Here is a 524231-nt window from a genome sequence, read left to right as displayed (position 1 = left end):
GAATTGGAAAACAGTGGTAACTATTTCAAGCAGAAAGCCCAGGCATGGTGGCAATTGCTGTGTTATTGGATGATTTCCCAAAGCTTTGGAGATTTTTCACAGCCTCTGTGGAGCAGGATGTGAAGGCAAGGCCTAAGGGTCTACCCCATGTAGACGGCCGTCACTGACGGCAGCATTCTCTGATGATGCAGTGTGCACCTGGCTAGAGACCTCGCCTAGGAAGTAGGGTCAGGGCAGCTACATCACACATCAGAAGTGAGCCTGCGGCCCCTCAGAAGCCCTAGATAGGAAGCTCACCACACAATCTATCAACTAGCACAGCACTTTCACCAAATCCAAAAAGCAACCCTATAAAGATGAAGCTTAGATAAATATATTTTTTAAAAAACTGACCCCTTCCCACATAATACGTAAGAATTAATTCAAAATGGGGCATATATTTAAATGTAAAACATAAATACATAAGGCTTCTAGAAGAAAACATAATGTCTTCATGATCTTTGTTTATGCAAAATTTCTCAAACAGGACACCAAATACACTAGCCAGAAAATAAAAGTTTGAAAAAGTCGAACTTCATTTTTATGTCGAATTTATGTTTAGCAAAAGACAATATGGGGAGGGAGACAAGGCAAGTCACAGACTGGGAGAAGATATTTGTAATAGATGTAACCAACCATGGACCCATACTCAAACTATATAAAGAATTCCAACGCCAGGCACAGTGGCTCACACCTGTAATCCCTGCACTTTGGGAGGCCGTCGTGGGCGGATCACTTGAGGTCAGGAGTTCAAGACCAACCTGGCCAACATGGTGAAGGCCTGTCTCTACTAAAAATAAAAATAAAAAAAAAAATTAGCCAGGCATGGTGTCATGTGCCTGTAATCCCAGCTACTCGGGAGGCTGAGGCAGCAGAACTGCTTAACCCTGGGAGGCAAAAGTTGCAGTATGCTGAGCTCACGCCACTGCACTCCAGCCTGGGCGACAGAGTGAGACTCCGTCTCAAAAAAAATTAAAAAAAGAATTTCCACAAATCAGTAAGACTATAACTAAAAACTACTTAAAAATGAGAAGAAGAAAAAAACTTTAACAGACACTTCACAGAAGTGGAAAGTGTATGGATGGATGACCAATAAGTGAGTAAACACCATTCATAGGGAAAGAAAAACAGCTGACAGTAAGAAGTGACAAAGATGCAGGGCAACTGGAATTCTCCAAAATTGTTAGTAAAAGTGTAAACAGATTTTCAAAAAACTTTGGAAAAACGTTTGACTAAAACTAAACATATGTAAAATCTATTACCCAGAATTTCCTTTAGGGTGTATAACCTAGAAAATGAGTGTGTAAATCTATCATAACACAAGTGCAAGCATGGTCACAGCAGCTTTATTTACGAAGTCAAAAACTTATAGTAGAAAAAGTATATATATATTTTTTTGAGACAGAGTCTCACTTTGTCGCCCAGGCCGGGGTGCAGTGGCGCCATGTCCGCTCATTGCAATCTCTGCCTCCTGTGTTCAAGCAAGTCTAATGACTCAGCCGGGCACTGCCACACCCAATTGATTTTTGTATTTTTAGTAGAGACAGGTTTTCACCATGTTAGTCAGGCTGGTCTTGAACTCCTGACCTCAGGTGATCCAACTGCCTCAGCCTCCCAAAGTCCTGGGATTACAGGCATGAGCCACCATGCCTGGCCTAGGTATACCATTTTTAGATTATATGAGAAAAAGAAAAAAACTACCTCTGTGTGCAAAAACATGGGTGAATTTCATCAATGTAATGTTGAGCAAGAGAAACCAGACTCAAGAAGTAGGACACTGGTTGAGTCCATCAAGAAACACATGCCAAGTTTGAGTTAGAAAGGCAAAAGTTTTACTGGGAATATAAGGGAATAAGGAAAGCCATTAATACTCCTATTTAAAGGGTGAAGGATAGAGATTTGGGCAGAAAGGGCCTCAGCCTTCAGTGCAGCTCTGGGAAAGCCTTTCCAGTGCAATGAGAAGCTTCAATACAAAGTTAGCCAGATAGGAGTTACACACTGGCCAGAAACGGGAAGTCTTTATACCAGATCCAAGCTCAGTCATTGACTGCTGCTACCCAGGGAGCTCATCGACATGTCTCAAAAGCCAAGGCAGACTCTGAGGGTCACACATCTGGAGACTGTTAACCATCTACACTCCCTTGTAGCAGATTCTCTCTTGAAGGAGATCTGAGCAATACACCTCTATGACTGCCATAGGTACATTCTGTGCACGGGTACATTTTGATTGCACTTACATGAAGTCTAAAGCTGTCACATATAATCTGCAGTGACAGAGGTCAGAAGAGCATGGGGATTCGACTAGGGGAGCACAGGAGGAAGCCTGCTGGGGGTGTTGCAGGAAATATTTTCTTTCTACATCTGGATAGTGATTACATGAGTATGTACATATTTAAAAATTCAATAAGCTATACACTTAAAAGTTACGCAATTTATGATACGTAAGTTATACTCTTACTAAAAAAGGGTAGAGATGTAGGAAAGAGATGAATTTGCCTTTCCGGGATTATACATGGTCCTGACTCCCTGAAGTTGTTAGATTAAGAAACTAGTCACAATCCTCCTTTTCAGATTTAAGAGATCCCTTAAAGTATTCCCCAAAAAAGGAGGAAGAGGTTTTTTAAAAAATCCCTTCACCTGCTTTTGTGGGGGAATAACTAGAACAAATTTTCATTGCTTAATTATAAACAAACAAAAACTCTCACATCAGCTACGGCTAGGTTTAGCTGCGACAGAAAACCCAAAATAATACTGATTTAACTAAGATGAAATTTAGTTCACTGTCATCTGAAAATCTAAGTGATTTCTTCTAGCTAGTAGACAGTCCATTACACCTACAGGGCAAGAATGAGTGACTAGAAAGTAACAAACGCCCTGTCAGGACACTACTGAAACCCTTTACCTTAGAGGGGTTTCACCAAACCAAGCCCAGAACAGTGGTGATAACACCGCGGACTTGAAAGATGTGAGTGAGAATGCTCATCCGATTTCTGAGTCGGTCTCTCTCACCAGCCATTTCTTTATAAGTCAATATTGAGTAAGGTTAGAAGCTCATTTAGATCAAGAGTCTATCATGGAGTCCATGGGCCTTCATGTAGAGATCACAGAGCTTTGAGTGGTTTGTCTATAAAGTTATATGCAAATGTTATAATGTGGCCATTAATCAAGTTCTCAAAAGGGTCTATAATCCAGAAAGGACCCAGAAACAATTCTTACTGCTTTATAAACACACAAACTGAGAACATATTAAAGAAAAAATTATTCATGTCACTTGCTGAAGAACAATAAGGAATTGGCCAGGCGCAGTGGCTCACGCTTGTAATCCCAGCACTTTGGGAGGCTGAGGCAGGCAGATCACTTAAGGTTGGTAGTTCAAGACCAGTCTGACCAACATGGAGAAACCTTCTCTGTATCAAAAATAAAAAATTTGCCGGGCATAGTGGCACAAGCCTGTGATCCCAGCTATTTGGGGAGGTTGAGGCAGGAGAATCGTTTGAGTCAGGTAGGCAGAGGTTGTGGTGAGCCGAGATCATGCCATTGCACTCCAGCCTGGAAAACAAGCACGAAATTCTGTCTCAAAAAAAAAAAAACAATAAGGAATAATCTATTCAAGTGGGGGCGGCTATACAATGGAGTTTTATAGGAGGGAAGAGATATCAGGCTCAAATCAGAATACAACAAGGAAATGGGACTTCATAGCCAAGAAGCTGGGTGCAGGTCAATAGGTAGAAAATTATTAAGAGGAAACATCAGAGGCAAGGGAACATCTTGACTAAACCAATCTAACAGGAATCTTGCTAAAGGCAGGCCAAGAAGGTCAGATATCACCTGCGAGATGGTGGAGGATGAGGAACCCAATCAGGTATCATGGGTCATCACATATTGAGAGAAGGGGATTCTTGTTAAACTGACAACAGAATTCTTGCTAAAATTGGACAAAGAATCTCCTACTCTCAATATGTGATGACCCATGATACCCAATCATTGGTTAAGCCTTTAAAAAATAATGTGTCTGGCCAGGTGGGTGGCTCATGCCTGTAATCCCAGCACTTTGGGAGGCCGAGGTGGGCGGATCATGAGGTCAGGAGTTCAAGACCAGCCTGGCCAACATAGTAAAACCCTGTCTCTACTAAAAATACAAAATTTACCCAATCAGATATCATGGGTCATCACACACTAAGAGTAGGGGATTCTTGTTAAACTGACGACAGAATTCTTGCTAAAATTGGACAATGCAGAGATGAACACGGAAGACCAAAAGTCAGGGTCTGGTGGGGAAGAGAGTTCGAAAGAATCTGACTAAATTTCGGTCAAGGCAAGGCTCTGTTAAATGTAAATGGAACTACAATAAAAAACAAAAAACTACCTGATGGATAATCAGTGGAAATGTATTCTGATAACGATAGCCAGACACTGGAAAGGTTTTCTCTTTTATATGTTCAACAAAACTCAAAGGAAGTTTCTATTTATAAAACTAGAGCAAGTGCCCCCCCACACACACACAAAGAAATCCTGGAATAAGAAAGAGATTGTATGGAAAACACAACCACAGAATTATAAACATTGTCAAAGGCAACAGACAGCAGATTGGCAACCACAGAAAATAAATTAACACATAAGAATATCAGCCAGGCGTGGTGGCTCACACACGTCATCTCAGCACTTTGGGAGGCCAAGACAAGAGGATTGCTTAAGCCCAGAAGTTTGAGACCAGCCTGGGCAACATAGTGAGACCCAGTCCCTACAGGAAAATTAAAAATTACCCAGGTGTATGAATATACCTGTAGTCCTAGCTACTCAGGAGGCTGAGGTGGGAGCATCACTTGAGCCCAAGAGGTTAAGGCTGCAGTGAGCTATTTTCACGCCACTCCAGCTGGGTGACAGAGTGAGACTCTGTCTCAAGAAAAAATAAGGCAGGGGAATAAAAAAGAAAAATATGAGAAAGGGACCCAAGAATTCCAGTACAACAGATTGAATACTTCTATCTCCCCAACTTCATTTATGGAACCCTAACCCTCAAGGTGACGGCATTATGAGGTAAAGCCTTTGGTAGATGAGTAACTCATGAAGGCAGCACCATCACAGGATTAGTGTCTTTATGAAATAGGACGCAGAAAGATCTCTTCCCCCTTCCACCACATGAGGACCCAGGAAGAAGAAATTTATGAACAGGGAAACAGCCCCTCACCAGATATCCAAACTGTGGGCACCTTGATCTTGGACTTCCAGTATCCATAACTGTCAGAAATATATTTCTGTTGTTTATAAGCCACCCAGTTTACGGCATTTTGTTACAGCAGCTCAAACAGACTAAGGCTTCCAATCAACATGTTCTAAAGATCCAAGTAAGAAAAAAATAGAATAAATGTGGTGAATGCAATATTGAAATAAACAATAGAGGGAAATTGCTGAGCTTATAAAATTAAAGGTTATCAGGCAGAATTAATGAAGAGATATTGGCACCTGACATATCTTGTTGACTGTTTCAAGATTTAAGTGAAACAAAAAAATATATATTCTATAAATATCCAGGCAGGAAAACACAGTTTATTTTGTAAGAACTGTTTTATGTCTCTGACTATGCATTAAAATCATTCGTTAAGACTTTAAAAAATAACGTGTCTGGCCAGGTGGGTGGTTCATGCCTGTAATCCCAGCACTTTGGGAGGTCAAGGTGGGAGGATCATGGGATCAGAAGTTCAAGACCAGCCTGGCCAACATGGTGAAACTCTGTCTCTACTAAAAATACAAAAATTAGCCGTGCGTGGTGACGCACACCTGTAATCTCAGCTACTCCTGAGGCAGGAGAATTGCTTAAACCCGACAGGGGTCAGGTGAAGGTGGGGCAGAGTTTGCAGTGAGCTGAGATGGTGCCACTGCACTCCAGCCTGGGTGACAGCAAGACTCCATCTTGAAAAACAAATGATAAATAAAAAATAAAATAAAATTGAAATTGAAATTTTAAAAAAAAACAACACATGTCTGGATCTCATCCTTAGAGATTCTGATTTAATAATCCTAAGATAGAGGTTGGGTATTGACGTTTCTAAAAAATCTCCCCTGGCAATTTGAATGTGAAGCCAGAAAGAACCACTAACCTGAATGAAGAATAACTATACATTGCTCCCCCAGCTAGGTAAATAGCAGCGGTAAACTGGCTTCCACGCTGGGGAGGAAAGATTTAGAATTACGTACTCAGTTAGGCATAGTGGCGCATACTTGAGTCCCAGATACTCAGGAGGCTGGGGCAGGAGAGTTGCTGGGGCTCAGGGGTTCAAGGCTGTAGGTTACTATATTCGTGCCAGTCAGTGGCCACTGCACTCCGGCCTGGACAACATAGACTCCATCTCTTAAAATAAAAGAAAAATAAAAAGAGGAATTATGTTCTTAGTCAAAAGGTTGTTTGTAGGAAAGACCAACATTCTTTAAACCAGTGCTCAGAAAGTATCATGATCACAGCTTAGTGATACAATCCAGCCTACCTAGAGAAAGATCAAGATAAAGAACTCGAGAATGAGGGCAGCGTAGCATAAAGGGATACTAGGGAGAAATGGAAACTAGTGAAACATACAATAAAGTCTTAAGAACCATCGTGAATCTAGACCCAAAACAAAATAATTTCAAAAATAAGTCTTGAAGAAAAGTTAATAATGTAAAACAAGAACAATAAGTTAGGTCAATATCCCAGATTACTTTAATCAAAATTGTGAAGTGCAGACAATAAAAGCCTGCAAGGTTTCTCATTATACACAGACAGTAATTAATAGATGCAGTTATATTATTGGCTTTGATAAACAGAGATAAAATTATTTCAAAACGCTTTTAATAACAAAAAGATAATCACTGAAAGAAAATATGTAATTATACCTTCCAAACTACTTAGAAATAAAAGCTGAGAAAATATAGTTAATAGGAAAACAACCAGATATCAAAACTATTATGCAATATTATCCTATTGTGAGTATATGGAATATGTATAGAAAAATGCAAAAATGAAACACCCGCAAATGATAACAGTAGTTGTCTCTTAACAGGTTAGAATTACCAGTTTGTGGCTTGTTTTCTTATTAATGTGTTTCAATTTTTTCTAAATATTCTACAATCAAATGCTTTTTATAATTCAAAAAAGTCAATAAATATTACTTTTTTCAGTTATCCCTTTATCTTCCATGCATTCTCACAGTGCTTATTTACTACAAAGGATACAAGTCAATTTTCCTAATGTGCTAATTTTAGCAATTACAGAATTTTTTAAAATCCCATCTGACATAATTTTAGAGACTAAACACCTATGAATACTATAAAGGTGTTTCTATTATTATTTTTACTAAGTCACTTCCTGGAAGTAACATGTTCATGTAAAATCTTGCCAAAAATAAGAATATGAAAACATGTTCTGCGTGAAGAAGAAATCTACATCACAAGTACATTAGAAGTACTTTTTAGGAAATAGAAAATATGAAACCAGAAAAACTCAGGGAAATGTGCTTGCAACTATAAATTCTGCAATTAATTTGCTTTGCAAGGAAGATACTGGGAGATGCCAGTTGGAGATACTAGCTGACATCCTGGATTTGCTTTTTATTCAGTCGGAACATAAACGCATACATTACTCGTGGCCAGATTACAGTCTAAAAATATTTTCATCTAACTATTCAATTTTGAGTTAAAAAAAAAAAAAAAGCCACAAAGTCACATTGTTCTTTTTTTTTTTTTTTTTTTTTTTTTTGAGATGGAGTTTCGCTCTTGTTACCGAGGCTGGAGTGCAATGGCGCGATCTCGGCTCACCGCAACCTCCGCCTCCTGGGTTCAGGCAATTCTCCTGCCTCAGCCTCCCGAGTAGCTGGGATTACAGGCATGCGCCACCATGCTCAGCTAATTTTTTGTATTTTTAGTAGAGACGGAGCTTCACCATGTAGATGGTCTCGATATCTTGACCTCGTGATCCACCCGCCTCAGCCTCCCAAAGTGCTGGGATTACAGGCGTGAGCCACCGCGCCCGGCAGTCACATTGTTCTTTAGTTTCACTTTAGGCATTCCTTCCTTTTGTCCCAGCACAAAACTCAGGATTTTATTTATTCCATAAGGGTACTAATGGAGTCGCATTAATGAGCCAAACCCAAATTCTGTGGGCCCTCACTCACCCACTTGCATCCATCTGCAGGACCCCAATTGCCTGTGCCCCTCATGTAGGCTGAGTTGGCCCTGGAGAGCTGTGGTACGTGCTCATGAAGCCGTCTGCCTCTGCTCATGCTATTCCTGCTGGGCCATCACCCTTTGGACCACCACTGCACGCTGCCCTATCTGTGTGTCCAGCTGTCTCCACCATCGCAGAGGCAACGAAGTCTTTTATGTCGGGAGCTAAAAGTTGCAAGATGTTGTATGGGGAAGTGGGCAAGAATGCTTCATTCCTCTGTTGCCATTGTGCAGTCAGCAGTCCTGCCTCAGCACAGTGTGGTGTGTTTAAACGAAGCTGCTCTTGGTTTTCATTTCTGATAGCCCTGCACGCTCTCTCTCTATGGTATCAAAGATCATTCCAGTGGGGTTTGGGCCTCGAGTTAAATTTAAGTGGCAGCTGCATGCTAAACTCAGAACCGTCCCTCCCATCCGAAGTCTAAAGGTTTTTATTGCTGACTCTTTTTTCCCTTTTTGTGGGGTCTCTCCCACAACACCTCTCAGCCCATCTCCAAGTTGATTTCTGGTAGGTTCTGTCTACTTAGACTCAAACTGGGACTCCTGTTGCACTCATATTATCCAGAGAGACCAAATTCTCCAAACAAAGAAATGTTTAATAAGCTCCTCAATTAAGATTATTTTAATGTGTTTGCTGTAAGTAAAGATAAATCTGTTCTTTTAAAAATAGCACATTATTAAACCATTGATTGAATCATCATCAGACTCAAGAGGTAAGTGGAATCAGCTAAGGCAAGAGATAGCACCATAGATCTCTTTTATATGAGAGTAATTCAGGAGAAGTTCTCATTAAGCTTCAAGGAGAAAAAGCTATTCTTGAGGAACAAGTTTGAAAACTCTTCCAGGAAGATGCTTAGTGGGAGAGAATTTGAACACCATTTGAAGGAGAGGTTTGTTCCTTTTAGAAAAGTTTTGCTTTAGAAGGAGAGACTCTTCAGGAAATAAAACCATTGACTGCCATGGAACTTCAGAGATGGACAAGCCACAGATATTCAAGAACTTGTGAGGCTGGGGGAGCCTGTGAATCTTTAAGTGATGACGCAATATTGATATCCTAATATGGAACGACCATGGGGAATCTGATTAATAGAAGACAACTGAAGAACGCTGTGGTTAAGAGAGAGCAGTGCTATTTTTCTTAAATCCACATACTTCACAGTGTTTCTTTTGTTTGTGTAGGTGTTTGCGAGCCAAGGGCTTCCTTTACCATTTCCAGGAGGTTCTCTTGTTTGTTCTGTTCCCTGTGTTAGTACTCATATATTTATACTGATAACAACTAGTAATTAGCCACATTACTAAAGTACATTTTAAGCCCAGCATGACTTTATTCCCTACCGTGGTAGGCTTGCAGCAGTGGACCAGGTAGCAATTTTCTCCAAAATGGCAGCCAACAGAGTAGAGCAGACCCCTGAAAACAAACCAGGAACAAGTCCCTTGGAATGGTGACAAGAATATTTTATTGAAGTTCCTAGGATAGAAATCCCTAGTATATAAAATCTCAAAAAGATAAGCCCTTTTTTAAGCTATTATGGTTAAACACCAAGGAAAATATAACTTTAAAATTATAGCAACTCATTCAAATACTTATTAACGCCTATTACTTCTTGGGCACTTGGCTAGACCCTGGAAATGTGGTAAGGTATGAGATACTTGCCAGGGTTTGGGGGAGGTTATAAACTAGAGCTCCGAAGAGAGTGGCCTCTTTCCTTCCTCCAGCATACCAAGCTGAGTCCTTCCCTGGAGACTGACCCAAACATGTCATCCACTGTTCTATGTATAGCGTTTCTCTCATCATGTTTTTCAACTCCACTCAAATATCACCTCCTTCAGAGGGGCCTTCCTTGACTCCCGTCCACTCACATACTCATGGCACTCTCTAAACAACATTTCACTTAACACCTATTCATTTCCTTCAAAAATTTGTACAGGTTGAATATCCCTTATTCAGAATGCTGGGATAGTCAACCTGTACAAATTTCAGATTTTGGTTTAGGATTTCAGATTTTGTCAGATTTGGGAATGTGTGCGCTATATCAGTTGAGCATCCCCCTAATCCAAAAATCAAAAATGAGCTTCAGTGAGCACTTTCTTTGAGTGTCATGCCAGTGCTCAGAAAGTTTCAGATTCCAGATTTCCTTGCCATGGAACTTCAGGGATGGGCATGCCATGGATATCTAAGACCTTGAATTTTGTGAATGCTTCAGATTTCAGACTTTTGGATCATATTTTTATTGGAATATACATTGTGCAGGTATTTTTTTATGTGTCTCCTCCCACCAGAATGCAAGCTCCACGAGGGCAGGAGATTTTGTCTGGCTTGCTTACGTATATGTGTACCTAGCATCAAGAAAAGTATGCAGGAAGCATACCATAAAGGTTTGAAGGAAAAAAGGATGGAAGTTGGATGAATGAATGCAGCAATTAGTGCATTACAATCTAACATGATTGTTGCTGTGGTGGTGGAAATATCTGGGCAGCAGGGATCTAGGTACTTCATTGTATCTTAGAAAAAAATGGAGGGGGGCCGGGTGTGGTGGCTCACGCCTGTAATCCAAGCACTTTGGAGGCCAAGGCGAGTGGATCACCTGAGGTTGGGAGTTCAAGACCAGCCTGACCAACATGGTGAAACCCCGTCTTTATTAAAAAAAAAAAAAAAAAAAAAAGAAAGAAAAAAGAAAAAGAAAGAGTAAGACTCTATCTCAAAAAAAAAAAAAAAGAAAAGAAAAGAAAAAAATGGAGGGGACAAGGAGGACTCTAGTGAATACAAGCGAAATCGCAGACGTGGAAGAGGGGTCTGTTTAGGAACTTCACAATTAGGGAATTGGGGGAAAATGAATGCAAATGGCGGAAGAACAATGAGAAATGGGCAGATAGAGGAGACCCACCCTGAAGGAATTAGTGAGCCCTGTTAGAGAATTCAGCCTTTATTCAAAGGGCAGCAGATAGACCTTGAACAATGGCAGGTGTTGGGGGTAGGGGGTTGGGGGGGAGGGAGAACAGGGAGTGGGGACAAATCTGTCTTGTAGAATGCTCACCCCAGAAGCACTGTGGACAATGGAATGGAAGAGGCCAGTGAGCTGGTCAAGTCAGTAATTCAGGCAAGAATTGATAAGAAATTGAACTGAAGTCAAGGTGATGGGATCAGAACAGAGGGTGTGAACTGGGGAGATAATCTGAAGGGAAAATCAATAGCAGAGGGAGGAGTCAAGTTCAGTTCCTCAGGCGGCTAAGTTTCCTCAGCCAAGCTCTCCATTTCCCAATAGGCACTCCCCAGGGCTGCAGTTATGTTTTTTGGAGGCCATACTGAGGCTAGAAATACGCTTCCCAAATCACCCTGATCACCACATGGTCCAGGAAGACAGCCTTGCAGGTCAACCACCCCTGCTTGAGGCAGAAAACATGGTCTCTTGTGTTTTGGGCCACTGATCAGCTCTAGCCCAGGCCACTTATATTCTGATATATACGGTAGGGTAGAATTTCAAAAGCTCCTCTCCTTTTTCTGATCAAAATCCCTTTTAGATAAGGGTATCTATCCTCATCTACACTTATCTAAAAGCATTTGGCAAAGGCCAGATATATGCTGGGCTCTGGGGAAAAGAACCCTGGCCCTCAAACATTCCGTGATTTAGTGAAAGAGACAGACAAAAAGACAATTTGAATGCACTGAGGATAGTATTGCAATAGAAGCACTCAAACAAAAAGTACAAAGCAAATACCCCTAATCTAAAGATGAGTTTGGGAAGAGGGTGGGGAGTCTTGGATCCGTAAGAGATCGCCTCAAAGGGAAAAGCAACTTCTAACTAAAAGACAATAAATGAACCTTGGAAAAATAATGTCAGCTCAGGTGTAAATAAACAGAAGTGCATTTAAAACACCCAGAGTTAATAGGTAATGTTTACTGAGTGCATGAAACGTGCCAGCAGCTATGGGTCTTGTATATGTTTTTTCTCATTTCATCCTCATACCAACCTTATGAGATAGCACCATTTTTGAAATTTTACAGATGAGAAAGCTGAGGTTCAGCAAGGTTGCATTCTTTACCCCAGGTCACCCAGGAGAAGTAGAGCAGGGAGTCACACCTGGGCAGTCTGAATACAGAGTTCCTAACTGGAATGTGGCCCTGTCCTCCACGATTAGTGCCATTTGTCTGCCCATCACCTGTCCCTGATCTCATGCCGTACAGATGGGGAATTCAATTCAGAGTAGCCTGAACCCCACGGCTTCTGCACTTTTACACAGCTGTATCTTCAGGCTGGATGTATACTCACCATGGAGAAAAGGAATGAGGAAATACTCTAGTAGAAAATGCACTTTCCCTTCATTTTCAGCTTGGTCTCAACTCTCTAAGGGATGGGCCAATTCCCACTTCCTGCCTAAGTGCCTCAGTTTCACAAGGGACTTTGTCAGAGGTTATTAGGCGTAGGCAGGGGAGGGCGGCCAGGAGGGGCTGACTCATCTCCATACACCACTTAGCATCTTTGCCCAGTGAATACTGAGGAAGCTGGTATCACCCGATGGGCAGGCTTCTCAAGGAACATTTGCCTGTAAATGCTATAAGAGCAAATACATACTTTTTTTCAAAAACAGTCATTTGAACGTTGAATTGTTCTGTTGTTCATGAAAGACTGGACGATTAGCCAACATTTATATTGAAATTTTTCAATATTTAGATATCAGGCTCCCAAGGGCCTACTAATCTCAGTAACGGAGGTCATGTTACCATTACTGGTCATATTTCACAAACTCCTTCTTGCATAAGGGCAAGACCCAGGGCTTTTCTCCACCTCCAAGCTGCGTCCATTGTTTTTACAGGAGTCCCGGATGCCTCCCATCGTCTCCTGACAATCCCTTTTCTCTGAGGCCTCCAGAATTTGGAACTATGGCTTCTGTTCCCCTGGGTGAAAGCTGCTTTCATGTCCCTTCCTGCCACTTCCCTCAAAGACACAAATGAGCTGGGTTTCCTTCAAGCCTCCTTCTGCCGGAAGCCTGGCTCCTTCCCATCTCCACACCTCTCCCTTACACCTCACCATCAGGGAAGGCCTGAACCAGCATTGCTGTGTCTTGAGCTGCAGGAAGTCGTTTGGAAAAAAGACACCTTCAGCATTGCATCCAACCCTCTGTCTTTCCACGGAACTCAGACTTGGAAGAGGCCCCGGGATTCCTTCCCCATCCCCCTCCAATCTCCCTCCTGGGCACCTGGGCCTACAAGGATACACTCCTTTGCTCTCATGCTTATTAACTCATCCAAGGTGGAGTTTCTCTCAAAGTGGGGACCCAGTTTGGGCCCAGGTGCTACCTTATCTAATAAACATGGTCAAGTTACAATTATTAAGGAGATACTAGAGTATCTCTAGTAAGGTAAGGCTGTGACATGATGAGAAAGAAAAGGGATAGAACATCGAGAAATTAACCACATTTGCAGACTTGCCAAAGTTGCTTGTTCTTTTCTTTCTTTCTTTATTCTTTTCTTTCTTAAAAAAAAAAATGGCCGGGTGCAGTGGCTCACACCTGTAATTCCAGCACTTTGAGAGGCCGAGGCAGGCAGATCACCTGAAGTCGGGAGTTCGAAACCAGTTTGACTAACATGGAGAAACCCTGTCTCTATGAAAATATAAAATTTGCCAGTCATGGTGGCGCATGCCTGTAACCCCAGCTACTCCTGAGACTGAGGCAGGAGAATCGCTTGAACCGAGGAGCGGGAGGTTGCAGTGAGCCTATCATGCCATTGCACTCATGCCTGGGCAACAAGAGCAAAACTCTGTCTCAAAAAAAAAAATGTCCAAGAAAGACACTTTCTTGCACCTTTTTGAAGCCTCTAGCCTGCCCTGGGAAGCCTGTTAGACTGGTACCAAGAATAGATCATGGCTCAGATAGTTACACAGCCTGCATGGTTGATGGTGGAAAACCCAGGCGTGGAACAGAAAGATAGGAGTTTGTCACTCACCCTGCAACTTGAACAAGCCACTGAATCTCTGAGCGTTATATTTTGTCTTTATGTTAAAACAGGAATAATTATATGATCCTGATGGGTTGTTTGGGGTCAAAGTAATTATCTATATTTTTGTAAATTGCAAGTTGTTATACTGTTGCTTGCAAAGAAGAACTACAACAGAAGTTTAGACAGAGGTAAGAATGGAGTAAGGAGAAGGAGCAGGAGGTTGAGAAAAAGAGAGTGGGTCTCTTCAGATTATGAGACGTATCAGAAGGTGGCAGGCCTCGGGAGGGAGTCAGTTCAGTACAGGCCAGAGGAGGTAACTCAGGAGAGAGGAAGAAGAAAGTGATGTGTAAGATGCTGAAGACCTACAGACATCCTCTACTTGGATTGAGATTTTCTTTTTTTTTTTTTTTAGACAGGAGTCTTGCTGTGCTGCCCAGGCTGGAGTACAATGGTGCGATCTCTGCTCACTGCAACCTCGCCTCCTGGGTTCAAGCAATTCTCCTGCCTCAGCCTCCTGAGTCGCTGGGATTACAGGCGCGTACCACCACACCCGGCTAATTTTTGTATTTTTAGTGGAGACAACGTTTCACCATGTTGGCCAGGCTGGTCTCGAACTCCTGACCTCAGGTGATCTGCCCACCTCAGCCTCCCAAAGTGCTGGGATTACAGGCATGAGCCATGGCGCCCGGCCTGGATTGAGATTTTCTTGATAGTCCTAGATGCTCTTCGAAATGTTCCATTGCTATCTCTGGCATGGTATTATAGGTATTCCTGCCTGGCACACTGCAGAAACCTGAGGTTGGGAGGCTTGTTAGCTGAAACATATATTGAGCTTAAATGTATGAATCACTTCCAATCCGGCTCCCCAGCCTGAGATTCCCTGGGGTGTGTGTGCATATGCAAGCACACTCATATGTGCAAGACTCAACCCCAAGTCTGAATTTGACAAAACTGACAAAGGGAATGCTTCCCCAATTCACCTCTAACTGCTAAACTCTCTCTCTTCTGTTCTCTTTTTATGCAGCACCCATTGACCCTTCTAGCAGACAGCAACTTTTCTCTTTGACTATAAATTGAAGGCAATTCAATGTTTTAATCTTCAGATCAGGGATCATACTGAAAAATTCCTTCTGAAACAGCCAGCGTGAGCCAGCAAGAGGCACAGGAGATAGTCACCAAGCTTGATAATGAAAATAACTTGTTTTGTAGAGATCATTAAAATTATGTGTCAGAAGGAATTGAATATCCAAAGTTACAGATTTGATTAATTATGAGTGTTTCTTTAAAATAATGCAATAAATGTTTCCACTGAGGTTTGTGGTTGAAGCACTGGGCCTCATCTCAAGAAAGATTTTAAAGCACAGAGTATTTTAATTAGATAGATTGCAAGAGAGGGCATTTAAACTATGCAGAGTAATTGACACCTTCTCAAACCACAGATGCAACCCTACTTCGAACTGATAAGGTGATATCCTGGAGCCTCCATGCAAGAAATAGTTTTGCCCAACAAATGCGAGAAACCCCTTGACAACCTGAAATTCCAGTCATGGTGATGCAGCTCTAAGGAATTCCAGGTGAGCCCATTCTCTCACAGCCTGAAAGCAGAGCCTGCGGAGGTGAAAGTGTGCCAAGCAGCTAGGATTTTTGTAGCTCTTTCTCTTCCTGCCTCATCTGAAGGGTAAATGACTTTGGGCTGTGTTAAAACATTTCATACCCCTGTTAGAAGTGCGAATAAGGGAGCATGGGTAGCAGCAGTAAATGTCCTTCTTTCTCATTTGAATAATTACCTTAAGAGTCCCCGTGTGTAGGAGTAAGACCTCAAGTTTTATACAAAAGAGCCTTGGTCTGCAATGTCCTTCCTGGCTTAGTTCACATTTTAAGAAGACTTCGAGTGAGTATCATTCTTACTGTAAAGAAATGAACTAATACGAGTTGAATCTTAGGCACCCAAACAGGCAGTTTGAGAAAGTTTGGTGTGATTTCCCTGGCTCCTTTCAAGTCATACCACAGGCAACTGCCTGGCACACAAGACAGACCTCTGTGCATACAGATGCATGTGTAGTGGGTAGCGGGAAGTTTGCTTTGGCTTGTCATGGAGGGATCCATTTGTCTGGGGAGGTCTGGACAGCCAATGGAGGCACTGCCTACCTTGTCATTTTAGCAGCTTTCAGAGGGTGGAGTATTTTTCTTTGAGGCTAAGGTTGGCACAGATAACTTCCTCACTGAAATTTTCTGCCAGACTGAGTTTGGCTTTTTTTTTTTTTTGCATCATTCCACCCACCCCTCACCCCCACCCTCCAGTCTTTGGTGGTTTCTGGCTTTTTGGCATCTGTTCCCTGGGTTGTATTTGTTCCTTCCTGATGCACTGGATGCAAAGATATGCTTGCTCTTGGGTGAAATTTACAAGCACATTTTCCTCCTTGACAGAAACAAAGAGCCACAAAGATTTCCTAGGGAGAGAAAAAAGCTTCCAGATGCAGGGCTCCAAATGTGAGAGTTTTTTCCCTTTGGCATTTTTTAAGCTTAATAATTACACTGGACATATTTATTCAGAAGAATGCCCACAATTTTCATCCTAACAGGGACTTCATTAAAATTTCCAAGTAGCAGATACATCTGCTTCTCGGATGCCTGGGTTCCATGCCATTTATCTCTGTCTTAAAGAAGTTACCTCTGAAACCATGAGTTTCAACTCTGACTAGAGATGGCAGGCCACAGGCAAAGGTCTTTTCTTCCTCTTATTTTTCTTAGCCATGGTGCAGAATAATGAAAGAAAAGGAAGTCCTAAACTCTTGAACCGTTAGCAAAATACTTTCAATTATCTCTAGTTTAAGGGCAACTGAGAAGACAATTATAAAATTCAGGAAACTTGTTCAACAAACTTTTATAAACCACAGCACATTTTTATATTTTTAAAACTAATTAAAGCATTCTAATTGGTATCATTTTCTATTTCAGAATAGTATTTTCCAGGACTAAAAAAATGCTTTAGTTTATAAGACCTATAATCTAAAATTTTCACCAACTGTAATCAGAATACTGTATAGGAGATATTTCATTCATATATGGAAAATCATCCACTTTTTTTAAGTTTTGAAATAACTTTTTAAAAAGTTATAGCTACTTATATTTGATTACAAAAACATTTTTCTTGTAAGTGTTAGTAAAGAACAGACTAAGTTCTAAGAAATCTTTATGGCTGTATATCTCACATTTATTGATAAGCAAGCATGAAGATACTTAATTCCGGTAAAGAGCTTTAGCTCAGTTTTATTCTAATAAGAATGATACTAATATCCACATGAATCCATTTCTGCTGCAGTTGGGCTGGGGCTGGAGCAATATTCTGTATTTCTAACAAGCTCCCAGGAGATGCCAATATTGCCATCCTTGGACCACGCTGAGTAGTAAAGATGCAGAGGAGACAGCACGGTTACCTTTTCACGACTCTCCTTTCAAAGGGTGGGATATGTGAATACTGGTGTCACACAGCCCTGACAATCCTGATGTGGGAGCGGGGAAGGCTGAACCCTCTAGATGTACCCTGAGTCTGTTTTTACAGTGGGTTCAAGTATTTTAATCTGATGTTCAAAAAATATGTGAATCCCTTCTTAGTTCAAAACCATAGGCTAGCTACTGTGTGACGTGATACAATTTTGTATGACACAAATACAATGATCTCATTAAATTTGGCATCTGTGTCCTGATCATCACCTCTTTAAGGACTAAAATATTCTTCATTATTATTTCTTTCTCCCCACTGTTTATTTTGAAATAAAAAGTAAACCTGTAGAAAAGTTGAAAGAATTATGTATCAATTGACATGATATTGGGAGATTATGATGATGGGAAAAGCCAGTGCCATATATAAAGAGAAGTGCTGACGAATTTTGCCTGGGGCTTGAGCTGGTGTAGGTGTGTGCACAGATGTAATGTGTGGGCATATGTGTGGATATTGGGGGCTCCTCCAGGAACCAGGTCTGTTGTGAAGATAACCATTTATGCCAGCAGTCTCTGAGAGAGGACGGGTGGTCAAATGAAAGAGTCTCAACATGTAATGTGAGAATCTTACTAAAATGCAGATTATGATTTAAAGGGCAGAGGAGTGGACTGAGAGTCTGTATTTCTAACTAGATCCCAGGTGATACTCAGCTTGCTTTTCCATGAACCACACTGTGAGCAGCAGAGGTCTACTAAAATAGGTGAGGATTTCACATCAGAGAAAAGGGAGGTTTTTTGTTAAGTTTTTTGTTTTTTGAGACTTGCTCTTGTTGCCCAGGCTGGAGTGCAGTGGCATGATCTGGGCTTGCTGTAACCTCCACCTCCCAGGTTCAAGTGATTCTCCAGCAATTTGAGAAGGGAGTTTTAATCCTGCCTCAACCTAGGATAGCTGGTGACCCTTGAGTAAATGATTGAACTTCAGCTTCCTTATCTGTAAAAATGGCCATCACAATACATACCTTACAGCTTGTAAAGATTGAACAAGAATGTAAATACAAGGGTCATGACAAAGTAAAAGTTCAAACAAAATTTTCCTTTCCCCTCAATTTTGAATATACAATACATAATTGCGTTAGAAAACAGATTTTGTTCCATAAAACAAAATTCACTTAGAAAGCTTGTATGAATCCATTCAAAGTCTCATGACCCTTTTTCAAAGTAAATACTCCTCCTCATATGTATTTGTTTTTATAGCAAATTAAGACTTTAAGATTTCCCTGAGGCAAAAACAAAACAATTGGCCAAGTCAGATAAGAATACAGGAAGTATTATGCCTAGTCCCAAAACCTAACCACTAATCCACTCAACCTTCTCCTTAGTGAAATGATGTAATGGATGGGAGAAACATGGGCAATTCTGGAAGTTTCCAACATAGCCAAGGGAAAAGGACCTGCAATAATGTAGTTTCATAAACCTAAGATTTCTTTAATGTACTTGGGAGAGATAATCTGAAATAAGCAATAACCATATAAAGCCACATTTGCATAAGATTTTACTGTTTCATTTTCTCGCATAGCATGTCATTTGAGCCTCAAAAAATCTGATTTCTCAGGAGAGTCAGGTATTTTGCAAAGGAGGAAACTGAGGCCCAAAGAGGTGAAGTGATTTCTTCACTCTACTGCAAGTTATTGAGTAATAAAAAAGCCCTGCCCCAGATGGCCTGCCTCCACCACAATCTACTCTTTTGTTTGGCCAGGGGTGGGAGGTTAAGGTGGGGAGGGAGATGAGGAAAGCAGGGTAACAGTCTGTGTTCAGGCCGGTAGTGAGCAGCAAAGAGGCTCTGAAAATGGAATGTTTCTTTTGCCTTCCAGTCAACTCTGGGTTCAATGATTTAGTGCCCGTGTTCTCAGTGACATTTGTTGGGGTGGAGTTGAGTAAATCCCATTGAAGGGGGAACAAAATCTCACATGATTTATTTTTTAAATGTTTTGGAAAATTCACAAGTTTCAGTTTTGGATTCACCCAATTGTTTTCCTGTTTTCAATATGCCTTTTTTCTGGCTCCAGTTTTCTCCTGTTCTCTCTATTGGTTTCTGATAATATTCCAATGTAAGGAAGTTTGACAAATTATTAAAACACTTACATGAAATTCAGATTAGCAGTGTATATGTTAAGTAAAAATACTATTCTGTACACTATAACACGTCATTTTGATTGGCTTTCTCTGCAGATAAAATGCATGTTCTACTAAATTAAAAGATAACTAAACTTTAAAAAGCAATACTTGAGAAGATTCCGCAACACATGCTAAGAGGAGCTATTATATTAATTTTTTGTTTTTTTTTATTTTTTTAAAGCCAGTCAAATTTAGCAGTGGGGGGTTGTATACCAACTTCAGTGACACTAATGTTAATAAATTCTGATAACCCACTACCATCGGACCAGCCGAGCTATTTTATTTTTGAGGCTAAGTGTCTCTCTGTCACCCACGCTGGAGTGCAGTGGCACAGTATCAGCTCACTGCCGTCTCCTCCTCCCAGGTTCAAGCAATTCTCCTGCCTCAGCCCCCTGAGTAGCTGGGACTACAGGCATGCACCACCATGCCTGGTTAATTTTTTGTATTTTTAGTAGAGCCGGAGTTTCACCGTGGTGGCCAGGCTAGTCTCCAACTCCTGACCTCCTGAGCCTCCCAGAGTGCTGGGATTACAGGCATGAGCCACCGCACCCGGCCTAGTTTATTTGACATTTTACTACCCAAGCATCTTTCATTGTTACTTTTATTTTCTTTTGAATTTTTTTGAATTTTAAAACTTTTTAAATACATTTTTAATTTTTATGACTACATAGTAGTTACACATATTTATAGGGTACATGTGCTGCTTTGCTACAAGTATACAATGTGTAATGAGCAAATCAGGGTAATTGGAGTATCCATCACCTCAAACCTTTATGAGCTCTTTGTGTTAGTTTAATCATCATTTTTAACTTAGTGATTGTAGATGTTTAATCAAATAACAGGAACAGACAAGACCCATTCCACAAATAACTTGATAATTATTCACTGGGCACAGCTGAAGCAGGACAGACTAGGTCCTGCCCTCAGGAAGCTGACATTCTAGTACTTTCTCAAATTTTTTTCTGATCATGAGCTTATCTACTCATATCTTTGGAGATGAATATTTTATTATATTTTTTTAAATTTTTTGAAAAAAGCCATTAATTATAAAATGGTAAGTTTCTTTTTTTTTTTTTTTTTTTTGAGACGGAATTTCGCTCTTGTTACCCAGGCTGGAGTGCAATGGCGTGATCTCGGCTCACTGCAACCTCTGCCTCCTGGGTTCAGGCAATTCTCCTGCCTCAGCCTCCCAAGTAGCTGGGACTACAGGTGTGCCCCACCATGCCCAGCTAATTTTTGTATTTTTAGTAGAGATAGGGTTTCACCATGTTGACCGGGATGGTCTCGATATCTTGACCTCGTGATCCACCCGCCTCGGCCTCCCAAAGTGCTGGGATTACAGGCGTGAGCCACCGCGCCCGGCCCGGTAAGTTTCTTTAAAAAAAATTTTTATTTTAGGTTTGGAGGTACATGTGAAAGTTTGATACGTAGGTAAACACTTGCCACAGGGGTTTGTGGTACAGATTATTTAATGACCAGGTATTAAGCCCAGTACCCAATAGTTATCTTTTCTGCTCCGCTCCCTCCTCCCAGCCTCCACCCTCGAGTAGACTCCAGTGTCTGCTGTTTCCTTCTTTGTGTTCATAGATTCTTATCATTTAGTTCCCACTTAGAAGTAAGAACATGTAGTATTGGTTTTCTGTTTCTGCATTAGTTTGCTAAGGATAATAGCCTCCAGCTCCATCCATGTTTTCTCAAAAGACATAATTTTTTTTTATGGCTGCATAGTAGTCAATGGTGTATATGTGCCACATTTTCTTTATCCAATCTGTCACTGATGGTCATTTAGGTTGATTCCATGTCTTTGCTATTGTAAATAGTGCTGTAATGAACATTTGTGTGCATGTGTCTTTATGGCAGAATGATTTATATTCCTTTGGGCATATTCCCAGTAATAGGATTGCTGGATCAAGTGGTAGTTCTACTTTTGGCTCTTTGAGGAATCACCACACTGCTTTCCACAATGGTTGAACTAATTTACACTCCCACCAACAATGTATAAATGTTCCCTTTTTCTCTGCAACCTTGCCAGCATCTGTCACTTTTTAAACTTTTTAATAATAACCATTCTGACTGGTGTGAGATGGTATTTCATTGTGGTTTTAATTTGCATTTCTCTTTTTTTAGGGAGGCAGAGAGGGCAGAGTCTTGCTCTGCTGCCCAGATTGTAGTGCAGTGACATGATCTCTGCTCACTGCAACCTCCGCCTCCTCAGTTCAAGCAGTTATCTTGCCTCAGCCTCCTGAGTAGCTGGGATTACAAGTATGCACCACCACACCCGGCTAATCTTTGTATTTTTAGTAGAGATAGGGTTTCACCATTTTGGCCAGGATGGTCTTGAACTTCTGACCTCAAGTGATCCACCTGCGAAAGCCACTGCACCCAGCCTGATTTGCATTTCTCTAAGGATCAGTGATATTAAGCTTTTTTTCATATGCTTCTTGGCAACACCTATGTCTTTTGAGAAGTGTCTGTGTACTTTGCCTACTTTTTAATGAACTTTTTTGGCTTTTGCTTCGAAGTTTGTTTAAGTTCCTTGTAGATGCTGGCTATTAGGCCTTTGCCAGATGCTTGGTTTGCAATTTTTTTTATTATTATTTTTTCTGTGCAGAAACTCTTACGTTTAGTTAGATCCCACCTGTAAATTTTTGCTTTTGCTGCAATTGGTTTTGGTGTCTTTGTCATGAAATCTTTGCCTGTTCCTATGTCCAGGATGGTATTGTGTAGGTTATCTTCCAGGATGTTTATAATTTGGGGTTTTACATTAAGTCTTTAATCCATCTTGAGTTGATTTCTGTGTATGGTGTAAGCAAGGGGTCCAGTGTCAATCTTCTGCATACAACTAGACAGTTATCCCGGCACCATTAGTTGAATAGGGAGTCTTTCCCCCATTGCTTGTTTTTATCAACTTTGCTGAAGATTAGATGGTGGTAAATGTGTGGCCTTATTTCTGGGCTCTCTATTCTGTTCTGTTGGTCTATGTGCCTGTTTTTGTATCAGTATTGTGGTGTTTTTATTACTGTAGCCTTGTAGTATAGTTTGAAGTCCGGTAACGTGATCCCTTACATTTTGTTCTTTTGTTTAGGATTGCGTTGGCTATTCAGGTTCTTCTTTGGTTCCATATGAATTTTAAAATAGTTTTTTCCAGTTCTATGAAGAATGTTATTGGTAGTTTGAGAGTAATAGTATTGAATCTGTAAATTGCTTTTGGCAGTATAGTAATCTTAATGATACTGATTCTTCCTGTCCATGAGCATGGGATGTTTTTCTATTTGCTTTTGTCTTTGATTTTTTTTGAGCAGTGTTTTGTAATACTCATCATAGAGATCTTTTACCTCCCTGGTTAGCTGTATTCCTAGGTATTTTATTCTTTGTGTGGCAATCATGAACGGAATTGCCTTTCTGATTTGGCTCTTAGTTTGGCTGTTGTAGGAATGCTAGTGATTTTTGTACACTGATTTTCTACCATAAAACTTTGCTGAAGTTGTTTATATGCTGGAGGAGCTTTTGGGCTGAGACTATGGGGTTTTCTATAATAGATACAGAATCATGTCATTTGCAAACAGAGATAGTTTGACTTCCTCTCTTTCTATTTGGATATCCTTTATTTCTTTCTCTTGCCTGATTGCTTTTGCTAGGACTTCCAATGCTATGTTGAATAGGAGTGGTGAGAGAGAGCATCTTTATCTTGTACTGGTTTTCAAGAGGAGTGTTTTCAGCTTTTGCTCATCAGTATAATGTTAGCTATAGGTTTTTCATAGATAACCTTTATTATTTTGAGGTATATTCCTAAAATACCTAGTTTATTAAGAGTTTTTAACTGAAACGGTGTTGAATTTTATCAAAAGCCTTTTATGTGTCTATTGACATAATCATGTGGTTTTTGTCTTTAGTTCTGTTTATGTGATGAATCACATTTATTGATTAGCGAATGTTGAACCAACCTTGCATCCCAGGAATAAAGCCTACTTAATCATGGTGGATTAGCTTTTTGATGTGCTGCTGGATTTGGTTTGCAAGTGTTTTTTCTTTTTCTCTATTGCTTTTTTTGTTGTTGTTTTTTTGAAGATTTTTGCGTCAATGTTCATCAAGGATATTGGCCTGAAGTTTTCTTTTTTTGTTGTTGTTTCTGCCAGGTTTTGGTATATAGATGACGCTGGCCTCATAGACTGAATTGGGAAGGTGTCCCTCCTCCTCATTTTTTGGAATAGTTTCTATAGGAATGGTACTAGCTCTTCTTTGTACATCTGATATATTTCAGTTGTGAATTCATCAGGTCCCAGGCTTTTTTTGGTTCATTGGCTTTTTATTACTGACTCAGAGCTCATTATTGGTCTGTTCAGGGAATCAGTTCATCCTGACTCAATGTTGGGAGGTTGTATGTGTCCAGAAATACAACCATCTCTTCTAGGTTTTCCAGTTTGTGTGTATAGAGATGTTCATAGTAGTTTCTGATGGTTGTTTTTATTTCTATGGAATCAGTAGTAACGTTCCCTCCCATTTCTAATTGTGTTTATTTGGATCTTCTCTCTTCTTATTAGTCTAGCTAATGATTTTATTAATTTTTTCAAAAAACAAACTCCTGGATTTATTGATCTTTTGAATGGATTTTCATGTCTCAATTTCCTTCAGTTTAGCTCTGATTTTTGTTATTTCTCATCTTCTACTAGCTTTGGGGTTGATCTGTTTTTGCCTTTCTAATTATTTCAGTTGTGAAGTTCGATTGTTATTTTGAGATCTTTCTGACTTTGTGACATGGGCATTTAGTGCTCTGAATTTCCCCTTAACGCTGCCTTAGCTGTGTCCCAGAGATTCTGGTATGTCGTATCTTTGCTCTTGTTATTTTCAAAGAAATTCTTGATTTCTGCTCAATTTCGTTACTTACCCGAGAGTCATTCAGAAGCATGTTGTTTAATTTCTATGCACTTGCATGGTTTTGAGAGATTTTCATAGTCTTGACTTCTGTTTTTATTATGTTGTGGTCTGAAAGCGTGTTTGGTATGATTTCGGTTATTTTACATAAAATAGTAAGTTTCTGTCCTCCACTATGTACTAAATTCCTGAAAGGCAGGAACCATAGCTTCGCTATCTTTCTGTATTGCTGTAATAATGAGCAGAGTGCTTTGCTTTTCATAGCACTCAATAAATATTTGTGAATTCAAGCTTCTGGATGAAGTTATTCAGAGAATTTGATGAACTGACTACATTAGATAACAGAATTTATTAGATAAACAGATATTTTTCATCCAAATTCTCTGCTTTTCAGGGTCAAATATGAGACTGGGATGAAAAAACAATCCATCTCTTTGAAAGCACGTAACTAGTCTTCTCACAGCTTTAAAGAGAAGAAAAATGTTTTATAATGACAGTTCTGGCCCTATTCAAGAGGTTGCAGTTGTTACACAGCAATAAAACCTGGTCAGAAATCCATGGTGCCTACAGGGCAGCACATGTCAAAGCTCAAATCCCAAGCAGGTTGTAAGTGTCATCACATTGGATTTAAATATGCAATGAAATTCCCTAAAATCATAAATATTACTCACTAGTAGAGTGAGTAATTTAAGCAAACTTGCCTTTCTGAAGAGCTTCAAATATTCACATAATGGAAAGGTGTATGCCTTCCCCGATTAAAACAACTGTTTCCGTGGCAGCTTGTGGTGAACCTCTTTCTTTCTTTCTTTCTTTCTTTCTTTCCTTCCTTCTTTTCTTTCTTCCTTTCTTCCTTTCTTTTTTTCTTTCACAGATTTTCCCTCTTGTTGCCCAGGCTAGAGTACAGTGGCGCAATCTCAACTCACTGCAATCCCCACCTCCCAGGTTCAAGCGATTCTCCTGCCTCAGCCTCCCAAGTAGCTGACATTACATGCAAATGCCACCACGCCTGGCTAATTTTGTATTTTTAGTACAGATAGGGTTTCACCATGTTGGTCAGGCTGGTCTTGAACTCCTGACCTCAGATGATCCACCTGCCTTGGCCTCCCAAAGCGCCGAGATTACAGGCATGAGCCACTGCGCCCAGCCAGTGCACCTCTTTTCTAAATATGAAGCCAGCAGAGCAATATTTGCCTGGGTAACTTGTCTGTTGCATTCGACACCTATCATGATCTGACAAAAATATCTGATTTCTTGAAACCAAGTACTCTGAAGATCATATTTTATAACAATACTGACCCTATAACCTTTATTTCCTTTTTTACTCAGCTTACTTCCCATCTATTTTGTCATCAATAATTGAATAATTTAATAAATAAAGTAGGTTATCTGGACCTCAATAAACGCACATAACTGTGCTGAGGACTGCCCAGCTGTAACAATCTATATTTCTTATTAAGCGAAGAGCCACAGGTGGTGGCAACTGAATCTAAGACAAAATCCAGTGTGTTTTTAGAATCTGATGGAACCAGTGGTGTGCTGGTAAATGTTTAACAACAGCTCTCTGAAAAAAGAAAGAAAAGAGCCCTGATTTATGGTGTTTGTTGATTTTCACGGTATAAATACTCCCACCGCAGCCATTTTCAAGCTGACAACATGGAATCAGAGTTGGAAAGAAATGCTACGCTTGGTTCTCATGACTCCATAGGAGCTAATCCCATCATATCCCTTGGTAAAAAAAATTCACAAAATGGGGTCTCCTTTTCACAAAACTGCTAAAAATAAATTCAAAGTCTGATCTAATATCACGATTGACATACAGAAGAAAGGAATTCTGTGACAGATGTTGATACACAAAGCCCTCATAAAACAATAGGGATGGCATTTCAAAGTCTTCCTGAAAATAAGTTCAAGACAACAGCTTTGGTAACAGAGGTGGATGTTACCATTATTTTTCTTCTTCCAGACATCATCTAATGTATTATTTTTAAGAGTTAACATTCATAAATCTTTAAAAGTAAAAATTCTTTACTTTTACTTCAAATCGGGGAATAAGTATTTTACAGAAGCAATTATTTTTAACATAACAAGTTCAATCCTCTGATCAAAAACTGTTTAAATATTATTCTAATTATATCACATAAAATTTTAGGAAAATGTAGCAATTCTCTGACTTAGACAATGCATAATGGATATCATTACATTACGGGTTCTTCTTTTAGGACATTAAAAAGATTTTGGACTGGTCTGTAAAACACTGCAGTGCACTGAGGAGCTATTTAAATAAATTGAGCTGTGGGAGTCCCCCTGCTCACTGTTGTGTTCTGGAGTATTTAGGTTGGCTTTTTATATTTCTCCCTTCCTTTCATCCTTTCTGCCTGCTGTGAGCTGTCACTTGCTGTCTGAGTGACGGCCTCTGGCTATTTCACTGCCTCCTCCCATTCCTAATTTGCTGCTTCTAACCTGCTAAGGCTAGGAAACAAAGCAGTCAGCCCACCTTCTTTGCCTTATGTATAAAATAGACTGAGAGAGAGGGCCTTGGAGGTTCTCCTATGAGGAAAGGTTAACTATTTCAATCCATCAAAGTTGACATCTAGTTTCCCCATTGGAATTAATCTGTACATTTCCTAAAACAAAGAAAATGTCCTAGTGTGCCCGTGATCCTATGCAGTGGAACTTGGGGCTGAGATCTACATTGTTCAAAAATTGACTAAGATATTACCATTGTCTCTCATCTTACAATACCTTGAAATATTGAGTGGCTTTTTTCCAATCACAGGACATCTCCAAGAATAGACTTGTCCCACTAATTAGAGTTGGATTCCTGACATGAAATCTGTTACCTTTGCTTCCTTCTATTCAGGGTTGTCTACTGCCTCTGATTTGTCATCTGTAGTCACACAGAGAAAGACAATTTGCTTAACAATTGAGATTTGAGGCAGGGCGCGGTGGCTCACGCCTGTAATCCCAGCACTTTAGGAGGCCGAGGTGGGCAGATCATGAGGTCAGGAGTTCGAGACCAGCTTGGCCAACATGGAGAAATCCCATCTCTACTAAAAATACAAAATTAGCTAGGCGCGGTGGCGCATGCCTATAATCCCAGCTACTTGGGAGACTAAGGCAGGAGAATCACTTGAACCTGGAAGGCGGAGGTTGCGGTGAGCTGAGATCACGCCATTGCACTCCAGCCTGGGCAACGACAACAAAAAAACCCAACTTGAGACCTTTTTGTCCCAGTCTTTTTCCCCACTTAGATAAAATTTACATGCAGAAATGCATACATCCTAAGTATACAATTTAATGAATTTTGATCAATGTTTACACCTAAACATTCATCACTCCAATATAAACTTTTTTTTTTGTCCGAGCGTGGTGGCTCATGCCTGTAATCCAAGCACTTTGGAGTCTAAGGCGGGCGGATCACCTGAGGTCGGGAGTTCAAGACCAGCCTGACCAATATGGTGAAATCCTGTCTTTTTAAAAAAAAAAAAAAAAAAAAATTTTTTTTTTTTTTTCAGATGGAGTCTTGCTCTGTCTCCCAGGCTGGAGTGGCAGTGGCTCACTGCAACCTCTACCTCCTGGGTTCAAGCGATTCTCCTAACTCAGCCTTCCAAGTAGCTGGGACTATGGGCATGTGCCACCACGCCCAGCTAATTTTTGTATTTTTAGTGAAGATAAGGTTTTACCATGTAGGCCAGGCTGGTCTTGAACTCTTGACCTCAGATCACCTAAGTGATCTGCCCACCTCAGTCTCCCTCCCAAAGTGCGGGGATTACAGGTATGAGCCACTGCGCCCAGCCATGATATAAACATTCTATCACTGGAGAGAGTTCTCTATCCCTTCCCTTCACTTTTCACCCTTCGCAGGCAATCACTGTACTAAACCTGTTCTCTGAAATTTGTCTCTGGTTTTTCTGGCTCAACACACAGTCTTTGGGATTTAGCCATCTTGTTCTTTGGATCAATGGTTCATTCCTTTTCAATGCTAAATAGTTATCCACTGTATAATATAACACAATTTGCATATCTATTCCATTGTTGATGTATACCTTTCTAGCTTAGAACCATTATGAATAATGCTCTGCAAACATTTTTACATAAATCTGTGTGTGAACATCTGTTTTTATTTCTTTTAGGTAAATATCTAGGAGAGAAACTGCTGGATCATGAGGTAAGTGAATATTTAACTTTTTTGTCCTCAACATTTTGCTATAAAATTTTTCAAACATACAGAATAAAATGAAAGGAACTGTCCAATGGACAACTTTGTCTCAATACCCGCCACCTAAATTCTACGAGTAGCATTTTGCTAATTTACTTTATCATGTATCTATTCTCTCATTTATCCATCAATCCATCTTATTTTTTGATGCACTCCAAAGTAAGTTGTACCTATCAGTACGCTTTACCCTTCAACATGCATATATTACTGGCCAGGCAAATGGCTCACACCTGTAATCCCGACGTTTTGGGAGGCTGAGAAAGGTGGATCACTTGAGCTCAGGAATTTGAGACCAGCCTGAGCAACATGGCAAAGCTTTGTCCCTCCCTTCCTTCCTCCCTCCCTGCCTCCCTCCCTCCTTCCCTCTCTCTCTCTCTCTCTCTCTCAGATTTTTCCCCCTTTTCCATTACACCAGTCCTCCATTGTCTACTGAACCCTTTCTCAGAATCATGCACTAGTTAGTTAGGGCAGGAACAATTGCTTCCTTGTGTTCAGTCATTTAACACCAATTGCAGAGAGAGCTCCGGCTCTCTGTGTGCAGGTGCTCAAAGCTCAGGGCTTTTGCTTTTTATTTCTTTATTTTTTCGACTCTTCACCAAGCCTCTTTTCCATAACTCTAGCTTCTCTTGTTATTAATTTTACAGAGCAAAAGGAGATTCCTTGTGTCTCCAGCACACTGCATACAATTCCTGCCACAGACTCCCTTTTTTTTTTGTCCCCCAGGGTAGCAGGTTGTTTCTTGACCTATCCTGTAGGCTTCTTTAAGCTATGGCAGTGGGAAGGGTTTTGTTTTTGTTTTTGTTTTTGTTTTTCTAGAGATGAGGTCTCCTTTATAGCCCAGGCTGGTCTTGAACTTCTGGCCTCAGGCAAGCATCCCGCCTCAACCTCCCAAAGTGCTGACATTACAGGCAGGAGTCATTCACTTTGGCCTTTGATAGAAAAAAACAGTTTCTAGATAGTCCAGACTTAATGTGAATTGAGAGAGCCGTGGGATTTGTTTTTTCCGGAGCGTCGCTTTTCTTGCCTTTTTGATTCCTGAAGCTTAGCCTGCTGCTCTATTCCAGTTCAGTCCCTTAGTATACGGCTTGCATCGGCTACTACGATTTGCCTAAAATCAGAAAATACTTAAATGAAAACTGTATATACATACTTTTAAGAAATGCATTCTCAGTATATTAAATAATCAAACGAACTAAAATGTTTAATTTTTACACAGTTGGCTTCTTACCACCAGCCTGTGTTAAAATGCTTATCATTTTAATTTATGCAAGTTAGTCACCTCACTCCACAACTAGTTTACTCTAAAAATATAAACATTATACCAAAGTCAGTAAATGCAGTCTTTTTTTGCTTTTTGTTTTTTTGCATGAGGATTCTTGGAAAAACATTTTTAATCATCTAAAATATCATTAATTTAAAAGTAATTACACTAAATAAGATTTGGCAAATTTCTACCCTTCAGACGAATTGTTCAGATTTTTCTTAATGTGTTCTTGCATGTTACCATGGAGACAGTGAAGTCAAAACACAGCAGCTAGTGCATTGTTCAGCTCGGGACTTCCTACTATAGATTTGATTAGGTGATCTGGCCTGCTCATTTTGAGAATCAGAAAACATAGCATTGTTTCGTTAGTAAAAGCATGGTCAGCATTCAGACATAATCAATAAGGTGGTAAGAATTAGATGTTACATATAATCATTGCCCCTTCTCATGATAACATAAGGAAAAGGCAAATCACTTCAGTCAGCTGTTTATGTGATAAATGCTGTGCCCCGGCTTCATTCCGCACAGCAGTGGGGCTTGATATTATAAAAGGAATGAAAAAAATTGCTTATTTGGTAAATGAGACAGGTGGCCCTTTTGACTAAAGCACCAAATAAGGCATTTTTGGGACTCATTTCCTTTGCAGATGCATTGAATGTTATTCTCCGTCTTCCTGCCTTGCACAATACTTAAAACAATAGAAAAATGCACCTCTTTTTCAATGAGGTGTACTTGTGGTCTTATGATTTTGTCTTTACAAGCCCCTTTTATGGCATGCTGTCTTGCAGAAATATTACTTTTATCCCCACCGGGCTGCATCTAGAAAGTCAATATGGTTGTGATTTCTACATTCTGTTTCTTTTACTGTGAAAACTGGCCACAGACAAAAACAACAAAAAGGGCACTCCTGTGCTTTCATTTAATCCACTTCAAGGACAGATGTTACCGGCGGCCAGAAAACGTAGGTTATGCGTATGTAAAGATCCCCTCCCCACTACTTTGTAAGGACACAGAAAGAGAAATGCCTTAGGTGTGTTTTACAAACAAAAATGAATAGTATGAATCACCGGAGAAAAATCAGAAACTGTCTCGTTCCAACCTTTACCCATTACCCACAAAACAAAATTGGTCATTTTTATGAAATCTTCCTTTTCTTTGAATCTAAGCACTCCTATGGAATTTTAAAGCTGACCAATAAGAGCAATTTGGCTTCTGAGCAAGAGTTTTATTCAGTAACAGGCAAATCAGTCAAGCAGCTGAATAATTCCAGTGACTAGCATAAAACAAAAATTCCTGCTGTAGCAAACGATGAAATTATTTCATTGCAAGTACAGAAAAGACTAACTCTTTAGGTTTTCCTACTTTATATGGAAAATATTTCAATAATAGTTTGTTAATGTATTTCTTTCCAATAATTAAAATATGAATATTTACCCATATAATTGCATTTCATCTCAGCAGAGAGATTTGCGGATATAATTTCTACATAGTTCTTAAAGTATGGACCATTCTTTGCGTTTTCAGAAATGATATCTCCTTCATAGCACTTAACTTGAAGTATATACCAGATGTCTATGGCATGCATCTTGGCCGTAGTTAATCTGTGAATACTACTTAGAGAATGCGCCATTGGACAAGGAGTTATCACTTCAAATCTGCCCAAATGGTCTGTTGGGGAGCACAGAAACGGAGCAGACTTCCTCCCCAAAAATGTTAGTTGGGAGGCAGTGAGGACTGTTTCCCTGCCTTGGGGAAGCCTCGGCCCTCCCCTCCAAGGAAAGCCGGGACAGATGGGCAGTGTATTTGACAAGGAACCCCTGCATCCTTGCTTCAACGCCCTTCTACTCTACTTTAAAAGCAGTACTGTATTTTTTAAGTGTTGTAACTGGCAGCTCTGCAGGCACTGGCTGCAGCTGAACAATCCTCCTTTCAAATCAAGCTGCCCAAACCCAGATTCAGTGGAAAGTTGTGATGGAGCACACAGAGGGAGGCCTCTCTGCTCTCCACTGTGCGGAGGGTGAGGGTTATGTCAGGCGCCCTGAAGATTCCAGAGGGAAGAATTCAGCAGAGGTTTTATACAGCATCAATTATACCAGTTTCACAAGGAGGATTTACGAACTCGAAAGATAGAAGTTTACCTTAGTTGGCTTCCTTTTGCTAGTGCCACCAGGGTCTGAGCCTCCCCAAATCTCCCTCAAGCAGGAGGCCTTCATCTCTCTTCCTCGCTTGGAGGCCTCTATAACCACACCAGATTTTGTAGCACTGACATTTCTAAGTAAATATCAGCATAAAGTGTCCCTTATGAGGAAGCCAATGCAGAGCCGAGGAGGGGAGGTATAGGAGGGTTTGCGAGCTTGGTGAGGCAAGTTGCAGCAAGGCAAGAAGAGAAAGAAGAGGGAAAAGGGGAGAAGAAAAGATAGGTGGAATCTGCTAATGAGTTTGAGGCTTTCTTTTGGACAAATGGCATCTGCTTAATTTTCTAGGAGCTGGGGCATTACCTTCCCTTAATGTAAATTACCTTCTGACAACACATACATGCACACCCTTCTCTTCATTAGCCCGTGCATAGCTCAGTGTAGACCCTGTGTTAGCTTCCTAAGGCTATCCTACCAAAAAGCAAAAACTGAGTGGCTTAAAACAACAGAAGGTTGTTATCTTACAGCTCTGGAGACTAGAAGTCCGAAATCAAGGCATTGCAAGGCCAGACGCTCTCTAGGGGTGAAGACCGTCTTGCCTCTCCTAGCTCTGGTGTTTGCCAGCATTCCTGGTGCTCCTTGGCCTTTGAGTGCATCACCCTAGTCACGTGGCATCTTCTCCCTCTGTGTCCTCACCTCATCCTTACTGTGTGCCTGTCTCTGTGTCCAAATTTCCCCTCTTCACACAGACATCAGTCATATTGGATGAGGACCTACACTAATGACCTCACGTTAACTGGATCATTTCTGTAATGACCCTATTTCCAAATAAGGTCACATTCTGAGGTAACAGAGGATTAGGACCTCAACATATCTTTCTTGGGTGATGTAATTCAACCCATAACAGACCCCTAGTCGTAAAACAGTTCCCACTGCTCTGTGCTTACCTCCTCAAAAGTAGCCCACTGCAGTCCAGGAGGGAAAAGGAGCTTCTCAAGGGAGATGAAGTTCTAGATCAGACTACAGTAGTAGAAAAGCAGGATAAGCCTAGTTTATCTAGCCCCCCAGGAGTATGTAGAGAAAAAGGCATCAGGGAGGTATTATACTGATCGCTCATCTGTTGAGGACTCACTATGCACCAGGTCTTTGCTGGGTACTTCCGTAATCATGAGATGTCTAAAAGCTGGATCGGCCAGTTCCTTTTAAATTTGCCTTTTTCTTGAACTCCTGCTGAGGACCCTGTGAATATTCCCTAAGAAATAGCATCACCTAGACCAATTCCTCAATTTTATAGATGAAGAAACTGAGGGTTAGAGAGGCTAATGAATCTCTCCAATGAAGCACAACCAGTTAGTGTCAGAACTAGGGCTAGAATCCCATTTTGCTGATGCTACTCTGGCAGTTTTTATTTCAATGTGGCCTTCATATTTGACTCTCTGACATATTAGCAAAAGAGAAATGAATTCAACTTTGGTTAACCCATATAAGCAGAGCAAGGAAGAGGGCTGGCAGACCCTGCCTGGAACTCTTCCTAGATTTACACCATTTTCCAGTTATTTTCCCCCAAAACTGGAATAGATTGCACATGAATAGAGAAGAATCTGTATATCATGCACCAAAATAACTCTGCCCTACAAGGCCCTGTGCAGAGAATGGGAATTCAGAGAGAAATGGATATAGCCCCTACCTTCGAGGAGTTCAGAGACTTGTGGAAGATAAAGAGATGTAAGAAATTAAACTGGCTCTTTATTTATTTATCTATCTGAGACAGTGTCTCACTCTTGTTGCCCAGGCTGGAGTGCAATGGCGCGATCTCAGCTCACTGCAACCTCTGCCTAGTGGGTTCCAGCGATTCTCCTGCCTCAGCCTCCTGAGTAACTGGGACTACAGGCGCCCGCCATACACTTGGCTAATTTTTGTATTTTTTGAAGAGACAAGGTTTCACCATGTTGGCTGGGCTGGTCTTGAACTCCTGACGTCAGGTGATCCACCTGCCTTGGCCTCCCAAAGTGTTGAGATTACAGGCGTGAGCCACCACACCCGGCCTAAACTCACTCTAATGGAATAAACATCATAAGGCAGATTTTAAACAAGCACAGGAAGGATTTGGGGATGGCTGGTGGCAGAATGTGTCTCAAGATTCGTTTACTAGGCACTCACAGTGGAGGGGTCAGTCCAGGAAAGGAGCCTGTGTTGTGCACCCAATGTGCTGGAAGCCCACAGCGGTTTGTAACAGCTCCATTGCCAGGTCCGTGGGGCAAATGAGTCATAAGTATCAAGAAATTAGAGAGATTACGCTAGAGCAGTTTCTTAAGAATCTTGTGTGCTAGACTAATAATTTAGACTTCGTCTTGTGGGTAATAAAGGCCCAAAGCTGGTTTTAAGGAAAGGGAGTGCCAGGAATTGTATTTTTCTCTTAGAAGATGGAGAGAGCATCTGACTGGGACTAAGGAACCCTTGGACGCACCAAACCTCACCTCCCTTCTCAACACGGACCCTGGTCTAGGGCCATCCCACCGAGGTAACTGATGTCAGGTAACACCCCCAAAACCCAGCCAGGCTGCAGGTCACACTGCAGGGCTTCCTAGAAAAGCAGGGCCCCTGAGTGAGGACTGGAAAACGGGTTTACCTGTGGGAAAATCCAGCTCCAGCACCACAGAGAAAAGCCCCTGACAAATTGCTGGGAGTCAGCAGGAGGGAGGTGCTGACATTTCAGAAAACCCTTTTCCTCCCTCTTTGTCCTTCCCAGTCCGTGCTGTTAATTACAAGGCTGTCTCCACAGCAAAGTCAAAAAGCACCTTGGCATGTGTGTGGGTCCGTGTCAAGCCATAGGTACATTTTGAGTTTGATACCCAAGTAAACTTTCAGTGGTTCACGCCGCACTCCCTAAAGGTTAAAAGTAATAAGACCGTCTTTGTGCCTTTGTGGTCTGACTTTTCACAGGCTATTATGAAGAAGGTTGGGGCAGGGGAGAATATATCCATATAATTTGCATGCTAATGTTTATTCTAAAAATATCCACTGAGAAAGGAAAAAAACACACTTGAAAGCAAAATATGCTTCAAGAGAACATTTCAGTTTTTATGATCCAAGTGCCAAGAAGTAAGAAAAAAAGAAATCAACTTATTTTTCATTCATTTATCACAAGTTTCAGAGATCAATAATTATATTCAGAGTTTCAGTTAGAGCATCATTATTATATGCTTTAAAAACTCAGAATACAGCAAGGCGGGGTGGTTCACGCCCGCAATCCCAGCAGTTTGGAAGGATGAGGCGGGCAGATCATGAGGTCAGGAGTTGGAGACCAGCCTGACCAACATGGTGAAACCCCGTCTCTACTAAAGATACAAAAAAAAATTAGCCAGGCGTGGTGGCACGTGCCTGTAATCCCAGTCACTCGGGAGGCTGAGGCAGGAGAATTGCTTGAACTCAGGAGCTGGAGGTTGGTTGCAGTGAGCCAAGATTGCACCATTACACTCCAGCCTGGGCAACAGGGTGAGACTCTGTCTCAAAAATAACCACCCCTCAAAAAAAAGAACAACTCTAAATACAATAAGGAAGTTCAGGAAGAGATTCCTTTACCAGTTTCTGGTTCTCCCCTTCTTTCCCTTGACAAACGTGTCTCAACCACTTAAGTTAGCTGAGGCCTCACCAGGCCCTAGACTGTACAGAATCCTCAGGCTGCTCAACGTGATACACCTCACCTGCAGGAGCCTAAATAAAGCTGGCAAGTGCCCATCAATCCTTTCCATAAGAAAAGCAAAGGGAACCATATTGCAGTGACCACATTCACAGGGAATTTTCAGAGGTCCATGGATCAGTATAGAAACTTTTCTCCTAAAGGGGACAACAGAAAATTCATCTTGAGGAAAATAGTGTGGGGAGTAGGAGTGTGGCCTCTCTCCTCTAGAACTTGCCTGAGAGGGCGGGCCTCATGGGCGTTTCCACAGGATGGCTTACGGGGCATTGCTGTTACCTGGTGAATCACCCTCCCACATCCTGGCCTGCCTGCCTGGTCCCCCCCGGGAGTGTCTGCCGGTGACCACACTTGCTCAGGGAAAGATGAAGTCACTGCCTGCATGAGTTTCAGGGATGGCCAGAAAATGGCCCCTTCAGATAGACCGGGCCACCCTGAGGAGGTAGGGAGGCTACCCTTCCCTGTGTACTTAACCTAATCCTTTGGGAAAATCCTGAATCTGACTTGCAAGTTCTCCACAGCTTTCTTCACAATTTCCATTCCCTTAATGTCTTGTGAAAAGAGAACTTCTGTTTCTCTCTATAGTAAACTCGTGTGTGTGTGTGTGTGTGTGTGTGTGTTTGCATGCACCCGCATGCATTGGAGGAGGAGAGTTAAACCCTAAGCTTTAAAAATAACAACAAAAAATACAGTGAGAGTGAAAGCTAGTGGGAAGCATATGTTAGAAAATCTGGATTCTGGGTTCAGTTTTGACCTTGTGTGACCTGGAAAACATCAGTTGACCTCTATGAAATGCTTTTCTTCATGGGGATGTGGCATCAGTCCATGAGGACATGCATAATTGGTATGCATAAGGAAAAGGAGAAGGGTGGCCTAAAACATTTTTTGGTAGCAACTACAGAAATGAATTGGGGGAAGAAGCAGACACTGGGAGGAAAAGGGAATCAGGGCATGGCTTGAAGAAGAGTGTGCACAATAAAAAAAAAACCGTCAGCACAGAATCAAAGGTAGGATGATGCCCAACACAGTTTTGTCCCAGCTTGATCCAGAACAAGAATAGCAGTCTTCCTCTGCTGCTAGATCAAAGCCATCAGAAGAAAACACTGCACTTTAGGCCTGGCGCGGTGGCTCACACCTGTAATCTCAGCACTCTGGGAAGCTGAGGCGGGCAAATCACCTGAGCTTAGGAGTTCGAGACCAGACTGACCAACATGGAGAAACTCCATCTCTAGTAAAAATACAAAAATTAGCCAGGCGTGGTGGTGCACGCTTGTAATCCCAGCTACTCGAGATGCTGAGGCAGGAGCATTGCTTAAACCCGCTAGGCAGAGGTTGCAGGGAGCCCAGATTGTGCCACTGCACTCCAGCCTGGGTAACAGAGTGAGACTCCATCTCAAAAAAAAAAGAAAAGAAAAAGAAGAGCACTTTGGAATAGAAAATAGTTTTTTGGAACGAGCATATCCAGCAGGATGACATGATAACATCTTCTTAAAAACCATATTGACACAGAATCACTTGAGCAAGTTGACTCTTCCATTCTGGCAGATTCATTCAGAGAGAATGCGTGTCAATCCAATGTCGATACTAACTCACAGGATCCTCTTAAGTAAAGATATTTATGTGTGTTGGATTTTCAACCCAAGAAGCACAGGGAAGTGATGAACTTGCTTTTCTTCTTCACTGTTTTGGAGCAACATGCGTGCGTTACTATTCTTACCCAGGGCTCTGAGTAACAGGCACATGGCAAAGATAACAGTGACAGATAATTCAAATCAATAAACACTGATTATACACCTTTTAGGTCTGGGGCATCACACTGGAGATACAAAAATAAGTAAGATATGGCCCTGCTCTTAGAAAGAAGCAGATGTGTAAACAGATAAATGGCCACGCAGCATTCTAAATGCTATGACACACCATGATCGGAGCAGAAAGGAGGAGGAAGTGCTTAACTCCTTCTGGGAAGGCATCACAGGGTTGACAAAAGGTGGAGAGAGGGAGGGAAAGTTGCATTAAACAGACTCTTGAATTATGTATAGAAGTGTTGTTTTGAAAAATGTGGGGAGGGGAACATTTCACGATCAAATAATTTAAGCAGGTTCTTTACTGAAAGATTTACTATTTCATTTGTTACTACTTTGAACACACACACATGTGTATCTACAGATATAAATTTATCTTACAATTATCAGACTAATGATATAAGGTGTTTTACAACCACCATTCTACAGATTAGGGCAGTAGAGGTGTGGAGAGATTAAGAAATTCACCTAAGACACACCTCTAATAAGTGATAGAGGTGAACCAGGAGCTACTCAATAACATAATAATTAGGGCTTGTGTGTTATGGTAAAAAAAAAAAATTTTTTTTAATGCAAGAACACAGAATGACAATAGTTTTCCTAAGCAGTGAAGTGTTGGCTTGAATCCTCTCATTTCCCAGAGGGAAAGAGGAAATCAACAGAAAGCAAAGAATATCTTTAGGCCAGGCACGGCCTGTAATCCTAATACTTTGGGAGGCCGAGGTAGGCAGATCACCTAAGGTCAGGAGTTCAAAACCAGCCTGGCCAACATGGTGAAACTCCATCTCTACTGAAAATACAAAAATTTGCTGGGCATGGTGGTGTACACCTGTAATCCCAGCTACTCAGGGGCTAAGGCAAGAGAATCACTTAAACCCAGGAGGAAGAGGTTGCACTGAGCTGAGATTGAGCCATTGTACTCCAGCCTGGGCGACAAAGCCAGACTCCGAGACTCCGTCTCAAAAAAAAAAAAGAATATCTTCGTAGCATATATAGCATATATTAATTGGAGAAGACATATTAACAAATACGTGTTGAGCAAATTCCAAATAGTCTTCTTCAAGATCAAATTCAAAGGTGAAATCAACAAGTGCGTCCATTTGTATGACAGGATTGATAGGTGTTTGGTGATAAACAAATGACACCTTGCAGGGTTCAAAGTTTTGGGTATGATATAAGCTTTAGAATAAGACAATCTACTCCTGAAGCTTAGATATAAGACCTATCTGAATAGGAAAATGAGAACTATTGACTGTATGCTGTAGAAATACTCTTGAGTAAACTAAGGATAAAATTCCACCAAATCTTAGAAATGAAATGTTGCTAGTTCTGATAAAACATCATGGTCCTGTTATAAAAGAGAGGGCTTTAAAAATATTAATAGTTTCCATTTATTGAGAGCACTATGATACAGAATGCATTATCAAAAATAATAGACTGGAGAAATAAGTTGGAAACAGAGTGTAAGGAATCTTACAAATTAAGTAGTTTGGGCCACTTTTTGGTCCAAAGTTCTATTTTTTTTTGAGACAGGGTCTCCCTCTGTCCCCTAAACTAGAGTGCCATGGTGTGATCTCTGCTCACTTCAGCCTTGACTTCCCAAGCAGCTGGGACAACAGGCATGAACCATCATGCCTGGCTAATTTTTGTATTTTTTGTAGAGACAGGGTTTCAGCGTGGTGCCCAGGCTGGTCTTGAACTCCTGATCTCAAGTGATCCACCTTCCTTGGCCTCCCAAAGTGCTGGGATTACAGTTGTGAGCCACCACGCCCGGCCCCAAAATTATTTAACTAGGTTGTGCCTAGTTATGCACTATCATTGTGAGTTGTGGCACTTCTAAGTATGGATGGTCTTTTTAGAAGTAGAGAAAACAGAGTCAATGGGTAATTGCAGGAAAAAGAAAATCTTAAAACACAAACCACTGAGAAACAAGTCAGGGGTATCTACTCCATCGTGGAATTAAAAAAAAAGTCTATGGAATAGGCCGGGTGAGGTGGCTCACGCCTGTAATCCCAGCAGTTTGGGAGGCTGAGGTAGGCAGATCACAATGTCAGGAGATCGAGTCCATCCTGGCTAACACGGTGAAACCCCATCTCTACTAAAAATACAAAAAATTAGCTGGGCGTGGTGGCATGCACCTGTAGTCTCAGCTACTCAGGAGGCCGAGGCAGGAGAATGCTTGAACCCAGGAGGCAGAGGTTTCAGTGATCCGAGATCGTGCCACTGCACTCCAGCCTGGGCGACAGAGCGAGACTCTGCCTCAAAAAAAAAGTATATAGAATAATCAAAAGAGGTTTCAAAAAAGGCACATAGCACACTAATCAACATGTAAAGGATTGTTTATATTTACTTAATGAATAAGAGAAATCAGCATAAGCCCCCCACCCCCAGGATGGAAACGGAATTGAGGGCTAGGCTAATGGCAGAGAGACACAAGAGATAAAAGAGCAATAGGCAATCTCACAGCTCACACTCTCCTGCTGAGGGAAAGAAGAAAACCAGCCAGCTCCCTGTGTGGGAAAACACTCTCAGCCTCTCAGAAGAAGAACCCTATATTGATTCCAGACACTGTTATTCCTGCATGCAGAGGGAATGAAGAATGAAAAGGAAACCAAGGTATTGACAGGAAAACCAGCTTCTACTTTCTCCTATATCTTTGATGTCACTGTGGAGCAACCGCGAGACTTCCCCGTTGTCACTTGTCAACTTGTTCGTCCCCAAGCCAAGGCAATTTACAAACGTCTAGTCTCATTAAAGTGGATGAGATTTTTGTTTCCAAATCCTGGATGGTGCAAATGTAAATGCTTGTTTATCCATGGTGGTGCAGAATGAAGGGAGCCTGTGCTCTGCTCAAGTAAAGCAATGTGTCATGTCATACTGCCAAAAGGTTGCATCATTTCTCAACTTTCCGGAAGACTGGATGGGCGAGAGGTCATCTATGTTTATTTTGTGAAGTTTGGCCTACCAGGAAATGTGTGGGTACAAGAGATATTTTGGGCCCATGAGACTCTCACTTTAGATGCTTAATCCAGCAGCATGCGCTATAAGCTTCAGTCCCTAACTAAATCTTCAAAAAGAGTGGCAAGTTGTGAAGTATGCAAGGTTTTTTGGCTGCACTGACAGAGCCACGTATAAAAAACCCTGTTGCCAAACACAGACTAGAACCAGATGACAAAGACTGAAAACACACGCCATGTATTGACTTTTCTATAAAATACTCATTACAGTCTAATCCAGTCATATTCATTCCTAGAAGAATTGCATAATCAGTCCGCAATCCATATTAATTACAGTTGTAAATTGACCTTAAAAGAAGATTTATAAACAAAATTGTTCATGTCAAATTTCCTTAAGAATACAGTGGAATTACTTCAACAAAGAAGGAAAATGTTTTAAAGAAGTAATTTTTAACATACATTTTAACAAATACTACTATTATAGGCCCACCAACAACCCTCTTCAAGTGTCTGTTGGACATTTTATTTGTGGTTTGCACATCATTCATAATCTAGAAAATAACAGTACCTCTCCCCTGAAAGGAACTACTCCTCTACTTTTTCCCTGTGGTTCCAACAGGGCTGCCAAGGAAAATATCACTCAGATATAATCCTCCAACACACACACGCACACACACACACACACACACACACTCCAACACTCATCACATAGCAATAGGAAGGAATGAAGCTAACGCAAAGACAAAGACAATATCAAAAGGTAGAAACAGAGAAGCCAGCTCCAACCCTGGAGTGCACAGCCAGTATACCACCTCCCTTGCTTAAACTATTTGAGTTGTTCCTGTTGCTTGCAACCAAAAGCATCCTAACACCAAAACCCAGCACTTTCACCTCCATAATGGACAGTACTCTCCACTGCACTATGCGGGGGTGGAGGAGTCTGGAATAGCACGATGGGGAGTAAAGTTTATATGGCCGTCACTTTTGGAGCACAGCCCCATAGACATAAGCTACATGTGAATGATACCCCTGGAGCAGTGCAATGCGAAGTCAATCGGGAATTTTTACCCATGAACACCATCCATCTCGCTACACACCTGGTGCAGCTTGGGGCTTGGGTAAAGCCAATTCTAGAACTCCCTGCCTAGAACTGCTACTCTTGCCACCACCACTCCAGATTTCATGAAACGCCTTTAAAAACATTGTTCCTCCACTCTTCTTCTTTGCTTGGATCCTCACAATGCGGGTACCACCTTCTCTGTGGAGAATCTTTCAGCTTAGCCCCAAGTAGAGCAAGGCCACTTCTCATAGCAGATGGTGGCCAATTATTTCTGCCTAATTCCCAGCTGCACAATTCTTGCCCTTAGAAACCCTTGCATTCCCTACTTTTCTAGAGCCTACAAGTTCACATCTCAAAAGTCATGCTAAAGTCAAATGTCCTTCAATCTTTCCAGTCCTCTGAGTCAGTGTGTTTCGCTGACCTGTGCTCCCTTTCCATATTGAATTTGAAAATCCGTCCTTCCTGTTGGCTTTTAATATCTTATTAATAGTCACTCAGAAAATGTACTGCCTGTTTTTAAAAAATATTTTAAGTCTTGGAAGAGATATTTATCAAAACTAGAGAGTTTCTTTATGTGTGGGAATGTGTAGTCTGTCAAGCCCTAGATTCTTTTACCAGTTGCAAATGGACACTTATGATTCACTGCACAGATCTGTAAAGGTCTGCATATTTTACCAGTGGAAGAGGGAAGGACCCCCTCCCTTGAAAACGGTCTTAATAAAATTGCAAGGCAAACTTCACTGCTGAGCCTCTGATCAAAAACAAACCAAAATAAAACAAAAAAATGAACAATGGAATCCCCCCCCCCAAAAAAAAAATTGACCTAAACATTATGCCAAGAGTCACTGTAAAGGAAGTCATCTCAACCGGGCATGGTGGCTCACGCCTGTAATCCTAGCACTTTGGGAGGCCGAGGTGGATGGATCACCTGAGGTCAGGAGTTCAAGACCAGCCTGGCCATCATGGTGAAACCCCATCTTTAAAAAAAAAAAAAAGAAAGAAAGTCATCTCTTGGCTGGGCACGTTGGCTCACACCTGTGATCCCAGCACCTAGGGAGGCCAAGGCTGGCAGATCACAAGGTCAGGAGTTTGAGACCAGCCTGATCAATACAGTGAAATGCCGTCTTTACCTAAAATACAAAAAAATTGGCCAGGTGTGGTGACAGACACCTGTAATCTCAGCTACACGGGAGGCTAAAGCAGGAGAATCACTTGAACCAGGGAGGCGGAAGTTGCAGTGAGCCTAGATCACGCCACTGCACTCCAACCCCAGGAGACAGTGCAAGACTGTCTCAAAAAAAAAAAAAAAAGAGAAAAAGAGTAATCTCTTAAAGATACACAATGATGTAAGGAAGTAAGACTCAAAAGTCTCAGAATGTGCCATAGTGCTAGCCACATGAAACATCAACCCTCACTCCACTGTTGCAGGCATCCACGTTGTGATCCTAAGTCCCTCTTCCAGGCCTATTTCCCACCACACCCTTTGTGCACCCTGTGTTTTAGGCAAACTGAACAACTCATGGAGCCTACACATTCCAAAGTTCTTCCTGGCTTCCCTCCCTGCCCTTCAGACTGTACAGTCTTACACAGCTCATCTTGGGGACGTTATCAAGCTCCTCCTAATCCTCTACTTCCTTTCTCCCTCCAAATGCAAAAATAACTTCTCTCTCTTCGGACTCTCAAAATACTTTATTTTTTATTTGTCTATTGGACTTTATCTTACACCACCTCATTTTAGAGTTACTGTTGCCTATTGCTCCTGAGAGCAAAAATAGTGGCTTCATAATTTCTGGATTCCCAATGCCTATCACTGTACTGGGTAGGCAGTAGTTTTTGGATGATCTTATTGTGAAAATTATTTAAAATAAGTTGAGTGACTCACAGTAACTTTTGATGATATAAATTTTTCCATCACGGTTTTACCTAAAATCTCTCTACATCAAAGTTAGGCAATACTTTTTTTTTGAGATGGAGTCTCACTCTGTCACCCAAGCTGGAATGCAGTGGTGTGATCTCAGCTCATTGCAATTTCCCCGTCCTGGGTTCAAGCGATTCTCCTGCCTCAGCCCTCTGAGTAGCTGGGATTACAGGCATGTGCCACTACACTCAATTTTTGTATTTTCAGTAGAGACAGGGTTTCACCATGTTGGCCGGGCTGATCTCAAACTCCTGACCTCAAGTGATCTGCCCACCCCGGCCTCCCAAAGAGCTGGGATTACAAGTATGAGCCACCATGCCCAGCCACTTCTAGAATACTTTTTCTAGAAGTGAGTCTTACAGCACTAATTCTTAGTATGTGTCATTGAGTGAATGTTCATGTCCTCAAAATCTATATGAAGAAATTCTAGCTCCAAGTGTGATGGTATATGAGGTAGGGCCTTTGGAAGGTAATTAGGTCAGAAGGATGCAGCCCTCATGAATGGGAGCAGAACTCCTGTAAAAGAGACCCCAGGTAGCTCTCTCATTCTCTTCCTGCCACGTGATGATCTAAGAAGAAAGCAGTATGCAGCCCCTACGAGAGCTCTCACCAGAGCCCAACCATACTGGGTTGGGTTCAGACTCAGACTTCCAGACTTCTAGACTCCAGAACCTTGAGAAATGAATTTCTGTTGTTGATAGACCACCCAGCCTATGGTACATTGTTATAGAGCCCAAACTGACTAAGACAGTGGAGTGTTGCCGTAATAAATACCTAAAAATGTGGAAATAGCTTTGGAACTAGGTAAAAGGTAGAGACTAGAAGAGTTTGTTTTGAGGTACATGCTGGAAAAGCATAGATTGCTGTGAATGAAATTTTAAAGAGGATTGTAAGACAGAAGGCAAAAATACTTTCATTGGATTGGTAGCTCAAGCTAGGAAAAGAACAGGAACTCATATTACCGAGAAGAGGACCTACTATGTGTCAGATATTATGCCACACACTCTGTATATCTCATCTCTCATCTAAGCAAGGAGATCACCTCCATGGTAAAAGCAAGCATCTCCGTATATAAATTTATCTTTTGAACTTCAGGACAATTTCATCTAACAAGTTACATATCTATCTTTTTATTATTTTTTGTATATTATTTGTTTTCTCCCACCTTCTTCCCTAACTAAAGCAGAGTTTTGTCTCTTTTTAAATTTCGTCTTGTTCTTCCTTTCTTTTTTCACCAGTGTATTCCCAGTACCTAGAATGGTGCTGGGGAATCAGAGCAGGCACTCAAAACACATTTACTGATCAGATGGTAAATAAGCATCGGCCTTAACATTTTCTGTTTCTATCCCTACGAGTTCTATCCTAGCAGGTCTTGCAGTCAATCCCTGAGAACAAAATGACCATTTTAAACATTTGCATGTGAAGATCACATTCTTCGCTGTAAATAAAACTCAAACATTTCTCCCAAGTGACCCGGCATCACAGGTGTACATCCTGAGAACCAGAAACATCTGGGTGAAGAGGGAGGCAAAAAACCCCGCAATGTTCCAACCCTACAAACTGCTTTTTAAAAGACAAAATGAGAGAAAGCTTGAAAAACAGCCAGAACCTCTTGCAGAAAGAACTCCCCTGTGGAATGATGGAAAAGTTTGGAACCAAGGTTTCCCTAGGGCTGGAAGTGTTACTGGCCTCAAGGACTGAACCAATAACACTGCTGGAGTGAGCGTGGGTTCCAAGCTCAGCGCCTGCCAAATCCAAGATTTCTCCTCCCCAGTTCTGAAGGCAAACCAGATAGAAATTAAATCTGCTGGGTAACTGAGGTGCAGTGGAAAATACACGTGGCTGCAACTAACAGAAGTCGTTTATATGTATTTGTTAATACCAGGTTGTTTTTCCGTTGATGTTCCTTAGATTCTTGCATAATAGTGTTTCATTAACTAGTGTGTGGGTGTTACTAGTAACTGTACACTCTTAAGTAAATAAGGCAGGTGAGAGATGTTGTCAGTAGAAAAGGTATTGATTTAGTTTTTGTTTCATTGATTTTTTTTTTCATTTAATTTTATTTAGCAATGGGGACTCATTCTGTCAACCAGGCTGGAGTATGATCATGGCTCACTTAAGTCTCAGTCTTCTGGGTTCAAGCAATTTTCCTGCCTAACCCTCCAAAGTACCTAGAACTACAGGTGCACAACGCCACACCCAGCTAATTTTTTAATGTTTTGTAGAGATGGGGTCTCGCTATGCTGCCCACAGTGGTCTCAAACTCCTTGTCTCAAGCAATCCTCCCGCCTCAACCTCCCAAAGTGCTGGGATTACAGGCAGGCATCATCATGCCCACCAATTTGTCTTTTTTCCTAATTTGCAGAACAAAGTAATAAGCCTGTTTGTTTCAAGATCTCCACCTAGATAAACAGAGAATTCTAAACACGAAATATTTCTGAAACTTCAACCTAAGAAACTGCTGCATTTTTTTAGAGTGTTTTGTCTGTTTGAATGTTTTTCTTCTTTTCCATCTGTATTGTGAAAAAGAAAACCAGAATCCAATTATTTCTTCCTTCTTGGCCCATCCCTTGTCTTTAATGTCATCTTTGAAATGGTGACACCAAGGTCAGCAGTGACTTCTCTAAGTGGCAGATGCCTTACCCTCACCAAGAAGATAAGGATAAAAATAAAGGAACACCTGGCTTTTTGGTTTTTGGACCGACACATTATAGAAGGAGTCTCTTTGATTTTTTTTTTTTTTGAGTCAGAGTCTTGCTCTGTCACCCAGGCTAGTGCATAGTGGCATGATCTCAGCTCATTGCAATCTCTGCCTCCCAGGTTCAAGTAATTCTCCTGCCACAGCTTCCCAAGTAGCTGGGATTAGAGGCATCTGCCACCACACCTGGCTAGTTTTTGTGTTTTTAGTTGAGACAAAGTTTCACCATGTTGGCAAGGCTGGTCTCGAACTCCTGACCTCAGGTGATCTGTCTGCCTCAGCCTCCTGAAGTGCTGGGGTTACAGGTATGAGCCTCTGCTCCCGGCCCTCTTTGATTCTTTATGCTTTTCAAATTCATCCATCTCCCTAACAGTCCCCTCATCTCAAGCTCAAATTCAACTATAATAATATTTATAAGTGTCTGTCATATACCATTCTTTTGATACATATTAATAGTGTCATTCCTTTCTTCATTTAATAAGTATTTATTGAGGCTGGGTACAGTGGTTCATGCCTATAATCCCAGCACTTTGGGAGGCCAAGGCAGGCAGATCACCTGAGGTCAGGAGATCTAGACCAGACGAACCTGGCCAACATGGTGAAACCTCATCTCTACTAAAAATACAAAACTTAGCCGATCTGGTGGTATGCGCCTGTAATCACAGCTACTCAGGAGGCTGAGGCAGGAGAATCGCTTGAACCTGGGAGGCAGAGGTTGCAGTGAGCCAAGATTATGCCACTGCACTCCAGCCTTGGCAACAGAGTCAGACCCCGTCTCAAAATAAATAAATAAATAAGTCTTTATTGAGCTTGTAATACACGCTGTATACTGTTCCAGACTCTAAAGTTAAAACTACAAAGAAAACAGGGTCTCTTTCTAAAAGGTTTTCTAACGTCTAAGGGTAGATGGACAACGAGAGCACAATCGCCGCTATAATGGGGCCAAACAGGGTAAGATGTTGGAGGGTGGGAGCAACACGTAACTCTGTTCTGCCAAGGTCATCAAAGGCATTGTGGAAAAAGTGATGAAAGGAGTGAACTCAAAAAGGGAGAAAAAAACAGGAGAAAGCATGCACAAGAGTCCAGAGGCAAGACAAGCAATGTTACCAAACTACAAATAACTCAGTGTAGCTGAAGGAGAGGTGGGGGATGGCACTGGCAGGACACAGGTGGAGAGACCAGACCATGAGAAAGCCTTATATCCCGAGGACAAGAGGGGATTGGTGAAAATTGTAAGCAGGGTGAAGGGAGGGGACATAATTAGAGATTCAGAAAGAACCCTCTGGATTCGATGTGAAGACTGGAAACCAAGTGACCTATCGGGAGGCAGTGGTGGTGATCGAAGGGAAGAAATGATCAAAGCTAGTGATGGTCCAAGTGGAGTTATACCCTCGGAGCTGAGACGTGTGTTGGGGAGATGGAATCTTCAGGACCTGGGTACCAATTGGACAAGCGTGTCAGGGAGGGAGAAGAGTCAGGAAGATGCCCGGGAAAAGGAGCAGGTTTTACAGGTGAGATGGAGACAGGAACTCAATTGCAGTCCAATGGCGTAGAAGTGCCTATGGGAAATCTAGGCGTGAACATTCAAGGGGTCCAAAATCTAAGTCTGAAGCTCAGGACAGCCTTCTGGGCCCCTGGCCTAGGTTCAAGGGTCATCAGCAATAAATAATGTTGGAGCTTTGAGAATGAACGAGATCACCAAGGGAGAGAAGGTGTCTGGAGAATCGAAGAGGGTCAAGCTTGGAGAGCTGACACTGAGTTAAACAGAAGCGCAAAGAAAAAGTTGTCAGAAAGGAGACTGAGAAGGAGCAGCCAGAGATAGAGGAGGGAAAGCTGGAGAAGGTGGCTTAATAGAAGGCAAATGAAGAGAGCGTTCTGAGCACAGAAGGAAGTGGTAAACAGCGTCGAATGCTGAGAGCTCAAGTCAGATAAGAAATGAGAACTGTTCATTAGATGTAGCAATAGGGAGGTAATTTGTGACCCAGTGAGGGCAGTTTCTGAGGAAAGGTGTGGGCAGAAGCAGATTGCCGTCAGTTGAGAGGAAAGGGAGGTGAGGAAGCCACAGAGAATGTGGACAGTTATTTCAAGAACTCGGGCTGTGAGGGGGAGGGGTGGGATAGGAGAAAGTGTAGAGCAAGCAGGAGAAAAGAGTTGGGAGGATTTTTTTTTAAGAAGAAAGAGACTTGAGGATACTTAAAATGGGAAGTATCCCATGAAAAGGTTGAGGTTGAGATGTAGAAGAGGGGGGATGAACGTTGGAAGGAAGTTCCTGAGAAGGCCCAGGGCGATGAGAACCTAAGTTTAGGTGGAAGGGTTAGTCTTAGAGGAAGGTACCTGCGGGCATAGGGACAGGAAAGAGACAGCAGGAAATTGTGTGGATTCTTATCTGTGGCTTCCGTGTATTTGTGAAGGAGCAGGCAGTCATTTGAACGTAAGGGATGAGACAGAAGTTTGAAGGAAAGAAATAGATGGCTTAAGCTCACTGAGGAAAAGCCTCGTAATCGATGCTGTGAGACGGAAGGGAGAGCTGACCAAGAAAACAGGAGCATCAGGCAGTGTTGATGGCACCGGGCATGGGGGAGTGAATTTGCAGGATACCCTTCCAGAAAGTTAGGTGATTTTCTCCAGCTGTGCTTCCCAGCCCAGGAACACAGATAAATAGACAGCTGTGGGTGGAAGAGTTTTGCCTCAATGTTTTGATGGAAACACAATTTGAGAAGACTAGAGGGAAAGCACCAGGTTCACAAGTGAGCCAGGTATCAAGGGAGTGGAGGAAAAGTGCAGACAGAAGTGTAGGGAGGGGATAATCAGTTTCCAAAAGGAAAACACCAAGGCTTAGGGCGGAGAGGAGAAGTGGGAAAAGGAAACTCAGAACAGAGGAGTGAAAGGGGAGAAAACATGATCGTTGTCTCACAGGTCACACCTTGGCCAGTGACCAGGAAAGGCAACAAAATGGAAGGAATATAGGGTTTTCCCCAAAATAAAGCCTTGTAGTTAGGAAAACTCCGGCCTCTGTGAAGGAGTAAACCAAGGATTGTCCCGTTAAGGGAATCTTGGCCCATTACATTGGTCCATGGGGACTCACTGATTCCTGCGACTCTCCTGCTGGAAACCTCTAGAGTCTGGGACACTCTCGTTTCTCTGAAAGGAGTCACCCCCTGTGCAATTCAAGGATGCTTCATTCTCTTTACCTTCTTTATAGAACCTTCTTATTTGAGAACTTTGTGAGCGAAGTGGTATTACCTCCTATTCACAAGCAAGGCTCAGAAAGTTTAAAAACTTACTCCTGGCTGTCGGCTACCAAAAGGGAGAAGCAAGACTAAATGTACATTTTCTGACTCTCAGTTCAGTGCTCTTTCAAACTACATCTCTCTGTCTTATAGGACTGGAAATCCCTTAATTACTTCAAACCCTGTGAGAAGATGCCAGTGCAATGGTTGTAGTATTTTTGAAAATAATAAATTAAGGCTGGGCGTGGTGGCTCACGCCTATAATCTCAGCACTTTGGGAGGCTGAGGTGGGCGGATCATGAGGTCAGGAGTTCAAAACCAGCCTGACCAACATGGTGAAATCCCGCCTCTACTAAAAATACAAAAAAAAAAAAAAAAAAAAAAAAAAAGCTGGATATGGTGGCAGGTACCTGTAATCTTAGCTACTCGAGAGGCTGAGGTAGGAGGATCGTTTGAACCCAGGAGGTAGAGGTTGCAGTGAACTGAGATCGAGCCATGACACTCCAGCCTGGGCGACAGGGCGAGACTCTGTCTCAAAAAAAAAAAAAAGATAAAGAATAAATTGATATTTTAAAATTTATATTAACTCCCAAAGCCTAGATCCTTCTGACTCAAAAAGCAGACAGGCTGTCAGGTGGGGGTGAATACCACCCATTTGGGAAATGTTCACAGTCACTTTTGATTGTCACAGGGTATGTGGAGTGCTGCTGGCATTTAGTGGGTGAAGGTCAGGGACATTTAATCTCCAGCAATGCCTAGAGCAACCTACCCAACAAAGATTTGTTCCACCCTAATGTCAGTGCTGCTCCCAGCTGGGAACACTGGCAGAGCAGCGTGAGACAGCCTCCAAGACCCCCGATGACCCCCATCTCCTGGTATTCCACCATGTGTAGTCTCTCCCATGTTGTACTAGAGTTGCATAACTGGAGGAACATGGCAGATGTGATGGCATGTCACTCCCAAGATCGCAGCTCCTGTCTTGGTCACTGTGTCTCTCGTGGCTCACTTGCTCTGGCAGATGCCAGGTCATAAGCAGCCCTATAGAAAGGCCCAGTAGTGAGGAACTGAAGCCTCCGGCCAGCAGCCACATGCGTGACGTTGGAAACAAATCCCCCAGGCTGTAGCCCTGCGCGTCAGCTTCACTAAAACCTCAGGGGAGACCTTGAATCAGAACCCTCAGATAAGCCACTCTCGGATTCCTGATCCTCAGAAACTGTGGAAGATTACAAATGTTTGTTGTCTTCAGTTACTAAGTTTTGTGGTGATTTGTTATATAGCATCGGTAACTAAGATAAACAAAACAATCATGGCTCAGCTTAATATCTATCTATCTAATTGTTTATCTTTAATTCCTAGCAAGACTATCTTAATAGCCAGCCACAGCTGACTCAGTCCTCAGAGATCTAACACGAGCCATGGCAATGATAACTCAGGATATGATGTAACAGAAGTTCATGTCTACCTAAAGAGAAAGGGGAAGGAGGAACTCTCCAGGGAGGAAATGGAAAGATAAGGGAAGGAGAGGAAAAGAAGCATTCAGATGTTTGGGTCTTAGCTTCGGATTCCGGGGCCACTGTACGTGGGTGTGCAGTGTTTGTTCAAGGAGTCATGTGAGGGTGGATAGCCAAGCTCTGTTTCACTTACCAAGATTGGCAGCCCTTGTCCCAGGGTATCTTTCTGAAAGATCCACTTTCTAATTTTCATAAGGGAACCGTATTAGTTTCCTAAAGCTGCCATCACAAACTGGGTACCACAAACTGGGTGGCTTAAAACAGCAGAAATGGGCCTGGCGCTGTGGCTTATGCCTGTAATCCCAGCACTTTGGGAGGCCGAGGCGGGCGGATCATGAGGTCAAGAGATCGAGATCATCCTGGCCAACATGGTGAAACCCCGTCTCTACTAAAAATACAAAAAAAAATAGCTGGGCATGGTGGCGCGTGCCTATAGTCCCAGCTACTTGGGAGGCTGAGGCAGGAGAATTGCTTGAACCCAGGAGGTGGAGGTTGCAGTGAGCCGAGGTTGTGCCACTGCACTCCAGCCTGGCACCTGGTGGAGTGAGACTCTGTCTCAAAAAAAAAAAACAAAAAAAACCCAGCAGAAATGTATTCCTTCACAGTTCCATAGGCTAGAAGTCTGAAATCAAGGTGTCAGCAGGACCGTGCTCCCTCTGAGAGTCTAGCTAGAATCTTTCCTTGCCTCTTCCTAGCCTCTAATGATGGCCATCCAGACTTTGCATTTCTCGGCTTGCGGCGGTATCACTCCAATTTCTGCCCCTGTTGTCGCATGATGGTCTCTCTCTGTGACTCTGCCTTAACAGGTCATCTTTCATCTTCTTATAAAGGCACCAGTCATATTGGATTAAAGGCCCCAACTATTCCAGTATGACCTCATCTTAACTAACTATATCTGCAATGACTCTATTTCCAAATAACATCACATTCTGAGATACTGAGGGTTAAGACTTCAATATATCCTTTTAGGGAGCACAATTCAACACATACCAAGATGTCTACAAGTTAACATTCTCTCTCCCCACTTTCAGGTCAAATCAAGTGTGTAGATGGAAATAATCAAATATGTTTACAGGTTTTCCAGAGCAGGAAGCCTTTCCTAACTTCTTTGGATAGACACTGAGATAAATTCAAGTCCTTTAGAGGAACCAAAGCTTTAGAATGGAATTGTCCAAGCTGCTTAGAAGTCGCTGAGGAACAGACGAAGGTGGAAAGAAGGTTGGAAAAGTGCCCATAAGGTTTCTCATGTCTTCCATGTGAAGTAGAAGGGACTCATGACTTCCCACATAGCCTCGTTAGGGATGGCTGAGTAGAGAGCCAGTGAATCTGCCATAGGCCACCAAGGTTTGGAGTAAGAATAAACTTTCTCAACTATCTTTTGCTGCAACCAAAAGACCTGCACTACCAGCAACAGCCTAAGTTCCTGGTAGAATCAAGAGAATGAGCAGGAGTTTCACAATCACGAACGTCAGTAGCAGATATCAGCAGGGTTCCCTATAACCCTCAGGGATAAAGGACATTATCCTGAAGACCATCAAGGGCCTATTTTAATCTGATAACCTGAGGACTAGTGACCCCTCTCCCTGCCCAACCTCCAGTACCACCATGCAGATTCCATCTATATCCAGACGTAATGTTGGTGAGAAGATCTGCAAAGGGAGTGTACTCAGAAACACTGGATATTTGCCCATAATATACAAATTAACCCAAGCGTCTGCTTTAAACTAAAGATATCACCAAAAGAGCTGTTTAACTGACAAGTTTGTGCCTCCTCCTAGCTGTTCATAGAATAAAGAAATCATTTATAGAGATATTTTTCTTTTAAAGCCCTTTATTCAGACTTTCCCTTTTGTAGTGGATTACATTTTTGCCCCCACTGAAACATCAATGTAGTAATTAGAGCAATTGCCTGATTCTTTTCCCCCTGTAATTTTCTAGGAAGGAAACACTATATGCAAATATACTCATTTGCCTTTAAATCAAATCCCCCGTCCATTTGGCCACCCCAAAGCATATCATCTAAATGCGAATGTCAGCAATATTGTGTATTCTAGAGTCCCAATAACTTGACCATTGACTGTTACAGACCTCTAGAAAAATTACTGGTTCTTAGCAAGACGTAGAAAATATCTCAAAGATTAACAAATGTACCTGAGGTGGTTGGAGACAAGGATAAAAAGGAAGAGGAGGCCGGGTGCGGTGGCTCACGCCTGTAATCCCAGCACTTTGGGAGGCCGAGGCGGGCGGATCACGAGGTCAAGAGATCGAGACCATCCTGGCCAACGTGGTGAAACCCCGTCTCTACTAAAAAATACAAAAATTAGCTGGGCGTGGTGGCATGCGCCTGTGGTCCCAGCTACTTGGGAGGCTGAGGCAGGAGAATTGCTTGAACTCGGGAGGCGGAGGTGGCAGTGAGCCGAGATCGCACCACTGCACTCCAGCCTGGCGCCTGGCAACAGAACAAGACTCTGTCTCAAAAAAAAAAAAAAAAAAGGAAGAAGAGAAATGGAGAGGAGGACAATTTCACATCTTAGTATTTATCCTCATTTTCTCCTCTTCATTCTCCATTTACATATGTTATTTCACTTTATCTCAAAACCAAGAAATAATCTTTCTCAAACTGAAATTAACAGACTACCAAGATTTTCCAGCTATTCTTGGTGCTAATTCTTCATAGAAGTAGGCAGGTATCATAGAGGGCCAATGTACAACCAAAGAAAGGTAATTTCTGGATATATATAAAGACTTACAGAGATCATCTCTCCCCTCCAAAAATAAGTAGTCCATCTTCCTACTGTGATAATTATTCACAGCAAGGTGAAATAGACAACAGTGAACTTGGCTGGGCATGGCTCACGCCTGTAATCCCAACACTTTGGGAGGCCAGGGCGGGCAGATCACTTGAAGTCAGGAGTTCAAGACCAGCCTAGCCAACATGGTAAAACCTTGCCTCTACCAAAAATATGAAAATTAGCTGGACATATGGTGGGTGCATGTAATCCCAGCTACCAGGGAGGCTGAGGCATGGAATCTCTTGAACCCAGGAGGCAGAGGTTGCAGTGAGCCAAGATTGCACCACTGCACTCCATCCTGGGCAACAAGAACTCAAAAAAGAAAAAAGAAAGAAAGAAAGAGAGAAAGAAAGAAAGAAGAAAGAAAGAAAAGAAAGAAAGACTGAACTTGGAGTCATAATATGGAGGTAAGAATTCCAATTCTGCCCTTCACTATCCTTGTGATCTAGTTGGAGTTATTGAACTACTGTGAATCTGACATCTATAAGATGGAAATTATAATAATAATTCTACACATTTCCGAGTCGCTATGAGAATTCAATGGGACCCACACTATTTGAGGGTAATGCTCCAAACCACCACTGATATTACACAGGAAGTATTACAGTGCTATGCAGCTCACACATGGGGCAAGACATAATTCTTCTCACTCCCCTACCCCACCGTCTACTTCTGCAGCAAAACAAAGAAAACTGGTGCTATGGAGAATGTAATTGCCAGAACCAGCACCCGAGGGCTGCACGAATTAGCAACCAGTTGTTCCTAGAGTTAACAAGTCGATATTAAGGACTCTGAGTCATTAACAACTCAGCCCTGCAGCAAACTCAGACACCCCAAGGCAGGCCAGATGATAGGAGGCAATATTGTTATCAGTAGTGAGACCAGACTCACTAGCTGAGGCTTATCAACTAGTTCCTTAATGAGAAGAAATAGAAGGGAGATAACAAAAGTTCTGTTACAAACCCCTCTGTTACCTTTAAACTTTCAAACTGCTCAAAGTGTGATTCATGGACCAGCCACAACATTATCACCTGGGAGCTTGTTGGAAATGCAGCATCTCAAGCTTTGCCTCAGACATACTGTAAAAGAACTCGCATTTTAACAAGATCCCCGGGGGAATCATGCACGTATAATTAGAGAAGCACTACTTCTGAGTTCACTGAACAGCAGCATGTAAGATGGAGTATATGTGTAGTTCTCCCAACACATGCTTTTGAGTGTTCATATAATCTCTGATCAAATAACTCCTCTAGGTAGTTAAGCATAGAAATTCATCCAGGGGGATTCTATCTGACCATTGCTATCAAGCTTCTGATACCCAGATGAACAAAATAGAATAAGCAGCACCCTTGGGAATTTTTCGAGTTTTATGTCTTAACGAATGCCTAGCTCTGTCTAGGAGGTACTGCCAGAACACCTATTAAGTTTCCTCTTAAGAATTCAATGTATACACACATACACACACACACACATACACATACACATTGAGCATTCATCCAACAATCATTTATTGGACACCAACCATATGCAAGGATGTGTTCTTTGAGAAATTAATAACCACAACCTGAAGTAAGTACTCTGTCGCCAGACTGGAGCGCACTGGCACGATTTCAGCTCACTGCAACCTCCACCTCCCAGAGTCAAGCGATTCTCCTGCCTCAGCCTCCCGAGTAACTGGAACTACAGTCCCCTGCCTCGGTCTTCCAAAGTGCTGGGATTACAGGCGTGAGCCACTGCACCTGGCCTGAAAAGCTTCTAAACCAAGCAAATTTTAAGAATTGTACTCCCTGCTTTCAAATCTGTTCTCAGGAAAAAAAAAATTTATAGGAAAAATGTCAGAAATGATCAAATGTACACTTGAAATACACTTTCTGGTCAGCTAATATGAGCAACTGGAAATGAGGAAAGAAAGAAAAAGATCGGCCGGGTGCAGTGGCTCACGCCTGTAATCCCAGCACTTTGGGAGGCCGAGGCAAGTGGATCACGAGGTCAAGAGATCGATACCATCCTGGTCAACATGGTGAAACCCTGTCTCTACAAAAAATACAAAAATTAGCTGGGCATGGTGGCGCGCGCCTGTAGTCCCAGCTACTCAGGAGGCTGAGGCAGGAGAATTGCTTGAACGCAGGAGGCAGAGGTTGCGGTGAGCCGAGATCGCGCCATTGCACTCCAGCCTGGGTAACAAGAGTGAAACTCCATCTCAAAAAAGAAAAAGATCAAAAACAAAGAAGAATAAAAGACGGAAGCAGGTGGGCTCAGAAAAAGCAGATGAGGAAGGAGACAGTGAGAAACGGGCAGAAGAGAGAGAGAGATACAGGTAGAGTAAGAGGTACAGGACAAGTGTATGAGGTATTAGTCAAGTTAGAACTGCTTCTGCCGCATCTGCCATGTGTTCAGATGACACACATTTGCACATTTGAGTTCATGGTAAGAGGTTATTTCCTGTAGCATTCTATGGCACTGAACCATCTATATCCCATTAATTCTTTTGATCAAATACCATTGGCTCTAAAATGAAGGAGCTGAAGCATCCCTTCTGTGCTTAGAAGTACTCTGGTATCACCAACTACAAGAGGAGAATTAATTAATCATCAGCAAGGATGATTTGTGAAATTCAAATATTTATTTTTCCCTGGAAAATCTGCTGTAAGGAGTTTGCCACCTGCATTGGCCATCAAAGCAACGACCTCATGAAACTAGACGTGCACACCAAAATCCGGGGCTAGCAGTCATGTATTCTTTTCAAAAGGATACCCAGGAATAGAAATGACATCTCAGTAAATTAGTATAAAATGGAGAGTTAAGGTATTCATCAGAAATCTAAATTTTATTTTAATAGAGGGCTGCATAAAACTGTCTGAAGAGAACAGTGGGACCCAGTGGTTTTATTACCCCACGAGCATGAAAAAAGAAATCTTGTTTCTTTTTTTTTTTTCACTTTTAAGGTAGAAATTCCTATGGACTGGAATCTTCCTCAAGGCTTACTTTCTTCCTAGGATGGTGGTGCACAGAAGACAGGATATTGACTCACTAGGACCTAGCTTGCCTGGCATGCATTGTAACAATAATGTACAAGGAAGTAAAGAGATGAGTGAATAAGTACAATGTAATTTGAGATTTCTTATGCAAGGTATTCTAGAAATGCCAAGTATCTTATTTACAACAAACCAAAAACTGAAATGTTGGTTGCCATGTTTGCTACCACATAGAAAATACGCAGTGGGGCCGGGCGCAGTGGCTCATGCCTTTAATCCCAGCACTTTGGGAGGCCGAGGTGGGCGGATCACGAGGTCAAGAGATCGAGACCATCCTGGCCAACATGGTGAAACCCTGTCTCTACTAAAAGTACAAAAAATTAGCCGGGTGTGGTGGTGTGTGCCTGTAGTCCCAGCTACTCAGGAGGCTGAGGCAGGAGAATTGCTTGAAATCAGAAAATGGAAGTTGCATTGAGCCAAGATTGCGCCACTGCACTCCAGCCTGGTGATAGAAACAGACTCTGTCTCAAAAAAAAAGAAAGAAAGAAAGAAAGAAAAAGAAAATACACAGTGGAAAGCTTTCACGTTTTTAGTAAAATAAGCAAAGGGGGCAAAGGTGATCCATATTGCTGAAGTTCTGTAAGGCAAAATTATTTAGTTCATCGTGAAAGGAAATAAAATGTGCTCTAGAAAACAGAAAACATAGCTTTTAGGGAGATAGGCTGCTTTAAAAAAAGATGTGTGTGATCCCACAGTAATGACATAAAAGCCCAAAGTGTTATTTCCTAGTCCTTAATACATTTTAACTGTCACTGAAACTAGAGTAATGGAAAAATTATATTTGTATGTGTAAAGTAACTATAAATTATCCGTTCATTACAAAACATCTTCTCCTTTATCTATTTAGATACAATTATAGCCTTGTTCTCCAACATTTTGGAGAACAGGATGTTGGTTAATAAAATCCCAGTTAAGCATTCAATTTTTTTTTTTTAGTTAGTCTTTCTCTTATATTGTCCTTTATTTAATTCTCCTAGACTGACAAAAGACATATGTCCCAGTGATGTAACTTTTCTTTCTAAAAAATAAGCAGAAACAATAACTAACTCTCTAACTAAAGTCTCTAGTGTTTTACAGTTTTCTGATTCTGTCATTCAATAAAAATGTTTGTATGATATACCATCAGATGTGCTGAATTTAGGTAGATTAGTAAAATTCTAAGTAACAGCGTTTGGTATAATTACACTTTTAAAGTATAGCATATGTATGCAAATTTTAAACGTGTGCTATATGTATATATGATTTCTAGTTAATCAGGAGCTTCATGAGCAGAGTGACCGAGTCTGTCTTGTTCACGCCTGGATTCTCTAAACATAGCATAGTCCCTGGCATTTAGTAAGCATGTAGTACATCTGCTTACTCATTGAATATTTATTGAACAACCATTATGTTCTGGGCACCATTTCTAGATACTGGGAATACTGGATAAAAGAAGAAAGAAAAAAAGGTTTCTGCTCTCGTGGTGTTATAGTCTATTAGGGAAGCAAGTGAACAAATCAGTAAAACACATGGTATATACTTTGAGGGGAAAAAAATAAAGCTATGTAAGAGAAGGAAAGCGATGAGGATGAGATACTACCAGATACAGGGTGACTGTAGAAGCTATGCTGTGACACCCAGTTCCCCCTTTAGGGATGAGGAATTCATTCCCCCAGCTGGCATGAATGTTGGCTGCTGAGTGCTCACAGCTGTGTCCTCTCCAGGGCTTGGTCTTGGTAGGAGGAAGCTGCTTTGCCCAGGGTTTTGGCCCTTTCTAGGGGTAGCATATATCCAGTAATTGGTTCATACAGTGGCACAGATCTCTCTTGCCTCAACAGGAACAACTCTGAGGGTCCATCCTAGCTCCAGAACTCCATGTAGGAGGAGCTGAGGTCTCTGTTGTAATTGCATCAACAGTGCAACTTCTGCTTCTCAATATTTTTTCCTTCCGCCTCATTTGTCACAGATCTTGATTCCAAACATGCTTGCCAATGTATCTCCTCATGCAAATATTGGAGTCTCAGCGTGAGCAAAGAAAAGATTGGCATTTGGATTTTATTTATTTATTCATTCATTTATTTTGAGATGGAGTCTCACTCTGTCACCCAGGCTGGAGTGCAGTGGGGCAATCTCAGATCACTGCAGCCTCTGCTCTCTAGGTTCAGGTGATTCTCCTGCCTCGGCATCCCAAGTAGCTTGGATTACAGGTGCACCACCATGCCCAGCTAATTTGTGTATTTTTAGTAGAGATGGGGTTTTGTCATGTTGACCACGCTGGTTTCGAATTCCTGACCTCAAGAGATCCGCCCACCTCGGCCTCCCAAAGTGCTGGGATTACAGGTGTGAATCTGCATCCAGCTGGCATTTGAATTTTATTCTAAGTAGGGTTGTCAAATAGGTATTTGACATGAGACTGGAGTTCAGGGGAGAAGGAGAGCTGAGAATATAAATTTAGAAATGTCAGTTACAGTCAAAGCCAAAGGACTATGTAAAAACCACTCAGGGAATATAGAGAACAAGAGTCTCAAGAGCAGAATTTTGGGGATCCCCAACATTTAGAGATCAGGAGGAATGGGAAGAATCAGCAAAGATTTAAAAGAAGCAGCCACTGAGATAGTGGAACCGTAGAATAGTGTCGTGGTAACCAAGAAGGAAAAGTGCTTCAAGGAGGGAATGATCAACGGATCAATTGCTATAGACAAGTTAAGCTGATGAAAACTGTGAATTGATATGGAGGTCAGTGATGACAGTAACAGTTTCAGTGAAAAAATGGACGAGTGTTAATTTATTGGATGAATATAACACATGTTATGAGACAAGATTTAGTAAATGTTTATTATGTTAACAGAATATATATTTCATATTTGAGAGGGCAGGTCATCTGTATTCCCATTGCCTAGAGCAATGCCTGCCACACAGTTGTGCATAATGCATACTTTTTTAATGAATGAATCACATGGTGTCATTTTTGTAAATACAAGCATCGCTTACCTAACAGTCTCAAATTTTACACAGGAAATTAGATTATAATCTTCCCACTAATTCAACTGACTGTTTTACTATTCAGCAGGCCGTGGCTAAGGAGACTACCTCACAGCTGAGCCTGGGACCAAAACCCAGACCTCTGAAGTTGAGTTCTTCATTTTGTCTGCTACAACTTTTGCTTTATGCCACCCAGGCTGGAGAGCAATGGCGCGATCTCGGCTCACTGCAACCTCCCCATCCTGGGTTCAAGCGATTCTCCTGCCTCAGCATGCCGAGTAGCTGAGATTACGGATGCCTGCCACCATGCCCAGCTAATTTTTGTTTATTTAGTAGAGACAAGGTTTCACCATGTTGACAAGGCTGGTCTTGAACTCCTGACCTCAGGTGATCCACCCACCTCAGCCTCCCAAAGTGCTGGGATTAAAGGTGTGAGCCACCATGACTGGCCTGCTTTATGTAACTTTATGAACCTCAGATCACCTTTGGTTCAAAGGAGAAAAATATCAAAGATTTTTTTTCATGATGTTAAAATAGCCACACACTTAATTCCTCAGTGAGATATCTTAGTGTTTCTAAAGAGATTAAAGTGTGTGAAACTTTCTGATTAAAGCTTTTACTTTTTAGTTTTATGTTTTTGTTCATAAAATACTAAGGAGTCTAGATTGTGCTAAGAGTTTCTACATTACTTTAAAAGTAACCATTTGCAATAGTACAGCATGGGGATTAGGCGCTATTCTTCTCTTTCCAAGCAAAAGGTTATCTCACTTGATTCTTTTTAGTTAAATCTTTAAGAGTGATTCTTTTTAGTTAAATCTTTAAGAGAAGATAAAACACAAACCTTATTTGAACAAACCTTAACTCTCTCTCATGTGCCTGTTGATTTTCCTAAAAAATGATTTTCAATGGTGCAATTTGAACCGAGATAAATTAACATTGTGCTAGTCACTTGTAGTCAGAAGAGTTTCGTTTATTTTCAAAGAATCTAAGTATTTAACATAAAAGCAGACGGTAAAAAAATGCAGTATTATGAAATTTCCTAATTTATGGAGACAGACTTTTAGTGTCATATTCAGAAAAACACTACTTGTGGGTAATATCATTGAACCAACCTTTGGCAGAAGCCTACAAAAGCAACTGTAAAATGTAAAATAATAGACTAGATAATAATTTTATTCCAGTAAGTTTTACTTATCGATACTGTGATGCAGATGCCAAAATCAAAAGTATGATTTGCGTGTGTCATTGGCTATGTTATAATTTTTCTAGAAGTGTCCAATAGTCTAAGAAAAAACCAGAAAATGTCAGCTGTATTCAGTTTGGTCAGCAAATGAACAAACATGAAGTCAGCCTCCCCCAGGCCAAGTTAAAGGAAGCCATTACTTAGATCATTCAGCTTTCAAAACCTACTATGCAACAAAATGACTCAATGTATTTTAATAAGTTTATTTTAAACAATAAATAAGATTCATTTGTAACTACCAATGTAATAATTGACGTAGGCAAAGGTTGTCAATGGATACAAAACCCACTGGATGAAAAGCAGTTGGGGAACAGGACATTCATTCAAATTCATGGAAGCATCCAATAGATTACTTACTTTGTTTTGTTCTGTCTTGTTTTGCTTTGTTTTGTTTGAGACGGAGTCTCACTGTGTCACCCAGGCTAGAGTGCAGTAGCAAGATCTTAGCTCACTGCAACCTCTGCCTCTCCTCCAGGTTCAAGTGATTCTCCTGCCTCAGCCTCTGAAGTAGTTGGGATTACAGGTGCACACCACCACACCTGGCTGATTTTTTTTTTTTTTTTTTTAGTAGAGATGGGGTTTCACGATGATGGCCAGGCTGGTCTCAAACTCCTGACCTCAAGCAATCTGCCCGCCTCAGCCTCCCAAAGTCCTAGGATTACAGGCATGAGCCACAGCACCCAGCTGTCAGATTACTTATTAATTACAAAAGGAAATGGAACTTTTATAATGGAAAGATGCAGTAGACATACACGTATGCACACAAGGATGCACCTACATTTATAAGTATATACATATAAACACTTAACTTTTAAAAATTTACACACTTGTCTGCAACTTGCCTTTCTCATCCAGCAATACCTGGTAGAAATTCCAAATCAACTGATATGCCCCTAATTCTCCATCTCTTTTTTACTGACTGGACAGTCGATGGTTGTGGATATAGTGTGACTTATTTGTCCAACTCCTTTATTGAGGTGCACTTATTTTCCCCCCAATTTGCTGCCTTTACATACAATAAAATAAGCATCCCATACATACATCATATGTTCTGATCCCTAATTTCAACAAAATTAACACCCAAGAGTAGGTCAAAAGTATAATTGTATTATATTATATTATAAAGTATATACAATTAATATATCATAGTAACATACATTACAAGATTGCTTTCCAAATTGGCTAATAACATTTCATAGTGTTCTACAAATAATATTAATAAATGAAGTTATTCTTCTTACCTGGTGTTATTCCCATGAACAGTAGGTATTATTTGTCTATAATTATCCTGCTTTGATGGAGTAGAATGTGACACCTCATTATTAATGAATTTGCATTCTCTCATCATGATTCAGTTTATGCACTTTAAAAATACACTTATTCATCATTTGTCTTTGCTCATCATATGTTTTGGCTATTTTTCTACCAGATTATTTGCCATTCCTTGTGAATGTTTAAGATTACTTTATATTACTAGAAATATTCATGTTTTGTCATCTGATCAAAATTTTCCTCAAGTATGTTATTTTCTCAGTTGATCTTATTTATCGTATCTTTGCCCATATATTTTAAAATGTTATGTATAAATATATATCTATGCACAAGTAGAGAAATATACCTTAAGGACTTCTCATCTTAGTGAAGAATGCTTCCCATATCCATAGAAGGAGAAAAATCATTTTAATTTTCTTTTTTATAAGTGTTTTACATTCCTTGTCAAATTTATTTCTATATTTTTTGCTTTTATTCTTAATAATTTTATTGAGATTATACTGTACATGATATAAAATATCCCAATGTAAACATAGAACTAAGTATTTTAGTAAATTTCTATAACTGTATATCCATCACCACAATCCATCTTTTGTTTTTTTGAGACAGAGTTTCGCTCTTGTCACCGAGGCTTGAGTGAAATGGCATCATCTTGGCTCACTGCAACCTCTACCTGGGTTTAAGTGATTCTCTTGCCTCAGCCTCCCAAGTAGCTGGGATTACAAGTGCCGGCCACCTCATCCAGCTAATTTTTGTATTTTTAGTGGAGATGGGATTTCACCACATTGGCCAGGCTGGTCTCGAACTCCTGACCTCAGGTAATCCACCTGCCTCAGCCTTCCCAAGTGCTGGGATTACAGGTGTGAGCCACCACGCGCAGCCAAAGAACCTTTTTCAAATAAAGTAATATTCACAGGTTCCAGAAATTAAGACATGGACAATCTTTGTGGGGGCTACTATTCAAACCACTACAGAATTTCATTCACTTTCATTGCCTAATTATGTTCCATTGTATGTATATACCATATTGTGTTTATTCACTCTTCAGTTGATGAACATTTGATCTACTTTTTTGGTATTATCAATAATGCTGCTATGAACATTCATATGCAAGTTTTTGTGTGGACGTGTTTTCAGTTCTTTTAGATATGTACCTAGGAGTGGAATTGATGGGTTATATAGTTACTCTATGTTTAATCTTTTTTTTTTTTTTTGAGACAGTCTTGCTCTGTTGCCAGGCTGGAGTGCAGTGGTGTAATCTCGGCTCACTGCAACCTCCGCCTCCTGGGTTCAAGCGATTCTTCCGCCTCAGCCTCCCCAGTAGCTGGGACCACAGGAGCCTGCCACCACGCCCGGCTAATTTTTTTGTATTTTTAGTAGAGACGGGGTTTCATCATGTTGGTCAGGATGGTCTTGATTTCTTGACCTCGTGATCCGTCTGCCTCGGCCTCCCAAAGTACTGGGATTACAGGCATAAGCCAGCATGCCCGGCCTCTATGTTTAATCTTTATGGATACTGCCAAATGGTTTTCTAAAGTAACTGTACCATTTATATTCCTCTCAGCAATGTATGAGGATTCCAGTTTCTTCATATCCTTTCTAACAATTTGTATGACCTATCTTTACTTATTACAGTCATTCTAGTGAGTCTGAAGTAGTATCTCATTGTGATTTCAACTTGCATAAGTGTCCGCTTAGCCTGGGAACAGTGATATTTTAATAGCAATAAGCACACCTCGGACCCAGATCTTGTTTTCTTAGGAAATGTACTTAGAGGCCGGGCGCAATGGCTCATGCCTGTAATTCCAGCACTTTGGGAAGCTGAGGTGGGTGGATCACAAGGTCAGCAGTTTGAGACCAGCCCGACCAACATGGTGAAACCCCGTCTCTACTAAAAATACAAAAATACTAAAATGTCACATGCCTGTAATCCCAGCTACTCAGGAGGCTGAGGCAGGACAATTGCTTGAACCCGAGATGCGGAGTTTGCCGTGAGCCAAGATCACGCCACTGCAGCCAGCCTGGATGACAGAGCAAGACTCTGTCTCCGAAAAAAAAAAAAAGAAAAGAAAGAAAGAAAATGTATTTAGAAAACATCTTGCTATGACAGAAAATAAGGATACGATCACAGGAAAATAGGGATCTATCAAAAGGACATAGAAACAAAGTCTGTAGGAGCTCCACTGGCCAAAATATGGAACAGTTTGATCATCAAAATAAATAATAATGGAAAAGGGTCGGGCACAGTGGCTCACGCCTGTAATCCCAGCACTTTGGGAGGCCAAGGCAGGCGAATCACAAGGTCAAGAAATCAAGACCATCCTGACCAACATGATGAAATCCTGTCTCTACTAAAAAAATATACAAAAATTAGCTGGGTGTGGTGGTGGGCACTTTTAGTCCCAGCTACTCAGGAAGCTGAGGCAGAACAATCACTTGCATCGGGAGGCCGAGGTTGCAGTGAGCCAAGATTTCGCCACTGCTCTCCAGCCTGGTGTCAGAGTGAGACTCCATCTCAAAAATAATAATAATAATAATGGAAAAGAACTGTAACTCATTAAATAAACTATAAATAAATAAATCAGAAGAGAACATTCTTCCTTATGGTAGAATGTCAACCAACAAATATAGAAGAAATTATGGAATTGGAAATCTCCATTTAATAACCATTATGGTAATAATGAATTTAGGCAAAAGTCACAAGAAACTAGTGAGTGAAAGTTGGACAGGGACAGCATATTTACTAATGTCAAAGTATCAGTGTGGGAAGTAGAAAAGTTCCTTTTTAAAGTCTCCTTTCTTGTTAGAGAGTAAGTGTGCTAATAACTTTGTTAAGCCGTATCCTATGTAGCTGTTAGACATGCCATGCTTACAGGCACGTAGTACACTCTATGTCTTTGTACTTTAACCAAGGCATCTGTGCTGGATGTGCTCACAGGCATGTCTTAGCTCTCCATTGCTTTTACCTGTTCAGAAAGTTTTCAGTTGTTAGCCAATCGGGTTTTAGTTTAGATTGTGAGGTCTGACTCCAGCCAATGGAGATCAGACACAGCAGAAAGGGTGACTCCAAATGCCTAAGGAATCAATGTGTGTGTTTTCCTTTGTTCATTGTATTCTTATAGCAGGATGGCTAGCGAGGGTACCGTTCATGCAGCCCAGGAAGTAAAAATTACATTGCTAAAGATCTTTTGTCTCAATGCTAATTTTTCTTTGTGGCACCGAGCATCTATTTCCAACAACCAGCCTACAAAAATACTTATTAATTGCAAAGGGAAAAAGAAATTTTATAATAGAGAAACCTAGCAGATGCCACCTGAACGAAGTAAGCATGCTTTACCAGGCATGGGGCAATCAACATCACGTGCGACCCAAGGGGATGAAACGTTACACCTCACGTCTTTGCAGTTCCTGCAGAAGATACACAATCTTACTGCATTGTGAAGACAAATCAGACAAACTGAAATTGGGGAAGTCCTACAAAATAAGGTGCATGCGAATCTTTTAAAATGTTAAGGACAGGCCGGGCACGATGGCTTACACATGTAATTCCAGCACTTTGGGAGGCCAAGGAGGGCAGATCACGAGGTGAGGAGATTGAGACCATCCTTGCCAACATGGTGAAATCCCGTCTCTACTAAAAATACAAAAATTAGCCGGGCATGGTGGCGCAAGCCTGTAGTCCCAGCTACTTGGGAGGCTGAGGCAGGAGAATTGCAGAACCCTGGAGGCGGAGGTTGCAGTGAGCTGAGATCATGCACTGAACTCCAGCCTGGGTGACAGAGTGAGACTCTGTTCTCAAACAAAAAAGAAAAATGTTAAGGTCATGAGAGTGGAGGAAAGGCTGAGGAATGATGAGCTGTTCCAGATTAAAAGAGACTACAGAGACAAAGCTAGGAACAATACCGGATGCTGGGTTGGATCCTTTTCCTATATAAAGAACATTATTGGAACAGTTGACAAAACTTGAATGGTGTCTCTGGGTGAAGGTCATGCAGGTATTCTTTGTATTGTTCTTATACTTTTACTTTGTATTGTTCTGTGTCTTTGACATGATTTTAAATTAAAAAGAATAACAATTGGGCGTGGTGGCTCACGTCTGTAATCCCAGCACTTTGGGAGGCCGAGGCGGGCGGATCACGAGGTCAAGAGATCGAGACCATCCTGGTCAACATGGTGAAACCCCATCTCTACTAAAAATACAAAAAATTAGCTGGGCATGGTGGCGCTTGCCTGTAATCCCAGCTACTCAGGAGGCTGAGGGAGGAGAATTGCCTGAACCCAGGAGGCGGAGGTTGCGGTGAGCCGAGATCGCGCCATTGCACTCCAGCCTGGGTAACAAGAGCGAAACTCCATCTCAAAAAAAAAAAAAAAAAAAAAGGAAGGAAAGAACACCAATTAGGTTATTAGTCTTTCTGAGATTGCACTATTGGAATAAACCTTATTAGGTAACATATATTATTTTTTGACACTCTCTTTATTGGGTTGATATTAAAATTTTCTGCTTTCTGTTTTTTCTAAGGTCTGGGATAGTTTAAATAATCCTGCAATTACTTACTTTAAAGTTCTGCTACAATTTAGATATAAACACATTTGATCCTGTTGCCTTTGTAAATGCTAGTTCTTGAATTCCTTTTTAAAATCTCTTCTATACTAATTAGTTGATTCAAGTTTCCTGCCTTTACTTTGAGGCAATTGCTATATCACGTGTTGGCCAGGAAATCACGTAGGCTTCAAATTTTAATTTTCAAATATTTTTAGAGTTGCACATATAGTTTTCTTTTTTTTCTTATTTCCTTTTTGGTGTTTGTTGTGTGTATGTGTGTGGGTTTTTGTTTGTTTTTTTGTTTTGTTTTGTTTTGATATACAAACACGTATTTTTGCTCTCCCTGTTTTCCTTGATTTCAAATAAAAATGGTATGACTTTTTGTACATCACTCAAAGAACCAGATTTTGAGCCTTTTAATCTTTAACTGTCTTTCGTTTTCTATTTCTTTAAAATTTGAAGTTTTATGTTTCTTAATTCCTCTTTCCTAGTTTGTTTTTTGATTTTATTTTTCTGTAATTTTTATAAATATTATAAACTTTTTATATTTTAACATATTCATTCTTGAATAATAAAAGAATTAAAGGTATTTTTTTCTGTGAATGGAGTCTTTACCATAAGCTTTAGTCGAAAATACTAATTTCAGTGCTTTCTAGATAATGTTACATTTGTATTGCTTTTTTGACAGTTTTTAATATTCCTTTAGATTTGGAAGTATCTGTACTTTTAAATTTCAATGTAATTAAGATTTTTGTGTCAATTTTATTTATTTCTAAGTTTTCTGGATTATGATCAGAAAATCATAGTGACTTTTTTTTTCTGATACAGAGTCTCACTCTGTTACCCAGGCTGGAGCACAGGGGCACCGTCTCGGCTAACTGCCACTTCCGCCTGCCAGGTTCAAGAGATTCTCCTGCCTCAGTCTCCAAAGTGGCTGGGATAACAGGTGTGCACCACCATGGCCAGCTAATTTTTGTATTTTTAGTAAAGACGCAGTTTCATCATGTTGGCCAGGCTAGTCTCAAACTCCTGACCTCGCGATCTCCCCACCTCGGCCCCCAAAGTCCTGGGAATACAGGCGTGAGCCACCATGCCCGGCCAATGACATATTCTTAAAGGAAAAACATGTAAGTGATATCTAGAAATATTCCATGGAATACAAAAAGTCGATATTCTATGTTTGAGGAATTTAAAGTTCTTTCTAAATTAATATACAGTTGATTCTTATTATTTGAGGTAAGCGTGTCCTATAAAGTTACTGTGCCATTAAGTTATTGAATGCTGAACCATAAGGGAAATACAGGGTTAGGTTCCTGTGTGCCTCTGGCAGCATCATTTTCATCAACCAAACCCTTGTTTAATGTCTATCAGTGATTCATTAACATCGAAGCTATGGCCAGCAGCACTATAACTCATGTCTGAACAGTTTAACATACATATTTGCTCTGCAACGCACATCACAGCCCTCTTACGCTCAGGAACACCACACAGAAATTCAGCATTACTCTTCGGGGCCATTTTAAATAGCAAAATTCTCAGCAAAAAGCACAAAAAGGCAGAAAATGTGGCACTAAATAGACTGCAAAAAGACACTGGTTTTTAGCATGAGAGCTGGAACAAGAAAGCAGAGTTTCACCTTGTTTTTCAGTTGAGAACACGTGCATCAAGCAACTCAAATTTTTTGTTACTTTGCACGTGTCTGTGACTGACTGCAAAAGTGTCAGGAGTGTTGATTTGATGGTTACAAAAAGTTTTAGCAAGTAGGCAAATTTGCAAATAATAAGAACCAACTATATCCATATAAAATCAAGCTTGGAGCTTTATGATTGTAGTATTTAATTTCTCAATGTCTCTCTCTCTCTCTCTCTCCCTCCCTCTCTCTCTCTCTCTCTGTCAGAACTAACCAATTCTGGTATTCAAATCTTTTACTGTAATTTCTTTAAGTTATATTTCCAATAATTTTAAATTATATTTAGCTGCTATGTTTTTATGCATATAAGTTTATAACTTTTATTTTCTTTGTAAATTATGCTTTAATTATGTATTATTCCTCTTTTTTTCAGTTAGGGATTTTATTTTATTTTTTATTTTTTGAGTCAAGGTCTTGCTCTGTCACCCAGGCTGGAGTGCAGTGGCCTGATCACCACTCACTGTAGCCTTGACCTCCAGGTTCAAGCAGTCCTCCCACTCCGCCTCCCAAGTAGTTGGGACATCAGGTGCATGTCACAACACTCAGCTAATTTTTAATGCTTTCGTGGAGTCAAGGTCTCACTATGTTACCCAGTCCTGAACTCCTAAGGTCAAGGGATCCTCCTGCCTTGGCCTCCCAAAGTGTTGGGATTACATGTGTGAGCCACTGCACTCAGACTCGGTTTAGATATTTTAATTTTAAATTCCATTAAATTTAAGTTCTATAGTATTAATATCACCAAACTTGCTTTGAGATTTGACTGTTCCTTTACATTTTATTGTTACCTGCTCTTTCCCAGTTCTCATATATAATCAAACATGTCTTTTATTACATGAAAACAAGACACCAACTTTTCCCCAATGAGAAATTGTATGACTCCATTACCCTCTTCACCCATAACATACAGCTCGAAGAAGACGTTTTATTGCAATTCTCTCCTCTCTCACCTTCAAACAGATGAAGCCCTTGGAATATTTTTGCTTCCTTTCTTCTTATATCCCTCCTTGCTACAATTCTTCAATTTTGTTGAGGTGGTTCAATTCTTTAACTCCTGGGTTTTTATTAGAATTTTCTTTTGTATGGTCCTCTATTTCTAGAACCTTCGTTTAGTACTTACGCTACACATTCCCAGCATATCACTGTCATTTGTTTTTAATTAGTTATCAAAAATTCATTGCTCACTATGGCTTTCGCTCTTCTTCAAGACCTTTTATTAGTTGTTGTTGCTTTTATGAAGTCTTTTGCTAATATTTTTCCCAGTTGAGTAAGGTTCACGACCTCTCTGAATCCTTACAAACCTTCAAATATCTTTCTTTCACCCTTATGGGTGAAATGTATCTTAGAGTTGAAAATGTACTCCACTGTCTTCTAGCTTCCAATGTTGCAAAGGAGAAATTTCAGTATCAGTCTAATTTCTTTTCTTTTATAAATAACTTACAAGCTTATACTCAGAAAGAATGAGATTTTTTTGTCTTTATCTTTGGGGTACAAAAATATTATTAGATTATGTCGATCCATAGTGTATGTATATATACAATATTTTCCCATCATTTCTGCCTGAAATGATGGGAATCCCATCATTGGTATCCTTTCTTCAGTCCAGCTAGATCTTCATTTTGTTTATTTTTGTGCTTCATTTTCTTCTTCATGCACATCAGTTTTTCTTTTTTCTTTTCTTTTCTTTTTTTTTTTTTTTTTGAGACAGAGTCTCGCTCTGTTGCCAGGCACCAGGCTGGAGTGCAATGGTGCGATCTCGGCTCACCACAACCTCCGCCTCCTGGGTTCAAGCAATTCTCCTGCCTCAGCCTCTCGAGTAGCTGGGACTACAGGCGCGCGCCACCACGCCCAGCTAATTTTTGTATTTTTAGTAGAGACGGGGTTTCACCATGTTGGCCAGGATGGTCTCGGTCTCTTGACCTCGTGATCTACCTGCCTCGGCCTCCCAAAGTGCTGGAATTACAGGCATGAGCCACCTCACCCGGCCCAGTTTTTCCTTCTGGAACTCCTATTGTCTCCATGTCGGTTCTCTCAAACCCCTCCTTGCATCTCTCTACTCATGCTTTACTTTTTCCTCTCTAAGCTTTGAAATATTTCTTGCATTCAGTTTCCAGGCTACTAGTTGTATTTCAACAGTAACCATTTTCTTCACTATTGAACTTTACATTTGAAAATCGTGTGTTTGTTTCTGTGTTTTAATTAAGAGAGTCGTTTTAGTGCAACGCTTGTGTGTCCCCAATAATTGCAACTATCTTTTCTGTTGAAGTTTAAGTTGTGTTCTCTGTCTTCCAGCAACTCTAACTCATAGGTATGCGGTTCTGAATGTTCACCTTGTTCTTCCTCTGGCTGGTTGATAATGAGTGAGCTCCTCATCAAGGCTCAGATCCAACTGCCTGTATACATCAATAATGGCTATTTAGGGAATGGTGGCCTGCCCACAAGTCTCTGCCTAGAAAAGCTCACATAGTGACATCAGGCAAACTGTCAGTGCCCTGTTGGGGCTGAAGGAAGAAGCCTGTCTGTTCCTCATCTTCTCACGCTGTCTCAGTAGAGAGATGACTCTGGAAGATGGGAAAAACATGCACACTCCTATGGGTGGAGAGGGCAACTCTCGTACCCAATTTCATCCATTTTATTCTTTTGTTTATGTGTATTTTCTTATTTTTCTACAATTTTATTTGTACATTCTTGTTTGTTTGTTTTTGAGATGGAGTTTCGCTCTTGTTGCCCAGGCTGGAGTGCAATGGCATGATCTCAGCTCACGGCAACATCTGCCTCCAGGGTTCAAGCAATTCTCCCGCCTCAGCCTCCCGAGTAGCTGGGATTACAGGCATGCGCCACCACACCCAGCTAATTTTGTATTTTTAGTAGAGATGGGGTTTCTCTATGTTGGTCTGGCTGTTCTCAAATTCCTGACCTCCGGTGATCCTCCTGTCTCAACCTCCCAAAGCACTGGGATTACAGGCGTGAGCCACCACACCTGTCCTATTTGTACATTTTTTAAAAACATAACTTGAAATGCCACCTCTCTTTTCTTTCTTCTTTTAAGCTTACTTCCTCCTTAAGAAAAGTCTGTCCTAGTATTCCTGTGGTACCAATTTACATTTAGTGGAATTGATAAAGGGTTTCTGGGGGAAGAAACATTTCTTTTTGATATGAGGGGCTATCAGTTAATAAATGAGAAACTGGATTTATATTAAGCCATAGTAATATATTGGTTTAGTATGTACATTAAAGAAAGATCAGATGTAAAATTTGATGTTGGAACCTAAAATGCGCCTATAATTCTCATAAGGGCATAATTTTGGAGGAAAATCTATGGAAATGGTTGTTGCCAGGTATAAAAGTCTTATTTTTAATATATAAATCAACATTTTTAATTTGCTTTTGGAAAGAAATGAAGAACAGCTAGATCATGGTCCCACTTATAACTCTGTAGGAACATCAAGTTCTGTAGCCGCTTAGATGTAGGAGGCCCTTACAAAAAGCATGTACTATATTTCTTTTCTTTTTCTAACTTTTTTATTGAGGTGAAATTCACACACCATAAAATTAACCATCTTAAACTAAACAACTCAGTGGCATCCTGTACATTCACAATATTGTCCAATCACCACTTCTAATTCCAAAACATTTTTATTACCCAAAAGTAAATGTCATACTCATTAAGCAAGTATTTCCATTGTCTCTTCTCTTTAGTCCTTGGTACTCACCAAACTGCTTTCTGTCTCTAAGACTTTATCTATTTTGCATCTTCATTTAAATTGAATCATACAATATGAGACATTTTGTGTCTGACTTCTTTCACTTAGCTTGTTTTCAAGGTTCAATCACATTGCAGCATGTATTGAGACTTCATCAATCTTAATGGCTGCATGATATTCCCGTCTATGGATATAACTCAATTTGTTTATTCATTAATCCATTGCTAGACATTTGGGCCGCTTCCATCTTTGAGGTATTGTGAGTCGTTTTGCTATGAAAATTTGTGTATGACTATTTGTTTGAGTACCTGTTTTCAGTATTTTTAGGTATATATCTAGGAGTGGAGTTGCTGGCTCATACAGTAATTCTGTTGAGAAACTTTATTTGGTTCTAATTTTGCATAACTAGTTTATGGCATTTAACTTGAACCTCTATTTATTGTTATTAGCAGTTAATTAACTGCTTACTATAAGGAAAATCATCATACATACTTTTCATCACACTAAAGTTCACGGAGAATTTTCTCTGTCCTTATTTTTCCTAAAATTGCCTAATAAAGGATTTCAAAGTCCAAGAAATGCTGCTGGTCTGAAATATGCATTAAAAGTCACATCTTGGATATAGAACTGAGGAGCTTGTTAAAAACAAGAGATTGACAAACAGCCTACAAATTACAGTATTATGATAATTATTGAATATTGCCAAGTTGGGAAAGGGGAGAGAAGAAAGAATAAGGAAATGTATATAATTTGCAGAAAATGTTGAAATGTAATCTTTGAAGTCCAGGTAGTATCAGTGGGTTTTATCAAATCCATACCTTTTGAAATCAAAATATAAGTAGATGAATTTTCCAGACCATAATTTTTAAGGAGAAAACCCTCTCTCAATGTTTTAAATCATTTTTTCATGTTTCTGAGAACCACCACACACACATACTAATGTATACACATGCTGGGACTATTTTTATTTTTAAGAGAGGGTAACAGTCAAGACGATTTGGTTTATTTTACAGGTAACACTACAATTCAATTTTCATTTATTTTGCCCTCTCACGTCACTTTTTGTTGTTGTTCTTTTGAATGACAAAGAAAAAGATAAATCAAGAGTTGTAAAGAGTTCTTCAGGATAAACTCAGGGGATATAACCACCTAATTATGAATTTCCTGAATGTGCGACTTGACCAGCAGCAACTGAACGTGATTTAGATGGTGGCCTCACCTCCAGCTGTTCTACAAAAACAAATCAGTGAAGGATTTCCAAGGCACATTTTCCTCTGGACTTGTTTTAAGTTTAACAATGCAAACAGTGCAGTGTTGCTCTTTAAAAAAAAAAAAAAAATAGGTGACATTGTCTGAAAAGAAGCGAGTTTTCTATAACAAAAAAACAGCTTATGGAACACATACTTCTGCTTGAGTTGAATGTGTTGGGCTGAGTTTAAGAAAATGCAAGCTGCGAATCTGTCTTATATGTGGAACCAAAGCTGGAAATGTGTGCTTTAGAGGCAACTGTAAAATTGTATTTCCTTCTGGCATATGGGCCAGTGATTATGTTGTGTGAGTAATGCATAGATGTAATCCATGTGGTAAGCTTTGTGGATGGAGAAAATGTCAGTGTTATTGACTGAGGCTTGGCAACCATTAGCCATGTATTTAGAAAAATTTACATGGCTTGAAACAATGCAAAAATGTACTGTCCAGTCTGTCAGCTTGTGAACATAGCAAAAAACCACAGCACTCCCATCCACACAAATACTGAGGGAAAAAATCTCTCTTGCTGTTTTCCAGTTTATGTTTATAGGAAAAGGATTTTTGTCTTACAATAAGGGAATTTGTGCTTAATGGATACTAACTTCACCAAATCATGAAATCCAAACAGGCATTTGGAGAACAAGAAATCCAAAAAGCTCTAGCTAAGGGGAAAATCAGAAATCTTTATAGATTTTACAATTATTGTGTTCAGATCAGTTTTTAATTGTTTTTAGCTATGACTTCTTGAGTTTCAAAATAATTATAGAATATCTTCACTAAGTACACAGTAGCATAAATTCTACAGGATGTTATACAGCTCCATAGAGGGAAAAACAACCATGAAGATAAGTGACCTTGGAGGACCCCATTCATCTTTGTGAATAGCAAGATGTTATTTAGGCATCCATTTTTTTTCTTAAATGCAAAAGCATTTTTAAAAACATAGAATATGTAAGTTATACAGAGCCTTAAAAGTGACCTAGAGCAGGCAGAGGAAGGAAGGCTCAACAATTGGTGGGGGAAACTGGGAGTGAGGATGGATAGTGCTCAAAAGAGTGATGTCTTTGACTTTATTTTTTATTTTATTTTATTTTATTTTTTTTTTTGAGATGGAGTCTCACTGTGTCGCCCAGGTTGGAGTGCAGTGGCTGGATCCCGGCTCACTGCAACCTCTGCCTCCGGAGTTCAAGCAATTATCCTGCCTCAGCCTCCCGAGTAGCTGGGACTACAGGTGCACACCACCACGCCCGGCTTTTGACTTTCTTTTCAAAGTATCACACACGCTGCCCTCAGATGTTTCAATCTCATCTTTCACAGGGCTTCCTCTAATAGTTTTTCATCAGTCTTACTTGCCATATCAATATAACGGCTTTTAACATTTTGCAAAGGGAATTTCACGAAGGATGAACTGATACAGGAATCACTTTCCTACCATAAACAACTAGAAAATAAGGCAAAATATATGAAAGGACAATTTTCAGATATTAGACGTAAGGCAGTACAGAACTGAATTCCTGAATGTCTATCATTATCCTAGAATACTGCCTTGAAGAAAATTCCAAGACACAGTCAAGAGAAAATGAACTGAGAGTCTTGTTGAGTTGAGGAAACAAAAATCAGTATGAGTAGGTCAAGGTGGCCATGACTTACAGGCAGAGTTCAAGAGAGAGAGAGAGAGAGCTAAGTAGCAGAAAAGGTCTAGAAACCTGCACAAGCTTCCCCTTGAATTTTTCATGAGAATCAATTTGTATATGCAAAATGTGAAACCCCTTGTTGGGCAAGGTGTTTCTCCTCTTCTTCTAAGGAGAGACTCATTACTGAGAAACTGTAAAATGAACAATTTCCAGAAATCACACAGGATCAAAACCTTTGTGGATGGAGTTTCCTTCATTCAAAGTGAAGAAATCTTGATTCAATAAAGATTTGAGAAGTGTGATGCCTTAGAAGTGGGACTACATTAGCTCTAGAATTCATCATTCTAAAACCTCCCTAAAAGAGCTTGAAAACAAGCCTCACAAGAGATCAAAAGCAATCTTCAAAACCTTACTGCTCATAAAAAAAAGTCTAACACTCATTGAAGGAATACAACAATATCTAGTACTAAACAATGTAAAACACACAATCATAGTCCAATTTTTAAAAATTATCAAACATACAGAAAGTGGGAAAATGTGATGCATAACCAAGCCAAAAATTAGTAAATGGAAAGACCCAAAACTGACAGAGACAATGGGATTAACAGACATGTATTATAGCTATTTTAAGTATGTGCTTACAAAGACATAGGAGAACAGAAGTGTAAGGAAGGGTGAAAATAAACATATTTTAGAAGTCTCAGAGGGCTCTTCTGAAGATGAAAAATATAGTATTTTAAGTAAAAATTTCACCAAATAGGATTAACAACAGATTAGATGAAAAGATTACTGAGTTTGGTGACTACAACAGAAATAACACAACGTGAAGCAGAGAGAGGGAAAAAAACTGAAAAAAAAAAATCAAAACAAAAAACACAGCTTCAGTGCCCTGTGGGACAATAACAGCTGGTCTAACATATGTATCATTGAAGTTCCTGAAAGAAAAACAGAAGAGAAAGAAAAATAGTTGAAGAAATGTCAGCCGAAACTTTCCCAAAGCTGATGAAAACTACAAATCCACAGGTACAAGAAGTTCAATGAACCAAAAGCAGAAAACATATTTTAAAGATGTATTAAGGAACAACATAATCCAGTTACAGAAAACCAGTGATTAAAAAAGTTAAAGCAGCCAGCGAAAAAGGATACATGACATAGAAATAAAGATAAAAATGAAAGGGGATTTCTAGTAAGAAACTTTGCAAGCCAGAATGACATATTGCAAATGATGAAGAAATTAAAGTCAACTAAGAATTCTATACAGAGCATAAATACCACTTGAAATTAAAATCTTTTTATCTTAAAATGATATCATTAAGAAAATAAAATTCAAATCATGGATTTTTGAGGTTGAAAAATGTAATCCTGGTAAAGAACTTCTATGCAGAAAACAGAATTGTCACAACTCATTAAGAAGACAGGCGGAGCACGGTGGCTCACACCTATGATCCCAGCACTTTGGGAGGCCGAGGTAGGTGGATTATCTGGGGTCAGGAGTTCGAGACCAGCCTGGCCAACATGGCAAAACCCTGTCTCTTCTAAAAATACAACAAAAATTAGCCAGGCATGGTGGCAAACACCTGTAGTCCCAGCTATTCGGGAGGCTGAAGCAGGAGAATCACTTGAACATGGGAGGTGGAGGTTTCAGTGAGCCAAGATCGCGCCACTGCACTCCAGCCTGGCAACAGAGTGACTCCATCTCAAAAAAAAAGAAGACAAACTACTCATGAAAAGGCATAAAATTTGAACCAGCACTTCACCAAAGAAGCCATATTAATAACAAGTGTAAGAAAAAATGCTGACCATCCAAAATCATTAGTCATTAGGCAAGTGCAAGTTAAAACCATGAGGACATACCCCTATATACCCATGAGAAGGGCTGTAATTTAAAAAGACAATACTAAATGTTGGCAAGGGTGTGGAGCAACTCATACATTGTTGGTGAAAATGTAAACTAGCACACCGATTTTGGCAAAGTGCTTTGCAGTTTCTTAAAAAGTTAAATATGCCACTGGGAGCGGTAGCTCAAGTCTGTAATCCCTGCACTTTGGGAGGCCAAGGCGGGTGGATCACTTGAGGTCAGGAGTTGGAGACCTGCCTGGCCAACATAGTGAAACCCCATCTTTATTAAATAAAACTACAAAAAAAATTAGCCAAGCGTGGTGGCAGGCGCCTGTAATCCCAGCTACTCAGGAGGCTGAGGCAGGAGAATCGCTTGAATCTGCTAGGCAGAGGTTTCAGTGAGCAGAGATCATGCCACTGCACTCCAACCTGGGTGGCAGAGCAAGACGCCGTCTTAAAAAAAAAAAAGTTAAATATGCACTTACTATGTAATCTAGCAATTAAGCTCATAAGTATTTACCCAAGAGAAATGAAAATTGACGTCCTCAAAAACAATTGTACATGAATGGTCATAGCAGCTGCAAGATAAAATTTGGAAAAATGCTGTGTCCATCAACAAACGAATGGGTAAAAAAAATGATATATCTAGTCAATGGACTATAACTGAGCAGTGAATAGAAATGAATAATTGATACATGCTGTAACAATGATGAAACCCTAAAACACGCAGAGTGAAAGAAGCCGGACACAAAATATATGACTATATTTACAAGAAATTTTAGAAAAGGCAGAGTAATCTAGAATGACCAAAATCAGATTAGTGGTCACCTAGAACTGGGGATAGGAGTGGGTGACTGGAATGGAGCAAAAAGAAACATTGTGGGGTGATAGCAACTTGCTATATCTTGGAATGGTCACATAGGTGTATTCATTTGTCAACATTCATGAAAATGTATGCTTAAAATAGGTGCATTTTTGGCCGGGCACGGTGGGTCATGCCTGTAATCCCAGCACTTCGGGAGGCTGAGGCGGGCAGATCACCTGAGGTCATGAGTTCAAGACCAGCCTGGCCAATATGGTGTCTACAAAAATGCAAAAATTAGCCGGGCATGGTGGCGCGCCTGTAATCTCAGTTACTCAGGAGGCTGAGGCAGGAGAATCGCTTGAACCCAGAAGGCAGAGGTTGCAGTGAGCCGAGATCACACCATTGCACTCTGGCCTGGGCGACAAGCCCTAAACTCTGTCTCAAAAAAAAAAAAAAAAAGGCGTTTTTATTGTGTGTAAACTATACCTTAATAAAGTTGATTTTCTTTTTCTTTTTCTTTGAGACAGAGTCTTGCTCTGTCACCAGGCTGGAGTGCAGTGGCGCTATCTTGGCTCACTGCAACCTCTGCCTCCTGGGTTCAAGAGATTCTTCCGCCTCAGCCTCCCGAGTAGGCGCCTGCCACCACGCCCGGCTAATTTTTTTGTATTTTTAGTAGAGACGGGGTTCCACCATGGCCAGAATGGTCTCGATCTCTTGACCTCGTGATCTGCCCGCCTCGGCCTCCCCAAGTGCTAGGATTACAGGCGTGAGCCACCGCACCCGGCCTAAAGTTGATTTTCTTTTTTTTAATTGCAAAGCAATAGTTTTGGAGAATATGCTTGGAATTCTTCCCTCCACCCAGCTTGGCGGTCTATCTCTTTCTTCCCCAGCTACTCCTCCTGCCCACCTTATACTCTCAAGTCACAGCCTTCTTTCATTAGCCGGCTTTCCAAATACTTGGCGAGGTCTTCTATCAATGGCATCCTTCACCCAGCCCTTCCAGCAAAGCCTCCTCCCCTCCAGTTAAACATTGCCAGCTCTTTACTCATTCACATTTGCTGTAGTTTCTTCTCTTGATAAAAGTAGGGCTGGGGGCCGGGCGTGGTGCCTCACTCCTGTAATCCCAGCACTTTGGGAGGCTGAGGCAGGCCAATCACCTGAGGTCAGAAGTTTGAAAACAGCCTGGCCAACATGGTGAAACCCAGTCTCTACAAAAAAAAATACAAAAATTAGCCGGGCGGGGTGGAGCCCGAGCCTGTAATCCCAGCTACTCCGGAGGCTGAGGCTGGAGAATCGCTTGAACCCGGGAGTTGTAGGTTGCGGCGAGCAGAGATTGCGCCATTGCACTCTAGCCTGGGCAACAAGAGTGAAACTCCGTATCAAAAAAAAAAAAAAAAAAAAAAAAAAAAAGTTAGGGCTGGAAAGGCTCTGTGGCTGTGCAGGAAGGCAAGATCTGGAAGAGCTGTGAATTCCCTAAACACACGGAGAGTATTCAAACGGCTGGGCGACTAAAACAAGCAAAACATACAAGTGTTTACAGAGGTCTACACGCAACGCCACAGAAGCCATGGGCAAGATTTTCCATCCTCCCAAGTAAGTTTCAGGAGAGAAGAGATAGGCTATATCCCAGGATGGCTTCCTGCTTTGGGCGCAGAGAATTTCTTTTAGCTAATTCCCTCCCTTGCAGCACACATCAGGGTACTAGCATTCAGGCAGCTCCATCACCCTTGACACAGTTCCTCTGTTCAATTTCCTGCATTCTCTGAAGCACAACATCTTTAAAATCACTTGTACATTTTGTTTGTTTCATCTCTTGTGATCTCTTCCTTTTATCAGCTCTCTCAATCTCCACTGAAGACTACTTGAACAGGTTACTCAACTTCTTTTCCTCAGTTTCCTCACTTGTAAAATAGGGACAGTAACCCTATTTCGAAGCGTTGCCGTGATGATTAAATGTATTGATGTATGTCAAATGTTTTTAATATTTCCTGGTTCATAGTAACCGCCCTTAAGAATTTCCTGTTATGATTTACCCAAAGATAAAGAGAAAATCTCACAAGCTCCCAGATAGAATAAGTTATTTGTAAAATAAACTACAATAAAATAAAACTGGCAGTGAAATTCTCCTGTTGCAACAGTAGAAAGTGGAAGGCAGTAGAATGTATTTTCAACCTAAACATCTTTTGACCGGTTGCTCTATATTTTACGTGTCAGGGTGAAAGAAAGATAGTGTTACAGAAATGTGAAATGTAGTCACCACGTAGTAAGCACCCCGTGAGGGTTTTCTGTTATTATTAGTATCTAGGGCCATGATCAGAGGATTCAAATCCACCTTCCTGAATATGTACTATCTTCTGCTCACATTCCCCACATGCCATTCACCACCACTCAGCCCAGCCCAGCCTCCTCTCTGTTCTTTCCCACTTAACATTGTAATTATTCCAGCACCAGGAAGCTAGGAAGGCTCTCCTGTCTTATCTAAGTAAAGGGGGTATGTATTCCAATTTTTCTGGCTTTATGTTAGACATCAACAGATTTTAATTAGGGGGCAGAAAAAAAAGGAAGATAACTTGGCCCACCCAAAATCTTAGGAAATGTAAGAATCCTGGAAAGGCTGGGCGTGGTGGCTCCCGCCTATAATCCCAGCACTTTGGGAGGCCGAGATGGGTGGATCACGAGGTCAAGAGATCGAGACCATCCTGGTCAACATAGTGAAACCTCGTCTCTACTAAAAATACAAAAATTAGCTGGGCATGGTGGCGTGCGCCTGTAGTCCCAGCTACTCGGGAGGCTGAGGCTAGGAGAATTGCTTGAATCCGGGAGGCGGAGGTTGCAGTGAGCCGAGATCGCGCCATTGCACTCTAGCCTGGGTAACAAGAGCGAAACTCCATCTCAAAAAAAAAAAAAAAGAATCCTGGAAAATAACAAATCCAGAAAAGATTTTGCTTGTTTCATGAGGAAATCTTTCCTGCTTTCATTTAATTTTTTTTAACTTCTAACTATATCAGAAAGGAGTTTATACAATTGAAATTACATTATTTTATGATTGATTAGATTATTTCTAGTAGCTACCCCTTTTGTTGGTTCAATTTATTTCTTTAAAAACCAAATTATGTTGTTATTGCCAAATTTGAGATTGTTTGTGAAAACTACATTTCTTAAATATTGAAATCCAGACATCATCTTGAGGAAGAGGAAAGGGTTAAAAAGCTAAAATATATTTGCCAAGAATTTTGTCTGAATTTTTGTTCAAGGGAAAAAGTATTTCTTATGTTTCTGATTCATTTATGTTGGACTCATCAAATTGTTTTTTGTAAATAGCTATTTGATGTTCACTAGCTTTTGAATCCTTTACAGCTTTTTTTTTTTTTTTTTTTTTTTTTGAGACAGAGTCTCACTTTGTTGCCAGGCGCCAGGCTGGAGTGCAGTGGCACATTCTCGGCTCACTGCAACCTCCACCTCCCGGGTTCAAGCAATTCTCCTGCCTCAGCCTCCCGAGTAGCTGGGACTACAGGCACACGCCACCATGCCCAGCTAATTTTTGTATTTTTAGTAGAGATGGGTGTTTCACCATGTTGCCCAGGATGGTCTCGATCTCTTGACCTCGTGATCCGCCCGCCTCAGCCTCCCAAAGTGCTGGGATTACAGGCTTGAGCCACCGCGCCCAGCCTTACAGCTTTTTTTAATGCCTATTTTTTCTCTTCATTAAAAACGTATGGGTTTCAAGGAAATAAGAGAGAACACAAACAAATGGGAAAAAAAGTATGGGTTTTATCTGTTGCATGTGTGCCTTACATTTTCACCTACAGCTACTGATCAAATTGGGCTACTGCTTGAACAGGCCCCTTTCAGCCCTGGACTTTTGCATGGGCACTTTTCTCTGCCCGTCATGCCCGTATGCCTTCAGGCTAACTTCATCTCCTTTGTTTAAAAGTCACCTTTTCAGTGAGGCCTACTCACACCACCCTATTTAAAACTATAAATATCAGATTGAATCTGTGCCAGCACCCACAAGCAAGCATGTAAATTAGCCCCAAAGCAACCTAGCCGAGTAAAAAACTTGGAATCAAAAAATGTGAGAGGGACCTTGAAGTACTTCTAGTATAAATTCCTCGTTTTACAGTTGAAGCCTAACGATGTTAAGTGGCTTCCCTCAGATCAGACAACCAGTTAGATTCAGGAATACTCCTATCTAATAGAGGTCTCACAATCAGCATGTAAATCTGTCATCCAAAACTGAACTCTGACATCCCCACAATCCTGCTCCTCCCACGGCCTTCCTTGTCCTGTTCATGGCAACACCATCTCTGTAGTTGCTGGGGCACTGCGATCATCCTGTCTCCCTCCTTACACCCTCATAGCCAGATGCCAACAAATCTCATTCCTGCTACCTTCAAAGGGATATAGAATCCTACCACTTCCTACCAGCTCTCCATGTGCTGCAGCTGTCCAGGCACCATCTTCTTGCTCTTAGATTACTGTGATCATTTCATGTGTCTGCTCTTGCCTCTAACAGGCAATTCTCAAGCAATAGTCAGTGTGACTGCTTTAAATCATGTCTTTCTCAGGCTCTGCTGCAAAGCCTGCAATAGCTCCCCGTTATGCTCTAGCACTGCCTACAGAATCCTTCACCAGCTGGCCTCCCATTTCCCCTGACTGTGTCTTCCTCTACTCTGCCTTTTGCTCACTACACTCTAATACAGTGATCTCCTTGGTATTCCTCAAACAAGCCAGGCACACTCCTACTTTGTGGTCTTTCATTGGCTTCCTCCTCTGCTCTTGGTTATTCTTTTTTTTTTTTTTTTTTTTGAGACAGAGTCTTGCTCTGTCGCCAGGCGCCAGGCTGGAGTGCAGTGGCATGATCTCGGTTCACTGCAATCTCCACCTCCCGGGTTCAAGCAATTCTCCTGCCTCAGCCTCCCAAGTAGCTGGGACTACAGGCGCATGCCACCATGCCCAGCTAATTTTTGTATTATTAGTAGAGACGGGGTTTCACCATGTTGGCCAGGATGGTCTCGATCTCTTGACCTCATGATCCACCCGCCTCAGCCTCCCAAAGTGCTGGGATTACAGGCATGAGCCACCGCGCCTGGCCTGCTCTTGGTTATTCTTATGGTTAATGGCACCTCTTCTGTTCAAAAGACCCCCTTCTCAATGAATCTACAGTAACCTTGTTCACAATTGCAAACTGCCCATTTACACCTCAGCGACATCTGATTTCTCTGAACCTCTTCTATTTTTCTTCTTTTAGAACATATCGCCTACTAATATAGTATTTCATTTGCTTATTATTATGTTTATGTCTCTTCTCTGTAATAATTTAAGTTCCACAAGGGTGAGAATATTTGTTTTATTGTTGTATGCCCAGTACCTAGAAGAGCACCTGGCACAAAGTAGGCATTCAATAAATATTTGTTGCAAGAAAGAGAGAAGACAGGTCTCTTGTTCCTCAGATATGTTGCCATTACAGTGTCTTAGGTGGCCTATACCAAGTGGACACAACTCACACACTGAGGAAGAGGGAAAAAAAACCCTTAAAAAGCTAAAACAAGGGTGGCCTTTGGCAAAACCAGGAATTGTTTTTTGTACGCCCTTCTATCCCTTTTTCATCAGGCAAAACTCCAACTCTAGTTCTCTTATTCTATTCTGAGTATTTCTGGTGTAGCTATTAATTTACTTTAAGACAAATGAATGTTCTCACTATAGTTTTGCTTCCCAATGTGCTACACTTCCCTAAATTACTTACACTTTAAGAAAGAAAAACAGCTTGAAGAGGCAACAATACTTAGCCCAAAGCGGTGAGTGTTTATGGTGAAGTTCTAGGCAGTATGGTATGGGGATGTGGGAGAAGTCTCAATTGCCCAGTGTAAGGATCTGTTTACTCTGGGTAAAATTAGCCCACTACTATGTATTTGCCAAAATATTTTTAATAGATGCAAAAAAAATTGAAGAAAAAATTACAGAACAAATGCAAAATAAAAATCACTTCTTAGCTCACATATGGCATTGTCAGTGATCTGGATTAAAAGAATATACCCAGTAAAAGGTTTGTGGAATTCAATAAAATATAGTCTGGATTAAACTTCTAATATAAAAAAGGTAAAATTATATCACAAATATTCAGATGTAAATTTGCAGTGGAGGGAGAAGGGGGTTGAACTAAAATATTAATATATAGGAGACAAAAGCTAAGACTCCTCTGGTGAACAACTAAGCATTGAATCAATTTTTCAGATATTCTAGGCAAAATGATCTCCATTGCATTTTTTAACCAGCTATAAAGCATTGTAGACCAGGTCAAAGTAAATACAGACAGATAAGACACAGAAGAGAGGCCAAGCCAGGTGGCTCATGCTTGTAATCCCAGCACTTTGGAAAACCCAAGGCAGGCAGATCACGAGGTCAGGAGATCGAAACCATCCTGGCCAACATGGTGAAACCCCATCTCTACTAAAATACAGAAAAAAAAAATTAGCCAGGTGTGGTGGTGTGCGCCTGTAATTCCAGCTACTTGGAGAATAGCTTGAACCCGGGAGGCGGAGATTGAGTGAGCCGAGATCGCGCCACTGCACTGCAGCGACAGAGCGAGACAGTCTCAAAAAAAAGGAAAAGAAAGACACAGAAGAGATCAAACTGATGCACATGCTTTAAGAAAATAGATTTGGCTTTGAGTGTGACATCAGTAAAGAAAAAGAGTTGATTGGCTTAGGTGTGAGAATAATATTACTTTGGAATGGATTGATGAAGTCATTTGAAGTCTAAGAATAAACATAATACAGTATGATTCCATTCATGTAATAAATGGATTAAGTCTATATTTTTGTACACACAAAGAACATTTCTGGAAGCTTGCTCACAGAAAAATTAATATGGTTACTTTTGAGGAAAAGATATAAAAGTTCAGGTAGGATAAAAAAACTTCACATACATTTCACATGCTTCTGTTCTGTTTGAATGTATGACAGCAAGGATGTGTCTTTCTTTATTGTAATAATTCATTTAACCCAATATATTAAAAATTATCATTTCAATATGTGATAAACACAATACTATTAATGAAGAATATATTTATAGCTGCTTAATCTGAAACAGGTAAAACCACCTTGGGCTTGTGATTCATAAGAAGTGAGGTCAGTCCTGTGGGGCTCAGCCTCAGCCAGGCCGATAGTGTAGGAATTGAATTGAATTAAAGGGCACCAAGTGAATGTCTGCTATAGAGTCGATTGGTTGCTGGTAGGAAGAAATCCCCACACATTTTGATGACCAGAGGACACAGAAGTATTTTGCGTTGTGAGAGTAGAATACAGGGAAACGTTTGCTTTTTTTCTGGGATTAACTCTTTCAAAGTCACTGTGTATTTTTTAAGCTTCCAGCACAAGTTTCCTTTCTGTGATATGTAAGCTCCACAGGAGTGAGGATATTTGTTTAATCATTGTATGCTCAGTACTAGAAGAGTGTCTGGCACAAAGCAGGTATTCAATAAATATTTGTTGCAAGAAAGAGGGAAGAGAGGTCTCTTGCTCCTCAGATATGTTGACATTACAGTGCTTTATGTGGCCTATACCAAGTGGACACAACTCATTCACTGAGAAAAAGAAATCTTAACAAGCTAAAAACAAGAGAGGCCTTAGGCAAAATCAGGAATTAGGTAAGACTTGTTTTTCATACCCCCTTCTATGCCCTTTCATCAGGCAAAACTCCAACTCTAGTTCTCTTATTCTATTCAGAATATTTCTGGTGTAGCTATTAATTTAAGGCACATAAATGTTATCACTATAGTTTTGCTTTCCAATGTGTTAACGCCTCTCTAGGTTACTTACATTTTAAGGGATGTATATTCATAGAGAAAAAGAAGTTTAACTGTTTAACAACCAATATTAGTAGAGAGTTAAGAAAAGATAGAATTAAGTCTTTTTTTTGAAACAGAGTCTCACTCTCACCCAGGCTGGAATGCAGTGGTGGGATAGCAGCTCACTGCAGACTTCACCTCCCAGGTTCAAGCGATTCTCCTGCCTCAGCCTTCCGAGCAGCTAGGATTACAGGCACCTGCCACCATGCCTGGCTGATTTTTGTATTTTTAGTAGAGACAAGATTTCACCATATTGGCCAGGCTGGTCTCAAACTCCTGATCTCATGATCCATCTGCCTCAGAGTGCTGGGATTATAGGCATGAGCCACCACGCCTGGCCTAATTTTTGTATTTTTAGTAGAGACCGGATTTAACCATGTTGGCCAGGCTGGTCTCAAACTCCTGACCTCAGATGATCTACCCACCGCAGCCTCCCAAAGTGCTGGGATTACAGGTGTGAGCCATCATGCCCAGCCTAAGATTAACTCTTGATACGACTTCAAATCATACTTAACAATTATAAATAGCATGTCCCTCAGTTGCTTATGTAACTTTCTATTCTTAAATTAAATTTTATCTTTAAAGTGAAATACAATGTCAAATGGATAAGTAATACTTCCTCGGATATACACTAGTTCAATATTTCTTTATTTTATTTATTTAATGACTTTAAGATGATAAAAAGGCATTAGTCCTTTCATTCTGAATTTTAGCAAGTAAACAAAATTTGAATATTATGCAAAGGTTACTACTGTTAGCCATGCTATACAAGTATTTGAATTCTACTCCTCATCTATGAGAGAGCAGGCTCTGGGCTAGGGCCTGTGAATTCAGAGCTGTTCTCTGCCGTTTGAAAGCTCAGTGTAGGCCAGTCGTGGTGGCTCATGCCTGTAATCCAAGCACTTTGGAGGCCAAGGCGGGCGGATCACCTGAGGTCAGGAGTTCAAAACCAGCCTGACCAACATGGTAAAACCCTGTCTTAAAAAAAAAAAAAAAAAAAAAAAGAAAAGAAAGAAAAAAAAAGAAAGCTCAGTGTTGTGAGAGAGATCACTGAGAGCACAGAGTTCATTATATTAGGGTGTGGTATGTGTGAAAGAATATGTACGTGGTATAAAAGTAGCAGAGAATAGAAAGAATTGTCATCTTGACAGGTGAGGGAAGGTTTCACAGAGGAGAGTTGTGAAGAATGAACAGGAGATTATTAAGTGGGCCAAGCTGCAGGTAAGGAAGGGTGTCGGAGGCAAGAAACATCTTGGTGTGCTCAGAGCACTGTGTGTAGCTTGTTACTGTCGGAACTTAAGGCCGGAGGAATGGAGCCACAGAAAGAAGTGTGATAATATGAAATATATATTCGGTCTATGTTTCCTGGGATACAAATCTTAAAATCTTTGGCATCCTCAAAGTGGTAAGTATCTTTTTATCTGCTAATGAAGTGACTGATGACTGGCCTCCGCTATGTAACTTCCAGAAGGGAGCTGGCCACTGGGAAGATCCAAGCATATTAGAGGTGGGACTTTCAGCCCCACTCCACAACCAACGGCCACAATTGGATCAGTCATGCCCGAGTAGTGAAACTTGCATAAAAACCCAAATGGACTGGTTTTAGGGAACTTCTGAATGACTGAACACATGGAGGTTTCTGGAGGGTGGTGCCTGCAGGGAGAACATGGGAGTTACGTGCCCCTTCCCACATGCCTTGTTCTACACCCCTCTGCATTTGCATCCTCTATAACATCTTTTATAATAAACCAGTAAGTGTAAATAAAGTGTTTCATTGAGTTCTGCAGACTGCTCTAGCAAATTAATTGAATCTGAGGAACCCCAGTTCCTAGCTGATTGGTCAAAAACACAAGTAAAACAACCTCGGGCTTGTGATTGATGTGAAGTGAGGGCAGTCTTGTGGAACTGAGCCTTTAACCTGTGGGATCTGATGCTATATCCAGGTGTAGAATGTTGGAACTGAATTGAATAAAAGGCGGGAACCAAGCGTCCCCTGTAGAGTTAGTTGATTGGTTGCTGGTAGGAAGAAATCCCCACAAATTTTGGTGACCAGAGGACACAGAAGTACTTTGTGCTGTGAGTATAGAGTAGGGGGAAATTTTGTTTTTTCCTCTCAGTGAAGACAAGGCTGAAAAGGGGAAATGAACTAAGCTGAATGTACTAAGTCTTGAGCACTATGGAAATTGGCCCAGAAGAGCAGGGATGTGTCTGTTTCTCTACTGACAGCCCCAGTCACAGTACTTGACACGGGGTAGACAGGAAATCAATAAATGAGACCAAGAAGGGGAAAGAAAAGAGAGAGTGAAGGAGAGAACAAGGAAATGTGCAGCATCAGATACCAAAGTCAACGCAGGAACGTTTTAAAAGGGGGTTGTAGATGGGTGCAGTGAAAGCAGGGGCTTACCTTCCTCATCGCACACGCATATTTGTGAGTGGGTGAAAAACACTGATTTATTAAATGAAAATATATAAAATATCCTACAACTTCCGTAACTGATCTTGCTATTCCTTAATTTTTTAATATACTTAGATCTTCAGCAGGTGAAAACACTCCCACAGTCAGCAAGTTCTACCCTCAGATGGTAGAAGTCTGGAGACAAGCCTAGGAGTTGTTGGAGCTGTACCATTAGCTGATGGGTTAGTTAGTTCATTTAAAAGGCCCCTCTGCTCCCCTCCCCACCGTTGCAAACATGATAAAAATACTGGCTCTCTTTTCACAACTGCCTCTACCAAGAACTTTCATGGAAAGATGCTACTTGAAAGAAAAGAAAAAGAGGGGACCGGGTGCGGTGGCTCAAGCCTGTAATCCCAGCACTTTGGGAGGCTGAGGCGGGTAGATCTTGAGGTCAAGAGATCGAGACCATCCTGGCCAACATAGTGAAACCCCGTCTCTACTAAAAATACAAAAATTAGCTGGGCGTGGTGTCGTGCACCTGTAGTCCCAGCTACTCAGGAGGCTGAGGCAGAAGAATTGCTTGAACCTGGGAGGCAGAGGTTGAAGTGAGCCAAGGTCTCACCACTGCACTGCAGCCTGGGCGATAAGAGTGAGAGACTCCGTCTAAACAACAAAACAAACAAAACAAAATAAATCTTGTTCTTTGCAGCCACATGGATGCAGCTGGAGACCATTATCCTAGATGAATTAACACAAGAATGGAAAACCAAATACCTCATGTTCTCACTTATAAATGGGAGCTAAACATTGGGTCTCATGGATACAAAGATGACAATAGACCCTGGGGACTACTAGAGGTGGGAAGGAGGGCAGCAAGGGTTGAAAAACTCACTGTTGGATACTAGTGAGCATAATATTCCCCAGTTCGTTTTTGTAGCTCATTGGTATCCCAAACCTGAGCATCACACAATATATCCACGTAACAATATTACCCTGTAATATTGTTTGGCTTAAAATAAACTGGGAGGAAAGACAAAAGTCAGCATTGGAAGCCATGCCCCTGTGCAGGAGGTCCTGAGATTAGCCTCTCAGTCTTTTATAACCAAAGTAAAATAAGAAGGACAAGGCAAAGAAAAAAGAGAAATGAAGCTAAAATAAAAGTTGAAATTATTTAAAAAATTTAAAAATAAAGTAAAATGTCCAGAATAGACCAATGTATAGGGAAAAAATGTAGATTAAAGGTAGTTCAGGGAAGGAGTAGGGTGTGAGTGGGGGTGATGGCTAAGGTGTGTAGCTTTCTTTTTGTGCTAATGAAAATGTTGTAAAATTGATTGTGGTGATGGTTGTACAACTCTGTAAATATATTTAAAATTGTTGAATTGCACACTTTAAAATAGGATATGTGAATAGCTCAATAAAGTTGTTTCAGAAAGAATAAGTTAATATGAGAAAAATAGACTTGAAATATTAATAAAACTTCTGGAGGTAAAATATATAGTCTTTAAAAGTGAAAGCTCAGTAAGCATGTTAAACAGAAAAGTAGACTCAGTTCAAGGGAGAATTGGTGAACTGGAAAATAGTTTAAGAAAATTAATGGAAAGTAACACAGAGAAAGAAATATGTAAGAGATTAAAAACCTACATTGGTCTATCAGGAGTTTCAGAGAGAATAGAGATAATGAAGGAAAGGCAATATTTGAAATGATAACAGAATTTTTCAGAATTGAAAAATGATGGATTCTCAGATCAAGAAGCACACAAAGTCCTGTGTAGAATAAATAAAAATTAATTTTAACCTAAATGGATCTAAACGAACTCAGAGAACACAACGTGAAAATCTTTTTTTTTTTTTTTGAGATGGAGTTTTGCTCTGTTGCCCAGCTAGAGGGCAGTGGGGCAATCTCAGCTCACCGCAACCTCCTCTGCCCGAGTTCAAGTGATTCCCCTGCCTCAGCCTCCTGAGTAGCTGGGACTACAGGCGCCTGCCACCATGCCCGGCTAATTTTTTGTATTTTAGTAGAGACAAGGTTTCACCATGTTGGCCAGGATAGTATCAATCTCCTGACCTCGTGATCCACCCACCTCGGCCTCCCAACGTGCTGGGATTACAGGTGTGAGCCCGACCAAAGTGAAAACCTTAAAAGCAATTATAGAGAAAATCAGGAACAACAAAAGGATAAACACCCAACAACTCAAAGCAATAACAAAGACCAGAAGATTTTGACCATGTTGAGGGAAAATAATCATCAATTCAACTGAAAAAGAAGTAAATATATTTCATTCAATAGATAATTCAAGGGTGAAGAAGAATCAAATATGTTTTTAGTCAAAGACTGACAATATATTACTCCAAACTTGTGATAAATCAATGCTAAGAAGGATAAATGTGATAAATCAATGCTAAGATTCAGAATGAGGGAATGATATGCAAGAAACAAGATAGTGATTTTTTTTAACTCACTGACAAAAAATATATATAATGACTAATTTGGAAAATTTTTTTTTCCTAATCAAGTAGAACAAAATAATAACTACTAATATGTTAGATAGATCAGAAAAATAACAAAAGTGTTGTTAGGGAGAAAAAGGGAAGTTACATAAGGATAGAAGAAAAATTCACCTGGAAAAACATAATAATCTTGAACTTGCGTGTACCTTACTGCATAGCTTCCAAAGATACAGAAAAATCATTAGACCACCTGGAGAAGTTGATACATTTTCAAATGTGTAGATATTAATATTACCTCTTTCAGGAACTGATAAATCCAAAGGAAGGGAATAAGCATATAGAAGTTTAAACAACACTTTTAATGTCTTGGTCTAATACATATCTGGAACCTCATGCCTAGTAATTAGAAGTAGATATTTTCTCACTTTTTCACTATTAAAAAGAAATTGATTATGTACTAGCTCACAAAAAAATTAAAAATCAATAGCAGTGACCAAATATATTCATATTTTTGGAAATTTAACTATGATTTCTTAACAATTTGTGTGTTAATTAAGAAATAACAATGGAAATTGGAAGGTATTTATATCTACATATACATTGCTCTGTTTACTTATTTATTTAGAGACAGGGTTTTGCTCTGTCACCCATGCTGGAGTGCAATGGTGTGTGTATGACGCACTGTAGCTTGGGCTTGAGCGACCCTCCCACTTCAGCCTCCTGTGTAGCTGGGACCACCATACCCGGCTAATTTTTAAATTTTATGTAGAGACAGTGTCTCTCAATATTGCCCAGGTTGGTCTCAAACTCTTGGGTTCAAGCAGTCCTCCTACTGGGATTACAGGTCTGAACTCCCAAACTCCCGGCCTCCCAAACTGCTGGGATTACAGGTCTGAACCACCATGCCTAGCCTGCTCTGTATATTTAGATCTAAATGAAATTACTCTGTATCAAAACTTGTTAAATGCAGCTAAAACAATACTTAGGAGGAAATGTGTAGCCTTAAATGAGTGTCAGATAGTGATTCAATCAGAAAAGTCTTTTCTTCTTTATGACTTCTGCAAAATTTTAGAATGTATCTCAAAAATAAAAACTTAAAAACCTTTTTGTTGCAATATACATACAGAAAAGTACTCAACCTATCAAAGATTTCTATGTATCTTTTTTTCTCTTTTTTTGAGATGGAGGCTCACTCTGTCATGGAGGCTGGGGTGCAGTGGCACGATCTTGGCTCACTGCAACATCTGCCTCCCGGGTCCCGGTTCAAGCAGTTCTCCTGCCTCAGCCTCCCAAGTAGCTGGGATTACAGGCATCCGCCACCATGCCCACCCAGCTAATTTTTGTGTTTTTTTGGTAGAGACAGGGTTTCACCATGTTGGCCAGGCTGGTCTTGAACTCCTGACCTCGTGATTTGCCCACCACAGCCTCCCAAAGTATTGGGATTACAAATGTGAGCCACCACACCCAGCCATCTGGATATCTTATGTGTATGGATCTGACGTGGAGAAACAGAAAATGTGATTAACGTTTATATTATTAAAATTATAACCCACATCATTTTATATCCTTAACAACAATAAAAATAAACTGTGTTTTCAACACAATATCACTATAAACATTCTACCTCCTAAGAATAGATATAAATTTATCAAGCAAAAAAGATCTAGCGTACCATACAAAAAATATAAATCTGGTAAATAAATATATGAAAGAACCTTCTGAAATAATCATATTTGCTCTATATCCCAATAGATACTAGGGAAGTATTAGATATCACATAGGGTTCCAGCAAGGTTCCAGCAGTGAAGAGTGTTTAATGCAAGGTCTATTTACAAAGCTATGGGCAAGGTTAAGAAAAAGCAACAAGGGGCTGGGTGCAGTGGCTCACGCCTGTAATCCCAGCACTTTGGGAGGCCGAGGCAGGCAGACTACGAGGTCAAGAGATCAAGACCATCCTGGCCAACATGGTGAAACTTCATCTCTACTAAAAATACAAAAATTAGCTGGGCGTGATGGCGCACGCCTGTAATCCCAGCTACTTGGGAGGTTGAGGCAGGAGAATCGCTTGAACTCGGGAGAAGGAGGCTGCAGTGAGCCGAGATTGCGCCACTGCACTCCAGCCTGGTGACAGAGTGAGACTCCGTCAAAAAAAAAAAAAAGAAGAAGAAGAAGAAGAAAGAAAAGAAAAAGCAACAAGGCATGACAAAATTCTTGAGAATTTGTTCCCTGCTGCCAGGCATCTTGAAAGGAGCTATAGCCTTTGGTAGAGAAACATAGCCAGCCCCAACCTGCGGCTTAACATGGAAGACTAAATAACAAATATCCCATCCACACCTCCACCAGCCCTACCAGAGCCAGCCGGCTACTCATTCACACTGGGAGGGTCCAGAGACATGCCTTTCATCAATACTTTAAGAAATAAATTTGTGCCGGGCGCGGTGGCTCACGCCTGTAATCTCAGCACTTTGGGAGGCCGAGGCGGGTGGATCACGAGGTCAAGAGATCGAGACCGTCCTGGTCAACGTGGTGAAACCCCGTCTCTACTAAAAATACAAAAAATTATCTGGGCATTGTGGCGCGTGCCTGTAATTCCAGCTACTCAGGAGGCTGAGGCAGGAGAATTGCCTGAACCCAGGAGGTGGAGGTTGCGGTGAGCCGAGATCGCGCCATTGCACTCCAGCCTGGGTAACAAGAGCGAAACTCTGTCTCAAAAAAAAAGCAAGAAAGAAAGAAAGAAATTTGTGACAAGGAGCTCCAGCATCCTTAAAAGCTCTGTGACTATTCTTCTCTGTCAGCCAGACCTTACAAAGGTAACTGCAGCCACTCAATTGGAAAACTTGAATATGGTGAGAGTATTTGGATCCCAAGGTGTCAGGAGCCAAATGGTGGCATTAGACTGCCAAAGGGTAAGGCAGGCATAGTTACTGTAATTGACAGCAGATTCAAACAGCAATCAGAACAGTCTGCCAATGCAGACCTGTGGCATCATGGTGTTCTTAGAAGTGAAAGAGATAGGAAAACTACTAAATTCTTAGTTAATCTGTCTATGCAAAAAAAATTCTAGACCCAATGAACAAAAGCATAAAATAAATCATAAAAACAGACTCATGGCTTCTCAATCAATTCCCAGACTTGAGCCAGTTTACAGACACAGAATCAGGTCTGTAAACTCCCCAGAAGGGGAGGCCAGGTCCCCTAGAGGAAGAACCCTGGTATACTATGGAAAATATAAACTGTTAATCTTTTTTCCAGCCTTCCCCAAAGGGACCTACAGCCTTTCATCAGGGTAACTGTGCACTGGGGAAAATGAAATAACTAGAGTTTTTGGGGTCTACTGGGCACTGGCTCTGAACTGACACTTCTTCCAGGAGACCCAAAATGCCTCTATGGCCCTCCAGGCAGAGTAGAGGTTTGTGGAGGTTGGAAGATCAATGAAATTTTAGTTTAGGTCAATCTCACAGTGATTCCGATGGATCCTTAAACCTGGCTAATGAGAGGGATCTCATATGCTACAGGAGTGAACCTGCTCTAATGCCTCTGCCAGGCTCAGTCATTCATTGGGAGCAGCTTGGAGGAAATGTGGCCTCAAAGAATGTGATGGTGGATCCAGAGGTGTGGCAGCTGGAGTTGTCAATCACGCCCTGAGATCTGAGAGGCTTACTTTCCATGCCCACCGCACTTGTCACTTATCTCTTTGTGAATTTGAGTACTAAGATAAGAAAAATGAAAAGCACTCATTACAATTAGTGTTATATGGGGTAGAATCAAAAGCTATGCAGATGGGATAAATTGAGGGTCACACAAAGACCCTTTAAGCTCTTGAAAAACTCTCTACTATGCTGCCACAGCACTTACATTACCGACCATTAGTATTTTTCCCTTGGGTCAAAGCTTTAAAGACATATATGACAGATATTCATTGGGCGTGTTGATCTCTAGGACATGCCAAGCCATATGATTTTGTTGCTCAGATGGGACTCTGTTAGCCTCTGGTGTGACACATGTCCTACTTCATGTTCTCATTAATTTACTTTGCTATCTTCCCCAGAGGGTAAGAGTTGTGTCTTATTTGATTTTATAACACATCTGACCCTGTGACATAGTGAGTTTTAAAGAAATGATGAGTGAATGAAATGATTGAATGTGGGAGTTAATGAGAGTTTGTCATTTAAGGAATCCAGAAGTAATGGCCTGTAGAGCAGGTAAATTTAGGTGAGGGCTAAAAGAGATGCCTCACTGTTGGATGGTGGGAATTGATGGATACCTGGGAAGTGAGTGCAAAAGGAGGCGGAGCCTTAGTTAATATATGTCGACTTCATAATATTCCCTTGGTCGAACTGTTGTTCGGTTTGCAATGCATTGTCATGTTGATACCACACTTTATCTGTTTTTCTCAACTTCTCCCCAAAGCTCTGTCTACTGGAGGTCAGAATAACCTGTTAACTCAGAAATTCTAGTAAAAAATAACCAAAACCGATCATACTGTTAGGTGTAATAGAAAGGGCCAACAAACTGACTTCCACTTCTGAATTGATTGCTTTGGCATTTACAAGTGCCAGAGCTTGTATAGAAGGATAGACTTCTTAAAGAAAAGGTCTTGGGACAAACTTTTTCATCAGAACTCTATGGTTCGTCTGAAGTTGGAGCTCCTGTCATATAAGCTCCAGTTATAATCAAAGTAAGACGAATGTATTTGCAAAATAGGTTTAGTCTCATTAAACTTGCCCTGATTATTTTATATAACTACAGTAAGAATAACCATATAGGCTCTTTTTAAATTTGCTTTGCTGAAAATTTTGCCAGGGAATTTCGGATTAGACTTTTAAAAATCTCTCTACACAAGGAAGCCAAATCAAGGCAGACATCAGTATCTAATACCTGAAGATTCCTTGACCTGCCAGAAAATGGAAATTTTTACACACTGTGAGTCTGGAAACCCTTGAAGCCAGGCATTTTATGCACATTCTCAAATATGACATTCTAGTGAAAGTGTTGGTAATATAACCAATGCTTATGACTGTACCCTGTTATAAAGAGGACAAATTATTATCTAACCTATTCAAATAAACTTATTGTCATAAAAAAAAACCCTCACAAATATTGTCCAAATTCTGGAAGGATCATGTAGAGAGAAAAGGCAAATATTTCCATTATTGTTTACAAAAGTGTACTTTACCAAATTTCTGTAAACCATAGATAACTTAAAAGGAAAGCGTTTTTCTTAAATCTGGAAAATAAAACTTTAAGAGAACCGACAATGTTTCAAATTTACAAAGCCAAAAACACCCGTAAATCTTCATCAATTCATTCAGTTTTATGTAATTAATTCTTGTTCTGTTTGATCTTTGTTAGCTGTTTTATAAATTCATCGGTTTCTTCATTTGAGTGTTAGAAATTCCTACCCCATCCCATGGTATGATCTTCAAAGTGTCAGAAACTTGTATTTATCAGGGTTATTTTCATCCTTCCCATGAACCTCCTTGAAAACACACTTTATGATATAGTTGCTTATAAAAAGTTTTCAGAAAGGCATCAGAATAAAGCAACAAGACTTGAAATGGCCATAATTAAAAACCTGATGAGAGTTCATTATGTGATGATGCAACTGACAGCTGACCAAGAAATTTGGTTATTTCTGTGACATACAATATTTTAATATAGTAACCAGAATTATAATAGTTAACATGTTAGATTTCTAAGATTTTTATTCAGTTTATGCACATATTAATAACACAACCATACAAATACAACTCAAAGAAGAGTAAACATAATTTCTTACGTTGACAATGCTTTCTACACAATTTAACATATCACATAAACAGAACTGGCTTAATATGTCTCTTTCATACTTTCAGGGGCTCATCTGAAATGTCCCAAATCTAGTTTGAAGTTAAAAAAAAAAAGACAATTTTATAAATTGATTTTGGGAAATTTATTAAACATATCAACAGGTTTAAAACACTTGATCAAAATAGGCTCACAGGTGACTGTAAAATAATATTCATTTGACCACAGTGATAATTAAAAGGCTTCAAAAGCAAATGCAGAAGGTTACATAGAAAACCTTCTATAAAATACCTTAATTTTTTTTAAGACTGTTGTTTTGTTTAGTTTTATTTTCAGAGACAGGGTCTCACTCTTCGCCCAGGCTGGGGTGCAGTCACGCAATCATAGCTCATTGTACCTTTGAATTTGTAAGCTCAAGCAATCATCTCACTTCAGCCTCCTGAGTAGCATTTTGTCCTTCTATAAATTTTAAGAAAGCAAAACTCAGCTGAGTAAAGTGGCTCATGCCTGTAGTACCAGCTATTTGGGAGGCTGAGGCATACATCACCATATCTGGCTAATTATTTTTATAAAGAAGGGTAGCCAGCTTGCTTTGTTAGCCAAGCTGGTCTTAAACTCCTGACCTCAAGCAATCCTCCCACCTTGTCCTCCCAAAGCACTGGGATTACAGGCATGAGCCACCATGCCTGGCCCAAGGCTTAGTTTTCTTAAGTAATGAAAGACCTAATAAAGAAATCATGAAGCATAAGAAATTACTTTGATAAAACACAAAATCTTTGTTTCCAAGGCCAATTACTTAGAAGGTAAAGAAAAAACCTTTATCGTTATTTTTTATTACCCTCCTGTTAACCATTTTAAAAACATAAGGATGATGGGAAATCATCACCAAAGCAAGGCTCTTAAAGACACGGGCATTGTGCTGATCAGAATATACAGCTTTTTCTCCTTAAACCAATATTTAGTCTGATTTGCCAAAGATTCATCCAAATCACATGATAAAATACTTAAGTGCTTATTTTTCTTTAGTTAGAACTCTTTCATACATTTTTGTAGATAACTGTCATATACATGTAACACATATAGACACACAGACATACAGATGCACAAAACAGACAAAAGGAGATCTTCTAGCTTTTAGCCAAATTGATGACACACAAAATTCTTCATTTGCCAGTTTTCACATAGCTTTTCTCATCCCTTTCAGATCATCAATCCTGTCACTCACTGTTAGCTAGGCACCCTAAATTTCCACTTCCAAAGTTATGACTCCTAAGTGAAACAAGGTAGAACATTTACACCTCAGAGACACAGAATTAGATCTGAACATTATTATTTGCAGAAACAAGGAAGGCAGAGGTAAAGTTCCAGGTAAGACAAGATGGCCAGGAAAAGCACCTTAAAAGTTTCTAGTGACTTAGGTACAAAGAGGGAGACACTTACTTATGGAGAATTCCTGTATGCATGTACATTTCTTTTACAAAATGTTTCAGGCAGTGCACGGTGGCTCACGCCTGTAATCCCAACACTTTGGGAGGCTGAGTCAAGCGGATCACCTGAGGTCAGGAGTTTGAGACCAGCCTAGCCAAAACGGTAAAACCCTGTCTCTATTAAAAATACAAAAATTAGCTGGGTGTGGTGGCATATGCCTGTAATCCCAGCTACTCAGGAGGCTGAGGTGGGAGAACTGCTTGAACCCAGGAGGTGGAGGTTGCAGTGAGCTGAGATTGGGCAATTGTACTCTAGCCTGGGTAACAGAGTGAGGCGCCATCTCAAAAAACAAACAAACAAACAAAAGTCTCAGAATAGCCAGCTAAATTTCAGAAAGTTGTATTTTAGAGCCTGATTTAGTTTAATAGGCAGTTTTTTCAACTTATTTCTTAATGAGAGTATTGACTTTAGGGCAGAGTTCAGTGACGTATAGGGCAAATAGAGCATTTTCTAGGCCTGCTTGACCTGACAGTCTAACTTTTACAAATATTTTATTTAGCTTCATTTTTGTCTTTGGGATGGGACAGTAACTAAGTGAAAAAGTTGGTACGTTTAATTCATATCAATTAGCTGCTTAAGCTCTTTGGTTTGTCTTTTTTAAAGAGCCTTTTAAAGGAGGCGATACAAAAATTTAAAGTATTTTTAGATGGTTCAATGTTGTTCATCTGGAATGTTCCACATAATGACCACCACAATTTTAAATGATTTTTATGAAGATTTAACCATTATTATAAGTATTTGTAGCTTCTACGGTCTAATACTTACCCAGATGACCACTGAAAACACGGCTGGTGTGCAGTACACAGATTAACTTATACGCAAATCTTTTTTCAATAAATATGTTGGAAAAAACGTTTGGAAATTTACAACAATCTGGAAAAACATGCATATGCTGTGCAAGCCTAGAAATATCAAAAAAAATTAAGCAAAAGTTAAGTATGTCACAAATGCATAAAATATATGTATAGTCTATTTTATCATTTGATACAATAAAATACAAATTTATTTAAAAAGTGCTATAGCTTAGATGTCTGACCCCTCCAAACCTCAGGTTGAAATTTAATGTGTTGGAGATGGGGTCTGATAGGACGTATTTGTGTCTTGGGGCAGATCCCTCATGAATAGATTAATGCCCTTCCTGGGTATAGGGCGGTAGTGAGGGAGTTTTCATTCTGTTAGTTCCCATGAAGCCTGGATTTTTTGTTGTTTCGTTTTGTTTTGAGATGGAGTCTCGCTCTGTCACCCCAGCTGGAGTGCAGAGATCTCAGCCCACTGCAACCTCCGCCACCTGGGCCCAGGTGATTCTCCTGACACAGCCTCCCGAGTAGCTGGGATTACAGGTACCTGCCACCATACCAGACTAATTTTTGTGTTTTTAGTAGAGACAGGTTTTCGTCATGTTAGCCAAGCTGGTCTCAAACTCCTGAACTCAAGTCATCCACCCACCTCAGCCTCCCGAAGTGCTCGGATTACAAATGTGAGCCACTGTACCCGGCCTAGACATAGTTGTTAAAAAGATCCTAAGGCTGGGTGTGGTGACTCATACCTGTAATCCTAGCACTTTGGGAGGCTGACACAGGAGAATCACTTGAGGCCAGGAGTTTAAGACCAGCCTGAGTATCAGCAAAACCCCATCTCTACCAAAAAATAGAAAAATTAGCCAGTAAGGTGGTGCACGCCTGTAGTCCCAGCTACTAGGGAAGCTGAGGTGGGAGGATTGCTTGAGCCCAGGAGGTTGAGGCTGTAGTGAGCCCAAGATTGTGCCACTGCACTCCAGCCTGGGTGACAGAGTAAGACCCTATCTCAAAAAAATAAATAATTAAAAAGAGCCTCAAGCCTTTCCTTCCCTTCTTCCTTCTTTTGCTTTCTCTTTCACCATGTGATCTCTTCACAGGCCAGCTCCCCTTTGTCTTCCAGCATGAGTGGAAGCAGCCTGGGGCCCTCAGCAGATGCCTGTTAGCCAGCAGAACTGTGAACCAAATAGACCAAATAGTAAAAAGTTTCTTTGCAAATTCCCCAGTCTCAGGTGGTGCGTTATAGCAACACAGAGTGGAATAAGACGAAAAGTTAAAATTTATCAAAACATGCACATAAACACAGATCATATGGTGGTGCAATTTACAGTTGAGAGAAATGCAAACAAACATAAAGATACAGTATTAAATCACAACTGCAGAAAATGAACAACAGTACATATTGTATTACTGTAATAATTTCATAGCCTCCTCCTATTGCTATGATGGTGAGCTCAAGTGTTACAAGTATCCACTTAAAATGTCATGTGATGCTAATATCTCCATGTGAACAGTTCATCTCTCCAGTAAATTGCAAATTGCAGCAAAAAGTGATCTCTTGTGGTTCTCATGTGCTTTTCATCGTGTTTGCTGTAATACTCTAAACCTTGAATAACACTGTGGAACCCATGCAAACTGCCAATAGTAATGCTGGAGGTGCTCCTGAGAAGCAGAGAAAAGTCATGACATTGCAAGAAAAAGCTGAATTGCTCAATTGTACCACAGATTGAGGTCTGCAGGTATGGTTGCCTGCCATTTCATTGTGTAAACAGATGATATAAACTTATGGGATGGATAAATATAGTGTAATACTACAGATGTATTTTCTTTTCCTTATGATTTTCTTAATAACATTTTCTTTTCTCTAGCTTCCTTATTGTAGGAATATACTACATAATACATGTAACATACAAAATATGTGTTAATCAACCATTTATGTTATTTGCAAGACTTTCAGTCAACAGTAGGATAGTAGTAGCTCACTTTGGGATAGTCAAAAGTTATACTCAGATTTTTGAATCTGCAGGGATCGGTACACCTGATCCCCTCATTGTTCAAGGACCAACTGTATATCCACAAATTAGTGTGTGGCATATGGTAGCTGCTCAATGAATATTTGTACAGTTATTTAAAGACCAGGATATATTGGGAGCCAAGGGTTTTCTAATATGTTACAGTATAACGGAGTTCATCACAGAGAGCGGGAGAAGTAAGTCTGTCTGAGCACGGTGTGGCTTTGTGGGGCAGGGCCATAGCAGCCCCCATGGCTGGACGAGTAAATTACTTTACACTGCTTCTTAGACTTCTGCAAGCTGAAAAAACTTGGTCATTGGCCGGGCGCGGTGGCTCACGCCTGTAATCCCAGCACTTTGGGAGGCTGAGGCGGGCGGATCACGAGGTCAAGAGATCGAGACCATCCTGGGCAACATGGTGAAACCCCGTCTCTACTAAAAAAATACAAAAATTAGCTGCATGTGGTGGCGCGTGCCTGTAGTCCCAGTTACTCGGGAGGCTGAGGCAGGAGAATTGCTTGAACCCAGGAGGCAGAGGTTGCAGTGAGCTGAGATCGCGCCATTGCACTCCAGCCTGGTGCCTGGCGACAGAGCAAGACTCTGTTTCAAAAAAAAAAAGACTTGGTCATAAACACACAGGAAACTTTTAGAAAGAACTAGGGAGAGTACAAAGAGAGTGGGAAGTCTTAAAAAGATGGTAGCTGCCAGAGTCAAAGCAAGGAGGTTTTTCAGGTTAATATGATCAAAATTTTACCCCCTGGCTATTGAGGTTTGAGACACACAGATTACATGTGAAATTCCAAAGGGTGTGCTTTCAAGAACTAGAACTAATAGTGTGGTAACTACACAAATAGTGAGAAAGTACTTAAAATATACCATCCTACCCTTTACAAAACAGAGTAGGCCCAGTCGTTTCTGCAGTTCAGTTTACTCTATTTTCAACTCAATACTTTCTGGTCAAATCTCAGCATCTTTCCTTGACCAAAATGGCATGTATCTGAGCAATATTGCCTGAGCTAAAAGCTTTTCTTGGCTTCATTTTTCTGTGAAGGAAACACTGCTGTGGACTGAACGTATGTTTCACTGAAATTCGTATGTTGAAAGCCTAACCTCCCCTTTTTCTTCCAGCATGAGTGGAAGCAGTGATGGTGTTAGAAGGCGGGGGGTCTTTGGGAAGTAATTAGATCAAGAGGGTGGAGCTCTCGCGCCTGGGATTAGTGGCCTCAGTAAAAAAAAAACATGAGAAAGTTTCTTTCTCTGTCTCTGCTCTGTGTCTTGTGAGGATGCAATCAGAAGATGGCCATCTGCAAACCAGGATTCAGGCTCTCATCCTGCAAGAGATCTGCTGGTGTTTTGATCTTTGATCACTTAGGCTCCAAGAAATAAATTAGAAATAAATTTCTGTCACTTAAACTAGCCGGTCTGTGGTATTCTATTACAGAAGCCCAAACTGACTAAGACAGACACATATATGTATGAATATCTACGCACACATTTTTATCTAGGGCATGTCCTGAAGTTGTTTGAGGATGATAGTATTTAGCACACCTAATGTGAAGACATCTACATATCACTTATTTATTTATTTTTTATTTTTTCGAGAGGGAGTCTCACTCTGTCACCCAGGCTGGAATGCAGTGGCATGATCTCGGCTCACTGAAACCTCTACCTCTGGGCTCAAGTCCCACCTCAGCCTCCTGAGTAGCTGGGACTACAGGTGTGTGCCACCACGCCTGGCTGACATTTGTATTTTTGGTAGAGACAGGGTTTCACCATGTTGGTCAGGGTGGTCTAGAACTCCTGACCTCAGTTGATCCACCCGCCTCAGCCTCCCAAAGTGTTGGGATTACAGACTCATTCAGAGATCTTGACCTCTTAGGACAAGAAAATGACCAGAAAAATTGTCCTGGTTTGTTTCGTGCTGCTACAACAGAATAACACAGATTGGGTAATTTATAATAAACTCGAAATTATTTGACTCACAATTTTGGAGGCTGGGAAGTCCAAGACTGAGGGGCCACGTCTGGTGAGGGCCTTTTCACTGCATCATCCTTGGCCAAAGGCAAAGAGCAAGAGAGCACTTGAAATAGCAAGATTTGGCTGAACTTGCTTTTATAGCACACCCACTCTTTAGATACATAGATAAAATAGATAATGATACTAACCCATCCACGAGAGCAAAGCCCTCATGACCTAACTACCTCTTAAAAGTTCCACCTGTCACCACTGTTGCTCTTGGGATTAAGTTTGCAACACATGAAGCTTGGGGGAGACCTTCGAACCATAGCAGGAATAAATCAGGTAAAGGGTGTGTGTCTTGGCCCATGTGTCACTATAAAGGAATACTTGAGGCCAGGCAAGGTGGCTCATGTCTGTAATCCTAGCACTTTGAGAGGCCGAGGTGGGTGGATCACGAGGTTAGGAGATGGAGACCATCCTGGCTAACTCGATGAAACCACATTTCTACTAAAAATACAAAAATTAGCCGGGTGTGGTGGCACGTGCCTGTAGTCCCAGCTACTCAGGAGGCTGAGGCAGGAGAATTGCTTCAACCAGGGAGGTGGAGGTTTCAGTGAACTGAGATCCTGCTATGGCACTCCAGCCTGGGTGACAAAGCGAGACTCCGTCTTAAAAAAACAAAAACAAATACAAATACAAATACAAATACAAACAAAAAAATGGGAATACTTGAGGCTGGATAATTTATAAAGAAGAGAAGTTTATTTGGCTCATGGGTCTGCAGACTGTAGAAAAATGTGGCACTGCCATCTGCATCTGGCAAGGGGCTCGGGCTGCGTCTATTCATGACCAAAGGCTAAGAGGAGTTGGCATGTGCAGGGGTGCAGAGATCACGTGGCAAGAGAGGAAGCAAGAGTGATGGGGGAAGTGCCAGGCTCTTCTTAACAACCAGCTCCTGTAGGAACTAAGAGAGTGAGAACTTGCTCATCACTCGAGGAGGACACCGAGCCATTCATAAGGAATCTGTCTCCATGACACAAACACCTCCCATTGTGACCCACCTCCAACATCGGTGATCAAATTTCAATGTGAGTCTTGAGGGACAAACATCCAAACCATAGCAGTGGGCAAGAGTAGTGACAATGACTACAAGGAAAGTAAGATTCGACCCTCCCCTTCGGTGGTACGGCTCGAGGTAATTCAGTGTGATGGACAGACTCATAATTTTTTTTTGTTTTTTTTTTTCGAGACAGAGTCTTGCTCTGTCACCCAGGCTGGAGTGCAGTGGTGCCATCTCAGCTCACTATAACCTCTGCCTCCTGGGCTCAAGTGATTCTCCCACCTCAGCCTTCCCAGTAGCTGGGATTACAGGCACCTGCCACCACAACCAGCCAATTTTTGTACTTTTAGTAGAGATGGGATTTTACCATGTTGGCCAGGCTGGTCTCGAACTCCTGACCTCAGGTGATCCACCTACCTTGGCCCCCCAAAGTGCTGGGAGGTATGAGCCACTGTGCCTGGCCAGATCCATAGTTGTTTCTTATTCATAGCTTTTTAAATAACTTTGCCATAAGAGAAAAATTACTGGTGATATGTCTTTGTCCTTGTTTTATGTTTTTGTTAATGACTTAAATGGCAACATGGAAAGCATGCTTCATACTCCTCAACGTCACAAAACTGGGGAAGGTTGCTTGATAATAGACTCAATGTCCAAAAAGTTCTCATTGGCTGGGATGTGAAAATGAAACTAACAAATAGAACTTCATAAAATTATATAGTCAATCAATTAACTAATTAATGTCAGTTAAGATTAAATCAATTGCATATCTAATTTATGCCCAGCTTGACAGCTTCTCAGGGAAGAAGAAACATGAGCTAACAGAATGAAGAGGCTGCTAAGAAATTTAACACAATATTAAACTGTAATGATAGAGTTTTGTGCAAACTGAAGCAGGAAAAGATAACACTCTTTGAGGTGTATTTTTATCATGCCTGATATACTACGAGTGAAATCTAGATATCCAACTTTATCAGTCAGTTCTTGCACTGCTATAAAGAAATACCTGAGACTAAGTAATTCATAAAGAAAAGATGCTGGGCATGGTGGCTCATGCCTGCAATCCCAGCACTTTGGGAGGCCGAGGTAGGCAGATCACCTGAGGTCAGGGGTTCGAGACCAGCCTGGCCAACATGTCAAAACCCGTCTCTACTAAAAATACAAAAATTAGCCGGGCATGGTGGCGTGTGCCTGTAATCCCAGCTACTCAGGAGGCTGAGGCAGGAGAATCGCTTGAACCAGGAGGTGGAGATTGCGGTGAGCTGAGATCATGCCCTTGTACTCCAGCCTGAGCAACAGAGATGGATTCTGTCTCACAAAAAAAAAAAAAAAAAAGTTTTAATTGGCTCACGGTTCTGTAGGCTGTATAGAAAGCCTGGTGGCATCTGCTTCTGGGGAGGCCTCAGGGAGCTTTTACTCACAGCAGAAGGTAAAGTAGGAGCAGGTGTCTTACATGGCAAGAGCAGGACCTAGAGAGGGGGAAGGTGCTATACACTTTGAAACAACCAGATCTCCTGAAAACTCACTCACTAAACAGTATCAGCTGGGACATGGTGCTAAGCCATTCATGAGAACTCTGCCCCCATGAGCCAATCACCTCCCGCCAGGCCCCACCTCCAGCATTGGGGATTACATTTCAACATGAGATTTGGGTGGGGACACAGATCCTACCACAGCATTAACTTTCAGAGATGTTGAGCAAGCAGGCCCTCAGAGGAGTCAGGAAAGAAGGATAAAGAGAGGGCTTGGATGTTTATTCAGGAAAAGAGAATCTCTAGGGAGCAAGTGACCCGCATGTTCAATTCCTCGGAAGGGAAGTCACGTGGAAGGTGGGTGTTGTTATTTTTTCTGCCTCCAGAGGGCAGAAATAAAACAGTGGGAGAAAGTTGCAAGGAGGCAGTTTCAGAAGACTTGGTTTACAACTAGAGTTGTTGATAAAAAGCTGTCTCTGCAGAAGTAGGTTTTCCTTTCCCTGGTGCTGTTCAGTCTGATGCCAGGTTCTTAGCTGTAATTGACATGGGAGCCAAGATTTCTGCTTTGGGAGGGACAGCAGCATCAACCCTGTGATTTTTAAGAGCCCTGGCAGTCATTCAGCCTCTACCTGAATAGTTCTTGTAACTGTGGGACAGATTTCCTTGTTTAAAATGTAATTTTAAAAAATAAAATATTGAGCTAAAATTTGCTTATGTTGCCTTGAACTATTGTTCAAGAAAAGAAGGCAAAACTAGCCGGTCGTGGTGGCTCACGCCTGTAATCCCAGCACTTTGGGAGGCCGAGGCGGGCAGATCACCTGAGGTCAGGAGTTCAAGACCAGCCTGGCCAACATGGTGAAACTTCATCTCTACTAAAAATACAAAAATTAGCCAGGTGTGGTGACAGGTGCCTGGAATCTCAGCTACTTGAGAGGCTGAGGCAGGAGAATCTCTTGACCCCCAGAGGCAGAGGTCGCGGTGAGCTGAGATGGAGCCTTTGCACTCCAGCCTGGGCAACAAGAGCAAGACTCTTGTCTCAAAAAAGAAAAAGAAAAGAAGGCAAAACCACAGATGTGACTGGTTGAATTGTTGGAGAAATGTGCTTAAGTGAAGTGGCAGTGTTGCTTTTAAAATAAGATGAACTGGCTTTTGGTCAATGTTCATATGGAAGCTGTTATCATATCTGGCTCAGGATATTACAATAAGAAATAGATGCAAATAGTCAATGCGCTATATTTAAGGTGAAAGGTTATTTTGTTTTTCTTTTTTGAGATGAAGTCTCACTCTTATTGCCCAGGCTGGAGTGCAATGGTGCCATCTTGGCTCACTGCAACCTCTGCCCCCTGGGTTCAAGTGATTCTCCTGCCTCAGCCTCCCAGGTAGCTGGTATTACAGAAGCCTGCCATCACACCCAGTTAATTTTTGCTTTTTTTTTTTTTTTTTTTTTTAGTAGAGATAGGGCTTCACTATGCTGGCCAGGCTAATCTTGAACTCCTGACTTCAGGTGATCCACTTGCCTCAGCCTCCCCAAGTGCTGGGATTACAGGCGTGAGCCACCATACCTGGAGGTGAAGAGAAGTTTTTCAGAGTAGGGGCAGGACTGAGCCTGCCTTGAGAACCTAGCAATTTGAGCTATAGGCAAAAGAAGGACATTGAGACTGAGAATGCAGCTAGGTCTTGTAGATATTATGTGTTACTAGTCACAGTGATCTTTAAGAGAGAGTTTCAAAGTTAAACATTTTAGCTGGCTGGGTGCAGTGGCTCATGCCTGCAATCCCAGCACTTTGGGAGGCCGAGACGGGAGGATCACCTGAAGTTGGGAGTTCGAGACCAGCCTCATCAACATGGAGAAACCTCGTCTCCACTAAAAATACAAAATTAGCCAGGTGTGGTGGCACATGCCTGTAATCCCAGCTATTTGGTAGGCTGTGGCAGGAGAATTGCTTGAACCCAGGAGGCAGAGGTTGCAGTGAGCCGAGATTGAGCCACTGCACTCCAGCCTGGGCAACAGAGCAAGACTCTATCTCAAAAAAAAAAAAAGAAGTAAACATTTTAGACTACAGTAGTGTTCAGAGAAGTTAAATGGTTTGAGACCCTTTCAATGCTAGTTTTAATACTTTCATTCTTTCCTATGTCTTAGTTTTGCATTTTTGATATAAATTATTTGAGACAAAGAAGTATGACTAAGAATCTTTTTAAAAATCAGACTCAACCTACATTGTATAGATGATAGAAGGGTGTAAAAGTCTCTATATCTTGTTATAGGCCTTAACTTCTAGGCATCTTCATTTGGATGTTAACTTTTGTATTTGAGCAAGTCTTAAACTGCTTTTGGAGCAAAGTTTTAGCCATGACTATAGTTTCATAATTTGGGACCTAGAGTAGCAGATGACGCAGGTGTCAACACCAGATAGTCATATTCATTGCCTCAGGTTGAGTTCCTTCTTCCTCTTCCCAGAACCATGATTCTGGTATAAGTCTTATCATTTCCAATGTAGTTTCAGGGCATGCATCTCTGACATGAGCCTTGTTCTTTTGTATCCTGCTGCTGAGATAATCAACCTTGAGACCTGTTTCAATCGCTTTGTGCCTCAATAATCCCAGTGTTCTCATTGTATTAAATCTCAATCTCACAAAGTAGAGGTGAGAGCTGTCTATCACAAGTTCCACCTTTTCCTCTGAAGCTTCCAATTCTGTCCTATTCATCCTTCTAAGGAAGGTATCTTTGTTAATTCATTTACTCATTCATTCATTCATTCATTCAAGGAGTAGTCAATATTTATTTACTGAGCACCAGGTGCTTGAGTTCTTTAATCCTTTCAACAACCTTGGCCAGAAGGTTTATTAACGATCACAATTTAACCAATAAGAAAATCCAGGTTTGGAGAACTTTATGCCCAACATCACTGGCTTTTCTCTCATTAAATTCTATGCCCTCCCCCCGTACCATACTTCCTCTCATTTTGCAAACATTTAATGGGCTTGTTTTCTGTGCCAAAACTGGTGTTAGGGCAAAGAAGATGAATGAAGCACTGAGATCATATATATGAACATGCATTTGGAATTATAAAGCATTTTATGTACATTGATTCTTCTTCTTCTTAATAAGAAGAAATTCAGTCTAGTGGAAGAAACAGGAATAAATAAATTTGTCCTCCAAATTTCTCTTGCCTGCTTTTACCTCTTTTGCCAGGCTTGTCCTTCACCATGATTTTAACCTTTCACACTCTGAAGTGTGCTCACTTATCTAATCATTCAGATTCTTCCACATACGTTACTATTAATTCATTCACCAAACATAAGGGGTTATTATATTCAAAGCAGAATTCTAGGTTGATACTAGGGATATAAACATGAACAAAACTCAGTCAAGTGGAAGAGATAAAGAATAACTAACTTCAGGCTGGGCGCAGTGGCTCATGCCTGTAATCCCAGCACTTTGGGAGCCTGGGGCAGGAGGAATGCTTGAGCTCAGGAGTTTGACACCAGCCTGGGCAACATAGTGGGAGCCTGTCTCTATAAAAATATTAAAAAAAAAAAAAAAATCAGCCAGGCATGGCTGATAGCTGGGCGTGGTGGCGTGCACCTGTAGTCCCAGCTACTTGGGAGGCTGCAACAGGAGAATCACTTGAACCTGGGAGGCGGGGGTTGCAGTGAGCCTAGATGGCGCCACAGCACTCTAGCCTGGTGATGAAGTGAGACTCCATCTCAAATAAATGAATAAATAAATAAGCTTGTGGGAAAAAGAGGTTTGAGTCTGTAGGTAGGAAAGGAGGGAGTGATTTTAGCTGGAGATCAAGGATAAGTAAGTGATCTTAAATAGGGAAGAAGAGGAATGTTTCAGACAGAGGGAAGGCACATACAAAGGGACACAGGTACCTTCTGGGGCCATGAGAGATCAACTGGGCTGAGGGCATGGCACCTGAGGAAGCCAAAGAGTCTGCAGCCAGAGAAGGCATTTGGACTCACATGGGGTCTATGCCAGGACAAGAATTTGCCTTTCCCCCCTCCTTATGCAGGACTATGACCTAGAATTTGAATTGTGTTTTAGAAAGATTGCTTCAAGTTCCCCTGTGAGGAGCTCCCCAGTAAATAAGCCATTTACAAGAGAGGTTCCCTTTCCCTGGATTCACCATTGCTTCCAAAGGAAAAAAAAAAAAAAGCAAAAATCTCCAAAAATGAATGGCAAATTGTACAAGGGAAGGAGCTATTTCTCAGTGTTCTTTTGTGTTCGTTAGACTTTAATAGAGTATTATGTACTGTTACTATATATATATACATATATATATATATATTAGGTTAACAAAAGTAATATATTGTCTCCAGTGACTCCCTGAATGCTCCTTTGTAGCTGAATAGTTGAGGCTGAATGTAGTTATTCAGAATACCTGGACCACTATGGATGGAAGAGGCTTCTCTAAGCTAACTTTTGCTCTCTTGTCTCCTGGATAATTTGAGGGGTGGGATGGAATGCAGTCTGTTAACTTCTTTGAGCCTGTACAACATAAATACATTACATTTGACTTAATATAAACTCAACAGTTATTTACTGAGTCCTATAGTGGTCCCTGCACTGTGCTATATTTTACAGATATAAAGATAAAAGCAAGAAACAGTCTCTGTCCTTGAGAAACGCATTGGGTATTGAAAGGGGAAATAAGGCTGGGCGAGGTGGCTCGTGCTTGTAAACTCAACACTTTGGAGGCTGAGGCGGGAGGATCATTTGAGCTCAAGAGTTCCATACCAGCGTGGGCAACCTACTGAGACACCTTCTTTACCAAAAAAAAAAAAAAAAAAAAAGGTGTGGTGGCTCATGCTTGCCCCGTGCCTGCAGTCCCTGAAACAAGCAACAAAAAACAACAACAACAAAAAGGAGGAAATAGATATTTTAACTTAAGTATAATAACATTCGCTTATACTGTGTTAACTGTATGAACAAAATGCTGTGGGAAATAGAGAGGGGAGTAATATAGCTCACAAGGTTGCTGTGGGGATTAACAACAAAAAGGGAAGTATACGTGTAAATGAAAAAAAGTCAGTCTTAGGCTTATTACTGAGTAAACACTGTTTTTATATTATTCTGGCTATCTGCAGAACGCGCAGCCCTTGCCGTTCAAGAGTTGTTAGTTTCCTAAGCCTCAGGTTTCTTCAATCTGGCTGAACCAAAAGGAGTTTCTGCTTAGCTAGGCAGGGCCAGGGGACAAGCGAGGCCCCCACAGCTTTTGCGAGTCTGCGATTGTGGCTGCAGGTATCCTCGGTGGTTTACGGTAGTGGGCGGGCCCCAAATCCCCATGTGGTCACGACATCATTGACATGGCGGAATCCCCCATCAAACCCTCCTGGTAGTTATTTGAGCGGCGGCGGCGGCGGCGGCAGCAGCGGCTGGAGGAGGAGAGCGGCGGCGGCGGCGGGAGCAGCGAAGGGGGCGGCAGGGATCCTTGGGGCTGCCGGCTGGGAAGGCGTGGGCGACCCGGTGTGTGGCGCGCCCGGAGCCCCGCGTTTCAGCCCTAGGGAAGGTAAGGCGTGCAGGAGCCGGGGGCTGGAGGAGAGCGGGACCCCGCTCTCCATCGCCGGGTCGCGGTGCACTGGAAAGCCCCGGCCTGACGCGGAGTCCGCCAAAGTGCGTCCCTGTCCCGGGAGCGCCCTGGGCTTCCCGGCAAAAACTTGGCGCCGGAGTGCTGGGGCGCCCAGCGCTCGCCTGGGCACCCCGGGAACACGGGACCCGGGAGGGGGCGGCCCCCGCCTTGCTAGGCTTGGGTTCCCTGCCTGTGCCCCCGGCCTCAGGGTTTGGAGGAGTGAAAGAAACCGGTAGATTCCTCCTAAAAAAAAAAAAAAAATCTGGGCAGTGGCTCGCGGCCTCCCCCCACCCCCAGCCTTCCCAGCAGATTTTGTCCGAGGAATCCGCTCCCCCTCCCGGAATCTCCGCGGCAGGAACGCTGCCCAGGAGGGGGAGGGCGGGCGGCGAGGCCGAGGAATCTTCGACGTGTCACCTTCTGAGGCTGTAGATTTCCATATGGTGGAGGGAAGAGGGCGGGTGTGCGAAGTGGGGCTGGAAGTTGGGGCCGCCTCTCCACGCCGGCGGGGGCGGTCGGGGGCCTCGAACTTGGGGATGCTCGCGGGGAGGGTCCCGAGCCCGCGCCGGCCTGTCCCCCCCGCCCCCGACTGGGCCTCTCCGGGACACTCCCCGCCCCGCCGCTGGCCACCTCCGAGCGCGCCACGTCCTCCCTCCCCGTCCTGCCCCCCGGGCTCCCCCCGGGCTGGGGGCGGTAACCGGCGGCCGCGGCCGGACTTGGCGAGCCTGGCGGCTGGAAGCTCGGGCGGGGGAGCGGGGCGCGGCGGGAAGGAGCGGGCGACCCGGTGTGTGGGCCAGCGGAGCTCCGGTCAGTCGGTTACCTCGAGGGGCGCCTCGGCCGGGGGAGGGGAGGGCGGGCGGAATCTGCGCCCCGAGGCGGCCAGGAGGGGCCGCGCGGACCGTCTGGTGCCCGCGGCGGGGCTTGGGCCGGCCGGCGTGGGAAGGGCCTGTCACTCTCGGCGGAAAGTGGGGCCTCGGGCTGTGCCTGCGAACTTTCCCAGAGGTCCGGGTGCGGGCGTCCCGTGGGAGCCAGAGGACCCGGGCCCGCCGTCTCGAGAGACTGGGCTGCTCCGCCTGGCGGCGCCTTTGGCGGGGAGGCTTCCAGGAGTGCGCGGTCGGAGTTGGAGCTTTTGGAATCTCAGCTCCCACCCTGCCTTCCCAGACGAAAGGAAGCAATGGCTTTTTATCCAGACAGTGCCGTTTGCAGACTTCCTTAAAAGTTGCAACTTTTTATTTTCTTTTCTCCTCGACCCAGCATTTTCTTTAAACAAAATTCAGAATTTGGCCGCAGTGGGCCAACGCTGGGGCCAAAAATCCACAGGTTTCTCTCTCCATCCCTGCTGGTTTTTAGTCCCCCTCCCCCTCTTCCCTCCCAGGCTTAATCATATTTTGGAACGGGTGAGGTCTTTTGTTGGGTGGGCACCCCCTGATTGCTTGTCTGTTTATTTTTTAATGTGCAACTAATTTGATTTGAATTTCCTCCAGTTTCCAGGCCTTGCTAAAAAAAGCTAAGGAAGAGGGAATATGCTTTTTAAAATCGTTTCTTTCTTCTTTTTCCCTTCTTCTCCTCTTTCTCTCCTTCCTTCCCCTTCCTTCCTTCCTCCTTTTTTTTTTTTTTTAAATAAATGTGGCAGGAGGTGGGGCATTGGGAATGGGCAGGCACGGTGGTTGTGGGCAAAGAGTCAAAAGGGGCAGACAGACCCGGAAGAAAAGGAATCTGCTCTGGAATAACACTTTTTTTTTTTTTTTTTTTGAGGCTTCAGGCCTTGGGCAAAATTGCTTCACTCTGTAATGATTTCTGCTGCCGGAGTTGCTCCTCCACCCCTAAGTTAAAGTTGTGACCCTGGGTGCCTGGTCAACGCCCACAGCGGATAGCAGCCGGGAGGGCTGCTTTTGTGCCTTTTGTGGGGGCCCTTGGTTCCCCCTCATTGGAGGCTGACTCTGAAATTTACTGGATCAGTAAATTTCCTGGCTCCCTGGGAGCAGCTGTTAACGAGGATAAAGTCTCTGGGCATGTTTCTGGCCCTGCAAAGAGACCTCACCCATGAAGGTACAATTCTCACTTTGTTTAGACACCAGAGGGGCACCTACAGGCTGGCTGAGAATGAGGCATAGTTGATTAAAAAAAAAAATCGGTCATTACAAAATAGTTTTTAAACTCACACGTGCTTTTAAAGTGTTGTGGTTTAAATGACTTTAAGATAAAAAAGAATTCATCTGTAAAGATAGTGTTCATTTAAAAGATGTTAAAAGTGCAGGATCTCATCATGAAATAGGAGGTTGTAGCTTCTAATTACAGTATATACAATTACAGAAAGATATTCCGGTAATCTTTTAAGACAGACTTTATAAATAGCTCACATCAGACGATGGGTTATACTGGAGAGCCAGTCTTCTGGGGTTTCTTGAAGAATGCGTGGGATCTGTAAGGAAGCTCTAGGCTCTTGGAGTCTAGGTGGTAGTTTACTCAGTAGGGGTTTGTGCTCCTTTTGCTCAATTCTTTATTTAATCCAGTAGCATTTGATTGATAGGTTCATTAGAAGCTAACTAGAAGAACTTCCCACACTTTTCGGTTTTAGAAAAGGAGGCCTAGGAAGAGAAAGTGACTTATTGAGGGTCACCATTAAAGACCAAAGTTTAATACAGAATTGTGTTAATAGCTACCTCTCTGGGATATCTGATGTGTAGTGAGCACTATTTCCTGTGCTTTTATACATTATCTCATTAAAATTCTAATAGTCTTTCGATTTGGGTGGTATTATGCACGCTTTACAAACAAGGGCATTGAGATTCCCAGAATTAAGTAACTTGCATAAGATCGCGTAGCTACCAACAGTGCCATCCAATAGAATTTTCTTCAGTGTTGGAAATGGTTCTGTCTGTGCTGTCCAATACAGCAGTCACAAGGCACATGTAACTGAGTCTTTGAAATGTAATTAGTGGACTGAGGAACAGCAGTTTAAGTTGTTGTTGTTGTTGTTGTTGTTTTTTTGAGATGGAGTCTCCCTCTGTTACCAGGCTGAAGTGCAGTGCCACAATCTCAGTTCACGGCAACCTCTTCTTAGAGGGTTCAAGCGATTCTTCTGCCTCAGCCTCCAGAGTAGCTGGGATTACAGGTGCCCAACACCACGCGTGGCTAATTTTTTGTATTTTTTAGTAGAGATGGGGTTTCACCATGTTGCCCAGGCTGGTCAGGAACTCCTGACCTCAGGTGATCCACCTGCCTCAGCCTCCCAGAGTGCTGGGATTACAGGTGTGAGCCAATGCACCTGGCTAAGTTTTATTCACCTGTAATTATTTTAAGTTTAAATCGCCACTTGTGGCTGGTGGTTACCATATTGGAGAGCAAAGTATAGAACATTTTGACTCCCAAATCTTTTCACATGTAGCTGGGTCATCTTGCTCTTTATTTTGAGACTCACCCAGGCTGGAATGCAGTGGCACGATCAGGGCTCACTGTAGTTTCCACCTCCCAGGCTAAAATGGTCCTTTCTCCTTAGCCTCTCCAGTAGCTGGGACTACAGGTGTGCACGCAACCATGCCAGGCTGTTTATTATTGTTTTTTGTAGAGACAGGTCTCACTATGTTGTCTCGGCTGCATACTGCTCTTTAGATCTCTTGGTTCATTTTTCTTTCTTCTATGATATCAGAAGTTACATTCAGCCCTTAAATGGAATTTAAAGACTGAGTTAGCTATAGCTCAACTTCTTTCATATGGAGAGTGGATAAAATATGCATGTTATTTGTTAACTATTTGGTTTTAAAAAACAATGCTTACATGTCATAGTTAAAACTGGTAAAAAAAAACTTTAAATGATACATGTTTTTGGTTTAATATAGGAGTTGCTGAAAAAGTAGTCAGAGTTTGTTGGTTATTTTAGTGTAATAAAGGCATATAAATAAGAAGCAATGTGAAAAGTCACTATAGAAAGTTGAAAAACTGATCCTCTCATACCCATGTTCATCTGTTCATTTGACAGTTCTTTTCAAATGACTTCATAAGTATCAGTAAACCCCATTATTCACTTTTCCTCATGTAGCTGCAGAATTAATCTGAAGAATTAAAATCATTCTCTTACTATCAGAATATAAAAATCAAATATCAAACACATTGGATTCATCTGTGAATTGGGAAGAATATGTATAAGTTTAAAACAGAAAGAGCCTCTTGATGGCAGATGATAAAATAGTTTTCTGATTAGTGGATTTAATTTAAATTCATTGTATTTTAGAGTTTCATTTGCTAAAAGGAATTTCAACAACTTTCTGACTTTGTATGTGAATAGTGAAAATTCCAACTCATGTTAAAAGTAAGCATTCTTTTATCTGGATTGGATTCTATCTGTACATATCCAATAACCCAGTACCTTTTTTTTTTTTTTTTTTTTTTTTTTTTGGTGTGCTACCCTCAGGAAAAGGCAAATTATAGTGTAGTCTCCTTTTATTAGGATTTTTAAGAGGCAGCTGCCAGGTTCAGTATAAATATATCTGAATCTACTGTACCTTCCATAGTTATAGGACTGTCCAAGGATAATTGCAGTTCATAGTCTTAACTCTTAGACATATCCTGAAGGACCTATGTCTGTAAATTATCTTTAAATTGTTCTATGTTATTTTAGTGTTATGTGAATTACATTGCTTCCAGCTCTTTGAAAATTGTTAATTCAACTGCAGGCAAGGCATCAGTTACTGAGACTGTTCAGATAACTGAAACAACCAGTTCATACCCATTCCTGACCATTGGGACCACTGTACTATTTTCAGGATAAGAACCATGTTATAAATAGGATTATAGTGTCCTAGTGAGTGTGACAAATAAAGGAAACATGATTTAACCCATGACGTATGGTTTGATTTATAGGACATTCCCAAATGCTTCATACAAATGAGAAATTTACTATAATAGTAAAGGATAAAGATGTTTCAATGATGGACAAAGATGAGGACCACATCTGAGCATCGGTTTGAAATTGGAATATCTCCCCTGTCAAGGAGTGACTTTACTTTCCAGCTGGGTCCCTGATAAGCTTTTGAACCTCTCTTAGTCTGGGTTTCCTCATTTTAATATAGGGAGGAAAGATCTAACTCATACCTTTTCAAATGGTTGTCACAAGGGATTAATGAGTCATTATATTGAAAACTGTTTGGCAAAGCCTTATGCAGACTCCATAGTTCATTAAATTCCAAAGTTTAAAACTGAGCTGGTCCTGTGGTATTTCTTTGCACATTTTCGGAGACCTCCAAATTGTGCTTGGACAGTTTGAAAAATGCTTTATTTTTCTTTGTGATTAGTAAATAAGGTCCAAGCTTTAGATGCTGTGTTTTATTTTTACCCGGCTCCTAATGGAATAGGCGATTTGTGACCTCTCAAAAGTTGTACTATACATAAGTTGTCCCATATCTGTGCATTTGGGAAGTTGGTCTTAGCTGGGCTAGTGTTGCTGAAGTGGACAGGCCAGGCTTGATTCAGGGCTGTTTTTGAGGTGAAGGGGAAAAAGTGCAGTCTCTTGGAGGAACTTTCAGTACTGAATGATAGAGGCATAAGGTTTTAGTCTTTGTATGTTACCTTAGCCTATTACTTGAACTTTCAGCAATTACAGCTGAGAATGGGAAAGAATTGTATTTTCAGTGCAGGGAATCTTTGCAACCTTATCTGCCTTTCCACTTTAGAAATCATACATGCCTTTTCTTCATGTTAATGAGGTTAATCCATTATGTGAGATTTTTATGTGGTAAAACATTATTTTCAAGTAAATTAACTTTCATTCTTAAAGCTGTTGAGAATTCACTTAGGTGGTTAAGGAGAAGCTTTGTTCTTTAGTTTGCTGAGTCTCTTTATATATATATTTTGCCTTAAAATATATAGTATGGTTATGGCATTATTGTGTTTTAAAGAGGAGAGCATGCTTGAATTATTGTGGCTAGATAGTGGCAGCTGGACAAGCTGAGGCCCAACTGGGAGAATGACTTGATGGTGCTTAATCACTTTGCAAGGTACATCCAGTGAGAGACCAGTCCCTAGGAACAAGCTCACCTGGAGGGGAGTTTGTTTGTGATGCAGGTTCAATGTCAAGGACCAGTCCTTGGAAACAGAAGGTATGTGGGGTGGCAATTGAAGATCAGGGGACATAAATGTTTTTATTTAATTTTTTTTTTTTAGACAAGAGTCTCGCTCTGTCTCTGGAGTGCAGTGATGAGATCTTGGCTCACTGCAACCTCTGCCTCCCTGGTTCAAATGATTTTTCTGCCTCAGCCTCCCAAGTAGCTGGGACTACAGGTGTGCACCACCATGCCCAGCTAATTTTTATATTTTTAGTAGAGACAGAGTTTCACCATCTTGGCCAGAATGGTCTTGATTTCTTGACCTCGTGATCTGTCTGCCTCGACCTCCCAAAGTGCTGGGATTACAGGCGTGAGCCACTGCGTCTGGCCCAGAAGTGTTTTTAAAACCATCAAGTATAAATCACATAAGATTGATAGACTGTCATAATCAGCCATCTACATACAGATGAGGATGTTTCTGTCAGTTTGAAAATGGATCACTTATTGAATTTTTCTTTGTTTCTCCCAGTTAAGATATGCAAGTTTAGCATTCTCTTAAGTGTTGGATCAGAATTTCTGATGCCCTTGGCAATAGTTGGTGTCAGCTTATACATCAGCTTCTAATTTTTTTTCTTTTTCTTTTTTAAGATACGGGGTTTCACTGTTGCTGGAGTACAGTGGCTCTATCATAGCTCACTATGGCTTTGAACTCCTGGGCTCAAGTGATCCTTCCACCTCAGCCTCCCAAGTAGGGCTATAGCTAGGACTGTACATTCATGCCTCCATGCCTGGCTAATACTTTTTTGTTTTTATGGAGACAGGGTCTAATTTGGTGGCTCAGGCTGGTCTGTAACTTCTGGCTTGAAGCAGTCTCCCTGCTTCAGCCTCCCAAAGTGTTGGGATTATAGGTATGAACCACCTTGCATGGTCCTGTTTTATTTTTGTAATATCATTAAAACACATCGTCAGTTTCAAATAACCATTTTGGGGGATGGTGGGGAATTTTTCTGAGAAGGTGTTGAGTCACAGTGGTATTTGAGGTTCTAGGAAGTATCAAAGTGTGTCTTCTGTTAAATGATTATATTTGAGTTTAAAATGTAATTTTATTTCAGTTACTTGTTTATTGACTCAGAATGCATTCATTGCGATCTAGACCAGGTTTTTTGTTATAATGGAATATTGTACTGTGTTCTGACGTTTTTGGAATCTCGTGTAGAGTACAGTATCTACCACCAAACTCCTAGGGCTGGATGGTGGTAAGTTCGATTCTTTGCTACCTTCTGAAATGGGAGAAATGTTAAAATTGGAGGACCTTCAGGCTGTGTTAGACTTTAAGGCTTCTAAATTATATTAAAATTTAAGGATACATCTTTGTTTTGACCCTGGAAAGAGTAGTAAAGATTTTCATAAAGGCCAACTAGTCAGAAAAATTTACTTAAATTGACATGATCCGAATGCACAATTATTGAAATAATTGTCTAGAAAGTGATATTTATACACGAACAAAGGTAGTATGTTTTAGAAATAGTTGAAGATTCTAAAATCCCAGGAAATATAATGGTTTAATTTATTTTTAAGGGATTTAAGATTCCCCATAGTCTATGAAAGAGGGGTCTCTCTTAAAAATAACTCCAGTGTTCTACATGTAACTAATTAGGGATTTGCAATTATCCAGGCAAGGCTAGGATGAAGTTTGACTGCCTATGCTTTATGAAAAGGTTTTACTATAAATATCAGAAGTTTAAACAAATCTTAAGGGGAATATTTACCTAATTAAAAGAACAAACCACTTTTAAGCACCTTGGGAAAATCAATTTACTTAAGAGCAGTGTGAAAATGCAGAATGCATTCATTAATGCTGGTCTGCTGCTGGGCTTTTCATAGAGATTCAGGAGCCCATGGAAAGTTGGTGCTCTCTGATTGCCATGAAATAAATGTTGATTGACTCAACGCTATTATGTGAACGAGAAACAGCTGACCAGCAGTGGGTAGCACTATATTATTTGCTTGCAAAATATATCACAACAATAAGCACAATATCTACCTCCCCCACCCCACTCCACTCTACCAATAGACTCCAGCTATGCCTATTTATTGGTTTTGGAGTTTTTCTATTGAGATTTGTTTTGCTACTTGTTGATTTCTTTTGTCACCTGTAAGCATTTGAGGGCAGATTGGTGAGAGCAGGTGTTAAAGGTTTAAGGTGTTAGTCATTATTGCTTTCAGCTTCATTTCTCCTGCCTTTGCATTTGGGCAGAATTGTGGGAGTCCTGAGTTTAGTATTTAAACAAGCTATACACGTCTTCCTCCTCTAATTTTACTAAAGCAAGATCCTCCTGGGCAACTTAGTTCCAGGTACTGTATGAACTTGCCGGTAAAGAGAGTAAGTTTCTCTTAGAAGATTTCAGGACAATATTTTACGTTTTATACTCGGTTACTCAGATACGAGGTTTTCTAGTATGTGACTACTTAGGGGTCAGATCTGACCAGTTTTTATAGTACACGTTTTACATATAGGATACTTAATGTATTCTAGGATATTCTGCTTCATTTTCTCTTAATATTTTAAAGGTTTTAAAAACCCATTCTATACCTTCTGTATCTTTTATTTAAATCGTTCAATGGGAAAGAAAATAATAAAAATCTTTAGATGCCGTTTCTGATTTTTCATCATGTTTTTTTAAATCTCAGGAAAAATAATTCTGATTAAGAATAATAGAGGTAAACATTATTCTGAACTAGTGAATTAGATAATACTTAAATATATTGAGCTGCAATCCTCAATGACTGCTGTTGGGAATGTTAAATAATACAGCTACTGTAGGAAACAGTTTTGTAGTTCATAAATATTTACACATAGAATTACTGTATGATTCAGCAATTCCAATCCTATATGCAAAAGAAAGCAGGGACTCAGATACTTGTAAGCCAGTGTTTATAGCAGCATTATTCGCAATCCCAAAAAGGTGGAAATAACCCATGTCCATCAATAGATGAACGGATAAACAAAATATGGTATTCTATATTGGAATATTATGGTACAATGGAATATTATTCAGCCATAAAAGAATGCAATTCTAATACCTGCCATAACCTGAATGAATCTTGAAAACATGCTAAGTGAAATAAACCAGATACAAAAAGATAAGTATTGTATATATTCACTTTCATGAGGTGACTAGGACAGGTAAATTCATAGAGACGAAAAGTAGAATAGAGATTACCAGGGCTTGGGGGAAGGGAAAAGGGAGAGAGAGTTTCATGGGTATAGAATTTCTGTTTGGGATGATAAAAAGGTTCTGGAAATGAACAGCGGCGATGGTTGTACAACATTTTGAATGTATGTAATGCCACTAAGTTGAATGCAGAAAATGGTAAGTTTTTTGTTATACGTATTTTGTGACAAAGAATGCAAAAGTAAATACTGAAGATGTATCCTACACAGTCTCCATATGCCTCTCTGCTCCTCCTTGCTCTACTTCAGGCCGGTATATAGATAGTTATTTTTCTTTTCATCTATCTGTGCAGTGTCAAGGGAGATTTCCCTAAGCCATTTTTTGGAGATCAGAGAGTTTCCTTATTTTATTAACTGACTTGAATTTAGAGGAAAATGTTTAAAAGTAGATCTCTGGAGGGGAAAAAGGGTATTTTAATATTTAGATGATTCAGGGAGTTTATTAATATTCGCAAACCATGTAAGCACATTAAGATAATCTATCCTGAATAGCACAGCGAGTCATCTAGAAATCTGGGAGTAGGTGTACAATTGAACCTGTCCCATTTTCTAACCTTTAAACATTTTATTCATTCTTGACATCATTAGTACTTGTGGAAAAACTTTTGATTTCTAAGGCATCTCTGTACTCATGTTGGAAACACATTAAGTGTTACAATTCTTTAGTTCCTTAGACTGTAAAACCAAGTTACAAAAGGGATAGAGGGAAAGAAAGCACATATGTTCCGTTGTATTCATCTGAACTTGTCTCTAGCATGTAATGATTGCATAGTAGGTTCTGTTCCCTTTGTTTTTTCTTGTGAGATATTTGATGCTGAGTTTAGTTGGATCATTTACCAAAAGATGGGCACGATTTTCATTTAAGTGTTGGGATGCCAAAGCCTAAACGTGAGATGGAAAGCATGTATACTCAAAATGTCAAATAAAAGTTCTAATGGAAAGACTTAAATTTAAACACAAATAAGTTCTTAAGGAAAATTACATACCATTTGCTACCAAAAAATGTTTATCATTCATTCCAGAACTCCTGAAAAACTGTCAAATTGCAAGGGTGTGATAGTAATGTATACGTGTACTCTCTGTGGGTATATATGTTCTCTCTCTTTTTTTTTTTTTTTTTGAGATGGTGTCTCACTCTGTCACCCAGGCTGGAGTACAGTGGCATGATCTCGGCTCACCGCAACCTCGGTCTCCCGGGTTCATGTGATTCTTCTCCCTCAGCCTCTGGAGCAGTTGGGATTCCGGGCATGTACCACCATGACTGACTAATTTTTATATTTTTAGTAGAGATGGGGTTTCACCATGTCGGCCAGGCTTGTCTCGAACTCCTGACCTCAGGTGATCCACCCGCCTCAGCCTCCCAAAGTGCTGGGGTTACAGGTGTGAGCCACCATGTCCAACCTCTGAGAGTATATTTTCTTGTGTGTGTTTGCGTGTGTGTCTGTGTATAAAATGTGTGTATATATAGTATATACACTCTTTATGTGTGTATATATATTGCTGTATATATAAATGGCTTGATACAGCTCCACTCAATGAGCTCTTCATACCATAGCTGTCATTTTTGTGACCTACTAATTTCTCTGGAAGGAGGTTCATTACTAACTGATATCAAATGGTATTGAGAGTCATGGTCTCCTCATGTCCAGGGGTGATATGAAGAATTATTACACTGTGTTTAGAGTGCTCTTATTGTGGCCTAGTCAAAAGAAAATTACCTCCCTTTTTCTTTGCATATCCTCGTTATGTTTCAGAGCCATCATTTTTGATAACTTCTCATTTTCTTAAATTTCTTCTAGCACTTTGTACTTTTCAGAAGACTTGACTTTTTCATTGTTGTCTAATAATCTCCTTGTCTCCCTTATTTGTGAGTAGGGATGATTTTTGATTTAAAGGGTTTTTTCATCATGGGTTCACAGTAAATGTTCATTTGATGGCTTGGTGGCTGGATTCCCAGTTTGAATGTGCCATTTAAACTTAGCGCCTTCCAATAAGAATGATGCAGTAGACTTTGGGGACTCCAGGGAAAAGGAGGGGAAGGAGGTGAGGGATAAGACTACAAATTGGATTCAGTGTGTACTGTGTGGGTGATGGGTGCACCAAAATCTCACAGATCACCACTGAAAAACCTACTCATGTAAATGCCACCAGTTCCCTGGAAACCTATGGAAATAAAAAAACAAAATTTAGTGCCTTTCTTTGGGCACCCAGTCAGTGTGTCTTCTGCTTTAATCGCTTTGAAACATGGGCTATATTATAGACATTTTTGTGTTTCCATGGTTTTCTTGAGTTTTTTCCTCAAAGTCGGTAACTAATAAATATTTAATTAAACAAATGAAGATGAAAGGCATGCGTCACCTGGAGTGCAAACCTAGCTTTTCATTCCTTGCTATTTTAAAGAAATGAATGCTCTTCAGAGAATATGTGACTTTTTCATGTCTCTGTTAGATTGTGAATTGATTTGGAAAATTCGAACAAATAGCTGTATTTCTGTTCCATGAAAATATGGGCCTTCACTTACGTACATTTTGTTTGTTTATTGGAGTCAGTTCAAATTATAAGATAATTATTTTTAAAAATACAACTTTTAAGAGATTTGTTGTAGTTTCAAATTATCCCTTTTAAAAATGATCTTTGTCTTTTTCCTTTTTTTTTTTTTTTTTTGAGAGAGAGAGTCTGGCTCTGTTGCCCAGGTTGGGGTGCAGTGGCGCGATTGCCACTTCAGCTGCCGGCTCCTGGGCTCAAGTGATCCTTCCACCTCAGCCTCCTGAGTAGCTGGGACTACAGGCAAGTGCCACTATGCCCAGCTAATTGTGTGTGTGTGTGTGCGCGCGCGCGCATGTGTGTGTTTGTGTGTGTTTTCCTAGAGACGGGTCTTGCCATGTTGCTCAGGCTGGTCTGGAAGTCCTGTGCTCAATCGATCGGCCCTCATTGGCGTCCCAAAGTGCTAGGATTACAGGCATGAGCCACGCCCAGCCTTAAATGATCCTTTTATAAATGAAATTCTAGAAAGGACATATTAAGAGGCAGAAACCCTCTCCTCCCCAAAATGTGCTTTGCTGAGATGTTGGAGGCCCGGCTGAAAGAGTTGATTCTGGCCGGGTGTTGGTTAGTGCTAAACTAAGCCATGGAGGAAGGGTCAAAGAGCATGCCTTGGAAAGAAATTGAGGAGAGTGACCTCAGCTATTTGCAGGGGAGTTAAAACCTGTTAGAAGAAGAATCTCATGGGGCATTACAGGGCTGTGTGTTTGCAGAGGGGCCCTGCCTGTGGAGCTCTTGTTCTTTAAATCTGGGGTGGGATCCAGGTGAATTATGTGATCAGACAAGTTTGGGGAACTCAGAGGTGGAGAGTTGGCCCTCTTAGTAATCTGCCCCTTTAAGGTTTTCAATTTAATGTTCTGGAAAGAAGAGAGGTGAGAAGAGTACTTAGATTAAAGGACTCCAGTTAGGAGATAGGGCAAAATTGAAGGTTTTAATCATCCTATTCCTTGGAGTAAAATGATAGCCAGCTATTGGCAGTTTTATATAGAAATGGGGACACTTTTGTGCCCTGTACTTCTAAACCCTCTGACCGCAAGTCAGATGTAAAATATAGTAATAGTGGCCAGCAATTTTCCAGCACTTACTACTTGACAGGCACTTTCCTGTATATATATATATTCCACCCATACTTATATTCTATGCATGTTTGTATATATACATCTATCCATTTATCTATATATGAACATACTTTTATTAAAAATAATTCTGGGGCCAGGCGTGGTGGCTCACACCTTGTAATCTCAGCACTTTGGGAGGCTGAGGCAGGCGGATCACAAGATCAGGAGATTGAGACCATTCTGGATAACATGGTGAAACCCCGTTTCTACTAAAAATTCAGAAAAAATTAGCCAGGCTTGGTGGCACAGGCCTGTAGTCCCAGCTACCTGGGAGGTTGAGACAGGAGAATTGCATGAACCCGGGAGGTGGAGGCTGCAGTGAGCCGAGATCACACCACTGCACTCCAGACTGGGAGACAGACAAGACTCCCTCTCAAAAAAAAAAAAAAAAAAAAAAAAAAAAAATTCTGGAAGAGAATTGTTTTTCTATAGGTGTTTCCGGCATCCACAGCAGAAGCTGGAACATATTGAGTGCCCCCACAAATGTTTATTGAGTGAATCAAAGATGAGAAGCCATGTTCAAAAACTTTCCTAAGGTCACCTAGAGTGATTTTAAAACTTTTTTCAACTGTATCACACTGCTTCTCAGTAGTTCAAGTTAATGATGTAATTTGTATCTCTAGACTTGGTACAGTGTTTGTGTTCAGGTGGCTGAATACTAAGGCTAAATATTAGCTGAATACCTTCCATGGGCTCACCTGTCTATTGTCTAGAAAACAAAATTTTTTTTTTTTTTTTTTGAGACTGAGTCTTGCTCTGTCGCCAGGCGCCAGGCTGGAGTGCAGTGGCATGATCTCGGCTCACTGCAACCTCTGTCTCCCGGATTCAAGCGATTCTCCTGCTTCAGCCTCCCGAGTAGCTGGGACTACAGGTGCCTGCCACCACACCCAGCTAATTTTTGTATATTTTTTAGTAGAGATGGGGTTCACCATGTTGGCCAGGATGTTCTCGATCTCTTGACCTTGTGATCTGCCAGCCTTAGCCTCCCAAAGTGCTGGGATTACAGGCATGAGCCACTGCGCCCCGTCAAATCTACTTTTTTTTTTAATGAATTTTTTTTTTTTTTCAGATGGAGTCTCGCTCTGTTGCCCAGGTTGGAGTGCAGTGGTGTGATCTTGGTTCACTGCAACCTCCGCTTCCCGGGTTCAAGTGATTCTCTTGCCTCAGCCTCCTGTGTAGCTGGGATTACAAGCTTGGGCCACCATGCCCAGCTAATTTTTGTATTTTTCATAGAGATGGGGTTTCACCACGTTGGCCAGGATGGTCTTGATCTCCTAACCTCATGATCTGCCTGCCTTGGCCTTCCAAAGTGCTGGGATTACAGACGTGAGCCACCGCACCCGGCCAAATCTACTTTCAAAACAATAATATTCTGGACATTTTCCAAGAGGGAGATTTTCCTAGATTGTTCTCTGTAGTAGCAGCTTAAGCTTAGAATGAAAGAAACCAAAGAATAAAAATGTACTTCATAGAAAATAATGTATAAGAAACGCAATAGAATGAATGGGAAAAATCCAAGGCAGTTGGTTAAGAAACGGTAGTGAAGTTTTACCTTCTTCAGACACCTTAAACACTCTATGAAAGAGAGTCCTTTTACTCAGTGGTAAAACAGTCCTGTTCATCCTCAATGCCTTTCATTTAATAAGAGTAAGATGCTGTACCTACGGTTTGCACCTGGAAAAGCAAATCCTCCTAATCCTAATACTGTTCTCCTTTTAAGGGTAAGGTTTCTGGCGGTTTGGGTTGTACCGAAGGCAGCCATGGGGATGGGATGAGCGTAGCACTAGCGGGTGTCCATCTCCGAGAACTCAGAGAGCAGCTCCTGCAGTTAATTAAAGGTGACCTCAGGATTCAGAGGAGCCTTGTGCTTTCCCAGACGGCCCAGGCTAAACCTGGGTAGCTGGCAACCCTAAATGCGTCCTTTGTTAGGAATCATGTAGGGCTCCACTCCATCTTTAGAAAGTGAGTTCACCGAAGGTGAGTTAAGGACAAGGCTCTGAAGAGTGGCCTGACTTGCTGCTTGCCTTGTGTTTGTGGAGTGGTGTGGACAAAGAGACCAAGTGAAGATGCAGCCCCCCAAGGCTGTGCTGCCTGAAAACCTCTTCTGGCTTCTTCACAGGAGTATTCCTCGTGGTCTAGAAGCAGCTATGTGCTTCTCTGGAGATTGTTCCCACAGAATGGTGAAGACTGTTAGAACTACCTCCTCCTTTCTCTCCTGTCTCAAGAGGGAAGCTGGAAGTGCTCAAATGCCCCTGAACGGGGGGCAGCACCTCCAGAGAAGTAGTCCTTAATGCTGGCTGCCCACCCGCCCCCTCTCTTTACAGTTGGAGGCTGGGGAAGCCTTGGCCTCCTCCCAGCTTTCAGGACTTGCTGGTGGTAGGTCCTCATGAGGCAGATTGCCACAGCACTGAACTAATTCTTTCTTTTTTTTTTTTGAGACAGAGTCTCGCTGTATCGCCAGGCACCAGGCTGGAGTGCAGTGGCACGATCTTGGCTCACTGCTACCTCCGCCTCCCGGGTTCAAGCGATTCTCCTGCCTCAGCTTCCCCAGCGGCTGGGACTACAGGCGCGCGCCACCACGCCCAGCTAATTTTTGTATTTTTTAGTAGAGATGGGGTTTCACCATGTTGGCCAGGATGGTCTCGATCTCTTGACCTCATGATCCTCCCACCTTGGCCTCGCAAAGTGCTGGGATTACAGGCTTGAGCCACTGCACCTGGCCAGCACTGAACTAATTAAGAGTATATAGTTTCTTAAATATCAATATTATATTTCAAGATGTAAAGAGATCAGTTTTAAGCATCTATCAAAGGAGGAATAGATTGTAATTTTTGGATTTGAGCATTTTATTTGCTTTAATTTCTTTTAAATTGCTTGGACTGTCTTTAACATCACACACTCACCACCATCACCAAAATTTGCTGTATATTTTTACTCATTTTAAAAGAAATTACAAAATCAGTCATTTGAGTCTTTTAGGAAGTTCATCTTAAAAATGAGCCCCCCCTTTTTAAAAATTGAGGTGGAAGGAGAAGAAATGGGTAACAATTTTAAGGTAATATTTTATTGCAGGCTTTGTTTAGCAAGACATATCTTAGCGTACTATACAGTTTTCTCACTAATGAAGAAACCTAATTATTTCCAGTTTTATTTGATTTTGGACCTATTTTATTCTTGCTCTGTAATTACTGTCCTATAGCTTTAATTAGATCTTATTGACACCTGTGGCAATCTTAATAATTTGAAAACATAGCTTTTTAGCTCTGACCATTTGCTTATTATATTCAATTTAAACAGGGAAACAGTGTCATTTCCTATTTATGTTTCACTTTGCAGTTCTCTTAAATTAGTTCAGTATTCTCAGGAGTTCATTCAAACCTATGAGGGCATACTAGTTGACAAAAAAGAGAAAGAACAGAGGATTCAGGTAAACTTCTCTAATGGATTATTTTAGCTTCATTTCATTAGTGTAATTTTGGGTCTGACGTGTTTGCCATTAACTTTCTAGTTGCATGTTTGTCTTCCTTGCTTTCGTGAGGAGCAGGGGCGGTAGGAGTGAGCAGGAGGGAACAGGCGTGGCTTGGGAGGGATATAGCACTGATGAAGGTGACTGAGTTTGTTCCTAGTATGTTTCATGGGGGATGGCAGGTTTTCCAGATTCTAGTTTCCGCTGAGTCATCGGTGAGTCCAGTAGAGGGACAATTCTAGCTTGATCCCAGACATCCTGCTTGGTAGACTAATGAAGGACTTTTATTTTTTTAATGTATTTTTTTTTTTTTTGAGACAGAGTCTTACTCCATCACCAGGCGCCAGGCTGGAGTGCAGTGGCGCGATCTCGGTTCACTGCAACCTCCACATCCCGGGTTCAAGCAATTCTCCTGCCTCAGCCTCCCAAGTAGCTGGGACTACAGGCGCAGGTCACCACGCCTAGCCAATTTTTTTGTATTTTTAGTAGAGACGGGGTTTCACCATGTTGGCCAGGATGGTCTCGATCTCTTAACCTCGTTATCCGCCGGCCTCGGCCTCCCAAAGTGCTGGGACTACAGGCGTGAGCCACCACCACGCCTGGTCTTTTTTAATGTATTTTTAACACAGATTGGGGTATTTGTTCATCTTCAGTAAGTTTCAGTTTTACGCAAGAAATAATTTTTCGTAATATTTTTCATGAGAAAGCATAGAATGATTTTCTAGAAAGTTTAATGCCAAGATGCATTAAAAGGAAACATTTTCAAGGAGACCATCCTTCTTGGGTATTCTTGAGCCCTTGTTGTTAGATAATAGCTGGTTACAACATACAGTTGTCATATTTGGAGGGGACATGGGAAACTACTCAACTTGGAATCAGTATTTTTGGTAAGAAGTTGAGTCCTGAAATCATCACTTGTAATGGGAAGGTTGATCCCATGTGCTCTGGGAACATCTGAGTTTGGGACTGTCCTTTGCACATGTCTCTCTGGTTAAATTGCTCAGTCTCTCAGTGTCTTCTTAGGACTCTCAGTGTTTTGTGCTCAATTTCTCTGTGTCTTGTTATGACTGTTTCGCTCACCATAGTGTTGTGAATAAGTGATTAGTAAGTGGTTGCTGCTGTTCTATTATTTTATTGCTTTACTCTCTGACTACAGAGAGATTTAATTGTTGGTTGTATTTCTTAATGGGATGATAATTATTAAAAAAAAAATTCCCAGTTACTTACAAACCTTATGTGAACATTAGCCATCAGTTTTGTCTTGACCTTGCCTTTGGCTCTTAGGGTGTCCCTGTTCATGTGACAGCTTTCCAGCTCATCCTTAATGTCATCCTAGAGCTGTTTATCTTAGTAAGGTAGTGTGGGCCTAAAATGAAATAATGTATATCAAAAGCACTTGTGGGGAAAGGGGCCTCTGAATGCCAAGCAGTACTTAGTTATTGCAACTGCTACTTCTACCAATATTTTTCTTCCTTTCTGCCTCTTTAAAGAGAGGCTGTCCCTTTTTAATAGATATATGACAGCTCTGCTTCCTTTCTTAAGTCTAAGATCAAAGGAAAGTTGTAATAAAGGGGCGTCACTCCCTCCCATTCATTCTCTCTTTTTGTAAATGTTCTGTTTTTCAAGAGAGATCAGGTCTTGACATTAGTGGATGCAGCTGTGGGGCTCCCAAGATCTGCCTTTCATGTCTGGGTCACCACTGCAGACGATGTTCTTCATCTCTGTCATGGTGGAAAGACACCACTTCGGGGAACAGTGCATTGCAGGTTAAGTGCGTGAAGTGTTTCTGGAAATCCTAGCCACCTTTGCCGCTCGTTATTTGGATGTACCTTTCTTTGAAATGCCATAGGATGTTTGGCAGAGATGCCAATCAATAGTTCCTGTGCTTCAGAGGTACCTAAATCTCACCAACTTCTTGTAAATTGGAAGCCTAGATCCAAAAAAGTAAACGGGGAGAAAAAACAGAAACAAAAACTGAGTTTCAGCTAGTTGTTTACTGGCAGTTTTTTTCTAGACATAAACACAGTTGAGTGGAAAGGGTAATAGGGATCTCAGCCTGTCTTGCTGTGTGAGAGTGAATGAGCTAGTGTTAGACTTTAATGCTGGAGAAAAAGAACATCTACCTTTTTTTTTTTTTTTTTTTTTTTAACAAGGCAGTCAGTGTAGGCTAACTGATGAAAATTAAAGGTCAATTTCTTCAGTGCCCCACCTCAGTGCATGCCTTGGGCCATGTTAATAATGACAATCCCATTATTTCCTTGCAGTAGGCAGGAAATGCTGTCTACACCCATTACATTTGTTTGAGTGGCCCCTGGCTGGAAATGAAGAAAATTTAATTTTCTAATTTGCAGGGAGGAAAAAAAAAAAACCATACAGTGCTACATAGAAGTTGATTCTTGGGCTGGAAGGAGTGTCATTTTTAAAAACTTAAAATTCTGAACCTCTGTTACTGGGACATTTGGCCCTAATCCACACTGAAATAATGTATGGACTTAAGTGCAAGTTAGGTGTCTAGAAAACCTTTTTAAATATTGTCAGAACTGGCCCAATTGTGGACGTTTTAACCACATGTTTGCAAACTGCCTCGTTACTTACAAGTCCCACTGGCTGCTGGAAACTCGCTTGAAGGAAGGCTTTGTCAGAGCTTTCTCTCGGAATATTAGTTTTGCTTTTCAGAAGCAACATTCAAGTTGAAGAAAATCTGTATATTCATTAGTGCAGTCAATTACTTTGTGGTTTCAATGACAAGAAAAAAATTATTAGTGTTATGAGGAAAAATATGTGAACCTGTCCTTGTAAATTATAATCATATTGCCCTGCGGAGTTACATTTCCTAATCTTATGACTGACTTCGTTCCTGCTACTTTTATGTCCTTGAAAAATGAGATCTTTGATTTTATTTTCTTTTTTTTGGTAGCAGGTTGATGTTACTCTTACATTTTTCCTTTCTTTGTAAGCTAAAATATTTTCAATGCTATTTTGATACATTGGTTGATTTCTTGGGATGTTCTTTTACAGATCCTCAGTTGCTATATAATTCATTCTAAGATACTCAATATCATATTTTCCTGTGAAATACATAATGAGAAGAGGGCCTTAAGTTGAAAGGACTTGTTTGAAATCAGTGGAGTAGCCAATACTACAAGAAGTAGACATTCAGTCTTTGTGTCTAGAGTAGAGGAGGCAGAGTAAATCATCTCCTCTTTTTTTTTTTTTTTTTTTTTTTTGAGACGGAGTCTCACTGTCACCAGGCTGGAGTGCAATGGCTCGATCTTGGCTCACTGCAGCCTCCTGGATTCAAGCAATTCTCCTGCCTCAGCCTCCTAAGTAGTTGGGACTACAGGTGCGTGCCACCACACCCGGCTCATTTTTGCATTTTTAATAGAGATGGGGTTTCCCCACTTTGGCCAAGCTGGTGTTGGCCAAGCTGGTCTTGATCTCTTGATCTCGTGATCCGCCCACCTCTACCTCTCAAAGTGCTGGGATTACAGGTGTGTGCCATTGTGCCCAGCTAATCGTCTCATCTTAATGGATCTGTAGATCATATCAAACAGAACCTCTCGTGTTAGCACCATAGCTTCCAGTCATACATTTGTTTTGTCTTGACTGTACATACAGAGCTTTTTTGTTGCTTCTTGAAATGATATATTGGAAAAACAAGGAGTTTCTACCATCTTCATAGGAACGATGCAGTGAACCAAGAAAGTTTTACGAACACTTTCTTTGCTTTATGTCCTCATTTCCTAAAGCTTTAGCAGTTTGCCTAGAGCAGTGACCGTTTTGCCGCTGACATTTTGTTTCTGGTTGTCATAGAAATCAACATCTTCCATAATGTTTATTTTCCTTATTTACTTGTCACTTATAAATGGTTACGGGAAACAGCCAAACATGGAATTCTTAACTTTTATAATAACGTAGTACTAGTGTAACTTATATGTGTGTTTTGTAAAAATACATTTTGATGATAGCCCATAACATAATACATATTTGGGGGAGCATTTTTTAAACCTTTTCCAAATTTATATTTCACTTAACTTAAAAGAGGGGGGTTTCTAGTGGCCTTTTTTGTATTAATAATAAGAAATCTGGTGATCTGCAGGCCTTCCCAGCGGGTTTCTGGATAACTCTCAGATTAGTTCTCCACGGGACTCCTGACACTAATTGTTCTCCATGGCATGGGGAATTTGAAGCTTATATATAAAAGGGTTAAAAGGCTTCAGAAACTTTCTCATGCTCAGCATTTGGGAGTCAAAAGTTTGAATCTGAAAAATTGCTTTCTTGATTGAGAATTTAGGTTTGAAAATGACTATGGATTATTAACTGGTCACCTGGCCTCTGTTATAGATTATCTGATCTGTTTATTTGAATTTTTTTTTGTTTTCGAGACAGAGTCTTGCTCTGTCATCCAGGCTGGAGTGCAGTGGCATCATCTCTGCTCACTGCAACCTCCGCCTCCTGGGTTCAAGTAATTCTCCTGCCTCAGCCTCCTGAGTAGCTGGGATTACAGGTGCGTGCCACCACACCCAGCTAAGTTTTTGTACTTTTAGTAGAGACGGGGTTTCACCATGTTAGCCAGGCTGGTCTTGAACTCCTGACCTTGTGATCCGCCCACCTCGGCCACCCAAAGTGTGTGAGATTATAGGTGTGAGCCACCGCACTCGACTTATTTGAAATTATCTGGTATACTTAAGTTTGGCAAGAAATCAGGGCACAAATACAAGTTAGGTGTAGTGTTTATTTTTCTAAGTCAGTAACGCAATTCATTTTGCCGTGGAAAAGTAATCATGGAAAACATTAATACCTGATAGCCTATATAAACTTGCTTAACTTTTAGCATAACATTTTTCCAGGATGCTGACCGGATGGTTTCTTATAAGGATGTTTATCTATAGTTGAGTGAATTAAAACTTTTCTAACACTTATTCCCACGACAGTTCCTTTATAATCATTGAGTTATTGAGAACTCTCATTTTGAAATGTTTCAGACCTATTAGGCATCTTTAGATCTAAATCTTCCAGCCTTCAGCTTTAGGAAATACATATTTGGATTTGCAAGAACGTGAAGATTTAGCCAGGTGGTCACTTCCTATTAGCTGTGAGAGGTCTTTGGACTCAGTTGACTGATGCTTGTTAAATACCTGTTTTTCGGATAATTTGCTTCCCTCCCAAAGAGAGAGCTCTCATAGTGGGGCCAGTTGACAGTTCTAAAAACTATCTTTTAGGATTCATTGACTCAGTTTTGTAGTGAACCTCTGAATACGTATAAGTAATGAAAGATGGTAGATTTTAATTTAAAAGTGTAGATTATTTTAGATGTTAGTCAGTCCTGTTGCTAGGGTGGGGGTGGTAGTGGTATGTTCCTTCAGATGAGAGTGTAGTGGTGGTGATGGGCAGAGGGAAGACCATTTATGAGTTGGCCCCACACCAGGCTTTTCTGTCTTCCGTAGGCCATGAGACTGATGACTCACTGTGATGAGAGAAACCCTAAAGACCCACTCTACACTTTTCATTTACCCTTTAGAAGACCTAGAAGATTGTAGGAACAGATAGATTGCACAAACTGGTACCTGAAGTTTAGGGAGCCATCAGTTCAATCAGAAGCAGTATTTTTTTGAGTGTAGCTTTAAAGATGTGGCAAGGGAAGGAGCAGGGAGAAGTCTAATTCCTCTTTGTTTGACTTTCCCACTAAAATCTAAATTCCTTGAGGGCAGAGACCAACTCTTTCCTCCTCTCTTATATACAGTCTCTGGCAAACAGAGCACTCAGCAAGTGTAGTTTATTGAATGAATGACTGAATGATGGAGCGAGACATGTTGTTTTGACACTGAGATGCCATGTGTTTTAACCAGGTGAAAACTTATGTTTGATTTTAATTTTAAAGCCATGTTCTAATTATAATTCTTATTGTTGGGGGCATATGAAACTTTGAATCAGGAGGAATAACTGTGAGATACTTAAAAAAATGTGAAGATAGAAAGATTTTTGTTGTTCAGTCAAGAATTATTGCATTGCAGATAACAGAAACCCACTTAAGCTAGTTTAAGCAATAAAGGTTTGAGGAAAATGAAGGCAGTGTTTTTATACCTGCTGAGCTCTTGGAACCAGTTCCAGGAAGTCACTGGAATCCCAGGTTGCATTTCTTCTTTCTCTTTCCTCTTCTTTCCTTGATGTTTCTCTTTCTGCAGAGTCCATCCTGTATGAATGATGGATGCTTCTTCTAAACTCATGAAGTGATACCAATTTCTTCTTCCAGAATGGCCTGGTCTGCACATTACTTTTTAATAGTAAATTGAAGTTATGGATGATAGATATATTCTTTGAAAGCTGTTTTGAAGCAGATTCCTTTCCCAATGTGTCATGTACAATCCATGGGGGACGAAGGTTATATAAAGAATGACTGCTATTTAATAAAATAGTGGTATTCTATATTTTCCTGTCTCTTTTGTTTCTTTCTTTAAAATGAACTACAGTGAGACATGGCCAGATTGATTTCTTCCCTTAAATCGTCTCAGAAACTGTACCCAGTCCATTAATTGCTTTGTTCAGCAGACAGGAAATGGTTATATTTGTGCAAGTTACACAATCTTCACTAAGTCAGGGCAAAGAACCAAAGAGACATCTGATCTTTTTTTCAAGCATTAACCTTTCAGTTCGACAAACTAATGCATGATGCATAAACCAGGTTACTAAGGGACATTTACTAAAAATTATAAACTTACTTATCTGAGTGACTTTCTGTTTAGGGATACTAAACAGAAAAGTTATGTGAGGTAATCATGCTGGTGCTGAGGTTAAGTTTGTGCAGTTTTACTTCTTCCTTAATAGTTTTTAATACATGCAATAAGGGCCATGTCCAGAAGCTGATCAGGGCCAGCATTACCAGGAAGCGCTCAGTCCCTGTTCCTTCTCTCTTTACGCCTCAACCCCCTTGCAGGCTATGTATAGATTTATTCCTTTCCTTTTCCAAGGTTGGGAATTTGCCTCCTTCATCCTGCCCATGTCTGTTTCTGGTCCCTAGTACCCCAATTTCTGCTACTTTTCTCCTTCTTGAAAGTGGGATTTTTCTCTTTGTCACTGATTATTGTGTAAGTATTATGACTGGCATTTTGCAATTTGGGCAGAGCTGATTTTATTTATGGTATTACTAAGTTTTTTTTTTTTTAAACTCTGCCAAACTTTTTTTTTTTTTGAGACGAAGTCTCACTTTGCTGTCAGGCTGGAGGGCAGTGGCCCAACCTTGGCTCACTGCAACCTCCGACTCCCTGGTTCAAGTGATTCTCCTGCCTCAGCCTCCCGAGTAGCTGGGATTACAGGCACACGCCACCAGGCCCAACTAATTTTTGTATTTTTAGTAGAGACAGAGTTTCACCGTGTTGGCCAGGATGGTCTTAATCTCCTGACCTCCTGATCTGCCTGCCTCAGACTTCTAAAGTGCTGGGATTATATAGGCGTGAGCCATGATGCCCAACCGACTCTGCCAAACTCTTAATTCACTGTCTATCCCTCCATCCATCCATCCATACATACATCAGTCCTCTTCTCATTTCAACTTCTGTGTTATTTCCTGAAGCCCATATATATCACTGAGAAAAAGTTAATGTTAAGTAAGTGAATAGCTTAGGTCAAGATAAGAGGAGAATGAATGTAGGCAGAGTCAGAAAAAAATAGTGTCTCTCTGTAAAGCATTAGTTTTTGGTGACTCCTTTGAAGGAAGTGAAATTGCTATATGAGCTAATGCTACAAAATGTTGCCCTCATAGATTTTAAGATTTCTTTTTTGAGTGATCCATTGCTACCTTTGTTTGCATATATCTTTTCTCCCTATCTTCCTTGTTAAATACATTTTTTTGTTATATACTTTTGAAGCAAGTCTTGATTTTTCTGTGTTTTCCCCATTTTTCTTCAAATGTCTCACAGTTGTTTAAAATAACATAGCATTCTTTGTCTTTGCCTACAGTCTATTCTTTGCTGTTTACATCATTACCCTGCCCCCCTCCAAAAATGCTTTCAGAAAGTCCCTACCTTTTCTTGTACATTGTCCTCTGTTCAGATTCTTGCATTGTTGATACCTTCCCCTGCTATCCATTCTTCTCCTAACGGTGTTCTTTGATAGTGATATCTGCCTTGGAAATTCCACTTGTGTCTGTTAAACTCTTTGAGAAGGGTAATTCTGTCAATGTTTACTTCTCTTCCCCTCTACTCCCAAAGGCTGAGGACAGAGTATCCTCCTCATGCATTCCTGTGATAAGGAATCTGCTCTGAGGTTTCTGCTCTTTCTCTTACTGGGATTCTGAATTGTCTGTGACTGTCTGATATGATTACTGATCTCTTTCCTGTTCTCAGATAGGACACAAGGGTTCCATTTGGAGTTGGCTCAGGACATTCAGATGCCATTATTTTAGTAATGATTGCATGATGTTTTGAGGGCAACCTGCAAAAACAGAGTCTCTAAGAGAGGAGCTGGGTAAAATGAGAGTAGGACAGTCTCTAATGCCTTTTCTAGCTTTCTTACTCTGATTTTGTGAATTTATCCTCAATAGTTTTTCATCAGAAGGGTGAGACCCTGCTATGCTCTGAATGTTTGTGTCTCTCTCCCCTCACCACATTTATTTATATATTGAAATCCTAACCCCGAAGGTTAGCTGGGGCCTTTACGAGGCAATTAGATCATGAGGGCGGATCTCTCATGAATGGGATTCAAGGCCTTATAAAAGAAGCTGAAGGGCCAGATACAGTGGTGCGAACCTATAGTTCCAGCCATGTGAAAGGCTGGCAGTGAGATTGCTTGAGGCCAGGAGTTAAAGGCTGCAGTAAGTAAATAACCCCTGCACTCCAGCCTGGACAATATAGCAAGACTCTTGCTCTTAAAATAGATAGATAGGGGCCAGGCACGGTGGCTCACACCTGTAATCCTAGCACTTTGGGAGGCTGAGGCGGGTGGATCACGAGGTCAGGAGATCGAGACCATCCTGGTCAACATGGTGAAACCCTGTCTCTACTAAAAATACAAAAAATTAGCTGGGCATGGTGGCGCGTGCCTGTAATCCCAACTACTCAGGAGGCTGAGGCAGGAGAATTTCTTGAACCCAGGAGGCGGAGGTTGCGGTGAGCTGAGATCGCGCCATTGCACTCCAGCCTGGGTAAGGAGACCGAAACTCCGTCTCAAAAAAAAAAAAAAAAAATTGATAGATAGATTAGATAGATAGCCTAAGGGAGCCAGGTTCCCTCCTTCACCCTGTGAGGACACAGCAAGAAGGTACCATCTGTGAACCAGGAAAGGAGCCCTTGCCAGGCATCTGATTTATTGGTGCCTTGATTTTGGACTTACTAACCCCTAGAACTGTAAGAAATAAATTTCTGTTTGTCAGTTACCCAGTCTAAGGTATTTTGTTAAAGCAGCCCAGGTAGACTAAGTCAGCCCCATCATGACCTATTTTATATTTTTATTTATAATCTATCCACTGCTTAATTTTGTGATCAGTGGCTAGCTACTGTTGACTCATCTTTTATTCATCAGTGAAACCCCTTTTAACTTATCTTTGTAAGAAACAGTTTGATAACAGATAAATTTTCAGGTTGTTCAGTTTTAAAATGTTTTACTTAAAAGGATAAGATAGTTCCCCAATGGAAGGTGTGACTTCAGAGATAACTTTCATTTGTTTGAAATGCGGGAAGTCCATAGCTATTGCTGGCTGACATCTTTCTACTCAGTATGCTCCAGGGGAAGATTATCAAATTTTAGCCTCTGAGCTTTCAGGTGGCTCTTCTTATCAATGACCTATTACATGAAACTTGTTTTGGGCTCTTCAAATTTATATTTCTGGCAAAGATATTGGGAGATTTGATTTCATTCATCACTGTAGCACCTGGCACAGAGTAGGCTCTCCATTTGGTGTGCTGGATGAATGAAGAAAGTGATTCTGCTAGTCAGTGGGGTTTAAGAAGATGTGTCCGCCAACTTTATGGGTCACCATTGATCTTGAGTTCACCTCTGTTGCCCTGTGTATATGTGACCCCATGTTTATTGCAACCTTCTGGGCATCTCAGGCACTGCAGGGGACAGGCTTTTAAAATTTCTGGTAGACTCCCATGTGCCATTTCTGGAGAACTGAAATAATAGTGGACATACATAGGATTAATTTTAGTGTAGTTATGGCTGTTTTTAGTGAAACTTGAAGTCCTACTTCCTGTGTGAAATAGGATAATGGGATCACACCCGAAAAAATGCCGCCTTGTTCAGAAGTGACAGAATCGCTGTTCAGTTTGGAATATTGGAAAGTGGGCAGATTTATTTGGAAGCACTTTGTTTTTACTACATGTGTAAAACTCCAGGGAGCATTGAATAGGATATGAGGTGCTCCTTTTGGCTGTGCATTAGCAACGTGGCAGTTACTGATCTGTCATTTACTTTGAAAAGGAATTACAAAGTTTTGGCCTCATGCCTGGAGTAGCTCCAGATGGTCAGAAAAGATTTTTGTACTGAAGTCAGAAAGTATATTGCAGTGATAGAATTGGGCTTGTCATGTTTATATTAGAACACTGGCTTCCCACTTTATTCCTCTGCAAAGTTTTTCTTTCTTTCTTTTTTCCCAGAGAGTGAGGGGAGGAAATTGTTGCTTTAGAGTTATGAGTCTAATATTTGGAATACTGTTCTTCGTGATAGTAATGTAGAGATATGATATGTGGTTAATATAGTTACTTTGTCAACCTTAAGTACCCCTGATACTTAGTACTTACAAAGGATGCATGAAGGCTTGGAATGCAGACATCCACCAAGACCACTGTAGCTGATGTGGAAATGCAGGTAAGAAGCTTCATTTGGGTTGCATTTGCTTATCTGATAACCTGGCTGTTAGCCCACAACTGTTACTTAGTAGCTTTCCAAACTTCATCTGTTCTCCTTTCTTCTCATGATTCTGTGGTTGCTGGGGTAACCACAGGACGTTTGGATGTTCCGTATGGGTGGGAGGTGGGCCTGCAGAGATGAACAGTGAGGTGATAATGATACTAACCAACAGTTACCATGTTTCGCCATTCTGGGCATTAGAGCTTCATTTAAATTCCACATAGGACCTTATGTACCTTCATATCAATCCTAGAAGGGGAGTGATGTGATTCCTCAGAAAACAGAGACTTAGGGAGGTAATACCTGCCCAAGACAGTATCTAGGTAACTCCTTTCTGCAGCCTGTTTACATGTAGTTTTGGAGAAAATTCTTACAGTTTCCTCTCCTTTCAGGACAGAGGTGGCTACAGGCTTCAGGAAATAAAGCTCATTTTCCTCTGGGAAACTCAGGAATTGTCTGAGCTGAGCCCTTTAATAAAGCTTGGTCACAAGGCTCGGATTAAGACCTGGACCTAGTGCTGCTGTTCTCAGACTGCTTTCAGTTACTCATGTGGTTACTGAGTAACTTGGGAGTTAGAAGAACATTAACAAAGTTTTGTGTTTTCGAAGAAAATGCTACACATGGAGAAGTGACATTAAGTTGCATACTTCAGAAAGGAATTTTTTATGTTTTGAGATTCTGGTATATACATTGAAAATAATTGAAAGAAACTAATTTTGATTATTATACTTTTAATTGGTTGCACTAGCATGTGAACATAGGTAGCTCTTTTGAAGCACTTTTATTGAAAAGTATAAAAGTTTTTGTTGCTGTTGTTCAGCAGCAGACATATAGTATTCTCTTTTTTTTTTTTTTTGAGACAGACCTGTCACCTGGGTTGAAGTGCAGTGGTGCAATCTCGGCTCACTACAACCCCCACCTCCCAGATTCAAGCGATTCTCCTGCCTCAGCCTCCCGAGTAGCTGGGATTACAGGCATCCACCACCACGCCTGGCTGATTTTTTGTATTTTTAATAGAAACGGGGTTTCACCGTGTTGGTCAGGCTGGTCTCAAACTTCTGCCCTCGTGATCCACCCACCTCGGCCTTCCAAAGTGCTGGGATTACAGGCGTGAGCCACCGCTCCTGGCTGGTATTCTCTTACTGTGGACTTACGGGTCTTGTACCAGCTCACCCTTTTCTCAGATTGCAGCTCCTTCCTCCTTGCTTTATGTAGAGTGGTTTCTAACTTGGTTCATTTTCCTGTCCAGATCTAAGACTTGGTGCACAGTCTCCTACCCTCACCCAGTCTACCAGGAGCTATCAGGATTCTCCTCTGGCTTTTATTATTCTGCTTCCTAATTTTGTCCTTTTAAATTTCCACTGTTTAGATATTATTCAGGCAGCAGTGGTATTTTTCTGTATATAATGTGGTGCTATAATTAGTTTATGAGTTCTTTTGGGGTGTGTCTTAAACAGCAAGAGTGGCCTATGCTGATTGATGTGCTTTTTGAAGTCTCACTGCCTTTTTGATGAGAGGGATGAAAGTGGTGTGGAGATGTGTTTGTCTGGCTTACTGTAAATCTGATCTGTGAGGCTTTTCTGCGTTTACTAAGGCACCAGAGCTGGATTCTGCTTTTTTTCTTGTTTGATGTTAGTTTATTACACTTATGAATGAAACATTAATGCTATTACTTTATAAAAGATCATAAAATAAAAGTACAACTTTCTTAATGTTTTATATGTTTTTTAAAAAAGATAATTACCATGAGTCATTGAGCTACAATTACATCAAGAGTTTCCTGTATGAAGCGAAGTCTCTGCTGGGTTTTTGGTACAGTCTTTGCACCTGGATCAGTGGAGTGAAATGTCATCACACTTGAAAAAAAAAAAAATGACTTAACAGGCCTATTAAGAGTCTTTAGAAGTTTGCGTCTTGTTAGGGATTTGTGGTCCAAGAGTTAGTACTACAGAACAGGCTCTTTGGTAGACCTAGCGAAACCAGTTTGTTTCTCTGCTCCTTACCTGCAAGACTTACTATGGGTGTTTCCTTCTATCTGTTTTGAAGAGACTGCTGGGAATTCATGGTAGCACGCTTGTGACTCCTGAGAGCAGAGAACGTTCAGGGCATCATCATCTTCTCCGTCTGCGCTGGACGTAGCCTCCCTGTGTGTCTACTGCCTGGCATACCTCCACACTCCTCCTCCACCTTAGTCACAGGGTGACTGCCTCAGTTTCTGTCTGCCATTCCCCACTTTGCTGGCTCATCCTGGTGATCCCATTCTGTAGCCCCTGCTGCTTTTTTCAGGTGCTTCCCTTTTGTCTTTTACACTCTTGTCATTTAGTTAGCCACCTGTTCCCCCACTGGACTCCCATTCTAGGCTCCTGCAGAGGGGGTGTAAGTTCACCTTTCTGACCCCAGCGTGAGAGCTGATGCTCTGCTGAGTGAATGGGGAAGAGGGAGAAAGAAGAACAGAAGCTAGGGACGGACTGGCGCGAGCATGGCTCCCACACTTTCAGTACTCGTCCCTCTGTACATTTTACTTGAATTAATTTGTAGTTCTCCTTCTGAACTGCTGAGCAAATATTTGGACACTTTTAAAGGAGCCCTCTTTTTTTTTTTTTTTTTTTTTTTTTTTTTTTGAGACAGAGTCTCACTGTGTCTCCCAGGCTGGAGTGCAGTGGCACGACCTTGGCTCACTGCAGCCTCCGTCTCCTGGGTTCGAGCAATTCTCCTGCCTCAGCCTCCTGAGTAGCTGGGACTACAGGTACCCACCACCACGCCCGGTTAATTTTTTTTTGTATTTTTAGAAGAGACAGGGTTTCGCCATGTTGGCCAGGCTAGTCTCGAATTCCTGACCCCAGATGATCCACCTGCCTCAGCCTCCCAGAGTGCTGGGATTACAAGCGTGAGCTACTGCGCCTGGCCAGAGGAGCCCTCATTTATAGCAAGAATAAAAAACATTTTGTCAGGAAATTTAATAATAATAATAAGCCCAGATTGAATGCTTGCTATGTGCCAGACACTGTTCTAAGTACGTTACATACATTTCTTCATTTATTCTTCACAGCTTCCTGAATTAGGCGCTTTACTTTATGATTTCCACTTTGCCAGTGAAAAATCAGAGGCAGTGAGAGGGTAAGTGACTTGCCTGAAGTTAAAAGCTAGTCAGTTGTGGACTTAGGGTTTGTAGCCAGGCAGTTGTGGTCTTCAGGGAGGGGACATAACATCATTCCCCTCCTGAAACTCCATATTCCTTTGTAAATCTTTTCTGTGTTAACATATTTTCTGGTTCCTGATTTAGTTATTTAGGTCAGCCTCTTGTACTTTTGCTGCAAAATGTTGCTATTCATTTCCTTGACCTGGTAACCACTTGGTGAGGTTTGCTAGGCTGCCAGTCAGTTCAGCAGGTCACCTGAGTACCTGTGGCAGGGTGAGGCATGGAATCCTCAGGAGAGGGCTCTGCTGTTGACTGCTGTCTCCATTTGAAGTGGACACTTTTGAATATCTTAACAAGATCAAATCAGACATTCTTGGGTATTTATTCATTTTACTTTTCTAAGCAAAATGTTTTGTAAATGGCTGCTTTTATGTGGCTAGAGCGAGTAAATATCTCTAGTAACACTTTTAGGCAAAGGTTGAGATCTTTGAAGAATTAGTGGGTTTTTAAATTTTATTTTTTATTTTTAAATTTTACTTTAAGCTCTAGGAAACAAGCAAAAAACACCTTATGCATTTTAGATGAGTTTTTTTTTCTTTTCCTTTTTTTTTTTTTTTTGAGACAGAGTCTTGCTCTTTAACCAGGCTGGAGTGCAGTGGCGCAATCTGGGCTGACTGCAACCTCCGCCTCCTGGGTTCAAGCGATTCTTCTGCCTCAGCCTCCCAAGTAGCTGGGACTGCAGAACGTACGGGTTTGTTATAGGTGAATTAGTAGGTTTTTAAAGTCGTTTTTGCCTGCTTTTGGTCTTCTGGTTTGCCTTAGTTTCTTTACTCTCCAGACTGTTGTGCTGACTTTTCATAGCTCTGACTTTTCAGTCCAGTGCCTTTTGGATGCCCTGGCCAGGTGGCTCTTGTTTCAGCTTCACTGAACGGGAGCTGTGGAATCTGGCTGACAATTCCATTTTGTCTTCTTCAATTTAATTGGCCTTTTTCGTTTCCGATTCCAAGTAGGGGAATAGCCAAAGCCATTTTAGAGGGGCTACTAAAGCCGTTGACAAGCTGATGCCTTATTTTTAAATACCTCAGTATTTACAAAGCTGTTTCTAGTATATATATTGTCCATTGCAGCATTCTCACAGTGACCCTGTGGTGTGAGCACGGTGACTGCTGTCCCATTTTACAGATGAGAAAACCTAGTCTGAAAGTGTGTGCCTTTCCTTACTTAGGGCACTGTGGCAAAGAAAGGGAGAAGTCAGGCTACAGCTTTATTCCAGTCTCTGAATTCCAGGCCCCTGCCCCCTTCTCTTTCCAGAGCATGATGTCTCAAGCTTGGCTAACCTCTAATTGAAAATCTGTAGGTGTTTATTTTCTGCACTTTTGAAATGATATGAACATGAAATATTTTCTACATGCTAACATTTTCCCAGGCCATTATTAGGGTATTAAATCACCCTGTTACCATTAACTGTGCAATTTTAGATGTTCTGGTCCTAAACTGGGATCTGTAATAGAATGCAACCTTCTGAAAGTCTTAAAAAATAGGGTGCATCTTGGACTCAAGAATTATGATATCAAAATAAGACCCTTGGCTATTTCTGGAGAGTGTTAGCCAATCTACCCCGTGGTTTTCTTTCTCTGGAATTGGTGAAGAAAGAGATAAACAAGATCCAAACCCAGGTCACGTGAAAGAATCAATACTACTATGGACATAATTGTTTGGGATAATCATAAATCCTACTGTCTAGAGTGGCTGACGGAGAAGAGCAGAATCCTAGCACTCCAGCTCCTGGCTGTGAAACTGATGCATCTTTGCTATGTCATATTTAGCATTTACCTTTTACTAGAAGCAAAAAACACCTTATGCTTTTTAGATGAGTGTTTTTTTGTTTTGTTTTGTTTTTGAGACGGAGTCTTGCTCTGTCGCCAGGCCGGAGCACAGTGGTGCAATCTAGGCTCACTGTAACCTCCGCCTCCTGGGTTCAAGCGATTCTTCTGCCTCAGCCTCCCGAGTAGCTGGGACCACAGGCATGTGCCACCACACCCGACTAATTTTTGTATTTTTAGTAGAGATGGGGTTTCACCATGTTGGCCAGGATGGTCTCCATCTCTTGACCTCGTGGTCCACCCGCCTCAGCCTCCCAAGGTGCTGGGATTATAGGCGTGAGCCACTGAGTCTGGCCCGTGAGATTTTTTTTTTTTTTAAACATTGTAATTCATGAGAAAAAGTTGAACATAGACAAAAGTAGAGAATAGTAGTGGATCCCCCTGGAGTTACTACCCAGCCTTGACAATCATTAGCTCATGGCAGTCTTGTTTCATCTTTACCCCTTTCATTCTCTGCTCCTTGCTGTAATATTCTGAAGCAAATCTCAGGCGTATTATTTCATCCATCAGTATTTCAGTATTTTCTCAGATAAGTTCTTTTAGAAATAGATTTTCTTCTAATCTAAAACTAAAAATTTTTAAGAGAAATACAGGCATTTTTGCTGCAGAAATTGGTCAGGATTATGCAATTCCTAACTAATCAGCTTTTCTTAAATTGACTGGTTTTTGCCAACGACATTTTTTTTTTCTTGTATGTGGAGAAAAATATTCACAGTACCAAATGCATGCTTTGGTAGTGCTAAAAATTAGTCTATTTTTCAGACCTAATTATTCAATTAAAAAATAAGACACTTTATAAACTTTAAAACTATTGTGTAGAAACATACTGTTCTTCAGTTTTATGTGTTTTCAATCATTATATTTTCCCAGCTATTTCAAACAGGTTAAATATAGTATACCTTAGTCTTACTCAATCATTAGTTTAGACTCAACTAATTTGGAATTTTCATTGAGTTGGATATAACTTTAATAATAGGTTTCCATTCAAGCAAAGTATTTGCTAATTGCAGGTGATTATTAAGGTGAAGTCTTAAGGTTTTATAGAATAAGTAAATGGTTTTATGGGCTCATGTATCTTTAGGTATATATATATATTTTTACCCCTTAATGCTATGAATTTAGCCTGACTTGGAAAAACTAACCTAGTTTATATGTGTATATAGTCAATTAATTGATTCATTGCAATTTTTGTTTTGTTAATTTTTTTTTTTTTGAGACAACGTCTCACACTGTTGCCTGGGCTGGAATGTGGTGGTGCAATCTTGGCTCACTGCAACCTCTGTCTCCCAGGATCAAGCGATTCTCCTGCCTCAGCTTCCCTGGTAGCTGGGATTATAGGCACCTTGTATTTGCTAAAAATATAAAAAATACAAATTTTTGTATTTTTAGTAGAGACAGGGTTTCACCATGTTGGCCAGGCTGGTCTTGAATGCCTGACCTTATGATCCACCTGTCACAGCCTCCCAAAGTGCTGGGATTACAGGCATGAGCAACCACACCCGGCCCAGAATTAATTTTTATTCATTTTCAGTGAAGAGCTAACTTATGGTCAGACTTAGAAGTCGGATTGTGGCTAACGAATCTTACTTTTTTCTCTCAAATGTCTCAAGACAGCATGGAGGCTGATTGTCATGCACACTAAAACTAACAAAATACTTACTAGCTAAAAAAGGGTATGCACAGTTTTTAGGGGTTTGAAGTATATTGTAGGGCTTGGTAATAACAGCGAATATTTACATAGCGAGCACTCCTGTATTAACTCATTTACTCTTTCCCATGGTCCTGTGAGGATAGGTGTTGTATTTATCCTTGTTTTACAGATAGAAACTGAGGTGTGGAGAGTGAAGTCACAGGCTCCAGTCCCAGTGCTAAGTGTTTGAGCCAGTGTCAGAATTTTAACAGTGGAGTTCTAGAGTCCTAGCCCTTAGCAGCCCTGCTAGAGTGCCTCCTTTGGATGATAAGCTGAACTACTAGTAGTTCCTATGTTGGAAACTCATCCTTCATTTTCTTCAGTGAAGATATGGGAGGCCAAGGTGGGCGGATCACAAGGTCAAAAGATTGAGACCATCCTGGCTAACATGGTGAAACCCTGTCTCTACTAAAAATACAAAAATTGGCCAGTCGTGGTGGCACCCGCCCGTAGTCCCAGCTACTTGGGAGCCTGAGGTAAGAGAATTGCTTGATCCCAAGAGGGGAGGTTGTGGTGAGCTGAGATTGCTTCACTGCACTCCAGCCCGGGGACAGAGTGAGATTCTGTCTCAAAAAGAAAATACGGCATTTTATAGCAGTGCTGTCCAATAGAATCGTTGAAATTATGGAAATACCTGCCGAATTACCTAGTATGCATATGCCCGCTAGTCACATGTGGCTGTTGAACACTCAAAAGTGGCTAGTGTGACCGAGAAACAGAATTCAAGGTTTTATTTAATTTTAAGTAATTTAAATAGTCACATGTAGCTAGTGGTTCTCGTATTAGACAGAGAGGCTATAGAGTTTGAGAGACCTGGGAGAATTTGTAGTTTGCATTTCCTGGGGTAATGACAACATCTTGACATTTTGTAGCTATTGGTATCTTGACCTCGTTAGAGTTGTCAGTGAATGGTTGTATCATTAAATAGTAATAATGTTAATAAAGGTGAAATTTTTACAAAGTGGATAATGGAATGTTTAAAACTGTAATGCCTAACAACAAAATCCTATTTGATCATCAGCACAGGAAATCATCAGTCTACCACATCTGGAGACATCCTCTTGTTAACTCTTTTTTGTAGCTAAGCAAAAACTGCTTTGACATTCCCGGATGGTTTTCAGCCTCGTAGATGAGGTATTGCTTTGTAAAGAGTCCAGCTTCTTGGTCAAGGTTAACATTAGGTGTGATGATAAGATGTAAAATGGGCTGGGCGCGGTGGCTCATGCCTGTAATTCCAGCATTTTGGGAGGCCAAGGCAGGCAGATCACCTGAGGTCAGGAGTTCGAGACCAGCCTGACCAACATGGAGAAACCCTGTCTCTACTAAAAATACAAAATTAGCTAGGCGTGGTGGCTCATGGCTGTAATCCCAGCTAGTTGGCAGGCTGAAGCAGGAGAATCGCTTGAACCTGGGATGTGGAGGCTGCAGTTGAGATTACACCATTGCACTCCAGCCTGGGCAACAAGGGTGAAACTGTCTCAAAAAAAAAAAAAAGATAGTAAAATGAACTTTGTGGGCCACAAGCAGCCATTAAGAATCGACTGTTTAGCTCTTTATCTTTCTCCTACAACCTCATGTTGACAGAACTCCCATCTATGAAAATACATTAAGAAAACTCATTGGTAATGAAGCTAGGTTTCATTTCAAATGAAACTGAGACCACATAAACTGTGATATTGATGCCTCTCGTAATGTGCTTTCATCTAAGCCTTTATGAAGCACTTATGTCTAATCATTTTAATTTTTTCTTTATGTTGATGAAGAGGGCTGGAGTGGTTGTTTCCACCAGCTATGGTGGGGCTCTGAAATGCAAGCAAGCAAAGCCTCCAGATGGTGGCAGGTTTTGGACCATAGCCACCCGGCAGACATAATCAAACATGTCTGCAGTCCTCTCATTTAGCAGTTCTAAAACAGACATTTTCTTTGTTTGTGGGATTGAACTGTTATTGTTAGCATTTATGTGAAGGACTTGCAGTACGATAGCCAGGTGCTGTTTCTCAGCTACTGTGTTAAACCCCGAGCTTGGAACTCTGCTTTGAAAGGTTCGGAGAGACAGTTCCTCCAAATATTGAGAATGCGCATGGTGGTGGGGTGTTTTCAACAGGTCCTGTTTGTCCACTTTGCATTTGTAATTCTCAAGTGTAGCAGTTTGAATGTAGAGCCTGGATATGAACGTGGATTGGGATTTTAAGACAAAAAGTATTGAACAGCAGGTGAAACATACCTCGTTCCTGGCTGCAGTATCAGCTTCTGTTTGAAGCTGGGTAAATCATTTAGTTGCCGTGGACTTTGACTTTCTTCACTTGGCAAAACAAACTCTGGGAGAGGAAACTACATATTGCTAGAAAGTGATTTGACTTCTTGCAAAGAAAATTGTGGCTTATTTGTGAAATGAAAGGTAACTGTAATGAGTGAGTACCCATTTGCTGTATCTGCCTCATTGCCAATAAACTTTCCGCTTACACTTTTAAAGATGACTTGAAGAGCAGGTCAGCATTATGTAAAAGCATTTTTGATGAATTAGTCTCATGCAGGTCCCTATATGGTATATTCTGTAGTTAACTGTTTACATTGAAGCTTTAGAACTGACTTCACCTTGTAACGGGTACATCATTCTATAGCATAAGTAAGTTTACCAACTGACCTTGCTTTATGTCCTCTTCACTGAGATACTCTCAATATGTTAGTGAAAAAAATAAAAACACTTTTCTTGTGTGCCCCCCTCCCCCCGCCATCCCTTCTCCTATCACATGAACCTTATGAAATGTTCTTCTTTTGGAAGCCAGGTCATCTATGATGAATTTGGGAATTCATCATCTGTGATACATCCCTTTCTCGAAGATGTTGAGCTGCATCTTCGAGAAAGGGATGTATCACAGCATGAGGACTGTGGAGGAAAACTTTCTCTGAGTGAGACCTTGTGAAACATGGATTGAAATATAATTGCCTGCAAATGAATTGACAAATGTTGGACCCCGTTTTTCCAGGCACTTGATTGAAAGGTGCTTCTAGCTTGAGGGAGTTCTTGATACAGTTGATAATACACTGGTGCTACCTTATTGCCTGTGGCCCTTTGTGTGCAAATAGTTGTGGTTCCAAAATTCCACTAGGTTCCAAAATTCGGACCTAATTCTCTGCCTACAGATGCTGTGAATTCTGCAACTCAGAAATGACACCCATATATGTGTGCTCACAACCATCACTTCATCAGCCTGTACACAGATACATCGAGCAGCCATGTATCAAGGACTTAGAATGACTGCTGATCCTTGAACTCTTTTTTTAAAAAGGAAAAATTAGCACAAGGTGAAAACCTTACTTAGAGACATCAGATTAGTTCTGTTTAAGAGTAACCTGTTACTTCATGCTTTTGCATGTCAGCAGTTTGTCCTAGAGTCAGCGAGATTTCTTGCTTGTGACTAGAGAATCTTGTCTGTTGGCTGTAGAGTATGATTTCATGGTGGAGGATGTTGCAGATATCTTAGTTTGCTATTTTATAGCATGGGTTATACTTTAAGGGCTGAAAAAAGAAAAGGTAATTTAACTCTGTTTTGAGACGCACGGAAAGGAAGCTATTTCATAACTATCAGTCATGTGAAATTTGGCAGGCCCCTAGCCGATTAGTGGCCACAGTCACAGGATTGATTACCAGTTGGGGACCCACAGTTAGCTTATTGCAGAACTTCATCTGGCATAATTGATGTTGTCATCCAGTGTCACACTCTGTCCGCCCTGTTCTGCCAACTTCCTTCCAGTAACAAAACTTTCTTGCCTTGCATGAGTGAAAGCCTCTGAGATTCTATGTGTTTAGAATTATAGCATTTTAAACATGATCCAATCACAACTATTTGAACTTCTTGATTTTAATACATTAGGAAAATGGAATGTTCCATCACTTTTTTAACCCCCTTTCCCCCAATATTTGGGAAACCTGGGGATTTCTTCTTACCAGATTACGAGGAAGAGAGGAAGATTGCCTTAAATCATCACAGTTACCTTGTGCCTACGGCCTTAAAGAAATAGAGGGACACACAGGCCTCCAAAACTTGGACAATGACTTAAAAACATGACATAATAGACATTTTAAATGTTTATTGTTGTTTTTTTCATAAAAGTGGGTTGTTCCCTGAGGAGTTTACCACAAGGAGGCCTTTTGCTTTTATGAAAGGAGTAGAAAGCGGAAAAATTGTGGATGGGACTGGTACGGAATTGTATAAGCAGGTCTTATGATCACTTCTCACTTAAATTTGGGTTTGCTTCTTTTTACAGGGGAAAACATGGCAAGGAACATTCCAACCTCAGAGACTTTTAGGTTTTGTGTAACTTACCCTCAAGGTGGAATTTCTTCCTTTTAGTTAAGGGTTATCTAATGCAGTCATCTGTTCATATTCTCAGGGGATTGGTTCTAGTTACCTCCCATACCAAAAATCTGAGAATGCTCAAATTCCTTATATGAAATGACATAATGTTTGCATATAACCTACACATATCAGCCCACACACTTTTTCTTTTTTTTTTGTTTTAAATAGAAACAGAGTCTCACTGTGTTGCTCAGGCTGATCTTGAACTGCCAGCCTCTAGTGATCCCCCTACTTTGGACTCTCTAAGTGCTAGAATTATCAACATCAGCCACCATGCCTGGTCTGAATACTTTAAGTCATCTCTAAATAACTTATGATACCTAATATAATGTAAATGCCATGTAAATAGTTATGCTGTACTTAAAAAATTTGTACTGTTTTCAATGTGTGTGTGTGTGTGTGTGTGTGTGTGTGTGTGTGTATATATATATATATATATAATTATTTTTTGAGACAGGTCTCACCTTGTAGCCCAGGCTGGAGTGCAGTGATGCAATCAATGATTCACTGTAGCCTCGGCCTCCTGGGCTCGGTTGATCCTCCCAGCTTAGCCCTGAGGAGCTGGGACTACAGGTGTGTACCATCACACCTGGCTAATTTTGTTTATTTCTTATAGAGACAGTTCTCACCGTGCTGCCCAGGATGGTCCTGAACCCCTAGACTCAAGTAATTTTCCCGCCTTGGATTCCCAAAGTGTTGGGATTACTGGTGTGAGCCACTGTGCCCAGCCTTTTTTCTTTAATTTCTGAATTTTTGTTGTGTAGAGATGGGGTTTCACTGTGTTGCCCACGCTGGTCTTGAACTCCTGGGGTCAAGCAGTCCTCCCACCTCTGCCTCCCAAAGTGCTGGGATTACAGGCATGAGCCATCACACCCTGTCTGATTTTTTTTCCTAAATATTTTTGACCCGTAGTTGGTTGAATCCACAGATGCAGAAACCTGAGATACAGAGGGTCCATGATATAGATGCTCCTGGACTTAAAGTGAGGTTTCATAGTAAGTTGAAAGTATCTGAATTTGAAGTACATTGAATGCCCCTAACCTACCAAACATTACAGTTCAGCCAGCCCTACCTCGAATGTGCTCAGGAAACGTACATTTGTCAGTACACCGTCTTGTCTACCCTTGTGACTGTAGGGCTGACTGGGAGCCACTGTGGTCTGCTAAGCTGCCCAGCATCGTGAGAGAGTATGGTACCGCTTTCTAGTGAATGTGTATCACTTATGTAAGTCAATTTGTTCCTATATTGCCAAAATCTATTTTTTCCTTATCTTTGTGTCTTCAAAAACATTGAAGGAAGAGACCTTTAATGTTTCCCTATTACTTTTATCATGTTTTAAGTTCTGAGCTCCATAAATAATATAGTCCTTACTATCTTTTTATCCTGATAATTTATAAAACTGTCCAAAGATGTGTACGGTACTTGTAGTTTTATATCAAAGAAATTTAAATGCTAGGAACCAGGGAAGCCATCTAATTCTCCATTCCAGCTAGTGCCGAGACCTACTGGATAACATCTTGACACGTGGTCATTGGCCTGTGCTAGAGGCATGATGTTCTAGTCCTGGTTCTGCCTCTGCCCAGCAGTTTGGTTTTAGATCTCTTCATTTTTGTGATTAATGATATGAACCAGGTTTCCTTCAGTTTTTTCACTTAGGTTTCCTTCAGTTTTTGATTTCTGTATGAAGATGAAGAAATAACCACTGTATGTCAACAGCAACAAAAATAGGAATTAACTGATTCCTTCTAAGAGTTGAAGGCCTCTTGTTAGTGGATATTGACCCTTCAACTTTTAGAAGGAATCAGTTAGTTTTTTGTTGTCGGAACATGTCTCATTTTTATATTGAGCCTAAAGTGGCATGGTCAGAGATAGGCTTTCTATAGCACTATTTTTCAACATATTTTTGAGTGGGGCACATATTGAGAAACATATTTTATGTTATAGCCCAATAAACACACACACACACACACACACACACACACACACACACACTCTTATACACATCTAACTGCATCAAAAGTTTCACAAATCAATACTAGCCTCTTTTCTTTGTGATGCAATTCTATTCAATTTTGTTTAAAAGAATGCCAGTCAGTGACCCACTAAATTGATTATGTGACCCAAGAATGGGTCCTGACCTGTAGTTCAGAAAACACTACTCCATAGCAACTTAGAACACATTTGTTTCTTCTTTCACATGATAACCCTACAAACTCAACTAGAGTTAGCTTGTTTGCCTTTAGTCCTTCTCTTTTACAGGCTTAAGGTCCCGGTTTCTAAAGCTTTTCTCTTGTGACTTGATATTTTGACTCATCACCATATTGGTCAACTGGTCCAGGATACTTACGGTTTGTATCCCTCTTAAGGTACCAGAAGAAATGTAATCTCAAAATAAAATTTAACTAGGGCCAGAGTCTGTCTGCTTTTGTATTGTTTCCTACTAATATCTATGCATTACACATTTATTCTACAGGTGTTTGTTGTGCATACGTGTACTGAGCACTGCTACGTGTTAGGGCTGTCTTTGGTGCATGAGGAACTGCAGTGAGCAGAAAAGAAACGTCTGCATTCAGAGAGTGTACATTGTAGTGAATTGCACTAGTCACTAGGAGTATGGCAATGTAAAATGAAATACGCAGGCCCTCAGTCATAGAGCTCCCTCTGTAGTGCCCCGTTGCACGTGATCTTTTAGGGTGCCATGTTATTGTAGACTGTCGGGCATTTATCTACTCTCTTCATTGTGAGTTCCTCCTGCCTTTCCACTTGAGTGCCCATCTTGGCAAAGATGAAATGTCCATTTCTGGGAAAAGCACCTGTGTGTTGTTTATTATTTTTAGTTGGTTTTTAAAAAATGGAGTGGAAATTAGAGACTTAAAAATGATCAAAATACAGAAATAAGAAATTATTTTTCCTGAGGTTCAGACTGGTTAAAGGAAGGTTGAAAGTTTCCATCGTATGTGATAAAGGCATGCGAATTCTAATCAGGTCACAGGGCATCAAGAGGGGTCTTTAACTCTTTGGAAACATAAAGTGTACTTCTAAAATAATACCTTTTCCTGGAGTGACTTTGTCATGGGTAAATTTGGACCAAGGTTAATGGTTTTAGAGGTTGGATTACTTATGTTTGTTTTATGTAAAGTAATATATTGGGCCAAGAAATTTGAATGAACAAAATAAATAAAAGATATGGTCTCTATTTTCAAAGCTTGAATTTTAGTTTGAAAACAAAATGTGCATAATGAAATGACATAAACCAGCGATCAAATCACATAATAAATACAACTTCAAAATGATGATAGGTAAATAGAATTAAGAAGGAAGATCTGGAGACCCAGCATTTGAAACAGATGGGAATGAATTGGTTAAAAAAAAAATAAAAAATTGTGTTTGCAATAAGTTGAATGTAATTTAAGGAATCTGAAGCATTAAAAATCTGTGCTTAGGTGAAGTTGTAATTTATTTACCTTTTAAAAAATAGTCTGAATTTTTTTCTTTCTGTTGTTTGAAAATTTACAAATTAGGAATTTGTCGTAGGAGATATAAATATATTTCTAACATGAGAATCTAATGTCTGGATAATGAAAGGGCATGGGAAGCAAGCCTTAAACATGACATTATTCAGTCAGAATAGAATTGCATTGATCTGGGGGAGTGAAAATCATTATGGAGTGGTGTTTTCACATAGGCCTCTTCCTTTACTTTATTCTGAACTACATAAATATCAATTAAAGCTTTCTAGTCCAAGTTAGCAGATGGCGATTTATGTTGGACTTATAAACAAAGCCCCAGAACATTACTACACTTAATTGATGAATTCTCTCTCCATTCCCTGAACAAAGATTTTGGCTTCCAGTGTGGTTGTCTGAGAGAAAATTAATGAATTCTTTTCTGCGATCTCATATAGAAAGGCTCCCATTATAGAAATTATTTGACTTCCTCCCCCCCGACTCAAAAAAAAAAAAGAAAACTTGAATACTTTTAAGTTGCCTAGTAATTTAAGTTCCCAAAGGTGGACTGGAATAGTATTTGTATTACATTCGCCCAGCAAATTATCTTTTTGACTTAACAGCAGAATGATGCCTCAAAACAAAAAATAGTAACCAAAATAAAACACATAGAAAAGTGGAATGTGTTTAATTATATAACTTCAGGTAGATCTCCAAATCTGAGCTCATATTTTATTGTTATTTTTAATTATTTGTTTTTTGAGATGGAGTCTCCCTCTATCACCCAGGCTGGAGTGTAGGGGCTGATCTCGGCCCACTGCAACCTCCACCTGCAGGGATCAAGCAATTCTCCTGCCTCAGCCTCTCAAATAGCTGGGATTACAGGTGCCCGCCACCACACTAATTTTTGTACTTTTAGTAGAGATGGGGTTTCGCTGTTTTGGCCAGGCTGATTTGGAACTCCTGATCTCAGATGATCTGCTTGCCTTGGCCTCCCAAATTGCTGGGATTACAGGCATGAGCCACTGTGCCTGGCCAGAGCTCATATTTTAAGCTCTTTTTCTGTGAGCTCTTTTTCTTAGACTTGTCGTTCTTTAAGGTGAGATGACACTTTGTACTAATTCTTAAAATGAACCCTTCCCTCAATTTGAAATACGTGAAAATAGCTGCTTTGTTTTATGGACCTGTAAATGGCATCTTGCGGTGTGGGGGCTGTTGCAATGTCCACCTCCAGTGGAATGTAGGTCTCTGCATCAGAAAAAAGTAGAGGAGCCAGGGGATCAATAGGCCTGCAACTGCGGGATGTATTCTTTTCCATTTGTTTGATAATAGTAAATTTCATGTGTGAGAAAAACCTGCCTTGTCTTTTTAATCCTAGCTTCTTTGAAATGAGCAGTAGACTGATTAGAGGTAGATATTCACATGTATGGAAACATTAAGGTTGCTGTAGATGAAACAGTGGTGCTTTGGTTGAGGGCAATCTGCACTAAACACTTTGACTTTAATGATAGCTTTCTGTCCGCTGCCACCCAGGTGTCTTTCTTGTGCTCATTGGTTTGAGGGGCAGTCCTCAAATGAGAAGGGCAATTCAGGTAAAAGTTTTCAACGTTCCTACCCAAGGCAGCCTGCTAAAGGAAGTTCTCTTGGTAATGACCATCACATGATTGCCGTGGAAATGTGTTTACTAGACTGTCTGTTGATACAGGTAATAACACACTGCCGGGTGCGGTGGCTGACACCTATAATCCCAGCACTTTGGAAGGCCGAGGTGGGCAGATCACTTGAGGTCAGGAGTTCGAGACCATCCTGGCCAACATGGTGAAACCCCATCTCTACTAAAAATAAAATTAGCCGGGCCTGGTGGCATGCGCCTGTAATCCCAGCTACCCAGGAGGCCGAGGCAAGAGAATCACTGGAACCTGGGAGGCAGAGGCTGCAGTGAGCTAAGATGACGCCACTGCACACTAGCCTGGAACACACAAACACACAAACACACACACACACACACACACAGATGACTTTTCCCCACCTAATCCCTAAGGTAGATATTTTAATAACCTTTGCGATAATAATTTAACTCGCACCCTATAGAAACTGTGTGCTGTAGGGCCTTGATAGAGATTGATATTTATATAAGGTCAGTGTTGGTTGACCCAGTTTGATCTGGCGCTAGATTTATAAATGAACGAATTATCTCCCCAGAATTAGGAAGACATGGCATAAAAAATATGAATCATTACTTATATTAAATACCATAAAAGTCATGCTATTAAACTATAGCATGTTGGAATTGAGACGAGGCTTCAGTATCTTCTGCCCTCTGCTAGTTGGGGAAAAAACATAAATGTGTATTGTGTCTCAGGAGCCTGCGTGGTCCTCATGCTTGTTAAATCCAGAATAGGTCTCTGCCAACACAGAATCCCATCAAGGCCAAAGATGGAGTTTGGGCCTCCCTGTGTTGGGAGCTGCAGTCCCAAGTGCTCCTGCTGGTTTAATAGGAGAGACCAGGAAGAACAAACTGGCAAGTGAATTGGACAGATACAAACACACAAGACTTCAGATAATTGGAAATAAATTTTGTAGTCAGGGTATTTCTGCCACCAAAGCAGGGATTATTCTTGTGCTGGCTGTTGCTGAGGTCTTACTTTACCACTGGGGATGGAAGATAATTCCGGTATAGCCATAATATGGGAAATCACCAATATCCTTTAAGATGACAAAATTCAAATTCTAATAAAGACAGGATTTGGGACCTTTTTTAAAGAGAGGTGCTGGGTGTGGAGAGGGAGGAAGTCTGGTTTCTGAAAAGTGCTCCTCCTCATTTTACAAGTCTCTGCTTGTCATGAGAGAAGTATTATTCCTGGAAATGAAAAGCATGGAGGCAGAAAATTCATTTCTTTAAAAACAGATAGTGGATTTTTGCACTGCTGGCCTTGCTGTTGATCTGTCAGTCTTGGTAACTGATATCCTGTCTATGTGGCTGTGTAACGTCTCAAATGCTCAGTTTCAAATCCGAGATCACTAACAGGGTCCTAAAACAAAAAGTTTGTTAAATGGCCAGTCAAGAAAACGGAGCTACAGAAAAACTCAAAACAAAAATAAGGTTTGTTTTATAAAATGTTCAGACTTCATTCCTAGACCTAGTTGCTAATGACCTTCAGTTAACTGAATTAGGAAAAAGGGGTACTACCCAATTCATTGGTTGCCTTGTATCCAGGGCATTGGATAGTTGATGAATTGAGTTTTGAAGTTGAGTGTGGTTTTGCTATTATTGCATCTTGGGATTATTATTGCACCTTTGAAGTTGAAGGCATCCTCTGAATCTTAGATTTTTTTTTTTTTTTTTTTAAGAGACAGAGTCTCGCTCTGTCACCCAGGCTGCAGTGCAGTGGTGTGAACCTAGCTTACTGAAACCTTGAACTCCTGGGCTCAAGTGATCCTCCTGCCTCAGCCTCCCGAGTAGCTAGGAACGTAAATATGTTCTCCCATGCCTGGCTAATTAAAAAAAATTTTTTTTTTCTAGAGATGAAGGGTCTTGATATATTGCCCAGGCTGGTCTTGAACTCCTGGCCTCAGTCAGTCCTCCTGCCTCAGCCTCCCAAAGTGTTGGGATTGCAGGTGTGAGCCAGTGTACCAGGGCTGAATCTTTGAATTTTTGACTCTAACCTCGAAGGGATAGACCCTGCCCTTCTAGTGTTGTTTCACTTTAGAATAAAGCTCAAAGGCTTAGAGCTCACCTGTAATCTGGTGGTGGTAGACTGATGTGTCCATCATGGATTCAAAGTTGATGTTTACTTAGTAAAAACCTGCCAGGCCTCAGAGGGTAGTTAGACTGTGAATCTCCCCTCCGTGTTTATTAAGGGCACCTCATGTGTTTCCTGTAAAATCCTTGTAGAGTCAGTTTCTCTGAATCCAACTGTTAGATTGTTTGACGTGTTGAACTCATTTTCCTTGTAGTAACTTACTTAGGAATTCATGTAAGTTAAGGATTTCAGCTGCTTAAGTTGTTTCCCATTGTTTGGAAATAGTTAATGCTCTCTTAAAAATTGATTAACCGTCTTTCTAGTCTAAGATTTTAGTTTAACATTGATATGTAGAGATTGAAAGTTGTGATGTATTAACTCTATTTTCCCTAAGATTCATCTATTTGGTTGAGTTTTTTATCCGAGCACTCTCTTCAGGCTTGATCATAGCTATTGATTGGCACTAGTTGTTTACAGAGGTAAGAACTGAGAGTTAATCACCTTTTGGATTCTCCCACTTAGCAACTGCAGAAATCTGCTTCTGTGTACTTCTCTAATCATCACTGTTTTCTCCATTCATCAGAAATGTAACCCTGGTGTCTGTGTCATTTCTTTTGTCTCAGTAGCTCTCTGATTTTTGTTCTTTGTTTTTCTTTACAGAGCACAAAACTTATTGACATGAGTCTGGAATTTTGAAGTAACGGCTAATATTGTGATTTTTTTTCCATATTTGTGCTTTGTATGTAAAGTGTTTTTAAAATTTTAATTTTTAATTATTATGGGTACCTAATAGTTGTACATAAAGTGACTCGATTTTCAGTTTTACATTTTATAGGTTAAAACCTTAAGATCTAATTCTATACATAAATTTCAAAATAGGGCATTGACTTGATATAAAAGTTTGCTTTTTCCTCAAATCTGTAATATGCTGAATAAACTTTTGAACGCAGAAAATAAAATTCTGAACAGTATTATAAATTAGAAGATTGAATGGCTATGTTGGTAAGGTTAGTAATAGGTGACAGATTCTGTATTCACATCTATTTGTCACTAGTCGTGTCTTTTGTCAGTCTTCACAGCAATTAGGTTAGTGCATTAAGCTTTTGGTTTTAAGAAATGTGCTTCAAAGTGCAGGGTAGTTAATGCTTACCTAATTGGCTAAAAAGGGCTTTTATTTCTTGTAAGGAAAATAATTTCCTCTTGTTTTATATTATCTGGGCACAATGGTTGAGTAGAATTAATTGTTAACTTGAAACACAGTTATTTTTTGTGGATGTGACTATTCCCAGAGTACATTTGACACTTTGATAATATTGAATTGTGGATTAGGTTCACAATTCTGTGTGATATGTTGAGATGCAAGTCAGGGGAGCCTATTACATTTACAAAAAGTTCAATAAAAAGAAACTCATCATTAACTAAGATGGCAGGAAATAAGGAGGTAGTTTTGGCATTTGAATTCTTTTGTGTATGGGAATTATTTTCTTCGTCAGTCTCATAAATTAATGTGGACATCTGGCTAATATATATTTTTATAAGCATTTTTTCTTGTCTCCAAATAATGTGAATAATACTCAGCTTTATTCCTGCCTGCCCCAGTCGTTTACTTTCTATGGATAAATAGTATTCCCTGTTATTTGCAAGGCTGATGTAACAACACAGCTGCTGGATGCTTGGCATTTCTGCTTCTGATGAAATGCTATTTGTGCTGATTTATCTGATCCAGATGTGTGACCAGCAAGCTACATTTCTAATTATAAGGACAGCCAAATTCCATTATAAGCACATCATGGGATTATAGGGCCAGGAGGCATCCTGAGAGGACATCTAGTTCATTCTCCAGCCGTTCAGCAGGACCACACTTTGTAACCTACTCCAGCACTGAACAAAGCAGCAAAGAATGTTCCACCCATGTATAGGCTGAACGTGGAATCATTGGAATTGTAACTGGAAAAAGAAACAAGTCCCTCTGGTTTGGCCCTCTTGCTTTGTGGGTAAACAGATTCAGTCCCAGAGAAGTTTGACTTGATCTGGATTTTTATGACTCTTTGCTTAGAACTTACTCTTCTTTTCTCTGAAGTGGCCTGTGCTGAGGGAGTGAGAGGGTAGAAGACTGGGTTGAAAATGCCAGTTTCACATCCAGATGTAGCTCTCTAGCTACTCATTTAGAAGTTAGAGGTAATGAATTAGTGACAGCTGGATTCTGTTGAAGTTTATTAACTATTTCTGAAACCCAGTATGGAGTGTGATATTTCATGTCTCTATATATGTTTGTGTGCTTCAGTGATCAAGTACAGAAGAAACCAGGCATGCTGTTAGGGTTAGAATGTTTGCAAATGTGGTGTGTAACCTTACCAAGAACAACATCTCAGAATAAATAAGTGATTATTAAATTTGATTTGACGTTGTTGAGCCTGGGTTTTGATTTTACCCTACTTCAAGTAATAGCTGGCCTGCCTCCGTTTCATGGACGCTGGCAGAAGACAAGGGGTTCCTGCACCACAGAAAAAGGACTGTATTACTCCTGACATACCAGATAGTGTAAACTCTATGCTTAGAACTTGCTGGCATGCCTATGTTGGTTGGTCCTTGCCCTCATGTCCCATAGGGGTGACATGGATGGAGCATGCAGATGGAGCTGCTCACACTGTGGGTTTGTGTTGCTGCTGAGGAACACCAGACTCGGGGAATCTACTGCTTTTATAGCATGCAGTAAATGAACTTGCTCTTTGTTCCAACGGGGAAGATATTATCTCATCTGTCTGTTAAGGTTGTTCACTGCAAACATAACTTTGAGAAATGGTAATGATACAAAATTGTCAAGACCCTGCATTTTTAGCATACTTGGCAGGATATGTAGAAGTGTGAGACCTATAGAGGGGTGTCTCACAACAGTCATGTCCTATAATTGGGACAATCAAATAAAACACTAGCACTTCACAGAGAACACAAGACATCAGGTAGTTGTTAGGAAGCAAATTCATAATGAAAACGGTAAGTGCTGGATAATTAGGAGAATGAAAGTGGAAGGAAAATATGAAGAACTTGATTTCTTCTGTATATTGACATCTTACGACTTCAGGATGTGGTCAGATTATAATAAAAAACACATGCTAAAAGAAATCAGGTATTATAAATCTTGTTTCTACATATATAAATCTATTTATCTTTTTGTGAAATGAAAGTAAAGGAGCCATGTGGACCCAGGCATAGGTTGAGCTCTGTTTCTTAACTGCATTGTGGCCTTAGTTTTTCTTTTTAATTATGAAAGTTACTTATATTCTTAGCAAAAATATACTTTTTTCAGACATTAGAGAGGTATAAAAAAGTAAAAGCCTCTCCTAGGGTTCATGGAGGTTGGCATAGTTCTGTGGCCTTTGGATCAGTCAACATCAAAACCTAAGGGAAATGTTAATGATTTTAGTGGCTACTTGTTACTTCTGAAGGATCAAAGTGCTTGAGACATTTAAAAAGTATTCTGGGCTGGGTGCGGTGGCTCACGTCTGTAATCCCAGCAGTTTGGGAAGTCAAGGTGGGAAGATTGCTGGAGGCCAGGAGTTTGAGACCATGCTAGGCAACATTGCAAAACCCTGTCTCTACAAAAAAATAAAAACTAAAAAAACAGCTGGGCATGATGGTGCATGCTTGTAGTCCCAGCTATTCAGAAGGCAGAGGTGGAAGCGTCACCTGAGCCTGGGAGGTCAACAAGGCTGCAGTGAGCTGCGATGGTGCTATTGCACTTCAACCTGGGTGACAGAGTGAGACCTTGTCTCAAAAAAAAAAAAAAAAAAAAAAGCTGGGCGTGGTGATTCGCAGCACTTTGGGAGGCCGAGGTGGGTGGATCATCTGAGGTCGGGAGTTTGAGACCAGCCTGACCTACATGGAGGAACCCCATCTCTACTAAAAATAGAAAATGAGCTGGGCATGGTGGTGCATGTCTGTAATCCCAGCCACTCGTGAGGCTGAGGCAGGAGAATTGCTTGAACCTGGGAGGCGGAGGTTGCATTGAGCCAAGATCATACCACTGCACTCCAGCCTGGGCAACAAGAGCAAAACTCCATCTCAAAAAAAAAAAACAACAACAACAAAAAACTGAATCTCTGGAAAGATTTATGAGGCAGTATTTATGTTTCTACCACTAAAATAGTATTATTATATTCACTAAACTATTTAGCTAGTGGTTGTCTTCAGTGTAAGTTGGGCTACATAGATTAGGCAACAGTTATCTTTATTTTATGGATGAGGAAACTGAGGCATTCAAAGTTAATTTGTCCAGTTACATGGTTTGCTGGCCATGTTCTGCTCCTTATCTCCTTAGAAAACATTGTGCCCCAAATAAAACCTTCATAAGGTAGGAGACTTTGTAGTTAGCGTTCCTGATTTCAATTACTCTGTTCTGTTTTTTAAAATAGTATGTATCATTTTATTGCATGTACATAATTTACTTAAGTTCGTTGTTTCTTTCCCCTTGCAAGAATGTAAACTTAATGAGAACAAGAATTTTTGTTTTTTTATTTTTATTTGTCTTGTGAACTGGTGAAGTTTCAATTTCTGGAACAGCATCTAATCCATAGTAGGTGCTCCAGCTTCGTAGTAAATTTGGTGATGAAATGAATCAACGTGTGGTAAATACATGGTGAGATCATCTCCTTGATCTTAGATTATGTTTGCAGCTTTGGGGAAGTGGTGGGACATCTTTGGATGATACTGCTTGCCTCATTTGATTTAATCAATGAGATCAAATTTGTAAAGTTGGGTTTCAGGATATGGCCTGCAGATTTTTTTTGTGTTTGGTTTTGTGCAGTGTTTAAAAAAATTTTCAAGCAACATTTAAGAAGTAAGGGATTTCACATAAAATAAGATTTCTAGCTTTTTTGGTTTGTTTTTTTCTTTAGAAACTGAAAGATGGGGCAACACGGCCTGATACGTGGTGGTGAAGGTCTTGAACTAGATAGCAGCTCACTGTTAAGAAGGGGCATTTGCTCTTTAGTTTACCACAGTCCCCCTGACTCTTTGTTGACTCTTGATACTGAAGCTGAGTTTTCAGTTGCTTTTTGCCATCTTTTCCATTCTTTAATTTTTTTTTCTTTTTGAGAAGAAGTCTTACTCTGTCGCCCAGGCTGGAGTGCAGTGGTGCAATCTTGGCTCACTGCAACCTCTGTCTCCTGGGTTCGAGCAATTCTCCTGCCTCAGCCTCCTGAGTAGCTGTGACTACAGATGTGCACTACCATGCCCAGCTAATTTTCAAATTTTTAGTAGAGACGGGGTTTCACCATGTTGGCCAGGATGGTCTTGATCTCTTGACCTCATGATCTGCCTGCCTTGGTCTCCCAAAGTGCTGGGATTACAGGCATGAGCCACCAGTGCCCAGCTATATTCTTTAATTTTTAAATATGAAGAAATATTCTGCCATGTTTTTCAAAAGGAAATAGGAGAGGCAGACCACTTCACTCGTCGACGTTGCCTCCATGGGCCTTGTTAGGCAATTGAACCTTGCAGCCCCTGATGTGACTATCTAAGACCTCTGCTTCTTTGAGGTCTAGACTTTTGATGATTGTAGTTATGATTGCTGATGGTATGCAGAAGAGGAGAGAGAGCAATTCAGAGGAATTAACCTCAGTGCTTTGACTGTGCAAGCGGTAGCATGGAATGTGAGTCTGGGGAAAAGTGCTTCCTTTGTTGAACTATTAATGCTTAATGGATTCCGATGTTAAAAGTGCATGGCCACATTGCTTGTTGCTCAGATACAGCATTAGAAGGGCCCTAAAGGTGTATATATCGTCTCTATCCTTTTATTTTTCTATTTGTAAAGGTGGCAGAAATTGCAAAAGATTTAGAAAATATTTTATTATTTGTAAAAAGTGGTATTTCATCCGGGATAAATGAATGCTTGAGATTTGTTGTCTAAGACCTGAACAATTATGCTCTGGGCCAGGCGTGTTGGCTCACACCTGTATTCCCAGCACTTCGGGAGGCTGAGGCAGGAGGATCATTTGAGGCCATAAGTTTGAGACTGACCTGGGCAACATGACAAGATGATGTCTCTGCAAAAAATTAAAAATTAGTTGGGTATGGTGGCACACACGTGTAGTACCAGGTAGTTGAGAGGCTAAGGTAGGAGGATTGCTTGAGCTCAGGAGGTAGAGGCTGCAGTGAGCCATGATCCTGCCACTGCACTTCAGCCTGGATGACAGAGCAAGGCCTGTTCCTAAAAGGCTCTGTCCCTAAAAGGCTTTTAATATAAAGAACAAATGGCATATGCTTCCAAGGGTACTTCAGAAAATTGGCAATTTCGAACCATGTTTAATGTGGTTTTGTGACTCATTTTGTTATTATATGGATAAATTAGAGTGTACAATTAGTCCATTAGACTCAATAATTGGCTGTTTGATTACGTGACTCTTTACCTAAAAATTGGGCTAAGTTCTTTTTTAAAGGAACTACGTAAGTGAAATACTAATAACATTTCTTATTTTCATATAATCTTTATAAAATTGGGATTTCACATAATCTCATCAGGAGAGTTGAAAAGAATTGAGTTGTTAGATGAGGGCTATCCAAAAGGCATTCTCTGGCGAACATTAGATCTTAAAAAGTTTGTGTGTTCAAAAACGTTCCGCCCTGGGGAGATTCTCAGAGTATATTGTTAAAAGTTCTTTGAAGTCTAGTGTTAAAGAACTTCTAACTGTTCTACTCAGAGTTTCTCAAGCTTCCTTGATAGAAGTTTTCCACAAAAGATGTATTAGCATGTAGCAGAGTATTTTTCCTGTGTCACATACTGTAGAAATTTTCACCTGGATAGATTTATTAAAAAACAGACACGACATGTAGTGAGTTCCTGGCTTCATGTGGTTTCTTGCTTTTCCTCACCTTTACCAGAGTTTATAGTTCCATTTCTTCCAGCCACTCCCAGAGATAGAAGGAGTGTCATGCCCAAAACAGTGTGGAATCCAAACAGAATGGAAAGGATAATTTTGCGTCATCTTTCTTTTGTTTAGAAAATAAATATACCTTTTTTTTTTTTTTTTTTTTTTAAGAATTGATTTCCTATTTTAGGTAATGTTAAGGAGCATGACTACATGCCTGTATAGTAAACTATCATTTGATGGAAGCCATCTTTTTCTTTCTGCTATTGGTGTTTTAGAGTCTTGCTGTTATTCTCATAGATAATACTTGTTTTCTCTGAGAGCCATAGTACTTGCCAGATTTGGGACTTCTCACTTAGAAGCTGATGTAATAGGGAGAGACAGTGGGATAAATAACATTTTGGAATTTGATAGGTAAGAGTGAGCGCATATGTGTGTGGGTGTTAAAAGAGCTTATAACTTGGTTAGATTTCCTTTCTAAACTTAGGTGGAAAATATGCTTAGAAATTTGAAGTGATAAGCAAGAGACCTTATCCTGCCATTTATCAGTGGCGTGACCTCTGAAAAGTAAGCGGTGGGATAGATAGTCTCAAAGGTGCTGCTGATTTAAAAAAAATTATTTTTTCAAATTTCATTGCAAATTTTAAATCCCGATGTTGCATTTAAAAAATTTGTATTGGTTGTAACATGCTGGAAATGAAATCAAACCCTCACTGGGGAAAAATTAATGCTGATGTAAAAATATGATTTGGAATCTTTGGTATTTGCCAGGGGCTGTAAGAATTAAATGGTTCTCCACTTGTGATCTTTTTGTAGCACGTGAAGGCTGACAGAGAATTCGAGAACCCTAGCCCTGGCTCCCCAGATAATTGGAGATCTTTAAATAATTAGAAATCTGCGAGAGAGTATGTCCACATTAGCAAGAAACGAGAGTGTAGTATATGCCACTTTGGTTCATGGATCTTGAAGCTTTTATCATTCATCACCTCAGCCATTCATTTGTTTCAGAGTAAGTAATACACTCGGAACCAGGAAATTGCTTGCCACATCTTGTTCCTGGAAAAGCTGACAGCCTAAAAATGCTTATCATTCAAGGTGTGACCTGAATGAGTGTTGCACAACTGTTGTAATTTTTCTGTTAAGTTATGTGGCTAACCAAGGTACCTTCTAGGGAAAATTTCTTCTACGTAGGCCTTTATTCATGGCTTTAATCCCAAATTAGCAAAACTTATGTATTGGACTCACAGAATTTCATGTTAGAAGGGAATTTGCAGGTAGTCTAGTCCAGCCTTTTTATGTTGCAGGTAAATGTAGACTGAGAAACCTAACTCATGCAGCTAGCATACGTAACAGAACTGAAACCCAAATCTCCAGATGGCCACCACGGTCATCTTTCCTCAGCATCATGTGGATTTCAGTCAGTCTGTCTAGTGCTAGAATGAATCTCTTGTAGAGTACGTTTTAAATTAAATGTAGTATCCATACATCACATTACACAGATCTGTACCTCTGTAAGTATGTTTTAAAATACAGATGATCTGCTGAATATAAATGTCTGAAAATTTTAATTTTCTTTATGTGTGAAACAAAAAAGTTTTAATTGTTGTATTCCCGGAATACAACGATTTTTGTACATAGCTATTACATTTCTTTAACCTTTATTTTGTAGGATATATATTTCATTGACAGTATACATCTTACAAAAGAGAATGGTTTCATATTAATTGATTTAAAAGTAGGTAGCAGTGTTACACTTTTTATTAATGAAAAGATAAATTTTACATAGTGAAATCTAAAAAAAAAGAATGCAATTGATTATTTAAAAACCACATTTTAAATAAATTCTACAAAAGGCAGCCATTATGATTGTATGATTATTTGTGTTGACAGTATTCTCCTGTGGAATGTGTGATGCTTAAAATGATTAGCTTGTACAAAAGCTATAAAAATAGTAACATTTTTACTCATTTATCCAACTGTAAGACTTTAACATTTACATACAATGGCCAAATAATATCCAGGGTTCTGCTTTAAGTGATAAAGAAATTAGCTTTCTATGGGACAAAAAGGCACTGACACGGTATTGAATTTCACAGAATTAGTTTTGGATAAATGGGATTTTCAATGTCCTGTGAGTTCTCAAAATTCATAGTGAGCAACTAATACCCATAGAACTTTGCAAAGTAAAAATTAGTTCAGGACAAATTATTATTATCATTTTACTCATTCTTGTTTCTGAATTAAATATCTGAATCAAGAATGTAGGAAAACATCTTTTAAAATGTGTATTACAGGAGTATTAATATAAAGTTAGGAGCAAGATCTTTTATCATAGGATTTTCTTAAACCCTAGAAAAACAGTAAGAATTCATTAAGGATGAGGAAATTTCCTTAGTGAATGTTGGAAACAGGATGCAGTGTGGCACAGCTGTCTGCAGGGGTTTGGAGAATTTCCCTGGGAAGATCAGTATCAGTTGATTGAAGGTAGGGGACGGTGCAGCGCATACCATGCATAAATCGAATGTAGGGTGTATTAAGCCTTCAGCAGTATGATGATTTCAAATTCCTGGGTGGGTACAAAAGTAATTGTGGTTTTTGCCATTAATATAATTTCAGTCATAGCACTATGTTAATATCTCTGACAGAAGGCTCATAGAACGTGGAGAAAAATCAAGATTCTAGTAAGGCTGTCTTGTGAAGATCAAGGACATGAAGGTTTGAAAATGGCTCAATAACAAAGTTAGCCATAAGTGCCAAGTGGTATATCCAGGGTCTGCACAGTGCCAGCTGCATGAAATACCCAGTAAATGTTTGAACAGCCGAGGGAATGAATTCCCAAGTTGGCCATCTCAACTTTTTCCAATGTTAATGACAAATATGATTTCAACATATGTAATTCATTTGTATCAGTGTTTTGGGTGTGATATCTGTCAGTTGTGATGGCTGTTACATGAGTTGAACAGCTGTGTTTAATCCTCATATCTTGTTAGATATTGCTTTAAAATTTTTAAAATTAGTCAATTCCAAATTCCCAGATATTAATATTATCTCTGAAATGTTGAGTGGATTAGAAGTGGAAGCCAGAGACTTTGTCTCTACAACTTGTCCAACTTCAAATGTGCCCCCTCTTTTCTACTGTTGTTCCTGAGAAAACTTGAGCAGGAGGGTCCTTGGTGCTTTTTTCTCACCAGTGGATGGCAAATAAGTGACGTGGATCTCCTTGCTCCTTAATCTCATGACCTTGACAGCCATCTCTAATTATCACTGAGCCGGGGGAGTGAATCTTTCTCAATTCTGCACTCTGTGCAGGCACCAAAGTCAACTGGAGTGGACATGTGAAAAGAAACTGACTAAAAATAAAATAAAAAAAGGTAGGGAGCTGGAGAAGGACTTGTCCTTAGGAACACGGAAATAGTTCTTGGTGGAGACAGAATAATCGAAGTTTCCTGCTTCTCCAGAGCAGTATTCTTTATCACTTTCTTTGCTTGTGGAGTGGGACAGGGTTGTGAAAATGAACTGAAATGGTCATCTTCCAGTTTTTTCCTATTACTTAGGATCCAGCTCACAAAACTAAATTATTCTTTACCTTGTTTGATCTGGGTACCGAAGGTAATACAGATTGAGCATCTGCAATTTGAAAATCCAAAATGCTCCAAAATCTGAAACTTTTTGAGTGCCGGTACGATGCCACAAGTGGAAAATGCCACACCCATTATCATGTGACTGGTTGCAGCCAAAACTCTTGTTTCATGTACAATATTAGAAATATTGTATAAAATTCCCTTGAGGTTATGTGTGTAAGGGTATATATGAAACAAAAATTTCATGTTTAGACTTGGGTCCCATCCCCAAGATATCTGTATATGATACCTTGTATTGTGTGTATGGAGCTATTCCAAAATCTGAAAATTCAGATCTGAAATCTGAAACAGTTTAGGGTCCCAAGCATTTCACATGAAGAATACTGAACCTATATAAGTGATCTACTTTTCATGCTAGTAATTTCTTCATTGCCTGTGAAGAGTTTGAAAAATAAATAAAACAAAGCTGGGATTGGGGAATTGGGGAGGAGTGGAATATAATAAAACTTTTCTGAAGTACTTGGGAAAAGTTTTTTAAGTAGTAGTTGTTATGGATACAAGTATGTCTTATCTGTTAAGCCCAGCGGGGAGGACTTCCACTTGGCAATGCTATTGAAAGTTTTAGCTGCATTTAAATTTGTTGTTGCAAATGCTTCTTTTCATACATTTAGATGGGCCTTTTTTCTCCAATTATTTTGAATTACCGAAGTTTTACTGAGCTCAAGCGATTCTCCCATCTCAGCCTCCTGAGTAGCTGAGACTAAAGGTGCGCACCACCACACCTGGTTACTTTATTTTTTGTAGAGACAAAAATTTTTTGTCCTTTTGTCTTGCTATGTTGCCCATGCTGGTCTTGAGCTACTGGGCCCAAATGATCCTCCCACCTTGGCCTCCCAAAGTGCTGGGATTACAGGCATGAGCCACTGTGCCTGGCCAGTCTTTTTTTTAGAGACAGCATTGTCGCTCCGTTGCCCAGGGTGAAGTGCAGTGGCATAATCATAGCTTACCACATTCATGAACTCCTGGACTTAACTGATCCTCCCACCTCAGTCTCCCCACAACACCCAGCTAGTTTTTCAATATTTTAGAGAGAGGGTCTCTTGCTATGTTGCCCAGGCTGGTCTCGAACTCCTGGCCTCAGGCTGTCCTCCCTCTTCAGCCTCCCAAAGTGTTGGGATTACAGGCGTGAGCCACTGCACCTGGATGGAAATACACTGGTATAGGGAGGGTGACTATGGAGGATCTGTATGGCTGGAGAAAGTTTTAGAATATTATATATACTATATAATATCTATATATATAATACTATATATACTATATATATACTATATACTATATATAGTATATATATATATACTATATAATATCTAACCTTTAACATTCACAAAAGATCAAAGGCAGTGTTAACTTTAGTGTACTCAAGAATCTTCCGGAGAACTTAGTGAAGATGCATACCACCTGCTCTTTTCGTTCAAAGGGAGGCTATCTAGGCCCCCCTTCAGATTCTGGTTCAGTAGATCTAAGGGAGAATTGAGGGATCTGCATTTTTTTTAACATGAAACTTTATTGAGATACATTTCACATGTCATACAGTTCATGCATTTAAGGTGTAAAATTTAATATTTTTAACATATTCACGACATTGTGCAACCATCATCACTAGCAAATTCTAGAACATTTTTGTCCCTTCTAAAATGTTTAAACCTCATACCCATTGGCAGTCGCTCCCCACCTTCAAGCCCAGCCCCAAGCAACCACCAGTCGACTTTCTGTCTCTAAACATTTGCCTATTCTGGACATTGCTATTCTGGACATTTCATATAAAGGGAATCATACATTACATGGCCTTCTCTAACTGGCCTTTTCTGCTTTGCATAATATTTTCAGAGTTCATATATGTTGTAGCATGTATCAGGATTTCATTCCTTTTTAAGGAATGTATTCTATACATCCATAAAATGGATACGTCCTTGTGTGTCTTCTGTTGACAGATATTTGGATGGTTACTTCTTTTTGAGCTGTTTTGATTAATGCTGCTGTGAATATTTGTGAGGAATCTGCGTTTTTAAACAAGCACCCTGTCTGATTCTGTTGCTGATAGTTCTTGCATGTATCTGGAGAAACTCTAACCTTAATGCTTAGTGTTGTAGAACTATTTCCTTCACATTGTCAACGCCTCCATTCCCCATCTCTTATGGGTGCTTCTGCTTAAAGGATCACTGGTTTGTGAGTGAGTGTGTAGTGGCTTAGTGGAAGTGAGGTTCCAGACATAAATTACATGATCTGCACGTGCAGGGTAGAGTGGACAGGAGGGAGATGATAGGGACAGTAGGCAGGGTCAGTGGGTCCTTTTACTTTTTCAGAATGGACAAGTGATTTGACTAATTCCTGAACTAGGGTGCTGCTGCGGGTGGTGGTAATGGAAAGGAAGGGTCAGAGGTAACAGACTTTAAAGGAGTACTCTCTTCAGTAATGGTGATTTAAAAATACTCAGCAATTTTTGGTTTTCATCGACTCAGACACAGTTCTGTCCAATTCTGACCTTATCTATTCCTATCATCCTGTTGTTCCAAATAAATGTATTTTTACCAACTGTTCAAGAAAGGAAATCCTGGGGTAATTAGCTGAAGGATATAGTGTAATAAAAAAAAAAGACCCAAGTTTTGATATTTTGAAGCTTCTGATCTACTAGGGATGTTTAGATACAGTACAAGCCTGAGTCAGAGCTGAACTTCTGAAAGTTCTTTTTCAGACTTGGGATTCTGTGATATGTTCTGAAACTCGAAATAGCTTCTGGGAGGTTCATAGTCCCCCACCATTACTGCCCATTGGCTCCGCTGGGCCTAGAGTAAAGGGCCTAGAACAGCTCACATTTTTCCCCGAGAGCTATGGCACAGCTTTAGAAGAGAGATTGTCACAGTCAGTGACCCATATCAGGAGCTCGAAGAGGTGGGTTTTGTCTAATAGGATTACCCTTGACCAGATATCCAGGATCTGTTTCTCATTTTTCTGTTAGATTATTTGACACCGATGTGATCAGGTTGCCCTTAAGATGCTCTTTGTTCTGTGTACGTTTTTCACCCTCTCCTAATAAAAGCATCATTAAAAAAATCTTGGAGTATCGATAAATGAAAAAATTCTTCTTTCTACCTCCCTTATCAAAATCACTGTGAACACTTTGGTCTATGTTCTTCTAGACTCTTTGTGAGAAATAGTCGGCCAGGCATGGTGACTCACGCATGTAATCCCAGCACTTTGGGAGGCTGAGGCAGGCAGATCACCTGAGGTCAGGAGTTTGAGACCAGCCTGGACAACATGGGGAAACCCTGTCTCTACTAAAAAATTTAAAAAAAATTAGCTGGGCATGGTGGCGGGCTCCTGTAATTCCAGCTAGTCAGGAGGCTGAGGCAGGAGAATTGCTTGAACCCGGGAGATGGAGGTTGCAGTGAGTGGAGATCACGTCACTGCACTCCAGCCTGGGTGAGAGAGCGAGACTCCGGCTCAGAAAAAGAAAAATAAACATATACCTAGTTTTACACAGAGTATCACAGCATACATTTCCTTGTTAACCTATTTCCCCCTACACACAGTGTGTTCTAAACACCTTCCTATGTTAGCAGATTGATTTCTACAGCATTTAAAATTGACCGCAGGATCTTTCATTGTATGGATAAAATAGCTTCCAACTTTTCACTATTTCATACTGTGATGTATGCTTTTGTACATTGTTCTAAAATATCTTAAGTTACGTCGTACATTTTGCCAGTCTGGTTCTCTGTTAATTTTACTGGTAACAATACAGTCTAGATGTTCAGGGTTAAGTATTTTGGGACAAAGTGCCATTGAACTTGGTTGCTGGTACATATATTCATTCTGCTCTTTGATTGGTCTAGGTTTATAGTTGTGAAATAGGTGCTACAGACAGTTAACATAAATATCCTGCAGCTCTCAGGAGATGGAGAATAAACCTGTTTACTTGAAGAATGGATTCCATGAATTGATAAAAGTAAAGAATTACATTTTTATTAATTCATGGAATCCATTTTTCATAATGGATTTAAATAATTCTATTTAAAATATGTGCACACAATCTAAAAGCATTTTGTCATTGTAACATATCAAATAAAAAGAAATTCTGCCTCTGAGTGCACCATGGACATACCTATTGTATTTTCTATTTGTCTGGTTTATTCCCATCTTTCTGCCAGATTCAAGGAACCTAGAGGAGAATTTTGCCAACTTCTCTGAAGTAAAATGTGATTTAGGAACCAGCTTGCTTATTTTTTAAAGTAGCAAGTATCATTGTTATGTATCAAAAATAAAAAATAGGCAGTTTGGTTATACTCTGTAATCTGTAGCTCTCTAACGGTAAGTTTCAAGTAGGTAGAAAAGCGAGATTGAGAGGAAATACATCCTTATTTAAACAGTGGTTATTTTTGAGTGGTGAGATTACGAACAGTTAAACTTTCTTTTCTGTATTTTCAGATTTCTAGAGTGAACATGTATTATATGCTGTAATGCATAGGAATGTGGGAATAAAAATATGGGACAGATATTTTTTAAAAGGTATGGGATGAGGGCGGGTGGCTGGAAAGAACCCGTAAAGATAAGAGCGGGTAGTTACTTTTCCACAGTTAAAGAAAGAGGCCTGCCAGCTCCCAGGGAAATCTCTAACCCCACCCTGTACTTGTCAAGCCAGAGCTTTTGAAGTCTTTTGTGCTAGTTAGGGACTAGCATAGTTAGTACAGCTAAGTAAGTATGTAGCAGATTCTATTATTAGGTTTATCTTTGCTGATTCTCATTTGATTGACAGAGAGTTCTCCACCCAGAAAGTGTGATTTATTTTGGCAGTTGGAAGAGGATTTTATGGAGCATTTGTTATCTAAAAAAAGTAAGGTTGTGGAGCCTGCTTCCCCCACCCCCTGTTTTTTTAGCTGTTTGGGTTGGTCCTAGTGAGCATGCCTAATCTAGGGATTACTCAGCAAGCATGACCTTAGAGCTGGTTTTGTAAATGTTACCAAATCTATTACTTAACCACAGATGTTCTTCCATTGTTGTGTCCCACAGTCAGAGTTGAATGGTGACAATTAGTTCTGTGAGACTTAGGTAAACCTATGTTCTTTAGGTCTTTTTGTATGTGGTGGTTTGAAAGTATTTCCACACACACACACACACACACACACACACACACACACAGAATTTCCTCACAAAAATGAAGCAATCACATGGTGCAAAGTAAATTGAATTACATGGTTTAAAAAAAAAGCTAACTTGTATCATTATAAAAATTATAGATGCTCATTGTAGGATTTTTTTTAGCAAGTTCAAAGGAAAAAATATAACTTACTCATTATTCCAATATGTATAGGTTAAGTATTAACATTTTGGTTCTATTTCATTTCAGTCTTTTAAAAAATTGTGTATACACATATAATCTGATTGTGTAAATTGTACTAAGCATTGTATTTTGAACATTTCCTCATATTCTGGTTTACTTTTCGTGTGTTGTAAAAGCAACTTCCTGACACTGGTAAATGTTTATGATGGGCATGGATACACATATTTTTATTTTATAGCAGCTGCCTTAAGTAGACTTCCAAGAAACCCTTGAGATGTACATATTACTCGTGATATTTATTATTATGATACCAAAATTGATAGATTGGTAGAGCTGGCAGGTGCATCGGTCATGGAATTCAGTTCTTTAATTTGAGAAATGAGCCTTTGAGCTGGAGCTGCAAGAATTTTTTTTTTTTTTTTTTTTTTTTTTAGAAATGAGAAAAGCCAGAAGAGTTGCCCTTTACCCAATACTATTAAATTATTTAATGGCCTTAAGAGAGATCACTGTCGGAAACAGCTGCCACTTTTCTTCTACAGGTTGGGAAGTTGGGGTATTGAGAATTTAATCAACACATTTTTTAAAAAACCAGGTTGTGCCAGGTACGGTGGCTCACGCCTATAATCCCAGCACTTTGGGAGGCTGAGGCGGGCAGATCTCCTGAGGTTAGGAGTTCGGGACCAGCCTGACCAACATAGAGAAACCTTGTCTCTACTAAAAATACAAAAAATAGCTGAGTGTGGTGGCGCACGCCTGTGATCCCAGCTACTCGGGAGGCTCAGGTAGGAGAATCACTTGAACCCAGGAGGTGGAGGTTGCGGTGAGCTGAGATCCTGCCATCATACTCCAGCCTGGGCAACAAGAGCGAAACTCCGCTCAAAAAAAAAACCAAAAACCAAAAAACACACACAAAAAATGAGATTGTATTTCCCTATATGCTCAAGTATTCAATACTAAACTACTAACCCCAAGGTTAGTAGTTTAGTATTGAATTGCCAAAATGTATTTTTAATTTCATTTTTCATTCACCAGTTGATTTGATGGCATGTGTAAGCAGTCACCATTGTCTTGCTTTCCTGTACATACCTGTACAGAAGTCATCATTAACATGATGCTACTGACAGTACACGCTTTTCTAGTTGAGGAGTTAAAATAAAAATTTTTTGGCTTTGCAGTTAAACACAGTGGTCAGTATTTAAGAAATTCGTATTTAAGGAATCAGTGGAGTTCTGAAGTAATATTTGAAGTTTTGAGTTTTAAAAATTTGCACATTCAATGTTAACACCTTTCAGTTGGCTTTGAAAAAGCAGTGCATTCTTGGGAGTACTTTCCAGAATATTTGAGAAAAAAAAATGGCTTAGTGGTTTTTTTTTAGAAAAATAAAGCAATACCCTGAGAGATTATCTAGAAAAATGAAATGGAATTGTTGACAGTTTCCCTTTCACCTTGGGAAGAACTCGGGGGAATGGTTGTGAACAGCACTGGCTTTGTTGACCCTGAAGTGTAGGCAGTTAGGGCCTGTGAACATGGCATTTATAGTGATCCACTGTCCTTGCTGCCTTGGAAAATTCTTTCTGGAATGGCAGAGGTGCTCTTTGCAAGGCGTGCTTCCTGTGTGAGTACCTATTGTGGAGTCCTCGGCTGAATGGGAGGTTTGTGAGAAGTGGTTTCCCACCAGCACACAATGCTGCCTCTCGGCAATGTAAATACACATTCCACTCAGGGTCAGGCTAACAGTGACTGGCTAGAGCAAACGCCTTTGCAAAGAAAGATATTTTGGAGTTCCATTTATTTATAGCGGCCAGTGGAAAATTAATATGCTTGTTAAATCTATTTTTAAAAATGAAAGGGAAGTCTCTCATCTAACAGTGTTTGCTGAATGCAAATCAATTAGCTGTGGCATATTTTGATTTTGCTAATTCGTTGCTTTAGGAAATGAATTTCAGTGTCCTACTAATTCCTTTGTCTATGAAACTTGAGGTTCTCATTTTAAAAGTTCTCTTTATGCCTCGGAAGACTTCTTTTGGGTTCTTTGATGAAAGACATAAGTAAATGAATGACCCTAGAAAATACGAGATCAAATCATGGCGGGATTTGAAATGGGTTCATTGAGCTGTAAATGAAGGTCTAGAGATCAGAGCAGATAACGATTCTTACTTGAGAATGGCAACACAATATTATTTGTCTTTACTGCATTAGTGGTAATCATTTGCCTTGCATCTAGGGCATGAGTCTGATTACAGGAGAGATTGAACGGGAATCCCCATCTAATGGGCCTGGATTTCCGGGTGTCAGCACCTCCCCTGTACTTTGCTGACAGCCCCAGCAGGAAGTACCTGGGCCCCAGCATCCAGTTTTCTTAGCCCTCCAGCCTGCTTCTCTCCTCTCGTGATTTACCAAATGAATTTGCCTCACAAATGTTCTCTAATGAGTGTAGCAGAAAGTCCTGGAGAGAGACATCTGTGATAGAATTAAAATACCTCTTAATTTGGATTAATTTGTTCTTCCTTCAGACCTTGTCAGATGAAATGGAGTTGTATAATAGAAAATAAAAAGGAGGGACAGCAATCTGTTTTCTTAAATTTGTGCGTTTAACCTGCTTGTGTGGAGCAGCAATTCTCAAAGTGTAGTCTGAGGGACCCTTGGGTACTCCTAAGACCCTCTGGGGGGGTTCATGACATCAAAACCATTGATCCTAAAATGTTACTTGCCTTTTTCATTCTCCTGCTTCTTTGAGTTTACCAGTGGCATTAACTGAAAAATATTTTGTGTTTGTCTTTTTTGTTCATCCTATAAGGAGAAATATTAAAATTGAATTGGGGAACATGCCTTTTGTACCAATGCTGAAATTTAAAAAGATTTTTCTGGAAAAATTTTAAAGCCTGTTAATGAATCGCTTAAATTTAGAATTTGTATAACTTCAGCACAAAGGAGTGTCTTACCCAGAGGAGAAACTAAATAGAGATTTCTTAAATAAATAGTATTTCTTAAATGAATGGATGTAGCTGCCAACGTTTTCTTAACAAATTATATTAGTATAGATTAATGTCATTGTTCACAGGCAATGTTTAGAATATAGGCAAGCACCATGCTTTCAAACTGAAATTCACCTATTTGCATATAAGCCATATATATACCAATTCTTGTTCTTATCTATTAATGATATCTCCTTAATTATCTGGTGTGTGACAGTTTTCTGTCCTTGAAAGAAAATATTTTTCTATAGAATTTTGCATTTTTTATGTTTTCAAAATGTTTATCTGAATTAGTAATATGACTGTATACATATTTTATATTACAATTTTATCATAATGAACTAATCTGAAATAGTAAATAGATGTTCCCTTACATGATATATCTGCACCTGCTAATTTGTTTCTTTGTTAACTGTTGTCATTTCAGGTGAAATTTCTGTTTCGGTCTCTTCTGAGCTCTAACACCTGGTATTTGCTTTATGTTCCATCACATTAAGTGAAAAAATAAAACTGCTTATGAGAATGTCATTAAATGTAATATTTCTCAAGAAATAACTTGTATCTAGAACAAAAAAACAGTTCTAAACTGATTTTCAGTGTATGACACAGTGTTCTTACCAATTTCCAACCCTCAACCGTGCAGGAGTGAGAATACGATAATTTTTTGAAAAAAATATTTGAACCGATATCTACAATAGCTTATGCCAGAAATCTTTGAAATATATATATTTAAGTATAATTAGGATGAACTGTCAGTGATGTTAATAATACAGATTGTTTTCCTTATAATGAATGTTTTATAACATCTATTCAATTAAACAAAACTGTGTAAAGTAAACATTATTGAATTCTATATGAGCTGATTAAAGAAAAAATTTTAGTATTCTCTGGGCTGATCAGAAATGAAGGTTAAGGCATGGGGCATGTTTTGAAGACAAATTCACCTTCTGTAACACCTGTCAGCTTTCAAAGTCTAGAAAAGAGGCCACAGCTGGGAAACCAAATTTAGACATTGGGGCTTATCTCAGATGAAAGGTTTCATAGAGCATGGAGGTCTGTTGACTTTGTGTGGTATTTCATCAGAAGTGTCCAACCCGGATTTGTTTTTAGTTAATGGAGTATAACATTTTCACTGTGATGCTATTTAAACTCATGGCTTGCTTTCTAGAACCCTCAAATGCTAGTACAGTGCCACCACAAAATGGGTACACAGTACATATCTGGTTAACACAATGGTTACCTTTTTGCAAGTTCTTTTCTTTCATGTTATAAGGTATCTTTCAGCTAAATCCTTCTTTTGGAATATTATCACTATTAAAGGGAGAAGCCTTCAACCTGCTTTATGCTTACTTTACAATAGTTACTTAAAAATAATCAAATCTTGAAACCCTTTGTACCAAAGATATTATTCTAGCAGTTCCTTCATCAATAACTTGCTGCCCTTCTTTGGAAATAATTTTGCTTTTGTGTTTAATCATGGCACATTTCATTAAAATCACCATGGAAGACATAACTTTAGTAATTCATAATTTGGTTTCTGGTAGTTTTTCCCCCCACTCTAATTTGAAACCGTCTATGCTAAATGGTAGTATAATGGATTTGCTTAACCTTCCTTAAGCTACTTTAAAATGTGCTCTAAAAATTATTAAATCTGTATTTTGGTAAGGAAACACCAAAAACTCATTTGCAGCCTTTGTGGAGAGGAACCAAGCACTCTATAGGAGGGAGATGTACTCTCTTGGGGTGTCTTTGAAAGTTATCTTTTGATACCTTTTCAATTTTGTACCATGTACTTGTTTTATCTAGTCTTTAAAACTCACTAATCTGTATATAATTTTTTTTTTTGAGACGGAGTTTCGCTCTGATTACCCAGGCTGGAGTGCAATGGCACGATCTCGGCTCACCGCAACCTCCGCCTCCCTGGGTTCAAGCAATTCTCCCGCCTCAGCCTCCTGAGTAGCTGGGATTACAGGCGCGCGCCACCATGCCCAGCTAATTTTTGTATTTTTAGTAGAGATGGGGTTTCACCATGTTGACCAGGATGGTCTCGATCTCTTGACCTCGTGATCCACCCGCCTCGGCCTCCCAAAGTGCTCAGATTATAGGCGTGAGCCACCGTGCCCGGCCATCTGTATATAATTTCTAACCAGCTCTTCTACTTGGGTTTTGTTGTCAGATTCTTAGATGTTACAGTTAGCTGGCTAAGAGCATGGGCTTTTATTACCGCTTTCTGAGTCTCTTTGGGCAAATTACATCTTTAGCCTTAGTTGCTATATTTGTAAATGGACAATACCAACTACTTCGTAGAATGTTTTGGTGTTAGGTAAGAGTTAGTGTGCAGGTACCCCAAACGGTGCCTTTGCCCCAGTAGGCTGAAATGACTTCAGAGCTCTCCCTCCACATCTTTCCAGAGAGCAGTCAGTTGCTTGGTGCTTACAACACATTTTTTTCCTTCTTTTCAAGGGTGTTATGCATGTCTCTTAGGTGCCCAAACTGATGCACAAATATGAATTTGATTCGTAATAGATTTCTACAAGTAGGATAACAACATACATTTTTGGTCTTACTAAAGGGCTATCTGGAAGTTACATGCTTCAACATGCATATCATTCATATTCTACATAAAGGAACTAAGACACAGAGAGCTTGTGTAAGAAAACCTTGAACCACAGTCCTGAAAAGCAATGGGACCCGTCTAAGTGCTCTGGGGTGCCAGGCAGGGGTGGTGCCCAAGGGCTGGGTATAGTGTGAGCTCCTGGCACTAGGGAGCAGGAACGTGTGTTCTGACTTCTGTCTCTTTCCACTTTCCCATGCAACTTGGAATTACACTTCCTCAAGGGGGTTTGGAAGTGATTTTTTTTCACTGACTACAGTTCTGTAGACCTTTCCCTCACTGTCCTATAGAAGCATACATATCATTTTGAATTTCACGAAAATATGTATTTTCAGTTATTCCCATGTTTGGATAATGTAACAGGGTCGGCTTGGGTATGTGTGAGAATAAGGGCTCATAGCTTTGGCATGTTTTCCTTGTAGATACCTGACTGTCATCCTTGGGATGTCAGGGGTGTGAGATGTGTTGTGATATGAGTGTAGCTGGAAGCGAAGTGTTCTCATAAAAATGGTTAATTCGTCTAAAAGCTTATGCAAATACCACTTAAAAACAACGAACAGAGCAAACGAACCTTTGGTTGGTAAACTTTTTTTGTAGATAAGCCCCCTTTCCGTTTTAGTTAATATTTGCAAATCTGAGCTGTTATTTATGTGAGGAGGTGGCTCTGAGGTCAAGAGATTGTGTATATATAGTGATGTAACTTTTTTCCATTGAGTTTTTATGTTTCTGTAAAGATTTGGGGTATGCTGGGCTGCTATGGAAGCAAACTCTATTACATATTAATAGGGGGTTTTACAGAAGCAGCCCCAAATTACATGTAATTTTTACTTAAAATCTGTATGTATATGGATTTTTCTCTCCCAGAAAATAGTGCTTTCCCATACGTTAGTTTTGAGTTTGGACATGACTCTGCTTTGCCAAATTTAAAATGATGCCAAGCCAAAAGTTTTTAAAAAGCATCTGTGGATTCTTGAAGACAGGGCCTATTTATTAGGGGCATCCATCCTCTTTCTGCACTTTAAGAGCACAGAGAATGCTTCCTTTGGCTTGTTGCTCGAACCTAGTATTTATTTTAATCTGGAGGGGTGGTGTTTTTAATCTCAAAGACTCAGTTTCACAGGATTTCTCTGTGGATTTGAATGTTCCCGACTAAATCTTTTATGCTTATAATTGGATGTAAAAAGCAAGAATGTTTTTAAGATTAAGAACTTTTTCAGACAACTGTGATTTTGCTTCACTAATGAACACATATCAGACAAGAAGGCAAATTCCAGACTATTTGTGCCTCAACCAGCCAGCTGGGCACATACCTCCAGGTACTGCTCATGTCTCAAGAGATTTTTCTGCATGAACAATTATCACCACTCCTTCTTTCCTTCGAGTGGCAAGCCATGGCAAGAGTCTGTCTTGCACAGCTGTATAGAACTCAGCTGTAAAATTAGATTTTATTGGCATAAAAACACTAATTATCAGCACTTTGTGCTCAATACATTCTTTTCTCAACATTTTACTTAGATTCTTCTTTTTATGCAGAAGGCTCAAGCTGTACTCAAACAAATAAGGGAAACAGGCTTTTAGGAGAGAGAGAGAGAGAGAGAGAGAGTGTGTGTGTGTGTGTGTGTGTGTGTGAGACGGAGTCTTGCTCTGTTGCCAGGCTGAAGTGTAATGGGGTGATCCTGGCTCACTGCAACCTCCACCTCCCAGGTTCAAGTGATTCTCCTGTCTCAGCCTCCTGAGTAGCTGGGACTACAGGTGCGCGCCACCATGCCCAGCTAATTTTTTCTATTTTTAGTAGAGATGAGATTTCACCATGTTGGCCAGGATGGTCTGGAACTCCTGACCTCATGATCTGCCTGCCTTGGCCTCCCAAAGTGCTGGGATTACAGGCATGAGCCACTGTGCCCAGCCTTGTGTTTGTGCGGGTGTTTTTAAGTTTTAGTTTAATCAATATTAGGTATGCATGGTAAGCAATTGGTGTTTAAGGAAAGAAACATACTCCCTTAAGATCAGAAAGGAACCTTAAGGGCTAATCTATAATCTTGTCATTTTATAAGCGAAAGAGAGGAAATTCATTGCTGAAGTTGAGAGCTAATGATTTTATTGACAAATCCTCTATTAGAACTCATATTTTCCAATACTCCGTGCTGGGGCCTGTCCACCATGGTTTGTTTTTTGGTTCCATAACATATAGTTTTTTTTTTTTTTTTTGAGCTATCCTTACCAGAGGGGATGTAAAAAATTTTAATAACAATTCTTAGTCCCTCTCCATATCCTTTTTCGTGCTATTTAATTTGATTTTTTAAAAAGCAAAGGGGAATGTTTGCCTGCAGTGTACAGGAGAGATTAGCTCAAGGAAAAGCCCTGAAACCACCTCTAGGTTTCTCCTGTCCAGTGGCAGTGTCCCACATCAGGTTCAGAATGGCCGCATGCTAATCCACATGGGCAGAGCCAATGCCAGAGCACTGGTGTAGTGTTACTGGGAAGGGAAAGAAAAGCCATATTCTCACAGTAGCAGGGAAGCGGTAAAAACAGTCAGGGGTGTGTTGATGGATGAGCAGATTTTCCCAGAATTTCGGAGGTAAAGAAGATCACATTGTGTTTCTATTTTGTTTTAATGAGGTTTTTTTTTTTTTTTTCTTCCATTGATGCTGTTGGTGTTTCCATAGTTATTATCAGAAAGCGGTTTCTGGTTTTGCTGAAAGGGTAGAAATGACAAGTGTTTTCAGAGTTTCTAGGTCTTGAAGCATCAGTCAACCTTTTAAAGCCGGCATTGATCAGGAAGGAAAGAGGTTTTTCTAATGAGGAAAGTAAAATAGTAAATGATATTTGACGTTCCATTAGTTGTAGGAATGTGTACAACTGAGTACCTTGCTTTGCTCTCTCTCTTAGCCTCTCTTGTCTAACTTTTGCTAATAATAAAACTTAGGAAATACACATTTAGGAAGTTGTCTGTCCTTTTGACTGATGGCATTTGTACATAAAGGCCACCCATGTTGGGGGAGGTTCATGAATGCAGTTTTTCTTTCCTTTTTTCTGTGTTATATGATTCTGCATCAAATTTTAACTTCTTTATAAGTTTCTTTTTCTTTACTATAGTCAAGGCATAAACCAATGTAAATCAACTTTGCAAATGTTTGTCATATAAATTTTTATTAGGTTTAGGTTTTATATTGGAAGCCATTTAGAAACTAGTCTTACAATCACTCATAAAACATTAGCTATCTTATTGTTTTACTAGAAAATATAGAGTACAGTAATTTCTTAGTAATCTCCCAAACTCCTCTTTCTCCAAAGAACAAGGCTGTGTTTTCTGTGATTCAGCAAGTCACATTGTATTTTGAGTATTCATGTGGTTTTCCCCACCTCCTGAATCAGGAATATTTTTTCCTGTTATTACTGTTTTTTTAAAACAGTGATAGGGTTTTGCCATGTTGCCCACACTGGTCTCCTAACTTCTGAGCTCAAGCAGTCTGCCTGCCTCGGCCTCCCAAAGTGCTGGGATTACAGGCATGAACCTTAAACAAATGGCTAGGACATTTCTCTGCTGTATTTTTTGACAATTTTCTGAAACTTGGTCCACTATAGATTCTCACTATTAGAAGTCAGTGGGTATTCTTAGTAGAGAAGGAAATTTTCATGAAGTACGAATTGAGCTGATTTTACTAATGAGCCTGTGACAATGTATTTTTCAGGTTACAGAATAGGCATGTAGCAAGCGAAATGTTTACATGTTGTTATGTTGTTTGAAGTGTGTGAAGGTGATTGGTTAATCTGTATTTTCCTGGAAAAGATACTAGCTTTATGGAGTACATGGAATCACAGTTAACTATAGTGATATGAACTCTGATGAGGATACTATGATATTATTTTCAAGTTGCTTTATAGGTCTTGTTTTTGATGGGTTTTGAATTGGAGTATGAAAGTGAAAAGTTAAAACTGAACACATGCATTCTACTTACTTGTTATATTACCTCATCAACATTTTTTTTTTTTTTTTTCAAAGAGACAAGGTCTTGCTGTGTTGCCCAGGCTGGACTCAAACTCCCTGAGCTGAAGCCATCATCCTTCCTCAGCCTCCTGAGTAGCTGGGACTACAGGTGTGCATCACCATGCCCAGTTTTCCATTGACTTTTAAAACACTGGTCCAGGATAGTCAAAGTTTGTGGGAGGCCTCATTAGGGTGCTGGTGAAGTGAGCCGGGAGCCTCAGCCGGGCTTGTGATTGAACTCAGGGAATCAACTCCTTTTATCCAGGCTGGCCTGGAGGGTTTGGTACTGTAATGTTTCTTTTTCTCTTGTCATTTGAAATTAATTTGCGTACCGTACTGCTAATGCACATCTTGAATTGATGTAAGGAAATTTGGGTCACTGGCCCACAGGGTGAGGACCAGGACATTTTGTTACTAATTCCAAGGCCAGTTTCACAGACTTAAAAACTCTCCCAGTAGTGATTAGGGCTTTGGCTTTTTTTTTTTTTTTTAAAGTTAGAAATTCTTCCTGGTATATAATTGCTTTGTCTGGCCTTTGGAGGTGGGCCTGCAGTTTCTTCTGCGAATCATGTTTTTCATGAATTTGGCCATTATGTTTCTTAGTATAGGCTGGAACCAAAGTACCATGAAAAACCTTTTTAGACTTGGAGAAGCAGCAGCAAAATAAAAAAAAGTAATAAGCTAGTTACCTAGAGAAATGCAAAACCTGAAAATATTTTGTAATATTCTTTTTAAAGTAAAGTTTTCTTTAAAAGCTTTGGGGACACATTTGGGTGGAATTAAATGTCTTGCGAACAGGGAGGATCTGTTCATTCTGTTTCTAGCGCGTCCTGCCCCCAGCCCTGCCTTTGAGCTCAGGGGTTGTTGAAAATGCCGGGGCCTTGCTAGAGGGTAACCAGAGGCTTGCTCTCTTAGGGGAGAGGGAAGTTAATCACAGGTGCTCATGTGGCAGCCTTTCCCTGTCAATCAGAAGCATAGAACTAGCTAGGCGTGAAGTGCTATGGTTTTAGTGTTATGTGTGGTTAGGGGGAGAGGTTGTGAGGGCCTGTGGTTGTTACCAAATTCTTTGAAATGGAAGTACGGGTAACAGCAAAATAAAGAATAGGAGAGAAATCATGGCCCTCTGTGGCAGGGGAAAGAAAAGTCCATTAGGATTGGACAAATAAATGCATTGTAGTAGAGATGATCTATTTTCTGCTTTTCTCTTATTAGTTTTGCAGTGCATTTATTCTTCATTTGTAAAGGGTAATTGATTTCAAGAATGGGTTCATTATCACATATCTGTGGCGTGTTGGGGGCAGTGTGGATGTGGGTGGTACAGCCTTGACTAAAATGGCTGATGTCTGTGATAGATTTGGCCAGCTCAGATAGACAGACCAAGAAGGGAAGGAAGAAGGAACCCAGACTAAGAAAATGTGTGTTTAGTCAGGGTGATTTCTCCTGAGACTTTTGACTAAGATGAAAATGAGTTGCAGTTCAGTTATCCAGAGATCACACGTCTGGCCTGCTCAGCTACCTTCACAGCTGATAATCAGCTGGTGGTGAAAAGGAAGACTACACAAAGCACATGAAACCGCACTCAGGGACTCCTCCTCTCTGTGTGTATATGAAATGACAGTCTGGCTGTCCAGCCCAGAGAAAGCTTAAGACAGCAAATTTAGGAAAATGCCCAGAGATTGGAGGGAGCATGGTTAGTAGTAGCACTGCCTGATGAGGAAAAGAGAAAGAAAAAACATTAAAATTAAGCATAAGAACTTAAGTAGGGTTGGGGTGCGTAGCTCTATATGTAAGATCAAAATGTTTCATTAACATCCTAATACATCATCTTATGACAGAACACAGTTTTCTTACAAACTGTCCTGAAATCGCTAAGAAAAAGCTATGGCCAGCCTGCTCTTTAATGAAGAGTATGTGTAATTTCCATTCACAGTCATTACAAATAAGTAAGAGTAAGCTTTGGTTCTTAAAGTTAACTATGGATGAAAGCCTTCCACTTCTATTGCTTCATCTTTAATTCCATTGAAAAGCTTTGTCTGCTCTCATCAGGGAGGTATTCCTGAGGTCTCCTCACAGCAGAGTTGAGCCACCCTGTTGAGAGTTGAGTCCACGTGTAATTTTGTCAATTACTGGTTAATACCGAGGAGGTTCACTTTTGGGTTGCTGTCACTATGGAGTGGTGGCTGCTCATGACAGGCCTTCCCAGGCCTCCTGGCCCGACTTAACCTGCTTTAACTGTTGATGACTTTGCAGTGTGGTTTCCCCATTCACAACCTGCATCTGTGACTTTCCATTAGGAACACTCACTATGTTTCCCATTTCATGCCTGGGGAATAACCAAAAAGATACTACTGTGAACCCCTAAGTTTTATGTTTTTATTCTTTTATGCTTTTCCTCCTTGCCTTTTCTATAGTCTTTCTGTGGACCATGGACTAAGTCTTTTCTATTCTATGATCATTTTAAGGGACAGCTTGGCAGGCAGTTGCCTTATAAGTAATTGGGCAGTTACTTGCTTAGAAATGATTCGTTACTTTGTACGTACGTCTCTTGCATCGTAGGCAAATAAAAGTGTTCTCTATGTGTGCATGGAGCGTAGAAATGGGGATTTAAACACTGTTGGCTGCATGTAGGCCCCATCTAGCTGAATCTGTTACCTTGCAGTCTTTTTCTTCCCCCTGAGACGGAGTCTCCCTCTGTTGCCCAGGCTGGAGTGCAGTGCCATGATCTCAGCTCACTGCAACCTCCGCCTTCCAGGTTCAAGCAATTCTCCTGCTTCAGCCTCCTGAATAGCTAGGATTACAGGCATGCACCACCATGCCCGGCTAATTTTTTTGTATTTTTAGTAGAGATGGGGTTCACCATGTTGGCCAGGCTGGTCTTGAACTCCTGACTTCTTGATTTGCCCGCCTTGGCCTCCCAAAATGCTGGGATTACAGGCATGAGCCACCGCGCCTGGCCTACCTTATATTCTTATAAGGATAAAGTCTGTTTTATCTCTGGTGAAACTGTTAGGGATTACAAAGAAGGCCTTGGAGTCTAGCAAGCTGGTGGCTGAGGGAAAAGATCAGCAACTTGATTACAGATAAGTGAGACTGTGGCGGGGTTCACAGTGGCCTTAATATATTCACTTTCTTAATCTGTTTTCTCTATGATTCACGGTGTGACTGTTGGGTGGTTGAGCTGAGGCTTAGGAGTGTATGATGTTCATATGTTCCCATGGCATCTTTCTGAGGAGTGATTGTACATACAGGTTCCCTGTCTCCCCTTCCCCCACTCCCCTCCCGGCCATTTCTAGTAACCACTGAACACTGTATGAGGTGGAAAGTTCGTCATGTAGTAGAGAAAAAGATTTAGGCATCTCACCTAAAGTTGCCTATGATGTTTTCAAAAGCAAATAATGATCTCCTTGTGCCAGTGGACTTCTCTGGTTTCTTTGGAGGTGAAATCCCTTATGAAAAGAGATGGTTTTGCAAATCAGTGTCAGTCCCCATACTCTTCTATCCTACTTCTGTAGGGCCTTTGTGGACCTGGGTCTGGGGGACCCATCTACTTTATCCCACATTTACAGAACTGGGAGTTAATGCCCTACCTAGGACTTGACACCTGTTCTTCAGAGTGCTGTTTAGTGGTGTTGGATTGCTATGTCTCACTGACGGCAGTCCTGCTAGTTAACATGAGGCCTACCAGAAGGTTAGAATTGTTACTGTCAGATGTATTGTTGGTGTTGAGACATTGAATGCCTAAATTTCGTATCAGATCACAACTTTCTTACTCAGTCCAGCCTCCCCACTCCCCCACAGGACTCACACAAGAAACAATGAGAAATAGGAACAAAATCGCACCATTAATTGGATTTGAGCCCCAAATCCAAGTGTTAAAAACTTCGGTTAGATGGGTTGGACCACATGGAATGTAAACAGCTTCAGCCCAAAGTAGGTCCTAAGGACCCCCCCTCTCCCTCCCATTTTAACTCTCTAACCCTGGGTCATTATCTACTGTACGCTGGCCTAATAGAAGGACCTATGGAAGCTAAACGGACCTACGGGGAGGGCCCTGAAATTGGTTTACTCCTCTTGCCTTGTTGGATAAGAGAGAAGAGGTTCCATCCTTAGGCTTACCTTAGAGATATCAGAACTATGCCAAGTGGGAGAGGGCTTGGTACACACTAATATAGCAGGGGGATGCAGAGAAGACAGACAGCCACAGTCTGCACCGCAGCCTCAGTAGCCCAGGCATTCCTCCTTAGGGAGAAGTGAAGAAAAGGTGAAACTGTTTCTCCGCCATTGAATGCTTATACTCAGACCCCTTACTGTAAATTACTGCCCCGTTAATCCAACTTGCAGTTTTGAAGAAACATTACATAAGACATTACACTTAGCACTTTGGGAGGCCAAGGCAGGCAGATCACCTGATGTCAGGAGTTCAAGACCAGCCTGGCCAACATGGCAAAACCCCATCTCTACTAAAAATACAAAAATTAGCTGGGCATGATGGTGCATGCCTGTAGTCCCAGCTACTTGGGAGGCGGAGGCAGGAGAATCACTTGAACCTGGGAGGTGGAGATTACAGTCAGCAGAGATTGTGCCGCTGCACTCCAGCCTGGTATCAGAGTGAGACTCTGTCTCAAAAAAAAAAAGAGATAGGCTTGTGTAGTGTCATCAATTTGAGAAAATAGCTATTTTTCTCTCATGCATTATTAGTAAGATAAAGTATATTAGGAATGAAATTGAAATAGACATTAGATTTCTTCTCCATCATCTGATGTATTCATAGGTCAAAGAGTGAAGTCATATAGTGTCAACGGGGATTATCTGAGTTTAATTGTAAAGGATTCTGTTTTCTTTCATGAGGATAAACTATCAGGCTTTGGGCTTGGTATTTTTATTTGCTTAGGAATGGAGTAATTGCCTTGTAAAACAGCATGATGGTACTATTAACACTGAATTATAAGACCTGTTATTATAGAATGTGCTTTTCTAGTTGGGGTAAGAGTTCGTTTTTTTGGTGATTAAAATAATTAGTTTCTCCAAACGAGTGTGTAATAAAACAGGTAAAATTTTGTCTGTTTAAAATAAAAAAGTTTATAATCTCTTGGGTGGCTTTTATACATCTTTTGATACTTCCAAGGGAGGGCTTTTTTTTTGGGTGGGATGGATGGAGAAGAGGTATATTTAATGTTTAGAATGGAGGTGTTTAAGAATGAGAATATTTTATTTCTGTCATATCTTCCTGAGACATATTTGAAGTAGTTATTGAAATATTTGCCCCATGATTTTGTCTGATTTGAATATTAGGTATTAAAGGGTTCATTGACCAAATATCCTTGAATTTGAAATTGTGGGGACTCTATTATGAATAATAAACGTAACTGTGAACTATATGGCAGTGTGTTCCTGAAATCATTTAAAATTGTGTGAGAGCATGTGTGTGTATTTGTTCGTTTATCCTTCTTTGTCCATGCTGTTAAACTTTCTTTGCCATACATTTTAGGCATAATTGAAGAATATGTAAATACTTCCTAAGGAACAAGTTATAATTCTAAATAGGAATTTACTGTTATTTTCCTTCTATTGTACTGCAAAGTTAAATGACGGTGGCAAATACCGTTATGGGATGAAAGTAGGCTTTGTGTTATTTTGAATATGAGTATGAATTTCATTAGAATAAATGGAATAAACAGAATAGAAACAACGTAGTCTACCTTAAAGCCTTACTGCACAAGTTGCCTTGGATGTATCTGAGATGCAGGAAAGTCAGGTTCACATGGCTACTTAGAGACTCTGGTCTTTCGTTTCCTAGTTCTGGCTATTTCTTTGCCTTTGTTCCACCTGTCTTTGGGGCCTGACATAAAAATACTATGCTCTTGGATTGGAATAACTTGGGTTTCATAATGAGCACTTGGATTGCTGACTCGTTATGTTACAGGTGATTTTTGTGGTCCTGAGTCCTTTTTAAAAAGTGGTGGTTCTCTTGCAGGAAGCCAGTTGAGGGAAGTTCTCCATGAATGTACGTCACAATGATGATGACCGACCAAATCCCTCTGGAACTGCCACCATTGCTGAACGGAGAGGTCGCCATGATGCCCCACTTGGTGAATGGAGATGCAGCTCAGCAGGTTGGTGTAGGAAGAGGGAAATTTAAGTCAAATTCTCTAGGTGGGAAAAAGTAACCCAGTGTCTGATTTATTTTGGGACTCAAAGGTTTGTGATTTCAAACCTTAGGATTTCTAGAGGTAAGTGTTTTTGTTGTAGAATTAGTGTATTATTTTTAAAAATATTGTGATTTTAGAGAACAGAATCTTCCCTCATTCAGTTTGTATTCTTGAAACATCGAAAAGTGGATGATTCTTGAAGTGAGTCATTTTGAGACTGTTTACAAGTCTTCGAAATAAAGTGACTGTTTATTCGTACCATGTTGTACTTGACTACTTTGCTTGGTTGACCAGAGAAACATGTTCAGAAGGTCAGGTTTTGGCTTCACACTGGAGTGATCTCGACAGGACGTATAGGACGGTGAGAATCCACCCTTGCTCCTGGAATTAGTCCTTCCAAATGTGTAGCTCGTAAAATCATGGTACTTATTTTCTCTGAATCTCCTTTGTCACTAGTTACTGAAGACTGTAGAATAGAGAAGTTATTTGTGAACTCAGTCAAGTAGCACTTGGGGACAACAATTTAGACAGTAAGTGAAACTTTAAACAATTATTAGGGATTGAATTATTATTCCTAATGTTAATTAAAAATTTTTTATTACAACAACTGGGCATGCTCAATCTTGTAACTAAATAAATATTTTGTCTCAGCCGGGCATGGTGGCTCAAGCCTGTAATCCCAGCACTTTGGGAGGCCGAAGCGGGCGGATCACAAGGTCAAGAGATGAGATCATCCTGGCCAACATGGTGAAACCCCGTCTCTACTAAAAATACAAAAATTAGCTGGGCATGGTGGTGTGCGCCTGTAGTCCCAGCTAGTCGGGAGGCTGAGGCAGGATAATTGCTTGAACCCGGGAGGCGGAGGTTGCAGTGAGCCGAGATTGTGCCACTGCACTCCAGCCTGGAGCCTGGTGACAGAGTGAGACTCTGTCTCAAAAAAAAAAAAATTTTGTCTTTGTACATTCGTCAGAAGCATAAAGGCAAATTTTAATTTTATGAAAAGTAGAATTGGGAACAATTGCTTGGAAAATATTTACCCAAAATATATTAATAATGCAAATAAGTGAATCAGTCGTTATCTGACGTCAGTACATGCCCCCTGCTCTAATCAATCATATAGTACACTCACAGTCTTATCTATCATAGTATATTAATTCTTTGTATATACCTTTGTTGGAGCTGACCTTGCTGCTTAATAATTTATCTTATTTTCTCCTGCATCACACCATGAACCTCTTAAGAATAAAAAACGTGTAATAGGTGCTTAGTAAATGTTTGTTAATTGAATACCTCTCATGCCTTCTCACCACCGATGCTGCCATCTCCCTGATTCCTGAATCTTTTTCTCTACTGGATTACTTCCACCAACATACACCAGTATCTTTTATCTTAAAAACATAAACCCCTGCACCTCTCCCCATCCAATAAAACAAAACCTCCTCCCTTGATTCCATATCCCCCTCCAGCTGCCACCCCCTGTCCCTTCTTCCTCTTTGGCAGTGTTTCTCTACTTCCTCTCGTTCCTTACCTCCCATGCCTCCCTTGACAGGCTTCACTCTGTGTTCTCATCTTCCTCTTCAGTCCGTAGCATGCCCGTTGGCTTTATCTCAGGAGCACGTGTTGAATCCATACTCTGCCATATCCACTTCATTTCCACTACTGCTACGGACCCGGTGCCATTATCTCACTAGGGAAGGGTGGGCCAGCCCTTGTCACTGGTCTCTCTGCTTTTACTTTTGCCTCACCAGGAAGCATTCTCCACATAGGTCCTGAGGGATCTTTTCAAAAGAAAAGCTTTATGATGTCAGTGGCCTGCTTCAAGCCATCCTGTTAGACACCTGGAGTAGAATCCGATCGCGCTGCCTGGCTGCCAGCCTTTCACGTTAGTGCTGGCCTCTCGCTCTGTCATTCTCTGCCTGCTCCTCTTCTGCTCACTGTGCTCCGGTAGTTCATGGGAAGGTTGCGGAGTGTTGTGGATGGTTTCATGATGCAGTGTCTGGTCTTCCAATTAAAAGAATTACTAATAAAAAGAAATAAAAAAAGATAAGGCATTTAGTCAAATGTGAGTAAACTTGGAAAATGACTTAGGTTGTCTCTCAGATGAGGTCACCTCATTCCCATTTGCCTGTGTAGCTAGGAGACCTGAGCCACCCATCCCTGTTGTTGTACAGCATGTTTATGTTTTGATGATTTCTCCCATGTCTGTGATTTCACTTGCCCAGCAGACTATGTGGCATTTCCCTACCTTGTGTATCTTACTTCAGCGTAAGCAGAAGCTGCTTAACAATTTTGGTTAACAAAACCATATTTTTAAAGCTGGGTGTGGTGGTGCATGCCTGTAATCTTAACTACTCAGGAGGATGAAGCAGGAGAATCCCTTGAGCCCAGGAGTTTGAGACGAGCCTGGGCAACACAGTGAGATCCCGTCTCTAAAAAGCAGAAAAAAAAAAAAAATACCCCACATTTCTATTAAATCTAGGAAGCTTTCTAAAGCTAATAAGAAAAGAAGAATCTGTTAATGTATCTGTTTTATAAATAGAATAATTAAGCTTTATCAAAAAGTGGGGGTAGACATAAAAAAATCTTACGAGAGGGAACTGTTTGTCTTTTTAATTAGCAAATATGTTTAATTGTGTTAGAAGCGTTAACATCCTTGTGCCAGGCTCTTACTTGGCATTAACTCTAGTTTTTCCTTAATAGGTAAAATTGTTAAGGGGGCAAAGTGCATTAGACATGTCCCTCTTGTTCGAGTGCAGTGGCTCATGCCTGCAATCCCAGCACTTTGGGAGGCCAAGATGGGCAGGTCACCTGAGATCAGGAGTTTGAGACCAGTCTGGCCAACATGGTGAAACCCCATCTCTGCTAAAAGTACAAAAACTAGTTGGGTGTGGTGGCAGGTGGCTGTAATCCCAGGTACTCAGGAGGCTGAGGCAGGAGAATCCCTTGAACCCAGAAGGCAGAGGTTGCAGTGAGCCGAGATCGTGCCACTGCACCCCAGCCTGGGCAATAGAGTGAGATCTCAAAAGAAAGAAAAGAAATGTCCCTTTCAGCAGGACCAGCCCAAGATGTGCTATGCTTTGACATTGCCTCTACATCACTGGGGCTCAGCTTAGGCAGTGGCCTCTCTGCGCCTGACATTTTCCTTCCTCATTCTACTCCCGGAGTCTCCATCCTGTGTCTCCCTCGTTCTTTCAAGCCTCTGTTCTTTCCTTGGGCTCTAACATTTAGCACTGGCCTAGGTAGGCACGGGGGCCTGTGTGAGGAACTCAGGTGAAGGCACGAGGGGAAGGCAGAGAAGGAAAGCTAAAGTGGCAGAGAAACACAAGAGGAAGCGGAGAAAGGGGAAGGATAGAGGGCCATAAAAGAACCAGAAACAAAGGCGAGTCTCCAAGACAGGCTCCCAGAGTGTGGGGCTGCATGAGTTTTGAGTGCTTGCTCTGGGCACCTGCTGGTATTTGCTGTTTGCCCGCAAGAGCCTGCGTAATGTATAGGGCTCAGGTGGTTCCGTGTTAAAGGATCAAGCTACAGGGGACATACCAGATACAGGTATGAATGAATAATAAGAAACAATGTGAACAATAGCTCTCCTTATTTAACAGCTTTACTGATGTATGATTCACGTCATACAATTCACCCACTTAAAGTGGAATCTTGTATATCCACAGGATTGTACAACCTTGACTACAATTAGTTTTAGAATTAATCGATATGAATGTTTTCTGAGGCTTTTACTGTGCTTTCTCACTGAAGCAACACCTCTTCATCTTAATAAGAACCTTTCGGAGGCACGGGATTGACTCTGTGGGTGGACATTGCAGGCATGGTACAACAGACCCTCGGCAGTGGCCTCCTAATGTACATGGCACCTCAGCCACCACTCAAATCATACCCTCGTAAAGAGCCATGCCCTGGGAACAGGGCTCTGCCTCTAAATGTCTGTTAGGAGTATGTATGGCGAAGCTTACCTTGTATGTGTTTACAGGGTTTTTAATACTTTGCAGCTGTGCAAAGGACATGCTAAACCTTTCTCTATATATGCAAAAGAACTACCGCAGTTATGAGAAAGCTCTTCAGTTCCCACAGCCCTCCTCCTCCTCATTTCTGTTCTGCTTGTTTCTGGATGTAATTAGGACTAGTTCTTGGCAGGATTCTCTGTGGTGTTCTGGCTCTCTAAATAAGACACACTGTTAATTTTCATTATTTGGAGTCACATGAAGTTTAAAACCTTGGTTTGTCATTTTACGCAGGTAGCAGGAAAAGGGGAAGAGTGAAAAGGATGATTCTTAAAAAGAAGTCATCGTCATTATGAACAAAGCTTTTAAAAGCGTTATCAACTAAAAATGAATAGCAACAAGAAACAGTGAGAACAGAAGCAGCTCACACAACAGCTTTTCTCATTTAACAGCTTAATTGAAGTATAATTGTATACTTATACAGTCATTGTAATCTAGTATATTCACAGAATTGTACAACCTTCACTACAGTTAATTTCAGAACATTTTTATCACTCTAAAAAGAACCCTGGAGGAATCACTCCCTATTTCCTATTTTCTCTCTCCCTTCCTCCATTCTAGGTAACCGTGAATTCACCTACTTTCTGTCTCTGTAGGCAGATACTGCCTATGCCAGAATTTCATATAAATAAAATTATGTGACATTTGGTCTTTTGTGTCCGGCATCTTTCACTCAACACATTTCTAAGGTTCATTCATATGGTAGCATGTGTCAGTACTGTATTCCTTTTTTATTGCCAAATAATATTTTACTGCGTGGATATACCACATTTTATTACTCTATTCATGTTCTGTTAGACATTTTAGTTATTTTCACTTTTTGGCTATTATGAATGATGCTGCTATGCACAGATTCTTGTGTGGACATGTTTTTATTTCTCTTGTATATATAACCAGAAGTGAAATTGAGTAGCTTTATTTTGAAGTATTATTTTCTAAATAGAGTTATCTCTGGCTTTTTATCACCAGTAATTTCTTCCACCTCTGAATAACTACATCCTAGCTTAGCTAAATAAAGTTTGCTTACCTGAATGTGCCTAATTGTATACTATTCTTGAGCTACAAACATCAGGTTTCAACCTGAGTTTTTAATGTGTGGCTGTGTAAATGATGATGAGTGCCCTTCAGTAATCAGAAAATTGATGGCTTTGTTGACATATTCAGAAGCTAGTGGTATATTAACTTACCTGTGTTTGTTATGGACTTCTGCATTTTAGTGATTTTAAAATGTAGCAGCCAGTGTTGAGCACGGAAGAATAAACATCAGCCTAAATTCTGACTTTTTAAAACTGGTTTAATATTTGAATAATTTCTGAAAAATTTATAGCAGCTACCAGTTAAACCATTATGTTAAAAACAGAAGTGTCGACATAGGATTGCAGAGTTTACTGATTTGTAAATTTAACATGTGACACTTACAAGGGTATCTGTGACCTGCATGAGAGTAGTGTGCCACTTTATATTATATGCATATAATATATATTAAATATAACGTAAAGTATGTAAAAATATATTCATATGTAAAATATATAGTATGTAATATATTATTACATATAACAACATGTAATATATTTATATAATTTATATTGTATCATATATAGTATAAAGTGGCATATATTATATATTTCACATAATATATATTATATATAAAGGAGCATAATATATTCTTTATATTATATTCTTAATGACTTTCCTTAAATATGTATGCCTTTAATATGTATTCTTAATGACTTTCCTTAAATATAATGTAGTGTGCCACTTTATGTTATATGCATATAATATATATTATGTATAACATAAAGTATATATAAATATATTTATATATAAAATATATAACATGTAATATATTATTACATATAACAATATGTAATATATTTATATAATTCATATTGTATCATATATACTATAAAGTGGCATATATTATAATATTTCATATAATATATATAAAGTGGCACAATATATTCTTTATATTATATTCTTAATGACTTTTCTTAAATATATATTTACTGAGGGTCAGTTCTTAGTGGAACTGGCTTGGATTAGATGCCTCTTGACCTGACTAGCATTTAGCACATGGAGAGCATCTAGTAAATGATTTGTCCTACTATTATTCTTCTCTCTCATCTCTTTTAAGCTTCTAGAATATTGCTGAGGGTTTTTAATGCCTCTTCTTCAGAAAGTAGATCTCCTTAAACGTATACAGAAAACTTGCCTCTCCTGCTAGCTCAGGATAACGCATCATCTACTTGTCCTGGAAGGCAGGAGGGTAATTACAGTTGCCTCAGTCATGTCCAGTTCTCTTGACTTTGCCAATTCCTGTCGATCAGCACTTAACATGTCATTTCATGGAGAGAGTTTTTTTCCCCCTCTTTTGTTTCTTCTTTTGAAAGCCCTTGTTTTTCTAGACAGAACACATAACCAGAGTTTTTTCCTGGAGCATTATTTTGAATACACATTTCCAGACAGCACATTCCACATATCAAAGCTTTCCACCTTCAGATGGTGCTCACGTCGGCATGTCTTTTACATCGTATGTGCCCCTCCTCCTAATCCAATGACCTTTCTGTTCTGGTTGGTATCTTCTGAATAACGTTCTCCTTGATGGCTTCCTTCTTGCATTCAGTAGTTCAAATCCTGCCACTACACAGGTTTACTCTTGAAATATACTGATAGCCACGGTGAAGAGTTTTGCTTACATGACAGAGCTTGTCTCCTCCTCAGAAATCCCAGCAGGAATGAAGTTTTATAATCAGTATAGTGTAGAAAAATGAATAAACAACTCTTGGGAAGATTACCCAGGAGAGAGAAGGATATTCAAATGAGAATGGGAGTGACAGTTAAAAAAGATACTGCAGCTATTATTTCTCAATAACATTACCGAAGAGCTCCTTTTGTGGTAGAATCATGTTATGGGTGGGAGCTGGAGCTAGAAAGTAAAAAGATGCTGGTCAGTGTTGGGTACAGAAAACCAGGTATGGGGAAGCTCAGCCTTGGGTCACATTCTTCAGCAGCAAGATGCATGAGAAATTGTGCAACTTGTGCAAATGCTTAAATAAAATTATTATTGCTAACTGCCATTCATTTTTCCTCTACCACTCAAACTACAAAGCCCTCTGGTGTCAAGATACTGTCAGCCTCTGTACTTTGAAATTTGGGGTAAAAGAGTGAGAGGATAGGATTTATGACTAAATTTAGGAGTGATTGAATAATAGATTTGTTCATTTTAATAAGCATTTATCAAATGTCCTGTGTGCCGGTACTGTATTAGGTGCTGGCGACACAAAGATGAATAAGGCACTGTTCTTGCCCTAAAGGAATGAGCAATCTAGTTGGCAAGCAAAATGGGGCCTGCCAAAAAAAAAAAAAAAAAAAGGCTGTATTTACACATACATTGGGTCACGGGAGAGTGCTTGAATTGCAGAGTGTCACAGAGCCACAGTGCGTAGGAGTTCAGAGGAAGAATTGAGGAGTGGATAGATGGGCAGGAAAACAGACCAGGCTAGGAAAAGTATCTGTGGGGAGGCTGAGCCTGGGTCAGATCTGACCTGAAGTGAAGCCTAGAACTAGCCAGACTTTGTACATCAGGTAATCTGTTTCTGTTTTATTACAGGAGAATGCTCTATAGAGATTGCATATGCAATGGAGAGCTATTACGGGCACTACAAATAAACCTTATCTGTCTAGTTGGTGATCTCTTTGCTTGAACCTTTACTGTTTAGTATCTTCGATAATGAACGTATTTGTCCTCTGATTCTCCAGTCTGGCGGTCCACCCGTCCCCTTGATGCCCATTGCTCAGAATTACTGACTCTACAGTGGGGCGGATCACAAGCACCCCTCAACCAGATTCGCGTTCCAGCTGCAGAGGCAGCAACCCCTATTTTCAGGGCCTCCTTTGAACTGTAAAAAAAGGTGTGAGTTTAGCCAGATCTGTGGTCTGACTTGTCAGACCTCTCTGAGTTAGTTTTGCCAATTTTGCTTCCTACAAAAGCTTCCAAAAAGGCAGAGCCTATGCAGAATCCCAGTCTTGTAAAGGAAAATGTTGATACCATGTTATCAGAGGGTGTGGTTATATGTGGCACCTCCAATAATTAGAACATTGGACATATAATTAGGGCAGCCCTGAGCTGTCTGGGTTGAGAGACACTTCAGAATTTAATTAGCCAAAGGCAATAATAAGATACAAGATGTAGTCAGTATCCTTCAAATGCTAGAAATGGAGCTGCCTTTAAAATAGGAAGGATTAAGGTAAAATACTGGCATGGTAGGGTTGCGCTGCAGAATAATGGCAATTTTAAATCCTAAAGTGTTTTTAACATTACGATTGTTTTCAAGTTACTGCAATGTTTGACTGTCTGATTTCCTTGTTAACTCAAGGTGGGCAGGGACTGGGTCTCCCTTGTTCATACTGTGCCTGGCATCTGAAGTAGCATTCAGTAAATCTTTTTGAATGGATGAAGGATGAAAGCAATGAACAGATTTAATTCATCTATATCAGGGCTTGAAAACTAGCCACTTACTGCCTTTGTCATACAGGCATGGGGTGTGTGTGTGTGTGTGTGTGTGTGTGTGTGTGTGTGTGTGTGTGTGTGTGTGTGTGTGTGTGTGTGTGTGTTTTTAGTTGAAAAGATTTCAGTACCAATATTAAAAATGGGAAGATTTATTAAAAAACTCTGGATTTTTCTGTTTTTTTGAAAAACCCAGAAGATGTGATAACACTGGGCTGGTCTTCCTACTTGGCAACAATTGACTGGCACAAAAATTGCAGCCGTTTGCTTTTGATGGGGAATGTCCTCTTCAGTCCCTACCCTGTCCACTTCACGAAGTTTCCAAGCCTGCCTGAGCTCTGCGGTCATCCCGGTTTGGAATCTGGAAATTGTTAACTTTTTAAACTTTAAATTACATCTTGTGCTCATGTGTATTGTATTTTAAAGACAGCAAGATGATTTAAGTTTTTTCCGGCCCGTGCGTTGTGTATCAAACTGATAACGTGTTTTAAATCTTGTAGTTGTCTGCTTGCCCCAGGACCTGTGAAATGAATTAGGCTGGGCTCGGGTTAATGTGGCTTTGTAGAAGGATTTCAGCTTTACCTGTTACATGTTAGAACCCATGTGGGTTTTTTTGGTTTTGTTTTGTTTTGTTTTTTCGGCCTTTAGTTTTCAGTGAACTGGATTTGAGGCCCCCCAAAAGTGCTACATGGAACATTCACTAATGCTTAGAAAGAGCAAAAGAGACAATCCGATTCCTTAGTTTTACTGTTTACAGTTTAGTTAGGAGACATTAAACACAGATGCAAGGTAAAAGTAGTCCAGGTGCAGAGATGGAAATACTTGTGTTTATAATCTTTTTTTACAGTTTCAATAAATAAAGACTCAATTCTTGGAAAGAGTTTTTTTAAGGGTAAACTTTTCCTGGTATTACCTAGATGAGGCGTTTTTATTTGAAGTATTTATTTATTTGAGACAGGGTCTCCTTATGTTGCCAAGGCTGGTCTTGAACTCCTGGGCTCAAAGGATCTTCCTCCTGTTGTGCCTTCTCAAAGCGCTGGGGTCTGGCCGTAAAGTATTTCTATATTAACTTTGTAAAAAATAAGATTAAATTTGATAGATTTCCAAACTCTGATTTCTATTTTTCTTGTTTTGAAAATGTGTATTTGTCATGTCAAATGTGATGTGATAGCTATTGAAATATCTCATAGTAAGTAAAAGTAGTATATAAACACAGGAAGAAAAGATGAGACATTTTTGCATCCAGAATGTGTTAAGATGAGACACTTCTGCATCCAGAATATGTTTGCACATAATCGTTCTCATGTAGGCAGACTCTTTTCTTTTTTAGTCCAAATGATTGATGTAAACATATGACTGTATAAAATATATTCGTTACACTCCAAACATGACATTAGTGAGCAAAACTGCATAAAATTTGTAACGTTACTCTCCAGGTTCCAAATGCAGACATCATTCTCATTCTTTTTTTCTCTCGCCTACATTTCCAAATGCAAAAAGAAACAGCCTGCCAAGGAGCCAGTTGCTAAAGTGCCGTAGTGTTTTACCTAGGTAATCTTGGGTTTAGCTGCCTTTAGATTATATTCGTTTCCTCATTGAAACTGGCATTGGTCAGAACTAGGTGCCCCTTAGTCATTTTCTGGTCAGCTTTAAGCTAGACATGGTGGGTCCCCAGAAGAAACAATATGCACGTGCTGCTTTAGTGTTCATGCCTACGTTGGTATTTCTTCCCTGCCCTGGGCCTTTTTCCTTAACAGGTGACCATCAGACCAGGTCATCTGTTAGCGGGAACAAATGTGTTTTACCTGTGCAGCAGGTGTGTTCAGCACTTTGATTAACCAGAATGATTTGGCCCTCCCTTCCTGGATCCTCTCTTCCTGCTCCTTCTTTGCTCCTTGCAGCATAAGCATTTAGATAAAATGGACAGTATGCATTTAGCAAATTACCCTTCCAAGGGTGTCTGCTTTGCAAATAAGTGGAGTTAAGTGGAGACAGCGAAGATCCAGAGATAAATGTGGTCTGGTTTTGGGTGCAGGCTGACTAGAAAGTATTTATATCAGTAAAGCTGTTACTAAGGTTCCATTTCTATTGTTTAAAAAAATGGAAATCGGGCCAGGCACAGTGGCTCACACCTGTAATCCCAGCACTTTGGGAGGCCAAGGCGGCCAATCACAAGGTCAGCAGTTTGAGCCAGTCTGGCCAATATGGTGAAACCCCGTCTCTACTAAAAATATAAAAATTAGCTGGGAGTGGTGGTATGCACTTGTAGTCCCAGCTGCTTGGGAGGCTGAGGCAGAATAATCGACTGAACCTGGGAGGCGGAGGTTGCAGTGAGCCGAGATCACATCACTGTATTCCAGCCTGGGAAACAGAGCGAGACTCCGCCTCAAAACGAAACCAAAAATAAAAACCCAAAAAAATGGAAATCAATTCTTGTGAGCCACACCTTAGATTTGAAGGGAAATGGACTTGTTAGTTATTGACCAATTATATTACATGACTTTTAATTTTCAGGAAGGGTCATTAAAATGTTTTGTTTTTATTTTGTTTTTGAGACTCACTCTGTTCTCCAGGCTATAGTACAGTGATGCAATCCCAGCTCACTGCAGCCTCAGCTTTCCGGGCTCACACTGTTCTCCCACCTCAGCCCCCTGAGTAGCTGGGACTACAGGCATGCACAACCAGGCCTGGCTACTTATTTTTATTTTTTGTAGAGACAGTCTCCCTGTGTTGCCCAAGCTGGTCTCAAACTCCTGGTTTCAAGCTGTTGCCCTGCTTAGACCTCTCAAGTGTGGGATTACACAGGTGTGAGCCACTGTGCCAGGCCTTAACCAAACCATTCTTTTGTTGTTATATTCGTGCAATCAGAAGTTGATAATTTTTTTTTTTTTAGTTGGAGTCTCATTCTGTCACCCAGCGTGGAATACAGTAAAATGTTTTTTTGTGTTTTCTAAGCGGTAGTTAGAAAAATTAATCACTGAGCATGTTACTGTCTCAGAAGTTTCTTTGGTCTTTATATTGGAGTATTGAGTTGTCATTTAGTTCATGGGAGAAGCTATGACCTACAGAAGGATGTCCTTTAATTAGTAATGTTGTTTGGTAGGTAAGTAGGCACAGTAAAAGGGCAAATTTTTTTTCTTTTTTGAGATGGAGTCTCACTCTGTTGCCCAGGCTGGAGTGCAGTGGCGCAGTCTCGGCTCACTGCAAACTCTGCCTCCCGGGTTCAAGCAGTTCTCTGCCTCGGCCTCCGGAGTAGCTGGGATTACAGATGCCCGCCACCATACCTGGCTAATTTTTGTATTTTTGTAGAGATGGGGTTTCATCATGTTGGCCAGTCTGATCTTGAACTCCTGACCTTGTGATTCACCCACCTCGGCCTCCCAAAGTTCTGGGATTACAGGTGTGAACCACTGCACCCGGCCTGCAGCTAATTTTTAATTTTTGTTTTGTATTCCCAGAATGGATGTGTTTAGAACCCGTTTAAACTCTTATCATCTTGGCAGAAAGGTCACATGGAAAACACTTTATAATTTACTTGGTGGCTTTAGTCATTTACATTTACTGAATGTAAAACTATAATATAAAATATTAATATCAATTACAAATGAATGGCATCCATATTTTTCTCTTAGGGTTTGTGATGGGAAATCAGACACTAGGTTTCTCTCTATACCCTGTCAGAGTAATATCTGTTTTCAGGACACAGGGAATCAGTTGAAGGTGGAGCTGGGCATTAGAAGACATCATCCTTTCATAAATAGGTGTCCATATCCAGCTTACGTTCCACAGTCTCTTGCTTTCTCAGATTTAAAGAAGGGTTTTCTTGGGCTGAGAGTTCTCCTACTTATTATTGACCACTTCTGCACACTGTGGTACTCTAAGCAATCTGGGAACTTTTTTTTTTTCCCTAGATGAAGTCTTGCTCTGTCACCCAGGCTGGAGTACAGTGGCACGATCTCAGCTCACTGCAACCTCTGCCTCCCGAGTTCAAGAATTCTCCTGCCTCGGTTTCCCAAGTAGCTGGGATTACAGGCGCGTGCCACGATGCCTGGCTAATTTTTGAATTTTTAGTAGAGACAAGGTTTCACCATGTTGGCCAGTCTGGTCTCAAAGTCCCAGCCTCAAGTGATCTGCCCACCTTGACCTCCCAAAGTGCTGGGATTTCAGGCACAAGCCACCACACTTGGCCCAATCTTGGAACTTTAAAGAGCCTCCATTAACAAGACAGAAAGGTATCACACCAGGTGTGAGTGCTGCCTTTGGAGGAGGGCAGTGACTCATTTTCTAACAATTATTCTTAAACCTAGGGGGAAATGTAGGACAAAAGCTGCTGTAAGGTTGACTGTTCCAGAGATTTCCATACCTTAGCAATCTAAAAATGACACTAAAGATCAGAGTTAGGACTTTGAAAGACTGCCGTGCATTTGACTAAATTTTTGGCATTTACCTCCAACTTAAGGAAGCCTGCTGATCACCAGAATGCTTTTGGTCTTAACCCAATCTCAACTTTTACTTGAGTGGTTATCTGTGGACACGAAGTTAAAGTTGTTGGAAAGAGTGTCTTCCTGCTGAGGTGGAAGGAAGGATTAGTGACTGTTGGGGAGGGCTTCTGAGGTGCTGGGGCTGGTACTGAGCGCTTACACACAACATTTCATCCAGTAATTACACACCCTGGAAGATGGCAATCATCTTTTTTTTTTTTTTTTTAAAGACAGAGTCTGGCTCTGTCACTCAGGCTGGAGTGTAGTGGTGTGGTCTCGGCTCACTGCAACCTCCGCCTCCCAGGTCCAGCGATTCTCCTGGCTCAGCCTCCTGAATAGCTGGGATTACAGGTGCCCACCACCACGCCTGGCTAATTTTTGTATTTTTAGTAGAGATGGGTTTCACCATGTTGGCCAGGCTGGTCTTGAACTCCTGACCTTATGATAAGGCGGCAGTCATCTTCAAAGACAAAACTGGAGGCAAGAAAGTTTACTTATTTGCAGCTGGCAGATCACAGAGCAGGGATTTGAACCCACTTATCTCCTCTTCCAAAACTTAAATCCTGCCTTCTGGGAAAGGTGGCACTGCCTGGGTTGGACTTACCTCTTCTTAGTTTTGTTCAGGTAAACAGCTGGGGAGAGACATGGGACTAGGTTTTTGCACAGTAGTAAATTGTAAAGTTTATAGAGGCTGTTCTTCTTCATTATCTTACATGATCTCCAAGTTAACTGCAGAAAGTGACAGTGCCTCTGGCTCCCCAGCTTCTGAAAATTGAGGACTAAGCAGCAGTGGTGGTGTTGGAAGGCCTGGAGGCCAGGCTTCTGTTTGGAAAAGGAACTGAGAGTGAAATCTTCCTAAGCGTCTCCCTTATTTCCTTAGGGAAGGGTTCTTTTCTTGAGATTGGCAATAGGAGGGCTGCTTTCTCCCGGGTCGGCAGGTGCTGAGAGATGGTGGTGGCCAGAGAAGGGTAGTAGAGGTTCCTCCCCTGTGGGAGTCTCATCCTGTAGGTAGAACAGGACCTTTTGCCTGCCTTTTCTTCCCAAACCCCATCCTTCATTTCCATTCAAAAACTGCATGAGCCTAGAGGCAGTTTTTGAGACTTAAGAAATATAAAAACTGGCGGGGCGCAATGGCTCATGCCTGTAATCCCAGCACTTTGGGAGGCTGAGGCAGGCGGATCACCTGAGGTCAGGAGTTCAAGACCAGCCTGGCCAACATGGTGAAACCCTGTCTCTACTAAAAAATACAAAAATCATCTGGGCATGGTGGTAGGCACCTGTATTGCCAGCTACTCGGGAGGCTGAGGCAGGAGAATCGCTTGAACCCGGGAAAAGGAGGTTGCACTGAGCCAAGATTGAGCCATTGCAGTCCAGCCTGGGAGACAGAGCAAGGCTGTCTCAAAAAAAAAAAAAAAAAAAAAAAAAAGTGGTTTGTTCATTCTGAAAGAAACAAAGTTTATCCTTCAAAAGGAAAGAAAATGGCCACCTCGCTTCACAGATACTTCTTAAATCTCTCCCTTCTCTACTTTTCCTGTTTTCCAAGGGGAATATAGCATTAAGCATAATGCAGATTTTTACTGTGAACAGCAATACAGTCCCCGATTGCTCGTGAGTTCCTCTTTTTCTTTGTTTTAGATTGATGAAGGTCTGCTTGGACTCTGACTCTCCTCAAGATGTTAATTATATGTTTCAAAAGTCATGCGTTCTGCTAAAAATCACTTACGCATAGCCTTGGAAATAGAACTGGAGGCAGGGAGTTGCTTCGGGGTGCAGAATATTGTTTTGGAGGCCTTGGGAAATAAATCTTGAGTTAGTTCATTTACCACCAAGACATATTTAGTCACTGTATATAAACAAAAGAAGTCACAGTGTGCTTGGACATTATTTGTCCCAGATGGAGTTTAAACTTGGCTCATTATACCGCACTGATGTCATGGTACATAAACTGGCTCTGAATTCAACATGCATAGAATCGGCTGTGTGCTTGTATGTGCTGAGGGCGTGCGGGAGGAGGGGCGGGGCTGGCTGGAAAATCTTTGTCACATTTTTCCTTTGCTCTCTGTGGAGACTAGTGTCAGTCTTGAATTTGGACTTGGTGCAGAATGAGGGAAGAATTGGAATAATCTGTTCATTTGTACAAAGTCAGTATGTGTATGTCCTCAAGGCTGCAGTTCTTCCAAAACCAAGAATCTAAGTGTGCCAGGCTTTTCAACAGTTGCTTAACAAAGCTCTAGTAACTCAAATCTAGAAAGGAAAATCTTAAAAGCATTACATTTTTAAAGAGCATTTTTAGTCTGTTTGCCTTAAAGTCTTAAATCTGGGCAATTTCTTTAAACTTTGTAATGGTCTCAAGTATCCCCCTGTAAAATTCTGTTTTCCTGGATTGTATGGTGGACAGCATCTCAGAATGGTTGCTTAAAAGTATATAAAAAGGTGACCAAATTTAATTCTTCTGTGTACTTTGAGAGGGCAGCTTGTGGGTCAGAAAACTGAGCCAGAGAGGGTCCTTTCCTGGACTTCTGAGCACGTAATAGGAAATTTCCACATACTGTGGTGTTACTTTATTACGTTTTATTACTGGCTTTTGTTATGATAGTCTTAATTAGAAGCATTTCCCAGTAATTCAAACCATTTTGTAGATGTAAAGGGCTTGGATTTCAGAACTTCTGTGAATGGATTCCTGTAGGAGTCCCTCTTGTTGCCGGCACGCGGGGAAGCTGAGCAGATGCTGGAATGTGAGTGCGATGGGAGGTGAACTTTTAAGGAGCACTCAGATGTTTACGAAACAGAAAATCTACTCAGAGGTGAGAACTGGCTGGTTTTAGATTTTATTGAGAGCATGAAACATGGCAGATTTTGGTAAAAATTTTTTTCTTGAGACTGTAATTTTACTTAATGGAGAGACTTGTCACTGGTGGGAATTTGAAGAAAAAGAAGCTGAGGGTGGAAGCCTGTTTCAGGGAGGAGCACGTGTTTCCTAGAAGAGAACTTGTCTTGCCTTTGGGGATGTTCCTTTGACCCAGTTAACTGCCTTCTCTTATTTTAGCAGTTTTTTGGAATTACCTTCATGTTGCGTTGATACGGTGAAACCCACACCTATTAGAGGAGAGGAGCGAGGGTATGAACTAGGTGAGCATGCATTTTGGTCAGACAGACAGGGCTGGAATCCAGTCACTTTGTAGTTTTGTGACCTTGGACAAGTTGCTTGTCTTCCTCAAGCCTCAGTTTCCCCATTTGTAAAATCTAGTTAATATCTACCTGGCATGTGACAGAGATTCAGTAAGTAGTAGCTGTTTCTTAATCATTATAGAAAAAAACCTGGAAAAAGGAGTTGATAAAGTAGCCTGCATCGTGTTGGATTAATTTCACAGGTGTGATATTGAGGATACAGGTTTTGAACCTTCTGTTCTTTGAAGAAAACAGTATTAAAACTTATGGAGTGGTGGAATATTCTTACTCCTTAGTTTGAACGGTAAGAGTCCTAAAGCCCAGGAAAAACCTAAACATATTTGTCATTTATCCTGTGGGTTGTGTTGAGCAAGGGGGAGCTTCACCTACAGTGTGTGCCCGTGGCCCTTGGTCCCCAGTGTTTGTTTAGGTCTCCTTGGGGGCTTCCTGGTATTGTGTATTATTTTTCAGTCAGCTTGGGATTCATGCTTCAGGTAGGGCATGTGAACAGGATGAGGCTTATGTGTTTTTTTCTTTTTTTTTGAGACGGAGTCTCCCAGGCTGGAATGCAGTGGCATGATCTCAGTTCACTGCAACCTCCTTCTCCCTGGTTCAAGCGATTCTTTTTTGTGCTGTCACCCAGGCTGGAGTGCAGTGGCGTGATCTCAGCTCACTGCAAGCTCTACCTCCCAGGTTCAAGCGCTTCTTCTGCCTCAGCTGCCCGAGTAGCTGAGATTACGGGGGCGCGCCACCATGCCCAGCTAATTTTTGTATTTTTAGTAGAGATGGGGTTTCACCATATTGGCCAGGCTGGTCTCGAACTCCTGACCACATGATCTGCCCACCTCGGCCTCCAGAGTGCTGGGATTACAGGCATGAGTCACAGCACCCAGCCTCTTGCTTATGTTTTTAATTGGAAGACATTTTCCTTGCGTGTATTATTACCACAAAGATAAATATTGGTCATTCACAGCCCATCACTTCCCTTTTCCTGATTGGGAGAAAAGAGGGGACTCAAAAAACAAATATTAATTACTTTTCAGTTTTGCCTGAGGCCAGCTGTGGTCTGTGGCATACAGACTAGGGTCTCAAAGGTGTGTGTGGATGGACAGTTTGGGCCTGGGGGTTGGGAGGAGCTTGTTGATGGGGAATCTTGTGGGAAGTGTGGCTGGGGAGTGGGCAGTGGGAGTGTACGTGACCAGAAAATAGTAGCATGAGAGATAGGCGGTAGTACTCTTCTCATGTAGTCAAGGGTCTCTTTTAAAGTTATTAGATATTCCTGGATAGAATCCTGAGTTGCGTGGAACTCTTCTGTAGCTTTTAGATTGTATCATTTTCCTCATTAAAGAATTTCCTCATTATCCAACAGGCCAGGATAAACAGGCCAGGTACGATGGCTCACGCCATAATCCCAGGACTTTGGGAGGTCAAGGTGGGCGGATCACGAGGTCAAGAGATTGAGACCATCCTGGCCAACATGGTGAAACCTTGTCCCTACTAAAAATACAAAAATTAGCTGGGTGTGGTGGCACATACCTGTAGTTCCAGTTACACGGGAGGCTGAGGCAGGAGAATTGCTTGGACCCAGGAGGTGGAGGTTACAGTGAGCTGAGATCGCGCCACCATACTCCAGCCTGGGCGACAGAGCAAGACTCCGTTTATTAAAAAAAAAAAAAGATACCTTTTGGATAATCATAAATGTTGGCTCCAAGGGAGAAATGTTCATTTATACATGAAAATAAGCTTCACAAAGTATGGCCAGTGGAAAAAACTCTAGGAGTGAAATGGGATCTCCTCTCTGATATGGTTTATATCTTGATTGTCTGAGGATTGGATTTAATGCTTCAAAATGCTGCAAGTGTAATGTTTCCCCTTTGGTCAGTTGGTACTATTCTCTCAGGTGAAGCTTTTTTTTGTGGGGAGACAGTCTTGGTTGCCCAGGCTGGAGTGCAGTTGGCACCAGGCACCATCACGGTTCACTACAGCCTTGAACCCCTGGGCTCAAGCGATCCTCCTGCCTCAACCTGCTGAGTTGCTAGAACTGCAGGAACCCACTACCACACCTGGCTAATTTTAAAAATTATTTTTGTAGATATGGAGTCTTACTATGTGCCTGGGCTGGTCTGAAACGCCTGGTCTCAAGTGATTCTCCCCATCTCAGCCTCCCAAAGCACTGGAATTACAGGCATGAGCCGCTGTGCCTGGCCAGAAGCTTTTTTGATGGACTGATACATTACCCTGATTGCTCAGCTGAATGACTGGTGATTTTTTTTATTTGAGGCATAAATTAGACTTAGTAGTCTTAGATACTATTGACACCTGGTTAAACAGCCACCCAAAATTTAAATTGCCAAAGTAGCCTTCCTTTTCCTCTTTTAGTGGGTAAAAAACAGAGTTAGCTTTAGATTTATAACTGCAAGGAAAGATATACCTTATTTCAGTTCCCCTGTTATGTAAAGAATTCCCATGATGCTGTGTTTGCTCAGTTGTATTAATTGTAACTCTTGTTTTATTGTTTGCAAGTGGACTTTGCAACAGTGGCCATTTATTTTTTATTAAGCCTTGATAAACTGCCTTCTGTGTATTTCCAGCTTCTTGGTTCACATAGCACTAAGGGTTTTGAAACAGATCTGATGAAGCAATAGTAGCTTAGAGGATGCTCCCATGATTTGATTAGCATGGTTCTTCTTAACATCTCTGGAGAAAAAAAATATCAGTAGTTAAAATCGTTGTCTTTATTTTCTCCTCTGAAGACTTTGTGCCACATGAATCAGTTTAATGCTGACTCGGGAAAAGAAGGAAATGCTTAGCGAGTAGACAAAAATGATGAGGTTTGGACAGTGATGTTCTGTTTCACATTTTATATTAAAGACGACTTGTAGCAGTTATTATGTTTCTGCTTTGTGGCTGGGGAGAGGGAGGGAGGGAGGGAGAGACATTGCCTAAGGAGCTGGCCAGGTTGTGACTCATGATCCTCAGGGCTGCGTGATGCAAGGCCTTCTGCCCCAGCCCATTCATGTCTGATGTCAGGACTGGTCATTGGGCTGCTGTGTGTCAAACTTATTTTTATCTCTGCTTTATTGACAGTGGAGGGTGGTCAGCCTCCCTCGGTATAATAATGTTTTCTTTTAAAATATTCAGTGCCAAGATGAATACGGATTGTTTAAATAATGACTTCTGCTCTACTAAGAAAAATTGTTATTGGGACACAGGAGATTTGTCTGGTTTCTGAGGTAACTTGGTAGATTATAATCTGGTTGCTGTGGCTACTCAGCAGCAATGAAAATTACATGAACTAAACATTTGGAGGCAGGTATTTTCGTAGGATGCTTAAAAGCCGGTTACCTATCATCTTTCTCCCTGAAAAAAAGGGATGAGGGGTTGGGAATTGAACTCAGTAAGCAGAGGGGGAGGCGTAAGTGGACCTTAGAGGCTGGATGCCTCTGGGTCGTTCTTTGAAGTGTGGCCTGGTGCAGTGACCGCTGAGAAACTGTTACAGACACTTTTTGTGCAATATGATAAGCAGGTAATGTGACAATCTGGGCATGTCCCAATTCAGAAATCCTTTTTCTTGCCTGGGACTTTCCATAATGCTAGTGAATTGTATTTTCAGAACCGACATTTAGGACACATTGTCTGACAATTATGAGCGTGGTAGAAGAGAGTATATGACTTTGGGATAGTCACAGAAAATCTAGGACTTAGAGTCTTGGCATCCATTGGTTCCCCCGTCCCCCAACTAATTAATTCCATGGGCATATATTACAGTCCTATCCCTAGAGCTTTAAACACAAAGCAAATGGTTTCTGCTTTATTACAGTGATGCTAGAATTGGTCTAAGGACCTTTCAAAAGACATGGATAATTGTCTATATTGAAGTGTTGTCTTCTTCCATTGTAGCTTTTATATTGTATATTTATGGAAAAATAAATGATTTTCATATTAAAGAAATGACTTTAAAAGCTCCTTTTCAAGAAAACAACAGAAATATTTTAATCATTCTAGAGATCTTGAAGGAGTTTGAGTTTTTGAAACAGTACAATGTGCTTACATTGGTGATAATTTAAGTACTGAAAACTCAAAGATTATTGACAGTTATTATACAGGAAAAATAAACTGCCTTGAAATAAGTGTTATAATTCAAGATAATAAGAAGTACCAGGGATAAAGCTTAGGCTGATTTTCCCTGAATGATCCTGTTTTTTCCAGTTAATGTATTTTCTGTTTAAAAATTTTTGGTATTCCAGCAGTATCATCTGGATGAATTATTACAAGAGGCAAAATACATGGATATTAACGATTGAGTTTTTAAAGATGAAATGGCTTTGATCTCAGTTTTACAAAACAGACAAATTATAGTGTATACAGTAAATAAAGTTGACTTTTAAATTGCATCTTATGAAAGCTTAATTTCTAAGCTAATTATTTGCAATAGGTTTTTTTTCTTTTAATGTTTCATGATGTTCATTCATTCAGTGAAAGTAGTTATTGAGTACATAACTTATTATATGCCAGCCATGGGGCTAGATAGTTGGATGTTATCCTTATCATGCTTAGATTAAGGCAGACAGTAAAATAATTGCTTAATTAATTGCAGTTGTAAATTCTAGGAAGAAGTACTAGAGCAGAGTGGCTAATTTCTGTATTTTTAGTAGAGATGGGGTTTTGCCATGTTGGCCAGCCTGGTCTTGAACTCCTGACCTCACGTGATCCACCGGCCTTGGCCTCCCAAAGTGCTAGGATTACAGGCGTGAGCCACCGTGTCCGGCCTACCTAACTATAGTTTGTAAAGTTTGGATTATGTCCTTTAACTTGTATTTAGATATCAATTAGTGATTATTTTCCTTTGATTATCCTTTGATTAGAACTATTAATAAAACTACGAAGCTGTTGACAGAATGTACTTTGCTATTACCACTCACGGTCTAATCTTGGAAGTTGTCTGCTAATATTTAATATTTATGTTCATATAAGTCAAACATTGACTTTAAACATTTGAGTATTTGGTGGGGCCTATTTATAATATTCATTTATTTAATACTGTTCATTATTGTTTTAAGATCCTATACACAGAGTTTTTTTTACAAAAATTTTTCTTGTAAATTTTTTTTGTTGTCACACAATAGAATCATATAATCCAGATCAGCAATAGACACTTGGGAACAGTATGCAACACTAGAGCAGAGTGGCTAATTTCTGTATTTTTAGTAGAGATGGGGTTTTGCCATGTTGGCCAGCCTGGTCTTGAACTCCTGACCTCACGTGATCCACCGGCCTTGGCCTCCTAAAGTGCTAGGATTACAGGCGTGAGCCACCGTGTCCGGCCTACCTAGGCCAAACCTCATTGCTAGATGCAGCTTTCCTCTCTAAGTTAGCTTTCTGGTCTTCTTTCTTCTTTAAATGTAGTTTCCAAATCTGTGACAGAGAAAAGGGAATTGTGCTTTTCAAAGTTAAGTTTTCTTCCAATGGAGTTTTTAAGGTTATATAGCATCATAAGCAATACAGGAGAATTCACTTAGCTAAATTCGAATACATGTACCCCTCCAACCCCCATGCCCCCAAATTAAACCAGGTTTAAGACTTACATCTAAGTTTTGTGTTTATAAAAGATTTTGTGCCATATACTTCCTGTCTTGTATATAAATTTAGGTAATAACACTTGAAGACAAATCCCAGATGTTCCAGTATTAAACCGAAATGAATGTCTTGTTTTGGCAGGTTATTCTCGTTCAAGTTAATCCAGGTGAGACTTTTACAATAAGAGCGGAGGATGGAACACTTCAGTGCATTCAAGGTAAGGATATTTTTGGTACATATTCTAATCAAAGATTTTTTCTTTATTTGAAGCAAGTAATGTTTTCATATGTATGTCTACGTATAATTTTCTAAAGTATATCTTGGATACTCATTTTCTTTTTCGTCTGTCAAAAGGTCTCAAATATGTATTATGATGTTATTCAAAGGATATTTTTAGTGGTAAAATCTGTATTGGGTATCTGTTGGTTAGTTATCGCTAAGTAACAAATTATTCCAAAATTTGGTGGCTTATAACAACATTTATTATCTCACAGGGTACTATTGTAGGAAGTTTCCTACAGTTACTTGTTAAGTGGGCCTTTCCATGGAGAAGCCTAGGGGGATTATTTTATGGCAGCTTCAGAGCCAGTAACTAGATGACATGAGGTAGCGAGTAGGTCCAGCCCAGCCTCAAGAGAAGAAATTATGAAAGGGTGTGAATACCAAGAGGCAGGTCTTTGTGGGGCATCTCGGAGGCTGACCAGCACAGTCTTCTACTCTTTGGGGCCCGATGATTCATGTTCCCCCCAAATGCAAAATGCCCCCTCCCAAGATCTCCAAAAGTCTTATCCCATTACAGGATTAGCTCAGAGTTGAGAATCTTGTTATCTAAAGTTCCAGGTGTAGGTAAGGCTTCTTGGGTGTAGTTCTTTTAGTAGAGCTCCTAGGACACTTGTAGTTTGTATACTAATGCCTCTTCTCTCTAGTTCACTTGGAAAGAAATGACTTAGGTACTGTGATCCATTGTGTAGGAAGATCAACCTAGAGCTGATCTTATGATAGCTCTTTCTGGCAGTGATTGGGATTATGAGGTAAATGGTAAATTGGCATGCAGTTGATCAATATTAGGTTATTAACTGAACTCAAATCTGATTAGAGGCTTTATTATTAATACCCAAGCTTGCTTACCAATATATAAACAAACCAGGAGAAATGCCCTTTAGTTTCAGTTTCCCATGATGAGCTGCATAGAAACTTTTTTTTTTTTCCTTGCATAATAGTAGAGCATGTTGGTTTGTACTTTTTTTTGGTACCTATAAGAACAAAAACTTAGAAAATCTTTCTTGAGAAATGAGTATATTTTTAAAGATTGAATGCTAATGAGTTTTAATCTAAGTTACTATGAAATGGTTTAATCATTTTTATGAATGGTTTCTACTCATTGGATTTCTGTGTTGTGTCCTTGGAATTGTAACACATTTAAAATCAAAACCTACTCTCAGTTGATGAACAGAATGGGGAAGGAAGAGAAATATTTTAAAATTGTATGGAATGTAGAGTCTTTCAGTAGTACTGTAATAAACGGATATTGTGAGCAATTAAAACCTCAGAATCCTACAACCCTGTATCTTAAAAAAAAAAAAAAATCATGCTAGAAAAACTAGATGGAAGTCACCTATATGGAATGAAGCTGAGGTTGTCAGTTCAGTAGGAAAGCTATTAAGCCTCTGGTTATGGTAACATTGGAGCCCCATTAATTGGCTGGTAGACTGTGTCTGTCTACAACTGAGTATGTTTCATAGAAGCTATAAAAGCAAATCACTTAGTGGATGAGCATACATAAAATCTACTTTTTCATTCCACCTGAGTTTACTTTTTGGTGTCTAGGGAGTGTGTGTGTGTGTATTTTGTGTGTGTATTTATAGATGTATGTAATTTCACTGAGCTGGCCTCTCCCCCACATTTTTCTTTTTTTAATCCATGTTATAACTGGTGCACTTTGCAGGAAATGTTGCAAGTATATTGCTGTCTTCACAATGGGAGCCTTGTATTTATTCATGATGATACCTGGAGATAAGTGACACGAACACTCCTTCCAGGGATTTCAAAAATGCCTTTGACTAAAAGAGAATTGTGGAGACATTTATCTTTGGCTCCCTCCAGGCTTCCTATTCTTTGTTCTCTTCTGAAGTCTCAGGTACTACAGTTATCTTCATTTTGGGGAGTGGTGGTACCTGGCCCAATTAATTGAAATGGCACAGGACAGAATGAGGAGAAGGACCTGGAACCAAGTGCTTTGCTAGTGTTTCGGAAGCACTGGGGCAGTAGGATGAACTGCAGAAACTGGATGGAAAGTCAGCCCAGCAGGCTGAACCCCACGTTCAGACTCATTGACTGCCACTAATGTATAAAAGGCAGTCACTCAGGCAAAAAATAAGAAAGCCTTTTTATGAGTTCCAGTATGATTTAGTGAATGCTTCACTCCAGGCGGGTAGACAATAGCAGCATACAATGTGGCAATGGGCAGTTTATTTGTAAATTCCAACACAAGTTGCTATGTCCTCCTCACACTCCCAGTGATTAACGACATCTGCACTGTTGCTAACATTTATTCAGCTTAGGCTGTGCTATGCATTCTTTCCTTCAGTGAGTGTGTAGTTACACATAAGGAAGCTGAGGCCTGTAGAAAAGTCACATAGCTAGACAGAGGCAGAGTTGAGTTTACTTCCTTAGTATGTCTGATGCCGGACGCTGAGTTCTGGTTCTGTGGCTTTATGTCAGAGAGGACTCTATTCTCTCGACAAGAGCCAGGTTAAGTTCCTGTTCCTGGAGTAACAGGATTCTGAGCTGGATACCAGGATGAGTACTTAGATACTGAGAATGGGACAGATGGTTTGCAGAACGAAAGTGAATGGTGGAGACTGAGCTTGGGAATAAGCTAGGGATGAGCGGCTGGGTGCAGTGGTTTATACCTGTAATCCCAGCACTTTGGGAGACTGAGGCAGGCAGATCATGAGGTCAGGAGTTTGAGACCAGCCTGGCCAACATAGTGAAACCCCATCTCTACTAAAAAATACAAAAAATTATTTGGGTGTGGTGGCACGCACACCTGTAATCCCAGCTACTTGGGAGGCTGAGGCAGGAGAATTGCTTGAACCCGGGAGGCAGAGGTTGCAGTGAGCCGAGATTGCGCCACAGCATTCCAGCCCAGGCGACAGTGCGAGACTCCGTCTCAAAAGAAAAAGAAAAAAAATGGCTAGGGACGAGCACTTTGTTAACAAAGTAAGATATACTTTTGAGGGTTGACTAGCAGACAGTGTGATGCAAGGAGTATTGGTTTAGAACTCATTAAATTATTTCTGCCCCAAGTCAGGTTTGGGTTGAGAGTTGGGGTGTCTCAGCTTCCAGGTGGGGCGTCCAGCTCCAAGTGTCCTTGGCTGGGGTAGGGGGTGGGGGCTCCAGCTCCAGGACAGTGGGAGAGGATTGGTAGGTACAGTCAGAGGCAGTTCTTTGCCATTTAAAAACCTATTAGGAAGGAATCTAAAAATGGTCACATTGTAATGGAAATTTCTGAAAGATGTATTTGTATTTTGTTAGGCGTTTAAGAGATCAAAACTCTACTTTGGTTCTTTCTCACTGGCCAACAGGTGGGAGGTGTTTTTTTAAATTGATGGCAAGGTATGGGCGGTGGTGGTGGCCTTCCTGGAAATTTTGAAGTCATACTCATTGCTTGTGCCATGGTTGAAACTGTCAGCGTAATAACTTTGCTGTTTTAACACTAGCCAGCAGATTAGGGACTGCTTTGCGGGGATTTCAGGTAGGGAGTGAGAGTTGGTTGCTGGGCCCTCCTGGAAACTTTGAAATCACATTGTATGAAGTCAGTCCTCTTTGCTTGTAATTGACCTTATTAGCCTAATAATTTTATCTATAGGACATTTACGACACCACTAGAAAGACCTCAGAAGCTCATTGTGATGTCATTAAAAGGCAGCTTGGAAGTCCAAAGCAAATTGATATAGAAGAATATGGGCTAGGTGTGGTAGCTTACACCTATAATCCCAGTACTTTGGGAAGAAAAGGCAGAAGGATTGCTTGAGGCCAGGAGTTACCAGCCTAGGCAATAGAGTGAGACCCATCTCTACCAAAAAAAAAAAAAAAATTAGTCAGATGTGGTGGTGCATGCCTGCAGTTCCGGCTACGCAGAAGGCTGAGGTGGGAGGATCGCTTGAGCCAAGGAGTTTGAGGCTGCAGTGAGCTATGGTTGCACCACTGCACTCTATCCTGAGACTGTCTATTAAAAAAAGAAAGAATATGGTTACTCTTGGAAAGAAACAAAATTTTGTTTTTATGAGAATGTCCTTGGTGATAATGAAGGAAGAAAACACAGGAAGCATACAATATGCTGTGAACACAGATTCATTTCTAATGGAATATTTCTCAGTATTTTCCATGAAACATGAATCATAGGTCTTGAAGAGGCCACAAAAGGTCATAGTTTATTCTCACTTGGGGGCAGCCCATACCTATGATATCCTAGATAAAAGATTTATTTTCTCTCCACCAGATCAAAGTTATAAAGAGCTAATTGTTAGGAAAAAAAGAATCTTAGCAATCAATATGAATTTTGCCTTTGCTTCAATTCAGGAATTAATAGAGGGCACACTCGGGTCTCTCCCATTATTTTCATATCTGTGTCTGGGCTGAGGGGCTGGCAATGCAGCCTTCCTTCCTGTCTACACATGCCATCTTTTTATCTGTTCCCCGTGAAATCCTCCAGCCAAAACAAACATCATGCTTCCTTTAAGACTTTAGGCCTGTCTCTTCTAAGAATCCTCCCAGACCAACTGTCTGACTTTTCCCTGAATTCTGGAGGAGCAGATAGAGGTAGCTGCTGTGGAGCAGGTATAACACTACACAGTCTGGTCATATGCCCAGACCTTTCCTTAGCTCTTGAATTGCATGTGAATTCAATAGTGACAGGAAGCAGTGCTATCTTCACCCTGCTCCCCAGGCACGCAGCTTGAGCATAGTTACTGACTGGATTCCTGACTGGCTCTGGTATTACATTCAAGCATGATGATTTTTCTTTTATATTTTACGATTCTGATGGCAGTTTAAAGATGTTCAGTTACGTGCTTTTAGCAGTCCCTAAATCTCGATAGAAGGACTTTCAAGTATCAGATTGCATTGATAATTGAAATTAATACATTTCCTTTAGAGAAACGTGTAAATTCCAAAGAACTTTTATAATGGCCCTACATCAATACTGTAATTTTTATTTAAGACTGTGATATATAAATTGTGAGGCTAAAGAAAATAGGTGAGTGTGAGTAAAATGCTTGGGAAGTACCATTATTTTAGTAAACAGTAATATTTAAAGATACTTAACTGCTCATGGTTTTTGTCCAAAATAATTTAGGAATCTTTTGCCATAGCAATTAATCCGCTAACTTGGGTTAAGTGAGTAGAGACCTCGAAATGACTGAATGCCAACAGAAGGCATGGTCAGAGGAACTCTAAGAGGGCACTAGTATGAGATGGCTGTAGCTTTGAAGCTATTCGAATGTGAAACTTTTTCCGCTCTTGCTTGTTCTCCGTAGCCTTCTTCAGCTCTGTGTCTAATTCCCCCCCGCCCCAGTGAGTGTGGGAACTGTATCATTGATGAACACCACGCTCTGCCCGGTGGCTCTGTGAATGGCACCATTGAGAGTTGTTCGCCATTTCTGAATTTCCTCATTTGTCTCCCATCCCCCGCCCCTCCATGTATGATTCAGCATCCAGAATGTCACAGGGACCTTAATGTTACTTTTTTTTCCTTACGTGATACTTTAAGTGCATTTACTAGACTTGTCTGGCACATTAAAACACTGACCTGTCATTCTTTCTAAGAATTTTATGACAGGTCCTAGGGAATTTGGGTTGTCTCTTGCCTTGTTTAGTGTGAAATGACAAGAATGGTGTCATACTTAGGTTTGCAAACTGAGCAAACTTGGGTTTGCTAAAATTTCGAAAGCACAGCATCTATCTGGTCTTCCCCTTTAACACATACTTTGCATATAAATGAGAAATTCCTGTTTTACTAGCTTAAAACCCAGGCAGAGGACCTGTTGCAAATGAAGTCTGTTTTTAAAGATTGCCCTGTCTTGGCTTAAATGTGCAAACAGGTTTTTGATAAAAGATATTTGGGTGGTTTGAAAGTAAAATTATTGTAACATGAATGCATTAAATCCTAAATCTTTGCCAGCTTTTATTATATTGGATGAATTGTTATTTGACTATTTGTAGAATGTCTGTATTATAAATGGAAATGCTTCTTCCTCTTACAAGATTAGGATTTTGGGATCTTGTTTTCTACCTGAGAAACTGCCTTGAAACCCCCCCTTTTTTTTCCCCTTTTTGAGACAGGGTCTTGCTCTGTCAGCCAGGCTGTAGTGCAGTGGCACGATCAGATAGATCATAGCTCATTGCAGTCTCGACCTCTTGAGCTCAAATGATCCTCCCACCTTGGGCTCCAAAATTGCTGGGATTACAGGCATGAGCCAGTGTGCCTGGCTGAAACCCATTTCTTTAGTATTTGGGGGATTTGTGAGGGATTGCTAACAAACTGAACTGTAATTGTGGACACTTGGGCCTTACTTGGAAATCTTCTAGAATTGAAAATAGCATGTCATTTGTCAAGGCTAGCCCTAGTGTCATGCCCATCTTTCTGATTGATCCAAAGCTGCATATGGGGAGAGTTAATCCTCCAGGGAGTCTCTAAGCCAAGAGAGTCTGAATTTCTAGGAAAGTCTGAATTACTGTACCAACTTTCCAGCTCACCTTATGATTCTTAAATGTTAGCTTCAAGACAAACCAGTATTTTACCTGTGTGTGTCTACACTACAAATATATATTTACATGTGTATGTACATATATTTGCTTTATTAGAAGATTTTTCCATTTTCCATGATTGGATTTACATGAAATTTGGAGAAATATTGAAGAAAAATTACTTTGAGCTTTGTGGAGTACTCTTGATCTCTGAAGTGTTTGGGGGCTTTATTTTGTACATGATGATTTAGCAATTCCTCTCAACATGGACTAATGCACAAGTAGACATTCCATATGCTGACCTGATAAACTCCTTTACAAACAGCAGCTTGCTGCTGAGTAACTGGAAGTTTACCAGCAGGTGGTTTCCACCAGGGCTGGAAAATACTGATGGGCCTAGAGCAGAAAGTCCAGGTTATGGAAGGAATGAGAGCAAAGGCTGTGATTGTACGTGCAATTGTCATCTTGCTGGGATTGTGTAATGTCATGAGGCTGGGTTACATCAATACCAAACTATGTTGCTTCCCTACGAGGTTTTAAGTCCCTCTCTAGGGAGATACTCAGGGTATCTGCTGCTTCCTGCCTTTCTCCTCCTTCCCGTCTCAGCTATCTTGATTTTTATGTTTATTCTTATATTTACATAAGAGTAGAATTTTGAACCATTAGATAAAACTGTCACCCAATGTTATATCATCAAACGAAAGATGAATTGGTGTTCTCAGAGTACAACTCTGTAGTGTGGATCCCTGGTCATTGGTAGCTAATGCTTAACCTGTTAGCCCCACTTTCAATGATACAGCCTATCTGATAAGATTCTGAGGATAATCCGTTGTATGTGTCATTATTATCATCATCGTTATCTAGTGTATACACAGCCTTGCTGATTTTTTTCCTGCTAAATAGATAGCGTGATTAATTGTGGGCAATGACTTTATTTTCCTACTTGGAGAAATCAGTTGAAATTCCAGTCTACCTTTCATTGCTTATTTATGATAGACTTGCTTTCATAGGGTTGCTGGTGATGGCACCAGTTCAAACATTTTAGATGAAGGTTTATAAGGATGTGTATACTGTTCAGATATAGGGTTATGGCTAAAACAATGGGTCCAGTGTTGCATGAATTTGAAGTAAATTTTGTTGCAGTTTTAGTTACTGGTTTTCTTTTGAGTAACAGCAGTTCACTCTCACAGCATGCCTGAGCAGCTGTATTCAGAGAAGGCTGTATCCACTTGTTTTATCCAGTAAAGCAGTTTTTCTAGTGTGCCTCCCAGTCTTTAGGCCTTGCCTTTTACATTTTCATTAAATTCCATACTTCTGACTGGGCTCAGTGGCTCACTCCTGTAATCCCAACACTTTGGGAAGTCAACTGGGGTGGATCGCTGGAGGTCAGGAGTTCGACACCAGCCTGGCCAACGTGGCATAACCCCATCTCTACTAAAAATACAAAAATTAGCCGGGCGTGGTGGTGTGTGCCTATAATCTCAGCTACTTGGTAGGCTGAGACAGGAGAATCACTTGAACCTGGGAGGCGGAGGTTGCAGTGAGCCGAGATTGCCCACTGCACTGCGGCCTGGGTGACAGAGTGAGACTCTGTCTCAAAAAAAAAAAAAATCATTTCCATAGTTCTTAAAATTTTTATTTAGTATACCCTGTTTCTTAGTACCAAGGAGCAGTTAGGGCTATATATTGGGAAGATCATTATAGGTTTTGGAGTGAGACTGCCTGGCTTAGATATCCCCTGCACATTAGTTGTATATTGTAAAATTAGTTCCTTAACTTCTCTACACCTCAGTTTCCTTATCTGTAGAGCTGGATTAGTAATTTCTGTCTTGAAGGATTGCTGTGATTAAATGATTTACTGTGTAGAGAGCATGAAGAGCAGTTTCTGAGTCATAGTAAGGGGCCAATACATAGGGGTGATTACTAAGCTTTAGGTCTTTATTATGGGTAGGCATTGAACCCCCCTTCATTTTTTGTTACGTAATCATTTTAAAGCATTTCAGAAAGCCTATGTGAACTGGAGTTATGAGGATGTTTTAGATGTCTTCATGTTTAAATTCTAACACTTCAGAATAACACGTTTAAAAGCTAGGCAATTGCAGTTTAGTTTCTGAACCCTTCTGCCCTTTAGGCTTACTAAACTGATTAAAATGTCATCTCTGAAGGTACCAGTACCACTGCTTAGAGTTCTTTACATGTCACAGATCTTTGCATTCAGAAGAACGAGCAGTGTCATATTACCTCAATGGTCAGCCACAGGTTATTTCACAGCTTGTAGTCCTTCAGTTCCTGCTTTATTCTTTCTGTATTTTTGACTCTTGTTCTTACACTTCTAACCTGAAATAGAAAAGTTCATGTTACAAATGTCTTTAAGGAAGACTGGATTAAATTCTTCAAGGGCAAGGATCAAAGCTTAGTCATCTTTGTATCTCAGAGCCTGTCCTGCACGTAGGAGGCGTTCAGAATGAAGGCAAGTCATTTCCCGATACTTGTCTTAGTCTGTCTGAGCTGCTGTAACAGAATAACCGGAGACTGAGTGGCTTATTAACAACAGAAATGTATTTCCCACAGTTCTAGAGGCTGAGAAGTCCAAAATCAAGATATGGCTTACTTGCTGTCTGAGGAAGGCCTCTTTTCTGGTTCATAGATGGCAGTTTCTCTCTGTGTCTTCACATGTTTGAAAGGCCTGGGGTGTTTTTGAGTCTCTTCTATAAGGTCACTAATTCCATTCTTGAGGGATTAGTGTCCCTCATGACCCAGTCACCCCTTCTAATACCACCCCTTCTAATACCATCACCTTTGGGGTTAGAATTTCAACGTATGAATTTGCGGTGGGGTGGGGGATGAAAACATTCAGGCAGTGATAGCACTGTTGAAGACACAAGATGGAAAAATTCTCTTAATTTAGAGAAGTTACTTATTTTTGTTATTCTGATTAGGTAGTTAAAGTTGGTGATTTTCATTCTTAGTTCCTCAAGTTAAGATACAGGCGTGAATGTGTTTCCAAAAACAGTAATTCTGAAGTCCAATATATGGATTAGCTTCTCTTACCTGTAAAAATACATGAGGGAATCATTATATTCACGCTTTTAATAACTTTCTTTCGGGGGAGAATAGGATGGGAATACCTTAGAAAATATTTTTAAGGCAATTTAATCCTTAAAGATACACCAACTTTTTGCCAAACTTTGTATTTATTTTTGTATTATTAACAAATAATTGGCCAGGCATGGTGGCTCACACCGATAACCCCAGCACTTTGGGAGGCAGAGGCGGGCGAATCATAAGGTCGGGAGTTCGAGACCACCCTGGCCAATATGGTGAAACCCTGTCTCTACTAAAAATACAAAAATTAGCCAGGTGTGGTAGCGGGCGCCTGTAATCCCAGCTTACTCAGGAGGCGGAGGCAGGAGACTCGCTTGAACCTAGGAGGCGGAGGTTACAGTGAGCCAAGATTATGCCACTGCACTCCAGCCTGGGTGACAGAGTGAGACTCCGCCTCCAAAAAAACTCCAAAAAACATAAAACAAATAATTTACGTTACTCATTAATTTTATTAATATTTTATGTTTTCTTGCTGTTGGAAATTCTAGTGTTTATATGAAGTAATAAATTCTCGGTAAACTCTGTGTCAGACCTGGGAACAAACCACACTTTAAATAGTAAATGAGGGCCGGGTGCAGTAGCTCACGCCTCTAATTCCAGCACTTTGGGAGGCCGAGGAGTGCGGATCATGAGGTCAAGAGATCGAGACCATCCTGGCCAACAAGGTGAAACCCCGTCTCTACTAAAGTACAAAAATTAGCTGGGCGTGGTGGTGCATGCCTGTAAGTGCCAGCTACTCAGGAGGCTGAGGCAGGAGAATTGGGAGGCGGAGGTTGCAGTGAGCCGAGATCGTGCCCCACTGTATTCCAGCCTGGTGACAGAGTGAGACTCCATCCATCCATCCATCAATCAATAAAGTAAATGAGTCTGATTTGTGCTTGTCAGCTTTTGCATTGCTATAAAGAAATACCTGAGACTATGTAGTTTATAAAGAAAAGAGGTTTAATTGTCTTATGGTTCTGCAGGATATGGGCGTGGTGGCTCATACCTGTAATCCCAGCACTTTGGGAGGGAGATGCAGGCGAATCATAAGGTCAGGAGTTTGAGTCCACCCTGGCCAATATGGTGAAACCCTGTCTTTACTAAAATTAGCCAGGCATGGTAGCGGGTGCCTGTAATCCTAGCTACTCAGGAGGCGGAGGCAGGAGAATCACTTGAACCTGGGAGGCGGAGGTTACAGTGAGCCAAGAAGGAAGCATGGTGCTGGGATCGGCGTCTGGTGAGGGTCTCAGAGAACTAACAATCATGACCGAAGGCAAAAGGGAGCCAGCGTGTCACATGGTGAGAACAGGAGTAAGAGAGAGAAGGGGGAGGTCCCAGACTCTTAAACAACCAGATCTCCTGTGAACTGAGTGAGAACTAACTCATCACCATGGAGATGGTGCTCAGCCGTTCCTGAGGGATCCATCCTCACAATCCAGTCACCCTCCCAGCAGGCCTCACCTCTAGCACTGGGAATGACAACTCAGTGTGAGATTTGGAGGGGACAGACATCCATATTGTATCATTTACTGAGTTAAATGAAGGTGGCATAGTAGTTTTTCTCTATGAGCAGTGTGATTGAAGGGGCAGGCAGGCATGGAGCCTGAAGGGAGGGCAGTTGTGGTGGGTGTGAAGGAGAAACAGATATTACAGATATTTGGGAGACAGTCATGACTTGTGACCAGTGAGAACACACCCGAAGAATGTTTTCCTAAGATAGATGAACTACAATGTCTTAGAAAAATATTTGTCTTGTAAATAATTGAGAGCACTAAACATTTTTTACTCTCTCTTAATTGGACAAGCATTAAGAGTAACAAAAATGGGTTTAAAAGGCAGTTTTTTTTTTTTAAGTGGGTATTTTTTTCCTTTTCTTCAACTTGGGTATTTCCTCTCTGAAGAGAGTTTTCAGTGCTTTGGAAGGTAATTTGCACACTAGTTGTGAGGGAAGACCGCCGAGTAAATAGGGAATATGCTTTACTGCTTCTCTGTTGGGCCCAATCTAAATATGGAGAAAACTGGCCCCAGGATTGCCCACAGAGTGGGGTTTCCTTTATGACCTTGGTTTTGAGTTCTTTGAATTTGCTTCACATTTCTTGTATGGTTGGATAGGTCCTCCTCTCCCTGCCACCTTTTTTTTTTTTCTATTTGGAGAGAAAAGATTATTTTCCCCCTAAGTATTCACATCTTTTTGTGCCTGAATTAAAGTGGACACATTTCACAATTTAAATATAACACGTTTATGAATGCTTTCTATATTGCATTGTGGAACCAGTTTTAAACACACGTTTTTGTGATCTTTTAGCTATAGGAGTGTCCACATCTTCAGTTTATTTAAAAAGTTACCAGGTATGTATTAGCAGATTATTACTTCTGTTCCAAACCGATAAGAATAGGAGACCTAGTATCAAGGGAAAAGTCTTTGGGACTAAAAGAAAAAAAGTGGAAACTGAAATCAAAATATAAGCGCTTTTCTCGCTCTGTCTTCTAGTGAAAATGTTATTCTCTGTTAGAGAAATGACCAGATGAATTTTGTTTCCCGTTTTGTTCTGCAGTTCTCATTAAAGTGGGTATACACATACGCTATCGCATGTGAATGTCAAACTGTTTGTTCCTGAAGTGCCGAGCCTTCCACAGTTCTCCTCGGTTGGATTTTTGAAGATCATTTCAGTATGTCTTAAGCTTAGATCCAGCAATGTCAGTTTTTGCCTGCTGCACTAATGGTACCTTGTGGGCAAAACACGTATAGATGATCCAGATTTATGATGGTTTAAGATTCTTCAACTTTATGATGGTTTCATTGGGATAAAGAGCATCTGTACTTAGGCATGCTAGAACTGAACTTGCATTCTGTTGAGGAAGAGTAATCTTTGCAGGTAGTATAATTAAATGTTTAAGTTGTCTTTGAGTGTAAAGTTGAAATAGCTTTTTGTTTTTTTTTTTGAGATGAAGTTTTGCTCTTGTTGCCCAGGCTGGAGTACAATGGCGTGATCTCGGCTCACCGCAACCTCCACCTCCTGGGTTCAAGTGATTCTCCTGCCTCAGCCTCCCGAGTAGCTGGGAGTACAGGCATGCACCACCACGCCTGGCTAATTTTTGTATTTTCAGTAGAGACAGGGTTTCTCCATGTTGGTCAGGCTGGTCTCGAACTGCTGACCTCAGATGATCTGCCTGTCTCGGCTTCCCAAAGTGCTGGGATTACAGGTGTGAGCCACTGCCTGGCCAAAATCGTTTTTCAAAAAGGTTAATAAAATATAGCAAAAGCAGGTTAAGAAAATATATCAAAAGCATGGCACTGTCATCCCATGAATTAGAAATCAAAATCTAGCATTAAATTGGTTAATTTAGTTAATAGTCAAGACAGTTCTTACTCTGTGAGTCAGGCGCTCACCTGTTGAGTGACATAGTTCTTGCATCATATACCTAAGGCGCTCACCTGTTGAGTGACATAGTTCTTGCATCATATACCTAAGGCAAGGAACATGTCTGACATCTCAGAAATTTAAAACTATGTGAATTAACAGTGGTTTGTATCCTTTTGCACATCAGAATTACCTGGGAACTTAAAAAGAAATGTTTAAAAGTTGATATCTTGGCTAGTTTTAGGGGATTGTCACATTGTCTGAGTCCAGGGGAATGGTCAGATTATAGGGGATAGGGACTGGGCATGAGTGGTTTTTAAAAGCTCCCAGGCAATTTGAATATGTAGTGAGGTTTGAGAAGCTCTGGTTAACCTACTCCTTAGACAGCTCACGAAATTCTTGATTTATTTTACACTTACTTACATGTAAACACAGTAGTTCACCTGTGCTTAATGAAATTCAAAGTTGATTGGAACAGGTATGATTATACAGAGTGGATGGAGTTTAAAAAGTGAGATGAGAAGGCCAGGTGTGGTGGCTCATGCCTGTAATCTCAGCATTTTGGGAGACTGAGGCAGGCGGATCATTTGAGTTCAGGAGTTCGAGACCAGCCTGGCTAACATGGTGAAGCCCTGCCTCAACTAAAAATACAAAAATTAGCCAGGTATGGTGGTGCATGCCTGTAATCCCAGCTATTTGGGAGGCTTGAGGCGGGAGAATCACCTGAACCCAGGAGATGGCGGTTGCAGTGAGCCGAGATTGCACCACTGCACTCCAGCTTGGGGGACAGAGTGAGACCCTGTTTTTTTTTTTTTTTTTAAGCGAGATGAGAAAATAATCATCTTACAGCTTGCCACTTTTCAGAAGTTGACAAGCTGCTATGAGCCCTGTTCTCACATGCCTTTATGAAAGCACTGGACTAGGACCTTTGCTTCCTCCTTTATTCCCTTCCTAATCTAGCTCTAACTGTGTAGGTCCCCAGAAATCATTTTGGTGCTCGGCTTGGGTGGTCCCTACAGTATATGAATTCAGTATCTGACACTGATGTCAGACTCTGAAGATTATCCAGCAGGTAGAACTGTGGTTCTCAAAATGTAGTGTGAATCAGAATCACCTGGAGGCCGTTCTAACACAGCTGCTGCTTCTATCCCCAGCGTTTTGATTCAGGTCTGGGGTGGGTGGGGCCGGAGAATTTGTATTTCTGAGAAGTTTTGGGTGTTATTGATGTTCTTGGTTCAAGAGTTCTAAGAATCATGGAGGTGGAGATTGTCGGGGTTGGTGACATTTGTAAGAGAAGGGTATTTACAGAAGTTGTATCCTTAAATGAAAAAGAAGACTCTCAGAATTAAGTTTGGTCACAGAATAGACAAAGGGGAAAAAAATTCCATCTAAATGCAGAAAAATAAGAAAAATTGGCTTAAAAATTTATTATTTGTAAGCTCAAAGATACAATTTTTTCCTGTTTGAAAATTTTTTCCTTCCCGTATTACAGTTGTAATGAATTGAGGTTTGAACCAGGGATTCTAATTTTCAAAGGATTTGTTTGTAGTCTTCCAGTTTACATCTCCTAATTCAGTTGGCTAATTTTATTAGGTTCCAAATTTTACTAGGAACTTATTTTTCTTCACTATGTCTCAGTTTCCCCATAATAAGAATAAATATGATTGCCAGAGATATCATCAGGATATTTTAAAGTTCAATGAATAATATTGTGTAGTATTTAGATGTCACTGAACTGGGAAACTTACAAAAATATGAAAAATATTCTAAACTGATTAGAATTTTGTATTCAAGTGGTAAGTACATCCCTTTTTCCCCAGTCAACTGGGCCACAGTAAAAGAAGAAGCCAATATGGAAGATAAAAAGAATAGTGGGCCAGTATGGAAGCTGGCTTCAGTTTGTAAAGTATTATATAGAAATAGGAAAGTTTTAAAGCATAAAACTGGTGAGAAAGATAGATAGGACTCCACACCAGTAATGATCTGGAACTGAGGAACATTGCCTACAGAAGAGAGAAGCCGTGAGAGACAGCTGAGGTGAGTGAATTGGCTCCATAGTAACATGGAAAATGAAATTACATGTTTCTTTTTTTTTTTCTCACGTGGACAGAAACTATTATAGAAATTTAGAACTTCAGGCCCTGTTTAAAAAAATCTATTTCAAGGGTCAAATTGTTGATTGCCAGACTGATTATTAGTAATTACAGTTACAGAGCTGAGGAGTTTTCTCATAGTGTCTGAGTTCTGCTCCTGTTCAGTGGTTGAGTTCGTTGATCGTTTTTCTACTCCTCATTGCACCTGTCATGCTGGTATCAGCAATTAACATTCCTCCGAAGTGAAGAGAATGCCAGCCTCCATCTCAGATGTAACTCAAGAACAACAGGTGCATTCTACCTGTTTCTTGGCTATGCCCAGAGTAGTTAGAAGGCAAGTAATTAACCATAGAACAGACTTTGAAGAAAATGAGATTCTTTAGAATTTGAGCCAAAGTGCTGAAAAGTAGCTCTGGATCATGTAGACGTAATTTAGGAGACATAGGAAATGGCTCAACAGGAAGGGTGAAACAGCCTTCCCAGTCTGGCCTCTTTAAATTTGTTTCAAGTCTGTTTCCCTTAATTGATACAAATCTTATTAACTCTGTACCTTCCACAGACCCTTTGTTTTGTGCAGCTGTTTTTTTTTTGTTGTTGTTATTGTTTTTGTTTTTATGACGTTCACATGAAAGTTTATTGGACTTGAATTTATACAGTAAAAATTCTTTAGATTCTTAAATTTTCTCCTCCCTTTTAAAGGAAGACACCTAACGAAACCATCTGGCCCTGGGAAAAGGAAGAGAGTCCCCAGATACAGGTTTAAATTTCTTACCATTTAGTCTGGTTCCATTGATCGAGGGGTTCACTTTTCTCACCTTAAAATAAGAGAATTATAACAGATAATTTCTAAAATTATTTTTACCACCCAATTTCTCTTTCTTTAATTCCTGTAGAGTTCTCTGTAGTTTATCTGTCCCTAATTTTTAGGAAACGACTTGAAGCTTTACTTAAATAGGTTCAAGTATGGGCAGATTTTAAGGGCTTAATTATCTAGGATTTTCTATTTGAAAGTGAGATGTTAAATTATCTCTGAGACCTTACTTAAGGTACTGCATAAATTTCTCTAAAAGTTTGTTAGCATACGTTAATCTTGACTAGTAACAAAAGGAAAGGAAATTATCCAGTGTGATTTTTGCATATGTGTGTGTTTATAATTGCCACTTTAAAAAAGTTCGTGTATATCTTTCGTACATCAGGTGCTCTCTATCGTTGGTTGTTCATCTTGGCTGCATGTTTGAATTGCTAGAGACTTTTAAAAAATACCGATGTTTGGGTCCCACTTCAGGGATTTAGATGTAATTATTGGGTCCCAGAATATTTTTAAAGATCGTGATGTCGTAAGAATTTATTTTACATTGCACTTCAAAAATAATTTGGTGGATTTAACTTTTATGTCTGATATTTAAGGTTTTGAATTATTTGTTAATGAAAACACACACGCTAATAAATAGTGAAATGGTACCTTTTCATTCTAGGTGTTCTGACTCAGCTGAAGGATGTGTGTGTGTCTTGACGACCCATCCCCCATGTGTATACTTTTTATCCACTGAGCTAGATGGGACGGCTTTTCTGCTTATCTCTCATCTATGGGATATTACACATAGTTGTCCCTTTTGAGCTTTTTTTAAGGATTATTTGCCATCATTTTGTCAAATCTATGCCATTGATTTTTAAATGCATCGTTATTTTTTATGTCTCTACAAAAGAGAAAACACCAGCGATTAAGTTGACTTCCTTTCTCAGGACATGTGAAAATGTGGAAAAGGTACTTGGAATCAATGAAATATGCTTAAAATTTTGTATTATTTTTAAAAACTATGGGTACATAGTTGGTATATATATTTCTGAAGTTCATATGACGTTTTGATACAGGCATGCAGTGTGAAATAAGCATATCATGGAGAATGGGGTATCCATCCCCTCAAACATTTATTTTTCAAGTTACAAATAATCCATAAAATATACTCATCTTTATTTTTCTCATCTAGATATTACATTTATTAAATATAACCAACCTACATAGGTTTTTTTTTTTCTAATTTTGTGTTTGCATCATTCTGTATGAGAAAATTGAGATAGCTTTCTATTCAATCTCCTCAGTTGTAGAAATATGAATAATTTGTTTAAATATCATTGCTTCTAAATATACCCTGGGAGACTTATATACAAGTCATAATCTTGTGAGAGTCTTTCTTAGTTTTAACTTCTCACCAAACATCTTTGTCTCATGAGGCTGAAAGCCTTATTTTTGTGTGTATGCATATTTGTGTGCACTCGTACACATAGACACACACACACTGTGTCAGTGTGTATGTTTGCCAGTGCCACCACTTGTTTCTGTTCTGCTTTGTCCAACCTTTTGGTAAAAATCTTTTGGGTTTTAAATAATTTTAAGGTCTTCATTGTTCATGTGTTTACTGTTGTACCATTTATATGTTCAGCGATCTAAATGTGCTTCTAACTCTATATGGGAACTATTTAGCTTTCTTTACTTATCACTTCCCCCACTCCCCCCACTTCTTTTTTTTTTTCCTACAGTATTAACCAAGAGAGATATATTACCTTTGAATCTAGCCCGTGTGCCTCTAGATACTTCTCTTGCGTAATAACTAATTTAAATTTATTCCAGATGTATAAGAAGTATTTGAGATTTGGTAGTTTTAATTTTGGGAATGCTTTTAAAGTGTTATCCTAGATTACTAGGGTATTTTTCTTCCATGAAAATGTGTATTTATTTAAAACCTGTGGTAGCTAATCAAACTTGAAATACCATAAGTCCTCATGTAATGTTGCCGATAGATTCTTGGAAACTGTAAGTGAAGCTTTAAGTGAAACATGTAACAGGTCCTTGAGTTGCATTGTTCCCTTCAACGTGGATTTGTTATTGCATTGATGAGGGGAAACACCGTTATGCGTTATTTCACTTAAAGTTGCAGCTTCCAAGAACCCATGGATGACATTCTGTGAGGACTTACTGTATTTGTCTGGTTTTCAGTAAGTTAAAAGTTAGCAGAATCTGATATTTTCATTTTCCCCATTAGTAGAGGAGCTGGTGATACCCACTTGCGGATACGCAGTCCCTGTCTGATGACCAGGTTTGATGAATTGGCCACTCACTTTAGAGGGGCTGTCAGGCTTCTTCATGTTCACAAATGGCTGGAAAGAAAAAGGAATACCTTGTATATCACCAGCCCTCTAAGTACCCATATAACATTTTGGTTTGTTTAGGCTGTCGATTCCTCTTCACAGAAATTGTTGGTTTTGCAGCCATGGTGGCCTCCTGGCTCTGTGTGGTTTTCTTCCTTTTTTGGTGCACCCTTCATGCCCATATTGCTGATGACTCCTCTTAGAAGCCTCACCCCCCCATCCCCAACTCCTTTTGCATTTGAGTGTCTGTATGTATGGGGTGCTTAACTCCTTCTGAGGAGTAGCTCAGTGCCTGGCAAAATTGTTAGGATCAGCCCGCCTCTGCTGCGTTTCCACCAGTGTGTGGCGTTGCTTCCTGTCAATCTCCCTCCAGTGCCCATTCTCCGTACCCTTCTCCCTGTCCTGAACTACTCTCTGTCTTCACTTCCCCTCCCGTTTCCTGTTTTTTCTCCTGTTTCTGCTACTCACATTCTCCATGGAAAAGCTTTTTTTATTTTTTTTTTACCCAGTATTTTTGGAGAGAAGGTTTTGACATTGGGCTGTCTTTTAAGAAGCCCTTCCCCCGAGAGCAGAGGGGAACGTGCGCAACTTACAAAGTGTCTGAGAAAAATCACACTTGTTCTTTTCATAGGACCTCTGTTTGAAATTTGCAACCAATTAAGAAACTCTTGGCCAGGTGGTGGCTCACGCCTGTAACCTCAGCACTTTGGGAGGCTGAGGTGGGCAGATCATGAGGTCAGGAGATTGAGACCATCCTGGCCAACATGGTGAAACTCCGTCTCTACTAAAAATACAAAAAAATTAGCTGGGCGTGGCGGTGCCGCCTGTAGTCCCAGCTACTTGGGAGGCTGAGGCAGAAGAATTGCTTGAACCCAGGAGGCGGAGGTTGCAGTGAGCCGAGATCGCGCCACTGCACTATAGCTTGGGTGACAGAGTGAGACTGTCTCAAAACCAAAATCAAAGTCTTAGGTACCTCAGGTGCATAGGAGCCCTGCTCTTTCAGCGCATTCACCTTAATCATGTTGGTTTACATGAGGAATGATTTTGGACTCAGCCAGCTACATGAAATAACGGTATTGTCATTCATTCAGGTTGTCTCTTTGCACAGAACAATTCATTTGCTGCTTGTCATTAATCCATCCTGTGAAGTATTGTGATGGCATCTGGCATGACTTCTTTGTTTACTATGTTTACTGTACATGTTTAGAAGAAAAAAGGCCTGTAGTGACCACTTCTCTGTGTCGGCCCCTGGGTCAGGCTTTCCATCCTGACTCATGGGTGTCGGGACCGCTGAGATCGGTTGATTGGGTGTGTAGAATTTCCTCTGTCGGACTTGGGAGCCAGAAAGCCACGATGAAGTTTGATTTGGCTTGTGGCAGCCTTTTCCAAATATGAATTTGGATACAGTACAGTAAGCCCTCTAAGAAAAGGAGAAGAAGAGAAAATAACAACTCGAGAGCTAGGACTATCTGGGGAACACTGAAAAACGGGGAAAGTCTCCATGATCGTATTCTGTGTCTCCCCTGAGCTGGTGTCGCTGTGGTGCTCAGAGGCAGCTGTGTTTTCCAGGCTGAGTGCTCCCTGCGCTTGGGAGAAACCACAGAGGCGGCCTCTGTCCGCATGTGCTGCACGCTGCCTTGCTCCAGACGGTCTTGAATGTGACCTGGCAGCCAGTGCTGTTTCCTGCTGACGTGGCCTCCCACAACTGAGCAGAACAGAGCCACCTCAGTGTGCTGAGGAAGGAGCAGGCTGGGGCATGAATCACCAGCGGGATACGGAACAAATTAAGAGGGGAAAGCGCCTAACTGTTCGGGTTTCCTGGTAGAAAGACACCTTTCTTATAGGAAGGAAGGAAGAGGAAGAAAAACAGGAGTGAAGAATGCCTCAAGAGTCAGACCGTGATTTGTTTGGCCTTAGGAAGGATTTCTTATCAGCAGGAGTTAACTTCTGGGGTAAGCCCCAGTCCGCCTCAGACATCTGGGAGGATGCTTTGATGAGGCCAGACTGGCTGCAGCCTTCCCAGCCACACTTTGCACAGGTTGGTGGGGTCATGAGCTCCCAGTCCTATCCTGCAGACAGATAATAAAGAAACAGAAACTTTGGGAGGCCGAGGCTGGCAGATCACGAGGTTAGGAGTTCAAGGCTAGCCTGGCTAACATGGTGAAACCCTACCTCTACTGAAAATATAAAAATCAACAGGGCATGGTGGTGCGTGCCTGTAATCCCAGCTGCTTGGGAGACTGAGGCAGGAGAATCGCTTGAACTGGGACCCGGGAGGCAGAAGTTGCAATGAGCGGAAATCGCGCCGCTGCACTCCAGCCTGGGTGACAGAGCGAGACTCTGTCTCAAAAAAACAAAAACAAAACACAGAAACCCAAACCAAATGACTGCTTTGTGTCTTGGTGGACAAAGTTCTTTCAACTTGGTAGGAACTGGAGAAAAGGACTCTGTGAGAAGCTGCTCAGGAGCAAATCCTGTGGTGTGTTTTTCCCTTCAATGCCGTCAGCATCCCACTCCATGATCAATATGCGCTTGTTTCAGCCACCACTGAATATATTTAGAGTTTGCTTATTTGAAGAGGTCCAGGACAGCTTCCTGTTACTGTCTTCTAGTTGGCCCCCAAAAGTCATAGAATCATGAAATTTTAGAGTGAGATGGGACTTTAATGTGATCAAGACCATTAGTGGTTTCTTCTGTTTTTAAGAAGTTATTGTAGGACCTTGTCTTCAATTACTCCCACCCGAAAGTCCACTATACAGCGCTGGCAGGTGGAGCTGACTGAGGGCGGAGAGGCCGAGCCCAGCTGCTTGCTCATCTTTCTTCCAGTGGTGGCCCTGGAAACTCTTCCTCTGACTGCTCCACACTCCTGCGTACTTAATGGAGAAACCAGTGATCAAATCTACTTCCTTAATATTATAGGTGAGGAAATTTTACCTTTGGAGGATCACATTGTTAGGTCATTACAATAATGTTCAAGGTGCCTGAGAATAAAAGTTTCATAATTTTGTGTCTCCTGCTTTTGAACCTTCATGATCTCTTGGGGAGCTATTGTAATGGCTTCCCACCCTGCGTGGGAACAAGTAGGGGCTGATGATGTACTCTATGTGTTTGTAGGTCAGAGAGCTGGAAACCATAGACGACAGCTCAGGTGGATTCATTAGTCTAGGTGTGAGGTCACTGGGGGGTGGCAGTAAGATTGGAGATGGAGGGAAGCTTTGAAAGGAAGAGCGCTTAGCACTGGAAAGTATGGTTACTTTATTTATTTATTATTTATTGATTTATTTTTAGTAGAGATGGAGTTTCACCATGTTGGCCAAGCTGGTCTCGAACTCCTGACCTTGTGATCTACCCACCTTGGCCTCCCAAAATGCTGGGATTACAGGCTTGCGCCACTATGCCTAGCCAGTTAAGTTTTTAAGTCATAGAAGCTGGGTATGGAAAGTTATCAAGAGAACTTAGTTGAAGATGATCCTGAAATGCCCAGCCAAGGCCATAGGGAGAGTGTGGAGACTGTCTGACTTAGACAGTGGAAAATCTTTCTGAGTTTTCTCTTGGTGTCCTTTAGGCTGATTTAAGCTTCAGTAAGTCCCTCTCATAGAGGATTCTTCTTTGGAGATACCAAAGCAGTTGGATTCTCTGATTCTCTTTACTGCTGTGACATCCCTATCTGATTGCTGGATGACTATTGGTATATAGTGTAACCCTTAGTTCCTGATGTGTCATTTATCTGTGTAATTCACTTGCATCTGTTTCTGGATTGTTCAGCCTGGATTATGGAGCAAAACCAAGGCAGATTCAGGCCTAGCATATAGACCTTATTCCTGGTTCAGCACTGACTTTCTGCATAGCCTCAAGTCTAGGAGGTGGGTAGACTTGGGTTTACAAACAGATTTTGGAAGTCATTTACATTGGCCACATTTTCCAGAGTTTTCTCCTTTCCTGGAAGCCATTTTCTCCTGTTGCTCCCCACATTGCCCCTCCAACTCAGTAAACAGAAGCCACTGCCCAGGGTGAAAAATTCTGTAAGTAAGTGAGCAAAACAGGAGTGAATGGAGAAGTTGGGATATTAAATGTGTAATAGGTCTATTTAGATTTTCTGTGAAGTCACTTGATTTCCTTTAAAGAGGCTTTGATTTTCTTGAACCATGCATTGGTGGAATTAGAAAGTTACCCACATCATTTATGGTATTCGGTTGCTGTCGTAGCCTGGATTTATACTTTGTCAGGGACTAGAAGGGGAGAAACAGCTTTAGCTGTTAATCCTATTGCTGTGGCAGAGGTGCTGTATATGTAATTATATGCTTTTTTTCCTCAACTCATTCTAGAAAAAGAAAAATACTTTGCCCAGAGACTCTTTCTAAGTGTTTTTGGTAAATCTATTCGTCAAATACAGCTGTGAGTAGGAAGAGTGTCAGTGGGGGGGTGATCATTCTTTTGTGTGATGGTAATGAGATAATTTCTGCATTAGAGATTTTCAGGAGACTCTTCGTTTAAATGAAACTTCAGAGCCCTCGCAAAGCCACATTACCAAGTCTCTTTGCCTCGTTAAAAAAAAAGTTTTTATTAATCTCATATGTTTTGCCATCATCAGTTCCATAAACAAATAAAATGGTTTTGAGTGATAGAACTAAGGCTGTTATTTGTCTGGCATCCTGTCTTCTCTCCTCTTCCTCAAATACAATTTGACAAAATCCAGCTCTGAGTTGCGTTCCCACCGTTCACCTCTGCTCCAGGTGGCTTCCCTGCCATGGCCAGGCGGCCGTTCATCCTGGTCTTGGGTGGAGGCAAGAGGAAGTGTTCAGATTGTGTGCAGGAGGTAGGCAGGCAGGTAGGTTGCTGCCTTAAGGTTGGTGGCTGCCTTCACAGGGGCTGGCACGGATCTGCAGCCAGCAAGGGACTGGCACAGGAATTTCCGTTACCTTGCAAGAAGGAACCAGGTAGGCCTGAGGGTGTCAGGTTGCTAGCCAAGATCTTGAACGTTTCTTTGTATGTATCCTTTGCTAATTGAACCTGGAAAACCTAACTGTGAAAGGGATCTACAGAGAAAAGTGGCTAGTGCTGAATTTTGAAGCTTTTTTTTTTTTGTTCCCCAGTGACTGCTCTCTAAAGCAACCAGTATTTATTTGGTTAAAAAGCAGCAAATTAATCTGTTTGATCTTGATGTGGAAATGAACCGTATCAAATTCTAAGTCAAATCACTTTTCCTTGTAGAGTGTTTTTTTAACTTTTTGAGGTGTGTTTCATCAGATTATGGACTATCAGAAGTTTACTTGTCCTCAGTGTTCCGGTCTGCATTGTGTCATGGCTATTGTTCTGATAATAATGCTCTTAAGTATAAACCTAATTGTGTCTACGAAAAGAAAAGTCACATTTATTAATGCATTGTAAAAAGCTTTAAAGGGACTGTGAAACTTAATTATACAAGCAATGTCATACGTGGCACTATTCTTGAGAAATACCTTGCCATCTGGTCCTATTTATCTGAGATGAAATCTGTTATTATTTTTCTTTTTCTCTTCTTAAGTTTTACTAAGCTGCCAGCTAATATTATTTTCCTTATTTTAAACAAGAAGAAACAAAGGTCCAGAGTGGCCAACTAACTTATCCAAAGTAGTGGTAGAACCAGAATATGAATTCGAGATGGTACCAAAGCTCCTGGTATTTTTTTTTTTTTTAACTGTTATTTTGAAATAATTAGTTTTTTCTTTTTTTTTTTTTTTTGAGATGGAGTCTCGCTTTGTCACCAGGCTGGAGTGCAGTGGCGTGATCTGGGCTCACTGCAACCTCTGCGTCCGGAGTTCAAGTGATTCTCCTGCCTCAGCCTCCTGAGTAGCTGTGACTACAGGCGTGTGCTACCACACCTGGCTAATTTTTTGTATTTTTGGTTGAGATGGGGTTTCACCGTGTTAGTCAGGATGGTCTTGATCTCCTGACCTTGTGATCTGCCTGCCTTGGCCTCCCAAAGTGCTGGGATTACAGGTGTGAGCCACTGTGCCCAGCTCTATAATTAGGAAATTTTAAGGAGTTGCAAAAAAAAAAAAAAAAAAAAAAATGTTCAGGGAAGTTCCATGTATCTTTTACTTAGTTTTGCCTCATGATAACATCTTGCATAACTGTATTTTAATATCAAAACTAGGAATTGACATTAGTACCATCCATGGAAGTCATTCAGATTTATAATATCTCTACCATAATTAAAATATGGACTGATTCTCTTACCAAAAGGCTCCCTTGGGCTAGCCCATTATGACCTCTCTCCTTTCCTCTCACAGTCCCTGACTCCTAGTAACCACCAGTCTGTTCTCCATCTCTAATTTTATTTCAATAGTGTCATGTAAATGAAATCTCACAGAGTGTACGTTTTTGAAATTGGCTGTTTTCTCAGCCTCGTTTCTTTGAGATCCATTTGTTGTGCTTATCAATAGTTTATTTCTTATATTGCCGAGTAGAATTTCATCATATGTATGAATCAGTTTAACCTGTTGAAGGACATTTGATAGTTCTGGTTTTGCTTGAACATGACTTTTAGATTTTGGGGATGAATGTCTTCTGAATGTGTTTCCCCAGAATGCATAGGTTAGGAATTAACCTCCAACGTGATGGTATTAAGAGGTAGGGCCTTTGGGTGGTGATTATATCGTGAGGATTCAGCCCTTGTTAATGGGATTAGTGCCATTATAAAAGAGGCCTGAGGGACCTTGTTCACTCCTGTCACGTGCGGACACGTGGAAGGCACCATCTATGAGGAACGGGCTTTCACCAGACACTGAATCTGCTGGTGCCTTGATCTTGGATTGCCCAGTCTGCAGATCCATGAGCAATAAATTTCTATCATTTGTAAACTACCTAGTCTATGGTATTCTTATTATAGCAGCCTGAATGGACTAAGACAGTACCCAGCAGCACACTGCTAGGTCCTATTATTACAATTGAATGTTTAGTTTTATAAGAAACTGACAACATTTTCCAAAGTGGCTGTACCATTTTATGTTCCTATCAGCCATGTACAAGTGATCCTGATTTTCTTCATCCTTGTCAGCATTTGGTCTGATATTTATTTTTAATTGTCACTATGGCCTTGATTTACATTTCTTCAGTGGCTAGTAATCTTGAACATCTTTCACTGTGCTTATTTGCCTCTGTATGTCCTCTTTGGTGAAATGTCTCTTTGTTTTTTGCCCGTTTTCTAATTGGATTGTTTGAAATTTTTTTTTAAGTGCTGAGTTTTCAGAGTTCATTATATATTCTAGATACAAGGCCTTTTTTGGATACGTAGTTTGCAAATACTTTCTTCTAGGCTGGAGCTTGTCTTTCCCTCCTCTTAACAGGTTCTTCTGCAGAGAAAAAGTTTTTAATTTTGATGAGATCCAATTGACAGTTTCTCCTCTTAGGCTTTTGGTGTGAAATCTAAAGACCTTTGTCTACTCCCAGACTCCAAATATTTTTTTCCTTTTTGTTTTCCCTATAAGTTTTATAGTTTTACATGGAAGTCTGTGATCAATTTTGAGTAAATTTTTATATAATGTGTGAGGTTTAGGTTGAAAGGCTCTTCTACTTCTCTTTCTCCTTCTCCTTCCCTCTCCCCCATCTTCCTCTCCCTCCTGCCTCGTCTTCCTCTTCCCCTTTATCAATATCCAATTGCTCTAGCAATATTTAGTAAAGACTATTTTCCTCCGTTGTATTGCTTTTCACCTCTGTTAAAAATCATTTGGGGCTGGGCGTAGTAGCTCACGTCTGTAATCCCGGCATTTGGGAGGCCAAGGTGGGTGGATCACAAGGTCAGGAGTTTGAGACCAGCCTGGTCAACATGGTGAAACCCCATATCTACTAAAAATACAAAAATTAGCTGGTCATGTTGATGCGCGTCTGTAATCCCAGCTGCTCAGGAGGCTGAGGCAGGAGAATCACTTCAATCCAAGAGGCGGAGGTTGCAGTGAGCCGAGATGGCACCACTGCACTCCAGCCTGGGTGACAGAGCGAGACTCTGTCTCAAAAAAAAAAAATCATTTGGATATAGGGCATATTGGTGTGGGTCTGTTTCCAGATCCTCTGTTTCTGGCTTGGTTGGACCGTGTGGTCTCTGTATCTCTCCTCCCAGACCACATTGTCTTGATTACTGTAGCTATATAATAAGTACGTCTGAACATTGGGTCCTGGTATTCTCTAAAGTGAATTTTGTCAGAGGTATTTAGGTAAATAAGGACCTGAGAGAGAGATGTGAGTTCTCCGTAAACTAGTGCCTGTAACTAAGAGTTATTTAGGAGCTTTGGTCATCTCCAACTTATTTTGAGAAAATCTGTAGGAAAATCACAAAGTAAGTATTCAGAAAAATGAAGATGAGTTAAATAATAATTTGGTTTATAAGTCTAAAAAGTTCAGTACAGCTGTCACTGAAGCCTGGATTGATTATGAAGTCTAGACTTTTGGGTTTGTTTGGCCTGAAGTCATAGCTATTGATGATCAAAAAAAGGAGGCACGTGAGCAAAAGGTTTTAAGGAAAAAGTTAGGTTCCAGATTCACTTTAAAAAGTTAGCCACTAGTTTGTGTATTTTAAGAAATCTCACCTGCTGTATTGAAGCCTTATATATGTTCTTTTATCTTAAGATAACATGGACATTACACCATTTTAGACTTAGTGAGGCGATAGGGGTCTATTTGTTTAACCGTCACATTTTACAGGTAGGAAAATCAGGGCCCTTTTATAAATGGGCTGGCACATCTGCGGATTGTCTTGGGTCACTGGGAAGGTGGGGGAGGCAGGCAGGGGTTGACTAGAGTCAGCTTCACCAGTGGATGCTCTGTCAGCTTTCTTGCCTGGCTGTAAGCCTGTTTTTACTCTTTTTCATCTGGCATGATCCTGAAGCCAAGGGCAGCAGTGGGCATCACTACTACACAATACTACACACTATACAAAACTATGCCTCCTTCCAGCTCCCTTGAATAGGAACTTCTGTTCATAGACCTGTGCCTGGAATTAGACTGGAGTAGGCTGTGCTCACTGGGCCTTGCCTATTGTGGATTTTGGCTTCCCACTAACTGGGGCGGAGCTGCCTCTTGTACCTCCCAGGGACTGACTTTGCATTTCCCTTGGCTCCCTCTCTGTGGCTTTGTTCCTCGTTTTCATCACCAGCCTGCTCCTAGGACTGGTCCCTGCTGTGGTTATGTTAACATCTTCTAGGGTTTACACCCCGGCCCTAAGAAGTCAGATTAAATCTTATAGAAGAGCTGCTAACAATCAAGGGCATGAACACTGCTTTCTGAATTTCACGAATATTGGCCAGCTCCATTTAGAGTTGTCCTGAACAGAGAAATGAAAAGGCCAGCTGCAAATCAGAAATATCAGTTTGGGCTGGGGGGCTATGATCCAATGGCGGAGCAAGATTAATAGAAAACTCTATATGTATTTTAAAGTATACTAATTTATAAAGAATTCAACTTTTACTGTTATAATGTTGGCTTTTGGTTATTTTTATCAGGCTTAAAAAATAAAGATGCTGCTTATTAGTAAATTATTACCAAACATTCATATTGGCTACAACTATTATAAATCCAGAGTAATGAAAGGAATTCTTATTTTTGCCTTTGGATTTTATTTTATGTTTTTGTCCCAAGTTCACCATTGAAAGAATTTTTGTGAACTTTCCAATGTGCATACTATATATCGAGGTAAAATAATTTCAAAAGAAATAAAAGAAAAAAGAAACAATATAAGATTACCAAAAAAGGAGGGAACCAGGAGTAATTTTGGTTTTTACTTTTAGAAAGTTTTCTTTTAAAGTCTTATTTTTGTCAGTGAGTGTTCTTGATATGATATGTGTGTAATTTCTTAGTTGTGTTCATTGTTAACTGTTACATAGAACTGTCATTAGAAGCAGGATGAACCCCACTGGAAGTGTTTTAATTTCACATCTGCATTTGAGCAGGCTGTTGGATATTGGTGGGAAGGAATGTGAACTGACTGATTGCTTTTCCAATCCTGTTATTTTCCAGTGTGGTTTGGAAAAAAGTCTCTACATATGAAGTCAGGACAGCACAGTGAAGCCTTCTGGTTAATGAATTTAGTGAGTTTCAGATTTTCCTCTCATGGAGAGTCCTGGAAAATCACTTCAGAAAAGAGTGCTATGGATCACTTGTAGAGAAACTGCTATGCATGCATATATGATTTAGAGCATTCTAAAGGCTAACATAGATTCTGGCCCAGCCTCTGATGGATAAAATCAAAACATATTGATTACCGGACCAAGAGTTGGAAACAAAGCCATTTTAGACAGCTTTTAGGTTTATAACTAGTCAGTCAGATCTCTCTCAGACTTAACTGCTGAATATAGTTCATTGGACACATGCATGTATTTACCGAAACCTGACAATGTCTGAGACTGTTTTGGCAGTGGTCACCTGTAATGCAGTGTTTTTTGGTAACAGTTTTGTTGAGGTGTACTTCACATACCATACAATTCACCTATTTAAGCATACAGTTCAATGGTTTTGTATATTGTGCAATCATCACCACAGTCGGTTTTGGAGCATTTTCATCACCTACAAAACTCTATACCCTTGACCGGGCAATGTGGCTCACACCTGTAATCCCAGCACGTTGGGAGGCCGAGGTGGGTGGGTCACCTGAGGTCGGGAGTTTGACACCAGCCTAACCAACATGGAGAAACCCCGTCTCTACTAAAAATATTAAATTAGCCAGGCATGGTGGCATGTGCCTGTAATCCCAGCTACTCGGGAGGCTGAGGTAGGAGAATCATTTGAACCCGGGAGGCGAGGGTTGCAGTGAGCCGAAATCGAGATCGTGCCATTACACTCCAGCCTGGGCAACAACAGTGAAACTCCGCCCCCCCAAAAAAAACACACACACACAAAAAACTCTATACCCATTAGCAGTTAGCCCTGATACCCCACATCCCTATCGCTAGGCCACCAATAATAGACCTTCTATTTTTATAGAGTTTCTTATTCTGTCTGGACATTTCATATAAATGGGATCATATAGTATGTGGTATTTTGTGATTGTCCTCTTAGGATAATTTTTTTTTTTTTTTTTTTTTTTGAGATGCAGTCTCGCTCTGTTGCCCAGGCTGGAGTGTAGTGGCACAATATTGGCTCACTGCAACCTCTGCCTTCCCCGTTCAGGCGATTCTCCTGCCTCAGCCTCCCAAGTAGCTGGGATTACAGGCATATGCCACCATGCCTGTCCAATTTCTATATTTTTAGTAGAGATGGGGTTTCACCATGTCAGCCAGGCTGGTCTCAAACTCTTGACCTCAAGTGATCTACCCACCTTGGCCTCCCAAACTGCTGGAATTACAGGCATGAGCCACCGTGCCTGGCCTCTTAGCATAATTTTTAAGGATCATCTATTTGTAGCATGTGTCAGTACTTCATTTTTTTATTGCCAGATAATATTCCAGCATATGGATATATCACCCTTTATTAATCCATTCATTAGCTGATAAACATTTGTGTTGTTTCCCTTTTTTGGCCGTTAATACTGTTGCTACGAGCATTTGTGTGCAAGTTTTTGTGTGGACATATATTTTTATTATTCTTGGCTATATACCTAGAAGTGGAATTGCTGGGCCTTATAGTAGTAACAGGTAACCATTTGAGGAATGTCCAGACTGTTTTCCAAAGCAGCCATACCGTTTTACCTTCCCACCAGCAGTGTATGATTTCCTTTTTTTTTGGTCTGTAATGCAGTTTTACATGTTTTTTAATTCCTTTGCATTGTTGATATTTTTCCTGCAGGAGATTGGTGTTCACATACGTAAGGAAGTGGGCTATGTTTCGCTGTGGTATGGCTCTGAGCTGTAGTGAAATTCTGTGCTAGGACCAGCTTGCCTATTTGTTTTTTACCTTGACTTTGGATCATAGCACTAACCAAACCACCATGATACCACAAAAATAATTATGTTAGAAGCTAAAATCTAATGCATCAAATATATGTATAAGGAATAATTGTAGCTGGGCATGGTGGTTGATGCCTGTGATTCCAGCACTTTGGGAAGCTGAGGCAGGAAGATTGCTTGAGGCCAGGAGTTTGAGACCAGCCTGGGCAACAACTGTCTCTACAGAATTTTTTTAAAAAAATTAACTGAACTAGGCATGATGGTGCACACCTATAGTCTTAGCTACTCGGGATGCTGAGATGGGAGGATTACTTGAGCCAAGGAGTTTGAGGCTGCAGTGAGTTGTGGTCATGCCACTGCTCTCCAGTCTGGGCAATAGAGCAAGACCGTATCTCTTAAAAGAAAAAAAAAAAAAGAATTATAAAGCAAACACCAATATAAGCCACCCATATCATAAAATAGAAATGTACAGTCCTAAGTAAGAGTTAATAAACATGACTGAAAATATGTTAGTATTGTAGACATTAATAGTCATTAACAAATCACTTTTTGATAAGCATTTTGCTTTTCTTTGTATCATTTTGCTTTTCTTTATAGCTTTACTGTATGTGCAAACACACATACACACCTGCAGGCAGACACATCCCACCCCGCTACCCCCAAAGCATGAGGTTGAATTTGCTTGTTTTTGAACTTCAAATAAATGGGATCATACTGTATGTATTCTTTTTTTTTTTTTTTTTTTGAGACGGAGTTTTGCTCTTGTTACCCAGGCTGGAGTGCAATGGCGTGATCTCGGCTCACCGCAACCTCCGCCTCCTGGGTTCAGGCAATTCTCCTGCCTCAGCCTCCTGAGTACCTGGGATTACAGGCACGCGCCACCACACCCAGCTAGTTTTTTGTATTTTTAGTAGAGACAGAGTTTCACCATGTTGACCAGGATGGTCTCGATCTCTTGACCTCGTGATCCACCTGCCTCGGCCTCCCAAAGTGCTGGGATTACAGGCGTGAGCCACCGTGCCCGGCCTTATGTATTCTTTAGTGACTTCTTTTGCTTAACATTAGTTTCAAGGACATGTGGGTACCTGTTCGTTCATTTTTCTTTTTTCTTTTACTACTTTGTAGTTTTCTAGCTTCTGTATTCTCTTGATGAAACTTTGGGTTGGTTCTGATATTTGGGTATTATGAGTGGGGCTGCTATGAATATTCTTGCAGATATTTTCAGGTCTGTAAGAGTTTCTTCAAAATAGTTACCAAAGAGTAGAATTACTGCTTTCCTAGATAATGCCAAAGTCTTTTTAAAAAGTATTGCCAGTCTTTGGTATGTTCAGACTTTTAGCAGTTTTGCCAATCTGGTGGTTGCTTCTGTAATGGTATCTCATTGGGGCTTAAATTTAATCTCTCTTGAGTTTTATTACTACTTTTACATTTTCACCTAGTGCATTTGCAGTTACATATTTTTTATTTTCTCAAAGAAAAGTGGACATTGGGCTACCTGAAAATCATATCTGGGCTAGTGAAAATTCCTTGAGATAGTAGCATTCTTTAGGTTTTTATAACTGAGAACTTGATCACTTAAGATGATGAGTACTGTCAGATTATTTTTCATCCTATGGTTTTAATCTGGCCTTACACATTTTTGCAATAAAATTTAAAATTTATGGAATTGCTTATTTAGTTTACCAGCTTGATATGCTACAAGCAGTAAGTCTGTAGTTTGCCAGTATTGATTCTAAGCCAGTTTATATTAATTGTCATTTATTTATGGTGAACTAAATATTTATCCCTAAGAGGAATTTACAACATCTAGTTCAAAGTATTCTCAATATTAGAAAGTAATACCTTTATGTGTGTGCATGAGTGTGTTCGAGTGTACATGGGGGCCTAAGTGCTGAAAGATGTGGCATTTTGTGCCAGAGGAAGTAGTTTACCTAATAAGGAAAACTCAATATTCTAAAACTTAAAAAACTAATAGGAACTTAAACCTTGCTAATTTAATGAGAAAAATTAAGAATATTAGTTTAAGTGTGAGGAAATGGAGTGAAAGCAGAGTTTTATTTGCATGAGATTAAGAATTGATCAAATACTCAGCATATGACTTTTATGAGAGAAAGTATCATAATATGCAGTGCACTCTTAATTGGAGCTTTTGCTTTTTTTTTTTTTAAACTTAAAAGAAATAACTACAAGTAATATATCGTCCTGTCAGGTGATGTGTGTAGTGTTTTAGAAAGAAAAGTTAACAAATTACTGTATTTATTTCCAATTCCTGAATGTAGATGAATTTAAGGCTGTTAACTCGTGGGGAATATTTTCTGTCTCATTGCAAGTATTCTATACGGTTTTTACTGAGCAACACTTGCTCACCTTACTCTTAAGTGTTATATAGTTTTCAAGGTATCTCAAGAATATTTATGGTTTTGTTTGTTTGTTTGGACACAGAGTTTTACTCTGTGGCCCAGGCTGGAGTGAGGTGCAGTGGCGCGATCATGGCTCATTGCAGTTTCAACCTCCTGGGCTCAAGTAATCCTCCTACTTCCGCCTCTGGAGTAGCTGGAATTACAGGCACACACCACCACACATGGCTGATTTTTGCATTTTTTTTTAGAGATGGAGTTTCACCGTGTTGCCCAGGCTGGTCTCAAACTCCTGAGCTCAAGCAGTCCTCCCACCTCAGCCTCCCAAAGTGCTAGGATTGCAGGTGTGAGCCACCACATCTCGCCAGGAATATTTGTGTTCTAACTGCTGGAAGAAAAGCCTACCCAAAAGTGAATTCTGTATGTCAATATTTTTGTTGGTGGAGAGGGAGTAATTTCAAGGCAGAGTGAATTAAGCAGATTCTTTTGTTGACACTGGGAATCTAAATGGGAGTGCTGAATAGTTTTACATTTTTTTCTTTTGATTTTGTAATTGAATATGTTTTTTACCAAATTATAGTTTATTGTCCCATGAATATATTTAATAATTGCAATGTCTTACAAACTTACTCTACATTAAATTTTCTTTTTTTTTCTTTCTTTCTTTCTTTTTTTTTTTTTTTGAGACGGAGTTTCGCTCTGATTACCCAGGCTGGAGTGCAATGGCACGATCTCGGCTCACCGCAACCTCCGCCTCCCAGGTTCAAGCAATTCTCCTGCCTCAGCCTCCCGAGTAGCTGGGACTACAGGCGTGCGCCACCATGCCCAGCTAATGTTTTTGTATTTTTAGTAGAGACGGGGTTTCACCATGTTGACCAGGATGGCCTCGATCTCTTGACCTCGTGATCCACCTGCCTCGGCCTCCCAAAGTGCTGGGATTGTAGGTGTGAGCCACCGCGCCCGGCCTACATTAAATTTTCATACTGAAGATTGAATTTTCGTACTGTACTATACAGAGCAGAAGTGAGTTTCTGTTTTTGACTATGTGAAATCTCAGTTCTAAGGTCAATAAATTTTTATTCTGTTTTCCACAAGTAAGATCCCATTATACAAATCATCTCAGAAGATGTCCACATTAGAGAATAATGTTTACAAGTAGTTACCAAAATGAAACACTGCCAGGCATTATTTGCTTATATGACACGAATATTCACTCTCTTGAATTTTGCTATAATATTCATAATAATTACATTAGATTCAGAAATTCAGGAATATTTCAACATGTATACGTACAAGACAATACCTTAGTTGGTATGGCCTGCGGAAAAAAAAGAAAATACCTTTGTTATCAGAAGGGATTGTTTCATTTTGTTCTTTTAACAAGTGCTTGTTTTTATTATTTTGAGAATGTTTGTTTCCTAGGTGAATGGAAGCTCGAAACTATTGGTGCCTATAGAAGTGTAATCTTTTATGCATGAAGGACCTAAAGTGCTCTGATTTATATTAAAAATATATTGGCAGTTTAGGAAGCATATAATCATTTAGACCTTTTTTACTAGAGAAGAAGGATAGTCGTCTGCAAATTTGCTTTATGTTGATGAAAGAAGTCACTTCAAAGCCACTGATTTCATCTGAATCAGGATGGCCACCGTCTTATAGCTGAGCTTGTGAACCTTTGACTTTTCCTAGTATATACTGGACTAGTTTGATCACTGCTATATGCTTCTAGTTCCTCAATCAATATCTGCCACAGAAGAGGCCGTCTAAATTTTCTGTTGAATTACTAACTGAAATGAATGAGTGATTATTTGCCCTCAGGATTGTGTGAGACCATATAAGATGTGTAGAGCGGTTTGACCTCCCACCGTTGAAATGCTCCTTACCATTACAGTCCACAGTGATTCACTTGAGGAATGCGGGTGCTCCTGTCGCGGTCTGCTTCTTCCAGCCTTGCTGGAATCTAGAGCCACAAGAATCCTGTGTTCATTTTTCTCTAAAGAATAATTATGACCGTCTAAGGTAATAGGTAAAGAATCAAGACCTGTAGAAATTCAGCCAGGCAGAGTGGCCTGTGTCTGTAGTCCCAGCTACTCAGGAGGCTAAGGTGAGAGGATCGCTTGAGCCCCAGAGTTTGAGGCTGCAGTGTGCCATGGTTGTGTCTGTGAATAGCCACTGCACTCCAGCCTGGGCAACATAGGGAGACCTTGTCTCTGGAAAAACAACTCTTAGTAGTCTCCCAATAAACCTATTCAAATAGTTTGGAGTTTGGTGGCAGGGGGAGTTCCTTTATGTTCCTCTTCATATCTTTGCCAGAGAAAATAATTTTAAAAAAAGAAAATACTGTTGGCATTTGCTTTTCTACAAAAGAAGCACATTTAGATTGTGAAGGAAAGGAGAAAAATTGCATTATTTTTACCTTAGAATATACACTTCGGGGGCTGGTGCGGTGGCTCACGCCTATAATCCCAGTACTTCGGGAGGCTTAGGTGGGCAGATCATCTGAGGTCAGGAGTTCGAGACCAGCCTGGTCAACATGGTGAAACACCATCTCTACTAAAAATAAAAAAGTTAGCCCGGTGTGGTGGCGCACACCTTTAGTTCCAGCTACTCGGGAGGCTGAGGCACAAGAATTGCTTGAACCCAGGAGGCGGAGGTTGCAGTGAGCCGAGATGGTACCACTGCACTCCAGCCTGGGTGACTAAGTGAGACTCCATCTCAAAAAGAGTATACGCTTCAGGACGGCTGCCTTTGTGTCTGTCTGGTTCACCCTTGTGTCTTCAGTATACCCTGGCCCATGGGTATACTGGTTTGGTTTTACTTTTGCCCAAGATAGTGTGGCTAGTTAATGGAATCTACTGAGATTTGCGTGTAGTTTTCATCGCTTCCACAGCCTGTGAGCTCTTTTCACTGTAGTACTTTGAAGTTTTCCTCTGGGCCGTAGATGGTACTTGTCTGTGGCCTGTTAGGAACTGGGCAGCACAGCAGGAGGCGAGTGGCCGGCAAGCGAGCATTACTGCCTGAGCTCTGCCTCCTGTCAGATCAGCAGTGGCATTTGACTCTGCTAGGAGCACGAACCCTATTGTGAACTGCGCATGCGAGGGGTCTAGGTTGCATACTCCTTATTAGAATCTAATGCCTGACAGTCTGAGTTGGAACAATTTCATCCCAGAGCACTGCCACCCCATCACGTCTGTGGGAAAAATTATCTTCCACGAAACCTGTCCCTGGTGCCAAAAAAGTTGGGGACTGCTGTTCTGAGATCATTTTGAGTTCCACCTCTCTGAAAAAGTGGACATATTCCAGTGGCGTTGACCTAGCGGCTGTTTTAACACAGTGATGTAGGTCTTTTCGCTGTACAGAACATGCCGATGCTGATGACTGTATTCTTTGGCAGCTCATAGTGTGCGCATATAATAAATCTTATGTATGCACTTTTTACCCTCATTTTTCAAGTTGTTATATATTGTCAGTGAAAGCAACTAGAAAAAAGTAAAACAGATAGCAGCTGTTCCACGTATTGCCATATCCCAGCATGATTTGCTCCTGGGAGTCCAGTGGTCACATACAGCAGCCTGCCTTTCCTGCTCTCCTCCTAATCTTAGAAAAAGACTCTACCAGAGTAGCTCTCTTTTGTTGTATTCTGATTCCTGCTGTTTTTGAAGTTGTGGGATCCACAGAAGGAGTTCATACTTCTCTACCATTCTAGGGCAGCTTTGCCCTAGTAGCATGGAGTAGAAATGAGCTGACCATGTCAGTGGTGAGCTGGTGATAGCTTCTACCACATGTGAGAACTGATGGCTAAATTTTCAGACATTCTGTGAGTGATTGTTAAACATATTCATTGTTAAATGTTAAAATATATAAGCTTACAAGTTAAATTCTATTTAATAACTGGTAATAAATACTCATCACTTCCTGTTAAGTGTTGCTATAGTAGCTATGCTTTTAAAGTTTTTAACGTGTCTGTATCTGTTTATTTCTTTTGTTTGTTTGTTTTGTTGAGATAGAGTCTCGCTGTCACCCAAGCAGGAGTGTAGTGGTGTAATATCGACTCACCACAACCTCTGCCTCCTGGGTTTAAGCGATTCTCCTGCATCAGCCTCTAGAGTATCTGGGACTACAGGTGCCCGCCACCTTGCCTGGCTTATGTTTGTATTTTTAGTAGAGATGGGGTTTCATCATGTTGGTCAGGCTGATCCTGAACTCTTGACCTCAGATGATCCTCCTGCCTCAGCCTCTGAAAGTGCTAGGATTATCGGCATGAGCCACTGTACCTGGCCTATCTTTTTATAATTCTGCATTCAGTGATGTTGTGTTATTGGGTTGAAACTGGCCATGGTGGGAATTTTTATACCAAGGAAACTGATAAACATTACAATCCAGGTTTCTGCCCCCAACTCTGTTTTTCCCGGTATAACTGGATATTAACTATTTGCCACGACATACCTAATGGGATACCTAGAAATGCGGATGCATTTGAATACTGCCATCTTTTGTGTTATTTGTTGGGTTATCTATATTTAACTATAGTGAGAGGAAGAAACAGCTAGGAGACAGGGAGACAGCAGTGAGGAAGAATTGAGGCACAGAGGAAGGCTGTAGTAAATCGAACTCACGTAATGTTTATGGTGAAACTACAGGTTTATAAGAGAGTTGGTGTTTTTGGTTAGTTTTAGAAAGTTTTAATTAGTTACAAGTTTATAAACTAGTGATTACCCAACACCTGCTTCTTAGCTAAAAACCTTTCATAATAATCATTTAGCCGTTTGTGTATAAATGTTATTGCACATAAGCAGGTCTAGGATAACTGCATAAAGTTTTAGAGTTAAGGGAGGCAGAGTTGCTTCTGAGATAAAAGTTTGATTTTTCCCTCATTTTTAGTCACCTGGTGGTCGTCTGTGTGTGTCTGTATAATGAATAATGGAGCATTTCATAACTTAGTCCCACTCATAAGATACTTTTACATGAGCCTCACTGTTTGAAGAGCAAAGTTAGATTACTCAAGTGTTTTTGCCTCTCCTACCTTGACGTAAAAGATTTGTCTGCGTCAGACGTTCCTATTTTGAGCCACACCTCAGAATGCATCACTGATGTTTGAGGTTCTTCACCAGCAAGTCCATGTCAGCACCAGTCATTCCTGTCCAAAAAGTGCTTTGAACCCTTGGAGGACGTGGAATGCTACGTTGACCTTGATGCCACCAGGGACATACTCAGAGCCCATCAGAGGAGCAAGTGAAGGGGTTGCCTGAGCAGGGCTCTGGAATGTCCTGCAGCCTTCTGCCGAATGATCTTTGCTGAGCGAGGTCTGTGTAGGAGCTAACTGCTATGTTTGGTGGTGGAGGCATTGGACAGTGTAGTTAGTAACAAGATACTAAGGTAAATGCAGGGGTCAAATGCTTCCTCGAGTGATGTTTTTGAAGCTGGCCAGTTGTGTTTACTGCAGGGATTAGGTAACTTTGTTGGAGTGCAACCTTGAAGAGCAGTGGAGATGAGTCAGATTTCCTGGCTACTTAGCCAGTATCAGATGATTAAAAAGCACTCTATGGATGGGGCACACAGGCAGAAAAACCTTCTTACTGGGACTGACTTTATGATACCCACACTTTTCAAAGAGTGGGCTGCATTGGCTTGGTCTCATTGGGAAGCGTGCCACCTACCAGTGAGTGGTGAAAGCTATGCAGGTGCCAATCAGGTTGCTCTGGGCTATTCACTTCCGCTGGATGAGTTACTTTCTTCCCCATTCTGGAAGCTGACTGTTCCTATTTGCGTTTAAACATCACTTTATAAAAAGTCTCTTGTATCTTTACATGTTATGCTTGCCACAAATAAATAAATCCATTGCTTAATTAAAGTTAAAATAGTTTTGTTTGTTTCTTTGTTTGTTTTCGAGACAGTCTCACTCTGTCGCCACGCTGGAGTGCAGTGGCACGATCTCAGCTCACTGCAACCTCCACCTCCCGCGTTCAAGCAATTCTCCTGCCTCAGCCTCCCGAGTAGCTTGGAGTATCGGCGCCCACTACCACATCCAGCTAATTTTTGTATTTTTAGTGGAGACGGGGTTTCACCATGTTGGCCAGGATGGTCTCGATCTCCTGACCTTGTGGTCCACCTGCTTGGCCTCCCAAAGTGTTGGAATTACAGGCGTGAGCCGCTGAGCCTGGCCCAAATAGGATTTTTTAAATGGAGGGAGCCCGAAAGCCACTGTGACTCCATCATATCAATTTCAGCCACTGCGACTGCAGTTTCTGTCCTGTCCTTTGCTGTTTTACACAGAACTGGCTTCATAGTGAGGTTTGCTATTTACCTCTTTTCTTTTTTTTTTTTTTTTGTGGAGACGGAGTTTCACTCTTGTTACCCAGGCTGGAGTGCAATGGCACGATCTCAGCTCACCACAACCTCCGCCTCCTGGGTTCAGGCAATTCTCCTGCCTCAGCCTCCTGAGTAGCTGGGATTACAGGCACGCGCCACCATGCCCAGCTAATTTTTTGTATTTTTAGTAGAGACGGGGTTTCACCATGTTGACCAGGATGGTCTCGATCTCTTGACCTCGTGATCCACCCGCCTTGGCCTCCCAAAGTGCTGGGATTACAGCCGTGAGCCACCGCGCCCGGCTCCTATTTACCTCTTTTCTAGTGGAACTCCTAACATTCCAATTTAAGTTTTTTTGTTTAAATTTTATTATCTGTGTTATTTTTAAGAGGTATATCAGAAATGTAAGCAAAGTTCTTTTCTTCCTCCCTCTTTTTATTGGAAATATAAATGTAAGCCCAGAGGAGAAAATTATTTCCTAATTTCCTGCAACATTTTTCTTCCAAGGAACTGCCAGTACCTCCTCTGTTACTCTCAGTCGAGTATAGGATATTCGGGATTGTGGACAGATCCTATGTTTGTTTCTCTCCCCTGTGCTCCCCTTGGCCCAAGTCAACAAACCATGGTTGCCAGGAGGCCTTCTTGGGCCGAAGAGGATACCAGGACTTCACCTTGCCATGATAGTGGTTGGGGACCAGGAAGATGAGCAAGGATGAATTTGTAAGCAACTGAATTTGCAAGCAATGTGTTGATTGCAAATGGATTATTTCTTAGATCCCTGTAGTTGTCCCCAGTCTCCATTCCTATAGGATCCCTGGGGCTGATTGGGAGAGAAGAAAAAGAGATACCCGATTGGTACTCCTCCTGCCTGTTCCAGTAGCCAGGCGGGCTTGGCAGAGAATCCACAAGCGGATTGAGGCTGTGAGGAATATTGTAAAGAAATAGGATTGTATATTGTTTCTACTCCTTTTGCGTGATTGTCTTCTCCAAGCTGCCTAGATAAGTCTGCAGAAGGGCTCAGATGAAACATGTTTTGTCAACGTAACTTTCAGGTAATGAAACCATACCTTCCCATTACTGAGCTCTGTTTTTAAATAGCTAGTTTTGAGTTGAAATCCAGACAATAGAATTTCACCGTATAAACCTTTGAGCCACTTTTATGGCATTACTGCCTGAGTATTGCTCTAATGTTAAATGTCTTCTCTGTTTACTGTAAGATAAAACCTTTGTGTTCAGTCAGAAAAAAAAGGACTCCTTGGAGGACTTTGCCAGGGGCTGCGTGCAGCGATGTGGCTGAGACCTATATACAAAGGCCTTCTGTGCAGGGTCTGTGTGGCCCTACAAAGGTGGTAAGCTGAGCTGAGAGGGGAAGACAACAGAAATGGAAAGCGGAGGCTCCTGTGTCCATTATTTCGAAGTGAAGTTGCTCCTTTATTTAGAAAACAAAGCAACATGCCAGACAAGTACATAAACATCTCATATAATTATATTAAGATAGGCTTGGAAAGTGCTGATGGAGACTTTAAAAACACCTGGTTCAAAAGCATGTATTTATCTTCTCTGAAATTAACTGGTGTTTTATGTCATTTACAGTCTAGTATGCACACTTCTTATTTAGCAGAAAACTCCCCTTCATTTTTGTTTTTTCCTTGTTGTAGATGTGGCACTTAGTACTCCTGGAAACTTCGATGCCCAGTGTCTTTTTCTCTTATTCTTTTCATTAAAGAATCGGGTATCTTTTTAAAGCGCTCTTTGCACACTGGCGTAAACAGGGAGAGCAGTCTTGGTGGAGATAGGGTTGGGGGAGGTTGAGAGGGAGCAATTGCATTCTTTTGGCATTCCTGAGAGGAAAACAGCTGTATTAACTTTTTTTTTTTTTTTTTTTTGGAAAATGCAGAGGCATCTCCCCTGACACTCAATGCCAGTTCTTTAGAGCTGAGCACAAACAGCTTGGCATATTACTAATGGCTGGAGTCAGCATTCATGAATGTTGCAGTTCTGATTATTAGCCAAGAGAAAACAGCTGTATACATTACTAATGAAAGGACTTCAAAATGAAAAAAATTCCAGCAGTGGGGCTTTCGCCTATAAACGCCAGATGTGTGCAGGGTTTTACCCCGCGTCTGCCCTGTACTTTAGTACCACTGTCAAGGATGTAAATGGAAGCCAGCATGAGAGGTGGAAGTGCAGTGAAAGTACAAAATAGGTATGTTGTGGTTGACTAGAGACATTTTAAGGTTTATTATTTTAAGAGAGCAGTTGTGCCTAGCCATCATTCCATTCCTCCTCCTTCGCCTCTCATAAAAAGAAAACATTGTGTGCCTGCAAACATATGCTGTGCTATCAGCATTCAGACACCCAAACACCTAAGTCATTTAGCAGCTCTTACTGCTGTCAGGAAGCAGGTGATGGTGTAAGGGATTGAGAAATTGACAATGTGTTTTCTGAAGCATCTCTCAAAATAGACATTGTCTATTTGTTGTTTGTTGCCCATGGGAAATTTTCTGTCAAGTGTGTTTAACCCATGACCAAAACGTACCTAGTTCTCAATTTCTAAATTAAAAAAGAAACACAATGGGGCCAAGTGAGGAATAGCTAAGTAAAGAATATCTAAGATTAAAAGTAGGAATCTCCAGAATTACCTAGATTTCAATTTCTGTATTTTTTTAGTGTGACAAAGAGTGTCCAAAATTATAAATCTGAGGAATAATCCAGAGATGGGTTTTTTTTGGGTTGTTGTTCCTGGGAGAGTATGTTTCCTGGGGGAAGGAGCATAGCTGACCGGTCCTGGGGAAGACACGGAGTAGAACAGGTATTGAAGAGATCTCTTTCTATGGGAAGCCAGCAAAAATACTGGGTTCCAAGAACTTGCCTGGGGAATTCCCAGATTCTTGAAATCCTTACATGTGAAATAGCTTCATATAAATATACAGGTCTAGACATACTGGTTTGATGTTTCAATGCCTATTTTTGTATGCATTTTCTTTTCTATTCTTTTTCCGCCTTGTCACCCAGGCTGGAGTGCAGCGGCGCAATTTCGGCACACTGCAACCTCCGCCTCCCAGGTTCAAGCGATTTTCCTATTTCAGCCTCCTGAGTAGCTGGGATTACAAGCATGTACCACCATGCCCGGCTAATGTTTTGTATTTTTTTTTAGTAGAGACTGGTTTTCACCGTGTTGGTCAGGCTGGTCTTGAACTCCTGACCTTGCGATCCGCCCGCCTCTGCCTCCGAAGGTGTTGGGATTATAGGCCTGAGCCACCATGCCCAGCCTTTTGTATGCATTTTCTATTGCTCAGGTCATCTGTTTTCCACTTGTTCTATTAAGTCATGGTTTTTTAAATGGTCACAATTTAAATATAAAGGACCTATTTCTCTTCTTTTTGTTTTTTTTTTTTTTTTCATATTCTTCAAAATTTCTTCAGTGAAAGAAGAATAAGGAAAGTTTAGGAGTGAGTTGCTTAGGGTGTATTCCACTCTCAGGATTTCAGTTTTACTGTAGCTGTATTTAATCTTACATTACTTGGGCACTTATATTAATTTAGTGCCTGCATAATGTTGGCACTGAAATAGTTCTTCAGTTTGTTGTGAGAAAATTTCAATGAAGTCATTTTTAGAAAACTTCTTTTTTTTCCTCAGGGGAATTTCCCTTTCCCCTTTACAGAAGTCAGAGGAAAAAAACCCTGGAATTAGAATATAGAGTTAGAGATGAAGTGAAACAATGGCGGACTATGATGAGACATTTGCTCAGGGGTTAAAAGACAGGGAGTTTGTAGAATTCCCTTTTCTGCTTGTCATAAGGTTATCTGTTTCTTCTTTTGGACATCTCTTTAGAGATGTTCCCAAGCTTTGTATCATAGATTCTTTTATCATGGGAATCCTGAACTTTACTGTAACTATTTAAAAATAAAAACCAAGGGTTACTAAACACCTTAATGGAGACTTCGCTATTAAGTTACAAGAAGTAAACAACTGTATGGAAGAATTTCAACGTGTTCTTTGAAGTCACTGCTTGTAAGAGAAGACTGAACGTGTAATTTTTGAGTTACTGTATGGCTCTTGTTGGAGATGTTTAAAGCCTTCTACAGGCATGGTGTGGTGGCTTATGCCTGTAATCCCAGCATTTTGGGAGGCTGAAGCGGGAGGATCACTTGCACTTAGGAGTTCGAGACCAGCCTGGGCAACATAATGAGACTTTGTCTCCACAAAAAAATTAAAAATAAAAAAAATTAGCCAGACACGGTGGTGCATACCTGTAGTCCCAGCTACTCAGGAGGCTGAAGTGGGAGGATCTCTTGAGCCTGGGAGGTCAAGGCTGCTTGAGTTGTGATTGTGGCACTGTGCTTCCCCCTGGGCGACAGAGCAAGACCCTGGCTGGAGGGAGGGAAAAAAAAAGCCTCCTGATGTCCTAGGAATAGAAGGCTTTTGCTGTTGCAGGAATACTGAAATGGAATAGTAGGAGCTGCCAGTGAAACTCATTCAGTGTTGATATAGCATGTGTCAGGAATGTGTTATTTACGGGGAAAACTCTTGAGTTCATCAGCGAACTAAGAATCCATTCATAGGGGCAGAAAAAGATGCCCACTGGGGGAAATGTTTCTGTGCTCTGTGGCACCTCCTCAGGTGGGAGGAACGCGGTGGCGGCTGTGAAGACTGTGCCACTTTCACACCTCTGGATGCAGAATGACTCCCATTCTCTTTTACCAAAGAGCGAATTCATTATTCAACCTGTTGGGACGCAAGGCATTCAAGCATATTTGGGGAAGACTACGCTGGTTCTCTAGTGAGGCAGGTCTAAATGATTCGACGTTTCTAAATACTGAGCTTATTCCAGAAATAATTTGGTGTCTGCATGCTTTGTTTTCTGCAGCATGGTGAGACTGCCACTTAGTTGAGTCCTGTGAATTGAAGCCTGTTTACAAGAAGTCTGACATACACACTATTATTTTTAGCCTGAACAACATGAAAACCATCTATTTAAAACTCCCAAATCTGAATGGCAGTCTCATCTTGCTTAAAATTCCTTCTAGTACTTTTAAGCCAACGGAAAGGAAAATATAAACAATTTGTTAATTGCAACAGCTGGTCCCTGAGTATCTTTATTTTAATGTTTGGAGTCTTTGGATGTGAAAGACTTTTAGACAGAGCATCTGGATTAATGTAGTGCTATTCAGACTTCAGTCTTGAGAAGTGGAATCAGCTGCTTCAAGACAGACAGACAGGGGCCTTATACAGATTGGGAGGGTGACTGTGAAGGCATGGTGAAATTTCTTTAAAATCTTAGTAGAGAATGAAGACAAATGGTCTCCGTTTGGTTGTGGGTGAATAGCCTCTTATTTAACTTAGTATAGTGTTTAGCTGCTGTGGTAAATGAGGTGAAGTCTTTTGTGTATACAGTTAATTCCCAATTATTCATACGTGCTTTAGCCAAATTGCTGATTCTCTATGGACTTTGGAGACCTTCTCCCACTCCCCCGGTTCCCCTCCTCCCCAGTTTGGCTGTCCGTTGGGTCCCATGGCCTGGTTTCCTCTCTTGCCATGCTTTCTCACGGGGGTTCCCAGTTGCTCTCCTCATTTCCATCTTCGCTCCCTGACCAGGCCCCTGCTGCTTTTGCTTTCTTTGCTGCTTTCCCTGGATTTGCCTGACAGTCCGGGGTTCTTGTCTCTCAGTCATCTGGGAGCGGTAATAGTGAAGCTAATTGATGGCTAGGGAGAAGCTGTAGGGAGAGAATGTCTGCTGCTCCTTGCTTCTCTTCTGGTCACCTTTGGGCCTTTGGTGAATGAACGAGTGGAGAGTAAGTAGAGAAAGAGGTTTCCTGAAACATTTCCAGGCTGTTCTTGTAAGTGCTTTTTTTCTCAGTATTTTATAGTCCTGTACATGGTAGGTAGGCGGGTGGGTGGATAGTAGGGGAGGTGTTACAGCAAAATTCTTTCTTTTTTTTTTTTTGAGACGGAGTTTTGCTCTTGTTACCCAGGCTGGAGTGCAATGGCGCGATCTCGGCTCACCGCAACCTCCGCCTCCTGGGTTCAGGCAATTCTCCTGCCTCAGCCTCCTGAGTAGCTGGGATTACAGGCACGCGCCACCATGCCCAGCTAATTTTTTGTATTTTTAGTAGAGACGGGGTTTCACCATGTTGACCCGGATGGTCTCGATCTCTTGACTTCGTGATCCACCCGCCTCAGCCTCCCAAAGTGCTGGGATTACAGGCGGCAAAATTCTTACATATTCTTTTCATCTCGTATTTTCTTTTTTGTTCTCGACTGGGACCTCTTCTCCTCCCCATTGCTGAAAGGCAAATGATTAGAAAGGGGCCGTTTAGAGTATGTGTAATCTAAAGAACCTCAAATAGTTCGTCATTTAGCAAATGTTTAATTTCTTGAGTTCTTTTTATGTTTTGAATACTCTTAGAGATATGAAAATGAATTTGATGTACATTCTGCCATTAGAGGGGTTTAAGTAAAATCTAGAAGCGGAATTTATGCAGACAACCACAGAGAAAACCCTCAATCTAAAGCCGATGTGTAAACACATGATTATCATAATAAGTGAGAAACCTGTACTGTGTTGGGGAAGTGTGGAGGGTCTCCCCGGAAGACATTGTTTCTTCTGGGGAGGGGGCCAGTGTAGTACAGATGTGAAAAATCTGCCCTAATATTTTTTTGTTTGCACTAGGGGGGTGGAAATGAAAACTCACCCGTAATTTATCTATAGATTTTTTTTTTTTGAGACAGAGTTTTGCTCTGTCGCCCAGGCTGGTGCACTCTCGGCTCACTGCAACTTCTGTGTCCTGGGTTCAAGTGATTCTCTTGCCTCAGCTTCCCGAGTAGCTGGGATTATAGGCACCCGCCACCATGCTCAGCTAATTTTCTGTTTCACCATGTTGGCCAGGCTGGTCTTGAACTCCTGACCTTGTGATCTGTCTGCCTTGGCCTCCCAAAGCTCTGGGATTACCGGCATGAGCCATCGTACCCGGCCTGGAATTTTTTATAAACTTATTTTTGTTCCTTTTCTGACTATTAGATATCTCCATAGAATATAAATCTCCCCCATCAGGTGAAAGTTCAGTATATGCAGGGGTGGGTATGCAGGCTCTACTTGGCTAAAATATTGGCTAGAGTAATAAGATCCTGTGTTCCATTCCCAAACCAGTTCCAAGCCAGTTAATTGGTTGAAAAGGCCTTTGGTTAGCCAGTTGATTTCATATAAACCAACTATAAAACATACATGCATTGAACTCATAGAAGAGCCCTTCATTCCCTCACTAGAGCCTGGTGTTAATCTTTTAGGGGTTCTACTAAAGCTTTTGGTTTCTGAGCCCAAATGAGATTAAAACCAGCACATTTTAAAGAAGACGAGCTAAGAGAGACGAGTTTAATAATAACAAATCTGAAAAACTACAAGAGGACACAAGAATTCCGAGTGAGCCTGGTAGTTTCTAGTGAGATTTCCATGTGAAGTGTTGATACTTCACCTTCCATGGACTATCTCAGATCATTCTTTGGATTCATAGAGTATTTTCATTAGTTTCCTTGAAATAGCCAAATAAAAATAATCTCCAAATTGAGTTAGGAAACTTAGTTCCTGCTACAACTGCAGATTTCATGTGCAGAAAGAGGAAGGGGTGGGCAGTTCTAGAGGATTAGGGAACATCCCTTTGGAGTTCTTCCTGGGATGACAGTGGTTGAATGAAATAATGTAAGTGCTTTGCAGTTGGAAAGTGCTATAGGCTATGAGTTCATCTGGAACTGTAGCTTAGTGTTTAAATGATGTCTGTCACTACTTTTTTAAATAGTCTGGAATGCTTGTTGTTAAAGAAAAAATTATTCTATGATATTTGTTGAATGAAGCACACTGAGGAAGACTTTATTCAGGGCCATCGTAATAACTGTAGGGACCACTGCAATAGAGTCTTGCAGTTGGGGAGAGAGAATGGGCTCAATTCTGAATACATCATCATGGGCAAGTGGGATTTATAGCCGAGGAGCAGTGCGGGGATCAGTGGATGGAAAATGACTAAGACAAAACCTCAGGAGTAAGGGGGATTCTGACTAAATTGCCTGAATGGGATTCCTGGTGAAGATAGGCCAGGGTGATGACACATTACCTGGGGAGCTGGTGGAGGATGAGGAACTTGATCAGATATTGGAGATGATCAGAAAGTGAGGATGGAGGGTTCTTAAACTGACGTAGAAGGATTTTTGCTACAAGATTCTACAAGGAAATGCACGCATGAGCCTAGCAGAAGATACAGAACCCTAAATGAAGTTTGGCCAACCAAAGAATTTTTGTTACTGTTAAGTATTCAGATTCCTGAGCCTAATGCCGGGTCTACTGCATCAGGATCTCTGAAGACAAATATGTCGTAATTTGCAATTAACAGACTCCTCTACGATTCATGTCTTGAAAGCTTGTACTTTGTTATATTTAATTTCCTTATATGATAAAATTTACCAAATAGCTCTGAGGAAGGTATCATTTTTACCGCCACCTTCACCCTCACCCCACAGGGCAAATTGAAGCTTAGACAGGAACTTTTTCTTTACTTTGTAAAAATTTTCCTTTAAGTTCCGAGATACATGTGCAGAACGTGCAGGTTTATTGCATAGGTAAACGTGTGTCATGGTGGTTTGCTGCACCTATCAACCCATCACCTAGGTATTAAGCCCCGCATGTATTAGCTATTTGTCCTGATGCTCTCCCTCCTCTTACCCCCGCGCCTGACAGGCCTCTCCCGGTGTGTGGTGTTCCTCTCCCTGTGTCCACGTGTCCTCATTGTTCAACTCCCACTTAGAAGTGAGAACATACAGTGTTCAGTTTTCTGTTCCTCTGTTAGTTTGCTCAGGATGATGGCTTCCAGCTTCATCCATGTCCCTGCAAAGGACATGATCTCATTCCTTTTTATGGCTGCATGGTATTCCATGGTCGACATGTACCACATTTAGAGAGGAATCTAGAACTGGTTGTGGACTACACAACCGGTTGTGGAGGGAGCAGAAATTGAACATTGGCCTGTCTGGGTCTGAAGCCCAAGCTCTCAGCCTCCATCCACTCTGAATTGCTTGGTAGTGCTGATGGTCACAGTCGTCAGGCAATAGAGGTTAAGGGAGGAGAGGCAGGCAGAGGCTAAAGTGTCACTCAAACTGTGGGCTAAAGGATGCTAACCCGTGGATGTTGGCCCAAACCCCAGCAAACCCATTAGGCATGATACACTACTGTGTAAGTTTAAGGCCTAGGAGACATTTGTGGGAAGCTGGTTGCTCTGTCACTGAGAACTCATATTGAGTTTGTCAAGCAAGAGTGAGAAGAGAAGATCACATATTTTACTTAAAATTGCCTGTAAACTTTTCACAAAAAGTTGATACTCATGCTTTTCCTTTACATATTGTAAGACACACAGACCGGTAAGTGAAGGGACTTGAATGCTTAGCAGTGGTTCAGGGCTGTAGCTGAGGGAGGATCAGGAAGAGATGGGAGGGGAAAAAGCAAAAGAGCTGGACACGTGGACACTCAGCCAGGGCGTCCCTGGGACCCCACATTGTTGAGATTTTATTGTGTCTCGGGACCAAATATATGTGTTGGGAGTGATCGTAAAAGTGATAAAAGTGAAAGTTATGATAGAATTTCATAGATAGGGAAAATTGGAAGAAGCATAATGTAGTTTATAAATAAAAAGCCTGTGCCACATTCTGAGAACTTCAGGGTCTTTTTCTTCCACATTGCCTGCTTCAGCTCCTCTACATACCCAGAGGGTAAGCTCTAGTATTTTTTATTTTCCTATTTCTGCCTTGTGATTAAATATGAATACCATATTGGCAGAAAATTGTTTTGTCTTAAATTTTGGTTTTGAAAAGGTTTACTCTCTTTTGCTATTTCATAGAAGTTAGTAGGCCTCTTTTATTTATTCATGCATTGATTCATTTAGGGACAGAGTCTTTTTTGCCTAGGATGGAGTGCAGTGCATGATCTTGGCTCACTGCAACCTCCGCCTCCCGGGTTCAAACTATTATCCTACCTCAGCCTCCCAATAGCTGGGTTTATAGGCATGCACCACAGTGCCTGGCTAATTTTTGTATCTTTAGTAGAGAAGGGATTTCACTGTGTTGGCCAGGCTGGTCTCAAACTCCTGATCGCAGGTGATCCAACTGCCTTGGTCTCTCAAAGTGTTGAGATTACAGATGTGAGCCACCTTGCCTGGCCCGGCCTCTTTATAACTATTGTGCTCAAGGTAAATAATAGAATGTAGAAATTACTTTAAGGCAAATAAAACATTCATATTATAAGAAAAACATTACTTTTGTGTGTTCAGGATCTATGGTATGAATTGGGACATCTGGGCTTTGAGCCACACCTTCCCCGTCTACAACACACACAAACTCCCTCCCTCCCCCACTGCATCCCCCCTCACCTCCCACCCCCACCCTCTAACTGCAAGAGTTGAGGCTAGGCATGGTGGCTTACGCCTGTAATTCCAATACTTCCATAAGCCAAGGTGGGGAGGATCACTTAAGCCCAGGAGTTTGATGTAAGCCTGGGCATGGCAAGACTGTCTCTACAAAAAATCGGAAAAGTTAGCTGGGCGTGGTGGCGAGTGCCTATAGACCCAGGTACTCAGGATGCTGAGGTAGGAGAATCGCTTGAGCCTGGGAGGTGGAAGCTGTAATGAGCCCAGATGTTGTCACTGCACTCCAGCTTGGGCAACAGAGTGAGACCCTGTCTCAAAAAAAAGAAAAAAAAAAAGAGAGTTTAGACAGGTGATTTTACTGGGCCTTAGTTTCTTCATTGGTCTGATGAAGGGTGTGGCTCAATGACCTCTTTGGGGTTTTTACATTTCACAGTTGTCAACCATAGTTTTGTAGTGATCCTGACCAGCCCTACTCTGACCTAATGACTCATACAAACATTTTTCTTCTTCTCTTCATGTTTGCATATTTTGATTGCACTTGTACCTTGGACTTAATGGGGTCACTGGCAAACCAAGTATATTTTCTGAAGTACACAGGAGAAGTGGGTATGCACAGTGTTCTCCCTTGGGTCCAGTCATGCTTCTGCTGTCCTTCCAGCTGGAATCTGTCAGATGTGGACTGTGGATCTCCTGGGTGCTTAGTAAAAATCCAGAATTCTGTGCCCCTTACAGACCTATTGAGGGGGAGTCTCTGGAAGTAAGGCTCTGGGATCTGCATTTCAGTAAGCCCCTACATGATCCCCAGGCTCACTACTGTGTTAGAACATGAATGATTCTCCTGTAAGTATGCGCTGTGGTCTTTAGATAGAACCCATGATTCCCTCAAGTCAGAGGTCATGCTGTGTGTGTGTTTATAAATTCAACTTCTCAGAATAAGTTGTGATCATCTAGTTTATTCTCACGTAACAAATAGTTGCATGCTTATTTTATACAAAGTCCTGTGTTAGTTGTGGAAATGGAGAGATGGGAATATATCTAAAGAAGCAGAGCAGACAGGCTTTGGCAACTGATTGGATATGAGGGATATGGGAGAGGTCAAAGTTAGCTAGCTGGTTTGTCCTGAGTGTAGAACTCTAGTTGCACCATTACAGAAATGGGCAGACAGGCACTGGAACAGCTTGGGGAGCGAAAATGCCCGTATAGGAAAGAGCTTATAGAGTGGTTATGAAATATGCCTGGATGTGTGGAGCCGGTTCTAAAGCTGGCATTACTTTCAGACTCTTAGTGTCTTAGAGTTGGGTGTGATCTTATAGATCCTGTTTCAGTCCCCTCAGAAGCAGGGAAAATTGATGTCATTTGGAGGTTATTGTTTAGGTTGTGGCAAAAAATGTAATGGGGGAAGCCATTATATATGAAGATGATCTTTACTTCTTAGACTTAAGAGAAGCTGGCTTTCTTAATAATCTCTAACTGATTAGTAGTGGTATTTTTTTGAGATGGAGTCTCACTCTGTTGCCCAGGCTGGAGTGCAGTGGTGCAGTCTTGGCTCACTACAACCTCTGCCTCCCAGGTTCAAGTGATTCTTCTGCCTCAGCCTCCCAAGTAGCTGGGAATACAGGCACGTGCCACCATACCCAGCTAATTTTTTTTTTGTTTTGTATTTTTAGTAGAGATGTGGTTTCACTATGTTGGCCAGGCTTATCTCAAACTCTTGACCTCGTGATCCACCCGTCTCGGCCTCTCGAAGTGCTGATTTTGAACCTCTACCAAGAGTAAGCCCTGAAAATAATATTTGAAATGATATAGGCGTTGTAAGCAGATATATTCATTTGACATTTAAAAAGTATGCCAGTCTGGTGTGGTGGCTCATGTCTGTGATCCCGGCATTTTGGGAGGCCGAGGCAGGTGGATGGATCTCTTGAGCTCGGCAGTTCGAGACCAGCCTGAACAACATGGAGAAACCCTGTCTCTACCAAAAATACAAAAATTGGCTGGGCATGGTGGCAGGCACTTGTACTCAGGAAGCTGGGGTGGGAAGATCGCTGGAACCTGGGCTGGAAGTCAAGGCTGCGGTGAGCTATGATCATACCACTGTACTCCAGAGCTGGGTGTTTTCTCCAAAAAAAAAAACCTTTATAATTTACTGTCTGTGGCCAAGTCGAATGTTGGCATATCTTCTTCAGAGAGAGCCTTTCTCCCCCTATTTCCTTTAGGTTAAGGAGGAAGGAAGTATTAAGATTTTCAGTGGGAGCACAGACCACTGCCCACTCAATGAGTGGACTTCATTAGGTAGTCCTTACGTGTTTCCCAGACTGCTTGACAAATGATGGATGTACATTATTGCTTTTTCCTTACCTTGGCCTGAGAATAATGCAAAGCAGGCCTGTGGAGTCATAGAGCATCTTGGGGCGTTGCACTCAGTAACAGGCTTTCAGCGTGCGTTCCCTTCTCAACAGCAGTGACTACCATGCCCAGGACATCAGCATTGAGTTGTTTTTGCGCTTGTAGAGGTGACTTCCTATTGTCCCACCAGAATCAGCAAGGTAAGTTGGGAGAAGTCCTTTGTCAGCTGGACAGGAAGCAGCAAGTGAAGGCTGGGCTCCATGGGGTAGAACAATTCTAGGAGCTGGCGTGGTCACAGGAAGGATAGAGAACGCTGAGGTCAGGAAGAAGCATGAGTCAGGCTGGTGGCCATCCGGGGTCTTCTCACATTAGCTGCTGGAGAGCCAGGACTGAAGGTTGAGTCATAGGCTGGCCAGCATTGTGAATGCCAGACACCAACAGAACTTCCTGAAGCTGGGAGCTTCCTGGGGTCTTGATGATCAGGACCTTATGGGTTGTGTGTGTATTTCAGGTATCTGCTCTGACAGGGCAGTGGTATAGTGGTAGATACGCTTTTGCTGGAGGCGTTTGCTAGGTGAGTAGACAGGATGTGATTTGTATTAGGCGTAATACTCAACCTAGCAGTGCTTTTCTGCCGCAGTCTGCAAGACCTGCTAAGGGCAGGGGATTCCAACATAGAATCTTAAGAAGTTTCTTACTTTGAGCGTATCCTCCATGTTTTTCATGTCCACAGGAGTAAAAATACATTGACATATGGAGTCAGTTCTCAGCTTTCTTATCATAGGATTTGTTTAATTTTGTACCAGGATGTAATGAAATTGAGGTGTGTGAACGAGAAATGGAGATGAAGTGTTTTATTAATTTAGAAAAGGGAGAAAAAGGAACTCTGCATGTAGCACAAAGCTTTCAGCTCTGAAACTTCACCTTTTGGCCACACTAGCAGCAGAGAAATTACAGAAAGCTGATTGTGTTGTCTATCGGGCAAGTCAAAGCAAGATGCAGCAAGCTAAAAGATGAGTCTCCTAGATTGCTGTCACTTTCTGTAACATGAAAGTTCTAAAAATAAGAAATAAGGAGCCCCTGGGCAGTTGCTTTTTGGAATTTGTGTGGACAGATCCAGGTCATCCTTGTTCTTTGTGCTTTTTTTTTTCCCCTGAGATGGTGTCTTGCTCTGTCACCCAGCCTAGAGTGCAGTGGTGTGATCTCGGCTCACTGCAAACTCTGCCTCCTGGGTTCAAGTGATTCTCCTGCCTCAGCCTCCCAAGTAGCTGGGATTACAGGTCCCTACCGCCACACCCAGCTGATTTTCGTATTTTTAGTAGAGACGGGGTTTCACTATCTTAGCCAGGCTGGTCTCGAACTCCTGACCTCGTGATCTACCCATCTTGGCCTCCCAAAGTGCTAGGATTACAGACACGAGCCACCATGCCGAGCCCTTTGTGCTTTTTATGAAGTGAGACTTTCTGATTAGTGAGCCAGAATTTTCGTCTGATAGCTTTTAAGTCTGATGATTTAAAAACACAATTGGTTATAAAAATTTTAAATTTATAATTTCCTGTAAAGTAGGAAATGAAAATTGCCCTTTTTCTCCCAATTTATCTTCCAGAAGTTTATATTTACCATGTACTGAAACTTATTTCTTCTCTACTTTATATATCTATGAAAACTCTGACTTTTGTACTTTTTTTCTGTGTGTCATTGATGTGATTTGCTTTACTTAACTGTATGTCCAGTATGGCTCTTGAGAGAGAGGGAACTTTGTCAGAATATGTGTCATTTGAACCCACTTCTGGTTGTTGTTGGAAACACAGTTAAGTTGCTTACTGGTCTCGCTGCTCCTTTGCTTTATAAAACAATTCAATCCATTTTGTCTCAGTCTTCTGAGATTTAATGTTTTCATTTATCCATGTGTTGCTGATCTTACATAGCAGTTTCTATGCCTGGTCTATTATTATTCTTAACTAAGATAACCTGTTGAAGTATAATTGAATTCAGCTCTATTATAAAATGATTAAACTGTAGGCGGGATGTGCTTTCTTCCTTTCTCACATAGCCTCCCTTCCGCTCTGGAAATGGAAGGCTTGACGTCCCATCATTTGACAGGTCTGATGACTTTCCAGTATTCCAACCAGTAATATTGAGACTAGGGCTTCTGGTTCCCCCATCCTGAAGTTTTATGATGATTTGCATTAATCTGACTAGCCAACTTTTTTATTCATTTTTACTCTATGCCAGGTACATGGCTAGATGTGTAACCTCCTCATCCCCAGAGTTACTTTAGGAGGTGTAGGTGCTGTTACTTAAAATACAAAGGAACGGAGGGAGGCATAAGTGAATAGAGATAAGTGATTTATAAAGTAGTATCTATGAAGTAAATAGGAGTAAAAAATGAACGTTAAGCAGTTTGCCCACAGCTGCTAAGAGCTATTGAGTGATGGGGTGGAGATTTGTGCAGAGGCATCCGTTGACCTCAGAGCCCTGATTTTGATCTCTGTGCTCTGCTGCTTCTTGGCCTTTTACTCTCGTTCTTTCACTCAGCTCATATTAATGAGCACTCACCATACTCAGTTCCGGGTGCTGAGAAGACAGAAGCAAACAGAAATGACAATGAAAAAAGAGTTCAACAAATAAACATAGACCAGAGGAGGTGATGGCTATCAAGAAGATACTAGGTAAGCGAAAGGGAGGGTATGCTTTCTGGCAAAACTTATAAAAATATGAGAAACTGTTCTAGTCATTGTTCTATTTAAACAGCCTAGGACAGTATAAAGAAAAGGTCGGAGTTGAGTAGGAAAAATAAATCAGTCTTAAAGACAAAAAAACCCCTCAAATCCAGGACCTATAAAGTTTCAAATCTTCATTGAAATGCTGCCAAAATGGTGTTATCAGTCTGAAAACCAGAAAGCCTAATTGTTCATATACCCCACAGTGGAGTGTGTGACCGTCCAGGAGGGAAGTGTGAAGGAGGTTAAGATTTGCATGTTGGAAGCACCAACATTCTAATTATTCCTGAGTTTCAACACCAGTCATTCAAGTAACAGTGGTAGGGAATTTTGTTTTGGAGTTTTCTTTTTCCTTTAGGTTCGCCCCTTTCTTTCAGGATGCAGAGAGCAAGAATCCCTAGGAAGATTATAAAAATATTTCATCAAGAAGTACTAAGGAGCAGAGATCTCTTCTTGTATCCCTTTTGATAATTCCCACAAATGAACTTTTGAAGATTCAGAAGCAAAGAGAAAAGACTCAAAATTCACACATTAAAAATGAATATTGTGACCACTTTGGAAGTCACCGTCTTAAGTGCTGAAAAATTATCTATTAAAAGTTTGGGGTTTTTTTGAGATGGAGTCTCTCTCTGTCGCCCAGGTTGGAGTGCAAAGACGCAGTCTTGGCTCACTGCAACCTCCGCCTCCCGGGTTCAAGTGATCCTCCTGCCTCAGCCTCCCAAGTAGCTGGGATTACAGGCACCCGCCACCATGCCTGGCTAATTTTTGTATTTTAAGTAGAGACGGGGTTTCACCATATTGGCCAGGCTGGTCTCGAACTCCTGACCTCGTGATCTGCCCGCCTCGGTCTCCCAAAGTGCTGGGATTACAGGCGTGAGCCACACCACGCCCAGCCTAAAAAGTATTTTTTAAAGACGGTAGATGAAAGCCATTGCTATTTGCCATTTAGAAGTTGTGTTTTCATCAAAGATTGTTGTCATGAACATTGATCTATTAATAGCACTGAACCATCTCCATTCCATCATCCCTTTGGCTTGCTTCTGGCAAGTTGATAACTCCTTTCACATGACCCACAGACTTTTCATTTATAAAAGGTTGGAAAAAGGATTTCCTATTTCTTACAGCTAGGTAGACTTAAAAAGCATCCTAACCCTTTCTGGCCCCTCCTCTTCTTGTCACTATGCCCATTGATTGGCCTGATAGCCTGAAAATTGATTAGAGAGAAGCGATCTGTATAGACTCGGAAAACTCCTAATCCTGTGCGTGGCCTCACCTCTGAAAAATTATATGTACTATAAACTAGAGCATTTCAGCTTTTTAAAACATGCGTTATTATGCCGGGGAAGCTGAAGACATTGAGTTCTTCTACAGAATGCACCTACCCTATTTTCAAGTTTTTAAGTTTGAGATAGTTCTTTTGCAGAGGTCTATATCCTTTCGAGGTTTGAAGGGAAATATTTTGATTTTAAACAACTTACAAACAAAACTTAATTCCTTGCTGTTTGCAGTATGTCATGATACCTTGTATCTTTATTTAGAATGTGTTTATCATAGGAAAATTTACTGTTGCCAGAAAACAGGCCGATGGATTCTGTGAATTTTGTATTGGTGATTTAGTTTGTTACAAAAGAAAAATAATTTGTCTGATGTATTCACTGTGCTTTTTAATTATGAGGAAATTATAGTGCACTAATTTAATGTAGACTTTTTACTTTGTTTGCCACTCTCAAATTCCGTCCAGGAAGTGTATTGAATTTTCACCAAATGGCTGACTCTGGGAGCTGTCACTGATTTAGGGGACCACACTTTCTATTTTGCTTGTGGACTAAGATATAAGAAGACCGGATAATAAAAAGGAGAGTGAATATAATCGGCAAAAAGATGATTATGGCTCTTACAAGCATTTCAAGTGAGAGAGGTTACAAGAGGAAGAGAGAAGTGAAAGCTGCAGTAAGGCTTTCAAAATTTGGGAAGCTTAAAGAATTTTTATCAATTAAGCATTGTTAGAAATCCTTACATCACTCCCCTCCTCTATCAGTAGAACAAAAGCTTTTCTCTGTTACGATAGTTTGCCTACTATAGTTTTTAGTGTATGGAAACTAGAAAAATAAATAACTGGGTTTATCACTGTCATCTGTTTCTTTTTGAGGTCTAAATAAAATTTGGGATTACATCTGCTTTGCTCCTCACCCTCAAAACATTTTGTAAACAAAGAACTCCCAATTTGGGATTCGAGCATGTTCCTCTAAAAACATCAGAAATACCTGCTTTATTAGTTCAGTTGCAAATTTAAGATTTATGGTAGGACACATTCTTGGGTGACTTCATAGAAGACCACCCCAGGACTCAGCGAGTACCCCTGCAGTCTGGAAGAAGCCTGGCAAACAATATGAACTTGAGCCAAGGGCGAAAACACACATGCCATTTCCCCAAATTCCTGGTTTCTAGTGTCTCTGCACTATGGTGTTTTTACTCTCATTTTAAAAATCCTATACCAGCATTTTTTAAAAATGAAGAAAATGGGAAGAAAAACATGGAAATTTTGAGTCCTCATTTAGTACCTCCCTGTCTTCATTTTTGTCTTTTAACAGATGAGGTGGTAAAGAGAGACTGTGGTTGAAGATTTTTCATCTCAGCTTTTTTTCCCCCTACCTTGCTCTCTCTCATATGTTTCTTAAACTATGTCATAGATATTTCTTCATTATGAGCACTTCACTGTGTGGCTTTTCAATGTCTGAAGTGGATTAAGTGACCCACAGTCAGTTCTGTTACTTGAGTTTCAAAAGTAAAATTGCCATCAACAATCTGATTCAACTTTATGTTCTATAGTAGCTAAAAGCAAGGAACTATGTTGTTAGCAATCTTGGCTTCGCTATACTTCAAGGCAGGTGATGATGATGCTTATTAGTCCATCTGAAAGAGTCCTTCCAGGGTTTTGTAAGCTTTATTGCTGCTTATTACCTTGCCTTGAGAAGTCCTTCGTGGACTGTATTTGCTCCAGATGTATGAGACAAGTTTTCCCCATATCCTAGTTGAAAGGGATGGCTATATGAATGTTAGTTAGATTGTCCAAAAGTGTTTGTAGAACCTCATTTAAAAAAAATCAACTGTATTATACTTTTTTTAAAATAGAGGATCTTGAAATCTTTATTAAAAATAGTAAGTGGACAGCTGGGCCTGGTGACTCATACCTGTAATCCCAGCGCTTTGGGAGGCTGAGGTGGGTGGATCACCTGAGGTTGGGAGTTCGAGACCAGCCTGACCAACATGGAGAAACCCCATCTCTACTAAAAATACAAAAAACTTAGCTGAGCATGGTGGTACATGCCTATAATCCCAGCTACTTGGGAGGTTGAGGCAGGAGAATTGCTTGAACCCGGGAGGCGGAGGTTATGGTGAGCCGAGATCGCGCCATTCCACTCCAGCCTGGGGGACAAGAGTGAAACTCTGTCTCAAAAAATAAAAAAATAAGTGGAAATGTGTGAAGCCAAAACATTGCTTGACCTATTCTCGTTCATTAGGTAATAATAATGTGTGAAATAATTGCTTTATTTACATTGTTATTGACCACAGCTGAACTTCATGCCAGTAGGGATGTCGTGAGTCCTGTTCATCTCTGTGCCACTTGGTGGGATGCCTGGCCCTTGGCCACTTGGTAAATACTGGAGGAATGATTGAATATGTGAATCATGGATCAGTTCTCAGGAGTGTGATAATAGAAACAACGATGATATTTTGTAAAAATTGAAGATATAAGTATCTCAGTTACTTCTACACCTTTTTTTTTTTTTTTGAGATGGAGTTTCGCTCTTGTTGCCCAGGCTGGAGTACAATGGCGCGATGATCTTGGCTCACCGCAACCTCTGCCTCCCGTGTTCAAGCGATTCTCCTGCCTCAGCCTCCCGAGTAGCTGAGATTACAGGCATGCACCAGCACGCCTAGCGAATTTTGCATTTTTAGTAGAGACGGAGTTTCTCCATGTTGGTCAGGTTGGTCTCGAACTTCCAACCTCAGGTGATCTGCCCACCTTGGTCTCCCAACGTGCTGGGATTACAGGCGTGAGCCATCGCACCCAGGCTTATTTCTACAACTTTTAAGCCAACTTCAATGAAGTGTAGCCTAAAAACATATTGCAGATGTGTTTGGGTAACCTCTTTATTTGTATTGTCTTTTTTCACCCCGTTTTTGAGATGGGATTCTCACTTTGTCGCCCAGACTAGAGTTCAGTGGCGCCATCTCAGCTTAGGTGTTTCACCCACCTCATCCTCCTGAGTAGCTGGGACTACAGATGTGTGCTACTACACTCAGCTAATTTTTGTAATTTTGTAGAGAGAGGATTTTGCGATGTTGCCTAGTCTGGTCTCAAACGGCTGAACTCAAGCGATGTGCCCACCTTTGTCTCCCAAAGTTCTGAGATTATAGCTATGAGCAACGGCTCGGCCTATATTGTTACTAACTGAAATTCAACCCTAGGAATGTACATTGAGGTATAATTAAAATTCCATTTCTATTTTTAAGCAAAGTTTTATAGACATTACCATTACCAAAGTTTCCCCTTGCCTTTTCATATTTAGAATAGTGAAACTGAAGTTGTTTAATTGAAAAGTTTCAGGCCTGTGAACTATACACTGAGTGCACACCCTGCACATTTCATCTCCCGGTCTTTGTTTTGGTTTCTATACGTTCAGTGCCCTGCCCTCTCCTTAAAGTGTGAAACTCTCAATCGGACGTCTTCCTGCATGGCTCCCTGGGTATCTTACATTCCTTGCAGTATTTTAGACTGTGTGTACTATTTTGTACTCAGTGACATAATTTTATTTTGTTCACTATTGTTTTACCCTGGCTTGGGTGTTTTCCTCACTATGGGAAGAAGAACCCTAAGAATGAATCATCTCACTGGGAAGAGAAGCATTTAAAATTTATTTAATGTATTTTTATAACTGGCGAACTGTAAGTATTTTTCTTAGCCTTAATGCTTGCGTCCAAGAAATGAACTTGCCTAAACTTAGTAAATTTTTGTCATAAGAATAGGATATTGACAAGTGTTTTTAATTTATAAAAATAGAAGTTGCTTTCTACTAGGGTGCTATTTTAGGGGGAAAATTTGTAGAAATGTTCAGTCAAAGTATTGTCATGTTAATTATATTTTTCAAGATGTGCTAAAAATGATTTCCCACTTAGTGCAAATTAGCGAGAGGCCACTTTATCCCACCTCCAGCCTAGTGCTGGCGTCTTCTCTGCAATACCCTTCCTAGGTAATTACCTGCTTTCCATTCAAAATTTTCTATAACAAGGTACTCCTACCTCCACAGGTGATCACCATGGCAACGAGGTAGTCTATTCTATTTTTGGATTATGAAAGTAGTGCCTTCTTAAATCTAATATAAAATGAGAGTTCCAGAAAACCAGGTCTTTAAACAAATTTGATTTACGTGAATTTTTTTTTTTTTTAAATCAAACCTTTGGGAGGCTGAGGCAGAAAGATCACTTGAGCCCAGGAGTTTGACACCAGCCTGGGCAACATGGTGTGAGACTCTGTCTATACAAAAAATATAAAAATTATCCAGGCATGGTGGCGTACACCTCTGGTCGCAGCCACTGAAGAGGATTGCCTGAGCCTGGAAGGTGGAGGTTGCATTGAGCAATGATCGAGCCACTGCACAATAACCTGGACGACAGAGTGAGACCTTGTCTCCAAAAAAAAAAAAATGTCATTCAGAGTCAGTCATGTTTTTATTATATTTTTCAGACTGGGGACATGTCAGGGAGCTAGTTTGTGATTTTTTATTATTTTCAAAAACCAGCAAGTGGCTTACTGTGTCTTGGCAGTATGCTGCTTTTACTCCTTTTGTGTAGATGAGGAATAAAGATAGTCAAGTCTTGATCAAGTTCACAGAGCTAGCAAGAGCGGAAATTCAATTCTGTGTTGTTTTTTTTTTTTGAGATAGAGTCTTGCTCTGTTGCCAGGCTGGAGCGTGGTGGTGTGATCTCGGCTTACTGCAATCTCCGCCTCCTGGGTTTAAGTCATTCCCCTGCCTCAGCCTCCTGAGTAGCTGCGTCTACAGGTGCACACCACCACGCCCGGCTAATTTTTTGTATTTTAGTAGAGACCGGGTTTCACCATGTTGGCCAGGATGGTCTCAATCTCTTGACCTCGTGATCCGCCCACCTCAGCCTCCCAAAATGCTGGGATTACAGGCGTGAGCCACCGCGCCCAGCCTAAGAATTGGAATTCTAATCCAGGCAGCGTGCTTTCAGATCCTCTGCTCTAATCCATGTCTCTATCTTGCCAGAGCCTTGCTAGAATGCTTCCTCTCTTGGGAGTTCAGCAGACCAGGAGCACCTGACCCTTTATAGGTGCTTTATATGATGGTAGCCCTATGCAAATAGGACCGGTGGGGGTTGGCAATGGAATGAAGGGTGATAAGCATGAGCTTTGGGAATGGTAGCAAGTCAGAAGCACCTTGGAATTCAGATAGCAGCGTGTCCTGTCACCGATGTTTAAAATTATACAGTTTGAAATATAATGTTTTTAATAAAGGTTGCAGATAGCTCAACAGATAGGGGAGTTGTCAAAAGGTGAGGTAGAAATGCTTTTGGTGTTCTTCCAAATGGTAAGAATCTGGCTGCAGCATCTATTCCACACAGCATTTGGGTCATGAGACTGTCTTCATTCTGCAGTCAGTTTTCAAATTTTGCCCTTGTAAATATTAAAAGGCTTAAAAGCTAATTAAACCATAATGGTTAAGTTTATTTTATTTTGACACCTTGTAGGGAGGGGTTTATGATTAAGTATTCAAAAATTTGCCTTGGTTTGCTAACCATTGTGTCTTTTGTTCAATGATAAAATATTGAAAAAAGAACTTGAAATTATCTCTACATATAATCTTATTTCACTTCTGCAATCATATAATTTTATAAGTAGATGTGATTGTAGAATATAGCCAACCCTTCTTATGTTCCAGATGAAGAGACTAAGGCTCAGAGAAGCCATGCAATTTGCCCAGGGTTGCACAGCACACGGCTAATGATGAATAGAGCCTGGGTTTTTTACCCCATCACACTGAGTTTTTGTGCACGTGCTCATGATTTTTAATTTGCATTAATGTGTTGGCATATATTAAAAGAAGTGGAAGTGTCCTTGAAGAACTTAACATGTATTAAACATTTGCTTCTTGCTGGGCAAATTTTACTCTTTACCACGAGAACTGATAGTATTGTCATTGTTATTATCATTATTGTCCTACTCCTCATCATTCCCCATTCTAGAGACAGGAGGGCCTGAATTGCTCAGAGGTTAAGCAGATTCTTGAGTGGAGGATCTAGGTTTCAAATTCTTTGCTGTTGTTTTTAAGAGGGGAGATCTCACTCTGTCACCCAGGCTGGAGTGCAGTGGTGTGATGATAGCTCACTGCAGCCTCAACCTCCTGGGCTCAAGCAATCTTCCTGCCTCCTGAGTAGCGGGGACTACAGGTGCATGCCACCATGCCTGGCTAATTTTTAAGTTTTTTGTAGAGGTGGGTGTCTCACTGTGTTGCCTGGGATGGTCTTGAACTACTGGGCTCAAGTGATCCTCCCACCTCGGCCTCCCTACATGCTTAAGCCACTTTGCCTAGCCTCAAATTCTTGTGTCGGGTGCTGTGTATTTTGCAGCAGGGAAAATGAGGCTTCAGCTCTCCTACCAACTCTCGCTCAACTGACTATAGGTGATTGGAGCACTGTGTAAAGGATATAGCAGTAACCTCTGGGCTTAGTGGGACAGGTGCAGCGTCTGGTGGTGTATGCCATGGCCCTGAAATGTGGTCGGGGTGGTGCATGTATGTGGCATATATGTTAGCAGGCCTACCGTTTCTCTTAAAGTAGCAATCTGACCCTCAGTTTCACAGGATAGGAAACTTAATTTTAAGTTTACATGAGAAGATGGAGGAAGGGTTGGTTGGGTCAGGCTTTGGGAAGCTAACTCATGTTAACCAAATACACAGAAGATGGTTTTATAAGTACTAATACTAATTCAGTAATTTACCTTTTTGTTGTGGTTCACTCACATATGTTTATTCTATATGTCTTATTTTATAATATGTTGACTGTTAGGATCTCTGATTACAGAGCATGAATTTTTTTTTTTTTTAAACTTCATCTTTTTGAAGATTCCTGGATGAAGAGCCTGTAGCATCCAGTAGACTGACTTTAGTAAAAAGGCTTTAATTGCAGGAGCTCTCAGTTGACTGTAACAAATGCAGTTTATTTTAGACTGGAAATAACAAAACCAACCAGTTTGAGTTTTTGTCAAAACTCAAACTCAGTTATCTGAAAGAATTTATTATCTGTAGAGTTTCAGTATGAAGAATGCAGTTAATTTGCAAATTAGTGATTATCTTAAATGTCTGCTTGTGATTCTTAATTGCGTATTTTTGTCCTTTTGTCCTCTCTCTCCAAATCTGTCATCTTGTGTGACTGTGTTCAGTATTTCCCTCCCCTCCCCTCCCCCTCCCTCCCTCCCTCCCTCCCTCCCTCCCTTCCTTCCTTCCTTCCTTCCTTCCTTCTTTCCTTCCTATCATTTTTTCAAGATATTTGGGTTGCTAGTCTCAAGTATAATAAGGGATGTTGCAAAATATTCAGATGCATTAGATGGATCATATTACACAAGTTTTAGTAGACCAGTTATTTTGAATGACTTTTTGTTTTGACGCGTAGCTCCTAATTTGTTGTTGATTTGTAATCTTATGCTTGGGGTTAAGGGGCCTGCTCTGCATACCCTACAGCATTTTGATGGCTGCCTGGCAGCACCTCTGCCATCCTCGCCACTGCTGGACTTTGTCTAGGACTTGAGAAGCCTGGGTCTGTCTGGATTTGCCTGGCCTGACATCTTTCCTCCTCCTTGTGCTTGTACTCCATGGTGGAAGGGAAGATGTTTTTGATGTCTAGAAATGTGCCCTTGTGAGGAAACTATGCCACAGACTACACTAGTTCCACAAAAGGAAGACCCACAATGCTTTCCAAAAATAGCATCCTCTTTTAAGTAAATAAAGTGTTCACACTGAAGGGTGAATGGAAAAAAGGAGTAAGATTTTGGATGAATAAGAATTGTGGGTGAGCAGGCCAAATGTTAAAAATTGTCTTAATGGTTATACTGTTGTAGAGTAGTATTGATTGATGCATTTGTTCAGTCAGCAACCCTTATGGTGGTTCTGCTGTTTGGTACTCTAATAGATACTTTGAGAGCTACAAACATGTAAATGTGTGATTCTTGTCTTTTATGACCTTACCTATCAAGTGAAATGACACAGAGAGAGGCGTGATAATACACAAGCCTGAATGAGACTATCTGTCACTGTTACAGATAATGGTCACATGTAACAATCCTGTGGTTCTTCTGGAATAGTCTTTCAGTGGGTAGGATGAGACCGAGAAGCTTCTACCGTGAAAGCATAGCATGTGTAGAAAACATCTGTTTTTATGAGTTATACTTAATTTTAGCTATAATGGAACTGACCAGGGTCTTAAGTACTCCAAAATTGAATAGCTCATGCAATCCTTGATTGCAATTTTAAATATTTTTTTTTTCCAGTAAACACGCAATGTCTGCTGTAGATTTTGGAAAGTGGTATTCAAACAAATTCTGAACTTCTTTCTTTTTACATATAGAACACTTATGAGCCACCTGTAATATGTGAGCAAATAGTTATATAAAAAATTTGACTTCAAAAGCAAATTATCATTTTCTTTCTTAGATGTTTTTAATGAATTGGAAATCGTGTGTTTGTATGTTTTGGTTATTTGCCATTTAAATGGAATTTAAAATCCTTCATACACACTTCAGAGTTTTTGTTTTCTGTATCTGGATTCTACCTTACTGCTTCTATAGAGTTGCATTTTCTCATCAAAATTATATATGGTACTGCTAAATAGGTTGGTGGAAATACTCTATTGAAAAGAATATAACTATGACATAGATCATATGCCTAGCTTCACATTAAGAAAAGGGTATTGAGTATTTGAAGAACTTGACATTGTGTTTATAAATATCTACTCATCTAATCTAGCACTGAAGAGTCATATAAGTACTTAATTTCATAGGTGAATCACAAGTGGCATTAAAAATGTATTTTTCATGTTACCTGGGGCCTATAGATTTAATGAGTTTAAATTATTCTTTTGGCCTCAGCTCTGGTGGGTAACCTAATTCTAATACCATGGTGAATGGTTACTGTGACTACCCTGTTGCTAAGAAACCTGTTGTGTTATCAAGTTGCCTTGGCGAAGTAATGGCTTCTTAGGACTCCTTTGCACTGCTGGGAGGTTGTTAATCAGAGCTATGGAGGACCTTACACAATCAGTTTCCCAGGTTATAACTAATTTTTCTTTAGGAAGAGGAATAAACCTTAGTCTGTAAAAACCCAAACAAAACAAAGTCTAAATTATCTTAAACCAAGACCTTTAGTTACTAAGAAAAAAAATTGTGATCCCGAGATACAAACCTATTTTTACTGTTATTTTTACTAGTTACAAGGGTCTGTGTACTGAATGGTAGAACCCCCACCTCCCACCCCTCTTAACTTAGCATTCCATTTTTGTTTGCTTAGAGTGATTCTTGGCCGGGCATTTACAATGTATAGAAGAGTATTTGAACTGAGATCCCGAGGGAAAACACTGTGTGAAATTATTTTAGTCATTTGATATCAATTGCTCTTGCTATGAAATGATTCAACATTTTATTTTAAACAAATGGTACACTATGTAGCATTTTAAAAAATGCACCACACTTGATACTGGGTCAAGAATTCTGTTCAAGACAGGAACCTAGCTTTCACAAGCTTTGCTTCATGACAAAAGGTTTCAGATTCTTAAAGCTCCACAATACACGTTAAGAATCTGAGAAGTTTTATTGAGAGGTGGAATGCAGAAGGGGTCATTCCCATTTGACACCATTCTCCTTTATAGCAGTACAGGTTAAGTCACAAGCCAGCCTGAGGAATAGGATGAGCCATTCAATTACACAGGAGTGGGCACAGTTAAGAACCTCGGCTTTGGAATTCCAGTCAGGCTGACTGGACCCAGTTTTGGGTCTGCTGCCTCAAACTTGGTGACCTTAAATCAGTTACATAATGACTCTAATCCTCAATTTCCTCAATAGTAAATGAGAGATAACACTTTTGATTTCTAAGAGTTGTGTGGATTAAATTAGATTATATGAAATGCTTAGCATAATTTCTGGCACTTAATGTGAGTCTTTGTAAATGTACAAGGTTAATTATTATTATAGAGGACACTTTTTGGTGAGCTGTGAGTTGTTTCTTTAAATCTGAAAGGTTTAGGTACTTGGCATTTGACAAAGCCACCCACACTAATGCTTTTGGTTGCTGGGAAGATTTTTTTCAGATTTTTCAATTTTATTTTTAAATTTAACTTTAATTGTAAAAAAAATTTTTTTAGATACAGTGTCTTACTCTGTTGCCCAGGATGGAATTCAATGGTGTAATCATTGTTCATTGCAGCCTCTAACTTAGAGGTTCAATTGGTCTTCCCGCCTCAGCCTCCCAAGTACCTGAGACTACAGGTGTCTACCACCACGCTCAGCTAATTTTCTTTTTTGTAGGGTTGGGGTCTTGCTCTGTTGCCTAGGCTGATCTCAGACCCTTGGCCTCAGGGTTCATCCTGCCCTGACCTACCCAAGTACTGAGATTAAAAGTCTTCTGGCCTTTAATATTTTAAAATTTATTTCCATATGTCTTTTTCCTTGAGTTTAGAGTTGGGCATTCTAAGTTTTAGCCCTAACTCTTGGTGTTTCTCGCACATCAGTTTTCTCATCTGTAAAATGGAGGTGGGAATTGACTGACATTTCAGGTCACATTCATGATCTGAGCTCTGGGAGAGCTTGGTGAAAGGCTCCCTTCAGATTCCATCCTGAACAGGAAAGGAAAGATCTAGAGGTTAAGGACAGCCCTCAAAGTCTTGTAATGTCAGGATGAGCCACACAAATGATAGTACCTCATGTTTCTCTTTTTCTCGTCCTAAGAAGGCAACTGGAGCTCTCAGAATAAGTGAGTTAATGAATGGACCGTCTGTGTGTGGATTAAATATATGCTTTTAGTTATTACTTTTCTCTTTTTTAAAGAAAAATTCTTGGCTGGGTGCAGTGGCTCATGCCTGTAATCCCAGCACTTTGGAAGGCTGAGGTGGGCAGATAATGAGGTCAGGAGTTTGAGACCAGCCCGGTCGACATAGTGAAACCCCATCTCCACTAAAAATACAAAAATTAGCTGGGCATGGTGGTGTGCACCTGAAGTCCCAGCTGCTCAGGAGGCTGAGGCAGGAGAATCACGTGAACCCTGGAGGTGAAGATTGCAGTGAGCCGAGATGGCACCACAGTACTCCAGCCTGGGTTGCAGAGCGAGACTCTGTCTCAAAATAAAAAATAAAATAAAATAAAATAAAATAAAGAAAGAAAGAAAGAATAGTTATTTAAAATGTTGGAAACAGCCTCAAAACTGCAGAATTGTTACAAATACAATGCAAAATACTCGACAGCACTTCTTAGCTAACCCCAACTTGTTTTAGAGAAATAACTTGAATAGTATAGAAAACAAAGAGCTGGAGAGTAAATTGGTCTCTTGATGCCCATCAACCCTGGATATTTGTTGTATTTCCTTACAAGCAAGGATGTCCATCTGCATAACTACAGTACAATCGTCAGCATTAGGACACTCACAGTGACGTCTCCATTTCTGCTGTTAAATGCTCAGATGCCATTTAGGTTTCAGCGGTGAGCCCCATAAAATCCTTTATGGCAGAAGGATTCAGTTCAGAATCCTGTGTGAGCTTTGGTTGGTGTGTCTTTTTAATTTCTTTGTATGTGGGACAATAGCGTGATATTTTCCAGAATTCTGTGACCTTGATACTTATGACAATTACAGGCCAGCTGTTTTGTAGAATGGCCTTCTGTTTGAATTAGTTGATATATCCTCATGATCAGATCCAGGTTTATCCGTCTTTAGCAGGAACATCACAGAAGTGACGCTGTGCTGTCACTGCATTCTTTCAGGTGGTCACAATTTTGATCTGCCTCATTACTGGTGATGATCTCTTTGATCATTGAGTAAGATGGTATCTACCAGTCTTCTCTTTGTAGAAGTCCTTATTTTCTCACTGTAATTAGTAAATATTTTGTAAGGTGATAGCTCAAAGTGATATAAATATTCCTTTCTCATCAAATTGTTGATTTATTCATTATTCATAATAGTATGACTCAAGGTTTTGTTATCATTCAATGGGTTATAATCCATTACTATTATTATTTATTTTGATGCTCAAATAAAATTCCTTTAAACCATCTTATGTGTCCTTTTGACATGTTCTTTTCATTCTTTCAGTGCTTCTTTTCTGGTTCGAAGAGATGGTCCACATTCATCTTATACTTTTGTTGACCCAGTCCTGAATGAACCATTTCCCTAAGAAATCCTGGCTTCTTTTAGTAGAGAATGGTATTTAGAAGCCAAGATCTGAGGGCTACATGTGCTTGTTAGTATTGCAGTTGTGCCTCTCCAGAACTCTTAGTGGATAGAGCTGGAGAATACTTGAATGCATTATGTATATATTGGGACACTTGCATAGGTAATACACATGCATAAAAACACATTTATTTCCATCTTACTATGTAGGTTGATATCAAGGAGTTTACACTGATACCTCCAATTCTGATCCAACACTCAGGGATTTGTTCTAACTTTCTCTATATTTGTAAAACTTCTCATTTCTGTGACAGAAATCTGACACGTGTATATGTAACCAGCCTCTCAGTGCATCTCTCCCTCACACCCAAGGCTCTGATACCTGATGTCAGACTGCCACCGTGGGTGATGTCTTCATCCTGACTGTTTTCCACATTCCATGACAGGCCACCCTTTCATGTGGATGCTCCATGTTGGGTTGCTCCCACATCTAGACACCTTCCTTATCCCACTCCTGACTCCCCAGGTCAAGCTGACCCTCTAACCCTGGGAATCTACCTTGGAGGGAGGGAGTAGGAACAGGAAGAAGAAGAAGAGCCCTTTTGGTCTCATTCTGTCACCCAAGCTGGAGTGCAGTGGCGTGATCATGGCTCTCTGCTGCCTTGGACTCCTGGGCTCAACGTGATTCTCTTGCCTCAGCCTCCCAACTAGCTGGAACTGCAGTGCACACCACCATGCCTGGATGATACTTACATTTTTTTGTAGATACAGGTTCTCATTTTGTTGCCCAGGCTGGTCTTAAACTCCTGGCCTCAAGTGATCCTTCCGCCTCAGCCTCCCAAAGTGCTGGGATTATAGGTGTGAGCCACCGTGCTTGGCCCATTTTCAATTTTAATATTCCAAGTGAAGCTGTTTGGAATATTTTATTTTTGAAAACACCATTGTACTTATTAAGGAAAATGTTACGTATGCAGTTAAATACTTTCTTAATGTCATCAATAGGTTCTTGGAAACTGCTATTTTAAGCAAAATGATGCATAATGAAGCTAATTTTACCATAGGCTAATGGATATAAATAGGATTAAGTTCCTGTGGCATATTTTAGGCCACAAAAACATCACCAAACTTCTAAACAAAGACCCAAAACACTTCTAATGGTAAACATGGAAATGAATGTGAGCTATACATACATTTAAGAAAGATTGATAAAAACAAGGAAGATAATTATTTACCCAGTCAGTGAATGACAGCTGTCATGGTGGTGGGTGGGTTAAATTAAGGAATAAATATTTGCAAAGGGAAAATTGTAAGGAGCACCTCCTACCACCACACAGTTTACAAACAAGCAATAAATATGGTAGACACTCTGAGCGCTTTTGTGCTTCATGCATTTGTATGGTCACCATATACTTTACACATTTCTATTTTACAGTACTTTATATTCATTCATTCATTCATTCATTCATTCTCTAACCCAATGTTCCAGTTCAGTGTTGCAGGGGACCAGAGCCTATCCTGGTAGTATAAGGAACAAGGTGGAACCCACCCTGGATAGGATGTCATTCCATCACAGGGCACACTGACACACATACCCACACTCACTCAGACTGGACATTTTAGACATACCAATGCACCTAATGTGCACATCTTTCAGATGTGGGAGGAAACTGGAGTACCTGAAGAAAACCCATACAGACATGGGGAGAAGAGAACGGGGAGATTCCACACAGAGGCCTTGGCCAGGAATCAATTTTTTTTTCCCTCTTATCAATGTTATCATGAAATGACATTGAATGAAACATTATTCAAAGACCTGCTGCATACAGAAGGTCCCCAATGGTTCGACTTGTGATTTTTGATGTTATAATTGTGCAAATGTGATACGCATTTGGTAAAAACCATATGAGTAAACCATACAAACCATCTGTTCTTCACTTTCAGTACAGTATTCAATAAATTACTTGAGTTATTCAATACTTTATTATAAAACTGTGTGTTAGATGCTTTTACCCAACTGTAGTCTAGTGTAAGTGTTCTGAGTGTGTTTAAGCTAGGCTAGGCTAAGCTGTGATGTTTCGTAGGTTAGGTGTATTAAATGCACTTTTGATAAGATATTTTCAACTTAGGATGGGTTTATCAGAATGTAACCCTCTCATAAGTGGAGGCGCATCTGTAATGGCTTTTGTCATGTGAGCTGTAGTTTAAACTAATGAGTGCAGTGGTGTATGCCCATGGGTAAGTGGCCTAGCTTGAAAAATAAAACTAAACCTGAAAACTAGGTAAAAATGGATCTTGTTGTTTGGGAAGGGAAAGAGAATTTGAAGTGGTTTTTCAAAAGGGTACCCAGCACCCAAGTACCTTTCTTTAATCTTTTAACAAAAGGGCTATTTTTGTGGCAATTGTTGTCAGTATCTCTGCCATCCACATATGTGGGCAGAAAGCTAGAGTTCGAATAACACTTGTTATTGAAAACCAACTTCTTTATGGATTTATCGGAACAGTGGTTCTGAATTTTTATACTTACTGTCTTACTCCTGTTTGGATACTTGGCCAGCCATATTCTCAGAGCTCCCTGCTCCAGCCAGCCTCTCTAATGGCTCCTACGGTGAAGCTCTGTTAGCGCTTCCATTGGAAACCTACCAGGTGCTGGCAGGGTGCCCCTCTCGAGAAAGCTGCAGTCCCAGTGGGGTAGCTCAGGGTGGAGTTTTTCCACCCTGCTTCTGGCAGCTCTCCAGACCCTGGAGTGTCTGTGAGATTTTTTCTCTTTCTCCTTTAACAACAGACAAACAAACAATAACACTACTACTTGGACATATTAGGGACGTGGGATGTGTGTGCATGTGTGCAGCAGAGTGGGCTGTTTAGTTAGCTACCCAGCAGTGTTCTTCTGCCACTGGGATTTTTTGGTCAGTGTGACCTCATGAGAAGTGGTAGCAGTACTATGAGTTAAGTCTGTATCTCTAGAGGATTTCCCTATCAGGGGTCTTTTATTTCCCTGTGGTTGTCTAAGCAAGACAATGGGAATCTCCCGCTGGGTATTATTAACTATCTTTCTAGACCATTCTTTGCACAAAATGCTGACTTAATGAGAGTCTAAGTCACCCGTAGCAATTTCTCAAACTTCAGACTGTGGCATGTTACAGGATGGCAGCTGTTTAATAGATATCAGAATAGCCTTCATGTTTTCATGGTAGGGTTGCCAGATTTAGAAAATAAGTATACGGGATGCCCAATTAAAGTTGAATTTTAGATTTGCAGCAATTTTTTAGTGTAAATATGTCCCATGTAGTACTTGGGATATGCTGTTATGAAAAATTATTTGCTGTGTTTTTGAAATTCAACTTTATCTGGGTGTGCTCTTTTATCTGGCAGCTCTACTCCATGCATTTTTGCACAATGTAGTAACTTGGATGCATGTTGTACTTAGAATATTATGTATATATGATTAGTTCCTAAAAAGCGACTGGCTTCACAAATAAACCCTTGAGTGCAGGAAATTTTGAGCTCCTTAAAAGGCAACTGCAGTTGAGCTGGCAAATCACATAGGCCAAATTTCCAGACTAAGTCGGCCGTCATAGGCAAGAACGTGAAGTTACATCATCTAGAATCTCCCGATACTCTTTTTTTCTCCGTCTCTTTAGTTTGTAAGTTAAAAATTTGGGCTAAGCATTCCCTTCAAAAAACAAATCATCTTTCCTTTATTCATTGAAAAAAAGATAGAAATCTTTAGTCTTAAACAATATAGACTGGTGTATGTGAGGTTGTATTTGTGCATATAGAAAGAAAACGGAAGAGTTTTATAAAGCCTTCTGCCTCGCTTTGTCTTTCGTTTGGCCAGTATTTCCTTGGGCATATTCTGCAAGAAGACCAGAGAACCACACGTGATAGTAGTAGAGATCTCCCCCCGCCCACCCCCGTTAGATACTCTCTTTCATATCCTTTGACACATTTGATTCAACTAACACCCTCCTGTAAGGACAAGTGGTTATTCCTAATTTTGTAAGTTAGAAATTCTGCCAACCGGGCTGGGTGTGGTGGCTCACGCCTGTAATCCCAACATTTTGGGAGGCTGAGGCGGGTGGATTGTCTGAGGTCAGGAGTTCAAGACTAGCCTGGCTAACATGGTGAAACCCCGTCTCTACTAAACATACAAAAAAAAATTAGCCGGGCATGGTGGCAGGTGCCTGTAGTCCCAGCTACTCGGGAGGCTGAAGCAGAAGAATTGCTTGAACCCGGAAGGTAGAGGTTACAGTGAGCTGAGATTGCACCACTGCACTCCAGCCTGGGAGACAGAGGGAGACTCCATTTAAAAAAAAAAAAGAAAAGAAAAGAAAAGAAATTTTCCAAACTAAACAGTTTATTGGTCACTTTCCCAAAGGATAAAAGATTTGTCTTCTTATAAAGTCTTAAAAATGGTCTCATTAACTTAGTCTGTGATTGAATGAGTGGATTCCTTTGTAGTCCCTTCTGTTCTCAGGAATGCCATTCCACCTTCCCCTGTGTCTCTGGTCTGTGACCCCTGGAAGAGATTACTTGAAAGCACATTCATAATTTTGTTTCACATTCATGATTTGGCTTGAAGAGAATTAGGAATTATTATTTGAGCCTTTTTAATAGTTTGCTGCAGGGTTTGGGAAACTTTTTCTATAAAGGGCAACATGGTAACTAACATGCTTTGCAGACATACGGTCTCTGATGCATACTCATTTACAACCCTTTAAAAATGTGACAACGATTTTTAGCTTGTGAGCTATACCAGAGTCAGCTGTGGGCTGGCAGTAGTTTTCCTGAGTGTTTGTCCTTACAAATATATTACATGGAGAGTTTTGTGGGTTCTGAAATTTACCCATTATTTTTGATACATGTGGAAGCGGGAGTGAATACTTAGCAATAAAAATATGTGACAAGCTGTGGGTACCCTAATATCCTGGAGGACGCTGTCTCTCTCTGTGCTCCTACTTCTCCTGTGGCAGTTACTCATATTTTTAAAAGGAGAATTTTGTGATTTCTTGTTAAATTTTTGGAGTTTGTGTTTATGCTAAACAAAATGTCATTCTGATGAATTTCTTTTGACAGGTATGTAGGAGCAAGTGGTCATACAGCAAATTCATGCCCGAAGGCAGGAGAAAGTGAGACATGACATCGGCTTGTCTTCTCTTTGCATTTATTTATTATGACATAGAGTATTTGGTGAAATTTTCATATAAGAGAACATCCTAGCCAGTTTATCTATCTTTCTGAACCGTCGATTCTTAAGAAACTGCATAAGCATTTTATTTTGAAACCTTATGGGGAGGGATGTTACATTCACGTAGGAATGTAACTCAATAGGAAGTTTGCCCTTTGCTCTGCTTTATCTTTTCGCTGATTTTCTTTGAAAGGTCATGCCTGGTGTTCCTCCAGATCGCAGTGATAACAACAGGCAGGCTCCCAAAAGCACCTAAGGAGAGAGATGGCCCGTGAGAATCCATCAGACATTTCATGCCTTTCCAGCTGCTGTTCTTAGTGATGGGGGTAAAGCCATTCAGGCACACCTTGTCTTTTATTATACATGGAAATCGGGGTATTTCCCATCACTTTTTCCCCCTTAAACTTTTACAAGTGATTTTTGGGCCTGAATGTAATTGTGAATAGACAGACATAGCTTCTAGGAGAGCCATTGGGACCCACTGATTTGTGACTGTCAGACAAAGGCATTTTGTTTAGAAGCCTTGTCCCAAAGTCGTGTTGGAGTCGGAAAGGAGGGCCGCCAGCGTCTCGTTCTTTCTGCTGTGAACTAATAGGAAAGCTGATGTTTGCTGAGTGGATGTCTGTACTCACTGTCCAAACAGATCTGTGTTTGCCAACTGTGAACATATTGCTGCCTCTGTGAGGCACTCCATCGTGCCTTGAATGGATCCTCTTGTGTTCAGAATTTTCTGACTCAAAGAGAGGGAGAGAGAAATATTTCTTTCAGACTTCAGCATTCACTGTAGCATCCATAGTCTCATCAGACCTTTAGAAACCAAGCATGCACCGGAGATACTTCTTAAGAAGAGTGAGAAAAAAGCAGAGAAAAAGGAATAAAGTAAGAGACAGCTCCATTGAAATGCCTTTATTCTGACCACTTGTGGCCAAGTTTTCGTAAATAAACCAGGCTGTCTTGGCACATAGAATTGTGAGAATATTCTTGATTTCTCCTGAGCAAAATAAATCTCTTGAGTTTCCAACTCATGGTCCATTTCTGTGCATTTATATATGTGTACCGACAAAAGTAAAAGCATGTAATACATTCATAATGTGTTATTGAGTAGATGATGGAGTTTTATTTCACCTGGATCCCTTAAGAAAAGGCTAATTGATACATAAGAAGAAGTTGTGATTACTTTATAAACTGTCTCTTAATTTTAGAGTTACAAACTTACTATATGTGAAAGGGTGAAAATGAAGTGGAATTTTTTTTGTAGTCACTTTGTATAAGTTGACAGTAATAGTACTTTCTGGCAAAGTCTAGTATTCACTGTGTGAATTGAGGACAGAGCTCATGGAAAAGATTTGGCATTCCTTGCAATTACCCATTGTTTTGTGTGTTAAGTTTTAGAAACCTTGGTTGAGTGGGTGGAAAAACAACATTGCTGATACTGAAACTCAGTGAGCACATGGCATGCACAGGACACTTAGCTATTTTGGCCTGAGTTGCTTATTGAGTACATGTTGAACACTTACCAGCTTCCCTCGGTATTCTGGAGGAAATGGAGAGAGAAAGAAGGACAGAATGCTTTTATGAGTGGGAAGGTAGATTTCTTTTTTCTTTTTTTCTTTTTTTTTTGAGACGGAGTTTCACCCTTGTTACCCAGGCTGGAGTGCAATGGCGTGATCTCGGCTCACCCCAACTTCCGCCTCCTGGGTTCAAGCAATTCTCCTGCCTTAGCCTCCCGAGTAGCTGGGACTACAGGCGCGTACCACCATGCTCAGCTAATTTTTGTATTTTTAGTAGAGATGGGGTTTTACCATGTTGACCAGGATGGTCTCGATCTCTTGATCTCGTGATCCACCCGCCTCGGCCTCCCAAAGTGCTGGGATTATAGGCGTGAGCCACCGCACCCGGCCTGGAAAGGTAGATTTCTATGTATCAGTAAACTGTTGCCTGGCCTTAGTCAATGAGAATTCAATGTTGACTTGCTTACCTGGAGTAAAGGACTCTTTTGGCATAACCCATAAAGCTTAAAACCAGAATTACCCTCCACACCTCCAGGCTACAGTATTTACCATTTGGTTGTCTGGATATTACTTCTTATCCAGAACTAACTACTCATAGGAAAATCTAGTTCTTTAAACTTACTGGTTAAAACTGAAATATAACAGGAATAGTAGGGACAGTTGGGATAGGAGATGGAATGGCAGCTATGGCTGCCATTGATGTAATAGTCATGATTTCAGCTAGCCCAGCTGGGAAGCTAACCATGTGCCAGGTACTCTTCTAAGTATTTTATATATGGCAACCAACTTCTTCCTCAGACGGTCCTGTGAAATTGTTATTATTGCTTTCGTCATTTTATAGATGAGGGAACCAAGGCACAGAGAAAGGTTTATTAACAAGTCTAGGATTTTGCAACTAGTAACTTGTGGAGTGTGGAATTGAATTTAGAGGAGGATGGCTCCCATATCTACCACAACTACTACAGCACTATGGCTGGCTGGGGAAGAAACCTGCATTCTCCTGGTAGACTTTTCCATTTATCTTTCCTTTATATCTTGGAGTATGTGTGTCCTGTCATATGGTTTTGGAAAAGTGTTTGAAGGCCATCAAAATCCAACTACTAGGAGGCTAAGATCAGAAAGATAATGCATTCTATAGGTAAAGGAATTTGCTCCTCTTTGTATTTATTACAGAAAGAAGTTCCACATTTAATCAATTCTGCTTATTATTATTATAAATTGGTTGAATTACATTGTGGTCTAGTAGATAGGGCTGTGTAACACATTTTGTTCAGAACTTAACTGAGAGCTTGGTTTTAAACTTAAAGTCAACCATTATGAGATATCTTAGTATAAAATCAGGATATTTATATGTACTTAAATGCTAACATAAAAATATTCAATTATATATTTCTTTACGATGATGGAATGAGAGGGAATATGTGTATATGTAAAGCTTGGAAGCAACGTTTTTACAACTGGAGGGTAATAATACTATTGCCTAGAGTAAGTAGCTTTTCTGTAGGGCTACAGGGCTGGGTGAAATTGGCCAGTTTAAGATGATTTTTTATAGGAGTTAAGTTTATTGCAGCTCATTAATGCTATGTTTAAAAGTTACTGGTTATCTGAAATGTTGCCCTGAGTGGAAAGGGGGTCATATGGTTCCATTACTAGAGAATTAGGACCTAAAATAGTTTTGCATGAATAATGTAAATCTGTAACTTATTTCTTGGGAGCCTATCTAAAAAAAGTTTACTTGAAAGGCCAGGCGCAGTGGCTCATGCCTGTAATCCCAGCACTTTGGGAGGCCAAGGCGGGTGAATCACTTGAGCCCAGGAGTTTAGACAAGCTTGGCCAACATGGCAAAACCCTATCTCTACTGAAAATACAAAAATTAGCGGGGCATGGTGGCGGGTGCCTGTAATCCCAGCTACTTGGGAGGCTGAGGCAGGAGAATCACTTGAATCCAGGAGGTGGAGGTTGCCAGGAGCTGAGATTGCACCATTGCACTCCAGCCTGGGCAACAAGAGTGAAACTCCATCTGGGGCGGGGGCGGGGAGGGGAAAGGAAGGAAGGAAAAACAAAGTATATTCTGGAGACTATCTTTTGGAAAGTGAGTTATAAAAAAAATAATAGATTACATTTGATAGTGATTTTTTTGTAGTTTGTATAAACACTGGCTGAATTTTTAATGTTTGCACATGCTGTTGAACACATGAAACTTATCAAGATGGTTGAATATATTGGGCTTGTTCAAAAACTAAAATTTATTCAAGTTTCTTCTTTTGAGAGAGATGTTATACAAAAGAATAGCTTGGTTTTTGCTCCAGGAATCTTTGTTGGCCTTTTTTGCCTTTGCTTTGCTTATTTTGTATGTCTTGGACCTGTTTTTTGTTTTTTTTTGTTGTTGTTTGTTTGTTTTGCCTATTTTGAACCTGTTTTTGAGGGGCTCCCAAACTGCAAAACTGAAGAGCTTATCACAGAAGAGGCAGCTTCACACCCGGAGAGTTCCTAGTCCCAGCTTTCTGAATGACACCTAAGATCACTACCTTCATTTTTTTGTCTGCTAGTCGGTAATTTTCAGCAGTCTTTTCTGCTTGGTTTAGGTTTAGTCTGTAAAAGGCAAGCAGGATATTAATTTGCATGAAAACCTGGAGAAATTAGAAAACGTTTGTTGGGTATTACTTTTGCCTGATACCTACTCAAAAATAGAAATGGAAATATTTTATCATATTATTAGCACTTTCTCTGCAATCATTAAGAGTAAAAATACAATGGGTATCAAATGAATAACAGTTTACAAGGGAAAAAAGTGACCAAAGCGTCCCGTGGATCAGATTTGACTACCTGCTGCTTTTGTGAACTTGTGCTTCAGTGTTTTTGTTCGGGAAGTTTTGATAGGTTAGACTTCTCCAGATATATTGAAACATTGATAAATAATTTAGTAAATAGGCCGAGGTTTTATTGAGGTTTTTATGGGCTCAGGAGGGAGGACTTGTATGCTGATTGGTCCATGGGAGTCCATAGGCGGGCCTAGAAAAAGCACCATCTGATTGGCCAAAAGGCATCAAGGAAGTTCTCACTCACAGTAGCAGTGGCTCAGTAACCCCAACACTTTGGGAGGCCGAGGTGGGTGGATCTCTTGAGGTGAGGAGTTCGAGACCAGTCTGACCAACACGGTGAAACCCCATCTCTACTAAAAATACAAAATTAGCTGGGCATGGTGGCACACACCTGTAATGTCAGCTACTTGGGAGGCTGAGGCAGGAGAATCACTTGAATCTGGGAGAAAGAGGTTGCAGTGAGCCGAGATAGTGCCACTGCACTCCAGCCTGGGCAACAAGAGCAAAACTCCATCTCAAAAAATAAATACATAAAAATGAAACTAATTTATTCAATAGATAATTTAGTAAACTTAAAGGGTTGAAATGTAGCTTAATAAAACCTTAGCCTTAACAATGCTTTCCCCAATTGCTAGAGGGAAGATTTACTTCTAATTTCCTTGTAAATCTCACTTTATAAAGCCCACACTGGAGAGCACATTTGGTGATTAAGATCTGAACCTTCGGCCGGGCGCGGTGGCTCACGCCTGTAATCCCAGCACTTTGGGAGGCCGAGGCGGGTGGATCACGAGGTCAAGAGATCGAGACCATCCTGGTCAACATGGTGAAACCCCGTCTCTACTAAAAATACAAAAAATTAGCTGTGCACAGTGGTGCGTGCCTGTAATCGCAGCTACTCAGGAGGCTGAGGCAGGAGAATTGCCTGAACCCAGGAGGCGGAGGTTGTGGTGAGCCGAGATCGCGCCATTGCACTCCAGCCTGGGTAACAAGAGCAAAACTCCATCTCAAAAAAAAAAAAAAAAAAAAAAGATCTGAACCTTCATTTTTTTCTTTCCTATGGCTGACATTAGTAAGAATATAATATATTGTGATATGAGACCCTGGGAAAGAAAAACCAAAAGTGTGGTGAAGCACAAATTAAAGGAATCCGACATTTCTCCCAACTCATGGGGACCAATAGTAGTTTGACCTTTAATTTAGTATGCAGTTAGAGCAATTTAATAGATTAGGTGGACGTGCTATCTACTGTCAGAAATGGCTTGTTCAAAACATGAAGAATAATACATATATTTATTTTAAGCCCTTCTCATAAAGTCTTCTCCCAGAGGGTGAGCAGGTTAGGGGGCATGAGTAGACAGATAACAAATGGAGAAGACAGAATGTATAGTTTTAGTGGACAATATTGTTTATTTTTTCACTTTTAAAGTTGATATGTAATTGTTGTATGTATTGTTGGAATACATGTGATATTTTGATACCTGTATACTATGTGTAGTGATCAAATCAAGTTACTGCTGTCATCACAGGATCCTTTGGGTGTTGCTTCACCAGCCAGAAACCTTTGTGACTGGTGGCACCTCTACTTGAGTTTGCTCGTGCCTGCTGGACTTCTTATGCCCACTCTGCCTGGCAGGCTGTGCTCAGCTTGCACTACCGGCCCAGAACCTCGCCTGCCTGGGGTGAGCCAGGCGCAGAGCAGTGAGGGGTTTGTAAGTGAGTGAGCATGGAGTCTGGCCACTGTGCACAACCAGGCATTCTGGCTGCTGCGGTGGGGTGGGCAGCTCCAGGCACCAGCACAGGTGCTGGCTCTGTGCAAGCCTGCAGCTGGACCAGACATACCACAAGCGGCTTCTGCTGTGGGCACCAGTGTCTGGATGAGGGGAACACAGTGGTGCCTGAAAGGTTGGAGATGCCAGGAACCACAGAACCCCAAACAGGGTGTTACAGCATGTCACAGCTCTGGCTCGGTAATCCCCAGGTCTGGGCCCTCAGAAGGGCCGCAGCTCTTGTCTCGTTCTTATTGCCTGCAGTGTGGTGTGCGGGGGTGTGGGTGGGGGTTGTGTTTCAGCCCGTTTGTGTTACAGTGCTCTCAGTCATGCTGGCCTGTGGCTCCTGGGCTGGCCCAGCTCCACCACTGCTTCCTGTTGCATGAGGCGGTCGCCTGGTGCTGGCAGAGAGTGGGAGAGCTATAGTGTTACAGCACCTTTAGCTCCCACCCACAGCTTGGCAAGCTGGCCAGTAAAGTGTTACAGCTCTTTTTTTTCCCACGCTTGGCGGATCCTGAGTTCTTCCATGTCCAGGAAGAATGAAGTTGCATGGGCAAGTGGAGGATGAGCAAGACAGAGAGGAGCTTTAATGAGCAACAGAACAGCTCTCAGTGGAGACGAGACCCTAAGTGGTAAGCTCCTATCTACAGGCAGGTGATGAGTCTCTGAGTCTGGCTGAGTCTGGGGTTTTTATAGGCGCAGGAGGGAGAACATGTGTGCTGATTGGTCCATGGGTGGCTGTGGGCGGGCCTGGAAAAAGCACCATCCCATTGGCTGGAAGGTATCAAGGGGGTTCTTCCAGTAGCAGACTCCACCCGGCGCGGGATTCCCCAACACTGAGGCTTCAGGCTGTCCCTGGCTTAAAGGTGGGGTTTCTCCAGGGACCTGCCCCTTCCTGCCTAGGAACCTATCTGCCTCCCACCACCATCAACATGCCATCCATGGCGCCCAGGCTGTTTGCCCCTAGGGGTGCCTGCAGCCAGGCACCTGCAGGCCCTCGCCGAACCACCCCTAGCCCCTCGGCCTCGTTCCCATGCTCATTGGTTCCCAATGTCTGGAGGGAGCTGTGGCAGCAGGGGGCTGGCATATTAGTGCTGCCCCGAGCACACACACATCCGGCTGGGTCGCGGCAATGCTCAGGCTCGGCCACAACTTTGTTTCACACTGGAGCGGGTGCCAGGGGCAGGGAGAGGCCATGGAGTGGGAGCAGGCACTTCTGAGCTTGCAGGAGCGCTGGGATGCCTGTGTCCGGAGCTGCAGCTGTACCCGTGAGTGCAGACTCCTACCCTGCCAACTTGGTAGGGCACAGGGCTCCCACTGGGATCACCTGTTCCCAGCCCCCGCCAGCTCCATGAAACGCCCCCACCCCCCACCCCCATGCAGCTGGCGTCCTTGCAGCAGCGGTTCCACATGGGCTGCCACTGCTATCATTATGATACATTTTGATAAAACAAATCATTAGATTTTTCTTAAGATTTCTGCATTTTTTCCTTTTTTTGTTTTCCTTTTTTCTTCTGAAATGGGGTCTATGTCAGCCAGCCTGGGGTGCAGTGGCACAATCATAGTTCACTACAGCCCCAAACTCCTGGGCCCATGCAGTTCTTCTGCCTCAGCCTCCCAGGTATGCTGGGACTACAAGTGTGTGACATCATGTCTGGCTAATTTTTTATTTTTAAAACATTTTTAGAGATGGGAATCTCACTTTCTTTGCCCAGGCTGTTGTCAAACTCCTGGCATCAAGTGATCCTCCTTCCTCAGCCTCCCGAGTATCTGAGATGACCGGTGTGAGTCACCATGCGTGGCAAGATCTGCATCTTTGTAGTATTTTGTTTTAAACTTTTCAGACAAGTGCAAAAAAAAATGAAAAGATTTTGCACATGAATATGCAAACGGGTATGTCTGTTGAGAAGAATAAACAAAGGTTTTAAGGAAGAAAACATTCTTTTTTTCTGGCTCAAGTGAGAGAAATAGCTCAGCTGAGAATTTACTTGCTTTTTGGATGTTACCCGGATGTGTCACCCCTATATAGAATCATTAAATCATTATTTTTATACACATTCTTAGTGAGTTGAGATTTTGCTGCTGACACATTTGTGAAAGTTGGGATAGAAAACTAGAGTTTCTTGTTAAGTGCTTTACTACTCTGCTGGTCTAGAAACCTTTAAGTTAAAGTAACAGATTAAAATATTTCATATGAAGAGAACTTTATGATTTCATATGACAATATACGCACACTGAAAAACATGTAACTGTTTTAATATTTTAATGATTACAAATAGTATAAAAATTACTTGTAACATAAATGCAAAAATGTAGGTTTTTAAGTATGAGTACGGTGCTGATTGGAATAGTAAGGATCTCAATAACCTAGTATAATTCAGGATGAAGAAACAGAAATCGTGACCTTCTTCAGCTTTGAACTTGGCAGGACCGTGTTTGCAGACTCTGCCTATCTCTGCAGTGGGTTGAGTTCCTCACTGGTTCACTGACCCTGGTGTAGGGAAGAAGCTGGCTGGACTTATTTCTGCATTTGACTGTGAGTAGCCCAGAGCTGTAATTTCCCACACCTTTTCAAACCTGATTTTGTAAAGGGGCATAGATAAGATAGATTGTTAGAAGGACCCAAGGGGAATGATTGGAAGCCATGTCATAGAAGGAGAAGGTAAAGAAAGTCCAGATAGTTTTGTATCTAGAAGAGGAGGGCTGATGAGATTCAACTGCCTAAGTCTGTATCTGAATCTTGTTTTATGGAATTGGGGTTACATTTAGTTTGTATGGCTCTTAGGAACAGGGTTCAGATTTTTGCCTATGAAAAAGGGAAACCCTTTACCAATGAAAATTGTTTAAAAAATGGAATTTTCTGCATTTTGAGATCATGAACTCTACATCGAAGTATTCTGCTGCTTGCTAGAAATTTTGTTCAAACATTCAAGCCTTAAATGGGGAATTAGTCTGGATGACTGTTAAGATCCCCAAGAGAATTCCAATTCTTCGATCTTGGCTGTCAACTAAAGATGTTTGTAAATATTTTATCAACTATTCTACCTACTTCCTGATTCTTAGATGCATACTATTTCATATCAACTATCACCAGGGGCCATTAATCATATAAATAAACAGCAATAATTTCATAGACTGATTCTTCATAGAGTGCTTATTATTCTGCATTATATAAAATCCTGCGATCATTTTGTTGTTGCCATGGAAGTATAGCAGTGGTTGCTTTATTATGACTGAAGCTGGGGGACTATTTTTAGCCAAATTATTGTCATCTTTGCCAGCTGAAGTATATTCAATTAAATATCCATTAAAAGGATAAGTTTATGGAACTCTGCTAATGACTCTTTTTCCCTCTTTACTTTCAAACATTATGATGACATTAAAACTTAGCTAATTGGGCTCAAGGTAATTACAAATGAGATGTGCTTCGAGGATCTTGAATGAGCTTATTTTTTTCTACCTTCTATTTGTTTTTACTGCGTTCTTTCTAAGTCATTCTTTTGAACTGGTTCATAGCGCATTTGTATCAAAACCAGTGATCAGGTTGCCTGGGGAAGTTGGGCTGCTTGTGGGGAAAAGCAGACTCTGGAGCCCTGGAATTCTGCATTTTCAAAAAGGCCTAGAAATTTTGATGTAATAGACATTTGAGGATGATAGCAGGAAGAATTTAGAAATTGTCAACTAACAGCTGTTTTCTACAATCTGCAAGCATAGACCTACATGACATCAGTACCACCCAGCGTGTTACTCGAGAAGGAAGCACAAAAGCGATCAGGCTTCTTCTCTTTTACTTTGCATCATGGACAATTAAGTAACTTGCGCGGGGCCATACAGAGTGAATCCTGTATCTCCACTGAGCCATTTGGTTTTGATGGGGATGGACTGAAGAGAAGAACTTTACAAAATACTGGAAAGCTGAAATGAACCAGTGACCCGCTCTGGATTCCTGTGATGATTTGTATCAGTTACCGTTTTGAATATCATGCACATGCTATGATCACAGATCTCTCAATGCATCATGAGGACAGTTGGAAAACAATTCAATTAAGATTAATTGGGGCCGTGTATTTTCTGGGTGTGGCTTTTCTGCCTTATTTGTAGTTTACACACAAATCCATCAAATTATTTCCTTCCTTTTTCTTTTTCTTCCATGTTAGGTATCTGTCTGGTTCCTCCCTTCTTTTTCAAAGAGAGGATCAGCTTTCTGCCCCAGAACGTTCTTTCTCCTTATCTGTTCTCCACTTTATTTTAGTAACATTCCCATGCAGACAGCCTAACAGACCCGACCTCAAATCTGTGGCCAGGAAATTGTTATTCAGATACTTTGACAGTGTTTTACTCATCTAGAAATGAATGTGATCCCTAGACAAGTGTGAGGCTGAAGGTGCGTCTCATTGAACCTCAGGACATGTGAGCATTCACACATGGGAACATGGGGATTCTTTTACAGGTAAAGTCTTGGGTAGACAAGCCATAAACCACAGCGGTTTCGCAAAGGCAGTGATAGAGATAAAGTGATGAAGAGACTCCTGTTTTCTCAGTTTTCACAGTTTTGTCTGGAAAAGGGAGGAGTATAATCCTATAGTTTTGCCTTGAAGGGATTTATGAGTTGCTCATGCTTGTATGTCATGTCTATCCTTTGTTTGTGCTCATACTCTCGCTTAACCATGGATAGTACTATAGGCATAACTCCCCGTGTTGATGTCCTCTTGCTTTTAGTGATGACTTGGCAGTTTTGCCTTCTCCTCATTCTTACCTAAGACAGCCTAGTTTTTTTTGCCTTTCCAGATTAGCAAACCAAAGGCTTAGTAGTTGTTTTGAGGAGCTAACTTTAACGTATCTGTTCTGTTGAAAAGCTTGTTGCTTTTTCAGCTCAGGATAAACGGCAGTGAATCAGCTAGGAGAACTTTCTGGTAACCTGTTACCCCACATGTAGACCCTCCATTTCAGTTTGTCTCAGGCCCCCTTTGTAGATGAAGGGCTGATTTTTTGAAATTGTAGCTTGTTTTGTAAAATCGCTTGTTTCTGCGGAGGCGACATGCCAAAACTAGAAGCATCTATGGTGCAGCCATAAAGCAGTCTGGTGCCTCTCAAACAATAACTTTGTCAGTTCATTTTTATGGCTGAGAAAATAGCAGTCTAGGTGACCTGACTTTCCCACAGTTGCTTGGGGGCGTTGACTGACTGCCCTTGATCAGACTCGCAACACTTCAGGGACTGGAGAGCCTGACCTGTTTGCAGTTGCTGTTTACGCTCAGCGCTCAGCCCACCCTTTGTTTTTCACTCACAAACGAAAGAGTAAAAGCAACAGGCTGGTGTGTAGGAACTTTCCTTTGCTCTCCGGACCCTTTCTGTGTGGTTTAGGTAAGGCAGAGACTGGAACTACATACATCGAACTCATTAGGTCCCAGCCGCTGGAGAACTTAGAGGGCTTTTTATTAACAATGAAGACACTTTTGTAAAATTAAGTTAATTTTTGGAGATTGCTGGTCTTTTCCAGCCTGACACTCGAGTGACGATGAGTGAGCAAGCAGCCTTCTAGATTGGAGAGAAAATAGCATCAGGTAGATAAACTAGGACTCTGGTTTTTTTTTTTTTTTTTGAGACGGAGTCTTGCTCTATCACCAGGCTGGAGTGCAGTGGCGCAATCTCGGCTCACTGCAACCTCTGCCTCCTGGGTTCAAGCAGTTCTTCCACCTCAGCCTCCCGAGTAGCTGGGATAATGTGCCACCATGCCTGGCTAATTTTTTTTTTATTTTTAGTAGAGACGGGGTTTCACCATGTGGGCCAGGGTGGTCTCGATCTCTTGACCTCGTGATCCACCCACCTTGGCCTCCCAAAGTGTTGGGATTACAGGTGTGAGCCACCGTGCCCGGCCAACTCTGTTTTATGGAACATTTGGTTCATTTTTTTTTTTTTTTTTTTTTCATTTCCATCATCACTCTTGATTTCCTTTAGTAGTTCTAGTCCATACATCCTGGACATCTCTCTCTTGCCTTTGGATTTTAAGTGCATGCCTTAAAAGAACTAAGCTAGTAAACCATTTTAGGATGTTGTCAATAAAATGCCTTTACAATGTTGTCGAAGACTTTGCTTTATGGCAAGCACTCTTGCAGGGGCAGTGGAAGGACCCACCCTGAGAGCAGTTAAAAGGATCCTCTGTGGTTTGCTTTGTAAGCCTCACTAAAGCAACAAATAATTGAAATCCCCGAAATACATTGAGTAATGATACGTTGGTAAAGCAATACATGATTACTTGTAATACAGCTTTCAGGTTGGTGATGTTTTTCATGTTCTTTCATTTATAACAGATGAATAATGTAAAACAGAACTTGTGAGGAATACAGTGACATTTTGTCGTCTGGTTAATAATTTCAGCACTGTTTGCAAAATTGCCCTGCTAGAGCATGACCTTGGAATTGTAAAGCAGAACACAAAATAGGAAATGCATATTGGCCCATGAGTTCTTCATGGACTTGTTATAAAAACACTTGTTTGCTGTCCTGTCTTTTGCTCACTCCTTGACTCCCCTGGGAGAAGAGGGCCTTGTGGCCAGGCAAATGGGATGAAGTGGGGGTCCATGGAGGAAGAGGAGGCAAGGTTTTATTCATTTCTGTTCCCTTCCATCACTCTTCCTAAGAACAGAGAAAACTGGTGAGAGAATGACAGGCAACCCTGTGAAAAGACTCAGGGACCGGGTGCGGTGGCTCACACCTGTAATCCCAGCACTTTAGGAAGCCAAGGTGGTGGATCACCTGAGATTGAGTTTGACACCAGCCTGACCAACGTGGTGAAACCTCGTCTCTACTAAAAATACAAAAATTAGCCAGACGTGGTGGCGGACGCCTGTAATCCCAGCTACTCGGGAGGCTGAGGCAGGAGAATTGCTTGAACCTGGGAGGCGGAGGTTGCACTTAGCCGAGATTGTGCCACTGCACTCCAGCCTGTGCAACAGAGCGAGACTCTGTCTCAAAAAAAAGACTGAGGGCCAGTGCAGTGAATAAGTTCTGCCCCATTCCTGCTGAGACCTCCCTTAGTTGCTCTGCCTGAATCATCTTTTAATGAGCCGTCTTTCTTTCTGATTCTTTTCTCTACAAAATTAGTAAACTTTAATATTATTCTTTAACATCTTAGTCTGCATTTTATCTCAGGGCATTTAAAATTTAATTGTTCTACTAAGTGAAATATGGGGGGATTTTTTTACCCTCAACAAATTTGTTTAGAGAATACTACTAGGAGTGATGCTCACCTGTTCCTCTTCACCTCTCCTGGGACTTCCTCTTGAATTTGTTATTAGCTGAAATGCGAATCGGTCCTCTTTACTCTGAGAAAGTTTGGAGGCCTCTCTGATGCTCTTCGTGGGCCAAAGAAAAAATGCTGCGATGGTTTGCTTTTAAAGGTTTTGAAATGAAGCACTTGGCACTCTTTCTGATGCCTTTGTTTTACTTTTGCTGTTGATATTTGCAGAGACTTTACTTGTTAAATATCAGAAGCCTTTTCTCCATATTATTGAGTTGTATTTGTATAATTCTTTAGGGCTTTAATGTTTACAAGGTCCTGGTTTAAGTATAAATAAGCATATCCTTGGATTACCTGCCAATCCAAACCTGACGTTAAAGATCAAAACAAAGAAAGATGGGATCTTAGTATTCATTTAAATAAGTTTAACTGGCTGGGCACAGTGGCTCATACCTGTAATCCCTGCCCTTTTGGGAGACTGAGGTGGGAGGATCTCTTGAGCCCAAGAGTTCAAGGCCAGCCTTGGCAACATGGTGAGACCACATCTCTACAAAAAAGACAAAAAATAGCTGTGCATGTAGTGACTTGCCTGGAGTCCCAGCTACTCAGGAGGCTGTGGCGAGAGGATCCCTTGACCCCAGGAGGTTGAGGTTGTGTTGAGCTGTGATCATACCACTGCATTCCAGCCTGGCTGACAGTAACAAGTAAGTTTAAATGATAAGGTGACCCTGACTGTTGTTTATTTGTAAACTAAGTAAATTATGTTTCAAATTGGGGCAAGGTGATAAAGTGTAACTTGAAGAGCAGAGTCCTGAGACCCTGGGAGAGTCAGCTTCACCATCAGTCTGGATGTATGGAAACCGCTGTTTTTTGTTTTTGCAAATACCAATTTCTTGGACCCTTTCTCGTAGGTCTTCTACCTAACTCTTCAATTATTTCTGCTGTTAGAACCAGACTTTTCACCAAATGCTCATGCTGCTTGTATTGTCTGGGCTATATGCCTGACTCCATGCTGAGCTACACAGAAACCTCAGGCCAAAAGCTGGGTCTCCCCTTCCCCCACATGGTTCTGTGCACCTGTGCATTACTCATTCTGCATGCCATTCTCTCCATAATTAAGAACAGAAATGCTTGTTCTCTTCAATGTCATTGTGTCCTTGGCATCCTGCACAAGGTCTGGCGGTTACATTGGGTTCAACAAAGGTTTGTGGAACCGAACAAAGCAGCAAGAGTTCTAAAAACGGAGTTGAAGGTTATGTTACAAGCCTGTCTCCTGGTACCTGATGTCTTTGGCAGTCTTAAAGCTTGCATTTCTGTAGCCCTGAATTTAAATCAAGTTCTTTTTGAAACCATGTTAGGTCGTCATGCCTGCGGTGAATGGATTCACCAACTTTCTGTACCATTCATTGCTGGTCGCTGAATTTTGAATATTCTTCCCCCACCCACTTGGAGGATAATCGTTATTGTCCAGCTCCAGAGTTTCTTGCCTCTAATCAAACAATTGCTGCTGCTTTGTGCAGTAGTTTGTTGTGTGTTATAAAATCTTCTGTGTGACTTTTAATTCCTTACATCATCTTGCACAATGAATGTTGATTGAATTTAATAAAACATAAGCTAACAAAAGTATAGCATTATATATTTACACAGAAACTATATAGGTTTTTTTCCCTAAAAAAAAAAAAAAAATTTAAGCCTAAAAACAACTTGATAAAGTAGCTAATTGGGTAGATACCTCAATTTTATTGAAATTGAGGGAAATTGGGAGTTAAGAAGCTTGTCTTATGATGTGAGAATTAAACCCTGGTCTTCCTACTCCTGATACCCTTACAACACCTAAGTAACAAAACAAGTTCAAAGAGGAATGTTCGAAAGAAAAGACTTGAATTTCAAATTGGCAAGGCAGAATTGTTAACTAATGCAGGCCTCGTGATTTGAAATGGCTAAGTGAGAAGAAGGTGGCTGCCCTTACTTACGAATCCTATCAGCACCTCAGTTTTGGTTCTTCATAGTGATAAGATTTCAGCAGGAAGATTTAGTCATTGAGCAATTGGTTGTTTTTCTCACTTGCTCCTTTTAAAGACAGTTACTGGACCAGACTAGAAATTCTTGAAATAAAGCCAATGCCAGAGAAATGGAGAAGATCGACTTTCAGGAAAAGAAAGGGGGGCGGGGGCTGGTCCTTTGATTTAGAGCTATCTGAGGACATTCTGAAAGTTAGCACTCCCAACTTTCCAGGGTTTCCTAGAAATTGGGGAAACAGAACAGGTAATTTTGGGAGACACAGAGGACTCGGGTTAGGGGAGAGTAGACAGCTATGACAAAGCAACCACCCTTCCCTTGTTCTTTTTTTTTTTTTTTTCTTATTTTTTAATAACCATAATTAGGTTATCATGAAGATACTACATTTTCAAGGGGAGCACATTCTTGCCAAGCTACAGGATGGAAACATATTTTAGAAGAAAGAATGTGAAGAGCAAAACGGCTCACTTGCTCACCTAAGAAACTGTGTAACTCGTTTGGCCTCTGTGATGAATGATTACGCTGTATTAACCTCTTTGTTCACATGGTATTTCTCTTCTGCTGGGGCAGTGTTAAAGTTATTGAGATATTATTTGTCAAGGCACAGTGCTAGGTACTTTATATGCGTTACATCTTCCAGTCCCCCAAACCACCCTTGAAATTAGCAGCGGTCTTCCCTTTTGGTAGGCCAGTAAAGTGTCGATCAGAGAGTTTTAAGTAATTTGCCCTAGGGTCATGTAGAAAGTGATGGAGTCCAGGTGCAAACCCAAGCCTCCCTAGGGCCTTCCTGGCTTGTTTCCTCTCTGGCTGAATGCCTTTGGGAAGAAGTAGTTACAGGTTGGAGAGACCAGTATGCCTTCGTCATTTTACCTGAGCCAGAGGAATGTGCCATCAGTACCTCGCTTCTGTGTGAAAATAACACCTTGAAAGAAAGCGAGTTTGCCAGCAGCATTTTAAGGAACCAGAGATCTTACTTTCAAAGGAAAGTGAAATTAAAAAAACAAGAAGAACTGAGTTCTCAACCCTGTCATTCCATCCCTTGCCTCCTCTTTCCTGGGCTGGTCAACTTGCTTCTGGGCCTCAGTTTGTTTATTTATAAACTATGAGACTTCTACTATGTCCTAAGGGCCTTTAACCCCCTGGGTTCTGCAATTACTAAGGTTTCCACAGGAAAATAATCTTTGTAAATCTTGTAAAATGTAGACAGTGCCTGAAATGCCTCCTTGTGTTTATTTGTTTGTATGTCTGTTTCCGCGTAGTTGCTTGTGGATTGACAATGCATCTCTTGGGCTTTGCATAGCACTGCAGCATCTAGAAATAGTGTCCTTCCAAATGTGAATGTATATGCAGTTAAGATGTGCTCTCAGAGATTTAGACACAGTTGCTCTTTGGTAGCTTGTTAGCAACCCCCGTTTTACTATCTTATCTTTCTTTTGGTTATTTGCATAATTTTAAAATTCTTTCTTTGTTAAGGTGAAATGCGTAAAACGTGAAATTAACTCATTTAGCAAATACACTTATTCACAGTGTTATGCAACCACTACCTCTGTTTGCAAAACGTCTTTTATCACCCCCCAAAGCTGGATCCATTGAGTGGTTGCTCCTCAGTCCTGCAAACCTTCCACCCACCCTCCTGTCTCAGCCTTTGGCAACCACCAATCTGAGTTCTGTTTCTGTAGATTTATGTATTCTGAATATTTCATAGAAGTGGAATCACACAATATGGGTGATCTTTTGGGTCTTATCCTAATGCTTTCAAGCTTCATCAACTTTGTAGCATGTATTGGTACTTCATTCCTTTTTATGGTTGAGTAGTATTCTATGGTTGGTACGTACCACATTTTATCCATCCATCTCCTGATGGACGTTTCAGCTGTTTCTGTCTGTTGAGTATTGTGAACATGAACACATGTACAGGCTGCTGTGAGCATGCCTGTAGATGTGTCTGAGTATGTGTTTTCACTTCTCTTGGATATATTACTTTTAATGGCAAAAACCACAATTACTTTTGCACCAACCTAATACAACTACAAGTGGAATTGGTGGGTCATAAGGTAATTTTACATTTAGCTTTTTGAGGAAGTGCTACACTTTTCCACAGTTTCTGTTTTACTTTCCTACCAGCAGCGTACAAGTTTCCAATTTCTCTACAACCTTGTCAGCACTTGTTATTGTCTGTGTGCGTGTCTTTCAGTAGCTATCCTAGTGTGTGTGAAGTGGTATCTGATCGTGATTTGATTTGTATTTTCCTCAATGATGACTAATGATGATGAACATCTTATGTGTGTGCCTGTGTCTGCGTGTTGGCTATTTACGTGTTATCTTTGGAGAAATGTCTATTCAGTTCCTTTAGCCATTTTTAAGTAGGGTTGTTTGTCTTTTTGTTGAGTTGTGAGAGTTTTTTTTAATATATTCTGGATACAAGCCCCAGATATGATTTGTAAATATTTTCCGCATTCTATAGGATGTGTTTTCACTTTCTTAGTAATGTCTTTTGATGCACAAAAGTTTCTAATTTTGATTTAGTTCATTTTATCTGTCTTTTGTTGCTTGTACTTTTGGTGTCTACAAATCTGTTGCCAAATGCAATGCCATGAAGATTTACTCCTGTTTTCTTCTAAGAGTTTTTTTTTTTTAAGCTTCTATAAGTAGATCTATGATCCGTTTTGAGTTGATTTTTGTATATGATATGAGATAGGGGTTCAGGTTCATTCTTTTTGCCTATTTGGGGTCCCTGGAATTTTGATGGGATTACATTGACTCTGGATCACTTTGAGTATTATTGATAGCTTAATAATAAATCTTCTATGGCTGGGTGTGGTGACTTATGCCTATAATCCCAGTACTTTGGAGACTGAGATATATCACCTGAGCCCCAGGAGTTTGAGATCAGCCTGGACACTATAGTGAGACTCTGGCTCTGTTGAAAAACAGAAAACAGCTGAACCTGTTTCATTCCATTATTTAGCAGTGTTTTGTAGTTTTAGTATACAGATCATTGACTAAATTTATTCCTAGATATTTTATTCCTTTTGATGCTGTTATGATTGAAATTGTTTATTCTCTGATTGTTCATTGCTGGTGTGTAGAAACACACTTGGCTTTTGTGTGCAGATATTATACCTTGCAGCTTTACTGAATTAGTGTGTTAGCTTTAGTAATTTTTTGTGTGGGATCTTTGAGATTTTCTATATGTTGGGTTATGTCATATGTGAGGAGATATAGTTTTACTTCCTCCAATTTGGATGCCTTTCTTTTTCTTGCTTAATTGCTTTGGCTAGAACTTCCAGCACAATGTTGAATAGCAGTGATGAAAGTGGGCATCCATGTCTAGTTCTAGTTCCTGATGTTAGGGGGAAAGTCTGGTTCTTATAGTCTTTCTCTCACGAAGTCAGAGCTTATCAAAGCATGGTCCCTAGACAACAGCATCCACACCACCTGGAAACTTATTAGAAATATTCATTCTTGGAGATGCCTCTAAACTTTCTGATTCCGACACTGTGTGAAGTGGGGCCTAGCAATTTGTATTTTAAGAAATGCTCTAGGTGATGTGGATGCACATTGAAGTTGAAGAATCACTGCAGTAGAGTTCAAATTTCTTTGAAGTTAGTGTCTGTGCTTTATTTTGTTTGTATTCCTTTTAGTTCCCTTGTGGGATAAATTGGTGTTGAATAATTAAAAAAAAAAAAAAAGAATGTCAAGGCTAACCAAACTGCCTATATTATCTCTTAGCTTGTGTGAGAGTCTTGAGTCACCATGAATGATAAAAGATTCATCATTAGGGCTGGGTGCGGTGGCTCACACCTGTAAACCCAGCACTTTGGGAGGCTGAGGCAGGCGAATCATCTGAGGTCAGGAGTTCAAGACCAGCCTGGCCAACATGGTGAAACCCTGTCTCTACTAAAAATAGAAAAATTAGCCGGGCATGGTGGTGGGAGCCTGTAGTCCCAGCTACTTGGGAGGCTGAGGCAGGAGAATCACTTGAACCCAGTGAGCGGGGATCGTGCCACTGCACTTCAGCCTGGGCAACAGAGCGAGACTCTGTCTCAAAAAAAAAAGAAACGAGAGAGAGATTCATTATTAGACATTTATGAGATTCATCAAAAGACCTCATATTTTGTATGCAGTCTTAGACCTATTGCAAACCGCTTAAGTGTACTTGTATTTAGACCATTTGTTCTGATAATTACATTCGCCATTATTATCTGTTTACCTGCTAGCTGTGGCCTTATGGCTACTTCTGCCAGCAAGAACTTCTGTTCCTCAGCTAGTTAGAAAGACTGAAGGGTCACTTTTATAGGACATAATGAATTTTATCACATCATTATTTCATCTTTGCTTTATTTTCTCATTAGTTTTATCTTGCTATGTTGTGATGTCAACTTTTACATCCATTTTGAACAAGGTGATATTTAAATCATTTAAGAAAAAATGTGATCTATTGCAGCTAAGGGCTATTGTTGAAACATAGCCATTTAGTCATAAAAGTACCAGCATCATGTATTACATGACTACTCAGATTATAAAAATACTATTTAAAAGTGTGTAAAATTATAGTGTAATTAATTTATAGCTGATCTTTTTCTAAGACTTGTTTAAATGGCGATTTATACTCTGGATTTGCAGTTTCCACCACTTTGAGATTTCTAAATTTTTTTTGTAATTCACCTAATCAGTCTAGTTCTGTGTGCTCCCAGAATGGGTGAATACTATGAAGATAGCTTCTGAGATGGGTGAGCTCTAGGGCAGGGGTTCCCAACCTTTTTGGCACCAGGGACTGGTTTCGTGGAAGACAGTTTTTCCATGGGTTGGGGATGAGGGGGACTGTTTTAGAATGAGACTGTTCCACTCCAGATCATCAGGCATTAGTTAGATTCTCATAAGAAGCACACGACCCAGATCCCTCTTTGTGATGGGGTTCCTTTTCTTGCGAGAATGGAATGTGGCTGCTGATCTGACAGGAGGCGGGGCTCAGGCAGTAATCCTCACTTGCCCACCGCTCATGTCCTGCTGTGTAGCCCATTTCTTAACAGGTCATAAACCGACAGTGGTCCGTGGCCTGGGGATTGCGCACCCCTGCCCTTGAGGATCCCTGGTAGCAGGGAAGAAACAGAGGATGAGGCAGAATGATCTTACAGCCGTGGTGGAGGCGTTGCTCGTCTTTCCTTTTGTCTCTTTGATGTGTGAATACTGTCATAGAATCATTGCATTAATTGCCGTTGATTGAATAATAAAGCAGCTCTCCGACTTACTTTCTGGTTCAAGGTTTTCTATAAGTAAATGAAAAATCAATTTAAATGTTCGCAGACTTTTTAGACTTTTAGGAGGTTTAGTAAGATAAATTAGTGTTTTAATTAGGGAAAGATTACAGTAATATTGGACATTCTCAGACACAGTTGGGCAGAGGTAGTAAACTCACAGATTGGGAAATAAATGTTAGGAAGACAATAACTTTTTTTTCATAGCACCACGGTGAATGAGAGTTTATTTTGCTAGCTTTTAAACTCCGAAATGCCTGTAGGTGCAATGGTTTATTTCAGAAAGGAGAGGAACTTGGGGTTCTAAGGCAAGGTAGAGTTTTGGAAGCTATTACTGCATATTTTTAAGTGTCCTTTGAAATGGTTTTGATGACAGTGACAAAAGGAAGGGGAACAAGCATGTTAAAGTCATTTGGCTACTCTTGAAATCAAGGCTGTGAAGAAAACCTTTTCTAGCTGTAAATCACATACTTGTCCTGCATTCTTTAAAGCATTTTACACAAATGACTTTAACAGTTTTAGGGGTCATGCCTGGAGTTAAGAGACTATGTGCATGGTATACATTTTGGCGATTACAAAGCGATACTTTATTGGGGTGGTAGCACCTCTGTTCACACTCTGTACTGTGAAACATTTTATTTTTACTTAATGAGGAAGGATTGTTCCCTAAGTCGATGTTGTATGGAGTATCTACTTGTTGATTTTATGTTGGATGGGCAGGACTATTAAAAAACTTTAGTACTTAAAATGTAGTAGGAACAAAAAAATTTTTAAAAGCAACCAAAACTATCAATAAAATTATTAAAAGCATTATAAAAAATATGATAACTGGCCGGGCATGGTGGCTCACGCCTGTAATCTCAGCACTTTGGGAGGCTGAGGTGGGAGGATCACAAGGTCAGGAGATCAAGACCATCCTGGCTAACATGGTGAAACGCCGTCTCTACTAAAAATACAAAAAAATTAGCCTGGCATGGTGGCACAGGCCTGTAGTCCTCGCTACTTGGTAGGCTGAGGCAGGAGAATTATTTGAATCCGGGAGGCAGAGGTTGCAGTGAGCTGAGATCGCACCACTGCACTCCAGCCTGGACGACAGAGTGAGACTCTGGCTCAAACAAACAAACAAAAAATAATGATAACTAGCACATATTGAATTTAATCTTTAAACCTGACCATATGAAGTAAGAATTGTTATTCTCACTTATGACTATTAAGACGTAAGGCTGAGAAAGGCTGAGTGAGTTGTTCAAGGTCACAACCAGTGTGAATGGTGAGCTGGGCAATAAAACCTGACAGACCACACTCTTAACATCTGCTCCATAGAGCTGTGTCCATCAACCTTTGAATTTCACAGGGAGTGCTCTGGATGAGGCAGAGATCATTGTTTCTGATTTCAAGTGAGTCAATTCAAATACAAATATTTAGTAAATTCCCAACTCTCTTGATGGCTATGTCAAAAATGCTGAAGCTGAGAAGAAAAATGGGTCTGGAAACCAGTGCCTTCAGCGATTGATGGATGTATTCATTTATACTTCAGAATTAAATTGGGTCATGCAACGATCCATTTATATGCCATTCTCTTCTTCTGCTTTAAATTATTGCCAACATGTTAGCATGTGAGATACTGCTGTGTTTTTTGTTTTTTTAATAGAGATGATCAGATAGTTTAGTGATTTGGTGTATTAGCCATGAATTTGGAGTGAACTCTTGGCATTTGAAATGTTAGATATATATTATACACATTTTCTGCCATGGTCCTATGTTTTTTTCCCCTATTTCATAGACCTGTTCATGTGCTCACCAGTGTCCCTGTCCCTCTTGCCCCTACTGAGTCCTCTGTGAAGTAGTCATAACATTGGTTGTACTGTGAAGTGAAGGGTGCATTGTATATACATGTAAATGCAGCACTGGATGGCAGGGTCTGCCTTTTGCCAAATAAAGTGTTGTATTTCTTTTTTTTTTTGTTCCAGCTGAGCAGTTTTCATTGCCAACAACGTGACACTCATTAGGATAAAGCAAATAAACAATGCAAGGCGCTTGGAGCCAGGAAGTCACATCTCAGACTATAAACATAGTTTTCTGTTGACATTTGGGAGGTGGGTTGCTAAATGGGCGAGCCAGCCACCAAACAGAAAACCAGTGGCTGTGAAGTTCTTGCACTTCTAGGGAAACCATTTATTTAATCATGAGATCTTTGAAAGGTGTTTGAAGTTGATTTTGATGTAACAACGGCCAGTTTCTTTGTAATTAAATATTAACTCAAAACTATGTCTTAGGTAACTGTTAACCTTGCTATTCCTTGTTTGCTTTAGACATGTAATTAACATTCATTGGATTTAATTTTTTTGTTGTTCACATCTTTTATTAACTCATACACAATTACTTGTCTTCTGGTTTTAAAAACTTTGTTGGGAAGACAGAGTCTCGCTCTGTGCCCAGGCTGGAGTGTGGTGGCTTGATCATGGCTCACTGCAGCCTTGAACTCCTGGGCTCAAGCCATCCTCCCACCTGAGCCAAAGTAGCTGTGACCACAGGCACACACCACCATGCCTAGCTAATTTTTAATTTTTTTTGTAGAGATAGTATCTCACTCTTGAGCTCAAATGAGCCAGTGTGCCCAGCCTTGTCTTCTGCTTTGTTGAAGCAGTAAGTCAGACAATATTTGCCAAAATAATGTCTGTCAGATGTTTGTGGCTGCCATAAAAACTTCAGTACTACATTCATCTGAAGGACACTGCTAATGAAGGCCACTCTTTTTGCTGTTGTCATCCACCTTATCAATCTCAGGACAGCCTGCTTAATCTTCTATTGTGTTTATTCTTTTTGGAGGTGGTTTGACTTCTTTTATGAAGTCCCAACGCAAGATGAAGAGTAGACTCCTTTTGAATGTGTAGTTAGACAAAGTATGTCAGTCTTTCAGTTGCTTGCCAGCAAAGATCAGTGTTTGCTGATCGGGAGAAATTCCTTCTTTATTCTGGATCTTTGCCTTTGGATTTCTATTGTGTTCAAGGGTTCAACATTGAGAGTGGTGGTTTTCCTGTAAGGACTTTCACAAAAATCTGCATTTTGGTTGTGGTTACACCCCAGGTGGTGGATCAGAAAGCTGAATTTCCTATTTTGAAACAAATTTCTTGTTACTTTAATGCTTTACTTTGAAATAATCCAAGTAAATTTGGCATGCATATTTTTAATAGTTCCTTATTTTAAAATATGATGTATTTTTTCTCTGCCTTTATAAGAGATAGACTAAATTCAGTTGGTTTGGAGTGATTTAAGGATTTCTTCTGTTTCTAATTATGGCATGTTACAGTTATTTATTGAAAATAATAATCTAACTGAAAATTATAAACCCAAAGTCTATAGGAGCTTTTTAAACCAGAATAGAAAATAATTTTATAATTGATTTGTTGAAACATTGATTAATTATACATTCTTTTAAAGGCCAAATAAAAAGGAAGAAACTTTTTGCCCTACTCTGTTAGACTACTATTAACTGAACAATCTTGGTTTGTGGAACTTGAGGCTTTGAGGATCACTAAACATTTATAAAGATGCTTATAGTTTTGGGTTGTTTGTTTTCTTTGAGTTGTATAGCTGGAGAATTCCTTTTCATTCATAGTTTCAGGTTTTCTTTAAGGCAGTATATATCAACTTTTGAAGAGAAAATTAAGTGATTAATTATCTTCAGTTTGGATAGTACATTGAAAACATTGATTATTTTGAATAACACATGTTTCTTCTGCTATTAACATCTGACTCATCTCTTTTAGGACCTGCTGAAGTTCCCATGATGTCACCCAATGGATCCATTCCTCCCATTCATGTGCCTCCAGGTTATATCTCACAGGTAATCCATTTGATGGACTTCTCTACTCACTATGGACATTGTCGTTGCTTCAACAGAATATATGTTGAGGCTTCAAAGCCATATTGCAGGAATTAATTTAGGTACCATAGTGCTGGGTTTGCCATCATTTTGTGGCACCACATGGCATTTTTTGTGTCTTGCCACTTGATGTACCAGAGAGCCAGAGAAAAGGAAACACAGAATGCCTACTAGACTGTCCTCTGCCAAGTTGGGTTTTTATATTTGATTGTTTGGTGGTGATTTCTTTAGGGAGTCTCCTGTTTTAGAAATTTCCTTCCACCTGTACTATAGCTTTCTGGAAGAAACTTCATAGATTTACTCAGTTAACATATTAAAGGAGACATTGTTCACATAAACAGGGCCTGCCTTCTGTTATATGGAGTTCCATTTCTCCATGACGTGGCACAACCCAGGCTTGGAGAATTACTGAGTGCGATGTGAGAACTTGGCTACTTGCACTTAAACTTTTCTGAGCTTTGGTTTTCTACGTAAAATAATGGGAATAGCAATCTCAGAGATCTATTGGAAAGGTAAAAAAGCTTTAAAGGGTGAAGTTAACGTTCCTATGCCTGAATAAGGTATAAGATGTTTTGGATGGCTAGAACATGTGGACATCTGCATATACTTTGGTTTTTGTCCTGGCCTCAGCACAGTATGCAAATCTCCAGTTTCTTTCTGCATAACTACCTTTCCAAATACCTAATTAACAAACGGTTTTTCTTTCTTCTTTTTTGTTCTTCCTACTTAGCATAAAAGGAAAAATATTTACAATTTTACATCCAGAGATGATAATCACTGTGCTAACATTTTTTGGATTATATCCTTCCAGATGGATTTTTCTTCTCTCGATTCTTTTTCTCTGTCTCTCAGCCTCTGCTTTTCAAGTGGTTTAAAAATACGCAATTTCAGTTTTTAATGATTTTGCTAGGGCGAAAAATTGGCAGCAACATAGGAAAGTTGCTGAAGTGGAGGCAGGAATCAGAGATATATCCTTCTCTGATATAAAAACTTACCCATTTCTTCATGTGTAAGTCATATTGCAGCCACTATACTTTAATTTTTTTCCATCCTTTTTTTATGTGAACCAATTTGACTATATTTATTTATTTTTTATGTAGCCAGATTACTGGCCAGTTTTCCTGCTGTTGCAAATAAATGACTTATCTTACACAGGTCTTTGTAAATAAGAATCACTGGAGGGAGGAAGGGGTGTCAAACAGGCTCTTCCAGCAGGGATACAAGATGATGGATTACATTCACATCAGCAGTCAGTTAACAGAAAAGAACAAGGAATGTAGAATTCCATTATGTCTCCCGCTCATTTATTTTGAGGAAGTGTTTCATGCCATCGAACAGAGTACAGTTCTCACCATTGTGACAGCAAAAATAACACCTCCTTTTATGCTAAAGGTCCATTTAAGGAATACTAGTTACAAATTGAACATTCTGTTGGAGGGAAGCGTCAATGTGCTTTTTCTTGCTAGTAGTATTGCTGTGATTATATTAAATGCAAAAATATTTATTTCATATAGTCAAAAAAATGGAGAATTTTTGACTTGGATATATTTCTGATTCTGGAAAACTTCTGTGGAAAATCCGGACAGAAAGAGTAAAAGTAGAGCTGCAAACTCACTTGTGTAAAACTGATGAAAGAAGCTTGTTGAGACTCTTTCCCAGCTGATAGTTGCGGCAGAATATGCTAGACAATATTGGAAGAATAGTTAAAATGGAATACTTTGAATTGCAAAAGGGAAGGAAGCAGTCTGTAAAGCATGTGTATGACTAACATCATTTCACTTGGGCTCCTTGTCCAGAAGATAGGTCCAAAGTTAAATGACCTTCAGTGATAGTATTATATCCTTTTTGATATGTTAACAATAGAGCATCTGAAAAAGATTGTTGATATGAAGAAAACAGAATTGAGAAGCCAATAAGATGTGTGCATAACATCTTCTTTAAGGCTGGCAGTACACACACGTCAATGAAATGAGGAAGGAAGAACCAAGTAAAAAATGTCTTAGTTGTCTTGTTATCACCAAGAGATAGGAGCACAATACATTATTGTCATGCAGTTGTGGAAAGAAAGAAAGACACACACACACACACACACACACACACACACACACACACAGTCCCCCTTCCCCCTGCAGGCTGGGCATACGTGAGGAGTGCTCAGTGCTAATCTGTTGCTATGCTAGTCAGTTCTGTACAATTATTCCCACAGTCCTCTTCCTAAAGTATACAGACTTTCTTGTTCAGGTCTAGAATTGATTGCCATCGCATACAAATGTAGTTAAAGTTGTGGAGCATGGTGTATGAGAGCCATAACACTCAACCCTGCTAACCTCTCAAGAGGTACCTTTACCTGTCACCCCACAGTCTATGTGTTAAACCTCTGTTCCCTAGGTACCTTGGGCCTCTTTCCAAATGCACACTTTCGTGTCCGTTATTTTCCCCTGTCTGGAATCATCCAGAGCCTTTCTTTGGCAATTCAGTTGTTCTTTCTGCTGCCCCTCCTCAGCGTAACCCTTTTAGAACTTTCATCACAGAAACAGTTATTCTGTTCTTTCAGCATCTGTGGTTCTGTGGCTCCCCCCGCCCCGTCACGGAATACAATGTGTATTTATAGATCTCCAAGAACTCATATTGCCTCATGGGGATTGTATCTCAGCATCTAGAATATGGCCTGGCACAAAGTAGGTAATTGCTAAATGTTTCTAAATGTAAATGATTGTCCAAGTGTAAGTAAGTATAGGAGCGATTCATGTATATTCTTCAAAGATTTGCATGTTTAAAAAGAGTAATATAATGCTCAATAGATGGAAAATAACAATATGAGACTGATTGATACCTAGAAAGAATGAAATGTTCTGAATGTGTATTTAAAAGAGAGAAGAATGCCAAGACAGTTCACTGGAGAAAAGCATAATCTTTTCAATAAATGGTGCTGGGAAAACTGGATAGCCACATGCACAGAGAATGAAGTTGAACTGCAACCTCATATCATATGCGAAAATTAACTCAAAATGGATTATAAACATAAATCTAGGAACTAAAACGAGAAAACTTGAGGTATAAAATTTATAACCTTGGATTAGGTAATGGATTCTTACATGTGACACCAAAAGCATGAGCAACAAGAGAAAAAAATAGATAAATTTAGCTTTATACAAATCAACAATTTTTGTGCCTCAAGAGACACCATTAAAAAATGGAAAGAGGCCAGGCACCGTGGCTCACGCCTGTCATCCCAGTACTTTGGGAGGCTGAGGCATGTGGATCATTTGAAGTCTGAAGTTGAAGACCAGCCTGACCAACACGACGAAACCCCACCTCTACTTAAAATTCAAAAAAAAGAAATTAGCCGGGTGTGTGGCACATGCCTGTAGTCCCAGCTACTCAGAAGGCTGAGGCAGGGAAATTGCTTGAATCCAGGAGGTGGAGGTTGCAGTGAGCCAAGATCACACCACTGCACTCCAGCTTGGGTGACAGAGCAAAACTCTGTCTCCAAAAACAAACAAACAAAAAAAGTGGAAAGAAAATTCACAAAATGGGAGAAAATACGTACAAATAATATATTTCAGAAAGGACTTGAATCTAGAACATATTAAAAAAAATCATATAACTTGGCTGGGCACGGTGGCTCACGCCTGTAATCCCAGCACTTTGGGAGGCCGAGGAGGGTGGATCACTTGAGGTCGGGAGTTCGAGACCAACCTGACCAACACGGAGAAAGCCCGTCTTTACTAAAAGTACCAAATTAGCTGGGTGTGGTGGCGGGTGCCTGTAATCCCAGCTACTCGGGAGGCTGAAGCAGGAGAATCACTTGCACCCGGGAGGTGGATGTGCCATGAGCTGAGATAGCGCCGTTGCACTCCAGCCTGGGCAACAAGAGCGAAACTCCATCTCAAAAAACAAACAAACAAGAAATCTTCCAACTCAAGAATAAAAAACCCAGTTTAAAAATAGACAAAGGGGCCAGGCACGATGGCTCAAGCCTGTAATCCCAGCACTTTGGGAGGCTGAGGCAGGCAGATCACAAGGTCAGGAGTTTGAGACCAGCCTGGCCAGTATGGTGGAACCCCATCTCTACTAAAAATACAAAAATTAGCCAGGTGTGTGCCGGTAGCCCCAGTTACTTGGGAGGCTGAGGCAGAAGAATCACTTGTACCCGGGAAGTGGAGGTTGTAGTATGCCAAGATTGCACCACTGCACTCCAGCTTGGGCGACAGAGCGAGACTCTGTCTCAAACAAAAAGGGGCAGGGCACAAAGGACCTGAGTAGACATTTCTCCAAAGAAGATATACAAAAGGCCAATTAACATGAAAAGATGCTCAATTTCATTAGCCATCAGAGAAATGCAAATCAAAACCACACTGCGATACCTTAACTGCTAGGGTTTCTGTAGTCCAAAAGATAGTAACAAGTATTGGCAAGGTTGTAGGAAAAGTGGAATACACTGTATGTGTTAATGTAAAATAGTGTGTCTGCTTTGGAAAACAATCTGGCAGTTCCTCGGATGGTCGACTAGAGAGTTACATATGACCCAACAATTGCACTTCTAGGTATATACCTGAGAAATGAAAATAGATGATCACACAAACACTTGTACAGGAATGTTCCTGGGAGCATTATTCATAATAGCCCCAAAGTGGAGACCACCCAAATGTCCATCAACTTATGAATAGGTAAATATAATACTTTCACACAATGGACTATTATTCAGCCATAATGAGAAATAAAAGACTGATATGTGCTAAAATATGGATAAACCTTGAAAACAGTATGCTAAGTGAAAGAAGCCAGACGTGAAAGCCACATGTTGTGTCATTCCACTTACATAAAATGCTACAATAGGCAAATTCATAGAGACTGAAATAAATTAGCGGCTGCCGGGGTTGGGGAAGGAGTAATGGGGTATGCTATTTCTTTGGGGAGATGAAAATGTATTGGAAGTAGATAGTGGTCCTGGTTACTTAACTGTGACACTAAAACCTACTAAATTGGACACTAACAGGGTGAATTTTATGTTGTATAAACTAAATGTCAGTAAAGCTAGTAGGAAATAAGGGACGAGAGGAAGACAGTGACACGTCCCAGTTCTGAATCGGGAAGCAATAGGGCAGCTGGGAAAACGGCCCCGCTTTGGAGTTGTTCGTATGGTGATGGTAAGTACTGTGAATGTTGTGCACTGTGCTAAATGCTTTATTTTTATGGCTAGTTTTCACGGTCCCGTCTTTATGTATGAGGATGCTGAGGCCTGGGTTAGAACCAGGATTGCAGCTCACGCATTTCTGATCACACTGACCTCTTTCCCACTGTGATGCAACCTCAGAGTCCACGGCCGAGCCTTGTGCTGATGGTTGTATTGCCTCTGGCAGTGTGAGTGTGGGCGTTTGTTGTGCCTACCTAGACATCTTCATTTCTAAAACACCAGCTATTTGTGCGTGGTATGGTCTTTATTTGTTTATTTATTTATTTTATTTATGTATTTTTTGAGACGGAGTCTCGCTCTGTCGCCGAGGCTGGAGTGCAGCGGTGTGATCTCGGCTCACCACAACCTCCGCCTCCTGGGTTTGAGCGATTCTCCTGCCTGAGCCTCCCGAGGAGCTGGGATTACAGGCATCCACCATCACACCTGGCTAATGTTTGTATTTTCAGTAGAGATGGAGTTTCATCATGTTGGCCAGGCTGGTCTTGAACTCCCGACCTCAGGTGATCCGCCCGCCTTGGCCTCCAAAGTGCTTGGATTACAGGCGTGAGCCACCACACCCGGACTAGATCTGTTTTTAAACTATGAGAAAGTGGATTTAGGTAAACGGGAATTTAATGTTATTACACTCATTATCATCACCATTATGTGAAAGCATTTGTGAGTGTGATTAGAGTTGAAACTGAAAGAGAACATGGACATTACTTGGAGAGGCCTTCCTTCAAATTCCACCTTGGCTACTTTTATAAGTTATTTCACCACACATGTGAATACCTGCCTGATGTGTTAGAGGGAAGAATCAGGAGAAATGTTATGTGAGTTGTGGCACTCATACGTGGTAGCCGTTGCAGTGAAAAAGACTGTCAGAACAATGCCAGTGGAAGTTTGGCAGAGTGTCCCTAAATACATACTGAAATCACGTGGTGTGAAGCAAAGTTTTCCTTTCATTGTATACTGGCCATGGTTCTCTCTCTGTTTTTTAACCTCACCGTTAACTTTCTCAATAATTTATATGTAAAAATGTGTTAAGCAGATGCTTTGAGTTTTATTTTCCATGCTTCTGTAGTAATTTATGATACATTTTTCAAATGTTATAGGGAAAACTTCATATTGACCCAAAGATTTAAAAAGCATATGAAAAAAACTGAAACATCCAAGTTAATGTTTTATCATTTGGGAAACCACTCTTCTTTTTCCAGATTAACTGTTGTAACCTCAAAACTTAGTAGTCAAAATAAATATTTTTGTTGTGAGAGCAAAAACAACAAAAATACCATATTGGATTGTTCTGGGGATTAATTAATGGGTCAGTACCTGTTGAAATTACATATATTTCATTTCAGGGAAAGACATGAAATATATTGAAAAATATATTTAGATTTTGGGTTGGTTGGTTATTTGCCAATGATGACTGTTTGGAGAGTTGGCCAGAAAGCAGAAGCCCCTTAAGAAATAGTGGGGCCTGTTTGGTGGAAGGCGTACAATGCTTTTTCCCCATTTTGCTCAGCCAAGCCAACTGAGCTATAAACATTAGCCTCAACTGCTTCCCTTTGGTAACTTCAGCTGGGGATTAACCACCGCTTTGGGCCGGGCACGGTGGCTCACGCCTGTAATCCCAGCACTTTGGGAGGCTGAGGCAGGCGGATCTTGAGACCAGGAATTTGAGACCAGTCTGGCCAACATAGTGAAACCCTGTCTTTACTAAAAATACAAAAAATTAGCTGGGTGTGGTGGTGTGTGCCTATATTCCCAGGTAATCAGGAGACTGAGGCAGGTGAATCACCTGAACCCAGGAGGCAAAGGTTGCAGTGAGCCGAGATGGCACCTTTGCACTCCAGTCTGGGCGACAGTGGGAGACTCCATCTCAAAAAAAGACAAACAGAAAACCACTGCTTTGTTTCACCTTCAGTGTTGTGAAAATGATCAACAGAAAGGCACGCGGGGCATTGGCCCTGTGCCCTGATAAACTGAGATTCACACCCATTTGGTGGCCAGTAATGAGAACTGGATTCTCTTTCAACACTTCTGGTCCTTCAGAGGAATTGAGTTTTCTGGAGGAAGTTAAGGGATTGTTCCACATTGTACAGAGTGTGCCCATGGGGGTTTGTGTTGTGTTCTGTGGAAAAGAGCATGGTACGTAGGTATCATTTCGTTTCTGTGATCAATGGATTTGAAACAATTTTATTTTTTATCTTGTGGCTTATTTTGTCCAAGGAGCAATTACAGGCAGGATTGGCAATGGTAAATTAAAGAAATGGACCAAGGACATCCCCTCCCCTCAGAGAGTATTGTGCAAATTTCCTCTTTCTGAGCCTTCTCCCTTTTCTGCATTTTCTCTTTGATTTCTTTCCTTTGTTTCTGTGATCCTGGCATTGTGACATAATAGAATACGGGATTAGTGGGAGGAAATGAGGGCCCAAGCGAGGCTCCACATCCAACTCTCTGTGTGATTTTAGGAATATTAAGTGATTTATTTGGGTGTATCACTTGTTTACTTGATCATTGTCTGTCTTCCTTTTAGCATTTAAGTCCACAAAGGCAGGGACTTTGTGTGTCCTGTTCAGTCCTGTTCATCACTTGATCTCTAGTTCCTTGAAAGGTACCCAGCACATAATGGGCATTTCTCAAAATTTGACTCTCTGGCTGGAGTCGTTTTTATTTTGTAGAGGGAAGCAGGGAGAGGAAAGTGTTTGAGGATCTCTGGGGTTCTTTTCTTTTTTTCCTTTTTTTTTTTTTTTTTGAGATGGAGTTTTGCTCTGTCGTCCAGGCTGGCGTACAATGGCACAATCTTGACTCACCTCAACCTTTGCCTCCTGGCTTCAAGTATTCTCTTGCCTCAGTCTCCCGAGTAGGTGGAATTACAGGCATGTACCGCCTCACCTGGCTAATTTTGTATTTTTAGTGGAGAGGGGGTTTCTCCATGTTGGTCAGGCTGGTCTTGAACTCCTGACCTCAGGTGATCTGCCCACCTCGGCCTCCCAAAGTGCTGGGATTACAGCCCGGCTCTGGGGTTCTTTTCTAATCTAAAATTGATGATTCTCCTCTACTGTTCATATTATTCCTTAACAGGGGATCAAATGAGCCTATAAGTAAATTTCCAAAAGCAGTCATTACCAACGCAGCGCGGAACATTCATTGATATTTAGCATTTTATTTACTAGAATGCTAGTTTCACCTCTATACAAAAATAATAGTTGATTTTCGTAGTAGGATTGACACAGTGTCACATTCAGAAATGACTTCTGAATCGTTAGTGTTAAACTCGCCCTTTATATTACATTTTATTTGATTGTACAATTATTATAATCTGTCTAAATTAGTAAGCCATATTTGTCACATGTAATAACTTTCTAAAGAAAAACACCTTTTTCTGACCTGTTGGGTAGCAAAATTTTACCAAAGTTAGGTGAATTTTATATTTCTACACACTCTTTGAAACCCATTAGGTTCACAAAATTGTAATATGGTTATTTTAATCTGTGATAGGTGTTACCTAAGTATCTTCAGAATGGGTTCTTCTTTTTTGTACCAAGGAACCCACTGGCCACTGGGGAAGCCTTTCTTAAAGTAAAATATAAAATTCATAGGTACAAAGGAGACCAGTTTTTTCAAAACTGGTAAGATATATTTTTTTAAAAGGTGATACATAATTTTTGTGCTGTTCTATTAGCATATTAATAACATCCATCATCAGATCTAATAACTATAATAATTTTGAAGTTGTGATGGTTATAAAGATTAATATTTCTAACATTGTAATGTGGTATGAAAATGTCACATTTTGTCTGTAACTAAGTCAGAGGTGCTGCTAATACTACTATGATTTGCTGCCTACATTTATAAATCAGGGAAATACAAAATTTCAGTTGGATGTTAGTGAATAATAAACATGTAATTTCTGTCTGAGATCATGGTCCCCTGAATTCTGTTCATCTTATTACGGGGGGATAAGGCTCTGTGTACCTGGTTAAGACTCTTGCCCCTATTGGTGAGTAGTAATAGTATGTTTGAAACTGAGAACCATAGCTCTGTTACTGGGAAGGGCCCAAACTGATTTCCTGATACCTCATGTCTAATTTCATAATCTGAGTGGGATAGTACAGTAGTAGAAAGAGCATGGGTTTCAGAGTATTCCAAACATGGGCTCCACCCTGTACAGCTACAGGTTGAGTAACCATGGAAAATATTCTAACTTCAGACTTTGCTTTTGTTTCTAGAAAGGTACAGCTCTATCCTTCCCCGTGGAGATTGTCTGGGCTGTCTCATAGGTGTGAAAGTCTTGAACGATAACATGTTCTGTTTCAATGTACAGAATTATTTTATGTTGATGAATATGCCAGTTGCCTGTTGGGTTAACTCTGGAAGACCCTGTTCTGTGTATTGGCATCCCTGGAATAATCTGCCTGTGTTTCTGTGGACCTGAGTGTGCCTGAGAAGCCAGACTGAAAAGACGTGACTGGGCACCTTCTGTGATGGGTAGTGGACAGGCACTTGCAGATGCCCACTGTTGATAGCTTCATTCACATCTCAGAAGCAGCCAACTGGGCACAAATAAAGCCATCAAATGTCTGTTTACTGTTTGTCACCTAACAGAAAGCCTGTCCCTTAAAATAACATTTCTGTTTAATCTGAAATAATTATTTGATCCATTTTAGTATCGATTGAAACTCTGTTGATGGAACTTTTTTCACTTGTCCAGTGTTCTTATGTGCTACACATTTGTTTGGAGGATTAGATTTGGGTTTTGACTCTTGAATTTGGTTCTTTTTGGTATTTAGGTCAGTAATACACAATAAAGTGTGAAAGAAGTGGAATGGCATTTCCAGTGAGAGTATCTGGGTATGAATCTTGTCACCTATTTAGCTGACCTTAGGTTAATTTACTTAATCATAGCTGAAGATTCCTCAGCTAGAATATAGGACTGTGATGCTGCTTATGTTAGATCTTCTCAGTTTTATACAAGGCACGTTCTGTGCCAAGTTAAACTATCAACGGATAATATACGCGCATTGTAGGAGTTGCTGTTGTCACTTTGATTCTTTTTTTTTTTTAAGTCTGTGAAATGCTATGCAAATGCTGAAGAGTGATTTACTTCCAATTATGTGGTCACTTTCAAAATAGGTGTAATGTGATACTGAGAAAAATGTATGTTCTGTGGATCTAGGGTGAAGAATTCTATAAATATTCACTGAGTTTACTTGTTCCAGGTCTGAGTTTAAATCATAGATGTCCCTGTTAATTTTCTATCTCATTGATCTGTCGAATATTAACAATGTGGTGTCAAAGTCCCCCGCTATTATTGTTTGGGAGTCCAAGTCTCTTTATAAGTCATTAAGAACTTGTCTTATGTATCTGGGTGCTCCTATATTGGGTGCATACATATTTATGATCATTGACTCCTGTTATTGCATTGATCCTTTTACCATTATGTAATGTCCTTCTTTGTTTCTTTTAGTCTTTGTTTCTATTAAAGTCTATTTTGTCAGAGACGAAAGTTAAACTCCTATTTTTTTTTTTTGCTCTCCATTTGATTGGTACGTCTTCCACCAACCCTTTGTTTTGAGTCTTAGTATGTCCTTGCTTATGAGATGGATCTGGATACAGCTTACCAATGGGTTTTGACTTTTTATTCAATTTGCATGTCTGTGTCTTTGATTGGGGCATTTAATCCATTTAAAATTAGGATTAATATTGATATTTGTGAGTTTAATATTATCGTTTAATGCTAGCTGGCTATTTTTCCCATTAGTTGATATAGATTCTTCTTTATGGAGATACTCTTTACCTTTGGGTAAGTTTTTGGGATGACTGATACTGGTTGTTCCTTTCTGTGTATAGTGCTTCTTTCAGAAGCTCTTGTAAAGCAGTCCTGGTGGTGATGAAATCTCTGAGTGCTTGCTTGTTAAAAAAATTTATTTTTCCTTCATTTATGAAGCTTAGTTTGGCTGGATATGAGATTCTGGGTTGAAAATTCTTTTCTTTGAGGATATTGAATATTGACCCCCACTCTCTTGTAGTTTGTAAGGTTTCTGCTGAGAGATCTGCTGTGAGTCTGATAGGCTTCCCTTTATGGTAACCTGACCTTTCTCTCTAGCTGCCCTTAGAATTTTCTCCTTTATTTCAACTCTGGTGAATCTAACGATTATGTGTCTTGGGGTTGCTCTACTTGAGGAATATCTTTGTGGTGTTCTCTGTATTACCTGGAGTTGAGTATTGTCCTGCCTTACTAGATTAAGAACGTTTTCCTGAATAATATCCTGAAGAATATTTAACAGCTTGGATTTATTCTCTTCATGACATTCAGGTACACCTATCAATTGTAAATTAGGTCTTTTCACATAGTCCCATATTTCTTGGAGACTTTGCTCATTTCTTTTTACTCTTCTCTAATCTTGTCTTCTCATTTCATTTCATTAAGTTGGTCTTCGACCTCTGATATCCTTTCTTCTCTGCTTGATCAATTCGACTGTTAAAACCTGTGTGTACTTCACGGAGTTCTCGTATTGTATTCTTCAGTTCTATTAATTCACTTATATTCCTCTCTAAATTGTCTATTCTCGTTAGGATTTCGTCAAACATTTTTTCAAGGTTCTTAGTTTCTTTACGTTGGGCTAGAACATGTTCTTTTAACTCACAGAAGTTTCTTATTATTCACCTTCTGAAGCCTAATTCTGTTATTGGAATGCACTCGTTCTCCATCAGGCCTTGTTCCATTGTTGATGAGGAACTGTGATCCCCTATAGAGGGAGAGGCATTCTGATTTTGGGTATTCTCAGCTTTTTTACGCTGGTTTCTTCCCATCATTGTAAATTCATCCACCTGTCATCTTGTAATTACCAACTTTTCAAATTAGGTTTCTGAGTGGACGTCCAACTTGTTGATTCCCAGCACCGGAATCTGAGCAACCCACTGCGCCGGCTAAAACAGTGGCATTAAGATTCATGATGCTTTTCTGCCCGGGAATCTCTGGTCTGGCTTCCTTCTTGAGTCCCTTTTTCAATCAGCTGAATAGGCAACTCTGCCTTCCCGGAGCTCCAAACATCGACCAAAAGGGGACCCAGTCCTGTTTACTCTGCACTGGGAACTGCCGCGCTGGGGCACCGGCAAAACCACCGCGCTGGCCACAAGAGTCGCGCTGGTGACCCATGGGGCTCCTCCGCTGGGAATCTTCTGGTTCATGAGCAACAGAAATTCATCTGAAAGTGTGGCGTCCTCTCGTTCTCTGTGCTTTCACTGGGAGCTACGATCCTGAGCTGCTAGTAATCGACCATCTTGGATCTCTCTCCCGTCACTTTGATTCTTACAGCAAGTTAATCAATTTGCTGTTTTGCTTTCAGCATCAGTGGCCAGTGCTGTGTTTTTTGGACCTCTGCTTTGAGGTGAGGCCTCTTGATTCTCAGCAGTATCTGGAGAAGCTTAGCTCTCTAACCAGGGAGGGATTCCCTCTTTGCCCATGGGATTCTCTATTTGGGGACAGCTCTGGGCTATGGTAAAATGGAGCTGTAGCTAGCTAACTGAGGGCCCATCCTGGAGTCTCCAGTTCGTAGGCTGTGTCTCTTAACCTTGCTGGACTTCCTTCTTAATTTGGAAAGTCTTAATAAACAATTTAATTGGCCCTCCAACTATAGTATTACATAATTCACTGAAGTAGTTGGAGAGGTACCAAGAAGATTTATATTTGTTTCCATTGTCCTGTCCAACCCTCAGGGGTTACCGCCATTGGACAGTAGCACCTGGAAAGCGCCAGGTGTGTCTGGTAAAGTACTCATCGTTGACCTTATTTATATATGCTTTAGCTGTGCTCCTTTGCCAGATTAAAGACCTAAATAAGTGTGAGTAGAAGCTTGGCTTTTTTTCTGAGTGTATATAAAAGTGTTGGCATGTACAAAGCCAGTGGAAGGCTTGCCATTTTTGAGAGTGTCTCCTTATACTGATCACCTCTAACATAAGCCTGTGGGTAAGATTTATGCCCAGAAATGCTGAAGACAAGCATCAGTACCTTCAGTATCTTCAGCTGTGATTCTCCTGAACAGCAACACTCTATTTGTTATCTGGAGCTAACCTTTCTCCCCTCCATCTGTACTTTACCTGTTACCTGCAGTTAGTGTGTGGGTTAAAAATTAGGCACCAGTGGGGCAGGTGGTGTGTCCCTTAGTCCCAGCTACTCGGGAGGTTGCCACCAGAGGATCGCTTGCACCCAGGAGTACTGGACTGTATTACAGTATGATGACAGAGTAGCTGCATTACCAAGTTTGGCATTAATGTGGTGACCTCCGGAGAGCTGGGGACCACCAGGTTGCCTAAGGATGGGTGAATTGGCCTAGGTCAGGAATGGAGCAGGTCCAAACTCCCATGCTGATGAGTACTAGGAACACACCCATGAATAGCCACCACACTCCAGCCTGGGCAACACAGCGAGACCCTGTCTCTTACAAAAAACAAAAATTAAGCACCAATGGGATGGGAAATTTAAGATTTCTAGACATAAATGAGAGTGCTCATAAAAAGTCTGGGGACTTTTTGTTCATTCATGAACTAATTAGCTAAAACCTTCATTTTGATCACCTATAAAACTGATAAAATTAGGTGTTTAGACTTAATCACTGGCAAGAACCGTCTGAGACAGGCAATTGGAATTTTCAAGTAACTTTTTCCTCTTCCTGATTCAGAAGAGAATATGTGTTATCAAGCTGTAAGTACTCTGCAGGATAATCTTTTTCGTTGTTATTTTAAGGGCTTTTAGAAACTTAGAAACATCACCAATTATTTATTTTTCCTTTTGAATACAACAATAATCATGTTCTGTGGCAAAAGGAGCTGGTCCTAAACTTAGAATGTTAATGAACGTTTGGAAAGATCAAATATTATTTCATCACTGTTAGCCATTTACAGATGTAAAAAGAAATGAGCTTAGAAAGTAGTTTGATGTTTTCAGCAACACTTTTAATCTTTAAATTTGAAAACAGAAAAGTAAGTCTGAAGATTAGGGTAATCAATTCTTCCACTGTTTTTAATTTTTTTTTTTTTTTTTTTTTAAATTTTGAGACAGGGTCTTGCTCTGTCTCCCAGGTTAGAGTGTAGTGGCATGACCTCCCTTGCACAAGTGATCCTCCCACATCATCCTCCCAGGTAGCTGGGACAACAGACACATGCCAGCACACCCAGCAAATTTTTATATTTTTTATAGAGATAAGGTTTCACCACATTGCCCAGGCTGGTCTTAAATGACTGGCTTCAAGCAATCGCCCGCCTTGGCCTCCTGAAGTACGGGAAATAACAGTCATGAACCATCACAGCCAGCCCTCTTTGACCATTTTTAGGTCAAGTAGATCTTGATCTATAAAATAAAATATTTGACCATTTACTACTATAAAACTCTTCTGTTGCTCCTGGAACCTTCCTTTATCTTAATTTTTCTTTCTTCTGATGGTACTTGGGTGATGGTACTTGGGTGATGGTGGTAAGAGTTGGCAGCACAAGGGATATTGACTAGGGCAGGTAGAGTCCTTAGGTTTCACATCTCTACCCTACCTGAAGAACAAGCTTGCCTTTCCCCTTTTATATTATCTACCATATTAGAAAATGCAGAGGAAAGAGTTAGTGCAGACTGGGAAAGTGAGTTCTGATGTTTTTGTACTCCTGGTTGCTGAGTAAAATAAAACTGCTCAGCCGCCTGTGGGTTTAAAGTAGTACTTACACTGGAGATGTAAGAGCTTTCTGTATAAATGCTTATAGTAAAATCACACTTATATAAAGTAGGATCAGGAATGACAGATGTAAAATTAACTGGATTCAGATTTCTGAGATTTTAGAATAGGATGTCAGCTATTTACCAGAGTTACGGAGAAAGGTTTTAATAATGACATGCCAGTATTCTCGGCAGATACCAAATCTAAGCAGATACACCTAATTCTTTTAGTTTGGCTTGCTTTCTTATTCATTTACTCATTTAACCAACATTTACGGAAAGCCTTCTCTGTGCCCAGTTGCTTCTGAGGGTCTTGCAGTTGGGTGGGAGAGACAGATCTGTAGTCCAAGCTACAGGCTAGAGGTGCTGAGGGGAGAGCTGAGCACCAGCCTGGTTGAGAGAATCGTGGACTCTGCCTACCTATCCCCTGAGTCCGTGCAGCTTGTTTTAGATTGACCAACCTTTTTCTTCCGTTTGTTCATTATTTGCATGCTCACTTTTGTCTGAGACATCGTCTCTTCCTGGAATGGCCTGGGATCCCACTTGAAACATGTTGACAGCAGTGAGAAATTCAGTTTGAGCCTGACTTTTGTAAATGCATTTGATCCCAGTTTTCTGTGTCCCGGCAACTCACCCAGTGTTTTTTGCCACCCCAGCAAACTGGCTGTCAGCACATCACGCTACATACATTTGTGGGTTCATAAGTGTCCATGTGCAGAGTCTGCCTATTTCCTGGATCATCCTGGGCCATCTGGGGCAGCCTTTTTAATTTTTTTCTTCTGCCTCCTGCCTTTTGATTCTTGTAGCTTGTAGCTCAGCAAGAGTAGAAGGAAAGAGTTTCAGGAACTGAGGAATTTATTAAAATTCCTTTGAGGCATTTCAGTTTAGTAAGAGGAACTACCTTTTTTGTTAGCTAAGAACAAATTTAAAAAAAAAAAAACCTCAAAAAAATGTTTTTAGCAGCTCCATTTTCGTTCTTATACACAAAATTGATTCTCCTTTACCCAGTTCTGTGTCCTCGAGTGTATTATTTCCATTTCCCTAAGCATCATTCTTCTTATTTAAAATGAAGGTCACTGTAACTGTATGTGCCTCATAGGATTGTTGGGAGGATTTGGTGAGGTGGTAACATTAATAGTAGTAATTGATGAGTAAGATTTTGCTATATTGGCTCTTTGTTTCGCTGCTGCGGCTGTAGCCATGAGTATGCTCAGGCTTCAGAAGAGGCTCGCCTCTAGTGTCCTCTGCTGTGGCAAGAAGAAGGTCTGGTTGGACCCGAATGAGACCAATGAAATCGCCAGTGCTAACTCGCGTCAGCAGATCCGGAAGCTGATCAAAGATGGGCTGATCATCTGCAAGCCTGTGACGGTCCATTCCCGGGCTCGCTGCCGGAAAAACACCTTGGCCCACCGGAAGGGCAGGCACATGGGCATAGGTAAGTGTAAGGGTACAGCTGATGCTCGAATGCCAGAGAAGGTCACGTGGATGAGGAGAATGAGGATTGCGCTGGCTGCTCAGAAGATACCCGGAATCTAAGAAAATTAATTGCCACATGTATCACAGCCTGTACCTGAAGATGAAGGGGAATGTGTTCAAAAACAAGCGGATTCTCATGGAACACATCCACAAGCTGAAGGCAGACAAGGCCCACAAGAAGCTCCCGACTGACCAGGCTGAGGCCCACAGGTCTAAGACCAAGGAAGCACGCAAGGGCCTTGAAGAGCGCCTCCAGGCCAAAAAGGAGGAGATCATCAAGACTTTGTCCAAGGAGGAAGAGACCAAGAAATAAAAGCCCCCCCTTTGTCTGTACATACTGGCCTCCGTGATTACATAGATCAGCCATTAAAATAAAATGAGCCTTTATCTGCTTGCCTCAAAAAAAAACAAAAACAACATTTTGCTATATTATATATTGGGTACTGTTCTAGAAACTTAACTCTACCTGACTCCTTTCTGGTAGAGGGTGTTAAAGCATAGCAGTATTCAATAAGTATTAGTTGTATCTTGAATTCTTTTCACATCTCTTAATCACTCAGGTATCCTGTTTCTCAACAGTTGATTGTTTACATATTTACTTCTCAATGTACAACTTCTGTATAATTTTCTACATAATGAAAACTTTGGTGTACACACCAGTATGAAAAAATCTTGGTTCTGCAGCATACCAGTTGCACAATTGAATCATGCTGTGTCTTGGTTTTCTTCATGTAAAGCAGGGATGCTGATACCTAATTCTCAAGTGTTAGTGAAGTTGACTGAGATGACCCATGTCCAGAAGCTGACAGGCCACAGGCACTGCCTGATGTCCTTTTCCATCTCCCATCCTGTGCTGCTCCTGTGAACTCTCCATCTTGCTGTTATCCTCAGGCAATTTCATTTTGTTTTAATGGTTCTCTTGGTCATATTTATAAGAACACTAGTGCAAGACAAATATTCTCTCCATAGCACAGTTTGTGCCTTACTCTCTAGCCATTTATGCTTGTTTCTAGGTCACAGGATAGCAAGAATACTAGGCACGTAGAAGATTTTCCATAAACATGTACTAAGCCAGATAAAACACACATGATAAAGAATCACCCTGGCTTCTATTCGCCATCAGGCCAGATTTCTTCATTAGCCTGAGTAAGATGGCTTGGTGTTTGTTCACAGAGGCTAAATGCTTCACTTTTTTAAAAAGAGTTTTTGTTTGCTTGTTTTTAAATTAGACAAGGCTTGTAGAACTTAAGGTAGAAGAAAGTGCTGGATTGAGCTTTGTGTTCTGAGGGGTATATTACTAGGGGTACCATAACAGAGTACCACAGACTGGGTAGTTTACACAAGAGGGATTTATTTTCTTACCATTCTAGAGGATGGAAGTCCAAGATCAAGGTGTCAGCAGGATTAGCTGGCTTCTTCTAAGGCTTCTCTCCTTGGCTTGTAGATGGACATTGTATTTGTCTGATTTCAAGCTGCTGATAAAGACATTCACAAGACTGGGAAATTTACATAAGAAAGAGGTTTCACTAGACTTACAATGCCATATGGCTGGAGAAGCCTCACAATCATGGCAGAAGGCAAGGAAGAGCAAGTCACATCTTACATGGATGACAGCAGGCAAAAAAAAAAAAAAAAAGGAGCTTGTGCAAGGAGACTCTTGTTCTTCAAAACCATCAGATCCCATGAGACTTATTCACTGTCATGAGAACAGCATGGGGAAGACCTCCTCCCATGATTTAGTTACTTCCCACTGGGTCCCTCCCACAACATGTGGGAATTCAAGATGAGATTTGGGTGGGGACACAGCCAAACCATATCATTATGTCCCTGGACCCTCCCAAACCTCCCTAATGTCCTCACATTACAAAACCAATCATGCCTTCCTGACAGTCCCCCAAAGTCTTAACTCATTTCAGTATTAACTCAGAAGTCCAAAGTCTCATCTGAGACAAGTCCCTTCCACCTGTCTGCCGATGAGCCTATAAATGAAGAGCAAGTTAGTTACTGCCTAGATACAATGGGGGTACAGGTATTGGGTAACTATAGCCATTCAAAATGGGAGAAATTGCCCCAAACGAAGGGGCTACAGGCCCCATGCAAGTCCAAAATCCAGTAGGGCAGTCAAATGTTAAATCTCCAAAATGATCTCCTTTGACTCCATGTCTCACATCCAGGTCACACTGATGCAAGAAGTGGGTTCCCATAGTCTTGGGCAGCTCTGCCTCTGTGGTTTTGCAGGGTACAGCCTCCTTTCTGGTTGCTTTCATGGGCTGGTGTTGAGTGTTTGCAGCTTTTCCAGGCATGTGGTGCAAGCTGTTGGTGGATCTACCATTCTGCAGTCTGGAGGATGGTAGCCCTCTTCTCACAGCTCTACTAGACAGTGCCCCAGTAGGGACTCTGTGCGGCCTCCTACCCCACATTTCCCTCGCATAATGCCCTAGCAGAGGTTTTTAATGAGAGCCCCATCCTTGCACAAACTTCTGCCTGGACATCCAGGTATTTCCGTACATCCTATGAAATCTAGGTGGAGGTTCCCGAACTTCAATTGTTGACCTCTGTGTACTCGCAGGCCCAACACCACATGGAAGCGACCATAGCTTGGGACTTGCACCCTCTGAAGCCACAGCCCGAGCTGTACCATGGCCCCTTTCAGTCATGACTTGAGTGTCTGGGATGCCGGGTGCCAAGTCCCTAGACTGCACTCAGCACAGGGACCCTGGGCCTGGCCCAAGAAACCATTTTATCCTCTGAAGTCTCCAGGCCTGTGATGGGAGGGGCTGCTGTGAAGACCTCTGATACGCCCTGGAGACATTTTCCCCATTGTCTTGGGGATTAATATTCAGTTCCTCATTATTTATGCAATTTTCTGCAGCAGGCTTGAATTTCTTCTCAGAAAATGGGATATTCTTTTCTATCTCTTTGTCAGGCTGCAAATTTTCCAAACTTTTATGCTTTGTTTTCCTTATAAAACTTAATCCTTTAACAACACCCAGGTCACCTCTTGAATGCTCTGCTGTTTAGAGATTTCTTCTGCCAGACACCCTAAGTCATCTCTTTCAGGTTCAAAGTTCCACAGATCTCTAGGGCAGGGACAAAATGCCGCCAGTCCCTTTTCTAAAACATAACAGAAACCACCTTTCCTCCAGTTCCCAACAAGTTCCTCATCTCTGTCTAAGACCATCTCAGCCTGGGCCTTATTGTTCACAACAGTATCAGCATTTTGATCAAAGCCATTCAAGTCTCTAGGGAGTTCCAGACTTCCCCACATTTTCCTGCCTTCTGAGCCCTGCAAATTGTTCCAACCTTTGCCTGTTACCGAGTTCTAAAGTTGCTTCTACATTTTCAGGTATCTTTTCAGCAACGCCCCACTCTTCTGGTACCAATTTACTGTATTAGTCTGTTTTCATGCCGCTAATAAAGATGTACCCAAGACTGGGAAATTTAAAAAGGAAACGGGTTTAATTGGACTTACAGTTCTATGTGGCTGAGGAAGCCTCACAATCATTGTGGAAGGCAAGGAGGAGCAAGTCAAGTGTTACATGGATGGCAGCAGGCAAAGAAACAAGAGAGGTTGTACAGGGAGACTCCTGTTTTTAAAACTACAGATCTTGTGAGACTTACTCACTTTCATGAGAACAGCAAGACCAGTCCTCATGATTCAGTTACCTCCCACCTGGTCCCTCCAACAACATGTGGGAAGTCAAGGTGAGGTTTGGATGGGGACACACTCAAACCATATCAGCCATCTTCCTTTGGTTTCTTTACATGGTGCTCCCCCTTTGTGCATGTCTGTGTCATAAATCCTCTCTTATATAGATACTCTTGGATTAGAGTCTACCTATATGACCTCATTTTACCATAATTATCTACTTAAAAGGCTGTATCTCCAAATACAGTCAGATTCTGAAGTAGTGAGCATCAGAATGTCAACATAGGAATTGGGGACACATAAGTCAGCCCATGATAGGTGGCAGTCTGAGAACCCGGCATAATGATCATTTCCAAGGCTCTGTGCTTCCCTGGAGAGGATACATAAGTGAGTCACAGAGCTGGAAAAAATTTAAATGAAGAGTACTTACTCTGATTTCTGAAATCACCCTACTTCTGCTTTCTGTAACAGCACTTACTAGGACTTAGTCTAACTTTTCTCTTTATATTCTTAGGCTGTGTGGATGTGTCTTACCGTTGAGCACTTACTTTTTCTCATCTTTGAATATCCAGTCCTTAGCACATAGTATGTGTCAGGAAATAATGGTTGAATTGAATACAGGTGATTTGTCTGCCTCTGGACATTGTCACAATTTCCTGCCCCCTAAAAGGAAATGAATTTGTCCTTTTCCATAGTCTACAAAGACTGAAGCCATATTTTTTTGCCTCAGGTGTTTTGGACTGAATTCTGTCTGATGTCTAAATTTGACTACAGTAATATATTTATTTATGAACCATCTTTATTAAAGAATGTTACTGCCACCATTTCTTTAGTTGCCAGTTATTTTGTGCATTGTTATTGCTCCTCAGACTTTCTTATTTTGGGGGGGAACTTAGGCATAATTGCCTTAGATGTAGATCAAAACTGAATTGGATAACTAAATATGTTGTGATTTATGTTATAGAAAAATGGTGAAAATATTCAGCACATATTTTTTAAATTTCTACTATTTTAGAATTAATATTTCACTTTTTCTTTTTTTGAGATGGTGACTTGCTCTGTCACCCAGGCTAGAGTGCAGTGGTGCGATCTCGGCTCACTGCAACCTCTGCCTCCCAGGTTCAAGCAATTCCCCTGCCTCAGCCTCCCGAGTAGCTGGGATTACAGGTGCACACCACCGTGCCCAGCTAATTTTGTTTGTATTTTTAGTAGAGATGGGGTTTCACCATGTCTACCAGACTGGTCTCAGGCGATCCACCCGCCTCAGCCTCCCAAAGTGCTGGGATTACAGATGTGAGCCATGGTACCTGGCCAATATTTCGCTTTTTAAAAACAAATATTTTTAATGATAAGACAGGTTTGAGTTTGTTAAGAACAGGTTTCTAAAAGGGTTTCATTATGCATGCACATGTAAATAAAAACCTTTTACAAATCCCACAGAATAATGAAATTGTCAAGCAATTTTTATATGTGCAGGCAATTTGTGGCTTCAAAAAGCTACTTCAAAAAAAACTTTAGAAAGTTAATGCTTTTCGATAAACTTTTTTAAAAAATCATTTTGTTAACAGGTCCAAAATTATATAATAAAATGATAAAAATAAATTCTTTTCATTATAAATATTTTTGTTTAAAAGTCCAAAGAGTTCCTCTTAAGTTCCTCTTAATAGTGAGATTCCCTTTCTTGTTCTACGTGATCAGTTGTCCAAGTTGCTGGGTGATTATTGGAAGATTTACACTGAATTAAAGAATAAAGATTGTAAACCTCTAGAAAACAAATACTTCTTATTTTTTTGAGACAGAGTCTTGCTCTGTCGCCAGGCGCCAGGCTGGAGTGCAGTGGCGGGATCTCGGCTCACTGCAACCTCCGCCTCCTGGGTTCAAGCAATTCTCCTGCCTCAGCCTCCCGAGTAGCTGGGTCTATAGCCACGCGCCACCACACCCAGCTAATTTTTGTATTTTTAGTAGATGGGATTTCACTATGTTGGCCAGGATGGTCTTGATCTCTTGACCTCGTGATCTGCCCGCCTTGGCCTCCCACAGTGCTGGGATTACAGGCATGAGCCACCGCACCCGGCCAAAAACAAATACTTCTATGGTTCTTCCAGGATTGAATGAAGGTTCCATGAAAGAGAAACATCGAGAATATGCCTTTTTTTCTTAATAGCTAGTAGAGGATAATGCATGTTTGTGTCAGATGGTAGGAAAAATTCATGACATGTTTATACTAACATCGTACAACGTGTGCTACCAAACAGCATCCAGTTCTACGTTTTAGACAAAATAGATGAAGCTTTGATGATAATTATCAATACATGCATGAGAATTTCCAATGTCATGGTTTAAGTACCCACTTCACATACGCTTGTAAATTAGCTGCTGTGCATTCATAAATGGGGTTAGTGTGATTAGCTTGCCAAGGCCCAGAAGAGATTAGATTTTTTAAAGATTACTTGAAAAGCTGTGTCCTAGGCATCTGACTAGGAATCTTAATTTTAAATAGGTAATATTGTCTTATTAATGAACTGGTAACACAGTAGAAACATTTGTTTTGATTTATTAATGAATGTGAAGATTTTTGCGTGTTTTTTTGTTTGAGACAGAGTCTCACACTGTTGTCCAGGCTGTAGTGCAGTGACGCAATCTCGGCTCACTGCAACCTCCACCTCCTGGGTTCAAGCAATTCTCCTGCCTCAGCCTCCTGAGTAGCTAGGACTACAGGCGTGCACCACCATGCCCAGCTAATTTGTTCGTATTTTTAGTAAAGGTGAGGTTTCACCATGTTGGCCCAGATGGTCTTGATCTCCTGACCTCGTGATCCACCAGCCTCGGCCTCCCAAAGTGCTGGAATTACAGACATGAGCCACCGCACCCGGCCAAGATTTTTGTTTTTTTTTTTAACGTAAGGATTAATGGCTGTTAATTCAAACTAAACCTGTTTTGTACAGTAAAGTATAACATAAACATCGGTAGACTTGCCAATCTGGCTTAAGCAGTACTTTTGAAATATGAAGCTAAGTATAGTTTTTTGTTGTTAGGATGTTTTAAACATGATAAAGTCATTTTAGTTTGACCTATAATCAACCTTCTGAGGTATAATGAGAAATCCATTTCAATATAGAAGGTCAGTTTTGTGGGGTATTTAGATTTTTTTTTTTTTTTTTTTTTAAAAAAAACAACTTCCTGTCAGAGTGTGTGCCTGATTGTCTCACGCATTTGATTAGATCAGCTGGCATGTCTCCTTGGCGGCCTGGCTCTGGCTGCCAAGTTTACTCTATGTCCCCTTCCTTGCAGTGCCGTGACCCAGAGACTGTCTCTCAGCTGTCCAAGCCCTGCCAATTCTTTGAGGTCCCTGAAGCCTTTCCTGATTCTCCCATCTCGTGTTCTCATTCTCTATACCCTACAGCTTTACCTTTTGATCATGGTATCTGTTGTGTTAGTTATTTCTTTCATTGTGTCTCACCAACATTGTTGGCTCATAGGAGCTGGTAGCATGATGCTGGACACAGAGGCAGTAAATATTGGCATTGTGCTGCCTTCGTTGCTTTTCTTGGATGAATTTAAAAACATTCAGAGAAGCTGGGCACGGCGGCGCATGCCTGTAGTCCCAGCTACGTTGGAGACTGAGGCAGGAAGATGACTTGAGGCCAGTTCAAGGATGTAGTACCTGATGGATCACACCTGTGCGTAGCCGCTGTGCTTCAGCCTGGGCAACACAACAAAATCCCATCTCTAAAAAAAATAATAAAAGGAACAAATAATTGGAGAAAGAATGGGTAGAGTATTGATTGGCTTGCTTTACTCATAACAGGTTGCTTTTCTAAGCGTCTTCTTTCCCAGCATTCATCATCAGGACATCTGGGGTGCAAAGGTATCCATACTGATTTGGGGTTACTCAAGTTTTTCTTTCGTCAGAATCCCTCATTTCATCCATGTCCTCAGTCCCAGATTTAATAATCTTTTAGGGCACATTTATGGCTTCTGACGTTAATGCCCCCTTTGTTTCCTATGGCCCTGATGATGATGATGGAACTGTGCATATGAAAGTGGGAATGGAGGCCGGGCGCTGTGGTTCAAGCCTGTAATCCCAGCACTTTGGGAGCCCAAGGCAGGCGGATCACGAGGTCAAGAGATCGAGACCGTCCTGGCCAACATGGTGAAACCCCGTCTCTACTGAAAATATAAAAATTAGCTGGGCATAGCGGCATGCACCTGTAGTCCCAGCTACTCGGGAGGCTGAGGCAGGAGAATTGCTTGAACCCAGGAGGCGGAAGTTGCAGTGAGCCGAGATCGCGCCACTGCACTCCAGCCTGGCGACGGAGCGAGACTCTGTCTTAAAGAAAAAAAAAAAAAAAGTGGGAATGGGGCAGAATGTTGTCAGGTGTGTCTAGAAGCCCAGCCCTGGAAAAGTACTCATGTGGCACAGAAAGCATCTTTCTGGAAAACCCCTGAACTGATAGTTAAGCTCAGAAGTCACTCCTAAAATCAGTTTAAGCACACAGTAAATTCACTTGTGATGGATGAAGCCAGTGAAAATTTTAAGATAAAACCAAGATTTATTATCAAATACTGATCTCTTCAAAAAGTTAACATGGGATCAGAATCAGGTGTGGATGAATAATTTGTTTTTGTAAGTTTTAATAGTCACATGGTATTACTTCAGAACTCATTTAACTAGTAGAACTAGAGAACCAGAATATAACATGCATTTGTTTTTTTCTATGGTGGAAGAGAAAAGTAAAATTAAAGAGAAAGTTACTAATTCTCTCTATGTTCATCGACTGCTAATGTGTACTGCGTTCTTCCCTTTTGTGTTTTTCTTTAGGTGATTGAAGACAGTACTGGCGTCCGCCGGGTGGTGGTCACACCCCAGTCTCCTGAGTGTTATCCCCCAAGCTACCCCTCAGCCATGTCTCCAACCCATCATCTCCCTCCCTATCTGACTCATCATCCACATTTTATTCATAACTCACACACGGCTTACTACCCACCTGTTACCGGACCTGGAGATATGCCGCCTCAGTTTTTTCCCCAGCATCATCTTCCCCACACAATATATGGTGAGCAAGGTGAGTAGATTTGCCTTGGCATCAGGAGCTGTTGAAACTGGTTACAGCATTTCAATAGTTCAAGGTGGCCCTTTGTTTCTTGTGAAATAAGTGTAGTAGAAAAGGATCTAGCTGGTTTTTAAAAGTCATGGGGAATTCCTAGCTTCCTTTGTCCTGAATGGTACCTTGCAAAAATGACTTTGTGGGTTTAGTTCTTTTTCTTTCTTTCAGTTTTCCCAAATTCTGCCCCAACCCCCACCTCACAAGATCAAGGACTTTTAGAAAAGTGGCAGTGTGACATCGTTCCCATGTCCTGAAAGCACGTTTTTATGTGAGAGTGACCTGATGCATACCTGAGGCCCGTCATTTCTTTGGCTTCCATATGGTCTACTAGTTAAAGGGAAATTTAAAAGTGTTTTGTGCCCCATTTTCAATGTTTGAAGATTGTGAAGTCTCAACAACCTTTGGGTTTCCTAAAAGGCTCTGTGTTGTGATGTTGGCAGAACTAAAAAATCCCCTGGCTGTTGATACGGCCTTCCTGAACCTGCTTTTACTTTAAGACCAGCCATTAGTGCAGCCACAGTTTCACTGGTTGTTAAGCAGATACTTACCTGGACATGAAAACAGCCTGAGAGCCACCAACATTATATCTTTTTAAAGTTTTGACCTTGGTATTAGTTTAGTCTGAAGGCTTTCTCTATCAAAATGAATACTAAGAAACCAGATAAGTGAGGGTAAAATTAGACTTTAACCTCCAGGACTTTGCAAAGAGATTTTCTTCTGAGTCTGACAATGAATGGAAGCATTTTACTGCTTCAGACATTTATTATGTTGGTTTAGATAAATTGTAGAAAAAATGCCTGTTATACTATAGAATTTTTGAGCAAGTTATCACCTTTCTTTTAATAATTATGTGTGTGTGTGCGTGTGTGTGTGTGTGTGTGTGTGTGTGTTTCCCTGTTCATCTCACATTGTAATTATTTTTATTCACAGAAAAAACTTTTTTGACATGGTATTTTAAGTGAAATATATTGTTGTAACTTAGGGATAGAATTTGACTGTATGTGAGTTTTATTTATTTGTTTTTTTAGTAGTCAGAGAAATTTGGCATAATTCACATTAATCAGGTGCTTTTATAATAGAGTGTAAGGGGATGATAGCAAAACATGAAATCAGTACTTTGATTTCACAGCAGCATCAGTAACTTCCTATTAATTTGATCTTTTTTCCATGTGACGTAACACCAAGAAAACATCAAGTAGTGGGCATATACTTTGAGAACATTTGGATAAAAACTGAAAAACTTTAGTTAGTGGCAGTTTTTTAAAATATGTATTCAGTGCTTTGACACAACATTTGTTAAATGATTGAGTATTTCTCAGAGTTTTCTGGCTACATCTGAGCTCTATTGACATGAAAGGCTTGATGACTGACTCATTGATTGCTGGTATATGTCTAACCTGCCTTATTTTAGCAATCTGTTAGTAGGATGCCACATAGTCACTGTTTTGTAAATGCTGTCCTTTGCAATTTTAGGCAGGACAACAGTATAATTTAAATCATTATTAGAGTTAAGCAAAATTGTAGTCTCATCATTTTACGGTGTATTTGGGTCTAACTCCATTAAAATAACATAGAACAATAATGTATACAAATAAAAATGCCTTCATTGATTTCAAATTAAAGAAAACAAAATCTCTTCCCTTTATAAATAAGCCATTTTTATATTTTCTTACCTTAGTTCTTAGTGTACATACCTAAAAGCAATTTAAATATTAATTTTCTAAATTTCTAAACTACAAGAGTTTTAAAAGTTTTCAACATGTTTAAAAAGATTATTAGTGCCAACGGTGAATATGTCATATCTCATGTGTACTGCATCGTGGCATTTAGAACATTTACTATCTTTCTGGTATATTTTGACATCGATTATTTGGATATATACTCTCTGAATAGCATTCTACTTGTTTTGACACATTGTCTAGTACAAACTGGTTCTCTCATGAAGATTTGTTTTTTAACAAAACAACTGTTGTTAAAAAACAAATCTTCCTTTAGCTATGTTAACGGTGAGAAACAGTGGAGCTTCACCATTCAATAATTGAAACAGCAGTTTTGTTAAATTATGTAGGGTAACCATACATATCTGTTGTGCCTGGGACAGTCTTAGTTTAGGTCTCTTGTCTTGAAGAAATTATTGGTAGCCCTCTCTTTCACTCTCAGAAGTGTTTATCTTTGGATGGTAATTTATATGGTCACTCCATAGATGAGGCGACCCCCTTTTTTTTTTATGGAGATATAAAGACTCAGTCTTTGTGTCATGCGTTGTCATTTTTACTGATTCCTAAAATTAATTTTGGACTGATTTAAAACTTTAAATTTAGCATGAAGTTTTCGTCTCGAGATCATAAGATTGTTTGCAGGCTTCTATTTTCTTTTCAGCCACTTTAAAATGTACATAGTAAAGTCAGGGTGGCATTCGACTTTTGTCTTGCCTTCTATTACTCCGAAAGAGAAGTTTGAGATCACAGCTTATTATGTTTGGCACCAGATTTCAGAGACGGCTTTTCTTTATCCTTATACTTCCTTCTTGAACATTTCCCCTGATTCTGCGAGCTTTGATTATTTTAAATGGAAATGTGTCATCTCATTCTCTTAGTTAAATTTGTTCAAATGTTCGCTCTTTTGTGTGCCACAAATAACTTATATATTGATTGCAATATACTTTCCAATAGAAATACTATTCTGTCAACAGGAATAAGTAGACTTTTAAAGTGCTCGATTTTGAGTACGTGTTTAAAGGGGTATTTTATTTGTCCTAACTTTTTCATGTGTTGCAACTACTGAAAACATATCAAAAGGTGAAAATCAAACTTAGTTATAAATTCAACTAGACTATGAACTCTTTGGGGATAACCTTATCTTTAGTATTCTCCGCAACGTGGGAAAATTTCTGAACACACAGTTTAGTTTTTGATGACTGATTATTCCTTGATTGGTTAGAAACAAATAGGAATGCTTTAAATGTATATCATGTATATGGCATTTTCTTAAAAAAATATGTATTATACTCTAGTAATACTTTAGACTTACTTTATACTTTAGATTCCTTCAGGAGCCAGATCATTTGACCATTTAATAATTTATTATTGAAAATGTAAACTGAGCTTGGGTTTGTCATCATCATCCATTTTAGAAATTATACCACTGTATGGAATGTCAAGCTACATTACCCGGGAAGACCAGTACAGCAAGCCTCCACACAAAAAACTGAAAGACCGCCAGATCGATCGCCAGAACCGCCTCAACAGCCCTCCTTCCTCTATCTACAAAAGCAGCTGCACAACAGTGTACAATGGCTACGGGAAGGGCCACAGCGGCGGCAGCGGCGGGGGCGGCAGCGGCGGCGGTCCCGGAATTAAGAAAACAGAGCGGCGAGCGAGAAGCAGCCCGAAGTCAAATGATTCAGACTTGCAAGGTAATGCTCAAGGTGTTTGCCGTAAAGAGTGGATTACCAAGACGGAGACATCTCAAATGATGTTTCCACATCTTTTACATGAGAGTATTATTACCTGGTGGTTGGTTGTTTTGCTAAGAATATTTGAGTAGACCTTCTTTGATCTATTTCTTAGGAAAGAAAGAAGATTGCATTGTTTTTTATTAATAGTTCATGGCAGAAATACTACGTTTTGGTCACAGACGCCATGCAACTTTCTACTTAGTAGCAAGTATTTGAAGATCTTTTCACATTAGCCTACTTCTGCTGTTCCACTCTGAATAGACAGATGTGGAAGAAATCCACAGATAATTTTTCCAAAAGTGTAGGCTAGTTTAAATCTCAAAATAATTATACCTTGATTTAGAGGAAGGTTTATGTGTTTAAATAAAGTTTTGGGGGTAGTTTAGAGAGAGCCTATTTTGATGCCACATTAAGGAAAACTAGTGGCTTGTTATATAGGCATAGGGAAGAATGACTTACATGAAGCAAAAAAGGTAACATTTTGATAAGGTAGGTGAGTTTACAGATACAAATGACTGGAAAGCAAAGACATGAACAACTTTTAGAGATAGGATAAATTTTTCAAGTAGATTCCCTTTTTCATTCACAATCACATTCTCACAGACACACTGCCCATTTCTACCTGGCCGAGATACAGTAAGGAATCTGATTATAACACTCACTGATTATAACACTCATTGAATTTATGGATTCCTTACTGAAGAGTAAGATACAGTGCAATATTTGGGCAGCATGAGAGAGGGAAATAGTAAGATACAATGAAATGTGAATAGATATGTGTTCTTTTAATTTTAATTCTTTATTCTTTTCTCTATTTTCCAAACTCTATGCCATTATCACATGTTATTCTTCTATTTCTTAAACAAAACATAAATAAGTATCATACAAAAGAAACCCAAAGAGGGTTTTATACAACTCTTAAGGGAAGATACTGGGTCTCATATAAAGTAATTTTTAGTCAAATGATACTGTTATTTCTAAGTTTGAAATTAGTTGTTACAATTTAACCACGACTATGCAAGAATTTATACCAAATAATTAGGAATAAGTTTTCCTAAAGAGAATTTTCATCCAAAGAAAAGTGAGAGAGAATATATAAAGTGTCCAGAGAGCTTATGAAGTTGGAAGTACTGTGATTACTTGACTCATTCTTTAATAATTTTCACCTTGCCTTGCACCAGAATTGATTTCAGGCAAATGACATAGACACATATAACAGAAACAGATAAAATAAATGTAAGCATTAAGGAGCTGAAAGATGATAAGGGAAGGAAAATATTAACAAGATGAAGGCAGGGTCCCCATAGAGTTGCTTGATGTGGGCCATATACATTTCTTTGAGCCTCTTGGTTGTCAAAGCGAAAAGGCAAACGTGAATCACGTAGAGTAGACAAAGAATAAAGCACTTCTTGTTCATGGGTTCCATAATGTTTCAGTTGTGTTTGCCTCAAAATGTGGTTGTTGGCTCAAAGGATCCCAAAAGGCTATATTCCTGCTTTCTCATCCTTCCAGTGTATCTTCTGCTGGAGTTTACTGCAGATGATATCTACACCTGTGCCCCAGAAACAGACTTCTTAACTGATTCTTAAATTGATAGTGCCACCTGATTAATCTAAAACTATACTTAGTGTTAGTATGATAAACCTAATAGGTTCATATGTGGTTTGCACAAGAATAGAATATATACTTAACCTTGACATGGGACTTACGGGTTTTTTTTTTTTTTTAATGTTTTACTTAGGTTAAATTGTCCTCATGGCCAGAAGAGATAAATCTTTTTACTTTTTTTTGAGATGGAGTCTCACCCTGTTGTGCATGCCTGGAGTGCAGTGGCACCATCTTGGCTCACTGCAACCTCCGCCTCCCGAGTTCAAGCCATTCTCCTACCTCAGCTTCCTGAGTAGCTGAGACTGCAGGCACATCCCACCACGCCTGGCTAATTTTTGTCTTTTTAGTAGAGATTGGATTTTGCCAGGCTGGACCTCCAGTGATCTGCTCACCTCGGCTTCCTTCGCTTTTTTTGAGACAGAGTCTTGCTCTGTTGCCCAGGTGGAATGCAGTGGCACAATTTTGGCTCACTGAAACCTCTGCCTCCCATGTTCAAGTGATTTTCCTGCCTCAGCCTCCTGAGTAGCTGGAATTACAGATGCGCACCACCATGCCCAGCTAATTTTTGTATTTTTAGTAGAGACAAGGTTTTACCATGTTGGTCAGGCTGGTCTCGAACTCCTCACCTTGTGATCTACGCGCCTTGGTCTCCCAAAGTGTTGGGATTGCAGGTGTGAGCCACCGCGCCTGGCCTCCTTCTTTTTACTTTATTTGCTTTTGAGGGAATCTACTTGAATATTTTACCTTTTTACCACTTGCAGAAAACAAATCTTTAAAAAAAGACAAACTTTAAATTTGTGCCTGGTCCTGTGATAAAATTAAGCACATGTAAAAGAGGCAGACAACTTATATTAATATAAACAGATGTATTAGAAAGATGAGGATACAATAATTTCTCTCTTGAGGCCTGGGTCTCTCAGTTAACTGTGCTTCAGAAACTTTAAAACTAATAGAGATCCATGGACCCCATTTTAGAGCCACTAAATCACAATCTTCACACCAGTTTTGACTTCATGTGTGGTTTTTATTTTAAATCAAACCTCCAGTGTGGATAATGTGTAATCAGCCAAGATAGAAAATTATCATACTTTCATAATAGTGAGGATGGCTCATCAAGTTGTACACAGTGTAGAATAGGGACTTTATCTGTTTTATTCATCATTCTCTCCCTCCTTCTAGTACTATACCTGACACATAGTAGGTACTCAGTATATATTGTTAAATGAGTCCTGTTTTCTTAATTGCCTTGTTTTCCAGAGCAAGCCTTCTTTTTGAACACACGAAGCTATTGTACCATTTCCTTTTCCTGGAACAAATTGTTGCATTGCTCAAGGAAACTGCTCTGTGGCCAGCCTCCCCTTTCATTTCCTATTACCTTCAGGAAAACCAGCATGACAGAGTCCCATAGTACTCTCTGGGAAATATGGGGCCTCTCTCTTCTTGTGGTCCCTTGGCGCTAATGATGTGGTATGAGCTGAGAACAGTTGGGGCTTTGGTATTAGACATAAAGTAATTGGCTTAGAATGAGGTCTTGCTAATTACTATTTCCTTTTAGTTTTCCCTGAGTCTCCATGTTCACATTGGTAAAATGGGCATTTTAATTTCCATTATTAAATATTAAAAATACCCTTGCTCAGTTCTTAACACTTTAACATAATGGTAACCCTTATGACTTGAGTATTCTTGTCTCTCTCATCTTCGGGACTCCTGTGATTATAAGATTACCTCTCAGCTGAGTTAGCTGCCCTTCAAAATAGGCATCTCTCTCTACTCTCCATCTGGTGGCCTGTCTCCTTCCTTCATGCTCTGTTCCCCTCACCCTAGCCCCCTACATTTCTTCTCCTTTAAGCCAGAAGTGGCTTCCTTTGCTTAAACCCACCTTACATTTTGAAAGCTAAACACTGCATTCCTGGACCACTATCTCTGAAAGTTGCTTCCAGGCTTTTTTTTTTTTTTTTGAAAAGACAGAGTTTTGCTCTTGTTGCCCAGGCTGGAGTACAATGGCGTGATCTCAGCTCACTGCAACCTCCGCTGCCCGGGTTCAAGCTATTCTCCTGCCTCAGCATCCCGAGTAGCTGGGATTACAGGAATACCACCACACTCAGCTAATTTTTGTATTTTTAGTAGAGATGGGGTTTCACCATATTGGCCAGGCTGGTCCCGAACTCCCGACCTCAGATGATCCACCTGCCTCGGCCTCCCAAAATGCTAGCAGTACAGGCATGAGCCACCGCGCCTGGCCACTTCCAGACTCTTTTAAGAAAGGTTGCCACTGGCTAGAAATGCACCTGATACCCTGGGGTCCTCTCTGGTGGAATTGGTGCCAGATCTCACAAGCTTCACCTCCTCCTAGGGCACTTACAGCTCTGGATGAGAGAACTCTGGTGCGTAGCCTCTTGGGGCTTTCTTTCTCACGATCCCTAGCTCTCCTCATGCGTTTCTTATGATTCTCTTCGCTCCCTCTGAACCTTAAGACACCTCCCAGAAGGGCCCCCTTATGTTTTAGGACGTGTGATTATTCATTTTCCGCTCCAGCCCATCCTCTGTTGTGGCAGCAGTTAAATAGAATCACCTTGAGAACCTCTGGGGTGCTTTCCGCTATCTAGAGAATAAAGCCGAAACTGCATGATATGACCCATACTCACCTCTCGTGGCCCTTCTGATTTCCCCACCAGACACTCTGTGTTCTGCCCCTTTTTGTAAATATGCCTCATTCTCTTTTCTTGGCCTGTCCTTTCAGTTCCTCTGCCTAGCAAACTCCAAGTCAGTCTTTGAAGAGCCAGCTTAATTATCACCTCCTCTATGAAGCCTACCTGTCTCTTCAACGTATAATGATGGCAGATAAGTTAGGGGAAAATATTTCAAGAGTTTTTGCCTTACTTTTCTCTTCCTCTCCAGCATTTGATTTTAGAACAGTGCTTTGGCATCAAGTCCACAGATGTTCAAGGACAGGAATGGAAAAATTTGTTCTTGTGTACAGAATATTATGCAAGAGCTGGGCCTTGAGCCTGTTCTGTGGCCAAAACCCAGTTAAAATAGTCACATTGCCATTCACTGCAGAAGCTAAAAAAGCTTCTGTTGCTCTTCATTGAGTAAGAGGGAAGCTTCATTTCTTCCATTTTATTCTTGATAGAAACCAAAGCATACAATATTTTAAGGAAGTTATTGAGTGGGATACAGTGAGTCAGGATCCAGTTTTCTAACTGAAATTTCTCAATTTTCAGCCAGTTGCAGCCTCTTTGTCATACATCCTCAGAAAGGAGTTAGATTATCTGCTAGTATTGTTTTAGAAAGAACGATGTGAATTTAGAGTAAAAAACAGAAGCTTTGATGAGTCTCCACTGTCTAATATTAAAAGACCTAAGTAGTCCCAATAATGTGTGTATGTATTTGTGTAAGGGCAGATGGTGGAGGGAGAGGCCATCAAGAGTACAAAGTCAGAATTTCCAAATTTTTTTTTTTTTTTTTTTTAGACAGTCTGGTTCTGTCACCCAGGCTGGAGTGCAGTGGTGCAATTTCGACTCACTGCAACTTCCACCTCCCAGGTTAAAGTGATTCTCCTGGATTACAGGCACTTGCCAACATGCCAGACTAATTTTTGTATTTTTAGTGGAGATGGGGTTTTGCCATGTTGGTCAGGCTAGTCTCGAACTCCTGACCTCAGGTGATCTGCCCACTTCGGCCTTCCAAAGTGCTGGGATTACAGGCGTGAGTCCCCGCGCCCGGCCTCCAGACACTTTTTTATGTATAAAAATGTTCTGTGTGTGGTTGACATTGCTGATCTTCACTTTGTTCCTAGGGCTTGCCCCGAGAGTGAGGATGTCTTTTTTATATATGACTTTTAACATTTTAAAACCATAATGGAATTGTAAGATTCTAAATCATTGCTGTCTTGGACTGTCTGGCGTAGAACATGTCATTTCACTAAGCCTTAGTTTCCCTTTCAGTGAAATGAACCGGTGAGTTAGGGTCAGTGATTTTCAAAATCTTATCAATAAGCAGATTGCCTCTTTTTTCAGACAATCTTGTGTGAATTACCCATTTTAAATGTAGTATCCCTTCACCCCTACAACATCACACACATACATTTACACATACATGTACACACATGCACTCTGAAAGCAGAGAGCACTAGAACTCCTGATTTGAGTGGAGGACCTGGGTCCTTGTCACCTTCTACAAGGCTTTCCCGTGGATCCAGCGCTTGCCTGGGTCCTGGCTACTCACAGGCCAGCAGTATCAGTACCATCTAGGAGCCAGTGAGACATGTGCCCTTATGACCTGCTCCAGACCTACCGAATACAGGCTGTGTAGGCGGGGCCCACCCATCTGTGTTTCATCAGGCACTCCCGGTAATAATTAGGCACAGTAGCATTTGAGAACTGCTGGCCCTTTGAGTGCCAAGCAATTTTTAACCAAGATTATAAATGGCAGGGGTGGGAAAGCAGCAGGTGGGAGGCATTCAGTTGGAACACCTGGTTTAAGTTGAAGCATGTTTCTTATACTACCTGTATAATGATAAATATATACTAGGGGGAGAAGAGTTCCTTTAGTGTGGCTAACATATAGGTAGCAGCTTATGCGAACTCTTCTAGAAGTTACAGTGCCCTATGGGAAAAATTGGAACAACGTGGTAAGAATTCCAAATATAGAAGAAAACGAACATACAGCATACTTTTGGCATTTGACCTTTGGAATTGTTAGCAATCCAAAGACTTGGTTGCATTTTAGATCACATTCCACCACGTAGACTCCCAGTTTCTGGTTGTGACACTGAAAGCCGGTGATGAGGGTATTATTCTCGTCCATGTCTCTTTCAGAGTTCGCAGACTGCCTTCTGACTCCAGCAGCGTTCCTTATTACCGGTTCTTTGTGTTCTAACTCTTTCTCAGGTGGTCCTTCCTGGCATTTTTTCTCTTCCTTTTCCTATATTTTGTGATCATTTCTCAGAAACCAGAATCGGACTACAGCTCTGCTTCCCCCAAAGTGGCATGAAAGTGTGTTCACAATAATAGTAATTTTTCGTAATGAGAAGTCGTAGTGCACTGAGGGTTGGGGCAGTGTTTTTTCCCTCTGGGGGTCTGAGATCGTGGCCGTCTTTGGGTCCTTGGAGTCTGTCCTCTTGCTGAATGGCTTGAGCTCTGAGAGAGGGCATGGCAGCGTCCACCTGTGCAGGGCTGACTGTGGTTTCCTTTGTCTGGAATGACGTGCTTAATAAGGTCTGGAATGTTGGGAGTCAAGACAGATTTTCTTTTGGAATCTCTTTTGGTCTTGGCTCCCTGTGGCAGTAATGCTTGTGCTTTTCTGTTTTCTGATTAAAATAGGATATTGAGTGGGGCTTTTGCACTTCACAAGTGGCAGATTTCCTCTTTCTCTTATAAGCTTTTTCTGTCTTGTGATCACATATCCTAGGCATGCTCAGACGAGGTGTTTTGGAAGGCTGGAGTTTGGCGGGGTTCTTTTCCCCCAGAGTATGTGCTTCCCTTACTACATTTGAACACTCTACTGTTTCCAGACAGAGTTTCAATATTGCTTTCTCTCTCAAGTCTGTAGTTGACGATGAATCCTCTGTGTTTCCACCTGTCTGCAGCTGCGTATAAATTCTGAGTGTGGCAAAAATATCAAGAAAACATGAGAAAAGTTCAAAGTGAGCTCAGGTCAGTGGAATTCATCCATCTGGCTGCCAAGTACAGTCTGAAAAGTGAAAATAGTCCAAACAAGCCCAAACTTTTATTTTTTAAAAGGACAGTGGGGACCCCTGGATCAGAATGCAAGAGACATGAGACATTCTTCTTGGCAGGAAACTGGGCAATTAACCATCGCCACTTCCATCGTAAGTGTAGGCTGCCAGATCCATCGCTCAGTCGCAGAGGCCTCTGAGTGACTTTAGTTAGGGGCCAAGCAGACTTTAATGCCTTGCGACTATCTATGTGTGGGATGGAGATAGTTTTGGGGACAGAAGCCTGTTTCATAAGGAGCATGCTGCTCATTAACATGTGCTGTCTCACTTTGACATTATTATCCTGCAGGCCCACGGCTGGAGAAATCAAACTATGAATAACTTATTTTTCTGTAAGACCCCTGTATGATGATTTTTTCTTGCCTCACTGGGATGTTGATTTTACTAGTGCAAAGGCAAATTGAGCTCAACAAAGAGGAAACCATGGTGGCCCATATTGTTAATTAGTGGAGTATACAGTTGTCTTTATTAAATTACATCACTTATCCTATCTTTTGCCTTTTGCCCTTTCCCCCTTGTATTTTTGTTGCAATCTGGAATGTTTTAAAGATGTTAACTACGTGATTCTTTAAACAGGCAACATGAGACATTTTTGTCATCTGAAGAAGTCTTAACCCATTAAATCATACTTGAAGCTTCACATTTTTTCACTTGCATATAAAAGACAAACAGCATGCAAAAATAATTATTGAGTTTTCTTTTGAAATGAATGTTCACCAGAAGTTTGAGGTCAGAATTTTGATTAGTTTTTACCATATGTAGTACTGAGCTCTGTAAACCCATGTTATTTTCTCTGCCTTTTTGATTTCTTGGGAACTGATCATAATGGCATTTAGATGACATCAGAACCCATGTTGGTAAAATACATGTCATCCCAAAGAACCCTTTAAACAGAAGGTATAAGTGATGATATGGTTTGTTTCTGGTATATTTGTAACCTTCAATTTTATTGAATTGAAACTGTTATATGTTATTTCTCTCATTTAGCTAAGTTGAATTCTGAATTTAACTGGGTTAGAAGTCTTCATCACAAACGTGCTGTACTCAGAAGCAAAATATGTACTAGTTGGGACCTTGCAGATCTTGGTTTAGTCTCAGTTCAGCCACTTGCGAACCATGTGCCCTTGGGCATGATAGTTAATCTTTCAAGGCTTCATTTTCTCCTTGAATGTAGAAAATAGGGTAATTAATGGCATCTCTTTCACAGGACTATCATCAGCTCTTAGCACAATTTCAGACACTAAGTGCTTTAAAAACGTAGTGGTATTGGTAAAGAAAGATGATGACATTTTTTCCTTGTGAGAACTGCTTTCTGCGGGTCATGTCAGCAGAACCTCAGCCTGCAACCATCCCCGACAGAAAGCTGTTGGGCAAGGCATCCTGCAGTCTGGGTCAGTGTTAAGTAATAGTGAATGCCAAGAACTTGAGACAGGGGAGAGTTGAGAGGGGCTTCCACTCTCCCAAAAAAAGTTCTTGGACTATTGCCAGCCCACAAACAACCTGCTGAATTCTGGGCAAGAATAAAATGCAATTCTCTCTCTGTGCCTTTTCTCCGTCTCCTCTCTGGCCTGAATTCTCTGTGTGAGCCTATGGAGCAGGATATGACAGGCCAGTTTGATTCTGTTTGAACCCCCTCAGCAAATTAACCACTGTAACTAACTTTGCTAGAAGAGGGGGGGGGGTTGCAGGGGACATGAGCTGGGAGCGATGGGCAGATAACAACTTCTCTATATTTATTTTTCTCCTACCCACATTCCTTGCATTAGGGCAGTTAGTTAAGCTACATCTGGGATAACCCAGATGGATAAGCTAGCTGGGTAACCCACTACATTTCCAAGTCTTTTACAACTTTTCCTTACACCTTGAAACTTGTGTACCATCTCTTCCTCATTCTGTGGGCTGCATAGACCTGCTCTGCTGTGTTGTGGAAGGGGTCAGCACTAGGTGTAAGTAGATCATGGGGTTGATGGGGCATCGTGGAGGTCACTACCAGGTGTGTCAAGGCAGAAACACATTCTATTAATACCTTATCTGAAAGAGTCTCAGCACTTGGGAGGGAATTTTGGCAAATTTCCTGCTGCTGTGTCAACATCGTTTTTGTCGTTGCTTCTCCTTCTGTGGAATGGAGCTCTCGGCTCTTTACATAAACTGCGGTAGGAAGAAGCAGGGTGTTGAATTTCTGGTTTTGTGTGATCAGTATTGTAATGTGATAATGAGTGAATATTGCAAATATGTTCATTATAGTTCACGCTTTCTGCCACGGTCCGTTTTGATTTTGATTTTAAATTTAATTTGTTCAACCAAACACCCAGTGTAGCTGACTCTATTACCCTAGTTCAGTTTTTGGTGTGTAACGAGACTTTGTTATTGTATTTTATTTTATTTTATTTTATTTTTGAGACAGAGTTTCGCTCCTGTTACCCAGGCTGGAGTGCAATGGCGCGATCTCGGCTCACTGCAACCTCCGCCTCCTGGGTTCAAGCAATTCTCCTGCCTCAGCCTCCCTAGTAGCTGGGACTACAGGCGTGCGCCACCATGCCCAGCTAATTTCTGTATTTTTTAGTAGAGACGGGGTTTCACCTTGTTGACCAGGATGGTCTCGATCTCTTGACCTTGTGATCCACCCACCTCGGCCTCCCACAGTGCTGGGATTATAGGCGTGAGCCACCGCGCCCAGCCTGTTATTCTAAGAATTGAGTAGATGACACAAGTGTGATGTGGGACGGGTCCCTGGGAAACAACAGTGATACTATTAGGCTGGTGCACAAGTAATTGCGGTTTTTGCCATTACTTTTGCACCCACATGATAGCTTAGTGCGTACAATTTATAAAGTAATGAGTGAAATGCTCCCCGTCGTTGACTATAACATTTCCTCATTTTTCTCTGGTGCTGAATTTGCTTTTTAAAAATCTCTTCTCCTTGCTGTTCCCTTCCCCATTCCAGATTGTAACTGCTTCTGTCCAGTTGCGTAGAAGAAGGGGGCTTTCCGTGTAGGTGTTAAGCTCAGTAAAGGGCAGAAAAGACCAGGTCATGGTGGGGATGATTTGCTCCCAGCACAAAAGACAATTGTGATGGTTCAGGAAGATTGGAAAATAGCTAGGTGGGAGAGAAATGAGATGGGTTTCAGAGGAGTGGCACATTGAAATAAAAGGAAATAGTAAGAACAGGAAAAACAAGTGGAATGAAAGGAACACACACAGTGGGCAGGGATGATTAGACTGTGGAATAAAGATAATTTGGGGGAAAAAATCAGGCAGAAAATAAGAGAGGTTTCATGGTTCCATGGTTGTAGATTCCATTCCTCCCACTAGATTAACTTTTCCCAGAGGGCGGGGAGGAGAGGGAGCAAGCCTTTTGGCCCTTTGCTGGCAGATCCACTTGGAACAAATCTCCATGTGAATACATCTCCTGCTCTTTCCCTGTTTGGAATTTCCTGATGCCTTTGTCTTCCTCTTGTGCTGTGTTACAGCATCCATTGCCAGCATGCATTAGCTTGATAAATTAAAAGGGAAGTCTTAAGTAGAACTTTGAAAAACCCAGTAACTCAATATTGGGTTTTTTGAATATGACTTGAGATTGTTAAAGTGATGCTTTAGAGTTTTGATGTGCTTAAAAAATGGAAATTGAGATTCTTTTTTTGTTTTTTGTTTTGAGACAGAGTCTCGCTGTATCGCTAGGCACCAGGCTGCAGTGCAGTGGTGCAATCTCAGCTCACTGCAACCTCTGCCTCCCGGCTTCAGGCAATTCTCCTGCCTCAGCCTCCCTAGTAGCTGAGACTACAGGCGTGCGCCACCACACCCAGCTAATTTTTGTATTTTTAGTGGAGAGGGGCTTCACCATGTTGGCCAGGATGGTCTCGAACTCTTGATCTCATGATCCACCCACTTTGGCCTCCCAAAGTGCTGGGATTACATGCATGAGCCACCACGCCTGGCGTGTTTTTTGTTTTAAGTTAAAAATTAAGCACAAGAAGATAGGCATGGTGGCTCACATCTGTAATCCTAACACTTTGGGAGGCCAAGGCAGGAGGATTGCTTGAGCCTAGGAGTTCCAAGACCAGCCTGACATAGCAAGACCCCATCTCTAAAAAAAATAAAATAAAATTAGCCAGATGTGGTTGGCATGCCTGAAATCCCAGCTACTCGGGAGGCTGAGATGGAAGCATTGTTTGAAGCCAGGAGGTCAAGACTGCAGTGAGTGTTGATGATGCCACTGCACTTTAGCCTAGATGACAGAGTGAGACTCTGACTCCAAAAAAAAAAAGGCATAAGAATGTGTGTGGGGGCACCACTTTTCCTTATTCCTGGGTTAGTGTGTCTTAGTCAAAAGCAGCTTGCTTTACTTGAAGATGTCATGATTATTTCAAGTTCTCTTACAAATGGAGTTTACTCTCATATCCCCTTGGTCTGTAATAAAAAGCAAAATATATAGCATTTTTGTGAAATAAGCCTTGCTTTCTAGACTTATTAGAATTACCTCATGAAAACAACATGAGGAAGTGAGTGGGAAGAGCTAGGTCTACAACAATTAAATTTTTATTTCATAAACGCATTTATTAGCACTACTCTTAGTTCACATGGTGAACTTACGTTGACCTCTTTTTCCTTTTATTTGAAAAGACACAAATTATTATATAGAAGAGTAAGATCTTTCAAACCAGGAGGGATGGAGAAACTGCCATATTTTAGGTTCACCGAGTTCCTCAAAACTATTTAAGTGTCTTGCCAAGCACATTTTTAAAAAATTCATATTTAGTCTTTCAGGAAGATTTATCTTTCGTTGGAATGTTGCTTCAAGGAGCTCTATAAGATATCAGCATCTCTTGAAAGCTCTGTTAAAAATGATGTATTACTTAAGAGAAAAATGGTTATGGGTGCTTTAATTATTCAGCTATCAAGTTTTTTTTTTTTTTAAACACTGACAGCATTCATATTATTTGCTACTTACACTGTCATCCATGGGAAGATGGCTGCAATTTAATTGCAGACAGTTTTCCATTTGAAAACTGTCTCTTCATTTCATTGAAGAATTTCACATCTGGGAAGTCTATTCCCCATAGAGTTTAATCTCTGGATATAGTGGTCACAACATTACACACAAGGGCAAAACTATTTAGAGTAAGTTAGGTAAGTTGCTATGGCATTTGCATTTCTCAGAAGGAAGATGATCTTTTAGGTCGTAAACATGCATGCATGGTAGAATCAGTAGGATTTCCTAATTTGCCTGACTCTGCAGTGGTTCTATGCTTGTTTTCCACATCATTTCATTGTTATTATTTTTGGAGACAGAGTCTTGCTGTGTTGCCCAGGCTGGAGTACAGTGGCGCTGTCACAGGTCACCGCAGCCTCGAACTCCTTGGCTCAAACTATCCTGCCTCAGCCTTCTGTGTATCTGGAACTACAGATATGTGCCTCCACACCTGGCTCATTTTTTAAAATTTATTCTATTTTTGTAGAAACAGGGTCTCACTTTGTTGCCCAGGCTGGTCTCAAACTCCTTGGGTTCAAGTGATTCTCCCAGTCGGCCTCCCCAAGGGCTGAGATTACAGGTGTGAGCCCCCACCCTCAGTCCTGCATTATTTCTTTTAAATAATATCAGGGCCATTAGGTTCTATGGCCCTGCTACCCATAGTTGGAATGAGAAATACAGTAATCGTCTACATCTTAGCCTCTAGAGTTAAGATTTCAGAACTTGGTTTTCTGAACTGAATAATCTGGGGTGTTTGTACCCAGAAATTAGGATTCTCATTCATTTTTCTTCTATTTTATATTTTTATTGCTTGCATTTTTAGATTCTATGAATTCTCTACCCCTCTCTCCTGTTCTATCTGGCTTCTAAAAGTTGCCATATTTATCATCACTAATACTTATTTACTTACAATGATAAATATTTTAAAATTCAACACTTTTTATTCACTCATTTATTGCTGAAGTATTTTTATTTTATTTTGCATTTCGAACTGGGTAAGGAAATAGAAAATGATAAAGATGAACGAGAAGAATGTTCTTAATGCTAGATTATTGTCATAGCTGTCAATCTACTTTTGTAGAAGAATGTTTCAATAATTGCTCTTTTTTTAAGACTGTGTTACAAGCTCATTGAGTGTGTCTGAGGAAAAGGAAGCACTTCAGATAAGCTAACTGCCCTTCTTTAATAAGGGTACGTGGTCCCATTGCCATGTTGTCCTTGCCATCCTATTTCCGTTTCCTTCCTGCTCACCCTTTTGTACATTTTTATCCTTAAAAATCTCCTCAGTAGGTGATAAATGACCCTTGATCAGAGGATAAGGGAGAATAGATCCAAGTGCTGCTTGTCAGTAGGTCTGATAAACACTCCGTGTGTGTGGAAAACCTGAAACTTGAAATGATTCTCAGAAATTATCTCTAGGGTTCATTTGTAATATTGGGTAGATTACTATTTTATAGATGGGAGATTACTGTTTCTATAGATCAAAAACAGTTGAATATTAGAAATTGTACATGGTTCAACTTCATGTTCCACACAGCAATATGACTGTGAATTAATAGGTATCTATACAAAGTACATATCTCTGTCTGTTTCTCAGCTGTTGCTATGCTAGAGTTTGTTTTGTTTTGTTTTGTTTTTACTTTCAGTGGCAAAAAAGACTAAAAGGTTTAGGGAGAGAAAACAGTGAACACAGAGGAACACAGGCAATTTGTCCACTGCTAGGATGTTTTTTGCAAATAGATATTAAAAGTGATCTTTTGGGGGTAGCAGTAGATCAATAATCTGTTTAAGGTAGGGGATACTGGATTTTATAAAGATATGAAGGAATAAAATGAAATAAGAACACAGTGCCCAGGATGTTTACTTGAAATGGTGGCTAGAGTCCTGTTGATTAATGCTGGTGACTGAGACGTCAACATGGAAAAGAAACCATCCCCAGACAATTGGTAATTATAGGTGACAATTATGTTATTATACTTTATTTAGGTAGTAGCTTTGTTCCTAGAAAATTACTTTTATTCAAGTGAAAAATGTGAAACATTTGAGAACTGAATGTTTTGTGGTAACTCTTGTGTATAATTTTGCAGTTTTATTCAATTTCAGAAGTCTTCAGGGAATATTTTCAGGCCTAGATTTATGGATACTGTACATAGTGCCTGCTACCGAAAGAGCATTCTGCCATCAGGCTTATTGGAAAGCATATTGTCTGTTTTCCTGCTACCCTGTTGTGAGCAGATGTTCCCTCAGCATTTTTGAATCATTTTAATGCACAAGATGGGAAGAATAATAAGTCAAAAGAAAAAGACAGCAATTAATTTTTTGACTTGGTAACTGCACCTGAGTGGGGATAAATGTCAGTATCCTCGATCTTTTTTACCCCTCTGCTAAATTTGAGGTAATACCATGTGGCCACCTAGTCTGTCATCAGACCCTAAAAATTCAGTAACAAGTCTCAGTTGTGTATTAGTAGAATGGATTAAAAATAAGTTTGTAGGCCAGGCGCGGTGGCTCACGCCTGTAATCCCGGCACTTTGGGAGGCTGAGTCAGGCAGATCACCTGAGGTCAGGAGTTCAAGACCAGCCTGGTCAACATGGTGAAACCCCATCTCTACTAAATATACAAAAATTAGCTGGATGTGGTGGCGGGCACCTGTAATCCCAGCTACTCAGGAAGCTGAGGCAGGAGAACTGCTTGAACCTGGGAGGCAGAGGTTGCAGTGAGCCAAGATTGCACGATTGCTCTGCAGCCTGGGCAGCAAGAGAGAAACCTTGTCTCAAAACAACAACAACAAAAATTAAAAATAAGTTTGTAATAAACTCTAGCACAGTCCTATCACTTGAGCTCAGTTCCTTTGATTTGGAATGAGCTCCATTTCTCTTCACTGTTGTTTTTCTTTTCATATTGTAATGACTACCATCCACAGAGAAGGTTAACACGGTGGAGGCACACTTCTAATGGGCTCTGTGTTAGTTTCCTGTGACTAACAAATCACCACACACAAAGCTGGTGCTTCTTTTTTTTTCTCCACAGAGATGGAGTCTCGCTCTGTTGCCCAGGCTGACCTCTAACTCCTGGGTTCACCGCATTCTGCCACCTCAGCCTCCTGAGTAGTTTGGACTACAGGCATACACCACCATGGCTGGCAAAGCCAGTGATTTAACCCAACAGAAATTTATTTTGTCACAGTTCTGGAGAGAATGTAGAGAATACAGTGTTAGAGCTCAGAAGTCCATAATCATTATTGCCTGGGTGAAATCGAGGTGTTGGCAGGGCCGAGCCCCCTCTAGAGGCTCTAGGAAAAAATCTGTTCCTCATCTCTCCCAGCCTCAGGTGGATGCTGGCACTCTTTTGCTTGTAGCCACATCACTTCAGCTTCAATATTAGCATCTTCAAATCTCTCTGCTCTTTTCTTCTCCTCTGTTTCTGTTAAGTCTTCTCTGCCTTGTAAGAGTACATGAGATCTCATTTAGTGTGCATCTGGATAACTCAGAATAATCTGCCATCTCAAAACCCTTAACCTAATCACATCTCCAAAGACTTTTCCATGCAAGACAACATTCACAAGTTCCAGGAATTGGGATGTGGCTCTCCTTTCAGGGGGTCATTTTTTCAGCCCGCCACAGGCTGCTTCTAGCATCCCCGTTCTAGAAACCTGGCCGAGCCATCCCATTTCCCTGCATCCTGGGTAAGGTCTGATTGATACACCCTCACCTTCCTCAATATTTACTTTTCAATGAGCTGCAGTTAATTTCATCCAACTGTGCAACAGCAGTACCAAGTATCTGTCTCTACTAACACAGGCCAAGAATCATTTAGCAGAGCTACCTCCTCTCTTTAGAGAAGCAGTTTATGTAGGGAAATCTATACACACACTTTTTAATTGTTTTTTTTAAGCAGGGTCTGACTCTGTCACCCAGACTGGAGTGCAGTGGTACGATCTTGGCTCTCTGCAGCTTCGACCTCCCTGGCTCAAGCAATCCTCCCACCTCGGCCTCCCGAGTAGCTGGCACATAGGGGCATGTGCCACCATGCCTGGCTAATTTTTGTATTTTTTGTAGAGACAGGGTTTCGCCATGTTCCCCAGGCTGGTCTTGAACTCCTGAGCTCAAAGGATCCTCCTGCCTCAGCTTCCCAAAGTGCTGAGATTACAGGTATGAGCCACCATGCCCAGCCTATGTATGATAAATCAAGCTAGTTTAAGCAGGTCATAAAGCTGAATGCTGTAACAACTGTGCTGGAAATAGAAGTGAGTTGTTCTGTGGATGTGGATGTGTATCCACATGTAAAATGGCAGCTGTATATTTTCAGGGCATATAAATAGTTAAATATCAGAATCTGTATAATTCCTTAGAGCTCATGGCATTTCCCAAGAAAAAGTGAAATGAACCTATTTGATTCGGAACATATAGTTTCTTCAAAAAGTAAATAAGATTGTTTTCACTGAGCATGAGATAAGATTTACAAAGGTTTAAAAATAATCTTTAATGAATCTTAAAGTCCCTTAATGTCCCTTAAATATTAAATAGCCCTCAAGAAAATTCCATGAAGCTGGTACTTGTTGGATATTAGACTAAGTGGCTAATATTATAAGAGATTGATTACATGTGTCTTTTCTCTGATGGTTGTCATGTAGTTGGAGTCTAATAATTGATTTAATTTTGAAGATGAGTTCTGTGGACGCTGAGGTATCATATGCCAAATGAGTGATAAATGCTAAAGCCCTGTTATCTGGCTTGCTGTGTTTTAAATAATTATTGCCCGTTGTAATAAACTTATATCTTAGATTTCTTTGTTTACCCTTCAGTGGGTGTTTTGCCTAAGTTGAAAAGACATAGAAGGTATTAACTACATATGAGGTAGTATTTCAAGTCAGTTAAGATTTTTCCCTCCTCCAGAATGTTTTAATTCTATCATACTTGGTGAGAAGTAATGTATATATCAAAGTCAGGCATATCTAATTGTATAGTTTAAACATCAGTGCCTCATTAATTGAATGAACAAATTAGTTACAACTTTGTATTTGCGATGGGTTTCAAAAATTACCTGGTCAGTAATTACAGAATTATAAAGAGTTCTAAAACAAAAGTTGATGAGAATAATGAAGTTGAACTACAAAGCCCTGATTGTATAAATGGGCACAAAGAAAGAATACCAAGAATGAGGGGGAAAAAAACACACTTTAGCCAGACATGAGAACTCAGCTGGATCATGTATCAGCCAAGATAATATGTGACAGAGAACGGCAGATACAAAATACCATGGCACTCTGTACATGGGAATAGAGAAATCAGGGAGAGAAAGTACAAGTCATACAGATCACAGCTCTCCCTGTAACCAGGTTCAAGTTTAAGGTAGTTTAGTTATATAATCAACTTCTGTGGGATTGCTAGGACCGTGATAAAGTGGGGGGAAGCTGATGGGAGATCACATCATGTTACGTCTCTGGAATAGTTTCTCCAATCTTTCCATGCATTTAAAAATTAGATCTGTCTAATTCAAGCCATTTAGTTCTACCCATGCTCATGAGCCTTTGGTTTCAGCTACTTATGTGTTTTTTCCATAAAAATATCAGTCACTTGTGGCATATACCATGCCCTGCCAGTTCCTTTTGGAATCAATTTAAATGAGAAAAATAAAGGACTTTGGGAAAAACTATTTAAGTGTGCCTGTTAAGTTATTTTACTATTTGAGAATAGTTCTGGAGTCTGAAATAAATTTTCCATTTAATAGTATTTGGCGCTTTTTTTTTTTTTTTTTTTTTTGAGCCATAACATTCGTGGAAATATGTTGAAATCTTAAGTGGAGAGAATCTGACTTACTGCTTTTGGTATTACTTGCCGTCTAGATTGTTACAGTCTTCGCTATAGCATGTTCCTGGTCAGCAGGATTAGAAACAAGGATAACTTCAGACTACAAAGAATTGGGCATGTTGTGATTCACAACTTTCTTCCTACTTTGGATTCTTCATTTTTTTTTCTTTCCTTTCCTTTTCCTTTTTCTTTTCTTTCCTTTTTTTTTTTTTTTTTGAGACAGAGTTTCGCTCTTGTTACCCAGGCTGGAGTGCAATGGCGCGATCTCAGCTCACCGCAACCTCCGCCTCCTGGGTTCAGGCAATTCTCCTGCCTCAGCCTCCTGAGTAGGTGGGATTACAGGCACGTGCCACCATGCCCAGCTAATTTTTTGTATTTTTAGTAGAGACGGGGTTTCACCATGTTGACCAGGATGGTCTCGATCTCTTGACCTCGTGATCCACCCGCCTCGGCCTCCCAAAGTGCTGGGATTACAGGCGCGAGCCACAGCTCCCGGCCCGCGTTTCTTTCCTTCCCTAAGGTCTCTCTTTGTCACCCAGGCTGGGATACGGTGGCATGATCATAGCTCACTGCATCCTCAATGCTGAGTCTCAAGCAATCTCTGATCTCAGCCTCCTGAGTAGCTAGGACCATAGGCATGTGCCACCATGTCTGGCTAATTAAATTTTTTTTTTGTAGAGACAGTCCTGCTATGTTGCGCAGGCTGGTTTTCAACTCCTGGCCTCGGTGTTACACGTATGAGCTACCGGACCCAGCCTATTCTGGATTCTTCAGATTGTAGAGCCAGCTGTACTACAAATTTGTGCTTTTTTATAGGATATTTCAACAAATATATATTCTTAGTCACTTGAATGGCAACTCTTCCTAGACACTAATCCTGTATACAAAAAATTAGGTCTGGAAAATGACATTGATTATTGTGAGATAAGTAACACATTTCTGTATATCCAAAACATATTTCATTAAATTTGACTCTTTTCCTAAATTTCCATTGTTACTGCAGTGCTTGTTTTGTAATAGTGCTTGTGTGTGCATATGTGCACTTTCATAGAGTTTAAATGTATAAAATAGAGTGTTACTCTCTTTGCTGGTCTCACTGCTTTAGCTGTTATTCCCTTACAATTCGTTCTCTGCACAACAGCTGGGTGAGGTTCTTATTCAAATGCCCATGTTGGCCAGGCGCAGTGGCTCATGCCTGTAATCCCAGCACTTTGGGAGGCTGAGGTGGGTAGATTGCCTGAGTTCAGGAGTTTGAGACCAGTCTGGGCAACACAGTAAATGAAATCCCATCTCTACTAAAATACAAAAAATTAGCCGGGCGTGGTGGCACTGCCTGTAGTCCCAGCTACTTGGGAGGCTGAGGCAGGAGAATTGCTTGAACCCAGGAGACGGAGGTTGCAGTGAGCCCAGATCATGCCACTGCACTCCAGCCTGGGAAATAGAGTGAGACTCTGTCTCCAAAAAAACAAACAAAAAACCAAAAAAACCCATGTTTTTCTTTCGAACTTAGCATGCAGTGCAAACTCTACCATCGCTGCTTCCTGATGCAGCAGCTTCACCTTTTTCCAGCCCTGCTCCAGTTCTCCATGCCCTTACCACACGGTTTACTTTCTCCAGTTCTCTAATATGTGGGGCCCTTTCTGCCCTAGTGCCTTCACCTTCTCTGTTCTCTCTCTTGGAAAGCTCTTTTTTACGTTGTATAGTAGAAGCCTCCTCATCCTTTCTGGCATAGCCCAGATGCTTCAGGGTCAGAGAGATCTTCTTGGACTATGTCATCACATCACCCTTCTTTACGTATTCTTCGTGACACCCACCATTAGCTGACTCTATTCTATTTGTGTGCGTTGTCTGTATTCTCCCACCAGAGTTCACCCTTGACTGTATTGGAAACAGATTGGAATTGTCAGAAGATAACATGCAGAGCTCACTACGGGACTTCCAGACATCTTTTATAGATAATATGAATTGTTAAATTTGCTTTTCATTTAAAAAAATTTCATTTTATACGACTTGGGTTAAAATACAGAATTCCACTGCAGTCGGCGAGAGTTACCAGATAGTTTATTATGCATGCTTGAATGCCAGTATTGCACAGCATGGAGCACGGTCGGTATGAAACACTTTTTTTGAGGAACTGAAACGCTAGGTAAGAATTCTATGCTAAGCCTATTTCAGCCCCACAAATGAAGGCCTTTCCTATAAATGTAGTCTTGCATTTCCTTCCGGCCAGATAAATGCAATAAACTGTCATCACTGCTCTGTCCGTTTTTGGTTAGTAAGAATAAGCCTCTTTAGGTGTTTGCAGAATTATTTTGGCAGTCTAGTATTGAATTTCCACTGTGATACCTTTTACCCTTAGGTAGAATCTGGCCTTTGTGTTTTCACCTATCCAAATTTCATTACTTTTCATGTAATTCATAGAAATTAAAATTTCACTCAGATACTCTTGACTGCATAGCAACAAACATTTTGGAGTATTAAAACAAGGTTTTAATATGGAAACTGTTTCAACCTTTTGTTTTAAACTGTTGATTTCCTACATAGTTTGGGGATTTTTTTTTTTTTTTTTTTTTTTTTTTAAGATACCAGCTCTCCTCAGTTCTAATCACCTTAGGACTTTTTTAAAAACATCTTTAAAAAATGGTGTAATAACTTTTATATTACTCAGCACCATTTAAAATTTATTTTACAAATATTCAGAATGGTTTATGGTGCTCGAACACCTTTTCTACTCCTGAGTTAGGCTGCAAGGACCGTCCATTATGAAACCAAGCCAGAAACTACCCTAAGATTAAATACCTTAGGAAAAAGTAACTAACCGTTGTGGCAGTGTGGAACAGTCACAGCTCTGAAACCCCGTCTCTGGTCAGTGACCAGAAATATCTGAGAGCTGATGGGCTGCAGTGGGGGAAGGACTGGTTGCTACCGGAGATAAACCTTGTTTCAGACCCCAACTGGAAACGATCTTTTATTTAATACGTTGCTTTTTACATGTTTTTAGGGAATTTTTAGATTCACATATCAGGAGACTGTTCAGTATTTGAGCCTTTGGGTTTTGCTGAAGAGCATAGAACCCTAAAAACCCAATATGATCTTAGAACTTCCTTAATCTCTTTCTTGCCATTCTTAGTCTCTTTTCTTATTTCCTTTCACTGCTCTGAAAATTAACACCTGCTAGGGAAATCAACTTTAGGCTGCTTTCATTGGAAGCCAGTGTCTAAAAATCAATCCTGGCGACTAAAGTATAATGAAATTTGGAAGACGTCTTGATTCTCATGGACTTGTGCAAGCTGAAGTTATTAAAGAGGATTAGGAACCACAGCTGGTGAGCAGATGGAATGCTTATAATTTCACAATCTTAGGTAGCTGTAAACTCAAATCTGCGCAAAACTTCTTTGCTTTTTCTCTAGTTTATTTCACTTTATCTTCCTGGACTGTAACCCTAGGCAAATACCATCATTTAATTGTTGGAGATGATGAGCCTTAATAGGTTCCTCATTTAGTAGATTGCATCATTTAAAATTTGGTCATACAATTTCATACTCAGAATTTCATGTTAGTAACCAACTATTTAATAATGGACTTATTAAAAGCACAATAAGTAGGAAATGGTTTTACATTTTGTTCAAAATGTAGAAATATATTTTCAAGTTGAACCACGAGGACTGGTTCATAGTAATTGCAGCTAGACAATATCACTACTTGCTTCTTAAAGAAATACTTGACTCCATCAGTTTCTTCAGCTTCTTCTGCATTCATTTCCACTAGAAATTCCTGTGTCATAGAAACAAGTCCCCTAGAGCCACCTTCTTCAATGGCTCTGCCACCTAATCACAGGCTCCCCACTCCCTCTATATTCCCTGCACCTGTGGCTACTTCTCTGTTCGTTCTGCCTTATTATAATATAGGGGCCTTATACATGCACAGAGTAACTGTTCGCCTGCTCAGAAACATATGCCTAGACCACATTTTCTGGGCTGATAGATCAGGGTTTTCACTACAAAGAAAAGTGTGAGACTTTAGCCCAGTGGCTGCCAGGAAGGTCAAATTAGGAACTTTATTCTACAAAGACATTGACTTACACTTTACGTTAATGGCTGTTACTTTAAGAACAGAATTAGTGTCCACTATAGTTTAGCTCCTCCTTATCCTTACTGAAAGACTTTAGAGAAATGGCAGCAAAGGTGGAGTTTCTACAAATACAGAAAAACAGCTGGAGCCATAAATAAGTTGAACAGCCTGGATACATTCTGTACTAGCTGGTTGGGAAGAAAACAACACGCAGATATTTCAGGTGGTGCAGCACAACAAGCAGCTGTAGTTTATGGTCTGAGATACTCTCTGTTATTTGAAACCAGTGTGTGCTTTTTCTCTAAAGCCACAGTCAGCTGCAAAAAATACTATTACATGTGTTTTGGAAGCAAATTTTACTGCATGATCCTCAGTGTTCTAACCTCAGAACATCCTGAGTGCTACATTTCTCTACATGGGGGAGAAGAGGGTGTATTACCGATGCTTTGGCATGAAGTAATCTGGAGAATTATTATAGGATCTGTTCTTTCTTGACCAGCTTTTTGAAATGACTTTCGGTAGCTTCTCTTTGGATTTCCAAACTGACCTTCTGTAATTGGATGTGGCCTCTTACAGAAGCAGTAGTGTAAACATGTTTTAACTTCGAGTGTAATTATTTTGTCCTGAACCAAGTAGTCTAGCAGTCTCTTCCAGCAGATAGATTTGTTTATCTTAAGTTGATCTCCCTGCCTTACCCTTGTTACCTTTGGACACGGGAGATGACAGGAGAAGAGGTTTTGGATGGCCCCCAAGAAGAAACAGACTTGGACCAAAAATCAGAGGACCTGAGGATTGATACTGGGTTCTTTTAAATTTTGCTGTGCAATCTTGACCAGATTCCTAAAATCTGATTTGCTGAATCTATATCTAGTAAATGGGTATAATAATATCTAATATGGGCTGTCGTGGTGGCTCACAGGCTCGCAGTGCCCGTAGTCTCAGCATTTTGGGAAGCTGAGGTGGGTGGATCACAAGGTCAGGAGTTCGGGGCAGCCTGGCCAATATCGTGAAACTCCGTCTCTACTAAAAATAAAAAATTAGCTGGACATGGTAGTGTGTACCTGTAGTCCCAGCTGCTTGGGAGGCTGAGGCAGGAGAATTGCTTGAACCTGGGAGGCAGAGGTTGCAGTGAGCCCAGATCGTGCCACTGCACTCCAGCCTGGGCGATAGAGCAACACTCCATCGCATCATCATCATAATATCTAATATGTATTTGCATATGTTTGATATGTGTATTAGTATGTGGTGACTGACATAACAAAATATCATGGACTGAGTAGCTTACACAACACAAATTTATCTTCTCACAGTTCTGGATGCCAGAAGTCCGAGACTCAGTGTTGGCAAGGTTAGTTCTGCAGGGCCACGACAGAAGGATCTATTTTAGGTCTCTCTCTCTGACTTATAGATGGCCATCTTCTCCCTCTGTATGTGTCTGAATTTCCTCCTCTTCTAAGGATACCTGTTATATTGAATTAGGACCCACCCTAATGGAGCTCTTTTTAACTTAATTACCTCTTTAAAGGGGCTGTGTCCACATAGAGTCAATTCTGAGGTACTGGGGGCAAATCCAGATTTTTTTGGTCATCCATTTTTTTTCTTTTGTGCTGTCTTATCTATTATATTTTCCTCTTGTGCGTTTTTATTTCTCACCCAGTTTGGTCCATGACCTAAATGGCCACTTTTGCTCACAGTGGTCCTGAGGCTCAGTAAGCTCACTGTTGTCTAGGGTTTATACCCCTCAGCTGTTAGGCAATGGAGATCAGATGATTATGGTTTATCATCTGTAGACTGAAATATGACTGCTAAGTGGTGCCATCACAGAGCTGACTTGGGGTGTAAATCTAGGATTTGAATTCTTGGACTTTTAAAATTGAATCTTTAAATAGAATACTAGTTTCATTCTGAGGTGGGGGAAGTAATACACGCAAAAGACGTTCTTAAGGTCTGTGAATGTCATGTTTTGAACAACAAGGGCAGCTCATTTGGACAACAGAAATCCATCGGCAGGGCTTAAGGGGATCCTTTATTTTATACAGAAACTGAATAATTTAATTCCAAATAATATATGTCATTAAAGACTTAGAATGAGATAGCAATAACGCATAGCTTTGGCATGCAGTTGGTGGGCTTGAAAACAATTCAAGACTTCTTTTACCTTGACCCTGGATTTGTGGGTATCTGCTCTATCATAATACGTTTTAGAGAATAAAATGGAAAAAACTGTTAATACCAGAGTGCTTTTGCTCCTCAGAGTTCTTCCAATTCTAGAGAACATTTTCCATATAGACATTATTTGCCTGCTGGCCCAGTCTTAACTTTTCACTTTAGTTCATTTCTCAGTTCAGTGCATTTAGAAGACATTGCATTTTTCTTTTCTGGACTGGGGCAGATGGTGCTGTCACTTTTGATTATCTGTTTTTTAAAAGGGAAATGTTGATTAGGAAGAGCAAGAAATGAAATACCACCAGATTAAATTGAGAGCAGAAATTATACAATCCAAAAAGAGGCAAATCTGTTCTATGTTTTTCTGTTTAGTTTACGGTTTATATTTGACTTTCTAGATTTCAAGTTTGATATAATGTTTTTTCTTTTTTCTTTTTTTGTATTTTTAGTAGAGATGGGTTTTCACCATGTTGACCAGGATAGTCTCGATCTCTTGACCTTGTGATCCACCCACCTCGGCCTCCCAAAGTGCTGGGATTATAGGCATGAGCCACCGCACCTGGCCAAGTTTGACTTATTTTAAGAGATCATTTAAGATAGCTTTTGGATTATGAGTTTGCTTTGTTTCTACTTTCTAGAAGACACAGAAACTAGAAATGTTTAGATGATTTTCTTTTTCTAGTCAAATTTTTAAGTCAAGTCCTTGGGTAAAAGTAGCTTTTAACAAATCCAGAATGTTTGGAAAATTTCTACTTTATGCCACTGTCATCTCTCCCTTGCAACCTAGTGGCACTTTGTGTTTTGTTACTCTTTGGCCATCAAATCTTAAATTAGAATACTTAACAGATGTTCCAAAACAGAAGTCACAAGGAAGTAACAAAGGGGCCCAGAAAACAGCTTGAAGAGCCTCCTGCTGGCCACATTTAGGGCAAATGTAGTGTCCAAAAAAAATAATGATGGTGGTGGAGTGTAACAGATTTTAACACATTGAATAAAAAAAGAATCTGAGTTCAAGATACTTTGAAAAGTGGGAGAAATAACTAATAAACATAGAGGGAATGAACAGAATTAGAAAAATCACCACCTGGCAACTACCAATATAACGATACGTGCCAGAGATCATCAGTGTTTACCGTAACCATCAGGTGAAAGGGGAGAACGTGCTTTGACCACGGAGAAAGGTTTTACACAATACCTTAAGCAAGTGACCAAAATGAGCAACACCAAATAGTTCAAATAGCACTGTGCATGTTCTTATGTCATAGGATGGGATGTATATCTGTAAGAAATTCTTTCCAAAAATTCTTAGCCTGTATCTAATTATGAGGGAATAGCATTATAGTAGAGGTAGTGATATATTCTATAAGAAAACTGGCCTGGCCACTCCACAAATGTCAGCTTTATGAAGACGAAAAGTTTAAGGGATTTCTGCTCTAGATTAAGAGACTAGTAAAAACCTGACAACTAATGCATACGTGGTCCTTGATTGGATCCTGAATTAGGAGAAACAAAATTAAAGACTATTGGAACAACTGAGAAAATTTAAACATGGATTTTAATTTGAAATTATTCAATTAATGTTAAATCTGATTGTAGTAATGTGTTTGAGAAGCTCCTTGTTCTCCGGAAAGATGTGCTGAAGTTTTGGGGGTAAAGTGTCATGAGATCAGCTTTCTTTCAAATGGTTGTGAAAAAATGTGTGTGTGGGTATATATAAGTAGAGATCAAATGTGAGCATGCAAATATAGCAAAATGTTAATAAGTTGACCAATCTAGGTGTTTTTTTCTTAGCTCAGGCTGCTGTAATGGTACCATAAATTGGGTGGCTTAAACCACAAACACTTGTTTCTTACAGTTCTGAAGGCTGGGAAGTCCAAGATCAGGGTGCCAGCATATTTGTTGTCTGGTGAGGTCTGTCTTCCTGTTTTGTAGATGGCACCTTTATGCTGTGTCCTTGTGTAGCTGAGAGGAGAAAGCGTGCTCTCTCAGTGCCCTTATAAGGACCTCAGTCTCATTTATGAGGGCTTCGTCTTCATGACCTCATCTCTTTCTAATTACCTTCTAATGCCATCACTTTAGTGAGTAGGGTTTTAAGATACACGGATTTTGGGAGGGCACAAGCATTTAGTCCCTATCAGTGTTCATAGTACTACTCCAGCTTTTCTATAGATTAAAAATGTTTTAAAATATGTATTTTTTATAAATGGGGCAATTTCACATAAAATTTTGCATTTCTAGATTCTCTAGAAAAATGGGAATGTCTGCCTCAGACCCATGATACCCCAAGAATAACTGATTGGCTGCATAGAGGCTGCCCCCCTCAGATAGGGCGAAGGTTTCTTTCTTTTTCCACAGTTTTTACCTTTCCCTTTTGTTTTTTATACCCAGCTTCTCTGCTCATTGATAATACCTGCCTAGTGGCTATAGGCATTTTAGTGTGTACCCACATATGTAAACCCTTGCTGATTTCTTGGGATGGGGGTAGGTTGTATCATGGATGGTAATGACTGTTTTATATCCTGAAACTCTTGAGCCCTCTGGATTTGATACCTGTATCAGCTGATGAGTGTCACTTGGCTCCTTGGCCATAGGCTGAGTATCTAGCCTTATTCCCAAGTAATTCAGTCATCTGAGACATAATTAAGAAAATGTGGATGTAAACACTGTCCAAAACTTGCTGGATAGGTGGTATGCATATTAAAATTATCTTTCAGATGCAACATATTAGAAATGGTACTCTGGATCCCGCGTGTCCGTTGGCACAGTCTTGCAAAAAGTATTGAATAAGCAACTTGAAAAAAATTTAATGTGGCATGCCAAGTCTTAATGAAAAAGCGTTTTGTGGAAACATTTATAGACTCTCATGCAAAAAGTAGTGCATGAACTTTAATTACCTTTGTAAGTCGTTCTATCCTGTATTTAAGTGACTGCTTTCCTGTTACATACCCAGGGATGTTACCAGCTCTTGCTGGATAATCATGGTCTTGAGCCTTCCCCCAGAAACTATATCTGGCAGAGGTTAGGGCTCAGCTAGCAATGAGCAGTTCAAACATGCAGAGAGAAGAAGAGGAAAGGACTGGTGCTAGAGTTAATCTTGCCAAGAAATGTATCTACCTGATACTTAATCTGTTTTTGTGGGTTTTGCATCCCTGTATAATTTGATGTTCTTAAAAACACTATCAGCTTTTGGCTGGGCATGGTGGCTCACGCCTGTAATCCCAGCACTTTGGGAGGCTGAGGTGGATGGATCACTTGAGGTCAGAAGTTTGAGACTAGCCTGGTTGACATGGTGAAACCCTGTCTCTATTAAAAATACAGAAATTGGGCCGGGCTCAGTGGCTCACGCCTGTAATCCCAGCACTTTGGGAGGCCGAGGCGGGTGGATCATGAGGTCAAGAGATCGAGACCATCCTGGGCAACATGGTGAAACCCCATCTCTACTAAAAATACAAAAAATTAGCTGGGCATGGTGGCACGTGCCTGTAATCCCAGCCACTCAGGAGGCTGAGGCAGGAGAATTGCCTGAACCCAGGAGGCGGAGGTTGCGGTGAGCCGAGATTGCGCCATTGCACTCCAGCCTGGGTAACAAGAGCGAAACTCCGTCTCAAAAAAAAAATTACAAAAATTAGCCAGGCATGGTGGCATGCGCCTATAGAGGCGGAGGTTGCAGCCAGCAGAGATTGTGCCACTGCATTCCAGCCTGATCAACAGAGTGAGACTCAGTCTCAAAAACAAACAAAAAAACACGAGTAGCTTTTGTCCAGTTCCACACATACATACGATTTTTACATTGTGAAATGAACACAAAGATTCTTCTTAGGGAATCTGACAAAAATAAGCATAACATCTTACTAGCATTTCAGGTAGAACCCAATTTAATTAACATCCAACAACGTGGTTGAGAAACAAACCTTGAGTTGATGTAGGCATCAGAGAGGACATCTGGTCCTTTCCCTTCTCGCTCTTTTCGTTGAAGACCTAGACCTGGCACCCGCTGTTGCCCCTCTTATTACCCGAGGTGTTAGACAGCATTTGCCCAGAGGAACCCATGTGCCTGTAAGTGGGTTAATGTGAATGTTCCCTGTAGGACTAGACTCAAATCTCAGGCCAGGGGGGAAAAGAAATCATCTTGTCCAATGAATTCCAGAAATAGCAACAAAAGCTTGGAGGACATTAGCCCCTGTTGTCCCATTTACATTCTCTAGCCATCTCTCCTTTCCATCTGGGCATACTGCTTGGAAAAGAAATTCATTTGTGTTTCTCTCTTTTCTCTTAAGGTTCCAGAACCTGTTTGGAACCTAGGCTGCTTTTGAAAATGTTTTCCTGGAATGGAAAGCAACTTCATACAACATATGTTTACCTGCCTGCTGCTTTCTTTTTCAGTGTTGAGAGCCTGGTATTCCTTTGGCTACATTTCAGGATTTCAAACAGAGTAACCACTTCACCAGCGAAATGGCTAGCAAGATGTTTATCTTTGTATTTTTAGCATCAGGATGATTGATATCTCAAGATACTTCTGAAATATTTGTTTTTTGAGACTAAATGCATTGTTCTTATATCATGCAAGTTTATTCTTTGTCTTGTGACTTTAGACATCTTTAAAATTTGTATTTAAAACCATGAACTGTGGATCATAGTCACTAAACAGTCTTAGATAATTCATCTTTTGTATGCACTTACTGATTCCTTTTTTCCCAGCATAAGTAATAGTTCAAAAATGAAGATCGCCAGTATTTTTTTTTTCTGAGTAGAAAAGCAATTCAACACATATTTGTTGTTTTTGTTGTTGTTTTTCTTTGTTTTGAAACAGGGTCTCACTCTGTCGCCCAAGCTGGAGTGCCGTGGTGCCATCACAACTCACTGCAGGCTTCAACTCCTTGGGTTCTAGCAATCCTCCCACCTCAGCCTCCTGACTAGCTGGGACTACAGGCATGCGCCACCATGCCCAGCTAATTTTTGTATTTTTTGTTGAGATGGGGTCTTACTATATTGCCTAGGCTGGTCTCGAACTCCTGGGCTCAAGCCATCTGCCCGCCTTGACCTCCCAAAGTGCTGGGATGATAGGCAAGAGCTACCACGTCTAGCCATGAACACACATTCTTAATATTGTTTTCTTTTGTCTCCATTCATGCTTGTTGGCATTCGTAGGCATTGACTGGGTATCTAGCTTGTCCTTATTATTGAGTCGTCATATTTTTCTTTTTCACCTAAAATTATTTATTTCTGTTTCTTTTTTGTTTTTATATTGACTGTTTACTGTTGACTTTAGGCTTATTATCCCAAAAATGAGCATGACCAGAAGCCACACATTTTCCACGCCCCTAGTTCATTATACATGATTCGTTAAAGAGAGTAGCTATGTCAGCTCCTTGGCAGATCTGAGAAAGCATATGATGTTATGACAGGCATATCTACAAATGAGCCTTGTGGATGAGAGCTAGACAGAAGGTTTAGAGAGAAATAATGTCGATGTCATCCCATTGGAATGATAGAGCTGTTACAACCATAAATACATTCTATAGCTAGTAGCTAAGTGTGTAGCTGTGTTTCTTTTCTAAGAAGGAAAAAATGTGAAATAAACCTAAGAAGCAAATTATGTTTATAAAGGAGGATATTTTAATTAGTTTAGATCTTACCAGTTATTCAAACAGTCTGAACTTAGGTTTCTTTTTGCAGCAAACATGAAAACCATTATTTATGGAAAGTTTAAATTTCACATGACACATCTTCCGTCTATGTGTGTGGGTTTTTTTTCTTTCTTTCTTTTTTTCTTTTTAAGAAAAACTCTTATTTGCTCTGCTTGTGTATTTTTATTTTAACCTTCCCTTTACTAAAAATGCTGTATTTCCATGGTGTAGGAGATTTGCTTTTAGAGAAAAGAAAAGACTTGCATCTCTAAGCTGAGCACCCCCTTTTCTTTTTTAGCATTTCCAGATAGGCTGGTTCTCAGCAGAGTGTGGACATGTTTGAATTAGAGGCTCCCATCTTAACTCTTTTCAGAAACTTTCCTACCATTAAATGTGCCTATATCTGCAAACAAAATGCCCCTTCTCTTTGTGAAACACTATACAAGAGTGCTCTATTATTATTATTATTTTATTTATCTATTTTTTTTGAGACAGAGTCTCGCTTTGTCACTCAGTCTGGAGTGCAGTGGCGTGATCTCAGCTCATGGCAACCTCTGCCTCCTGGGTTCCAGCGATCCTCCTGCCTCAGCCTCCAGAGTAGCTGGGACTATAGGCGCCCGCCATCACACTCGGCTAATTTTTGTATTTTTCAGTAGAGACGGGTTTCGCCATATTCACCGCGCTGGTCTCGAACTCTTTGTGATCCGCCCACCTCACCCTCCCAAAGTGCTGGGATTGCAGGCGTGAGCCACCGCGCCTGGCCTATTCTTTTCTTAACTGATGAGCTCGTGTCCATTGCAGGGAAAAGCTGTTCAACTACTAAGAAGGCAGCAACGTAGAAAATGGTTTTCATGTTCAGCCACCCAGCCATGGTCACCAGCAAGGTTGAATTAGGTGGAAAATGGTTTCCATCTGTTTACTTAGCTTGTGGCTGCTTCAGTGTGAGGAATAACAACTATAGTTTGCTGACATGATTTGTGTCTGAGTTCATTTACTTACTGCAAATCAGAAGGTGAAAACAAGCCCTGAGAATGAAGAAACCTGTCCTCTGGCCTTGCACCAGAACCTTGCATTTCTGTTCTTCTAGGACAATCTCTTGTTGGCACATACCAAGTACCAGATTCTTAAGAGGGGAAGAAAGAAAAACAACATGGAGTTTTCAACTTGAATAAAAGACAATATCCTAAAGGCAGATCAGCAGAAGTCTTATTTGTTTGTTTATTTTTGTGAGGGGATTAGTTACACATCTTTCCTTCATCATTTGGGAGGGATGTGTGTGAAAGAGACAACAGGAGAAAAAAAAGAAGGGCCGGGCGCGGTGGCTCACACCTGTAATCCCAGCACTTTGGGAGGCCGAGGTGGGTGGATCACGAGGTCAAGAGATCGAGACCATCCTGGTCAACATGGTGAAACCCCGTCTCTACTAAAAATACAAAAAATTAGCTGGGCATGGTGGCGCGTGCCTGTAATCCCATCTCCTCAGGAGGCTGAGGCAGGAGAATTGCCTGAACCCAGGAGGCAGAGGTTGCGGTGAGCCGAGATTGCGCCATTGCACTCCAGCCTGGGTAACAAGAGCGAAACTCCGTCTCAAAAAAAAAAAAAGAAGCATGCCACCAAGCAATAGCTTCATCTAAACTCTGACATATATTCTTTGTACAGCTGGGCTCTGAAGCGGTTTTATGGAAAGAATGGTAATTCAGTCTACTACTTAAATCATGCTTAGTGAGGGATAGGCCAGGGGCGTAGTTAACTCAGTGATTTAGGTCGTAGAGTTGTGAATTCTGACATTTTCATACCAGACTGTTAGCTTTCATACAAGAGTTTATTTTTCACGTGGTAAGTAATTGTCACTTTAAAACAGATTTTATTTCTACTCTTGTTTGCTGCAAATGGTATGCCCGGGTTTTATTTACCTTTTCCTTCTTGGTCTGTGGCAGCACAAATGGGAAAGCATTAAACAAATGTGCTGTAAGTGCAGTTTTCTCTTTTTTTCTCCCCATGTTTACAATTAGGAGCTTGAAAGAAGACAGAATTCCATCTGGCTTTGGTACCACGTTTCTCCTGAGATGACGGGATCGTGACCAGACATGATAGGGCGGTGACAGCTTTGTCACTACCTTCCCTCCCCATACCCTGCCATTTTTATTTTTGATCTTCTCAGAATCCTTTATTTGGCTCCATTCAAGGCCCACTTTTAAAATTCTTCCTTTTCTCCTGTATGTTCCTTGCAGATATGTGGCCTTTGCTCTATTCATTTGACAACCTTTTCTAAATTAAAAGCAAACAAGAAAACCAACATAAGCCTTCCAGTAGGTCAGAGCAGATCTCCTTTGCTGCATTCTCTTTCTCCCATCCACCACGAGGCCAACACCCCGCCAGTGTCAACCCCGTGTTTTCTTCCTCAACGTCCTCTCCCTCGTGATCCCCAGATCTCTATAATTCATCATGATAACAGTCAAGGGTTCTACTTGCTTTGGGACCATGTATTAGACTTTTGGCCCTGGAGAAATCACATCTACTCTCTGAGCCTCAGTTTCCTCATTTGTTCCTTATCGTCATTCCTCGGTCAGCAATGACACCTACAGGTAGTCTGCCCAGCACCAGAGATGAGAACCGTGATGAGCTAAGTAGACGTAAATTCCTACCCATCACCGTGAAGAGGAGCAGAGTGTGTCCATCTTGCAGGGGATATCGTAAAAATTAGCAAGCCGATGATGCATAGACCCGCATGTACGTAGGCGCTCCGGAAATGTCAGTTTTTATTATTGTAATCAAAGGCAAACAGACAAGTAAAGTCCTGACCTCTCTTTGGAAGTTGTTTTTATCTCAGGAGGACTTTTCACTTGTATTTCTGCCTCTTACCTGAAACACATTCTTTTTGATTTTGGACAGGTTTTTTTTTTTTTTTCTCTTTTAATCTAGCCTCTTTCCCATTTTTTTCTTTTTTTGTTAAAAGCATAACCATTTCTTCTGTCATCTGTATTTGAAAGCAAGGTGCAAGGGGGCTTTCCAGTTTCGTGGGACAAAGCATCCTGTTTTAACTCCCTGTTCTTTTATAGTATATTTCTAGTGCATAGTCCTGAGAGTGTTTTATTTAGAGATCTCTGTAATTCTTCCCTTCTTTCTGTGTCGAGTAGGTGATCGTTCCTGTTCTAGTCTAAACTTTTATTACTCCAAACATAGAGTCTGTCTTGTTGCCTTTCTAAGACGATATAAATGCATTCTTCACAGCAGAAGGAAACAGTTACCTCCTTCAGCTGGTTGTTTGAACATAGCTATGTGAATGTTTGAAACCATGGGTTCCTTCAAATTCTAGAATAACCAGAAATTGAGAAAATTTTATCTTTAAATTTTCTCATTTCATTTCATTTATTGTAACTATGCTTTTGTTTTGATTTTTTTTTAACCAACAGTTAACTTTTGAGATTATATAATATTTACGGTTGACTTCACAGGGGCTTCTGGAAAATGTGAGGGTATGTCCACTTTTGATTTATGGACACAATTCATATCTTAACATGAATGCATAGTTATAAATGAGCTTGTGACATTTGGTTTTTTGAATGTGGGTTTTTTTTTAAAAGGCTGCAGTTTTCAAAATCGTGATGCTGCTACCAGCCCATTGTTTTCCTCACTGCAATAAAGGTAGCGTGTCCTACTAAACAGACCGAAACAGGAAAAAAATAAGGAGCAAATTCTTCTAAAGATTGGAGTAGTGCCAGCTAGAAGTTTTTGTTATTTTAAATAGACGCTGTTCGTTTACTTAGTCGAGAAGCGTCTGTTGAGCTCTGCAGAAGTAGGGCCTGTGCTCGGTGCTGTAGTAAATGGTGATTGTGTCCTCAGCCCAGGTCCTTGAACTGTAGCCTCCCTGTCGCCGGCTTTTGTATGGCCCACAAACTAAGACATTGTTAAAGTTTTAATGCTTTATGAAAACAACAACAACAAAAACCAGGAATATGCAAGAGACTTGTATGTGGCTCACAAAGTTTAAACTATCTGATTCTTTAGGAAAAAAATTTGCCAACTCTAGACCCTGTGGTGTCTCTGTCTTCCTCAATCTTGTGTTTGTTAGTAGGGAAGACCAGAAATAAGCAAGAGAACAAATAAGCCAGGTAATTCTTTTCAGATTTTGATAATTGATGAGGAAATAGGATCTAAGAGTGACAGAAATGAGGCTGTCATTAAGGTCAGTTAAGGAGAGATTTTTTGGAAAGATGACTTTTCGACCTGAACAATGAGGACAAACAGGTCTGTGCAGAGCTGGGCGTGTTAACCCATCCCTCACTGCCTAGGTCCATATCCCCCTTCCCCTCCAAGCGCCTGCTAATTGCTCACAAGGCTCAGCTAAATGCTGGTTCCTGGAAAACCATCTCGAACTCCCTCTTTTGGGTTACCTTTACTATAGCACCCATCACAAGGCACTGTTAATTACCTGTTTGGTTTCATTCTCCCTACCTCCCCTCCAGGAGACTGGAAATATCTTGGGGGCAGGGACATAATGTCTTGGTGATCATATCTCGCTAGCATTTAGCTCATAAACTATGTTAAATGGAGTCTACTCTAAACTCAAAATTAGCTTCCATTAAGCCCACTGTGAAAATCAAGAAGATCCTCTAACAAATTGCAGATTCTTAAGTTCTATCACTTATCTTTTTCTGTACACATCCTTCTCACCTCATACTCTCTTCTCCAAGCACCATTCTCCTTTCGTTTCTAAAACCTAATTATTGCCCCACTCCAAAAACATGCCCATGTCCCTCATCTTATTAAAAAGTACCATCATCCATCCAGTTGAGCAAGCCAAAAACTAAGAATTATCCTTGGTATGCCACGTTTCCTCACCCTTACCCATCACATTCAGTCCTTCAGCACCCATCCCTCCAAAACTAGTCCTGTCTCACCGTCTCTACTCTCAGCTCTAGCCCAGGCCAGCTCCATTTTATATGCCACGGCCATTGCAGCAACACACTGACTGATCTTTCTGCTCTCTTGCTTACCTTCCTTATATCCATTGTTCACACAGAAGACAAGCAGATCTCTTCAAGCTCAAAAGAAGATCCTATCAGTCCCTTTTCTTAAACACTCCAGTGGCTGCCCATCAAACTTAAACATTTGAACTTAAGTAAAGAAGTAAATAAACAAGTAAAAATACAACTCAAATATTTGAGCTCACAGCCCTGAACGGACTAACCATTGTCTCTTCAACCTCATCTTATTACTCTATTTCCAGCTACATTGTTCCCTCCACTTTAGGACCCTTTATTCTTTATTAGGACCCTTTATTCTCTGTTGCCTGTTAAATTATTAAATGTAAAATGGAACCCTGTGATAATCTCATTAATATTGTGAACACTTAAAACTGTATAGTGGCAAGTCGGCAAACCACAGTGAAACTCCATTCCCCAAAGACATCCTCATTCCTGATTTTCCTGGTAACATTTGTAACACCAAAAATTCATGATAACAGGCAACTGATTTAGTGATAGATAGCTCTAGTTGAAAGGGCTTCGGGAAGGAACTTGACAGCCTTACTGCCTTCTAATGATACTGTTTTTTTCTTTTTTCTTTTTTTTGCAATGCAGAATATGAGTTGGAAGTAAAGAGGGTGCAAGACATTCTTTCGGGAATAGAGAAACCACAGGTATGTCTTCTGGATTTCTCAGCATCAGTGACACTTTTAAAGTATTTCAAATGTGCTTTTTTTCCCACCACACAGTAGGTAAGCAAAAGGGCTCCTTACCTTTGCAGATTATTTATCAACTATGAAATAGTATTCAGTTCAGTTATTAATGGAACATGAGACATAGAACAGTGGCCGTCTGTGTGTAGTCATAATCCACTGAAATGTCTTCTTTATTTAGGTATTCTAAATGCAATTAGAATTTCTTTCCAAAGATTCTTTTTTTCCTCTCTTTTCAGTCTACAGAACAAGTTTTCTTTTGGTAGTTTTTTTTTTTTAACCTGTATTAGTGTAATAATAATTTTTGAAAACCTCAGTAATTCCAAGTATTTTTCCAAGTAAACTTCAAAAAGATATTTAAATATTAGTTGTGAAAAATAAGTTCAGAACATTGGGTGCAATGGAAAGAAAAAAAAAATGGTAAGAGTGGTGAGGTTTTGATTTTGCCAGGTGCTTTGAAATTTAAGTGAAAAATTCAGAATGTTGATTCAGCCTTTCATCTGAGATTAGAGAGCCAAAGTTCTTTTGAGTATTTTCTAGCTGAATTGGAAAACCTGGATTCTGCATGTGTTTCAAATACTGCGGCTTTTTAACAGAAGAGTCCAAACATGCCTCGGGGTACATAGTTGAGTTTGACAACCTATAAGCATGAGGTGTGTTGAAGGACAGGCATAATGGGGCACTTGTGAAGGAATGGGGTGTTGCTGCTGGCGGGGAGTCTGTGCTTTGGTGGGGAGCAGGCTGCCACTGGGGATTTTTGAGCTAAGAAGTTACGTAATCAAGGCTGCATTTTTGGAATGATCAAACAAGTTTGGCAGATGAGTTGGAGTGAGAAGAGGGTCAATGCTGGGAGAGAAGTGTTAGAATCTACTACTGTAGTCCTGGTGAAAGGCTACGGGAGTCAGAATTAGGGTGGTGACATCTGTGTGGCAGGGAGCAGGGGACAGATACTAGAGCCGTCGTAGACATAGAATGTGGCACTGTAACCTCTTACAATAGATATCAAATGTTGAGGATAACTGGGCTTTCGGGTTTAGATGCCTCTTCTCAGGAACTGCTTCCTCTAAGACACCTCCCTGATGACTGTCCATGCCCATCAAGTGGGAGGCTCCTCGTAGAGCTTACTTAGTACCGCTGGTTCTGTTAGATACAGTGAGCTCCAAGTTTCTCTTCAAAGAATCAGTATGTCACAGTATGTCAGTATGTTCAGCTCTTTTATTCGTTAGTTCTCCTTTTTAAAGTTTAATTTCCTGGTTCTCTTCACCCCTTGCCTCTAGTTTCAGTAAATATTTTCCTGCCAGTTCTAGTCAGTAGTTCACATTTGTTCCCCTGGTCACCTGCTTTGACCTGAGTAAGCCCTGGTCACCTGCTCTGACCTATTCTGTAACCATTCTTTCCACCAAACTACCCCACCCCGCCACTCTGGCTCATACCCCTGTTCTCAGATAGCCAATCAGAATTAGCTTAGACTGTGCAGTCTAACCCTGGCCAATAGGGGAATGACACAGCAGTAGGGGCTACCTGCATCAGGAATAAGAACCCCTTCCCTTCCCTTGTCCAGGAGTGTGCTCACCATTGCTCCATCTGTGAGACACACCCTTCTATGGAAGTAAATTGCCTTGCTGAGAAAATTTATATTCAAGTGCTACTTCTTTTGTGGCACCGAAAATTTACATGTAACAGTACTACTACTACCCCCAGCTTCGCTGTGCTCTTCATGGACTTCTGCTATTGTATTTAATACACTGTACTGCATTTACTTGTTCCTGTGTCTTTCCCGGTAATCTCTAGAACAGGTTCACGTCTTTGTCTTTTTTATATCTTCAGTGCCATTCTTGGACATGCTGAGTTTGTTTCACTGTCAGGGAATCTGGAAGGATAGATACAGCGGACACTCACAGATGTCTGGTGGGTCAATGCTGAGGAGAGAGGAGGAACAAGATATAAGACAGGGAGATGACATGCATAGGAATAATACTTGACGTTGTAGGATTGGATGATAGCTTTGCAGGCGGGGTGGAATGTAAGGGAGAGGTCGGAAAAGGTGTGAGGGCAGGATCATGGAAAAAGCTTATGTTTATAGTGTAGTAGAAAGAAGAAAAATCTGTGAGAAAAACAGAGGAGTCATAATCAGAGAGAGAGAGGGCCGAGCAACGGGTTAACTCATGGTCCCAAATGTAAGTTTCAGAACTTGATAGTCATTTCTTAATCATGTTTATGCACACAGTGCTTTCCCTCAGATATGCCTAGTCACTGCTTTCCTGAAGAAGTGACAGTATCTTTGTTTCTTGAGGGTGATATGGCTGTAGCAAGATAAAAGCCATATTTAGATTCATTGGTCCTTTTTTTTGATTCAGTATTTATTAGGCATTTAATCTTTAGAGGCCTTAGGGCAGGGTAATAGGCTTTTTGTAAGCAGCTGCGTTGTAAAATATAATAGGGTAAGAGTGTCATCTGAGAACTTTTGTCTGTATCATTTGGAAACAAGGATTACTTGGCTACAGAAACACACAGATGTTAGCTCTACCCATGACAGCCTGGCCAGGCCGTTTATTACCCCTCATAGAGAGCTGGCTTCTCAGAGCTTAGTGCCTTTAGGCCCTTGAATCATGTACATAACTCCCCTTGTTTTCATTCGATGCCGACTTAGTAGCCTTTTGAGAATTTGACTTCCTTGTTGGCCATGGAGAAAAAGTATGTGAAGCAGGTTGACAGTACTGTCTAATCTACCAGATACTTCTGTTTCTCATTATGAATCAACGGACCGGCAGTCTGATTGTATATATTTGATTCCATGAGTCTCAATAGTTTGACATGCAAGTCTGACTCTGGAATACCTGCTAGATTGTCTGAGTGGCTGCGCAGGGGCCCAGACCTGGCGAATTAACTCAGGTACAGCCTGTCTGCAGGGCCAACCAGCTTAACTGGACTCCATCCTGTCTCATTACCTTCCTCCAAACCTTTGAAGTGGCTTGTGGGTGAGAAATTCAGTCAAAAGATAACATTTCCGTATCAGCATCGCATTGATGGGTACAGATACAGTCAGTGCAGCCCAAGAGTTTCCTTAGTCCTATGAAGCTGGAGTTGTTAATTCTGCAGCATAAGCAGCACATTATCTTTCTAGGTTTGGAAAAGGCAGGTTGAAAAAGTTTCTGGAGGTGAGTAGAAACAAAGCCTCAGATAGTTAACACACTCTAGAGTCATTAAAGATCTGTAGATCAGCATTTATATCTCATGCTCTTTTGTTTTTTTTTTTTTTTTGGAGTTTTGCTCTTGTTACCCAGGCTGGAGTGCAATGGCGCAATCTCGGCTCACCGCAACCTCCGTCTCCTGGGTTCAAGCAGTTCTCCTGCCTCAGCCTCCCGAGTAGCTGGAACTACAGGTGCGCGCCACCACGCCCAGCTAATTTTTTGTATTTTTAGTAGAGACGGGGTTTCACCATGTTGACCAGGATGGTCTCGATCTCTTGACCTCATGATCCACCCGCCTCGGCCTCCCAAAGTGCTGGAATTATAGGCATGAGACACCTCATGCTCTTTTTAGCAGCAAGACTTGAACTTGCCAAAATACTACACCCTACCTTTTAAGCAGTTTGATGAAAATCACCTGATGGGAAGTGGGCATCTCTGGACATAGTTGCTTTGCCAGCATGTGGGCGGTGGTTGGTGCTAGCCACCCTCCATGTCTGGTTCTCCGGATGGCACTGTGAGTATATCCAGGTTGCCTGGGCAGAAGGCACACCAGACAAGGGGAGTTCGTATGATGAGTGCCATGCTTGTTCGTGCCTCCTGCTTTTGCACATGACTAAAACAACTTCTCTTTCTCTCCACCTATGTGTTTCCTATTGCTGCTATAACAATTTACCACAAATTGAATGGCCTAAAACAGTACAGATTTATTGTCTTAAAGGTCTAGAGGCCAGAAAGCCCAAGATGTCTCTGGCTAGGCTGGAACCCAGGCGTTGGCAGGGCTGCATTTCTTTCTGGAGGCTTTGGGACCTGATGTGTTTTCTTGCCTTTTCCAGTTTCTAAAGGCAGCCTGCATCCCTTGGCTCTGTCTTCCAAGTCAGCAGTCATATTCCTCCAGCTTCTGCTTCCATTATTACTTGCCTGTCTCTGACTGTCCTGCCTCCCTCTTTCACCTTTAAGGACCCCTGTGATTATACTGGGCCCATCCAGATAATCCAAGTTAAGTCTCCCCTTCGTGAGAGCCTTGACTTAGTCACATCTTCAAAGTCCCTTTTGCCGTGTAAGGTAATATATCCATAAGTTCCAAGGACTAGGATGTGGACATCTTTGGGGGCCTCCATACTCCCCTCTCCATCCTTATAAATGTTCTTGTCTGAAGCAGTCCGCTGTTTCCTGCCAGCCCAATTAGTTAATGCAGTTTCTCTCTCTCCTCTTCGTACCCTTTTTCTTTCTGAAGTTCTTGTTTGTGATTGTGTGTTATTTAACTTTTTGCTCCTAATACCTAGCACTGTCCTTGGCACATAGCAGACCCTTAACAGATGCTGGCTGAAGTGCTGCGTGGCTGTAGCTGAGTTCTGGCAGGTGGGATAAACGCTTGGCGCCTGACCGGTCTCAGGATGCACCTCCGCCAGAGTACAAGGCAGAGGGAAGGGCTGTGCTTTGCAATTTGGCACTCGGGGTTGGGACTTGGCATGGCTATTAGCTGTCTTTGTGACCTTGGGTAAGTTACATCATTTCCTTGTGCCTCAGTTTCCTCATCTTTGAAAGACAGGATAAGAAATACTACCTGGGACTATCTGAGAAGTAAAGTATGTACTATTGGTAAAATGCTTGGAATGCGGTATTTATAGTTTGTAGCATATCACTAAGCAAAAGTGAAGTTTCTGTGCTCTGCATGGGAAGGAGAGGTATCAGGCCATCTGACAGAAGAAGCAGAGCCGTGGAAAGTTGGCACCCAGTTGCAAAAAGGATGGGTTAATTTCTTGTTCCTTTCAGCCACAAGTGGTAGCACCTCTAAATAAAAGGTGTAATGTTTTTCTTTGAGATTTTGCAGATGATTTTATTTAGGTGCAGAACAATACATGATACTTGTAGATTCCAGTCATCTTTCTAGAACTTTGGGCACCGTAAATTGAGCAAGTCTTTTTTTTTTTTTGGAGACTGGGTCTTACCCTGTCACCAGGCTGGAGCTCAGTGGCGTGATCTCAGCTCACTGAAACCTCTGCCTCTGGGTTCAAGCAATTTTCCTGCCTCAGCCTCCCCAATAGCTGGGACTATAGGCATGCGCCACCACGCCCAGCTAATTTTTGATTTTAGTAGAGATGGAGTTTCACCATGTTGGCCACGCTGGTTTCGAACTTCTGACCTCAAGTGATCTGCCCACCTCGTCCTCCCAAAGTGCTGGAATTTACAGGCGTGAGCTGCCGTGCCTGGCCAAGGAAGTCTTTGACTCTTCAGAGACCCAGCTACTATAAAGATCCAAATACTTAGCTTCATTTTAATTTTATTAAAGTGATACACAAATATACTAGGTGTTTATCTTGGGACTGGAACAGTTAGATGGCATGGGGACTTCACTGGTATAGCTTCCACCATAACAGAGCAATAAGCCTGATATTACTCTGAGTGGCTTAAGAATTATTAGTCAGTCATCTCGAGCCTAATGTGGTCTGACCTTCTCTGGTGGTGGTGCTAGATGTAGCCTCCCATAGACTGGTGGGCTGTTTATCTTCAGGATATAAATAATGTAACTTGGAATTGTGGTTCTGCATTGTTTCCATCCGCAAATGTTTAGCTTGTTGAAACAATTGATTTGTCGGTTCCAGAAGTGAGTAAACTGACCTGCAAGGAACACTTCCCCTGTAAGAAGCAATCCCTTGAAAGATAAACAGCAGTGCATCTGGGAGCAGATAGGCAGCTCTTAGCACTTAAGGAATCATAAAAACAGATGACTCTGAAATTCTTAGACTTGAGTATCCTTTTTCTTTGACGTTTTCCTTTTTCATTTATTTTCCTTTGTGGTGGTGTTTCTCATGATGATACCTTAGAAGTGAAGCCAGTATTTGTGTGGTAATATTTCCTTACTGTACTCTTTAATTAGATCAGTAGGCCTCCCACGTAGTTAAATCCAAAGGCCAGACCAAATTTAGAAGCTACCAATGTACAAGGAAATATTTTTGAACATGAGAGAAACGATTTAGTAACTATGAGAATAAATGATGTTTCTAATCCAAGTACTATCATTTGCATAATAATAAAAATCTGAGCATAAAAATGGAAAATTTTACAGAATAGTATTAAAATATTGGGATGAGCAGGAGAGAAGGTTTAAGGAGAAAGAAAGCTATGGATTACATATCAAATAACTACAGGATAATGCAGTTTATTTCCTTGTATACATACATACAGAACAACTGCTTTTAAGTTGGAATCTACATTTAATAAACAGACAAGAATGATTTCTAATCAGAATGTGACCATTTAGAAGTAGGTCACGTTCTGAGTCTAATTTTATGAGTCCTTCAAGGTGCTCAAAAGCAGTTTAGTTTGAATAATTTATGTGCAGATTTACACTAGTAACCTATACAATAGACCCTTGTTATACCACTAGTGCAGAAACAAATGTCGGATTGCACCTTGTCCAGTAATTTTATAACTAGAAATTGCCACTTTTCATCACTATTACAAAGGAGATCGCTTTTTTTTTTTTTTTTTTTTGAGGCAGAGTCTTGGTCTGTCACAAGGCTGGAGTGCAGTGGGGTGATCTCGGCTCACTGCAAACTCTGTCTCCCAGGTTCAGCGATTCCCCTGCCTCAGCCTCCCGAGTCGCTGGTACTCCTCCTGAGTCACTGTTACTAGAGGCCTGTGCCACCACACCTGGCTAATTTTTTGTATTTTAGAGTAGAGACGGGGTTTCACCATGTTGGACAGGATGGTCTCGATTTCCTGACCTCGTGATCTGCCTGCCTTGACCTCCCAAAGTGCTGGGATTACAGGTGTGAGCCACCACACCAGGCCTCGGAGATTGACTTTCTAGCTATAGTAGGTTAATTAAACGTCAGGAAGTCAGCAGCAAATCACACTGCCATGAATGCACCTATGCAACAACTTTGCATGTTTTTCACATGTACCCCAAAACCTAAAATGCAATAAAAAATAAATAAATAAATAAATAAATAAATAAATAAATAAATAAAGCTTAGTTTGGGGGGGAAAAAAAAATTTTTATGGCTTCTAAACGTTTTTGAGAAGTGAGGGGAGCAACAGCCATGGTGATCACTGTGATGATCAGATTAGCCATGGCCTAGTTAATTTCGGTGGTCACTGCTGGCAAGAAAGTTTCAGCACACAGAGGGAGACTTGCAATGTGAAGGTCATTTATGACTCTTGTTGCTCTGAAATAGGCATGAACCCAGACAGAGTTCCTAGAGTTCCAAATCTCTCATTAAGGCATTACCTCCCAGGACACTTGGAGTAAGTATGTCTAGCGCTGAGAATTCACCTTCAAGCGATATCCTCTTGAAAGACAGCATGTCATTTTCTGGAATCCGCTTTAAGTGGAAACAAGTTCCAAGTCCTCATGGAGACCAAGTGCTCTTTTTCTGCTGATTCCATTGCCTAAACAAGGGAAACCTCAGGCTAAAAGTCAGAGAAAGGGAGAGAGCAGGAGCACAGGAGGGACTGGCCCCAGAACATCATCATAATCTGGGTGTCAGGCTGCTTAGCTCAAGGAGAGAATTCACAGAAACCGCTGTCCTTTGAGATTGATGCTGAGTTCTCAAGCTACCTTTCTGATAGGATGGCATATTGGAAGAATGCGTTTCCACCAACACCTGCATTGCATGCTGGTGACAGTGTGCATCCTGAAAGCTTGCTTGGGGACTCTGGGGAAAAAGTGAATGTTATTTTAGTTGATGCTTCAAGTGTTGTATATCTCTGTTCAGTTAAATGATAATTTAACCAAGTCCTAAGGGAAAAAAGGAAAGTTGTAATAACTGACATAAAAGGTAGAGTGTAAAGGGATGTGTCTTTATGGGTATTTGTTTGGTATCTAGAATGTTGGCATTTGAGCTATTTTGAGACATGGTACTATTTCACACCACCATTTATAGAATCAGTGTTACTATATTCTGTTTTCTTGGGTGCAAAGCAGCCACTTATCACCTTGGCTGAGTGTTTCCAGTACCTAACGAGCCTCCTTTTTTTCCAGAAACCAAACTCTTTGTAACAAAATATGTCCCACATTAAAAATCAGATATAATACCCAATATCTCAGGATTACTCATTAATGGTATGTGAAGGAATTCAGCCGATACACTGTTGCATGTTAGAAATGCTGTCTTTAAATCTAGGTAGAGAAATAACACACAGATAGCCAAGTAATGCTTGGTGTAATGTAATAAGCACCAAATGCAGGGACAGAAAATGCAAAGAAGAGTGACTGAATCTGACAGTGCAGACAGTACAGAAACCTGTCCAGAATCAGTCTCAGGACACTTAAGAGTCCCTCTGTGTTTAGTATATCTGTCATGAGGCCCCTCATGTACCTGACTCTTTTCAACAGGTTAGGGCTCCTTGAGGCCAAAGATCATACCTTAATCATCTTTGTGACCACAGCCCCTCACAGGGTGAGGTATGACCATTAAATGAATAAACAAAGAGGCAGCATTTGAACTGGGTCAGAAAGAACTTGGTTAAAGCCAAGGAAGTAGGAGAGTCAAAAACGAAGTCACAGGGGTGTAAGAGAGGGCATAAGAGAGGCCGGCACCCTGGAGGGGCAGTCAGAGCATCGTGGGGCGGATAGGTTAGAGGGGTGCCGAAGAGGAGCTGCTAGTCTGGAGCCACAGCCTGAAGGGTGGAGTTTGAGTCTGTAGCAGTCTTCCTCAGATGTTTTAAAGAGATGTGTAAATACAAGCCTGCCATCTTCTGTGTTGCCTGTGTCAGAAACTCAGTTATATTATTTCCTTTTATTTTTTATTCAACAAGCATTTACTAAGCAACCACTGATCACAGTTGAATATGACTTGGATTCTGTCCTGAGGGAGTCTCAAGGTCCAAGGAAGGTAGACAAAGGCCATAACGTGATTAGCAATTATAGCAATATTCACAAGGTTCTGTAGAACACAGAGGAGCTGATAATTTAGAGATAATTTAGAGAAGCCTACTGGCAGGTAGTGAGGCCGGGCTGAGGCCTTGAAGGACGGGCAGGAATCTGCCTAAATAATTGGCTAAATATATCATGATGCTCTATTTATATGGAACAAATAGTGTGGAGTGATGTCTACTAAAAATGCAGTGAAGGACAGATGAAGAGAGACTCTATATTCATTTTCCATCTTTATTATTTGTATTTCAAGTATTTAATAATTCTAATAACCTTTATATAGATCAGATAGTGACAAAAATAGAAGAAGGAAAAAAAAGGGACTGAACAGTTTACCGGTCTGCATCTAAGCCCTAATAATCTACAGCTATAAAGTCTTTGTGAACATTAAGCTTTAGCATCTGTATTAAGCCTTGTTTGTGTTTAATATGCTGTCAGATAGCAATAGAAGAGCTTTTAGAAAGTTACAATATTAAAGTTTTGTCCTTAGATTTATTTTAAATAATTAGATCATATTTTAGGTTGGGTTTCTCCAGAAAAAGACTCTAAAACAAAGATTTGAGTGCAAATAGTTATGTGGGGATGTGACCCAGAAAGCCCTGGTTGAAGACAAGGGAACTGGGACACAGAAGGGAAGTGTATTAGCCTGTTTTCACATTACTATAAAGAACTACTTGAGATTGGGTAATTTATAAAGAAAAGAGATGTAACTGACCCATGCTTCTGCAGGCTGTACAGGAAGCATGGCTGGGAAGGCCTCAGGAAGCTTACAGTCAAGGTGGAAGAAAAGGGGAAGCAGGCATGTCTTTCATTGCCTGAAAAGGAGAAAGAGAAGGAGGAAGTGCCACTGCCACACACTTGTAAACAGCTAGATCTGAGAGGGGGAAGTCCACCCCAGTGATGCAGTCACCTCCCACCCGGCCCCTCCTCCAACATTGGGGATTACAGTTCCACCTGCGATTTGGGCAGGGAAAGAAATCCAAACCGTAACAGGAAGGAAACCCACACAGGGTCTGTCAATAAACAGTTCACAGCTGTGGCCAGCCGGGGCTTAGTCTTCGTAAAGACCTCTGGAAGATGGTGTAGATTTTGTAGGACATGCCTCAGAGTAGTATTTTAGGAAGATTCTGGGTACTTTAAGTCCCAGAGTCTTCGGTTCAAATGATGTCTGAAGCAGAAGCTAAACCGAAAGTATAAAAGCAGAGCTTAGAGAGGTGAGACATCTCCACTTCTACACAGATTTTAATCCCACGTCAGCCTGGGCCTTTGTTCCAGTTCTCCACCCATTGGCTTCTCCTGGGAATGTGCAGGACTTCAAGGGGTGTCGTTTGAAAGGTATTAGTTTTGAAGAATGATGTGACACCATGCAGGACTTGAAACCAGGTCAAAGTACCTCTGGGTATGACTTCTTCCAGATAATGTAGAAATCTTACATTCAGCTTTGTACTTATATTAAAAAAAAGTCCTTGCATGACATTACTTTATGGAGGACAGAATACAAATTGCACTGGGTTTGGGTAAAGGTTGGCATTGTAAGGACAGTTGTTGCAAGAACCATATTTGGGACACCAAGACTTTGCAAGAGAGCGCCATATAAGATGTCTTTCATTGTAATTAAACTCATTTACCTGGGATTAACTGTGAGCCAGTTTTATGCCACTGCTAATAACTATGAAAATGTAAAATGGATTTGAATACTCTTGCCCCCTGTTTTTCTTCCCAGGTTTCTAATATTCAGGCGAGAGCCGTTGTGTTGTCCTGGGCTCCCCCTGTTGGACTTTCCTGTGGACCCCACAGTGGTCTTTCCTTCCCCTACAGTTACGAGGTTGCCTTATCAGACAAAGGACGAGATGGAAAATACAAGATAATTTACAGGTTGTGTATGTTTCTATTGTTTTTCTTTGCTGCTTAACTATAAAATTGGAGTTGTTAAGGAAAACTGTATAGATTTAGTAATAATTATAATGCTGAGACTTCACCGTGTCCAGAGTAATTCTTTTTTGGAAATGAGCAGCATAGAGCTATTTGGTATGGGTGCAGTACATCACTTGGTTGTATTTGCTGTCTGTAATTAATGAAAACTTTCTGTTAATGTCTACCGGCAAAAGGCGATTATGACTTTAGTTTTTGTATACATCAGGCAATTATAAGCTTACCTCTTCTGTTTTACAGCCAGATCTTTTTGTAATCTGTTAAAGTTCTACAATATATGTTTTCCTTCTGTTTTACCCTCCTTCTTCTCTTCCACAGTAGTTTTCTAGCCTGTAATAAAAGACGACTTTAAAACATTTCATTTCATTTTGGGCCAGGTGCCTTAAATGGTCAAAAGTTTAGCTCACAGAGAAGGGATTAGCCCTTCTGCCCTGTGGACTCCAGGTATTGACCATTCGAACCATGTATAACTGTGTTCCAAATGTGAGAAAAAGTTTAGGGCCATGTCTTTCTTCTTGGTAATTACTGAGCACTGCTCAGATTTGCAGAGCAGGAAATCAGAAAGTCAGTTTTGTTTTCACTGGTTGTTTGGACTCCCTGTGAGTGGACCCTACAGTGACTGCCCACACCCAGGGTAATGTGGTCACACAGTCCTCACTTTTTCTGCCAGAGCTGTTTGTTTTCTCTCCTATTTCCCTGCTGCATCAGTGCCACAGACCCCTCTCTCCCCTTTCCTGTTTCTAATTCTTGCTCCACAGACAGCCTTCTTCCTCGCGAGGAAAGAGGGACAGAGGTAAGGACGGAAGTCCTGTGGCTGCTGTGGCCTCCTCTTCCTGCCCAGGCTGCCTCCACTGTCTTTACCCTGGACGCCCTCGGGACTCTCCTGGGGGTCTTCCACCCTCCACTCTTGCTCTCCTACAGCCTTGCCTGCTTAGTGTGGAAACAAGAGTCAGGCCAGATCACTGCCCTTCTGAAAGCACTCCAGGGATTCCCCACCGTATTTAGGATATTCCTGACTCTGGCCCACCACCATTTTATTCTAGTATGAAAAATCAGAATTAGTAGCAGCTTTAAAGAAATAGAGTGCCATCTCCCCCATGCCTGGCAAGGAACAGATACAATTGACCCTTAAACAACACAGCTCTGAATTGCATGGATCCACTTATACACGGATTCCTTGTCAACCACATGCAGATCAGAACAGTATTCATAGGATATGAAACCTGCAGATGTGGAGGGCCAACGTGACTGTGTATATGCTGTGTGGGGGTGGGGTCCTGGTACTGATCCCCTTGTGCATGCTGAGGTACAACTGTGGTTAGAGTCTTTCCATGCAAGATGAACATTGGTGGCAGGAGCTAGAGCCCCAAGTGTTCAGAGAGGCTCGGCAGGTAACACACATGAGAAAAGTGGAAAGCTGAAAATGAGGTCAGCGGAAGTGCCTCTGTTGCCATCGAAAGGAAGCAGTCACCACTCAGCCTCGGTCGATTGTTGCCCAAATTTGCTGATTCTTTAGATTTTTTTTTTTTCCTAAACGATGCTGAAAATCTGAATTATTGTGTAAACTTGTCTGTTATTAAACTAATGGAGCAAATCCAAGATATTTTAAAGATACAATACAGGCCAAACAACAGCTTCAGGCAAGGTCTGGACATAGCTTCCAGTTCACAAGTTTAAAAAAACCCAGCCTTTTATTTGGAATAATTTCAAACTTATAAGATGTCATAAAAATAGAGAAATCGAGGAATACATGTATACTCCGTACCCAGATTCACTTGCTATTAACTTGACACTCTGCTTTATCATTTGAACTCCTTCCTCCCTTTCTGTCCTCAATCCATATTTTTTTCCATAAGTTTTATATGTAACGGTCCCTTCCTGCAGAACATTTCAGTATATTTTCTATAAGTAAGATTTTTTTTTTTTTTTTGAGACAGAGTCTTGCTTTGTCGCCAGGCACCAGGCTGGAGTGCAGTGGCGCGATCTTGGCTCAGTGCAACCTCCGCCTCCTGGGTTCAAGCAATTCATCTGCCTCAGCCTCCTGAGTAGCTGGGACTATAGGCATGCACCACCACGCCGGCTAATTTTTGTATTTTTTAGTAGAGACGGGGTTTCACCATGTTGGCCAGGATGGTCTCGATCTCTTGACCTCATGATCCACCCCCCTCAGCCTCCCAAAGTGCTGGGATTACAGGTGTGAGCCACCGCGCCTGGCCAAATAAGATTTTTTTTAAAAGAACTGCAGTGTAATTATCAACTTCATAAACTTACATTGATATAATACTTTCATCTGTTGTCTGTATTCTAGCTTTGTCACTCGGTCTAACTAATGCCTGTTATTTTGAAAAATTGAGCAGTTTTCATCCCCTCCTGTGCAGGATCTAGTCTAGGGTCAGACAGTGCCTTTCGTTGTTTGTCATGTCTCTTTAGCCTTCTTTAATTCAGAACACTTCCATGGTATTTCTTTCACTTTTATGACACTGATATTTTTGAAGAATACAAAATAAGTCACAACATACATACACCTCTCACCTTTTTAAAAATTTTCAATGGAACATTCCTTATTTTGTGTTTGTTGCTCCCTCATTGTTTCAGTTGAAGTTCATTTGCAACTTTTTTGGATATAAATGGTTTTATTTTATATGAGAGCTATTTATTGGGTGCATTGGTAAGTGAGGAAGTGGGATTGTGATTTTGTCAAGACAGTCCAGAGTTGAGATAGTTGAGGCTCCTGCCAAGTTAAGTGTGGAAAGTGCCTTGTGTTAACAGCTGGTATGGTAATTTTTATTCATTTGTTCATTCATTCATTTGCTTACTTAGTTGTTTTTATGTATTTACTTGTAAGAAGTGAAAAGTTCTTTTAGAATTTTATTAGTAAGTTAACCGTGCCATTTTCCAGATCTAAGATGGCATCATTAACAGGAACCTAATTTTCTAGTCCCAAACAAATAATAGTATCAAATAAGAAGTTTATTTCTGGTTTATGGTGGGATCTGACATAGTAGTCCATGAATTATTGTCAGTACATTACTGAAGACCCAAGTTCCAAATCTCATTTGCTTTTGAAACTGGTATTGGCAACTAATGAATGCTTTTTCTTTACAGTGGAGAAGAATTAGAATGTAACCTGAAAGATCTTAGACCAGCAACGGATTATCATGTGAGGTGAGTTAGGATGTAAGAGCCGAACTGTATTGGAAAATCCAGGTGGCTAAAGTAAAACATCTTCCCCCTTTGAAGTTTTTTGCTGAATGTTGCTTACTTGCTGAAGGTTTTAGTACCGTGAGTCTTGGGCCATTCATTTGACTCTCAAAAGCATAGTGATTGGAAGACAAAGAAGTGCTTCTGTGAATAGAAAAGTAGATGCTAAACACTGAAAATCATTTTAAACATTTTAAAAGTAATTTTACATGGTCTTCTAAGGTCTATTGGACTGTGGTGTAACATTTTCTTTCTATGAAACAAATGAATTTTTTTTTAATCATGGGTGTATCAGTGTTTATTATAGACCATCATATAAATTGTATATTCAGACCAAATGACTGAAGAAGCCCTTTGCATGTTGCAAGTACACCGTTAGACCTTAAAAGCCAGTAGATTTTGAAAAAGGCAAGGAATATAAGCATCAAATGATCTCTGACAAGAATTAACTCAATTTGGCAAAACAGTTAACCCCTGTGGTATGATATGTAGGCTGAGATCTCTACTGTGATTTTCTGGAATCCCTACGGTGACTACTCTGGAAGGTAGGGCTAGCTTATTTTAGGAAGAAACCCAGCCAGCCACAGATCTGTAAGGAGGAAAGTGTTATCTGAATTTTTAGAGAGACCATCTGATTATTTAAAGATACATCTGAGTATTTAAAGATGCTTATTTGCAATAAGCAGGTCTGAATATGACCCATAACATTAAAAAAATTTTTTTAGTCTTCGTTTTATTTAAGTTCCCCAGAAAGTGTAATTTTATTTAAGTGGATGTACAACAGCAGAGTCTTTCTCCTTTTTTCAATTATGTCCGTGTACATAAAGATTACAGAATAAAATTGTAATCATGAAATATACATCTATTATTATATTTTCCAAAGGTTAATTCACATCATGAGTTAAAGATTTTGGGATGGGGCTGGAGGCAAGATAGTCAAGTAGGAGGAGCATATATTAATTATCAGGACGCTTGAGCGCGAGTCAGATTCTGCCATGAACTGGCTGTTTTAACTTTGGTCATGTCACATAGAACGCTGTGCTGTAATTTTCTCAGTACAAAAAGGTAGTAAAGCAAGGATGTGTGTTGAGGATGTAGTATCTTATTAGCTGCATAAGTTCTTAAAAAAAAGTTTAAAGCATTGTATGTAGGAGCAGGTTGTTTTATATGAAGGCATAAAGCGCACATCTGCTTAGCTGTCATATTGTTTAGATGAACACTATTGCTGGCCGGGCGCGGTGGCTCACGCCTGTAATCCCAGCACTTTGGGAGGCCGAGGCGAGTGGATCACGAGGTCAAGAGATCGAGACCCTCCTGGTCAACATGGTGAAACCCCGTCTCTACTAAAAATACAAAAAATTAGCTGGGCATGGTGGCGCGTGCCTGTAATCCCAGCTACTCAGGAGGCTGAGGCAGGAGAATTGCCTGAACCCAGGAGGCGGAGGTTGCGGTGAGCCGAGATCGCGCCATTGCACTCCAGCCTGGGTAACAAGAGCGAAACTCCGTCTCAAAAAAAAAAAAAAAAAAAACACTATTGCAACCGTCTCCTCCTGTTTAAATCAAAACTTTGGATTTTGAGTCAATTAGCTTCTGCCCAAACATATTGAACTTTTCACACACTGTGTACAAAAAGATCTGTGTAATTTGTGAAGCTAAGATAATAATAGAAACGGTTTAACCATTCTTCAAAATGGCCAATTTAACAGCAAACCAGAAAACATAAAAGTCATGTAAGTGTTATCTATTATTCATTGTTAACATATGTTTCTTTCTGCTCCATGCTTTAAGTTTATTGCTTCTGTGGTTGCTAAACGTATACTTTATTAATTTCTTGCTCATTCATGAGCTTACAATATCTTTTTTAAAAAACTTAAATGTCATGAAGAGCCTTCCCTTTATTTAACATCCTGTCTGTTATTCCATTCATTTTTTTTTAACTCTTATTCCATTCATTTTTTTTTTAACTCTTATTCCATTCATTTTTTTTTAACTCTTATTACAAAGCGTAAATTTGAGAACACTTGCTCATCAGCTATTTGTACCGCAAGATCTAGGAACATCTTGAACTTCTGGGCAGATAGAAAAGTTAATGGATTCTCCAAAAGGAACAGGATAGTAGCCACGAGGTGGTGACCATCTAGAGGACATGGGTCTAGACTTTCTCCTGACACATGTGGGACTCCTTGCTTTTGGCATTTGACACACGTGTGACACCACACATGTACAACCTAGTGTGCCACCAACTACTATTGGTCCTACCTCTCTGCTTTCCAGAAAAATGGGAAGTTCTCTCTCCTTGGTGATGGCCAATTTTAGTATGTTTTCAACATCCTTTCTCTCATTTATATCTATAGTCCAGATTTAGTCTTTGTGCACTGCCTAATGCACAGTCCATATAGATCTTACATTCTTTTTTCTTTTACAGTCTTTTTTAAGCTAGAGAAGAATCTTAACACTTGTTACTCTTATTTAGATGGGCTTCCTCTGCCTTGAATTTCTGCGGTGAGGCAGCGCTATGCATAGTGGACATGGCTTGCAACATGGAGTTCAGGGCTCTGTCATTTACTAAGGGTGTGTGCTCAAGCGAGCCACTGAAACTTCTTTGGCCTTGCTTTGTCATTTATAAAATGAGAATGATAATGATACCAGCCTCAGGAAGATAGTATGAGAGCAAATACATGTACACATCTATTTTAGATCTGTAAAGTCATGTATAAGTGTTACCTTTTGGTTTTTCCAAGCTCGTTGTAGTTTTTCCATGCTCTGAAAATAAAAAAGGACTTAATGATGCAAGTTCTTTGACCTTGTCTATAGTTTGATCGTATCATTCACATTTTTATTGAGATGAAGATGTCTTTTCCTTGACATGGAGAACAAGGAGCAAAATCTTTTTTTTACAGTGTAGTTAACATTCTGAGTCTTAGTCCTGGGAATGTAAGCTTTTATCATGTAGAATGGCCTCAAATATTTTAAATGTAATAGACACCTATAAGGCCTCAAAAGGCTGTGTAGAAATAGTTTCTTCACTATATTCATAACAGCAACTACAGAAGAATTTCATTTCTGACAGCTGGAAAATGAATACTTAGGTTGTGTGCAGTGGCTCACGCCTGTAATATCAGCAATTTCAGAGATCAAAGCAAGAGGATCACTTGAGCCCAGGAGTTCAAGACCAGTCCGGGCAACATAGAGAGACCCTGTCTCTACAAAAAATAAAAAATTACCTGGGTGTGGTGATGTATGCTTGTAGTCCCAGCTACTTGGGAGGCTGAAGTGAGAGGATCACTTGAACCAGGGAGCTTGAGGCTGTAGTGAGCCCTGATCGTGGCTGCTGCATGCCAGCCTGGGTGACAGAGCGAGATCTTGTCTCTAAATAAATAAAAAATGAATTAATTCATTGCCATTTTGTTTGTGCATTGCCAATGTAGAAAGAGATGGAAGTCTGTAGAGCCAGTTATGAAAACTGAGATATTTCTTTTAGCAGCACAAAGCAAGGTACATTTTTTTCTTCCAATTCTTAATATTGCACATTTTTATTAAGATCTGCAGTAGTCTCTGGTCAAATTCCTGTCTAGTAGAGTGTAAGACTTCTTTCTTAAATTATGTACTGAAGTCTCACCTAGACTTCTGTTCTTACATTCCTTGTTACTTTTTATTTTGCCACTCTGAGTCTATCTAATTCATATTGATAGCTTGATATCTTCATGTAAGGTTTTTATCTCATTTATAACTCCCTCCACCACCCCCATATTAGTAGTATTCCACGAGTTCACCAATCCGACACACAAACCTTTTTTTTTTTTTTTTCAATGACAGGCTCAGTCACGGAGTCCTGTCATTTAACTGCCTAGTGCTTGGCTTCAGTTACTAGGCCAGAACAGCTCTTGTCACCAACCCACTGTTACTGGGAATTTATGGAGAATAGTGACATCGTTTATACAGTACTGTGTAGCTCACATGCCTGTGGCTGCTTCAGCTGGCATCTGTCATGCCGTTTGAGCCAGATTTCACATGGAAAATTATATTCCAAGACATTTCAGGTTTAAAGATGTTTCTACTTTCCCACTTTTTACTGTGAGTTTTTGTGTGTCATTCTTACACTTCTGTTCAGTCAGTATTATTTTTTTCTCCTAAACTCCTAGTGGTGATCGAGGAAGATGTTACTCCTCTGTGATAGATACATGTTTGTTAGCCTATTCTTTTTCTTTTTCTTTTTTTTTTTTTTCAATGGGGTCTCACTCTGTCGCCAGGCTAGACTACAGTGGCGCAATCTTGGCTCACTGCAATCTCTGCCTCCCAGGTTCAAGCGATTCTCATGCCTCAGCCTCCTGAATGGCTAGGACTACAGGTGTGTACCACCTTGCATGGCTTATTTTTTGTAGTTTAGTAGAGACAGGGTTTCACCATGTTGCCAAATGGTCTCAATCTTCTGACCTTGTGATCTGCCCGCCTCAGCCTCCCAAAGTACTGGGATTACAGGCATGAGCCACCGTACCCGGCCTTGTTACCCTATTTTTTAACACAAATTAATTTTTTTGGTTTAATGTTCACACAATATTTCAAAGGAATCCATTTGTAATTGTCAAGGTTATTCAGTGCTTCTGTAAAGGGCATTGTGTTATGTATTGTATAAAGCCACTAATAGAAAATCTCTCTCTCTCTCTCTCTCTCTCTCTGTGTATGTGTGTGTGTGTGTGTGTGTGTGTGTGTGTGAGTGAAAGAGAGAAAGAGAGACAGACAGACAGAGGCAGGCAGAGACAGAGTTTGTGTACTGGGGAAGAGGGAGAAATGAGAAAAATCCAATATGTATATAAATTACATTATATTTAAAATACTTTATATAAAAATATGTAACTTTACAAACATAAACATTTATACATATTTACATTTATCTGTAGAAATAAATATACATACACAAATGTATGCTGTGTATGCATTTGCCAGAAAAGTACATCTGACTTTTAATTGGTAGTTCTATAATTAATAATGGCATTAAGGTAACCATTTTACTGCGGGAGTCAATAATATATATTTTTATCAGTGTTAGGATAATCAAAAATTGAGTGATGGAATGGTTAGCAATTTCATGACAATTTTGAAGCAGTTTTCTAGTCATCTGCCTAAACAATTTGGCAAACAGGTTGCCCAGAGATGATATCATATAATGACATTTCCCAGAAAAATTATGCAATGAAACATTTCCAAAAATATGGTTGACAAGCACAGTGAAGGATTATGAAATACATGTTATTGACCAGAAATTGTGGCTCCTAGTATGTTACGACGTGCTAGGAAAAGTTGGCGGCGTATTTCTGAAATTCTTGAAGCACCTGTTTCCTAAGCATTCAGCCAGTATTTAAGCTGAAACAAATGTGAAAACAATATTAATCATATTGTTAGAAAAATGTTCTCTTTTCTTGGGATAAATGCAACAAAAACTGAGCTGTTTGCTGACTTACTTAACCCAAGAAACTGACCGTACTCTACAGATTCTCCTTTTACATGATGATATTTATGGAAAACTCATTGCAGTATGATATTTACGGGAAAAAAATCACCGTATTCTTTAAAATGTAGCATCATTTACAGAGATATTTCTTTTCTATAAAAGTTATTGGTAAAAATGTTGCTAGTCACAATTACAATAAGTTGCTGTCCATTTACTGAACTACTATAATTGACGGATGTAATCATGGGATACTTAAGTGTGGTGCCAAATTTTTTGTACTATATGAAGCATATGTATATTGCCGTATAAAATAGATCTTTTTTTCCTTCCTGACAAAATTTTATGTGTGAAAAGCATTGACCCTTAATTTAACATAACATTGTTTGAGATTAAAGGCAAGAAAAATGACTAACTCCCTCTGGCCCAAACAACTATCTGTTGTCAACTGCCTCAAATTTCTAACCTGCATCAGGTTCTTTTACTTCATCCCCACTGCCATCCTCCCAGCCTGGCCACCAGGCGTCTCCATCATTCATGACTCTCCAGCCTAGGTGGTATGGATTGCTGACTCCAAGAATCCCACTAAAAATGAACAAAGAACTTTACTAAGACGAATTTACCTCTCCCCAGACAACTGACTGCGTCCTGCTAGTACTTTACAGGCTGTTTGCCTGCCTCCCTCCCTCTGCTCTATTATCCAGATGGGTTTTTAGTGGCACTGTTTTTGTGAACATCCAGAACCTGATCTGCCTGAGTATAATTCTGCATTTGTAGGCAAATGCCCAGTCATCGCAAACCGAGATACTTACTTGGTGGAGGCAGAGAACCTAAACAGCTAAAGTGGACTGGGTAAGGGTCAGCTGCAAAGCAGTCTCAGTGCTGAGGAGACAGTAAGAATGGTGAGGACTCCAGTGAACTCTTCAGCACCTGCTCCATCGAAAGCGGGCAACCACTCTCAGATTTAGTTCATTATTACTATGCAGGAAAGAGGGCTGAGTGAGGCTGGGCGCAGTGGCTCACGCCTGTACTCTCAGCACTTTCGGAGGCCGAGGCGGGTGGATCACCTGAGATAAGGAGTTCAAGACCAGCCTGGCCAACATGGTGAAACCCCATATCTACAAAAATATAAAAATTAGCTGGGCATGATGGCAGGTACCTGTAATCTCAGCTACTCAGGAGGCTGAGGCAGGAGAATCACTTCAATCTGGGACGTGGAGGTTGCAGTGAGCCGAGATTGTGCCATTGCACTCCAGCCTAGGTGACAGAGCGAGACTCCATCTCCAAAAAAAAAAGTGTGGGCCAAGTGTTGCTAAAACTTCTAGTTTTTAAGAGAAGCCAGAAGTTTGGGTTTTAAAATGAGAGAACTCCAGATATTTTTCAATATAGGTTTAATTTTTTAGATTTTTATTTCAGAAAATGTTTTATACAGTCAGAAGTATATAGTAGTTTAGTGAACTCTCATCCACCCCACTTCTTATTACCTCAGTGTTCTCACTTCCCTCTCCCCTGCCCTGATGATTTTCAAGGTTCAGACATCATATTATTTCACCTATAAATTATATTACCATCATCACACACACCTGAAGTGTCCTTACAATCCAGGGACTATTCCTGTTTCCTCAGTTCTAAAAATGAAGATTTTATGTCTTTGGTTTGTTGTAATTGAAATTCAGACATGATCTGAATATGTGGTTTGGTTGATATGTCTTAAATTTATTTCAATCCATTCATTTTTCCCTTGATCATCTTCTCTCTCTTGCAACTTAGCTGTTGGATTAATTTGTTTATCCCGTAGAGTCTTCCTCAAGTCTGAATTTGGCTGATGGCGTCTATGTCATGTTGCTTACTATTGTTTTCCTGTCCTCTGTGTTTCCTGTAAAGTGATGAAGAGGTTTAATCAGATACAGGTTCAGTTTTGCTGCCAAGACAGTTTTATAGGTAGTGACATAGTCCTTTATTAGTAATGCATAGTGTCTGGTCATCTCTTTTTGTGATGATCATTGCCTTTATCCTTTAATTCATAGGTGGCTGTAATATTTCAAAACATTCTGTTTTTGCATACTGCCAACACACACACACACACACACACACACACACGTCTTGGGCCAGATGCAGCCCATGAGTCACCTGTTGTAGAATTCTGTGTATCAAAGTTCAGGCTTGAGCCCTGCCCATGCCTGGAACATTTTGCGATTCATTTAAAGTTACTTACTCCCAGCGAGCCCATCCTGACACACAGAAATGATCTTGCTACATCTACTATTTAGTTTTATATTATCATGTGCCTTCTTACGGTGCATACAAAAAGGAGCATTTCCTTCACTGATGGTAGGGTGGAGGGTATCTTAATGATAAGCATCATTTGTTTGGATCGAATTTCATGCTTTTCCTCCCGTAAGGCAAATAAGTGAAATGTGTAACATGGATGTATTTTTATCTTTGGGGGTAGAAAGTAGACATAACTGTTAGTACTTTTGACCTATATGACCTCTATGATTTTTTCATGATGGACTTTGTAGAGAAATGACTTTGGAGATCACACACACAATTGGGACCTATCTTCCATAATGTTATTATGTTTAACTGTTGTTTGTGTTCATTGGGAAGAGTGAAGGGAAGTGGATTGTGGTGTTTAGAGAAACTTGATTGCAGGATGAACCAGGGGAGTAGGCAGTACCGTATATGGGTTAGACTTCCGAGGCTGAATACCACTGATGCAAATTTCTAGCTGTGCGGCCTTGGGAAATTTACTTCATCTCTGTGTTTCCTTCTGTCTGAAATGGGTAAGAAGATTTCCCTACCTTAGAGAGGGTGGCTGTAAGAATTAAGGGTTCAATATCTATTTACCAACTCTGTGAATAGTTTAATCCTTCCGTCTGTTTTAGGCAGCACAGGTTTCTTTGTTGTTGTTTTTTTTAAGAGCACATTTTCAATTTTGAAAAATTAAGTTCCCAATAGGGAGGATGGTGATAAAAATCAAGTCATATTTTAGGCTATTTGAAGAGTGTGGTATTATAATAGCAGGTTATATGCTTTTTCTTCATGGTGTCTCTGGAGAAATCAGGCACATATGTTATAGTGTTGAGCCAAACATTTTTGTGTACGGAATGAACATCTTTAATCTTGGCTTCATGTATAAGAGTTAAATACTCACGGCCAGGCATATTGGCTTACGCCTGTAATCCCAGCACTTTGGGAGGCCAAGGTGGGCGGATCACCTGAGGTCAGAAGTTCAAGACCAGCCTGGCCAACATGGTGAAACCCTGTCTCTACTAAAAATACAAAAGTTAGCCGGGCATGGTGGAGCATGCCTATAGTCCCAGCTACTCGGGAATTGCTTGAACCCAGGAGACGGAGGTTGCAGTGATCTGCAGTGACGCCACTGCACTCCAGCCTGGGCGACAGAGTGAGACTCCATCTCCAAAAAAAAAATTGAGTTAGAGAAAGTCACACTTAGTAGCATACATGCTTCTATGTGAAACATCCATAGTTTTACCTAAATATGTACAGCATTAAACATAGTTCAAAGATGATATCTACGCTGTTTGTACTTTTATGCTCTCTCCAGTCTGTGGACTCTCATTGCTGATTCTTTTACCTTTTTATCCAGCTCTTACCTCTTCTTTTAGCCTTTTTTCCAGATAAAGTCAACCAGAGAGTAGCTTATTAGTTTTTAGAACGTGTATTTGGAGACCGTTCTGAGAATTAAGGTTTATATTCTTAGAATAATCTCTTCCAGTGAATATATCCTGCCTGTCTTGATATGGAGCTGGGTGGCACGCACTGAGGCTAATACCTGTTGGGATGACAGTCCCCTGTTAATGCTAACCAAAGGTCAGGACAAGACCAACAGGTAAGAGCAAGAGCGTGGTACTCACTCTGTAAGAAATTCTGTTCATCTACAGAAAGCCTTAGGATAAAGCAAAGATAAGAATCCTGGTCTTCTGTGATGATCACTGCCACTGACTGTGTCTGTTTTGTTTTCAGGGTGTATGCCATGTACAATTCCGTAAAGGGATCTTGCTCCGAGCCTGTTAGCTTCACCACCCACAGCTGTGCACCCGAGTGTCCTTTCCCTCCTAAGCTGGCACACAGGAGCAAAAGTTCTCTAACCCTGCAGTGGAAGGTGGGTAGCTCAAAGCATCAAGAATAGTCTCAATTTAAAAATTAGCCAAGTGTGGTGGCACGTGTTTCTAGTCCCAGCTACTTGGGAGGCTGAGGAGGGGGGATCACTTGAACCCAGGAGTTTCAAGGCTGCAGTGAGCCATGATCGCACCACTGCTCTCCAGCCCAGGCAACAGAGCAAGAGTCTTGAGTTAATATGTCAGTCTATAGCCATTTGAAATGTTTTATAGCACGATTCCGGTTTTGTGATGTGTTTGGTTTTCTGCATGGTAAGTATGTGCAACCAATCGTTATATCAAAAGTTGTCATTTCTGGAAGAGTTGGGCAAAGGGGTGGAGGAGGGAACTGCAAAATCCAGCGTTAGCTCCTTTTGCAGCAGTATTTTCTAAATGTTTTAGTGTCATAAGCAATATGTATAAGTGATAATAGGTATTTAAAATACCTATATTTTATCACTTTCTAATAGTTTAGTTTATTTCAACAAACATTTGAGGACATTAGCAAAAAGGTTTTATCAAGAAAAATTCAGAGATAAAGTAGTTTTATGACCCTTTTGGCTTCTTTCAGTGGTGATACCGAAATGTTTAATATTTAAAACAACCTGAAATGTTTAGTGATCTGAAGTATATTAATACTTCATTAATTTTCACCAGTTGGGCCGTACATCAGTCAGGATTACTAATTCTCTATCAAAAAAAGACTGAATTATATATTTTCCTGAAATAGAATTCATTGACTAAAAATAGCTGTCACCAAAGAGAGATCATACTGCCCCTTCCTCAAGGGGCACCACTAGCTTATTAATCATAGTTATGTGTTTGTAAGAAAACAGTACGTTGTTATCAATCTCTATAGCAGTTACTTCTATACATCAGTATTTTAAACTGTAATTTAAAATGTAAACTATATGGAAGTAGAGATAAAGATTTATGATTTGGGGGGAGAATGGTAATATGTGAAAGAAAAAAATGGCTACGAAGATCCATTATTCGTGAAGAAATATTTTGTCTTTTTATTTCTAGCCCAGAGAGTCAGGTTTATCTAGGGAGCTGATGAAAGCAATTGAGAGTAGTGGTTAGCAGCAAAGCATGGGCCTCTGTGGGTCCCTCTCAGGTGGGCAGCTGCGTTCTGATAGCCAGTGGCCAGCATTGAGGGTGTTACTTGGACAGAAGCAAAGTTTAAACTGGCTTGGAATCTGAACTATTTTATTTTCCTTCCTGGCTTCCAGGGATAATCCAGGTCAGTGATTCCCCACCTTTTTAGAGCTTTAACACCCAACTGGCATCATTGTTTAATTCCTTGGAGTATACACATCCATTTAAAAAATGTGCTCTCGATATACATATGCATATGTAAATATATCTTCGTAAGGAAATAATTAAAATCCATTTTGTTTCAAAAATAGAAAAACTCGTCTTTAGATTACCTGAGGGACCCTGGGGTCTTAAGAACCTAAGTTGGGAATCACTGATGCATACTCTGCTTAAAACCTGGATGAATTTCAGGTCTCAGGCAGACCAGTTACTTCAGGAAAGAATTTTCTTATTAGGAAAAAAAAGTTTCAGATTTTCTCTCTCCCTTTCCTCAATTGTAGATCAGAAACATACTCTTGTTCCATTCAGTCATGTACAAACTTGAAAGTTCTGGATTCAGTTCAGTTTTCATTTAAATGTCCTTAAAACAGATTCCCTGATCAAAGTGCTCCAGGTGGGGGCACAAGGACAGGGGAACATTCTCTGGCTACCAGTCTGTCCTTGAATCCACAAAGACGCTGAAAGCACTAAAGATCTGACATCTTTTTGTTCGTCAGCAACAGTTATTACTTACACAGAGATAAGGCAAAACAAAAACCTAAGTCACTATACCCGCCCTCAGGGAATTAAGGGACTAGTAATGGGGTAGGGGTAGGATATTATCAAAGAAACTACCAAAGACCAGGTTTTTTTAGAGTTCTCATCTTAGAGATGGGTTCTCATTTAAAACTTTGATTTTGTCAGTTATTCATAACTTTAAATGCATCACTATCCTTTCCTCCAAATTGAGTCACAAGAGCCTAAAATAACAGTTTAGGACTTATAGCACTCACCTGAGATCTGAGTTTTGAGACTCAGAGATTGTGTGATTCAAAAGAGAGAGAGGAAGGGAAGGAGAGGGAGAAGAATTTTATTATTAATTTAGCTAACATTTACTGAGCCCCTGATGTTTTATTACTTACCATAACAGAGTAATAACAACTGTTTACGGAGTGCTTCCTATAAAACTGGATAGTTTAGTAGGTGATTTACATATTCTCCCAATTACGCACCACACCTGTCTTATTTTTGGAACGTGAAATTCGTTGTTGATGCTGTTATTAAACAGCTAGCACCAGACTTCATGCAACAAACAGCGGAAGTGGGATTCAGATACATCTCTGGGGAAGCTGAGCTGCCTTTTGCCAGGGGCAAGGCACCATACTGTTTGTTGAGCTCCTGCTCTTTCCTAGGGAAGAGTCAGCCTGGCAGGTCTTTGACATGGGAGACGTGATCCGACTCCTCTTTCTGGTTGCCTCCTCAATGTTGTAGTTCCGCTGTCTCTAGATCTTACTACCCTAATGCTTCGAGAGACCCTACTGTGGTTTCACACGTAGCTCTTGCAATTCTGAAAAGTATTCTTTTCTCCAGAGTTCTTTATTTCCCTTCTCAGTGTTAAAAACCCGCTTTCTCAGTGAAGCAGATCTCAGCATGCCTTTTAAGAGGAAAGCAAATGATGAAACTTCTCTTTGCTCACATATGAAGGGCGAATAGCCTCTAGTCATCTATCCAGGGGATTTCATGTTTTACAAAGAGGTGGAACCTTAATGTCATTGATGCCTTTCTAATCTTAAGTACTTTTAAAAAATTAAAAAGTTGTATGTGGGATGTTACAGAAAGAAAGGTTCGACTGTGCCCCACCAGACCTTTCTCAGCTGCCTTGTTCTCACTCGACACTTGAATCAAAAGTTGCTCTTAAAAGTTCTATCCCCAGAGGAAGTAGCACCCCAAGAGGGTGTATAAAGGGAGAGGAGGTGGTGGTGGTAGGCAGGTTTGGCTATTTGTAGGGCATGATTTATTAACAGTGGGGACTCTTTCTGCAGTTGAGGTATATTCAAAGTTAGTGTAAGATGACAATTGACCAAGGAATGCAGGAACCATCAGCTTTATCCCCCTGAGGGGAGAGCACAGGACTATTATAAACATTGTATGTAGGGGCCTGGCGCGGTGGCTCACGCCTATAATCCCAGCACTTTGGGAGGCCAAGGTGGGTGCATCACGAGGTCAAGAGATCGAGACCATCCTGGTCAACATAGTGAAACCCCGTCTCTACTAAAAATACAAAAAATTAGCTGGGCACGGTGGTGCGTGCCTGTAATCCCAGCTACTCAGGAGGCTGAGGCAGGAGAATTGCCTGAACCCAGGAGGCGGAGGTTGCGGTGAGCCGAGATCGCGCCATTGCACTCCAGCCTGGGTAACAAGAGCAAAACTCCATCTCAAAAAAAAAAAAAAATTGTATGTGAGCCAGGTGGGTAGTGCATAAGTTTTGTCTGTGAACAACTTTCTCTAATCTCATGTTGTTATTTTTTTTAGGCACCAATTGACAATGGTTCAAAAATCACCAACTACCTTTTAGAGTGGGATGAGGTAAGCTTATTTTCATATTCATCCATCTAAAACACCATTTCAAAAACAAAATTGCTGAACAAATACCATGTTATTCTTTTATAAGACACGCTAAACACAGGGAAAAAAGGAATGCTAGTAGAAAAATCGAAATCAATAGTTATTGACTAGGGAAAATGAAGTTAGATTGAAGCGGTGTTATGAACTGTGTTTTAAAACATATGTACCTGGCTTATTTCCAAGCACTGCTGCTGAAAGAAAAAAAAATGAGGTCTTACCTATTTGGATCTCCAGTGTCTAGCCAGCCAATAGTTTGTATTAAAAATGAATTGCTTTGTCCTCTTGACTGCTTAGATGGTTTTGATAAGGTAAAGCGCGCTGCAGCTTGGAAAGCATAATTTGCTTTTCCTGTTTGAATGCCACGTGTGTACTCTGGTGTCGCATTGTTGAGTGGCCTCTGAGAGCAGAGCAGTGCATAGAAGTCACGCTCTACCCGTGCATGAGTGCCCTGTGGGTTAGCACATCCTGTATCAGGTGACCTTCTTGCTGTTCGTGTCACCAGAGGCCGTTGGATGGTGGAGTGTCCTTATTCACAAAGCCACTGTGCCGACGGGTGACCCCGTGCATTTCTGGCCTAGCTAACTCTACACACAGACTCTCAGGCAGGAAACACTTGATGTAGAAGCCTTTCATTTCCTCATTCACTTGCCCCAACTTTATTCTGTCTTTTTCTGGTTAAGAAATTGGCTAAGGATTTTCAGAATAAGAAATGTGGAATTTGGGGAGAAATGCAAGTTAACTAGTCTTTGTGACTTAAATTTGGAGGGATTGAAAGATTTAGAACTTAGACTCAGGCAAAAAGTGACTTGGCAAGTGTGGAAAAATGTTTTAACTAAACTTACAATGAAAACTGGTTGGAGTTCTCATGATGAAATTTTGATGCGAAAGAGAGGTCCTTCATCACTTTCTGCAGAAGCATATTTTCCCATCTGGGTTGCATCTGAGCAGCTAGAGTTCCAAGTTACCAAAAACAACCGTCTATTGTTCTTAGGATCCTTTTGAATAGCTTGTACGTGCAGGTTGGTGAAATCTCAGCCTTAACCCGTACACTCTACAGATTAGGTGGATTTCATCTTAAGGTGGTTTAATTAGAAAGTGAAACCACCTCTCTAGCCCTTAGAGGTTTTTCTAGGCAGTCAGGAATGTTGGAAGGGAATTTGTATGACCTGTGAGCATACAGTAACATCTTCCCATCTCTCCCACTTTGTAAGGACAGGTGACCATTTAATGAAAGTCTCTTTTTATGTGTTGATTTGTTGCACTCACCTTATGTTTTTTCTCAAGTCTTGAGGTTTTATATTGAGACAGAGTTCACCAGCAAAGAAAAGGCATTTTTTTTTTTCAGATATCTTCTTAGGACACTATGTGTGTATATGCACATGCACACTCGTGCGTGTGTATGCATGTGTATGCATCTGTGTTTTTTGCTGCTTCTCTGCCTGGGACCATGAGCTCCTAAGTTAAGAAAGTCCAGAGAAATTGAATACATACCTCAGTGGGAAACCTCCAGAGAAAACTTGGGTGCTGCAGGAAATGGTAACAGTGGCTCAGTTGCTGGTCCCTTCCCTTAAAATTTGAAATGAGAGTGTCCTGGCTGATGATGCTGAGAGGAGGGATGCCACAGCCTCCGCTGAAAAGGGACGGGCCACGTCCGATGACGTTTTATGTTCAGCATGATCCATTGCAGGCTAGCGGTCAAAAAATGTTAAATGGCTGGGTTTTGCCCTCTGCCTTTGTCCTACTTGATCTCCCTCCAATTTTTCCTCTCATCTTTCTTAATTCTCTGCCCTCTTCTTACCGCTTTTTCTCTCCCACCTTCAAATTCCTACTGGTATCAGTTCTGTTGAGCTTTGCTGAAGATTCCAGGTTAATTGACTGTCCTCCACCATGGGTCTTTTGCCAACACAGGAATCCTTTTACATTCTGTGGCTTACTGTACATTTTCTAGCCATCTCCTGCACCCTCAATTCTAAGGAGCTCCCTTGCCTTTGGGTGCAGTGAGCTCCCTGGCAGGAGAGGACAATTGAAAGAACACGGAGATTAGGAAAAACGGGTTCTGTTCTGAGTTTTATGCTGGCAGCTTGACCTCTCTGCTCCTTAGTATTTTTCCACCTGCGAAAGAGTGAATAGATTAGCCCACCGGCTTTTGTGCATTTATATTATTTATGCTCTCACAAAACAGAGTATTTAGGATTGTTTCGCCTGACAACAGAATATTTGGAATCATTTTCCCTGTTGTTTGGCCTGTTCATTAATTATTCCAGCATTGATGCAGCATGCTCCTCAGTGCTCCGCATTGCACCTTGTCCCATGAGGGACTTGTGACATACATACTGAAGGTAACTGTGATAGCTGCGATAGCTGGAAAAGCAAACGTACGCCCAAATAAAGCACACTTTGCCATATGCTTCTCAAAGTGTTCTGTCCAGGAGCTCCTTTGCTTTGTATGATACCCTTCTCATTTCCCATCCCCTTAAAAAGATAAAAAAATGGTGCTGTCGGGTTTCCTGGCAGTGAGAATTCAAGCAGTGGTAACCAGTTCATTCCTGCTCATCCTGTCATTTCAGAAGTGAAGTTTCTAATGGAACAGTCTGGCAGTCTCTGTTTCTAAATGTGGAGCTAAGTTGAGGATTGGTAGCCCTCTTGAGAGTAGCTTACTTGGGCTGATCTTTGGGTTCCACGTTCCTATGCTATATAGGCCTTAGCATCAAGAAGGAAAGCAAATATACAACCAGGAGAACAGTGTCGGGTCTGCAGGAAGTACGGACACATGGGGCCCTGGACGTCCTTCTGAAACCTTCTGCTGGTAGTTTCTGCACAGAAGAAACAGGAGAACAGCGTCGGGTCTGCAGGAAGTACAGACACATGGGGCCCTGGACGTCCTTCTGAAACCTTGTGCTGGTAGTTTCTGCAGCTTGTGCAGGTGCATCTTTCTGGTACCAGGACAATTTCCAGACTCGGCCTTAATGGAAGGCGGTGAGGCAGGCGAATGGGAAGTGGATGTTTTGCTGGAATCACCCCTTCCTTCCCCACCCCTCCCCTCTCTAACAGCAGCAGCTCTCCCCTCCTCTCCTCTTCAAGGATATCTGCTCCAGCCACACACCCATAAGCCTGTCTGTCGTCAGGGGGCTGCAGAAACAAACTAAGATTGCAGAAAATTTGCGATGTGCACAGAGACACATATTACTGCTTGAGAGAGAGACAGTGCCGCTCAGACTTGTGAGCGGAAGCTTGTGTTCAGGTGTAGCACTCGTCCCTGTCTCTGCTCTGGCACCTGGGCTGCGAATCATGACTTTGTGAGGTTGCCTCATCTCCATGTATGTGACTGCTAGTGTCTGGGTGTCCCCTGAAGCCCCGTATTTTTATTACAGTATAACCGCATGGATTAGAGTTCCAGAATACGTCAGTCTTTTGTTGTTTGTAGTCACCATTCCAATAAAATGACTAGAGTAAAATTTTGAAAGTGTTGGTAAATCAAGAAGACAGGCATCAAGCACAGCTTTCAAGCCTCTTAAAAAAAGACTTTCATGCCGGGCGCAGTGGCTCACGCCTGTAATCCTAGCCCTTTGGGAGGCTGAGGTGGGTGGATCACCTGAGGTCAGGAGTTCAAGACCAGCCTGGCCATCATGGTGAAACCCCATCTTTAAAAAAAAAAAAAAAAAGACTTTCCTGGATAAAGAGCAGCAGCCTTTATTTCTGCTGAGACTAGGAATGCTGTGCCGAGCTGACCTTCTTGGGAAGATCCACCTTAATCAGTAGCTAACTATATGCTTGGCTCTGAAGTACAAGGGCAGGTGGAGTCCTAATGGGGAATGGAAAACAGAAACGTGTTACAGTGCAGGGGAAATCTGATACACCATCTCTCGCCTCTTAAATTTATTGTCATTAATTTTACATCACCGTTGCATAGAATTCACTTGGAAATTACTCATTAATAGTTCTATACTAGGGTTAACTGCGTGTTACTTCTCCGTTAATAACTAATAGACAACACCTTAATTTTTAAATCAATACAAGAAGTTACTATGACTATGAGATGGGCAACAGCAACTAAAAATGGAATTTACAGGTGTCATTGGCTTTTCAGCTGTGGCCTTCGGTTTCGATTTTCACCCGAAACCGGTCAGTTTTTATTACTTGAGAAGGCGTGGCCATTCCTTGCCAAGTTCCCTTGTGGTGACTTATGAGATTTAGTGTTTAGAACCATGGGGTTTGAGAACTGTCCCCTAATTTTTGTAGATTTTTTTTGCCACTTTTTCTCTGTCCCATTATGAGCAGAAAGGCAGAAGGTCATTTTAAAGTTTTTTTCTCTTGAACATTAGATGAGTCACATCACATTTTTATTTTACATATTTTTATTTTATTTACTTCACCCCCATGTTTACATTTTAATCTACAAGCATTTGTCATTCCGATGGGTAGCAAAAGCAGGTCAGAAGCTCCTAAAAAGGAGCTTGTTTAACAGCAAAACATTGGCTAGTTGTTAGATTTTTCAAGGTATGGGTTCTTTCCACAATGGAGAATCCCTGAGGGGGGCAAGGTGGACATCATACTTGAGATACTCCACCTGTTGGCCACACCCACGCTAATCCCTTTGACTATCCGTCTTCTTGATGGGCACCCTTCCAAGATACATTGACCATGCATTGCTTCTCTCCTCTTTTTTTTTGAGATGAAGTTTCACTCTTGTTGCCCAGGCTAGAGTGCAATGGCATGATCTTGGCTCACTTCAACCTCTGTTTCCCTGTCCAAGCGATTCTCCTGCCTCAGCCTCCCAAGTAGCTGAGATTACAGGTGCCTGCCACCAGGCTTGGCTAATTTTTTTGTATTTTTAGTAGAGACGGGGTTTCACCATTTTGGCCAGGCTGGTCTCAAACTCCTGACCTCAGGTGATCCGGCTCCCTCTCCCAAAGTGCTGGGATTACAGATGTGAGCCACTGTGCTCAGCCCTGCTGCTCTTCTTGATGACATACTAGTATCTAGTGGAGGTGGAAGTTTTTCTCTAAAAGAAGCTATGGGAGAAAGACTGAGGATATAGAGGGCTCTAGATAGGGAAGGGCTTTTAAGAAAAAAAACCTAGAAACCTCTTTCCAGTCTTTCTTAAGGTTTCTAAATAGATCATGATCTGGCCTTTTCCTTGAAAACTTGAGTAAAAGGGTGAATTTTAGGGTCAAATAAGAACTTTTTATTTTAGAAAAAATTAGTTCTACAAAGGAAGTATTTATGCAAGCTTGGCTTGTTTTAAGTTCTGCCTTAAGATATTCTTTTAATTTGAGCCAGATAGACTATTAACTGGGGCTGTTATAACTGTCAGAACAAATACAAGTCTCCTAAGATCTTGCTTTGAAAATGTGGCATGGATTCATATTGATGGTATCTTTCAACGTTACGACGTTTATCTAAAGAAACCTGAATTAGTAGTCTCAGCTTTGTCTCTGTCTTCGTCCATTTTGTGCTGCTGTAACAGAATACCTGAGACTGATTGCATTATAAAGAACAGAGATTTATTTCTTACAATTCTGGAGTCTGGGAAGTTCAAGGTCAAGGATTTGCATCTGGCAAGGGCCTTCTTGCTGTGTCGTCCCACAGACAGGAGGGCAAGCAGCACAAACGTGAGAGAAGGAAGGGGACCAAACTCATCCTTTTATCAGGAACCCACTCCCATGATAACAGACTCTCTCCTGTGATAATGGTCTTATGCATTCGTGAGGATAGAGCCTTTGTGACCTAATCAGCTTTTCAAGGAAAAAATAAATGACAACTTCTTAACATGTTGCATTGGGGATTAATTTTCTAACACATGACCATAGGGGACACATTCAAACCATAACAGTTTCTAGTTACTCATGGTGCCCCAAGCAGATAATTTAATGCATTAGCTTCGGCCTGTCCACTTGAAAAACAATGTGAGTTTTCTCACAGGTACGTTAAGATTGAAGGAGTTAACTCAGGCAATAGCCGATTCAATGTAGTGATTGTTCCGTATTGTTGGTGTAAGTTTACCTAAGCAGATGCTGAGATCTGAGGTAGGGAAAGTCAACAATTAGAACCATCATGTCTAAGGAATATGACATTCTTCTGTCAGGAACTTAAACAAGAGCCCTGAGGTTTATGTCACTTGTTTGAACTAAATAAAAGCGGATGTCGATGCTGCTGATGGATGTTAGTTTGCTCTTAGCCTAACTTCTGGACATGACATGCAGGGGATATACAGAATAATCAGAAAAAGAGCTTTGTGGGAATGTGACTGCTGGAGTTCCCAAAAACCTTCCTCGCTTGTGACTCAGCTAGCCCAAAAGGAAGTTCACATCTGGTTTCCCTGGTGACTGTTGAGCCAACACAGCTGTAAAACACAGTGGACTAAGAATGAAATAAATGCCACAGAAATCAGGGGAAGCATAATTAGCAGCTGAGAGAGGAGAAAAGGCCAGCAGCAGGTAGAGCCCATGCCCCTGGGGAGCCATTAGCAGGTCAGGGTAGGCCAGGCGGCCCACAGTCCTGTCACAGAAACCTCCCGAAGCAGGTGGCCAGCCCCAGATTGCAGCTTCTTGGACATCTGTGTCATTCAGGAGGAGCATTTGGGGATTCAGTTGGCCCCATAGAAGATACTCAGTAAGAGATTTTTTTTTTTTTTTTTTTTTTGGGGGGGACGGAGTTTCACTCTTGTTACCCAGGCTGGAGTGCAATGGCGCAATCTCGGCTCACTGCAACCTCCGCCTCCTGGGTTCAGGCAATTCTCCTGCCTCAGCCTCCTCAGTAGCTGGGATTACAGGCACGCGCCACTGTGCCCAGCTAATTTTTTGTATTTTCAGTAGAGACAGGGTTTCACCATGTTGACCAGGATGGTCTCGATCTCTTGACCTCGTGATCCACCCGCCTCGGCCTCCCAAAGTGCTGGGATTACAGGCCTGAGTCACCGCACCCGGCCTCAGTAAGAGATTAATTAATCGGACTTCTTCATAGCTCAAGTGTTGAGTAGTTCATATGGATGGTCTCTTGTAGTGCTTCTGAGTGAATCTGCACAGACCTTTTCTGGTTAGATATCAACTGTTCTGAGAATGGAGGGGATGGAGCAGCCACAAGCACAGAACTTGCTGGCTCCCACAACGTGGATGAAGAGAGCTCCCTGAGAATTCGGTTGGCCGTGGCTCTCTAAGGTGCCACCTGCCTTTCGTTGGATGGTGTGTTGGTTGGTTCGATGACAGAAACCAGGAATGTCAGCTTTCATTCCCATGCCCAGGCCCACATGCACTGTGGCCATTCTTGGTGACTGTGGAGATTGGAAAGCAGGATCCTAGGCTCATTTTGGCTCTGTCCATCAGAGACCATCTTTCACATGAGTGCCTTGAGCCAACTCCGTGGCCTGGCAAGTGGCGGCGTTTCACCATATCATGGACCTTCGCTGCCACGTCTTGTGGTGTTTTTAGAAAACCAAGAAAATTGCTGCCCCACTGTAGCTGCTATTGAAGGAAACTAAGCCAGGAAGGATTTAATAACTCAAGAGATGTCTTAGGTGCCACTTCATGGTTAAAAGCAGCTGCCCTTCAGAAGGTCAAATATTTGAATAAAGAAAGAAAGAAACAAGAAATAATTAAAAAAAAGGAGCCCCCATTTTTAGGAGTCTCAGACATCCACACACCTACAGCAGATTCTCTGCCTTCTTTTTCACCATTTCTCCCATGTGTACGTGATGGGGTCGTGTGTTTGAGACGCTAACTTGTTGTCGAGCTTCTCGCTGAGGCTAAATTATAAATCCTGTCTTGGTTCCTGACACCCGTTTTCTCAACTCACCTTTGTCACGGCTCCTCGTCGCCAGCTGGAAGAAGACTACCTTGAGCCTTGACTAGGTGAATGGACCAAGCCCATCCATCCCTTGGTTCATTTGTAAATTGTACTAACAGCCTGATGTGAAATCAGGCCCTCCGCTCCCTTCCTTCCCTCTCCCTGAGACAGTCTTAACACATCAATCTTCTCGACGACAGATGAACCTCAGTGTTTGGAGAAATAGATAGCAAAGTTTTCTTTCTTTCTTTCTTGTTTTTTTTTTTTGAGACAGAGTCTTGCTCTGTCACCAGAGCTGGAGTGCAGTGGCGTGATCTTGGCTCATTGCAACCTCTGCCTCCCGGGTTCAAGCAATTCTCCTACCTCAGCCTCCCGAGTAGCTGGGACTACAGGCATGCGCCACCACACCCAGCTAATTTTTTTTTTTTTTTTTGTATTTTAATAGAGACAGGGTTTCACCATGTTGGTCAGGATGGTCTCGATCTCCTGACCTTGTGATCCAACCACCTCGGCCTCCCAAAGTGCTGGGATTACAGGCGTGAGCCACCGCGCCCGGCTGGAAAGTTTTCTTTGTCTGTTTGTTTACACCAGAAGACCTAGTGATCACCATTGGCTATTTCAGGCAGCCAATCCTCCCCCTCACAGAAAAACTAGTGTGCCGAGGGGTAAAGTGCCTCTCCGTTGATTTGGTAACATAGAACCACAAACCATCCCACCCGCTTCCTTACCTTTGAAACATCCTCTGTGCCAGAGTGTGCAATAAAATAAAAAGAGGCGTCCCTGGGGGAAGAGTGGGGTTTGGCACGAGGGACTCCTGAGTCCACCCAAATGGGGAGTGTCCCTCCCTCCCTGTTCGGGACCTTTTATATATGATTATGCTGGACACATACATGCTCTTTTATTTCTGAAGCCAACATTTATCTTTGATGTTGCCTAGGGTCAGCGGGTGCTGGAACAACTTCTAAATATAGACGCTCTAGCAGACTAAATCTTAGAGCCTGGCCGTAGTTCAGTTGGCCAGTGCAACCTTATTTTTTATGTATCATTACTGTTTCTGACAGGTTGAACTATACTGTCAACAGAGAATGGCTAGCCCAGGATCCTTCAGCCCATGTCTGGATTTTCAGCAGCCGTGGGTCACAAGCACATGACAACCGATAACCAAATTCATGGAATTTATTTAGCAGACAATTATCAAGCCTGGTAAGAGCTGCTCAGGAAGGCAACAGGCGTGGCTGTGAAAGAATCTGAAACAGGCTGGGTATAGTAGCTCTCGCCTGTAATCCCAGCACTTTGGGAGGCCGAGGCAGGTAGACCACCTGAGGTCGGGAGTTCAAGACCAGTCTGACCAACATGGCAAAACCCTGTCTCTACTAAAAATACAAAAAGTAGCCAGATATGGTGGCGCACGCTTGTAATTCCAGCTGCTCGGGAGACTCAGGCAGGAGAATCGTTTGAACCTGGGAAGCGGAGGTTGCAGTGAGCCGCCATCACACCACTGCACTCCAGCCTGGGCAACAGGGTGAGATTCTGTCCTCCCCCTACAAAAAATAATAAGAATAATAAATTAATCTGAAAGAGAAGGGGGACGGTGGAAAGAGAGCACATATCAAGAAAACATCAGGAAGAGTAAGTCACAAGACCAAAGAGAGCAAGTTCACCATGAATCCCAGCATCCTTGGTTGGCCATTCTTAACCTTGTGCCAGGAATAAAGTAGCTATAATGAGGAACAGGAAGTATCGTTTCCAATCTATTAATTTAAAGGCAGTTGAAAATATCAGCCAACTTCATCTATTAGTGCCAGTAGTGTTGGAAATACCCACTTCCAGTGTTGTTAGTGCCAGGGTAATTAGCAGTCTTAGCCAGAGCAGCCATAGCCCCTACTGTCTGCAGAATTACACTGGCAGGAAAACACTGAAGCCTGAATTAATTGGGATGTGTGTGAGTTACATGTATAGAATCAGCCATGGATTGTGTTCCTTAATGGGAAGCGAAGCCATTTTGAGGATTCATTCATCTCCCCAAATACAGAGGAAAGCTTTATGGCGATACTAAGTAAAGAAGAAAAATTGACTTGAAAAGTTCTTTTGTTGCTGTTTTCAATCTTTCGGCTACGCACTTTTACAAATCAACACAACAAATATATGTGTAAACCTACTTAAACTTTAAAAATGAGTTGCATTTTACAAACCTCATCAAATACTTTTTACATACTTAGCTGCCAGTTTTCAGGTAGGTAGACCATCTGTAAGTTTGTTTCTCTCCTGGAACTCTATTCCGTTATGTGTTTGTAAACAGATGTCCAGAGAGAGAGGTAGAAAGCTGGTTCCCTGAGGAAGTCCTTCGATATGTTATTTTATCTGCTGACTCCTGTGGTTTTAGGCTATGCCATACCTAAACTGTCCCCAAAAGACCATTGCGTGTCTGTATTTAAAAATCTCCCAGAGTGCTCTAAATTTGGGATAGCAATATTAAAAGTCTCATTTCCATCTAAAACATGATTCTGTAAGATGAAGTAACTGCATAGCCGTTGATTGGCAATTTTGGTTGATCTTTATCATCTAGGAGTCTGGTTCTATTTTTAGCCTGTGCAAAAAGAACTTTTAAAATTATTCAAAAAGGCCCTGACTTTGGTGGATGGCTTTGAAAGGAAAGGCATGTACTAAGTGCATGTAAAAAATAGGACCCATCATATGTTAGACAATTATTTTGGTTTGGGTTTTTGTTTGTTTGTTTGTTTTTGAAACAGACTCTTGACCAGACAGGCTCTTTCTCTGTTGCCCAGGCTGGAGTGCAGTGGCATAGTCTCGGCTCACTGCAGCCTCCGCCTCCCAGGTTCAAGTAGTTCTCCTGCCTCAGCCTCCCAAGTAGCTGGGATTACAGGCATGTGCCACCACACCTAACTAATTTTTGTATTATTATTATTATTATTTTTAGTGGAGACAGGGTTTTACCATGTTGGCCAGGCTGGTCTCAAACTCCTGACCTCAGGCGATCTGCCCACCTCGGCCTCCCAAAGTGCTGGGATTACCAGTGTGAGCCACCGTGCCCAGCCAGACATCCTAGCTGTTTACAGTGTAGGAGGAATTTATAAAAGTGTACAGAAATTCAGAGGGGTAAAAGTTTATGCTATAAACATATACAGACATCAAAATAGCTAAGTGTAATATTGCATAACAAATTACCCCAAAACCTAGAGGCTTGAAACAATCACTTTCTTACGCTCGTGGATTCTGATCGGGAGTTGAATAGGGCAGTGAGGAGTGGCTTCTCTGTTGTCTGTCATGTCTGGAGTGTCAGTGGCGAGGGCTCACTGGCTGGGGGACTGGGATCTTCTGGCAGTGTCTTCACTCACAAATCTAGCATCCATGCTCACTTCGGACTGGACCTGTCTGGGGCTCTTCACATGGCCTGGGGCTCCCACACAGCATGGCAGCTTCAGGGTAGTCACAATCGAAAATCGAGTGTCCCAGCCAAAGTCAGAAGCTGTAAAACCTTTCCAGACCCGGCCGTGGTTTCATTTCTACTTCCGTCTTTTGGTTGTAAGAGAGTCACAAGACCACCCACATTCAAGGGAAAGAAGGGGATGTAGACTTTGTTTCTCAATGGATAGGGAATTGGAGAATTTTTAGTCATGTTTAAAATAACCACTTGTGATGTAAGGCTTCTCTTGACTCCATTTGGTCCTGAGTAACTATTAAAAATATTTTTCTCTTTATCTTTGTATAGCACATAATGGTATTTTAGATAACATAGCCTAAGACTGTTAGATATAAGGCCACATACTTTAAAAGTACAACATAACTCTTTTTCCTATCCCTGATTCTCTTCTGAGTATTCTCCAGATAGGGAGAGGGGGGAAAAAGGTGTACCCAGAAATGCAGTGACAGGATGGGCCTCAGACCTCATAGCTAGTGCTACTGAGCCAACCAGTGGGACATGTCTCAAAGGCTCTCAAATACCAATCTTCTCAGCAGATGGAGGAAGAGATCATTCTCCCTGCCCATTAGTGATAAGGGCAGGGAACCCAAACAGACTATCTCCAGTTAATATCTCTGCCTCAGTTGTACTTGAAAAGCAGGATCATGTGTTCTGTTCCCTCAGATGACTCACGATAGTGCAGCAAAGTGTTTTGCTTTTTATTTTTTTCAGGGAATATAAATAAATATATTTAAACCTTTGACCAGGCACAGTGGCTCACACCTGTAATCCCAGCACTTGGGAAGTCAAGGTGGGCAGATCACCTGAAGTCAGGAGTTCAAGACCAGCCTGGCCAATATGGTGAAACCCTGTCTCTACAAAAAAAAAATATTAGCCGGGCCTATAATGGTGGCATGCGCCTGTAATCCCAGCTACTGAGGAGGCTGAGGCAGGAGAATTGCTTGAACCCGGGAGGTGGAGTTTGCAGTGAACCAAGATTGTGCCATTGCACTCCAGCTTGGGCAACAAGAGGAAAACTCTGTCTTAAAAAAATGATAATTAAGAAAAATGAAAATAAAATCTTTAACAGTTAGTTTTCATTTTTAAACTACAAATTAGAAATGGAAAAATATTCCAAAAGTAGGTAGTAAGAGGGTAAAAGAAAAAATAAAAATGTTCCTTAAAATATTTAAAAGCTTTTCTGTTTATAATTTATCCCACAATTTCATCTTAAAGAATGGCAGAGCTGGACATGCTGCCTCATGCCTGTGATCCCAGCACTTTGGGAAGCCTGGGTCGGGTGGAAGGATAGCTTGAGGCCAGGGGTTTCAGATCAGCCTGGGCGACACAGACCCCATCTCTACCAAAAAGAACAAAATTGAAAATTTAGCCAGGTGTGGTGGTGCATGCCTGTAATCCTAGCTACTCAGGAGGCTGAGATAGGAGAATCCCTTGAGCCCCGTAGTTGGAGGCTACAGCGAGTTATGGTCTGTTTGCATCACTAACCTGAATGACAGAGTGAGACACCTTGTCTCAAAAAAAAAAAAAAAAAAAAAAAAAAAAGTAGAGTATTTGCAAAGAATATTTCTCACATCTTGGAAATGTTTCCGGGGGTTGATCTTTCTCTGCTGTGCAGCCACATAGTGCTGTTTATATCAAGCTCCCTCCTCTTGCCTCTGTTTCTCTGTGATTGGGACCTTTCATAGTCTGGCAGAAAGTTGGAGGTTATTCCTATTCTTCAGAATCTAGCAGGAACAAAATCCTGTAGGAACAAAAACAACATCTAGACTCCCCTTATTATTAGGACTTGAAACCAAAAGTGCATGACCGTTCTAAAAAGTGAGTGAGGATGAGGACGAGGCGCAGGGGAGGCAGATGCTGATAGAGTATATAGTGTCCTGAGCATTATTAGGCTGGGACTTCCTCCCAGGATGATGACTCCCTTTAGTATGTGAACCTGGAAATGAAAGAGGCACTTGCCTAGGTTCAGATAAATGAAGTGTCTGGCTTCAGGCAGGTGAACTCTGTGATAAGTATGAGCTATGATGACATCAGTGGACAGGGCTGCCCAGGGCACACTGGACAGAACAAGAGAGTAAGCCGATCCAGTGGTGTCTGGAACATGGATAATACACAATGTATTTCTGTTCAATGATGAGAAAGGAGAAAGAAGCAAAGCTGGGAGCCCAGGCCTGGGAAGCACCGATCTGATGCGTGCCGTGAATATGAGTCGACTTGCTGGCGAGCCAGTCCTTTCCTGGAGAGCAGTTTTGACCAGAAGTGGTTGACAAACACCCTGGTCCCTGGTTGGAAAACATTTCCCCAGGGTGATGACTTGGTGCTCTCAGCCCAGGTCTGGGTGTGGAAGGAAGATAGATAAGCAAGAACTGTGAATTAGGTTGAGCGTGAAGAGAAACACTCAGCTTGGGAAAGGAAACAACCCAGGTTTGTAATGCGTCACCCTGTGCCAAATTGAGCACCTCGAGGTTTATCTGCACACAGTTGGTCTGTACTCCAAGATTTCTTCACGTTCTAGTAAAGATTAACCTTGCCCTTGAATGAACTCGGTCGGAGCTGCAGAAACAGGCATCTGGGCATGCCCAGGATTGCAAAATGGAAAGAAGCCAGTGAACCCTGAAAATCTGCCCTCTTTTGGCTCACAGACATGGACAGTAGAAAGTTAGGCCAGAACATGGCTGGGGTTATATTGGTTCATGTCAAATGAGGTCAGTAGCCCAGTGGCTAGGTCTGTTCCAGAATGACCAGCGGTGTGGGCCCTGACCAGTTTCTCTAATTCGAGCAAAGTGTCTTTTCCATCCTCCACCGAGAACAGGAACTCCAGTCTCATGCTAGAGGCTCTGATCCTGACTGCTCAGGTGCTGTGAACCTGACCCACCGATGCGCAGAGAAATGGAGTGCTGCTAGGAATCTCTTCCCCCAGCCCTCTCCTATGGACCAGCTGACTCCCAGGCTTTGGCAGCCCCTTTGCAAGCTCTACCTCTCCTCTGTGTGACACACCACAAGTGGCCTAGCAGCCGTAGCTGGCCAGGATTGGGCCTGGGCCATGGCTGTCCCTGCTGCCTGCATTTGACCAGATCATTGATGACAACAGGCCTGAAAAGTGTCACGATGTTACCCGTTTCGATTAGAGCCATGTTTTACTAGGGACCTTGGAACAAGGCTGAATTTAAATGATTAACAACTAAGTTTCCGAAGCCAAGTCAACATATCTCCTTAATCCTGTGTGGTCTAAATTAGATTTTTTAAAAGAGGGAACGTGCCGTTGATTATAATCTCTCAAAATCTCTTGGAGCTAAACAACCTGTAAGATAGGAAAGTTGTCATTTACCATCTCTAAAACTTCACTGACAGTCATGGTTTGGATATATTTAACTTCTGGTAAACAATGATAAACATTCGCTTTATCACTCCTGTCAGTTCGTAGGAATCTTTCAATCTTCTAAAGCATTAGTCCCCCCTTTTTTTGAAACTCATTTCTGTCAACAAGAACAGGAAAATATTTTGTTTATAAATGCTGTTTGCAACCTGGGGCTGTTTTGTTTTATGAACAGATTCTCCAAATCTTCTATGCCTTTGAACGTGGTCTAACTCTAATGCTTAAACCCCAGAGCCATCTGAGAGCCTGGCACAGTAGACAGGGCAGCATGATGCCTGCGTGCCGTCAGAGCGCTAGAGCCAATGCCTTCTACAGTTCACGTGTTAACTTCTCAGTTACAGATCTCTTTTTGTACTGCAGTGACCTTTGTGAACATTAATTGTTTTGTTTCCAGATACCCATGTTATGTTATGAGACAGAGTCTCACTCTGTCACTCAGGCTGGAGTGCAGTGGCATCATCTCGGCTCACTGCAATCTCTGGCTTCCGGGTTCAAGCAAAACTCCTGCCTCAGCCTCCCAAGTAGTTGGGATTACAGGCATCTGCCACCACGCCTGGCTAATTTTTTGGTATTTTTAGTAGAGATGGGGTTTCACCATGTTGGCCAGGCTAGTTTTGAACTCCTGACCTCAAGTGATTGACCCACTTCAGCCTCCCAGAGTTCTGGGATTACAGGTGTGAGCCGCTGTGCCCGGCCAGATTTCTTAATATTATTACTACGACTTCACATTTACTTACATTACTTCCTCACGTTTTTACTTCTTTCACAAGTAGAATTTTTTTAAATGTTGCAATACAGGAACATGTCTGGAAGGTCGCACAGTGTGTCCCTTCTCCTAATTCTTTAGTAAGCCTGAGTGCTCGGGCTCTCTTAAAAGGCTATTTCTCCCCTTTGAAGCCTCCCCACTCTTTTTCTCATTTGAGCCACAAATAGTCTGGTTTCTACTGTACTGAAGCAAATTAACCTAGTAAGAAACAGACTGACTTTTTTTTACTGGCTGTAGTTCTAAGCACAAGAAAAAGGGAAAGGAGACCAAATAAAGGAATGGGAAAATAAGACACTGAAAGGGAGCCAGCTCGGGATTTGGAAGGGATGAGAGCTTCCGCCGTGGCAGGATGTGCCTTTCTTGCACTGTTTACTCTCAGTTCAGAAATAGAGGAGGAAAGAAGGTAGCTCGTGCTTCAACCTGAAATGGATGTGACACATACCAGGGCTCCCACAGAGTGTAATCGGACACTGGATGTCATTATGCAAGTGTATGCATATGAATAAATCATCTTCCTCAACCTCACACTCAAGGTTGAAGTAAGCGTGAGGGCGTGTCATGCCAGCCACAGAGGGAGCAACTGAGAAATGCTGGGCTTTACTCGCCGGACTCCCCCAACTCCGCCGCCAGGTTGCATCTGAATGCGCTTTGAACCCTTGATAAAATGAACTTTCAGTCTTAAGACCTTTAGAACTTCTGCTCCCTTCCATTGGGAAAGGCTCTACCTGGCTTAAGGAGGTGGGTGGGGAAGGGGTTCGTCTGAGGAGGATGACATGGTGTGGTTGTTTTTAAGATGTTCACCCTAGCGACATTCAAGCTAGTGGTGTGTTCATTTTATTTTTATGAAAACTTCACCTAGAATGTGTTCTAGTGGTATTTGGAGGCCTGCTTAAAGGAAGGAGATACTTAAATTTGCTTACGTGAAAAATGTGCTTGCTTTGTTCTTTATGAAATAGAGAACTTCAGACAGATTGCTTAAGGCCCTGGGCCCCTCCGATTAGAATGCTAAGATCCATTCAGTGTTAGCATATGGTTTTATTTTGCATGAACATGGATGAGATAGAAGATAATGTGGATTATGGGTAGGAAATGTTCTAGCAAGCTGCTGATATGCCTCTGAGTATGGCGATCAGGCTTTTTCTTACTTGTGGGCCTGTTACGAGACCCCATTAGAGTGTTTTATTTTTACTTCAATGAATCAGAAGTATCATGTAAGGTTAGGAAGGCATTCAAAATATATTTCTAGCCTGACAAGAAACTTAGAGTGACTGTAATATACATAGATTAATTCAACCAATGTTCCAAGTGCTCATCAGACTTTCACTTCAACTCTGCAAGCCTCGATTGAGTTCCCAGTTTGTCCAAAGCACCGTTGGGGGAAAGCAGATGTGGACAGATGATTCGAAGGTTTGTGACTAGTATCGGTGATCAGCGAAGAAACAGCTCACCATCACTAGAATGTACTCTTGATGGTGTTAGAGGCTACTGCACGGCAGGAGGGATACAGCTGGAGAGAAGGCTTTGTATGGCACGCTCAGCTGCATAGACAGGTCTTTAGGTGTTCAGGAGTTTACTGGGAAAGGCTGTGTATTTTCAGAGCCAGGGACCCCTGTGTGGAGGCAGTCAGACTTCTGGTTGATCACAACGGGCAGTTTGGGCCAATCCAGTTAAGGAAGAAGAGGATCTTAGAAATTGTGATATTTAACTGGAGCATGGTCTTGTGCCTGAAAGGACCCTATTTTATTTTCTTAACCAAAAAACCACTTTATATATACCACAGATATAGTAAATTACCTGTCTCAATGACAGAATTTTCCGTAGCGCCTTTATGTCACGAGATTTCATTGTAGAGTACTTTATTTGCAACACGGACACTTCCTATAAGTTTCTGTTGTTTTTGTTCATTCAAACTATTGCTCATTAAACAATTATTCAAGATGTTCAAGATGCTCCTTCGTTTGTGTAGGGTTACCTGGTCTTTTAAAAAGTATGTACATGGTTTCACTGTTTACTTTTAGGGAAAAAGGAACAGTGGCTTCAGACAGTGCTTCTTTGGCAGCCAGAAACACTGCAAGTTGACAAAGCTTTGTCCGGCAATGGGGTACACGTTCAGGCTGGCTGCTCGAAACGACATTGGCACCAGGTATGACATCTCCTTGCCCTCCTGCCCTTCAGCCTTTGGATGGTGACGCTGAGCCTTCTCGTACGTCACTGGAAGGCATGAGGAAGCCCACCGCCTCCACACTAAATCAACTTGAGGTTTTCTAGGAGGGAATTCTAATCTGAGGGGTGAAGGCCCCCTCTAAGCTGGTGAATGTCACTATGGCCTCTGCAGTCTTGCAAGCTGTATTGCAAAGACCCCACCAGGCCTCTAGGAATCAAGGTAAAAGTAGCAGTAAGGAATTGAAAGGAATTCCTCTTGGGGCTTTATTTTTTTTAGATCACATGCCTTTTTCTCTTTATCACTTTAGCAAGCCCTTCATTCAGTTGCCCTTTTTCAATTATATGAGAGTTTTCTGGTACAAAGAAATTGCTGCTGGGCCGGCCATTGTTGTTAAGCCCAGGGCGGATACAGAATTGGAGAAAACCCGGACTGTCTTGGAGGCCTCTGCAGGCCTCTAGGCTGTATGAGAAGGGCAAGAACGGGTGTACTGTAAGGTATCAATTGATTAAAGACGCTTTGAAAAGGCCACGTTTCAATTGCACTTGCGGGGTGACTCTTGATTAAGGGAAAAATCTTTTTCTTTCATCACTGCTTGTTGAAATCTTCTTAAAGGTTTTGCACATCAGTGGTCCCCAACCTTCTTTCCAACCTAAAGAGCCTCTTTTTAACATCACAAAGTTTTACAGACCTGCCTCTGCCACCATGGTAGCCATTATAATTTTAGAGTTCACTGGTCGAAAAAGTCATACTGATAAAGCCTTCTGTGGTTCAGGATTTTTTAAATGAATTGGAAGCATCTGCAAACTTTCAAAAAACAGCACTTGTATATATTGGTAAAACATTTATGTCATCCACAAATATTTGTTGCTCACATTGATTTGAAGGCTCCTTGACCCATAAATTAATAAACATTGCATTATGCTATGCCTTCTGTCCAGTGCTTTTGGGAGGAGGCGGGGGGAGGAATGAATTCTTTTTACTTTTTCTTTTTTGAGACAGAATCACACACTCACACACTGTCACCCAGGCTGGAATGCAGTGGTGCGATCTCGGCTCACTACAGCCTTCACCTCCTGGGTTCAAGCAATTCTCCTGCCTCAGCCTCCCAAGTAGCTGGGACTATGGGTGCGTGCCACCACACCCAGCTAATTTTTTGTATTTTTAGTAGAGACTGGTTTCACTTTGTTAGCCAGGATGGTCTCCATCTCCTGACCTCGTGATCTGCCCACCTCAGCCTCCCAAACTGCTGGGAGGGGAGAAATGAATTCTTAAGTACAATTGTCTTTCAGTTTCCACAGGAGATTGGTTTCAGGACTTCCCCCACTTCCCTGCCATGAATACCAAAATCTATGGATGCCCCAGCCCCTGATATAAAATGGCATAGTAGGCCGGGTGCGGTGGCTCACGCCTGTAATCCCAGCACTTTGGGAGGCTGAGGTGGATGGATCACAAGGTCAAGAGATCGAGACCATCCTGGCCAACATGGTGAAACCCCGTCTCTACTAAAAATACAAAAATTAGTTGGGCATGGTGGTACGCTTCTGTAGTCCCAGCTACTCAGGAGGCTGAGGCAGGAGAATTGCTTGAACCCGGGAGGCAGAGGTTGCAGTGAGCCAAGATCATGCCACTGCACTCCAGCCTGGCGCCTGGTGACAGAGCGAGACTCTGTCTTAAAAAAAAAAAAAAAAGGCATAGTATTTTATAGTAACCTGCACACATCCTTCCCTCCTTAAATCTTCTCTGACTTGCTTGTAATATCCAATATAATGCCTACACATCACTTCATTCACGTGGACTCAAGATGCGGAGCCCAAGGATACAGAGGGCCAACTGTGTGTTGTCCTGTGACTGGATGCGTGTGTCTAGGTGAAGATCGTTGGGTGGGGGGATAGGGAAGCTGAAGGTGGTTGTAAGGAGTATCACACAAAGGATCCTTGCCTGGCTTTGCTTACTCTACCTGCTAGACTAAGTTGGACAGTGTGCCTGCTTAGCCTTCCTCTTTTAAAAACGCCAAGCCTCTTCACATGCTTCTAACTGTGTGCTTCACTTTCTTTCTCTGCAGTGGTTACAGCCAAGAGGTGGTGTGCTACACATTAGGAAACATCCCTCAGATGCCTTCTGCGCCAAGGCTGGTTCGAGCTGGCATCACATGGGTCACATTGCAGTGGAGTAAGCCAGAGGGCTGTTCACCTGAGGAAGTGATCACTTACACCTTGGAAATTCAGGAGGACGAAAATGTGAGTTTTACAGATTTTATACTTCTCTGTGTTTTGTAGAAATCAGCATTGTTATAGCTACAGGGCACCGTGAAATTAGATTCGCTGCAGAAGTTCAAAACCAAACTCTGAATTTCAGTTGTCGTCACCACCACAACCAACAGCAGCCTGCCTGTTCTCTCACATCTCTGTAAATGACATTTCCATCCTTTCAGCTGGGGAAGCAAAAACCCTTGGAGTCATCCTTGACCCCATATATAATCAGACAGAAAATCCTTTCGAATCTTCCTTAGAAATTATTTAGAAAGTAACCATTTTTTGTCATCTCCACAGCTACTACCCTCTTATGAGCCACCTTGCAATAATATAACATTATTATTGGATTATTGCCTCTTAATATGCCTAACTTCATTCTTACTAGGCTACAGTCTGTTCTCCACACACAGCCTGGGTGGAGAACATCATCTTGTAAAATATAAACAGATCATGTCAGCGCCTTGCTCCAATTTCTTTCCTCTTTCTTCAGAGGAAAACCCCTAGAGCTCTCACAGTGGCCACAAGGTCCTGTGTGAGTGTGTTCTCCGTTACTGTCCTCCTTCCTTCCACTGTAGTCTTGTCAGCCTCTAGTCTGTTCTTGAAACACACCACGCATGCTGTGGCCTCAGGGCCTTTGCAGTTCCTGCCTTCTGGCCAGAATACCTTTCCAGATATCTTTGCCTGCCTTCCCTCATTTCCTTCAGGTCTACTCTCAAATGTCATTCTCTTTGGACAGTCCTTTTCTCATCACCCTGTAGAACAGCACCGTCCAATAGAACTTTCTGCAGTGATGGAAATGTTTTAGAATTTGTGCCGTGCAGTATGGTGGCACCTGTACACCTGTGACTCTCAAGCCTCTGACATATGGCTTGTTGGACCACAGTACTGTTTTTAATTGTAACAAATTTACATTCAAAGAGCCACATGTGGCTACCATATTTACCTCCAGCAGCTGTAGAAAGCCGTCACCAGTTCCACCACCATATCCTCTTAGTTTTTGTCATAGCACTTAATGCCATGTGACTTACGTAGGGGCTTTTCTGTTTTGTCTTTTCTCACTGGAATGCAAGCTGCTTGTGGGCAAGGCCTTTTATAAAAGTTCTTGGGCAGTGCTGAATCCTTAGAGCCTAGAGGTCAGCCCAACGCAGAGAAGGGGCTGAGTAGTATTTTGATGAGTGAATGATCGAATAATAGGGATAGAACTATTGAATGAGTTTCCTGAATTCAACTTTGAGTGGGATGCTTGCCCTCCTAAAGGATTATGCCCTTTCCCATCTAAGCTGTCCTTTCTCTCTTGGCCAGAAGAGGGCACTGTGTGGTCAGGAAGCTCAGCCACACATTATTGCATAGCACATGGCAGCTTGATAGTAAAGACCTCAGTACAAAGGGCTTTTTTCATGACAACATTAAAAATGTTAAATGTATTTTCAAAAACTGCTTGACTCCTTTGTCACAATAAATTTGACCAGACCAGGATAAATTACGGTGTGATGGAGATGGATTTTTATTTAAAGCTCAAGTGCTATCCACAATACTCTGGGCTTCTGATTTTTCCCTTTTGCAGTAGCTGACAGACCTCTGGCCTGTTGCTGATGACGACAGGGAAAGACAGGATAAAAATCCCACATTCAAAGGAAGGTATTTAATGCCCAGAATTTTTGAGACTGATGTTTCTTCCTGGCTTTGCCTTTTCAGGATAACCTTTTCCACCCAAAATACACTGGAGAGGATTTAACCTGTACTGTGAAAAATCTCAAAAGAAGCACACAGTATAAATTCAGGGTGAGTCAGTCATTTTGCTACCTGAACCGCTGAAAAATGAAACTGTTTTATATTTCACCATTTACCGTGTCAGATTGACTCTACAGGTTAAAAAATGTACTTTACATTTTGAAAGTAACATTTATAAAGTGCACACGGTGCTTTAATCTTAAAACCAACTTTTGAGCCCAAAAGTCGTCATAATGTGCTATCATAAATTGCATGTACAGCATGGCCAGGTGCCCTCACCTGGGAAGATGTACACCAGGTTCTGGAGTGCACCCGTCACTCACCTGCACTCCATGCCTTTCTCCTTCTAATCAGACTTCTCTTTGCTCTTCATTTTCCTTTGCTCTTCTGCCATTTATTTTTCCTCACTTGTTTTTAATTTTCTCTTCATTACCCACTCCCTTCTCACCTGGGCGGTCTTTGGTCATTAACAGCCACCATTAATGTTCCTGTAGGTCTGTGTGTGGCCAAATAAGTGAATATGACTTTATGATCACAAAGAGATCAAAACAATATGCTGCAGCTCCGTATTTCCTAATTTGACAAGTGTGTGTCTGGGAAGATACTATTGTTTTCTGATTCCACATGTTCTTCTCTAATTGGGGGACCAAATGGTGTTATTTGGCACATAGCAATCACCCAATAAATAGTTGCCAAATTATCAAGTGCAGTATGTGACTATTTGAAGGAAATGATAATTTTTGACATTTTTTAAAACCCTTATTCTCGAAGCTATGAGAACATAGCTATACTGCTAACATTTCTCCACAAGGTGGCATTACCCTACTCTTTAAAAAGTGAAGCAATTTTTTTTTTTTTTTTTGAGATGGTGTCTCACTCTGTCACCAGGCTGGAGTGCAGTGGTGCGATCTCAGCTCACTGCAACCTCCAACTCCCTGATTCAGGTTATTCTCCTGCCTCAGCTTCCCGAGTAGCTGGGATTACAGGCACGTGCAACCACGCCCACCTAAGTTTTGTATTTTTAGTAGAGGTGGGGTTTCACCATGCTGGCCAGGATGGTCTTGATCTCTTGACCTCATGATCCACCTGCCTCTGCCTCCCAAAGTGCTGGGATTACAGGCGTGAGCCACCGTGCCCGGCCAAAGTGGAGCTATTTTTATGGATTCCCCCACCACCATATATTTCCTTCCACAAAACCATACAAACTAGGTGATGACATACTCGTTTTATGATGTCTTTTTGAAAGGGTAAAAATGTCTTTAGCTAAAAGCCACCTTCTGGTTTTGTTTTTAATTGTTGATAACCAACTATACGGTAAATGATTTCTAGAATAAATACTGTTAAATCAGTACTTGAGTTTAAAGAGAAAAAAAGTGTGTCTGTCTGAGTTTAGGGATACCTTCATCTCACCATGTCAAAAAGTGACCATTAATTTAATAATCCCTGATAACTAAAGCATGCTAATGTTTCCTCGGTTGTGTTCTAGCTGACTGCTTCTAATATGGAAGGAAAAAGCTGTCCAAGTGAAGTCCTTGTTTGTACGACAAGTCCTGACAGGCCTGGACCTCCTACCAGACCACTTGTCAAAGGCCCAGTTACATCTCATGGCTTTAGTGTCAAATGGGGTATGTTTCGCTGCTGCTGCTGTTTTTCTTCCTTTGGGCAGATTTTTTTTTAATGATTAATTTTAGTAGTGACTAGCCAAAAAAATTATGGATGACATTATTTGCAGAAGTTTTCTGCGTTCAGAATATACGTGTGAAAAACATCCTGAGAATTTTACAAATTGGAATGGACAATTTCATTAAAATGTAATCATATGGAAAATTAAATTTTAGTGGAAATTAAAATGGATGATTTTTAAGAGTATCTCATGTACTTTCTGATTTTTCTGTATTACATATTTTTTCTCCTATGTTTTTAAGGCACTGATTTGAATGTAGTAATCTCTGCATGCATCATTCATTTCTTCAGTTAAACCTTAAAAAATTAGCAATATTTAATAGAACATTTGGATTTATAAAGTTAATACTGAAAATAAATTTCAGAATTTAGATTTGTTAAGTAAATTTTGGCACGGACAGTGTTTAAGTTGCAATGAATTAGGGGTATTTTTGTTTTCGTTGCTGTTTGTTGTATAGCCAGAGTCTTGAACTTCAGGAAATTTTAAAGTTGATAAGGAGTGTGTTATGCATACCATTTTTACTAATGTCATATAATAATATTAACTAATAGGCAAAAAAAAAGATGAAATCTAAAATAAAGATTTTACTTTGCAGCCAAGTAACATAAGGGGAATTTAAAACATTATTACACCAACCACTGAGACATACAACAGTTTGAAGTTATCTAATAATTGTGAGATAGAATTATTAGAATTTCCATTTCCCTGGAAGATAGATATAATTCAGAGAAATGATAAAAATCTAAATGTGCTTTTTGCCAGACCGTAGAGCTTTTTTCTCAAAGAATCCTAGAAAGTTCTATCAACACTATTTACTTTCATTAGCTATATGCTATAATATTTAACTTTATAATTATTATTGTAAATATCTACTACTGAAGTGTGTGTGTATGTATATATATATATATATATATATATATATATATATATATATATATATAAATGGAAATACTAGGTGAAAGGAGAGGGGAAGTGAATGTTCTAAATCTACATATAAGTAAGCTTAAGGTTTTTTAGAGAAGTGTCCTCTTATATTTTCTAAGAATATAGAGGTGGCCGACTGATAGTAGACATTCTTTATCATTTTGCAAAATTAGACTGCAAGGAATGTGTTTTTCTGCTCAGAGAATAAAATTCCCGCAGGCACAGAGTTATGGGTAGACTATATACTCAAGGTGCCTAGGGCTCTAGTAATAAGCCAGAACCTTCTTCCTCAGACTGGCTGCTGGTGCACAGGTCCTTACTGACCTACACCTCTGGTTTCACACCACATTCACCTGGGATGTAAAGTTTGCTCGGTAGGAAACTGTGCTAGAGTGGACTTACCCCACTTGGATATTTTATTTATTTTGTAACAAATTTTGTACTTCTCTTTTTGTTCCTTTCCATCACTCAAAAGAATCTGGTCACTGATACAATAAGTGAAATAAAAAGAATAAAATAAGAAAAATAAAAACTATGAATATGTCATCTTATATTGAAAATCCTCAAATATAGTAAAGAGCATCTTCAAGTAAATTCAGCAAGTCGATCAGTTTGTACTGAGTTTTGTTCATGTTTCGCTACGTGAATGCTCTTTGACATTTCCAGATCTAAGAACTTTGAATAATTTGATAGTATGCAAAGATTCCTGGTTTGTTTGTTTCTTTTTTTCAACAAAGAAGTTGGTGAAATAAATTATTTTGCCTTTTGGTCAAACCTAGAATTAAGACAGTATAGTGGTATGTGATTCTATGAGTCCTGATGATGTTTACTGATAAAAATCAATATCCTTTTATTACTAATAAGACATTTGGTTATTTTCCAGATCCTCCTAAGGACAATGGTGGTTCAGAAATCCTCAAGTACTTGCTAGAGATTACTGATGGAAATTCTGAAGGTGAAGTTTCTGGCAATTGTTTTATTCAAATCCAGTAGCCAGCTCTATTTTCTAATATAGTAAACATCTTTATAGTTATAGTGAAAAACCTTTCTGAAGATAGAACTATTATTACAGTAAACAGACTTTAATCACATATTGGCAGTTTCTCTATTTCAAACAGCACCAGAGATCAGAGTCAGCTTGAAACTAACATCTGTGTTATTTAAAAGTTTTTCCGTGTCTTTTATTTGTTGGAGTTTTGTTTTTCTTAGGTTTGTTTTTGTGTTTTGAGACATGGTCTCACTCTGTCACCCAGGCTGGAGGGCAGGGGCACAGACACGGCCCACTCCAGTCTCAAAGTCCTGGGCTCAAGTGATTCTTCTGCCTCAGTAGATGAGACAGGATACATTTTTCATAGTGATGGGGTCTCACTGTGTTGTCTAGACTGGTCTCAAACTCCTGGCCTCAAGCAGTCCTCCCACCTTGGCCTCCCAAAGTGCTGGGATTATAGGCATGAATCACCCCACCCGGCCTCTATGTCTTTTTTTGAACTAGAGTTCCTAACTAATCAGATAAATTTAGTGTTTTCATCTCCTAACTTGCTACTTTTTCTGGAAATTCTTATAAGCAAAGTTAGTATCAGAAGCAATCAGCAGGAAGGGTGAGGTGAGACAGGGAAGGGGGGGTGAGTTCAGTAATCTACAAATTCCCATGCATAATACAAACAATATATGGTATTGTGGGCTAGTGACAAGAATCACACTTTTATAACAGGTTTAGGAAATGTCTTTCCGACTTCATTGTCATTTGTGTCAGGTTATTTATTACTATTCATTCTGGGTGGATTAAAGTGGGACAAATGTTAGAAATAAAATTCCTTAGTGCCTTTTTAAAAATTCTAAGGTTTTCTTTCTAATAAAATTCATTAAACTTTAATAGAGATACATATAGTCTTTTTACTTTTTAAATGGCATGTCATCTCAACACTCTAATAATCCCTCTAATCATTAATTTTTTGAACTTTTTAAATTTATTTTGAGGCGGAGTTTTGCTGGTTACCCAGACTGGAGTGCAATGGTGCGATCTCGGCTCACCGCAACCTCCGCCTCCCGGGTTCAAGTGATTCTCCTGCCTCAGCCTCCTGAGTAGCTGGGATTACCGACATGTGCCATCACACCTAGCTGATTTTGTATTTTTAGTAGCGATGGGCTTTTTCCATGTTGGTCAGGCTGGTGTTGAACTCCCAACCTCAGATGATCCGCCTGCCTCGGCTTCCCAAAGTGCTGGGATTACAGGCGTGAGCCACGGCGCCCGGCCTATTAAGTTATTTAAAAAGAGGCACATGTTTATGCCAAAAAAATAGCACATTGCTGTGACTTTTACAAGCAAGCAGTGCTGATACGTGGCTTGCTTTTATTCTGTACCATGAAAACCACCCGGAATTTTTTTGTTTTTAAGTCTGTTGGGTCCTATTATAAGCTAAAAACATGAGAATTCTTTTGAGATGAGCACAGCTGTTCTAAACATAAAATCCTATTTTGTGCTAAAAGCCTGGTTTAGGTTTTCTGTATGAGAAAACCCCATCTAGGATAGAAGTCATGTGTACGCCAGTGGCTCATTGTGAATATTTAACAATGGTTTGAATTATCATGGCTCCTTTCGGCTACTGATGACAAATCAAAATAGGGCCCATTCTGGACTTAACAGGTAACAACTTTGCCACTGCATGGCTGAGTGAGTGAGTGAGTTTTTTGGCCCCTAATATCAGGATAATTGCCTTTACTATTTATTCCCTTTTTTCATATGGCCTTAGTGCATATGACTTTGTTGTGAATCTAAACTAATAAGCTGTTGGGAGAATTTGTGGAAGTTACTCTGGTTAAAATACCAGGGAATAGTGTAAAAGTATTTCCCCTAAAACAACTTCATGTAGTAAAAGCTTTTGTAAAGTGGTCAGCTAGAAACACAGCATGAGTGGGAATAAGACAGAGAAGTGAAGAGCATCCCAGCGGCCCGGATTTGGGAGTCAGGCAGGCAGCCGCCGCCAGCCCTGGGTGCCCTTGCTTCCGACAGCGTCAGCCTCGGGGGGTAACCATACTCCTGGCGATCCTGTTTCTCTCTTCGGTTCCGAAAGGTGGTCGGATCACTTGGGTCATGCCGAGCGTTTGGTCTTTGTCGGTTCCCCAGGCATTTTTGTCCTTTTTTTTTTTTTTTTTTTTTTTTGAGACAGAGTCTCATTCCGTCACCAGGCGCCAGGCTGGAGTGCAGTGGTGTGACCTCGGCTCACTACAACCTCCGCCTCCTGGGTTCAAGCAATTCTCCTGCCTCAGCCTCCCGAGTAGCTGGGACTACAGGCATGTGCCACCATGCCAGCTAATTTTTTTGTATTTTTAGTAGAGACAGGGTTTCACCTTGTTGACCAGGATGGTGTCGATCTCTTGACCTCGTGATCCACCCGCCTCGGCCTCCCAAAGTGCTGGGATTACAGGCGTGAGCCACTGTGCCTGGCTGCGTTTTTGTCTTTTAAGGGAGGCTCCTTGAAGACAGTCAAAGCCCCAGTCTTTCCAAAGGGATTTCACTTCCTTTGAGCTCAGGCAGATCGGAACAGGGAGACACTCTTGCGTACTGCCCCAGACTTGCCAGAAGCCTCGTGGCCAAGAAGTAGCCTTGTGCCTGGCTCTCTTGAGGCCTCCTCACACCAGGAGCTTTCATAGCTTGCTCCTCCCTGTCCTTTGTCTGCTACCCCTCCTCCCGTGCCAACTGCACGTTTCGTATGGTTTCCCACATCCAAGCCTTATAGCAAATGTAATTGTGGTGATAATAAGTAGTCTACCCAGCAACACTAAGTATTAAATATGACCCCATGTTATTTTGGTATTTAACTTTGTTTAAAAAAAAAACAACAGAGCTTTCTGGCTACTTAAAAAGAAGATGTTGGTTTTCATGGAAACATAGAGCTTTTTCTTGCCAGTAATGGTTGATAACACTACATTTTTACAAGCGGCGTAAACTCATGCGTAACTCTTGTTTTACAGCGAATCAGTGGGAAGTGTCGTACAGTGGGTCGGCTACCGAGTATACCTTCACCCACTTGAAACCAGGCACTTTGTACAAACTCCGAGCATGCTGTATCAGTACGGGCGGACACAGTCAGGTCGGTTTTGTTTCCATATAAAAGTAAGCCTCTTTGATCAAATTCACGCGAGCTGTCTGTAGCATTGGAATAAAATTGCAGTTTAAACAGTGTATCTCGGTAATGCAACCTGATAGTATCACCTCAGGAAATGAAAAATAGAGCTTTCTGAATTGCTCTTTAGAGATATAAAGGACAGGTCTAAATGATTCCCTACTGAACTGTGGTATTTTCAGGTATATTTGTCACTTATTTCTTGGAAGGCTTTGACACGATCACCTGTGACATTTGAAAACTGTCTAGAATTTGCATTGACTAAATAAAAGAGGCCTTGGTTATTGCATTGGTTAAAAAACTATAGAATTTAGAGTAAAAAAGATAAGGCCTGCACAGCTCTGCTGTTATCACATCTGTAGATTTTAAGAATTTGAGACAGACCTTCCTCAAGGTGCTTTACTGCCACCTGCTGGAAAGTTGTTGTAAAGACAGTGTAAATCCTTGATGACTGAGCTGAATGGCACTTCCTGAAGTTGTGTGATACCCAGCGTACACATCTGTAGGCAACAGCCATTCCCTTGTTTCTGCTATTGATATGACCCTAGACCAGTCAGCATCTCAGGAGCCTTAGTTTCAACCACATAGTACGCTCATAGGCTCGAAACAACCTAATAAATACACACGGAGTACTCTAGAGATGAGATAATTGTTACCTAAAAGGTTTTAACTTCCCTTCAGAAAAGCGAGTGAGACACGTGATGCCAAAAGATGTTTTCACTGTGGAGATGTTTAATATTATGATTTGAAACCACTAATATTTAGAATGGAAGAGAAGGAGAGATGGTGGCTTACAGCCCTGTGCTGGATTGACTTTTCAAAAGAATACCTGCCATTCGAAGGCTGATTTTTCAGTCAGGCCACTTGCAACATCAGTTTTTGTGTTTACTTTGTTTTTGCCCCAAGGATGGTAGCAGGACATCTAGATTGCCCGTAGACACTCCCTGTGAGAAGACGGTCCAGCTCGACCCTCTCGGTCCAGTGCTAAAGCTGTCTGGAATGCCTTCCAGGGTGGAGTAAATCCAAATCAAAGCTGAGATGATCAGCAGTACTTCCTATGTGTGCGGCAGTACACAAGGTAGCACTGAGGCTGAACTGCTCAGATGCATAGCGTTCACTTCCTCTGTGCCACTCCTCGGGAAGAAAACTGAATGTGGTTGAGCTGTATAGCTCTACCTGATTTTCTCCCGTCTCGGGAAGTCAGTCAGCTTCCCTTCCAGTAGCCTTACACAACCAGATCCTGCAAAATAAAGGCCTACTTATTTTAGCATTAACAGAACCTGCTGGTTAATGTCACAATCGGTTGATTAATATTGAGTTTATTTGCTTTTCTGCTGTGTATGTGAATGGTTGGCCATTTATGGTACCATTTGAAAATTTCATCCAGCTGTCGTCTTGTGTTCTATTCTGTCCTCATGAAGGACAGAATAGTTTCTAATTTTGATTTAAAGGAAAAGAATTGTGTGCTTAAGGTATATGGTACTCATGTCTGCTAATCTAACTTCAAAAATAATCATTCTTGTTTTTTTCCCGGTGCCATATGCAGTCTATATCCACCCTTAAAACACGCATACATAGATGTATATGAAGATCTCAATTGCATTAAAAGCATACCATAATGTGTACACATTTAGCATGTAACCCCTTTTCGATGACATTTACAGTTATGGGGTATTTTTAATTGCCTGGTATGTAGAGGTCTGAGAAATTCACAGTGACTGAGAGATGGCTCTCTCTGGTGTGTCTCCTGCAGTGTTCTGAAAGTCTCCCCGTTCGCACACTAAGCATCGCACCAGGTCAGTGTCGACCACCGAGGGTGTTGGGTAGACCGAAGCACAAAGAAGTCCACTTAGAGTGGGGTGAGTGAACAAACCTCCACGTTGACATTGACAGTCTGGACAATTGGAGATGAAGACTTAGGCTTTGTAGTTAAGTTTCAAAGCTTGCTTCTAAAGACCATATATGTTTTTGTCTGTTGGAAATGACCATGTTCTTTTTGAAATATGTTGACCCGGGTTTTTTATGTGTACGATGTCCCCCATCCACACCCCCACACTGCCCCCACCCTCCTCTTCCTGATGGTGCCACATGCATTGCTCATCCTCCACGCTTCAGGGGACACTTTTCTAGGGCATATTTCAAGAACACCCAGTCTTTGTTAAGAATTTTTCAACTTAGCCGGGCGTGGTGGCTCACGCCTGTAATCCCAGCACTTTGGGAGGCCGAGGTGGGTGGATCACGAGGTCAAGAGATCGAGACCATCCTGGTCAACATGGTGAAACCCTGTCTCTACTAAAAATACAAAAAATTAGCTGGGCATGGTAGCGCGTGCCTGTAATCCCAGCTACTCAGGAGGCTGAGGCAGGAGAATTGCCTGAACCCAGGAGGCGGAGGTTGCGGTGAGCCGAGATCGCACCATTGCACTCCAGCCTGGGTAACAAGAGTGAAACTCAGTCTCAAAAAAAAAAAAAAAGAATTTTTCAACTTCATTATTGGAAAAAAGATTTTTGTGCTCGATTTAGAAATTAAACCAAAGAATGGTTTCTAAGATAACATCAAATTCTTCTTCGTCTTTGTGTGTATCACCTCTTCTGCGTTGTCCTGTGCGGGTCCCGACGTTTTTACGGTATTGACTTAAGCTGTATTAGCGATTCTTGTGCCAGCAGTTATACACCATGTAAAATTATAAGCACAGATGTACAGAACTCTCTAGCAGACTGTTTTCCCACCACTTTTATGTCTAAAATATAATAAATTTTGCCAATTTGGGGTGCTGTCTTTTGATTTCATATGACCTTTGGTTTCAAGTTAGTGATAAGAGATTTTTTCATCCCTCTTTTTCTTCCACTTACCTAGCATCAGAATATAAACGAATATTATCTAATGTTCCATTATTTGGGGATTATTTTATCAATGTAATTAAATAAATGGACTTGCTTTGGAGAGTGGATAACATCATTCAGAAACTCTTATTTTTATATCTCTTTTTTTTTTCTTCGGTGGGCAGGGATTCTTTTGTAAGGGAGATACTGAGGACAGGCCGCCTATGTGATATTTTGCACAACTGTGTGAAATCTGGTGCAATTTGGTCAATTGGAAGCCCCAAAGTTTTCTAAGATGAAAAAAAATTCTTCATTCCCAGATGTTCCCGCATCTGAAAGTGGCTGTGAGGTCTCAGAGTACAGCGTGGAGATGACAGAGCCTGAAGACGTAGCCTCGGAGGTGTACCACGGCCCAGAGCTGGAGTGCACTGTTGGCAACCTGCTTCCCGGAACCGTGTATCGCTTCAGGGTGAGGGCTCTGAATGACGGAGGGGTGAGTATGAGCGTCTACACTATAACCAGAATCAGAATGCATAACCAGAGCCCAAAGTGCTAGCACATTTCTCTACCCTCCTGAAATTTGTGGCAGTATTGATGCAACCTTGACAACCATTGATGGGGTGTCTGTAAATCTTAATTCTGAGTTGATACTGTTGTGATTTCATATACACCCAGCATTAGAAGTTTTCTGTTTCTTTTGTCCTCGTATCATTCTATTAAGATCACATTCAAGGTTAATAAGGATATCACGCGGTAGATACTTTAGATAATTTTTAGAAAATGTCCTCTTCTCCTGTTAACTTTATCAGTTAAGGAAAGTTAGGACTAGATAATAGTTCTAATGAAAGTTTTATACCGTTCATCTAAATGAACCAGCAACATCTTAGGTCAGTTTCTACAACTAGAGAGGGGTAGTGGCTGGGGACGCCAGCTCACTGGTTTTTGTTTTGTTTCAAGTGAAAACTGTAGGACTCTGGCCTTTCTTCTGCTCCATCTGGAGATGTCAAGTGGGGCTATCAGAGATTGAGAATGTATTTGTCTATATTATATCCACAAAGGTGGTTGTCCTTTTTTTCTTCAAAATTGCCAAATGATGTGAATTTAGAGGGAGATTCATAATGAGCAGTGAGAGTCCCAGTAACTGTGGGGCTTTGGGGTGGAGCCAGAGATTGATGAAGCATAAAAGAGATGAGAAGGATATGGGTAAAGCCAGCTAATGCTAAGCGCCCCCTCCAAAGTCCCAGTGGTTTGCATAGATGGGGGTCCATGCAAATAAATATAATTAATTAATTGATGATTTCTTTAAAAAACAAAAAAGCCCAACTGGCAGTGACTTTTTGTTTTAAGTGAAAGCAAATTTATTAAGAAAGTAAAGGAGTAAAAGAATAGCTGTTCCTGGGCAGAGCACCTAGAACTGGGTTTCTTGTAATTCTCCAGTAGAAAAGAATTTCAGACACAACAGTGGTATTTAAATGAGAACAAAAAAGTCTAAACAGTAACTCTTATGCACCGGAACTTACAGTCATGTGAACGAAGAGAAGATGGATGATGGTGAACACACTGTTGTGTCTATCCCATCCTCCCATCAACTTTCAGTTAACTCACTGCCTCAACAGAGATCGGTGTGCAGCTGGGCTGGCATGAATTGTACTTTCTCAGCCCTTTCACTGATTTATCCTATAAAGAAACTATCTTCAGCTTGGGTTTATCCCTGTTGTGTTAGAAATTAGCCATACGTATTGCTGTAGTCATCTTCTGAGGTCCATTTCAGAGAGCTTCCCCCGACTCCTCAGTATCTTTGCAAGTTATGTTGAGAGGTGTTTGTTTTTTTTTTTCCATCTTTTTTTCCCATTTTGAAAAGTACAGTCACATATTTTGCTAACCTGGAAAGTGTTTACTCTTTGCCCCAAACCTTTGAAGTGTCAAATATGCCACCATTAAAATGGGTGGTTCAGGCGGTTGTGACTCTCTCAAATTGTGCTAAGTCTCTAGCGATTCCTGGCTCTGAGCAGTGTGGTCACTGATGGTAAATCAGGAGTGCAGTGTATACCCTTGAATAGGTGAAGTGATGGGAACACGCTGAGAAAACATTACAGAAGCATCCGTTTTCAAAATGGAAAATGCCAGTCACTAGAAGAAATACTTAGAATTTGATCATCACCAATTCCAAGTATATTTTTATGCATTAAAAATTAAACTGCAGTGGGCATCTGACTTATTTCTATGAAAGCAGATTGCCCTGTTTTGTCAAAAATCAGCATGTTTTTATTTTGGATGTCTTAAGAAAGGAAAAATATTTTGTCAACCAACTAATTATTTTCAATTTTAAAAAATGACAGTTATCTACTACTCAGGGAATGTAAGCAGGAGAAAAACTTACACATTGAATTGAAAGTGAAAATCATTGGGTAGTATTTGTTAATTAATTGCGTTGATGATGATGTTAGCCTAGCTTTTGATTATAAACTTTTATATGCAAACACATACACACATATGTACATACGTGTGTGTGTGTGTCTTCTTTCAGTATGGTCCCTATTCTGATGTCTCAGAGATTACCACTGCTGCAGGACCCCCTGGACAGTGCAAAGCACCTTGTATTTCTTTTACGCCTGATGGATGTGTCTTAGTGAATTGGGAGGTAAGTCAGGCATATTCTGCATCAACTTCTGTTTCTTCTATTTGTATCTACCCCCAAATACAAATACAAGTTATAAGGAAGCTACAAGTCCAAAATGCACATGCAGATGATTTTTTTTTCTCTGTATCCTATAGTAATCACCCTTGGTACTTACCACTTGCTTATGTCATTTAGAACTGTGGAAATTTTACCACAGTCAGAATTGACAGGAAATTGTTTCTCACGCCTTTCTTTTTAAAAAATTTTTATTTTATTTTAAAATTTCTAAATTAAAAAAAATTTTGTCAGTACATAGTAGGTGTATATATTTGTGATCATGCCTTTCTTTTATATGTGTTTGGAATATTCTGGGGCTTGTGGCTCTCTTTCCCATTTTAGTTCATTGAATACAAGCACAATAGGGTTCTCGTCTCAGTGGAATGATTAACTAATTTCTGCCTTTCCAGAGTCCTGATAGTTCTGGTGCTGACATCTCAGAGTACAGGTTGGAATGGGGAGAAGATGAAGAATCCTTAGAAGTCATTTATTGTGGGACAGACACCCATTTTGAAATAAGAGACCTGTTGCCTGCTGCACAATATTGCTGTAGACTACAGGTAAGTTGACGTTATTTGGATGTTACTCACAAGGACTGGTGTTCCATGAAAGACACTTTGGGAAACCCACTCAAAGGCTTGTGATAGAGGCTGTCGGGAAGTATCATATGGAAAAAAAGAGTCTGTTTAAATGAAAATAAATTTGGTTGTTTTGGTATTTTGCAGTTAATTTCCATCTCTCTAGGAAATTCTGAAACTTAAGAGCAAAACAAGATTCTTCTCCATTCTACTTCTCACCACCCTGGTATCTTGTCTGTTCATCAGTTTGCTGAATAAATGACCCAAGTCCAAGGGAAAGATGACACAGCTGCTTAGGGAAGGAGCCTTCTGTCTCATTCCCCAGAGATGCACATTTCAGTGGGAAAGACTCTTTAGAACTGGCAGAAGACAGAAAATTATTTTGTAAGTTGTTAAATGGAGCCAAAAATAATTTGGACTAGTCTGCATTAGATTACAGGACCCCACCTCCCACCTCCTAGTGACAATTATCAAGGCTGGTTATCTGTAAGCTTCCGCTTGGGAGTCCAGATAGAACAACATCAAGAAAAATTGGTTCATAGCCTAACCCCCCAGAGTGACAATAACCATGGGTTTACATTTATTTTACTCACTTGGATATGTTATTATTTTTTCTATGTAAAACCCTAGTGTCTCAAGAAAATAGAGTTCTTTATTCTTCTCTTTCCATTTGTTGAGTAACGTTTCTTGCGCACTATAGTACTTTGTACTAGGATGAAAGGAAGATCAGGAAGAGAGATAAAAAGATTAACCAGACCTTGAAGAGCCCGTCTTCTTACACATTTAGATTTGAATAGATAAAGAAGCAGAGATGCCAAAGTCAAGTTCCCACCTGATTTAAATCATGGATCAAATTGCTTATACAAGTATACTCAATGTCTCTGGCCTCTTTGGAGAAAATATTCCCTTCATAACTTAATTTTCCAGATCAACTGAAGCATTTCTGTTAAATTCTGAAGTCTGCTTTAATTGAAACATTTCTGATTGAACTCTTTTGTTATATACCTTTCTTTCTTCTCCAATGAAGCACCTGGGATGTAATTAACCTTTGACAGTGAGTCAGTATCACAGCAAATTGTCTGATCTTTATAATAGTGATGCTGAGTCATTGGGAAAAGGTTAAATTATGTGCCACACTCTTGTTTGTGTATCAAGGCAGGATATAAGTAAAGAGCTGTCTGCCACCCCAATAAAGAGCTTCACTCCATTATGGTTTTGGTGTTTCTTTAAAATGCTATTATATTTCCTTTTTTCTATTTCAGAGTATATGTTGTCTTAGCATTAATATCCCAGAGCTACATTATGAAAGATACATTAATAAGAATAGAACCTGCATAATAATCTTGCCTCCTTGTATTAACAGGAGTAGAAATATATTTTTCAAATGCCTATACTTATTTATAATAAAGTGACCTTATGAAGGGGGTCGTACTTTTAAAATTACCATTGCCACGCTTAAGGATTATTGCCAGTAAATGGATCTCTTTTCTATATTGATGTATTGTTATTTTTGGACCAAATATGACTTACTTTCATTCAATATTATTACAAAGTCAAATTAAACCCCGATTTTTTTTAATATTTGGCACCTTAAATATTGGCTGGGCATGGTGGCTCACATTTGTAATCCCAGCACTGTACGAGGCTGAGGCAGGCTGATCGCTTGAACTCAGAAGTTAGAGACAGCCTGGAAAGCATGGCAAAACCCCTCCTCTACAAAAAAAGTACAAAAATTAGCCAGGCATCTGTAGTCCTTGCTACTCAGGAGCCTGAAGTGGGAGAGGTCAAGGCTATAGTGACCTGTGACTGCACACTGTACTCCAGCCTGGGTGGCAGACTGAGAGCCTGTCTCAAAATAATAATAATAATTTAATTATTATAATACCTATACTGTGTTTTATAGAAATTTGGTGGAACATTTCTTGTTTTGCTTAGGAATTTTTGAATTTTTATATTCTTAGGACTATTTTAATTAAATACCAATGCAATTCTGTTCATGGGCATACTATTATTTATGAAAAGATGATTTTGAATTAAATTTTATTTGAAAACCTAATAAAAAGTGGTGTAAATCAAGAAATGATTTCTATAGAGCCAAGCGAGTTAAAAGAAAGTAGGAACCTGGAATAGAAAAAGAACACTGGAAGAACTGGTAAGATTCTAATTAGGTCTGTATGGTAATAGTGTAGTATCAGTGATGATTTCCTGATTTTGATCATTATTCTGTAGTTCTGTAACATTTCTCTTCAGAAAAGCAGAGTGAGAGATACACAGAAATTTCTCTGTACTATTTTTGCAACTTTTCTCTAAGTATAAAAATAGTACAAAATAAAAAGGTGTTTGAAAAAATAGAGAACATACGATTTTGTTCTTGATTTTCCCAGTGGGAAGGAAGGAAGCGTAGCTCCTACTGTCAGCCTCATACTCTGCCAGGATTTTACGTATTAACCAATTTAATCTTTACAGTAATTGTATGAATTAGGCATTATTGTCCCCGTTTTACAGCTGAGGAAACAACCTTAGAGAGATTAACTCACCTAAGATCACACAGTTATTAAATAATGGAATCAAGGTTTGAACGAAGCTCCAACTCTTAGAAGCCTTGTTCTTCTCCTTCTGTGATATGGTGATACAAAGCTTTAGTTGATACAAACATCGGGCTCCATGATATCCTATTTTTCTGCCCCATGATAAATTTGTATCAGCACCAAAATCTCAAAATATATACTCATAAAATAATTTGTGATGTTGAAGTTTTTCCAAAAAGAGAGTTTAGGTGTTGAGGTATTGTAATCAAACAGAAATAGATATGACAAAATATTCCAATAGAGTTTCAGCTGTGAAACTCTATTCAAATAAATGCTTTAAGCTTGCTTCTTTGAAATTAAGAAAGGAGTTATAAGTTTTGTTTTAGACCTTGATTTAAGAGCTCAAACATAGCCAGGCGTGGTGGTATGTGCCTGTGGTCCCATCTACTCAGAAGGCTAAAGTGGGAGGATCGATTGAACCTAGCAGATGGAGGTTGTGCCACTGAACTCCAAACAGAGTCAAAGTGAGACAATCTAAAAAAAAAAAAAAAAAACTTTAGTTTTGTAATTCAACCTCATAAGCTGTCCAGTAAACTAAATGAGAACTCAGTTTTAGAGTAATTCACGTTTGTAAGAAATCTGCCAAATGTTTTTCTAAGAAAGAAAATCTTGATGACATTGATGGAACACATACTCTGTTTCAAGTACAGCTGCCAGAAATACAACAGTGAGCCAGACGGGCAACTTTGCTCTTACGTAACTTGCTTTCTAATCAGAGGAGTAAATATGCTATATTCTGTGTCAGTGATTAAGTGTCATGATGTAAAGTATAGCAAAGAAGGGAAATGGGAAATGTGGAAGACCGCAGCGGGGAAGGACTGCAAGTTTCAACGTGTTCAGAGAGGGCTCACTGAACAGGTGACATCTACAGACCTTCTCTCAAATGAAGGTGATAGAGCGAGCTCTGCAGATGTCTGGAGAAAAAGCTTTCTGGATAGGAGGAGCAGCCAAGTGCAAAGGCCCCGAGGAGGCAGCGAACTTGGTATCCCTATGGAGCAGCTGGGAAGCCAGGGTAGCTGGAGCAGAAAAGTAAAGGCGAGAGGAGCAGGCAGTGAAGTCACAGTGCTACCAGGTTTCTGAAGGGGAGTGGTGGTGAACAGCAGATCACGTAGGGTCTTGTAGAGTTTTGTGAGAACTTCAAAGTTGATTCTGAATAAGATGGAAGCCCACTGAAGGACTTTGAACCAAAAATCCCGATTCATGTTTTAGCTGAAATCACTCTGATTCCTGTGAATGTAAACTGTTTAGCAAGGGCCAACATAGATGCCAGCTAGGAGGTCATCAAAATAACCAGATGCGAGAGAGTATAGTTGGAGTAGGGTAATACAGGGTGTGCTGATGGCCTGGAGAGAGGGGTATGAGAGGAGGAAAGGTGTCCAGGGATGACTTACTTCTGACTTGAGTGCTCTGAAGGATGAGATGAACCGCAGGAGACACAGTCAGGCTTTTGTAAAGAGGGATGGGATGGGGATGAGGAGCTGTGTGGACATTTGCATTTGAGATGCCTGTTGCACATACAAGTGGAGATACTCAGTAGTTGAATACGGATAACCCTAGACCAGTATTCGGAGGACTGGGCTACACATCCGAATTTGGGAGTAGGTTATCAGTGGCATTTACTCCTTGAGACAAGATGACATCTCCAAAAGTTTGAGTAGAGGTAGAAAAGAGGAGTTACCCAAGTACTGAGTGATGATACTCACCAGCGTTAAGAGATCAGGGCGATGGTAGCAACCAGTAAAGGTGATTGAGAAGCAGCAGCAGGTAAGGTAGGAGGGGAAACCAGTGTGGCATCTTGGAGACCAAGTGATGAATAAGCACGTGAAAGATTGGGCGTGATCACATTGTCAGCTGTTGCTCTTGGGTAGAGTCAGGGGAGTGCTGAGGAGTGACTTCAGGGATGAGTTTATCATTCATGTGGAAAATAGTAGAGGCCTTTTCCAGAATTCCTATTGCTATTCCAGGACAGCTCTAGACTTCAAAGTCAGATGAACTGGATTCCAGTCCCAGCTTTGCCTCTAAATCTGAGGTCTAAGTTCTCTAATCTGACTCTGAGTTCTCATCTCTGTAAAAGGCAGATAAGAATACTTACCATTAAAGATCTACCATGGAAGGTTATGAAAATCACGTAAGATGATGTATAAACTGAAATAGATCATGCAATTATAAAATGTTATTTTAAAATTATTTTTCATAAGAAACGATGGTGGCCATATTTTGCTTTAATAATGGGGAAAATGTGGTTGGCATTTTTTGGAAGGTGGTCAGCGGATAGTGGACATTTTCTAGGATTTATTTCTACCTCCATGTCTGGTAATAGATAGAGACTACTTCAGATTTATTGAATGGCAGCTAACTCCGAGGCATCAAAATGTGCTGATGGTGTAATATGGCCTTTGTCTTGCTGTTCTGTTTTGTAGGCCTTCAATCAAGCAGGAGCAGGGCCGTACAGTGAACTTGTCCTTTGCCAGACGCCAGCATCTACCCCTGACCCTGTCTGCACTCTCTGTGTCCTGGAGGAGGAGCCCCTCAATGCCTACCCTGATTCACCTTCTGCGTGCCTTGTACTGAACTGGGAAGAGCCGTGCAATAACGGATCTGAAATCCTTGCTTACAACATTGATCTTGGAGACACTAGCATTACCGTGGGCAACACCACCTCCCACATTATGAAAGATCTCCTTCCAGAAACCACCTACCGGTGAGTGCAGGGGAGGAGAAATCTGCATCAACACATCAGCACTTGGGGCTCTAAGTAAATCTCTTGGAGAAAATTACCAAGCGAATGTCAATCTCCCAGCTGTTTCTAAGAGCCCAGATGTCCAGGGTACTGTCCCACCTTGATCCCTAAGGCCAGAAAACCTGTGAAAAAGCCACACAGTTCAGGGACTCACTGAACTGGTTTGTATTCACTCTGACCCACACCCATCTCTACCCCAGAGTGGACTCAAATCCTCAAGTCCATCCTCTGAACATTCAAGGCAGAAATTATAAAAGGGCTTTGGCAATATGATAGCCCAAGAATTTTGCTTCTTCCAGATATTGTGCCAACCTTAAGGGTGGCTTAGATGATGGTGAAACTTTTAAGATTTCTAAAAGGATGGCCTTGGAGATATGTTGACTTTTATTAAACAGCCTATAGTTGTTTATCAAGAGCTCAAGGGCTCAACTGAGGGAACACATGTTGAGAATCATTCTTTACTAAGGAAATGCTAGGTAACAGATGAATTTATCAAAAATACCTTCCACATCCAGAAAGTACCGCAGAGGATCATGCTATTATAGAGAAGATGAAATGGTTTAGTAGCGTGGAAACTTGGAAAGGTGAGCTTAGATTGGGATGGTAAAACCTCAAGACTCTATTTAAAAAGTATTTAATGGGCCGGGTGCGGTGGCTCACGCCTGTAATCCTAGCACTTTGGGAGGCCAAGGTGGGTGGATCACCTGACGTCAGGAGTTCAAGACCAGCCTGGCCATCATGTTGAAACCCCATCTTTAAAAAAAAAAAGTATTTAATGAATATAGCATAAGTAATTTAATTCAGTATTAATGTGCCAAGGCTAGTATATTGAGCTGAATGTGAAAAGAAACTCAAATTGGGAGAATCCACCTTTTCCTTATAAGATAGCTTTGAAGATACCATTTTAGACAGATTACATGGAAATCGAATAGCTTTAGAAAAGGCAAATCTTTGGTCCTAGTCATACAGTATGATCTTGGCCAAAAAAAAAAAAAAAACCTTTAAACAGTCTTTGCTGGCCAGTCAACAAATTATAAATTGGGCATTTCATACTTGAGGTAGTAAAAATAATTCATATTTAAGACCAACCTGTTTACAGCTTTAGGAATTTTACTTTTCATAGTACACATTGGGTATACTAAATAGTATTAATAGAAGTCTAGTCAACCCAGAGTCGTCTTGTTTTATGTTTTAAAAACATAATTGCAATAACTATAGTGAAATACAAAATAAATATTTCAAGGAACCAAAGGTATAATTTTGGCCCAATCAACTTTTACTTAGCCTTTTTTCGGTCCTATAAATTGGTTAAAATATAAATGCACAGATCATGATGTTCTAGATAAAAACATGTGGAATGAAACATTTTAAGCAGGCCATGGAGCTTGGATAAAAGACTTGTTTCTGGAGCTGGGTGTGGTGGTTCACGCCTGTAATCCCAGCACTTTGGGAGGCCAAGGTGGGCAGACCACAAGGTCAGGAGTTCAAGACCAGCCTGACCAACATGGTGAAACCTCGTCTCTACTAAAAATACAAAAATTAGCTGGGCGTAGTGGCACACGCCTGTAATCCCAGCTACTCAGGAGACTGAGGCAGGAGAATTGCCTGAACCCGGGAGGCGGAGGTTGCGGTGAGCCAAGATCGCGCCGCTGCACTCCAGCCTGGACCACAGAGAGAGACTTCATCTCAAAAAATAAAAAAGACTTTTTTCTTTTCTTTTTTCTTTTTTTTAAGGCTTCAGCAGTTATATATTGTTCTCACACCAAGCTTATTCTTTCTCTGTGTTGCCAGGACAGGGTTGGACACCTCTTTAGTAAATTTACTAATGCCAAAAAGGGTTTTCAATGGATCAGCCATTTCTCCATGGGTGCTGTTATAGCATACTACTTACCCATTGGCTTGCTAATTAACACTCTGTAGAAATTTCATTGGAATTACAATGCTGCTTTTAAAGGCATTCTTTTAAGTTTATAATGGAGTTAGAAATTGAATTTCTCCTTTAGTTTGAAGGAAAAATAATTACTAAAACTGAAAAACCTAACTTTGCTTGTGTGTTTTCAGCCAAGTAGTCATAGATTTGTCAATATAAGAGGGTTATAGGTTGGGAGGCCGAGGCAGGTGGATCACGAGATCAAGAGATCGAGACCATCCTGGTCAACATGGTGAAACCCCGTCTCTATTAAAAACACAAAAAATTAGCTGGGCATGGTGGCGCGTGCCTGTAATCCCAGCTACTCAGGAGGCTGAGGCAGGAGAATTACCTGAACCCAGCAGGTGGAGGTTGTGGTGAGCCGAGATCGCGCCATTGCACTCCAGCCTGGGTAACAAGAGCGAAACTCCGTCTCAAAAAAAAAAAAAAGAGGGTCATAGGATCACCTGGTTTCACCCCTTCCCAGTCCTTGGCTTGAGCGTCTTCAGTGACAGGAGCAATGGGTCTAGCTTCCACTTGCCAGGCAGTCCATTCTCTTCGTGGATAAACCTCTCTATATCTAAAATCAACTCTTGGCCTTAGAACTTGACCGCAGTGATTCTCAAAGTGTGGTCCGTGGACCAGCAGCATTAGCATCATCTGGGAATTCGATAAAATGCAAATTATCAGGCTCCACCCCCGACCTACTCAATTAGAAAATCTATAGGTGGGGCCTAGCACTTGGTGCTTTAATTAATCTTTGAGGAATTTCTGATGCTTATGAAAGTTTGAAAACCTCTACTCTAGAGCAGTGATTCTTAAATGTCAATGTATATAAGAGTTGCCTGGAGAACCTTTTCAAAATCCGGATGTCCGAGCCTTCCTCCTGTGGACTGCAATTTAGTCAGCCCCAGAGCGGGCCTAAACATCCTTGTAACGCCAGCTGTGTCTCATTTCATTGCCCCCGCCATCATTTACATTGTCTTCACTAGCGTGACTTATCTGTAACTGCCTCCATCCTCTTCTTTGAATGTTTTCTGGTTTTCGATGGCGTCTCTGACGTGCCGTGCCCAGATCTCAAGGAATGGTCTGGTCGGCTGGCTCAGAGGAGACCAGGACTGTTGTGTTCCCCATCCTGAGCAGTTAGTGAGGCTGCCTGAGATTACTTTTTTGCAACAACCTTATATGCCTGACTCATACTGAGCTGGCAGGCAACGAGAACTTAAAGTAGATTTGTTTGTTACGCTCATTTGTACTCCTTTTGCTAAGTAAAAAAAGGCTTAAAAATAACATGTATTGAGTCCTTACTATATGGTAAGCACTGTGTTAAGCTGCCAAGAAGTGAATCATAAAACATTTTATCATAAGGAGGTGAGGTGGGCTTTACTAGGAGACAAGTTCTGAGCAGTTGGGTAGTAACAGACTGGAGTCAGACAGCCTTGACTTCAGTCCTATCCCTCATTTATTGTCTCTGCAACCTTTGGCAAGTTATTTAAGCCCTCTGTGCCTCCGTTTCCTGACCAGTAAAAAAAGGGATAATAATTTTCACTGCTTAACAGAGTTTTTGGGTATTGTAGATGAGAGGTCAGGTACCTAGTATGGGGCCTGACACAGAGTAAATAAATTATCAGTAAATCTGTGGTTAATGTTTGGTATTGAAGAAATGAACTGAAAGATGGGTTGTGACGAGATTATAAGTAGAAAGGTTATCTGTAGAAACCTGGCATTATCCTTGAAGGTTTTTTGCCTTCAGAGCAGGGTATGAGAGGAGCAAGTCTCAGTGCCTGGAGCTGGAATGGTGGCGTTGGTGTCAAAGGACCTGTCAGGAGCAGGAACTTGCCCACTTCAGGAAGCCTTCTGTGAATAACTCTACTCTGAGCACATCTTGTCCCTGCCAAAAGGGATTTTCTGTATTTGTTTTTGTTTTTGTGTTTTTTTTTTTTTTTTGAGATGGAGTTTCGCTCTTGTTACCCAGGCTGGAGTGCAATGGCGCGATCTCGGCTCACCGCAACCTCCACCTCCTGGGTTCAGGCAATTCTCCTGCCTCAGCCTCCCGAGTAACTGGGATTACAGGCATGCACCACCATGCCCAGCTAATTTTTTGTATTAGTAGAGACGGGGTTTCACCATGTTGACCAGGATGGTCTCGATTTCTTGACCTCATGATCCCCCCGCCTCGGCCTCCCAAAGTGCTGGGATTACAGGCTTGAGCCACCGCGCCCGGCTCTGTATTTGTTATGATTTCATACTTCAGATGTTTTCTGATGATTATTCTCTTCTCTCCTATTTTTCTTAATTAGATTATAATCTGGAGTGAGGTGTTGTAAAAACCTGCCTGTCTTTTGCTTCTCAGGCTGCTCCTACCCTAGCCCTTTACCTGAGGGCCCTCTCCTCCGTCTCCCTCACACCCACACTCTTGACATCCTGAGTTCCAGGATGGCCAGTCCTGATGGGGGAAGTCTTCCCAGCTTGTTTGTTTCAAAAGCCATTCTTCTTTTAAGATATTTTGTAGTAGAAATTTGATTTTGTATATGTATATACAGTGCATTGTAGAAGGCTATGGTCTTCTAAAGCAGGAGTGTATTTGGCATATAAAATTTGATCTTTTAATAGTGGATTTTTAATCAAAATTTATAAAGATTATGGTTCTTTAGTTGATTTGTTCAATCAGTGATATTAGTATATTGATGGATATCGCAGACTCATGGACACACGAGGAGATTTTTCACATCAGCCTGGCCAAGATAGAAATTGCTTGGGGTTACATCACTTCTCCAAATTGGAAAGGAAAATGCCACTTTTTTTTGTACTTAATTTGAGGAACTGAAGATTTTTTAAACTGACATAATGCAAGTTAAAACAGAGACCTGCCAGGCGCAGTGGCTCACGCCTGTAATCCCAGCACTTTGGGAGGCCGAGGCGGGTGGATCACGAGGTCAAGAGATCAAGACCATCCTGGTCAACATGGTGAAACCCCGTCTCTACTAAAAATACAAAAAATTAGCTGGGCACGGTGGCGTGCGCCTGTAATCCCAGCTGCTCAGGAGGCTGAGGCAGGAGAATTGCTTGAACCCGGGAGGCGGAGGTTGCAGTGAGCCGAGATGGCGCCATTGCACTCTAGCCTGGGTAACAAGAGCGAAACTCCGTCTCAAAAAAAAAAAAAAACAAAGAGACCTGCAGATTTTATATAAGTTTCAAGATTAGCATGTTACTTGAGCTAAAGAGAAAACTTCTGAAGTTTGGATTTGGGATAGACTTTAGTTAAAAAAACTTGAGACTCAGTTTTTATTTTCTGAGATGAATTCTTGGGTTGCTCAGGTTAATGTTTGTTTTGCCCATTAGTCCAATGTCACCTCTTACTGGAATTAGGAAATTACTTTCACATACTGTGTTTTTCACCCTAAACCAAAACAGTTAGTAACTGCCTTAGTCCTCATTCAGCTGGCTCAGCCTCCTGTGTTCTGAGGCCTTCATATTTTCCCCAGAATGCAAAAAGACATCATCTTGTTCCATTTTATCAGTTCCTCAGTTTTTTTCAATTTTGAATGTTACATCACACTAGAAATAATTAATGTTAGCCCAGTGCATGGGCTATACAGATAAATGTTCATGCATTTTTGCTGAAACAAAATGTGTTTTTGTAAAAATGTAGGATAGGTCGAAGTGAGTATTTTAAAATCTAGGTAGTTGATTTCAGGGCCAGTTGCTGTTTGAATAAAGTGAAGTAAACTTGTTGACTCTTCTAAATGCCTACTTTCATGGCAGATGGTCATTGTTGAACTGAAAGTGTGGTTTGAATTAAAAATGATCATTTGGCGGATCTGTAGCCATATTTGGTCCCTGCTACGATATGAGAGTATGGTGCGTCAGATGCTAAAGGCCTTCGCACCTAAGGGGGTCCCGTTTGCACCTGGATCTAGCCTGTGTCTGGCGTGACCTAGCTGAGCTGCAGCGCCTTCAGCTGTAAAACAGACAAAGTACCTCCTACCTTATGGGGTCAGCATAGAAGTCAGAGATGATATTGCAGATGTCAAACCTAGCTTCCAATCCTTAGTAGCCACTGTGTCATTTAGATCAAATTATTTAACGTCTGCCAGTTTAACTTTAGTTTCCTCATCTCTCAAGGCAGATATCATGGCAGTTCCCGCTCTATAGCACATTTTCTGGACCAGAGCAAGTTCTCACTGTGTGTAGTGATGCTTGCCATTGTTTTCTTCAGTTCCTGAGATCTTTGTCCAACCCTCACCTTCCTGCGGATGGCTTATAAAGAAGCCCATCCTGTCAGCTGTTGCTGGGTCCTTGGCCATTACTTGGAGGAAGAAAAGACAGAGGTGGGATCGGCAAGTTACTCATGTTACAAAGTGAGGTGGTGTCATAGCGCAGCCGCAGTGAAGACGTGCCGCTGTGCCGGCACTGTTGGGAAGGCGTGACGCTCTCAAAAAGGACATCAGGATCATGACTCCAGAAAATTCACACTTGAACGTCTGCCAGCGCTTTCGGCTGCCTTGAATCCTCCCTGATTTTATTGTGGAGTGTAAAATACTAAAAATTAGAAAGTGCTTCTTACATCCCTTATCTTAGTTCAGTAATCTTCTTTGTAATTGCAGAAAATAGTCACTGTCCCCATTATATAGATAAGAAAACTGTTACTTGAGAGTGTTCAGTAATTTTTCCAAGGTCTCCAAAGTGATGAGCAAGATTCCCAAAGAGGCCACACCACTAAAGAATATTAAATGTTACCATAGTATTCGTGGTGGTGGTGGGGGAGGGGTTGTGTGTGTGTTAAGGTTAAGATTATATGCCTAGCAAATACGCAGTGAAAGATTAGAGAACCGTAGAGCTAAAGATGTAAAGAACCGAAATACTAGAGAAGCTTTGAAAAAATAAATGAATTTCCAACAGAAATATCAAATCTAAATGTATTTTTATATCTTGATACTTGTATCTTCTAAACTATTTCTAAATTCTCATAAGTAATTTAAATCTCTTAGCATTCTTTTTCTTGAGTGGAATAGAACAACAATCTTAAGGACCTCATTACCTCATTTTTTGTGTGTGTATTAAAGTAGCTAAGAGCTATTGGGGCAGCACAGACCATAGAGTAGGACCACCTGGAATACAAGCTGAGCCAGCAGATGGCAGAAAGCATCTTGGCCTCTGGCGTCTAGGGAATGTTTGTATCTAGCATAAAGGGAAGGAATGGTGGTTTTGGACACTGGAAGGACTTTCATGTAAACTTTGTCGGTGAGGAAATGTGTTAGATTATTGAAGAAAGACTAAAACTTAATGTCCCGCTTAATTCCCTTTTCCTGAGAAGGGAAGTGTGACATGGTAATGGCCCTATAAACTGCATACCTCTGCTGTACCTCAGCTTTCCGTTGAAACTGCTCTCTGTAACCCTAATGTGACAGGCAAGCAGTCCAAACCCACGCCATCTTGGCCCCTACGACTTGTAGTAAGTAACTAAGTTCTGTAATTTCCACCCTACCCAGACAATGTGTAAACTAACGCTTATCTTGACTTCTGTGAACCACTTAAGTAACAATTGGAATATCCAGGGAAGTCCCCTCCCCCTCGGAATGTCCGAAGCCCCTCACCCTCACCCCTTGCCCAGGAGGTGGATGTCCAAAGTCCACTGGCCCTGGGAATGTCCGAAGCCCCTCACCCCCACCCCTGCCCAGGAGGTGGTTTATGGAATGTCCAAAGTCCCCTGGCCCTCGGAATGTCCGAAGCCCCTCGCCGCCACCCCCACCCAGGAGGTGGTTTACGAAATGTCCAAAGTCCCCTGGCCCTCGGACTCTCTGAAGCCCCTCACCCTCATCCCCGCCCAGGAGGTGGTTTACAGGCATGAAAGGTCTTGACACCCTCCTTTCGGGGCGGCGGGTTAGAGAGAGACGAGTCCTCCGTGGCCGCCGGCAATAGAGACCCTGCAATTTGGCCTAGTCTTTGTCTCAGTGGTGATTTCCCGCTCGCTCGATTACAACAGGAAGGAGGGTAGTAATTTCTGCCATCATGACTGCCTTTTTAAAAAGATTTTTCATTTCCAGTTGCAGAAAAATATGTTACATTGCAATCATAGAAACTCTTCTCTTAATACCATAAAGCAGTCTTATAAGACTCATGTGGGAGGCAAGGAAGGGTTTTAGTCTCAGTGTTATACTGAGAGACTTAAATTGCTTTATCTACAAAAGACTTGATGCAGCCCCAGCGTAATAGTCTGGGAAAAGTAGGCCCTTTGCAATGGAGTTTTTGCTCTACCTTATCAGAGATGAATATTTACTGCATTCCAAACCATGAGGCACATACTTATCTGGTTTTAGATGATTATAAGTAGAGCTGCTATAAACATTTGTGTGCAGGTTTTTTAAGTAGAGCTGCTGTAAACATTTGTGTGCAGGTTTTTATGTGAACATAAATATTAATTTTTCTAGAGTAAATACCTAGGATTGGGATTCCTGGGTCATGTAATAAGTGTATATTTAAAAAGAAACTGTTTTCCTATGTGGCCTTACCATTTTTCATTATCACCAGCAAAATAGGAGAGTTCCGGTTGTACCTTATCCCTGCCAGCACTTTGTTTTAACAAAATGGTATTACATCGTGGGTTTCGGTTGCATTTTCCTAATGGCTAATGATGTCAGACGTGTTTTTCTGTCCCTATTTGACATCTGTATGTCCTCTCTGGTGGGTGTCTATTCGTCTTCTGCCCATTTTTAATGGATTATTTTCTTAACTGAGTTTTGGGAGGTCATTATACATCCTGGATACAAATGGTCTGTCAGATGAAATATTGGCACATATTTTGATCCTGTCTATAGTTGTTTTCATTCTCTTAACAGTGCAAAAGTTTCCAATTTTGATGAAATCCAGTTTTTCTTTTTTTTTTTAATTTTATGTAAGATCATGCTTTTCATGTCATATTCAAAAACTCTTTACTTAATTCTAGGTAACAGATTTTCTTCTGTGTTTTCTTCTTAAAAGTTTGATATTCTACATTTGGATCTATGGTCCGTTTTGAGCTTAGATTTGTATAAGGTGCAAGGTTGAAGATGTGGTTTATTTTCCTCCTATTGATATCCAATTATTCCAACACCATTTGCTGAAAAGACTGTCCTTTCTCCACTGGACTGCTTTTGCATCTTTGCCAAAAATCAATTGGCTGCGTTTGTGTAGGTCTGTTTCTGAGTCTGTATTCTCTTGTATTGATCTAGATGTTTTTCTCTTTACTGGTACCACACTCACTTGATTACTGTAGCTTCATATTAAGTCCTGAAATCAGGTAGTGTGATTATTTAAACTTTATTCCTATTTTTAAATTTTGCATTAGCTATTTTAGTTCCTTTGCCTTTCCACATAACTTTTTTTTTTAATTTATAAAGAAAAGAGACTTGTCTCAATAAACTGTAGGCTGTACAAAATCTTTGGTTCTATAGGCTATACAGAAAGCATGGTGTCAGCATATGCTTCTAATGAGGCCTCAAGAAGCCGTTAATTAATCTGTTCTCCTAGACCTCTGGAGGATAGGGGCTATGCCTCCAAGATTTCTGAAATACCTGTAAGGGATTTTTCCCATTATCTTGAATATTAGCACCAGGCTCCCTTTTAATCAGGCTAATCGCTCTAGCAAGTGGTTGCTCTGAAGACTGCTTTGATTCTTCTCCTGAAAATACTCTTTCCTTCTCTACCATATTGCCAAGCTGCAAATTTTCTAAATTGGTACTCTCTGCTTCCCTTTTTAATTATAAGTTCTAACGTTAAGTCATACCTTTGCTCCCATATCTGATCATAGGTTGTTAGAAGCAGCCAGGTCACCTCTTGAACACTTTACTCTCAGAAATTTCTTTTGCCAGATATCCTAAGTTATCACTCTTAAGTTCAGCCTTCCACAAAGCCCTGGGACATGGAAACAATGCAGCCAAGTTCTTTGCTCCAGTTCCTAAATGTTCCTCATTCCATCTGAGACCTCATCAGCACGGCCTTCACTGCCTATATTTCTGTCAACACTTTGGTCATGACCACTTAATCAGTCTCTAAGAAGTTCCAGGCTTTCCTGTCTTCTGAGTCCTCCAGACTCTTCCAGTGTCTGCCCATTACCCACTTCCAAAGCCAGTTCCACATTTTCAGGTATCTTTAGAGCAACCCTCTACTTCTCACTACCAGTTTTCTGTTAGTTCATTTTGTGTTGCTCAAACAATTCTCCCACCACAGCCTACTGAATACTGGGACTACGGGCATGTGCCACTATGCCCACTAAATTATTTTTTGTACAGATGGAGTTTCACTGTGTGGCCCAGCCTGGTCTCAAACTTCTGGACTCAGGCAATCCTCCTGCCTCAGCTTCTCAAAGTGCTAGAATTATAGGTGTGAGCCACTATACCTGGTCTAAAATAACACTTTGTATGTACATTTTAACTCTTTGATTTTAAATTCATAGACGATAAAGGTAATATCTTTCTTACCCCTAACTCTGTGCTGCACATGGTAAATATCCAGCTAAGATTTTCACACCTCTGGATGGCATCCTGTTACTAGCAATATCTACATGCTTAGCTCTAATTAAGGACTTACAGAGATGGTTGGATTAGGCTGGCAAACGAGAGACATGAAATGTCCTGTTGGTGAGTTGTCCTTTGTGTTTGACTCTAAAGGAGACTCATTTGTTCCCCTATTTAGTTTACTCTTGATACCTCACCTACTTAAAAAACTTACCATGAGGTAGGTAAAGGGTGACTAGGGCAAAATATAAAAACGTTATCTTTAGGATATCTTCCCTGAGACAACAAACCTATTTTTTTTTATTATTAAAGAACTAAGAGATATCTTGCTATGTACTTTTTTGCTATTATTTTTTAAAATAGAGAGTATAGTCTGTGCACTGAGCTACCCAGTGCTTCTGTTTGTCTTGAGCTACTTTGTTTTTCTTTGTTCCATGGTACTGGCTTAAAAGCAAGTAATAAATACTATACTCAGTGTTTATTTTGAATGAAGAATTGCTGCTGCATTAACCTGCGTTGTCTGTTATTTTTTTTTTTCCTTTCTGTAGGATCAGAATTCAGGCTATAAATGAAATTGGAGCTGGACCATTTAGTCAGTTCATTAAAGCCAAAACTCGGCCATTACCACCCTTGCCTCCTAGGCTAGAATGTGCTGCTGCTGGTCCTCAGAGCCTGAAGCTAAAATGGGGAGACAGTAACTCCAAGACACATGCTGCTGATGACATGGTGTACACACTACAGCTGGAAGACAGAAACAAGAGGTGAGGTGGAGGCGACGATGCTCCTGAAGCTTCTGTGGCTTTGGCTTGTGGGATGGAATCTCAATTGTACATTCCTACTTGCATGCAGGAAGACACTCTTCCTTCTTGTTCAAAGGTTTCCTTTGACTTAAGTCCTGCGTTTTATACCTAGAGTTCTCTTTATTCTCCATTTGGAATCTCTAAACATTCTAAAGATCCTAATTTCCCTATATGGGATAATATGCACTTTTTTTTCCTTTCATCAAGCCAGATAATGGAGAGAAATTATCTAAAGAAAATTGTCAAATTCAGGTCCACTGTACGTAATAGCATTATATTAGTCATGAGTGCAGAGGGAAATAAGACTCAACCTCTTTAAATATTCAGTAACCATCAGGACAAACATGTTTACCAATGTGAAATAGCTGTAGGTGATGTACAGTTGGGGATTGTACCCTGGAACTATGGGCAGTGCAATATCAAATTAACCAGCCCAAATAGGAGATTCTTCGTAAGACTCCATGCCCAGGAAACACTCTTGGCTGTCGAAATCAAATGCAGCCTTTCACGTAGTATTTGTTTCACCTAACTTCATTTCCTCTGAAAATGGCCGATCAGAAGACAGGCAGCCAAACTGTGTTTAGAAATAGTCTGATGTCAAGCAAAAGTTAACGGTGACAGAATGTTCTGTTACCAAAAGTCCTCATCAGAGAATCAGGCAAAGGGGATGGGAGATCACCATAAAACCAAGACAGCTAAAATGCTGATCAGCGTCTGGGTAGAAGCATTTCTGTCATTTCCTTTTATGCATTATACTATTCTGTTCCTTTACACACGGAAACTGTTCTAGTTACACAGAAAACCTCATTCCAGTCTCCACCCCCTACTCTGTAGTCGGGCACTTGGATGGATTTCAGTGCAGTGGGGCCCTATGGGCCTGATTAAAAAGCACACAAGGTGTGGCCGGGCGCGGTGGCTCAAGCCTGTAATCCCAGCACTTTGGGAGTCCGAGGCGGGTGGATCACGAGGTCAAGAGATCGAGACCATCCTGGTCAACATGGTGAAACCCCGTCTCTACTAATACAAAAAATTAGCTGGGCATGGTGGTGCATGCCTGTAATCCCAGCTACTCGGGAGGCTGAGGCAGGAAAATTGCCTGAACCCAGGAGGCGGAGGTGCGGTGAGCCGAGATCGCGCCATTGCACTCCAGCCTGGGTAACGAGCGAAACTGCGTCCCCCCCAAAAAAAAAAGCACACAAGGTTCTATCTCTAGGAGCATAATATCAATTTTAAAAATGGCCACAGAACATTAGTGTCATAGGAAAAAAGTGCTTTGGGAGTTTGAAGGAGGCAGAGACCATCTGGTTTAAAAGATCAGGAAAGGTTTCTTGAAAGAGGTGACATTTGAGCTTGGCTTTGAAGAACCTGGCAGACCTGGTAATTTTAATGACAGAACAAAAATATCCTCTTGAAAATGAGTTCTAGAGAAGAAAACACAGAGAAGGTAAGGCTTCTTTTGATAGGTTCATGAGAGATTAAATTCATACTCACCGATACACAACATCATTCATCTTACTGTGCTGTGTGCCTTCAGATGTGTTTTCAGGGGCTTATTATTTTACTGGCCAGGGACAACTCAACAGGAGAGGGCTGGCAAGAACGGGAATTGTGAACTAACAAAAATCACAATACATGTATAAAGCTAGCATTGGAAAATTTTAAATGTCTTTTCATGTTTTTCCAGGCCTGTGGCTTCCATTGGCGGTAAATCCTTGGAAAATATCTTCTAGTTGTGCTGTTTTAGAAAAAAAAAAGTGAAGTACAGAAAAGTTGTTAAAATTGGTAGCTAGCCAAATGGGGGTAAAAGCCAATGCCTCTCAATTCCCATTGCCCTGCCTCTACTGCTGTCTTAGAAATATGGGAAGTGAGGCTGGGCGTGGTGGCTCACGCCTGTAATCCAAGCACTTTGGAGGCCAAGGCGGGCAGATCACCTGAGGTCGGGAGTTCAAGACCAGCCTGACCAACATGGTGAAACCCCGTCTTTAAAAAAAAGAAAAAATAAATATGGAAAGTGAAGGCTCTGCCTCAAGAAGGGCACTCCCTCTTGCTATGATCCTGCCCTGTGTGGGGCAGCAGTCCACTGTGCCCCATACAGAGAACTATATAGACGTGTAGTCTGATCCAAGGTTTTACATGACACAGGGGCTCCTGGGCATGGAACAAAAGCTCCCCAAGCACTTTTCCAAATGAGTTTGCTGGCATGAGGCATTTCAATATGCCAGACAAAAAATAGTGCAGAATCTAGTAATCAATACATGTTATTTCTTCCCCTTTCCAAAAGCCCAAGGCTTGCCTTTTTCGTCAAATAAATGACTGGCCTACATTTAAATGACAATTTAAGAAAACTTCACATTAGGGACAGTATTTTTCTTAATTATAGGAGCTAGAGTCCAAATTTATCGTTTTAAATTAGATTTGTCAAGGCTCTCAGAAAGTTATTAAAGTGATGGGAATACAGAGCCTAATAAATTCTCATTCTATTTGTGAATACTTTTCCTGAGATTTAATAGAATGAAAACAGCCTAATTTTAGTTTGAAGATGACCTTCTTCAGTGTCTCGAAACTGAACTCTTGCAGTGAGTGGCCCTTTGAATTCAAGCCTATAACTTTGGAGCTTGACACATGGGAACAATTGGAGTTGGATACATCATAATACTTATTGTTGGCATAGTCTTGGTCAATGTAGTCTCCTCAGGGTTCTTTAGGACCTGGCTTCTGCAGTTGAAAAGAACAGTGTCTCCTTCCCAAGGGGCAGCTGTCTTTTTCATTGAACTTGTTGCTAGAGGAGCGTCTACTTGTAAAGCACATATTCTTTAGCATATGCGTTATTTATGAATGTGGCCAAAATGAGATATCCCGCTTGTGGCCAAGACGAGAACCATAGATAGGCTTAATTGTTATTTTACTTTCTTACCTGTGGACTCTCAAAGAGATTTTTTTTTCCCTTAAATTTGGGAGTATTTTATGTAAATAAAAGGTGTCCTAAAGAGCATCTTGCGAGAACCCTTCCTCAATACAAATCAACCTAAAATTCATCTACATCACCTGGACTTGCTGTATTGAAAGGATTTTCCCCCTGGAATAGGACATTTGTTTCCCATCTATTCCGGCTTACCATACTGAGGAGTCCCAGTCCATATTTATGTAGGAAGCAGCTTTGAAGTGTTACCATGAACACTTTCTACACAGGCACTGTGGGACTTTGAAAATAAAGCTGCTGATGTCTAAGTTGTATGGGAGTCCTAGCCAGCTGTTTACGTGTTCTTCTTAGCACTTAAAGCGTATTTTGTAACAGAAGAAAAATGAAAATTAATATATCTGTGCTTGATAATTATTAAAGAGTTGAACAATTGCTCTTCACATTTCCTCGTTCATTAAATAAAGGAGTTAAACTAGGAGATGATCTCTGATGTCCTTTCACCTTTTCACCTTAAAGCAGCAAATCAGTGTAGAGTATTTGTGAATTAAATCCTTTATGAAAAGGCATCCCTTGTAAATGATTGGGGCGTGTTGCCCTTTTTTCTTCATATTTTTAGCTTCTGCTAGTCATAAATAAGAAAATAAGAAAAATACTAACTTCCCTTAAGAGTAACTACATAGTGTCTAAAAACCCCTAAGATTCTGCACCTGTGATGTACTGATTTACGACATTGATTTATATACCTCTCATTCCAAACCTTTGAAATGACCCAGAGATTTATAAATACAACGTTTAGCCAAAAATGTTTTTAACATTCTAAAGGAAACATATTTTTATTGTTTTGTTGTTGTCGTTTTTAAAGGCTTCCTCCCAGGAAGCTTCTGTTCATTGCATGCCCACAGAGCGCTAAGCCTTGAGAGCTTTGTCTACATTATTTAGTTCTTGAATAGTAGAAAGTAGGCTTTCTACCAAAGCCTTCTACCATTTAGGTGAAAAAAAAAATACATTGTTTCTGATGAACTGATTTCAACTTACAGTTATTGGAGTTGTTTTTTTTTTTTTTTTTCTTTTTTTGAGACGTAGTTTCGCTCTTGTTACCCAGGCTGGAATGCAATGGCGCGATCTTGGCTCACCGACACCTCCACCTCCTGGGTTCAGGCAATTCTCCTGCCTCAGCCTCCTGAGTAGCTGAGATTACAGGTGTGCGCCACCATGCCCAGCTAATTTTTTTGTATTTTTAGTAGAGACGGGGTTTCACCATGTTGACCAGTATGGTCTTGATCTCTTGACCTCGTGATCCACCCGCCTCCGCCTCCCAAAGTGCTGGGATTACAGGCGTGAGCCACCGCGCCCGGCCAGTTATTGGAGTTTTATGTGTCAAGTAGAGGCACTGTTTAAGTATTGGATGGACAAAGATGGCAAAGCTAGATCCTTGCCCTTAAGGAGCTCACAGTCTGGTGGGTGATGGTGGGACACAGATGCATTAAAGCAAATGATGATTTGGAAGGCCTGAAGATTGACACGTGTACCAGGGTATAGAGGGAAAGCTGAACAACGGCCTCTAAGGTAGGCTTAAAATCAAATGAACCCAGAAGGCTTCTTAGAAAAGCTGACAGGTTGGATGAGTCTTAAAAGGATCCCAGTCTTGTAACCTCATGCCTGGGGAGCCTTGGGATGAAGACGGTGATGAATACTTAGGATAGGATGGAAATTACAGACACATCCTCCAAAGCACAGAAAGATGCCCTGAGTCTTTCTCCAAGTGACTGTCTCTATTTTGTTATTTTGAGACCTGGTGCTTTTTTCCCCTTCAGTTTGGGCATATTTCTTGTAAACGAAAGGGATCCCAAAGAGCATCTTGCTCAAACTCCTGGCTCCAGGCAAATCAGCCTAGAATTCATCTAGATCACCTGGACTTGCTGTGTTGAAATGATTCTTCCACCTGGTGTAGGACATTTGTTTCCCATTTATTCTGACTTACGATACTGAAGATTCCCAGTCCATATTTATGTAGGAAGCAGCCTTAAAGTGATATTTCATGTTTATAGAACTAAGTTTATTCCAATGATTAGATTATGATCATTCAATCAGCGATTTTTTTTTTTTCTTGAATTACTACTGTGTGCTAGGCCTTATGAGATATGTGGACTATCAGACCTTATTTTCCTGAGGGAAATAAATTAACATTAAACAATAAGCAGACAGTATAAGATATTTAACAGCAAAACAAAAATTAAATTAGTTTGGCCTTAGAATGATTAAGTCTGTTATTCTTAACAGATCCAGGACAGAAGATACGAATGTCTTTGGTTCCCGTGTTATACCCGAAAAATATATCTCCAAAGTAAACATTTCCATAAAACTACATTAACGTAATACAGGCACTAGAATAACAGGATCAGCGTGTGCGTTTTCAGATTGTAGCGCTGTGCCGACGATTTTAAAGATGTGTTTATCTGTGTTACTGAACTGAAATGCTGCCCTAACAGAATTGGAGTTGATGCTGCCCCTTGTCCTGACCCCTGTGGGCCTATGTTCCCTGATAATTGTACATAGCACTGAGGCGAGAAGAACGTAAATTCCAGGAATGCATTTATGGTTAATCTGTTATTGAGGTTTAGTCAGACAGCAGTGTTTTTTAAACCAAGGCTCCCATGAAATTGGGCTGGGGGAAGAGGGATCTGATCGAGCAGATAATTACCACTTGCCCTCCATTAACTCAGCCCTTGTGCCCAGGACACTTTTCCTTTTGGCCAGCAAAATTGGAGGGGCCGTGTCATGTGTACAGGGAGCCTGCCTGTCAGCTATTAGAGAGGGACAAAAAGAATCTGCATATAAAAACCCTGAAACAGTACACACTAGGCGGCTAATAAAAGTGGCCAGAAACCTGAGCAGCGTAGTGAGACCCTTTCTCTAAAACAATTCTTAAAAACTTAGCCAGGCATGGAGCCGCACACTGGGTCCCAGCTATTCCAGAGGCTGAGGTGGGAGGATCCCTTGAACCTAGGAGTTTGAGGTTGCAGTGAGCTGTGATCGCACCACTACACTCCAGCCTGGGCAACAGAGTGAGACCCTGATTCTAAAAAAAAAAAAATGTCTGGAGTATATGAGCACTGAGGAGGTGTGAACTTTCTCAGTCTGCCTACTGTAGAACAAACTCCTGCTTAACGTTTCTCAGACCATGTTACTGAATTAAATGAAATAGATGTGAGGCAGCCAGCTCAGGACCCGGCCCATAAGAAACCCCCAGGATTTGTTTCCAGTGCTTCTCTGACTAGTCCCTGATCCCTATGATCGTCTTTGATAAGTGACATTTTCATATTATATCCACCAGAAGGCTGTCATGATTCTTGACATGGGTGTCAAATCTCTGTCGAAATCCCAGATCTGTTGCTGAATTTCTAGTTGACTAGAGGCATATTCCTTCAGTTCTTTTTGCCTTAATTTCCCCTACTACAAGATGCAAATAATGATAGCTCTCTTCAGTCCTTAATTGATGGAGAAAAAAAAAAAGATTGTAGAAACATTTTTGGCCTGAGGCAGTGACTCATGCCTGTAATCCCAGCACATTGGAAGGCCGAGGCGGGCAGATCACGAGGTCAGGAGTTCGAGACCAGCCTGGCCAGCTTGGTGAAACCCTGTCTCTACTAAAAATACACAAATTAGCTGGTCATGGTGGCAGGCGCCTATAGTCCCAGCTACTTGGGAGCCTGAAACAGGATAATTGCTTGAACCTGGGAGACAGAGGTTGCAGTGAACTGAGATTGTGCCACTGCACTCCATCCTGGGCAACAGAGCAAGACTCCATCTCAAAAAATAAAAAAAGAGAGAAACATTATTATTTCTTAGAAAAGGAGCATAAAAGTTTAGCCTTTGAAACAAGAGAAGTTTAGGCAGTCTCAGGCTAAAATGTCCAGGCACAGGCAGAGGTGAGAGGTGGCAGATGAAGTATTTGAGATCTTAAATGAACCAGAAATAGAAGTCAGATTACAGTTTTACCTCTCATTTACTAAAAACAAAAATAACAGAATGGAATTAGATAACATTTTTTTTTCAGGTTGAGACAAGGCCACTAAAACAGAAGTAGGCAAACAGAAATTTGGAAAACTCTGAGAATAGTATCCTTGAAGATGAAGTTCACTGCGTATACTTGAAAGCTAAGTAGGAGAGTGGGAATTTGCAAGCTTTTCAAGTGGTCTTCAGAAATTCTAGTCATCCTGCTTTTGAATATAAATAAATCTCCATTTTAATATATTAATGTCTGAAGTATAAACAAAAAAATAATTTTTTTGTTTTAGTCCTTTATTCTTTGTAAAGAATTTCCACTATCAGTAGGTATAGTGAAATTTTATCTTTTAGAAAAGGAGCATGACAAAATTCAGCCCCTTAATGAAACAGTATTGCAGCCTGATTACTCACAAGCCAAAAGGTCCATATATAGCCAGGGACAGAGGGTTAGGAAATTAATCCCTTTTCTCAATAGCTGCTGGCACGTTCATGCTCAGTTGGTAAGTGGGGACTCTTGCCAAAATGAGAATCAATTTAGATATCGTACCTTCCCTGCCTCAGGTGTCCCCACCTGATACCATCTGCTTCTCCATAGACATGGTAGGACTCTGTGTTCTTGGCAGAGTGAGGGCGAATACTATTCATTTCTATTTTGAGCACTGTTCGTTCCCAAATGCCACCTGAGTAACGGAAATTCTCTCTCTCCCTCTCTCTCTCTCTCTCTCTCTCTCTCTCTCTCTCTCTCTCTCTCTCTCACACACACACATTCATACACATACACACACACAGTCCGTAGAGCCCAGGGAAATTAAGAAAAAAAAAAAGATGTCATTTTTAATGAATATTGCTGTGCTGAGCTGTTGATTTGTGATATTGTGAAATGTGTTTTGAAAGGTGCCATTTGCAGCTTTTAGTAGACTACAGGTCATTTTAGGTCAGGAGGTTAGAGTATTTTGTGGAGTTAATATTAGTGGGTTGCTGTGAGCCTGTAGTTGGCCTAGGGATTATAAGATAATAACAAGGTAGTAAATGTAGAAACATTAGCATTCTCTCTTATTTTCCACCATGAATTTAAGTTATAGGCCAGTTAGAGCATTCTTGGATTTTTTTCAAAACAAAACTCTTTTAAGGAAACATCCTAAAGCTAAATTCTTCATGTATATTATTATTTTCCCCCATAGTGATTTAAAATAAAGGAACATTTAAAGATTTAACATGATGGAACTTCTTCCTTCAGTTGCAGTTGTGTGCAAAAAGTCAAACAATGTTAAAGCCTAAAATACTGAAATTAAAAGTAAGCCTTCCCCTAGAATTTCTGGAAAATGCCCAGAATCTGTTGTTTGCCTTCCTAGTACATATTCAATAAGGAGTCATAGAATTTACTCGGAGTCTCATAAGAGTTCCTGCCAAGCGAACAAGACAGTTGTTGTCTGGCAGTTGAGCTGTAGAGAGTTATCTGACTTGTTCAAGTTTACAGTGAAGGGAATAGGCTCTGCATTCTGGTAAGGTCTGTGTATGTCTTTCTGCTCTTGAAACCTTGCTCTGTCCCGCCGTGGAGTACTCCGACAGGCAGGCAGAATAGGCAAAGTCATTCGGTATTCACAGACATGTAGAACTTTGGTTTTCATTTTTAAATATTTTTATTTTTTCAGAGCAGTTTTAGGTTCACAGCAAAATTAAGCTGAAGGTACAAAGATATCCGTCATCCCACCTTACCCCCACACAGCCACAGCCTTTCCTGTTACCAGCATCATCCACAACAGTGGGACATTGGTTACCGCTGATGAACAGACATTGGCATATCATTATCACCCAAATGCCATAGTTTACATTAGGCTTTACTCTTCGTCTTGGTCACTATATGGATTTGGACAGATGTATATTGACGTGTTTCCACCATTGTAGTATCACGCAGAGTTGTTTCCTCAGTATCTATGGGTGACTGGTTTCAGGGTACACTCCCACCTCTGAAATCCATGGAAGCTCCAGTCCCTTATATAAAATGGCATAGTATTTGCATATAACCTATGCACATCCTCCTATATACTTTAAATCATTTCTAGTTTACTTATGATACCTTAGATAATGTCATTGCTATGTAAATAGTTGTTATACTGTATTGTTTAGGGAGTAAAAAGAACATGTTCAGTATAGATGCAAGCATCCTTTTTTTCTCCCATTATTTTCTCTCTCTCTCTTTTTTTTTTGGGGGGGAGACTGAGTCTCACTCTGCCACCCAGGCTGGCATGCAGTGGCCCTGTCTCAGCTCACTGCAACCTCCACCTCCTGGGTTCAAGTGATTCTTCTGCTTCAGCCTCCCAAGTAGCTGGGATTACAGGTGTGCGCCACCACACCCGGCTAATTTTTGTATTTTTAGCAGAGACGGGGTTTCACCATATTGGCTGGACTGGTCTCGAACTCGTGACCTCATGATCCACCCACCTTAGCCTCCCAAAGTGCTGAGATTACAGGCATGAGCCACCATGCCCGGCCTCCCCCATTATTTTCTATCTGTCTGCAGTTGGTTGATCCACAGATATGGAACCCAGAGCTATGGAGCGCCGACTATGCAGAACATTTTTTATCCATTGGTAAATCGCCGACATTAAAACTCATGTGTGCTTATTGCTGTCTTAGTGTCTTGTTTCAAGAAGATACTACAGTCAAAGCTGAAACAAGTTATGGGCAGAGCCATCAAGAATTCGTTTAGACTATAAACTTTTAATGACCCACCCACCCTTCTAACCTGTTTATTTCCCCTTTCCAAGTAAATATTCTTAGTACAAGAGAGCATTTCTCCCCATCTTTCTTCTCTCTACGTGAAAATTCCTGACACTATAGGCAGTGCTTGGAGTGGGCCCACTGCCCCATCTTGGTGTTTTGAGCAACAGCTCTTAGCCTGGACTCGCCAGGACAGTGTGGTGTTGGTCACATGCACAACCCTTCTCTCCAACTCAAGAAAACTTCATGGAATGAAAGTGAGAGGGATGCCATTCTGGGGACCCCTTCAGCTTTTCCAACCTTGTAAAACAAACTGATGAGTTTGTTTGCTTTTGTTTTCTTGTGTCTCATAGTCTACAGGGCCAACTCTGGTCTCAGAAACTGCATTTACTGAGAGTCTACCAAGTACCCACATGTTTAGGGGGTGTGGAAGTTTAACAAGAATCTATTTGCTTATGCATTTAATGAATTTCTTCATCAAAAAGAGTAAAATGACATGAAATTAGAAATGGCAGTGACATATGATCTGCAGAGTATAAAAAATTGATACCAAGTCTTTCTCACTCTTTCATGCCATGGTTTCATTCTTGCAGTTCCCTTTCTATTGGTACCTCTTTATTTCCTTAGGAAGACGAAAGGGCAGGGGAAACCTGTAAAGCGAGACAAGTGTCAGCTTTTTAGTAATGTGCAGACTTGCTGCCTCTGTCTTTAATGTCTCCCTGTGGCTCTTGGGCACACTTCAGAGTGAGATGATTGGAGAAAGCCTTCAGAAGGCACTAGCTATGATGACCTCGCATCATTGCTCAGCTCTTCTGACCTGGGGCCTGTGTGTTCCCCTTAGGGCATAGGCCCCAAAAGGACAGGGTACATCAGTTTTTCTAGATGGCCGTTTGCTGTGGGATTAACACTTGATGCTTGCCTGCCTTGGGCTGTCTGACCCAAGGCTCTTAGGATTCCTGATGTCTCCCCTTCCCACCTCATACTTGTTTCACCCAGGAGAGGGCCTGTGTCATGCCCATCATCTCCTTCCCTCCTGCGGGCTTGATATCTGATTAATTACCTGACATAGGAATTAGTTACCATCTATTCTATTTCCATACACATCCCGAGAACTAAATAAGAGACCTCTTCTCCATGCCACTCCCAAAATTTCCTCCCATGACCTTTTTGGGGGAAGACAGCCCAGTCAAAGCAGTGATGGCTTTGACCAGAGCAAGAAGCAGATTATGATTTATTTTTGCCAGAGTTGGCAGTGGCCTACATTAGAGGACTGGTTAGACACATGCTTATTCTAGGAAAGGCTGAAGGAAGCAAGAACCACCCCTTTCCCTCCTCTTCTCAGCTCCCTTCTGCTGGGAGCACCAGGCTGCCAGTTCCCAACTTCCTTTCCAAGGGGAATTGCAGCTCCAAGGTGGGCTTCCTATAGCTGCCTAACCCCGCCTTCACTGAAGATAGGGTGATTGAACTTTAAAGCTGATATCCTCTGCAGTCACACCTCCCCCAGAGCCTTCACGGTCACTCGCACTTTCTTCTAGACACAAATGCAGTCTTTTTTGTATTTCTAAGTAACACTGCCTCCAGACGTAAATACAATTTTAAATTTCTCTTTACTATCAGCTGTTTCCACTATGTTTTTCATAAACTGGAATGCAATTTTAAAGTTAATAAAATGCTCCAGTACAAAAGCAAAACAAGAAGTTAAAGGAACGAAATAGTCTAGAAACAGAAGATTTTCATGTCTTTGAAAGTCGATATGTGTGTTATCTGTTCTATGTAGGTTATGCTACAAACTTAGAGTACCGAATTTGCTTTAGTAAATTTCTTTGTGACTATGAATGCTACTGTCTACATATATAACTGGATCTGGGTACACATATATATTGAACTTATTTTCGAAAGGAAGTACCCTTCTTAGAGTGTGGCATGGCAGGAAAGCATACTGTTCCTAATAGTCCTCTCCAAACTCCATCAAAAACTGAGCTTTATGGCAGGTTTGTAATGAAGATGTAACACTTTCACTTCTTACACCATGACTTCAATTTGTGACATAATTAAGGGCAATTACTCCTGTTAGAGACTGTAGACCAGGTTAGGCTGAGTTAATAAATAGCTGTTTGTCTCTAGCATTAGCAAGGATGTCTTCATTAGGGCAGTAATGTGTCAGGAGTGCTAAATAGGTTGCCATGGTATTTGTGGGTTTCAGCCTGGACTCTGGCTTTCCCTGAAATTAAAAATGTTCAGCCTTTAATAAAAGGCACTTCCTTACACAGCAAAGCAGACAGAACACTAAATAGGTGAAATGACCAGGGCTCAGGAACTTGACTGCAGAGGCTGATGAATACACACGTGGATATTTTAAAGTAAGCATTGACTCCGACAGGCTTTATATTTAAAAAAAAAAAAAAAGGAAAGAAAAAAATGTTTTAGATCTGTATCTCTCCATTTTTCCATCCATTCATCCATCCAGAGGGACTGTTCTCCAGCACATGGAAAAGCTGCTGCTCTGCTTTGGAAAACCTTGCCCACACGCAGGACCAGCTAACCCACAGGGATTAGGTCTTATGCATCCTTCAGATCCACAGAGCCAGCACACAGCAGATGTTCAAGAAATGTTTGCTAAATGAACACATAAATTCTGTTTGATCCTAGGCCAAATTGGCCCAAGAGTCAGACATGTTGGATTATGATTTTATTAGTGGCTGACCAATAGTATCTGAAGACAGTGGATTGTCCTTAGATGCTGTGATGAAGCCTTCGACACGTAGAATCCATTGTCCTGTCTGTCCAGGAACAAGGCAGTGTGGTTGGATTAGCTTCTGTAGTGGTTCTCAAAGTGTCCACTGGACCAGCAGCATTCAAATACTGAATCTACTAAAGATCCTTGGTGACTTATGGGAAATGATGTTATTTCCAACATTTTACAGTTAAAATCTATTTTTAAAAAAGATGACAGCATACTGTAGCTCTCAAATACGTTTTTATTGTGAAAATGTTGTTTTTAAGACCCTGGGGGAAACCACCTCAAACATAAGGCCTTGTTTTTTTTATCTTTGTCCCTTCTATGCTTAACATTTCATGGAAATCTTAATTAGCAGAGAAGTGAAAAATAGTCCTGGATCAGATGGGGGAAGGAGCCAAAAGCTGTCAGTCCAGACTGTCCAGCCCACCTGTGCTGTTTGTCTATGATTTTGTTAAACCTGACGGATGATTCTGAACACAGTATTTTTTTTTCTTTTTACATGTGTTCTTAATAATCGATACTCCTAAATGTCTCTTTAGCAGTTGAGGAAAGGGGCTTAGAAAGCTCTTGGGAAGATAGATAAAGGTTAAAATTAAAAGCATTTCCAGGCTAAACCTCAGCTATTTGCAAAATTTGACTAAAGAGGGCATCTTATTTCTCGGCTATCCTGTTAACAGTAACTTCATTGCCTAGTATATAGAAGATTAGTTTATACTATCAGATTGTAGATATTACCGTTATGAAAAATTTGAAAATTCTGTTTTTTAATAGTAAATAAAAACATGAGCAACTGATGTTTCTAGAATCTAGATCCTAATTAAAGGAGTCTCATTCCAGTCTTTATATGTGCTTAAGTTTATGTTTTTCTTTTATAAAAGCATACATTTAGACATTAAACTTAACCCTGATATACCATTTGGCTGATTATTAATTTAGTATTTATGAAAAGTGTTTACCAAGTTGGTCTAATCGGCTCCACTAGGGCATCATAATTAATTTCTTGTCATTAATAGAAGTTCAGATGGCTAATTGATTCTGTTCCTTCCTCTAGGTTTATTTCAATCTACAGAGGACCCAGCCACACCTACAAGGTCCAGAGACTGACAGAATTCACATGCTACTCCTTCAGAATCCAGGCAGCAAGCGAGGCTGGGGAAGGGCCCTTCTCAGAAACCTATACCTTCAGCACAACCAAAAGTGTCCCCCCCACCATCAAAGGTGTGTAAACTGTGTATTCTGTCTCACACTCTTGTGAGAGTAAGGAACTGATAGGACTTATAGGAAGAAGCTCTTTTCTGATGTTCAGTATAATGTCAGCAAGACAGAATCAAAAGAACATTCTAAAGAAGATTGAGCAATGGGTTATCTGGGGGAAATGAGAGGCCTTAAAAGGAAAGGGCCTACAGATAATGACTTTTCTCTGTATGTATGCATGTTTATTAACAACGATGGGTAGAAATAAGGGTCAAATTCCTGGTGCTGCAGCCCTTAAGGGAGTTTTCCAGGGAAGGTGTCAGACTCCCCTTTCTTAGACATTCAGAGAAGCAGAGGTTGGCATTCACCTTTGGGTGACTTTGGTGCCTAGAGACTGACTTAGGCAACTCCAGCACCCTTTCCCTTTTGGCCCACAGCTCTTGGTGTGGAGTGATACCTTTGGAAAGCTGCAGCAGCGAGCTGCTCTAATCTCCTTGGGTACTTATCTTGAAGTTTGTGGGTGACTACTTTCCCACTCTGGACCCTTAATGGGATCAGGTGCTACAGAAGTCATGAGAGCCCCACGTATCCAGATCTTCCCCCATATCTGTCAAGGCTAGTGAACAAAAGACATTCTGCCTGGACCCTCCTCCTACTGGGTCTGCTGAGCCCTCAGCCTGTTCTCTAGCCACAGATCTCTGCCTGTGCAGCTGACTTGCAAGGTAGGAAATAGTAACAAGAGCCATAGCAAGCTTGGCCCATCCACCCAGCGCCTCATGGCCTCATCTCCTGCAAATACTGTGGTTCTTGTGGAGGTCCCTGAAGCTTGTCTTTAAGGGGACAAATAGCACAAGTGACTTTATCCAGCTATAACCGTAAGGCTGACAGATAGCAACGTAAGTACAACCTGCAGAAAAGATCCTCACATACGTGTTTGACTCTACTTCCACATGGAGGAGGCGTGTCAGCTACAACCAGGACACAAAGTCAACTCCAGGAGCTCTCCAGGACCTGGGCCAGGGTTTGGCTTGGATTCTATGAACCTCATAACTCCTTCCAGGATTAGTTTAGGGTAAATACCTTCCTCCTGCTTTCCTGCCTTGCAGACTCTTTGGCAGACCCTTCTTTATGTGACTAAGAAACTAGTATGCATGTGCATACACATGCACGGCCTTGCCAGGTCATTTTGGCAGTAAATGCCCTGGCCCTTTGGTGCAGCTTTGCTTTTCAGTTAGAGCAGAAAAGATGTCTGAGCACACTGGCTGCTTTGGTTTGTTGGTACCAAGGAAGAGTGGCCACATTGATCAATTATTCCCGCTTCAGGGGTCTTTCTAGTATGAAGGAGTACTGTCTTTGCCTCTCAAAGTGATTCTTGGTGGGGATTCATTTTACAAAAAATACAATGGCATATTGATAGTGCTTGCATCTCCCAGCCCTTCTCCTTCAGAAGGACAGTTTTCTGACTCTGACGCATGATCAGTTTGTCTTCCTCTCTTAGATTCAGGAAATTATTGCCTTAACTGGAGGACTGTTTAATCTGATAGGCTTCCTTATTTAGTTTTTTCATAAATTGCTTGCAGTTTTCACCAAGTATTTCCAAGATAGGCTCGTTTTCTTCTTTTAATTTTTTTATGGAAAGCTTTATTCTTCTGAAACAGTATTCATACAGAATTGCAAGTAGAAACAACTCTAAAGAATTAGTTGCTTGTAATTAGAGATTAAAATATAAGAAGGTTCTGACAGCAGATATGCATTCTAGTTACAAAATGGGAAAATGTCATATTGAATCAAACTATAGAGATAGAAGTCATGAAAATATTTTTTAAATCTAGAATATTTTAAGTGCTTTACTACAGACTAATATAATTTAGCTTTAAATGAGAATGAGGAGTTCAGTAGGTGAAAAATAAAATATATATAAATATAATTTAATTTTTAAAGGCTTTCAATGCTGACCATTCCCCAGTACTGTTCTTAAATGTCACCTGCTCCTCAAACTTTCCTTAGACCCTCACCCAGGTATGTTCTTTTCCTCCCCTGAAATCCCCAGCATTTCATTTGTACCTCTCGTTTTTATTGCCTGATGTTTCTTTCTGTATGTGTCTCATATCTTGCTCTCCCCTTCCTTCAACTGAATCTTCAGTTTCATGAAAACAAGGTTTGTCTCGTCTGTTTTTGCATCTCCCAGGATACCTCGTACAGGGCCTAAGCCACAGAGGACACCCAATTGCCACAGGAGAACAAAAGATGTGATCCACATCAAGCTGTTATTAATAGGATAATAAGCAAATGATTTTCATCAGTGACTGTTTAGTCATGGAGTAACTTCTCTGTACCTAAAGGGCACCCTGCTGGTTTTATGAGAGGCTGGACAAATAAATTCCTCACTCAAGGCAAACATAGGCACAATCTTGCTCTCTCTGGGTTTTTACTAATAGTGCTAAAGTGTTGACTGTTAATATGATACTTAGAATTTTGAGCTTGGATGTGTGGATTTGTATTTCAGCACCTCGAGTAACACAGTTAGAAGGAAATTCATGTGAAATTCTATGGGAGACGGTACCACCAATGAAAGGCGACCCTGTGAACTACATTCTGCAGGTATTGGTTGGAAGAGAATCTGAGTACAAACAGGTAAGAACCGGTGTGGATGGCACATGTACAACTGAGTCAGGCTGGCTCCATGCCTCTGCTCATTGCTATGAATGACTTCAATGAACTATGTTTTTCTTAAAATCAATGGTAGAAACTGCCTGACTTGTACTTGTTACTAATTCTTCAGGGTGGATGAGCCCTAGTTTACATTTCATTTTGTGTATGGTGATATTCATATTCAATTATCAGTTCTCAAGCATAATCTTGTCTTATGAAGAGTTTTAAATAGTTTACTTCTATTTGACATTGACAGTGAGGTTTGTGAGGTTTGCAAGTATCAAAGTCTGTATATAATTGAAAAGTAAAGTACCTATGATTTTACTATAGAGGGGAAGTAGTCTTAATCTAACTACTGAAGCCTATATCCTGTCTACCTTTTTTGTAGAAGTAATGGAAGGTTAAGGTTGTTGATGCATAGGCCCTGGAGGCCTGTGGTTCCGAAGCTCTAAGTCATGCTTGTCACCCTTTAATGTCAAAGGAATCACCTGGGAATCTGTTAAAATGCAGATTCTGACCTGGTAGATCCTGGTTGGGGATTCACCCTCTCAGGTGACACTGACATTGCTGGTCCACACACCATAATTTGAGTAGCAAGTCTCTGTAAATCACATAATAAACCCATGCAAGAGAGAATGCAGTTAGAATATAGCCAGATAGTAAGTTAGTTTTATCATTTTTCATAGCCCTTGTTGATTCTTAATTCTTCCAAAGAAGAATCAGATCACTGACTCTGAAGGATTTAGATGCTCTATAGGTTTTCATAACAGTGCCTAGAACTTAACTGTTTTTGTCAAATCAGGATATGATATTGTGTATTCCGTTAGGAAAGCAGACGGTCCATTCTTCACCAGCACTTTTAGTAGGGGCATTCATTTATATCAAAAATAAAGATGATGATAAATGCCACCTGTTCTCTGAAACACTAGCGTAATTTATAAAAGCTTTATTCAACTCCAGATACACAAGTAGAAAATCATTTGATTCAGAGTTTCCGTTAAATTGCTCATTGGTGTTTGTTATATGATAATAAAGAATACTTGCAAATAAAATAGGGTAAAAAATGTAATTTTGGACATTTTGCTGTACTTTGTTAATATGTAAAGATAAAAGATTGAGTACTTTTAAACATGACATTTCCCAGTGTTGATTAACATCAGTGGATGATGTCACCAAAGTTTCCATCATTCCTCTTAAATAAGAACAAGGACACTATGGTTCCTTTCATTTTTTAATCTCATTTTATACAATATATTCTATTTCAGAGTAATTAACTTACATGTGAAATTGTTTCATTTTACCAGAAAGATATGATTGGTTTCAGGGTCTTAGCTGAAGACATGGAAATAGAGAGCAGAGATTTTTTTTTTTCTGTTCCATAGCAATGTGAAAATGGTTAAAACATGAGGTGCTAAGATATTTTACAACATATCATTTGACGCTTAACAACAGTTCATTTCTAAACAGTGCATTCTTGCACATTTGCCATTGTGTTGTAAAAACCTTTCATTCAACGAGCCGTGCTTTTCCACCTGTTCTTGGAAAAATATTCTGCTTCCCAAAGCATGGTGACTGCTGTTTCTGGTTGAAAAGGCAGCATTATCTACTCGATTTCTATACACATCAGGCATTGCCAAACTATAGGTGAATCTATTCGGTAATTTGGATTTTATTGGCAGATGGTCTGTTTTGAATCTGTTGTTTGTTTAATGCTATAATTTAGACCCAGGGGCATATAAATGCTGATATACTGATGCCTAATCATATGTATGCCACAGAATATTTTTCTTATTGTAAACAGTTATAAACCGAGTGTTTCTTGTTGTAAACAGGTGAAAACATAGTGCTGCATGGAAGGCTCAGTAGATGAGGGTTAGCTTTCTCCACGTGTCCATGTGCTTCCTGCATTTACCAAGAAATGATTAAGGAGAGTAGTGTACATGAAAAGCCACAGTTGAGTCAGGGACAATTTGTACTGGTTTCTTTTTTTTTTTTTTTTTTTTTTGGCTTCTCCCTATTCAGCAAACATTAACTTAAACAAGGTGTTTTGAGTACTTCATTCACTTGTTCTGGACATGAGCTAGGGAATGAAACATATTTATGTGTGCAGAACAATGGTTCAAATAATTATAGTTCAAGGATGACAGGCAATGGGCTTTGAATTCATAGAGGCAAAGCAAAAGAAAATGAGAGGTAATTATTGCTGTATATTTATCACAGCAGAGCTACAGGCTCACTGTGTATACCTCAATTAGAGCACTCATCAGACAGGGCCCACTAATACATGGGCTTGTGTTATTCATTTTTATTTTTCCAGTACTGGCACATAGTTTGGCACTCAGTAGATGTTTCCTGCATGTGTGAAAGAGGCAGTTTCAGAGTACCAGGGTTATTTATACCTGCAGTGGTGATAAGAGTAAACTTCAGCATGGAAAGAAAAAAAATCACCCCTAATAGGATAATATCCTTTTCTCCCAAGCTCATTTTTATAGGCAACATACGACAAGGGCCTTTGCCTTTTCTGATGTTTTGCTTGAAGCATCAACTTTAACTTTGCCTTGATTCTAGGTGATTTGCTTTCTGTTGTTCAAGTGTCACAAAGAAGGGGCAAGCAGCTGATTTTAATTATTAAACAATCTATTGAAGTATTAAATTGTTACAGTTTTACTCTGCATTAGATTGCATGCATATTTGGTTTGCCTTTTGCCATTTAATAAAGATTCCAAGTACAGGTTTTTTTCCAGGAAACTTAAAACTTCTTTTCAAACAGAATTAACTGTATTCTTTAAAAGAGTGAAAACTGTGTCTATATGCACGTGACTTTTTATGTTTTTGCACAAGATATGGTATAGACAGTTTCATGCATAGTAAGTAAAGCAGAACAATCCATATTCGTATTCCTTTTCAGGCAGCAATAACTTTTACAAGAAGTATTGAATATAAATATTGAAGACAAGAAAATGATCAACAAATTATGAGAAATTATTATTTATTGGCAGTCAAAATTTATGCAGAATAACTGAAAATCTTGGTGCTCAGATTTATGGCGTAAGGAAAAGCTCTAAAGTATCTAGAAGTTTATAAAGCTCCACGTTTAATATGGTGGCATTTCTGTATAAATATATTTTTATCTTGTATCATTTTCAGAATAAGTATCAAGGTATATATTGATTCTACATCATATCACAAAAACTACCACAAGGAAAGATTTTCTCTTGACCAAACTATTTTAAAGTCTTGGAGCCTACAACACATCCTGACTGGAGCCTCCTTTTTTTTTTTTTTTTTGAAGTGGTATCTCACTCTGTCACCCAGGCTGGACTGCAATGGCCCAGTCTCGGCTCACTGCAACCTCTGTCTCTGGGTTCAAGAGCTGAGATTAAAGGCACCCACCACCATGCTAGGCTAATTTTTGTATTTTTAGTAGAGATGGGATTTAGTGGAGGTCAGGTCTTGAACTCCTGACCTCGAGTGATCCACCTGCCTCGGCCTCCCAAAGTGCAGAGATTACAGGTGTGAGCCACCATGCCTGGCCCCTTCAACATTTTTTTTAATGACTTTCAACTCATTTCCCTAATATAGAAATTAAACAATGAGGCTATGACTGTCTCCTAGCACAGTTTTTAATTTCTGCATGAATAAAGGGTCAAATTTAGAACCAAATAAAAATAGATCAAGATAGAGATCTTTAAAAACCATCATTTATTTTACTGATGCTTGTTTTTTTTTTTTTTTTTTTAGTTTTATTGGTCATTTACGTATCTGAAGGACCTTAATAAAAATCAGAAAAATTTCCATACCTCCACTTAAAATTTCATGTAAAATGAACTGATACTCAAATTTCATGGATTCCAGATATAAGACCCCAGGTTTATTGAGAATCTATTATGTGTTTTACATTGTAAGGGATGCCTGGTATAATCAGTACTGTAAGAGTTTATAGGCCTGTTGGGTGAAAACCCCCAAGAGGCAGTTCAGTAATAGTACCCTTGCTTGTCATCTGTGACTCAAGGACGAGTTACCTGTTTAGCATTTTGCCCTCCATAGAGGAGGCCTGCAGGCTGGCACGTTTCCCCTTGAGCCTGGTAGGCATAGTAGGGGAGACATGGAGACAAGTCTGCCTCCCATAGTCATGTAATTTTGGAGGATTTAATTCACCTAGCTGAGTTTTGACTTTCTCTTTGTAACTCTTAACTCGGATGGTTACTGTGAGCATTAGATCATTCAGTCATGAGAAGGGAGCTATACAGATGACAACATGGTGCAATTATGTCTCCTCTTCAGTTCTTGGGAGGGGTGGCATTAGTAAAGAGATGAAGGTAAGCCTCCAGGAGCCGAGCATGCACTGTTCTCACCACCCTTCCCTAAAAGCTCTCTGTTATTTACAGGATTTCAGCTACGCAGCGTGTTATTGTGAATTAAGGGTTATGGATTCTTCATCTCAGTTGTCTGGTTATTACTTGAAATCCTCTCATTTGAAATAAACATGTCAAAATTACTTTAAAATATATCGTTCATCAAATCAAGAACAGAAATAGTCTTTGTAAAAATAATAATGCTTCTGTACTTATTACAATATTATGATTGGTTACTTCAATAAAAACCATCTCGAATGGAGTGGTGCCTTTTAAATTGGATTGAGTCAAGAGGAAAAACCCATAATGGTGCCTTTGTCAAAGTGAATGAAAACAAAGGGACACAAGGCATGGCCTGCTGCCCTGATGTGCAGAGCTGCACAGTCCTGTTGGAGCCCCAGCTATATGGCAGGCCTGGCAACATAGAGATTTTGTAACAGCATTAGTTCCTAAGTACTGTGGATTATGTGTCCGTAGCCAGGCCTGGACACCAAGCCAGCATCTTGGGGCTCCCCATTCCATTGATTTCTGCAAGTAGGCCCCAAGGGTCCCTGGCACCAAGCATTTGTCCTGGAGTGTTATACATGATTCCTGCAAGAAGGGGGCAGGGAAATATAGTCAAGTCGCAATACATACAATGTATCATGTTGATGTTTCTTAGATGCCTACTGCATGCCAAGCCCGTCTTACGAGGTTGCTACGTGTTATCCCACTTAATCTTAATCAGTAATCCCATAATCCCTTGAGACTGTTATCTTCATGTTGGGGGTGGGCATTGTTTCTAATCTGCAGAAGGATGTCACCTTCAAGGGACAGATATTACAAAGATGTTAAATTAATTTTCAATTATTTGGCTTCTTAATAGCATCTGGGGCTTTTGGATCTCATATTTTAGTTTTAAAACCCCATACATAGATTTAAAAGTATAATAACTCAAAAATTTATTTCACTTAGTTATATAAAATAGGATTGGTTTATTCCACAGGCAACCATTTAGTTAAAAAAATTGAGACATTTCATTCTAAAGCCCATCTTCCTTACTTTCTTTGAACCATGAATATCCTTAATCTGTTATCCTAGAAAAATCTTCATTTCTCCCCCTTGAGATATGACTGGCCTCACCACGCTGGCCTGTGTGAATTTGCTGGCTTAGGAAATTATAATCAGAGCCAGGGTAGACAAGCTGTGAAGTATGTATGTTCTCACATTTACATATTTATACAACTAGAAGAGTATTTGCAAAGTTTTAATATTTGGATCATGCCAAAAACTATTAGAACATACTAGAAAACAATTAAAAACATATTAGAAAAGCTATTCACATGCATAAAATATATTTGAAACTCCATATTTTCTATGAACAGACTCCATTTTTTGCTGCACCTATACTAAACTCTCGCCCCGATGGTCTGTGTGTGCATCTTAAAGCTTGCTGTTCACATTTCCTTGTTAGTTTCTCTTTTCAAACACTGTGGTATCAGAATATCTTCTAAGTATCTGAGGGTTCTAAATAGAGAACATTCGCTGAGCATCTACTTTGTCCAAGCCTTTGTGCTGGTTGCTATGGAGATGTGGAAATAATAGAACACTGTCTCAGTATATTTATCTGAGATGTAAAAAAGATAATAATGTTAACATTGTGTTGGCAAGGGTTGTGAAAGGGAAGCTGTTCCAATTAAAATAACAAGAATAGCTAAACGAAAAACATTTACAAATTAAAAGCTAACTTTTGGTTAGACTTTCATTAAGAAAATTCCCTTCAGGCCGGACGCGGTGACTCATGCCTGTAATCCCAGCACTTTGGGAGGCCCAGGCGGGTGGATCACATGGTCAGGAGTTTGAGACCAGCCTGACCAACATGGTGAAACCTCGTCTCTACTAAAAATACAAAAATTAGCTGGGCGTGGTGGCACATGCCTGTAATCCCAGCTACTCAGGAGGCTGAGGCAGGAGAATTGCCTGAACCTGGGAGGTGGAGGTTGCAGTAAGCCAAGATCGTGCCACTGCACTCCAGCCTGGGTGACAGAGTGAGACTTCATCTCAAAAAAAAAAAAAGAAGTTCCCTTCAGTTAGCTATTCATATTATTTTACTAAGCTTTTTGCCCAGTGGTACAAGAAAAGTAGCATTCTTTTATTTTTAAAATACATTTTCAGAGATCTTCCACTCTAAGAAGTTTTGGGAAGTTTCATTAAAATTAATATATGAAGTCTTTGTTCAAGAGTCTCTAAGTTGTATTTCTGGGAAATTAAATATACATTTGGGCTCACTTCTTAAAAAGTCTTTCCAGGGTTTGTCTTGAACTCCTAACCTCGAATGATCCTCCTGTTGAGCCCACTTTTTAAAAGGGATGTAGCCATGCAAATTCTGGAAACTGTAGAAATCATTTAAATAGACATAAGTGTACATTTATATTCACTTTGCAGAAGTCTCTAAAACATTGATGGGGATAGGTTATTAAATGGTTTTCTATAATGCCGTTATTGTTTGATGGCAGAAATTAACAGGCCACATCACAAAAACACTGTCCAAATCTTTGCTTGGCACACACTGAGTGGGGAGCTACTTTCAATAACGTAAAAGATAGTGTTTTTCTTCATAGAGCAGCGGGACCATGGTGGGAGAATGTTGAAGGTCTTTCATGGAAATACCAGGGAGTTAGCAGCGAGATATGGGAAGACAGAGTCAGAGGCCGTGAAACCTGGACCCAGTGTCACACTGTAGTCGTTAGCAGAGGAGTAGAGTGGAGGACAGTAATGGAACAGGCAGAGCTGGGGCAATTTCAGGGGTGAGCGCTGGTGTTTGAGTTGGAAGTGGGGTCTCATCTAGGATCCACCATCCGCTTATTTGATGAGAGACTTTTAAGAAATTAACAGCCTCTCTGAGCCTTAAGTTTCTTCATCTCTAAAATGAAAGTAATGATATTCACCTGACAGCATAATTAAGAAGACAAAATTCAACAAAGCAGACTTACCCTCCAGCATTTTCACATCCATTTCCTTGATTGATCCTCAGCCTCCTTTGGAGTAGTGTTACTGTTGGGTACTGGTTCTAGCTCCATGTTAAAGACGAGGAAACGGAGGCACAAAGCTGTTTCTTGCCTTAGGTCACAGACCTAGTTAAGTGGCAGAGTAAGGACTGAGACTCGAAATATCCTGATTCCAGTTTCTGTGCTTGAGAAAAGTCTGCTAATGCTTCGTAGGGTCAAGTCACAGTGGCCAGGCCCAGCTCTCAGGACTGCGCAGAGAAAAAGAACTCTTAATGACTACATATAGTTGTCACCTGCAAAAGAATCAATGAAAGAGGTGTATCAGAAAACCTGGCTTAGATGTCAGCTTTTCTCCAACTTGATAAACATCCCAACATTAACTTATCACCACCATAGAGTGTCAGAATAAATAGTATACCTGTGACTTTGAAGATAGGGAAGCCAAAGCCCAGATGGCAAATGTGGAGGGACCTGCTTTATCAAACTGGTTTGGTCCTAGAGGTTGCAAGCCATCCCCTTCATCAACAGTTTCCAATAAAAGACTTGTCTCAGTAAATATCTACTTGAGCACTCTATACTTAAGAAATTAAATCTAAGTTAAGAAAATAAAGAACATTCATAACTAAAAGATTTCTTTAAAAAAAAAAAGACTGTTTTCCTGAGACCTCCCATGTGCTGGGAAATAACTTACAGAGAAGCACTTTCCTCGTGGTGTAGTCTGAACTGTTGAAGCCTCTCTGAGCCTTAAGTTTGTGGCTGTGTGTGGATTGGGGCAATCACATAACAATGAGCTCGTCTTAAAACATTCATTTAGATTCATCATTGGAACTGTGAGCAGTGAGAAAGGAATGGTCTCTCAGGACTGCAAGGGGTTTTCTTAAAGCTCTTAGTTGCTCCAGCTCCACTGTTTGTAACTCAGACAGCTAAGGCACATGCCATAATTTTTTAAGAAACAAGATAACTCACCAGGAAGAATGTGCTTAAAATCTTATAAAATAACAAAAGCAAGATAAATCTGGGAAAGTCTAAGTAGTAAACAGAATTGGTTGTCTGGAGTTTAGTCACTAAGCAAAAACAAGATGCTTGAAGTTTGAAAATGAGGGAGGAATATCTTGAAAAGGATAACTATCAGGTGAACATTGGAAACCTGGCCTCCATTCCAAACCATAAGATCCTATTTCTGTCTTTCAACTTGGACCCAACACTAAATTCATGTCTGGTCCACTTGTGTTCACTAATAGAATGTTCTGTTTCTTGGTGAAGTTTGCACAGGGGGCTTTAGAAACATATGTAGAGACGTGTAGATTCCCACTAACTGAATCTGGCAAGTGTTTCAGGCAAAGCTGAGTTTGTTGGAAATTCATTTCTAGAGCATTTGTATTAATGGGCAGAATTAATTTGGATTAAATTCTCCAATAAAAAGACAAAGTGAATTTTTTTAAAGACCCAACTATATGCTGCCTACAAGAGTCACCTCACTTTTAAGGACACACACATATCAATTGAAAGCGAAAGGTTGGAAAAAGGTATTCCATGAAATAGAAACCAAAAGAGAGCAGGGATAGCTCAACTTACGTCAGACAAAATAGACTTTAAGTCAAAAACTGTAAAAAGAAACTTTATATAATGATAAGAGCAGCAATTCATCAAGGGGATATAACAGTTGTAAATATAGATACACCCAACATTGAAGCAGCTAAATACATAAAATATTGAAGGATCTAAAGGGAGAGATAAATTGCAATACAGTAATAGTATGAGACTTTAATACTTTACAGATCATCCAGACAGAAAATTAATAAACATTGGACTTGAACAATACCGTAGATGAAATGGACCTGACATTTCATACAACAACAACTGTATACACATCCTTCTCAAGCATACATGGAACATTCTCCAGGATAACTCAAATGTTAGGGCACAAGGCAAGCCTCAGCAAATTTTAGAAGACTGAAATTATATCAAGTATCTTTTCAGACCACAGTGTTATGAAACTAGAAATCAGTACCAGAAATAATTTTGGAAATTTCACACATACATGGAAATAAAAAAACATGCTTCTGAACAACAAATGGGTCAATGAAGAAACTAAACAGAAACTTAAAATATTTTGAGACAAATGGAAACACAACTTATTAAAATGTATGGGATACAGCAAAAGCAGTTCTAAGAGCAAAGTTTATAGAATAAATACCTACATCAAAAAGTAAGAACGATCCCAACCTAACATTGCACCTCAAGGAACTAGGGGGAGGTAGAAACTAAGCCCAAAGTTGGCAGAAGGAAATAGAGGAAAACAAATAAATGAAGTAGACTAGAAAAACAGTACAAAGATCAACAAAACTGAGAGTTTTTTTTGAAAAGATAAAATCAAATCTTTAGCTAAACTAAAACAAAATCGGAAAAGATTACTACAGATACCACAGAAATACACGGGATCATTTGAGACTATTAAGAACAAATATATGCCAACAAATTGGATGACCTAAAAGAAATGTATAAATTTCTAGAAATATGCAACTTATCAAGACTGAAGAAACAGAAAATCTAAAAGACCAATGGGTAAGGAGATGGAAATCGGTAATCAGATTTCCATCAAAGAAAAGCTGGAACCTGAGGGCTGAACTCTACCAAACATTTAAAGAACTAATACCAATTCCTCGGATTCTTCCAAAAAAGTAAATGAGGGGGAAATAACTTCCAGACTCTTTTTTGCAAAGCCAGCATTATCCTCACACCAAAAGCAGGAAAGGACATTACATACATACATACATACATACATACATACATACATACAAACATACAAACATAACAGGCCAATAGCCTTGATGAACAAAGATGCAAAAATCCTCAGTATAATACTAGCAGACCCAATTCAACAACACATTAAAAGGATCATCCACCATAATCAAGTGGGATTTATCCCCGGTTTGCAAGGATGATTCAAGGTACCCAAATTGACAAATGTGATAAATCATTAACAGAATGAAGGCCAAAAACCATATGATTATCTCATCAGATGCAAAGAAAGTGACAAAATTGACAAATTTATTAAAACAGTTTGTTGCTATGTTGTTTTGCAGTTCTAAATAGCAATAATAATAATAATAATAATAGCTAACTCCTACTGTGCACTAACTTCATACCAGGTGTGTTGTAAGCACTTTACAGGTATAACTCAGCACTACTCAGAGTTCTGATAATTTTATTTCCTTTTTTAATTATCAGCCAAATTTCTTATTGATTTGGTTTAGTTTCAGCTATTTTTGTGTGTGTGTAGTCATTGACTCTAATATAAGCCATAAATTTTTATGCAATTTTAATCTGATTATTATTTCCTCTTAAGTTTTTTAAGGACTGGTTTCATTTTGATAGAAGAACCCTGTGAGACTGTCTTCTTCCATCCCCCTTCAAAGGCTCTTGTTTGTTTCATGCAACCAAAATGTGATAATGTCTAAGGAAACTGCTCATTTTCAAGTTCCTATAATGGTGACCCTCTTGATGATTATATTAGTGTTAACAAATAGGAAGAAAACATCCCAGATCCTTCATAAAATAAATGAGGTTTGTCATACAGAGGTGAAACACTCAAGACAGACCACCAAATTATTTAAATGTTAATATGTGATAAAGTGGGCTACATTAAAAAAATATATATTCCTCAAGAAAACAATTAGGGTGCCACAAAACTGGGAGAAAAGCTTCTCAACACACATGTCTGTCAGAGAACTTATATCCACATCACATAACAAGGCCCTGCAAATTAATAAAAGTCAAGCAAATTGCAAATTAAAGATAGGCGAAAGACGTGTACATACTCTTCTCAGAAGAAGGTACGTGGATGACCAGTAAGCACATGCAAAGATGTGCAGCATCTTTAGGCATCACAGAAATGCAGGCGCGGTGGCTCACGCCTGTAATGCCAACACTTCGGGAGGCCGAGGTGGGCAGATCACGAGGTCAGGAGATCGAGATCATCCTGGCTAACACAGTGAATCCTCATCTCTACTAAAAATACAAAAAATTAGCCAGGTGTGGTGGCATGCGCCTGTAATCCCAGCTACTTGGGAGGCTGAAGCAGGAGAATCACTTGAACCTGGGAGACGGAGGTTGCAGTGAACCGAGATCGCGCCACTGCGCTCTGGCCTGGGTGAAAGAGGGAGACGTCATCTTAAAAAAAAAAGAAAAAAATACTGATAATAAACGTTGGTGAGGATGTGGAGCAACTCAGACTCTTCATGCTGTTAATGGGAGTGCAAAGGGATACAGTCCCTTGGGAAAACTGTTTCTTGTGAAGTTAAATATAGAACTACTCTGTGACCCAGCACTTCTTTGTATTTAAACAAGAAAAAAATTTCTTCAAAGATTTGGACAAAAATGTTCATAACATTCTTATTGATAGCATTTTTATTATATGAAACCTCCAAACTGGAAATAACCCAAATGTCCTTCGGAAAGAAAACAGGAATTGAGGTATAGTCATAAGGAACCGCCACCGAAGAGCTCAATAACATGAGTGAATCTCAGACACAAGGGAGTGTGCTCTGCGTGATTCCATTTATATGAACTTCTAGTACAAGCAGAACTACAGCATTAGAAGTCAGAATAGTGTCTACCTCTTGGGGTGGAGGTGAGATATCTTGAGGGGATGTGTTTGTGGTATATCCAATTGTCAAAAAATCATCCCGCTGGAAAATTTGCATTTCGTTTGTTCAGTTTTTAATTGTTTCCATTTTAAAATCTTAATTTCGTTCTTGGGACCAAAAACCTGGAGCTATTTGTATTACAACATCTTCTGATTTATAGTCTAAATCAGGGCTCTCCAAACCTCAGGCCAGGTACCAGTACTGGTCAGTGGCCTGTTAGGAACCAGCCACACAGCAGGAGGTGAGGGGTGAGTGGTGAGCGGGAGCATTCCTGCCTGAGTTCTGCCTCCTGTCAGATCCATAAGGCATTAGATTCCCATAGGAGCACAAATCCTACTGTGAACTGTGCATACAGGGATCTAGATCGTGCGCCTCTTATGCGGATCTAACACCTGATGACCCGAGGTGGAACAGTTTCGTCTCAAAACTCTCCCTGTCCGTGGAAAAATTGTCCTCCACAAAATCAGTCCCTGGTGCCCAAAAGGTTGGGGACCGCTGACCTACGTTATTAAAATTTAGCAAGATGCATCTTTACTACTTAAAATGTCAGCTGCATTTCTAGTCAATGCCTTATCTCCTTCTGTCAAAGTTTGAGTCACTGGATTGTATATCGTTTCATTCAAAATGTGTAAAAAGAATACCCTTTTTACAGTTGGAATTCAGATCGAGAGAAATGCATTTTTATATCATTTTTGTTATAAAAGAATGAATGTGAATCTAAACCAAGAGTGAATGGAGTGACTCTAAACCAAGATTATTCTAGAGACAACAGTGCTGCTGCAAATCAATTAACTAGGACTTTTTCTTTTCCTGAAAGGTGTACAAGGGAGAAGAAGCCACATTCCAAATCTCAGGCCTCCAGACCAACACAGACTACAGGTTCCGCGTATGTGCGTGTCGTCGCTGTTTAGACACCTCTCAGGAGCTAAGCGGAGCCTTCAGCCCCTCTGCGGCTTTTGTATTACAACGAAGTGAGGTCATGCTTACAGGGGACATGGGGAGCTTAGACGATCCCAAAATGAAGAGCATGATGCCTACTGATGAACAGTTTGCAGCCCTCATTGTGCTTGGCTTTGCAACGTTGTCCATTTTATTTGCCTTTATATTACAGTACTTCTTAATGAAGTAAACAAACCCAACAAACTAGAGGTATGAATTAATGCTACACATTTTAATACACACATTTATTCAGATACTCCCCTTTTTAAAGCCCTTTTGTTCTTTGATTTATATACTCTGTTTTACAGATTTAGCTAGAAACAAAAATGTCAGTGTTTTGGTGCACCTTTTTGAAATGCAAAACTAGGAAGAGATTAAACTGGATTTTTTTTTTTAAAGAAAAAAAAAGCAAACCAGATACCAAAAGCTAGCTTTCTTATGTTTTCCTTTATATTTTCAGATTTACCTTCATTCTATTTTCACTGATGTCTTTTGCAAGCCTTTGAATTTTGTTTTTGTTACAGTTTAGTAATTTATATTCACCAGTCACTTCTTATGTCTTGCTCATCTATATCTGTAAACATGAATCACAGTGTGTGTAGTTACAGGGCTAGGATTTCAGTGTTGTCAAGAGTATTAGCACACAGCAACAGCAACATACAGAAGATGTGTTCACTCAGATAAGACTGCCCTAAACAACGATTTTGTCACTCAGTTATTTAACTGTGTTTAGCTCATTTAAATCAAAATGTGTACTTTACTCTAAAACGTTTTAATAATCTGTATTTCTCATAATTTTAACACTATGAGCTGCCTGTATAAGAAATCAAGTAACCAAAATGCACCTATAAATTATGGAGCATTGTAGATTTTACTACGTCAATTCATAGCAGTAACTTTAAGAGGGCATTGTGCAATAGTTAGTTGTTTTCTTGTTCAGCTATTTTAAAGGCTGCTTTAACTTGTTTGTCTTTGTATATAACTACTTCTAATCACTAGAGTTATTATATTCTGTTATGTTTGACCAGAATTATATGACAAGAACTGGTGACAGTTTAGTGCCTCTGCCCATTGTCCATGATTTACACTAATTGTGAGCAGTCTTCTTATGTGTCAGCTCATTATTTTTGAAACATTTGCCTTTAGGGTGTTCTTTGAGGTATCAATGAAGTGATTGAATTTCAATACCTTAATTCAGTGCACATAATACTAATGTAACAGCAGATGAAAATGGATAAAAGAGAATCATCTAAATTTGTAGTTCCTATTTCTGTGGGTTTGCCTGGCCATGGTTGGAGAGGGAATGGTGTTTGATGGTAAACACAAAGTGTTTGGGGGTCAAGAAGCCTAGATTCTCTCCCTGGATCTGTCACTAACTTGCTGCGTGACCTGAACACGTCACTTTACCTCTCTGTGCCTCAGTTTTCCCATGCATGAAAAAATAAAATGAAATAAAATGGGGATTCTAATGTTTGTAAGTGCTTTGAGATCTTTGATCAACAGGTGCTATTGGAGTGCAAAGTGTTACTCTTACGTGTTTATTTTGAGTCATGAGATAATCAATTTTAACCCAAAGTCATTGGATTATTTATATGAAGTCCATAATGTTTGAGTACCTCAGGGACATTTAAGAGTTGGAGGTGCAAATATATTCCAAAAGGGTGCAACAGACACGGTGTATTCCCCTGCTTCTGTTTTTGTATATTTTTGCTACTTGGTTTTTCTTGATCATAGCTATTTGTGCTTGGTGTTTGTTGTCTAAGATGCAGTATCCTGTACTAGCTTATAATATTCCCATACCAAAGTCATGGGGAAACCAACATTATTTTGTTTTTGGTTTATTTATACTATATTCTGCATACAGTACTTTAAATGCCAATTACAGTGCAATCTTTATTTATTGTAAAATTTTTAAATGTACTTATGTACTAATTTTCCCTTGTAGCATGTTATATTTTTGTGTTTTATACTTTTGTAATTTTAGGTCAGTCTTGTTCCTTGGCAACATCTGTAGTATTATTAATCTTCTGACATTTTCTTGTGTTTTTAAAGAGATAAGAGCATCTAGTGCATTAAATGCCAAAAAAAAAAAAAAAAATCCATTATCAGTGATTGAAACGTTTACATGTACCCAAAAACCATAATCATCTCTTGGAAGAAAATGCTAAGATCAATGAATTATTCTGTGTGCCTATATTGATGTAGTGAGTACTAGAGAGTTCTGTATTTTATTATTGACTATAATAATTAGTTCAATTAGCTTTACAAACTGATGGCATCAAGGTAAATATATTTTTTGCCAAAGTTCTGGCCTTCCAAAACTCATCCCCCTATTTAAACGTGTGCTCTGACCCACTGTGACACAGCGTCTGCATTTTCTAAGAAAATTTCATGCAGGTGTTTTGGGGAGAGGTATTTTTTAAGCAATGAAAATTCAACTGAGTACAAAACCCCCTCGGTGGGGGTTGGGGAAGTCTCTTTTTTTCAGACACTTCAGAACTGCTGCTATAAACAAATTCTCTGAATTGGTTGAATTTTTTTTAATAGTACTTTAGGCCAAAATTTATATGAATATTTGATCTTGAGATTTTCATACTATCATTTAACCACCAGAAAGCTGAAGTGTGTGAAATACAAGCTGACGGCACTTTATTTTATTGCTCTCCATTATTTGGTATTCGTTATATTCCTACAGTCAGAAAATTATTACTCTCTATGGCACTGTTTTCTATCACAAATATGTATATGTGATATTGATATATAACTATATATATTGCCATTACACACGAACAATAAAATAAAGTGTTCTATTAACCTGATCTCTTTGCCCTTTTGCTATGTGAGGATTGAATGAGTGGCCTTCTGATGCTCCGACTCTTCCCTATATGTCAGACTCATCCCTGGCATAAGAAATTCCAGTCATGTGAAGCAAACTGCCCTTTGTCCTCAAAGAAATTGTTGAAAACTTTTTTAAAAAGATTTTTTGCATATTCTCTGCCTTGTTCTTCTCAACTTGAAATGTTGGCATTTTCTAACCTTGTTTTGTTGGCTACAGTAATTCAGTATTCATGTCAAAATTGAGAAGTGCCCTAATTGAATGTGTTTGAATGTTATCCTTGCACAATTCTTTAAATTGAAAGACAAAATGTTTTACCTCACTGTTGGACATACATTCCAAGCTTTTCAACTAGGAGAAAAAAAAAAAATCATATGTTTTCCTGTATTGTAAATTTTAGACTATTACATATACATTGTATTAAAACTGCCATATCATTTTTAATGTATAGATTTTGCAAATACTATGCTATATGTAATACCTAACTGTATCTGTAGTGTATATGTAATATATTTATGCCCAATAAATGTTTTAATTCTTTCTGACTTAAGTAGGGTTTTTCTGCCATGAACAGGATTGCTTTTGTTGTTGTTGTTCCTTTTTAAATACTTAAAGCACATCCAGAGACATTGAGAATTCACACGTGTTTGGAGGCCAGGCAGGCGGCCTGGGGCATGACGCTTGTAGCGCCTTTTGCAAAAACAGCGGCAACTCACCTCCCTCTGACTGAGGCGTTGCAGGACTGTGAGCCACAATCACATACGTCCATGTTTCAAAAGAAGCAAAAAATCCAGATTTCCCCCATGGGCCAACTAAAATGTGATTGTGGCCTGTATAGGCTGCCAATTTAATCTTTGATCAGAGACTCTGCAGATAATATACCTTTTCACCTAACATTTTATCTGTCTGCCAAAACTCGGGAGTCCAGGTCTCCCTCTGTTCTCCTGGCACTCTGGGTGCTTCCTCTCCCCTGACAAACTCTAGACTCCTTTCCTACAGGTCTCATTCAACAACAACAACAACAGCAATGAAGCATAGTGTTCCTGCTATGGCCATGGGTTTGTCATTTTACATTGTCTTGGTAGGAATTCTCACTCTCTTATTTTTCAGGAAAATGTATTTAAAAAACAGTAACTTGACTGAAGCTCACTAGATGAATGGTCACTATTCTTGGTAAACGTGACAAATTGAGGACATCAAACTTTGTATGCTCCCGACACCACTATAAAAATATAGTAAAGGATTTTTTTTTTTCAGTCACAACCCTCAGGACTGGGAAGAATGAGAGAGGAATGATTGGCGCCAGAATTTTGGAAATATAATCAAAAAGGTTAATTCAAAATTTGGCAGAGAAGAAAATGAGCGTCAGTTCTTTTATTCTCAATGCAGCATACCCTGAAGGCTGAAAAATTGACAGCAACATATCCCTTTGAAGTGAAGGTGAAGAGAGAAAGAAAGCTAAAATAGTATTGGTTGAAAGCTGTTTAAAATGAAGTTAGAGCCATAAAATCCCTCCCCATTTTTTTTTTTTTTAGCTGGACAAAAATGCCCCCCTCCCCACCCACCTGCACTCTTGCAGAAGCCTAGAGGTTTATCCTCAGGAAAAGGTTCAAATAGATAGTCTCTGGACTGGGAGACGCTGTCCACAGTTGAGAATGAAGGCACCATATCAAAAGCACATTAGCGAACATAGGCATTTGGAAGAATATTACAAAGAGCCTTACCTGAAGAGCCTCATGGGCTGGGGGAAAAAAAGATCTAAAAATTTTCAGTGAAATGTTTTAGCCAGAGCTCTCTTGGGTAGTACTTTTTAACCTGTGCATTATTATCACCTACCAATAAAATGAGCATTGTGGAGGCATCGGTATTTTTCAAAGTTCCCCAGGTGATTTCACTGTGTATTTGAAATTGAGAACCATTGCTGTGATGTGAAACTCTCAGTCAACAATTTCCTATCACCTCCTCAGTCTTTCATCTTAACCAAGGCTAACCTAACATCTGATGAAAGTGTGTAACGTGGATGAAAAACCAAAAACCAACAACTTGGAAGAATCAGAGACTACGCGGAGAAGGAGCTTTAAAAACCCGTCCTATCTCCAGAGAGATGAGAAAAGATAAGGCATCTTTAGAATAAAGATAGAATGCTGTAGAAAAGGAACTGTTAACAAGAAAATGTTCTTGGAAATTAAACATTCAGTACAGGGGTTGGAAGCTGAAATGTAGCAAATAACCCCAAAAAAATGGAGAAAAAAAAGAAAAGATTAGGAGCAGACCAGGACCATTCAATAACCAAGTAATAGGAACTCCAGAAAGAACGGAGAAAATGGAAGAGAAGAAATCATTAAACACATGAGTTTCTAGAATAATAGGGTATGAGGGCACACCACACAATGGATGAGAATAGAACTTGTACCAAGGCTCGCCATCTTGAAATTTCAAAACACTAGGACCAGGAGAACCTCCACAAAACAAAAAGTTGGTCACATAGAAGGATTAGGAATCAAGAGTGTGTTAGACATAAGTGAAGCAACTATAAGATTTTGAAAGAAATATAATAGGTTTCTCACCTGCCTCTTCTCAATCAAGTGTAATCAAATGAAGACATTTTTAAAATTGCAAGATCTCACAAGTTTGCCTCTCAATGCACCTTTTCTCAGAAAGCTGCTAGAGGATATGCTTTCCCATATAAGTGAATAAATCAGAAAAAAAAGGGTTCATGGGATTCTGTTTCCGGTGCTTTTTATTTAGGTCAGAAGTTGGCTCTCTGACCCTTTGCCACAAAAGGACGTATGCAGCTGTCATTTCTTACCCTTTCCCCACCCCCAGTTGACTTGAGTGCACACATGCACTTCCCTTACAGATCCTTAAAAGGGTCATATCTGTAAAATGACCCTTTTAAACAAATCTCTGAGGATATTTTGCCTTGAGCCAATTAAAATTAATAGTTATATCTGTCTACAGATACCCTTTATTCAAGGTGGCAACTAAAAAGTAATTCCCACCTCCACCGTTAGACTAGAAGTACCTCAAAAGCTGGGGGAAGACAGTGTGTGCATGGGGCAGCAAGCCTCATTTCAACTTCTTTGCAGCATCTATCTTATTTCCCGGCCCATATTAGAAGCTCAAAAAGATTCATTGAATTGAACTCAACTAATTTGGTAACCAAAAGTTGGCATAACAGTGATGTGACCCATAGACTTTTGCTGCTTCGACCCATACTTTTCCCTCAAGTGTGTTATTTTCAGTGCAATACTTTGCTTGCTTTTTTAATGAAATAGTTGTCAATATTTTAAATGTTGGAAATTTTGCATAAAATACTGGAATTCCAGATTCTACTGAGAGTTGGAAGACCTGGCAACTCTAGGTCTCATTCTGATATGGAGGTTGTCAATGGAGGTGAATATCGGCTGGCTTTGTTGGTTGGGGCATTTGGTTCCGCTCTTGATCACATTTTTCACTGAATCTCTGGCATGGATATGGTTGTTACCTTTTCTAACATCTCTATCAGAGGTGAGTAAACATGGGCAGGACATCCAAAATGACGGAATGAGGACCTTCATCAATCCACTTGTTCATAAAAATGACAAAAACACTAGCAAAAATGTACCAGAATCAACTTTTCCACTACTTTGGAAGTTAACCGCAGGTTTGAAGCAATCTGAACCTTGGTAAGAACAGCTGGTCTTGTGGCATTTTGACTCAGTCTGCTCCATCGTAGTCTTGGAATCAGCAGCCCTACAGCCAGGGGAGGGAGCATGCTCAGTTTGGAGCTCCTCAAAACATCTCCCCAGAGCGTTCTCACTGTTTATCCTACCTCACAGCTACCTGGAAAATGTGCCATTTGTAGGGCGTTACTATATAAACTGACTGGACGCTTCTCCATGGGAAAAATCAGGGCTCCTGTTGAAAAATAATCAGTGCAGTTGTTCAACACGGCAGCTGCCTAGGCTGCTGTACCAGTTGAGGCCGGTAAGTTGGCTAAAAACTTGAAGATCTGGGGAATGAAATGTCCATAGGGGGCTTTTAAAAGTTCCTAACGTAGTCTTGGGGATCTAGCAGACCACATGCATGTGCAGGGCCGTGCCCAGACACAGGAGATGGAGAAAGACCCCATCCTTTACTCCTGTCTGATCTAGAGGTCTTCGCTTAACCAGAATTGTAAACTTCCTGAGCTTTGAAGGTGTACTTCAATGTTCAGAGCCCTTGACAAAGAGTGGAAGATGTACTGGTTCCTGGTATTTGAGGAAATCTGCAACCAGTCATTAGGGGACCATTAAGCTGACCATTGGCCAGATGCAAAGGAAGAAGTTTCGAAGAATATGATCCGAATTCTTAGATTAACCCTAAGAGGGAGTGGGGAAGTGATGGTTAAAGAGTTGTTTAGTCTCAACCAATATTTTAGCCTTATAAATGAAAAATGGGCCAGGCATGGTGGCTCACACTTATAATCTCAGCACTTTGGGAGGCCAAGGACACTTGAGATCAGGAGTTCGAGACCAGCCTGGCTAACACGGTGAAGCCCTGTCTCTACTAAAAATACAAAAATTAGCCGGGCGTGGTGGTAGGCGCCTATAAGTTCCAGCTACTCAGAAGGCTGAGGCAGGAGAATCGTTTGAACCCAGGAGGCGGAGATTACAGTGAGCCAAGATCACACCACCACACTCCAGCCTGGGCAACAGAGCAAGACTCAGTCTCAAAAAAAAAATGAAAAGTGAATTATGTATTATTTGTGTAATAATCCATTTTTGTGGCAAAACCATATCAAAGAAATAAAATTTCCCTCTTTTCTGAGTCAAAGGATAAATACAGTAAAGGATGGGTCTTCATTTTTGCTTAGGACTAAAGGTATGGAATTTTATTTTCTGTCCAACCAGTTATAAGAGAAATATGTTCAAATAAAATTTTTTCATCTATGAGCCATTGACCCTGATTTTCTACTAAAGCAGTGTTTCCCAAAGTAAGGAGGTTATACAAGATAAGTCTAAGTGGCACATGTTTGGCATCTTTCAAATTATGTAGTTTTTGTCTTCTGTACCAAGGAGGTGTAGCAAAGAAAAACATGTCAGATTAAAGTGGATATTTAAGTTGATAAAAGAAATATAAGTGACTCATAGTGGAAAGGCTACTCAAATACAGCAGAAATCACAGGGATGATGGATGAGCAAATAACTGAAGTTTGAGAACGATGCACCTTGGAATGCTACCTCCTAAGATTCAAATGGATCTATGGAACAGAACACATTTGTTTGCTAGCACCTGCAAATGCATAGAAATTGAACTGGACAGGCCGGGCACAGTGGCTCACATCTGTAATCTCAGAACTTTGGGAGGCCAAGGCGGGCGGATGACCTGAAGTTGAGAGTTCGAGACCAGCCTGACCAACATGGAGAAATCCTGTCTCTACTAAAAATACAAAATTAGCCCGGCATGGTGGCACATGCCTGTAATCTCAGCTACTCGGGAGGCTGAGGTAGGAGAATCGCTTGAACCCAGGAGGCGAAAAGGTTGAGGTGAGCTTGAGATCATGCCATTGCATTCCAGCCTGGGCAACAGAGTGAAACTCCATCTCAAAAAAAAAAAAAAAATTGAACTGGACTAGAAAGTTTGTGCAGCTGATCCCCACCGGCCTCAATAACTGGCTTAGACTTCCTATTTTATTGTACATATTTCCCTGTTCAGTACTTCTGAATACTCACATGAGTTAAAATTGCCATTGGGAAAGTTAAAGTTCTTTAGCACAAACCCTGAAGGAGATATATATACATATAAACGTTATTTTGCAGAGCTTGAGGTAAGAAAATAGATGTTGGTTTTAAACTAGGCCTGGGGCCGGGCGCGGTGGCTCACGCCTGTAATCCCAGCACTTTGGGAGGCCGAGGCGGGTGGATCACGATGTCAAGAGATCGAGACCATCCTGGTCAACATGGTGAAACCCGGTCTCTACTAAAAATACAAAAAAATAGCTGGGCGTGGTGGCGCGTGCCTGTAATCCCAGCTACTCAGGAGGCTGAGGCAGGAGAATTGCCTGAACCCAGGAGGCGGAGGTTGCGGTGAGCCGAGATCACGCCATTGCACTGCAGCCTGGGTAACGAGCGAAACTCCGTCTCAAAAAAAAAAAAAAAAAAACTAGGCCTGAGCGAGAGAACAAGGGTGTAATGGGCCTCTTGTTTTGTCTGACAGTCTCTCCTCTGTGCAGCGAGCTAGGGACACCCTCTTCCACCCCTAACTTTATCCATCTGGTTCTCTAAAAGTTGTGTTCTCCCAAGTCCCCTTGCACAGACTAAGGTGCATTATTCAAGGAACGGGTCCTTAACCTACACTTAGACCCATCTGTGGATGTGGGATTAAGACTTAAATTGGTCTTGTTCCAATGGCTGAAGCTGTAAGATGAAAAGCTTGAAAATTTGGGGCAGCTCGTTTTCTTGATGTAGAGAAAGCCAGTGTTTAGTGAGGGGAAACAAGAAAGCTGGCAGGAAAAGAGAAAGGATTAAGGAATAATTTCTTATTAATAATCTAATCTATTCCTGTTAGGTTATCAGATACTAATTTAATCTCTCAAGGAATAGATTCCTTACAAGGACCCTAGTTAAGGCCCAGTTCATCCTGTTTTTCGGTTTGCTGAGACCTACTTCCCTGTTTTCCTTAAGATTCATTTCCCTTTATGTTTAATTTCATTGGACTTGAGTTTCCAAGACCACCAAACCCAAAAAATTCCCATCTGGGACAGAAAGTGTTTAACACCTAATCTTCTATTGCAAAGGAGCCTTATAGTAGGGTGTACTGTGTGCAAAAGGCACAGCCTCAAAGTTTTTTGTGCTGGGAATTTATTCAAATTTGGCCTCATTGTGTTTTTATTTTTCACCCTGTAAGCAATACAGACTCAATCTAGGAAAGCTTTAATTTTTAAATTAAAACCAAAATATAATTGTGCTGAATTAGAGCCCTTATTTGTGAGCTCTTGGAGCATGTTAAGCACTTGACACACTTTATCTCATTTATGCCTCATATCAACACTTCGAGGTGAGTGTGTCCATCCTCTTGAGCATAAGGTGCTTAAGCAACCTGGGCAAAGCATCTAAGTGTTAACGGAAGGTTCAACCCTGGCTTTCATTAATTTCTGAGGCTGGTGTACCTTACCCATATGCTGTGCTACCTGCCAAAAAGCCCTTCAGAATTTATTCTGTCATTGTATTTTAACTGATGTGAACAACAGTTGCATCAGCAACTTCCCCAGCCATGTGGAACTGTGAGTCAATTAAACCTCTTCCCTTTATAAATTACCCAGTCTTGGGAAGTTCTTTCTAGTAGTGTGAAAACGGACTAACACAATGGCAAAACACATCTCTACAAAAAGTTTTTTTTTTTTAATTAGCATGGTGGCATGAACCTTTGGTCCCAGCTACTTGGGAGGCTCAAGTGGGAAAACTGCCTAAGCCCTGAAGGTCGAGGCTACAGTGAGCCGTGATTGCACTACTACACCAGCCTGGGTGGCAGAATGAGACCCTGTCTTTAAAAAAAAAAAAAAGTTTTCTTACAGACTTCAATATTGCTCGACTTGCTATGAACACGCATTTAATGGTTTACAAGAACAAACAATATTGCTCGACTTGCTATGAACACACATTTAATGGTTTATAGGAACAAACAATACTGCTCGACTTGCTATGAACATGCATTTAATGGTTTACAAGAACAAGTAAAAGTGTACACCCACACACACACACATTATTATGAAGTGAGTATAAAATCCTGGCATTTAGCAAGTTTGAAACATTAAGCAAATTACTTGGCTACTTCAGTCCTCAGTTTTCTCCTGGAAAAAAAAAAAAAATGACTGGTTGGACTGGATGGCAACAAGGATGCCGAGAGAGACTTCAAACAACCCTAACTACCAGGAAGCAAATAAGAAACATCTGTGAGAAAGGAGAAGCTAGGTACACGTGTATGTTTTGAAAAACTCTCCAGAGGATTGATTCTCTTTTAATATCCTGCCCCCCGCATCCCCTCTACCTGTAATATTCCCTGATACGAACCTTTCTGGTTTAAAAAAAAAGAATCTCTTTTTAATATTCTCTGTGACTCCTTTATTTGAAAGTCAAAGCCCCCATAAGAATGTATTAGCCTTACATTCTACTATCTGCTGAAGTGGAAAGACAGTAGGCTTTGTGATCATCAAAGAAACAATCATTTTTGCAATCTACCCATCTGACAAAGGGCCCACTTTTGAATGGGTTTGTTTTTTTCTTGTGACTCTGTTTTAGTTCTCTGTAGATTCTGGATATTAGCCCTTTGTCAGATGGGTAGATTGCAAAAATTTTTTTCCCATTCTGTTGGTTGCTGGTTCACTCCAATGATTGTTTCTTTTGCTGTACAGAAGCTATGGAGTTTAATTAGATCCCATTTGTCTATTTTGGCTTGTGTTGCCAATGCTTTTGGTGTTTTAGTCCTTGCCTATGCCTATGTCTTGAATGGTTTTGCCTAGGTTTTCTTCTAGGGTTTTGATGGTGTTAGGTCTTATGTTTAAGTCTTTAATCCATCTGGAATTAATTTTAGTGTAAAGTCTCAGGAAGGGTTCCAGTTTCTGCTTTCTGCACATGGCTAGCCAGTTTTACCAACACCATTTATTGAACAGGGACTCCTTCCCCCATTGCTTGTTTTTGTCAGGTTTGTCAAAAGTCAGATGGTTGTAGATGTGTGGTGTTGTCTCTGAGGCCTCTGTTCTGTTCCACTGGTCTATATGTCTGTTTTGATACCAATACCATGCTGTTTTGATTACTGTAGCTTTGTAGTATAGTTTGAAGTCAGGTAGCATGATGCCTCCAGCTTCATTCTTTTTGCTTAGAATTGACTTGGCTATGCAGGCTCTCTTTTGGTTCCCTATGAAGTTTAAGGTGGTTTTTTTCAGTTCTGTGAAGAGGGTCATAGGTAGCTTGATGGGGATAATGTTGAATCTATAAATTATTTTGGGCAGTATGGCCATTGTCACAATATCGATTCTTTCTAACCATGAGCATGGAATGTTTTTCCAACCGTTTGTGTCCTGTCTAATTTCCTTAAGCAGTGGTTGCTAATTCTCCTTGAAGAGGTCCTTTACATCCTTTGTTAGTTGTATTCCTAGGTATTTTATTCTCTTTGTAGTGATTGTGAATGGCAGTTCGTTCTTGATTTGGCTCTCTTTAAGTCTGTTATTGGTACAGGAATCCTTGTGATTTCTGCACATAGATTTTTGTATCCTGAGACTTTGCTGAAGTTGCTTATCATTTTCAGGAGATTTTAGGCTGAGATGATGGGATCTTCTAAATATGCAATCCTGTCATCTGCCAATAGAGACAATTTGACTTTCTCCTGTCCTAATTGAATACACTTCATTTCTTTTTCTTGCCTGATTGCTCTGGCTAGAACTTCCAGTACTATATTGAATAGGAGTGGTAAGAGAGGGCATCCTTGTCTAGTGCCAGATTTCAAAGGGAATGCTTCCAGTTTTTGCCCATTCAGTATGATATTGGCTGTGGGTTTGTTGTAAATACCTTTTATTATTTTGAGACACGTTCCATCAATACCTAGTTTATTGAGAGTTTTTAGCATAATGGACTGTTGAATTTTGTTAAAGGCCTTCTCTGCATCTATTGAGATAATTATGTGGTTTTTGTCTTTGGTTCTGTTTATGTGGTGGATTACATTTTTAGACTTGCGTATGTTGAACCAGACTTGCATCCCTGGAATGAAGCCTACTTGATCATGATGGATAAACTTTTTGATGTGCTGTTGCAATTGGTTTGCCAGTATTTTATTGAAGATTTTTGCATCTATGTTCATCATGGATATTGGCCTGAAGTTTTCTTTTTTTGTTGAGTCTCTGCTGGGTTTTGGTGTCAGGATTATGTTGGTCTCATAAAAAGATATGGGGAGGATTCCCTCTTTTTGGATTGTTTGGAATAATTTCAGAAGGAGTGGTACCAGCTCCTCCTTGTATGTCTGGTAGAATTCTGCTGTGAACCCATCTGGACCTGGGCTTTTTTTGGTTGGTAGGCTATTAATTGCGGCCTCAACTTCAGTCCTTGTTATGGGTCTATTCAGGGTTTCAACTTCTTTCTGGTTTAGGCTTGGTAGGGGGCAAGTGTCTAGGAATTTATACATTTCTTCCAGGTTTACTGGTTTATATGTATATGGTTGTTTGTAGTAATCTCTGATGGTAGTTTGTATTTCTGTGGAATTGGTGGTGATATCCCCTTTGTCATCTTTTATTGAATCTGTTTGATTTTTCTCTCTTCTGTTAATCTGGCTAGCAGTCAATTTTGTTGATCTTTTCAAAAAAACAGCTCCTGGATTTATTGATTTTTTGAAGGGTTTTTTTTTGTGTCTCTGTCTCCTTCAGTTCTGCTCTGATCTTAGTTATTGTCTTCTGCTAGCTTTTGAGTATTTTTTATCTTGCTCCTCTAGCTCTTTCAATTTTGATGATAGGGTGTCAATTTTAGATCTGTCCTTGCTTCTCATGTCATTTATTGCTATAGATTTTCCTCTAGACACAGCTTTAACTGTGTCCCAGAAATTCTGGTACGTTGTGTCTTCATTCTCATTGATTTTGAAGAACATTTTTATTTCTGCCTTCATTTCATTGTTTATCCAGTCAACATTACAGAGCCGGTTGTTCAGTTTCCATGAAGTTGTGCAGTTCTGAAATAGTTTCTTAATCCTGAGTTCTAATTTGATTGCACTGTGCTCTGAGACACTTTTTGTTATGGTGTCCATTCTTTTGCATTTGCTAAGGAGTGATTTACCTCCAATTATGTGGTCAGTTTTAGAGTAGGTGTGATGTGGTGCTGAGAAGAATGTATATTCTGTGGATTTGGGGTGGAGAGTTCTGTAGATGTCTATTAGGTTTGATTGGTCCGGATCTGAGTTCAAGTCCTGGATGTCCTTGTTAATTATCTGTCTCATTGATCTGTCTAATATTGACAGTGGAGTGTTAAAATCTCCCACTATTATTATGTGAGAGTCTAAGTCGCTTTGTAGGTCGTTAAGAGCTTGCTTTATGTATCTGGGTGCTCCTGTATTGGATGCATATATTTTTAGTATCATTAGCTCTTCTTGTTGCATTGATCCTTTTACCACTATGTAATACCCTTCTTTGTCTCTTTTGATATTTGTTGGTTTCAAGTCTATTTTATCAGAGATGAGGATTGCAATTCCTGTTTTTTTTTTTTTTTTTTTTGGCTCTCCATTTGCTTGATAAATCTTCCTCCATCCCTTTATTTTGAGCCAATGTGTGTCCTTTCATGTGAGATGGGTTTCCTACATACAGCACACCGATGGCTTTTGACTTTTTATCCAATTTGCCAGTCTGTGTCTTTTGATTGGGGCATCTAGCCCATTTACATTTAAGGTTAATATTGTTATGTGTGAATTTGATCCTGCCATTTTGATGCTAGCTGGTTGTTTTGCCCATTAGTTGACTCAGTTTCTTCATTGTGTCAATGCTTTTCACCATTTGGTACGTTTTTGGAGTGGCTGGTACTGGTTGTTCCTTTCTATGGCTAGTGCTTCTTTCAGGAGCTCTTGTAAGGCAGGCCTGGTGGTGACGATGTCTCTCAGCAATTGCTTGTTCATGAAGGATTTTATTTCTCCTTTGCTTATGAAGCTTAGTTTGTCTGTATATGAAATTCTAGGTTGAAAGTTCTTTTCTTTAAGGATGTTGAATATTGGCCCCCACTCTCTTCTGGCTTGTAGGGTTTCTGCCGAGAGATCCACTGAGTCTGATGGGCTTCCCTTTGTGGGTAACCCGACCTTTCTCTGTGGCTGCTCTTAGCATGTTTTCCTTCATTTCAACCCTGGTGAATCTGACGATTGTCTGCCTTGAGGTTGCTCTTTTTCAGGAGCATCTTTGTGGTATTCTCTGTATTTCCTGGACTTGAATATTGGCCTGCCTTGCTAGGTTGGGGAAGTTCTCCTGGATAATATACTGAAGAGCATTTTCCAGCTTGGATTCATTCTCTCCATCACATTCAGCTACACCTATCAAATGTAGATTAGGTCTTTTCATATAATCCCATGTTTCTTGGAGGCTTTGTTCATTTCTTCTCACTCTTTTTTCTCTAATCTTGCCTTCTCATTTTATTTCATTGAGTTGATCTTCAATCTCTGATATCCTTTCCTCTGCTTGGTTGATTCGGCTATTGAAACTTATATATGCTTTGTGAAGTTCTAGTGTTTTTCAGCTCCATCAGGTCATTTATATTCTTCTCTAAGCTGTTTATTCTTATCAGCATTTCATCAAACCTTTTTTCAAGGTTCTTAGTTTCTTTGCATTGGGTTAGAACATGTTCTTTTAGCTCAGAGAAGTTTGTTATTTCCCACCTTCTGAAGCCTGTTTCTGTCAATTCATCAGAATCATTCTCGATCCAGCCTTGTTCCCTTGCTGGTGATGAGTTGTGATCCCTTGGAGGAGGAGAGGTGTTCTGGTTTTGGGTGTTTTCATCCTTTTTGCACTGATTTCTTCCCATCTTTGTGGTCTTTGTAGTTTGTGACTTTCAGATGGGGTCTCTGATTGGACATCCTTTTTGTTGATGATGAAGTTATTTCTTTCTGTTTTTTAAGTTTTCCTTCTTACAGTCAGGACCCTCTGCTGTAGGACTGCTGGAGTTCCACTCCAGACCCTGCTTGCCTGGGGATCATCTGCAGCAACTGCAGAACAGTAAGGGCTTCTGCCAGTTTCTTCTTCTGTTATCTTTGTCCCAGAAGGATACCCACCAGACGTCAGCCTGAGCTCTCCTTTATGAGATATCTCTTTGGATATACAGGGGTCAGGGAGCTGCTTGAGGAAACAGTCTGACCCTTATAGAAGCTCAAGTGCTGAGCTGTGAGCTCCGTTGTTTGGTTCAGAGCTGCTGGGCAGGTATGTTTAAGTCTGCTGCAGCAGAAGTCATAACCACCTTTTTTTCCCAGGTGCTCTGTCTTGGGAAGGTGAGGCTTTATTTATAAGTTCCCCACATGCTGCTGCCTTTATTCAGAGATGCCCTGCCCAGTGAGGAGGTAGCCTAGTCACAGTCTGCCAGCAGAGGTGTTGCTGAGTTGCCATGGGCTCTGCCAAGCTGCTGTGTGAACTTCCTTGCAGTTTTGTTTATAAAGTTATACTTAGAACTGCCTTGGTAATGTCAATCTGCCTCAGTAATGGTGGACTTCCTCTGTAATGGTGGACTGCCTCCATAATAGCAGACTGCCTCAGTAATGGCGGACTGACTTGGTAATGGTGGACTGCCTCAGTAATTGTGGATGCCCTTCCCACCACAGAGCTGGGCATCCCCAAGTCCAACTGTGCTTGCTGTGAAATTCTCAATCCAGAGCATTTCAGATTGCTGGTCTTTGTGGGGGTGGGACCTGCTGAGCCAGATCACCTGGCTCCCTGTTTCAGCCCCCTTTTTTTCAGTTGAATGGGCAGCTCTGTCTCCCAGGTGTTCCAGGCACCAGTTGAAATGGCCACCCAGATTTGTGTGAGTTTTTGTGCGGAGATCCACTGCGCTGGCTGAAACAGCTGTGCTGGAAACTCGTGATGCTTTTCAGCCTGGGAATCTCCTGGTCTGTGGGCAGTAATAACTCATTTGGAAATGCAGTGATCACTTACCCTGTGGATTGTTCTCGTTGGGAACAACACTCCAGAGCTGTTCCTATTCAGCCATCTTGGATCCACCTTCCTCGCAGAAGCTTTTTAACTTGGCATTATCCCATTTGTTCATTTTCAACATTGTCCATGTTGCCTGTGCTTGTGGGGTATTACTCAAAAATCCTTACCTACTCCAATGTCCTGGAAAGTTTCCTCAATGTTTTCTTTTAATAGTTTCATAGTTTGAGGTCTTAGATTCATGTTGTTAATCCACTTTGATTTGATGTTTTTATATGGTGAGAGATGGGATCTAGTTTCAATTCTTCTGCATATGGAAACCCAGTTTTCCCAGCACCATATATCGAAGAAAATGTCTTTTCCCCAGTGTATGTTCTTGGCAGCTTGGTCAAAAATGAGTTCACTCTACATGCATGGATTTGTTTCTGGGTTCTCTGTTCTGTTCCATTGTTCTATGTGGCCGTTTTTGTGCCAGTACCATGCTGTTTTGGTTACTATAGTTCTTAGTATAAAGTCAGGTAATATTACTTCTCCAGATTGTTCTTTTGCTCAGGACAGTTTGGCTATTCTGGGTCTTTTGTGATTCTATATAAATCTTAGGATTGTGACTAATGTCATTGGTACTTTGATAGGGATTGCATTGTATCTATAGATTGCTTTGGGTAGTATGAACATTTTAATAATATTGACTCTTCCAATGCATGAACATGGAATATCTTCCCATTTTTTGGTGTCTCTTCAATTACTTTCATCAGTGATTTATAGTTTCCATTGTAGAGAAATTTCACTTCTTTAGTTAAATTAATTCCTAGGTATTTTATTTTATTTTGTAACTATTGCAAATGGGATTACTTTATTGATTTCTTTTTTCAGATTTTTTTTTTACTGTTCATTTATACAAATGCTACCAATTTTTGTAAGTTCATTTTGTATCCTGCAACTTCATTGAATTTGTCTTATCAGATCTAATAGTTTTTTTAAGTCTTTAGGTTTTTCCAATTATAAGATAATTTCATCTGCAAACAAGGATAATTTGACATTTTCCTTTCCAGTTTCAATACACTATGTCTTTTTTTCTTATCTGATTGTTCTAGTAAGAACTTCCACTACTATGTTGAGTAACAGTGGTGAAAGTGGGCATCCTTGTTGTGTTCCAGATATAAGAGGAAAGGCTTTCAGTCCTTCCCCACTCAGTTTGATACTAGCTGTAGATCTGTTATATATGGCTTTTATTATGTTAAGGTATACTCCTTCTATACTCAATTTTTTTGAGGGTTTTTTACCATGAAGGGATGTCTAATTTTATCAAATGCTTTTTCAGCATCAATTGAAATAATTATATGATTTTTTTCCTTCATTCTCTTGATATGATGTACCACATTTATTGATTTGCATATGTCAAACCATCCTTGCCTCCCTAGAATAAATCCCACTTGGTCATGATGAATGATCTTTTTAATGTGTTGTTGAATTCAGTTTGCTAGTATTTTGTTGAGGATTTTTGCATCAATAATTATCAGGGATAGTGGCCTGTGGTTTTCTTTTTATGATATGTCTTTGTCTGGTTTTGGTACCAGGGTATCACTGGCCTTGTAGAATGCCAATAGGTAGTTTTTCAATCTTTATCCACCCCCTTCTCTCCCCACTTTAGTAGTTCCCAGTATCAGTTTTCCCATCTTGATGTTCATGTGTACTTAATGTTTAGCTCCCACTTTTAAGTGAGAACATGCGGCATTTGGTTTTCTGTTCCTGCATTAATTCAGTTAGAATAATGCCCCCCATCTACATCCATGTTGCTGCAAAGGACATAATTTCATTCCCTTTTATGGCTGCATAGAATGCCATGATGTATATGTACCAAATTTGCTGTCTAGTCCACCACTGATGGGCATCTAGGTTGATTAGATGTCTTTGATTTTGTGAATAGTACTGCAGGGAACATATGCATGCATGTGGCTTTTTGATAGAACAATTTATATTCCTTTGAATATATACCCAGTAATGCGATTGCATAGTTGAATGGTAGTTCTAAGTTCTTTTTAAAAACACACACACACATACACACACACACAAACTGCTTTCCACAAAACATAGATCTTACACGTCTTCTTCTCAGTGCTTTTCTGTCAGTATTAACACCTCTTTTAACAATACGGCACCTTTTGGATGTTCTAGCCATCTTGAAATTACCTGTATCAGCAAACATCAGAACATGCTAGGAATCGTGGAGCAAATTAAATGTCAAGCAGAAATGAGTCAATGTGCCTGTGTTTCATTAACACCATCCAGTGAAGTCACAAATTCTGCCTGAATTGAAATCTAAGCCACATCAAGATCATGGGGCCTGTGCTTGGATCTGTTTTCCTCCTGAGTTATGAAGGACTGAGTTGTTACTACTGAACTGAGAAAACAAGGCTATCTGTGATCCACCAGTGTCATTTTCAATCTTATTTGGCTAGTACCCTCTCTGTTTCTTCTGTTGCTCCCTCGTCACTAGTGTCCAAACTCTGCAGCCTGTTTTTGTGTTGAAAGAGAGCAGGATTTTGTTGCTCAAACACTCTACCCAGTTCATCACTGTTTAATTACTAGATTTCTTTTCTAATATTCCTAAACTATGTCCCTAATCTTGACATGAGTGATTAGTGCAATTTTTTTAAAAAATCATCTTCCACAACATCATCCAAGGGTGGGTGATGCCATGCCCTATTTACTACAAAAGAAAGCAAGAGCCCACGTGAGTCACCTGAGACCAGGGTGATGGTTTTACAGTCAGCAGCGGCATCCAGCTTCACCTCACCTCATTTCCAAATCCTACTATTTTTTTTTCCCTTCTTTTCCAATGTGTTCTCTATTTAACTGTGCCTGCAAGGTAACAATAGGTTTTTAAATGGGCTGTTAGAGTAGTGAGATATTATTGTGAAATAGCAAACATCATTTGATAATCATAAGCAGAAGAGGTCTTGGCAAACAGTCATATGATTACAAGTCTTATATTTCACAAGCTAAAGATTTGAAGATAGAATATCACAAATCATGTGAATTCCGGAATTTAGTTCTGATTTGCCTATTTTGCTTATGAAGGTTAGTTTTTATTTGTTTCCAGTTCTCCAAAGGTGTCTGTAGCTCCTGGATACTAGATTTCCTATTTTATTTCTTAAATTTTAGGTTTTAGGTGAATAGGATGGTGGCTAAGAGCAAGCATCTGGAATTCTACTGAGGATTTGTGCCCTCTCTTTTTTTTCCTAATCGGTATGCTAGAAACTTTTCAACTTTTTGGATTTCCTCAAGGAATTATAGGTTCACTGAGTTTCTCTGTTGTTTTTTGTTTTTCTTTGATTACTGTTTAATTCCTCTTTTGATCTTTATTATTTCATTTCTTCCACTGGCTTTAATTTGTCCTTTTCTCTAGTTTCTAGTTTTTCAGTTTTCTAGTTTTTCTAGAAGCTTTTCTCTAGTTTCTAGTTTTTTAGTTTTCTAGTTTCTCTTTAATTTCTACTTTTTGTCCTTTTCTTGTTTCCTCAATAGAAGCTGAGATCATTATTTAGACCTTTCTTTGGTCTAGTATAGGTATTTTAGGCTATAGTATATCTTCCACTATATACTGCTTCAGTGGCATTCCACGCATTTTGAAATGCGTTTACCTTGTTATTTAGTTTAAAATACTTTGTAATTTCTCTTTGGATTTCTTCTTTGGTCTATGGGTTATTTGGATATATGTTATTTAATTTTCAAATATGTTGGGATTTTTCACAGATTTTTCTAATTGATTTCTAATTTAATTTCATTGTTTTTAGAGAACCTGCTCTGTATAATCTGTATAACTTGAATTCTTTCATATGTTGAATTTTTATTTTTATTCATTTCAAGGTATTTTATAATTTCCCTGTGATTTCTTTTTTGACCCATCGTTTATTTAAAAGTGTGTTTAATTTCTACATATTTGTGAATTTCTCAAATTTCCTTATGTTACTGGTTTCTGATTCCTTACTAATTTCATCATGGTCAGAGAACATACTTTGTATTATTTTAATCCAGCCTTATTCTTTCTTCATGAAATATCTGTTGAAATCTTTTGGACATTTGAAGAAAACTTTTGTCTGATTATTTAGCTGTAAATATTTCCATAGTCTAGACATTATTTTATTTATAAATATCTATATTGTATCTATAGTATTTAAATAATTCAATCACTTTGTTTTTCTATGTGTTTTGAGATAAGTGTCAGGGTTTTTTGTTTTGTTTTTTAATATGGAAGTCCAATTATTCCAGCACAATTTGAAAAAGATGATGACGACGATGATTTTTGAGAAGTCGTCTTACTCTGTCACCCAGACTGAAGTGCAGTGACGCACTCGCTCTCAGCTCACTGCAGCCTCTGCCTCCCAGGTTCAAGAAATTCTCCTGCCTCAGCCTCCTGAGTAATTATCCCTCCTGGGATCATACAGGCACCTGCCATCACGCTTCGCTAATTTTTGTATTTTTAGTAGAGATGGGATTTCTCCATGTTGGCGAGGCTTGTCTCGAACTCCTGACCTCAAGTCATGAAACTAGAGACTCTTTATGAGATTTAGGGTATACTCCTCGTGGAAGACATTACTAGTCAGTTGTACAATTTAAATATCCTGACTACATTAGCCTATGTTTCCTCAATCATTTCACAAATATATATGGAGTGCTTTCTCTGTGGCAAGCACTGTTCTAACCACAAAGGAAAACTGGGGAGGAAAACCCCTGATTATGTGGTAAGTTTATATTCTAGTGGTGAAGCCAGACTTTCTAAGCAGATAAATACCTCTGCATGATAAATGCAATGAGAATGATTTAGGTTTTTGTATCATCGTATCCTAAAGAAAGGGTCCCTCACTGGAGTTGGGGAGGTGATGTTGGTGATAAATTTTAGGAAGCAGTACCTGAGATGTGTCTTAAAGAGTAAGAAAACACTCAGCAAATATGCAATAAATATTGCTTATCCCATTATGCTTGGATTAAAGTTCCTGGAAGGCAGAGCCCAGCGAGGGGATGAAGAAGGGAGGGAGATACTCCATGGAGGAATTACCAGTATTCAATTTGGAGGATGACAAATAGGAGGCCAAGGAACGAGAAAATGCAGTAGAAGAATTGATTCAAGGGACTTCAGGTCATGGGAGGCCACATGTACTTCACTGAGGAGTTCAGACATGATCCTGAAGGGGTCAGAAGACAGGCACTGACCTGGGCGTACCTTAGTTTAGATGGGTCACTCTGAGTGAGGCATTTTTCTTTGAAGTCTTTGAAATAACTGCAGACAATCTTAAGATGTCCATGCGGCACTCCTGCTCTCCATGTTTCCCTGGAAATGACAATCCAAGATTAGTCCACAACACGGGAGTTTTTGTTTGATCTTAGCGTGTTATCTGTAAGGACCCAGGACTGGGCTTCTAGTTGGTCTGCCTTTCTCCCGGAGTTACTTTCATGCTAGTTTAGTAGATTTCTTTCTTCTTCTCTTCTTTGCTCTGCTTATTCATAACTTCTGGTGCCTTAAAACTGGACTTGTACATGGCTTAAATTTTTTAACTTCAGCCCTGACTCCACATGATTTTAAAAGTCGAATGCTCAATACCAATGCACCTGGGTTTCTGATGATACTAGTTCAAAATCTCAAGAGATAATTGGCCCAAGTCATTTGCCTATGAATGACTTGGATCATATGATTATCACTGGTTCAACCACATGCAGCTAGAAAGAACAGATTTTCACAGTACAAAATGGCTGCTAGGGTCAGTTGTTCTGAGAATGGCCTTTGGTAGGGACAGTCCTCCTCTGCTCATGGCACAGACAGATGCCCTAAGACACATCATCTACACAGACTTTAATCTTCATTTTGTGTGTTGAGAATTTTGAAACTGTTCTTAGGAAAAGGATGAAGTATTGGTCAGCTTGCTTTCTTTCTCTCTCCTTCTTCCCTCCCTCCCTCCCTCTCTCTCCCTTTCTCTCTTTCTTTCTTCCCTTCCTTTCCTTTCCTTCCTTCCTTCCCTCCTCCTTCTTCCCTTTTCTTTCTTTCATTTTCTTTCTTCTTTCTTTCCTTCCTTCTTTCTTCTTTCTTTTCCTTCCTTCCCTCCCTCCCTTCCTTCCTCTCTCCTTCCTTCCTTCTCATTTCTTTTTTCTATCTTTTTCTTTCTGTCCTTTTTTTCTTTCTTTTACCCTTTTTATTGAAGTGAAATTCCTATAACACAAAATTCAATGGCGTTTAGTACACTCACAGTGCTGTGGGATAAGCCTTTTGTAACCATGTTGCATGCAGTTTTTCCAATTCTTGGATTTTCTTTCTTTCCTAAAAAATTAGTAAATGACATTCTCAGAATATGAATAACAATCATAATTGAGGAATCCTACTGTGTTACTGGCATGTAACTTGAAAGAAATTCATAGAGAGAGCTCATGTGAAGAGACTTCAGCTACTGGCAATATTTGCAATGTATCTAGAGTTTAGAGGTTCTTAACCCTGGCTGCATATGGAAAGCACTGGAAATATTCAAATTATTTATGCCTGGACTCTCTCTTTAGAAACTTCTATTTAATTGGTTTGGTACACGACCCTGGCATCAGTGTTTTTTTATAACCTCCCCAGGCAATTCTAATGTGAAGCCAATGGCGGGAGATAAAGGTATGATTGTAAATGGTTGCACTCGTGGCGAGCACACAGGAGCAAAACCCTGATTCAGAGATAGAGACCCAGAGAATCATTTAAATAGGAAGAGCAGACTTGAAAATGAAAGAGGTGAAGCAATCCAGGGAACAAGGGGGAAGGAAGAAAGTAGAGCCCAAGAGAGGCAAAGCAGTGGGAGTTGAGGAATCTTTCTAAAATTGTAGCCATGTAGAAACTTCTAGATTCTTGCAACTCCAAAAGTGATCTATGCACTGGCAGCATTGAATAACACATGGGGTCTTCTTAGAAATACAGCCTCTCCCGCCCACCCCAGACCCTCTGAATGAGACTCTGCATTTAACAAAATCCCCAGGTGACCCACATGCACAACAATGACTGATGAATACCGTCTAGATTCTAAGGGGAAAGACAGCAAAGCATTAACTGAAGGAGATAAATTTCTTCCTTTTCAAAAGAATGTGTTTAAAACAGAAAAAAACCTGGACTAAGAGTCAGAAGTTCTGCTATCTAGTCGCAGCTCCTCCACAATCAGCTCTGTGGCCTTTCATATTTTCCTTCATATTTTTTCAGTCTGAAATGCTCTTTCATTTATCAGTAGACAGTCATATGGCTTGAACTCTCAGTTCCTTCAGGTCTGTACTTTGAAAGAAACTAAAAGAAGATAAGGGGACTAGGAAGACACTATATTACACAGGCTGCTCAAGGAAGAGTTCTCTCTTTTTGAAATTGGATAGGGACAAGTTATAATTGCATATATTTATGGGGTACAAAATGACATATATACTATGTGGAATAACTGACTCAAATTCATTGAAATATCTACCACCACCTCAAATACTTATCACTTCCTCCCTGGGTCTAACTGAAACATTGTGTCCTTTGATGATAACATATCCCATTCCTCCCACTCCCCACATTCTAGTAAGCACCATTCTGTACCCAACTTCTATGCATTCAATTTTTTAGCTTCCACATATAAGTGAGATCATGCAGTATTGCTCTTTTTGTGCCTGGCTCATTTCATTAAGCACAATATACTCCAGGTTCATCACAAAGGACATAATTTCCCCTTTTCAAGGCTGAATAGTATTCCATTGTGTGTTTATAACACATTTTTAAATCCATTCATCTGTTGATGGACACTATTTGATTCCATAACTGGGCTATTGTGAATAATGCTGTAGTGAACACGGGAGTGCAGATATTTCGTTTAACATTTGGATTTCAAATCTTTTGGCTATATACCCAGAAGTGGGATTGCTGGATCATATGATAATTCTATTTGTAGTTTTTGAGAAACCTCCATACTGTTTTCCATAATAGCAGTGGTAATTTATATTTCCACCAACAGGGTACAAGTGTTCCTTTTTCTGCACATTTTTGCCAGCACTTGTTAAATTTCATCTTTTTGTTAATAGCCATTCTGACCTGTATGAGATAATATCTCATTGTGGTTTTAATTTGCATTTCCTTAATAATTGGGGTGTTGAGCATTTTTAATGTATCTTTTGGCCACTTTTATATCTTCTTTTGAGAAATGTCTATTCAGGTCCTTTGATCATTTTTAAATTGGGTTATTTGTTTTATTGCTATTGAGTTATTTGAGTTCCTTACATATCTGAGATATTAACCCTTTGCCAGATGTATGGTGATATGGTTTGGCTGTGTCCTTACCCAGATCTCATCTTGAATTGTGGTTCCCATAATCCCCATATGTTGTGGGAGGGACCTGGTGGGAGGTAATTAAATCATTGGGGCAGTTACCCCCATGTTGTTCTCATGACAGTGAGTGAGTTGTCATGAGATCTGATGGTTTTATAAAGGACTTTTCCCCCTTTTCTTGGCACTTTTCCTTGCTGCTGCAAGTGAAGGACATGTTTGCTTCCCCTTCTGTCATCATTGTAAGTTTCCTGAGGCCTCCCCAGCCCTGCAAAACTGTGAGTCAATTAAACCTCTTTCCTTTATAAATTACCCAGTCTTGAGTATTTCTTTATAGTGCCGTGAGAATAGAGTAATACATATCGCTTGCAAATATTTTCTACCATTCCATAAGTTTGTGTGTGTGGAGGCAAGGTAATGTCTTTCACTCTGATGATTTTATTCTATTTGATAGAAAAGTGTGTGTGTGTTTGTGCATGCCTGCATGTTCGTGCATGTGGAGGCAATGTCTATATAGGGAAGTATCTAGAAAGATAGTTCACAATGGTGATCTATTAGATATACACAAAAATAAAGATGATTGAATAATATTGATTGCCTGTCTCTCACCAGAATGTAAACTCTATGCAAACAGGAACTGGCTTTGCTCACTACTTCATTCCTACTATCTAGATACATAATGAATTGATCAGCAAAGCAAAGAAGAAAATACAGGGCCTATACCTGGACCAAATAATAGCTCAGATGATTGGAGTTCAAAGGCATGCAGGGAAGCAAAGGAGATAACAGTAGACATCTGAGCAGATCTGACTGGGCAGAGCTTTGGATCCCGGAGTAAACCTGGACTTCATGCTCCAGGAAATGGGTAGCCATTGCTTACTGAGATGAGGAGGCGGAGGATGAATTTTCATACCCCGGTCTAGCCTAATAGATGCTCTTCTCCATCTCTCACTATAAAACAAACTCTCCATGAATAAACAAGACTTTCACACATCTTCCAGGCTCCTAACTGATGGAGAGTTTTAAGCCAGTTAAGGCTTTAGGGCTTAACATTCACTTGCTGGTTGATGAAGGCCCAGAAAACAAAGTGAAAATGCTTCTATTTCCCCATTTCAATCTGTGAGCCACCATCTGCTACACTGATTCCCATGATGGCTGCCACAGTGAAGATAGAAAAGGAATGGCCCAGGAAGCCAGAGTCTCATTGATGCCAACACAAGATAGACTCACAGCCCTGAGGTCAAGAGAAACTTTGTTTCTGATACTTTGTCTTAAGCAGTGCTGAGACTCATGACTTTTTATACTAAAGCCTTGTGTAAGTGAGCACAGGCCACTGAATGGGTTCCACGGACCAACCCTTTGATCACACCACGCGTGGAAATGATACTGCACTATTTGTCTTTTCTCCCTTTGAGAAGTCCTTAATTATTATTGAAGGGAAGTTTCCTGTTATTCATCCTGTCTCCTTCAACCCCACCCCACCAGCAGACAAACTGGTCTTCCTTAAATGCAAATGCTACCCCTTCACTCACTCTCCCACTACAAACCCTTCGTTGACTGTACATAGCTTTTGGGATAATCATGCTGTCCCTGGCATAGCCCTCAAGGCCCTGCCTGTCTCCAGAATAGTGTCCACCTTAGGCCACCCTCTCTCTTGCCCTCTAGGCTCCAGCACTCTGACCTTCCTTCAGCTCCCAAACATGTCATGTTCCTTTCTAACTCAGACCTTTTCTGCACTGTTCTTTATGCCTGGAATTGTACTCCTCCCTTCAGCAATCCGGTCTGCTCCCACTCATCCTTTACATTATGGTATAAATGTCACTGCTCCAGGGATGCCCTCCTCAGTGTCATGCCCCAGACCAAGGGGGCAGAAAGAGGCTTTCACAGCATCTACAGAGAACTTCTCTACCATAGCACATAATTACCGTGAAATAATTATTGGGCAATTATTTATTCAACATGAGTTTTCCCTGTTGGACAGACCAAGTTGGTCCCAGCATAGGGCTGGCATGTGTGACCTTTTTAAACCTTTTTTTTCTCATGCTATTCTCATTGTACAATGTCAGTAGGTTAATAAAGAGTGGAGTGAGAGAAAGTGGAAACTGTGTATTTCAACAAGTTTGACTGTAAAGGGAAAGAGAGAGAAAGGATAGCAGCTGTACAGCACTGTGGGAGTGTCTTAACCAGCTCAGGCTGCCATTACAAAATACCACAGACTGCGTGGCTGAAACGAGAGAAATGTATTTCTCACAGTTTTGGAGGCTGGAAGACCAGATCCAGGTGCCAGCATGGTCGATGTCTGGTGAGAGTGCTCTTTCTGGCTTGTAGACAGCTGCCTTCTCACTGTGTCCTCATTTGGTGGAGGGTGGGTGGGTTCTGGTTTCTCCCTCTTCTTTTAAGGACAGCAATGCCATTATAAGGGCCCCACTCTCATAATTTTGTGGAAACCTAGTTACCTTCCAAAGGTCCCATCTCCAAATATCATCCTGTTAGGGTTTAGGTTTCAACATATGAATTTGGCAGGGGGTTGTCACAATTCGATCCATAGAGGGGATTAAGCAAAGTCTTTTTATGATAGGAAATCTTAAGCAGGCTTAAACACTGATGATAGATGCCAGCAGAGAGGGGAGGGATGAAGCTTCAAGGGGAGATGGGATAATCATGGAGGTGGGAGGGAAAAGAAGCAGTGCACTGATGGAGAAGATGTCTTTGTTTGAGAGGACAGACACTACTCCTGCTGTGACATGATCAGAGGAGCAAAGGGCATGTGCAACTCCAGAGGACCTTTTCCACGTGGTGGCAATGAGCCAAGAGAATTCTCAATGAATGGCTCCTTATTCCCTATTTGAAGTAACATTTATGGGTATCTGATGAGGGGCTGGTGTGGCTTGTGGCAAACGGAGAAGGTTTGAAACAGATTCCTTGAAGAATAAGAAAGAGAGCTGCTGTGACCTGAATGTTTGTGCCCACCCCATTTATATGTTGAAGTCCTAACCCCCAAGGTGATGGTATTCGAGATGGGACCTTTGGGAGGTCATTAAGTCATGAGGGCAACATCCTCCTTATTGGAATTAGGGTCCTTCTAAAAGAGCCCATGGAGTTAGCTTGTCTCTTCTGCCATGTTAGAAAACAGCAAGAATGCACCAGCTATGTGCCCTCACCAAACATTAAATTGGCCTTGATCTTGGACTTTCCAGTCCCCAGAACTGTGAGAAATTCTGTGTGGAGGGAGTAACAGCTGAGAGCCCTGGAATGACAGAAGGTTATGGTCACAGTATGGGATGTTTAGGTGCAAGATTTCAGAGGAGGAGAAGTTACTGGTGACACTGGTCCAGTGTAAAACCTTAGGCATACGTGGCTGAAGTGGAGAAGGGGTAAAGGGCCCGGAAATTGAGAAGACCAATACTGCAGACCAGTCCTTCCAAGTCAAGGGTCCAGTGCTTAGAGTGAGCCCAGCTGGAACGCCATCTTCCTTACAAAACTGCATCTTAACAAGGTTGATTTCCTTCAGGGGGGTTGCTTGTGCCACAGTGCTGGTTCCCCCATGTAGCTGTTATAGGTGCCAAGGAAAATCGTCAGTCACTCTTTCTCTCTTTTTGCCAATCAGTGCTACACATCTTGAAGCTCTTTTGGAGCTACAGATATAGAAAAAGATAGAGGAAGCGAGGCACTGATAAAGAAGGGTCACACAGCCATTGAAAGCCCAGAATTCAGGTGAAATTGGCATTGACATTTATCTGATATCCAATTCTTGCTCTTGGCTCCCAAGATTGAATGGAAATCTTTGCCTTGTAACAACAGTGTGTGGCAGACCTTCGGGAAAGGCTTCCTTTAGGGCCTCACACTAACAACACTGCTACATGAAGTCAAAACAAAGCAGTATCTTTATATTGATATCCTGAATGTTTGAAAATAATATCAATAAGAAAATTATTCTTGGCATATATCTGCATACTTTAATCATTTAGGTGGCCATATCTATCTGTAATACTGTATCACTTTGGGTCTGGAGGATGGTGGCCCTTTTCTCACAGCTCCACTAGACAGGGCCCCAGTAGAGACTCTGTTTGGGGGCTCTCACCCCATATTTCCCTTCTGCGCTGCCCTAGCAGAGGTTCTCCATGAGGGCCCCACCCTGCAGCAAATTTTGCCTGGGCATCCAGGCATTTCTATATATCTTCTGAAATCTAGGCAGAGGTTCCCAAACCTTAATTCTTGAGTTCTGTGCACCCACAGGCTCAACACCACGTGGAAGCTGAGGCTTAAGGCTTCAACACTCTGAAGCAACAGCCTGAGCTGTACCTTGGCCACTTTTAGTCACAACTGGAGTGACTGGGATGCAGGGCACCAACTTCCTAGACTGTGCACAGCAAAGGGAACCTGGGCCTGGCCCACGAAACCATTTATTTCTCCTAAACCTCTGGGCATTTTATGGGAAGGGCTGCCGCGAAGGCCTCTGACATGCCCTGGAGACATATTTCCCATTGACTTGGGATTAACATTTGGCTCTTTTTTACTTATGCAAATGTCTGCAGCAGGCTTGAATTTCTCCTCAGAAAACAGGATTTTCATCACATTGTCAGTCTGCAATTTTTTAAACTTTTATGCTCTGCTTTCCATATAAAACTGAATGCCTTTAACAACACCCAAGTCACCTCTTGAAAGCTTTGCTGCTTAGAGATTTCTTCTGCCAAGTACCCTAAATCATCTCTCTCAAGTTCAAAGTCCCACAAATCTCTAGGGCAGGGGCAAAATGCTGCCAGTCTCTGTGCTAAAACATAACAAGAGTCACCTTTGTTCTAGTTCCCAACAAGTTTCTCATTTCCATCTGAGACCACCTCAGTCTGGGCTCTATTGTCCATATTGCTATTGTCATTTTGGGCAAAGCCATTCAACAAGTCTCTAGGGAGCTCCAAACCTTCCCACACTTTCCTGTCTTCTTCGGAGCCCTCCGAACTGTTGCAACCTCTGCCTGTTAATGAGTTCCAAAGTTGCTTCCACATTTTTGGGTATCTTTTCAGTGGCGCCCCACTCTACTTGTACCAATTGACAGTATTAGTCTGTTTTCACACTGCTGATAAAGACATACCTGAGACTGGGAAGACAAAGGGGTTTTAATAGACTTACAGTTCCACCTGGCTGGGGAGGCCTCACAATCATGGTGGAAAGTAAGGAGGAGAAAGTCACGTCTTACACATGGAGGATGGTGGCAGGCAAAGAGAATGAGCTCGTGCAGGGAAAGTCCCATTTTTAAAACTGTCAGTTCTCATGAGACTTATTCACTATCAAGAGAATAGCATGTGAAAGACCCACCCCCATGATTCAACTATATCCCACCAGGTTCTTCCCAAAACACATGGGAATTATGGGAGCTACAAGGTGAGATTTGGGTGGGGACAGAGAGCCAACCTGTATCAGTCTCACTACTGCAAGAACCCACCCATACAGTAAGAATGGCACCAAGTCATTCATGAGGGATTCTACTCCATGGCCCAAATACCTCTCACTAGGCCTCACTCCCAACACTGTCACAATGGGGATCAAATTTCAACCTGAGTTTTGGTGGGACAAACTCAAACCGTAGTTGTGTAATTTTTGGCATGATCTTGGCTCACTGCAACCTCCATCTCCTGGGTTCAATCGATTCTCCTGTCTCAGCCTCCTGAGTAGCTGGGATTACAGGTGCCTGCCACCATGCCTGGCTAATTTCTGTATTGTTAGTATATGTGGGATTTCACCATGTTGACCAGGCTGATCTCAAACTCCTGACCTCAGGTGATCTGCCTGCCTCAGCCTCCCAAAGTGCTGAGATTACAGGTGTGAGCCACCGCTCCTGGCCCAATTCTTCTTTTTCTTTTTTTAATTGACAGAATATCACAACTTCTTTGGGTGAATTATGTGTTATGTGGTTACCACAATCAATTCCATGCTTGGATGTCTGTTTTATAATTTAGTAAAAACATTGCTTTTATCATGACACTATGTCCCACCAAAATCATATTTGTATTATCACACTAAATTAAATACATCTAACTTCAATGGAGATCTTTTAATAAAATTTCAGTTACGTTCTCAATAATGTAAAATATTTCAGTGAACAGAAGGATTTCCAAAAGGTTTATTTCAATTCCATCAATTGGCTGGAAAACTCAGTCCATTAGTGAGATTAGCTGATCTTTTATTTAAAGCATGTGATGGCATTGATATAAAGTTGACCTCATTTAACTGTGTGCCAAGATTGCCTTCTGACAATGGAGCCAACACCATAACAACTGTCATGAACTTTTTGTGCATGTGTAAGAAACTATAGACTCCAAAATGCGTAAAATTAATTTGAAAGAACAATTATTTCATTTAAATGGGAAAACCTGCTTTCCATACTGAAATTTAAATGTGCCTTCTGCTGTCCTATGTGTTAAATTGTTATATTTGGACATAGTTTTTATTGAAATAATTACTAACTTCAGTAGATTTTTAGCAAATATTTGGACCTAGTTTTTATTGAAATAATTACTAATTTCAGTAGATTTTTAGCAAAATTCAATCGCGTTATCATTTTAAAAAGTGTTTAGATTATCCTCTAGAGGAGGGCTCCTCAACTTTTATTTCCTGCACTTATTGCATAGGCACATAATCTATAATTTTTTTTTTCTGAGATGTAGTCTCGCTCTGTCACCCAGGCTGGAGTGCAGTGGCACAATCTCGGCTCACTGCAACCTCCACCTCCCAGGTTCAAGTGATTATCCTGCCTCAGACTCCCAAGTAGCTAGAACTACATGCACCTGCCACCATGCCGGGCTAATTTTGTATTTTTAGTAGAGACGAGGTTTCACTATGTCGGCCAGGCTGGCCTCGAACTCCTGACCTCAAGTGATCTGCTCACGTGGGTCTCCCAAAATGCTGGAATTACATGCCTGCCTATAATGTTTTTCCATTTTCCACTGACCCTACTGTCTTCTTCGTCTTGAAGATTGCAGTAAGAGCCATAGCAGAAATGCAGAAACAATAAATAGCCACCAAATATTTCTCCCATCAACAGCACCTAAGACAGAAAAATTGACATTTTCTAGCAGCGTGTGACAGAGCCCACTTTGTTTTCTTAGCAAGTGTTCTTGCATGCTTTCTTTGAAAAGGAGGAGTTAGTTAAATTGCCCCAGGAAAGTGTTTGAAATAAAGAGATAGATGAGTCAGGTGCAGTGGCTCACGCTTGTAATCCCAGCACTTTGGGAGGCCGGGATGGGTGGATCACCTGAGGTTGGGAGTTCAAGACCAACCTGACCAACTTGGAGAAACCCTGTCTCTACTAAAAATACAAAATTAGCCGGGTGTGGTGGTGCATGCCTGTAATGCCAGTTACTCGGGAGGCAGAGGCAGGAGAATCGCTTGAACCCGGGAGGCAGAGGTTGTGGTGAGCCAAGGTAGTGCCATTACACTCCAGCCTGGGCAACAAGAGTGAAACTCCATCTCAAAAAAAAAGATAGATGATAACTGGTCGTCTTTCAGATTTACTGTGCATTAAGGAGAGAGATCTGTTCACTGAACACAAACCTCACGTGCTGCTAGACAAGACCATGGCAGAAGCTGAAATAACCAAATGGAGATCCAGCAAGCTCACCCCAGTTTACTTTAGTGCAAATATTAATGATCTATCTTAAAACAAATGAAAAAGTCCAGAACAAACGCAAATTAGATGGGATGCCCAACTGCAGGAATAACCAGTACTATTATAGACAAAGGGGATACATTGTTACCCTCCCAAGAACCCAGCCCAGCTCAGTGTTGTTGGGAGCCACTACCAATTGATGGGAGTTGATGCACTGGAGGAAACTCCCTAAATGAAATTCCTCAGCCTCTACACAATCACTTTGGAGGAATCTCCCTAAATGAAATTCCTCAGCCTCTAGACAGTCTCTAAAGTGTTAGTGACTTGGATTCAATCTCTTCGAAGCGAACCAGTGAATCTCTATATTCTAAGCATTTTTACATAGGGATTAGAAGAGTTCTTAACTAGAATTACTGGTATCCAATGTGCTCCATTCAGTCTTTCAAGGATTGTGACTAATGTTTGAGCCACACTCAATGTGCTGGGAGCCAGGAAGCCACGCTATTGCATCCTCTGCACTTCTGATTTACCAGCCAAGTTCTTTGTTCCCAAATTTGTCTAAACCAAATTGCCCTTGTTATTGTAACTATTTACTCAAGAATTATTTACTAATTTATAGTGAACTGATGAAATGTGACTGCAAAAAAGAAAACGGTTCTTTCTCTGAAACCTACGTCAAATTCCTTGGAAAGTCTTAAGAAAGGCAAATCACTAAAATGCTTATTAAAGTAGATATGGGTGAAACTACTGTCAAAATTGGGGTGGGAGGGGATCCTAAAACTACAAGATTCTGCATTCAGATTTCTTCACATGTTTTAATTTCTTGCTCTACTTTAAAGACGCTCATCATAGATGGTAAACAACCTAACAAATTGTAGAAAAAAACAGAGCATTTATTGGGCTCCTCTGTGTACCAGACACTGTCCCTTTACATATTGGGTGTCATCGGATCCTGTCAAAAACCACACAAAGCAGGTAGTTTTATGATTCCCATTGTACTTGTAAATCAGCTGAGACCTACAGAGGTTAATGTTGAGTATTGCCCATTGTCACGTGGCTGCTAGATGCTGAAGCCGAGAGTAAATTCTATAACTGTTTGGCTGCAAAGTCTATGCATACTTTACTTCATGTGCTTTGTTCCTGGAGCATAAATCCTGAAAGAAAAAAATCAGTCAATAAAAGTTCCGGAGCAGTTAATCAGGTCTGGGTAGGGAACAAGTTACCATGAATAGAGGTATGCTTGCAGGAACCCAGAAGATTCTCAAGGCAATTCCCTTTACCTCCTACCTACATCCTCTTCCATCTTACATCGCCCGAGCCTGAAATTATTTTTTATTCTGCAGATAGAGGGACAAATGCCCCCTAGGAGAGGAGCCAAGAGTTCGCAAATTATATCTGCTGCATTTGACGAAAACCGGAGAGTGCCTCGTCAGCACCACAGGCAGAGCAATTACTAAACTTTGCCAAATTTGCGGCTGCTTTTATCAGCCTCTCTAAAATTCTGTAAACAATCAACAAAGGTGCTGCAAGACCTTCCCAGCTGGTTGGGGAAGGTGGAGATGCTGGAGAAGTGTTCTAGGCAACAGAGTACCTAGGAAAGGGGGCACAAAATAGGGCCACTTTATACTTAGTGCTAAGTAACCAAAGGATCACTGTGGCCATTTAATGAGCACCTACTAGGTGCCTGGTACTTTATATGGGTGGAGGTTAAGGAACTTGCCAAAGCCACATAGTTATAGCAGCAGAACTGGAATGCAGGCCTGATGCTGGCTGGCTTCCCTCTCCCACCACCACCACCTCCCTGAGACTGTCACTGCTAGGGAAGAGCAAGTGTCCCAGTGAGGACCTGCAGAGGCCCAGAGCTCAGCATTAGTGCTGGACATGGAATCTGTCTCCCTGAGGGCCACAGTCCTCACAGAAGCCAAGCAAACCCAAGGTCCCAGATACAGTTAGAGGCTGAGAGCAGAGAGCAGGATCTGCAGCAGGGCCAGGAGAGAGGCCAGTCTCTGTCTCGTGATAAATCATTCTGCCACTTTCCATTATTGCGAGGATAATACACATGCTCTGTAGAAATGTTGGAAACCATGGAAAAATAGAAAAAAGAAAACATTTCAACCAACCAGAGTAACACTGTTAATCCTTTAGTATACTATATTTTTTCAACCTCTCTGGGAACACGCATTTTTTTTAAGATGGGACAATATATGTTTTCCCTTACTAATATTGGGTAAACATTTTACCCATTTATTATAATTCTTTTACAATATCATTTTTAATGTTTACAATATCATTTTAATATTTGCATGGATTAAATGAGGACATAAGACCCTAACTAGAATCCAACTCATTTGGGGCCAAATTTTAGCCCTACCATTTCCTAACTATGTGACAAAACTTCTCGTCTCAATGACTCCCAGACCCCCGCTTCACACACCCACGGGTATAACAACACAACCTCTTCCTAGGTATGTTGGAAAGATTGTATGAGAAAATGAAAGCATTTAGCACAATGTTAACGATTATCATTCCTGTAATTTGTCTAATAAATTCCCCATTCTCAGATATTTGGATTTTTCAGGTTTCTACAATTACAAATAAGATGCAAGGAACACCGTTACAGATGATGCTTCTCCATAATCATGCCTTTGTGCTTCTCCATAATCACGTCTTTGTGCTTCTCCATAATCACGTCTCAATATAAAATTACTGTATCAAAGGGGAAACATTAAGAATTTTATACATACTGTCAAACTATTCTTCAGGAGATGTGTATTGATTTATAATTAATTTGATGGCCTCTTAAGGAAGTTGGTTGTGAAATCAGGAACTGATGATGAACTGTGAATCCAGAGGCAAGGGACAACCAGTCTTTGTAGATGACCCCAGAATGTGAGACCTGCTGAGAGGTCCTGCTGCCTACTCTTCCTTTGACCTCAGAGTTGAGTCTAGCGTCTAGTGAGGGGATGGGACTGAGAAACTGGGATGGGCCCTGGCTGGCATTGAATTAAAGAAGAGGTGGATTGCAGGTGTCAAAAGATACTGGAGAGGCCGGGCACGGTGGCTCACGCCTATAATCCCAGCACTTTGGGAGGCCGAGGCGGGTGGATCATGAAGTCAGGAGATCAAGACCATCCTGGCCAACATGGTGAAACCCCATCTCTACTAAAAAATACAAAAATTAGCTGGGCGTGGTGGCACATGCCTGTAGTCCCAGCTACTTGGGAGGCTGAGGCAGGAGAATTGCTTGAACCCGGAGGTGGAGGTTGCAGTGAGCTGAGATCGCACCACTGCACTCCAGCTTGGCGCCTGGCAACAGAGTGAGACTCTGTCTCCAAAAAAAAAAAAAAAAAATACTGGAGAAAGCCTCAGTAGATCCATAAAAACCAATCCCATGATTTGCTTACCTGGATTACTTTAATGCATTACAAATTATTGACAAGTCTTTCTTAGACATTTTAACTTAGGTGATTTTTAAAATTGTAGCTAACTCAAAACAGCATACATGTATAATTTTGTCTTATGTAGAATACATTGAATTTTTGTACTGTGACTACCCTTTATTCCGAGATTACGTCCTTTACATATTTTTTTCTTAGTTTATGTTCTTTTTAAGATGAAATGATGGTGATACTTGGTGTTAGAGCATTTTAAAATCCCCTAGTTGGCAAATACAGTTGGCTGTTTCCAATTTTAGCTTTAAAATTTTATTACCCCCGGAATCCATGTGTCTGGAAGCTAATGACCAGGTGACACATAATCCAGTCCTTACACCATTGTTTTTCTGAAATTCGGTGAGTAGCTACTGAGTCCAAGGCGAACAGATATCCTTTCCCTGACCCAAAGAGCTTATGGTCTTTGGATCAAATATTAGTGCTACACCAGGAAGGGCATATTGGCTCTGGAGTGACAGGCTGGAAGGGTCAGAGAGGTGTGAGAGCATGGAATCACAGTCCATCACAGGGTCCCTTACTCTTCTTAATTCTTACAGGAATTGTTTAACTCACTATTCACTATTGGAGCCTTTGGGAAATAAAATTTACTGTAACAAACACCTTCTCATAGGTGGAAAATACATATTTCAGGAATTAAAAGGACAAAATAGAACTCAATCTGAGACAAGAGTAGAGGTAAAATATTCCAGACACCAAGTTTTATAACCAAGTGGAGGAAGTCAGCCATATGCTTTAAAAATATATTTATTAAGTAATTGTTTGGATAAGAACACTCAAAGGAAGGAACACCTGTGTGTAGTTGCACACCACAGGTACATGAAAGCTATAATAGACTCTTCATTAACATTCAGAAAATCCCTAAAGAAAAAGAATTGCAAATCAAAACATCATTAGTGACATTTATGACACATTATAACAACACAAATCAACCACGTACGAGAATCTATACAGACGTAGAATACATCATACATCAGTGAGGGGACTAGGCTGTTTGGAGATATAGATGTAGATATATATGAACAAATGTTTTCTAGTATACTAAACCTATAGTGGTAAAAGTGAAAAACATAAATGTTTTTAGTTTGAGCAGAGAAATGTTTTAGATTTAAGATGTTAAAGACATAGGAAATCTTTCAAATCATTCTTCCTCAAAGCTTTCTCTGTGGCTGGGGGAGAGAGGAATTATGGAAAGAATAGTTGTATACATTTTGGTGGAACCTTCTGAACATTTATACGAGGCACGCTTTTTGAGAGTTTTATTGGCTTGCCAGTTTTGGTTGGTAGTTCTTGAGCAAAGGTATATCCTGTGTCATAGCATAAAATATTAGTTGGAATTCCGGCAAATATCCAGACAGTTGGGAGGGGAATAGGCATGGCGGCTTTTTTTTTTGTTTAAGGATAATGATAATTCTGTCAACGAAAAGCTGGCCTCTAGTATCCTGTAAGCTGAAGTTCAAAAGAAAAAATACCACAACAAGCCTCATCCAAACTTTCCCCTTCATGAGCTTCAAACTCAGATTCTTATCAAGACTAACATGATGCATTCATTTAATGTGGATAAATAAGTGATGTTAGCTTAAAACAACATCTATCACTAGCACATTGTTTTCTGCTGATTTTGACTAAAAGTTCATTCTCTAGATAAAAAATATCTATGTTGTGAATTCACGGAATTAACATTGGTCACTAATCACCCAGTTAAGTTACAATTGTATATATTCTGGCTGGTGTTGCAATTTAAATTGCAAAAAAAAAAAAAAAAAAAAAAAAAAAAAAAAAAAAAATAGGCTAATCTTTAGCTAATGAACTATATTAGACATGGTTTATCTGCTAATGACATTATCTTTATTCTTTAATGCCATTACTTACAAGAGATTTGGTGTTTGTGAAAGCAGAAAGTTCTATTCACTTACTGTGACAAGAAATTTTGACATGTAAATATATATATCATGTTTTGAAGATATACATACTGCTTTTTAAAAGACAAGAGAGATTTCAGGCACCAGACTTGCAAAAAAAATCAGTTTTTTTAACACCAAAATTCCAGTATGTGGAAATTAAAAAATAGCAAAAAAAAAAAAAAAAAAGCTAAAACTGTCAACATTGAACTAAAAATTACAGAATGCTTGTAATGATATGAGATTCTTAATAAAAGTATTAGCATGAAAAAGTGGAAATTCAAGTCAAATCTCATCACATCAACCTGCACTGCAATAAAAAGTTGACTATAAAATCATTTTCAAGGTGTGGCCAGGCACTAGAGGTGTTTCTAAATCTCATTACAGTGAAACTTCTAATTTTGAATAATTATGGCAATGAATGTATAAAGCAATTACTTAAAAGTTCTTATGGTCAGGTGCGGTGCCTCACACTGTAATCCCAGCACTTTGGGAGGCCAATGTGGACAAATCACGAGGTCAGGAGTTCGAGACCAGTCTGGCCAACATAGTGAAACCCTGTCTCTACTAAAAATATACAAAGTTTGCCAGGTGTGGTGCTGTGTGCCTGTAATCCTAGCTACTAGGGAGGCTGAGGCAGGAGAATTTCATAAACTTGGGAGGCGGAGGCTACAGTGAGCCAAGATCATGCCACTGCACTCCAACCTGGGCGGCAGTGAGAGACTCTGTCTCAAAAAAAAAAAAAGTTGTTACTTATATAACAGTTACTCCCTGTAATGAAAATTATCCAACACTTGATTTTGTGCCACAGTGTAAGGTGTGGTAACAAACACCTCATTGCAAGATAACCAGGAAAATGGAAACCCAGAGTAAAAATAAATCACTTTACTTTCCCTACATTGATGAGGAATGTGTTGAGTGTAATTACCGCTAGGAGACACATTAACTGTGTCTACAAAATTGAGCAGTTGATGGAGGAACAGCTCATCTTGAATTTATTTTTAGCCAAATACACAGCAACACAATGGGATGAACAGCCAGCCTCTCGATCCAATGTCACCCTGTTTACTTCACAATTTAAAGAATTTATCAGTTGCCTGCTGCAACATAACACACACACATGATTGTGAGCTTCTTAAGGATAAAATCCTTGGCTTATTGATTGTTAGAGTTTAGAACGTATCAGGCACATACCAAACAATGTTCCTCAGTGTAAGTTCCTCCTTTCCCTGAGTTTTAAATGATTTAAGGAGTATGATAAAATAAAGAAGCTACAAACAATAAAAAGGCAATGGTATAAGAAGACAAATTAAAGATCTCTTTCTCCAATATATTCTCTTGAGTTTCCAGATAAATACCGGTGAAGGACAGTGGTGGTCCCTACTACGTTAACTACTCCCTGGAAGTGAATTAGGTCAAGACATGAACCCACAAGAGACAAGGCTAAGCAATGAATTAAAAGTTGGGATTTTTTTTCTCCAAAGAAATCAACTGTGTGATGGAGGTCAAGGTTTTCTTGTTTGTTTCTTCTCAAGTAGGATGTATTTGTAGACAAAAATTTTCTAAGGCTTCAGGAAGCTGAACTTCCTCTTTAGGATTTATTGGGCCTCTCCAGGTCAATAATGCTCAATGCCCTAATTAGTATCCCATGGACTTAAATGAGTCAGTGTTTCTTTGTTTTTTTAATATTGATGCACTCTTAAGAATTAACTAAATAATCAGCTTGCTAACGTTCTGTATTTAGACCACATTGATGGTGCAGTTTTAGTGTCAGAATGGATCTCAGAAATATTTTTCTAGAGAAATAATTCTAATTATTGTGTTTGAATGATTCCAAACTAAATAGTCAATCAATTATTTTATCATGATCATCTTTCTTTTTGATGAAGGAAAAAACAGTCATGGCAGGAATTTCCCTAAATGGCTCCATCCATTCCATAGTTGTGAACTAGTAACTTCATGAAGGAACTGCTTAATGACTCAGTATTGCACAGGATTATGAAAAAGTTACTTTTGGGTTAATACCTTTAGTATGCAAGAGTTGATTAAATAGGAAGCAATGCCAACATAAATGAAAATTACATACTTATAACCAAATGTACAATTTTTAGTTGAAGATACCTACTCATTCATAATTACAATTAAGAAAGAGTCTGGAAATCCAGGTGATCATATCTATCAGATAAGCAATTGGATATAAGCAGCAAAACTAATTTGGAGACAGAACACAACATAGGTACTTTAAAATAAATGCCTGTAAGATCTTCGAAAGTTTTTACTATCAATAAGCAGTAGCATTTAGAGGATTCTGAGTTTCACATGGGTCTGCCTTCATCACTTGAAAAATTTCTATATTCATTAACTTTCTTGTAAGCTTGCCAGAGTACGTTACAAATTATTCCCTTATTCACAAATCAAAGCCTTATGATTGGCTTAAAAACCTTTGTTAAGCCATATAAGGCAGTTTGTGATTACCTACAAGTTTTATAAAGTTCCATTTCCTGAATATTAACACATGCAACTCAATTTAAAAATGTATGTTACACATTTCATATCCATTCTCTTCTGAGCACACAGAACAGGACATTTAGGTATGATTTTTTAGTATTCATCACTCTGAAAGTCGGCTGTGTGAACATCACTATAAAAATATTTTAGGAAAAGGGTATTTATTTTTAAACATTTTCTATAACGTGAATGATAATTTTGTATATACTCTAGAACCACACTGTTCTGGGTGGTAACCTCGAGCTATTGGATACTTGCAATGTAACTAGTGCAACTGAAGAACTGAATTTTTAACTTTAATTAATTTTAAGTTTAAAAGTTTATAGTTGTTTCAGTTATTGGAAAAATTTTAAGTGTGTTTAGACAACTTAGGTTGTTGAAACTACATTTTATGTGTAAATTTTATGAACTCTAAACACATCAAATATTACTGATGAAAAGTTAGTGTCCAAATTGAGGGAATCTGTTAAGTGTAAAAAGCATGCCAGATTTCAAAGACTTAGTGTGAAAAAAAAATGTAAATTTATTTTTAATAATTTTTTCATGTGCCTTATGTTATATTTCTCTTGGACAGCACTGCTCTAGAGCTTTATGAAAATTGCTGGTTTTTAAAAAGTTACGTTTTAAAATTTTTATTGTAATGTCATTCTTTTAACCAAATAATTTTGATCATTTGAAAAAGCAAAGCAAATGTCTTTACCCACCACGAAGTGCCCTAATTGCTCACTCTGCACTTCCTCCTTTCTCTGAATTGCAAAGCCCTCACCAGCACCCACAGCAGAATGAAAAATCATGGGCAATGAATATGCAGAAATAGTGTATGAGAGCACTAATAAGTGTGCAATCAAATCAAACTGCTCGCACCCTACAAATGATGTCTTTTTTCCCTCCCAGTTGTTTCAGGGATCTACATGTTCCTAATTCCAAAATTAACCTTCAGCTTCCTCCCAAGTTCTGCTGTGCTATGGCTTCTGGTTTAGAATAAGCAGTGACTGTAATAAGCAATGTGCTAGGTCATGTATTAATACTAGATTCTGTCCAGGCCCGAGAACTTTCATCCTTCAGAGTGGAGAGCTTTCTCTGGGAGAAGGGTTCAAATCCCAGAAGTCTGAACACCGCCACCCGGTACTTCTTGGACATGATGTTGTACAGAATAGGGTTGATGGCAGCGCTGAGGTAGAAGAGGACAAAGGACACGAGGTTGCAGTACTGGCTGATCTGAGCAATCTCCAAGGAGCCAGGCTCAAAGGATTTGGAAAATAAATATCGCCCTACGTGGAAGGGCAGCCAGCAGAGGATGAAAGCAAACACCACTACAGCTAAAAGGACAATGGGAGAGAGATAATCAGCTCAAGAATTGTCATAGCGAATCACATTCTATTTTTAAGACTGTTTTGTTTCATGGACTATGACCATTGACTTCAGAGAAACATTGTGTTCTGTTCTTCCTCATTCCTACATTTTAACAAAGATTCAGTCTGTCTGGACCAACAGTTCAACAATTTTTACCGAGCTTCCCAGTCATTTCTATTTAACAACTACCTGAGTGATTTTGTGTTGACTTGACATATTGACTCAACTGACTAGACCATTTATTCACAATAGTCCAGCAGTTGTTACGTGTTAGACACACACACAAAGTTGTTGTATCCAACCATAGCTGTGTATCCGAGTCTCCTGGGGCACTTTTGCAAACAATGCAGATTCCTTGGATGTAGTATAGACTCGGTCAATTTAAATATCTAAGAGGGAGATCAGGGGATAGGCTTTTCCTTTTCTTTTTTTCTAAAGTTTCACAGAGGATTGAACATACAATCAGGATTAAGAATCACTGAGATGGGTGATTCTATGCCACCTACAATAGATACAAGTAAGGCTGTTATTAAACCAATTCATATAAATTATCATCCATCCAAGTCTTCATTTTGCCTGTGTAAGATAATTTTTAACAATGTCTAAGTTTTTAGGTTGTTTGAAATTCAGAAATCAGGGAAAAATAATAGCAAATAATTTTTTAGTCTTTGTAACACTTTAGTGATCCCCGTCAAATTGTCCAGGAAGAAGAAAGTTAACATTGGTTTTGAGACATCAATGAGGAAATTAATGGCTTGAAAATAAAATTGGAGGAAAGTATTAAACTCGTCCTTAAAACTAAGTTTATAGTAGCAACTTAACTTCCACAATGACAATCTGAATCTCATAGGTGACAGCTTAGAGTCCTCTAACACTAGTGGGCTTAGAACCTATGAGTCATATCATGAGAATCACTGGTCCAGAAAATAAAATATTTGACATTCATTGAATAAACTCTATCACTTTAATATGCAGGATCCAGGAATTGTAAAATTGGAAATATGAAATCATCCTGGAATGACTTCTAAGAAGCCTTAAAATATGTCAGTAAACATGAAGTCTTGACTATAATATCTAAATAATAAAATATACAGACCTTGGTTTTGAAAATGCAAATAGAATTAATATTTTGCTGGGATATAAACACATTTTTTATTACTCACTTGTACCAAACACATATACTTAAAGACACTGAATTTTTGCAATAAACGTTCTGCAAATCCAGTTATGACATTTTACCCAGATGTTCCTGAAGGGTCATTTGGGGAACCAGTAAATTCTGTTGGTTTCCACAAAGTCTCTTTTTCTCCTGTTGGAGCTTTGTTTATTCTACTTTTTCTTTTCCTTATCCTACTCTATCCTACCTGAAGAGGCAGGTAATCATGAAAACAAATGAGACTACCGATTTGTCACTGACTTCCTTACAAAGCTGTATAAACAGCAACAGGGTAAATAGAATTGATGCAATTATCTGAAAAAATGCAGAGCAGAAAACAAATCACAATATTGAAAGAAAAATGAATAATCTCTAATAGGTTTATCCAAATTGATCATGTCTTTGGTTGAATTTACCACTGAATATTTTCTAGATCCAAGCCCTGCTTTTCTTAATGTAACTTAGATATCCACAAATCCTATTTAAGGCAGGAAGTCAGTCCTCACTTTTAACGCTTAAGACCACAATAGACTTTTATAAGATATCTCAATTTTAAAATGTAGTTTCTGGGCTGATATAAAATTCATTTTAGGGAAATACAAATGTGGGACATTTTTGCATGAAAGAAGGAACAGGAAGAGACACAAAGAGATAGAGACGGTAAGAAAGAGTCAAGACACTGACAAAGGGGGAGGAGAGAGAGTAACAGAGACAGAGAGATGGAGAGACCAAAGACATCACTCAAGAAAGCAAGGGGAGAGAATAATTGAGAGACATGCAGAGAGACAGAGGCCCAGAGAAACTGAAAAAAGAGGTAGAGGCTCAGGGGGAAATAGAGATGGAGACTCAGAGAGAAGGGAGAAGGCACAGGGAGACGAGGGGACCCGCGAGAGAAACCTCGAGCGCGCTCTGAGACCCACCCAGCATTTTCACGGTTTGCTTGTGGTTCTGGTCCTTGAGCGAGGCGCCCACGGCAGCATCGCCGCGCCTCCTCCGCCACAGCTTCCTGCCGATGAGACTGTAGAGGACCGTGAGACAGAAGACAGGAAGGAAGAAGAAGACGCTGGACACCCACACCATGACTGTGAGCAGTCCAGAGCGCACCGCGAACTCGGTGGGGCGGCATTCGCTGGTGTCCCGAGGGTCGGTCCCGTTCTCGTGCTCCACCCCGACTAGCACGAAGATGGGCCCAGCGCTGCAGAAGGCCACTGCCCAGATGACGAGGATGACCAGCTTCACCCGGCCCTTGGTGACCACCACCTTGGCCCGCAGCGGGAAGCAGATGGCAAAGTAGCGCTCGACGCTCAGCGCTGTGATGGTGAGCACCGTGGCGTAGGTGCAGCTCTCGCTGACGAATTGGAAGAGTTTGCAGAGCAAGTCGCCGAAGTTCCAGGGCCGGTACTGCCAGAGGCGAACGAGGTCCAGGGGCATGCAGAGGAAGATGAGCAGGTCGGAGAAGGCCATGCTGGACAGGTAGAGGTTGGTGGTGGTGCGCAGCTCGCGGAAGCGCGACACCACCAGCATGGTGAGCAGGTTACCAGCGATGCCCACCACGAAGAGCGCCACGCAGGTGGCTGTGACGCCCGCCAGCAGCGGCGCAGTGAAGGGCGGCAGCAGCTCGTTGCCCAGCGAGTCGTTGCCGGGGGACGCATCCCAGTCCAGGTCCGCCAGCGTGAGGTTGAGCCCCGGCTCTTCGCTGGGCGTCGCGTTCCACATGCTGCGGGCTCAGCCGAACAGGCTCTGGGACGTGACAGCGCTGGGAGACTGGACCGAGCTGGCTCCCGAGGAGGTCCCCTTAGGCGCGGGAGGGTGCGAGGGAGGAGCGGGTGCAGACGCGTAGGGAGGATGCTTGGAGGAGAAAGAGGGAGTTGAGAGGCAGAAGCCGAGGGAGGAGGTGAGATGGGGACGTGGAAGAGGGAGAGAGACTAATGGTCAGTGGGCGAGTGACCCACTGCTTTCTCTGGCACCTCCCCTTTCCCCCACCATCTCCCCCAAAGTTTCTCTCTCCCAACACAGCCTCCGGCCGGCGCCCACACACATACCTGTCACCAGCCCTGCCTTGCATTCGCGTTCTCGCTCCAGCTCCATCTCGCACTTCCCAAAGCGTCCCAGCGCGTGGGGACCGCAGGGACCAGGCGCCGCGAAGCGGGAGCGTGAGGAGCTCTCTCCGGAGTCCTGGGCGACGCTGGGCTAGTGTGCCCCGGAAGAACCCGGGGGTTGGGGGTGGGGAGAACACCTTTAGCAGCCGGGACCTGATTTCTTCTCCACAAGGGCTAGAGCTGGCTATGGCCCTGGTGGGAAGAAAAAGCGAGCTTGCCCAACTCGACTTGAGAAGAACGATAGAGAGAGAGAGAAAAAGAAGGACCATGTGTTTGTATCCATATCGATGAGCACCGAAGAATAATCTCACGCAGTTCTAGAACTCAGGTTTAGCGATGTGACTACTTGTCCAAGGTCACACAGCAAGCTGGGGTCTCGGGGCCAGTGTTGGATCTCCCACTCGGTTTGGACTTCTGAGCGCATAGGGGCAAAATATATGAATAAACCCTGTCCTGAATCCCAGTTTTTTGTATGACTTGGTGGTGATAGAGGGTCTACTGTACGGGGAGATTACTTTGCTTGATGTAAACCTGGTGGCGGGGTGCCGAGGGTGATCGGGGAGGGAACAGGAGAAAGGAAAAAGGCAGA

General features: G+C 40.7%; 2 protein-coding genes and 1 pseudogene across 4 annotated transcripts; 2 read left to right on the top strand and 1 right to left on the bottom strand.

Annotated features, from left to right (window-relative positions):
* Nucleotides 1–110599: 110599 nt before the first annotated feature.
* On the top strand, nucleotides 110600–482198 carry FNDC3B (fibronectin type III domain containing 3B). 3 transcript variants are annotated; one of them, XM_012466702.2, is made up of 26 exons: nucleotides 110600–110689; nucleotides 187591–187729; nucleotides 209653–209728; nucleotides 306962–307038; nucleotides 331907–332150; nucleotides 335326–335607; nucleotides 371224–371282; nucleotides 382117–382268; nucleotides 385431–385490; nucleotides 394963–395101; nucleotides 398706–398759; nucleotides 416183–416307; nucleotides 418391–418565; nucleotides 420276–420362; nucleotides 421798–421936; nucleotides 423803–423874; nucleotides 426892–427010; nucleotides 428797–428902; nucleotides 430186–430358; nucleotides 432393–432506; nucleotides 432953–433102; nucleotides 438129–438409; nucleotides 449401–449613; nucleotides 463093–463259; nucleotides 465742–465869; nucleotides 478696–482198. In XM_012466702.2, exons 2-26 carry the CDS (start codon nucleotides 187619–187621, stop codon nucleotides 479005–479007), a joined length of 3615 nt encoding a protein of 1204 aa, XP_012322125.1. In that variant the 5' UTR covers nucleotides 110600–110689; nucleotides 187591–187618; the 3' UTR covers nucleotides 479008–482198. The 3 variants fall into 3 exon arrangements, with proteins under 3 accessions (XP_012322125.1, XP_021530297.1, XP_064234712.1); XM_021674622.2 differs by lacking the exon at nucleotides 110600–110689 and adding an exon at nucleotides 111498–111553; XM_064378642.1 differs by lacking the exon at nucleotides 110600–110689 and adding an exon at nucleotides 181709–181725.
* On the top strand, nucleotides 322787–323822 carry LOC105727065 (large ribosomal subunit protein eL19-like; annotated as a pseudogene).
* A 35938-nt stretch (nucleotides 482199–518136) lies between the features above and the next one.
* On the bottom strand, nucleotides 518137–523302 carry GHSR (growth hormone secretagogue receptor). The gene is made up of 2 exons (XM_012466678.2): nucleotides 522464–523302; nucleotides 518137–520353 (listed from the first exon to the last, which is right to left on the bottom strand). Exons 1-2 carry the CDS (start codon nucleotides 523257–523259, stop codon nucleotides 520049–520051), a joined length of 1101 nt encoding a protein of 366 aa, XP_012322101.2. The 5' UTR covers nucleotides 523260–523302; the 3' UTR covers nucleotides 518137–520048.
* Between the last annotated feature and the right edge of the window lie 929 nt (nucleotides 523303–524231).

The sequence above is a fragment of the Aotus nancymaae genome, unplaced genomic scaffold (genome assembly GCF_030222135.1).
Source record: "Aotus nancymaae isolate 86718 unplaced genomic scaffold, 86718_ANA_hifiasm-v0.15.2.pri h1tg000019l, whole genome shotgun sequence".
NCBI lineage: Eukaryota > Metazoa > Chordata > Mammalia > Primates > Aotidae > Aotus > Aotus nancymaae.
The sequence above is the reverse complement of the archived record's forward strand: the minus strand, read 5'-3'. Positions and strand labels throughout refer to the sequence as shown.

Excerpts from the sequence above, each read along its gene's own strand:
- FNDC3B (XM_012466702.2), top strand. The coding sequence starts at position 187,619 with ATGTACGTCACAATGATGATGACCGACCAAATCCCTCTGGAACTGCCA. Across the intron at positions 335,608-371,223 it reads AAATGATTCAGACTTGCAAG|AATATGAGTTGGAAGTAAAG; the intron begins GTAATGCTCAAG and ends TTTGCAATGCAG. Across the intron at positions 420,363-421,797 it reads GCACACAGTATAAATTCAGG|CTGACTGCTTCTAATATGGA; the intron begins GTGAGTCAGTCA and ends GTTGTGTTCTAG.
- GHSR (XM_012466678.2), bottom strand. The coding sequence starts at position 523,259 with ATGTGGAACGCGACGCCCAGCGAAGAGCCGGGGCTCAACCTCACGCTG. Across the intron at positions 520,354-522,463 it reads GCAAACCGTGAAAATGCTGG|CTGTAGTGGTGTTTGCTTTC; the intron begins GTGGGTCTCAGA and ends TTGTCCTTTTAG.